The sequence below is a fragment of the Perca flavescens genome, chromosome 13, assembly GCF_004354835.1.
Source record: "Perca flavescens isolate YP-PL-M2 chromosome 13, PFLA_1.0, whole genome shotgun sequence".
In the NCBI taxonomy this organism is placed as follows: domain Eukaryota; kingdom Metazoa; phylum Chordata; class Actinopteri; order Perciformes; family Percidae; genus Perca; species Perca flavescens.
This window is the reverse complement of record NC_041343.1, coordinates 27,465,875-27,908,374: the sequence shown is the minus strand read 5'-3', so window position 1 is coordinate 27,908,374 and position 442,500 is coordinate 27,465,875. Positions and strand designations below refer to the sequence as shown.

The window sequence follows — 442,500 nt, the reverse complement described above, 5'->3', positions numbered from 1 at the left end:
AAATTAAATGCAGCAAAGTGTGTTTCTGTCTGCTGTAATCCTGCAGTTCTTCTACTCTACCTGGGTTTCTGTGTGCAGCCCACCATGTTTTTACATGTCAAGTTTACAAATATCTTGATTTAACAAATCAAACTTACTGCATTTTATTTCATTCTTGTGTGCAGTTGTGAGATGGAAAGGACAGACTACACAAAACTGGTATTAATATCTTACATTATTTAAAATGTCACCTGTATTATTAATAAACCAGACTATTTTGTTTTATTTTAATACATTACAAGGGCCCTGGCATAATCAAACTGGGGACATGTAAATGCTAACCACTAGGTTACCAGGAATCCTCGGTCCTTTTGAGTTTTAAGAATTAAATGAGATTTCCTTTACACCTTGTGATTAATCCCTCTGTAAGCTGCTCACAACTCCTTGCATATAACATTAAATAAGCTTAAATGTATTTGAGCAACCAAAAAAAAAAAAAAAAAAAAAAAAAAAAAAAAAAAAAAAGATGTGGTTGAATCACATTTATTTGGACGGATAATACATTTTCTGCTAGTTTCCTCATTGTTCTCATGGAAAATATAATTATTAATGTGCTTTTTTTTTTTTTTAATCATTTAGATAGGTGGACAGACAGCTTGACAATGTCAAGTTATTTCATATCATGAACTAGTATCAGAACAGACTCCATGTTTTATTAACTCCATGTCATTGTGTCCAAGTGTGCCTCACCTCCATGTGTAAGACAATCATCTGGTGGCGATACCCCTGCGGCTCTTTTAAATTATTTAAAGGCTGGGAGCAATCAGCACTTTTTTGTTTTTTATTCCAAGAATAACTGCAAATGTTTAAAAAGATGACTCCGGGGTACGGGTACAGATGTTTGAAGATATCAACTTCACAGGCAAAAAAAGTTGTACAACTATAGAGTAATGTGGACTTTGGAGACTGGGATGAGAAACTAACTAATAAAGCCACAAGGTCCTGCTTAAAATCTAGTTTGGGACTAGATATTATTACAAGCTATTCATGAATAATGAAAGGAAAACAATGATTAGTAAAACTGTAGGCTATAACTCACAGATCAACTCCTGCTCCAAATCTGATCCCTGCTCAGTGTAAAAGCAGATTTCCTTTTCCCCATGATGTGTCATCCTTGTCTTCTGTTTAATGATTGGGTACCACGTTCTTTTCTTGCTGAGATGAGAAATATAGAGAAATGTACATCTGAGTGGTAAATTGAGACAGCTAGCTAGACTATCTGTCCAATCTGAGTTTTCGCCGGCACGACAAAAACAACTTTTGAACGTTCCACCTAAACAAGTTCCTTCCTTCACAGCGGCTCAGTGCGGAGCTTAGTGCCGCCCATGACGATTGTGATTGGTTTAAAGAAACGCCAATAACCCAGAGCACGTTTCTCTCCCATCCCAGAATGCTATGTGGACTAGTCAGACTCTCCTCCACAGCGCTGTGCAGGAAGGTCTGGCAAAGTGAGACTACTCCGTGCCTGTTTTTAGGGCTGCCACCTCTTAGTCGATTAATCGGTCATTTTGGACTTAGTTGACTAAGATTTCTTTAGTCTATTAGTCATTTTTTATTATTATTATTTTTTAGTCTTATTCATGCTTAATGAGCACATTTATGGTAAACACAAGATTTAAAGTGGTGCTTTTGGAGGATTAATTGTGGAGAAACTCAGTTTTACAGATGGTTAATTAACTACATTTATATTGTTCTTTTCTAGTCTTAACCACCTCTCAAAGCGCACAGCTCTGTCAATTAAATCAACTAATCGATTAGTCGACAAAATCGTATCAGTGTTAGTCGACTAAGAATTTCTTTATTCGAGGACAGCCCTACCTGTTTTTTTCGCCCAGCAGTTTTCCTTGGATTTGGGTGGCACCTAAATCATGGTTGCAGCTGTCACTGTGGTCCTGCTCTGCGCCCTGCTACACCCTGCTACGCTCTCCAGGGCGTAGCAGGGCACTGCAGGGTGTGGAGCAGGACCACGACAACAGCTACGCCCTGCTACACCCTGTAATGCGCTGCAGTGCCCTGCTACGCCATGAACTACTACAACTACTATTTCTAATCACTAATAAGGACCAATGGTGGAATGTAACAAAGTATTTACTAAGTACTGTACTTAAGTACAATTTTGAGTATTTCCATTTTATGCTACGTTACAGTCGACTACATTTTGGAAGCCACTATTGCACTTTTTACTCCACTACATTTATTTGACAGCTTTAGTGACTTCGCATATTTAGCTAGATAACAAATACAAAATATGAATAAACTAATACATGATTCTTTGTTATTATAGGTTAAGCTATACAACAATATATCAATATTTCAAATTAGTTATATGTTGCAGTACTTAAACTTATTTGTTATCTTTTGTATATTTCATTCTTTGTAACTGCACTCTTTGAATTTTGTATTGCAACTGCTGCACAGCAATTTCCCCCAGGATAGTCTTATCTTATTTGTGTTTGGGGTTTGGAGAGTAATAGAGGGATCCGATCAGGCTCAGATACTTGTTTACCGACGGCAGCGGGACACTGTGTGTTGTTGGTGTGGTTCTTCGCTCCGCCTCTAACGGACTGATTGGTTCATCTTTCATGTCGTCGCCCCAGATCTCTCTCCCACTGGCCAATGCGCACAAAGCCCTTCCTGTACCCTCTCTCTACTGTACTCAGATACGTAGCGTGCCTTTGTGCACCATTACGACGCGACCCTAATGGCCTCGTTGCAACTCTAGAATTTAGTGCTAGTACGGGAACAGGACAGCCGTGTTCACACACACTGCTCGTTTCCACATGCGTCCGGGACTGAGAAGTATAGCGGCGGAGATGCTGAGCGGTGCTACCTGCAGGGCCAGGCCGAGGCTGGGCAGCCTCCTGCTGGATCCCCTCACCAAAACAGTGCCGCTGATGTCAAGCCCGGGAAGCCGCAGATTTCGGTCCACGTCCTCGATGCAGGGGTTTTCAGAGATGGCAAGAGAGCGGTCGAAGACTGTCACGTCCTTTTACAACCAGTCCGCAATCGACGTTTCCGCAGAAAAGGTAATGAAGTGACTTTTTTTTTGCCGATGCACCTTCCCGAACGGGGCAACGAGGGAGTAAGCTAGATGTAGCTTGATAGTAATGCTAGCTGTTAGCAAGGTTTGTGTTGCGTTCATTGACACTGAAAAGACAATCAAATACGTTTTTTCTCCTCCATGGATGACCGATCCGCTTCAAAGCTAACGTTAGCTGGCTAAATTAGCTACGTAAGTAGGCCTACTCGGGGAAAAAACTCGACTTCTCTCTCCAACTTGGAGAAACTGTCACCAATAAAACACCTGTGATTAATGTCTGCAGTTATTTATTTATTTTAAATAATGTAAATACAACGTAATGCTATATTAAATCAAAACACTAGTAACTACTTTTATATTTGTTTGCCAGATATTGCAATGTTAAGGGTAAACGAAAATACATATTGTTGAAAATTCAAAATGACCTAGCCAGTTACGTTAGTCCTAACCGCTATTGACCGATTTTCTCCACAGGACGTGAATGCAGCTCCATGATAAAATTATGTTTAGCTACTGACATTCTTTAATCTCGAACAAAGTGACTCCATCATGTTAAGATATATTGCCAGCTCACATTATTTGTTGTCACTGATGTTGACCGAGAAAAGCTGCCAATACAAAGCGGTCATTCGGTGTTACGTTAAAGCAATGGAGGTCAAGTTAAACTCAGTCAGTTCATTATACAAACAACTTATAATTGTATTTACGGAAACGTCAAACATGGATAGCTCTTTACCCACAAATGCATCTACAAAGTCCACAGCAACCTCCTTCCTCTTATTTGTTAAACATCTTTTCTTTCGTTTTTTCAAACCGTTATTTTCCAAAGAGTTCGTATGCCTGGCAAGAAAATGGATGCCTCAATAGTGTGTCATATGATTTCCAGCTGTCTGGTCATCTTTTTTTCACTAAGTGTGGAGCAAAACACACACACACACACTGCAAGTATTTCTTCACAGTTGAATGAGGAAGGAATTTGCAGCTGCATGTAATGTTCAAATCATACAATGCCCTACTCTAATGTTGTAAACTGAAATTGAAAAATGTGGTTGTATAAAATGCAAATGTAAGTGCATGTAGCCACTGATCTCAAAGACCACACACGTGGCTGATTGCGGTCAGCTGCAGTTTTTGTCTTGTGACTCTTTTCTCTTGAGCCACAATCAGGTTAGATTTCCCATGTGTACATTGTGTACCTTCCAGATCTGCGCAGAAGCACTTGAGACAACCTTTTCACATCGTCCTAGCCGCGTTAGTCTCGCATTGCCAGACCTTCCTTCACAGCAATGCAGAGGAGAGTCTGCCTAGTCCACGCAGCATTGCGGGATGGGAGAAAAAAGTACTCTGATTTATTGGCATTTCTTTAAACCAGTCACAATCATCTTGGGCGGAGCCACGGTGCTAGGGCTCTCCCAAACGATTATTTTTTAAACGATTAATCTAGCGATTATTTTTTCGATTTGTCGACCAATCTAACGATTAGCCTAACTTTTCAATTAGTGATTATTTTCCCATTGCTCAATTATTAACAATTTACACAAAACAAATTTCAATAAAGTTCAAATCTATTTATTAAACTTGTTTAACACTGCACTGTTCAAGTAAAATGAATTTGTAGTGCAACCTGAAGCCAGATATAGGCCATCAATCCAACCACAAAATACAGTCACTTTCAGGAGGAATACAAAAATAAAAACTTAAAGTAAACCGAGCAAGTGCAAAAAGAGTAGTGTATGAGAGATTAACCTCTATTTGACTACGCCGACGAATCGTCCCAGCCTACACGGTGCCTCTGCAAAATAGCCTCGGGAAGGAACTTGTTTTGGTGGAACGTGTGTTCGATCAAAGGATGTTTTAATCGTGCAACAAAAAAACTCAGATTGGACAGATAGTCTAGCTAGCTGTCTGGATTTACCCTGCAGAGATTTGAGGAGCAGTTAACCATAGTCCTCAGAAATCCACCGGAGTTTAAAATTACAACACAAAGAAAGCGGAAGGTAACGTACATCCGGCCGAAAAGAGGGACATCAGGTGGCATTTCGGCGGAACCGGAGCAATCCCAGAAGTGGAACGTCGTGGATATAGACTATAGCAGGGTAAACGCAGCTTCAGCTTTTACAATTAATAGCTGTTTGACTTAGGTGTTCCAGACTGCCAGGCCCTTATTTACACCTGGTATTAACTAGGGCTGGGCATCGGCAGTGATTTTCCAATTCAATTCCGAATGAAAAGGTCCTGATTCAGTAACATTTCCGATTCAATATCAATATCAATTAGGTTAAGGACATTTCAGTTACAATACCAATTTTGCTTGGATATAAAAGAGATTCTCAGACAACTTATCTGTAAATTGTACAGAGCAAGACGCAAACCTCAAATATTTTTCTAATGCACCAGGTTTATGTTTACATTAAGAAGTGACCCCCCAAAAAAGAGGGTCAATTCACCACCTCAACAGGTAAACAAGCATATATGAAAGATCAATTTTGGGATTTTTTAATTGATATCAGGTCACTCAAACAAATAATTTTTTCACCCAGCCCTAGTATTAACATGAGATCTGATCCCAATGTGAGCCTAACTACCTCCAGATGTGATCTGGCTGATCCAATCATAATTGCCATCTGCTGTTTTTTTACACCTTTCCTTGACATCCATGTTTTCTTATCCAAACAGATTGCATGTTAGTGCACGGTGTAAACAGGGTTTTAGCAGGCATTGACAATACCAATGCTGAGCTTACCTAAATAAAACCTTGATGTTATTGGCTGCAGCTATATTATCAAGGCTGTCTTTACAAGCAGGTTTAATATGTGTCAACAGCTACATATTCTTAACACTTAGTACAGTTGATTTTCAAGACTTTTTACACTAGCGTGCCTATCATGTTGATGTGACCATGTGCTACTTTGGGATCATGTTGCACATCATTGTCCTGTAGGTGTAAAGTTGTCCATTGAATTGGTAATCCAGTCCTTATCCGCTTACTGATTGGAGACACATAACAGGTTTCTCCCCCATAATACATGATGAGCATTAGTGACTTTCTGTGGCTGAGCCTGGTCGACTCCCTGCACACAAAAATATATATTTTATACATTTAAATGCATTTAAATTAGTACCTTACTGAGTTAATCTGCAATCTGCTAAGGTATCGGCCGAAACAACCCAGTACCGAGTTGTGTCAAAACTTCTCCAGTCAAACCATACCTGCTTTCGATCCTTTTTGCACCCTGATATAGAAAAAAAATCTATTTGTTTGCTCGCAGCCAATCGCTGCAAGCGATCTTCGGTTAAATGCAATGGGTGATTGGCCCACTATCATGACACCTGCTGCTTCCATTCACATTCACATGATGGGTATAGAATGAAGTAGGGAAAAAAGCATCAAATGAAGTGCTCTCTGGGTATCGGTATCCCTTTGCTGGTATTGGTACAGGTATTGTAAATTTTTTTTATTTAAATCATACCCAGCCCTGCTCTTAACACGTGATAGTCTCTCCAATAGCAAAATAGACACGTTTTTCATGACGTGTGACGTGACCTGCGACTGTAAATGTGTATGTGATCGTACGTGTTAATGTCTCCCCAGGCCTCAGTGCGACTGACCTTAGCAACCCTGCTGTATTCTGGAAAGTCTCCCGATGGACACCACGTCTTGGTAAATATTTCAGCCACATTGAGAGAACTGCCAAGTGTACCTTTTTAATGAGAAGCTCTTTGATCTCTGTGACTTTTTACTCACTTGCTTTTCTCTATCATCTGTGTGTGCATGTGATCTCAGAGCAGTGCCAAGTACCTACACAAAGAGCTGCCTGTACGAATCTCCCATCGCATCAAGGGCTTCCGCAGTTTGCCTTTCATCATTGGCTGCAACCCCACCATTCTGCAAGTGGTAAGAACACAATTCTCAAGACACACTGCTCCTGGCTACAGTGTTGGAGCTGTACATGAAGCAAGGGAGTGTCAGCCATGCAGCAGATTCTATAATAAGAAAGCGACAACTGGGCCACATCACAGGAGTGTCATGGATGAACTTTGAATGAAAGGAAGGAAATTCTTAAGGTGTAGATAGGTAATAGTCTGTCCCCAGCTTCGAACGACACAGGAGCTAATTTTACTTTTATGAGTAACCTGAATTATACAAACCCCTATTTAGTGGCTCACTGATGAAATATTGCAATATTTATATATTTGCAGTTTTCCTGGCGTAACATTTTGCCAGGAAAAAATGCTGTGTACAGTTTTTTTCTTTTTTTCTGGTGTGTATATACACACACAAATTGAACTTTGCACACAATTCTGAAAACGTGAAGCTGAGCTCATGTATCAACAACATCACAAAAATCAATCAAGTCAATCAATCAAGTTAAATGTTGCTAATTTTCGTTCCATCAGAAATCACATGTCTACAGAGGCTGCCAAAATGTTCTTACATTCTATGATTTTCACCCATCTGACTTATTGTTTGACAAGCTGGTCCCAGGCCAACAATAGCACACTGAAACCAATTGAATCACTATACAAACAGGCCATAAAAACTTTAGATAAAAAAACTAAGCATTTCCATCACTGCTTAATTTTGAAGAAATACCAGCTTTTAAGCTGGGAAGACCTAATGAAATATGTAAACGTAGGTTTGGTATATAAAGTCACTCATAACCTAGCTCCACCGCCACTTGTTGTCTATATCAACAGAAGATCAGATACTGTTCGAGTCACAGGAGGATCCTCAAGAGGAGACTGTATTATTCCGATGCGGAAAAGTTCTCTTAGTCAGTCAGCCTGGTCCATAAGAGGGTCAAGAGAGTGGAATTCAATCCCAAACCACATCAGACAGTTAAACACATATACGTCTTTTGCTGAGCAGCTAAAACACTGGATGGTCAGTGTGTGTGTGTGTGTGTGTATATATATATATATATATATATATATATATATATATATATATATATATATATATATATATATATATATATATATATATATATATATATATATATATATATATATTTGCTTTTGTTGTTGTTTTTGTATTTTTTTTAACATCGAAGGCAGGGGACTACAGATGAAAAATTCTGGCTTTTTTTAACCCATGGGAAATCATGTGTTTTATTAATTTGCGCTGTGCCCTTTCATAAATTAACTAAACTCAAACCTAAACTCAAACATGACTCCAGATCATAGAAATAGAATGAGATTAATTTTATTCCTATGCTCCAGGCTGCTAAATTCCCCACACAGTTCCATTGTTTTCACTCAAATATAACCAGGACTGACATCTTAGGCTGGGTTGCACCAACAAGGATTAATTTAATCTAAGATTAGTTTGAATCAAAGTTTAGCAAAACTAGGTTTAAACCAAGTAAATCCAGGTTAAAAATTAAGCATACCTGTGTTGCACAAATCAAAACAAATTATATTTAAGTGAAACAAGGTAACTGATGTAAACCAAAATTAAATAGTTTATTGGGCTGCTGGGACCTAGTAAGTAGGCTACAAAAGAGGGTAAACCATACATTTTGGTCTCTATTCCTCAACAAAACATTACATTGTTTGCTAGTTAGTTAAGAAGTGAGTTAATTAGCCTGTAGCTATTCCACAAAAAACATTACATTGTTTGCTAGCTAGCTAAAAAGTCAGTTTTATGTTATGTGCCTTGTACTGTTTTTGTCTGTAAAATGTACAAACATTTCAATAAATACATGGTTTGAAAAAAAAAAAAGTCAGTTAATTAGCCTGTAGCTTTTCCTCAACAAAACATTACATTGTTTGCTAGCTAGTTAAAAAGTAAGTTAATTAGCCTGTAGCTAAGTAGAAATTTCTGGGGGTCGTCTCCTATTGTATGAACCAGTGATACGTACTACACTTGTTCTGTTAAATGCTCTTCTGCCCGTGACAATTTCCAAACACTTCCTACTTCTAAAACTTTTCATAGGGACTGGTTTCTTCAGGAGAAGGTCATTCCAGTGACAACTGTCCACAGTGACGTTTTGAATATCCAGAGCAACCAGGGCACAGTTCGTGGAAAGGCACATTGTAGTTGAGTTTTTCAAATGCCACTTGGGACAAACTAAATTCCTTTAAACCCCCTTGTATGAATGTGGTGGCATAAGCCACACACAGAGATTTCTCAGAACCTCAGCCAATAAAATCCCCAAAACTATCTGCATGGCTGGGGGCGCCTGGGTAGTTTACCTGGTAGAGCAGGCGCCCATATATAGAGGTTTACTCCTAGATGCTGTGGCCCAGAGTTCAACTCCAACCTGCGGCCCTTTGCTGCATGTCATTCCCCCCCTCCCTCCCCTTTTCATGTATTCAGCTGTCCTCTATAAATAAAGGCCCAAAAAAATTATCTTAAAAGAAACTATTTGCACACAGATTCACAAACAATGAAATGAGTCTGGATGTATCAACTTGATCATTCATCAGTTATCTGTAACTACTTATCCTATTCATGGTCGCGGAAACACTTATCATGTTTCTTTTATTTTGAGTGGGAGTTTGTGGTTTGTCTCCAGGGTGGGAACATTGTTTTTCCCAGCAGTACGATTGACCAACTCTTCATGTCTTGCTGATGAACTTTCACCTAGATTCCTTCCTTTCTGGAGCTCGTCTGTGCAGATTACATAAAGCGTCGCTCCTTTTATAACACCACCAGTTGTAATGTAGGTCGGGGGCTTTACTTGCTCTATCAGCTTTTCTATCAAAAAGAAAACAATACTTGAAGCTGATTTTTGAGTTTCAACAGATACACATCCAGATTATGAATTAAAGTTTAATGTTTCCTGGGGAGGAGTTGTTCAACTTTGTTTGGACGCATCCTGAAATGTTCTGTAATATTAGCCACGTGTGACTTGTCAGTGGTGCGGGGCCCAGTCAGGGGGCCGGTGATGTGATGCTTAATGGTTGGATGGACAATCACAGAAAATCTGTCTAACTAAAGCCTCTCCTGTGCTTTCTTGCAGCATGAACTGTACATCAGAGCCTACCACATGCTCAGTGACTTTCCCTCGGTGAGTGAGACACACACACACACACACACACACACACACACACACACACACACACACACACACACAAACCGGAAACCCACACACAGGGTCATGACTTCATTTCTCAGGGAGCGGTTTTACTCATGATCATAAACGGGAAGTGTGAACATTTGTTGTCAAGACTTTTGATCTGCCTGCATGTAGCAGTCCCAGGATTGGTCGATCTGTTCAGCACTTAGCCAATCCGTGTGTTGCCCTGACTCCTATTTCCATGTTCCAAAGTTTTTTTTTTTTTCTCCCATTATTCAGGTTTTACAGGTAAGAATAAACCGCAAAAAGATGCAAACCCTCATGTTTCACAAACACCTTTCTTTGTTTTTTATTTTTTACAAAATGCGTCTATTCCCAGTTGCACTCAGAAGATTGTTGTGCCTTTTTAAGTTCTCTGGGCACTAAATTGATATCTAAAATAACGATATAAAAATTTTAAATGAAATTTTTCTATATGGTTGCTATCGCAAATGTCGGAAAAACTAGTGGCCGAACTGCATTATGGAAATATTTACGTCATTTGCATGACGTTTTACACTCTGATCCTTGCACGTTGTGTTCATTTTGCACTAAAGTTCTTAATAAAATGAGAAAATACTTTTCATTAATTTAATTCAGTTGTTTTACCATTTCATATAGACTTAATTAATTTTTTTTTTTATATATATATACCAAAAATAATGGCAGATATCCATTGCGTTTTCCCTCTAATCATTCTGCAGCAACGCACTGCCGTGAATCCACGAACGAGGCAAGTGTCTGGTTAGTTCACGTTTGTAACAGCACGACAGTCGAGTGTGTTATCTAAACTGCAGTTAAAGTGAAGATAACATTGTCGTTGAAAAGTAGTGGATAAATATAATAAGTGCCTTCACTTGAGAGCAGAATTTGGTGTGGTGGTAGCACCCCTCCAGACCCATCCGCCAGGCTGAAGCAGTCAACCTAGGGGAACCGCTGTATATCGCCCAGCCCAAGTTCAGGATGGATTGAGTTTCTGTAAACATGCACAGTGTGGAATGTAAGCCAGGCTTCTTCAGTTATTTCTTGGTTGACCGTGACAGTAAAACGCCTAAGCCTCGGCTCTGTATTTAACTCTTTTCCCATTTGTTGAGCTCTTGGAAGATGTGATAAGTTTGTTCATTTGGTTCTGTGTTAGTAGAGTTCAAACTGTAGAGAGCACCAGACCTGCTGAGCACGTTTTCTGTTCTGCACTGTAGACACGTTTGTTCCTACATTTAGATTTATTAGTCTGATCTGAAATGTTGCCCTACCGCTTTCTATGCTAGCTAAAAAAGCATCTTGCATACATGTAAAGGTATGCACCAACATGCTGTATGTAGTTTAACTTTTCTGATGTTGATGAACAGAAAAAAGGGCTCTTATGACACCAGCAGGAGTTGACTATAATAGTTCTGAACTGTTATGTGGGTTAAGAAATAGATATTTGATTATCGGAGAACATAAGATCTTTTATCTTTTACTGGGTGCTATAGCCAATAAACTAAAAAAAGGCTGAAACCACATTAAAAAGGGGGTGGAGTTACCTATACTGTAATAGGTAAATTATAATGTATTAAGAATGTACATAATGCATATTTCCACAGCACTAATAAAAAAAGAAATAATGTTTTCATTCGCTCATTAATTCAAGTAGCGTCTACTTTGCAGTTGTTGTTTTTTTAATCATTTTGAAGCTACTGTCAGTGGAATCACACTTTCTGCAGGCTTTTCACATTAAAAAGTTTCATTGATGGTTTGAGTAAAAACTTAAATATTTCTGTTTTCTGGGGGGGGAAAAAGAGACAAAGTGAACCTGCACGATTCGGGGAAAAATATGAATCACGATTTTTTTAGCTTAGAATTAATATCACGATTCTCTGCCACGATTTTTTTCTCACGAAGTATGTTTATTTAACAATACAAATTGGCAGTGCCAAACACAGATTTTTTTTTTTTTTTTTTTTGGCACGTATAGCACATTGTGCATCACCACAAGCCTGTAAACACAGAGGCTTCAATGAATAAAGAAGATAAAGTACATACTGGTCATTTAAGTACAGTAGGCTACCAAATAAATACTACATACACTAAATATGGCCCTGATACAGGCTCTATCTGAACTCCTTAAACATGTCTTTACATAATTAAAAAATGTCCATGTCAAATGCTTTCAATAAATTAATTGAAGGAGAAAATCTTTTTTTTTTAAGTCATTTAAAAATAAAATCGCGAACAGGGGTGGATCGAGATTACGATTTTATAACGATTTATCATGCAGGCCTACGCTCTGTATGCTGAATTTGACAACAGGTAAACATGGAGGAAGTGTTGCATTAACATCAAATTTAAACGGGAACAAAAAAAACCTTAATAAAACATAAAATATACTTAAAAGTATATAAAAGGCCTGTCTTAGTAGAGCTTTATAATGACGTCCCATTTTAAAGAGTAGATTTGAAGTGTCCCTTTCTGTTTACAGATCAAGGATCAGGACGAGGAGGCACAGTTCTGTAAACTGGTGCAGCAGCTGCTGGACGACCACAAAGATGTGGTCACCATGCTGGCCCAGGGCTTCAGAGAGTGTCGCCGACACATCCAGGTAACCAATACACCTCCAAAACTCCAGGATCGACCCCATGTTGGAAAGGATTCCCCACAAATGACTTTGTAATGATAGCCTGTGTAGAGTATTTAATTGAGAACATTTCTATACGTTCATCAGCGTAATTTAAGGGTCCTTCAGCTGTTGGAACGATTCTGTTAAGGTTCTAAATTCATGTCTTAAAGGGGTGATAGACTGGTTATATAGGGTATTTCACACTGTTCCTTAAGGTCTCCTAATGGGTTATGTAACATTGGTTGGGCTGGAAATGGCCCAGGTGCTATTCTATGGTTCTGTGAATATGGCCCTATTTGGGACGACAGCTTTTCTTCCAAATATGGTATGCTCATGAATATTTAGATGAGCTGCGCGCTGATTGTTTGAGTGAAGCACATACACATACACTGGAGATGAGACAGCAGGTCTCATATTTGAGACAGTGCAAAGTTATACATTATTTGTCTGCTATTTCATTACTAAATTCACTTCGGAGACTTTTTTTACACAAGAAATCAACTATGTAAAGCTCAAATGTGGGCCGTTTTACGAAAATTGATGGCTAATTGCAAATTTGGTATGACGTGTCGGACTTTGCTCTGACGAGACAGACAGACAGCACTACAGACACAGACAGACAGACACAGAGCTGCACGCACACATACACACACACACACACACACACACACACACACACACACACACACACACACACACACACACACACACACACACACACACACAGACACACTGTCTGTTACCAACTGTTACCAAAAGTACAGACATGCCCGGGCGTGGCTAAAACAGCCGAGACAAAATGTTTCGACACTTTCATTATAACTAGTGTTGTTGTAACGTTACCCTTGGGACATAAAAAACCTCCACCAAAGAATCACAACTCACCCTGTAGCTAGTCAGCGCAGGGAAATTTAGCGGACAGTGAATCCCTGCAAGCACGTCCTCTGCAGCGCTACGTTAGATCCACCACTCGCTCTATTGTCCGATATACTGGTGCTGAACACTTTTCTCTGGGCCAGTATTCCGTTTTACAGCCTGGAACACTGCATTTACGACCGTGGTTCATTTTCAATATCCTTGGAAAAACTTCCAAACTTTCTTCTTTTCTAAAGTACACAGCGCAGCTCGTGTGTGAGATCCTGACAGAGCTCCAGCTCATATAGCGGGTCTGTGAAGGGGGAGAGGCCGACCGGGAAGGTATCAAACCCGGCCGGCAGTCGCCGCCTGTCACGGCAGATTGTGGAGCTCCTGAAGTCCGACACAGTCATACAGAATTTGCAATTAGCCATCAATTTTAGTAAAACGGCCCATATTTGAGCTCTACATAGTTGATTTCTTGCATAAAAAAGTCTCAGAAGTGAATCTAGTAATGAAATGGCAGACAAACAATGTATAAAATTTCTGAGATCTGCGTGACCTATTCAGAAGACTAACTGACCTCCGATCAGTCAGTGGCCTACGTACATTTTGGGGCGTTACAAAGATAGAAGGTAGAGCCAAATAAGGACGAGTTGAGGAGTTGACATCAACTTTTAGCTTGGTTGAGATTTGACCGTTTTCAGCAGCAGTTTCAAATTGTTTTTGCATAGGAAAGAGTTGTCAATGGGACTTTGAGGTTCTATGTATGTCCTATTTTACCCACCGAACTGTCGTAATTCAACTATGACAAGGTAAACTCGGTTTTGCATTCTATCACCCACAAGAAGCTAAAGGTTTCTTGAATCTGTCATTTTTTGCTGAGCTGTTTTTTCCTACTATTGCAGGATGAGGCAATCATCCGCAGCTTCCTGGATACAACACTGTGCTCTCGTCTGGGAATCCGAATGTTGGCCACGCACCACCTCGCCCTTCACGAGGACAATGTACATCTGAGTGTTTCTGGGATTCAAACTTAGTTTAAACATTTGTCCTTTGTTGTTTCCCTGGAGCAGGATATGTGGTTAGCCTAGAGTTAGGCTGGTTGGTTGTCCAAGTTATTCTACGTCACATTTCCCAGTAACGTCTGACTTTCCCATTTTGTATGTAGCTCTCAGCCCAAAGCCCATTAGTTCCTACTGAAGACATGGATCTTTTAAAAAGCTCCGTCATTTCCTAAAACAACTGGTCATTGTAGTTTTTAGCAAACATTACTTAAACAAGAGGATACAGTGCATTTGTTGGGGAATATTTTTAACTGTTGGGAAGCAAGTTTTTGCAGTTGAAATGGTATTTTTTGTCGCATCAAGTGAATTAGTTAAGGAGCTGGATCTAGGAGAAAAAAATCCCACACAACTACAGCGGTGGATTTTGAGTGCTCTATAAATTAAGATTATCACTATTATTATTATCATTATTATTATTATTATTATTATTATTATTACAGATTGAGAAAAACTATAGTCAATTATTTAAAAAAATATATATACGGTTTCTTTGATTTGAGTGAAAAGTTAATGTTTCTGTTCTTGTTTCAGCCTGATTTTGTTGGGATGATATGCAGACGTCTCTCCCCAAAAAAGATCGTCGAGAAGTGGGTGGACTTTGCCAGGTAAGTGTTTATTTATCCCCTTTAGATGACTTTCCCCTTCTCAATGAGCACTTTGTTGACTGAGTCAAAGTTCAGCTGATAAACTCAAAAACAAACGCGTTTCAGCGCCTGGAGCTGTGAATGAGATATGAGCTATCGTCCTTGTTTACCTTCTGTAATCTTATCAAAATGACCTTTTTAGAGTCTGTGATTTTTACAGACTTTACAGAAAGTTCTCACACTTTGTGGACTAATAATCAGCTTGGAAAGGATCAATGTGTAATGATTTAACGCAAAAGCATAAATTGTCCTTTAGTATGAGTTGTAATAGCTTTGCTGACCCCTTAAGTTTTTATCTAGCACCATCATCCAGTCAAAATCTGTACTATATTTTGGTTTATGACCAAATACCTGCAAAACTAATGACATTCCCTTCAGCCTCAGCTTTACTTTGCGTTTAGTGCTAATTATCAAATGCTAGCCTGCTAACACACTAAACTGGGATGGTGACCATGGTAAACATTAACAGTTCCTCCGGTCCACCAGGCGCCTGTGTGAGCACCAGTACGGTAACTCGCCCAGAGTGAGGATCAATGGACACGTAGCAGCTCGCTTCCCCTTCATCCCTCTGCCTCTGGATTACATCCTGCCCGAGCTCCTCAAGAATGCCATGAGGTAACCTCACCACTCATACATATACTGCACATGTCGGTGTTGATCCATCTCCTGGTGTTGAAAGACCTTGATATCTAGCGATGGAAATCACAGCGTAGCATTTTCTTTTTCTCAAGTTTGGATGGAATGATACAGTCAGTTCTCTGTACAACCTACAATTACATTACATTCCTCAGTCACACAACAGAAGAGAGAGGTGACTGTTTCGGCGGCCACAGGAGAGAAATACATTGCGTGCTCGCTGGACAATACTGGCGACTCTTTTATTTTACAGAAAGTCGCCAGATTTGTCGCTAGTTGCTTTTGTGAAAAAAAAGTCGCTAAGTTGGCAACACCGCCCACACACACTGGTTCGACGCGCACACGAGTATAAACATCAGACCACTTTACGTAGGCTACGGTGAAAGCTCCAAACTTCCTGTCGAAAGCATACTGTTTGTGTTTAATCCAGGGTCTGACTTTTAATTTTTTTTTTTTTTAAACTGAAGGCATTTAATTGTCAAAATATTATTAATAAATATTCAAATATTAATAAACAAACTAACTTCGAATATGATTTTTGGGCAAAAGTCAAAGCCCTATTGCACACTGACCATTTACTCCCCATGACATCTGTTTATTTGTCTCCTCAGGGCCACCATGGAAAGCCATCTGGACACCCCATACAATGTGCCTGATGTGGTCGTCACCATTGCCAATAACGACATTGATTTTGTCATCAGGTGAGCGGCTATGTCTGTACAATTGCTACTTGTTTAAAAGAAAAATACTTATTTATAAAGCAATATTCAAGTTCCATAGGGGTGTTTGTCTGGAGAGGCCTTTCAGGTGTTGCTATCAAAGGATAAGATCCAACACTTAACTATAAATCTAATCCTACGGCGTGGCTGCCATTAACTCCTTGCCTTAAGTATGAAAATACAAGTCTTAGCTGGTGTTTTAAGAAAGCTGGAGGGTTTTCATTTAAGCCAAAGAAAAGGACACTAGTCGACTGCTGTGTTGCTCAAAGCATCCAAAGATAACTTTTTTATTTTTTATTTTTATCTTTAAGGATTTCCGACCGTGGCGGCGGCATTCCTCACAATATTATAGACAAGGTGATGGACTACCACTTTAGCACGGCTGAGGAGAGTGCACAGGATCCCCGCATGAGCAACTTGTTCAACAACATTACCAACAGTGGAAACCAGTCCAACCCTATGCATGGGTGAGAATTTAAAAGTGCACAATGTACTTGTTTAGTTTTTACAAATGTAGAGGAAATGGCACTTAGAGAGATATTTTGTTGATTTTAAATCCAGCTCTGTGTCATGCCAGTGTGGGCAGTGTGTTTAGATAAATAGTGTGTTCCCACACAAAGATGACACAGAGCTAGATTGAAATCAGCCAAGTATCCCTTTGACCTGGCTTGTGTAATCATTGAAATGAGGTGGGTTTTTTTTAGATTTTGCCTAAGTCTACACTAACAAAAAAGGTACCACGCATTCTGGCATTGACAGTTGATTTCTAAAAGTCTGTGTCTTTGTCTTCTGCAGGTTTGGTTTTGGCTTGCCCACGTCCAGGGCCTACGCTGAGTACCTGGGCGGTTCTCTGTCCGTACAGTCTATGCAGGGCATCGGCACTGATGTCTACCTTCGTCTGCGCCACATTGACGGCAAAGGAGAGAGCTTCCGAGTGTAAAGCTTCGGTCATCCTCGTAGATCCCAACCTAGGGAATCAGGCCATGCAGCAGTGCAGAGCGTTTCCTACCAGCTACGGCTGGAATGGACTACAGGACTTTGGTCCACAAAGTGATAGCCTACACACAGTATGTTGTCAGAAAGCTCCCAAATTCACCAACCCACTACTTGTTTTTTGTTTTGTTTTTGCCTTTCTGATTATAAGCTATGTTAGCTCTGAAGTCGATGATTATAGTTGTTAGTGTTTTGTACCCTGTGGCATGTCGTCTTGAAGTTTTAACAGGAGTATGAATTTTTTAATGTTTAGGTTATCGGGACAAACTGTGCATGATAGTGGACATTGACGTTAATGTGGAAGGAACGAAAGAAAGCTTCAGTTTTAAAGAAGTTCACTTTGAAGTTTCATAGTCTCAAAATAAGATCAGACAGTTTGATGATTCAATGTTTCAAATACAACGTCTGAGATACTCCAGCAATCCTGTCAAAATCTCCTCAAAGTGCCCAAAGCTGCTTGCATGTTTCACAATGATCCATGTAGTCTGAATAACGGGATCCCTCCGCTACGTTATCGGCTGTTTGTATCTAAATCTAAGGTCTACGAGGGAAAACCGCAGTACACAAGTATAACTTAAGTGCTAAAGCATGTGCTGTAAAACCTCAATTCTTGACAAACCATAGTGATATTCTAAAAAACCATCTCTTGAATTCAGCTCAGAAAAAAAAAAACTTCCGAAACACCAAAAGCTCATCTAACATCTTTGTTCAGCAGTATTTTTGTGGAGCCTTCAGGCAGAGAAGCCAACCGAGTTGTTCAGTTGCCTTACTGTGTGACGCTAGTCCTTCAACCGCATGCCGACTTTTCTTGTCTTGATTTTGTTGCCTTTATCGGTTCACACAGATGTACCATGTCAGTCAGCTTCAGTAGTTTGATGTCAGATGTTGTTGGTCTTTGCACAATGAATAGAATTATTATTATTTTTTTTTTAGAAACTGTCTGCACTGTTAACTATGGACGTTCAGATCGGCTAAGCTTGCTAGACTTTTTTTTTTTTTTTTTTCTTTTTTTTTAAGTCCATTTTCTCCAGAGCACAACTTGATTATGTCTTGAGACGACAAATGTACATACAATGTAATTTTTTATTTTTATTTACATTTTTTGTATTTTGAGTTTTTTTGGAGCTAATTTAGAAATTCCCCCAGTTCCCCAACGACTTGTCACTGCTAAAGGTCTCGGGATGCTTCAAAAATAACAATGTCGTCCGACCACTTTGAAAGAAAAGTGTGTTAATACCTGTTACGTATGGCCACAAACCTGCCATGATCCCCTTATGGCTGCATCCCTTATCACTTTTGTGATCCTATAAGCATATAGAGTCACTAGTGCAACAACGAGGATGCAATCCTTCACAGACGCACAAACGCAACCATCTTGTTTTTTGCTTTTTAAGCCCGTCATTTTAATCAGAATTACTAAATAAAAAGGTTATCTCTTGTTATCAAACTTTTTTTTCTTCTTATGTCACCTGAACTATCTCATCATCTATCCAAAATCTGTCCAAGGTGGTTACAGTCATTCCTCTCAGCCTGAAAACTTACAAATGAGTACCACAAAAATAATCAGTTAAAATAATAAAACAAAATAATCAAGTTGTGATCTGAAAATAATGAACCTAATGTGTCTAACAAACCCTGGCCTTTCTGAGTCTCCAGTTAGTTATATAATACAGTACAGAGAATAACCAAGAAGCCAAGTCCTGACGTTTAGAAATTTGCCCAAATGATTAACCAACTCAAGCACTCCTCCTTGTTGTTGAACATTCCCCAGTGGGCACCAGTTGTGAAGCAACACATCAACCTGAATTTACACTTTGTATCTGTTGGGAGCATTTGTTATTATATTAGCTTATACTGTTTTTGTTCTTTTTCATCAGAAAGGAAATTGTGAATCTTGAGCTAGATGATAAATCTATGAACTTTGGAAACCATAAGAAGTTAGGATTCAAAGCAGTTTATTTCTTTACACAGCTTTTGATTTTGGATTGATTTGAGCTTTAGAATCATATACACTGTAACCTACCTAATGGAGAAAATGGCACTGTTTTTTTTGTCTTTGAAAATCTATCAAAAGTATAAGATTCAGAACTTCTTAACCTTACAATTTCAGCTACTGGCTCACTTGAATTTGCCCTCACAAACAAAATGCAAAATTAGTTTACATATACTTGTTCCTCGAAGCTTGTGAGACATTATGAAAACATAAGTGAACCAGTTATTTCAGTCGTAAGATATATTAAATCTGCAAAAATTTAATTTGTGAAAGGCTTGTATTTATTTTGACATTGTATGAAACAAAAATAGCCCCGTATAGTTCCCAGTTCCAGAGTGACCGAGAATGGCCTGTGTTATCTGTACTTGTGTTCTTGCTGCGGCCGTGTATATGCATTAATGTGTTTATTGTGGCATTGAAGGTTTTGAAGATGTAGTAAATATGTACTGTATGCATGTAAAACAAAGGGGGAGTTAACACCACATAGCTGCCAGACGCTGTAAACAATGTTTAAAGGGTTGTGTCCATTTTGAGATACATTAAAAGGAAACCATCATTATCATTCTGAGATTTATTCCAAAAATGGTGAAATGTTGAAAGTTGCTTGAAAATTGTGGATCTGGCTGCCAGGCTGTAGAATGTAATGTGTACTGTCTGCCCTCTGCTGGCTCATAAAGAGAAATGCATTATTTTAGTTTTTGAAGGGGAACAAGATGTACAACGTATACGGTCATTTCTATTTTCCATGTGTCTGATTTTGTAATTTTTGCAGATCAAAATGAGAATAAACAAACAAAAGAAATCATTTCAACATCCTCTCCAGTACAAAGCCAGATATTGGAGTCATGTTACTGACTATGTGCTGCCATGGAGTGTTTTGTCTCCTAGACTGAATTTAGTTTTCTTTTGTGTTCAGGACTCTTTAGACATTAAATTTTACTTGGTTGGAAATGAGCTCTTCATTTGGTCTTATTTTTTTTTTTATTTTTTACTCATTTGTGATCAATCTGTTGAATTTTCAGTTTGAAAAAAATATGAAAACAGTTTCATGAAAAGGTCATAGTATAGTTTGTCATAAAAATAAAAATTATAGTATGTATGTCAAAAAACTCATAAAGAGTCATAGTATAGTATGTCAAAAAAAGTAATGGTATGGTATATTGAAAAATAAAAAGTTCAAGTGTTCATGGCATGATTATGTTGAAAAAAAATCATAAAAAGCATAGTATGTACTGTATGTTTAAAAAAAGGCATAGTATAGTAAAAGTCCTAGAATGGTAAGTCTATAAAAGTGATAAAAAAGCCATAGTATAGTATTTTGAAAAAATTAGTAACAGTATACTATATTAAAACAAATCATAGTATAGTATGTTGAAAAAAGTCATAAAAAAGACATTGTACATAAAAAAAAATCATGAAAAACCCATAGTATAGTATAAAAAAAGTAATAAAGTATGTTGAAAAAATCATTAAAAAAAAAGTCATGGAAAAGTCATAGTATAGTACGTCGATAAAAATGCTAAAAAAAGTCATAGTATAGCATGTCGAAAAGGTCATAAAAACGTCATAGTATAGTATGTTGATAGAAGTCATAAAAAAGTCATAGTATAGTATGTTGAAAAAATCATAAAAAGTCATAGTGTAAAATGTTGAAAAAAAAGCCATTGTATAGTATGTCTCAAAAAGGTATAATAAGTCATACTATAGTATATTGAAAAAAGTCAATATACTATGTCAAAAAAATAATTCTGAGAATTTCTTCTATTCCAAAAATGTTACTGGTAAAATGTTGAAGGTGGCTTGAAAATTGTGGATCTGGCAGCTGTAGAATGAAATGTGTACTGTCTGCCTGAAAAAAAATATTTAAACAGTTTCATGAAACTGTTTAAATTGAAAGTCATCAAATAAACTATTGCTATGTAGAAATTGCTAATTGCTCTAAGCTGGTTTAAGTCCTATTTCTCTGATCGATCTCAATTTGTTAATGTTAATGATAAATCCTCCAAGTATGCTAAAGTTAGCCATGGCGTTCCACAAGGCTCAGTGCTTGGACCAATTCTATTCTCCTTATATATGCTTCCTCTTGGTAATATTATTAGGAAACACTCAATTAACTTTCACTGTTATGCAGATGACACCCAATTATACTTGTCAATCAAACCAGACGAAACCAGTCAGCTAGCTAAACTTCAAGTGTGCATTAAAGATATAAAATCCTGGATGACCTATAATTTTCTGATGTTAAACTCTAACAAAACTGAAGTTATTGTGCTGGGCCCTAAACACCTCCGAACCTCATTATCTAAAGACATAGCTGCTCTGGATGGTATTGCCCTGGCCTCCAGCACTACTGTCAGAAATCTAGGGGTTATTTTTGATCAGGATATATCCTTTAATGCCCATCTAAAACAAACCTCAAGAACAGCCTTTTTTCATCTTTGTAACATTGCCAAAATTAGGAATATCCTGTCTCAAAACAATGCTGAAAAACTATTCCATGCATTTGTTACTTCCAGGCTGGACTACTGTAATTCCCTACTTTCAGGTTGCTCAAATAAGTCCCTTAAGACTCTCCAGCTGATCCAGAATGCTGCAGCACGTGTTATCACAAAAACTAAGAGAAGAGATCATATTTCTCCTGTATTAGCTTCTCTGCATTGGCTTCCTGCAAAATACAGGATTGAATTTAAAATCCTTCTCTTGACCTACAAAGCTCTAAATGGTCAAGCACCGTCATATCTAGAAGAGCTCCTAATACCCTATTGTCCCACTAGAGTGCTGCGCTCCCAGAATGCTGAGTTAATTGTGGTACCTAGAGTCTCTAAAAGTAGAATGGGAGCAAGAGCCTTCAGTTATCAGGCTCCTCTCCTATGGAACCAGCTCCCAATCTGGGTTAGGGGGGCAGAAACTGTCACCTCATTCAAGAATGAACTTAAAACTCTCCTATTTGATAAAGCTTATAGTTAGGGAGTGAGGAGTTGCAGTGTCCACCTAACTGGCCCACCTGCTTCTCTTCATAATTGTTGGATTAATAACATATAACAAAAGTAGAAGGAGGCAGGCCAGCACAGCCTGATCCGGCAGGGGAGAGTTCAAAGCCCGAACAGGCTACCTCTCCTTATGACCTGTCTCTCTTAGTTACGCTGTTATAGTTCTAGACTGCCGGGGGACTTCCTTCCTTCCTTCCTTTGACACACTGAGCTGCTCTCTCCTCTCCCTTTCTATTACTATTTGTGTGCATCCCGTCCCAGAAATGCTTGTTACTAATCCTAGCTTCTGGGGAGTTTACTCCCCGGAGTCCTTATGTTTTTTTCCCCCAGCGTATTTCCTTGGAGAACGTTGGCACCAAGATCCTGGTTGCAGCTGTCGCCGTGGTCCTGCTGCACTCCCTGCTGAGCTCAGCGGTGCCCTGCAATGTCATGCTGCTTCCTGCTGAACCCTGCTGCTTCCTGCTACGTCCATCCATGCTCTGCTGGGCCACGCTACATCCTGGAACGCCCTGCAGCGCCCTGCAGCGCCCTGATATGACATGAACTACTACGACTACCATTTGAAGTCACTGTTCCATCATTAATTTGACTATTATTATTATTATAATAATTATTTGACTTTTTTTTTCAACATACTGTTTTAAACATACTATATTATGGCTTTTTTATGGCTTTTTTGACACACTGTACTGTGATATTTCTCATGATTTTTTCGACATACTATACAATGTCTTTTATTTTTACTTTTTCGACATACTATACTATGGTTGTTTTTTTATGGCTTTTTCTACATGCTATACTGTGATTTTCTCATGATTTTTTCGACATACTATACTATGACCTTTTTATGATTTTTTCAACATACTATACTGTGACTTTTCATGATTTTTTCAACACACTATACTATGACTTTTTGTATAACTTTTTTCGACATACTATACTATGACTTTATTTTACATTCTATACCATGACTTTGTTTCCTTTTTTTCGACATACTATGTTATGACTTTTGTATGACTTTGTTGAGATACTATACTATGACTTTTTTATGACTTTTTTCGACATACTATGCTATGACTTTGTTATGATTTATTTTTTACATAATATAAATGACTTTCTTATGACTTTTTCGACACGCTATGCTGTGATTTGTTTATGATTTTTTTAACATACTATACTATGTATTTTTTTCGTTATACTATCCTATGACCTTTTCATGATTTTTTTGACATACTATACTACGTATTTTTTATGACTTATTCAACATACTATACTATGTATTTTTTATGACTTATTCAACATACTATACTATGTCTTTTTTATGGCTTTTTCGACATACTATACTATCACTTTTTTTCGACATACTATACTATGACTTTTTTTCGACATACTATACTATGACTTTTTTATGATTTTTTATGACTTTCTTGACATAGTATGCTACCACTTTTTTATGATTGTTTTAAACATAATATACTATGTCTTTTTTTGAAGAACTATACTGTGATTTTTCTCATGACTTTTTCAACATACTATACTATGACTTTTTTTCGAAATACTATACTATGACCTTTTTTTGACATACTATACTATGACTTTTTTTTCGAAATACTATACTATGCCACGCACAATTTTGCATACAGTCAGATTTCAGACTTTGCAAGTTAATGTTGCTCGGGAAAGGGAAGTTTGGGGTCCCCTGCTGGAGCTGCTCCCCCCGCGACCCGACACCGGATAAGCGGACGAAGATGGATGGATGGATGGATATACTATGACCTTTTTTTGACATACTATAACACATTATGACTATAATATTACTTTTTTTTTCAACATACTGTTACGGCTGTCAACGTCCTCATATGTGTGATTTGAGATGCAAAGTAGGCTGTGCCATCCTGAGTTGCTGAGTGGATGGACCTGGAAAGTCCCGCTCAGTTCCTGGAGGCGCTGGCCAATCAAGAGGAGTACATCAAGTCTGCCTCTAGCTTAAAGAGACCGATTGCCTGCAGCTGGGGCCAGCTGCCAGATCAGACCTTGTTGAGACTTTGCTGGAGAGCATGAGGACGTGGGCCCAGGAGTGAGATTTAAACAACTGACATCCCTCCCTGCACGTAGTGAAGTTATGTTGTAGTAGTCACACTAGGTTCAGGGGTGCTGTGGGTATTGTATTTTGCGTTAATTAAGTATTTATGTTAGAGAGGTTTTTTGTTGTTTTCATTTGGATTTCGGATTAGTTTCCTTTTGGTTTTTTTTTCTGTTGTGTATTTTGTTGCCACAGCACCCATCGGCCCACTTATCCTTTGCCTTGAACACTGTTTGCTGTTGCTTGCCTGACTGCAGAATAAATGTCCTTTTAAATACCAAACTCCATCTGGTTTTATGTTATGTCCCAAATACCCCTAGCCACGGGGCGTAACAATAATAGTATGGCATATTCATGGCTTTTTTCAACATACTATACTATGACATTTTTATGATTTTCTTTCGACATACTATACCACCACTTTGTGTTACTTTTTTCTTCATACTGTATAGTAACTTTATTTTACATACTATACTATGACTTTTTATGATCTTTTTCCGACATACTATACTATGGCTTTTTTTATGATTATTTATGACTTTTTTCAACATACTATACTATGTCTTTTTCATGGCTTTTTTCGACATACTATACTATGGTTTTTTTTTTATGGCTTTTTCTACATGCTATACTGTGATTTTCACATGATTTTTTCGACATACAATACCATGACTTTTTTTTGTTATACTATACTATGACCTTTTTATGATTTTTTCGACATACTATACTATGTCTTTTTTATGACTTTTTTCGACATACCATACTATGTCTTTTTTATGCCTTTTTTTATATACTATACGATGACTTTATTTTTCCATCTATACCATGACTTTATTGTTTCCTTTTTTTCGACATACTATGTTATGACTTTTGTATGTTTTTTTCGACATACTATACTATGACCTTTTTATGATTTTTTCAACATACTATACTATGACTTTTTTTTGACATACTATACTATGACTTTTTTATGGCTTTTTTCGACATACTACACTGTGATTTTCTCATGACTTTTTCGACTGCTATACTATGACCTTTTTTATGACTTTTTCGACATACGATAACACATTATGACTATAATATTACTTTTTTTTTCAACATACTATAATATGGCATATTCATGGCTTTTTTCAACATATTATACTATGATATTTTTATGACTTTCTTTGGACATACTATACCACCACTTTGTATTACTTTTTTCTACATACTATACAATGACTTTATTTTACATACTATACTATGACTTTTGATGATCTTTTTCCGACATACAATACTATGGCTTTTTTATGATTTTTTATGACTTATTTATGATTTTTTCGACATACTATACTATGACTTTTTTATGACTTTTTTCGACATACTATACTATGACTTTATTTTACATTCTATACCATGACTTTATTGTTTCCTTTTTTTCAACATTCTATGTTATGACTTTTGTATGATTTTGTCGACATACTATACTATGATTTTTTTATGACTTTTTTTAACGCACTATAATATGACCTTTTTATGATTTGTTACTATACTATGACTTTTTTTCAACATACTATCCTATGTCATTTTTATGATTTTGTTGACATACTATACTATGACTTTGTTATGATTTTTTTTTATATACCATAATATTACTTTCTTATGACTTTTTTGACACGCTATGCTGTGATTTTTTAATGGACTTTTTTCGACATACTATAACACACTATGACTATAATATGACTTTTTTTCAACATACAATAATATGACATTTTTATGAGTTTCTTTGACATGCTATGACTTTTTTTCAACATATTATACTATGACTTTCTTATTACTTTTTTCGATATACTATACTATGACTTTATTTTACATACTATACCATGACATTTTCTGACCTTTTTCTGACATACTATGCTATGACTTTCTCATGATTTTTTTCACATACTATACTATGACTTTTTTATGATTTTTTATGACTTTTTTGACATAGTATGCTACCACTTTTTGATGATTGTTTAAAACATACTATACTATGTCTTTTTTATGGCTTTTTTCGACATACTATAACACATTATGACTATAATATTACTTTTTTTTTCAACATACTATAGTATGGCATATTCATGGCTTTTTTCTATACTATGACATTTTTATGACTTTCTTTCGACATACTATACCACCACTTTGTATTACTTTCTACATACTATACAATGACTTTATTTTACATACTATACTAAGACTTTTTATGATCTTTTTCCGACATACTATACTATGGCTTTTTTATGATTATTTATGACTTATTTATGATTTTTTCGACATACAGTTGAAACCAGATATTTACATACACTTCAAAAAAACCCACAAAAACATTTATTTCTTTATTGTCATACATTAAATCAGAGTAAACTTTTTCTGTTTTAGATCAATACATATTAACATATTTTTTGCATTTGTTAAATGTCAGAATCGAGCGAGGGAGAATTTGTATGTATTTTTTTTATCACTTTCATCAAAGTCAGAAGTATACATACACTTCCTTAGTATTTGGTAGAATTTCCCCCGAAATTGTTTCACTTGGGCCAAATGTTTTGGGTATCCTTCCACAAGCTTCTACAATAGTTTGCTGGAATTTTGGATCACTCCTCTTGACAGAACTGGTGTAACTGGGTCAGGTTTGTAGGCCTTCTTGCCCACAAATGTTGAGATCAGGGCTTTGTGATGGCCACTCCAATACCTTGACTTTGTTGTCCTTAAGCCACTTTGTAACTAATTTGGAGGAATGCTTGGGGTCATTGTCCATTTGGAAGACCCTTTTGCGTCCAAGCTGTAACTTCCTGGCTGATGTCTTCAGATGTTGCTTCAATATATCCACAAAATTTTCTTTTCTCATGATGCCATCTATTTTGTGAAGTGCACCAGTCACTTTTGCAGCAAAGCAGCCCCACAACATTATACTACCACCCCCATACTTCACAGTTTGGATGGTGTTCTGAGGCTTCAAAGCTTCGCCCTTTTTCCTCCAAATATACCGTTTATCATTATGGCCGAACAGTTACATTTTTGTTTCGTCAGACCACAGGACATGTCTCCAGAAATTAAGATTTTTATCCCCATGTGCAGTTGCAAACTGTAGTCTGGCTTTTTTTATGGTGGTTTTGAAGTAATGGCTTTCTTCTCCCAGAGTAACCTTTTAGCTCATGGTGGTACAGGACTCGTTTACTGTGGATAATGACACTGTCTTACCAGTTTCAGCTAGCATCTTCACAAGGTCTTTTGCTGTTGTCCTGGGATTGATTCGCACATTTCGCACCAAAAAACATTCCTCTCTGGGACTCAGAATCCGTCTCCTTCCTAAGTGGTATGATGGTTGTACATTCCCATGTTTTTTATACTTGCATATTATTGTCTGAACAGATGAACGTGGGACCTTCAGGCATCTGGAAATTGCACCTAAGGATGAGCCAGACTTGTGGAGGTCCACAATTCTTTTCCTGATGTCTTGGTTGATTTCTCTTGATTTTCCCATGATGTCAAAGAAAGAGGCTCTGTGTTTGAGGTGTGCCTTTATATGCATCCACAGTTCTGTCAAGAGGAGTGGGCCAAAATTCCAGCAAACTATTGTAAAAGCTTGTGGAACGATACCCAAAACGTTTGGCCCAAGTGAAACAGTTTCAGGGGAAATTCTACCAAATACTAAGGAAGTGTATGACTTTGATGAAAGTGATAAAAAAAATACATAAAAATTCTCCCTCGCTCGATTCTGACATTTAACAAATGCAACAAATATGTTAATATGTATTTATCTAAAACAGAAAAAGTTTACTCTGATTTAATGTATGACAGTAAAGAAATAAATGTTTTTGTGTTTTTTTTTTTTAAGTGTATGTAAATATCTGGTTTCAACTGTACTATGTTTTTATGGCTTTTTTCGACATAATATACTATGTTTTTTTTATGGCTTTTTCTACATGCTATACTGTGATTTTCTCATGATTTTTTTCGACAGACAATACTATGACTTTTTTTTTGTTATACTATCCTATGACCTTTTTAAGATTTTTTTGACATACTATACTATGTCTTTTTTACGACTTTATTGACATACTATACTGTCTTTTTTATGATTTTTTTGACATACTATACTATGACTTTTTATGATTTTTTCGACATACTATACTATGACTTTATTTTACATTCTATACCATGACTTTATTGTTTCTTTTTTTTCGACATTCTATGTTATGACTTTTGTATGGTTTTGTCGACATACTATACTATGACTTTTTTTATGACTTTTTTTGACCCACTATAATATGACCTTTTTATGATTTTTTCAACATTATTGTATGTAATTCAGTGGATGGATTTCAAATTGAACGGTGAACCAGGTCTGACCGTGAAAGAACCAAGGCAACAATTAGTTTTATTTTGCTGTTGATTAATTGACCTTTACGAGGACCGTTTTCATAACTGTTGTACACAGTCTAATGTTTAGAAGCTGATTTTCAGTTTAATATCAATGCCTGATTCAAGATTGAGAAGAGAGACTTATTTTTGAGTTTTTAAAGCAATAGAATTCAATACACTACTGAATTTTACCTATTTGGTTGTCTGTTGACTTTTTTTTTGACATACTAGCCTATGTCATTTTTATGATTTTGTATACTATACTATGACTTTTTATGACTTTTTTCGACATACTAGCCTATGACCTTTTTATAATTTTGTATACTACACTATGACTTTTTATGACATTTTTCGACATACTAGCCTATGACCTTTTTATGATTTTGTATACTATACTATGACTTTTTATGACTTTTTTCGACATACTAGCCTATGACCTTTTTATGATTTTGTTAACATACTATACTATGTATTTTTTATGGCTTTTTCGACATACTACACTATGACTTTTTATGATTTTTTTATGACTTTTTTGACATAGTATGCTACCACTTTTTTATGATTGTTTTAAACATACTATATTATGTATTTTTTATGGCTTTTTTTGACACACTATACTGTGATTTTTCTCATGATTTTTTCAACATACTATACTATGACTTTTTTTCGACATACTATACTATGACTTTTTTATGGCTTTTTTCGACATACTATAACACACTATGACTATAATATTACTTTTTTTTCTACATACTGTACTATAATATGGCATATTCATGGCTTTTTTCAACACACTATGACTTTTTATGATCTTTTTCCGACATACTATACTATGGCTTTTTTATGATTTTTTTTGACCCACTATAATAGGACCTTTTTATGATTTTTTCAACATACTATACTATGACTTTTTTTCGACATACTAGCCTATGTCATTTTTATGATTTTGTATACTATACTATGACTTTTTATGACTTTTTTCGACATACTAGCCTATGACCTTTTTATGATTTTGTTAACATACTATACTATTTATTTTTTATGGCTTTTTCGACATACTACACTATGACTTTTTATGATTTTTTTATGACTTTTTTGACATAGTATGCTACCACTTTTTTATGATTGTTTTAAACATACTATATTATGTATTTTTTATGGCTTTTTTTGACACACTATACTGTGATTTTTCTCATGATTTTTTCGACATACTATACTATGACTTTTTTTCGACATACTATACTATGACTTTTTTATGGCTTTTTTCGACATACTATAACACACTATGACTATAATATTACTTTTTTTACTACATACTATAATATGGCATATTCATGGCTTTTTTCAACACACTATGACTTTTTATGATCTTTTTCTGACATACTATACTATGGCTTTTTTATGATTTTTTATGACTTATTTATGACTTTTTTCGACATAATATACTATGACTTTATTTTACATTCTATACCATGACTTTATTGTTTCCTTTTTTTCGACATACTATGTTATGACTTTTGTATGATTTTGTCGACATACTATACTATGACTGTTTTATGATTTTTTTTCGACCCACTATACTATGAACTTTTTATGATTTGATCAACATACTTTACTATGACTTTTTTCGACATACTACACTATGACTTTTTCAACGTACTTTACTATGACTTTTTATGATTTCTTCGACATACTATACTATGACATTTTTGTGATTTTATTTTACATACTATACTATGACCTTTTTAAGATTTTTTAACATACTACTATAACTTTTTTCAACATACTATACTATGACTTTTATGATTTTTTCGACATACTATATTATGACTTTTTTATGATTTTTTTTCGACCCACTATACTATGAACTTTTTATGATTTGATCAACATACTTTACTATGACTTTTTTTCGACATACTATACTATGACTTTTTCAACGTACTTTACTATGACTTTTTATGATTTCTTCGACATACTATACTATGACATTTTTGTGATTTTATTTTACATACTATACTATGACCTTTTTAAGATTTTTTAACATACTACTATAACTTTTTTCAACATACTATACTATGACTTTTATGATTTTTTCGACATACTATATTATGACTTTTTTATGATTTTTTTTCGACCCACTATACTATGAACTTTTTATGATTTGATCAACATACTTTACTATGACTTTTTTCGACATACTACACTATGACTTTTTCAACGTACTTTACTATGACTTTTTATGATTTCTTCGACATACTATACTATGACATTTTTGTGATTTTATTTTACATACTATACTATGACCTTTTTAAGATTTTTTAACATACTACTATAACTTTTTTCAACATACTATACTATGACTTTTATGATTTTTTCGACATACTATATTATGACTTTTTATGATTTTTTGACATAGTATGCTACCACTTTTTTATGATTCTTTTAAACATACTATACTATGTCTTTTTTATGGCTTTTTTTGACACACTATACCATGATTATTCTCATGATTTTTTCGACATACTATACTATGACTTTTTTATGGCTTTTTTCGACATACTATACTATGTATTTTTTATGGCTTTTTTCAACATACTATAACACACTATGACTATAATATTACTTTTCTTTCAACATACTATAATATGGCATATTCATGGCTTTTTTCAACATACTATACTATGACATTTTTATGACTTTCTTTCGACATACTATACCAAGGACTCTGATGAAGATGTAACCATACATCAAAACGTTAGTCACTGTTATGCACCTTAGAAAATAAAATCATCAAGCAAGAAGACATCTGTGTTGCACCGGCAATTTTTTGCTATTTATGCTGTTGTGTCCTGCCTTGGTTGCACCGGATTGTTGTGGTCTGCAGAAGCGCAGAGAACTTCCCCTTTTTTTTTTCTTGAATACTATACCACCACTTTGTATTACTTTTTTCTACATACTATACAATGACTTTATTTCCATCCATCCATCTTCGTCCGCTTATCCGGTGTCGGGTCGCGGGGGGAGCAGCTCCAGCAGGGGACCCCAAACTTCCCTTTCCCGAGCAACATTAACCAGCTCCGACTGGGGATCGGCGTTCCCAGGCCAGGTTGGAGATATAATCCCTCCACCTAGTCCTGGGTCTTCCCGAGGCCTCCTCCCAGCTGGGCGTGCCTGGAACACCTCCCTAGGGAGGCGCCCAGGGGCATCCTTACCAGATGCCCGAACCACCTCAACTGGCTCCTTTCGACGCAAAGGAGCAGCGGCTCTCTCCGAGCTCCTCACGGATGACTGAGCTTCTCACCCTATCTCTAAGGGAGACGCCAGCCACCCTCCTGAGGAAACCCATTTCGCCGCTTGTACCCTGGATCTCGTTCTTTCGGTCATGACCCAGCCTTCATGCCCATAGGTGAGGGTAGGAACGAAAACTGACCGGTAGATCGAGAGCTTTGCCTTCTGGCTCAGCTCTCTTTTTCGTCACAACGGTGCGATAGATTGAATGCAATACCGCACCCGCTGCGCCCGATTCTCCGACCAATCTCCCGCTCCATTGTCCCCTCACTCGCGAACAAAACCCCAAGGTACTTGAACTCCTTCACTTGGGGTAAGGACTCATTCCCTACCTGGAGAAGGCATTCCATCGGTTTCCTGCTGAGAACCATGGCCTCCGATTTAGAGGTGCTGATCCTCATCCCAACCCCGCTTCACACTCGGTTGCGAACCGATCCAGTGAGTGCTGAAGGTCGCAGGCCGATGATGCCATCAGGACCACATCATCTGCAAAGAGCAGCGATGAGATCCCCAGCCCACCAAACTGCAACCCCTCCCCACCCCGACTACGCCTCGATATCCTGTCCATAAATATTACAAACAGGATTGGTGACAAAGCGCAGCCCTGGCGGAGGCCAACCCTCACCTGAAACGAGTCCGACTTACTACCGAGAACCCGGACACAGCTCTCACTTTGGTCATACAGAGATTGGATGGCCCTGGTAGAGACCCCTCACCCCATACTCCCGCAGCACCTCCCACAGTATCTCCCGGGGACCCGGTCATACGCCTTCTCCAAATCCACAAAACACATGTAGACCGGTTGGGCATACTCCCAGGCTCCCTCCAGGATCCTTGCGAGTGAAGAGCTGGTCCGTTGTTCCACGACCAGGGACGGAATCCGCATTGTTCCTCCTCAACCCGAGGTTCGACTATCGGCCGAACCCTCCTTTCCAGCACCTTGGAGTAGACTTTACCAGGGAGGCTGAGAAGTGTGATACCCCTATAATTGGCACACACCCTCTGGTCCCCCTTTTTAAAAAGAGGAACCACCACCCCAGTCTGCCACTCCTTTGGCACCGCCCCAGACTTCCACGCAATGTTGAAGAGGCGTGTCAACCAGGACAACCCCTCCACACCCAGAGCCTTGAGCATTTCTGGACGGATCTCATCAATCCCCGGGCTTTGCCACTGTGTAGTTGTTTGACTACATCAGTGACTTCCGCCTGTGAAATCGACGACAATCCCCGTTATCCTCCAGCTCTGCCTCTAACATAGAGGGCGATTAGTCGGATTCAGGAGTTCCTCAAAGTGCTCCCTCCACCGCCCTATTACCTCCTCAGTGGAGGTCAACAGTGTCCCATCCTTACTGTACACAGCTTGGATGGTTCCCCCCTTCCCCCTCCTGAGGTGGCGAACAGTTTTCCAGAAACACTTTGGTGCCGACCGAAAGTCCTTCTCCATGTCTTCTCCAAACTTCTCCCACACCCGCTGCTTTGCCTCTTTCACGGCAGAGGCTGCAGCCCTTCGGCCCCCGGTACCCTGCAACTGCCTCCGGAGTCCTCCCGAGATAACATATCCCGGAAGGACTCCTTCTTCAGTCGGACGGCTTCCCTGACCACTGGTGTCCACCACGGTGTTCGTGGGTTACCGCCCCTTGAGGCACCTAAGATCCTAAGACCACAGCTCCTCGCCGCAGCTTCAGCAATGGAAACTTTGAACATTGTCCACTCGGGTTCAATGCCCCCAGCCTCCACAGGGATGCACGAAAAGCTCCGCCCGGAGGTGTGAGTTGAAAGTCTGTCGGACAGGGGCCTCCTCCAGACGTTCCCAATTTACCCGCACTACACGTTTGGGCTTACCAGGTCTGTCCAGAGTCTTCCCCACCCCCTGACCCAACTCACCACCAGATGGTGATCGGTTGACAGCTCTGCCCCTCTCTTCACCCGAAAGTGTCCAAAACATACGGCCTCAGATCAGATGAAACGATTATGAAATCGATCATTGACCTTCGGCCTAGGGTGCTCTGGTACCAGGTACACTTATGAGCATCCCTATGTTCGAACATGGTGTTCGTTATAGACAATCCATGACTAGCACAGAAGTCCAACAACAAACAACCACTCTGGTTTAGATCAGGAGGCCGTTCCTCCCAATCACGCCCTCCAGGTGTCTCCATCATTGCCCACGTGTGCGTTGAAGTCCCCCAGCAGAACAATGGAGTCCCCCACTGGAGCCCCATGCAGGACTCCAGTCAAGGTCTCCAAGACGGCCGAATACTCCGAACTCCTGTTTGGTGCATATGCACAAACAACAGTCAGAGTTTTCCCCCACAACCCGCAGGCGAGGGAGGCGACCCTCTCGTCCACCGGGTAAACTCCAACACAGCGGCGCTCAGCCGGGGCTTGTGAGTATCCCCACACCCGCCCGGGCGCCTCACACCCTGGGCAACTCCGGAGAAGAAAAGAGTCCAACCCCTATCCAGGAGTATGGTTCCAGAACCGAGACTGTGCGTAGAGGTAAGCCCCACCAGATCTAATCGGTAGCGCTCCACCTCCCGCACCAGTTCCGGCTCCTTCCCCCACAGAGAGGTGACGTTCCACGTCCCCAGAGCCAGCGTCTGCCGCCCGGGTCTGGTCCGTCGAGGCCCCTGACCTTCACTGCCACCCATGTGGCATCGCACCCGACCCCAACGGTTCCTCCCACAGGTGGTGGGCCCATGGGCTGGAGAGATGGGAGCCACGTAGCTTGTTCGGGCTGTGCCCGGCCGGGCTCCGTGGCAAACCCGGCCACCAGGCGCTCGCCGACGAGCCCGCCGTCTGGGCCTGGCTCCAGACGGGGGCCCCGGGCTTCCTCCGGGCAGGGTCACTCCATCTCTACCTTGCTTCATAATATGACTTTTTATGACCTTTTTCCGACATACTATACTATGGCTTTTTTATGATTATTTATCACTTTTTTGACATAGTATGCTACCACTTTTTTATGATTTCTTCGACATACTATACTCTGACACTTTTATGACTTTTTCTACATAATATACTATGACTTTTTTTGACAAACTATACTACGACTTTCTTGGTCATAATTCTTCTTCCTTTTCTTGAATTGTATTTCCTTCCATGAGCATCGATTGTTAAAAGGATAACAAAAGCGCTCCCGCCACTTCTTTCTTTTATAGTACAGTATGTTGAAAAAAAGTCATAGTATATGTTGAAAAATGTCAAAAAGAAGTCAGTACAGTATGTCATAAATAGTCATAGTATATAATGTCATAAAAAAAAAAACAGTGGAGCATTTTTTCAGCTGGGAGTTCAATTCAATTTCATTTATAGTATCAAATCATAACAGTTATCTCAGGACACTTTACAGATAGAGTAGGTCTAGACCACACTCTGTAAAGAGTTCAATCATTAATCTCTGTAGCTCATGTAGATGGCTGCTGGTCACCTCAATGCAGTTACTTAATCACATGAAGTCATTATTCTTGGCAAAGGGGATATGTCTGGCTTCACAACACTTAATGCAAACCTATTTATCCTGCGTTTGAATCACTGTGACTGGTTATAGACACACACAGGAGACAATGAGAACTTTAATATTGTTTTTTATTTTAGAAGTCTGTGACAGGTTGTGGATTTTATCTTCCAACACAGGTCTCCATGACCTCTGCAGTATTCATTTAAGAAGCACAAATGCAGAAACACGAGAAAGCAAGATGTTCTCTGATAAGAACCCAGACACTCGCTCACTGTACAACTAAACTACAAGTGCACTTCTGTCTCTTCTGAGAATCAAGAAACAAACAACTGAGCAACACTTTGGTCAGTCATTTTATTTTTTGGAATGTGATAACAGGTTGGTACATTTTCTTTTTTCCAACACAGTAACCTACTCGGTCCTCATCCAAGGAAGAGCCAACTGGTGAGTCTTAACCCACACTTACTGAAAGGTCTCCAGTATTTACTTCATTAACTGTGACTGTTCTCATTTCCATCCGCATCCAACTGAACATTTAAGGGTGGAGTCTGCGATTCTAATCCAATACACTTTTTGTAAATATTCAGCGAGTATCTCCTCATGGTCTGTAAGTGCAATGTCCGGTGTTCATTCACAGCCCTGGCTCTGTAAATGGGGAATAAACAGAGAGCCACAGGACAGGGGAAAGGCCATGGATAGGGCTGGGCCTGGTTTTAATGGCTGGATTACAGTAAAGTGATGTCATTTCTTGAATTTACCAGACTGTTTATCAAAAATCTCCTTGTGTAAATATCTTTTTGTAGGCACCAATTGTCAACCCTACAATATCGATATCAAAGTATTAGACTTTTTCCATATCTCCCAGCTCTAGCCAGAGAGAGAGAGAGAGAGAGAGAGAGAGAGATAGATAGATAGATAGATAGATAGATAGATAGATAGATAGATAGATAGATAGATAGATAGATAGATAGATAGATAGATAGATAGATAGATAGATAGATAGATAGATAGATAGATAGATAGATAGATAGATAGATAGATAGATAGATAGATAGATAGAAAAGCAGAAGGAGCGAGAAGACCGTAAAAGAGGAGCACTGACCGGAGGGATGTTTCTTAAGGAAACTTATAAGGTATTGGTATTTATGTGGGTGTTGAGTTCAAGAATCTATCTCCAGAATTGCAGACTCGACCTTTAAACTGCATTGGTTTAAGCTCTGTCTCGACTACATTTCCAGCAAAACATATCTGCTTGGGTTATGACCTTTATCAAAACAGCATCATCATCATCAGTTCATAAAAGGCAATCATTCTGTAAGACAGAACTATATTTGGACAGTAACACATACGTACATAAGGACTTTGAGCAGAATCGGTTTGCAGAATCGATTGGCTTGACACCTTTTACACAGGCGCCGTGGTCTTTGTAAAAGACAATAAAAGCTATATGAAGGAGGAAAATATCAACATTTGGGCTTGTCTGAGATTTTGGATGTAAAAACACAGTGACGCCAACCTCCCAAGAATTTCAAAAGAATGCAAAAAATGTTAAGACTTTACAGAAGCCCTCAATCAGTCAGACATACAAAGTTTCTTGCACTGTGCTGCATGACTCGACACTTTACAGTTTAAACAACAAGCTCAGTTTTATGAATAATGTCATCCTGACTGAGTTGAAGGTTTAGTGTAAACAGTGAGACCTGCACTCACTGTGGGGGTTCGATGGCATTTGATCAAATCGGAATCAAGTATCGAATCAGCTTAGTGAATCCAAATCTTTTCAAATCTCTTATTGAGTCCATTTAGCATTTGACATTTACACACAATAATCACACAAGTCACGTTACATACTGTGGCATTATGGCAAGATACTTATGGCATTTACCATTTCCTCTGGCGAGAGTGATGGCAGCTCTGTGCTAGCAAGGCGAGAGGGGAGATATAAGATTCAATAAGAGATTTGTTAGCCTCACGGTGAATCCAGGTATTTTGCCGAGGTGGAACCAGATCCAAAATGGAACCCACTTTCGTCACCACACCCTACCATGAAAACACAGACATGGCTAAAGAAAACAAACAACAAATGGCACACAGAACATAAAAGCCCTTTTTCTGTAAACCTTTTACATGATCCTTGACCGACGCATATAACAGAAAAAAAAAAAAAACAGACACAAGGTCCTACAACGCATCTTAAGAATAAATTAGCACTCTGACATGTACTGGCTGTCTGTGCTGCAAAGTGAGGAGCTTTAAAGCTCACTGCCTACCAGTCCAAGCAAGGCATTAACAATGACCAGGACAAATGTCAGAGAAGAGATACACAATAACACACACACACACACACACACACACACACACACACACACACACACACACACACACACAGGGAAGTCCTGAAGGCTGCGGCCATGTTATCACACAGTCTGGAGGCCTCTCTCGTGGCCGTCGAGCTGTACCTTTATCTTGTGCAGTTCCTCGATCTCCTGGTGGTGACGCTCCGTCTTGTGGCCCACCAGGGAGCGGTAGAAGTGAACGGCGAACACCACAAAAATCACCCCCACCGGGACCATGATGATGGTGGATGCCAGCGCAGCCTGCCAGCCGCTGTTCCGCGACACGGGTGGGGGTGTCGTGGGCGCGGCGCCGGCATCGGCTGTTGTGGTGCAGCAGGCGGTTACCTTTCGGGCCCCGCCGGAGTCTACGGGCAGGAACTTGATCCAGCAGAGGAGCACCACCTCGGCTAGAAACAGCAGGATGCCCAGGGCCGTGGAGAAGCCCCAGGCCAGCTCGATGAAGTAGTGCATGCGCTCGTGGGGCGACTCGCTGACCGAGTTGAGGTTGTGGATGTTGCTGACGGCCTCCACGTTGGGCAGGATGCAGGTGCTGATCAGCAGAGCGAAGAGGTGCACCGCCACCAGCACGGTGGTGCACACGCTGAAGGCAACGAGGAGCACAGGAGGGTAACTGTACTGCATCTCCAGCTGCACCTCCACCATGGCCACCTACGACATGTTAACAGGGAAACGGATAAGCAGGTTACCATATATCCGTGTTTACTTCACAACAGGATAAGGCTCACACTGAGATACAGTGCATGGAGACAAACGCAGTCATTTTCTAACTCTTCTGATGTCCTGAAGGCCATCTCAATGCTGTTCATATCAACGTTTCACATATTCAACATCTTCAGACCTTGACATGAGAGAGCTGAAATAAATTAACCAATAAAAAATAAAATCATCAAAATAATCCACACACACACACACACACACACACACACACACACACACACACACACACACACACACACACACACACACACACACACACACACACACACACACACACACACACACACACACACACACACACACACACACACACCTCTCTTTGAAGTTGCTTTAAGGGATACTCAGACCTTGGAGAACTGATGGTTAGTACTTGCCATGAATTAATGTAATTGTGATTTATTAGTAGGGTTGGGTATCGTTTGGTTTTTTTTCGATTCCGGTGCCAAATCGATACTTTTAAAACGGTGCCGGTGCCTAAACGGTGCCTGAACCGGTACTTTTCGATAAAGTAAAAAAAAAAAAAGAAGAAAAAAAAAAAATAAGGGTAGTAAACAACAGTCAGTGACTTGTTTATTGCTAAGGCCATGGTCAAAATTAAAGATTTAATAATAATGTAATAACTATAACAATAACTTATTTCACCAGTAAATTGCTGTTGAACCCCAGATGGGAAAAGGGTATTTTACAATTACTGTGAATGCACCTCGAGGCTACCTGTTTTAAGTGAATCTGTGTTGTTTAATTCCGACAATGGCAGCTGCAAGTGAACGCACCGTCTGTGTTGTTTAATTCCGACAACGGCAGCTGCAAGTGAACGCACCGTCTGTGTTGTTTGATTCCGACCATATAAACATACTGTATATCTATGAATTGCGACAACGGCAGCTGCTGCGCTGCAGTGCAGACTGTTACATCCCGCTGTTGAAGTCCTCCTCAGTGAAATACAGTCACACTTTACACTGTTTAACGTTAGCTGTCAGCATTTTAACCGTGATTAATCCAGCTGCTAGCTAAAGGTAGGCTAACGTTACATGCTGTCAGGTGTAGTGTAAAGTTGAGCACCGAAATGAGGCACCGAAACTTTCGTTCTTATTCGGTCTCGTTACTACCGTTTACGTCGGCACCGGTTCCCTATTGGCACCGAGTTTCGGTACCCAACCCTATTTATTAGTAACTTAAATCCAAAAGACAAACTATAAGCTTTAAGGTAGCTCTTCAGCAGCCAACACTGAAATCTTGAAAGTACAAACAAAACGTTGAATAATAATAAGTTTCTTTGATATAGCACCTTTTACAGACAAAGTCACAAAGTGCTTCAAATGATAAACATTTGTAACAATACAGTAAGATCCAACAGAAAATAAGCAAGAAAAAAATTATTGAAAGACCAATGAAAATCATTTAGAAAGCTAATTTAAAAAAGTGTGTCTTCAGCTTCTTTTTAAAAGCTTCAACAGAGACTGCAGAACGTACGACAGTAGGAAGGTTTGGAGCCAACGCTTCAAAAGGAACGGCCAGTTCCTGCCCACAGCTGTATTTCAACGAGACGGGGTTAAGCAAGATTTATGGTATTGAAACCGTTGTGTATTTTTGGCTACTTTCAGAGCTGTAGAGGAGATACACTTGATGGATTGTGGGTAAACTTTAGCTTCCGTGGTTGGTGTTAGCCATGCTGCTGTAGAGACATGCTGTTGGGCTAATAAATGGTTAGTATTCCATTGTAGTCTGGGTTATCATTGTTATACTTAGTAACATGAAAGAGTGAGAATATAACAGAAATGAATTAAAAAAACATGAGCTGCCCAGAAAGCAGCAAAGAAAACTAAAAACCTTTCATGGGATGAAACATAAAAACATGCAGTCATGTCCTTTAAGAGGCTGTGATTCACTGAAGCTGGTAAAAAAAAAAAAAAAAAAAAAAATAATAATAATAATAATAATAATAATAATAATAATAATAATAATAATAAGAAGAAGAAGGTGGATCCAACTGACCATTGCGAAGCCAGAGAGCAGTGCCGAGGTCCTGCTGGAGGCCTTCAGCTTGGCCCGGCTCAGGTAGAGTTTCCTCCAGGACAGGGCCTGCACCGAGTGGTGGTTGGAGCTGACCAGCTCCAGGTAACTGCGCCTCACCCAGTCCCTGTAGTCCATCCCCCCGCCGTCTGAAGCCCGCTCTGAGGCCCCTGGGGCCGGGGAACCCATCGGCACGTTCAGCTCACTGCTCATAGCACCTGGTGGGCATAAAGGGGAGAGATGGACACGCCAACCGTAGACTGGTAATATTAATGGACAGAGCATGTGTGACGTCCCCCGTTGGTTTGTGGAGATCTGCTACGAGTCGTCGAGTTCGCCGTCCGCGGCACAGCCATCCTGGCTGCAGATGTGACTGTTTTAGACGAGGGGGGGGAAGCCACAGGCTGTTGGGCGCTATCTGACTGGGACGTTAGCTGAGAGTTGGCAACGCTGCTTACGCTCTACGTTACACACTTCCACTGGCAATCTGGATGCAACTGCTGCTGAAAGCTAGCCTACGTCATTCGAGGTAAGATTTAGCTTCGCTAAGTTTTAACTATATCTTTGTCCCATAGTTATATTACATATAAGACAGGTCGCGGACTGTCAATCACATCATAGCCACGTCCTAAAACACCCCCTGCTTTATCGCCGATTTTAAAATCTACGAGACCATAATTCAAAAAAAAAATGAACATGATTCTGGGTTGCAGAAGACTTAAAACTAGCGATTGAGATCATAAACTCATTATGAAAATGTTTACTGAGGTAATAAATCAAGTGAGGAATGGGTCCCTTTCTAATAGACTTCTACAGAAACCGACCTCCTTTTGTAACCGCATGTGTCGCCCCCTGCTGGAATTCAGATAGAAGGCAGGTTTAAGGCACTAACCGCATTTGCAGCACTCTGCCGAACCGGATGCTTTGTCCATTAATATTAACAGTCTATGATGCCAACACAAGGAACTGCAATTTAAAAAAAAAAACAACCTTTTATTATCTTTTTCCCAAAAGTTATCATTTTAACTGTCTACATTACGTATATCAGAGTGCAATAAGTGTTAAACTTCCCCTAACCTCATCGATCCCTGGAGCTCCCTGTTTTTGTTCATGTTCAACAATAACTCCCCTCTGTCAAAGAAAATCACAAATATTTCCACGACCCACAGTGAACTGTTTGGAATATAATGTCCATCTGTCAAAAAATGCTCCAGGCCAGCAGGCTGGTGGCAAAGAGCCAGAGGAGTTGTTAGGAGTAGTAACTCCCAGTGCATGCGTGTGTGACTAGCAGGAGATGGAGGTAGAACGGGAAAGAACTATAATGAGAACAATAAAAGCATTAATCCAAATAAAGGGAGTTTTAAAAATAAAATGTATTACACACATTTTTTAATATAGAAAAAAAAAAGCCACTCTGCTTTATCATCTGTTTTAAAATGAATGGGACCATAATTTACTAATTGAACATCATGCTGTATTGAAGAAGACTTGAGCGAACTAGCAATCGAGACCATAAACTTCTTAGGACATAAATCAAGTTAGAATTAGGAAAATGTTTCCATAGACTTCTTTTTGGAGCCAGTGGAGTGTCCCCTGCTGGAAATTAGACAGAATGCAGATTTAAGGCACTTCCACATAGGCTTCACTTTTCAGGCCTGGATGTTGCTGCTTGGCTTTGGTCTCCAGGAGTTGTAGCATCTATTCACCGACAGATAAAAATACAGACTAACTGACTTTTTAGCTAGCTAGCAAACAATGAAAATTAATGGTTTATCCCCCCCATACACACATTTTATAGTATACTTACTAGGTCCAGACAGCACATTAAACTTTAATTTTGGTTTACGTCATCAATACACTAGGATTTACTAAACCGATATTAGTTTTTAATTGTGCAACACAGCTCTGCTTAATTTTAAATCTGGATTTACTCACTGTCAAAACATACAATAGTATTGTAATACTATTTACAATAGTGTGTTTAAACTTTGTGGGACCAGTTTGAAGAAGGTAATTGCCTGCCCAAAGCACAATCCAAGATCCATAAGTTAATGTTTTATTCCTAGTTTTGACTGACCTGCACAGAGCCCTGACCCTAACCCCATCCAACACTTTTGGGAATGAACTGGAACTGGACTGAGAGCCAGGATTTATTGCACAACATCGGAGGGCAACCTGTGGCAGAAAGGGAGCAAATCCCTGCAGCCAGGTCCCAAAAGTAAAGAAGTAGAAAAGAAGACTAGAGAGGCTGCTATACCAGCATATTAATGCCCATAGTTTTGGAAAGATGTGTTCAAGGGACTTTAAGTTTTGCCACTACTGGGCATGTGAAGCTCTGACAGTTCAGCTCAGCTGCCCCACTCCCTGTTAATCTCTTAATTCTCAACCACACATACTTTGCAAACACAAACCACTGGTTTTTCGAGTTTGTAAACTTGTACATTACATGTCACATATAAGGTGACATTAGCCTAGAAATCTAGACTCCCCCTAGTGGCAGCAAATTTATTTGGCAGCCAGGGGGGGGTCTAGGCACTCTCCTTTCAAGCTGCAAAAACCAAATTTTGGTCAGGCCAATCACATTGTGTATAGAGTCGGTGGGCGGGGCTTATGGCTGCTGCTGCTGGGAACAGCGGTCTTCTGGAAGACTTTGAGTTCAGCTTTTCTTTGATAAAAGAACAAAGAACGGCACAGAAATCATTCTTAAAAAATGAAGATGTGTTCGGAGTTTTACCGACCGGATACGGCAAAAGTTTAATCTACCTTCTTCGTTGCTCTGCCTGGTTGTAGCGCTATCCTATTACGTGCAGAGGGAATTTGAAAGACTTCCGATTATCCCGCCCCTCGGATCGAGCTCCGTCAATGGTGAGTTCCCAGACCCTACATCTGGATGTGGGTCTGGCTTGTCAGGCTAAGGTGACATGGCAGCAACCCATACAATATATTGGTCTTGTAACTGTAGGGTATTTGGTGGCGTAGCTTTCAAAATAAACTGCAAGTACAAAGTTGGATTGTGGTCACAACTTCAAAAACAGCTGTGAATCTAAAAGCAAAGTGGTAAAAGTAACTTAGAGTAAAGCACTGTTCTACAGGCGACCCACTGATTTCGCAGTGGTTAACACTTCAGCAGATGAGTGCATCTTTACGCCTCTATGTATATTTAGATCACTGGTGAGTTAGCAGGATCCGTTTACCGAGTTCTGCTAACAGAAAAGCTAGTTTGCAATTATTAAAAAAGGAGCTGTACTCAAAGTACTGAAATAAAACACAACAGCGGGATGTGACTGCGTCCGCACGGCTCTCAGAGATCGTTCTCTAATATGTGAAATACCGACGTTTTCTCACGGCCACGTGCACTGACATGCACGCGCGGCCCGGACCGGCTATCAACACAAATAACAGAGACACGCAGATTACAACCCACACACAGGGAGTGTGCGTGACTTCATTCTCTTCTCCGGATGCCATTAATCAATATCGTAACGTTACATAAATGTGTTTGTCGAGTACAACCCTTTTAATCAACGTTCCTGTCATGCCGGAAGTGCTAACAATATTGTAAAATATTCTAGTGCACGAATGAGACATGAAATCCTCTCCACTTATCATGTTTATGAGCAGTAAGTTAAGGTGTAACCTTAACTCTAGCTAGTCAACGTAAGACAGGGACTCGTGTAACGTTAGCTAACTTAGCTTACAAATAAACACGGTTTCTAATCTAAATTCGCTCCTCTGTTGTGCAATTGCGACTACTTTTTTTCACATTACCTGTCTGCCGAGGTGCCTGTTTAGTTATTCAAACTCCACGGAGCTCTTCTCTGCACACTGCACACGACAAGAAATGGGAAACCGTCTTATCCACTGGGAGTGTTTTGGTTGAACAACTTCCGCTCTTCGGATGCGGTTATCAACTCTTCGTTCACCTTCCAGCAGTCGACACACGGTCGGTAAAGTTACTCCTCGCCGCCATATTAAGCGTACCTTGGTGCTGGCTTTCCTCGCTGTCAGGCAAATTTACCGGGCACCGGATTTCTATGTTTTCGGGCCGTTCACAGAAGAGACCCGAGGCAGGAAAACTGAAGTCGTTTAAGGAAGGCTTCCGGTTGGGCGTGTTGCTTTCAAAATAAAAGCACAAAGGATTCATCTTTGGGTTGTAGGGAGAGCGTGCATTAGCGCACCAGTAGCCTATGTCAGTCGGTGTAGTTTCTGGTCAGTTTTGGTACAGTTAAAAATAAATGAATAAGCAGCCAATAGAATTGGCACTTGCAAAATGGTGTAAGCAGTACGGTGGCCGAGACGGTTCAACACAAACGCAAAAGCCACAACACAAACGCAAAATCCACAACACAAACGCAAAAGCCACAACACAAACGCAAAAGCCACAACACAAACGCAAAAGCCGCAACACAAACGCAAAAGCCGCAACACAAACGCAAAAGCTACAACACAAATGCAAATGCAAAAGCTACCACACAAATGCAAAAGCTACAATACAAATGCAAAAGCTACAACACAAATGCAAAAGCTACAACACAAATGCAAATGCAAAAGCTACCACACAAATGCAAAAGCTACAACACAAATGCAAAAGCCACAACAAAAGTGAGTGAAAACAGAAGTCAGCGTATGAGCAGGAGGGAATTTCTTGCATGTTTGAGAAGTAATTGAAATATGGTTCCTTGCTAATTAGGATTACCGTAATGTTGCTATGTGAGTGTCACAAATAAGCAATGTTGTTCAATATCTTTGTATTTTCATGTATGTACTCTCCATTTAGGCTACAAAGGAAAGTGTGTGTGTGCCTATTTGTAGGGGTAAGACTAAGGACATGCAACAAAACCATAGACTGTACAAATGGTAATTTACAGTCTATGAACAAACCCTTTTATATGGCTTTAAACACAGTGTAAACACAGGAGTCCACAGTCTGAATTCTATTTATTTTTATTAGTAAGCATGAAGCAAGGTCATTTTTAAATTTCTGGGTTTATTTAATTCAGACCAACCCATGTATGTGTGTATGTAGGACATATAACGCCCCTAACACTATAATAGGCAGCATATTGAAGGTAAAACAATTAGCATTCACTTTAAACATCTGTTTACAGTAAACATAACCACACACACACACACACACACACACACACACACACACACACACACACACTTTCCAAACCAACAGTATCGAGGGAATTTGCCACTGGGATCTGATCGCTAACCAGATATATACGGTTAACAAGTTACAAGCATGTAACAGTGGGATATAATATTTGTGTGATTTAAACAGCTTCACTAAACGTGACAAACTAGCCTATAGACTTTAAACGTAGGACTCGCGGGTAAAAGACGCTGGGCGCCATTTAGATAACGTTATAGCTGTAGCTTCGTAGCCTAAATAGCAGAGTACATATGAAAATAAAAAAAGATATTGAACAATGCTGCTTATTTGTGACAAACACATTGTGACAGTAATCATAATGAACAAGGAACCATGTTTCACTTACTTCTCAAACAAACAAGAACTTTCCTCCTCCGGCTCCGTTTGTCAACCACATCTGCTTCCAGCTTATGTATTTATGTTGTAGCTTTTGCGTTTGTGTTGTGGCTTTTGCGTTTGTGTTGTAGCTTTTGCGTTTGTGTTGTGGCTTTTGCGTTTGTGTTGTAGCTTTTGTATTTGTGTTTTAGTTTTTGTGTTTGTGGTGTGGCTTTTGTATTTGTGTTGAACCGTCTCGGCCACCGTAAAGCAGCGTTCAGTTTTTATGCTCCACATATCTGGAACAAACTCCCAGAAAACTGCAGGTCCGCCGCAACTCTCAGTTCTTTTAAATCAGGGCTGAAGACCTTTCTTTTTGATGTTGCCTTTCTTTAAATAATTGTTCATGTCTTATACTGAAGTTGGATTGTTGAAACTGTATGAAAATCTATATAAGCATATAAGGCAAGGATTGCGGGTGGATTATAGAGCAACGGTTTATACATTAACCCATACTAGCACCATAAAATCTTGTATTTTATCTTTTATATATATATATTTTTTAACTGTTTTTAACTGCTCTTTTATGTTTAATTTCTTATACTGCACTGTAACTTGTATTCTTGTATTTTAATTGTTTTTATGTTAAGCACTTTGAATTGCCCTGTAAAGCTGCCTTGCCTTGCCTAATCTGTGCAAGTATGACATTAACTATGGGGGCGTTTCTTTTAATGTCAACTAATCTCATTAAAAGTCCAAAACCAACAACACATTAGTTTGTCTCTTAATACTTTATCTCCCCTTGAATTGATTAGTTCCTACAAAAGTGGACATCTTTTAAAAACAGCTAACAAATATATAGTTCTTTTTTCTTTTTTATTTCTCATAACAGCTGGACAGTTTTTAGCAAACTATTACTTCTACTACACAAGTGAAGACAGTCAATGATAAAGGAGTACACAGAGTATCTAAAACATTTATTGAGTATCATCACAGAGTACAAGTGAAAAAGCAGCCAGAACTGGCTGTTAGAGTAGCTCCAAATCCTGATTTAGGGGATTCATTCATGATACTGCATTGCATCTCGGACACCATTAATATGTTCATGCATAATAGAACTGTGTCTATCTAGCTTTCTTTCTAGCTTCACATACATGTAAAATTTCCGGTTTTGGAAAAATACAAAGTAATATAAAACATATATTTAACAAAGCATTTGTTACTGTGCAGTACAAATCTAGTATTTTTCATTTACGCCCTGTACAAAGGCCTTTTGTGCGTTCACACTGCTTAGCAATAAAACAACAAATCCTACCAATCCAGTCAGTCACTTCCTGCAGAGTTTGAGTGACAGTCCAATTGTTGACAGTTTTAAAGTTAACACATTTGCCAGGCAATAAAACATATTCAGAGTGCCAATCATAGTTTATAGATTCCCTGTTTTCCTACTGATGACGTTTGTTCCGCAGGTTGGTTTAATGAACAATTGTTTGGCTGACCAAAAGCTGGTTACAGCTATAAAACCTTTACAGTCTCTCTACAGTTTTTAGGAAAAAAATCAGAGCCACTAGTTCCAGAACTGGCCTTGACAGTTAAAGGTCCCATGGCATGAAAATGTCACTTTATGAGGTTTTTAACATTAATATAAGTTCCCCCAGCCTGCCTATGGTCCCCCAGTGGCTAGAAATGGTGATAGGTGTAAACCGAGCCCTGGGTATCCTGCTCTGCCTTTGAGAAAATGAAAGCTCAGATGGGCCAATCAGGAATCTTCTCCTTATGAGGTCATAAGGAGAAGACTTATGACCTCATAACTTATGACCCCCCCCCCCTCTCCTCTCTCCTCCTCAATAGCTACAGACACAGAAATGGCACATCCTAAGGAAAGCTCATTGTGGGACTGGCTCTAGTGGCTATAATTCTGCACCAAGGATGAATTTTGGGAAAGAGACTTCAGATACAGTATTAGGGGACCACTAAGGTGTATATAAAAGAGACTTCAGATACAGTATTAGGGGACCACTAAGGTCTATATAAAAGAGACTTCAGATACAGTATTAGGGGACCACTAAGGCCTATATAAAAGAGACTTCAGATACAGTATTAGGGGACCACTAAGGCCTATATAAAAGAGACTTCAGATACAGTATTAGAGGACCACTAAGGTCTATATAAAAGAGACTTCAGATACAGTATTAGGGGACCACTAAGGCCTATATAAAAGAGACTTCAGATACAGTATTAGGGGACCACTAAGGTCTATATAAAAGCATCCAAAGAGCACCAAGTCATGGGACCTTTAAGTAATGTGCTCTTTGGAGATGGTACCAAGAGGATGTACTCAAAGTGGAAGAGATTTGGAGGCAGAAGGTCTACAACATGTTTTTAGATGTTAACTGATATCTGGTAAACCAAAAACTATTGTTTTGCGGGTCATGGGAAAACTTCTTCTTTTTTACAGTGGGCTGCTACCATTTGGGCCTCTTTTGCATAACCTGCTGCTGTTTAGGGGCCATTATGATTTTTAAACACTGTTAGTATTTTTTCAGCAAACTGGGGGTTTCTGATGCTGGTGGGCAGGCAGAACAGAAGGCATATAATGGAAGCTTTTCCAGAAGCTTTTGGGTGACGTGGTAATGCTGCTGTAATTAGCATGTTTTCATGTGCTGACAACCCTGCCGCCCCATCCCTTATCTATCTACCCCTAAATACGGCTTACAGCTTTCTATGTTAAACCATCAAAATGATATGCATGTGCAGTACTAAACCAGCCAATAAAATTAAATACATAATTTGGCTTGTTGAAAACTACACGCTGTCTCAACCCAACACTCTGTCAGCACAGAAGGAGCTATCGGCCAAGTTGCTTGCAGGTCAGACGCGTGCTTCAAGGAGGTTGTTGGGAGTTCCATTCAGGGCTTTACTTAACGATGACTATCGAGGTGCTGTGGATGGACTCCATGACAGCGGCCAGGCGACTGCACAGGTCGTGTGCCTGGTTGACATGGACTTTGGGTGGGTCTTTAAGAACTACTGTCTCAGCTGATCCGTCCAGAACCCGAGGCAGAAACTCCCCCAGCTTCACCTGCAATGAGTCTGAAAACAAAGGAAGAGACATAGAAATGGCGGTTTATTAGTGTTAGTATCGGTGTATGTCCCAATTTTACTGCTCTACAAGCGCACAGTGGAGGATGCATGCATATGCCTACGAGACATTGCTGATGCAATACACAGTCCTGCTGATAGTTTCACACTATTCCACTGATTGACAGTTGGTGTTGCAGCAACGCACCAGCAAGAGGCAAGAAAGAGGAGGACTGTTGATAAGCATACATGGATGTTTAAAAAAGGCTTAAGTTAGTTTAAGTAGTATGTGTAGAATGTTAAGCAATTATTTAGCGTTTTACTTAGTATCTTAATTATTGTGATTAAATTAATTTTGAAAATTGGTGCCATCAGGGTTGGAACACTTTGACGACAATTAGAGGATTTTCATAATATATGCAGATGTCTTAATTTAACTTAGAGCTGGGCGATATGGAGAAAATCAAATATCACGAAATTTATGACCAAATACATTAATGTTGATATTGCGATGATATTGTAGGGTTGACTATTGATAATAATGTGGATATAATGACTAAGTGGGTAAAGGCAAATAATAGAAAAGCCTGGTAAGTTCAGAAAATTACATAATTTAACTGTAATGTAGCCTTTAAAACCAGGAAAAGACAACACTTATGCCATATTGCAATATTACGATATCCAAAATTTAAGACGATATCCAGCCTCAAACTGTATATTGATTTTGATATAATATTGATATATTGCCCAGCCCTAATTCAGTGAATTCTTATTTTACCATCCATGTCCTGGCCCAGGCAGCAGCACCAGTGGCTGCGGATGCTCTCCATGGCGTCCCGGTCTTCGTGGGATAAAGCCGAGTCCCGGCTCATCAGGTGAAGGCAGGGGATGACGGCCTCGTCCATGATGGCGATGCCCTCCTCCACATTGGTCTCCTCGCCGCTGCAAAACAGCTGTGATGCACTTTCATTCAATGCCTGTGTGGTGGAGGTTGGGGGAGGAGGAGGAGGAGGAGGAGGAGGATGAGGAGGATGGAGAAGAGAGTAAAAGTTATTTTCACAAGGTTTCTTCTGTACTTCTTATGTTTGCTTGATCACTTTGCAACACTGTGCTCATGAAGCACTTCAGGAAAATTACACATATACTGTATATTTAGAAGCAGATTGCATAATCAGATCAGTTGCCCCATAATGCGTAGATATTGTGGTTATTGATAAAAACCTGATATTCTCCATTTCCTTATTTTTTTTAAGAATAACATAACATAAGGGCTTAAAAGCTGTTTGTCACTGCCCTCTCTGGTTGAGAGTTGCAAGCCTGGTGAGGGTGGTTCGATGTGGTCAGAAGTGTACACCAGTTACTATAGCCAACAGTGATGTCACAAGGTCCTCTAAACCTGCAGTTAAATTACTATTTAAGATACAGAGTTTGCAATAATACTACACAACTGATATTATACTGCATGACCACAAGGTCCATTTAGTAGCTGTTCTAGAACTTTCAATCATGTAGAATGAGCTTCGTCAGCCGATGGAGTTTCCTTAGTTTTCGTGGAATTGTAGATGTTCAAATGTTCTTTTTCTCCTAAACACTTTAAGGACGTTCACGTTGATCCGAAGGCTTTAAGGCATAGTTCAGATTTATTAAGGTGGGGTTGTATGAGGTACTTCTCCATAGTGAGTGTATAACCTACAGTAGATGGCACTTGGCACGCTCCCAGGTTGTAGAAGCAGGCTGCCCTACTTCAAAAGATCAAACTATCCCTTTAAGTTCTGGTGATCTGATCAAAGCCTCCAGAACAGCCACTGTATGGGATTTGTGGTGAGATTGTTTACTCAACTTCTAGTTCCAGGGTCAATATTGAACTTTGAATTTTAACTTCATAGTCATTATTTCAAATTCAACTGACTGCATTGTATGAAGTACTGAGACTGTAAGTAGGCCACTTGGCCAAGTGCTTCTGATCTAAAAATGTTGTCCTGTTAGTGACACAGCCTAATTACAGCAATGTTAGTCTGTTGTTCCAGAGTAACATATGTCAGAAACTATTGGCCAAATGTCATGAAATGTCACATGGACAGTGATAGTTCCCAGAGGATGACTTCTATGATTCTGATGTCTCCTGAAATTTCTTAAAGTGTGGACCAAAATGTCTACTTGCATACAAGAAATATCAAATTACATGGGCAGACTGCCATGGGAAGTCACATTTTCATATTGTAATTTTTTTTCAAACAACCTTTTTATTTTTAAAGGTCCCATGACATGGTGCTCTTTGGATGTTTTTATATAGACCTTAGTGGTCCTCTAATACTGTATCTGAAGTCTCTTTTATACAGACCTTAGTGGTCCCCTAATACTGTATCTGAAGTCTCTTTTATACAGACCTTAGTGGTCCTCTAATACTGTATCTGAAGTCTCTTTTATACAGACCTTAGTGGTCCTCTAATACTGTATCTGAAGTCTCTTTTATACAGACCTTAGTGGTCCTCTAATACTGTATCTGAAGTCTCTTTTATATAGACCTTAGCGGTCTCTAATACTGTATCTGAAGTCTCTTTTACATAGACCTTAGTGGTCCCCTAATACTGTATCTGAAGTCTCTTTTATATAGACCTTAGTGGTCCCCTAATACTGTATCTGAAGTCTCTTTTACATAGACCTTAGTGGTCCCCTAATACTGTATCTGAAGTCTCTTTTATATAGACCTTAGTGGTCCTCTAATACTGTATCTGAAGTCTCTTTTATATAGACCTTAGTGGTCCCCTAATACTGTATCTGAAGTCTCTTTTATATAGACCTTAGTGGTCCTCCAATACTGTATCTGAAGTCTCTTTTATATAGACCTTAGTGGTCCCCTAATACTGTATCTGAAGTCTCTTTTATATAGACCTTAGCGGTCCCCTAATACTGTATCTGAAGTCTCTTTTATATAGACCTTAGTGGTCCCCTAATACTGTATCTGAAGTCTCTTTTATATAGACCTTAGTGGTCCCCTAATACTGTATCTAAAGTCTCTTTTATATAGACCTTAGTGGTCCCCTAATACTGTATCTGAAGTCTCTTTCATATAGACCTTAGTGGTCCCCTAATACTGTATCTGAAGTCTCTTTCCTGAAATTCAGCCTTGGTGCAGAATTACAGCCACTAGAGCCAGTCCTACAATGAGTTTTCCTTAGTATGTGCCATTTCTGTGTCTGTAGCTATTGAGGAGGGGGGAGGGGGGTGTGTGGCCTTGACCAACTGCCCCTTTGTTCGTTTGAAAGCCATGATGTTTCTCTGCTTTGCCTGCCAAATTCTCTGGGTGGGCAAAGCAGAGAAAGGGGAGGTAACCTTGCTCCTTATGACCTCATAAGGAGAAGATTCCTGATTGGTCCATCTGAGCTTTCATTTTCTCAAAGGCAGAGCAGGATACCCAGGGCTCGGTTTACACCTATTACCATTTCTAGCCACTGGGGGACCATAGGCAGGCTGGGGGAACTCATATTAATGTTAAAAAACCTCATAAAGTGAAATTTTCATGCCATGGGACCTTTAATGATGTACTGTAGTCACACACGCACTGACGGAAAGAGCGGCTTTACTCACAGTGAGGCATTTCCTCCTGTAAACAGCGATAAGAGACTTGTCCATGCCACGTTTCTCTCCGTTCTTCAGCAGGGTGAGGTTAGTCTCGTACGCATGAGCCAGGAATATCAGTGCCTCCCGCATCCTGCCGCACACACACACACACACACACACACACACACACACACACACACACACACACACACACACACACACACACACAAGGCAGACAACAGCCACCATTTAATTCTCTACAAAAAACTGCCATAACACTTTTGGCCTTTATTGGTATGTAAACCAATCATCATAATTTTGTAATCCAGTCAGAATGGTATGCACGTGGTATGTTGCAATGAAGTCAAAGCATTTACAAATGCACTACAAAATGTAACTGCTGCTTTTTAAACAATGTCACTAATAAAATATGCATTTTCTTCTTTACTGGACCAGCTGAACTTCATTACCCTTAAAATAGATTTTCCTGCGATCCTGTTTACCTGTTACATATTGTGTATATATGTTTATACTTATATTGTTATATTCTGGTGCTTGATTCTCTTAGCCCTCTTGTATTTAGAGATTGTGTGACGCGCAGTGTAAAAACGTGTAAGAACATTAGTAGCTATGCTATGTCTTCTTCTCTATGTTGTATGTGCAGTGATGATTATTGTAACTGTGATTCGACACATGCTGGCCAGGCGGTGTAGTGATGACACCTACTTCCCATGCTGGTAGTGCTCCAGTCCAGTCAGCAGGTAGACAAACACGGTTCTGAACAGCCTGTAGTCGTCATGCCACTGCTGTGAAAAAGCACACAGGACAACCAACGGGAACGTCATTTGCTGTTTGGATCCCACTTATCATTATAATAAGGGATACGTCTGATGTTAACTTTATATTCTTGTAATAAGAAACAGTTTAAAACAGAGTCCCCATCACTCAAACTGTCATTTCATGCTAGGGTCTACACAGTTCTCATTCCAATGTGACCAAATGCCATCCATCTGTCTGTCTGTCTGTCGTTTGAAGCTGTACCAATTTATCCCACTGTTAATAGAAATAGTTGCTGGACCCCAGATCAGTGTCTGGTGCTTCTAGTGGGTTTTGTGTAACGGCCATAACGTTTTATTAGTAGTAATACTAACTGACGCCTGTCCCACCAATTTTCTCTCAGTTCACTGCCATACAACAAGGTGGGTTGTCTACCTGTCTCAACATTACATATATAAACTACATATTGATGATTGGTATATTGTTCCTGAACTTAAACCAAACAAATAAGGCAGCAGAGATAGATTAATTCCCATTGAAATTATTACAAAGATGGGACCAGTTAACCTCCAACACATGAGCAGTGCGTCCCTGAAAATAAGTCACAAAAGGCAGCCCACCAAGTACTCATCCATATCCATGTCCTCTGGCTTGATGAGGCGCAGCTTGGTTCGGGCTTCCCTCATGATACTGATGGCTCTGCGTGCACAGAAAGGACATAAGTGATGCTTTTAATTTTCACCAGGATTGATACAGGAACATTCACACCGTGCTGCAGGTCTCTGCTCTGGACACTAGATGGCGTAACAGGCACACTGTATGTAGTGCCCTTTGTATAGATATATGAAGGGCACTAGCTGTATGGTCTACTGCAGGGATCTTCAACAGGGGGTTTGGGTCCTCAGAGTCAATGCGGGGGGGGGCTCCAAATATTGTTAATTGTTATGTTGTATGTTGTTTTTTTAAAATGTAAAAAGTCTTAACATGAATCCAACATATTATTAGCAAATATAAATCCCCACTGATGATAGGCATACTGGTCTCTAGTCAAGGTAGTCACTAAGGCCATGCCACATGCATGTTTAACATTAAAACATGATTTATAAAACCATGGCAACAATTATTAGCTTAGTATTCTATGCAAAAAAGGTATTATAAAGGCTTTAGGCCACCCTACATGTTATTCTAGGCCTAATTTAAACTTAATTTTATAAAATATATGTAATAGGGGGTCCTTGCTCCATCTCTCTTTCAGTTAAAGTGTCTTGGCTTAAAAAACGTTGACAACCCCTGGTCTACTGTATTCCTTAGTCTACAAACTGCTGCTGCTCTGAGAAAAGCCTTCTTTCCAACCACCTTAGTTATTCACTTACTTTTGCTATGTGTACACATTGTACATAAACAACCGACCCAACAGAACCCTTTCAAATCTCTCTTTTCTGACCCCTAATTCCTCACAACTTGTTTTATTATAATGTATTATAATGTCCATATAATGTCCAACAGAGATTTATCCTTAGATCTTGGGGTTTGTGATCCATTTTCTTTTATAATGTCAGTTTCATCCTAGATTGTGACAATAGCTTCTTTCTATTCATGTTTTTATCTTTTAAAAACCTATGTAAAAGACTAATGTCTGAGACTCATCAAGGAGCCATTTGTCTGTTATCTGTGTGTACCTCTCATCGAAGCTCAGGTTGCGGTCGGTAAACTGCTCCAGCAGCGTCCTCTCAATAATGCGATTGGGCGCTTTGTTCTGGAAGAAGTAGACCAGAGCGTGCTGCAGACGAGCATCCTCCTGGGGTGTGGTCTCCTCCTTGGAGAGCTCATACAAGCGGGAATACTCCTCGTGGAAGGCCTGAGGGAACAACGGGAAACATCTGTTTAAATCATATCTAAATAAGCCAATGCTGGTAGTTGGCAACATGTTAAAGTGCCAGATAGATGTTTTTTCTTTTTTTTTATGCAACCTCAAAGTGACTGAACTCAGAATGACTCATACAACAACTGAGTACTGTATATTACAAGAGGTTAAGTGATAATGCTTGCTTTCTTCTTCTTGCATTCTTCATTCATAATGGATTACTAAAGTTGAAAATCTCTGAAAAACAATACATAGAAAAAAGTTGTTTGACTTTTTCCTTCAAGTATCAACCCAAGTATCTCCTTATGTGAGGAGAGCAAATGGATTTTTTTTTACTTAGACACTGGAACAAAATTTGTAATATTTTCTAGTATTGAAGTATTTTCTTTGTTCTCATTAAAATGTGGGGTTTATTGGATTTTATGAGTCAAAAGACAAGGTTAAAATGCTCATCTTGTTATTGACTTTGACCTTACATTTGGAATAGTTTACAAAAGAATCTGTTCTTTATCATTAATAGAAGAAAATCTTTGGGATGCTTCTGATCCTCTAATAATTAACACTGCCAATAGTTACAGTATATATTGCATACTGATGAATGAATTAACTTGTAGCCAACAGGTCCATCATTACATTTGGGTGTTTTTGTGTTTATGTCTTGGTTCTAATAAATATGTGGGGAAGAGATGAATAGAATACAAAATAAAATACTTTATCATCTACGTTTTTGTGTGCAAAAAAAGCAGAAATGTGTCTTTTTGTTTGCATGTGCAAAATCTGTGATTAAAAAGAGTACATTAAAAGACATCATATCACATACAGACAGGGCACATTAAAACCCATTTACATAGTGAGAGAAAATGTTGCTCCTATATTTGAAAGAAGCAGTTTAATGTAGCAATGTAAATATTTAATGTTGGCTGGCGAAACGATTCCAGAAAACATATTGATTTTTTCATTGTTTTATGAACCGTGGAGGCGTGAGGACCATACCTTGATGAGGCCAGCCTCAGGGCCTTCCTTATCGAAGGTTTGTCTGGCCTTGGCTATGGCTAGAATGACACCCTGCATAGCTGGAGTCAGCATCATCTAGGAAATAAGAAGAAACAAGAGATTATAACATCACCTGGGCAAAGTTGGCTACATTTTGAACTGATTAACTATTTATCAATCTGATGGTGTCATAAACATCAGATCTGTTAATATATCTTAATGCAGCTATGTATTTTACTCCTTTAATGCAATACGTTTATCCTCAAATTTCCCCCATTTAATTTATATTTGGATGCAGTAACTTAGGTTTAACTAACTTTGCTATGTGGTATAAGCTACTGAGATCACATCACATTGTGAGACGTGCTTACCTCTTCATTGTATCCATCAGCATCAGCTCTCACCATGATCCGGCCCACGTTGGGGATCTCCACCTCCGAGACCTCGTTCTCAGTCTGTCGCTGTCTGGCCGGGACCTCCTGCTGCTGCTGCTCATCCTCCAGCTTTGCTTCATGTTCAGGAGCTTCTCTGGAAGCCTCTGACTCGCCTTCAGCTTGAGGGCCGAGGCCTGCCGCCTGTGTGTCGTCCTTCTCCACATAGGGGTCAGATGGTGCTGGGTTACTAAGCTCTGCTTCAGGGCCAGAAGTCTGACAGAAAGATTTAACATAAGGCACATTACTATACCTTCTATACATCCACTATCTATAGCCACTTGTTCTGTCTGCTTCCATATAGAAATGCACCTACACTTATCAACACATCGGTATGTATTACAAAAAACTGTGGAACAAAGTTAATATATATGGATAATGACAGTTTAAATACAGTATACAGCATGTGTTTCTATTTTAACACCAACCATTTAATGCCATCTAAAGCTTACAGTAAACATTATATTTATCAGGCTTATAATCAGTTTCTGTTGACAGGGGTGCTGATTCAACTGGTATTGGACTGCACTGGTGTTTCTAATATATATATATATATATATTTTTTTTAAGAGTTACATTTCCACCACAGGGTGGAATTGAACCCCCGGCCACTGCAGTAAGGACTAAGCCTCTGTCCATGGGGTGCATGCTCAACCAGGTGAGCTATCAGGGAGCCCTGTGTTTCTAGTATTTTGACCAGAACAGAAACTGAAAGTGATAATGTGAAAATCATATGATATGCCTCTGAACAAGCTACTGACTATTAAAGCTTTAGTGCATAACTTTTTGATATTAATAAACGTCCGTTACATTCAAGCCATTGCCAAATGAGTTGCTACAAAGCTAATTAACACTATCAGCTCTACATAACTCTCTCTGTATTTCTCAGTATGCCTGTGTTCAGAAAATGTTGTTGTCCGGCGACTTTCGCGCGAAGAAACTTGAGTGAAGATAATTACATCTTCTGAAGAGTCCGTCATGTTTTTTTAATCCTCCGTGTCCTCCTTGGCTACTAGCAACTGTGTGGAGGAGGGGTGGGGGTGATGCACGATCACAGAAGGCTTGTATCATGTGGATGCGCTGACAGTTTTGTTGTCATTACTTAGAATACCTCATGGGGAAGACAGAAACTTGGCACTATAGCAAATGAGTTGATAGCAGTGATTACTCCTAACTTTTAGTTTATCTGTGCATCACTCTCCAACCCACCTGACATAAAGCCTGGATCTCCATGGCTATGCTAAGAGGAGAAACAAGATCCTTGACCCAGATGAGCTCACTTTATTTTTGTGGTCTAGAATTTCTGACCCATATTCTAACGAGGGGGGAGCGGGTGGTCGGGGTATCACAGACGTGCCCACCTGACTCTGAAGCTCCTTTTCAGCTGAGGCGGAGCTCTGGCTGGGCCCCAGAGTGTCAGTGACTGCCTCACTGCTGGTGTCGTCTGGCTGGCAGCTGGGGCTCTGTGGTGGTGGGGGTGTTAACTTTCTTGGTTCTTCTGGGGTCACAAAAAAAAAGTTCAGTAGTTACTTGCAGGATATACTGTATAAAGATTACCTCTTGTTTTGTTGGAACATGTGTACGTTCAAAAGTTGTTTAAGTCGTGCAACAGAAAACTCAGATTGGACAGATAGTCTAGCTAGCTGTCTGGATTTACCCTGCAGAGATCTGAGGAGCAGTTAACCATAGTCCTCAGAAATTACAGTTTAAAATTACACAACACAAAGAAAGCGGAAGGTGGTGGATCTCTGAAAAGAGTGACATCCGGCGGAATTTAAAGCAGAACGAAAGAAATCCTGGAAGTGGAACGTCGTGGATATAGACTACCTAGATATAGATACAGATATGAGGCCCCGTTTTAGTGGTGGTGCAACAACCAGCGCAAGATCATTTAATATTTTCTTTCAAATTCAATATGCCCGTCTGTGTGGTATTTTGGTGCCCAGTGTGTGCTGAACAGGTGGGAGGTTGATTCAAATGAAGCAGCGCAGCAAGTTGTTAGTATTTTGGAGGAAATTGGGTCTTTGACGTCTCAGAAAGCCGTCTGTTTCTGGCTTTCTTACCATTTAATGTGGTTAGAGTAGGAATGCTAGGAAAGCCGTCTGCATTTATCTTTACTGTAAATCAATTTAAGTAATTCTTACAGTATAGGTTGCCCACAACTGCTTCATACTGTATGAAAAGTTTATCCTTCAGTTAATTGAAACCCTTGCAGCCATCTGAAGGCAGCAGGACGGATATGTTGATAAATCTGCTGCCTCTAATTTGAAAAGTGCTGCCCCAGATCGTTTTTTATACTTGATGATGATCGTGCCATTATCAGAAAATAATACACAATGGCTTGTTAAGGCTTATGAAAACATTTCCCCATTCCCTTTTCTCTAGTCACCACTACAGACCTTCAGGCTTCTCTCTGGGATCGGGCTCAGGATCCTTCTCTGCCTCTGGGCCTGGTTGTGGCTCTGAAGAAGCTCCCTGCTCCAGTTCCTCAGTGGATGGTCCTGACTGGGGCGCTGGCTCAACTGGTGTTGGGTGTATATTGTCTGGAATGGGATTTGGGGGCTCAGCAGAGGCTGTAGACTCTCCCTGTGGGGCTGCGGTCTGGCAGAACTGCTCCTCCCATTCACTGAGCTCCTGCTGGAACCAGCGGTTGTCTTCGTGGACGTAGCGTCTGAGGATGGATGGCAGCGAGTCCATGCCATTCAGCACCTGGCCTGTCTCATCATCTGTGGCTTCTGAGTGGATGTGGGGCAGTGTCAGTTCATATACTTTCACAATAAAACCCACTTACTGGCAGTAACATTAGTTAATTGTAATTATACAAACTGGCATTTTTCAGTATGCTACTGTACTAACTGTACTGTGCTAAATATTTACTTAAAATTGAATACAGAGGACTCTGCTTTTACTGTTCTAGTTTCTAACATTATAAAATAGCCTCGCTCTCAATATCAGGTTAGAGTCAGAGCTACATTAATATATTAATTTATATAGAGTGGGTTTTCAATCATTTATAACCTCTTTATTTTTATTTTAATCTCTGCTTAATCCTGTTTCTTGCTAGCAAAGAACATTATTTATTAATGCTTTTTGATGGATTTAAAAAAAAACTTAGACACTGGTCCATGATGATGGACAAAAACCCATTGATAGCCATTGATATGGAGATATCTCTGCAGTATAATCCGATATCTCCTCTAGTATTATTCAAGGTTAATCTGATCTGATCAAACTGAATAACTGAAACACACACAGAGCTGTACCTGAAATGAGCTGTGGTAGCCTGTCATCGATGTACATCAGGCAGTAGGCACTGGCGTTGGTCATGCCCCCGAATGAGTCTCGCTCCAGCTCCTCCCATGATGACTCAGTGATGCTTATGTCATTGTACTTCATCCAGCGCTGGTTGGCATGGTCGTAGATGTAGGCCCAGTAATGGCCTGCTGACGCCTGGCCTTCATGAACGAGGACTGCGTGGAGTCTGTAGGGTGCCTTAATAAGAGTGGAGTGGGAGACAGCATTGAATCCCCGCTGTATAAAAACACTTACAACATTTGGATCAAATATCAGAATACTGAGATGTGACTCACTGCAGTATAACATTCATGTATAGCGCTTTTTTCTAGTCTTAAGGATTACTCAAAGCGCTTTACACAGCACATTCAAACAGTGGTGGCCGAGGCTGCCATACAAGGTGATCATCAGATAAACATTCATGCAAACATTCACACATCGGGAGCAATTCGGGGTTTAGGGTCTTGCCCAAGGACACTTTGACATGGGCCAGGGATCAAACCACTGACCATCCGATTGGTAGACAACCGCTCCACCACCTGAGCCACAGCCAATCATCTGGTCTGTGCTTATTTGTATTCTGTCGACTTGTTTACATTACATTTGTTTTCTGTTTCTCCACGGAGATCAATAACGTTTCATCCAGTCTGAACCCAATGCACTTTCTGCAGCGGTAGATGTAAACATTTGATTGAATTGCTGTTAACTTGTCAGAGTCAATTAGGAGTGTACTGTAAGCCTTACCTGGCAGAGACTGTTGTCTGAGTACATGGCCTCCAGCATCTGAGTGAGCCGGTCAATGCTGGCCTTTAGCTCTGACGGACACACGCACACGCACACACACAAAACGAAAAACAGAGAGAAAAGAGAAATGAACACAATGCACCTACAGCGAAGGGAAAATCAATATCTGTTATGTTTTTTATTCTTTTACCTATTATTTACAGGTCTCCCTAAAAAAATCAATTAGACAGCTGCAGCTGATTGAGAACGCTGCTGCTCGAATCCTCATTAAGACTAAGGAAGTGGATCACATCCCTCTAGTTATGGGGTCTTTACACTGGCTTCCTGTCTCTCAAAGAATTGATTTTCAAATACTACAACTACTGTTTATAAAGCACTGAATGGTTTAGGGCCAAAATACATTTCTGATCTGCTGCTATATTATGAAGCATCCAGACCTCTCAAGTGATCTGGGTCAGCTCTGCTTTCTGTCCCCAGAGTCAGAACTAAACATGGTGTAGCAGCGTTCAGTTTTCATGCTCTACATATCTGGAACAAACTCCCAGAAAACTGCAATTCTTAGTCCTTTTAAATCAAGGCTTAAGACTTTTCTTTTTGATACTGCCTTTTGATAATAATTGTTCATTTCTTACACTGCACTGTAACTTTTATTCTTGTACTTTATATCTGTCCTATTCTATTTGAGCTGTTTTTATATTCCCCTTAATGAATGTCTAATTGTTTTTAATTGATCTTTAATGTTTTATGTAAAGCACTTTGGATTGTCTTGTGGATGAAATTTGCTACATAAATAAAAGCTGCTTTGCTTCATATTGGGAAGGTTTGGGTGAGCAGGGTTCAATTCAGAGGAATATGACTCAACAATTCACATTTATTATAATCTAATGCCTGGGACAGGCAGGAGTCACAGTCAGCTGAGAGAGATATTGAGCTCTTTCTTTGTGCAGGTGTGTAGCTCTGTGCCACAGAAGTGCTATTTTCCCAAGGCGCACTCAAATTTTGTTCTCACGTGTACCACTTATCTACTGAATATTTAATATACCAGGTATTTTGGTGCAGCAAGTCAAGAGCTCACTGCAATTTCAGTGACAAGATTGACCACTTTCTGCACCACCTGTCTAATCAATAATTGTTTTTCATAAAAGAAATGACCATCAAATAACTATATGTAATGTATAACGTGTCACTCATAGTGACAAACCCACCGAGAGTTATTATCACTCTTTTCCGAAGTCCCCCTCAGCTCTCAGCAGCATTTGAGCGCATTTCACCTCGTTGTTTTTGGTTTTACGGGGCACAACTTCACTATTTTAGATCGCACTCACTGCTCTTCTCAACCCATTGGTCAGAGCCCATAATGCTAAGATAGCTAAAGCACAGCGTTAAAAGCAATTAGAGATGGTACGATACCATTTTTTTCTTCCCGATACCGATTCCGATACCTGAACTTGCGTATCGGCCGATACCGAGTACCGATCCGATACCAGTGTGTCATATATTTTATTATGTTTTAACAACTGTATACTACTATCCCTGTATGGATGTGATATGATTTCTATCTTTGTTGTCGGTCTGGCTCAGGTTAAACTCTTTGTGAAACATGAACAAACACAAACAATGAATGCCGTACAACTTTCTTTTATTCTCCAGTTTGACAGTCAGTTATAACGGAAAAAGAACATAAATAAACTACTTTAACGTAGATTTTCTTTAGGGCTTTATTACGTGGTATCGGATCGGTGCATAAACTCCAGTACTTCCCGATACCGATACCAGCGTTTTAGGCAGTATCGGAGCCGGTATCGGAACATCTCTAAAAGCAATATACTGTAAGTTTGTACACTTTATTATAAGCTTACCATTTATGTCGTTCTCTACTTCGGTCCTCCAACGCTGTAGGCAGGTCTTAACAAAGTGTAGCTCTTCTTCAGTGATGCTGTGTGGGGCTGGGTGGGGTGGGCAGTCAACGGGGTGTCTGCACTGGGTGAAGGGCTTGTATATGGGGGTCCGCTGGCAACTGGAAACAAGGCCCTCCGATGAATCTGGGTCTTCAGGTTCACTGAGGGGAGTTAAGAAAAGCATCAAAGACACGTTGGAGGTCTGTCAAATATGTTCAGTACCACAAGAACAGTATGGTGTAATGTAAGGAAGGAACCTGTGTCATCAGTGAGTATTCTTTTTTTTTTTTTAGCTCTGATAAGACTAGGAGTGTGAATCTTCACTGGTCTCCCGATCCAATTTTGATTATCCTGTCAACGATTCGAATCGATTCGATATCATGATGCATCACAATGTGTCACCTCCTCAATATTATTATATATTGCAACATGTGGTTTTCATCAACAAATTCAAACAGATAGATGAACTTCCCTTCCATGTCCGCTTCGCGATGCATCGATACAATTATCAACTTCAACACCCCTAAATATTACTCTCTTCAACCACAACGATTAACATGCCATTCACTGTTTTTGACTGTTTTTGGTGTGCTAGTATAGCCTAGCTCTGCCCTCCTACGTACTTCCGCTCAATTTTCATTTTCCTTCAGTACTACGCATGGGTTTGCGGTATATTCTTGGGTTTTCTCCAGCCAAATATTTGGCCGTCCAATCAGTGAACAGAGGGAGTGGCTGAGAACAATGACGCTGAGGTCGTGCGCGAGTTTGAGTTGTAGTTCCGTAATGGCGGCGGAGAAAGATGCGAGCGAAGCCATTAAGTCTGTTGTGGCAACGCTGCCGAATATCCAGAAGTTAAAGCCCGAGGAAGAACAATCTTTGCTGAGTTGTGTTGGGGGGGCATGATGTCGTGGCCCTCCTCCCCACAGGAGTTCGGGAAAAGTTTGATTTTCCAGCTCGCTCCGTTAGTGGTGAAGGAGTTGGCTAAGGCTAACGCTAGCGATGCTAAGCCGACGTCACGACCAAATGTTAGCGATTGATTATGGCAAATCCAGAGTGGCTCTGGGCAGATCCAATAGTTTTAAACTTCAACAGAGTACCCGCCTTCAAGGAAGTTAACACTTGTCAATGGAGAGTGGCCAGACTCTCTGAACAAATGAAATGTACCAGAGTCTGGTAGGACCAGGCTAGTGCTAGTAAAAGTCTGAAGACAATATCTTATTGTGCTTTTGTCTTTGATGACTGGCCACTGTCTGGTACAGTGTACTCTACCTGTTGTCTTTGGAGACTTGTTCACTGAGAGGGTGGTTGGCAGGAGTCGGAGAAGCTGGTCTCAGATCTTCAGCTGGGGAAACACTTGTAGGCTTAGTGGTAGCAAACTCCAGCACAAACTGCAGCATATCAGCCAGAGGGTACTTGGTAGGTCCCGAGCCATAGTTTTTGTAGCTGTGAATAAAGACAGGACACAATTAGCACACAATTTGTTCCCATAAATTGGAGAAGTGTCTCAGCTTTAAGACGCAACTTACCACTCAAGTTTCTGTTGGAGGGCTGCAAGTTGCTCCTTGAGTTTTTTCACTTCTCCTCTCCTCTCATGGGTATGTTCTATGTTTTTGTGAAGATATCTGTACACAGAAAACCAGTACATGTGGGTAACATTTGTGAAAACATTTAAATAAACATAAAACAGCACTGATTTCTCTTCCTTTCTACATTTGTAGGGCTGGGACGATCTGCTCTTGTCCCGATTTGATACATGGGTGCTGATTCGATTTGTATTGCGATTTTCATTCATTGCAATTCTAGAAGTATTGCGATTTTCTTTTCCTTCTTTTAAAAAAAACAAAAGTTGAATAATACACTTGTAGAGACAATATATCATGAGACAGTTCTAATCTGTTTTCCAAGATGTCAGACATTTATTAAATTTGTAAAGAACTACATAACATGTATTTTCTGCTTTTGCTCTGTTTTGAAATGTATACAATGTAGTCGCCGTCAGCGGTACAGTATGAACAGAAAATATTTAGTTGAATCATTGGTAAAAAAAAAAAATATTGATTCTAGGGAAAGAATTTTGCCCCCCATCCCTAAACATTTGTAGTAGCCTGAGTGCTCTGGATGCAAACGTTTGTGAGAAACTCCTGTAGACATGTGTGCTTTAAAGTTATCCCCATGCCTACTGTAGAAGCTTCTCTTTCCCTGTTGGAAATGGAGAAACTAAATGAACTTGCACATCTATGATTGTTGCTATCTGTACAAATCTCACCTGTCCATGTAAATGATTTGTGAGAACTCCAGTTTCTTGTGTATCTTTTCAGGACGACCCAGCTGGGTGTTGAATTCAAATCTAGACAGTTCAAATGTCAATACTGGTGGTAACTTTTTGAACCATCTCTGCAACCAAGAGAAAATATGACTGTCTTAGCAAAGCATACATACATACATGCAAAGAAGTGTTATTGCTAGTCCGTTGATGAAATTCTTTACCTCACGGCCAGATGTGACGCTGTGATCTGAATGTAGTGACTCAATCTCCTTCTCAACCATGGCACCTTCGAGGCATTCGTCCAGGTTGTTGAAGCCGTTGACTTGCAGGGGGTACTGGCCAAACTGCTCGATATTACACAAAGTCTTACCTAAGCAGAGTCACACAGATGTGAGTGATTGAGAACAGAATTCGTATTTATTGTCACCGCAAAAAAAAACTCATACCCTCGTGTCTTCTTTCTGTCACAAAGGTACCATAGAAAAGCTGAACCATGGGGTTTTGTTGTTTGTCTTCCACGTTTCTGAAAAGTAAAACACAACATTACATTTATGCAATTTAGCAAACAAAGAAAGAAGAAGAATAGTCCATGGATATGGATGACATCGACATATAACTAACTCTTTGGCAGCCAGCTGAAATGCATCCTCTAGCCAGTCAAGCAGTTTGTGGGAGAACTCACTGACATCCTGAAATGAAGACATTAGAAACAATAAGATTAGATAAGCTGTGTAGTTGCAATAGTAAAGGATAAAGTCAGGGTCAAATAATCAATATAGTCACCTATAGACAGTCATGACCTTAATAATAATAATAATAATAATAATAATAATAATAATAGACTTTGTTCCAGACTCATGGTCCAATAAAAAGACTGCATAACACATAAAACACTTAAAACATCAAAAATCCCAAAGGCATAAGACAATTTCATCATATCAAGTATATTGACAAGACCGTAGATTGACAAAAAAAATTATTAACTAAAGGTCAATTTTTCCAAAGGTTTCAACCTCATCTCACATCTGTACGAGAAAATAGCCCTCCTCACACCCCATCAGTGTGCACTCTGGAAAGGCAGTCTAGACGGTCTCCCATTACAAGATGCAGTCTGTTCGTGGGTTTACTAATGATGCATGTTTGGATGCGCCATCTCTCGCTCTGTATTTATCCTCCCAAAACACAAATAAAAGCCTCACTAACGCGTTACAAAATAAGCGAGACGGAAAAGAGAGCACAAAAGAGAGACAGAGGTGAGCTTAGAAGCAAAAGGGAAACAGAAATGCACGTGCATGCTGAAATGTCCACAGTGACAGTGGCGTGTTTGATCTGAGGGGATTCTCTCCACAACAGCAGAGCGTCGACCCCCTCAAAGCCGGCGACCATTGAATGAATTGGTTGTTCACAGGACAGATCTCATTTTCAAGGGGTGTTTCTTGTTTCATGTTTTTTTTCTGTGTTTGTGTATGTTTTAGTTTTTGACATACAAAGAAACAGAAAACAACACACAACAAATAGTTAAATCAACAGTCATTGTCATGAATTTATAATGATCAAAGCGAACATTAGAAGCAAGAGCAACTTGATTTTATGATTTCATGTTGCTAGATATGTATTCTGGCAAACAAGCCAGCCTTATCCACAAACGAGAGGCTCCTAAACTTTAAGCGGACCTCTAAATTAAGATTTTTGCCTTGAGACCGATACGTGATGTACCTGTTGGGCCTCGCTGGTCCTGAAGGCGTCTCGCAGTAATTCCACTGCAGCAGAAGGATCCACAAACCTGCGAGTGGAGCCCACCATGAGAGCAAACAGACAGCGCAGCTCCTGCATGAAAGCTATGTTCCTCTTGTCCTGTTAACACAAGCTCAGAGTCAAACTTCATCACATAGTAGCTCTGTTTATATCAACAGAAAATCCCCACAGCTCTTTCACCTCTCTCCCTTATGTGAAGATATTTGTGCTACACGATATGAGTGTAATATGCCATGTGATAACGATATTACTTGCGATAAATAAAAAGATATTAAAGTGTACTCAGTTCTGCATTTCTGCTGCTTTCAGTATTCTGGTAAAATACAAAAAAATGCTTGTTGAATTTAAAAAAGATGAAAGGAAACCATTGCTGACATTCTTTTGTTGAACAAATTGCACACTGAGTTGAACATAAAAGGGCACCAACCCTAATCCGAACCCTTGAAGTTTTCTACTGATATTTTTCTTTCAAAACACACACAAAAATCTCTGAGTGATTTTCGCGACATTTTGCAGCCTTTCGCTATAGGTTTATTGCGCCAGTTGATATCAAGGTGACGATAAAAAAACTGTATATTGTGCAGCCCTAGTATGAATTAGAATAAATGAATCTGCACGAATGAAATTATGCCAACAAATGTCTCTCTTGTGGAAATGGCCGTGGCAGTAGTTTACTCACAGAGTGGCTCTTACACTTCTCCAGTATTCTCTCAGAAAGATGGTAGTTAAGAACCAGCCTCCTGAAAACGGGCAGGTGGAACAGTGACTGTGACAAGACACAAAAAACAAAACAAGGAGCATTAATGCAGCGCTCCGGTCCAGGTCAGATGTGGGAGATCACCAGGCGGCAGATCATGATTACAGCGGTCATGCATAGGCCTGCCACAATTACTACATAATTGTCTAATTCCAATATTTTTACATAATCACAGTTTCTAACTTTAGCTAATGTCCTATGGCAGGAGTCTTCAACGCTTTTTAAACCAAGGACCCCTTAACTGAGAGAGAGACAGAGCAGGGACCCCCTACTACATATATTGTATAAAATTAAGTTGCATATTAAACTGGGCCTCCAATAACGTGTGGGCAGCCTAAAGCCTTTATACATACCTTTTTATCGCATAGAATACTATGCTATTAAAATAATAATTTTTGGCATGATTTTATAAATCATCTTTTAATGTTACACATACATGTGGCACAGTAAATCCTCAGGATGAACTGTATCTTTGGATGGCTACCTTAGTGACTACCTTACAGGCCAGTGAGCCTATCATCAGTGGGGATTTATATTTGCTAATAATATGTTGGATTCATGTTAAGACATTTTAATTTTTGAAAAAACTTTCAATTTCACTAATTTAGGGCGGACATCTCTTGCCTTGGGCTTCCTTTTTGTTGACATCCTAAACTCCGGTGGATTTGTGAGGACTATGGTTAACTGCTCCACAGATCTCTGCAGGATAAATCCAGACAACTAGCTAGACTATCTGTCCTTCCCGAGGCTATTTTGCAGAGGCGCCGTTGCGCCGTACAGCGCTTAGACCCGCCCAAGACGATTGTGATTGGTTTAAAGAAATGCCAATAAACCAGAGCATGTTTTTCTCCCATCCCTGGATGCTGTGTGGACTAGCCAGACCCTCCTCCTCCGCAGCAGGGCCTCCTCCAGACGTTCCCAATTTACCCGCACTACACGTTTGGGCTTACCAGGTCTGTCCAGAGTCTTCCCCCACTCCCTGACCCAACTCACCACCAGATGGTGATCAGTTGACAGCTCTGCCCCCCTCTTCACCCGAGTGTCCAAAACATACGGCCTCAGACCAGATGAAACGATTATAAAATCGATCATTGACCTTCGGCCTAGGGTGCTCTGGTACCAAGTACACTTATGAGCATCCCTATGTTCGAACATGGTGTTTGTTATATACAATCCATGACTAGCACTCCAAGAAGGTCTCCAAGAAGGCCGAATACTCCGAACTCCTGTTTGGTGCATATGCACAAACAACAGTCAGAGTTTTCCCCCCCACAACCCGCAGGCGTAGGGAGGCGACCCTCTCGTCCACCGGGGTAAACTCCAACGAAGCGGCGCTCAGCCGGGGGCTTGTGAGTATCCCCACACCCGCCCGGCGCCTCACACCCTGGGCAACTCCGGAGAAGAAAAGAGTCCAACCCCTATCCAGGAGTATGGTTCCAGAACCGAGACTGTGCGTAGAGGTAAGGCCCACCAGATCTAACCGGTAGCGCTCCACCTACCGCACCAGTTCCGGCTCCTTCCCCCACAGAGAGGTGACGTTCCACGTCCCCAGAGCCAGCGTCTGCTGCCCGGGTCTGGTCCGTCGAGGCCCCTGACCTTCACTGCCACCCATGTGGCAGTGCACCCGACCCCAGCGGTTCCTCCCACAGGTGGTGGGCCCATGGGCTGGAGAGATGGGAGCCACGTAGCTTGTTCGGGCTGTGCCCGGCCGGGCTCCGTGGCAAACCCGGCCACCAGGCGCTCGCCGACGAGCCCGCCATCTGGGCCTGGCTCCAGACGGGGGCCCCGGGTTCCTCCGGGCAGGGTCACTCCATCTCTACCTTGTTTTTCCATAGGGCTTGTGTTTCCCATGATAAACTAAATGCATTAGTATCAGTCAAGTTACGCAAATGTGTCATGTGTGGTGGTGAGTGGAACTTATATATATATATCTTGATATATATTTCCATTTGAGAAGGAAATTCTATTACGGCTTATCTCCGTTTTACTGTAAATTATACCACAAAAGGATAATAGAGGGAATTTGAGCTGACAACTGAATTGTGTGGTCACTCAGCCTCAATCTGATAGCATAATTACTTTTTAAGGGGAGTCTGCTTTATCAAGAGTCAGGCTCTGTTGAATCTACAACAATCAGTTCAATGGTAACAAAAAGTGATCTACACAAGAATGAAAAAATGAAAAAAACAAACCAAAGGGTATCATTTGAACCCCATTTATATGCAAACAACACTGCATTCCCCCCACCTTTCTATTCCCAAATAATAACCCCTATCCTTTGGGGGTTTGACTTCAAAATCGGTGTGGAGGCATATCAGAGTTCAACAGAGACAAACAATTAGCGTCTCCTCCTCTCCTGTCCATTTCAGGCTCATACTAGGAAGTCTATTGGTCGATCCATCATCACATCACTCGCTATTTAATTATCCACACAGCCTGCACATCTCAATGAGGGCTCCAGTTTCAGCCGGGCCACCTGATAGCTTAGGCCTGACTAAATTCAGTCTGGAATGGACCTGTAATAGAGTTAGCAGCTCAGAGAAAAACAGTATGTACTCATTTAGCAAGAATATGCCCACACCTTTTTCTTTTCTTTCCCCAATGTTTCTAATAACCTTATTAAGATGGTATAGAGTCAGTGAAAATGTGAGATGGAAGGGAGATCTCTCTTTTGTCACAGTGTTACTGCTGTTAGTTTAAAAACATGTCTGGTACTGAACTCATGGGGGATATCATTTTGAAGCAGGTCAAAGAAAATACATGAGTTTACTTGTAAATTAACCACACGTGCACTTATTTTAAAGTGGAAACGATCGGAATTATGTTACAGAGATTAGTGAAAGCCAAAAAAACAAACCTTTGCTGACTAAACACACGGTACGACACCTCTGACGGACTAAAGTTAGAAATCTTGGAACGGAAACTCAAGTCTTTAAACGTTTCTTAAGCCAAGTGCGAGGGCTATTTAAAGTTTTAGCAGCAAAGGATGTGGGACACTGTTAGAACAGGTGGACATTCAGACAGACCATAGTGCACTTCAAACTCTATGCTAGGTGTGCACTGTGCAGCGGTTTTATGAATACTTTTATTCAAGTGTCATACATTCAAGATTGCCTATCCCACATTAAAGAACACTACTACTAGTATGCACAGAGTAGTCTAGATAAACAACGTTCCACTTCCGGGATTGCTCCGGTGTCGCCGGATGTCCTTCTTTTCGGCCGGATGTCTGTTACCTTCCAATTTCTTTGTGTTGTAATTCTAACCTCCGGTGGATTTCTGAGGACTATGGTTAACTGCTCCTCAGATCTCTGCAGGGTAAATCCAGACAGCTAGCTAGACTATCTGTCCAATCTGAGTTTTCTGTTGCACGACTAAAACAACCTTTGAACGTACACATGTTCCACCAAAACAAGTTCCTTCCTGAGGCTATTCTGCAGAGGCACCGTGGCCAAGGCGACTGTGATTGGTTTAAAGAAATGGCAATAAACAAGAGCACATTTTTCTCCCATCCCGGAATGCTGTGTGGACTCGCCAGACCCTCCTCCGCTGCGCTGTGGAGGAAAGTCTGGCAATGCGAGACTACTCGTTAGATGAGACAGAGGTAAAAGAAGGAAACAAAAAGGAAAGCAAGCAAACATATGGTCCTGTATCCATATGTGTCAAAACTTAGTTCATCCTCATCACTTTGATGTAACTAATCACACACTGATCCTCACCTGGATGACAGCACTGAACCAGCAGGTGTTGCCAACGTTGCGAATGCCCACGGGCCAGTCGTCCTGCCGGATCCAGTCTGCAGGGCTGCACATCTCACTCTGGGCTTCACATCTCTTCCTCTTCATTCTCGCTGCATTCTCCTCTGCGCTGGCCTCCAGAGCCCTGCAGGACATTCAATTACCCATTTCAAAGCATTGAACTGACAACTCAATTAAACACAGGTTGACTTAGTTAGACTCCCTGTCCTGTGTAAAGGTTGATTAATAAGACCTTTATAAGTTTACCTTTATAAGTCTCTCAGGAAAACACAAACTGTGTTGCAAGACAGAAGCAAATGCCTGGTATGCTTACTTCATAATGAAAATGTTAACATGTTGATCTTTAGCAGGTAATGATTATAAGGAACGGCATCCTAGTTTAGAGTGTTTTCATGCATAGCATTTTCTTTTTAGCACAAAACACAAAAGTACTGGATGAATTAAAATGTTGTTGACACATTTCACTCTTAGCCAAAATTACCATCTCATGGCGACGCTAGGAGAAAAACCAGGGGTTCACCAAAGTCATCAGCTGGGAACCATGAAAGACTGTATCAAATTTTGTGCAATTCTACGTGGTAAATGTTGAGATATCTTCCGTGAATGAATCAAAACTTTGAACTGCAGGTGTGACTTGATGAATAGTCAGTGGATCATTACTCTCCCATTGCCAGACCTTCCTCCACAGCGCTGCGGAGGAGGGTCTGGCGAGTCCACACAGCATTCCGGGATGGGAGAAAAACGTGCTCTGGTTTATTGGCATTTCTTTAAACCAATCACAATCGTCATGGGCGGTGCTAATCGCCTGACGGAGGCACGGTGCCTCTGCAAAATAGCCTTGGGAAGGAACTTGTTTTGGTGGAACGTGTACGTTCAAAAGTTGATTAAGTCGTACAACAGAAAACTCAGATTGGACAGATAGTCTAGCTAGCTGTCTGGATTTACCCTGCAGAGATCTGAAGAGCAGTTAACCATAGTCCTCAGAAATCCACCTTAGTTTAAAGTTACAACACAAAGGAAGAGGAAGGTGACAGACATCCGGCCGAAAAGAGGGACATCCGGCAGAATTTCCGGCGGCAACGGAGCAATCCCGGAAGTGGAACGTTGTGGATATAGAGTAGTGGATCATCAATGACAAGAATTAATGGCAATCCATCCAATAGGTGTCAAGATATTTCGGTCTTTGCCAAAAGTGTTGGACCAACCATTCAACTATCTTAACGACATTGACAACCCTAAAGCCACGCTGCTAGGGTGGCTAAAAAGTAAATGTACTTAAGCTTTTAGCTGAATTTCCTTTGTGATATCCTCTGATCGACTGCAAGGCTTCAGGTTGATTCATACACATTATAAATATTTATTTTAGTTGGTTAGTTTTAGTTTAATTTACCCCTGAATTGTTGGTTTGTGTGTTTTCATTCAGCTGTAAGCAGATACTTTTGCTGACAGTCTTGTTTGACCGTTTGTGAGCCAGAGAAGAAGAAAACTCACAAGTGTCCACATCCACTGTTTCCAATTTCATACTATTCTCCATGACAGTCAGCAGTAAATAAAAAAAAAACAAATCACAGTCACCAGTAACAAAGAAGGATTTTATAAAAAGCAGGTTCTCTTGTACCTATTAAATTCTCTCTCCTCTTCCTGGGCATTGTGGGATTCCTGCAGGCTGAGTTCTATGGCGGTCTGCAGTTCATCTTTAGGAAGTCCTGAAGAAACAGACAACAAAGAGTCAACCAACAACCCACAACTCTAGACAAAACGGAACAGAAAAGGTCCGGAACGCTCAAAAGTTCAAGCAAATAATGAAGGTGCTTCTTGGAAGGGAACTAGAGCTGAAAAGATTAATCAATTAATCGATTAGTTGTCAACTCTTAAATTAATCGCCAACTATTTTGATAATTGATTAGTTGGTTTGAGTATTTTTTTTGTTATGATAATTTCTTTTATTATTTCTATATTTTTGAACACACAACATACAGAACAAACAAATACAATCGAAAAGGAACCAAAACCCTCACCCACCCCCACCCTCTGCGGTCTCGAGGAAAACAAAACAAACCAAAATACAAGAACACAAAAACACACCTTGCCTAGTCGCTCTCCTCTAATTCTTGTGATGCTGAGGTCATTAGGACTGATACTTGTGCTGCTGCGTTTCTTCATAGGTCTATAGTCGATGATTTGGCTTTGTTAATCCTTGCTGTAGAGAGCTCCAGCATAACTATGTCCAGAAAATACGCCAACCACTGCTCTATACAAAGCGAGTGGGAGAGAGGGGGGGGGGGAACCAGTGTTGATCTATCATTTTCTTGGTCGCGGTTAATCCGGCTAGCCAAATTTTTTTCTGTCTCCCAAGTAGGTGTAATTTAGAGTCGTCATTAAGTAACAAAACAATCAGGTCAGTAGAAATTCGACATCCTGTTTTATTCCAAAACTCATGCACCTGTTCACACTGGTTTGAGTAATTTTTTAAGATAAAAGTAAAAATTCTTTGATTCCAGCTTGTTAAATGTGAATATGTTCTAGTTTCTTCTCTCCTCTGACAGTAAACTGAATATCTTTGAGTTGTGGACAAAACAAGACATTTGAGGACGTTGTCTTGGGCTTTTGGGAAACACTGATCCACATTTTTAACCATTTTCTGACATTTTATAGACCAAACAACTAATTGAATAATCGAGAAAATAATCAACAGATTAATCGACTATGAAAATAATCGTTAGTTGCGGCCCTAAAGGGAACACAAAAGTTAAAAAAAGAAGAAAGGTCCAAGGGACTCTGCTGGCAAAATGTTAAAAAGCCTCTAATTAGATGGTGATTATTTCATGTTGACATTGTTACTACATGCTAAAATAGAGCTGAGTAACAACCCACGCAGAAACGGCCTTCTTCAGGGTGTAGTTAAACAGTTTCAATTTCAATTTTAACATATGAGGCATAACTAATAAAATAATTATTCTTTTCTGCTGTTGACTAACTACTCTTTCTTGTCTACATTCTGGAGAACATCTTTAAAAGTAAAGCTTGAACCTCAGATATCAGAATCAACATAGAATGTTTCCATACAAACACCTATGTTTGAAAGCCAAAGGACTAACCTAAAGTTAAAACCTCAGTTCTCGTCCAACAGCATCTGAAACCGCTTCAGATTCCTAAGCTAGTAGGGCTAGCGAGAGAAACAACTTTCTGAAATGCAAAAATCTCGTAGAGTTCAGCCAGGTGTGCGCGGGTGTGAAAGTACAAAGTACTGGAACTACTTTCTTTTCTCATTCTTCATGCAGCTACTTTTGACACTAATTCTGTGAAGTACAACACGCCAAATACGAGGACATTAGAGCTGGGCCATATGGAGAAAATCAAATATCACAATCATTTTGACCAAATGCATCGATATTGCGGCGATATTGTAGGGTTGACTATTGGTACTTTCACAAAATATAAACACAATGAGATTTTTTGATAAATAATCATCAGTAATGTGGATATAATGACTAAGTGATTAAAGGCAAATAATAGAACAGCTAGAACAGTCTGGTAAGTTCAGAAAATGGCATCACTTTACTGTAATGCAGCCTTTAAAACCAGGAAAAGACAACACTTGTGTCATATTGCAATATTACGATATGCAAAATCTAAGACGATATCTAGCCTCATATATTGATGTAATACCAATATATTGCCCAGCCCTAGAGGACATAATGTCTCAAAGTATTCACTGTTACCCACATTTGTACAGTTAATCTTGTTGAGATTTTAAAGACGGGTAAGAAATAATCTTTCTCATACCGGGAGTTAAACCTGGAACGTCTGAGTGAAAACCAGGAATCCTAACCGCTAGACCATATGGGACAGAGGAAGGAAGGAAGGAAGGAAAGAAGAAAGGAACGAAGATGAAGCTATTACTGAGTGGCCTCTGTGTGGCCATTGAGAACAGGTATAAACACAGATGTGCTAATAGAAGAGGTTGAATGACATGTCGTACAACCTAGTTAGTTTGAACCACACTGAGGGCCCTATGTTGCAACCGGTGCAGGGCAAAGCCCGACACAAGTGTCTTTGCTAGTTTAAAATCGACGCAATTGTCAATTTCCTGTCCAGCTCCCACGACGCTTAAATAGCAAATGCACCTGTGGCCATCTGTGTGCCCATGGGTGTGCTGGTCTTACAGGGAGGTGTGTTCAGGTGCATTCTTGGCGTATTGCTATCTTGAGGCAGCGGGAAGTGATTGCGCCATTGACCAACAAAAACCTGGTCTAAAGTCAATAGCGCAGCATTTCATTATTATTTTAACAGCAAATTAGTAAAATGCACCTACGCACGCAAACTATGCTTGTTACACACACACACACACACACACAAACACACACAGACACACACACAGACACACACACACACAGGGAAGCGCAGCAGCACACAAACATGCAAAAGATTACAAATATGCAAATCCTCCATCATAATAGCAATGCGCCAAGGTACAAACGCGCCTGGCTTTTAAAGGGAATGGGAGATGACACTGTGATTGGTTTATTGCATGTTACGCCCAAAACACACCTATGAATTAAAGGTGCTGTAGGTAGGATTGCGAAGATGCAGGACTTAGCCTAAACATTTGAACATCGACAACTTCTCAGTCCCTCCCCCCTTTCTGCTAAAGCCCAAAACGGTCTCCTAAGCCCCTCCCCCACAAGGGAGAATGAATGCGTGTGCATGAGCAGTGACATGCATTCACACGCAGTTAGACACCCCCCTGGTCCTGATTGGTGCATCTGAACAGGGAGCGGTGGATTTTTGCAAATCGCACTACAGGCTGTAGGTGTTTTTTTTTTTTTTATTACCTGCAAACATAGAGTCAGTTTCAGGAAATATGACAGAAAGTTAGTTTTAAAAGTCTTACCTACTGCACCTTTAATGAAGACACTAAGTACAACCCTTTTGAACCATGCGCCCGGCGTGGACCCTTTTTTCCACCGTCAAACTAGCAAATGTGGATTTGGACACACCCTAAACGCACCTGCGCCATGCAATTCACGCCGTGTGCTTACATCGTTAAAATAGGGCCCTGAGACCTAAACAACACAAGCTGAAAACCTAGTTTTTGCTGGCTTCAAGTGGTTCAAGTTCTGAACGTGCTCCAGTGATGTAGATAGGTATGGGTGAAGTGTGCTCAGTACGCAGTGACATTGTTTTCAGCTTGTTTTTCAGTTACTCTTTAACACATAAATTAACCAGGCAATGTTACAGACTCCACGTCTGAAAGTACCTAGAAATGGTCCAAAGAATTCGAGCTCTAAACTGAACAAAGCCTTACTGATTTAGTTATTGTGGTATTGTATTGTATTGTAGCCGACATCCTGGACGCAGCCCTGAAATCTTTAGCTTACTTTACGTTAGAAGAGTAGAAGAGCAGTGTGTCCCTCTTCCTGTTTTAATTTCCCCAGTTCCTTAAAGTAATCAAGCATAATATTTGGTAAATATGGGTGTTTGAAGTGTACATCTCTTGTTTCTAGTGGACTAATTTGTTTACAATAGAGAGAGAGCGCATTTAAGCCACCAGAGGGGAAAAGAACCCTCCGCTCTCCATTAATTTGTATTGCGTGAATGTTCCTCGTCAATTTTGTCTGCTAGCAAACAACAGAAAAATGCCTAAAGGGTTGTGCTGTGTGGTGATATGTAAAGAACCCATAACTTTAAAAAAAAAAGTGAGCGGTTATGAAGACAAAAGTGGATACAGACGTGAGGAAGCAACAGCAAGAATGGGAAGACTGTGGGATCCTGACACTAAACTTTCAGAGTGTGACGCGATGCGCTCTGTCTCTTTAATAATACTTTCATTACTAACATACAAGCCTCACATTGCCAGGCCTTGCTCCATAGCGTGTGTCAGTGCTGGAGTATGGTCTGGCTACACCACTTATCTATTCTGGGATATTGGCTTGTTTGTATTTCTTTAAACCAATTATCATGTTTTAAATATGACAATTATTTGACACTAAAGTGAGTCAGCATGCAGTCAGCATTTTGTGCATGCTTGTTTCGTTGCCAGCTTACCTTTCTGGCCCTCCCAGGCCTCTGCAGAGGTCCCTGACTCCTGTGGCTCTCCAGGATCCTGAACCTCTGCAGACTGGGTTGTCAGCAGTCCAACAGCATGTCCGACGTCACCCTGACTGGCCTTAAGGACAGGGAACAAGGACAAGATAAGGGCCGATATTCAGGATATAATTAGTGTCTGCATTAGATTTAGCAATACAATACACCACAAGTATGAAACAAACAGATATGAAATTCAAACAAAACCAAATATAGCAAACGCTGAGTATTTAGAAATAATTTGAGCTGCAAAACTCATCAGTTATTCAATTAGATGTCAACTATTGAATTAATCGCCAACAATTTTGATAATCGATTAATCTATTTGAGTCATTATTTATTTAAAAAAAAGTTCAAAAATCTCTGATTCCAGCTTCTAAAATGTAAATATTTATGTTTTACTCCTCTATGACAGTAAACTGAAAAGTTTTGATTGGTGGACAAAACAAGACATTTGAGGACATTGGAAAGCGCCGATCGTCATTTTGTATTCCAAGCAACTAACAGATTAATTCTCAATGAAAATAATTGTTAGTTGCAGCCCAAGAAATAATACAAATATGTGCTCGCAAAAAGTTGATTAATTAAGGTAACAGAGAAAAACATCCTTGTTTGTGTTTGAAGCCAGCAGTAGACATTTCTAGTTATTTTCTGAGAGCTGGTGCCCCTCCCAAACCTGCGAGCTCCTGCTGTCTCTCTGTCTGGCCCTGGTACAACAGGTTGGACGATGCCTGCACCACTGTCAGCCAGACTGTTTATTGTACTCTTAGTCAATTATCACTTTTATGAGGTTCCTGTTAACTCAAGCTCCTAGGGATTCTTTCATTTGCAGTTGTGCTTCAAAACATAAGCGGTGTGCTGGACTGGAAACAAGGCACCCTGGGGGTGCTTTTAATGTAATCAAAGAGTTCCTTTAACATTAATTACACAAGATCAGCAAGGGCTGTGTTTTTTAACCAACTAGCAGAATGTTTCTGGATTCCCACGACATTTTGTGTAGATTAGAACTGCAAAGATTAATCGATTAGTTGTCAACTATTAAATTAATCAGCAACTATTTATCAATCAATTAGTCAGCTTAGGTAATTTTTTATGAAAAGACAAAGCCAAAATTCTGTGATTCCAGCTTGTTAAAAGTGAATATTTTCTAGTTTCTTCACTCCTCTTTGACAGTAAACTGAATATCTTTGAGTTGTGGACAAAACAAGGCATTTGAGGATGTTGTCTTGGGCTTTGAACACTGATCCACGTTTCCCCTTTTTCTGACATTTTATAGACCAAACAAGTAATCGATTAATCAAGAAAATAACTGTAAGTTGCAGCACTAGTACATTCATGTTCTCCACGTGATGGATTGTAAGAACGCATTTAAGCTCATAACAGGACACACACCATAAGTCACCAAAGACCGTTTTCTCTTACAACATCCTCTAATCACTCTAATACATAATTTCCAAAATGTCCTGTAAACATATTTCACTTCATCAAGGTAGGGAGTAGAGGATAGGCCTTGTTACTGTCCAACTGCAACTAAACTAAATTGGAGTTCGACAGTAATCAGTATGCTATAAGTAATCTTAGTAACAATAAGTAATCTTATATTATACTTATAGCAAACGGATCCACCAAAAACGCCTTTTGGTCATTATGAAATTGTGTAATGACACAGTTGTCTATCTTGAAATGGTTGTAGTGTTTACTATTTGGAAAAACACAATGCTGTAATTATGTTCCACTTGCTTTATAAAGGTTAGTCACTGGCTTGCATTGTGGCAAAAATAACCTCCTAGTACACACTAGGGAGACATCATCCTTTGTCTTATCACACAATGTCAGGGATCCTAAAAGCTGATGATGAGTTCTTAGGTCTCACATTCAAGGCTCTGCAGAGAATCTGTGGGTCCTGGATGCCAGTGATCTCCATCAGCTGGTTCATCAGGATTTTGCTCTGCTGAGGGAAAGGATTGGACAAAGGGAAAACAATAGTTAAGCTTATGATCCTTCATGCAGCGCGCCAGCCAAGGTGTTCTTGGCGGCAATCGCATAGTTTGGGTTAGTGATGGACTGGTATTTGACTCCCATTTGGGCTGACCAAATGGGCAAAACTAGGCCATAAGTTGGCTATATATTGGGAACAGTAATATATATGCCTTCAGTGAGAATCTACAATGTAAATAGTCATGAAAATAAAGAAACACATTGAATGAGAAGGTGTGTCCAAACTTTTGGCCTGTACTATATATATATATATATATATATATATATATATATATATATATATATATATATATATATATATATATACAAATCTATATATATATATTTGGCAATTTGGCCTATTTTCTATTTTCTTCCACTGCTTCCCCATAAAAGGTAGATTTACTATTTCAAATGGTTGAACTAGCCAATGTTACCAGTGTTTAACCCTTGTGTTAACCAGCACATTAATTGCACCATGTACTGTTGTTGGGAAGAAATTGAGGCCCATTTGGCCCCCCCTGCCCTCCTAACTATGAATTGTCACCTTCTTTTTTTAACAAGTGTATCCTTGGTGGGGGTGAGATGTTACATATAAACGTAAGAAATGTATTGAAGCAACCAATTGTGTGCCACTCCACCAAACATCCCATTATCCACATTTAAAGTGTAAACACAAACTCTCAAAGACTGTTTTGACCTCATAGACATTGACACGAAGTAATAAAAAGAAACAACATAAGTCTTCTGAGTCAGAGGCACTATATAAAGCCCCAACAGCAGGTGGACATGTCAGGGTGTCTCTCTCTGTCTCTCTCTCTCACTCTCACACACACACACACACACACACACACACACACACACACACACACACACACACACACACACACACACAGGAAGCCAAGAGCAGACTGACCAGACTTATATGGAGTCTAGGGGCTATCTGAGACCCTCTTGGTTAGTCTCTATTTTAGGCTACTGACATGGATAACATAGGCTTCTGTTTATCATTGCACTCACCATGCCACCATACCATACCTCTCTCTCTCTCTCTCTCACACACACACACACACACACACACACACACACACACACACACACACACACACACACACCTCCTATGTCCAGAGGCAAAACAGTATAACAACTCCACAGAAGTTCTACTGTATGTGAACATTTTACCTTTAGTATAACATCATTAGAGGTTTGTCTCAATGTACTGTGCCTTTTGCAATAGCAACTACAAAGGCCTATTGATAAAAGCAATAGCCGGCGACAGAGCCAAATAGCCTACTGAAAAGTGTAAACGCTAAACTCTACAATAACATGATCAAAAAGAAATGAAATCTTGTATAGCATGTATTTGTAGGCTATTTAATTTAATATGGCACTGATAGGTCCTGTGCCCTATGAGACTAGCAAATGCCAGAGATTTAGCGAGCAAATAGGCAAAAACTTAGATTTGATTTTAGCTTCTTATAAAAAGCTAAAAACAAATGTAAACTTTTATAAATAGGCTGTGAATGTGATTTACTGTTATCTAGCTAATCAGCCACATCATTAAAATACGATTGTGGGACAAGTAGCCTAATTCATATGATATCCAAAGTCTTAATTTTATTGACATACAAACTGTTTGGTGTATTTTCTGTGTGCCGAATTCAGACGTCAAAATTTAAAATGATCATAATGTTTAAAGGTTTTCTTTTCAACCCAGTGTTTAGCTAAAACGATGATAAAAAAAATAGTCATTTTTAGTAGACTACAGGTTTGGGCTTCGCACAACAGAGGGGTTAGTGTTAACGTTAGTTCCTCGGCCATTCCGATGCAAACGTGCAAATGTCACTTGTTATGTTAATAGCAGTTCCATCATCCTTTGCGCTCACCGAGTTCGTTGAGTTTTCTCCGTTTTCAGTCTGTTCACCTCTCATTGCAGATTTAAAAAAAAAAGAAAGACGTCAATTTCTTCCTGTTTTAACCAAACGCTTCTGCACTGACCCCAAGTCAAACCAACTCCATCTGTCAAACGCAGAGAGCGACCAGGCAGCTGCGCGCGCTCACCTGTCAGAACACGCGAGTGCACGAGAACGAGCGCTACAGTTAACGCGCGCGCGCTCTCGCAACGTGACGGGACAGTTTTTCTTTAACGTAATACAATACTTCCGGTGTCTGTGACCGATTTTAAACCGTATGTGTGGTGGAATGCATAGACAGTATATAATGGACCAATAGACCCCGTTGCTCTGGACGGAGACCAGTGAAGGCTATTAGAAGCACTTTTCCGGTGATGGCCAGCTTTACTGCGCAGCCTCCAACTGAGAGAATGTGACGTGAGCAACGTGTCTGAAAGTTGTAAGTCTTCTGGTAGCTGTGCCGAGAGAAATCTCAATCATTCCCAATCTTACAGAGACGGAGACTGTAGGTGTATGTAAGGAGATAACATGGGCACAGGCTAATTATTGATCACTAACATGCTAGTTAACATTAGTAATTAAACCTAAACATCTCATGTAAGTCGAAACTGCCTGCGAGCTTCTCCTGTACTATACGGTAATTCCTCTACTATGCGACAGTAAGTCACTTGGTTATGACACAATCGTTAGCCTATTTTTACAAAAACGTCTGCTACGGAGCCATAACGTGAGGTACAAGGTAATGAAGCCTTTTATACATTGTCGTGTTTCTTTGGAACTAAACAACGGACAAATAGAGTCTTCAAACATTTCTGATGTAAAGTTATTCGCAGTCAAGTGACGTAAAAAAAAAATGGCGGTCAGCGGAATGCTAACAGGAGGTGATGGCCAGTTAGCAACAAAATGGCGCCATGATGGCTCGAGTTCTGAAGCGAAGCTTACCCCCTTGAAGGAATGTTACTAAATACATTTACTGGAGTACTGTAGCCTACCAGACTGTCAAACAGCTTCATACATCAGGCTGTCAGGAACTCTCTCTCCCCTCTCTGCCTCCAAAAAGGCTGGACTACCCCTCTCATACACACAGCACGAGCCATGAGAACTTTCTTTATACAAACTCACATGCCTACACACAGCGCTAGCCACTAACAGAACATTACAAAAACTGCTGCTAATTAGCTACTCATCTTTAATTTATATTTGTTCTATTTGTTATCATTACAGTATTTTTGTTATTGATCTGTACCTTGTTATTGTCCTTGTTGGCAGAGCCGGCCGATCCATAAGCGAACTAAGCGGCTGCTTAGGGCCCCGTGGCTACCAGAGGGCCCCCAAGAGCGCTTAAAATGTCCCACAATAGAGTTCATAACAGAGCCGGTCTATTTAAAGATAAAGTGTTGCTGCTAATAGGTCTCACATAAGTCTTTAAATACTTATTTGCACATTATGAGTGCTTAAACTAATATTTACAATACACAAGTTGGTTTAGTGCCAAGTGCAGTGGCAACATGTTACAATGTGGAGAGTCCCCAAACCAAATCCTGCTTAGGTCCCACAAAAGTCTAGGGCCGGCCCTACTTGTTGGTGCCTCAAAGCATCTAAATACATTTTATAATGTAGGCTAGCCTATGTAGTTTGTAATGTAGCCTATACTGTTCCCATTAACTTTATGATTCCGCGTGAAATATTAAAACCCAAGATGGGTTGGTGTTTTCTTATGGCTGCATCATCACATCTGATGGAAATATTGTACGTGTCCCGTGCATCATCCCATTTCCTTCATCTTTTGCATCTTTAGGGTCTTTTAAAAAGATCAAGCATCACATGACATGCTGTATTTGGTGTTCTCGGCTGGGTTGAAAACACTTTTACAATAACAGATAAGTAAGTACACTAATACACTGGCACTAAACAAACCTTCAGGGAGTCGTGTATCACCTTACCCGGGCAGTGGAAAATCAATATCAGTGGGACCAAAATGTCTGCACTTCCCTGCTTCCTCTACACAGAGTACCGCTTCTCTTGAAACTGTGGATATTTTTGTGTTAACAGAGCGCATGCTTTGATATGACAATTGGATAATACCATCTTAAAGGTTGATTTTGTTTTTCAGCTTGATGTTTCTCATTTTGTTGACGCTGTTGTTCTCAGGTAAGATGCTCTTTTTGGCTAAAGAAATGACAAGACAATTGCATTTTCTAGCATGACGTATTTATTTGTAAATTCAAAATAATCTGAAGGGTTTTGTCCCAAAGATTTCTTCTTTGTGAAAATGTCCATCAAAATTAGGCCAGCTAGAACGTTTTCAGATGTCGTGTGACAGCTTTATGACTCTGCTAAATTTTACTTACATTAGATCAGCGAACAGATTCTGTTTCAGTAGTGTGATCATGGTATTTTTTCTAATTTTTCGTGTGACACATGCACTAATGACCGCATTGGTAAAGAAAAGTTAATATATCCTCTTAATCACTGGTTATCCTAAGGCACCACAACCACCAGTGTAAGCAAATACATTCATATTATTGTATGAAAAGCTTTAGAACTGTAAAGCTATAAAAAGCACACATGTAATGTGGTTTTGCCTTAAACTCTCCTGACTGATAAGAGTATAAACTTAATTTCCTTGAGGTCTGTCAATGTAAAAATGTGATAAACGTATCAATACAACCTGCATTTACCATCAGTATGCACTGTATTGCATTATTATAGTATAGTAGAACCGTACACATAGGGGGATGAAGCACTAATGCATCATTCTGCTTTATGATAAATCATGCACAAGTTTAAGGAGCTGATGGGATCACATTTCACTGGAATTCTACATTGATTTCACGTGACAAATAAAAGTGATTGATTGATCCCTCAAACTTTTAGTAGGCTGAACTAACTGGGTAAAACTGAGCCGAGGGGCCCCTCCTGCCCCCCTCCTGGATCGTTTCTGTTTTGTGCTTGGATGGTACACACAGTATCACTAAATCTATTAGCATTTAATCAAATTATCACTAATAAATTCCCTTCGGGCCCCCAGCGGATCAGGGGGCCCCATGGCCACGCGTTGCCCAGCTGGTGATTTATCTTTTCTTTTCAGCTCATCTGGCTGAATGTGTGCCAGAGAAGCCAAAGAGATCAACTCTGAACCAGCTGACCAGGACCCTCCTCAGGAAATATGACTGCGGCGTTCGACCTGTTCACAACTGGACCAGTCCTACCACGATATACGTAGACCTCATACTGCAGTCTGTCCTTGACGTGGTATGCAAACAATGCTATGATCAGAATCAGTAATCACAAAAGGTTTTATTGCCACAAGAAGTACACTTATGTGGCGTATGAGGTGCAAACATAAACAAACATATTAAACATTGATATGAAATAAACAATAAATACAGGAAAAACAATTATATACACAGTAACTGTTGCATAAGAAAAAAGGCTGAATGGGTTGAGTGCAAAATTTGCAAAGAATATATAGTATATGGGCAGATGTAAATTAAAGGTTAAAGGGATAAAGGTTAGTGCAAGTGTAGTGACTAGGGATGGGGGGGTTACGAGTCAGTGTCAGTCTGGGGCCTTTTTGGTGAGGCTTACTGCTGAGGGGAAGAGCACACTGCTGCTAAAATTCTGTTAGAAAGATCGGATATCATCAGAGTCCACACAGTCTTAATAGAAAACACGTATTATTAAAAAGTATAATTAAGACGTTCTCCTTTTCGCAGGATGGAAAGACTCAGAGCATAACTACAAGTATTTGGTACCGACAGGTAGGTTGGCCTCTCATTTCACTCAGATTTCACTCTTGGTTTCTCGCTGTGAAGTTTCAGGAAAACAAGCATCTCCTCCATAAAATCAGTCTCTTCCAAATTAAAAGAGCTCCAATTATCTACCTCCTCAGTGACCGACTTCTACCGTAAGCATTAAACAACTTATGCAATACAGTGTTTTTTATTTTAGACTTTTTTCAGAATATGCTGCAAGCCTTGGGAATTGAACAGCAACTGTCACATCCCAGTGTGTGTGAATTATTCTAATACACTTCATTTTTTAGTAACAAAGGCAGTTAAGTTTAAGTTTTGGTTTAAATGTTATTGTAAATATTTGCTTCCCATTTCCATATGTACATTTTACGATTTTAGCACAAACCTCCTCCTCTGTTTTCAGATCTGGACAGATGAGTTCCTGGTTTGGGACCCGGAGGAGTTTGATGGCATCACTGAGATCTCACTGTCATCTGATGCCATCTGGATACCTGACGTTATCGTTACCGAATTGTAAGAAATCCTACTAAAACATTTTAGTCTCAGTCTACAGCAGGGCAACCTTTTTAATATGAAGTGCCAATTTACAATGTTCTTGTTAATCAGTGTGCCATATCAGCATTAAATTTGCCATTTTTTTAAATTTTACCTTTATTTAACCAGATTAGTCTCTATAAAATCTCTTTTTCAAGAGAGACCTGGCTAAGATAGCAGAACAAGTTAGTTATATATAAAAACAATTTACAATCACAAAACAATCACAAAAGAGGCAAAGACAACTCAAGTGCATTTCAATTAACTAAAAGTGCCATTAGTTAAAACATTTGCATGTGTGGATGGACTCATGTACTATGGATTTAACATAACCTTTGAAATCATTAAAGGAAATTAGACACTGTAGTTTAAGTGTTTTCTGTAGGTCATTCCAGGTAGAAGGTGCAGCAAACATGAAAGCCTTTTTAAACATCTCTGTCCGGGCTAAATCATCTACCGAGCCCGCTCAGGAAGTGTTATTTTTTTCCTTTGTGCTGCATTGTGTGATGAAGCCAGTCAGAGGCAGAGTAGGGCCTATGCAGAATGCAGATAGGTCTTAATGTTCCTCCTAATTATGTCCTCTGCTCTGCTTCTGTCCTAACTGTTTGTGATTGGTGTTGCAACTGCCCCAAGGCAGAGGTGTCAAAAGTATTCCCATTCATTACTCAGGTAGAAGTAAAGATACTAGGGTTTAAAAACACTTCTGTAGACGTTTAAGTGTCAACTCATGGTTTTTACTCAAGTAAAAGTGTAAAAGTACTGGTTTCAAAACTACTTAAAGTATAAAAGTCAAAATAATGTAAGGGAAAAAAATAATATCAATATGCTTTTTCAAATTAGACGGCGAGTTTTGGAAACTATTAGCTTGTGGTACTTGGGTGCGCAGAGCTTGCAGCGCATTCGAATGGAGTTGTTTTTGCATCCAACCATTTAGAAAAATTCTTCCAGGTTACAACCGGGGACGTAGAAGGGTTGGCTGGTCTTCCTGGCTACTGACCTCCTCGCTGGTGCTCGGTTGGGACATTTTGCTCGAGTTCTCTTGAGTCTCTGCCACGGACATCTTCGTTCGAGGCTACGTACGTCTGCTATTTCCTCGCTGGAGTGTGACGTGACTTGCGTCATGTGCAGGTGCGATGGATCGCATACAAACCAATAGGGTGTCGGAATGGTATATGTTTACTTCTCATCCAACCACAATCAAATTCACTCTCACTGGATGGCGCAATTTATCTGGATAGATTTGGGGTGTTCTTTTGAACACTGACAAGCCAGAATGAAAACAATAGGCTACAAGGCTATTTTTAAAATGTAAGGAGTAGAAAGTACAGATGATTGCGTGAAAATGTAAGGACTAGAAGTAAAAAGTCTGCTGTAAAATAATTACTCCAGTAAAGTATAGCTACCCAAAATTTCTACTTAAAGGAACAGGCCGACTTATTGGGAATTTAGCTTATTCACCATAACCCCCAGAGTTAGACAAGTCGATACATACCTTTCTCATCTCCGTGTGTGCTGTAACGCTGCCTGACGGTTCCAGCATTAGCTTAGCTTAGCACAGATCCTGCAGGTAACTGGTTCCAACTAGCCTACTGCTCCCAATTGTGACAAAAGTGACAAAATAACGCCAACATGTTCCTATTTATATGTTGTGATTTGTAGAGTCACAGCGTGTACAAAAAACAACGTAACATGAGACACAGCCGTCTTCTAACTGTAAACAAACCGGGAACTATATTCTCAGACGCTGAGGGCATATCACTCCGCCCAAGTACTATATTCTTCCGCCTGAGAATATAGTTCCCGGTTTGTTTACAGTTAAAAGACGGCTGTGTCTCATGTTACGTTATTTTTTGTACACGCTGTGACTATAAATCACAATATGTAAATAGGAACATGTTGGCGTTATTTTCTCACTTATTCGGAGCAGTAGGATTACTGGACGCACGGAGATGAGAAGGGTATGTATGGACTTGTCTAACTCTGGGGGTTACGGTGAATAAGCTAAATTCCCAATAAGTTGGCGTGTTCCTTTAAGTAAGGTAACGAAGTATTTGTACTTTGTTACTTGACACCTCTGCCCCAAGGTGATACTTGAAGTCATATTAAATCCAATCAAAAGTAAATTTGAATTCCACAGAGACCACTTGTGATAAACATGTGATCATTCATAGCACTTGGACTAGTCTATATCCACCACGTTCCACTTCCAGGATTGCTCCGTTGCTGCGGGAAATTCCGCCAGATGACACTCTTTTCAGCCGAATGTCCATTACCTCTCGCTTTCTTTGTGTTGGAATTTTAAACTCTATTTGTGAGGACTATGGTTAACTGCTCCTCAGATCTCTGCAGGGTAAATCCAGACAACTAGCTACACTATCTGTCCAATCTGAGTTTTCTGCTGCACGACTAAAACAACTTTTGAACACACCAAAACAAGTTCCTTCCCGAGGCTATTTTGCAGAGGCACCGTGGCTCCACTCAGCGATTAGCGGCGCCCATGGCGATTGTGATTGGTTTAAAGAAACGCCAATAAACCAAAGCGCGTTTTTCTCCCATCCCAAAATGCTGTATGGACTAGCCAGACCCTCCTCCGCAGCGCTGTGGTGGAAGGTCTGGCAATGCGAGACTACACTTGGACCACCAAATGGCCACCACAGCCTGGCCGGTCTCACATTCTGCCCCGTTAGACATGTCTTCCCTTTCCTCCCCTGTCTTTCATGTGTGTTCCCAGTGTGGATGAGGGGAAGTCCCTACCCATCCCCTATGTGTACGTCAACTCCTCTGGCTCAGTGAAGAACTACCGGCCCAAGCAGGTGGTACTGGCCTGCAGCCTGGAGATGTACGCCTTTCCATTTGACAAGCAGAACTGCAGCCTTACCTTCCGCAGCTGGCTTCACTCAGGTGTGTTTTCTGCTTTTGTGTCTGGGTGTTGGAACATCTAGCCAGAATTTTCAATAAAAAAATCATCACTTCTCAGAAACCATTTCAACACCTTAAGATCTCTGCTAGTTCCCCCTAAAAATTGTCAACTGTCTTGTTTTGTCCACAACTCAAATATATTTAGTTTACTGTCACAAGCTAAGTTTCCATCCACTTTTCAATCGAATTATTTGAAGTTTGGTAAAAAAAACTCATGCGAATAAAGCTGGTGAAAGTGTGTTTCCATCAAACAGCTTTAAAGCGAATAAAAACCTGTGTGTAATGACGTCACATGCTGTTTTGCGATTAAATTGGTATATCGAATTGATTGGAGACATTTTAAAGGGTTTCCATTCATTTTTGCACTGAAAGATTCAAGCGAACTTTTGCGAACAAAGTTTTGCTAGACAGTTGTTAATATTAGAAGCCAAGCTATACGCTCCGATGGGCCTTTGGCTGAGGATCTGATCCAGCTCATCTAAAAGGTGGAACTTGCCTTATATTTTCCCTTCGGCACCGCTGAGAGACAACTCTTTTTTTTGAGCCGTGTATCGCTGTTTGAGCGCCTTCCATTTACTCCGCAGGACGTCCCACGGCTTGTCGTAAGGGACATTCTAAAAAGCTTAACGTGGTTTAATGTATCTAAACAACGATCAATCATCACCAGATTTATCATGGTCATATCTTGTCATGAACACTTAAGCCTGTCAAAAAAACTAAATCGAAATCCAACGATTATAGAAGTTATCTCACGTTAATGTGTCAGATGACAACCATATAATAATTGGACATTGGGTTAGATTATTTGACAGTTTTCCGTGGTTATGATGGGTAATCTGAGAGAGAAATTTGGTGATGATTGATCATTGTTTTGGTACATTAAACCACGTTAAGCTTTTTCCTCGCCATACAGCCACTGATGAAGAAAACAACGTGAGATAACTTCTATAATCGTTGGATTTCGATTTAGTTTTTTTGACAGGCGTAAGTGTTCATGACAAGATATGACCATGATAAATCTGGTGATGATTGATCGTTGTTTAGATACATTAAACCACGTTAAGCTTTTTTCACGTTAAGCGTTTTTAGAATGTAACCTTTGTTGGTCATTTCCTTCACGAGCTCCTGATAAATGATGGCGTTTCTTAGATTTTTGCTATCTAAAATAGCTGTTATATTTTTCTGGTAAATTAAATTAAAAAAGTATCTCGTCTCCTCGTTTGTCCACTTACATCTGTTTTTGTTGACACCTGTCACGTGTGCAAACAGAGCGGAAATACTGGGCGGAAATGAACTGCAACTTCTTCTTCGTTTTATTGCGGGTTGCAACCATAAAATGACCTAAAACTTAATCGCAATTCATTATTTATTCGGCAAATAATGTTTCCATCAGCGTTTATCGCATGAGCCGTATATCGATCAAGAGAAAATCCGATGAGACCGAACGTATTTTCTTTGAGTCGATATTCATGAAATTCAATCGGATTTTACTGTTTCCATAAGGCATTTTTCATTCGATATCACTTAATTCGGATAAAAACGGGTCGATGGAAACATAGCTACAGAGGAGTGAAGAAACTAGAAAATAGTCACATTTTAGAAGGTGGAATCAGAGAATTTTTACTTACTGCATAACTGAGCAAACTTCCACTGGTAAGAAGCGGTTGAAAGCTCAGGAAAAAAAGTAGTAAATGACCCTTGAGTTGAGATCATTTTGTTACACATTCTTCATCAGTTGCTTACCAGCTGAGGTGGTTGGACTCTGATGGATACATGCAGGAATAATGAAATAGAAAGACAGGATATACAATTTCAAATGTACCTTGTTTGCACATCTTTAAATGAAATCCATAAAAGGAAATATTTAAAGCTTTCCTTTTTGTCCTTCATTATCTCTCCCTCTTGCAGTGAAGGAAATAGACCTGGCGCTGTGGAGGAGTGCAGAGGCCATCGCTAATGATAAGAGGGAGTTCATGAATGACGGAGAATGGGAACTGTTGTCCATTCCTTCCAGCTACTGGCAGATCCACCAAGACAACACTGACTATGCCCACATCCAGTTCAATGTCTGTGCTTCATTGTCTCAATCGTGTACATTCGTCACATTAACAGAGGGAATTATTTAAATCAGTTAAAGTAAAGTAAAGCAGTACAAAGGTACAATTGTGACAGAAACCATACTGTCAGTTATTTGAATATAATCCTGATGTCTAATGGTGTAGTGTTGTGGAACAGCTCTTTAACAAGTGAACAAGTAGCTGCACTATGATGGCGGCGATTGCTTATCGATGGCGAGCTCTAAACTGTAGTCCCTCTGTGGGTTAGCCCCCCCCACCCTCCCTCTGCGGTGGAATTGTAAAGTGTAAAGCAATTGGCCGCGACCTTCATGGATTGAGCTAGTGAGCTAATGCCAAACGATGAGAGCAAGACCCTTTCTGGCAAGTAAAAAGACAGATAGAGAGGGAGGCTGATAGACAGGGGAGGGTGAGTGACCATAATGAGACTGTCTCAGTGGTTGCCTGATCAATGGACCTCTTGTTAGTGGTGAAGAAAATGGCCCCATAGCCCATCGCAGGTGGACCAGCGAGGGCTGCTATTTATTCAGCTCAAAGAGCGAAAAGGCTTTCTGATAACGGAGCATTTCATGACTCACTGGGATATTGTTATGCTGTGGCAGTTTTGTAGCTAAAAGGTATTCATGCAAAATGAAAAGGGTTTTTTCATGGAAAATGCTTTTATCCATTTCCAGTTCTGATAAAAGTGTTATTTGAACTAAACTTGATAAAGATCTGTAAAAGTAACAGCTATTTCAAACCCTGGACAAATAAAAGCAAAACCTATCTGCACGGCTAGACACCACTAGAGGGAACATGTGTTTGAATAAATGATATTATTTCGGAGTGTGTCCATCAGATCTTAGCTCTCTGTCCTCATCTATCATTCAGGTGTTGATCCGCCGGCGCCCCCTGCTGTATGTGGTGGGTCTCCTCATCCCCAGCATCTTCCTCATGCTGGTGGATGTGATCAGCTTCTACCTGCCTCTGAACAGCGGTACACGCATTGCCTTTAAGGTCAGCATACTGCTGGGCTACACCGTCTTCAGAGTCAACCTGATGGATGACCTGCCCGCCACCGCAGTCAGAACGCCACTCATAGGTGGGATGTTTTATGTTTGTTGTTTAGATCAATTCAGAATATTTTTTTTATTACCATTCTATCAATTTTTCTTTGTTTATAGACCCAATTCTTTTGTCCTCCTTCAGTTTGGTTGTCATACGTTTTTTTTTTCCATCACCTTGATTTTATCGGTTTGGTATACTTTAAATTAAAATAAATGGACAATAAATTTTGTCCGGTTGTTTATTTTGTTGTTATTGCATATTGAACACATTCAAAAATGTCTGAAAAGCCTTAACTCCTCTATAATAATAATAATAATACATTTTATTTATATAGTGCTTTACATGCTACTCAAAGATACTTTACAGTAAAACCAGCACATATAGCACATTAAAAACAGATACACAATAAAACCAACACATTACACAAGCATATTAAATAACAATAAAACCAGTAACTATCAGGTGAGAAATGTAAGACTTTTGTATGTGGAAATCTAATCTGAAGAGGTGTGCTCTCATTAGTGTTTTGAATGTGGTCAGTACAGTCACGGATGTGTGTGGGTAGGGAGTTCCACAGGGAGGGGGCTGCGATGGTGAAAGCTTGGTTACCCCAGGTACGGTGCTTGGTCCTGAGTGGTGGGGAGAGGAGGTTTGCGTCAGAGGAGCGAAGAGTAGAGTTCCTTAGAAAGACATCAGTACAGAGCATTCTCATGTTTACCAGCCCGGCCTGGTTTATTATGTGTAATAGAATAAAAGGGATGAAAGAGAAAAAAGAACTGGGTCATATTCAGTTTCAGTCCAAGACCAGTTAAATAAAAAACTATGTGATGACACTTGTAATGTCTTACTCCTTGTATTGACCATAATGTATTGTGGAAGTATCCAGCATTGGGAGCTTTTCTGTTTTCTCTCCCATCTCCATTCAGGTGTGTTCTTCGCGGTGTGCATGGCCATGCTGATGCTCAGCCTGATCAAGTCTATTCTGGTGGTGAAGCTGCTCCACCACAGTGAGAAGGAGGTCAGACAAATGTCAGTGTCTGCCTGCCTGCTGGACAAGTACGGCTCAGCTTGTCACGGCTTCACAGAGAGCGCTTTAACCTCCATTAAGACCCTCGATCACATCAACCTGTCCGGAGGTAAGCTACAAGTTCAAAGATTGAGATTTTCCAAAAGACCTTCTGACAGGTGTGTTTTTGCAAGGGCAAAGGAACACTTGGATAAAAGGAAGCCAAGGCACCTTGTCGGCGAGAAAGCTTAAACTCTAAAAATCTAAAACATTTTGGATGCTACAGATGTTCTGGTATTGTTGTTGGCCACACAAATGCATTTTGACTAATGCATGGAAACAGGCTGTCCTCATGAACCATTCGTACATATCGGCTAAAATGAACAGCACGTGACTGGCCGTCACGTGACCGGCCGGCCGTTGGCGTAATTTCGTAAGATACCGTACGAATAGTTGTGCATGTTTTCGTACGATATCATACAAACCTGTTTATGAGAATGTGTTGCAGATGGAAAACGGGAGTGCGTTGACTTGTGTTTTACTGACTAGTAATATTTGTTAACCTTGAATATCAAGGTTTATTAATTATCAGTTCCATACATTCACCCTGGGAGCTGCTTATTAATGCGACCAGTCTTGAACGGTTTGGTTACTTGACAACTCTGAAAACTGTTTGGTTACCACAGTTCTGTGCTTTATATTATGAAATCATCTCAGGGCTAAAATGATCTTAAACTATATATACACACACACTTCAGCTTGAGGCAAGTTTTTTTAACAAAAGCATTTATAAAGACTTAAGACAAGGAGTCGGAGGAGCAGCTGGTTGTGGAAGTATTTTTTTTTTAAATCTCTGTAAAATCCCATCTGAAAGCTTTCTATTAATAATGATAAAAGAGGAGGAAGAGCTGTTCTACGGCCAGCTGAGATCAACAACAACAGATCAACTGTCTGTATTAAAGTGTTTGGGAACTGAGCCTTTTTGAAAGTATAGCAATACTGATGTCAAGAATATGAATAAAATTGTCCCATCCATAATAATTGGTTTCAATTGTCCACATTTATTTACAGAAACTGAATGAATCTATACTAATTGTTCACATCTTTGCTCTTCTCATAGATTATGAGCTTGAGCCCTCACTGGAGGAGGATCTGCTGTCCCTGAATGAGATCCAGAATGCTCCATCTGGGCTGGAGTGGCTTCTCCAGGAGCTGGTTTCCCTCCGCTTGGCTTTATCACAGGAGGACAATGAGTCTTCGGCTCAGGCTGAATGGCTTGCCCTCTGCTCAAAGCTCGACTGTTTCCTGTTTCGCCTTTACCTCTTGGTTCTGGCCTCGTATGCCGGTACGCTGCTGATGCTCTGGGCCAGTTGGAGCTTTGCCTGACCGCCCGATCACAGACTTTGTGATGTTCTTATGTGATGTTTACCATATCTACAGTGATTCTGGATTCAGTACTTTATTCTCTTGGAGAAGCCTAAATATGTTACAATGCAAAAGGAAGGATGCAGAAGTATTATTGTAGACAGAACAATATGTATTTAAAATATACTTCAAAAAGTGGTCCCGTTTAATTTCCCTCCCACAATAGTTAATAGAATAGGATCCACTTTATGTTTTGTGCCGATGTTAACCAATGCTTTTAAAATATATCATTACAATTGACCTCTTAGCTTATATAAATTAAGTTAAGGCAGAGCACTTAAGTCGCACGCTTGCTTGTTAGTATCATTTCGTCATGTTCATAAAAGTGGCCTTTATAAACTGGGTCTATTACTCTTCTGATTCACCACTTCAACGCCAACACTGATAGCTGTGCAACTTCCTTCTCATGTCATTAAAGCTTTCGTATTATCTTGATGAATCCTGATGTATATTTCTTTTCTTTTTTTAAGATAATTTTTTGGGCATTTTCTGCCTTTATTTTTGACAGGACAGCTGAATACATGAAAGGGGAGAGAGAGGGGGCAATGTAACATGCAGCAAAGGGCCGCAGGTCGGAGTCGAACCTGGGCCCGCTGCGTCGAGGAGCAAACCTCTATATATGGGCGTCCGCTCTACCAACTGAGCTACCTGGGCGCCCCCTGATGTATATTTCTGTATCTGAGGCAGTACACTAAGTGTTTGGGGATTAGCTCTCTTAGCAGAATCCCCATTACTGCTCGTATTCATTGAGAGCTCTCAAACAGCAGAGCCTTTTCCACCAAATCTAACTGTGTAACCATTTGCAATAAATGGTAAATTCTTTGATGTAGGTGTCTTGGAGGTAAAACCTGGAGTGCACCTTAAGTGTCTGAAATAATCCCTCATTGCACAGAAAGACTGTACACACGCTATGATAAGTATGGTAGGTCAAAGATGAAGCAGGAAAACCATCTGGAAACTATGATACATGTTTACAATGGACAATTTGGGTAATCATTTTACCGTTTGCCTTGGTTTTCTCTTCCAAATAAGTTTGGCTTATGCGTTAGCTTACAACCTATCAGGTCATGTTTCTTGCCCCGTCTAACTTCTTTTTTTGTAGTCACTATGTTCCCAGATCCCAGCTATTGATGATACAAATGATTGCCCAAGCTAAAAGAATAAAAATTCAAGTTGTCTGAAACTACAACTATCCTTTAAACATTAGGCTCATTCGAGATGAGCCAGGTCTGTGCAGGATTGATCACCGGCGATCGCTGCCCAATGCATGCCGGTTAGATTTGTGTCCGAATTGCTCCGACGTCATGCACACGTGGGCAATGATAACCTCATGAGATCAAGGCGGCCGCAGGTTTGAGACGCAGGCAGCGCAGTTGCTTTTTACTGACTGCAAGTCTCAGGGGGACCCAGGGCATGCTGGGAAACGCCTGCCTCTTAGCTGATCTAACAGCTGATTGGTTCAGAATCGACTCAACATGACGGGTTTTTTTTATTGCCATTTGTCTGATTTAAAGGCTTATTCTGTACAGAATACATGTTGTGTAGCTGATACTTTTATTTAGAAATCAAGGACTAAATCCATTCAACTTACAGATCATCTAGTCTGTTGTTCATTAACATCAGCAACAGATCATATGTAGAGCATTTTGACAGCTACTCTGTCTTAATAAAAACAACTGGAGACTGTGTACAAGCTGATATATGGGTCTGATAACATTTTATTGAATCAGAATCGGACCTAACAGGATGTGAGTGTTTCTGTGACTTCCTGTTCAGCCCAAAGGGTGCTGGAAACGGCTGGAAACTGTTCGACTTGCCGCATGCTCTTGTCCACTTTATAGGCGAGGCGCAGTTCATCTCAAACAAGCCTAAATATTATGTTTGCCTATCCTCAAGATATTGCACTGCCACTGTATAGCAACATTATAGTTAGAGAGAGACATTATTGTATCGCCTGTTATCATGAATTCCCGACAGTGTAGATTTACTCAAGGATAATGTATAATAAAGCAGCTCTCTGGAGAAAATCCTCAGTGCCAGTGTGATGTTATGATATTGTATTCATACTTTAATCTCCATCCCACAGCCACAAAATAGATCAATAAAACCCATTCAAAGCTCAAGTGCTGTGTCTCTATTCCCTGTTGGTTTCCTAATAGTCATGACTAGAATATCAAGAGTGCATCATAGCAAACTTGCTGGTGGAAAGATCTGTATAAATGAAATTTTCACAGTATGTGTAAACCTCTTCTTCCAGGGGATCTGGTTACATGATGTTATGCAACCAAGCTGAAGATAAATGTTTAATCAATGCTTTGTTCCTGTCTGTATGAGTTAATGGCTGAACGTCAAGTTCAAGGCTTTATGTTTTCACTTTGTTGTGAATATGAATGTCATCCTAAGATCCAAAATTATTTTGTAATAAAAGAAACCAGGAACCTGTCAATTCTTATTGCTGAATTACATATATGATACATTTTAAAAAGACAGCAATGAGCCATCACAGTAGGGCTGGGCGATATATCGCTATAAAAAAATATCGGGATATATATCGTATATCGATATTCAGCCAAAATATATCGGGATATGACTTTTGGTCCATATCGCCCAGCCCTACCTCACAGGCTGCATTGTTCATGTTCATGCAATATTCATTATTTTTGCATTGTGAGAAACAGTTTAATTAGCTCAAAAAGCAGCCCACCAAATACATTTGTAGGAACATTTAAACCAAATTTGTGTTTGATGTTCAGGAATCGAGTTTTATAGCCGTTTGCAATGTGATCTCATGACTTCGCGTAAACATACAGGCCACTTTCCTAAAGCCAAATGGCGTGTTATCTGTACGCATTTTGAGCTATCCGTGTGTATGTCTACGATCTATACAGCAGACGGCAGCCTGCAACGTCACAGCGTAAACATACACACCATGTGGCACTTTCTAAAGCCACGTGGCGTTTGACAGTGAATTGATCCAAAGAAAGCATGGGAAGGTAAAAAACAACCCTCTAGATAAACACATATCCCCTTATACTGGTATCCTCTGATTGGTGCATCAATGAAATGCAATCAAATGTTATATCCTCTTCTCTTATGTTAATGGTTGACTTTAACAAAGTTCATGAAATAAGATTGGAAACTGCTGCCATTTCTTTAAAAGAAAATTCTAACTTTACATTTTCATTCCACAAGAATGTAAATTCAAAGCCAATTTACATTAAATTTCCGGTTAACCATGGCATGGTTATTCTTGGGAGTTATACTACAAAAGTATGTGGGCACACGTGTCCATATACTTGTGTGCTTTTGGTCTAGAGCAATTGTTGATATTGTTGTTGTCCTGTGAAAACCATGTGTCTCCAAAATGCCAACAATTTTATGAGTTAAGCTTTGGGGCATTAATGCATTTTTCAGATAATCCAATGGGGTCTTTACCTTCACCAAGAAGGTTATGTTTTTGGTTCAGTTTGTCTGTTTTCTGTTTTGGTTGTCTGTCAGTGGATTATGGAAAAAACCATTGCCCGATTTTCACGTAACTTGGTGGAAGGGTGTAGAATGGGCCAAGGAAGGAACACATTACATTTTAGTTCCGATCCGAATCCCCCGGGCGGATACACAAATAACTTTCGTTAACAAAGAAAGAGCATGCATTCATGTGGTGTCGTATAAATTGGAGCATGAGCTGGAAAAGTTCATCTGCATTAACATTGTGAGATAGGGCATGCCATGGTGGAGGTCCGTGCTCTGAGAGTGCCCTTCAAGTTTAAAATTATGTATCTTAGGAAGTATGAGCATTTTCTCATACCATTAATGAAAACTTAATCTTTCAGTCTATCTGAAAAGAATAAACAAATTTGGAGAAGCATAGTTTTTACTGGATAAGCATATGTGTTTTGTCACTGGCCTGCACAGAGCCCTGACCTCAACTCCATCCAACAGCATGTTGTTTTAAATGTGCTACACAAATAAAGTTTGACTTGACCTTTGAGATGCATTGGAACGACTGCAAATCAGATCATATCGCCCAACCTCTAGTGGCTGAATGTAAGATAATATTTCTATTCACATTTTCCTATACATCATGAACACACAAATAAAAATGTATTTAAATAAATCATTTTATTTTTTATATTGGCAGCCTCGAAAGCCTTCAACATTTGGGATAGCAATGTTAAGAGGGAAATAAGTATGCCACTATGGCCACAGTGGGTTTTATGTGATAAAGGACAAATAATTAGATGCTGAAACTTTGCTGTCAGTGAGTTAACACTCTTGCCTGACAGTCTCTTAATTGTGCTAAATCACTGTAACACATTGGCCCGGTGTTGGCGTACTACATAATTAAATGATTACTCAGACATGACAAACGATCCGGTCAATAGCTTTCATTTCTGCAGTCTCTCAGCTCCATTTATCTCCGAGAGCTGCTGCTACTTTATTGAACAAGGAGTGGCGTCAGAGCAGATGGATACACCCTTATGAGTGACACTAACAAGGTTTTGATAGTGGATGAGAGTGAAGTGATGGATATAGTGGATGGATACGGAGGATATGGGTGTCAGGCATCCCGAGGCCTTTCATCAGAGCAGCCGGCAGACTACCACAGCAGGAGAAGAAAACAAAGGTGAACAGGCACCATGAGGCTCTCATCAGCCAGGACAGCACTCATCTTCCTTCTAATTCAAGGAGCATCAAGAGCCTGCACAGGTACAGTACAGCAGCTTCTGTTTTACACTCCATTATATGCGTTCAAACATTTGAACTGTTATCTTAGTAGTAGTAGTAGTAGTAGTAGTAGTATCTACAAGGTTATTTATCAGATAATTTAGGATTGCATCAAAGCTAAAGTGCCAAAATAAATAACATTTTATACCCAATTACAATAAATTCCATTTAAAACATCAACAAAATGTCATGTTTTATTGTGTTTCGTCATTGTGATAAATTATTAGTTTTACAAATGTTATTTGGTTAGAATGGTGAATTAGACAAAGGTTACCAAGCCATTAGGGATGAATGGCACGGTTTTTTTTCTAAATACAGTATATAGCTTTAAAATATAGATGTTGCATTTCTTGTTTTGTTTTATTTGTATAAATAAATACTGCCAATAAAAACTAATACTTACAAAAATGCATATACTCAGGATAAGAGTTATCTTGAGTTAAAGTAAGTAGCATGAAATATATCACATTTCATTGCATGGAAATGTAATTCAATATACTGTGGCACCACAACAAGTGACGCTACTTACAATCATCCAGCTAGGAACTGTTACTAAGTATATATACAATTTTTAAATTAATTATTTCATTTTACGATTGTTTTTACACTGTTTTTATGCTTTTCACTTTCTTTAAAGGTCCAGTTTTAACTTGAAATAGAACTGAGTATATATTTAGTTTTTTCTGCTGCCGTTTAAACTGTGCAAACATTTGCAAATAAACACTATTTACATTTAAAAAGCATTTTAATCAGCGAGATCTTATTATAACTAAGAAGCTATTTATTCCAATGATTAGGTTTGCTCAGTTGTGATAAATTGTGTTTACACAAAGGTCTGATAAATAAATAGCTTTTTATTTACTTATTCAAAAATGTTCATCTCCTGCTGACAACATAAGAGATTGAAACTGTAGGTTTGACTTTTTTATGTCAGTGCACATAAAACGATTCGTATTGTTTACATTTTCAGTGAAGAAACTGGGCAGCAGCACAGGAAGATTTGCCAACGCCACGTTAGTGCGCCTATCTGAGTTTTTGAGTGCGGGATATAAGAAGGGAGTGAGACCAGTGAAAGACTGGAGGACGTCCACCATAGTGGCCATAGACCTCATGGTTTACTCCATCCTCAATGTGGTGAGTTACACACAACCAGAAAGTCACACTAGCCTGCAAACAGTGAAGCGCAATGCCTTTTTATTTATATTATTTACTGTGTCATGACTCCTTTTATTATTGTTTTATACGCCATCTGGATAATTATCTGCGTTACACATACAAACGTGTGCAAACCTCATTGAGGCTTTACAGGGTTTAATTGATTTGTAATTAATGGATTAACCTCCTATGGGCCCTGCGGCAACAAATTAGCTGCCGATTTTGTGCAGACTGTACTGGCCCCAGGTTTGCTGTGTGATAATTTGATTTAACACATTAATTTAGAAATACGCATAAACACAAACCTTGAGACAGGGACTCTCTTTAAGGCAGGGCTTCAAGATTATACACCATCCAACTTAATCACGAAGTCTGGAGTCTAGTTCTGGAGTTCAGGGGCCTATAGGGTAGGGCTGTGCAATCATATTGAATTTTAATTGCGATTACGGCTCCTAAATATCACAAAAAACAATGTAATCGAGAAAAACTAATATTTTGCACATTATGTTTTGCAAGCTTACACTTATTTTGTCCTCTATTCTTAACAAAAAAAAAAGTTAAGGAAAAATATTAGGGGACATTTCACAGTTCCAGATGTTTTCACTGTTGATTTGTGCAACTGTTTCACTGTTTTTTTAAGACCAATAAATTCAACATCTTTCCAAAAGTCAATGAGTAATCGTGTTAAATAATCGTGATGATTTTTTTTCCATAATTGAGCCCCCCGCACGCACGCACGCACGCACGCACGCACGCTTTTCGATTAAATATGCTCAGTAGCTCCCTCTTCTACAACTTACAAGAGCCGATGGGTTTAATTTATGAAAGCATGTATGTTTTAGAATATATTTGAATTATTAATTTGAAGCTTTATTTAAAATAACTCCATAAACAAGGTGTTACGTTTAAATCTGTAAATGTTATAACTATAATTTATTATGAACAAAGTATATATGTATTTTATATAAATAGTAAACAATGAATAAAATATACAATGAATTATATTACAATATACTGAATGTAAAAAATATTTTATCTGAAAGATAAAATATGATTGAAACTGAAAACAGATGTCTTATTGTGTTCCACTACAGGATGAGAAGAACCAGGTTTTGACAACATATGTGTGGTACAGACAGGTAAAACAACAAAGAATCCTCACACGTACTGTAGGTTGCTTACTGTAGCTACTTTGGTTTACTTCACGATTACACTATCAAATGTTAGATCGATTAAAAAAAGATAGTGGTTTGGCTTAAACATTACCAAGGAATGAACAAGCGTTTCCTGGGTGAAAGTATTTTTTTTTCACCGCGAGGTGATCTCTGCTCTCCGATTTGAAAGCGCTGCGTATTATGTTGACACCACGTTGTGCCATTTCATTTTCAGATTATTTTTCATTGAACACTGAAGTTCATAAATAAGTTTGGGCATGGCCGACTGAGTGGCACTCTATCCATGGTATTGAAATGGGGATGTAATTATTGCATGTTTGGTTTTGTTGTGCATGATCACAAATCGCACCCTGGCTATATGACTTTACAGCATTATACATATAACGTTACTAAGACACTAATGCTATAATATTTACTAATTTAGCTTATCCATTCTTCAATATTTTAGTCATGGACGGATGAATTCCTGGTGTGGAACCCAGAAGACTTTGATGAAGTCAAACAAGTTTCTTTACCTACCAATAACGTGTGGGTGCCTGACATCCTCATCAATGAGTTGTAAGAACGGCGCCTGTTGATTATTTCCGTTACTGCTGTTATTCTACCAGGGTCGGTCTTTACTCCTAAACTAATTGTTGACATTTTTTGTCTCTAACCTGCAGTGTAGATGTGGGGAAGTCTCCAGACATACCTTATGTCTATGTGACACATGATGGACTGGTGCGCAACTACAAACCTATCCAGGTGGTCACAGCCTGCACTCTCAACATCTACAACTTCCCATTTGATGTCCAGAAATGCAGTCTTACCTTCCAGAGCTGGCTACATACCAGTAAGACATATCCCATTGACTTCACACACATTTACAGTCAGACTGATCTCATGAAATGGCGTATGTATGACACGCCAATTCGTATGCCATTTTATGCATCTTTATAACACGGCAATTGCTTTTTAGCGTGTTTATCAACGCCGTTCAGCCGCCATTGACCTACATTATGTGTGAATTTCCACCATAGCGAGTAGTATGAAAGGACGCAAGTCCGCAGATGGGTAAAACACAGGACTTTCACCCAGGAGAGCCGGGGTCGCGCCCTGCGTGTGACGTTTTTCAACCGTTTTTTTTTTTTTTTTTTGTAAAGCCTTCCCCAATGTTCTTTCCTAAACCCAACAGTTTATTGTTTCCCTACGCGTGTGACTTTGGTCACTGTTGTGTTTTTGTCAGATTTTTTGTGTGTAACTAAAGCCTTTCCCAATGTTCTTTTCCTAAACCCAACCTTTTATTTATTTTTTTAACACGTGTGGGACGTTGTTCTCGTGATAGTACGCCACCTTCTCGTGATAACACGTGGCGTGTATGTTTACATCTGCTGTATACAGCGTAGACATACACGTGGATAGCTCAAAATGCGCACAGATAACACACCATTTGGCTTTAGGAAAGTGGCATGTATGTTTACGCAAAGTCATGATGCCATGTTGTTTACAGTACAATGTGTGATTAAACTTTTGTTTTGGGTAAAACATCACCTGTACAATCTAATTGGTTTTAAAGGGTTCTTCAGACATTTAAGCCTCCATAAAGAAAGTGATAATCAATCATCAGGATCTGCATTTGCAGTGCTCATAAAAAAAAGACTAAATTTTTCCATGTGTGTAGTTTTAACAGGTTAAGGTTTCTAAAAATATGGTCTCCAACTACATAAAAAATTACTACTACTTTCCCTAGCTGCATTAAGAAAGACAGTGTTTGCTTTGTTTCAACTCCAAAATGAACACAGAATGGAACCCACTTCCATTAGAAACAATTAAATAATTAGTTTAAACCTGCATTTTATAACCGTTTATTACAAACTGAGTCCCATTTTCATATTTTTGTCCATCATTTCTATCAATACTAATAACAATGTATTAACCAAGTTAATTGCGGAGATCTGCGAGCTCAGCGACACCCCTAATAAGAACAATGGGTAAATAAACACAAGCAGTCAGACGACCTGAGCCAAACTTATTTAGAAGAGAAAACTAAAGGAGAACGCTTAAATTGTTCCCCAAACTCTCCATTGTAAACATTAGGACTGTACCAACTTAGAATGTTGTCAGTCAAATCGGATTTGGCTGTTCAATACAAATTTTCAACTTTTTTTCCGTTCATATCTATAGACTATCAAGCAAGGCTTCATTGAACTGCCAGATTTTTTAACGGAGTAATCTGCCATTATGCCACTTTCAATGTAATTCTGGCAAAGTGGACAAAAATATTCACCGGCATCAGAAAACAACATCCGGCTCTCTCTTCAACTCTTCTCATTAAGACTTGAGTGGAACAACCGCTCTGTTCTGCTCATCCATGAACTCCCCCCTGCTGTGACATGTGTGCTTAGAAAGCTGAGTGGAGGGTGAAAGGTAACCTGTTGCCACGGCCGTTTCATGCTGCTCCCGACATTGTGTTCGATCTGCAGTTGATGACATCAACATCACCCTGATGCGAAGCCCTGAGGAGCTAAGGGAGGACAAGAGTGTCTTCATGAACCAAGGAGAGTGGGAGCTGCTTCATATACTGTCCAACTACAAGATCTTCAGTGTGGACAATGATGACTATTATGCTGAGATGAAGTTCCATGTAAGCATTTGTAATATTGATTGTACGATTTGTGTGTATGTTATTTGTGGCATAGATGGGGGGGATGATGTATCTAGTACACAAAACTCACCAAAATAAACAGAGCTGAATTAGTTTCAATTAGAGCTGGGCGATATGGAGAAAATCAAATATCACGATATTCTTGACCAAATACCTCGATATCGATATTGCGCCGATATTCTAGGGTTGACAATTGGGGCTTTAACAAAATATCTTCATACTTTCACACAGATTTTAAATAATCATCAGTAATGTGGACATAATGTCTAAGTGGGAAAAAGGCAAATAATAGAACAGCTAGAACAGTCTGGTAAGTTCAGAAAAGTATCACTTTACAGTAATGCAGCCTTTAAAACCAGGAAAAGACAACACTTATGTCATATCGCGATATTACGATATCCAAAATCTAAGACGATATCTAATCTCATATCACGATATTGATATAATATCGATATATTGCCCAGCCCTAGTCTCAATGGCAATTTCCCTAATTGCTCTTCTGAGATTCACACACCTTACTGAAAAGTTACTGTGTACTGGCTAATACAAGCCCCCCCCTGCTCCCCTCACACAGAATAGCGTTACATAGAGCTAAATCTCGCAGGCCTGTATGTAGCTGGAGTGCAGTGTGGCTTAACGTTACAGTTGAGTAATATTCACTGAAATTACTAAAGGCAAATAAAGTTCCACTTACAGTTTGGTTTTAGTCCTGGGGACGGCTTGTGTCGAAGGTCTCAGGCACCGAGAGGCATTTCCGGTCACAAACGGCGCTATCTGACTTGAAGCATCTTGTCCAACAGGTGCCTTCATCACAATTAATTAACGTTAGCCGAGCTGTTAGCATCACACATTGCTCAATTACTCCCACTAGCTAAGTGGCTAGCTGCTAAGCGATTTCAGTTAAGCTACTGACAGAATTCACACGCACGCGCGCGCTAACGTTTAGGTTAATCATCTGAAATGAAGTACTGAAAAGTTCGTGCTGGTGTCCTAACTTAGCTACTTCTATTATTTTTCCTCCATTTCGTTTCACTTTTTTCTTTGCTAGTTGCCGCTGACAGCGCTCAGAGTAGCGTGTATCTGCCGACTCCGCCCTCTCTTTTTCGTTTCCTCACCTTCTGCCAATCACAACAGGTATCACTAACAGACTAGGCCTACTAACTCACCACTGATTGACCAATAAAAACTGTTTTTATTTTACATCAGATCGTCACCTCTGATAACATATTATTTAGAACTAAATCATTTACCATTTAAGCTCCTTATTGAGTTATTTACATAACTTTATTTAAAACTGAATTAGGCTACTTTTTAATTGAATTTTCTTAATTTTTTTAATGAATCTTATGCTGTTTTTAATGAATCTTATGCTGTTTTCACACAACTTTATTCAAAACTAAATTATTTCAATTCCCACTTTTGACTTTTTCGGGGCTATCTTTTGTTTAGCAACATGTTAAAGAACATTCTAAATATTTAAAAAACCAGGTCCCTGGTTCAAATCAGTCTCTCTACTGTCAACTCTGTAAGAAAAGATTCCCCCAAAAAATACTAAATAAAAAGGAACTGTGGGCCCAAATAATTGTGTATGTTTTGGAAAATATTCTTATTTGCTTTCTTTGTAAGCGTGAGATGAGAAGATTGAAAATATGAATAATACTATTGCTATATTGATACAGGGATGAAGTTAGGACATACTGTAGTTTGGCATAACAACAAACCAAAAGCATGTGCACACCAACCGCTCACTATAGACGAAAATACTGCTCACAACTCAGATTGATAAACTTATTTTGTTACTTTTACTGTTCTGTTTGTATGGATGAGGTACAACGTGTTAATTATTAACAGTCTTAGAACAAAGCCATGTTGGTTTTTTCCCCCTGTTTCCAGTGTTTTTGCTTAGCTAAGCTAACCACATTATGCCTTTTTTCACAGTACACATATTGACTTGACTTTAAACCTACATTTCCCAGGTGGTGATCCGACGGCGGCCGTTGTTCTACACTGTGAACCTGCTGCTGCCCAGTATCTTCTTGATGGTGATGGACATTGTGGGTTTCTATCTGCCACCAGACAGTGGAGAGAGGGTTTCCTTCAAGATCACGTTGCTGCTGGGCTACTCTGTCTTCCTCATCATTGTATCTGACACTCTGCCTGCCACCGCCATAGGAACCCCGCTGATAGGTGACTGGGACCTATTGCTGCTTATCAGCAGTTTGCATTCAGAACAGGATTTCTGCGAGGAGTGTCAGCCCATGATTTTAAAATAGTGTGCCTCTAAATTCATGCGTAAATAAGAAAGGAAATAGCTTTGTAAATTGAGATGTCAGGAGAGCACAAAAAAAAATTGAGCAACACTTACTCTGCAAGTCAAGCATGCAGGGACAGATCGGTGTGGGCAAAGCAACTTCTGAGAGTGCAATTAGACTAAATTCAAGCACTAATTTCAGGATTTTGAAGACTATCCCAGCATGCATTGGGGGTAACATCATCAACAAGTTACTATTACATCATGGGTCTATAACGGTATACCACTTCATGCTGACCTGCTTGTTGGAGGCAGCACAGGTGAACGAACACACAAGCAAACTAAAACATGAAATCTCGAAAAAAGAGTCTGAACTCAAACCTGCAATCTAATGTCTATATGAGACACGGTCCAAACCACGTGATTTAAATGTGAAAAGTATGTTGCACTATCCTACTGCTAACTGCTTTCGGAGAATATCTGTAAGAGGATCATCATAAAAACACCTTGTCTCATCTCACCTGTTCTGTAGGTGTGTACTTTGTGGTTTGCATGGCCCTGCTGGTGATCAGCCTGACGGAAACCGTGCTGATTGTGCGTCTGGTCCACAAGCAGGATCTGCAGCCCCCTGTGCCCCACTGGGTGAAGTACTTGGTGTTGGAAAGAGCTCCAGTCCTCTTCTGCATCCACAAGAAGCACCGCCTCTGCTCCACACTGTCCTCCCAGGGCGCCGACCTGGAGCACTACAAAGACAACAGCTATGGGACCGGTAAGGTACAGGTCAACGCATGTACAGTAGCCTACAACAGTCTATACAGCAGCAGTATGTTGTTATTAAAACTCATGTCATTATTATGAAATAATATTACAACTGTTTTTACAAGATGCTAACCATAGAGCTAACCATGTCATAGTATTTGTCACTATGAAATGAAAACAGACTTGGAAATTGAATTTTGAAAAGAAAAAAAAAAACGCAAATCCATAAAATAATCATTTTTTTGTCTAACTGGTAGATTTATGTGTTTTTTTGTATTCATGATTTTTTTTTTTTTTTTTTTTTAATAATGCTTCACTTTTTACAGACTATAGGACTGGTAAGGTACAAGTCAACGCTTGTACAGTAGCCTAAAACAGTTAAAGGTGTTTTCCGGTTTTTCAAACCAAAATCTACAACAGCCAATTTCACTTTTGAAAGCTCATCTTTTTGCTTCAGTCTTCAGACCTGCATCAATGAAATACAAATTTCCAACTAAAAATGAAGTCTATCCCTTGTCCTATCCTGCAGCCCAGTGCACCCTGCACCACACCTGTGAGATAGGCCGAAGGCTCAGCCACCATGACAGAGAAGGCGGGCTGCTCGGACTGGGCCTGCCCCCCTCCAGGGACCACACCCCGCCTGTCATGGACAACATCCTGCAGGAAGTGACGGCGATACGCCACTTCCTGGAGAAGAGGGACAGGTGCCGGGAAGTTGCCAAGGAGTGGCTGCAGGTCGGCTACGTGCTGGACGTGCTGCTCTTCAGAGTTTACCTGGTGGCTGTGGTGGCCTACAGCATCACACTGGGCACGCTGTGGTCAGTGTGGCAGGTCGCCTGAGTCTCACCGCTGTACTGCTGTGGACACAAGCTCAGTGGGTGGAGCGTTGAATTCAAAAGGCCAGAGTTATTGGCTTTATGCCCTGTGTTGCTCAGAGGATACAGGGAGCCACTCGCATAGTAATGGAACAGGGAAAGGCTTGTAGCTGGGGCCTATGTACAAAGGTTAATTAACCAACTAGGTTTGCCACTATATCCCTACACATTTTATTATTATAATCACCATCATTTTAGGTGTGTTTAGAGAGTGTTGAAGTCCCGTGATGCGATTGCAATCTAAGAAGTTTTCAGGGCCAGCCCAAGGCGTTTTGAGATGCGCAGGCAGGAATGCCCCTAGACACTTATAAATGCAATTTTTAGTCGTCACTATGAAAGCTTAAAAGGATAGCAGTAGTGGTAACACAACAGACATAGATACTTTAGTTAAGGGAACCACTTTAATGATGTCAGCCCATCTCCCCCAGATGAATATACAATAAAATCAACCAACATCAACCAATACATTAACCTGGTAAAACGTAACTATCTGTTAAGTATAATGTATTTTTTTTAATATAAAGTGAAAATATACATTTATTTACTTAAACTGTGTGAAAAAAAGGAAAACTGGGCCACAGAAGCATCACTTGTTTCAGCCATTTTGTTGGCCGAGGAGCCGTTAAAAACAATTACAGTAGTTTTGGTCTGGTTGTGTTTAGAAGAATAAAAATCTTGGGAAAAGGTTTTGGGATCAAATTAGCCAATTTAAAACAAATATTGACGAAGGCCACAATAATTACTGTCTTTTAAAGGCTACATTGGTTAAAACCTGAGAAGAAAAACCAGACAATTTGTTGTGATAAAGGTCAAAACTGGAGAGATCAGCATTAACGATACAGTTTAAGAATAAAATGTGGACTCAGAGACAAGTTGGTGAGCAGCAGGGTATTTGTACATTATCAAGTTTTTGTTGCAGTGTAAAACATCTGTATAAATATATAAAATATGGCTCAATAAATAAGGAATTTACATAAGTAAGGCAATAAATACATATTACGACCTGTTTTGCGCTACATGTATATTAAGAAAAACATTTGACTGCATGTTCCCTTTCCTTGAATGTCAAATGTATTACATGAAGATAGATATAAATACATATTCACACAGATTGTTGAGGCATATTATTAGTTTATTGTAATTGTAAATCAAAAGTCTGTGAGTAAAATGATGTAAACTTGTAGCGCTTCAAATCAATATCATGTTTAACGTTAATGTGCCACCTCATGTAATAAAAATAGTCTAAAAACTATATTGTTGAATAGGATTTCGATAACGTTTCTGTAAATACAGATGTGTGCTGTGGTTTTATTCAGTTGTGTTGTTGTGTCAAGAGACGTAATTATACACATTGAAGGAGAAGGAACAGAATTGTATTTCAATAAATGTGATAATATTTCATCCTTTGCAGTTAACAAGAGTTAAGTATTTGCCATCTTCGTCTTACTTTTATGAAAGGCCACGTGGGCCATATTTATAGAAACACAAAACACAACCGTAACTCCATGAAGTCATAAGTAGTATTAATTCATTAGTATATTTTTGTGTCTAACTGGTTGATTTATGCATTTTTTTGTGTTTACGAATCTAATTGTGTATTTAATAAAGTTTCCCTTTTGATTTAATTAGTTTGGTCCCACATGGACTCTGTGTTTAAAATGGCCACAGGTGAATAAAATCCAGTGTCAGATATTATCTACAAAAGATCTGCCATCACTCAACTGGATCTGTAACTGTAACACATGGCCGTTTGCATTGCCTTGTTTACAAAATGAATGCAAAGTGTGTATTTTCTATGAACAAATCATTTTTTATTGGCACAAGTATCCCTGTCCAAAGTCCAGTAAAAAATACCTATCTGTATTTAGCGCTTTTGTTATTTTTATTTCTTTTCAGTTTTCAGATGAACTGAAGGAATAAATGCTCCATGCCTTGAACAGATTCACCTGCATCTTAGGCTAAAAGAATTCACCAAAAATATCCATCCACCGATTGAATTATCTAAAAAGAACTTATGTCATGAATCATTAAATCAATTTGGAGACAATAAATGACTATGATATATGTATCTAATAAGAATAAAATGATTATTAGGTCTACTTATTCATCTTATTTTAGTCGACTTACTGTAATATGATTGTCTGTGATCCGGGTGAACTGTGTTAAATTGATCACTTTGTAAAATTCACTGCTGATGTTTTTCTTGATTATTCTGTGACTTGAGATGTTTACATATCCATATAGACACAAATAGGACAATAAGGCACTGCTACTCATAATTTGCTACAAACCTGTTAATAAGGTGTGATTACCACACTGCTCATTCATTATGAGTGACCTCCTGCAGTTCACCACAGCAGCCAGAGGATGGCACCATGCACAACAGCATCACCTTCCCTCTCAGGTTTTCTCATTCTACCACTGGAACAGTGTCACTGAATGTTAACAACACTTATCAATCAGTCCGTTTTTTAATCAGCTAAAAAGAAAGAAAGATAAAAACACAATGTGAAAGAGATAAATGACAACATAAAAATTGTATGAATGAATGAATTAATGTATGAAGAGGGTTTAAAGATCCTCAAATGTGAGATGTCTTCCTTTAGAGTCCAAGGCCCCCTTATAGGATTACATTTTAAACTGGATTTAGGTCCCTAGAATGCAAAGGTCTTTTTTGCAGTGAAAACTATTTTGCAGTAATACAAACAGCATAAAACAAATAGAATGACGGATCAGATGAGAAAACCTGAACATACAAACTATACTCTTTATACACTGTTGTGATACAGTTACAGTGTATATATTATTTGTGTATTTTGTATTTATTTAATTTCTACCAAAACGTAAAGTCGCTTCTTCTGACACCAACATTTCATATGTAAATTCAGTCAAACATCAGCTATTAAGTATCTTACAGCAACAACATGCTGCCTGGATTACTTTTCTTTAATTTATTACACAGAATGTTCATATTGATCACATCTACAAAATGTTCACGACTTGCAATATGTAACTGGTTAGTCTATATCCTTCGAGTTCCACTTCCGGGATTGCTCGGGTGCTGATGTCGAAGGCAAACACATTTTTATGCTCTGCCACCACCCTGACCAGACCAGATGTCAATATGGTCTGGTTTCATAATGTCTGATTCCAACACTTTTAATAGAGTTTCATTCAAGCCTTCCTTTTGAAGCCCTAAAAACAAGGAGCTTCAGGATAATCACTTTGATAGTAAAGGCTGGCAACCTAAACAATCCAGCCTTTAGAAATGTGGGTCAAAGATCAGTGCTGAAACCTCATGCTGCTACACAAAGGCCCTTCACTGTTCGCATTACAATCCTGACAAACCATTCACCAACCCCTGCCCCTTCCTTCCTAATACCCCAAAATTAGATCAAAGTCACACTACAGCAACAGGTCCAACAAAACCCTTCACAATGAGAGCTTTTTTTCCCTCTCATTTCCTGTTTTTCTTTTCTGCCAAAATCTAAAAAAGTACAAAATAAAACCCCACAGATCTGCCATGCGTTTTGGGTGAAACACTCGGGTGAGTGCATAAGTGGAGAGGGAAAGTGGAGAACCACCTCATTAGTTTCCAATACACTGAAGTCAAGATCTGATCCTGTGTGCCAGAGAAAGGAAATGAGCAAATATAGCGGCATTATTGGGACACTTTTGATGTGATGTTTATTGTCGAGCTTTATTGGGGACAACCTGACAGCAGCCAGATGACAATGAAAATGTGTTACTTCAAAGTTCAACACATTGAAAGAGCATACTGGGGATTTGGCATGTTTCAGCACCTTAGCTACTAATCAAATATTTGTAACATTACTTCCAAAGCACGTACAGTATATTGTTTGTCATGTGCGAATGGAGAATTGCAATGGAGTGAGAACACCTCATTATCAGTGCACTTAATTGCTGCTTGTGGCAATTAAAAGAGGGTTAAAGTGAGGGACTTTTTGCGTTTTCCCATTCTGCCACAATGGTGTGTATGCACGTTCAAACCTTATCACCATTATAAAGTTTGTCTTATGGTTTGTGCTACAGAACAGACCACTAAAATAACCAAGTTAAGAGGTTTTATATACTCATTTGCAAAAGCAAATAAGATTTGAAAGAAGTGTATTGCCACCCACATTTACTTAGTTTACATGCACAAAATATTTCAGTTCTTGCCCTCATGTTCAAAAGAAAATATTCCTACTAAGCTATTTACCTGGCTAATACCTGGAAAATTAATATTCCACTAAAATTCACGTTTACATGCAGTTTACAAAATAGGATTTTTTTCTAAGTTTCTCACCGGTGGCTGCCTATTTTGACCGTATGAACACAACCTCCGTCTTTCATTCCACCAAACACTTTTTTTAAAAGGTCGGTGTTGTAATGTTCACGCATATCCAAAAACCTGTTGATATCCAAGTCTTTCATAATGTTTAAAAGAAGTTATTTTTCTCCTTTCGACCAGAAACGTTGGCTTTTTTTTGGCCATGCATCTCTACCGCAGCCTTACAAACGGTTGGCTAGTTGGTTTTCGTACGCCACATGGAAGAAGTTAGCCTTCAGGGCTTTCTGCTAGAAAGGAACTATTTTAACCCAAACCATGATCTTTTCCTGACCTAACAAGACTTTTGTCAGAAAGGGCTTCCTAGCAGAAAGCCCTGAAGGCTAACTTCTCCCATCTGCTGTACGCCACACAAATCTGGCTGTAAACAGGCAAGACGTCGTGTGTCGCAAACTGCGGTAAACACCCCAATTCAGACGCATACATGTATTCTGAATGTGCTGTTAACATGTCCGGAGCATGTTCCAAAAATCCAAATAATATCGGCATATTCCACGTCTTAATCGTAAAAAAAATGCTTCAATCCGAATGAGGCCTAATTTGAAATATATCCAAATGGAAAATGTTGTTTCCATGACCTGTATCAAATTCAGAATATTGCAGTTTTTGGAATAATAGTGGAATATTAGTGTGCATGTAAACGTACTGTAGTCATTGAAAATCACTAAATGTTACCACTAAATGTATCTCATTGATAACTGATTATGTATTTCATGTTTTCCTTTCATAACTTTTTCTCCCTGCTTCCAGTCCTAATATGCTAAGCTGAGTCCAGCTTCGTACTTAACACACAAACATTAGCTCCATCACGATCTTCTCGTGTTCCTACTGGAAAGGCAGAGATAAGTCTTCCCCGAAATGTTGACCTATTGGTTTAACTTTGCTTTTGGTGCTGCTGTATTTACATGTACTTACACACTGAAACAAGACAAGACATAATTCAATACCTATACGTCAAAATATTTGCTCGTTATACGTGAGATTGAGCAAAGATACAAAATGATATGTTTGATCAACTGCTAAAGCAACGAAAACACAACAAGGGAGGCGAGCGCGAGCGTCAACCCGCCACAAAAAGACTCATGTGACCATGGTTCAGGTCAATCCATCGCCATGCAGATGCTCAACATTTTGTGTCTCGGCTCGCTTCCTCTGTAATGACACTGATGCATGTGTGACAATGGAGGTGCACACATATGCAGGCCCTGCATATCTAATGATAGCATTTGTGACCTCTATGGCACACACAAGAGACAGAACAGACAAAAGGCAGCCAGGCTTGAAGTGCTGCAGTAGTTACCATTAGCACATCACAGCCAGGTGGTGAGTGCGACGCCAGACAGCTGAACGCGCTTCGACAGCGCACGTTTGTGGAAACAAACATACAACAGGCTGTCGTTGGTGAGCGGTGGCATTCAGTCAGGTGCTGTGGTTTGAAATAGTTACAGAAGGATAATTCAAATGAACGCCTGCAACCTTGTGCTTGTGCTTTAATGTATCAATTTATGTCTTTAGGATGTTTTGCTGTTTTGTATGCATAAAGCCACCCACACGCAGAATCTAACTAAACTAGATTAGTACGCATAAGGTTTTCTCCCAGAGTTTAATAGCAGGAAGACTGATCAGCAAGTCAGCAGGCTGTCACTTTATGGAGGTGCTGTATGTACAATAAAATAATTATTATTGTCATTATAATATTGAACATTTTCATTGTGTCGTTCCGTAAGGAGAAATGATTCAACACACGTGAATACTGACATATTTTATGTCAGAGAGTGACTTGTCAGTTCGTTCAAATTCCAAAAAAACAAATTCCCACTTCCCTTCTCTTCTGTCTGTCACAATGGATGGGAATGGAATTGAGTTTGTGCTGCTCACACCATTGAAAAATGACATGAAAGAAAGAATTGTGTCTTTTCAGAAACAGTGTCCCTATTACAGACCTCACTGTGAACCATTTTCATTGGAACTACTTTCTACAAAAATGTTTTTACTGTTGTTTTTAACTAACCCTTGTATTAATCTTTGGAGCTAAACTGAGGTGTTTTTTTGCTCTGCACTTCCTGGACCTCACCTGTCAGTAAAACAATTAAGCGTGTTCCATTTGGCTTGGCTGACATGTTGTATAGCAGCAGACAGTAAACCGCCTGCAGGTATTTGTGTTGAGTACCTATCAGAAGGGTAGAAGCTGTAGGAACACTCCTCGTTGAGCATCAGATAAAAAGATAATCTGATCAAATAGGGCTGGGTACCGAATTCAAGACTTTTTAGGCACTGACCGACTTGCCTCTAAAGTATTGAGTAATGAAAAATGTCTCGTCATTCAATACCCAATTTCAATACCTAAGGAGTAAATCTCATCAGTCAGTAGCCATGTTTCCATCTAATTGTCACTTCATTCAAAGTCGACAGAAACTAAATAAAACTACGAAAAGCCGTTTTGGGTTGTCATTCCACTTTTCCAACCATCACAACTCTAGTTTTGGTTGAAATAAACACACAGTGTACCGATTTACATGTGAAAATACGTTGGCTCTATACACGCTAAAAGTATTGCTTTTTTAAATGGAGTCTGGTGGGTTTAGCCCTAGCAACTTCAGAGCTGTTTCTGGTTAACAGAAAGGTCTCAAAGAGGTTTTAAAGATCGACCTCCTTAGAAATCCTTTCCATAATGTTGCCAGACACTTAGAATATTAATCTGAGCCTGTCAGTGGCAAAACGAGCAATTTTGTGAAGGTAAATACAACTTACAACTTACATTGTAACTTGTTTCGCTGCTGCCGACTGCAGCAATGTCGCTTAATACTGGACCAATGTCAAAGAAAAAAGTATTGTTTAGGAACCGGTCACGGTATTGGTATCGGTACCAACATTTTTTTAACGATACCCAGCTCTACTGACAAAGTACAGCAACATATTTAATACATCAAATCCCTATTTTTTTACACAGCCCTTATTCTGTGCATACTGTACATTTGAAACTGAGAGCACTAAAAAAAGACAATACAGTAAATTCTCAGTTTGATTCAAGATCTGCTTTTTACCTCTTTATTACTGGAGCTTTTACTGTACATGCTACAAGCAATGTGTCTGCCATATTTAGTTGTGCAAACCAAGCTTGTTCAGCCCTAAGTGGCACTGCTGTAAAACCAGCAACACGTAGGCTACCGCAAACCTTCAAGCTCAAATCAAATTATTAAAGCTTACCCTGAATGGTGCTCGGAGGAACGTTAAGGGGCCATTACAATCAAAAGGAATCTTGCTCCTGGGAGCACGAATGTGCTCAGTGAATTTAAGCTGAACAGAAGCGAGTCAGCATCTTCTGACACAAATATGATTTTCCATGCTGCTTGTGTTTCAATGTAAGTTAAAGGTGCTGTATGTATATTATGAACGTGCAAAGGAATCTAACTTCATTAATCCTGCAAGGGGGAAATTACAATGTCGTCTTGAATGTCTGGTTTTCTATAACTAATGCACAAGAAAACATTAAAACATGGACGTATGAGGGATTAGAAAATACACCATGTTTATATAGGAACTTAAGCAATATTCTTCAATATCAGATAAAAGGACCCTGAACAAACTGCTCAACATTTTGGACAATGTCATCCACAGCACTATCACAAAACAGAAGAGCATGATCAGCTCAAGACTACGCACACTGCTGCGCACAACTGACAGACTGAGAAAAGCATTTGTCCACAGGGCCATACAACTCTACAATGCTTCCCAAAAAGGAAGAGGAGAGAGAGACTTCTCTGCATAGTCTGTCTGCCTCTCCTCCACTTCCACTACCTCCTATAACAACAGTTATGCACTGACTGTCCACTGGCCCACTGTTTACTGCTTACACTGCTTTATTGGCTATATTAGCCCATATGCACATCCCCTCCCTCCCTCCCTCCTTCCCCCAGCCTGGATTGAGGTCTGACTTAATACTTCAACAATGGCTGTAACCCCATTACTTCAAACCTCTAATATTGACTGTTGATTTGTGTATATCCTACTGTCCACTTTATTCCCTTATAATGCCCATATTTAATGCTGTCTTTTTTTAAACTTCATCCTTGCACTGCTATATAGTTTTTATATTACTATGTCTATATTCCTTGCACTATTGGACTTATTTGCACTACCGCCATGACACACACTCTCGTAGAGCACCTTATCTGCCCTGTCACTGCAAGCGTCTCATGCTTATACATCCCTTTTTTATTCAGTATTTTCTCTTTTATTGTCCATATTATTCATGTGGATTTGTTTGTTTTTTGTTATTTGATCATCCTGTTTATGATGTATGTGTATGTTGTGTGTGATGTCTGTAAGCTACTGGGACCTTGGATTTCCCTTTGGGGATCAATAAAGTATCTATCTATCTAATAAAATCATTTGATGCCACTGAAGCAGTTGGTGTTTTTTTTAGATTCTCTGGACTGAAATATTTGTAATTCATCACACAATTACCACAATGAAGTATACTTTTGAAGTACTAAAAAAGTACAAGAGCTGATCAAACACAGCCACAGAATAATTGTTTAGTGTTAGATCCTACAGTCACCTTCTGTTCTTTCAAATATTCAGGGAACAAATAGCGAGCCAGAAAGAGGGCTAAGACAGACAAGGTGAAGTCCATTTCTTTTATTTTTTTTTCTAACCGCAGATTGAAAGTATACAACTGAACATCATGATTGGATTTTTATTATGAGACTCATAAATAAAAATACAAAAAAAAAAATCCACTACAAAAAACAATCTACCGTTAGTAGGATGTAAAAAAAAAAAAAAAAGAAAAGAAATATTCTTTATATTTTCACTATCAAAGGCACGACATTGACTTTAGTGACAACATGGAGAAGAGAACCTGCAGCATTAAATCTTTTATTTTTCCTTTTTATTTTTTTAATCACACTCCATCAGAGAACACTGAAATGTTACAAAGAGAGGTGCCTGATTCTACATGGAAAGAAAAAAAAAAAAAAAAAAAAAAAAGAACAACCTCTATATCAACAGACGGTGGCTATAGATTGGTGGCACAGCTCAACTGGAAACGTACCGCCACGGAAAGAAAATAGCACGCTGTCGCTGGAAAAGACAAAGGACCTTTGCAAAGCTCTAATGCAAATTTAAAAAAATAAAAATAAAAATAAATGATACAACCGACAACAATAAAAGAACAAAATAAAGAAAATAAAAAATAATAATTGGGCACCTTCTAAGATTAGGCTAAGATTAGGTGCTGAGGTAGACAAAAACTATAACAATTCAAATCATAATAAAAACACTATTTTCTTAATACAGAGCAACTTGACTGGCACTTGTGCTGTCACAACAATGGAGGAGAGAAAGTAGCACAGACAAGCCAGGGCAAAGACAGAGAGAGAAAAAAAGCTTTGTTACATAAAAAGCTTTGTTATGCTTGGTCCGACAGGGCAATTGGTCCTCAGTGCTAATATAAAAAAATACAATGTCTTGGTGCTTTGTTACTCAAAACAGTTTTTAAGTCTAGACCTCGATGGCACATGCATTGCAACAACTGCATGAAATGGCTACTTTGTTCTAGAAACACCACACCAAAACACAGAGTGCCAGCTCCAGGGATGCCATGATTCCTCTCAGGGGGGAGGGGGGACGAATTTTAAACATCCCCTTCTAAATGCATTTTGTAGAAAAGAAAAAAAAATATATATACTTTAAAAAAAACTGAAGCAAAGCAGAAGGGGGGGAATTCCCTAGTGCCAACCTACCCAAATGGAGGATTTTTTTTATTCTTTCAAGAGCAATATAAAGTTCTCGTCAACAAACCTGTTGCTGACAAAATAAGAAAAAAAGAGAGAGGGGAAAACAAATATATAGAGTAGACGATCTGAGCGGAGAACCAGACTTCCTGGACACACAATTTCCTGGAACAGATTTTGTCCCCGACAGTCTTTGCAAGTCTCGGCAGCCTGTCCTGTCTGGATTCCAGGACATTTTCCCTATGCTTTTGTTAATGCTTTTGAGCGCCAATCCCAGCGTATGGCCTAAGAAAAGAAGTGAATGCAGAATCCCAGTTGCTATCTCAATAGCATTAAGGGGTTTATTCAGTCCACCCTGCTCTATTCAGGATAATAAAAAAATAAAATCATAAAATAGAAATCAGGTCATTTTCGAGCGTCATGACATCCCTAGGGTGCTGGAGACACATTTTTTTATTTTCTTCTGAAAATACGGAAAACTAAGCAGATATAGATGGATATTTTTGTTGAACAAGTTCCATTTTTAGGCACAAAGATAGTACAGAAACATCCGAGGAACACTGAGGGAAGAACTATATCGATGCCAATGTATATATATATATATTGTTTTTTTCCAACATAGAGAAAAAAAATGGCATAGGGTATCATTTTATTTTGTATCTGATCCGATTAGTGCATTTTTCCACTAATACACACACATACGCACGCACACACATAGTTACGCACTCTTTCACCCGCACGAAAAAGTAGAAAACATTCAGAGGACGATGACGGGAATAACGTGACTGATCAGGTCTTGCATTGTGGTGGTTCAGACTGAGCCGTGACTGGGTATATTATAGTGGGTGGATATTATAGGAGGGTGAAAAAGACCCTCAGCTCACAGTGTTTGAGAATAAAATGGCAAGACACCACGGGACATGCCATCCCTTCTTCTCTCTTTTTTTTTTTTCTGTTCAAATACAAAAACAAAGCCAGAGACATGTTGACAGTCAAGTTTGATTGAAAAATTGTGAATGACAAGTTCTAACTGGCAGCGCCACCCTGCCGTCCCGTATTTTATCAACCATATTTTTTTTTTCTCCTTTTTTTAAATTTTTTCTTTTTTTTTTTTTTTAACTTTGTCACATACACTCGTAAAAGTTGTGGCGGATAGATTTAGTCCTTCACCTACAATGCAATTGACATCCAGAAAGCAACACTTATTATTACAATAGGTTCACACACGTTTTTTTTGTCCAACAATATCAAAGAGGAGCAAGGCAAAAATGATTCACACCCAGAGAGAAAAAAAAACAGGTAAAAAAAAAAAGAAAAGAAATAAGAAATACAAAAATTTGTGCCCTGCTTTAACCCTCCACAAATGGAAAAAAGGACCGACACTGAATACAAAAATATCACCATTTTTATATATCAAATTGCCTCTGTTGGCTCTTGTTCAGGAATACGCTCATTTCTCCAGGGAGCTTGTCAGCTGAGAGAATCTCTATTTTTAACCTTCTTGTTTTTCGGTTTTTGATTACCACTTGCAGTTCCAAATTGTCCGACGCACTCTGCATCACTGCAAATATGACCTGTCCTGGGCGGTTCAGCATTTTTGATGAACCTTCTTCTTTTTTTTTTTCTTCACATTACAAAACTACACTTCTATTCACATATTTTCAAGTTTTAATTCGTATTTTTAAACCCTCTTAAAAAGCAATAGTACTTCCTCTTATCTGCCGCATCCCTACTCATCACTTAAGGCTTCAAAATTGCTTTTTTTTTCTCTCTTTCTCTCTGCTCTTCTGTGGTTGCAGGGGCAGGGGGAAGACTATAAGAGAAGAATAAACGTCCATTTGAATGACTTTCCAAATCCTGTCAACCTCGACTTTTGTTATCTCTTACGCTTTTATGTACATTTTGCTAAAACACAGACAATCATAATTCAACTTTTGAAAACAAAAACTAAAAAGAAGAAGCATGAGATGAAGTAGCAATGATGAAATAATGCAAAACACAAACACACACAAAAAAAAATGTGCTTTAGCAAAAAAACAAAGAAAAAAAAGAACTAATGAAAACAACTTAGAGGTAGCTTTTTATAACAAATGACCAAACCTTCCGGCTCTTTAACAAGCGGGGTTAATAATACCAAGTTTGGTAACACGTAATGCACAAAGAAATACTTGACAAAAAAAAAATCTCTTCACCGTGGCACTTAATTTTTCTGCGTATACACTGCTTCATCACATCCTGTAATGCATCTTTTTTATCGACATAGACTTGTGAACACAAAAAAAAGTGTACAAATGAAACAAAAAGGGAAAATTAAAATACACAAGCAACATGAGGTCACAAAACGAGGTAATTCAAGTACGAAGTGTTGAGATCAAACTCAAGTTCAATAGTAACAACAACAACAACAACAACAGCAACAACAACAGCAACAACAACAACAGCAACAACAGCAACAACAGGAGACGCGAGAGAGACGAAGCGCAGGGACAAAAAACACAGAGAAAGAGACGATTTATTCTGTCGTCTTACTGGTTGCCCCCCCAAAAAAAAAGCTGCTGGGCAGTGTCTCGTCCTATCAGTGATTTCCCCCCCTTTTTCCATCGGCCATTTGGATATGTGATCGCCTCCCATAATGCTGTGACATGCAGTGATTCTGTTCAACCATAATACCTGCGGCTGCGTCAGTCACACGGGTCTAATGCTGCATTTCAGAGACGTCAGAAAGTCGGACATGCCCTCCTCCTTCGCAACTAAATAAGATTTTTTCTTTTTTGGAGTTTCTTCCAAGATGCAGTTGTGTCAACATTGCAGCATATAAATGCTACACCTGACTTTTAACAAAGCCCCAGTGGTCATTTAAATCTGTTCAAATATGTTTGGGAACATGCATCATTTAAACACCATTTAATCTGTAATATAACTAAAGGACAGGACAGGACAGGACCCCCAGATCACGCAGAACCGGCCTTTAGGTCCTTGTACTCCCCTGGGGAGCCAAGGGTCCCTCTCCCGCTTTGCCCAGTTAGTAATTCAGCCTCATCTCAACGTACATTTAAGTTTGAATGTGAAGATCACGTACCCCCACGGCCCCGATATGTGATCCGTTTTGCCCATTTTGTCCAGTCTATCAGAACACCGGATTATGATTATGTGCATTTATTTTAAGATGTAAAATAGCATTTGCAGCATGGACAGCAGCATTTGATGGAGAAAATCTGAACCACAGGAACGCATTTAGAGTGATAGCAAGGTGGGACTTGTAGGTTTCTGACCTCCAATGAAAGGCAGCGTTACCCTGCGGTTTTCTGACAACAGCCTAGTGCGAACCTGGCTCACAGTCGCTAACATTCATGTTTTGATGCCTTATAACAGTCTTCAACCTGCCACGCCACCTTTGACAAACGCTTAAGGTGCGCAGCTAAGGCATTCCCTGCACTTCTTCAACATTCACAACGAGCAGTCGAAGTCACAAGACTCCCACGGAAAGCAGCCTCCCCCCCCCATTTTGTTTTCCATCCCTGTGGTGAATGGACAGATCTGTTGCGGTGTTACAAAGTGTTACTGTGTATGTGTCAGTTTGTGTAGTTCATCATTAGTGTGAGATAATGATAGTCGTCGGGTTAAATGTACATGGATTAAAAGCAGTCCAGTTATCTATTGCTGAGTAGGTGGATATGCCGGGTTTAATGTGGTATACTGTAATAGCCAGTTATGATTTAATGAAAAAAATATATATATCACTTGCAGACATCAAACAGAGACTGTTGTCGTAATTTGTTTTACCTGTGCAATCAAAGCCATGATAAACTACGATGCGGAGCTAAAAAATAAAATATATATACGATGAAAAAGTGACACAAGTTGGCCCTCAGGGGAGAACCACGGGTGGCCAGTGGTGACTGGACCTTCTCCAGCCCTTCTCTGACAGAGATGCAGAACCAGAAAGACTACTGGGAAAACTGAGGACACCCTCCCTCCCCCCCAGAACAAGCAAACAGGTGCTTGGTTTGCAGTATTTTAGTGCTCCCACTCATCCAGCTCAACCGTTTCGTCTACTGCATACGCCTACCGGCTCCGCTGCGGATTCTCAAGGGCTACCTCACTGCCACCGCTGGGATCTGAAGGCTCTCATTATACGGTCAGGTTCTACTGGCAGATTTCTGTGATATTTCTGTACTGCGCAGGCAGGAATGTTGCAAAACAGATACATCTTCCATTAGGGATTGAAAGGATTGCGTGCATTTAGTTTGTGTGGCATGATGATACTGTTAATGTGAAATTATATGTCAGTCCTTCTCCAAGATAACTTTGTTGCGGTTCATAACTACCATAACAGGTTTGTGGAGAAGGATTTTGGCGTGTGAAAGCCAGCAGTTCCTCAAGACTCGCAAAGCAAACCATGATGTGATGAACTTGGGGCTTAAACTGATACGCAATAGTCACACACTGTTCACGTGAGCCGAAACTAGAAGCACTAAACAGGGCGAATGTAAACAAACCAATACCGAAGCAGAACAAAAAAAAAACTTGTTTCCATGTTCGGAAAGAAAGAAGTGGAGCGGTGGCAAGTATGTGCAGTTTCAGATAGCCCTCGAGGATCCGCTTTCTCACTCGCAGCAGCATCCAAAAAAAAATAAAGTCACTTCCTTGCAGCACGCTTGCTTTATGGCGCTGCATGAAATGACCTAAAACAATAACACAGTCGCAGATGTAGTGAATGACCCGGTGAATCCGAACTATGGTGGAGAATCTCTCTCTCCCTGTCCATGTCTTCCTCTTCTTATCACCTTTGTTCCACCGTCACCACTCTTTTAACCCGTCGGTCGCCGTTGCCGCCACCGCCGCCTGCCGCCTTTGCATGAAAAGTAAAAAGAGAAAACAAACCCTCTTGCTTTCGGATCTCTTGTCGTTGACATTCCTAAATCGCCAACATTCCACCACGGCCTCCTATCTGCTCAATTACATTCCCCTTCCCTCTCGACCGCGCCCCCTCCCCCGCCCTCCCACGTACCCTTCCTCTCCCTCATTCACTCCCGTGGCCTCAGACATAGCAGAGGTACAGGTAGGTCTTCTCTATGCGCCAGTCTGGGGGGACGTCTTCGGGCTTGTGGTTTTTCATGTGCTTCTGCATGGCCGACAGGCTGGGGCAGTAATCCAGGCAGATGGTGCATTGGTAGGGCGAGGCGCCGTTGTGGGTGCGCAGGTGCTTGATCATGGCCGAGTAGTCCCTGGATCGCTGGTGGCACAGCTTGCACTCGAATGGCTTCTCACCTAAGGATGATAAGGGTGGGGTCGAGGACAACAATTATGTTAGTCAAAGTGCCATTGGGTGACAGTATTATGTCGTTGTTGAGGCGTGATGTGCCTGTTAATCAGCTAACTAAATGCATTTGATACCAATAGCAATTGAAAGACAAGGAAATGGTGGATTAGTCTGTGAGGTGTTCTGGTAAACACAGCAGCGTTTGGTATTCACACCCAAAGGCCTTCCCATTATTTTAATGCAATGTGAGAATCCCGTGATCTTCCAGGGGTTAAATTGGGATTTGTCACGTAGGAGGTGGTAGACTACAAAATCTGATTGGTATTATTGGACCAAAATAATTGTAAATAAAACAAGGTGAGACAACCCTCTGCTCAGAACACTAAAACGCTAATCAAACTTTTAGTTTCAATTTTGTAGCAGAACAATTTTTCTCCCTACCTTACCATCCACCTATCACTCTCTGACATCTTTATTGGCATTTCTTTAAACCAATAACAATTGTCTTGGGCGGCACTAAGCACCGGGCAGAGCCACGGTGTTGTGCAAAATAGCCTCGGGAAGGAACTTGTTTTGGTGGAACGTGTACGTTAAAAAGGGACATCCGGCGGAATTTCCGGACCAACGGAGCAATCCCAGAAGTGGAACGTCGTGGATATAGACTAGCGATTATCTGACTACACATGCCAGACTTCTTTTAACTCTGTAACAATGTTTTTATTACTGATACTAATGCTGGCCAAAGCTACAAAAATAAGATTCACAGTGTAATAAAACAGAATTTTCCCTTAGTGGCAAAATGTTATCTACTGACAGACAAGACTGCAGCATATGAATCCTGTTGTTTGAGAAGTATAACAAGTCTCTATGTCAGGGCTTCAGGAGAGAGGAATGTCCCATCACCACTAATTTAGAGAGCGCAGATTTCACAAGAAATTCAAGCAAACAAGCCCAAACCCAGGAGGGAAATCCCAACTGTCTCCTGAGCAGCAGTGTGCAGCAGTTAAAGACCAAACTGGCTCAAAAAGTCACTCCAACTGCCCCCAATAATTGGTACAACTCAGAAAGAAGAGGTAAAATAAAAGCAGTCGTGGAGTTTGTTCCCCTCTGAGAGACAGTATTAACATCGTGCCAGTCAGGTCCATCAAACTATCCCTCTAGCAGCTAACAAATGATCTTCTAATTATTTTTGTGGTTGAGGGGATATAATTCCTTTGTGTTCAGTTGTTATCAATTCTCATTACTGCCATTATTAATAAGACCCAACTGTAATGGGATTTTGAAACCGTGCAAGGCTGCTTTACATGTCGTGCAACAGAAGTAAATTAAAAAGAGATATCGAATGTGCAACTACCAAATGTGGCAGCGGAGGCTTCTAAGACACCGACAGAGAATAACTTGCTTTTGTTTTTTAACGTCTACTCTTTAGATCTCGTTTTCAAAAAGACAACATGCAGTTGTGAAACATCAGAATGTCGATGACTATGCAAACAGAAAAGGAAATCATTCACTGAATATTAGCTTTGTCAATAAAAAATATGATGCTGCTGTCCCATGAGACTTAACAAAGGCCAGGGAACCAGATAATACAGTACACAGTATTGGGTGCAATGAGTTGGATATGTAACGTAGAGAACTGTGATACAGAGTTGAGGCATCGAAGCGTAACGGAGGCAGCCTGCATGGAAATAATGCCTCACGGTCTTGAACACTTAATACTTGCCTGCCCAAGGTTTTTCCGAACTGCTAAATTAAGACAGGCCCTATTTAATAATAATAAATAATAATAAAAACGCAGCCTAACCTTTGGTTTCTTCACCAGGTTCTCAATATCCACCTAAATATCCAGGAACTTGTAGGGTGATAGTTGAAATTATGTTCATCTACACTTCCAAGTCCAAGATCTGAGCTCCATTAGTCTGAATCGACGACAGTTCATTTACCGGATGTTCCGCCGGATGTCCCTCGCCTTGCAAAACTCTGTGCGTTTTGGGAAACCCCGACAAATTTCGAGCTAGCAAGCTTCATGCTGAAAATGTCAAGATTTGAAGACAATTTGGATCTTGAAACAAGGCAGGTCTGCTTGGTTCTTTCAGGGAATAATTGTAAAGATTTACAAAGAATATTTTTAAGGCAGTTACTCTCCAAGTGGGACGTTTTGGGACCGATTGGTCGGATTGCTGTGGACGAAATGTACACAGCGATACACTGGTAAGAGCCAATTATGTTTTTAACGTTTTTTTTAAATATATTCAGTTAATTTAAATAGCTCATCTTACTGTATTGTGTGAACAGTTAACTTCATTTAATATTGTATGTGGCGTTTTCTTTTGGGAGGTGCAAATGTTCAACCAAAAACAAAATCCACAGTTGCTGCGTCCGGAGATTAGCGCCGCCCAAGACGATTGTGATTGGTTTAAAGAAATGCAAACAACCCAGTGGTTTTTCTCCTATCCAGGAGTGTATGTGTGGAGGGGCCAGACCTTACTCCGCATGCGCTGTGGAATAAGGTCTGGCAATGCGAGACTAGAGCTCCATCCACTGAAGAAGACTGTGAAATGCAGCTGAAAGCTTCAGAAAAGGCTCAAGTTTCGGTGTGTGTTTCTTGCCCCATTTGACTGTTAGCAATGTCACATGCTCCAAGTTCTCACCCATTACTTTGGCGAGTATGATTATCATAACTGGTAGCAGTGATGGTCAACGCAGTGAGACTAAGAACAGAGTCATAATAAACCAGAGGTAAACTCACACAGACCTGAACTAAGATACGATCTAAATGGGACAAAATCCCAGGAATATGTGGTGTTTAAATGTCTGCTATTTCTATTCTAAGCCACATGTAATCAATGTAGTACATTACACAAAATACAGCCGCGCCCATGGAGAACTCCTGAAGGTGTCATAAATCAAAGTGTGGCGCTGCTCTCTTGCTGTGGGGGGCTGCTAATATTCAAGAAGCACATTTCAATTCAGCCACAGCAGCCGTCCTAAATGTGCTAATGATTTGAGTGATGGCAGGGAATAATCCACCAGCGCTCAAGCCGGCAGACGCAAATTAGACATGTAAATGCTGACCTTTACCAATGGCATTTGAAATGAGCTGTCGGATGTGATCTAGCCCAGCGCTCGCTGTCACCTTTCAGCTGGAGCCTCGCACATGTGCGCTGGCAAATCGGGCGGCCTCGTGCCTCCGCTGCTCGCTCTCCCTGTCCGTTTCGGAGCCCTGGTTAACCTTGCCCTGCGTTGGCGGCTGGGTTGCGGCGCCATTCAGCCAATGAGCATGAATACAGTGTTGCGGGTTGGCGTGTGTTGCTCTGCAGCAGTGTGGACACCTGCATTATGTTGATATCGATAACCACACTGTAAACAGGGTCGCCTCAACCATAACCAGCTAATAATGAATTGCAAATTGGGCCCAGGTATTGATCTGCCATTGGCATTTGGGATGTGTGGAGAGAAGGGGGCGGGGGGGTGGTTGAATTGCCAATGTCGATGATTCATCAAGCAGCTCCCTTTTGTACGAGGTGGCCTTTGACTGGGAGCTTGTCACTTGTTCTTGTTATCTGCTGTTGCTCTCCGGCTTAACGCAAAGCCCCCTCCCCCACACAAAAGGGGAAAGGGTGGACAGGGGGGGAGCCAATTATTGGACAGGCTGCCTTGATAGTGTGGCTTAACAGCTGGCTTATTGAATGGAAGATGGGAGGGTGGTGCTGCTGCTGCTGCATGTGTGTGTTAGAGAAAAAGAGCTGGTGAGGAAGCATAAGGCCCTGGCTGGCTCGTTCTCCAGGGCCCACAGCTTATCACTGTGTCAACATCTTTATGGGGCTCTAAATATACTGGGATCAATACAACGTCTTCTGAGACATTCATCTACTGTATCACAGCAACAAAGATATTCATCTGGTCTGGTCTGTGCTTTGCCGCTTGGATTTCCTGCAACAGAGTCCTTTAACAGACACCAAAAGCTGCATCAATATGTCTAGTGCCACGTTGCTGTATATACTGTATTTTTAGGTGGATAATAATATTGGGAGCGTGCCTATGTTCCCACAACCCTATGTTCCCACATTTCTAAGAATTTTTTTTTTCCACTGAAAATTAGGCCCTATGTTCCCACATTTCAAAGATTATTTTCCAAAATTAGGCCCTATGTTCGCCTAACCCACCCTAAGGGAAATGTAGGAACACAAGACCTAATTTTGAAAATGTCCCAGAAATGTGGGAACATAGGGCTGTGGGAACATAGGGCCGAACCCACAATATTGATATTTGAGTGTTAAAAATCTCAACATATATCTGAATAAGGGCCAAAACATGTTTAAATTACCCCATTGAGAGTTGAACATTTTAGTAAATTTGCTAACCAACTTTCTTTGAGAATGAGATGAGATAAATATCAGTCTCATGTCTGTGTGTGTTGTACGGAGCTGAAGTTGTTAGCTTAGCTTAGCTTAGCATAAAGAAAGTAAGCAGAGGGGACCACAGTTAGCCTGGCTCAACTTGAAAACTACCAGCCCCTGTAAAGCTCGCTAGTTAACATATTATATTGTGGTCATTCGATGTGTAAAATGATAGATTGTTGTTTTAGTGCGAGTTAAACTGTGAAACTGTCTTGGCAGACAAAAGCTGCAGCTTCCCAGAGTCTTTTTTTTTTGTCACAGTGAGGTTGCCAGGTTAGGTACCATTGTGCCCAGAGATCAAAACCAAAACCTCTGCCCACAGACCATATCTGGCAACCTGTGCTATAGCTCGAGATGCTGCACAAAAAAAGTGTATAGTTCCAGCACATAGCTTCCCGTAAGACCACAAACAATTCCCCAATACTTTGATTACAAACATCAATTCATTTTTTTTTTACTTTTCAAACAGCTTCTTTGTCGGCCGGCTGGACTTATTTTAATCGCAGTACCTGTGTGCACACGGTAGTGGGTTTCCAGCTGGTGCTTGAGGCTGAACTTCTTCCCACAGCCGTTACATTCATAGGGCTTCTCCCCGGTGTGGATGCGTTTGTGGCCCTTCAGCGTGCTCTCATCTCGGAAGCAGCTCCCGCAGAACTCGCACTCAAATGGATGGTCCCCTGCTGTAATGTGGAGAAACACAAGCAAAGTTTATATTCATCTGCAGACAAGATCTTGTTGTGAAGAAAGAAAAAAAAAAAAAATGGGAAAAGTACAACCCTCGAGCTTGTGTGAAAATACAGGATGAAGGGCAGAAGGCCGTGCACAAATTCATCTGAATATTGTTAAAACGTTTCAATTTCAATTCAATTTTATTTTATTTATAGTATCAACACATAAGAGTTATCTCAAGACACTTTACAGACAGAGTAGGTCTAGACCACACTCCCATGAGCGAGCATTTGGTGCAACAGTGGCGAGGAAAAAAAACCTCAGACAGACCCAGGCAGTTGGTGGGCGGCATCTGTCACCGCCGGTTTGGACACAGACACCGATACAGATATTGTCAAAGACTTTTAACATTTAAGTTTGGTTGGCTCTCACAAGCATTGCGCATGGTTGGATGCTTCACACCAACCAAAACAATGTAAACCTCCAATAGATAGCACAGAACACTGTAGCTGCGATATTTAAAAGGGAGCACCATTACTGAATGTTTTGTCTGATTATTTTGGTGGGTTTACGCACACGGCCAGAACAATAGGTGTTCCTGCTCGAATGGATTCCCACTTAACGGCTTTACTACCAGCAGACAACGCAACCCATCCTTTGTCTCCTCTACAAACCACCTGCACGGCTGTTTTGCTTTGTGTAAGATAATTGTAGCCTGTCATGGCTGTTAACTGGCCACGAGATGTGTTATTGACCTGCCCGTCCCAGTCTCACAATACATTAATGGACGTATCTATATATATGAATATACATGTTTTTAACCTACTGTTGAATTCGTCTCATTCTATTTGATTGAAACCCTATTTATGCTTGTCTTTTTCTATTGCATTGTGTTTCTTTTACATCTTTTATCTTATGTAAAGCATTTTGAATTGCCTTGTTGTTGAAAGGTGCTGTACAGGTAGTGTTAATTTTGTCACCTATGTTTAATTTAGTCTTAGCCTTGTGCCAAATGTCCTTGTTAGTTATAGTAATATTTAGTCATTCACATATCTTATTTTGTTAATCAAGTTTTAGTCGACTAAAAGTCTCGTCATTTTAGTCTAGTTTTAGTCTAAAGAGAACTCATATCTTAGAAAAACATGAAAACATTTCAGTTTTTTTTTCTAAATAAATTATTTCTGAGATTATTTCTCAGAGGCTGGCAGCAAAAGCACGAATTGGGATTGGGAATTCGGAATATTTTGAAGGCGTAACAGCTGAATATTCGATCTCATGATGAAAACGTAGAGACGATTGTAGACGAAAATGAAGACAGATTTTATCTTTTATTTTATGCAAAACATTTTAGTCTTGTCTTTTTTCGTCAACAATAATGCATGTTAATTTACTCTTAGTCAGGGTTTTTGGACATTGGTGCAGTCTCGTCATCGTCTCGTCTTAGTCATGGTTGACGAACATATTTAGTCTTGTCTCGTCTGACGAAATTAACACTATGTACAGGTAAACTTGCCTTGCCTTTAATGCAATTTTCTACTTCCTCTAGGCAGATGGTTTTTAATGAAAGCTGTCAAAAAAACAGGGATTGAAGTCAATTTTGAAGTGGCAGCCAATCACAGCCCTCGAGCTGTGTGGGTTTGAATATTGTGTGCAAGGCTAACGAGAGGAGTCAGAAAAGGAGCGCTGGGTAGTATCATGTACTTGATTTGGATCACCATCTTGCTCTAAATAAACAACACCACAGTTCACTTGGAAGAAGGCAGAGCTGTCATCCATCTCTCCGATAGATCATCTCTCTGAGTTCAGATACAGTATTTAAAACGCTCATATTTTGCAGATCAAATGGACAACAAAGAGAAGCACTGCATTTGGCATGAACTGATGTAGTGTTGCAGGTTGAAGCGCTGAACTTGTTAAAAATGTTTTTGGAGTTTGTTCTGGTACTTCTTGTAAAGGCCAGACACTGCAGGCAAAAACAACATTTTCTCATTTTGAGATTTTGGGCTATTTCGCTTCCATAACATGCTTCTTTCAGACTAGTGAAAAGAAATATTTCTACACTTTGTCTATTTGGGGTTTGCTCATTTATCATTAATAACCTGATTTATGTAACATTTTCTTCCTAAAAACATGGCGAAAATTGATTGTTGAAAAAAAAGATATCCAAAATCCCCTCTGTAGAATCCTTTGACTCCAACATGTCCACTAAATGAAACAATTTGGAACCTGGCTTTATCAAATGTTCAAATTTCTGTTCTGGATATGTATGCAAAATAATGCTTATTTAAGAAAATAAAGCCTAATTTTCACATGTAAACATAACATTTTAGAAAACTTGTAATACAAAAATCAACTGTCTCAATGTAAAGATTGAACTGAGGAAGTTTCATGGTGCTATCTATTTATGTTTTTTTTTTACCCTATTCACCTGTAATATGTCTTGCCTTAAACTAGTGTGAGCAGAACACTATGCTTGATTTGGTGGCATTTTGTATTCATTCATACAGTAAACAATGTTATTCAGCACATGGCATCCAACAGACACGGAGGAAGAATATTGTTTGTTTACTTGACATCAGTTTTATCAGTTTGAGAACAAGCCAAATTTAATTTATAGTATAGAGCAGATTGCAGTGACTCAAAAGATTTAGATCTTCAGTATTATATCACACATTTTGAGTACCGTTTTGGTCGTGGTTAAACAAAAAGACCTGAAAAGAAGTTGTAGACAACTGGATCTCTATTTGGCTTTCAATGTAGTACCTCATCGTCAGCATATCAGCCGTTTCTATTCATGGCTCCTCTGTCTGATGCTTTCACACTGGGTAAATGTATTCTCACTTGTTATTTTCAGAGCAGAACACATTTCCATTCTTAAACATTAGACTTATTCCAGACACCAGGCTGGCTGGTGGATGTACAGTATGTGTGTCTCCAGAAATGGAACTGACAACAGGCATCCCATTCTTCTCCTCAGGCTGCCAGAGCACATGCATATTCAGGTGTCAATGATCAGGGATATTATGATTTGCAGGAGGCTCTCGCCACCAGTCCAAAGACTAATTGTATTCCTGTGTGTTTGATGAGGAGCTGCTTCTTGTGTCATTTACCCCCCCTCTCCCCCCCACCTCCTCCCCGGTTACACGTAATGTTGTGGATATTTATTAATGTATTTCACTCCACCGCTGCAGGTTGAAGTCACCATCGATGACCTATGCCTTTCATTATCTGCCTGTCCGAGCAGCAACGTGCCACGGAATAAATTGCATTTCTCGTTATGTGTTGCCGCCGCCCCGCTGCTTAGAGACAATTTCGCTTCCATCCTGCATATTTTATTTAAGGTTTCATGTCTGTGTATACAGTATGTATGTGTTGAGAGACAGAGGGATGGAAGAGAGGGGGCGAGAGATGGACACCTCTTAAATGCTGATCACATTCTGGGGCGTGCTGTACTTTCATGGAAGAAAAGTTTCCTGTGCCTTGTGATGCTGGACCTCCCCCCCCTTCCATTAAATGGAAGCTTTGATGGGGATGGAGGTGATGCGAGGCTGTTTGGTGGGTGGGTGGGGAACTGAGACAGGGATGGAGCAGGGGATATGGGTGTGTATGGCGGTGTTGGTGGGGGCTGGGTAAAAATCAATAAAAGTGACAGTCTTTATTTGTCTGCGTGAAGTTATCAGTGGCTCCCGCTGTAAGACATTGTGCTCTTTCTAGCGTTTCAACCACAGCAGAGATCACAATCCATCACGGAGCTCGGTGGGCTCGCACGACGCTGCTGGAATAATAATAATTGAGCTCAGATTCACCTGCCTTTAATTAGGGCCTCCGATCAGACCGGCGAGTGGGATGCTGTGGGAACACTCAGAGAAGACCCACGGAGGGTTATTCGAGCTTAATGTCCTGTTGCTGTGCTAACGTCTGCTGTTAGCGAACACCTTCAAAAATCTTGAACAAGTAGGAAAAGAGCTCACTGTCTTTCTCATTTCAATATAAGGTTTTTGTTTTATAATATACCAGTGTTTATGCATTAGAAGACTTACCGTGAAAACATACTGTACAGCCACACAGTAACAAAAAAATAAATAAAACGGAGCAGATGCAAGCATGCCTGGTATCAGCCGAGGCATGAAAGAACAGAGTGGTATAAAAATACCGAGTGGTTGCAGTCGAGGCTCCAGCATCCTGTTTGTACCCGGGGTGCATATCGTGCACGCTATCTCCTGTAGCCACTCGGGGACGCCAAAGTGCAAAGCTTAACCGCAAGGCTTTAAATAAATCAGACACAATTCTATAATCACATTGTGAGAGAATGTAAAGGGCCAGACGGGACTTCATTTTGTCCGGATATTCTCACGGGGGCTGGCGAATAATGGGGACATGTCCTCTGTCCATCCCAAATCTGCCACTATCACCTCATCTCGCTCTCTCTCTCTCTCTCTCTCTCTCTCTCTCTCTCTCATCCCTTTTTTTCCTTCCTTCCTTGCTTTCCTTCCCTCCTATCTTTCTCTTCTTCCTCTGTGCCGTGGCCACATGGCAGGGAGGCCGCAGATGAGGACTCAGCACAGTGAGGTGGAACCACAGCATGGTGAGTGGACCCTTGGGTGCCCCCCGAGCATCACCACCTGCGTTTCTTGACCCCTCCCAACCACCATCACCACCTCTACATTAACAAACCCCCCCCCTCCCCATCAGCTCCTTTGACACCCCAAGGGCCTGCTGAGGATGCCTGTGCCCATGGGCACCCGGGACGTGTTCATTATACACGGTAAGAGGCTGTAAATCACCGGGCTCCATCACTGCCAGGACCAGAACTGGCTCATTCTCATTCTCTCTCTCTCTCTCTCTCTCTCTCTCTCTCTCTCTCTCTCTCTCTCTCTCCAAATTCAATTCAGTCCTCTCTCTGTCTCTTCCTCTCTGGCTGTAGCACTATCAAATACAGCTGCGAACACAAAACACCACGCCACAGCAGACAGCAAATTGGCTCTGAGTTTAAAAAAAAAAACACACACACAGACACTTACACACAGACAGTGCACAACAACGGAATATTAATGAGGGCCTGGTCTGTAAAGCGAGTGTGTTTGTCTGCGTGTGGGGTGTTAGGGAAGGAGAATAGCACAGCTGCCATGACTGTCACTGTTATAAGCCCACATTGTGTGTTTATGCATGAGTGCTTGGACCTATACTGTAGTGTACATACATGCAATAAAGGCATATGAACAAAATAAAGAGTCGACATGGAGCTGTGTAATCTCGTGGCATGTGAAGAGAGGGTGATGAAACGGCAGGTGGAGGGAGGAAAATGAGAAGGCGTGCAGTGAGGGAGACCAGGCAAGATGGAATGATTTAGATGCTGAAATAAACACCATTAACTCTGTCGTTCCACCCCCCCTTTTTCTTTCTTGTCCTAAATGGTGATCCAGTGTCAGAGCCTGCACCAGCAAGGCTGCTTTTAAAAGATAAGCCAGCAGACAGGTAAAATGAAGCACACATAATGAATGTCCATAAAAGTGCTTTTTGCTGCGTCCTGTTGTCATTTGATGCAACAGAATGGTGATTTAACCAATAACTGAGCTAGAAAGCTTTCTATAGCAGAGGAGCTGCCACACGGAATTAGGGTTGAATGCTGGGAATTGAGATCTTGTTAATTGCAGGTAATGCTTGCCAAAATTGACTACAATTTCCTGGGGGAAAATACCTGCGGGAACCCATGACATTTTGCGTGTGTGCGCTTGTGTGTCTATTTGTTTGTGTGCTAAAGACTACTGTACATACTCTGACCTTGTAGTACCATTATTACGGATCAACGTTTCAGCTCTGGCGTCCCCCCCTCCCAATCTATTTTTAATGCTACAATGGCTGCCTAGAGCCCAGCTGAGTGGCAAGATATATATTTTTTAACAATAAGTGTGAACGAAGCAGAGTGCAAAACACCAACAGGTTCAACAGGTAGCTGAATCAGATCTGAATAAGATAACATTAGTGTTGAAACTAAACAACCAAGAGTAATACTGCCATGACGTAGATCACGCAAACAACACGCCGAAATAGCTGCATGTAAAGGATCTACCCTTTCTGCCACTGGTTGCAGTAATAACCCCTGGTTACAGCCAGCCTTCACCTTTGAGAGGGGCTCATGCAGGGTTAGGGGGCAGATTAGCAGACCCTTTTCAGGGTGGAATAAAAGCACTGCCAACTACTTTGCATGTTTTTTGGGGAATAAAAACCCCAAAGACTTATTTAATCGGTTTTCTTTTTCATTTAGAGTAAATATTCTCCGTAAAAGACGCCAGTCAAAGACATGACAGTAAAGGACAGAGCTCTTTAGTAAACATGCACATGTCGAATTTGAAACAAATAAAAAAAAGTCTGTGCATTTTTGATACGGCAATTTATATTGATTTTTTTTATATTGAATTCTTTGTCTGAGTACTATTATTACAAAAAAGCATAATATTGTTTGGGTTGATGAGTCCCTGATTGTATTGTGTCCTCTTCACGTCTGAGACAAAAGCTACAGCCTCGTTAATGAGACATTGTTTGTGTTTTGGATGCATGTTGGAAACTTGGAAAAAAAAAAAAAAAACACACACACACACACACACACACACACACACACACACACACAACAAAAGGAGGTGCATGTAGGACACTAACAACAACCTGCGAGATGTATCTGGACAGATGTCCACATTGGATGGACTTTGTCGGATGAAGGCAGAGCACATGTGCCTCTGTACAAAAGGTGAAGGCTGACTCCCTGAGGCTGTGCCTGTTTTTAAAACACTATTTTCGCCTTGTTACCCAGCAAAGTGTGAATGAGATTATTAACATCAAAGTGTAAATGTAGAGGAACACCATGTCTCTACTTCTTTCTTATTTTTTATTTTTTTTATTTCTTTTTGGAGGGTAAATTAGGACCTATTTCTGGCGCCCATGATGGCTGTGCGAGTTGCTGACTGTATAATCCCCTGACAAAAGGCTCCACATCATATTTAAACGATTGCTTTCGCGGCTGGCTCGTTGTGATTTAACGCGCGCCCACAGCGGGACGCGGTGCAAAGTCTCATCTGCGTCTCCACAGACGAGCTGAGGTGACATTTGCGTCGGCCGGGTGGGCAGGTGGATCAGAGACGCTGCTCGTGTCCTCTCCAATGTCTGGTAGACGGAGCAGATGTGTGCATAACTACTGTACCGGCGGCTCAAGCAGCTTGATCCACAGCCTCCTCACCCCCCCCCCCTCCCTCAGCACCTTCCACCATCACACACTAATGGTGTATTCGCCTGACTTGTAAATAGGGCCGACTGCTCTCATCTCCCTGCCTTTCGTTTCAAATATTTATCCGTGAGCCGGTGAGCTAAATCGGCTCTGACAGCGAGACTGTTATTTAAGGTCGCAGACAGGCGGCTGGGTGAGAGAAAGAGAGGGAGAGAGGGAGAGAGAGAGAGAGAGAGAGAGAGAGAGAGAGATGGGGAAGAAAAAAAAAGCATCCATCCCTTGCCGGTGAAATGGGATTCATTTCCATGTGTTCATATTCTGTCATGGTTACGTTTTATTTTTTATTTTTTCTCTCCATACTGAATAGCAGCATCCGTCAAGCAACCTCTGCTCCCTCACAACAATGTATTAGTATCCCGGCCTCGCCTCAGCAGAGATCCAGCACTGAGAGAATTACTAGTGGACTGGAGGAAAAAAAAATAAAACTCACTGTAAATAAGCTGCGTCTGACTGCTGCAGAATCCATTTGGCGTTGACCTGAATTAATGCCGTTTATTTCGCTCTACACTGCAGCACACCAATGTAACTCGGTAGCAGACAACATAATTCACCCTGTTCCTAAAATAAAACATGGCTTTGTTTTTTTTTTTACTTTGTATTATACTGTAAGATATATATTTGTCACTGACGATCCTAGTTGTGGGCCAGAGTGTAGGGTATTTTGCAGGTGATCTCCTATTGTGGCTGTGCACTACTCACTGTTATCATGGTCAGCTATTTTATTACCCTAACACACCTGGATGGGAGGTGGTAATATGAGAAGAAGAACTTCTATGCGAAAGCCCAAAGAATCTTAGAAGAAAGAAAAAGAAAATATATTTGTGAGAAGAAAATTAGAAAAAGCATATCCAAGATTTAGGGCTTTCTGTGTGACTAGTTAGGTATTTACATTGTGAAATGTCACATTAAATTCACGTGCCCATATCGTGATTTTATCACATGTGAAATGACTGTGTGGGATATTTTGTGGTGTTCCGCGTGTGAATAATATGTAATGTGTGTTTTACATGTAATAAACACGTGCTTTTCTCTTCAACACGCTGCCTCATTATCAGGTAATAAAGCAGGTCACACTTTAAGCTCTTTATCGTGTCAGCGGATATTGTGTATTAGTGAAGCATATTCCCATATACCCAAACAAAGCTAAAATGAATCACCATAGCAAAGTGCTACTGCCACAGAGTGAACCTGGGGCTTTGCTCTGGGGATCTGGGACTCAGGGGCAGATGATAATCATGCCTTGCTATTATGCAATATAATAATAATGTGTCATAATATTTAGACTGTCTTTAAGCAGAGGTTGATATTCAATTATATGGAGGTCAAATAAAAAAAAATATTAACCGCTCAAGAACCAGGTTTTAGTGCTGATTTTTTTGTCCTGAAATGTTAGCAAAAACCCTGGCATGGCTTCTCTATGGAAGAACTTATGCCCTTCCTCTTTTCAAATTGTTTCAATGATCAAAAATGTCTAAGAATAAATCTTTAAAATGGCACTGATCTCTGTGACTTAACGCTCATTCATTGTTCAGTTTTTATTACAAGCCCTTGATGTCAATATGAATCCTCTCTGCACTGTCTGCTCTGCTCTCTTAGTGGTTTGGTAGAAACAAGGGCATAACCCTGGGTACAACATTGGGGGGGGGGGGCACAATTTGTGCCTTTTTTGAATGCAAAAATGTCTTTGTTTAGGTAAATATTTTTATTATTAAGTAATATATCTGCTGTATTGTTCAAAACCTTGTGCAGATTCACAACATTACACGTGTTTCAGGATGTTTTTTTTTTTTTTGGGAATTATGCACAAGTATTTGCTTGCCACAGCATTTAAAGTCTTTGGCTTCATTACCCCGGCAAGTTTTGATTATTGAGGGGGGTTGTAACCCCCTGCCATCCCGTAAATTACGCCTATGGGTAGACACTGAATAAATCCAATTGTGCTCCTTTGAGAAGAAAGGGGCAGACATAAATGGTGATGCAAGTTTGCTGCAAATTCGTATTTGAGCATGACCAACATAGTTGAGTAATTCCCTGACCGGAGATGCTGCCGCAGCATTGCAGTGGTGGACCTGAGGCGCTGATGTAAATTGGGTTGGACCGGGAGGAATGAATTATTAGTAGGTGTGGCAGGAGCTAGCAAGTATGGCAAATTAAAAAGGAAATGTGTGATTTTTATGACCTGGGTCTGGTTTTTTTGTTCTCCTAAATGTAGTCAATATTTAAACAGGTTAAAAACCAATCATTTCATCACGGCCCAGAGGGAGCGGAGCTTGAAGATGAGGCTCTTGATGTGTCAGTCAGTCGGCCTGCCAACCTTCACCTGTGGTCTAAGCTCTGGATAGTGAGTGCTGCTTGATTGTGGATATGATTGACTGACAAAAGTTTCCTTCACAGGCCTTAAGGGGCAGAGGGAGAAGCTCAGACTACACAAGAAGAGCAAAATAAGACTTAACTGCTCCCTCATGTCAAACGGAGCTAGGTGCGATGGTTTGGACATCTGGTAATGATGTCTCCCAAAGGCTTGTTCGGATACTTTGAGTTAAAATGCGAGCCGACCCAGAGGGGATTACACATTCCCATCCGATATAGGAAGGGTCAAGGGATTCCCTAGAATGAGGCGAGAATGTGCTGAAAATGAATACGCCGGGGAGCACACCAAAAGCTTTTATTCTAAACCACGGAAGAACTTTAGGCCTTACTGCCGTAGTGAAGATGTCTAGTGAGTGCTTCCACTGACCTGTGTGTGAGCGTAGGTGACGCTTGAGTGCAGTATGGCTGGGGAAAGTCCGGTTGCATTCGCTGCAAATGTAGCTGCGAACGCCGGCGTGGACTTCCATGTGCTGCTGCAGTGCCGTCTGGGTCTGGAAACGCTTCCCACAAAGCAGGCAAAAGATGGCCATGTCCGAGCCTGCAGAGCAAAAGACACAACAGGTCGAGTTAGTGGTGAGATCCGTGAAGCATGATCGCATTTATTAAACCGACAGCCACTTATTTATTGGGTCTTATTTTCATGGTTTCAGGTTTCTTTGCCTGTCTTTTTGCATTTTGGAATGAAGATGAGAGTTTTTACATTGCAGGGAAAAAAAAAAAGAGCGCAGTGATTAGCCAGTGGTAGTCACCTCCCCCCACGGCACTTCATGATAAAGCCACAGAGACAACCAATGCTTTGCTCAAACAAATCCCACTAAAGGTTGATGCATGCACACAATGATTAAAACACAGGATACACTAAAACTCCGGTGCGATGTCGTGGGCTCAGACACACGATTAAAAAAAAAACAACGTGCCTTCATAGGTTTACATGAAGCAAACTGTATTTATAGGATTAAAGGTGCACACAGTACTCATGCTTCAGGGTGGGTGTGTAGGAGATAAAGATCTCCTATGCAATACTTCAATCGAATCTTGACTCGAGCGAGCACTGTGCATTTTTCTCCAGCAGAGATAAAGAGCGCGCACTTGCAAGCACCCAAACACAGGAACAGACACACACACAGTTGCACGTTGCCTTGAACACACTCCCTTCACACTTTTTCAATTACCAGGCTGGGGAAAACTCTAGGGAAGGACTGAGTGTTTGGAGCTCAGTTTCTATTTCATCAGTCAATAACACATCTTTGGGGCAAAGCTGACACTAATTTAAAAATCTATGAAGAGCAGCCCGCCTCATGTTCATAACCACTGGAGGAGGAGGAGGGCCCACGACAGCCTCCACGCCAGATCAATCACTGTCTCGGCTGCTCTACACGCTGAGGAACAGGGATGGAGGGGAAGATGCACCGCTGGAGGATGATCATAGCAGGGAGGATAGAGGAGAGCTGCTGGATTGCAAGTAAATATAAGAGATTTGCAGTAGAGGACGGCGATGTACAAACCAACAGGGGAAAAAAAACAAAACAATCTAATTTCGGTGCATGTAGGGGAGAGAAATAAATATTGACAAATCTTCCCGTTCTGACCTAAGCTCTGTCTCAATGTTTCATTTTCTCTTGCACAGGAAAGAGAGCAGCTGTGTCTGCAGGAGTGTAGAACTTGTTATAAGATCCTTGTTGAACACTCATGACTGAAAGCCCGAGGTGCTAATCCGTACAATCCTACAGGTGAAGATGATTCCTAACATGTAGGCGACCCGTTGACCTTTTCTCTAGGCCAGATGCTTTTTAGGGCTGTGCTCGATTGAAGAAATTCTTAGTCAACTAACACTCATTCAATTGTATCGACTAATTGATTAGTTGATTTAATCGACAGTTCTGTAAATCTGAGTTTCTCCGCAAAGAGTCATGCAAAAGTACCACTTTAATTCTTGTGTTTACCAGAGATGTGCTCGTACATTTCTTGGAAATAAGTCATTCAGCATGAAGAAAGCATAAAACATGACTAATCGACTAAAGAAATCTAAGTTGACTAAGACCAAAACGACCAATTAGTTGACTAATCGACTAAGAGGGATGCTTTTACACAAGCTATATTTAAATCTATAGGAGCCGATTACCAGAACATTTGCTGAGCACATTCACGCAAGCTCGAACGTTAACGGGTCTGCATAAACTTCGTATCTTTTTTTTAGGCTTTGGATATGAAAATGTTTGCAGTGAACAGGTTGGAATGTTGTAAACCTTTCTGCAAAAATTTTCATACCGCATGGGTCTTTAAAATTTTCACACCTCTTTTGATTTAGATTTTCATTCGCCGTTCCCGCCGTTTCGGTTCAGTAGGTGGCACTCTTTACCTTTCACCTATGGAAAATTCCACTACTCGTCTCATGCTAACTACCAAGTTCTCAACCCTGTTTTGGTATACTGGGAACCTAAACTGCATCCCTTCTTCTATACCCCTTGCCAAAAGCCTCGAGGCGCACTGTGAATAGGGCTGCAACAACGAATCGATAAAATTTGATTACTAAAAAAGTTGGCAACGAATTTAATTATCAATTTGTTGTGTCGCGCAACTATTAGGCAACCTAGTCGCGGAGATAAAAAAAAAATGTAGTTGAGCGCAGAGCGGAGCTACGCGGAGCGAAAGAAAAGAAAAAAGAGCAGAGCGTAAACGTAAACATGTTGAGTCCTTGATGAGGAGGAAGGGAGTTCAACAGCAGGGTAAAGTCACTACACTATCCTACTTCTGTTCCGGTCTGAAGGGAGGAACGTACCGTCCCTCCAGTAGCTCTTCTGGTGCTGCTGTTTACTCGTTATCCAGCTGACTAGCATGACAAGCTAGCGTTAGCTCGGTAATAACAGTAATAAAGCAGGGGTGGTATGGTTTGCAAGACTAAAGACTAAAACAGTTTTATTCACTCGCCTTTTTTGGCCCATTCATTTTTCAAATCTGTTGTCATGCATATATTATGTGCTTTGTCCCATATCAGTTATTGTTGACAAATATATTAGTGTGTGGTGTATAAACGAACTTAACTTGCACTTACTACAATGATGGTAATAATTGAATGAATAAGTGTGTGTGTGTGTGTGTGTGTGTGTGTGTGTGTGTGTGTCTGTCTGTCTTGTCTGTATCTGCTATTTGGGTTACTTACCTTTACACAACTATTAACTAAAACAACAAGTATGTATGTATTGAGTTGATGTAAATTAATGCTTTTTTTTTATCCGATTCATCGATTAATCTAAAAAATAATTGACAGATTAATCGATTATTAAAATAATCGTTAGTTGCAGCCCTAACTGTGAATATAACAGCACATTTAAAACCTTTCAGTGACTGGATGCAGACTCAATTGTAAATGCAGACTAGTTCATACATGTAATTAGTGCTAAGCTAGTTTTCTCCTGTGCTGTGATTTTCTCTTCTCCTCCTCTCTGCTTTTATCAATGAAGAGGCTATTGACTGGGGTCGATTGCTGCTGGAATCCCTCTAGGACTCCAGGTACTGAAGTGGCTTTGATTGACAGGCATGCCTCCCGTTCACTTCTATAGTCACTATACCTCACTCTCCTTCTCTTAGTTTATCAGTCAGTGGAAGCAGAGGACTTCTTTCTCCAGACCACTTTGGACCAAATAATATAGTCACATTAAAGTCGTAAAGTAACATGCCATTATTGTCGTTGTTTGGAAGGGTAGAGAATGGAAAGGGCCTGAGTGGTCCAGAGCCAGAATAAGTTAAAGAGACAGTAAGGGAGGAGGGGAGGGGGATTGAAAGCGATTTTGGAATTAGAGGGAAAAAAAAAAGGTTTTGGAATGTAAAAGATTATCAAACCTGTGACCTAAGGAGTGGACAAGGGCTCCCTTGTAAAAGAGATTTGACTATCTCAATGGGACATTACCTGGTAAAATAAAGGATAAATAAAAAAAAAAAAAAAAAAAAACACGTGCTTTCTGTCTTCAAGAAGGGTCTGATGTTTAATACACTCACTGCCACACATGGACCACTACTTGCATGAATTAAAACGCAAACAAACCGAAAACATAAACTTTTCGGCGGATGTCATAACTGCTCACATGGAGCTCCATATAGTTAATGCAAACATCCTAGCAAACTCCAGACTTGTGAGAGACAAGATCTGTATTTCATTTCAAACCTTTATTTTAAACCCGGGTGCTATTGAGCGAGATCCTCATTTGTATGTAGGCTACGGTATGTACTGTATGTATGTATATACTATGTATGTATGTGTGAACACATTGTGAATTTGAGTTTTCTAGCAACTGTCAAATATGGTGGTAAGTAGTAAATGCAAATCCAAGCTTTGAAAGATCCTTTCATAAAACTGTGGGTGACATCGCACATATTACATTTATGCTTTTTAACAGTCTGTGGAAAGCTACTTGCTATTGTTCAACAGTCTATGTGGAAAGCTACTTGCTATCGTTTCCCCTTCTTGCAAACTGCAAACCACAGTTGGTAGTAAAGTGTAGTGCGAATCCTGATTAGTGTTAGACTAAATTAAGTGGTGCAAACTATACAGTCAGTGCAGGGAATACTGTGTGTGTATATGTGTGTGTGTTGCAGGAAAGTGAGGAAAGATGTTGTCGGCCGCCGATAGATGAAGAGAGCAGTGGAGAGATAAAAAAGGAAGGAAAGGTGGGAGAAAAGTAGTTGACCCAGGAGGTCCATTACAGTGTAAAATTGAGTCAGCCCAAAGTGACACCTGAAAGGAGGAGCTGGAGTAGCCAGAGTGGTGGGGGGTTCTTAGTCTCAGTCCTGTTTGGCTGTTTTGGAATAATTTACCTTCTCTAACCAGCTCTCTCTCCTTCTCCCGCCATCTATTTATAAAAGGCTCGGGCAGCTTGTGGCGGTTTGTGTGTGTGGCCGCGGCAGTGCCGGCAGTATCTTAATGGGCCTGGAGTGGCAGGGCTGCTGTTATTTAAGTGGAGGACGGACATAGGCCGGTAATGGAGAGGAATACTCCCCGATGGGAGGTGACAGTGGCCGGATGGGCACAGAGCACAGAAATGGGGTAGAGGGTGGCCAGAGGTAGGCACTTTTACTGATTCTGATGTGCAAAAGGGCAGCCTGTTCTCATGATTTATACGTTCAAAAAGCTAAGAAAAGTTAAGCACTATAATTAGTAAGCATTCCACGTTTTTTTGTTGTTGCTGTATGCACCCCAACAACTGCTGCTATATAAGAACGCATAGGGAGGAGGTTGGGGTGTATGTGTGGGTCATAAAACACAGGACTTTAAAGCCAGGGAGTGGAATTTATTTCCCGGGGAAAACAAAAGACTTTCACACAGGAAATACGTGTTTTAATCCAAACCACGATCTTTTTCCTAAACTTAACTAGTCATTTTGGTGCCTAAACTTAAAGGTGCTGTAGGTAGGATTGCAAAGATCCAGGACTTAGCCAAAAAATTTGAACATCGACAACTTCTCAGTCCCTCCCCTCTTTCCGCTAAAGCCCAAAACGGTCTCCTAAGCCCCTCCCCCCAACAATGAATGCGTGTGCATGAGCAGTGATGACACGCAGTTAGACACCCCCCCTGGCCCTGATTGGTGCATCTGAACAGGGAGCTGTGGAGTTTTGCAAATCGCACTACAGGCTGGAGGTGGTGCCAGAGGAGACAGATTTTTTTTTAATTACCTGATTCATGTAGTTCTATTCGAACATAGGGTCAGTTTCGGCAAATATGACAAAAAGTTAGTTTTATAAGTCTTACCTACTGTACCTTTAACTTTCGTAGCCACATTAATGCTTACCTATTGTCACTTAAACTTAACCGTAATAAACCGGCGAAACGACCGGCAGCTTGCGGTGCTTTGTACCCGGCTCAAAGACACCTCTCCTAGTCTCCTACTCTAGTTTGGTATGATATCTAACGTTTTGGTGTGCATACATTTTCGTACTCTCATATGGACCCGTTCATGAGAATGCGTTGAGCAGGGGAACCAAGCACCCACCCACCCACCTCTAAAGAAAGTGTGATAGTCATAAAAGATCTCAGTAAATGTCCTCAAACACAAACTTATAATGCATTAGATTTTCATTTCCAAAGGAACTCTTATTGTTATCACTAGTAACCACATATGACACACCAAACCAACCAGGACTAAAATGTTAAGGTTTATAACTATAAAAAGTGTTATATTTAAAAATGCCACCACCATGGCCAAAAACTGAATCAAATGTTGACGTGGCTTAAGACACAGTACTACCAGTGGCCAAAGGATCAGAATCAGAAAAAGATTTTTTGCCAGGTAAGTAGCACTTACTAGGAATTTGCTTTGGTTGATGGTGCATACATGATGATACATAAAAACATATTTAACATTAATACAGAAACAAATAATACATACATATAACTATATAACATTAAGAAAGAAAATAAAGAAGCTGTATGGATTAGTGCAGGATGTGTAAAAATGTTGATGGTTGTGTAAAAGTTCAGGAGTACTTCAAGGTACTTCTGTTGTTTACAATAACTTCTCAATGGCTGATTTTACTCCTTTTACAGTTTGTCTTGACGATTTTTGTGAGAATTACTGCTCTATTAAGAGGAATTAGACCTTAAAGAGAAGTGACTGAGGTTGACTATATTTGAAAATCAGTAATTTCGGTCAACTTACTCACAGGGAGGTGAGAAGTAAAACCAAAACATCCCTCAGAGATCTAAACATGATGCCACTCGGGTTCTACCTGCCAGTTTTTCTACAGTCTATGCTTCTGAATCTCAGAAAACCTTAGTTGCGCTGAAAGGCTCCCTAATGTACATGCAAAAAAACATGTCTCACTTTAAATGTCTGTGGAATTCTTATGCACGCAGCACTATCTTAGAGGCTCAACGGGAATGTTTGACTTTAACAACTCAGATACATGCGTCTCACTCCTTACACTCCTGCTTCAAATCCTTCCTGAAAGGCTTGTGTTTCTTGGACTGCAGTCTAGACAGTTAAATGCGTCCCGACTGTGGCCTGCAATGCAGCGCGCTGAACGGAGGACCTGCCAGAGTTAATGAGGCAGAGAGCAGCGGGACCTCAGCACAAGGTGTTCAATTACAGGCCATTACCACAGCCCCCAACCTCTGTTACTGCTTGCTCTTGTCAATAGCAATCTATAATAAGCTATAGTTTATCTATAGAGAGAGGGACTAAATGTAGGCTTCTGTATCCTAAAACAACTACAGTCATTGTAGGGTTTCAGTTAGATCTCAATGGGAGATCAACATTACTACTTTACTACTAAGTGGTTTGAGTGATTTAAAGGCATATACATATAGCCTATATATTCCTTTAAATCACTCATCATATTTACATAGTGCCTGCCAACACACAAAAGTCTTTGAGGGCTGCCTAGATCCATAGACAATATATAATATGGACCAATAGATCCCGTTGCTCTGGATGGAGACCAGTGAAGGATATTAGAAGCACTTTTCCGGTGATGGCTGAGCGTTACTGAGCAGCCTCCAACTGAGCTTCAAGACGTAGATGTGATGTGAGCAACCTGTCTGAAGTCTTCTGGTAGCTGTGCCAAGAAAAATCTCAATCATTCCCAATCTTGCAGAGACGGAGAGCGTAGGTATATGTAAGGAGATAACATGGGCACAGGCTAATTATTGATCACTAAAATGCTAGTTAACATTAGTAATTCAACTTCAACAGCTAATGTGAAACTGCCTGCGAGCTTCTCCTGTACTGTACGGTAATTCCTTAAAGATGAATTCCTTAAAGACACAGGGGCTAAAAGTGCGCAGTGTTTCAGACAGAGTGTGAATACAGGTATATTCAGACAGCCAGTATGGGAAAAGAATGTGTTTTTAAACATATAAGCATAGTTGAAACCCAAAATACAAGTATGAACCTAAAAATGAGCATATGTATCCTTTAAGGTTATGTTTGTTAAAAGAAATGATCTATCATATTTTTAAGTGATCATTCTAAGTAGCAAAAAGTAATAGATTGCCTCGTCCAGCTTTAATTCAACTTTGTTTATAGTGTCAAAACACAACACAAGGTTGTCTCAAGACACTTCCCAGAGAATAGGTCTAGACCACACACACTAGATTTATAGAGACCCAACAATTGCCCCAAGAGCACTTAATGCACCAGTGGCGAGGAAAAACTTCCTTTCAGACAGAATCCTCGAACTTTGGAGATTTCATTTAATGTGAGAAACTGAAGTGTGTTGCATCACTAAAATATGAATATAATAAAGTAGTATTTCATTGCTTGTTGAGAAAACATGCATCACATGTAGCACACAGAGTGAAAATACATTCCCTTCTATTCTTGCTTTACACCAGCTAAAACAGGCTTCAACCACCAGTCACAACAACATCCATCCATCCAACCAACCAACCAACCAACCAACCAACCAACCAACCAACCAACCAGGGGCTCTGTTGAATTCTCAGCTCTGCTAGCTGCCACCATCTGACTGCCAGTCACCACAAACACCAGTCACAACAGTCCTGCTGGCGTTGGCAGTGGAAGGCGTGAGAAACAACAGCAGAGGTGACGTTCCCGCTGCTCTTTAGATTAGTCTGGAAGTGTTTGTTGTTACTCTCATCTGCAATCAGGCTTCATCGCACATCAGGTCACAAGCGTTCTGTAAAGGTCGCCAAGCACCTTTTTACCTGTACGCCTCCATGGGGTGTCACTGGAGAAATGTCACGAGCGAACAAATAAATGCCTTCTGTAATTTACTCTCCTATGAATCAGAAAAGGTCCCCAATGAAATGTTAGGGTACGGCCCTGACACTCAGGAATTCACACTGTCAGATCTGCTTCAAAATCCAATGTTTTTTTTTTCCTAGGCCCCCAATCAGGCCAGTAGTTTTTCCATAGTCCTGCTGACAATTTAACTCCGAAACCGAAAACATACCCAATAAAATGTCTTCCCAGGAGAACACTAAAAACACCTAGTGCTGCCATGAGAACTTATTGCTCTGACTGATTGCTAGATAGTGAAAAATCCGACGTGTTTTTAGACTAATTTCTTGCTTTCCACATGATCAGCAATTTTCTCATTATATGATGATCAAAATAGTGTCTTCCTAGCCATTGAAACACTGTTATTTGTTTTTCCCGGTGGAAAGAACAAATGGCCAGCTTTTAAACTACGTTTTCATGACGCACATGTAAAACCATTTTAGAACTTTCATTTAATTCTGAGCAACTCATGTACATGTGGATCGACTGTGAAGTGAAGCTACCACATAGTGATGCACGGATGCAGAAATGAGGAAACAGGCATACTGTTGAAGTAGTTGCATGACATGGATTGCATCCAAATTACATCACTCCACACAACCTGGGCAAATGATCCGTTTGCCACATGCAAACTGTAGCTAATAGTAAACAATCTTGGTTAAGGTCCGAAATCAAGTTAGGACTATTTCGGGCTTTTCTCTTCGAAATCCTTAAAGTTCCACGCCAAGAGCTGTCAATTTGTCATGTGAACTTGAGGAATTCAGTGTTTAACCTGTTGCTTATGAAGATTTTTTTCTTGTGTACCTAATCTTTCAGTTTCGATTGCTCCTGTGCTGCCGGAAATTCCGCTAGATCGCGCTCTTTTTTGGCCCGGATGTCCGTTACCTTCCGCTTTTTTTGTGTTGGAATTCTAACCTCCGGTGGATTTCTGAGGACTATGGTTAACTGCTCCTCAGATCTCTGCAGGGTAAATCCAGACAGCTAGCTATGATAAAGATTCAACTCTTATTTGGTGTATTAAGGACTGAATAATATGTTTTTGTTTTTTTTAAGATTACACACAATAAAAATGGATGAGAAAAAATACATTTATTTTAGGCATTAGAGAGCTTTTCAATCAGAAATTTGCAGCAAAACGGATCTCTCTCTCACACCCACACAGTCACTTATTGACATATTGTACAGCACAGCTGGACAAAACCACTGCCTTACACCTTCTTCTCAGTATTAAATGACAGTACATCCCTGTAAACACTAATACACTCAACATTAGTATTCAGAATGGATTTTTTAGTATTAGTAAACTATATGGAACTGGGACACACTGTACTATATCCGTACAAGTTCAATTAAACACAACAGAACAAGTCATCGATTGCTTCACACAGAAAAACATCCTGACAAAATGACATTAGCACACGGATTACGATCAATCCAGTAGCGACTTCAGAGCTTTACCGAATAGGGAGCAGCTCAAAGAACCAATAATTCTTCACAATATTTACGCAGGGAAAAAAAAAAAGAAATGCAACAAACCCAGGCTGCCCTGCTGTGTCTTGTTGTGTTTGGTCCCTGCCTCCCAGTTCCATCGGGCAGTGATAATTCACGTCGGGTTCACTGCAGCGCTGACATTGTAAGATGAACTGCTCGCAGCTAGATTAATGCCACCAGATGCCAGGCGAGATGCCATATTAATTACCCAGAGATAATGTCAGCACAACCATATGGCAGCTCAACTGGCCATTTAGTTGACAGGGAGAGGTCTTTATAGCAGTGCAAATTTCCTCATCTGCACAACATCACAGCCTCGCCATATCCTCTCCCTACTGTAGCAACTGGAGCACTTCACTGCTATTTTCACATTATTACTTTAGGTTATTGTAGCCTTAACTCAGGATCGGTAGGATGTTATGATACAGAAGATAGTAACATAAGGAATATTTTAAGGGTCAAATATTTTTCAGTATGTCTAAAAAGAAATTAAGTTTCAATCTAGAGATTGAAACAATGATTTGATGCTATAACACATTTCTGTGTAGCCAAAGTCTAATGTAGAAGCTCATTCCTCTGTGCCATAGAGCTCCATTGTTGTGCAAAAAGTATTGAACATGTGGTTTATTTTGAATCAATTCCACATACGCCTTCTTGCCGCCGTAAATACTCAGCAGAGCATCAAATATGTATTAATCTGCAGATGGAAATAGCCTCCCCAACAATTGTACTATTTACTCCAGTTTAGTCATGTTTGCTGAAAACTACAGTTGGCATCCACTTCAGGAAATTACTGAGGCTTTTTCAACAATGAAACTATATATTTATGACCCATTTTTAAAGAACGACGTCTTCAGTAGCAGCACATATGATTGGGGCTGAGAGCCTCAGACAGGGCAGTGATGTCAGAAAGTATTAAAGTGCTCATATTATGCTCATTTTCAGGTTCATAATTGTATTTATAGGTTATATCAGAATAAGTTTACATGGTTTAATTTTTAAAAAAACAACATTTTTGTTGTACTGCACATTGCTGCAGCTCTTCTTTTCACCCTGTGTGTTGAGCTCTCTGTTTTAGCTACAGAGTGAGACATCTCACTTCTGTTCCATCTTTGTTGGGGGTCGCACATGCGCAGTACCTAGGTAAGGACTACTAGCCAGTCGGAAGCAGAGTATGAGGGCGTGCCCTGACAGTACCTAGGTAAGGACTACTAGCCAGTCAGAGTATGAGGGCGTGCCACGCTAGCAGCTAGGTGAGCATTATAACGTGTGTTACAAAGTGACCACGTTTGTCTCTGAAGTAAAGGCTGGACTACAATAGAGCTGTTTGGAGCAGTTTGTGAACAGTGTTTTCTGTTGGAGATGGTAAGACTTTGGGCTTTTTCACTTTGTACACCTATAACACGCACAAAAAATGATATACAACACTATAAAGGAAAAGGAAAAAGCCAAACAGCATAATATGAGCAGATATATAAGAGAAGGACAAACACATTTTATGGGGTTTGTTGACAAAGAGAAAATAACGGCCGTAAAAATACACCAACTAAAAGGCCATAATTTAACTGGAGAATACGGGACATGTACAGTATACAGAAAAAGGAAAATCTGTATTCCTATAACACATCCACCTTCAACAACCTTATAAGGAATCTCAAACCCTTCCCCTGCACGGCTGCAGTGGGTATAAATTCTGAAATGTCAGTCGAATTTATTTACCAGCATGTGTTTGTTTTTTCCCTCACCACCACGCTGACTGTAAAGATCATAAACAACGCAATCTGGGAATTAATGTCAACGTGAGAAACAGTGGCAAAGCCCTTTATCGTGATTTACAGTTACAGGCTCTTTCTTCTCGTTGTGGACTTTCGGATCATTTACAAAGACGGACCATACTTGCCATCCAATCCAGCCGCCCTCCCACCACCACCATCACCCCCCACCCCCTGACATCCCCGCCTCACCCACCACCGCCGGAGCACCCACCTACCCCACCCTCCAATCCTCACAAATCCGATTTAATCAGACAACTTGTGCAGTGTGGCTCGGAGTAAGAAAAAGGATAATTAGTAAACAGAGGAGCTACTCGCCAGGCTTCATTGGCATTCGCACCGGGTTACTGTGTCGCATTTAAAATGCAGTCTGATGAAGTCTACAGAATCAAACCATTTGTTACTCCTATTGAGGAGGCTTCGGGCTACTGGCAATTAAATTGGAATTAGCGCTGGGGAATGAGATACGGCAGATTCATACCAAGGAGAGGAGGGAGGATGGGAGGGAGGGAAAAGGAAACAGAGAGGGTTCTCTGTCTGGACCTGGCTCTGCTCTACAGTGGGTCAGATCTGGAAGTGATTTGGTTTCCTTTACTTTTGTTTATTTCCTGCATGACTTCAGTTATTATTTTTTTTTTTATAACCAAAACCCTCCGCCCAGCCCCCGAGTCTCTTACACGTCTAATCCCTTCAAAGGAAATAAAGAATTGATGCTTAGGAAAAGAGCAAAAGTGACAAACAAAAGCGGTGCTTTATCAAGAACAAAAAAAAACCATTGATTGGGTGGCTTTGAGTGTCCACAGTATCTGAGGGCTTTAATTTGGTAATGTGTATAAATATAGACACATATGACTGCACTTAAACTGAGTCTTTGAGGAAGAGAGTGAAGAAACAAAGAGATGCCATTTGCTCTGCCACAGCTGACTGGGCACAGTAGAGCGCAGCATGGAGAGAGTCCACTGGCAGAGGAAAGGAAGAAGGGATAGATGGATGGATGGAGGGAGGGAGGAGGGGGGAGATAAATGAAGTGGAAATGAGAGGGAACAGCTCCTGTGCTACAGCTGGCCTCCCTCACTCTCAGCCAGCCTGGCCATGACAACTGGCCAGGGTTGGGCCAGTGAGGTGGATCTGACTTCAAAATCTACGTTTCATTTGCATTTACAACAATAGAAGTTGTGCTAATGCAGGCTATAGTCATGGGAAAATGCTCATACCAAAAAAGCAATGCTATTGAAGTGCATTATGGGAAATGTAGGATCAAAAGGATATTGGCGGTTGACCCATACTAGTGACTGAAAGTCAGGATATCTCAGCCTCTTTTGGCTAACAGAGCATTATTGACTTGGTGTAGATTAAAAGTTAATTTTCATTGTGACCTTTCGAAAAATTACAAATGTGCTTTTAGAGAGAAAAAAATAGTAAGTGAGATGATCATAGCAAAGTGTGTGTATGCGAATATGTGCGTGGAAACATAATGCACATATGCACTCAAATGCTTCGTTCTCAAGGTTAAATACAAAGATGTTGTTCAAGCGAAGTCCATTACTGAAGGAAACCAATGAAAATAAATGACAGCATTCAGTGGGAGGTTCGAGTATCCCACGGAGAAATTTGCACAGCTCGGTCATTTGTATTCCCCGTTTTCTCCACATAAAATGCTCAATTGTGTGTTTACAGATGAAGCACCACATTCGAGTGCAGTCCTCTTTATCTCTTTAACAGGAAATGGAGACATTTTCACTCTAAATATATCAGTGAATCTGTTGGCTGACGTAAATCCCTGTCACCGGGATTAATGATCTTGAACACGGAAAAAAAAAAGAAGAATAAAAAACCCCATCCTCTCAGATCTTATTCAGAGAAACTAATGCACTGGGTACAACAATAGAGGCTTTGCAAAATTCTGCAAGGACCATTATACAAATGTAAACCGTGCACATTCACAAAGAGATTTCAGCTTTTATAGCTAACCACTGAAAGCAACAAACCCTGTAGAAAAGACCTGAAGTCTAAGAATTTTAGAGTTGGAGACGTACGTATATAACGAGACGAAAAGGAAGCGTCCCAGACCAATATGTGCCAAAAATGTCACCTCACGTCGGCCGTGTGTGTGTGTGTGTGTGTGTGTGTCACATCTGTACAAGTTAATTACTACGGTGTTGCTGATGTGCTGAATGGGGAACTCTCACGGTTTTAACGCTTGCATCATTTCATTTCCTTCCTCTCCTCTCTGTACAGCCTCCGAAAAAAAGTTTTGTTTGTGTTCTTGTTCACCTCAAAAAGAGCCTGTCGGTACTTCCACTCTGTCTGGCACATACGTGTTTTAAAAGTAAGAAGGAAGCGGAGCTGATTTATTTCAAACATCGTGTTTAGCCACTTACCCAAACATGAAATTAAAGAAGATAACCACACGCACCAAATACAGATAGGAAAACTGCTTTTTCTTTCAGCAACACATGGTGGTAAATAATAATATATAAATAGGACAGTTGTTTTTTTTTTTTTTTAAATCAGGTTTTGGTAGAAATAATATTGCTTCCTATAGATGTGGAAGAAGGAAATATAAAATTGCTCGTCACCTGTTGAGTTGATGGTTCTGCTACATTTACAATTGTGATACGTCATATTGGTTTCTCTTCAGTTTTAGAAGTCAAGTAAATGAGACACTGGGTTTCTTTCTCTGTGTTTAGCATACAAACAATGAAAGAACCGAAGAACTGAAATGTATTCAAAAAGCTCCAGGATCTGTTTACAGGTCATTATTTTATGATTCCATTCAGTTCTTCTGCCACTAAATAGGTATGTGTAGCCTTAGGTCATTGTTTTGAATATAGGTGATGTTGTGAGTTTTGTGCTGTTTTAATGCTTCCCCGAACAGCAAAGTGTGATGTGGGGAACAACAACCTTCTGCTTATGGCTTGAAAAAAGCCCGTCAGCCCTGTCTATTTCTATTTTTTTTTTATTTCTCATACCCTCTTGATCCAGAGTTTCTAAGATATTTTTTTTAAAGAAGAGGTTGCATTCCTGCACATCCGCACGTGTGCTGCAGCCGCTGGCTTATCGACTAAGAGTGTTTATTCAATCCATCAAATCACATTTTATTTAAAGTGTAAAATCCCCATTAAACATGGTCTCCGTGCACTTTACAATTAACGGAACACAGGAATAACAGACACCAACAAAACAAGTGAACAGCAATTAAAGCATATAATCATCATAATGAACTAAACAACACCAGCAACATAAGACAAAGTGAATAAGGTGCGTTTGTGAAGGACGCAGAAAGGATGGTGTGTTATGGTTGGCTGCAGTGTAATGAGTAGAGCTGGGTTTTTAATCGAGATTTAAAAATGTCAACATGCGTGCCCCTTTTTTGTTTAATGCACAGCTTAATCCCAATTAAAGATCCATAATCGTAAGTAAAAAAAAAAGGTGATGTTACCCATTCACAGGACACTTTCTACTTTAAATAAATAATTTTAAAAAATGGTTTGTGCCGGCCAGACTGGGAGTGACTTCCCCAGCTCCACCCAAACCCTGTCAACCTCCCATCACCCCCCACCTTTACCCCCTGTCCTGCAATGGAATTTCAAATCTCTCCTCGCCTTCCCAGGATTTATTCTTCTCACTGGCCATCTGGACAGTGGGGGCAAACAATGTAAAAGGAAAAAGGGGCTTGGGGGGGGGGGTAACCCTAACCCACATTAGTCACAGGCTCTTAGGTCCTTCGGCCCATACACGCACAAAAAAGGCTGAAGCCAAATGACCCCAGCTCCCCCTCACTTTTTTCCCCTCACTGTGGCTGCTGACATCGCCTTTCCTGCTGGACAAAAGGCTTTTAGCACCTCACTCTACTGTCCTGACGACAACACACACACACACACACACACACACACACACACACACAGTCCCCTTCCAACACAGACACGCTGGACAGGATAGGTTTGTTTTGTTTTCTCAGACGGCTTGGGAAGAAGAGTGGGGTGGGAGAAAAAAAAAAAAAAAAAGGAACCAAGGATGAGGGGTGTTAGGAGAAGGTGGCTATGTGTTGTGTGTGTGTAACTTTAAAAAGAAGAGCAAATCATACGTGAATGCCCAGGGAAAAGCATAGCCGAATCGCTCCTGAATGATAAAGGTATTAGGTACAATGGGGACGGCATGCTTTTCGGCCGGCTTAATGTAGTTAACGTAGGGCTTTTGTCGGGCGAAGCGGAGGATGAGTACAGGGGTGGAGGTCTGAGAGGAAAGTCACAGTGCACTACAAGCCTCCATTGTTGGGGATGTTCGTATTGAACACACATACAGGAGGGTTTTTTTTTTTTCGCTCCAGAAGGAACGCTGTGAGAACAAACGCCGGGAGCAAGCGTACGTACACCACAAGGAAGCGGCCTGGCCTTGACATCGCAGCGCTGCCCGTTTCTCAGGCACGGCCCGGAGATAACCGAGTGGGACACGCGATGAATTCATCTCCATGAGATCAAAACCCTGCGTAAAAAGCAACAACCTTTGTATGGAATCTAAAAAAAAAAACACTTGCACCTGTTAGCTGCATCATAAGCGGCTACTCTCAGCCAGAATGAGACAGTCAAAGTGAACAACAGATTGCACTCGAGATGAGCCGTGCGGACCCTCAGACAGACTTTGAGCCCGTGCAATAAGCGAGATGGCGGGGAAGAAGAGGGGAAAGAGCTAAATTTGTACGCTGTAAGCAGCAGTAAATTAAATAGTAATATAAGCACCAGAAAGCGGTAATCGGCAGTGGTGAGGACGCAGAGGAACCTGAACGAAGATCCAGATTATTTAGAGAGAAAATACTGAAATACTGTGCAGTCATTTTATTTATTAAACATAGAAACAGAAGCTGCTGAAGGGTTAAGTAAACCACTGACTAGGGTGTACAGTGCATTATGACTTGATGAAAAACGGTGGGTTATATTGGTTAAAAGGTGTACAGACAGGACTTTATTTCAAATTCTGATTAACATCGGACTTTGTAGGGAATGAAAAATCAGAAAGTCAATCAAGGAAATTCTAAGCTTCTAATCAGAATTGCGATTAAAATCTTAGGCTACATTTTTTTCCACTAATCTTTTTTTTTTTGGGGGCATTTTAGGCCTTTATTTTTTATAAAAAAGATGAAGACATGAAAGGGGAGAAGGAGGGAGAATGACAAGCAGCCCCAGGTCGGAGTCGAGGCGTGAACTTCTACATATGGGCGCCTGCTCTACCGGGTGAGCTACCCAGGCGCCCACTTTATTTCACAATTTGTTTGTAATTAGATATTGTATAAAGTATATCTTGAAATTACCTGGCAACCCAACGATAAAAGTATAAAAAACCCAAACACTAAACATCACTGGCATTAGAAAAGTAGCAGGCTATGTTGAAACGGTTGCAGCGTTTCATCAGCTGGTTTATTTCAAGAAAGCCATTTTGGGTGCGGTGGAAAATTGAGAAGTGGACATTTTAGTAAGTTGGGCTGGGGATTGAAATGAAGTGAGAAAAAGAGATCAGACTCAATTCAATTAGATTTAATAAATCGCTTCAGGCAAGGTAGTTACAAACTACACCAGGGTGTGTTTTAACCACAACGCTCTAAAAACTAAACAAAAACCTAATGATTCATATCATTTTTAAGGCCCCATTTGTGTGCAACATCTGGCCGATGGCATCCACTGAGCGTGATGCATGTGTATGAACGTTAAATTGGTGATTATAGGTGCGAAATTAAAAAAAAAAAAAAAAAAACACGTTCAGGTGGGTTTACTGCATCCCACCAGGGACCAAAAAATCGAAGCCATTGAAAATATGCATTCGTTTGTTTGTTTTATGTGTCCATGTCCATCAAACAACACGTTTACATTTGCCTGAAGTGCTTTTAAAGCCCAAACAAGTGGTGAAGGGGAGCTGCAACCTTGGAGCCAAACTGCGAGCGGCCGACATGACTTTGTGGGTTGGAAGAAAAGCTTTTATTTATAGATCAGCTGTGTGTCGATCAAACTCCATCCAGGGGGAAACGGCAGGCGTCGGAGAAGAGGAGGGAAAGTGTGTGTGTGTGTGTGTGTGTGTGCTGGGAGGGTTGCTTTTTGAAGAACTAATACAGTGGTGTGCCTCAATCTCACTTAATTCCATTTAAAGGAAATTGATTTGGAGGTTGGAGGGGGCAGGGATGTGGGGGGAGTGCACAGGGCTGCTCTCTTCTCTTCTCTTCTCTTCTCTCTCTCTCTCTCTCTCTCTCTCGGCCTTGTTTCATTCATTTGTGTCCTTTGTTGATGCTACATACAGCATCCAGTGTGCTGTTGTGCTATGATATATACAGTAATAAGGACAAAAAGAAGGGGTGTGTGTGTGTGTGTGTGTGTGTGTGGGGGGGGGGGGGGGGGGGGGGGCGGCACGGATATTATGACCCCTGCAGGGGGAAGTGGCTCACTGCAGTAACAAGTAGCAGGTAAAAAAAAAGTAAAAAGGACCATAAATATTAAAACAGAATGTAAATAAGGATTACAGCCGACGGGGGTTATGCAGCATAAATACATGCAACTGCTGCTATGAACAGAAGAACATGCACGAGCACGGATGGAGTACAGGGTTCTGTGCTGCACAGCAACTCCCACTCCAACATCACGGGAAGGCTTTTTTACCAAAAGTCTGCTCTATGCAAGTTGCACATACCAGTTTCTTTTAATCTTTAAACGTCTTTTCAAATCCTTTATCACAACTCTAATTAAATCAAATTATACTTTAACTCTAATTAATAGCAAAGACATTTGTTTTTTTATTCAAATTTTTTTCCATTCTGGAGAAAATGATTAATCTTTAAACACCAATTTTAAGTTATTTATAACTGTTGGTAAGCTTAGAAAGCTAGTCCGTTACTACACTGAGTGCAATAAAAAATGAATACTGTACCTTGCTTGTTATGTATTAAATACTGGATTCAAGATCAATAAAAATCCTTACTTTAACTGTATCTATCCATGGATAAGCCACTAGCGGTTTCAATCAGAATTTGTAACAGATTGATTTTAAAAATGTGGACAGGGTCCAAAACAGTGTCTATATATTTCTTAAATCTGCTATTTTGTTCTTTCCTGCTGCACATCCCTTATTGCTATAATGATCCAGCAGCCCCAGCTATACATACATGTTCACCTTATTCCGTTATATTACAAATATTACTTGAGTTTCCCATTAATGGTTTAGAGGAATATCATAACCCATGTTTCACTCACATTTCAGTGAATTACATGGCGTAAGTGGATGAAATAATGCATTTTATTATTATTTTTTTTACATTCCTTTTGCTGCATATATGTACATATATATGTATATGTATCTCCTGGTTTATTCATTATATAATAAATATTGATCAATTCTCTGTTAATGTGTAGGAGAATATTATATCATCGTCATCATCTATATTTTTATTATGATTATGATATATTTATCATATTAAAGTAAATGACATAACATAAGATAGGAAAAGTAATCTGTTAGTACATATATACTAGGTACGTATATACTGTATGCTGTTAGCATTAACCCTTGTGTTGTCTTTCTGTCGGCCATGCAACCTTTGGTTTTTCTGGGTTAGAATTTAAAATTAATTAAAAAAAATTTAACTCTTTTCCCATTTTGTGTCACTTTTGTGATGTTTTTGTCGATTTTTTCTGCACTTTTTTTAATGTTTGTTGTCAATTTTTCTTCAAATGCTATGAAATTGAACGAAACACCCACATTCCAGTGGGTGTGTAGTGAACTGATCATTTATTTTACTTGTGAAGAGTAATGGTTGTATGGAACCACCCACGTTATTTTATTTGGACAATCTGGTTGAAAGAAACCCCAAATTTCTGATACAGAGACTTTTTGACGATGGGTCAGAATTTGACCTCGAGGACAACAGGAGGATTCAAATACGTTTCCATAAACTAGAAAGTTAAAGCCTACGCTGCCTGCACATTTCAGCCAGTTTGAACTTGACGATTCCAATAAGAATGAGAGGAGAACAAACTGGACATGCACACATTCATTCACTCATCACACAAAGCCAATCTCTTTGACATAGAAAGAGAGAAAAAAAAGAAAAGAAAATCATACCACACATCTAAATTCTGGCTTTGATTCAATTCCTATCTTCATCTTTTTTTTTTCTCCCCCACCGGGGAACTCCCCTTATCAAAATATCACTGGGCAGCTTGTAGATTCATTCTAAATTCATTTTGCACAGTCAGACAGATGAGAGCAGAGGAGGTTCATGTTTGCCACATTTGTACAGGAAAATCAAAGGCAGCTGAGAAACTCAGCGAGGCTCAAAAGAGTCTCAAATAGAAAGAGAAACAGTGTATCTGATACAGGAACCACCTGTATGTGCCCATCTGTGGTTCCTGAAATCACTCACACAAAGTGCCGGCACCCAGGAGGAATTAAAAAAACTAATCCTTAAATAATCTTTGAAAAAAAAATAAAATGAAGACCGTGAAAGATTTTTTCACTCAAAGACAAGGTTAGGTTTGGAAGAAATGCGCAAGTGTACAGATTTATCACACGCATATAGACTCTTCAACCATGAGCGTTAACTACACATTTCAGACCGCAAATGCCAAAAAAATGCTGCCAAATTCCATTGGGCTATAAGCGAAATATTCTCACTCACTATGATCAAATTGGGATTCACTGAAGGCAGAAATGAAATCTTTACTAAAAGACCATCATCTTAAGCTTCCATCTCGGGGGAGAAGTGAGAAGCCTGCTGCCCCAGATTGCCTAAAAATGCAGATAAGAAATGATCCTGCACCAGAAATTGGTCCTGCAGGACTATTACATTGGAGAGATTAGTGAGAGATAATCATATAATGGCGATGATAGCACCGACTGCAACAAAACGATCCCATAAAGTCACCTCTGAATAAAAAAAAATAAAAAAAAGGAGACACGCGATGCAGATGGGTGGGAATAAAGCAGTAAAGTACTTGAGCTGGGTAGCATGTGTGAGACAGCTGTGTGTGTGTGTGTGTGGGGGGCTCAGTGCTGCCTCTGGCCAGCAGGGGGTGCTCCTCTGTCTCCACACACTCGCACACAAACTCACTCACTGGTTCCCACTGGAGAGCCAGAGCAACAGGGAAAGGGAGAAGTCCTCATATGACCCTCCAGTTCACAGGAGTTACAAAAAAAAGCCTCTTATATGGAATATGGTAAGACTTAACAGCCTCCGCATCCACAGCGGAGACAGTTAACGGGCGACGACGGAGATTAGAAAGTAGTAAGAGAGGGTCAGGTGTTTGTTATGGAGCACTGGGGTCACCGAGGATTAATGCCGTTTCATTAACATGCTGTTCTAATAAGGGCACAGTCTGAGGAGTTAACTCAGATGACTCTAAACTCTCATTTCAGATATAGACACATTACAGCCATCTTAACAAGAGAGGTGGTCTCAAATCAGCAACTTTTTATTATTCTGTTGATGGTGAGAGATAATTCCTTTTTTTTTCTGAAAATATAGAATATCTTGAAACAAGACAGTATGAGGTGCATTGCTGCCACAGATAATGATTTTCATTGTTTTTATCAGGGCTGCATCTAACGATTATTTTCATTGTCCATGAATCTGGATTACTCGATTAGTTTGTTTGGTCTATTAGATGTCAGAAAATGGTGAAACATGTTGATCAGTGTTTCCCAAAGCCCAAGATGACGCCCTCAAATACTAACTTTATTTGTAAAGCACTTCTCAAAACCAAGTTAAAAAGTGCTGAAATGTCTGGTTTTGTCCACAACTCAAAGATATTCTGTGTACGGTCACAGAGGAGAGGAGAAACTTCAAACTATTCCCCTTTAAGAAGCTGACATCAGAGAATTCCTCAAATGACTCAAACTGATGAATTGATCAATAAAATAGTTGCAGATTCGTTCAATAGTTGACAACTAATCGATTAATGTGTTTAATTTTTGCAACTGTGGTTGTACACTGTTTTTGTTATTGTTTTTTATTACATTGTTAAGTGTCTTTGAGGACCTTTTAAAGTGCTATATAAATAAAGTATATTTTGGAAAATTCTTTAAAAAAAACCTTATTTAAATCAAGGATAGTTTAAACTTATTCCATTGGCAGAATTGTATTAAAATAAGATTTTAGGAGTCAATATTAGACTGAATTACTGGTTAATGTTAATATTGTAGCAATAGCTGCCAGGCCAGCTGTAATTTGTAAAAATGTAATTTTGCTCATTATTTAGTTTTTTTATTGTATTATTTTTTTTCTCCATTTTTTTAGAAAGTGCAAATTTGAACATATTTTAGAGGTATTCAAGCGAAAACAAAAAGCAACTGAATACGTTTGGAAAAAGACAGCAATTTGATGTCATAAAATTCAGAAAGTAAACTTCAACAGTTCCACAGAGAACTCCCATAACATTTTAGGGTTCATTGAATGACCTTTATTAACTCAATGGTGTCTTAAATGACAGGGTTCGGTTAGAAAACACTGCTACAGGAAAATGAGTAAAGGATGAAATGCACTTTACATTGGCGTGAACCAAACTTCCCTTTCACGCCTACAGTTAGTCCAAAATGCAGCTGCTTGTCTGCTAACAGGAACACGGAAACACGAACACATTACTCCAATTTTGGCCTCACTCCATTGGCTCCCTGTATATTTTAGAATACATTTCAAGATTTTATTGTTTGTTTTTAAGTCACTAAATGGGTTGGCACCTCAGTACATTTCTGAGCTCTTGCACATCTTGCATATTGCATATTGTGGAATGACTTACCCCCACACATTAAAAGGTGCGCCCACCCTTCACACCTTTAAATCTCGTTTAAAAACACATTTTTATTCCTTGGCTTTTGATTCACCGTGAGAGCTGCTGTGGTCTTCGTTGTCGCTGTCATTGTTAGTGTTATTTTATTGTTCCTTTTTGTTCTATATGTTTATCTCTGTGAAGCACTTTGGTAACCTTGTTGTTTGTTTAAATTGTGCTATATAAATAAAGTGGATTGGATTGGATGAGAGGGTCCCAATAAAGGATAAGAATGGCGTTATTCTAGAGTTTCCGTAATGTCAACAGATCTCACGAAAAGACTAAAACCAACAATAACTTATCCATCTCAAAAATACTTCCCTATGCTGTCTGTGGCCCATTTGTTCCTAATAAACACGTACAACTTTAAAAATGGCTCTTAAATATAGTTTGACTTAAAAAAAAAAAAAAAAAAAAAAGGCTAGGTCATTTTGTAACGTAAAGTTCAATATCATATTCAGCCGCAGATTAATACATGTATGAGTATTTACAGCACGGTGTATGTGGGATTGACTTAAAATAAACTACAGTGTGTGTGTGTGTGTGTGTGTGTGTGTGTGTGTGTGTGTGTGTGTGTGGTATTTGCCTACACTTCTCTTTTTACCTCTTGAAGCAGAACGATTCTGTGATGAGCCTTATACTTGTTCCTTGAGAATCTTTAAGGATCGTAATGAAAGACATTGTGAGATTTGTGCTTAATGGAAAACAATGTGTAACCTGTTGTTGACATCTTTCCCACCGCGTCTTCCTCATCTCCTTGTGTTCCCACTTTGTGTCTGCTCCATCATCTCTATCTTTCAGCTCCTCATCTCCCTCTCTGTCTCCGGGCCATGTTTCTCCATGGACAGAGCCCAGGAAATGATAGCGAGGTGTGGGAGAGAGAGATCACCAGCTCTGTAACCCAGACTTGCTGCTACAAATCCACACTTTTTTTTTGGGGTGTGTGTGTGTGGGTTTCTCCCACCTTGACCCCATCTCTTTCACAGTACATCTGGCCTGCAAACAAGCTGACTGACACACACACACACACACACACACACACACACACACACACACAACAGTAACATACGCCAGACACCAAACGCAACCTCTGCTCACATGCTTGGGTGGGCAAGAACACACGCAGAATAGAAGGTGACACGGGAATCAATTGTCGCTCCCCATCCCATCCCGAACCCACGAAAATACTCCATCATATCCCGATCACGTGATAAATTTAGGCTACACCATACATGCATTACCTGCAGGCCTAGGCGATTTTTGGGCGCACTCACCGCATTGCAGCGTCATTTTTTTATTTAATTTCCGGCTCCGTTGCGCTCCTGTTGATTTCTATGCGCTATTCCGTCCCTATAACGTTACCCACAGTTAAAATGACTCCCGTACCGTGGGAATACCCATGACCTGCGGGAGTCCCGAAAAATTGTCACCCTCTAACACAGAAGCAGAGCAGGCATCATCTCTAACTTTATACATGCGACTGAGCAGTGCCATGCAGCCACAATGGGCCGATGTGTCCGTGGAGACAACACAACCTCATCGAATTCCATTAAATTAGCACAAGTATGGAAACGCTGATCATGTGTTGTTGACAGAAATGATGTGGACATTACATCCTCCCATCACTAATGTGATCATGTAAGTTTAACAAACACTCGGAGTAAAACAGCTGCCAGACTGCCAACTGTTTTAAGCACTTCTTCCTTCGTGTAATGCTTTTGCGGTAAGAAAGCTATGTAAAGAAGACTGTTACATGGATGCCAGGAAGATGTTGTTTGTAGTAGAACATGCTCAAAAAAACAACAGACGCTCCAAAGGAAGAAGAAAAAAAGAAAAGAAAATGGAAGAGACATAATCACACTTTTTCCAACAAGAACAGCGCCTGGACAATGGCAGTAGCCGTGTGTCAATTCACATACTTTTATGCACATTTTAAAGTATCGCATTATGATAGCTGTATGGAAAAGGAAATTCGACAAATACTTCCTGCAAGGAGCAGCTTTTTGAAGCATGAAGGCTACCGTAGCTTTAATACGTACTTTGAACTGCGTAGTGCGAGAGAGTTGATTCTTACACATTGGACTTTTAACAAAGCAGATTTAGTGATTGGCTCCTCTTTGCTGTTAGGAACTCATTTGATGCTTTTAAAAGGCCTTGAAACAAGTCAAACTGCCTTATTTGTTGGACTATAGATAAAAGGTTGTTTTTTTTAACATTCGCATTTTGCTCCATTTCTGCATGCATGCCTGTCTTCATATTCATTTGTTTCAGAGCTGCTGCTGGAGACCAAGGCTATTCCTTTTGGAGTTTGAATCAAAGGAATTTCTTACAGTTCAAACTAAACCCAGTTCTTTACATTTATTTGAATGGAGATGTACAAAGAACCCACGTGTACTCGTGAGAAACAAAGCACATGCTACGGTCTTCAGTGGTGGATTCCAAATGAGATCCAGAACCGAGTCAAAGAGCTGCATTTTGGGATGTTTAAAAGACGGACTTTCTCTTTTTTCTTTTCCCTCCTTTTCTACCCTTTTTAAGATTCCTGGCCTTTCACCTGACCCCAGGTCTTAGCCAGGGGAGTCGGGGGAGCTGGTTGCTTTTGGTGGTGGAGGTTAAAGTGTAATCCTGGTCTTGTGACCACAAAGGCTGGGCCCCTGAGGGCCAAGGACCAGCCACATTTTCTGAATTGCAATGTTATCCCTTAGCAAACCCTTCGGACTGACTATATATCAAAGGATTACATTTGCGGGGCATTTCTCTGGTGTTTAATGATGGCCAGGAAGCTTAAAGTCTTCCCTCAATCAGTTATGGTTTTAGTTTGGTTTTTTGAGATTGTGTAGGGGGAGAGGATACAAAAATTCAACTTAAACTTGCCTGGAGTCTAGTTTGAGAACTTGTCACCAGCACCAGTCAGTGTTTTTTTTATGATATCAGTGCGTCAGTCCAAGCAGTTTCACATCAATCTATTGACAAGAGTAATGGCCACATAGCATCATTACGACTGACATATATTTTGAAACCATTGAGATGCTGATATCTGGTTGCTAGTGTACCGCTAATTGCTTGCTTAAGTAATCCATTAAGGAGTGTTTCTACAACAGCTTGCATGCTCCATTATCATTAGTTTTATTCTGAGGACACCTTAACAAACCTTGTTTTGTTTTTTTTAAGCATCGTGGCTTGGCCCCGAGCGCCTCTTTGCATTTAAACCTTGTTTTTTTTTTTTTTTTTTTTTTTCAAAAGGAGCTACTTCAGAAGATAGAGAGAACTGGAGCAAAAGAGAGAAAAGGTTTAATTGACGCCTCCCCCATTTTCCCAGGGTGAAGACCAGAGGGAGGAGGGGCGGGGGAGAGACGAGGAATGGGGTGATGGGACACGGCCCTCCTGGCTTTGCAACTGTACGAAAGGAAGCAGATTTGCAGAGGCGGTGACCCCTAACCTCTAAAGCTGCAGAAAGGGTCCTTGGTGGCCCCAGCACCACCCAATCAATCACCTCCCAGAGCCTGCTGGTCAGCCGGACTGTAAGGGGACACCACAGTCAGTCCAGTGGACCCTCCCCCAAACATTCCTTGGTAGGAAACTTTAGGGGGGGAAATGAAAGCTAAGCTGGTCAAGATTGTTAAATTAAAAATATATACTTGTTCCATCCTGTGAACCTCCTTAATCCTTTTTGCCCAAAGTCAGGAATCAGGTGATGTAGAAGTCTAACGTAATGTTGGTAGATTTAACCCTCATGTTGTCTTCGGGTCAATTTTTTTGCAAAGTTTCTATATCATAAGTTTGAGTTTCATTCAAACAAATTGCCCCAAAATAACACTGATAGTTCCATCTCAACGTGAATTTGGGGTATTTTATTAGATTTTAATCAAATCTCTTTTCTCCCTAGACCACAGACGCGATCGTGTGTGATTATGTGCTGCCATTAAGAACAATAAAATGGTTTCAAAACAGTATCCTAACTAAACTTCTGACATCTCTAAAAGTATGTGATAATCCATCAACAAACGTTCCTCTGATTTGAATTAAATAATTCATAATTTCTGCTTTTTCCAACTCAAAAATGATAACATTTCACATAGATGAACATCACAAGATCACTGACCATGAATTCCAAAAAGAAGTGTAAAACTAGTGGTAATCAGTTGGAATGAAGTGAGCTAAAAGGTGTAACACAGAATTGGGTGATAAATACTTTTTGCTTTATAAACAGTAAAAACAGAGCAAGTTCATTTTGACCCAGGAGGACAACAAGTGCACGGTCCATCAAAACATCGAGAAGATAACAGGATGTGCGAACTATGTGAATTAGGAGAAGGTGAGAATAAATCCCATTTTATGTGTTGTCCTTATTATGATGAGTTAAGAACACCCATCTTACATGAAATGTCTGTTCAAAATGCTGAAATGTTCTGGTAAATGTACTGGTGATGACCAAATCGAGTGGTTGTTTAGATTGTGTGTTTAGGTTGTTTGACTCCTCAGAGTCAATGCAGGGGGGAAATGCAAATAGTAAACGGTGGTGATCCGGTAACCGGTGCTTCACAACTTTTTCTTTTTTGTCTTAATTCCACTCATTTCAATATTTAAAATAAATACTAGCACATTTTGTAACATGTTACCAACAAAAGTAAAAAATATTTTTCTTAATGCAGACTGGGTTGATTTTTGAAAAGGAAGAGGCATTTTAACTTAAACAAAGCCACGGTTTGAGAGTATGTTTGATTTTTCTTTTTCAATCTTCATAATATGGGACCTAAAGTTTAAATATACTTTAATACTGTAGCCTTCTTTTAAGTCACATTGAAGTCTATACCCTAACTTTTTTGGATTGTATAATTTATGTATATATATATATATATATATATATATATATATATATATTTGCATGTGCATATATAAGTCAGACTGTATATTATTATATGTATGTGACTATATCGTTTTCTACTACAGTAACATTAACGTATGTGGAGCCTGATTTCCCAAGTTTTTTGGGTTTTCATTGCCTTTGCTTGACCAGCACCTCACTATGGTATATCGCTGTGCAGAAGACTTTGGATTTTCTTATGAAATAATACCATTTGCTTGCTTAGCAGTAAAAGTTGGTCAAGGTCAGTGTACAGTGAACAGCTGCTTGTGAATAAATACATAATTAAATGCTAAGGTAATTTCCAAGAGAATATTAACATATTAGAGTCGGGAGAGCAGCAACGAAGGGCAGCGAAGACAACAAGGGAAGGTGTACAGTGATCAGTGACTCACTGCATCGAACCTGCGGCCGCTGCGTCAAGGAGTAAACATCGATATATGTGCGCCCACTCTACCAACTGAGCTAACCCGGCCACAGGATCAGGTGCTTTTAATGCTCTTAAATAAGCCTCTGCTTTTACCAAACATTGCATTTCAACCTTAAATATGCATGACTGGCACACAGCTTCTTTTCATTACGTGCTTCAGCCAATATTCTCATTATGCTGTTATGAAGAAATGATAGCAAAACTGACACACTTCATAGAGCATATACTGATTTCACAACAGTAATTTAAAAACCTAAAATTGGGATTCAGGCTTTCTGATCCTACAGCAATCTTTCAGTCACAATCAGTGCGTTTATGCACACAGCGGTAACACGAGTACCCCTGTTAGTGAATATCTGGGTTATGCCAGTTCTTCCAGTATACATGAGCGGGGAAGAATGGGAAGAATGACGGAGTAACTCTACCTCCGGTACAGTAGGTGGCGCTCTGCCAACGCACAACTGGCTTTTTCTTCTGGTTGACCTATGTAAAAATGACATTGAACGGCCACTAAATTAGTAAAATTTAACAACTTAATGTTTCAATTACACGCTCTTGTCACAGCGTAGGAAAGCACAGTGTTCTCGCCAGATGAATGATAACTTGTTTTACACGCAGGGTTTTTAAACTGCATGCAAACACACTGACGTAAACAAAGGCTTTTCTGTAGATAAGAGTCATGGATCTTGTTGAACCAGTTTAGGACGGACCAAACAGACATTCATTAATGAATAACCTGTGAGCTCTGATCTGCTATACAGATGATTGCGCTGGCTACTAACACATCATGCAGTACGTGTTTTTTATTTATTTATTTTTTTAGCTCTCTCTCTGCTACTGTAATTAGATTAACTTTGATATTTAAATAGCCTGTTCATGCATCTAAGTGCCAGTTTAGCAGCCACTGTATTGTTACATCAGTAAGCCAAGTTGGAAATTACATCTTTAACAGCTGAACTTGAATTTTCCCTTGTTACTGGAAAAAAACATTGTTTCATGGCAGCAGCTTTCAGACAATATGAAGCGCATTAACTCAATCTCCAATCGGTTTATGGCAGCTACAAGCAGAAATGGTCCTAAAAGCGCTGCAAAAGTCATTCTATCTGTAATATGGGACTAAAAACTAAGATAAAAAGCCGACTAATGTACAACACTGGATGCTGAAGTCAACAGCAACTGAGATTAAAGCATTCCAGGTCACAGTAGTCTCTCGAAACAGAGCAAATAAAATGTGTCATTCGTAGCAAAGAATGCTGTCTAATCAGGTGAACTGCTGAATGACTCCACACCTGAGCAAACCTGCCCGTGACTCACCGTTACTAGGAGCAAATAATGAACCAAGAAAGGAAATAAGAAAGTTCAGTGACTCAGTCAGAAAACATCAGACACACGCGTACTTTAACTCCATCGTTCCACGTACAAATTCACAGGATGCTTGTTTATTCCCTCGCAGAGCTTATCTTGCATACACTAGTGTTTTGGTTTTGGCCGGTTGCAAAGGCCTTGACCAGGTGCCATCTATCAAAACAATCTGCTCTCAGGGGAAAACCTACTATTAACTGATAAGAGCCTGCCCTCGGTGGGGTGTAATGGGTCCCACTTGAGTTTCTTTTCGGAGGATTGTCCTAGCAGGCCACCTCCAAGACAAACTCAACTCAATGACTGCTCTCCGCTTTCACTCCTCCCTGTCTTAAAAGTACAGCGGCTCTTCAAGAGCCAAATTCGGCGGGGCCATTTGAGGCGAGAGACTTTCATTCCTCCACAGCCAAGAAACGCCATCACTCTTCTTCACTGAGCAATACACGGGGGGGGTTAGGTTTAAGAATATTCAGGAATAATATTATCTCATTGTGTCATCAACGCGTGTGTCATTAAAACTTTTGTGAAAACTCTACAGCTGGATTGAAAAAGGGGTAGCGTGTTAATAAGCACGTCAGGGTTGACTTTCTGAGGTAGACGCGACACCTAGAGATCATTTCAAAACAATACTGAACGCTGAAGCATGATTTGAAAAGGGCAAGCACTAATAAAGCCCATGATATTTGTAATAAATTAGCATGCTAAACTCCTGGCCTTTCAGGTGTAAGTTTAACATACTGTAAATCTAGTAGCTCTAGTAAAGTAAAGCTGGGCTTAGTACCATGTATGAAGAACAAGATGTTCCACTGGGAAAAGAAAATCTGGCAAGCATCCATGTTTCTCTCCTGGTTTTCCTGAAATAAACCACTGGAACAAAACAACAAATTACAATTAAGGTCCACCAGCGTGGAAATTTCCATTTAACTCTAACTGTAATGTAGCATCTATTAGTCCCTACATATGGGGCTGCTGTGGAGGGTTTTAAAAACATTGGACAACACACAACCTAGAATTCTAACATTATATTAAAGCCTCTTTGTTGGTGCGTGTAAACTGATCTAAGCTGTTTTCTCAGGGTGGCTGGTAAGTAGTTCATTTCCTTTACAGAGAGATGAAGCCAGCTCATCAACTGGGAGCCAAAATCACATTCTAATGGAACGATAATTAATTAGGTCTACATGTCATTTTCATAATTGGAATAGTCCAGGATCTGTGCTTGTTTTGTCTTAATAATTTTCTCTTGCTTCAAGACACACTCACACGCAGACACACTGTGAGGCAGTCTCCCTCTGATGAGCGTATATCTATGGCTGTCATGTTAAAAGTGACCAGCACTGACTTGAACCCCTTTCTTCCTGTTGAGACAGTTCTATCCATTGAAGCCATCTACGGGAAGGCTGCCAAAATGACCCATTAAAGATTGACGAGGGTAAAGCTCCTATAATCAATATGACACTGCTAAGTGCCCTTTGATTGAGTGTAAAAGGACATTTCTGTGTGCCTGGCTGCTCTTGCCACCAAGAAATGCAGCATTTGTCCAATGCTAAACGGTCTTCTGAATGTCATTGTCACGGGTACATTAACTTTTATATGAGTCTGAGAGACAGACATGGAGTGAGGATGAACGGCCATTTTCATTAGCGTGGCTGCTCGGTGCCATTACGGGTGCTGTCAGACGGACGGGGGGACAGAAATGGTTTGCGTGGGGTTGCGCGACGAGCAAAGGCCGGAGATTTCATTCCTTCTCGTAAGGCGTTCCGCGAGGAGCCGGAGTGGTGTAGGCAGTGGCTAAATTTGCCGGACTGAAACCTTGTGTCACTAGGCAACAGGATCTGATGGCTCCTTTGTTTGGGGTGAAAGGTTGGAAGCACTCGTACTAATCTCCTTGCTTCACAATTAAGGAACACAGGAGAGCTGCTCGAACCTCTTGCCGCTCTCAAACAACAACAACAAAAAGAAAAGGATTGAAAGGCTCCCCTATTGTCCTTCCTCCTCAGTCCCTACTCCCCCCTCCTCCCTCGCCACGCTAATCGAAAGGTATTTGCACTGTAAATTAAAAGGGCCCTCGCACGTTGCTGTTTTAACACTGACGCGCTCTCCTAAGATGTCCACAAACAGCTCCAATCTAATTACAGAGGGAGATTTACTTCAAATAACACCGTGGACAAAAGATTCCTGGCTATTGTGGACGTGGGGCCAGTGTTCCACATCTCTTTCTCTCTATCCCTCTCTTGGGCGAATCCTTTTATATTCAAAGTCCTCGCCTGACCAAGGTTAAAATGCGATGGGATATCTGAAAGTAGGGAACCTCCTGACAAAAGCTGGCTTTTTTTTTTTTTTTTTTGTTTATTCCCCGGATGGCAAAAGCCATCGTAGATTTCCACCGTTCTGTCTCTTTCCTTATCTATCTTCCCTTTTTTTCTCGCTTTCTTTTTTAACCAAGCAGATCTTGAACAAAGCCACAGCAGCTGACATGCAAATGTAACGGGGGAGAATAGCGGCATCCAAGGATTTGAGATTGTCCGACAACGGGACGTGCTCGCCGGGGCGGCATTGTGATGTACGGCTGAGACACATCCTCAGGGACGAAACGGGGAGGAAAGGGATGGTGGATATTGGCTGGGCAGATTTGCAGTGTGTCCTGCTGACTTCCATTTTATGGCCCGTGAATCGCAGAGCCCTCTGGGAGTCTATAATCCGCACCCCCCCCCCCCCAATCCTCCCACTGCCCATACCACATCATTTTATTGGTCTCTCTGGATGTGTGGCTGCTGTCCCTGGTTTCCAATGATCCATCCATGTGGGGATTCTCCTGCAGCAAGACTGTGGCACCACTACGGACATCCCAATTTGCTACTGGATCCCACCCACCTATTTCCCCCTTATAAGAATACTACCTCCCTCCCTGACATGCTGCTGTCCCATGGTTTCCTGTGGCGATGCATCAATGCGACTGTGCCCACCATGACACTAAGCCTCGGCACTGAGGCTCTGCAGTGCAGAGGCCCAGTTGGGTATTTCTCAATGAATGAAGCTGGGTGCGGGGGGGGGGTGTAGCAGTGCCAACTCTCATTCACACATTTTATCTCATTTACACACAAACCACACATGCCCCTATTCACGTTGGCCACTGTTCATAACACTTATGTCCGTGGCGGATGATTTCTACAGGGTGCTGTTCACACCGAAGCCGTGCACAGTATCCATCAGCCAAACGCAGGATCTTTCTCCGCCTGGAAAAACTCATTTAGATCTTATCTGGGGAAAAAATTTGTTTGCTGAGGGAGAGGGAGGGGGTTAGTTGCGAGAGAAGACTATAGTCTAGCTAGTGCCGCTTGATTTAATTTAGCCACCGATAGTGTCTCTGACCAGTTGTACTCTTCTTGTTTTGGAAGGTGAGTGAGTCAAGGAGGGGGGAGACACAGGGAGAAGGAAAGAAAGAGGTATTTGTTTACAGAGACCAAGGTAAAGGATCCGTGGGGTTTGAAATGCTCATCTTACAAACATTTCAACAGTGAATAGATATTCTGGACAGAAACCACCTTCTGGTATTCCTGTCTTAAAGATTTTCTGTATAATGCTGCGATTGTCCGACAGAAAATCAATCAACAATTTTAATAATCGATTATTTGCAAAAGTAAAATTTCCAACCAAAAATTCTCCCAAAACGGCTACTTGTTACAGCTTCCAGGATGTGTTGCTTCGATCAGTTTTACTGTGTACTGAGGCCTTTTGACAAAACAAGCAAATTGAAGAATGTTACATTGGGCTCGGGGCAACTGGGATTTTTGCCTGACATTTCATGTTTTTCTTGTGTGTAAAACAGACAAAATAACATTCATACCCTCATGAAGGGTTGAGCGTGATCTAGACTGAACACGGAGCAATACACATGTACTCTGTAGCGTTTCGCCTGTTTGTTTGATGTGAACAGAAGACAACGTTGATCTCTGCATGTCTCTGTACTAGGGCTGCACAATTAATCGCTAATTTATCGAAATCGCAATATGGACTGTGTGGGTATTGTGGTGCTGCAGTGACCTCCCAGCCTACAAATCCTATCCTACAGACTTAGGAATCTTTGTTTGGTACAGATTCTCGCAAAAATCACAATATAATATATATATTTTTTTAATTTACATTTTTTGCAATGAAAATGAGAATAATTATACAAAAATGATTATTCCCTTCAATATCGTGAATCATATCGCAATATCAGTCAAAAATAATCGCAATAAGATATTTTCCTCATATCGTGCAGCCCTACTCTGTACGTCTCAGTGTTGGCTTGGCAAGGTGAACATAGCACCTGATACCCGATGTGACCCAGAATGTTCTCTGTCCAGCCCGGCACAGAGAGACACAGACACACAAACACACACACACACACACAGGCACTCAGACAGGCAGACAGACAGACAGACAGACAAATAATCTGCCTTCAACCGTGGACAGCTTGCTTGATTATGAGTGTGATGGGGAAACGACGACAAGCCTGGTGCTAATCAGCGTTTTGACTCACCAGATGACACCGCCATGAAGCTCAACATGCTAACATTTTGTGATCAAAAGTCCTAATGCTAATGCACATCTGGCCTTTAGCGATGACTTGCACTGAGCTTGAATGCCTCTAAAACATGGTTTATTTTACCTTAATGGTGATATTTTCAGGCATTTAGAGCAGCAGGTTGAGTGGAATCCTATTCACACTTGCAGGGTCCAGGGGACTGTATGTTCCTGCATGTGTGTGCGTGTGTGCGCACGCGTTAGTGTGTGTATCAGCAGCACGTGTGTAGCACAGCCTGCCCGTGCTGGAAGAATATTTGCTTTGCTTATCGCCACCCTAATGCTCACTGACAACTTAATAACATCACAATTAACTAAATGCTAAACAGATGCCAGTGCTGGACTAATGTGATTGAGACAATCGGCACTTTTGACGTGACCCCTGTGTAGCGCTGCCATTGGCCTAATTTGCTTGAGTGACATGACTGGACTTTGTGTGTGTGTGTGTGTGTGTGTGTGTGTGTGTGTGTGTATTTGTGTGTGTTTTGTGGGTTTGTTTGTATTTGGGCTGACTGATTGCAAACCCACCAGCGTACAATTCTCAAGGAAGAAAAAGACGAGGACGAAAAGAAATAATGTGACTAAAAAGAGCTTATTTTGTATTATTATCTGACTCTCATAACCTTGATGTACTCCTTTTCACCCCCTCTTTCACTTTCACTTTTTCTGTCTGTCCTCCTATCCTCTTTTTCTGCCGCTCTCTCTCCAGCCAAACTATTTCTGGCTTGAGAAAAGAAAGTGTTTACTCTGCGGCGGAGGCCTGCTGGAATCACGCTGTGTTCCCACTGGCTAAACCCACTATTGCCACTCCATGGTTTGCATATTTTCCCTGTATTACAAGACTTTAAAAAAGGACGGAGCGAGATAAAGAGAGAAAGAAAGAAAGAAAGAGAAAAGAGTGAGAGCAGCCTCCCCCTCCTATTATATGTGGATTTACTGCTGTGTGTGTGTGTGTATACATGGAGATGATTCATGTATAAACAGGAACACCAACAGTCGGACAACAAATTCTTCCAAACTCATTTCTACACAGGTCATATGGGAGAAGCAGTCCCTGTTGTTCCTGCTGCTACTCTACAGCTCATGTTGAATAACAGGCAACTGCTTGTACTAAATGTGGCCTTAGTTTGACGGATGAATGTGCAGATTTTAGTGGAAATTACAAAGTGTGCCCTTGTGAATATACGGTTCAGATTGGCAGTTATAGAGCCTGTAAAATGAATAAATCACTTGTAGTGAAATCTGCATTTTTTTTTTAAATCCACAGAGAGACTAAAAAACAAAGCAAAAGAAAGTAATTTAACTTCAATTTATTGCTAACTTTCGTGTTTGTGAGCCACTTTCTCTGTAAACATATTCTGACCTTTTGCTTTTCTGCACCAAGCTACAGTTTAATCAAGTGGAATGTGAGTGTGGTGGGCTTTACCAATAAAATACAAGGGCTATAACTTATGGCTGGGACCAACACAATCTAATGAGGAAAAAAAGAGATGAAGATAGCTGGCAGAAGTTTAGAGATGAAGGCAGAATGAGGACAAAACAAAACTGCAGCTCAGAGCTCAGTGTCTTGTAGCCTACAGCCCGACGGGTAGAGGTTTTACTGGAAATGCAAACTGAAAATGACACGTTGGAGGTGGCCGTGTTAAAATGAGCACAACTGTTTCCCAAAATTACATTACGGTGTGGGACAAATACCACATTGAAACACCGTTGGAAACAATCTGCAGCTGATATTACAAAGAGGAAATTTCACAGTGTACAGCACCAAATGTCCCAAGATTTATAATAGAGAATGCAATGAATGAATTATGAATGCAATGACGATGTCCATATTAAACAATCACTAGCTACTTCAATTTTACTGTTCCTGTCAAAGGCAGAGTTCACATTATGTGTTAAAGCACTTTATTGTCTCATTAATACATAAAATCCTCTTTTTCTGCCCCATAAATTGAAAGTCAATGTTACAAAATTCAACAGCTACTTCTTCCATGTCAACATTGAGAAAAAAAAAACCTGCTTTAGATAAAAGCTTGACCCGTGTGCCTGCATATGATCCCAGAGGATAAGGAGGGAAAGGCTGCTCCTACATGTCAGGCATGTCATTTTGCATCTCTTGCAATCTCTTCCAAAGGAATAATGTTGCTCAAATGAAAAAAAAAAAAAGAAAAGAAGCACACTGGCATTTGAGGACAATTAGGCTACAGACTGGAAATACATTAAGTTAAATCACATCTCCTTGTATGCAGTAGGGGTGTTTTCAACATTGGTCCTGTAACAAAAAATTCTGATTACCATCCAGGCCATGACACTTAGTACAACAGTTCTGAATCAGGGCTACTATTAATATGATGATCTTATCTGCTGTATCAGAATAAGAGATATTAGTTTTTTCTTCTCCATTTAGACAGTATTAAAAAAATAAAAATGCAGTTTGGAGTGGCCCCATATCAGTATTCACATTACATCATGCTCTGCTTCCTGCCAGTCATCCGCATGATGAAATGGAAGTATACACCAAGAAATCCTTCCTATAAGCATGTAGCTTTACATGTTGTGTTTGCCTGGAAGGCTGCCAACAGTGCAAAGCTAGGCCTTAAAACAGAGTCAGAGTCTCAGTGCATACATTGCATAGCAATTGGAGGACACAAAAGGCTACATCCACACTACTACTTGTTTGTTTTAAAATGGACAACTTTTGCTACGTTTACGCTTGGCATCCACACTACTGCGGCGTTTTCGAGCCCCTTAAACTGAGACATTTGGAAACAATGATGCAGGCACCCATCGCCGATTCTGACCTTGTTGTTGATGCTGTTGTGCAGTTAAATTCTCCATTTTACAATGCTACTATTGCCCATATGCGCAAGAGGCAAGCTATTATTTGAGCGATTTGCGACAATTTCCGTGTGCAGTGGCGTTAACAGCCTTTTCACCGTGTTTACACCGGCACACGCCTGCCCAGTGTACGGGAATTGCATGTTGGTATGGACAGAGATTAGTTCTGTAACATAGCTAAAACACTTATAAGGATGGAAACCATTTCTGTTTTAAAATAAACAAGTAGGAGTGTGGCTGACGCCAGAGAGACAGTAGTAAATGGGCAACAACTTTAAACGACAGCAGTTCTTTTTTCTTTAAGGATGAGAGGTCCATGAAAGCCAGACAGACTGTGTTTCTTGCTTGCAAAAGCCCTGAGGGGAGTCCAAATTTAGAGAAATTGAGAGACTCTGATGCGAGGCCATCCAATTTGGGAAAATATGTGACAAAAATTAGCTGTCAGTAGATGTAATGCAACTCACAAGTGACTTCGGCTCCTGAACACAGGCATTCCTGGATCGATTTGTATGTGTGTGCACTGCCAAAGAATGGGATAGTTTGCAGTGGGTGTTTGTGCATGTGTATTTGCACGAGTTAATTTGATAAAAACATCCACATGATGTGTTGCTGCCCCCCCCTCCGAGCAAAAGAGCTTGTCCGTTAGCGACGATGACAGCTCCAGTAATGCCACAATGACCTCCAAACTATCCCATGGTTTTGGATAACCACCCACTATACAGTACGTCCCACCTACAGTATGAAGGCTGTTGAGCAACATAGGTGTGTGACATACCAAGGGCAGCCCTTTTAAAAAGCAAGAGCGGACAGACAAACTGAGAAAGAGGCAGAGGTTAAGTCAGACTGCAGCTGATCAGGACAACAGAGGATACGCCACAATAGTTCCCATTCAAAGCAGCAAGAAACACAGATTCAGAGGCCAAATATTGTCATCAGAGAACATTAGCCAAGGGCTGAAGGGCTGCCAAGAGGCAGGCAGAGATCAAATCTGGCTTTGATGCCCAACAGTAACCCCATGCTCCCACCACCGCCCTCTCTGATGTTTTGCATCTTGGGTACTGTACACACAGACATTGCTGTATAAATAAATCCCTGTTTGTTAAGCTTTCTAGCTCAAACAGATTTAACACAGTACTGGCCAGTGGAGCTGCTTTTGTATCGGATGGATTTTCTTATGTTTTGTCAGTCCCTGTATATTCTGCTGGGATATCATTATTTGCATTTTCTTGACATATGATGAAGGCCATACATAAATAAAAATAGAATAAAAGTCTAAAACCCAGCTAGCAGTCCTGAGAGGATGCCTTATTTATCAAACCCCATTGGTAAAATGTGTTTGAATGAACATCTGTAACAATTTAGCTATTCTTAGAGATTTAAGGGATTCAAAAAGTAAATTATGCTAGGATGTAAAGGGACTACATAGAGGAAAATCCAGTAGGTGATTAAAATCTAAATGGTTGGTCCCCTTAGGACCATGAAATGTAGTCTGAAAAAAATCATAGCGCCAGAGGAATAGCGTGTACGAAATCAAAGAGTTCAGCCTCTGGGGAGCATGAATCTATTCATTAACTTGGATTTTCATATTTCTTGTGGACCTGTTGGACTTTGATGTATTTGAAATAAATTATAAAATAAATAGCTGGACAGATTGGCCCATCAGGTGGGAAATTAACTGAAAGGATACAAAATAGACTCCTACAGTCAAACCAGAACAGCACTTTGGATAGTGCATGTTCCACTTCATATTCTGACGACGTACTCCATCAAAGCAAAATTCAACCAGTTCCTACTAAGTCATCACAAAGTTAAAGTAAGAGACAGAAAGGGAGCTGTTTGTTTACCTCTCTCACTCTCCTCTCATCAGTCACTCCCCTGCTGGAAACAGACCAACCAGCTAAATGCTGTCAACGTTCAGCTCACTATTGATTTTGAGAGTCACAGTAGTGACAGCAATCACTGAGTGCAATATTGAAAATAAGAGCCATGCTTTCACAGTGGGTGGGTGGGGGTACAATGTCAAGTGCTCAAATCCAGCTCAGAGATATCATAATATACTGTAAGTGTACAGTAGCTTAAAGTGCACAGAGATGGAGACACTGAAACTGAGAATCATATGGTGCAGTGAAACTGCCCTGTCATATTTTAACAGAGTCAATTTTTCACTCTGATCCTCAGAGGGGTTCAACACATGGATGATTACTATACTATTACTGCTGCTGCTGCTGCTGCTGCTGCTGCTGCTGCGCCAGTTGTCTGGCAGGAAGACACGTCTGGCCCTGGCTGCAGCGCCAATCCCCCACTCCCCAAACCCTAACATTGGTTTCAGACTGGAATGCCTATATTTAGAGTGCTCCTTTCCGCTGTTATGGCTGCTGGATCATTAGCCTCATTTAACCCTTCTTTACTGTCATGGAGCTGATTGGCTGACGGCCTGCCCCTCAGGAGTAACCCCCATATACACCACCCTGCCTTCCCCTCTCAAATGTCAAGGAGCAGTGGAGGGGGGAGGGGGGGGGAAGGGGAACACAAAGTAAAAGAAGTGGAGCCACGCAATGAGAGCTGCTACCGGGAGCCTAAGGGTCACGGCTTCAGATGAAGGACAAAACACAAGATGATGATAATGATCATGTGTGGCTATTTTCGAGGATCGGTTTTGGGCTTGAATGTGCATTGACAGGACTATTTTCTCTCATGTCATTTTGTTTGACATGCTGGGGCTAAAAGATGGCAATGTGGATCGCTTGGTGGGTGACTTTTAGGCCAAAATTAGCTGGGCAGACGGGCCATAAACATGATCAACAACACTCATGTTCTCCAGAGGATGAACTTTTTGCATTTTTGACATAGACTTTCCTCCAGTGTCCTAAACTGTATATGCAAAATATCACTAATTGATGGACACATTGCCATTAAACTTGCAGTGGACATTCATGCTCACCAGAGGATGAAACCTACTGAACTTGCAGCTCCTGTGGCCTTTCCTCTAGCACCACCCTTAATGCAGAATTTCCACTTTTGCTCATGGTATTGTACAATGTAATAGACTACAGAAATGTTTGCTGAAGACACAAGCAGTTTCAGAGGAAGACTTGACCCTTTTAAATCTGATATTTATATGACCTGTTTACAGCTGCTCCTCCATATGGGGCAATATTATCTATCGCCGTCCTATGATTAGCAGTATGGCAGCGCGTAGTGTGCAACTGAGAGGCAGCTCGTAACGGGGTCTATTTGTTTTTAATCTGGAGCCTTTGTCCAAAATGTTGGATCTACATTCAAAATCTGGTCCACAGAGAAGTATAAATGCAACTAAGTGAAACCAAAGGACTCACAAACACACAAACAGAATGCCCCAAGCACACCATCTTGGTAACAAAGTGGTGAAAATCTGAGACAATCCTTTCGCCCCAAATTAAAGAGTTCATCTCCAGCAGTGAAACTGTTCTGGGCCGTCACACATCTGCTGAAGGGGGATTTACTTCTTCCTATTTACATCTTGGCACCTAGATCGTCCTCGTCTTCCCATCTTCATAGCTGAGCACTGATAAACAACATCGACCTGCCAAGTTTTCCCGGGTTTGTTGATTACTGTTGGGTCTGTCTTGATTTAGGGCGAGTGGGACTAATCCAAGATGATGGGATCTGTCTGTTTGTCTATCCATGGCTCCAGTTAGCCAGAGAGGGCTTAATGAGCCAGATTGGGAGTGTGAAAGGGACCTAATGGTTCAATGTGATCTCAATATTTGAATTTCATCTCATTGCAGTACTTCCTTAAACTTTTTCAATGCTATCTGTCTTTTCCAAAATATGCCTTTCCCACAAAATGGAACCTCTCAATCCTCAAACATGGAGATGTAGCAGGGGAGTTCATATGTTTTTGTTTATGTCTCTGGTGTCACGATGATATGTCTGGCTGCGTGTGTGTTCATACCGGTGTGGATCTGCCGATGAGCCTCCAGGGATTCCTCTGTCTGGAACTGGGCACCACACTGGTCACAAACTATGGCCTTCTCACCAGCTGCACAACAACAAAAGAAAAGAGCGAGGACACTTATTAACAATCACACACATGTAGCACATTTTGAAAAGTTGTATGAAATGGAGAGAAAACGAACAATGTATGGAGAGAAATGAAATGGAGAGAAAATGAGGCATAAGGTTAAGGTGAAGAGAAGATGAATTTAATAAATAAATAAAAAATTGTTCAGGTTAAAAAATGCAACCATAAAACACTCAGCAGGGAACCCATAATCCAAAAATGTCTTGTTTTCAACAAAACTTTTGAAGACAACTAGTGAACTAGGATGAAGTGTCTGCATTTGGGGACCTTTAGATACAGTAGCTACAACAAAATCAGGAGTGAATCTTTAACACGGATAACCAATAAATCCATAATAAAATGAGCTTGTTGCAGATATGTTGCAAAAACGTCGGCTGATAAGTAACAAGACATGTCAGGAAAGAAATGCAAAAGCCATAGTTTGTCCATCAGAGAGCACGGACAACTTGACTTTTCAAAAACTGCTCATGTTTTGCAGTCAGATACTGTGTTATCTGCTAGTGTCGGCTAATGCTTTCATTATTTGAGCCCCTTCGACTTTTCAGAATTTAGATTTAATCTTTTTCATTATTTGATGGATTAATGGGTGTATTGTAATATATAATTTAGCCTACAACAGCTTTATAATTTGATGAGTCAAATGATCCGCCTTCAGACTGGTCAGATTCCGCTCCAAATAGAATAATATGAATATGCAAATAGTGGCAGGAGGTGTCATATTCTTGCCCATACATGCTTGATGTAGGCTAATTTGCCAACAAATGTCTAACAGTAATAATCATAGAGTGCATCATTCAGTTTGTGTGACACACTCACAAGTATGCACATGCACATTGTTCTCCAGCTCTACTATTCTGCAAGCAAAGAAGTATTTAAAAGTGAACACTCTTTTATGTCAACATATACTGTAGACCCAAATTAATTAATTAAGTTTGTGCACAAATTGTGTCAGCTTAATATGCAAGAATGATGCATTCCTGCTATTGACTCAAAGCCATAAAGTTATTGTTGAGTGGAGTACTACTTTTGTTGCACCACACTCTCTGCTTGTATACTAGCCCTCTAGATTGTCATGTTCACCTATATTTTATGAACGTGTACCTTGTACAACAATAAAAGGAGAGACAGGAGCCTGGCATGCACACATACAGGGTGCTGTTGAAGGGCACATCGGATCAGGCCCAGGCAAACAACTTTTTATGGGTTGGCAATGAGCACTGTACATGCCATACACATCACACATCAAAGAGCACGCACGCACACATATCGAAAACACACACACACACACACACACACACAGTTAACATCTGGATATTGTGTGTGTGCAAACTAGGCGTGCATGTGTGTGGGTGTTAGCGTCTGTTCCCAGTGCAAGCACAGAGCGATCTCTCCCGACCAGACCTTGGTTTGTTCTTGGCACATCCTCCTGGGTTACGACACCTCCAGAGAGAGAAGAGAACACAATGAAAACAGGAAGCCAATTCTTAGATGACAAAAAAAAAAAAAGTCAGGGAGAGATGGCTTGTGTGGTTTTGTAACCACAGTGACATTAGGGAACGGCCTGTACTGTAATAAGCCCTACCAAAAGCAGAAATGACACGGACCGTACATGACAGAGTGTGCCTGCCAGTAGAGTGCTTATGAAACAAGTTATGCAAAAGACGGTAGGCTGCACAAGTGAGCGTGACTAGAGAATATAAGCCACTGCAATGCAACCTTTAAAACCAGCACATCATAGATTTGTCTGCCATTTATTTCCATACAACAACTTTACACCAAGTAGACTGAGCTGGTGAGCAATGTCCTTTTTAATTGGCTGCATATTCAAGAGGCATAATTTGTAATGTGAGCGTATGGCGCGCCAGTGTCAAATGCACAGATGAGCATATGGCCGAATTAGCTGGCAAAAGCAGCCACTTAACCTTTAGAGAACAAGACATGTAGTGGAGATGTAGACAGAATCCCCCAACACACCCACTGATGTCCCTAATTTGCATTAATCACATAGTCCCTCTGTTGCTTCTGTGACTCCCTGATTCATCATTGTTGGATCAACTGTAATTCTCATTTTTTAAACGTGCTGCGGTTGCCCTGCTAAACTGCATTGGATTTCTTCCATCATATTGATTCAAGCTCATTGATTGCCCTTGCAGGGGAAATTTTATGACCATTCAAGCGCAAATACAAATACACATTTGTGTTTTAACCTCCAACATAATATTCTTAAAAAAGGCCCATATTGTGTTTTTAGCCCATCTAATACATGCACATACTTTACTGCTGACCATTTCCAAAACATTATGTTGTTTCTTAGATGTAAATTTTTTTTTTTGCTGGTACTGAGCTAAATTAAGTCCTGTAATCTATGAAAATCAATGTGCAGTTAATTGAAACTTGAAAATACGTAGTTAGAACTAAGAAGTTGCATGACAAGGGAGTTTCAATTTACTATTTCCCTTACTTCACTACTGAAATGCCCCTGAGCAAGGTACTTAACCCCCGGCTGCCCCAGGTGGGCTCCTTAGTGGCCAAAGGATCAAACTGTGATTGTACTGGGCAGCTTCCAGGTGTGAATGTGTGTGTGTGTGTGTGTGTGTGTGTGTGTGCTGAGTGTTCCTGGAAAAGAGCATTCATGCTCAGCAGCTCTAATCTGGTTAAAAAAAATCAAATGGACACCAATAGCTGCCTGGAAGGTCAGAAAACACATTTACAGCTATGGTTTGCAGTATTGTAAAATATAGGTAATTTGTAGTAAATCAGCTTAACACTAGCATGGCTACCGCAAATAATGACTCTGCCTTACAGACAGTGGTGCAACACTATAACCAGTGTTCTGGGGGGCCAAGGCGCGTGTGCTATATGGGCCTGGGATAGGATTTTAGTGCAGGGCATGCCCCTGCTTGTGGCACAAGGACATAAATTGTCAGGAAATGCCTGCATGGTGCCTCGCTTCAAGGAGAATGAAGTTGTGTGAGGTCACCGTGGGGCAAAAGGGGGAGTAACTGAGGGTACACACAGCCAGGCAGCCACCCAGCCAGATGCCCGTCACTCCAGTTAGCCAGCTAAGTGCTAACAGGGGGCCCTACGCTTGGTAACAGCCACCATCAGCCATGTTCACTGCCAAATTAAAGTAATAAATCTTGAGGCCCCTTTGATCGCAAGAGGGTGAACTTGTTAGTTAGAAAAGAAGGGGTAACCGGCGCAGAGGACACACACGCTTGACATCAGCTCAAACTTGTGCGTTTTAAATAGTTCTCTGTGAATAAAAAAAGAAAAAAGCACTCTACTCAGGGGCCTATTCCAAAGTACGTTGCAGAATCTAAAGGCCCTTTATTTCAACATTGAAATAACACAAAACAAACTGTAAAAATGTAATGTTGGCATCCTCCTGCCGCTCATCAGGAAACACAGGAATGAATGAAGATGGTTAATGTGAAGTGAATAAAAACTAACCATCAGAAAATGAAAAAAGACCAAAGAGAAACAAAAAGGATTCTCCAAATGGTAGACTTTCCCTGTCAACTCTGTTATTGGGGAGTCCTTTGTCACATTGCCACAGATTCAGCACTTAGCTGACATAATAAAAGTTGCACAGCCCATGGTAAGTTAGTGTGTGTGTGTGTGTGTGTGTGTGTGTGTGTGTGTGTGTGTGTGTGTGTGTGTGTGTGCGTACACATGTGTTGGGAGGTGGGGATGGGGTGGTGATCAGGTGCCACATGCCACTGAAGCTGCTTCCCTTTTCGCTTCCCTCTCTGAAATATTGCTCAACTGTTGTTGCAGTGGGGCTCAGTTATTTCATAAAGGGCCATAAAAGAGAACAAGCCAGAGAGGGCTCCCTGCCAATCAAGTAAACTTCCTGCAAAGCCTGGCAGCAAAAAGCAATATAACCACCCTGTATGTACTGTAAACTTGATCTGTGTTTACAGGCCCTGCATCCCCCTGATAAAGAAAACCTTCCTTCATATGGTGCCACCATTATAAGCTTTTTAGAAGCACAAACATTTCAGTGGGCTACACTGACTTTTGTTCAGTTTAGATTACATACTTTTTCTGTTAATGCTAATAAGGCCTGTAACAATTATTACATAATTGTTTGTCAATTTTTTTACGTAATCACGGTTTCTTGGATTAACCGCAATTAATTGCTAACATTAGCTAAGGTCCTAACCTTTACTGTTAATGGTTGATTTTGTTTACATATGCCAAATTGTAATTATATAAGTAATTATTGGTAGGACTGTTGAGCTAAAGCTATGCTAGTTGTTGGCACTTGACCCTATACACGTTCGTAGCGACAAAAATGACAATGGGGGAGGGAGAGGGGGAAAGTTAGAAAACCTGTTTTATTATAATAAAGAGGCATTGTTTACATTATACGCTGTGTATTTGTGTTATAACATTATCTGGGTGACATGACATTGTTATAACCAAAGATGTATCCTGGAATTCAATCAAAACCTTAATTTGTTTAAAAAAATAAATATCTTTTAAATTTGACTGAAAGAGACAATTATATTGTTAGTCGCAATTACTTCTGAGACAATTAACTGTACAGCAACATTTGGAATTGTTACAGCTCTAATGCTAGTTTTACCTAGCTAGCTGTAAGCTGTATGCTAGGTAGTAGAAGGTTCATATCTGGTTCTTTTGCTTCCTGAAAGGGAAACATTGTGTAATTGTTATTATTTTTATTTTTTTACATAAACTTGTTTTTAGGTTTTGCGGTAGTGCTCTTCTTTTAAGTGGGCTAAGTCCTTTTGGATGCAACGTTAACAAAGCCGGCCCTGTTAAGTGTAAATATTACTATTTAAGTGACACAGTCACAAAACAATGGCTCGAGTCGGCCTATTCCAATGAAGCGACATGGGTCTCCATCTCACGCTAAAACAATCCTATCATTCACATTTTGGTCCAACTTGTACTGTAAATCACTTTGTTACGGTTTACTGTTGTAAAAAGTGCCCTATAAATAAAACCTGTGATTACTGTTGGGTCTAGTTCACTGGGACTCTCACCACTATCTTGGCATTATTCAAGAGCATTTCACTTAAAGTTAACTACTGTGGGGTTTCCCCAGCACTGGCAACATTTCACCACGTAGCCGTGAGGAGGATTGGGGATTGTGGATTAGCCCACCGAGCAGGCCTCACAGGGAAGAGATGGTGCACTCCCTTGCCTGTAATTTCCCCTGACATACTAAGTGCTCGTTCTCCCATTTGCCTAAATAATGTGGTGTGCAATGGTGCATTGTCCTATTTGCTCTTACACTCAATCCACGTGTGCACGGGATCTGAATGTGAAAACGCAAACCATCGTTAGGTTATGATGCAGAGACGAAGACCTGGGGGGGGGAGGGGGAAGTAACCTCAATGCCCATTTGGGGGTTTGTGGGTGCGATTAGTGCATTTGGGTGCAACAACACACACACTATCACCACACTCACATCACTCAGCTCAGCTATGTGATCTCATAATGCCGCCATTCAGACGCTCTCCTCATTCAAAAGAATCTGTCAGAGACAGAGAAAGGCCCTGTTTGTTTGGGGTGCCCTGCTTTTCTCTGCCTCCTGTGGAAGACTAAATATTTTTTGTGACAGTATGCCCACACTCAGACTTGACACTTGTTGTTCCAACCTACTTTCTTTCACAGGTAGAGCACATATGCTAAGTTTGCAACAGATGTCCCCTCTTGGGGAATCGCAGTCTAAACAGAATCTTTTATCAAAGACAATCGCAGAATTAAACATAAGAGTTAGAGAGCCTGTCTTTGCTGATAGCGACACACAAAAAGTAGGACACCATGTTGATACGAGACACTTCAAACACCTCATCTGCATGGGAGATAAGGAAAAAAACCTGGGTTTCTTTTTTAACCACTGATGGTCATTTTTATTATTTGATCAATTCCTCAATCTTCCCATTGCAGCACATGTGTTTGCCAGCTTAACACGTTATTGACATTAAGTGAGTATTACACAAATCCGGAAAAATGAGTGAATGTGCAATTTTTCAGGAAATCAGCAAAGTCATGCAAAGACCTTCTGTTTCCTGCAATATAGTCATCAAAACATTTGTGAAATGGTTTCACGTGTCCACTTGCATGAGATGGCATGGCACCGTTTAGCATCCATTACACACAAAAAAAAAACCCTTTCCTTCGAGAGCTTCCACATTCAAGAGAGGTTCAACAACAGAGCTCCACTGTTCCAAGAGAATAAGCTTGCTGTAATACATAAAATGCCAAATTCAACTCTGGACGACCCACCACATGTAAAACACAGCATGTTAAACACACAGCTCTGGTGCGTATGAATAAAATGCCAGCTGTCTTCATGACTATACTGTAGTAAACCTGTGGAATTTACCTGCTCTTTCTTATAACAAAACGTATCAAGTGCTAAAAAGTCTACATTTGCTCTCTTTGTCTTGACCGAAACACAGTCACAGTGTGCGTTTCTGGCTGCAGTGGCTAGTCTACACTGACAAAAATTTTTAAATATTGGGCTAACATATTTGTATTCTGCATAAACAGGATTGACATTTGTCTAGATTACACAATTGAAATGTTTTAACGGGAATCTGAAAATGTCAATTTGGGCAAAGTGTCCACTCAACAGTGTGTAAAAAGAGAATTAGAGAGGGGACATTGCTGTTAGTATAGAGTAGGGGTTTAAATCTGTCTTAGAAACCTGTCCAAAGTCCCACATTGTCTCTAACAGGGCTGGCCCCGATTAGTCGACTAATCGGTCGTTCTGGTCTTAGGCGACTAAGATTTCTTTAGTCTGTAAGTACGTTTTTATGCTTTTTCATTCTAACTTAGTGACTTATTTCCAAGAAACTTATGAGCAAATCTCTGGTAAACACATATTTAAAGTGGTGATTCTTTGTGGAGGAATAAAGTTTTACAGATCTGTCGATTAAATCAACTGATCGATTAGTCGACAAAATAATATGAGGGTTAGACGACTAAGAATTTCTTTAGTCGAGGACAGCCTCGCTATCTAATATGCACAGGTCACACTGAACTGAAAAGTCATATCATTTCACAACAACATGAGTTAGGTCAAACATTAAAAGATTAGTCACAGAGGCCTTTTGGATTGGCTGGGTGATTTTTGCACAGAAATGAACACGTGATGGTTAAGTTGACATGAGAAAGCTTCAGCTCAGATTTGTTTCCACTCTAATTCCTGTGCAGCCTCAGTTCTTGCAGGGCAGGACACAGTTTACTGTATGTGCACATATTTCTGCAGGAAGTGGCTCAAGAGTCAGTGAGGCTAAATGGGAAATTAAAAAGGCTAATTACAGTGGATCAGTCGATGGCCGACCAATATCACACTCAATGGTTTTTAACAGTGTAAACAAGGCAGGAGAGAGAGCGAGAGAGAGAGTGTATGTGTGTGTGTGTGCGACAGAGGGAGGGAGGCAGACAAGCGCAGTCACCAACAAAAACATAGCTTGGCTGTTCACTGAGCCTACATAAATGGCTTACGTAACAGTACTCTCAGTACCAAAAAACAGCAAAAATCCATAAAAACACACACACACACACACACACACACACACACACACACACACACACACACACACACACACACACACACACACACACATACACATCCGTCACCACAGACGCAGTATGCTGTCAGAACAATGAGTACAGACACCACACGTTCACTCTCTCTCTCCTGCCTCGCTCTACCTTCAGCGTTATAACGAGACGTGCTGTACAGTTTTATTTACACCAGCCTCTTATCAGTGGTACAGCAGCACAGAGACTGCCAATTGGAGAGGACAGGCCACGGTACTGCCTGTACCCTGTAGTGGAGTAGGGGTGTACTGCCATACTCCCAGCACGTTTTTATCAAGGCTTAGAAAAGACTGGGCCCGCGCCAGGCTGCCTCTCGCAATAATAAAACACACTCACACATAAACACACAGGTTGAGTTTGCAATCAGTCACCACAACTACGGGCCCAATTTTACACAGGTCTTGCAGCACACATACAATCGAGAGGGTTTCCATTTAGGGATGAAATGGGGTAAACCACCTGAAGTCATTTAAACCAGCTTTGCGTACGATGAAATAGTTTAGCAAATGCTAATGCTTTTTTTTTTTGAAATCCGATATAAATCTTTATGTGTAGCAGGAAGCATGTGACAGATGGCAACATGCAGGAGGTGGCTGAGCTCAACATCTGACACAATCACGACAGAATTTTCAAAATATATTTTGCCACAGGAAACGGTTTTTAAAACTACTGCTTTGTGATCAAATCAATCACAACACTACTTATCTAATGATTTCAGAAAATAGCAGAAGTTGTGTCCGCTTTCAGGAGTTTTAAATGTTGGCACATGAAGAGAAGTTGTGGAAGGATTAAACTAAAAAGTTTAACATGGGGGACTGCTTTTCAGATGTCTGTAACCAATGCAATGTATTTGTATACGTTATTGGGTAAATATGGAATAAAAAAAAAGTCAGACTTCAGGGTTCGCTGCAAAACTGAAGTGATATTAAACTGGTCATTACACTGACAGCAATAGGTCCACCAGGAATGTAAAAATATCCAGGCTTTAGCTACATGCAATATGAAATTATACCACAACCACATTCATTGGCTAGCTAGCTTTTTTGATAGCCCAAATTACCATCTAGTCATGAAGAGAGAATTTGTTTGCTAATAGGACAAATAATATGAAGATTTTTAGTGTGGCTTCTAGATAGAAAGTTTATCTATTTACCGATGTATCCATTTATTTCTTTATGTGTATTTAAAAACTCAGAGGGAAACAAGTAGCTGGCCCGAATTTTGTTTTTTCAAACAATTCCCCATTTCTTTCAAGATGGCCACCATGTGAGGAACACAACTGATTGAGCCTGGATTGATCTTAGCTCAAAGAGATGTTGACACAAATGATCATACCAAGAAACGGATGGTACAGGATGAGACAGTTAACTGTAATGTAACTGTAGTAAAAAAGAAAGAAATAAAAAAAACCTCACAGGACAATTACAATCAAAGTGTACTGAGCAAACAAAGTATCTGCACATGGACCATAGATAATGTATTATGTAGATAATGCAGTAACTATAAAACACGTGCTGGTTCCCACAAATGTCAGTCATACACAGACTAACACAAGCAGAAAAGACATGGTGCAAACGCTGAAGATAAAGAGGACATAATCTTGCCTTTCTGTGTGTGTGTGCGCAAACATGTTTGCTCCCGATGATATTGTAATCGACGGAGAGGAAAAAATAAATAAATCAAAGGGAAGCGAGAGAGCACGCGGAAGAGGGAGGGAGAGAAAAAGGAGGAAACAGATGAAGACAGAGAATATTCAGGTCGCATTTGACAGCTTTACGGTCTGTTGCGCCGAATGGGATGTCTAGGGACGTGGCAAAGCAGACAAATATTGACTTGCAGAGCGTTCACACGCGCACATGCACGCACACACACACACACATACACACGGAAAATACACAGGACACTTCCACATGAAGACTCTGAATTCAGCCCCATTTCAAAATGGATGAGCTCTCATTGCAAAATCCGTCACCCTTGTTTTTTTGCCCAGCTCAACCTCTTAATCCAGTTTGCCTGCAAACCAATTTGTTTGTCCAGTAGGTCACAGACAGTTTCCTGCTCCACTGTTCCCTGTTCTTTTGCACTGTTTATTTCTCCCTCTCCTTTGCCTTACTTTCTCTGAACGACGGAGCCATTTCCAGAGCTTTTGCCCCCTGGGAGATCGAGGGCATCTCAGTCCACAGTCCCTCCTCCTCCTCCTCCTCCTCCCTCCTTTCCTGCAGTCCCTACCTCCAGTCAACACCACACCCCCTCCCCCCCTCTCTGTCTCTCTCCCGTCCTCCTTACTTTCAAACTGTCTTGACGTCAGAGAAACCTGGTTTAAAGTGTGCACTGACACGAATAGACATGAGCACACATGCATCATTTAAACCTATTTATTTTGCCTTGTAAAGGGCCATACTGTAACGTCCTGTAACATCAGATTACTGTTGAGGTGGCATTGGGTCCATAGTATCAGCATGGGGCTTTGGAGACAACTGGTAACATAATGATAACAGTGTCTTATCTCTTCTCAAAACAAATGTTTATCAGAACCTTATCCTGATTAGACTTGAATTTTTAGGCTCGGCTTAGTTTCAGTTGTCTTTCTGCAGATTTTTGCTTTACCTTTTTTCAGTCCAGACTGGAATATCCTGACAAGTACTGGATGGATTGCCATGCCATTATGTGCAGACGTTCATTGTCCCAAGACGATGCATTCTAATGAATTTTGGTGATCCCTTTACTTTTCCTCCAGGGCCACCAAGAGGTTGACCATTTTGGTTTTAGGTGAAATGTCTTGAAACTATTGGATGGATTTTTATGGTATTTGGTAAAGATATTCATGTTTCCCCTCCAGGATGAATTGTAATAACTTTGGCAACCCCTTGACTTTTCATCTAGCACCATCATCAAGTCATTATATAAAAATATAAGGCTTTTTTTATTTATACACACCTTATTTCTAAAGTTCAGAAAACATTTGAATCACTGGAGAAAAAACAGGCCATAAAGACAGTAGAAAAACTTTACAACTTAGTGAGAAAGGTCCCACACAAGCCAGTTTTAAAGCAAATGTTTATTGTTGTCTGAGGGCTTTTGTTTGTGATGGCCCGCGGTATGGGACATAAAACAGTCAAGCGGTGTTGCATCCCTTTGTCTGTAAAATGAAAAAAAGGTTAATGAAATGCGATCACAACTGCTAGGAATGGCGATATAAAGAAAAACGATCCAGGTTGTTAAAACTTGTAATTTTCCCAGGTGTAAGAACACACACACACACACAACCATATATGCCATGCTTTGCTGTCCAGTCACAGCAATTACCCTGCCGTTGCCAGACACTGACCAAGTGTTTCAAAACTCCCCCACCCTCTCCAAACCGTGGCCTCCCCTCCTCCCTGGCTGCCCAATAGAGGTGAAAGGTGCCATGTGTTTTCAGCTTTGCTTTCAACCCCCTCTGTTTTCAAGAAGAGAAGACAAAACGAGGCTTTGACATGTATCCGTGTACTCCTTCAGGCCACAGACGCAAGGATATCTTCATGGCCTTTGGTGTATTTGTGTGCGCAAACAGGGATGTGTGTGAAGAAGTGCAGGGAAGGAAACAAGAGCTGGATGCATAGAGGAACCACCCGGGGCTCTCCTGGTGTGAAGAGGCAGGAAGTAAGTTGGGCTGCTCTAAAATGCCAAAGTGGACCATTTCTCACAAGCCTCAGGGCCTGGTATTAATAGATCCTGGTTGGACAGGGGTGGGTGGGCTTCTGGAGAAATATACGTTGACACGAATGACCTACTGCAGTTTGAGACTACCAAAGTCTGTTCCAATGGACCTTGATCAGATCAAGCGTAATTTGAGATTAATTTCTACCAGAAATAATCTTAAAGTGACAATGGGAAAATGCACACAGTACTGCTGTTTACCAACCAAAGCAGTCTGTGATGCAAAACCTAAAAAATATCAAGTTCTCACAAGGAATTTAAGCTAATGTGACATGCAGGCAGTATCTCAAAATATGACATTGACTACTAGTGAAATGCATAACAGTAAATAGAGCCTGTGTAAGATGGTGTGGCTGAGTATGTGTTTTTCAATCAATCAAATCAATCAGCTTTAATTGATTAAATGCAGCAGCTTTGCATTTGTCTGACAAGGAACAGTGACAATTACAACACATCCTTCAACCTTAACAGAAAAATGTGCTGATGTGATGACAGGACTGTATTATGCAAACGTAAAGCTCTGCAGCAGGGCTACCTTCGGTGGTGGGTGTTCACTCACCACTGTTTAAAGACTACTCCGCGTATTTAACATTGCACTCACGGTTGACCGTTTAAGCTGAAATGGCCGCAGCAGAACCAAAGCAGTGTTTTCCTTCAGTTTGGGAAAGACTTAGGTGTGCGTATTTGGCTGGGGGTTTAGGTGCCCTTCCGAGGCATTTTTCAATACAAAAAGCAATTTCCCCTTACATTTTGTGTCTCTGTGGGTTTTTGAACCTCTCTGTAGTCGTGTTGTGTCTCTTTTTGGTCATTTGTGCCGTCTCTGGGGTTGTTTTTTGTCTCTGTGGTAATTTGCCGTCCCTTTGTAGCCGGTTTGTGGTGGTCTCTTATTCACATTATTCTGTAGCATTATTATGACTAAATATGCATCTAAAACATTGGAAAAGATAGAGCAGATCATAAACAAATAACATTCAAAAAGCTTAGAGACAAAACTTGCTAAAGAAGTTCAACTACAGTCATTAGATCTGAGAAAAGTCTTTCAGTTGGGCTAAGGTGCTGCCCAAACAGCTCGCGTACTTCGCGTATTCTTCTTCTTGTCAAAACCTGGCGTCTACCTTACCCACAATGCAACTTAGCCGCCGTTAGTACAGTTGGAGAATCTTGTGTGATATGTGTCTAATGTAGCCATGAGCTGCTAGCCTCAAAAGTCTGGTAAGCTCCCTTCTTTCTAACTCCAGATCCACCCTTATTATTTCATTTTCAAACTTGTAGTCTTCAGACAACCTTGTTCAAAAATGCAGAAGTGCTCCCCACGACTTGTATACAGTTCCCCTTTAAGTGCACACGTTTGGATTTCACTTTTGTGTATCAGTTATTATGTAATTTATCCTATCAGTAACCGCACGTGATATCAGAATGGAATCTGGAGGTCAGAGAGCTCTAAACTAATTCACCTTGACAGTTCAAAGTCAATCTAGAGCAACTACAGTGATTCAGTCGGATCACGTATAATCTGCTCACAGAAGAACAACCGGAAGAATGACTGACAAAATATGAGAGGTGAAAGGACAAGACTCTCCTGTACATTGATGATGCTTTGTCATGCACTCTGCATCTGAGTGACAACAGCTTTTTTAAGATAACACTGTTAGGAACAAGTCAATGTGAGGTCACATTGTTTTTAACAGTATTATCTTGCAAGTGTGGCGATAAAAGCTGCTTATAAACCCTGACTTTTTTCCTGCATTGCTGTTTTAATTCTTCTCGAGGAGCCCAATTCTGAGCCTCGTTTATTTCTTCAACAGCTAGCGAATGTTCCCGTTTCCACTGCCTAAAACGTCACACCAGCTCCTTTACTCAACAGTAGTTTTCCAAATCAATTTGACATGATACAGAAACTGGCAACACCCCTCTAATAACAACACAGCAGTTCTGGATCTTTATTGCACATGCACACTGTGTCTAGGGAGTGTTAGCAGTAAACACATTTTTAAGAATTATTAATATTTGCAGATCTTGGAATGCTCTGAATACAGATAATACGACTAAAGCCCTGCTAGTGGCCCCTTAAAGAAGACCTTTTTCAACAGAACGACCAACATAGTGAACAATTTGACTTTCTAAGCACTAGAGGCAAGGCCATGGAGACACCACAATCAAGATGGTTTATCACCTTGAGAGCATGAAATGGGATTCCTTGGAACACACATCCAAACAATTTCCCTGAGAACTCAAACAACGGGGAAATGGGAGAAACTATAGGTACGTTCTAGGCGTAAACCAAATAGGTTGATATGTACAAAATATACGTACGACTACAGAAATCCGTAATTCCTTTACGTAAGTGCTTTACGAGTGGTCGTGATCAGCTCCGGCGGCTGGGTCGCAGCACAGCTGCGCCCGGTGGAATCCAGGCCAGCAAGCATCAGCAGCCTCCGAACGCTAAACGAATATGGAATCAGTCTCAACTTCATGGAAGGACTTTGAAAATGCCAAATGACTTGCTTTAACAAATTTGTGTTTGTTTATACAAGGAAAAATGGTCAAATAGCACTTACATGAGGATGTCCTCAGCACGAAGTTCAAGTTATGTTCATCTTCTTTTTTTGGTTTTTACATAAATGGTGTTCCTTTGCCGTTATTATTAATACCACCAAATAATACACTAAAGCGGCCCGGTTGCAAACTTATGAGGTTATGCATTTCCTAGTTGCATTTAGTCTTGCTTTAAATATGACCAATGCATTTCGAGTGAAGATGAAGTTATACCTTAAAAACAAGTCAATTCCCGGGATTCCCAGGATAGTGTGCTTCTGTTCCCAGGAGACAACCTCTCATTTTCGGGAATAATATAAATCCCTACAAACAACCAATGCTGCCTTTTTTTCATTAGGACAGCCTACTAGTTTCATCCTCTGGGGCCCATGAATATCTCTACAAGATGTTCTAGTAGTCTGGCTCGTCTGTAGTTGTTGACAAACCTTGCCCTGGAACAAAGTGTTGGACAGACGGACACCTTCAGCTTTAGGCCAAGATTTTCATACAATATTGTCTTTATTCTATGAGTGCTGGGATGTGAGACATACAGACAAACCTGAGAGACTGACCAGCATTTGAACCCTTACCCCTGTGACCACCACAGACTGTTGCCCAGCCAGCTGCTGGGAATTCAGCACAGTGACATCCTCTTTACAGTGCTGTAAATGCATTTATAGTTCAACAGAGGAAGGGATGAGATGGCTGCTGGATCGGGGAAGGAAAACTCATTTAGGCTGCAGTTTGCTGCCTGGGGGGGTGGGGGGGCGCAGGTTTAAGGTGATGGTACCAAAGTGAGAAACAGAAGCAACACTTGTTGCCTTGCTTTTTTCAGTTTTCTTTATCTGCAGTACCAGGCACAAAATAACTGCCAAGGGAGTGCTAGGGTATGAAACCAAAGGAGGAAGTCCCTGGAACTTTTACCAGCGTAACAGGAGACACCAAGCTCCTGCTCAATAAAAAACAAACTTGCGTGGTGGACACACACAGTGCATTCTGCAGTTTCGTGTTAGCATAAGCATTCTTGTCAGATGCTGAGGAATCTATTGTCTACTGCATTACAAAAACTTTCACTGTCCTCCTGTCCAGTCATCTCCCTCTGCCCCCTCTCTCCTTTTTTTTGGTATAGTGTGAACCAAAATGGCCACAAGAGCAGAGAAATCATGGCAGAAGTTGGTGGATGGCCCCTATACACACTCGGCCCTCCCTTTCCACAGGTCAATAACCTGTAAAGATTTAGGGCCCATTATTTCCTGCTTTCAAGTCACACATTGTCAAAGGCAATGCTGAGTTTATTAAGGCTGGAGTCACAGGGCCTGAGTGGGGAGCAGGGAATCCAGTGATCACCTGGGTAGTAAAACTGTGTGACAAAGAGAAAAAGGAGGGAAATGTGTAAACTGGCAAAGAAATACTCGGAATTCTAAACTGGAACTTGACAGGAATTAAATACCATTGGTGCACACTGGAAAAAAAGGCCACTTCAAAAATAAGTAAAAACTATCTGTGTTTTTTGCTTGGAATAAGTAAAAAAAGATATAATCAAACAACATGATTCATCTTTTACAAATATCAGCAGTGTGAAAACCTCACAATGTAAAAAAAAAAGCTTGTTTCATCTGAGATACGACTTAAAACAAGGTCTTTAAAGACTTTCACTTACAAGATATTTAAGTACCGTCTAAAAACAAGTCCCTACAGCTCACTAAAATATAGCTTGTTAGGTGATTGTGTCTTATATTAAGTGTTATTAGATATTTTGACTAGAAATAGGATGAACATACTTTAGATTTAGTTTTTTGGCAGTGCAAAATCTGTTGTGTGATCCATTTATTTCTGAAACTATTCAAGAAGAATAAAAAGTTGGTAGTTTCTTTAAGTTAAATGTCTCTGCTCTGTCTGCATGTTCCCATGTCATGGTGTGAAGATTAGTTAATGATACAATGACCAAGAAAGCAACTAGAACATAGTTAAACCATTGTTGGGCGAGTCAGTTAAACTCAGGAAAGGAGGCAAAAGCTGAGCCAACAGAAACAACAGGAGACATGGCTGCGAGTGCAGATGATAGGATATCCAAATGGCTAAACAACAGGAAATGCTTGAAACAAGAACCTTTTTTTTTTTTTTTTTTTTTTTTTACTGCACTCAGGTGCATTGATTTACATACTTGTTTATTTAGTTTGATTCCAAAATCCTCTCTTTCATCCCGTTAAATCTTCCACATAAAACATAAGTGCAGACTTCAAACGGGCAAATCGGATCAATTAGGGAAATCGCACAACAAGAGCTATTTAGGGGAATAAACTTACCTCAAATACCACGATACAACATGTAGTCATCAAGCCTGCGCTATCTGCCAAATGACACCATACAGATGTTACTAACTCTTTTCCATGAAGTCATCCGTTTTTTCCGCAAATGGGGTGTCAGAGTGAGGATATTATTTGGTGAGCGAAGTCAGAAAAAGATGAGGAAAATCTCCCCCCTCCCCCCCATGTTCCGATTCTTTCCAGACCCACAGCACCGACGACATTGTGATCCATTTAGTTATCATTTATGAGAGCCTGAGCTCAGCTTTTTTGGCTGCCTTCGTCAGCTGCCTTCATTTTGAGCTACAATAAAGTCGAAAGACATTGCTTAAGCACAGTGGTGGAATACAACTAAGTACATTAACTCTTGTAAGTACTGCCATCTTCTAACTGTAAACAAACCGCTTGCTGCGAGCATATCACTCCGCCCAAGTACTATATTCTTCCGCCTGAGAATATAGTTCCCGGTTTGTTTACAGTTAGAAGGTGGCTGTGTCTCATGTTACGTTGTTTTTTGGACATGCTGTGACTCTATAAATCACAACATGTAAATAGGAACATGTTAGCGTTATTTTGTCACTTATTGGGAGCAGTAGGATTGCTGGAACCATTCACCTGCATGTTCTGTGCTGGCCTGATGCCGCTAGAGCCGTCAGACAGCCTTTCAGCACACACGGAGATGAGAAGGGTATGTATGGACTTGTCTAACTCTGGGAGTTACGGTGAATAAGCTAAATTCCCAATAAGTCCTTTAAGCTAAGTGAACTCTTCATCAGCTGATAAAATGCATCGTCACAAAGCTGAAAAAGTTTTTTCTGACACCATGAAAAGTTTTAAACTTTTTAGAGATATGTGGTTCTCACAAGACAGCGACACTGCAAACATATGATGATTTTATAGAAAATGATGCATTGCTGTAGATTAAACTACCCAACAGAATATAAAAGGAGTTAAAAGGAGCACAACTTTCAACATCTACAGCAATAAAATGCAACATTAATGCAGCAGGAATAATAATCCAGAAACATCAGATGGAAGATGAAAACACTGACAGGGAACATTTCACTGCACACTCAGTACTATTACTTTAAGTAGTTTAAGTACATTTTGCTGACTTCTATACTTCCACTTAAGTAAGGACTTTTACTTGTAGTGTTTTCAGTGTGGTATTAGTACTTTTACTGAAGTAAAATGATCTACATACTTCTTCCATCACTGCTGCATTATGCATTGACACATATAGTCCTAAATAAAGAACAGACAAGGAGAAACTGATGTTCACACATTCTGTTAAGTGTAGTGTAAAAGGAAACCAGATGGTCAGCAGGTCTCTAACAAGTCTTACAATATCTGGTATTCTAAGGTATTGAATGGTTATTAACAGCATTTTAAATCTTAAATGCAGTTAAAGATTTGGTCACTTTCAACCTAAAAAAGATAAGAAGTGTTTATCGTTTCTTTTGCCAGCCCTCTTCGTCCTGCAGACTGGGCACTTTGTGCACGGGCCTCCACACAGCTCTGGATATAGATACAGCAGAACAGATACTGTAGAGGCAACGACAGCGCTTGGCAGGCAGCCAAAAGTAGGGAAGTGTGTGTGTATAAGTGTGGTTGGTTGGTGGTGGTGGTGGTGAGTGGGTGGGTTAATCAGCGGAGGCAGATATAGGCCAAATGGTGAATGTACGGTTCAAAGAGTTCGCCTGTCCTCTCTAGTTGCTCTCTGAGTAGACCTTCGTTCACCCTCTTTTACTGCGGTTGCCTGGAAATGATTTGCTGGATGCAAAATGTATGTTCCATTCCATTTATTTATTGTGTATCTTATTAACTGTGTGCATTGTTGTGTGTCAACTGAATCTAAAAAAAACAAAAACTGAAATGCACTAAGGTAAACAATGTATTTTGTCCATCCAGATTGCATGATAACTCAATTTTTCTGGTACATTAGAATATTCTCTGGTATTTCTAGCATGAAAAAGTCTCCATTGTGGTTGTGAAGCCATGAAATTATACTAAACATCAATCTTACAAAAGATCGAGCACAAATTGTCTGTGACTTATGAATAGTGATCAATTTAAGTGTATTATACCCTTTAATTGTATTTGTGGAATCTCACTCAAATCAGATTTTATACTTTGTGACATTTCAGTTATCTGCTTCAAACTTGCTGGATGGTTTCATAAAACAAAGCTATGCCTGCACGGATTTGATACATTTGGATTCTGAAAAGCCCCAAAAACAAAAAACAGGTCATTTTGTTATTACTTTCACTGCAAAAACCTATCAAATATGCAGTTACTTAACCAGTTAAGATTCACTCAGTTTCGTATCATCTTCTAAAGCTCCAACATTGGCGAAGATGAAACTTTAATGATCTGTGTTAAACTGTGCCACAGGCAGCAAATGCGACATGGCTGAGACACTTTCCATTTTTTTTTTCAGCTCGATCTGCTTTTTGATGTTCAAGGAGCTGATTTATTCACTTCAACCAAACCGATGGAAACATTACATAAAATGTAATGCAACATTTCAAAAGTTTGCGCAAGGCTCGAAGTGGGTGACAGTTTGACAGAAACATCTGTATCAGTGCTGTAGTCATGCTGGGTGCACTCATTATGTCTTTGTACTCTTTATGTCTTTCAGTTTAATCCACAGAGATGTGTTTGCATATTTAGTGGACACCTCATAAGGCAAAAGCTCTTTCTTAGAAACTCTCACTGGGTACGTTTACATGCATCTCCCTTTTTTAACCAGTTAATCAAGCAAACTGCTTTTGGGACAGTGCGTACAGACTTTATAACTGGGTTAAAAGAAGCAGGGTAATGTAATACGCCACACAGGCCGCCTGAGGCATACGTGGACTAACAGGGCTGATAGGCCTAGGATATTACTGCTTTCTTCACTTTATAGTGTCGTTTGTGGCATGCTTATTAAAACTTATTTTTGTGTGATCATACATTGCATAGTTGATGTGATGCAACATGCAACAGGGGTAGCCTCCCCCCCCCTCCCCCAATGGCTTATGAGAAACTTTGTTAAGTAGTAAACAGCCACTGGCCACTGCAACATGGAAACATCTTAAAGCTTTTGATTCTGGATTTACAGTTGGGATCAAGGAGACGTTCTCTCAAAAAGACTTTAAATGTATCCCAGTCCTGGCTAATTTAGACATTTTGTTAAGATAAGGTGTTTTAATAATATAGTTGGCAGAGTTATGTTTGAAATGAGAAATGTATTGACCACCGGGGGAAAGAAAAAAGAAAAAAAAAAAAACACTTCACTACTCTGTCTTAAAACGCAACTGGTGTGTTTACAGCCCAGCCGAACAAAGCTAGGGGCTGAGACGGATTTATTGCTTCATGTTGTTTTTAATAAAGACAACGGTCGACATCAGAATTCGTGATCGAATGTTGTCTTCCGCATTTGATCCGATAGTGACGGATTATAAGTTATTGTTTCGGCATTTGTTACAGAAAATAGCGCGATAGCAGGAAACAAGGGAGAGACAGAGATGCTCGAATTGGGGACGTTGCGACGCTCTTAAGCTGCAGCGGTGCCCCCAAGAATTAGAACTTAACCAAAGTCTGGACGACAACACTGTTAAGTATTCTTCCTGCATGTAAACAAAGCAACAGCTCATTATTAAATTAAATACATACACATGTAATACAGGTGTGGTGCAGCCTATAGTGTTCAGAAACTGTCTGCAACTAATAGTTGCAAATCAACACAGAAAAAGCCTGTTTATCGCTGGATTGAAGTGTTTTTCCCTCTGACCAGCCATATTAGTATTCCGTGGCCACTTGCTTGTTTTCAACAGTTATAACACAATATCCATGCTTTGCTTTTATGTCGCACCTCCCTGTGGAATTAGTAGCATAAAGGCAATCCTTGTGTGTCCTGGCTACTTCCAGATGGCTTTGGGAGTGCTTTTATCTTCTCCCTCTGCCTCGCTCGCTCCATCTCCTTTCACTTTCTCAAGCTTTCTTTCTTCCCCCCCTCACATGAAAGTGCTGTCGGCAGATCTTTGCTTAGCCGGGTTCATTCTCTCTTCATCCGAAAATATAAAAGTTTCAAAAGAGCATTTCATGAGGGAGCTCTTCCATAAATGGGATTCATAGCTTTCTAATCTGCGCCGCGAAATTGATCTAAAAAGTTTCCCAGAGCTATTGGCCAACTTACATAACGCAATAAAAGGTTGTGCCTGAGAGAATATTTACTTTTATTACCATTTGTGTCACAAACAAACAATCCCCCCCACTCTGTTTTCCCAGTTGGGACTGGAACTGAATCCTTTGCAAAACAACAAAAAAAAAGAAGCCATAATCACATTTCATTCAAATTTACAAACACATTGTGGTATGCTAAAGCAAATTTGGGACACACTGTCAAAAAAATGAGTGGAAGTCTTATTTTATTAAATAACAGAGAGTGAGAGAGTAGGCAACATAAAAATGCCAGATTAGAGAGTTATGCTGTCTGTACTTGCCAAATAAACTGACATATTTTGCCTACTTAATAAGTATTCAGTCACATGGTGCACTCAATGAATAGTTCACACTCAACATCTTCCAAAGCCATCAGATCGGTTCACACCACACAGCGTGCCGTCTTGTTATCGGGAGGCTTTAAGTCGTTGTGGTTTTCACAATACATGACTGATTGGTGACAGGGGCTCACACAGTACAAGCTCTTTCACCAGGAGGAATCCCTGATGAGTGTGTCTGGCCCCCAAACACACTACATTTTGTCACGAAAAAAACACGCGAGAAGTGACACGGCACATGACAACAATGCGCAAGACGGAACCTATTTTTTCCAAGAAAAACCAACTGCACTTTCATTGTAGGTCATGCTTGCTGTTGTTGTTGTTGGCACACGTGTTCAACAAAATAGCCTTTTCACACGTCTTTACTATCTATAGCCCGTTCTCTCTAGGTGCAAAACCAACTTTGGTCCGTGTTGCAAATGCCAAAAGGTCCCTATTGTTACAGGCCACCCATCCCGCAGGTTTCAACCGGTATCTTGCGCTTTCATTGGCTCTTGGACTCCCCAACAGGTCCAGATATTTACCCTTAGTCAGATATCTGAACACGTCTACGGTGCATCTGCGAGCCTCTCGGCAAGCATCTTCGAAACGGTTTACACATAGCGATTGGCGTCGATTTGCGAGCGCCGAGCCAACGGCAATTTGCCTCTGATCTGGGCCTCGTATCGGGGAGCTTCAAGAACTGTCAGCGAGTTGAAAGTCAGGGCTAAAGTGGTGTAGGTTGAATACAGCATTCTTTACTCGTCTAGCCATTTGTTTGACATGAGACTAAATACAGCCTTGGTTTTTAAAGCCCTGGGAATCAGCAGGCCGATAATCCAACAGAAGAACAACCGGACGGGACATGTGAACAGAGAAGTGCGTGACTGTCTACACTCATGTGAAACCTGCCTAATTACACACACTGTCACAACACAATGAAAGAGCTGTCAAATGTGATTGGCTGACTTCCATTTCTGCCAATGTCAGTGCATACCATGGACTCATTACAGAAACTGTGACAAGTGGTAGTGAAAATCTAATAGCGTGAATGTATGACACACTGTTATATCATTACCAGAACAATGTTTTACTGTTGGGCTTAGTGCCGCAGAAATCGGAGGGATTTTTTGAAGCAGGAGTGGTTTTACTCGAGACTCTGTCACACGCCGTTTGTCTCATGCAGTAAGTCTCACTTGACTTGCAGGTGTGACTCCCCGTCCAGCTCGCGAGTAGATGATGAAACAATGGAAACAATACACGGGCAGGATCGTCAGAGGAAGCTCTGATTTGATGTGACAGCAGGCTGACACTTACAGAACTTCAGCTGCGCTCACAGCAAACCGGACAGTTTACATGACACACTAACTCTCGGTCAGACCGCACATTTCATGCTTGAATATTAGCACACATGACAAAAGGTATGCGGCACAGAGATAGTCCTACAATTGGGGCTTAGATCCAAATATTCAAATATTCGACAGATAGGTAGATATTCAATTTTAGGATTAACATTTTTTGAACGTGCATGAAGGCTAAAATTCACTGTGGTTACGTCGAGATTAAGCCGCTAGCTAAATGTCCACTAGCTGCTGGCTAATTTATGCAGCGCTATGTCGTCCATCTCAGCCAAGAACACAGAAATGTTGAGTTACAAAAGAGCAGTCGGATGTGTGTAAAGGTCTGTATGGTTATACTATAGCAGGCTAGTTTTCGTTTTCAGGCGATTTGATGAAAGTAAAGACGACCCGTTCATAATGCCAATAAAGTGAGGCACCTGGCTGAGCATTCATTCACACACACTGCGTCTGTAGTCACTCGACAGACAGACAGTCCGGCAAAAACTCAGGTCTTTCCATTTTTTTTTTTTAAAGCCTGTGGCAAAAAGTTAAGACCAAATCAACTTTTGGAGAAAAGCAACCCAACATTAGCCTGCAGTGGACAATCATGTAACGCTATCAGACGTCAGTCGCAGCTTGCAAGTCCCGAAACGTTACTGTGAAGAAGTTTTAAACACTACGAAGGTAAAAAAAAAAAAAAAACTGTGTCCTGCAACAGCGAAGCAGTCGCTTCATCGCCTTTTATTTTCTTTCTTTTCCCATAAAATGAAGCTGCCTTCAAGTGCGGTCGGAAATGTTGGTTTTCCCCCGCCTCTGCCACCGAAGCTTTGAATATTCGCTGTTGAAAAGCACCAAAGCCTCGAAGCTCAAAGAAAAAAAATGTTGTTGAAATAATCAACACGGAGGTAAGCAGTAAGCTGTGTTTTCTTCTATGTTCCAGTAAGCGATTAACAAGGCAATTACCACTTGACATCCTGACAACATTACATAACTGTAAAGACACCACTGTACGTACTAGACCATAATGACAATATTCAGCATTTTACTACACTGAGAGGGTTCAGCAAAAGTATTCCAATTATGTGAGGTTACGAAACTCCATGTGCTACCATTAATGATAAAGGTGTAACTGGCCCCACCCTAACAGGTACAGCAAAAACGAGCATGTCAGATGTACAGTATGTCAATCTTTTAAAAACACCTGTGGGGGTGGGACCGTGGTCTGGAATTTCTAATTACATTTTTCTTTCACATTTTTGCAGAGCTATTTTCATCCTCACACTTGACACCATTTGGAGAGTGAGCCCTGCAGCATCAGTTGTAACCACCGAGTTAGTGTGTCTGACCCTGTCACGTCATCATATCAGAACATGTTGCACATCGTCACGTCAGAAATGGGTTGACTGGGTCACTATGGTGCGTCAACACGCAAACAAACACTCCATGTAAAGCAGCTCAGTGTTATTCTGTGAGCTGTCCTGGATAAATGTCGCACCAGTTGGTTTCTGCACTGTGTGTGTGTGTGTGTGTGTGTGTGTGTGTGTGTGTGTGTGTGTGCGTACGTGCACGTCTGTAGGTTTTACAGTCGAGCTCAATACACGCACGCCCGGGCACACACTCGCACAAAGCAACACAAATCCATACTAGCCACAGGCTTCTCTCCAATCTATTTTCTGCTCAGCTGGTTTTAAATGAAGTTATTATGACTCATTAAAATGCCCACAAGCTTGTGGAAGTCGGCCAATTACGATTTAAATTTAGCCTCCTGCTCTCACAACCTTATCTCCCCCCTGCCCCCTCCCCCCGTACAACCCATCACAGCCATTTTTTTTTTTTTTACTCTTTTGTTTTGGGAGGGGGGTGTTTGTAATGCATTCAGAATCCCTTTAACAATCCCCCCAACCCCTGTCTCTCTTTCTCGCTCGCTCGCTCGCGCGCACGCGCACACACACACACACACACACACACACACACACACACACACACACACACACACACACACACACACACACACACACACACACACACACACACACACACACACACACACACACACACACACACACACACACACACCGCCCTGTATATGCATGTAGCCTACTTTGACACAACATGCAAGTGCTGAGATGTGTTTGAGGACTTGAATGATCCAGGTGAATATCTTTGCAATGAATAATAACACACAAATGGGAAACAACAAGAATACAATTTAAACAGGGCTTATATCAACATGTGCTGTCCAGACACACATAGCAGCACCTCCTACAAATGTAGCAAGTACCACTAATTGCTATACAGAACTGCACAACTGGAACTTGCCAGGACCACACTGTACACACTCTCACATGCACGCTTGGTAGTCTTTACATAACTGAAGTTTTCCTTGGTAAACTGTGGTTTCCTTTTATCATAACTCAAACACACCGTACGTTATTTGCAAATGCATTTCCTTGTCATGCGCGGCTCGTTGTGCCGTTAAAGGCCTGATGGGTTTGCCACACACATACACTGTATTAAACAGCAGGTGTCTGGAAGTTCTACCACTTCCTTACACAACATTCTTTTTTTTTTTTTTGCATTTCTCTTAGCAGGGACGAATATGATTATGATGATGATGATGTTGTCAACAGGGACTGGCAATTGCCTTAAAAATCAAGACTTATTGTGTCCAGATTTGTGCCATGGAGGATTCACAATCAGCTCTGCCTTCTGTCACCCTGAGACAGCCTGAAGGACAGACACTCCCAGAATACCTGGAGACTAGACGAGCAATTCCACCTGATCCTGCTATAGCCCCCTTGAGCAAAATTCAGCCAGTAAGAACCCCTCAAACACACACACACAACCTAATTTAACATTAGACTCTGAAGCAAACAAATGTCTCCAGCCTGCGCATCTCCTCCCTCCTTTCCATTCAATGGTGAGCAGTGTGTGTGTGTGTTTATGTGTGTGTGTGTGTAGCATGTTTGAGAGTGAGAGTGTTTGTGCTTGATTCGTGTGTACATATGTGTTTATGAGTGTGTGCGTTCTACAGTATCATTCGAATTTCCAGGAGAGCAAATTAATTGGCAGGCTTTTGCAATAATTGACTTTTACACACACACACACACACACACACACACACACACACACACAGCCAGAGCACTCACATCTCCCAGACACGTACACACACATTCTGCCTGCTGACAACAAAGGGAGGGAGGGATGATGAAGCGAATCCAAAATTCAATCGACTGTGTGTTCTTGTTTTGAGCAGAAGGCACAAAGTGTACTGTACTGTGCGAGGCCATAAAACTCTCACACTCTACCAAACAAGAAAGAAAAAACAGCCTTTGGTAGAGACACAGACGTTTCAGCAATCACCCTCCATCAAAACACTTTGTCTCGCATACAAAAATAAGACTTGGCATCAGAGCGGAATACCAAATCAGGCCCATTAAGGGAGCACAAGGGCACTCGCTACTTAGCAACCAAAAGGATTTAAAGCTGCAATATCCCTGTAATAAAAGGAATAAGATCAAGTCTTCCCTTTTTTTTTTTCTGCTTGTCTGAAAATAGAGAGGGCTGAAAAGTCAACTTTGAGCGTCCCTGTCTAACTTTTGATTGGCAGGTTTTAAGGCCCTGAGACACCACGCCGACGGCTAGGAACTAGTGGCGACAGAGGCAGTCTGTAGCCTCGCCTTTGTCTTGGCCAAAACGTAGCACTAGAACACACCGCAGAGACTACAACCAGAGGCCAAGTACCAGGTACGTTCTGTGCATGCGTGCAAGGAAATAAATCTCCATACCAGCAGGCGGCGGTAATCTATTCGTCATTCAAAAAGGGAAACCGGATACAAACGTTGCTACGATACCCACGACAAACCGCGATTGCTCGAATCGAGCCGAACATAGATTACGGTCCCTCCCCTAAACAGCGCAATTTTTGTCCAGTTTTGACAGCTCTCGTCTATGGAATTGATCAGACGAGATGAAAAATGAGAAGCGCCTCCTGCGCGCGCTCTCAGCCAATCAGATGGATTGGCTGTTCAGCCGACGGCGATTCAACATGCATAATCACCAACACTGCCCAATCAAGAACGGGAAGAAGAAAAAGAAAAGCAATACCAACAATATCACCGTTAGCTTGCTTTACATTCCCGTTGTTTCAAATTAAGTTTCCCTCTAAAGATAAACCCCCCTCGGTCTGAGAAAAGGTTTTTTATATTGCCAGGAAGTAAATTATTTCTAGCTCGGTACTCTTCTTGCTTGTGCAGTCTTCCACCAGATCGCTGAATTTCAATGCATGTGACTTTAAAAACAGATTGTTAGCGTGTTCCCGATATCCAACATTGTTTACTATCCTTTTGGCTCTTTTTTTTGTTGTATGCCTATGCATAATGATTGTGTGGTGTTTTGTAGGTGTTGCCCCCACACCTCCACACAGTAATTCAGATACGGTAATACAAGTGTAAAATTCTTTAGAATCCAGTAGGTGTTTAATTTTTCCCAGAACTGCAACACTTCTCGCCAACCTTTGCTTGCACATATTTTATATGAGATAGCACAGCAGATCTTGTGGTCTAATATCACACCCAGAAATGTATTTTCATTTCCTCGTTCTATGATTACATTGTCTATCGTAACTTGTAAACTAACAGCCCTGAGAAGCTGTCCTGAGTGTGGCGCTGGAGGGAAGCTCATGGAGTGTCCACAATGAAAAAGGGTTCATCCTCTGGGGCGCCTGCATGTGCACATTTCATCTAAATCAAGCCATTAGATTGTTATTTTCCGTGTGTATAGATTGCCCAAGTCCTGGTTAGCTGCTGTTCCACTAGCTTGCGTAACTTAATGAAAGGGTTTCCTATATCGGTCTCTCTAAGACAAATGAGCAGACAGATAGACGGGCCAACATTGCCATCCTATAGATCAAAATATTTCACATACTTCAGCCCCTATGAATGCCATTTAATGCCAAAGTATGAGTTGCACTGCTCTGCAATTACAGGCTAGAAAACATTATTTAGTTATTTAGAGACATTCTTTGCTGGTAAGTGACACATTTCTCAGCAGTGCAAGCTGCAAATAATACCCACAGAGGCTCTTCCAGGAAGGCAGCTACAGGTCAGGTAGAACCTTGCCAAGTTAAATAACATTTAAAAGGTAACTGGCTATCTAGTCTGACTATGCTTCCAGGCACAGAGCTGTCAACCAGACCCCATCATCCAGAGGATCATCACTCAGTCCCATACTGTTCAATCCGGCTATTTTTATGTTTTATTTCTTTGAAAACACTGCTTTACCAAGAAGCCCAAAGCCACAGGTTCACAGAGTTCTGGTTAAAGAGGGCAGCTGATCAGAGTAACATGTTTCCAGTGAAGTCACATGTGCTCAGGACAAAGGGTCTAACAAGACCGCCCCCCTTTGTCTGGCAGGAAAATAAAACTATCAGTCTGACAGTGATGGCTGATGCTACAGTATTATAGGCTGACCCCGGTCTTGTGTCACCTCTCACTTCTCTGTCCCCCGACGTGCCCTCCTTTCATGTAATATAACCCAGCTGAGATTTGTCCAGCTGCATAATCCCAGTATGTGTGTTTGGAACAGTAAATCAACAGGTCAGGGGAAGTATTACAAGAAGTGCAGGGGAAAGGGGGGAGGGAGGGAAGGAGGGGGGGCTTTAAGTTGCAGAGAAGGATTAAGTTTAGTTATGCTACTAAAGTATGAGCTACTGCTGCTTATTCACTTGGTCTGTCATCTGTGTTAATGTACCTAGGGAAACAGCAGTGATATATGTATGTGTGTGCGTGCGTGCATGCAGGGACAGAACATCGGCTGTGGTAAAAAAAAAAAAAAAAAAAAAGTACATGCAAACCGCTTAACACTTTGAGCCATACCTCAATTTTTTTTGTGAACTACTTCTTTTCCTATGACTTGCTTTTAATAGCGCTTTCCCCCTCTACCACCCCTCCCTCTCCTGTCTCCCTTCTCACAAACACACGCACACACACACACACGCATGCACACACACACACACACACACACACACACATACACACACATTTAGGAATTTGTGGCCTGGAAGGCAGTCAAGTTTCATTAATTTCTGGGTTTGAGTACAGTACAGTGTGTTCCTGGACTCACATCTGCGAGCGATCATAAATGCTGGAATGCTGGCAGAACATCCAGACCTGCCGGCACAAATATGTCGTCATCACTGTGAGGGAAGAGCCGGCACGGAGCCAAAACAGCCGACAATCCATCAGCCAAACAGCCAAACAAACGCCACGGAGATAGAAACACAGACAAAGAGCAAGTGGAAAGCAGCCCTCCCGCCTCGCCGTGTTCATATCAAAATTCTTTGCATTTTTCCTCTTCTAAATGCTCTGGACATTTACGTGGGCATTTTACTCCCACACTCAGGCTGGAATCAGATTGGGATCAGATTGGAACAAAGCTTTTAATTTTAGGCAGCCAAGATGAACATCTGGTCAGGGACAGAAGGAAAACTAGACTTTGGCTAACCCTGGTACACTTACAATAATGTTAGTTATTGTGTAACGCTCGGGTCAAATACACTATATGACAAATTAGATGTTACTCAGGTGCACTTACAGGAGTAGACAGTATTTCTCTGTATATAGCATACTTTTGTCTCTTTAAAATCCACTTCATTTATTTGGTTCTATTCTTTTTTTAATACAATTTTAATGAAAATCATGTCAATGCTTTTTTTCTGTCTCTGTTAGTCAGAGTGGGAAAGTATTTTATATAGTAGAAATTGTCTATTTCTACACATTGTGGCTTTAAAGGGTAACTACTGTTTTTTTCAACCTGGGAACAACAATCTTTGACATTGGTCCAGTATTAAGCAAGATCGCTGCAGTGGGCAGGGGCAAAACAAGTTACAATGTAAGTTAATAGGGCAAGCTTGTATTTATCTTCACAAAAGTGCTCTTTTTGTCACTGATAGGCTCACATTAATTTTCCAAGTGTCTGACATTATGGAAAGGATTTCAAAGTAGGTCAACCTTTCTGTTAAAGAGTAGGTTCCTTTTTTTTTAAAACATAAAAACATCCACAAAATTGCGTTTGCTAAACCCACCAGACTCCATTTAAATAATCAGTGATTTTAGCATCGTAAAATACACTTCATTCAAAGTCGACCGAAACAAAATAAAACTATAAAAAGCCTTTTTGGGTTGTCTTTCTACTTTTCCAACCATCACAACTCTAGTTTTGGTTGAAATGAACACATAATTTATCGATTAACGTGAAAATATGTTGGCTCTATACACACTAAAAGTATTCCTTTTTTTAAAATGGAGTCTGATGGGTTTAGCGCTAGCGACTTCAGAGCTGTTTCTGGTTAAACAGAAAGGTCTCAAAGAGGTTTTAAAGATCGACCTCCTTAGAAATCCTTTCCATAATGTTGCCAGACACTTAGAATATTAATCTGAGCCTGTCAGTGGCAAAACGAGCACTTTTGAGAAGGTAAATACAAGCTGGACAATTGCCCCATAACTTACATTGTAGCTCGTTTCGCCACTGCCAACTGCAGTGATCTTGCTTAATACTGGACCAATGTCAAAGATTGAAAAAACGTGGTTACCCTGTAAGTAATCAACAAATCCCAGCTTTTTTTTAGCAGACAACCTGAAAAAGATCAACCAACAGGGAACATAATGCTATGCTACCAACTGAGGTGTCATAAAAAACAAACTCCCTTCAGGGCTGGTCAGAAACACTATTCTAAACTGCAAACCTCACTCTGGAAATATACTGTACTGGCTGACTAATGCACAAACCAGACACAGGCATACCAAACGAATGAAGCCTGTGTGACACACTGTCAGATAATGCTAGCATATGACCACAAATACCAGGGGATTATCATGTAAAGTCATGTTTTCATCAATAATTCTTTTGGTTAGCGACTGCATCCCCCAGAAGCTCTGATTACATTACATTACATGTCATTTAGCTGACGCTTTTATCCAAAGTGACTTACAATTCTTACATATCAGAGGTCACACACCTCTGGAGCAACTAGGAGTTAAGCGTCTTTCTCAGGGACACATTGGTTGATGTACTGGATTGCAAGTACAGTTTTGGGCTTGACATCCTATACGATATACAGACCAAAACAATATCTTTTTAAGACCCTTTTAAGTACTGTTTACAAAGTATAAACATATGAACACATTTTTCTTCTCACTAATTTGCTAAATCAGTGCCAATCAATGTGAAGTACAATTTTTTTTTGTACTTCACATTATATATCCCTGATATAGAGCAGATATCCAAAGAAAAAAATTATTAAGAATATATCCAAGCAAGCAATGCCCTATTCCAGGACTTTTTGACTATCAATGAATGAGAAGTTTAAGTTGGTATTAATATAGCCCAGAATACAAACAATTGCAATATAATGTCTCCGCTTTACAGAGCTCTCATGACAAATCCTTGGAGGCTAGTGGAGCAGAAACTAGCCAAAAAAACTGTCCCTATTAAATTTGACTGAGAATATATGCTGTAATATGTGCAATCAGCTGTTCATAGTGCAGCTGAAGATCTGCCAGGAATGTTGTAAATGCCACTTGGAAGTCCTCTGTTAACTTATGCTACATATATTTACCACTGTAAAAGAGTACGGTAAAGGAAACGGGAAGGTGAATAAAGACAATCCCCCATGCTTTGTACTTAAATACTCTTTTTGGTTCCCACACTATCAGGCAATACATTACAGAGACCATCCCTCCATTTATATATTATCACAATGTGCCCTTGAGCGACACACTTAGACTGTGACTGCTAGTTTAATAAAGATGGATCTTTTTTAGTGTGCTTTTGCCAGAAATCTAGGTTTCATCTTTGACCCAGCATTAAAATTTGACAAACAAATTAGTTCTGTTGTCAAAGGTAGCTTTTTTCATCTCAGGATTATTGCTAAACTAAAATCCTTCCTGTCGTAAGGACCTGGAGACTGTTATTCATGCTCTCACTTCATCTTGTATTGACTACTGCAATTCCTTGTATTCTGGGATTTGCCAATCATCTTTATCACGTCTGCAGCTTGTCCAGAATGCGGCTGCTAGATTGTTGACTGGTACCAGAAGGAGGGATCATATCTCCCCAATATTGGCTTCTCTTCACTGGTTACCGGGTCAAATATAGAATCGATTTTAAGGTAATGTTACTTGTTTTTAAAGGCATTACATGGATTGGCCCCTTTATATATTGCTGATTTCCTTACCCTACATCACTCCTCCACAAACCTAAGATTGTCTAATCAGTTCCTTTAAGCTATTCCACAGTCTCGGATGAAAACAAAGGGTGATCGTGTCATTCATATTAGGTCCTCCACTACAGCCGAGACCTTTAAGTCTCGTCTTAAAACACATTTTTATTCTTTGGCGTATGATGTTTAGGGACATTTGTATAGAAGTGTGTTGTTTGTATGATGTCCATTGTGTCTATAGGTTTATTGTCTTCCTTTGGTTTTATAACATAATATAACTTTGTACAGCACTTTGTTCAGTTTTAAATGTGCTCTATAAATAAATTGACTTGACTTGCTTAAAAGAAGTGATTCCGGTCTCACACACATAACCATCTGGCTAATCCAGCAACTCTTTACTACATATACATAATGTTAAAGGAGGATTAACACTCTATAAAGGCAATGAAACGAAAAGTTGGTGGTAACGTAGATGGTGATATGAGTGTTCAGGGAGAGTCTTATGGGTAATCTTATTATGCTGCAACAACTCGCTCGGAAAACAAACCGTGAATCATATCAGTCTGGTCTTGTTTGATAAGCTCCAACACACACACACACACACACACACAAACACACACACACACACACACACACGATTTAAAAGACAGATTATTTTGGATATGGCGGATAAAGTACAATTTAACTGATACTATTAAAACTACACTGGTATGTCTGTTTGAAGCCCTTGACCTGAATGAATTCTAATGTCATGTTTTCATTACTGCTAAATATTCTTGGAACTTTTTCCGATTGAGCCCACGTGTGAATAGAGCAGCTCATTGACCGGAGAATTTAAAGCGAGAGTTGATAACATTTCTTTAAAGCGGCTGGAGCGAAATAGTTAGAAAACAAACATCCAAGGGTCAAGAAGAAGAGGGGTGATTTACACAAGGACACCAACGAAAATGTATAACTGGAGAGACCTCCTGTCGGTAAGGGCAAAGGACAAATTCAAGTAACGGCAAGAGACTCGGTTGTTTAGATTACCAAGTGCCGATGGTACCGCGGTCATGTCCAGAGTGTTTCTCTGTATGTGTCATCTAAACACGCAACAAACAGCCGTACACTTTGTCTAAATAATATACAATCAGAGCCGGTCTACGGAGAGCCAATTCACTCCCTATTTAGCCCCATTGTACCAAATTTAGTTGCAGTTCCACCAGAGTTCCACTGGGGGTGATTGCAGGCGAGTGCAAAATGAATGGAACTCTATGGAGCTAGACGGCTAAATGTGTCTCTTTCGTCTGATTGCCAATGACAAATTTCAGATTTGATTGCAGTTTTTTGCAAGTTCAACATGGATTATAGGTTCGAAAGGTGAATGAACGAGTACTTATGTCCTTTTGATTTCTTACAGGGTGAGTCGTTGTTGCCCATAACACGCTAGCATTCTGCTAATGAATGCTGATTGGTCAGTGAAGGACTGATTGCGATCGGAGATCCCACTTGACGGCATCCGAAGCGGAACCACAATGTCAGAGTGAATATTTCGGAGTGGTCTTTAAAACATTAGCAGACCTCTTTCTAACACGTGTATTGACAGGGAGAGCCTAACCTGTCAGCTGTGTTGTCGATGCCTTGAGAGAAAAAAAGAAGTGACTCAGAGCTTGCCGTAAAGCAGCATCTCTGGCTGTACGATGTGTATGACATCATTGACATTTTAAAAGGCTTTATAGAACAAAAAAAATCTAACACCCAGCAGTGTGTATTTCCTTAGCCTGCCCTTTCGAATGCAACATTCAAATTACTGGACAAAAAGTGATATCCTGAGAAAAGAGGATTTTGAGGGGTATAGCTCCATAGACCACCATTCACTCTGCACTCGCCTGTGAGCGCCTCCTATATGGAACCAGAGTGGAACTGCAACTAGTTCAGAAGCCGGAAGTATCGAGAGAGTGGAACTTCTTCCCTTATTAGAAATTCTTTGATACAATCTAAAACTGGAACCAGGATCAGGAACCATTGGATCAAATGGTTCAGACATTCAACGCAAACATTAGATACAAGACAGTTTTTGACTCGGCTATGGACGCATTTCGCTCAACACAAAAATAGTAGGTACAGTTTCAGCACCTGATTGATTTCAGAATCATTATTATTATGGGGTTTTATTGTGGTTTGACTGCTGTTTCAAGACTGTATTGAAGTACACATCTAGGTGAAACATGAAGTATATGGATTTTTTCGGATAATCTTTCACAGTTTACTCAAAATACCGGCTTTGCAGTGTGAAAAGTGCTTCTATGATTCAAAGAAAACAACATGTAGGACCTCAAAATACACCCAAATGGGGCTGAGTCACAGCTCTCCACCCTCCTCTAACCCCCATCTGCAGGCTTCAGCTCAGCAAACACTGTCAAATACTAAACGTCAGGCGGAGATAAAAAAAAAAAAAAAAAAAAAAAAAAGAAAAGAAAACAACGTGGTGAGAGGACTGAGACAGAACGAGACGAGAGGAAAGAAAATAAATAGCTGGCACAAGGTAGACTGTACATACTGTACCCTCAGTGGTGGCAGGCAGCCCAGACTGGCGAGCCGCCAAGTTCTCCGTACAACAAGCACAGAGAGCGAGAGAGAGAGACAGACAGACAGATGGACGGACAGATAGACAGAGAGTGAGAGACAGAGTGGAAAGCAGAGAGGAGGGAGGAGGGAGGAGGGAGCGGCAGCAGCAGCGGCGGCAGCGTCTGAAACGCTCCACATCCATCACACGCTGTGCATACAAAAAAGCCTCTCCACTCTCTCACTTCATCTCCCCAATATTCTGTCTTTTCTGAAGCGAGCTGAAGGATGATGGCGGCGGCGGAGGTGGAGGAGGGGCTGAGGTTGAGGGTTTTGGGACCCGGTGAAGTGTCATCATTACAGAGAGGCACGATAAAAAAAAATAAAAAAATGGAGCCTTGAAAGTCAAACGGTAGAGGTGAGAAAAGAAAAAAAAAAAAAAGATAAAAAGACAACAAAAACTATCAAAGAAGCTTTGGCTCAGCGCTGTCTCTTCCCTAACCGTCGCCCGTCTCGACAGAAGCGCTTGTCTTGCCTTTAACGCCAGACCAAAGCGGCTATGAATCAACACTGATGTGTGTAACAGTGCAGGTTGATGCCGTGCGTCAACACAGCCCCGCTTGGAAAGAGGAAGAAAAAAAAAAAAAAGAAGAGAACGAAAGAAAAAAAGTTTGTGCACTTGCTGCCACAGTTGCTAAAAATACACTGCCCACATCTTCCGCCTGGTTGCCTTTCTCAAGGTGAATGTGCTTCTTCCTCGAGTTTTCAATGTTCTTTTTTTTTCCATTTGAAATCAACAGTTTTACCCTTATGTCAATGGGTACAAATTGTGACTTACCATTTACCTGTTGATACCATAGAGGATTTTTAAATGACCTACTTTCTATTGGAAATCTACTCCGATAATGATTACCTCAGTGTGGTCGGAGCTAACACAAGCACCTCCTGAAGGACTATTATATATATTTGTCTTCTTTCACACTTTATTAAAAAGGGAATCACAATCTCTCTAATCTTTCTGGTCTTAAAATCCCAAAGAGTCAGGTACCGGTCAGTCTTTTCCTTCCATATACCTTACCTCTACAAAACCATGTAGTTCCCTCAAAATTAAACTTAAACAAAATGCTTTTTTTGTTGTTGCAAAAGGCAGCACACATGATGATATAAATGGGGTCATCACAAATATTAGACTTCTAGTAGGTCGTATACAAAGCCAGAAGAAAGAAAAACTATAACATTATTTACACATCTACATGATTTTTGGTAATACTGTACATGTTTATGTACCAAATTAAGAAAATAGCAGAATATGAATGAAAAAGGCCTCTTCTGCCACAAGTCTAATTTTTCCTGAAATTTTCTGATTTGTTAAATGCTACTTCCATTACACTTCTAATACTACTACTGTAACTAATGAACAATGGTAATTTATATGGACAGAGATAGCCTATAATGTACTTGCCTTAAACGGTTACTGTCAACTACTACAACTAATACAATGACAAATTCCCAAAACACAAGTTATAGGTTTTAGTGTTGCCATTTAGATCGATGTCAGCAGCCAGAGCATGGCTCTTTAAGGCTAATCTCCACTGGAGCATGCAGAAAGCTGCTCACACTTGTCTGTGCACGAGATTACCTCGACTCACCCTCAGTTTCCACTCATAAACTGTCCACAGTCATATCACCGGACTTAAAGAAAACGTTTGCAAAATGATTGCACAATATGATGCTACACAAAATAGGAGCCGGCTCCAGGAGGACAGAGGCTTTAGGGCTGGACTATATGTCAGGTGGAGCACGTAGCGGGGCAACACACTGCGAGACACATTCGCCAAAACATTTAGTACCCAACGTGTTTCTGTGACAGAGCGTCTGCGACTTCTTTCTGCTTTGACAAGTGAGTGAGAAGAAGAGCAGCACGCATTTGCAGCAGGGACTCTGGAAATGGGGTGTAATTCTAAAATAAACAGTGAATATTTCCTCAGAGCAACTTTTTGTGTTTGACACGCTGAGTTGTGTGCTGAGCCAATTCACTGGCACAGCGTGAATTTCTCATTCATCTTTGTCACAACATAGCAGGAGTGTCAGCATCCATCTCAGTCATTGTTTAGGTTTGGGTGAGATACGAACAAACAAATGATCCTGGCAATTATCGTTCTCTGCCTACTGTCAGTAGTTGGCTGAGGGGTGGGGTGTATCCCCCACCACCGACAACAACATTAATGCCAAGTAGACAAATCAGACCACTTACTGGGACCTATTGGAAAACATACAGAGTATTGTACAGACTGCTCAATATCTGGGCCAACGTCAACACATGGATTTGGGGTGTGTGTGTGTGTGTGTGTGTGTGTGTGTGTGTGTGTGTGTGCAGAAGGGGTTCCCTCAGAGGTCCCATGGCTTTTACAGTGTCTCAATAAACCATCTGCACTTAGGGCTTTAGGAATGAGGAGCTCTTTGCTGCCTATAAAAGACGGCCCATGCCATTAAAACAGTGCTGCGCTAAGTAGGCTCAGAGCACCGGGACTGCTGGGGTGTGTGTATGTGTGTGTGTTTTGGAGTGGGTGTAATAGTGTCAAACTGGACCAATCAATGTATCCTGTGTTCTGACTTGTACTGCCTTTCCGACCTCTAATGTCACCGACGTGTAGGGCTACAGGATGACGATGTGCAGGCACCTCTTTGGTTAAGTTTGCTCAGCTTTACTGGGCTGAAGAGTTTTTTCATCCATACATCACTGGAATTGGGGTATGCTTTACATTCACATTTTTAATTTAATTATTTATTTATAGTGAAATAAAGCATGTGTAAGGCAAGCTATCCTTGAAAAATGTCAGCTAGTGTAATTATTTTGGACCCACAATGCATTCCGATATACAGCTAAACTTTGTAAAATGTCAGAACAAGAAGTAACTGTAAAATTTGACTGTAGAAACTACAGCAATTTGTTACAGTGCAGCTCTTGGGCTGCAGAAACTTCAAAGTTAAAATCTATTGTAAATAGATATGTTAAAATTTGTTTTTAATACTGATTGTTGTACAATGTATTCATAGTAAATCAATCCCTTTTAATCTGTGAATGGTTGTAAACCCCATTTGTGAGATGTAAGAGTAAAAGCTTAAGTCAGGCCTTGCTTCAGGGTTTAAGAGCATAAATCTGCAAGAAAAAGAGATTCTCTCTCCCTTTAAAGGACCATGCCACTGCTTTTGCATGTTTAGCATGTTTATTTTTGAAACAATAATGCTAAAATGTAATAGCAGTAATAAATGTTCTTGTTAAAAAAAAAGAAAAAATCCCATCAGTAATTCCCTACAACCAGCAATAAACCAAGCAATGAAACCAGAGCGCACTGCTAGCTCAACAGTGATCATCGTGTGGGGTTGTGGTTTTTGGGTTGGTTTGATTTCTTTACCTGAATGAGAAAGCAAATGCATCCGTAGACGGAGGCTGTCCAGGAAGTTCTTTCCACACAGCTCACAGCCGTAGGTCTTCATTCCACTGTGCATCTTCCTGTTGACAAAGAGACAAAGAGCAGAACAAACATTTTATGGTCTGGACTCTGTTAAACCATTCTGTTTTGACCAGGCAAAGCTTAAGGTGCATGCATGATGTTTGTGTCCCAAACAAAGGAGCTTTTCTTTTTTTTTAGCAAATAACTAAGCAATTTCAAAAATGTCCCATCCCATCAGTCATAATACATCAGCACATAAACAATAACCATCAATGTAACAAGCCAACCAAACAACGCATTTCTTTCTGCAGGGAACACCAGACCATGACTCGGTGCTGTAAATCACAAGACGCTATTCAAGCAGAGGCATTATCAACTACCTACATCTCAAGTGCTGCAGATGGATAAGGAGCTATTAAGTGAAATAGAATGATTTATTCAAGCAAAAACACACAAGACAGCTACTTAGTGTTATGAACCATTTATGGGCCAGTTTTTGACTACTGCTCTCTAATCTATAAGGTGATGTATAGCTTGAAGCAAAATCTGATCTCCAATGGATTGTCTTTTTGCCAAACAGACAGTCATTAGGTTGTAACATAGTTTAAGCGCACAAGGTCAGACAAGACCAAGGTTCAATATTTGATTATGTGGTAAAGGCCTTGAAGGTAAGGTAACTAAATAACATCTGACAACAGAAAGTCTAGCCGCACGACTCTCTCTGTTACGAAATCCTCAAAGACCCGACGGCTCAGTAGAAAGCATATTATTCTTGAGAGATATCTGAAAGTGCTCTAAAGCAATTAAGGGTGACACAAACTGCCACAGTGCCTTAAGCCTCCTGAGAACTTCAAATACCTCACCTTGAGTAAGGTTTACAAAAGTTCACACACCCACAACTGTAATGATTGTTTGTCATGTTGGTGGCGTTTCAGATTCCGCACATTTAAACCGTTGCCCTTCACAGCGAGGCTCCAAAAACGAGACGTGCTCCCCCAAAAACGACCCCATAGGTAATTTTTACAAGCAGCTTATTACGGTGCATGGTTAAGTTTATTATTAGGCGGCGATCTCTAGTGGTCGTAGTAATAATGACGAAGTCAGGTCACCTGGTATGAAGAAGGAGGAGGTCGCGGTGGATAGATGGGTCGAACAAACACAGGACTTTGACCCAGAAGGCGCTGTTCGTGTCCAGTGCGAACTTGAAAGTCAACATTGACATATTTTAACCCTCTGAAGACAAAAGACGCACTGGCAATTTTTTAACATTGAATTTTTTTTACTATTTAAATTAACACTTTGGTGAACTCATTTCAAGCACCGAAACAATTTGTAAAACACAACATAAGTTAAGGTTTGTTTTCAAAAGAGATATGAGAAATTTCAAAAAGCGAACATCAACGTTTCTTTACATGTTGCTCTAGAAAGAATGTGGGCATCACTATACGGAAAGCTGAGTTTGTTGTGAACAGTTTGATATGAAACACATTGATTGGTTTTATGCAAATACCTTAAAGGTCCCATGGCATGAACATGTTACTTTCTGAGGTTTTTTAACATTAATATGAGTTCCTCCAGCCTGTCTATGGTCCCCCAGTGGCTAGAAATGGTGATAGGTGTAAACCGAGCCCTGGGTATCCTGCTTTGCCTTTGAGAAAATGAAAGCTCAGATGGACCGATCTGGAATCTTCTCCTTATGAGGTCATAAGGAGCAAGGTTACCTCCTCTTACATTTAAGAAGATGTGTGAACATACCCTTAGACCTCAGAGGGTTAACTCATGTACGCAAGTTAACTTGTAGGTAACATTCTGCTACGTTACGCACGTAGCAACGTCATGTAATTACGTATAGAATTTAATTAACATAACAAACTTATTTATTTTAACGCAAGTCCCGATATTATCCTAAACCTAACCAAGTGGTTTAGTTGCCTTAACCTAACTAAAGGGACATTTTTAAAACTGCAACCGTTCCGTTTAGGTATGAGGACATGTTGATCTGCTGCCACAGGTAGGGGCGCTAATTTAGGAAAATGCTCCTGTGTGTTGTATTTGGAGCAAACCCATCTATCTGGTCATATGGGTTGGTGCCAAAAACAAGTGTTTCCTTTTTGATAATAATGCTACGGCAGCTTAAATCAAGATGGTGAAAAAAAAAACACTCTTTAAGCTACTGATACGGCTTTGGTTTGATCAGCGTGTTTCTAGATTTTTATAATGTTGAACTGCAAAGCTGACAAAATATTTGCACAGGACAAGTGCACGTTTCTATACTTAGGTATAGTGTATGCTTCTGGCAGGCAAAAGAAGACAACGTCAAACAGAAGGATTTTATAGTCTGTGTCCATGAGTCAGGTGGCGCAGAGTGATCAGCCAAGTGCATTCCCGGGGAAACAATGCCCTTGATAAGAGATCTGCTCAACTTGGGCGAGATGACAGCCATCCATCTTAGCGTCTCTCAACAAAGCCCAAGAGGAGGAGGTGGTGCCACTCTCCCAAAACATGACTGATTGATGTCAGATGTCGAATGCAAATTGATTTACAGCTTTATGTGCCTCTAGCGGTGTAGGGAGAGACAGAGCGGGGATGAGACCGAGACAGGCAGAGAGGGATTATAGCGGGTCTTATGGCCATGGCTAAAGGAGTTACTAAGAAATGAAGTCTAGTTTGCCTTCAGTGACTATTAATTGCTGCACAACATCCTTGAAAACCTGACAGGAAGGGTGGTAAAAAAAAATAAAACTGAGATGTGGGGGAAAAAATGCATTGGGGTTGAAAAAGTCATGATAGCCAGAGCAGTGGTTAGCATTTGTGGAGAGAACCTGGAAACCAAAGACAGAGTGACAGCCCTTTGGCAGGCAGAGAGTGATTAAAAGGCTCTATAAATGCCAAATGCCCTCAGAAGGGAAAAGAAGGACACTTAAAAAGGGAGAGAAAGTGACACAAAGACAGGAATGACACAACTGAGAAAGGAATTGATACTGTTACGTTTTTAGATATAAACCTACGACGGTACATTCAGTCCAGGATTTATATCATGATGTTAAAAGATTTCCACTTCTCCCAGAATGCCCTTCCATAACCAGCCAAGCAATCTGAATATATTTCTTTCAATCAGTAGCAAGCATAACAATATAGCATCAAAGTGTGATCAGGCTGCCGCTGGTTTTATATATATATATATATATATATATATATATATATATATATATATATATATATATATATATATATATATATATAGTTGACAAATCAATAGCAATTGCATTACAGCCTTGTGTTTTAGCAGGACCACATTCATTTGTAATATATTACTGTAATACTATTACTTTCCACAGTAAAGAGTAGTGTAAGGGATGACAATTTCCAAAATGATATTACAGTTACTAATCCAAGTAACGCTGCGTTACTGCGTTACCCGTGATTAGTTCTTTGTCCAAAGTAGGTCTTATATGATGATCCGACGTGTAAGCTTGTCATAATTTAGCGCGTGGCAGGTCAGGACCAGGTCAGGTAATGTCGGCTACTAGCCAAAAGGTTAAATGAAGGATGACTGAGAGGAATATTTTCATTTAGCAAGTATTGTCATTTTATAAAAGACTTTGATCTGAGTGGGAACATCGCTGACATCCAACATGTCACTGTGAGCAGAGCAGCGTCCCTCTCCTCTCTTGCCTTGTGCGTGCAGGCAGAGTGAGTTACTATGGTTATGGGTATCTGCGTCGCCAGGTCCTTTTCATAATGTAAGACTATGTGGAACTCGACAAAAAACTTAATAGGCCTTTGTTAATGTAACCTAATCTAACCCTTTGTGAAGAAAGCAGAGGGGGGTGGGGGTGTTTTTTGATCATGCAAAACAAAACATGTAAAAATGAAATCCCCCGTCTAGTACCATGAATAGAGTGCCACTCAACCAGGCATGCCAAAAGACTTATGCACTTCAATATCCAATGGAAAATAATCTCAGAACGAAATAGCACAACGTGCCGTCAACATAAATCACAGCGCTTTCAAGCCGGAGAGCGGAGTTCACTATGCGGCGAAAACAAAATACTTTCACCCAGGAAACGCTTGCTCATTCCTCGGGAGTGTTTCAATCTAAATCAGATATTTGATCAGATTATTATTATTATTATTATTTAACTAGTCGTTTTGGTGCCTAAACTTAACTGTCAGCGCCGGATGACGCTCACTTTACTGGATTAACTCAACTACCACGGCCCCTGAAAGGACTGTCATCTGGCGGTGCCTGTAGCCGGCTCACAGTCACCTATTGGTGGTTAAACAGCTGCCGCTGGTAGCCGGCGTCCCGGAGCTCTGTAGTGGCTAAATACAACCGGCAACTATATAAATACAACCGCTTGGATCTTATTGTCCCTCACACTATATAGCTGCATTGCATTCTGGTCTACTGAGGCAAACTTTCAGTGAAGAAAATGACATCTCTGCCACTTTTACATTGGGATTCTTCCCTTTATGATTGGCGTAATGTAATTTTTGATTTTTAATCATCCACATGAATGACAGAAATTCACCCACAACAGACAAAATGGACGAAAGAATAGAACCAGATTTTTTTCCTTTAAAGGAATCACAGGTGATGTAGCCGAATGCTTTCACTCCGATAAGGGGGAAACACAGGCAAGTGGTAAACCACAACACAACACACACAGAGCACAAAGCCTTTCAAAGGCCTTTTGTGTCCCTCCTCAATCTGGCCATTGTGCCCCCCAGACAGAGCACTGATAAGGTATGGATGGACTTATTAAGGCCACTCGAAGTGGAAGCAATGCCATGTATTTTCACTGTAAATGTAGTGTTGATGAGCAAAGTGCGGTGTGTATGTCGCTAGCTGAGTGTGTTAAATCTAAGTGCAATACGTAGCGCTACCCACTGAAACAGCACATTACTTGTTGTTCAACAGAATGGTACCAGCACCTTTCCACCAATTCAGTCTGTTAAAGGGAAGGTTGAGGACTCAGTATGTCCTATTGAAACACTAATGACACCCTTTCCTTTTGGCATTTAACTGTTTTTAGTCAACAGCGTATGAAGCTTCTTTTCTTAAGTATGTCTTTGTGTTCATGAAAAGTAATGACAAAATGGATAGATAGATAGATAGATAGATAGATAGCTTATTGATCCCCAAGGGGAAATTCAAGATAATATATACAGTATATGTTTGAATTGTATTGCAGTGGCATTGTGCCAGTGGTTTGGGGGGGGATTAAGCTGTTATATCCGGCATACTTGGCTTCCAGATTCATGCCAGACTCATGATGGATAAAGCACCAAAACCAGGGTAAAGGTACAATGGTCCAATTCCAGCTGGTGACAAGGGCTAAAATTAAACCTGAGCGTAGCAAACTGATTCTCAGCCCGAATCAGCCAAAGTCCACACCCACAAAGACTCGTCAGATGTAACTGTACTTGTAACTTGCCCCGGAGGATGAAATGTGATCTGGCTCAAACCCCTCCCAAAAAATTGAGCCTGTCATCTGGTCTGATGACAGACCCCAACCTTTATGAAACATAGTTCATTGTAGACAGACAAAGGTGAACACAAAAACACACACCTGTGAAATATAATAATTCAGTACCCTTTGAAATGCTGTGTGTGCCTCAGCAGAGCTAGTAATATACTGTAATTCAGCTCCGACAAGATTTAATGATATGTAAAAGGATACTAAAATACATATTGCCCAGCTCAGTGATTTAGCTCGGATAGACCTCTCCACACACTCTCAAATCCCATCATAACGTGTCTGCTTTCATGTTTTGCTTCTGAAATAGATGCAAGGAGGGGGGGGAGGGAGGACGGGTGATTTGAAACAGACTGACTGCAGTCATTAAGGAAGTTCACATAAAACTCTCTCAGGCCATTTACTCAGTTAATAATCGACTTTGTCCAACAGTCACTTTTGACAACGGCAATAAATTTTAAATTTATGTCAACAAAACATATGCTGATCACCTCGTGCGGTGTGCTTCCTCGTAAAATCCAGCCCAACTGAAGGCTGTCTGAATGCGAGTGTGTGTGTTTGAAATGTGAGCCGATTACAGGCCTGGGTTATTGAGCCGTAACAGCTTGCCTCGTGTAATTCAGAAGTTTTTTTTTCCAATTTTGCCGCTGGACTTGGCTGGCCATACATCATAACTAGCACTGCATTTGGAGAAATAAAGACCCAAGCATCCCACCTGCTCTTCTACTTGTAATATACCCCCGTTAAAAAAGTCAAAATAAGATGATCTACTGATACTAAACTGCAACAAATACAATAACTCAAAGACCTCCGTGGTCCGTGATCATCCAGATTTCATATGATTGAGCTTTAACAGAGGCATTGGAACTACTGCCAAAACTCTTTAAATCAAATGACTCCGCTTGCAACTTTTGCCGATATCCTCTTTGGCTCACATACCCATTTTATATCGCCAAATTATTTGACAAATAAACGGAGCCATGCTCGACGACTTGCACTCAGGTCTCATTGCTTGCTTAAAATCTATTTCTCCCTCAGCAGCCTTGAGTGTTGTCCTCTATCCTGATCTATCCTTACATCTTTTATTTTTCCATGTTTTCCTCCATCCTCTATTTGTGAAGGGAGCTATAAAACAACCTGAAACGATGTTCGTAATAAAAGCTTTGGAGAGAGAGAGGAACGGGGGGAGGGGGGGTTAAGATGGAGAGAAGAAAACACTAAAAGGTAAAAGAAAGCAATTGATAAGAGGTGGTAAATTGAAGGAAGGCTTTGTGCTGCGTGTGTGTGGCTATTTGTTCATTAGTTTTGTTGGTCAGAAGAAAAAGAGCTGATAATTGGGGAAAGGACATTTCTAGCTGTGGAACATTGTGTAGATGACTACAGATGAGGGGTGGGAACCACCAGACGCCCCACGATACCATATTCTCCCGATATTTATGTCCCGATACGATAATATTGCGATTTTAAACATATTGCGATATTATGGGATATATTGCAATTCATGAGCTTTTTCCCAACTTCAAATTGTTTACCCCAAAGCAAAACTTTGTCAACATCTGTTTTGTCTGAAAACAAAATGTCTCTGGTTTGTTCCTCACTTCAATTTTCTATCTAGTGGACTGAAAAAGCAACTGGTCTTATTATTCTAGTACTGAAAGGTTAAATTCTCATGTGCAATTTATGTAATAAAAGATCGATACTCGCCGTCCATGTATCGATACAGTATTGCCACAGAAAATATCGCAATACTATGCCGCCTCGATTTTTTTTATTATTTAACATTTAAATTCGTTGGTTTAGGTTTGGTGGACTTACTTCAGGTTTATTGGTAGCATAACAAACCATGCTAAGTGTGTGTTAGCTGTAAGCTATTAGTAAGCTATGGTAACATGCTATTACTGCTAATTTTAGGTTTATTTCAACTGTCAGATTGTAGACTAATGTCCAAAATGGTAATGCTGCCGTGTGACGGGGCGCATAGCTGCCGTCACGGTAGCGATGCGCTACCTGTTTTAATCTCAAAGACTGAGTGAAGAATGTTGATTGTACATGTTTGTTTGACTGTCTATATGTCCGGTTATTTATACTGGTTTTATATTGTCTGTCATTTATCTAATTCCCTATATTAATACCGTAGTTTTGTGCACAAATTTTTAACATCTATTGCTGCAGTGATTTACTATTTGATAGGCCTAGCTAAATGCATCTATCATTGTTTATTGTTTAAAAGCTATAGATTGTCACAAACATGACTTGTGGTGTATTATATTTTACAGCCAACAACATACCTTGTGGCTGTGGTTAATGGTAATACCAATTGTATAAATTATATGTTGTATCTATTTAGATTGTTGTATATTTATGTTTGCTGTATGAAGCCATTACGGCCTACTCACCTGAGCCACCCCTGAGTTTTACATGTTGGTATGTTCCAATTTGAGGGGTTGGCGTCAGGCTATATAGGGTGGCCATGTGTTTGCTCAGGGGAACAGAGCTGGAGTACGTGAAGGTAGTAGGACGTAAGTCTGCTGGATGATTGCCAAGTTAAACCTGATTTGAGGTCTACTAGTGAATAGTTGTGTATTTATACTTCTGATTGTTTTGACTCAAGTCAATTTTATCTTTTTTGAAAGTGCTTTTTAGTTGCTTTCCTTAATTTTGTTAATTTTTTCTATTGTCATTTTTGCTTATGGGCCTTAATTGGGTCATTGATAATAAAACCCATCATTTTTTCACATCACCTTTGCCTCACCCTGAGTGTTAATACCTGCTCAAGGCTACTCACCGCATCTACCCTCAACATGCTGTCACATTGTGGTTCTAAATGAGTACCAGGTGCAAACATATCAAACACTACATTTATACTGTAGACCTGATTATTAAACTGTACGATGCATATAGTATCTGTAACGATAATGCATGTATAGTAATTCCAATACATATCCAAGATACAGATGGAGCTACAATGTGAAGCTAGCATAAGCGCAAAGACAGGAGCAGGCAACAATTACCCGGCATAGTTGCAAGGCAGTAACAGAGCATGTAACGGGATGCTAATGGCAAACACAGGTCAATAAGCATTGCACTGCAAACAAAGGTCAATAAAAAGACTTGAGTTTTAAAAATTATCCATGGTATAAGTGAGATAATGCACTCTAGAAGTAAGAGCCCAACCAATACATCCATTTGGGGATAAAAGCACAGGGCAGAAAAAGGACCACAGCCGCACACACAACTCCCTGTCATGGTGAACAAAAGCAAAATGATGCACGAGGCGATTCAGTGACACTTTGGTGGCTGATCCTAATGTGGCCATAAGTGGCGCAGTGTGCTGCCGCCACCTCTTATTTTGGTTTTCTGACAGAGGGAGACGGAGGAGGAGGAGCAAAGGGAGTATTTTCAACATGAATTTCCAGTCCATTAGGGGGCTGACCATGTCACACGGACTAACATGGCGGGAGAAGTAAGAGGGTGAGAGGGGAATAGTGGTGGGGTTCAGTGAAACAAAAGGGATCATCAGGAAGAAAATAAAAGGAAGATCATATCAAGATGTAACTGAATAACAGCCCGTGGGAACAATGATGGGGGAAAAAAAAAAATCATGGCACCTCATCTATCTGTTGAATTCCTCCAAAGCTCAGTGACACACACACATATCCTGTCTGGCGAGGCACCATGTGTGGTTCTTAAACATTTACATGGGTCCATTTTGTGGCTGTCTGGAGAAGCGAGTGGAAAAAAAAGCTCCCTTTCTGTCATTTTATCCCTGCTTTTAAGCCTCCCCAATTCCATTGCCCTCCCACCCCTGTCTTTGCTCAATCAAAATGTATCAGGCAGGCTGGCGTAACACCGGTCGGCGTGGGCTGTTTATCCTGAGTCCTCCTGCACATATCAATGACTTGGCCCCCGTTGTCCCCCCGGCGGGGAGACGTTCATATAAATTCAAGCCACACACGCAAACGCCGAGGCACTCGTGTTGAGCATAGATGAGTAGCAGGGCAAGAGGGAAAGGAGAGAGACAGAGGGATGGGGAGGGAGAGCGCAACTGTCTTTCATCCTCGCGGTGTTATTTATATTATCACCGACACTGCCACCCCGAATTTTGCCCTGAAGGCGTCTCGGGAGAAGAAAGAAAAAAAAAAAGCTATATCACGTTGAAAAAAATGAATAACAGTAAACATGTCTCCTTGCTTGATTCCCTGTCTCAGCCAATCGGGAGCAGATAGGTCACCTGTAATTGTGGCCCTCAGATATATATCGTTTCTCTCAACTTTCGTCAAAATCTGATCAGTGCAATTTTTGAAAATGAGTGCAATTGACAGCTGGCTGAAAGTAGTTAAGATAAATGATATCTGCAAGTTTCATTAAAATCAAATCAGTCATGTCTGAGTTAGCCCACAAGACGTGTCCTAACCTACAGTGCTAATTAATGTATTGCACAAACTCCTAATGGTGTTGCATCTCGCTTGAAGGTGCTACAAACAGCATTTTGTGTCTCTAAAGACAACATTTTCAATAAATCCTTTGGCCTCCAGTCGCCAACATGTGTCCCTTGAAGATGAATGAGATCTGACATGGAGATAGTGACGTCAGTAAGCTACTGTGAGGTTGAAACAACGCAGTTATAATGCCATATACTGAGTAAAGTTTGTATTATTTAAGATTACCATGTAGTACTAAGATTCCATTTAAAGTCAACGCATACGGTTAGGTGAGCCTGGGATTCTCAGGTAATAGAAAGGGGAATAATCCAAGTAACTTCCAATTGTGCTTCCTGGGCACTAAGACACTATTTGAAGCTAATCCCAGTTAGATACCCAGATTCCCCCAAAGCTTAGAAGGTAGGATTCACTCTCTAATACCCACAGCGTTACTCAGGAAGCCATTTCAACCTCACTCCGACAGTTCCACTCAGTGTGAAGTGCTTCCCCCCCCTCTAACAAATTCATTTTATTCAGTAAGAGGTGACAATGAGGAGAGAATATGACCCAGAGGTTGCAGTTCAAATCCCCCAGACTGGCAAATTTTACTGAAGAAAAAAATATCAAAGAACCCCTTGGCAAAACACAGAAACGCCAATTTCTAAAAGGTGTTGCATTCAAGCTTCTCAGCTACTTAAGAACAAATCGTTCAAAGCGAGCAGTTCCTGTCGGAGAGCGAGCTGAACTGAATCACAAGACCGAACAAACAGGAAAAGAACACAAAAACAAGATCTCACAACTGCTGGTGCTGCTGCTGGAAGAGTGCTAAGTTAGTTATCAGCCACTTAACTCGCAAAACAATGAAGCTAGATGTATTCTCTTATAGCGTTCTCAGAGAGAAAACGACAACTGAATACGCAACTTTTAAAAGACTCCAAAAAGCCAAACGCAGCAGATGAACGGTGGTGGTGCTGGGGAGCACACAGGTGTGAGCGGGTATATGCGCAGCTCCCTACAGTCCCCCAGGTCATTACTATAAATGACAGTGCTCTCTTAGTCAACCAGCCTGGTTAAATAAGGATTAGAGGGATAAGGAGAAAATAACTCCGCACTTTTGAGGGAAGTAAATGGTGTTTGCAAAGTCTGCAACCAGAAGTAGCTCAGCTTTGCCTGCAAATAATTTGACATTCCCCCGCCACCTCCCCCGTGTGATAACTCTTTTTTTTTTCTCATTTTACCTAGACCTAAAGACACTTTCACTGAAGTGTTGGAACGGTGGGAACAAAGACTAAGGAGAGCGTGTAAGATCACATGCATAAAGTATTTCTGTTAAAGCCCATCTCTGAGACAAACACCAGCCCTGCTGCTCCCTCTTCCCCTTGCCTCTCTTTTGGTATGTGCATCAAAAGATCCTGCCATCTGAAAATAGCACGTCAACATTTCTGTTTCGTCTTGTTGTTTCTTTCTATTTTTTTTTTTTATATTCTCTACAATGCTGCCAGTTTGCTGGATTCCTGTTTTCCCTCTGCTCCGGCTTTCTTGATCTGTGAGAGGTTATATCGTTTCGAGTGAGACGTTTGGCTCATGCGTGTGTGCGTCTCTGGATGTGTGTGTGTGTGTGTGTGTATGTGTGTGTGTGTGTGTGTGTGTGCACTAGCAGTGCTTTGCTGGTCTATAAAAAGCAGCCAGACGAAGTCTTCCCTCTCTCCTCATGCATTATGCATTGGCATCACCTTCCATCAAGTGACAGAAAAACCTCAAAGATGTCTAACTTTAGCTTCTATTCTGAAAGCCAAACAGAGGAGGAGACGTGTTATTTTGACTGCCACAGTCGTGCTAAGCACCTGTTACATCAATAAAAGACGCATTTCGCAACAAGAACGACGGCAACAACAACCTGTGTGATGGCACAGCACTCACAAACAACGCGGTTAAATGCAGATAGTAGCGGGAAGTGTACTTGAGTGGTGATAGAGTTCCCATTACATGAGATGACTTAGATCAAAGTTTGACCACAAGGAGAAGTTGAGTCTTTGCTGTGGAAGTTAATAGCAAAGGGAGATGTGGGGCTTAACGTGAAAACATCTTTAAGAGTCAAAAACAGTTCCACTGCAAGGGCACAGTGGGACTTTATCGATTGAATTATAATTGTGTAAAAACATTTACAAGAAAAAATGTATATGAAGTATGCTTGTTAATCTGCAAACACTAAATTGAAGCAAACGAGCAAATTGCACCTTACTGACACATAGACCAAGGCAAAGTACTTAAGTTACTAAAGTATTTTTCTTTAATAAATCTAAAATTCCTTTATGTTGTTCAGTTATACGGCTAGTGTGATTTCTCACTGTAGGCCATGCCATGACAGGTCACTGTAAAGGAATATGTAGGCAAGGCCTAGACCTTATAATACAGTACACCCTTACTCACAGTGTCATCTACTTTTTTTTTTTTTATTTCCTCATGCATTATTTTATTCTGCCCATGAAGTTAAAAAAAAAAAAGTCTGGTGATAGATTGACAGATTATTGACAAATTTACATTATTGATATTGACTTTGAATTGTTGTAAAAGCTGCAAAATACATTCTAAATAACATTAGAAATTGTCAAATGTATATTTTTGGCTTTCTGAAGGAAAGAATAGTAGAAAGGACTTCCTGACCACTGAATGCACATGTCCTGTTACAGCATTCAGATTTTCTTAGTGTTTAATGTCATTTTTCTGTTTTGTGTTGAAACTTTGATGCTACTGACTTGGCCAGGATCTCAATGGGACTATTTCCTGGTCAAGTAAAGGTTAAATGGAAGAAGAAAAAAAAGACCAAAGTATATATTTTTGGCTTTCTGAAAGCTTTCTTCATCACAGAACTGAGACCTGTGCAGAGTGAGAACATGGTTAATAATCTAAATAAGCAGAGTAGGCTATGTTTAAATGCAGACGTGCATGCACACGACATGTGATTGCTCCATAATTATGACTATAACTGCTCCACCAGATGTTGCTTATCTCAGGAAATACTGGCTCCCTGTCAATATTACGTTTGACAGCAGTGTCCCGACTTCACAGCGCTGGTCAGTGTAAACACTCTCGTTTATCTGGAAATGGGAGAGGGACCTTGTGATTTTATTTTCCGTAGCCAGAGTGAGCCAGATCAGACCAGTTGACAATGTGATTATTTTGGTATTTGGACACAGCTCTCAAACTATTATGCAATGCCTCTGGGATTGATTTACTGTACGCCTCGTAACGCCGGACAGACCACTTTCTGAGAAGAAAAAAAAGATAGTGGCAGGCCAGTGTGTTTGTGTGCCTCGGAGCGAGCGTGTGTGTGCGTGTTTGGGTTTCGTCTGTCTCTCAACGCAAAAGAACACCAATGAGATTATAAGCAGACTGTATCTATAGTGAGGGAAATAAAAGTGTTTAAAAAAGAAAAACGATACGATTGACGGGAGTTATTTTGACACTTGAGATGGCTGCAGGAAGGTTGTTTTGACGTGTCTGACCTCGGGAATTTGTGTGTGTGTGTGTGTGTGTGTGTGTGTGTGTGTGTGTGTGTGTGGGGAGGTTCAGGTGGCAGAGGTGGCGCTAGGCCGTCATTCAGCGCACGTCCACCTTCCAAGCGTTGCACAGCACCCACGGGCATCCCAAACAGCCCCAGCCGGAGCTCTGTGGGGCTGCAGTAAACAAGTCGCTCTCATCTCAAAGAGAGTGTGTGTCTGTGTGTTTGGGGGGGGGTGATACTACGGTATGTTCCTGTACACATCATAGTACCATAGCATATACATTTTTGTCTTCTTTTTCCTGGCCAGAGTACTTCCACCTAGATTTGCATGTTGGAAACAGTACATGTGGTCTTTGCAGCTATAAAGACTTTGTATGGACAAAGTATTTATATTATTAATACACATCGACTATGCACAGCTGCTGGTGCTGTATGAAAAACATTTGCTGTAAATTCATATTTTGTATTTTATACAAATGCTCTTCAACGTATTAATTGTGACAAACTTGAATGGTTTTAATCATTTTTCTATCTACTGCTCATATTTAGGTATGGTTTTCATATTTTAAATACATTTTTAAATACGTTACTTATAATTTCCACTACCCTAGTTGGTACCAAAATGATAATTCGATTATATACTGTAGCTGATTAGTTTATTGAAAGGATTATCAACTGATGGATCCTTCATCAGTTACATGTTGTTGTTTTACCTGGCTTATACATTTTATATACTATAATTATTAATTACTTCAATAAATCAATAGTCATTGTTTTTGTAGTCCTAGTCATACAGCTACAGTCAATTGTGTAAACTATACTAATTCTGGGATCCACACTTAACCCCCAAACTGTCCTTTAGTAAAATAAAGTCGTTCTCTTATGAGAAAAAGAACTGTGTTAAATATGACTTACTACAGACTAAGCTAACTCAAAAGGAAGCAAAAAGATAATGAAGCATGACAATTGCTCCTATTTCTGGCAGCCCCAGATATTCCCAGGAGCTTCCTAAACCTGATTTTGGGAATCATTGGTGTATATTATGTAACCACAGCTTGCCTTGCTCTGTTCTTATTTATACCTGATGGCTCTTCTTTGCTGCTGTCAAAAGGCAGCATCTTTCACGCCTCATCATATCTGACCTAAAACGTATCGTTAACTATGGATAAACATATTGCCTTTGACTGCCACATCTTATATTAGTACCTTCATCTCAGCACAGCACGCTATTAAAGGGAGAAAACTTCAGTGAGTGAGTATGACAGCTGAACAGCAGCCAGTGAATGGAGTGGGCGGTCTGTGCCAAGAATTTCTGTCGGCTTGAATCACAGCCTTTGCCCGCACAGTGGAGGGTCATGTGAGAGTATGTGTGGTGTGTGTGTGGTGAGTGGTGTGTGTGTGTGTGAGGGATCGGTGGCTTTTTTCTCAAATTTGTTTAATTTTAATTTCCACCAGTTTTGTTATGTGCGGGGCCAGGCCCGTGCCTCGTGGCAGTGCAGTTAATGATGTTGGTGTAATGCAGTAAGTAGAAAAGCAAATTGAGTATTATGCATCAGGTAAACTGTGAGATCCCGAAAGGCACATGTAAAAAGGTTTTAATGCTGCCAGGCACTACATTTAAGACCAATTTAAAAGGCAAAGCTGTGACATGTTACCAGCCTTTTCCCAAAGTTGTTGAAACCAGAAATGAGCAGAAGAAGAAACAGCATCAGGTGAAATGGACAGGAGCATCAAGAGCTGCTGGGTTTAGTGAAGGAATAGGATGCATATTGTTCTCCTGAAGGCCAACGAATTCTGAACAAAAACTTGGGGGAAAAGACAACTTCATAACAGGATTTAACATATTAATTCTTTAAAAAAAAAAAACAGAACTTAAATGATTATACGACAGCGTAGGGACCTATCAACACCTTGTATTGGGTCAATGTCACTGCTATGTACGCGCAGGGAAAGAGGACCATGAGACAAGGGCTCCCAACAAGAAACGAGGGAGAGAGGGAAAATATACTGTGTGAGCGAAAGGATAAAATATGTGCTGACAGCTTTTTGGCCAGAGGGCTAAAACACTGAAATAGTAGCGTCTGGGTGTCAGTCCGGGGTCGCTCGCTTCACTCGAGAGCAGACTCTCCCTGACCCAGGCCCGGAAAACATCACACACCACTACAGTCAACTGAATACGTAGTATCTGACAGATAATGTACTAACTTGTCCAAATGTGACACTAATGCACCTTGGCATGGGTTGACACTGACCTTTCAGTTGAATAAAACCATTGGACGTATCAATTGCATTAAGCTTGTTGCTTTATGAAGAAATACTGAATATACTGTAAGAATTGGGTGAATACAACTTATTGAATCATGTGGCATTTCAGCCATTATAGGGCATTATATCCATACTATTGGATTATGTAATAATTTTGACATTATTTAGTTGACTGCTGCAAATTAATTTGATGTGGTGGTTTGGACTGGCAGTGGGGGAGGGGGGGGGTGAGTGTACCTTTTCTTTACAACTGGTTAGAGAAAGCATAAAGCAGGAAATCGATATGACTGCTAATGCTGTAACTCACCGTGTGTGTGTGTGTGTGTGTGTGTGTGTGTAGAGGGGGCAGACAGGGAGGTACTATCTGTCAGTATAGCTTAGTCAAAGAGTCAACTAAAACAGGAAACAGCATATTTTAAGAAATATGTCGATGGTTTTGTTGTCTAAGCTCCCATCAAATCAAAACTGTGGCTTTAAGAGGTACAAGAACACACGCACGCACGCACGCACGCACGCATGCACACACACACACACACACACACACACACACACACACACACACACACACACTTCTTTTAGAAAGAAAACTATTATTTTCTCTTCCAGAAAACAGCAAATCAAACAGCTGCTCCAAAAATGTCTCAACCTACTTGAACAAAGCGGGCATCTTAGTGTGTCTCATGGTTGGTTAAATATTTGCCAGCTGGGGTGCTTTTCTCTGCTGTGTGTGTGTGTGTGTGTGTGTGTGTGTGTGTGTGTGTGTGTGTGTGTGTGTGTGTGTGTGTGTGTGTGTGTGTGCGTGTTTGCCCTGCTCGTCATGAAAAGCACAGTTCAGGTGCTGAATCAATCATACATGTAGATAGAATCCAATAAGCACGGAGCAAGACTGCAGCTGGGGTCTACGGAGACAAGAGACAGAGAGAGAGCAGTGATGCCCATGTTGGCATAGCTCGCTCTATCACCCCGTCTCAGCAGATGCCATGTTACAGAGAGGGTAATTAATAGCCCAGTGGGGCCTGGGTGAGAATCGCCAAGACACCCTCACACACACACACACACACACACACACACACACACACACACACACACACAATGTCTCCATTTGCCCCCCGGAGCAGCTTTGCGCCAACTAGCCTTCACCTCATTATGCCAATCAAATCGACCAGGGGGTGTGGAGGGTGGGGTGGAGCAGAGAGGGGAGGAAACAAGCTGTCCTTACTCATTCGGCCTCACTCACTTCCACTGTTCATGTGTTCATTATAGAGAAAGATTTGATCTTAATAAGAACGTCACCACACGGCGCTGTCAGGAAATGGCCAAAGCGCTGATTTGACCCCCCCCCAGATTGCACCTTAATCAGCCTCTCACCACTCCTCTTCTTCCAAGAAGCTAAAAATGTTGGACTTCCCAGCTGCCAGTTCGGAGCCACACACCCTGAGCTGCAGCTGGGTTTTCACAGTTCACTTTGGCTTTCCCCTCTAAACTATTAACAGTCTAGGTGCCAGCGAACTACTTTAAAATAATAACAGGGCTTTAAGTGGAAACAATTTCACAAATAAAACTTTGTCACGTCAATTTAATCTTTACTTGTGGTGCAAAACTCTCCCTGCCAGTTAGCATTCCAATGCTGGCAGTTCACATGAGGGTGTTCCTCTTAATATTTGACCTGCCTCCTGGTAGTTCCAAATAAAAAAGTTTTGGTTGATGGTATGTATGATGTCTGCACAGCACATTGTTGAATGTGCAAAGTGTTTGACCTATGTATTCTTGATCATGTGCTGTTGTCAAGAATACTGTGTGATTGCTTTCTGCTATAACTTTAAATATGTACCATTGCAGAGCCGTTACCACATTTTAAAGCTGCGTTAATCAATATATTTTTTTAAAAAGGACTGTTTTTAGCCTCTATTAGCTTTTTTTTTACCTTTCCATATTTACTTTAGTTTAATTTAGTGATCCACTCCTGTACAAAGCTGGCTTAAGCAAAAAAAGCCCTGTTAAGCCCACTGCATGCTGCAGCTTTAAACAGTGGACAGACAAAGTCAGCGACTAACTGCATGGTGAACAAAGTGGAGCAGCTAAAAAGCCAGATATGTCCTCAGAGGGTGGTTGAGACCAATTCCGAGCTAAAAGAAAAAAATGTCAGAATCCTAACTTCAGTGCACGAATGCTAATAGCTTCATGTCCGCTGCATGTGTAAATACGAAACGGTTTGCCAAAACTTTAGCCGTAGCGTTTTTTAAACCAAAAAAAAGTTTTTCCTCCTTCTAATGGCCACAAATCAATAAATGCAGCTTTAAACTTTCTATTTTTATTCTGATTCCATTAATAGTGCAGGTTGCCTTGGAACAAATAAGCCCTTAAAGTAATGATCTGTGATGTTTCTTATAATTGCATGTCTGATTTTCTCCCCTCAATGGCCAGTGATATAACAATGAATCACCATATAGCCATTTCAAGCTTTGCCATTTGCTATAGCTACTGTTCCTCCTCCTCTAGTTTGTTGATTTGAGCAATTAATTTAATTTCAATTCGTAAAAAAATCAATAGAAGAACTGTATTATTAGGTTCAGCAATGAGAGAAAGCAAACCTTTATCCCAGTACAGCCAAGTAAATGAATTATTGGCTATGACAAGTGATCTGAATAAGGCTGGAAACAGGAACTGGGAGGACATAAATATTTTCTTGGGTGGGATTTTTCCTTTTTGAAATTCTGTGAGAGTTCTGCATTTCCCCCTCAGTGTGTTCCCCATCACCAACGCAACAAAGTAAACACCCTGACCGGCCGTCTTCAGGCAGCAGGGGAGGTATAAGGAGATGTACTTAGCGGCAGCCAGCCTCTGCAGAAGGTCTTCTTCTTTGGTGTCAAGGCAGTGTTTAAGCCGTTTCGGTAAACAGCATTGGCCCATTTCATCCCCTGTAGCCTCATTGAAATCAGCTTCTTAACAAACACATCTCAATCCTCTTATTTTGTTGCTGACCCACTCCTCCACCCAACCCCACTTCCCCCGCGCACCACACGGCCACCACCAAACTTCCCCTGTGTGTTACCTGAGACAAGCAATTTACCTTTTTTGTTGTTTGCCTGACCTAGAGAAAACAATTTCAGAGGGGTCTTCCTGCGCTCTTAACAGCCCTTCGTTTGAACAGGTAAAGGCGACTGGCGTGCCACAATGGCTTTTTTTCTCTCTCGTAGAAGATGAATTGGCGAGCTGTCAGCTTCAGACAGGCCGAGTAGCAGTGTTTCTGTAATGGGACACTGGAAGTGTCTTTGATTAATGGAAGAGCCATACTGAGCTGTTAGGGAACCCGCCGCGGCCCAGCGAGAGCGATTGAGCGGCGGATACATGCCGACAGATGCGCCAGGGAGCGCAGGCTTCGATACCAGCAGAGGAGGAGGAAAGGGAAGGGGAGGAGGTGAAGATAGAAAACGGTAGTCTGCCTGGCTTGCAGCCATTTTTAACTTAAAGCCCATTTTCCCCATCTTCTTTCATCATACGGATTGATTTCGACCGGAATCTTGTCAATTGCTTCACTACAGAGCAACTTACATCTTTGCTTGCTTTGAAGTAGCTCCGCAATCCAGTTATTCGATGCTTAAAAAAATATTGAACGGTAGCGAAAAAAACCAACAACAATATAATGTCTAATGTTCAGTTGTAAGATACAAACAAAGCAAACGTTTTCACGAGGATCCCTTTAAAATTGGTTATAACAGGGCCTGTTCTCAAAGGAAAAAATGATCAGGGAGAAATCATCAAAACAGTTCAGACATATGTAGCCACTGCTCGCAAGGCTGTAAATTTGACTTGCTTTCATCCTTTTCGGAAGAAAGCTACTGACAGCATCCCTGCGTAGCCACGAAGCTACAGTCAGGAGATACCAGCCGTCCTCAAACTTTTGGAAAACCCCTTAAAAGCCAAGTCAAAAAAAAGAAGGATCTTTTAACTGCAGCAGGAACACGAGCATCACATGTCACCGACTCGGTGCTGTTGTTGTCTCTACGTCTATTCTGGTTGGAGAAATCTCAGCCAAGAGCGAGATGTTTCCTTTCTTCTCATCCCAAAATACATTTAGCTCAGTCTCTCATTTAGACTTTGTCGTTTTTTGGCTCTAGCTTATATACAAATCTAAAAAAAAGGAGAACACTCCTCACGTAGAAAACACAGAAAACACTATTTTATTATTAGTTAACCTGAAACCCATCAGTCCTGGGAGAAGAGGCACAGAGTTGTTCTGTAAACAGGCAGAGTCTCTAATTCCTCGCTCTACAAATATGTCAGAATAAACACTTATCTATGAGAACAGCTGAGTAGACTTATGTGGAATTTTTTCCCCCCTTGCAAAAGATAGCGAAATATAAATACCTGCATTTTAAAATGTTCACTGATAAAAATAGAATAAAATCATCCATCCATGACGACCGCTGTTTACAAGACAGCTGGAACAGAGGGTTCCAGGCTGCGCTCTCGCCTCTTTTGGTTTGGAATAATGCTGGTTTATTGGGATTGTGGCATTGCTGTGTTTGAAATGGAAGGAACAACATTTTACAAGGTAATTACTCAGGCTATAATCCCACACTCAGTCTCACTCACACACACATGAATGCATGCACACAGTCTTCCTCAGAACAATGCATCCTAATACTATCATGTGACAACACACTTTTGTCACTCTTAATTCTGAAATGTGTCAAGCACAAACCTCCAGCCAGGAGGTTTTTTAAGTATATATATTAAAAAAAAAAACTAGTGATAAATACAACAACTAGTACCCTACACATTTAAAAAGGTAGCATGACACATTTCTATAAGTTTTCTTTAACTCCTCTTCCTGCGGCAACCTCATTATCAGCTCTACCAGGGATTGGAGGGATTTTAGGTGAGGGCCACGGTGGGGGTTGGGGGATGAGTGTTTATGTTGGCCCTTGTTTCCAGGGTCGGGAACCGTCCCGAGGGAGCGCATTCCTCACCCAAAGCATGACTAAAGGTATGTGAACCATCTGGACAAAGGCATAAGCCACAATGGCCCTACACAGGCCCATCCATGTGGTCCGACGGTCAGTCAGTGCTCTCACACTGTCGGCTTTTTCATTCCCCCTGGCGCTGGAGACTGGAGCTAGATATCCATCGGCTCCACTATGGGCCAGCCATCACTTCCACTGTGTGCGTTGGTGTGCGTGTGTGTGTCCCATGGTTCCTTCCTCAGGCTCAGCCTGGGTGAACAGGGTCAATTTTGTGAGGCCCACAGTGATGCCCGCACAACTGTGTGGATGTAAAGAATGCTGCCTAAGGTCAACATATCATTCGCCCAAGGGTCAATGAGACGATTGTTTCCTTATTCGATTGCTTTATCGCCATTTCAAATCATCATATGACTCCTGCTCACAAAAATGGCTTACATACCAGCAATGAATGCACAAGTGACAAATGAAATGCATGCTCACCATTTCCTTAGATTACAAAATGCTGATTTTAGCTCATTTATTCAGTACTAAATGAACAAGTCCGTGGCCAAGCCAAACTTACACTGATAAGGGTTTTTGGGAGTTAAGTTAAAAGCTCAGCTCACCCAATTTACAAAAACAAATAGTATGTCACTTTCTAGTTATGCAGACATGTTTGGTTTACTTTGGAGTTTTGGAGATTACCTTCTCTTAGAGTAAATGCAGAAATTTCAGAGACAAATATCTAAAAACGTACCGCTTCACCAGTAATGTTTACTCATATTCAATATCTATGAATTTGATCATTGTTATGTCCTAACATGACAAAGACTGAGTGTTTCTAGCAGAATTTTATGGAAGTCAGGGTGGAAAAGCCTCAGAAACCATCCTGAGTCTGTAAGCTCTCCACTAAAACCCACATTACCAAATGCCTTGGGAGTTAGCAGCACTATAAAGCACTTTAAACCCTAATCCCACTCAAAGACAGGGGCATCTTACTGCCTTTACATACTTTAAAAACAAATTCACCCAAAAATAAAAAAAAATCTACTTTATTTAGAGATGCACAACATCAGAAGGCTGCTATATTGACTAAAAGGTCAAAATAAAAAAGGGTCATAACACAAGTTTCAGCCCATTTATTACTACTTGTCCATACTTTGCATTGCGACAAACCATTTTGCAAAACAGGATGCTGTGTTTTTGAAAATTTGACTGGGTTTTGCCTACACTTCAAGGCATCCATTTATTTCTATTGATTTCCGTGTAGTAAATATTGATAAATTAGAATGCGTACTTGATGTTCATTGGCGAAAGATAAAGTTTCAACAATCTGCTCAATTATTTCCATACACAAATGAATATAAACTAACGGCCGTCTGGATGGGTACAACAAAAACAAAGAGAAAAATCTAAAAACTGTATGGCATGCATTGTCACATAGTTATCAAAAATGCGGAGCACATACATCATTTGTATTTAAGAAGCTGAAGACATGATGGCATGATCCTTTAACCCCATGTATTGGTCTAACGCCTCAAAATGCACATGAAGGCCCAGTCTCCCTAGACCATACATTTGGACACTGGCAGAGGAATCATCACTGGGTTCGGTCTGATTGTTAACTCCACAGAGGAGGACTGCTTCAAACGGCCTGATGAGTGCTGTTCTGGAGCTGATAGAGAGCAGAGATTGAGCATCGGGGCAGCAGCAGCACGGCAGCTGCGTCTAATAAAGAAACTGAATTTGATAATCAGCTGAGACAGTCAATTTGCTAATAAGGGATTCTAATTAATAAATCAATGTGCATTTGGTGGGAGCAGGCGCTTTTGTCAAGAGCGGTCAAGTGCAGTTTGCTGTGCCTCTCTCTCTCCCCTGCTCATTGCTTAACACATAAGTTGATTTCAATTTCATTTGGCACTCGGTGAATTCTCTCACTGCAGAGGGAGGCGGGGGGGGCGGCAATTAAGTCTGAGTGATCACAGAGGAATCTTGGGTGTGTGCATGAGCATGTGCACTGTTACTGGTCTTCATTGACAATAACTAAGTATGTACTTTATAATTTACACTTCATCGCCTATCTTTCATTCTTGTGATAATTCTTATATGATGTCTGTTCCTGGTTACCTTTTGTAATCAGTGAATTTAAAGTGATTTAATTATGCAATAACACTCAACAGGGTTCAGGTGTAATATGCACCGGTTGTGAACACTATGGACCAAACACGATTTCTCCATTTGAACTGCAGTGCTTAGACACTCAAGTCTTAATATAAACGAGCGTGCCTTGAGGTTTAACAGAACACAATCTTGCATTGCATCTTGAAGCAATAATTGACAACACACTTAGCAGCTCCAGCCATATCACCAAAGCATGTGTGACAAATGTGCTCCGACCAGTTACTTTCAGCCAGTGGGAGAAAGTATATCTACTCAGGTACTGCATTTTAGTGCAATTTAAAAAAAAATACTTGAACTATTTAAATATTTCCCTTTTTGCTATTTTATACTTGACAGCATTTTAATGTGGGGAAAATTGTAAGTCCATTATCTTTCAACTTTGTTAAACTCAATTCAACAGTACATAAAGTAATGAGACATTACAATACTAAAGTATCATATAGGGGCCATTTTCCAGAATGAGTACTTGAACATTTGCAAGTTAAAAAACATTTTAAAAATGACTTGTTTCCTTGTAATGGAGTATTTAGCTACTGTGGTATTGTTAGTTTGATCCGCCACAAATCCTGACCCAACTTTCCTAGTGTTAACAAGTGTTGATAGGCCTCCTTTCAGCTCAGGCAGTGCTGATTTCAACACGTTCTGACTTCAATGAACACTGGCACTTTTGGCGTCCAGTCCAGTAATCTTTGTGTATGTGTTCAGGTTGCCGTGGAAGTTCCTTATGTTGAAGGCAGTAGTGCCCTCTAGGAGGAAACCAAAACCTCCGCCCACCTCTGCAGAGAGCGAATGGTTTGAACGTGCTCTACAAGAAAGAGAAAGGCAATGCACAGACGAAAAGCAGAGACCCTCTCTTTTTTTTTTTTTCCAGTCCTATGCATGACCTTAAAAGACCCCCCAGCCTCCCATATGTTTCAGACACACATTTTTTTTTTATTTATGCAAGTAGTGGCTTGCCGGCCTCAACTCCTTACATATGGTGTGGTTAAAGAAATGTACACAAAGACAAAGTGTAGAAAAAAGATCAACTTCAAGATGTTTTCAGTAAATGGTCCAGCTAAGCAGTGGGATGCATCTTCAGCATTTGTGTATTTAGTACAAAGGAATGTATGCTTCCAAACTCTTATTTGGACAAACACCAGACAGAAAACAAAGTGCTTCAGAGCTGGAAGGGGAAGGAATTTATAAAGGGGTGGGGGGTTATCGTGCTGGTTGTACTGGTTTTGGTGGGAGGGAAGGAGCTAGTGGTGCTAGGGGTCAGAGGTCAGCTGCTTGCACTCAACAGCTGCCCTAAAAGCAGCATAGATAAGGACTGAAAGCATCCTGTGTGTGTGTGTGTGTGTGTGTGTGTGTGTGTGTGTGTGTGTGTGTGTGTGTGTGTGTGTGTGCGTGTGTGTGTGACTAATACCAGCCGCTGGACAAATAGATACAGTTATACTTAACCGACTGGAATCTTGCAGCTCCACTTTCCGAGTGCAACAGGCTGAACGCTTCTCAAACTTTGACATAAATCCTGAGAAAAGGAGCAGATTACCCCACAGAGGAAGAGGGGGGGGGGGGCGGGGAGAAGGGAGGTCAAGGCTTGACCGGTGGGGCCAGGTCATTCATCAACTGCTAATGGGCAGAGCTTTATGCTGTCATGATGAATGACCTTTGTCCAAGAAGGAAAAGACGCAAAGCTTGACCGCGGGACAATGGAATCGGCAAAGGCATCAATTCTAAACATGTCAATTGAGTTCTGAAGGAAGCTGGCGTGGTGTGGTGCGTGTGTGTGTGCGTGTGTGTGTGACTGTGATGTGCACCGTCTTAAAAAGTTTGTGTATCAGCTCAGGATGATTGCTTATCTCCAGCTCTAAGAGGACAAGAAGAGGCGAGGTGCAGGCCAGCAGCTTCTAGAGGGGACAGGTGGTGACAAGGTCTTGTTTAGGCCTGTTTTGGCTAGTTGGGTATTCACTCGTTCCCCACCCCAGGCTTCACCGCTTCAACCTCCTGTTCCACCTCATAATTGCATTGGAAGCCATTCAGCATGGGAGTTTGTCAAATCAATCTGTCTTTAGGCCAGTAAGGGACCATTTGGTATTTATGGAATGGACCACCGGTGGAATAATTGTTATTCCACTCATTTTTTAAACAACATGCCGCATGACCAGATATTTTATAAATATTTTAAATAACACAAAACAACTAAATGGTGGTAGGTAATACATCTGATTTCATATACGCAAAAAACGAAAATGAATGTTGCACTGGACATCTTGCCATGCCAACGTTGCCATAAAGGTTTCCTAAATGCCATGTTTATAAATTTGATGTCATGATTTGGACTTTTATACATTTTATTCCACTTTGTTTAAACGGCGAAGTGGAGAGGCCTCGTTCACCTGTTTGGAGCTGGCTGGTGAATGTGATGCTCGTATAGGCCTTGCTGGATACACCGTGACTATTTGTGGATCTACTGATCGCTGTGGATTACCTTTTTTTTTTTTTTCGTGTCAATGGCTTACGGCAAAATACGGATCTTTTTTCTTAACGTGTAGGCTATAAACGTTTTATGGTGTGATTGTGCTGCGTTTGGAGAGGCATCTCAACAGACTGTAGGTCGAACACTAATTGTTCACGGTTAAATTTTAGTTGAATTATTCGGCCACCGTCTGTCTATTGCGTTCCAAGACAGCCGTGCCGCGATTGCCGATTGATTATTACCGATATGTGCTTTACTGAATGGTCTCAATGTTTGATTGTTTTATTTCATGCGAATACTAGTTTACTAGAGGAGTAACTTAGTATCTGAAGTAATGCAGTAATGCAGGAAGTGTGCATTTAGTTTCCATGCTTATTGTGTTTCCCCAACTTCGTGGTGTAAAATAGCTTCAGTGTGCATTTTCAAACTTGCTTGTGGTGTAGTTACCCACTTTCAATAGAACTGTAGATTTGCTGTAGCGCAACTACTTCAAATGAAGAGTAGCTTGCAGCTTCACAAGCTATTTTGGAACATGTTTTTTGCTACTGGCAGGCTTGCAGAGTAACGGAATACACTGAACAGCGTTACACAATTAGGATACAAAAAGAGTGTACTGTATTTCATTTAAGTTACAGAAAGACCTATTCAGACTAGACCAGACAGAGTAAAAATGGGGATTATTAGCATGATTACAGTTTGAAAATACATTTTGAAATCAAGAACGATATTCTTCTGTAACCGAGGGTTATGAGTGCACTTTTCTATTTTTTTTAAAGATTATTTTTCTTTACCACTAGCCCACCCAGGCACCCATGAGTTGCACTTTAACTTATAAAATAAGAATAACGAAAAAGGAGAATAACTCTGTAGTCTAAACCAAGGTGACAAACTCTTCATCCGCTCTCACATCGTCAACGGCAGCACATTACAGCTTCGCCCCTTCCCTTCTTACCTTTCACAATAAAAGCCCTTCGCTAAGAGACAACTCAACACTCCCATGTACATACCTATTACGCCACGTCACGAGTCCCACAAAACATCACTCTGGTCTCGTGTGAAACCAATGTGGTCATGTGTTGTGCACTTTGATTGCAGGTCTATAGGCTTCTGCCTGAATCTGCTTAGTAAAACATAAGTTTCTTTCAAAATACACTGAGCTGAGGATGCATGTTCTTTTCTAAGCTCAAACTGTCCTGTTGTCTTAAGATAATACGAAAGTGTGTATTAATGTAAGTTCACATAAAAGTAATCTTATTTCTTAAGATATTTTCTTAAGGTATTTCTTTTCTCTTGCCTTTATTTGCATATTTGGTGTTGAAGTAATGTAAAAGTAACGCAAAGTAACAACGTTATGTTACTTTACTGAGATACTTAGGTTAGGCTACTGGCTTTAACATTAAATGGTAATTAGTAACTGTATGAGAACACATTTAACCCTCCCAAACCTGGCTATTGATATACGTTTCTTTTTCCTACTGGCCATGTACAGTTTGGGGAAACTGGTCAGAGGAGATTTTCCCAGTAGCCTCTCCTGTGTAACAAGAGAAGTTACCTCCTGAGCAGTGTTTATTTTCTATCTTGCCTGGATCTCATAACTGCAATTACTGTCCGCAGGTAATAAGTCCCTGCGAGAGGAGGAACTCGCAACAATCAAATGATAAAAACAGAGCTGGTGAAAGTATAGCTGCACCGATAACTTTACTCACTTACTGCTTGATTTGATAAAGACGTGACTTATTCGATTAGATAAAAGCAGAACCACTGTTTGAGAACAGTCACCATTTATCTTTCATGTTTAGCAGCCACGACAGCGATGCTGCTGTTGTTTTCACCTCGTGAGTCTGTCTTTGTCACTGCGATGGCGTCGCAACTATGCAAGATGCAGTCATGAGTGTAGTTGAGATAAAAAATGAAGGCAGAGTTTGACAAATTGATGTGGTCCGAGCAGGGGCGCTGAAAGTAGGGGGGCAGAAAGTAGGGAAGGGGCCTTGCCCCCCCCACCACACCAATTTCACATTGTTGCTGGTGTGATCCAATTCAGAGATATACAGTAGTTGCTTTTATTTTCCCTTTTCAAGTGATGTTCCCAGATCTCAGCAACTGACTTAATTTTTAAACTCAATGGGCCCTATTTTAATGATGTAGGCGCATGGCGTGCTAGTTTGATGGCGGAAAAAAAGGGTCAGTGTGCTGGGCGCATGGTGCAAAAGGGTTGTACTCAGTACTTAGTGTCTTCATTAATTCATAGGTGTGTTTTGGGCGTAACATGCAATATACCAATCAGAGGGTCATCTCCCATTCCCTTTAAAAGCCAGGCGTGTTTGTACCTTTGCGCATTGCTATTAAGATGGAGGATTTGCACCGTCATATTTTTATTTGTAATCTTTTGCCTGTTTGTGTGCTGCTGCACTTCCCTCTGTGTGTGTGTGTGTGTGAGCGTGTAACAAGCATAGTGTGTGCGTTGTGAATAAGCCTAGGCGCATTTTACTAATTCGCTGTTGAAATAATAATGAAATTGACTTTAGACCAGGTTTTTGTTGGTCAATGGCATAATTACTTCACGCTGCCTCAAGATAGCAATACGCCAAGAATGCACCTGAACACACCTCCTTGTAAGACCAGCACACCCATGGGCGCAAATATGGGTGCAGGTGCATTTGCTATTTAAACGACGCTGGCGCTGGACGGGAACAGCGTCGGTCTTAAACTAGCAAAGACACTTGTGTCGGGCTTCGCGCTGCGTCGGGTGCAAGATAGGGCCCAGTGTGCGCTTGCTAGATTTTTTGCAAGATTCAATCAAAAATAAAGTAGCTAAAACCTAAAGTTCCGAATACTTTATCCCATATGTGTTGCTAACGTGAAGAACAAACCTCCGTACTCAAGAGACAAGTTGTAATAAACCAGAATTTTGCTTTAATCACAGCCTAAACTCATCAATTTTCGCTTTGAAACTTTGTGCGTAGTTTTTAATAAATGACAAAAACAAACAAACTCGGCTGGACTCCGTATATAGTGACAAACTCCCTCCCAGTTCCTTTAGAAGCTGCCCAGTGCGCTCTAGTAAACTCAATGATGTATAAAGTGCCTGTGCCAAGAATAAAACACGCTCATGTGAGTAGGTCTATCAAACGGAGCTGGAGGCAGCTCCTCTTCCTCCACGTCACTATCACTTCCTCATTTTGCGGTCTGCGCTCATTTCACCAGATGCTGAATAAGTTCAAATACTGCACGCAATACTGTGTTATGGCTGCAGGAAGTAGCTGATTACACACAAACGTGCGCACACACTCTCTAACCTTTCTTTGTCAAATGTCCCGTCTGTGGTGTTCTCAGTCCAGTCTGCTATATCATTGAAAACGATACAAAAAAGGAGTTGATTACAAAAGGAGAAATTCATTTTCGCATAAAACCAAACGGCCCAGCGTGGCCATGTGGATCCAGCCACCTTATCATTTTATTAAAATGCTCCCGGATGCATTTTTCTCTCTGTGATCACAGAGCGGGCGTTGCGTTTGACTGAGCTGGGCTTTTGGCGTGGAGACCACCACTCTGATGTGTTTTAATAAACACAACCTTGATTGTTCCCTGGTGTTATTTTGAAGCGTGGAAATGAGCCTTCTTTTCAATAGTCTCTGGACTCATTCCTGTTGGCAACATTCCGGTCGTCCAAACAAAGTCAGTGCTGTGACTGGCGCTGGCCGTGTCAGACAAAACACGTCGTTTCTAATTAGCTTTGTTAACAAAAGAAAAAATAGAGGACGGCGGGGGAAACGGCATAAGAGAACCTGTCTGAGCACCTTTATTGGTTGAGTCAGAATCACAGTGCAGCTTTCTCAACATTAGAGCTGGGCGATATGAAGAAAAAGAACAACAACAAAAAAAATCAAATATCACGATATTTTGATCCAAATACATCAATGTCGATATTGCGGCGCTATTGTAGGGTTGACTATTGGTGCTTTCACAAAATATTTACACATGAAATGTTTGATGAATAATCACCATTAATGTGGATATAATGATTAAGTGGGTAAAGGCAAATAATAGAACAGCTAGACAGACTAGAACAGTCTGGTCACTTTAGAAAATGACATCACTAGCCTTTAAAACGCTTCTGTCACATCATGATATCCAAAATGTAATACAATATCTAGCCTCATATATCGATATTATATCAATATACAGCCCAGCCCTAGTAAAAGACCTGGCCTACCTGAACTGGTTCTCTCATGTCCCTTCTGTGGTTAGTACTAGTGCTATTTCATGTACATTGAACTATCAACAAAGTAAAATAGAGAGAAATTACTACCAAAGAAGCCAAGCTGAATTTCATTGAAACCACTTTAATCGAATGTTTCTCAGAAGACACAAGGCTCTCCCGCTACATTGATTGCAAACCTGATTTGCCGGATGTGTTCGGTTGATGAGCATCAGCTGTTCTTTTCTTTCCTCCCCTGCCCATCTTGTGACTTGCATGCCATTTTGCTGTCTGAATAAATTTTTTGCAGAATTTTGATAGCTTTGCCGGCATCAGAGCACTCTTGATTGGTTATTGTTCCTTGATGAAATCAGACAAATTTGATACAAGCCTGGATTTCAATTTCAGGAACATGAATCACTCATTAAATCGACATTGCATTTTGCCATCATTCGACCCTACTTGTATCATAACTTTCAAGTGCTCAAGCACATAAAAGAAGGCCCCTGGTATATGAATCCAGACAGTCTCCATGCTACTGTACAGTGCTGCTCTTGCCTTAAGCCACTCACTGGTATCACTTGTAGGCGGACAGAGGATTCTGTTCCTACACCGCTGAGATGAATATCAAGACAGGTGCCGGTGACTGCACTGTATATTTCCCCTTTGCTAACGCTTCCCTCCCTCGCTCATCATTCCCCTGTCACCTCACTGAAAGGTTGGAGTCTTTCTCTCTGAGGGTGTTTGTTCAGATGTGGGCAGCCAGGACACAGCGGCATGCCTGGGGCTTACCAATGAGATTAGACGGTGACAGTGACATGGCGCTACGGCCAAATGATCTCCAAAACCGCAGGCGGGGGCTGGAAAAGGGATGTTCTCCGCCGCACACATGAGTCACCGAGGCCCTGTTTGCTCTCCTGAGCTGCTGTTCTGCTCTCATGTTTGTTTTTGGTGAAATCATTGGCTTGTTTGAAATAGAGACAGTGAGATGCAAAGAGCTGATCTCATTAGTTTCATATTTTGGGAAATACAACCATCGACAAATTAGGAGATGGTATGAGAATAAACAGCTATGTGCCACTTTTGGTACTCACCGACTGATAGATACTAAAATTAAATGGTGGATAAGCTGTATCTTAGCTCAAACATGATCCAGTATTCTGAAACAAAGAAGCCAAAAGTGCTGAATGTGTTCGCTAATATAATCCCAAACAGCTAGTTGCAGCTGGGTTGTCACGGTTTGCTTCCCTTTATTCCAGACACTGAATGACCACAGACTACTTTACAGTAATTGGCTGATCTTCACCTTCTAATAAATGTCACTTTTGCTATTTTTGGCCATTTTGTTTTGATGTTTGATGTCATGCAAGAGTGGATGAACGTGTAGCGGGAGAGCTTTGGCATTTCTTAAACACCCAGTGTTTTGTAGCGGAGATTAATTTGTAGTGCACAGGAAGTGATGCTTATATGTTTGTCTTCATGTGGGACCACATAAAAGTAGGGCTGGGTGTGGAAACTTTGTAGCATCGAAAGGTGTTAGGTATCAAAAGTTGGCATTAAATTCTTGGTGAAATGGCTTGTTGACTTACTCTATAATTAGATATTTCTGGTTTTAAATCAGGAAAGCATCTCTAACTTTAGGCTATATTTTATTTGGATTTTGAATTTCACACTAATGTATAATTTGTAAAAAAAAAATAAAAAAAGATAGAGGGTACAAAATGTTTATATTTTCAAAACTATGGTATCGAAAAAGATATTGCTTTTGTATCAGGTAACATAAGGGCAACAAATTCAGACATTTTCAACACCTAACACTAAATCAAATATATGGCTATTCGGCATAAGCAGTGATAAACAGCGTGGCTGGAAAGATGGGCGAAACAGCAGAGTAACAGGTGCTGAACTGTAAAGATGGACACAAAGTCTAGGAGACTATGGGTAGTTCTACTAAACCTGCCACAAATTACCCCAAGGGCTGCTAAATTTAGCATTGCCACATGTTTTGAATGTAGCCGGATATGTAGTAATACTGATGAAGCAAATCAGCAAAGCCACAACTGCTGCTTGATTGTGGTTGCATGCAGTTGATGCTGGTTAATGTGTTCGCCCGTCTGTAAAACAATAGAGAGCAAAAATATGTTTTCCTTTTTAATCTGATTAGTAAAGTAAATAGTACATTATTTTTGATTGCTTGCTTTAGTTGTATTGCACTGAGTCAGATCTGTTGCACTGCTGCCTGACAAAAAAAAAAAAAAAAAAAAAAAAAAAAAAGTTTGCTACATGTCAGCATGAAGAATAGAAGAATTATTACACAGCAGCAGGAACAGAAGCTGTCCACGTCAGCAGCAAATGGAGATTTGAAGTGCACGATCATGGGATTACAGCTGGCACATCATGTCCAGTGTGTTTACTATATTATAACAGTGCAGAGCTCCATCACTGTATTGTTGCTACAAGAGGATAAAGTTCATTCTTTTATCAGGACTGTAATTCTTGATAGCCATGCACACATCTGTCAGCTGCTACATTTCCATGGAGGATTATCTGACCGGCCGGCAGACACACTGCCGCTACTGCAGCGGAGTTTATTTGGGAGGAGCGAGAAGAAATTTGTCATACGATGGATTATTGAGCAGCGTGCAAACTGAAGAATGAGATGCCATATTTTGAAGAGAGCAGCTTTTTGAGTGTTTCAGGGAGAAAGTAAGGCCAGCTGGGGATGTCACAACATGTCCGAACTCCTCTTCTGCTCCCTGCCCTCATCATGTTTGTCTGCTGTGCTTTCTCAATCTTACGGCTGAATAAATATATGTAAAGGATGGAGGTTACTTTGTGATTACAATTACATAAGATGTCGGAAATACTTAGAATGACAGACTATGACATTTTATAGGTAAAGATGCATAAAGGGAGATTTTAGAGACTTGGGAATTTAGCTATTTTTCTCCGTGTACCAGTTCAAATCCTTTAAACCATCCAAGTAATCTGTAAAAATAAATAAATGATAAAAACACATGTGGGCCACTACTATTCTTGTGGGCTGACACCTTGACCATAGCCTGAGATGATGCAGGTCAAGGTGAGATGTATGCATGCAAACCGAACCAACTAGCCTGAGTACAAATGGATGAATAAAGATAAAGTGAAGCCGTTTGCACAGCATACAGTGAATGTGTTCTCTTCTATTCCTGTTTATTTTAACTAGCATCTTTAAGAGCTCATTGAAAGAATTAAAAGACAGTAAACAAGGTATTTTTGGACGAGAACTCCCTCTCCCAATAAAAAAACATTACCAGTCTTTTCCATGGCTGCTGACGGGTTTTATGAAGACTGCGTGTGTAATGACTTTTCTGTAAGATTCACATGACATTAAAAAAGAAGACCACAACTCCCGTGGCTGCCCTCGGCTCAGAACAAGGGGAAGTGAATGTTTGTGACTAAAATATATAAAAAAAGAAAGGATTGGAATGCTATGCTATGCTCTTCTTTATTAGGGTCCATCATTTGATGTCTTTGTCTGTGTTATGTGACCTACTGTCATCATCATAGTCAAAGGTCTAGATGGTTCCACTGATAAGTCCAGGCTAAATGTGCACAAAAGTTGAAAGATTGTGGTGTCACTACTGCATCAGTCAACTAGGTGCTCAATAGGGATGTAATGATACGCCCAACTCACAATTCCATTCACAATTTCAAGTTCACGATGTGATTTTCTCACGATTTTTATTAAGAGGATGAAATGACTGACAAATTGTCCTTTATTTATACTGCAAAACATCAGATGTGTCCTCTTATCAAAAGTGCTACTGAAATAGTATTTCATAAATAACAAAAAATGAATAAAAAAATGAAAGACTAAAGAAATGCTTGTTTATTGCTAAGGCCATATGGTTACATTTAAATTATTTAATTTAAATGTAATAACAATAACATAACAACAACTCTTTTCAACAGTCACTTGCTGTTGAACGACATAGAAGTCAGAAGAAGAAACACTAGATGGCAGAAGGACCCAAACGCAACACTGTCCACGCTGTCTCAAAGTGCAGCGAGTCTCCTCTGTGTCTTTAGCTGCAGACTGTTGTATGTCCCGGTGCTGGAGTCCTTTCCAGTGAAATACAGTCACACTTTACACTGTTTAGCTGTCAGAATTTTAACCGTGTTTAAACCAGCTAACGTTACCTGCTGTATGTTAGCTACCGTCATGCCCTAGGCTGTTTAAAAATTGCACTGAGATTCATCGTTACATCCGTAGTTCCCAAATAACCTCTTTTATTAGTATTTATTGAGTGAAACTATTTAGTAAATCTGAGACAGAGAAGTGTGATATTAACTTCTTAGGAAAGAAGCATACTTTCAGAAGCTTGCCCCCCAGAGGATATGGATCATAGCCCTAAGAACACGGCAAACACTGCTAAATAAACAGGAACCACCAGGAGCGTCCCAGTGGGGCTGAACAACTAGAATCTACAAAGTGGACCTTTGGCAGCGATTATTCTGTCAAACAATACACAGGCTGTGTTTTACCCATTCTGTGAAACACCCTGATGAAGGCCCTGTGCCTGAATGTGTTGGTTCAATACAGAGCACACTCTTCCTCAGCTGTACACAACTTGAACCCTTCAGATTTATATCTAACCATGAGCATGTTTACAATTTAAGTCCCAACTGTTTTAAAAATGGCATCAATTGGCCATTTTCTTTCTTCCATTACAAGCATATGGGGTCCCCTGTAGACCCACTGAACTGACTCAGTAAGACTGAAAAAGACACACTATTGGAAAATTCAATTGTATTTTCTAAAAACAATGCCATATTCTTACGTATGACAATCAGACATGGGGGAAAAAAACATAACTCTTCTTGGTTTAATTCCAATTTCATTCTCACATGATACATGAAATATCAATGACTTAGAATTACGTTTTTCTTTTTTTGTCCTACTGTAGACATATTGACTATTTGTAGACAAATGCATTTCGGTGCCATTGCATCAGAAATTCAGGCAAACTCACACGCTGGCAATGAAAAAGACAGAAAATTGAATGCCAGGATGCTTATCTGTACAATATGTATCGTTATTTTTGCTCAGATTGTAAAAATGCTTCAGGCATCTGGCAACTGTACATGTAACCTGACTCAAATATAAAGAGTTGGGCCCGTGTGTAGTTAAACTGACATGACATACTTAAGCTTTGGTCTAAACGTTTAGCTGAAAAAGTCATTATATTCCCGACCTGCTTTTGAAATTATACAACTGGAAATTAGATGATATTAAACACACATGTCCACACCAACAAAAGAGCACAATAACTAAATGCTATGTGAATACATTATACACACACACACACACACACACACACACACACACACAAGCATCCGCAAACACAAAGCAGACAGCCATAGTCTGTGCTCGGTCTCTCATAATGTCACTACAGATAACGGTCCAACACCTTCCAAACAATGCTTCCTCTGGCCCAATAAAATCATAAAACGCCTCTCAGACTGCTTCCCTCTTTTTCAGTGTCTCTTTGAACAAGGGTGACACTGAATGCAGCCGAGGAGACGGCAGACGCGACAGTGTGAACAGCAACAGTCTGGTGCTAGACACCACTTTACACCCGTACTGCAATTTACAGTTCAAAGTGCAATGCTGAAAGAAAATATTCAAGAATGATGGGAAGGATTACCGATACATGTGCCATATACAAAAGGGTGATTTGGCGCTTTATCGTGCCTGACGGGGCGCCTGACAAAATGGCGGCGGATGGCATGTGTGGGAAGGTCTCGCCAAGTCGCGAGGTACATAGTGAGTACTTGTCAGTCCTCTTGCAGGAATAAAAGCAAAACCAATGCCATCGCTGAATGGCGAGACAAAAATCGAAAGTTCGGCAAAGAAAAGGGAGGGCGATGTTTTCAAAACAAGCTTGAATAGATGCACGTTTACAGTAGCACAAAGACATAAATGAAGCCCTTTGAAGAGCAGAGCTGTGTTTTACCAAAGAACTGGGCAGAGCAACCAGCAATTTTGCAATTCTTCTTTTGAAGGTTTTCTTCTGTTTGGGGTGGAGAGTTGGGGGGTTTGTGGCGCACTGGCAGCTGAGGCAATCTGGGTCTCAAGCACATCTAAGGTTGGGCAATTAGTTCCAGTGCCACTATTAATGTGCTGAAGGGGCGCGCTCTGCGGGGGGTTGAGGGCTCGGCTCAAAGGGCTTCGGTCCTTGCTGGGAGGAGTGGGGGGGCGGTGAATATGGCCAACAAAGGTGGGGGTCAGGACCTCAGGGCCATGTGAAAGCTGTACCATGTCCACTGACCTCTGCATGCTTACAGGACCGGCCGCCAGACCAGCCAACAAACGGAAACATTGCCCGTACAGTTTCTACTGTTCACTGCAAAGACGATGTCAGCTCTAATTTCCAGGAAGAAGACTGGCAAACACTGAGATGGTTGACAAACAGAAGCTAGGTTCAGATTAGGAGCTCAATACTGGCCTATAACAAAGTATTTAATAAAGGCCTCATCAAGGCATTGTTAATGAGGCTCCTCCCTGACAACACTTGGCCAGACTATTGTTTTTCTTTGGATGTTTACCCCATTTCATTGTAGGATAACTATTTAATATTCATTCCGAAGCTCATACGGGTGACTAGCATTTCCTTCACAATTCAGTATGTGGGGATCACACACCTATGAATTATTAGTGTGGATTCAAGGAGAGTTTAAGTGCCAATGCGTGTAAGAAAATGACATTCTGAAGATTACAAATTTCTGTTTACATTTTTTTTTTCTAAAATATGAAATTAAATTTTAAAAAGGTCCCATGACATGGTGCTCTTTGGATGCTTTTATATAGGCCTTAGTGGTCCCTTAATACTGTAATTGAAGTCTCTTTCCCGAAATTCAGCCTTGGTGCAGAATTACAGCCACTAGAGCCAGTCCCACAGTGAGCTTTCCATTAATGTTCCTCATAAAGGGAAATTTCCATGCCATGGGTCCTTTAAGACAGTAGCAGACAACAAAGCAAACAGTGAATTGCATTGATTTGCCTGAGAAAGTATTACTTTCCACATGATATTGTCAGAGTGCAACACCTGTTATAAATACACAGTAGGGGTCATCACCAGTCAGACACTTAACTTCATCCTTGATTAGCTCCTTGCTACTAATTTTATTTTTTTTCAGTATGGTTTTATCTATTGGGAATAATTTTTTCCCCGAGTGAATAATCCTTTTAATCATAAATTGCCATAAGATGTCCGTTATCATGTGTTCCCAGAGCCTAAATCGACATCTTCAAATGTCTTGCTTTGTCCAAAAGAAAAAAAAAAAAAAAAAAAAAAAAAAGATTCAATTTACAATGATATAAAACAAATAAACCCCTCACATTTGAGAAGCGGAGGAGGTTTGAATATTTTCCTTAAGAAATGACTTAAAAGCTTAGTTGATTATCACATTATCTGTTGATTGGCTAACTAATTCATCAATTATACTAAATGACAATGACAATCCAATTTGTTCATCTACGTCTTAAGAAATTCTTTTTTTAATCCGGAAAATATTTAAATTTAACTCCGATGTCAGGGAACTACACATCGACTAAGAGCCACATTGGTCGAAGATGGAGGCAAATCAAAACACCACACTGCATATTCCCTTTGTAGCTACATTGTACCTTGACACCCACATGCAGCCCACACCTCTCTCCAAGGCTTTTGATCTTCTCCCTAATATGTCAAGGATATTTAGAAGACAGAAAGCGAGACCTAAGCAGAGAAATGTAATGCCAGCAAGCCCTTTTTCGTGCTGCAGCTGCGCTCTGTGATCCAATACATTTTTACCTTTCGCATGTTTGTTTTTTTTGAATGTCAGCGGGACTTTGGCTGCAGACCCGGGTTTTTTTTTTTTTTTAATGCGAGCCGCCACAGTTGCTGTTACAGACGGATGAATGAGGACAGTAGCTGCTGCAGAGCTCTGCTGCTTGCGTTTGAAACGTAGCTTTTCAGGGCCAATCTTAATCCACAACATCCAGCCTTCAACTCTCCAGCCTCTTATTACACACAAGTCATGGTCAGTCATGGTTAATATCCAACCTGGAAATACTTTGTGCATCTTTAAATTTCATTTATTTTGTTACACTGGTAGGAAGGTTTATTTTTAAGCTAATGTACTTTGTGGATATTTTGGAAAAAGGGATGTATGTAAAAGTATATCAGTATTATAATGTCGTAGCAGGTTAAAGTGAAGCCAATTTGAAATATTTGACAGGTGATTGGGTAGTTTTGTCAAAAGCAATGCATCATATTTCTCTGTGGAAAATAGGAATCTGCAAAGTAACAGAAAGTGGAGTGTGTAGTGGAGTACATTTCCAAGAAGTAAAGCCTCTAAAAATTGTACCTGTGAAAATGTGCTTGGTTATGATCCAACTACGTCTCTGAACAAAAGGTCTGCCCTTTCTACATTTTTTGGAAAAAGTTGTTCTTCCTCTTTGTCCTTTCTCTTTGTCCCCTGATTGGTCATCAATGGCGGCTTCAGCCAGATTCAAACCCTCTGCCGCTGCGGCTTGGCGGGTTTGGCCGAAGCGCTGACCACTAGAGTTCGACAGGAGCCTTTGTGTTCTCTCAGGACAATAGGGGTGAAAGGTGGGGGGGGGGTCAAACCAAACTGCTGTACACCCCCAACGCACCCCGCTTCATCTGTAAAGTTCTCGCCTGCTGACCTTTAACCCCTCCGGTCATTGTCTGAGCAAAAATAATAAAATCTGTTCCGGCCAATAAATGCCTGAGAGACTGTTGTCCTTATTGTACATCTCTGCTGGCTTTTCCCTCCGTCCTGGCCTGCTGATATGGGAGCTTGACCCTAAGATTATGGCAAGATTATTCTTGAGTCTTCTGGCAGATGGTACCGGTTCACTTTCTCGTGCTGGCTCTTGGCAATTTCCTTATTTCTTAATGAAAGGCAACAAAGAGGAATTGGGTTGGTAATGGATCGTGTGGGATTAAGCTTAATACATGTACTTGACAGCAACTGCTTCAGTGTAGAGGTGAAAGAAGTTGTTGTTTGTTTCACTCCAACCTGCTCTGAGACCATTTGGGTTTCGGATTTGTTTGAGAGTGAAGATGACCTAACTAACTGATTCTGAAGCATTGGGTTACAGCAAGCTGCTGTGAACCCTTTTTTTCGGCCCCTTCTTTCACTGTAGTGTGTATGTTTCTTTAGCGTGTATGGCGGGTCGAATTATGTGCTTTGCTTATGTAGGTCACAGAGTCACTTTAGGACAATTGAAGTGCGCATGCAGTCATTTGGGACGGTGTTGAATTTTCTGAGCAACATCCTGGCAAAAGAACACCTACTGAGTTTGCGTAGGAAGGTGCAGCATGTTCTCGTCCTTAATTATGCGTTTTGTCCTGACCCATGATTTGACTTGAAAGACTGCACTTCTCCAATTGCAAGAGCTGCAATTTGAAGTATTTTCTAATTTTGCAGCTTTAATGAAAAATGTCCACAGCTAAATCAGGGCTTGGTTATAGTGCTGAAACGATAGCTGCATTTTGGTACCAATACTATACCAATTTTTTAAAGGCCTATACCAATTTTTTAAATAAACGCTTTGAAAAAATGCATAGAAAATCATTTACCGGACTGTCGACAGTAAAATTGGGATCAAATCTTTTTCCAAAAATCATTCAGACCTTCAGTACATATTTTTTAAATTGTGTCACATCACAGAGAAGTGTACATGGAAGTCATCACTGCCGCCTTTTCTCTCTGAAGCCAACCCCCCCCTCCACCACCCACCTTTTCTTTTTTCCTCTATGAAGCACCTACCCCCCCCCACCCCCACCCCTACCCACAGACAAAAGTCAGGTCTGTAACCCCTGGCCCCACCCCCGTGCTCTTTGACCTATAGTGGAGGCCTGGCTGAGCACAAACAGTGGTCGTACCCTGAAGCCCTCCCACCACCTCCACTTCCACCATAGGCTCCTGTTTCACTCAGGCAATGAAAGGGCCTACTGTAAATAACGGGGGCCTAGCTGACCCTGGCGTTTATCTGGGCCTGAGACTCCTGCATCCATCCTACTGTAACAGAGCCCACCGCTCACAATAGACTCTCTCATGGGTGTTAGACTGTAGGCTCTCTCCCCTCTGTGCCCACTCAGAATGGGGATTAAAAAAAAAAAAGTAAAAGGAAGGGCCCCCTGTCAGGTCCTCTGAGGGGGTCAACCCCCTCCAAACCAGCATCACAACCCCATCCCACAGACACTTTAGCCTTTGTCCCTGTGTGAGGCTTGGGAGCAGGGAAGGATAGAGGGAATGTGGAGGTGGGGCTAAAGCCTGAGACCAATCACTCTGACAATATGCTGGATCAAACTCCGAGCTCCGAACAGCATCAAAGCTCACTCGCTGTGCTAAAGCCACTAAGACATTTCCACATTCAACTGTGTGCTTCCTTCTAGATCAATCTGCGGCAGTTGGAGGATAACACTTGCTTTTCTATTTGTGAACTTTTCATATTTTAGAATATTGCGGGCCTAAACCAATCAAATGTAATACAGCTGAAATGAAAAGTTGAATGACTGAATGATTAGTCATTCAACAAAGAAAATCTATTTTGATAATCAAAAATGCATAAAACCAACCCATGTGTGACCATGGGCGCTTCTCTGACATTTGACAGACTAAACCACCAATTGATTAATTAAGAAAATAATCAATGTAAAAATTGTAAAAATGTAATGTTGTCGTCGCTGGTTTAATTATCTTCCAGAATCTTCAATTTTATCGATCTCTTGCTGGCTATGAGTGATATTCAAAAGACGAGAAGAAGGAATAAATTCAAGCTAGGGGATGATGATGAAATGTCTTTACAGGCTCGTCCTGTATGTAGGCTAGCCAGAGAGAGAGAGAGAGAGAGAGAGAGAGAGAGAGACCCAGAACTAGAGAGATAGAAGAAGGTTCCGGGTCAGAGGCTAAGTGAAATATATCCCCACTCTGAGGCATGCAAGAGAGAGGATGCAGGAAGCTGAGGGCCAGAGATAAGGGCACAGACGTGGGCGATAAGCACCCAAACACCTGTAAGGGAAGCTCCAGCTCTTCGTCTCAGACCAACACTCACAGGAGGCAATAAAACACAAGCAGGGAAGGAAGGGTAGGAGAGAGAAAAAAAAAAAAAAAAAAAAAAAAAAAAAAGATATGGACAAAACCATCAGAGAGAAAACTGTCGCTGTAATCTGCTTTTCTTTTCCGAAAGGTGAGAGCGGAGAGTGAAAACCGCAGAGGGTGTCTGGGTGCTGCTGCTGCTCGTATAAGGGGGATAAAAGCCCATCCTGTTTTACAGCATGCTTAATGGCATATGGTGGGAGCCTACAGCATCATTTGTAAGGTCAGCGGCGAGACAGGAGTGGCAGAAATGATGCTGTTTGAGTCATGACATGTCAGAGCCACCCGCTTCAGTGATCAGTCCAGGAAATGGAATGGCTTTTTTTTTTTTTTTTTTCTTTTTCGTCTTTTACTATCCCACTCTCGCCTTTTGGGGCCCAGGGACAAACAGACACAAAACAATCTGGAAGTGGTCAAGAGAGACCTTGGAGACGCCTGACAGTCGGCCAGTAAACAAGAAAGAGAGGATTCATGATGTGTCAGGAGAGAAATTCATGGGCCGATCACGGCAGTGACCAATCAAATGACGTTTACTGTCAAAAACCTCATCAGCGATCTGGAAATGATGATGTCAATTATAGGGTTACACTGATGATGTCATAATCTGACATCTTCCAGTCAAGGGTCAATCCAGTCTGATCTAACGGTAAACACACATACAAATATATATTTCATCTTTTCATCACTATACAAAACATTGTAATTGCCTACTGTACCAGTGAAAGGTCATGTCATCATCATTATTTATGGAAATGGAGGGCTTTGCAATGACTTAAGACCAGTTTACATTCTACTGATTTGAATATTTTTAGACTCATTTTGATTGCGTTTAAGCAACAAAACAACAAATTAAATCAAAATGAAATAAAATTGTAGTATTTTCCACTAGAATAACCTACCTGGAACCTGATATGTTCTATAGGCAGATCAACTTCACAGAAAATATAACTGAACAGTTACAGTAAACAAAATACAATGTAATATTTTGCCATATTTAATTAATTAAATTAGTTATCATTTCAATAACATAGGTTGGTTGCTAGTCAAAAAATTGGGCACTGGGGACTTTACTCCCATTTCTTTTTTCCATGTTACTGCCCTGGGCTCAGTGAGAAAAAGGTGATGGCATGTGCTTTGTTTGTTACTTATTTTGCCCCCACATTTAATTTAAATGCTGAAACCATGTTTTCAGGGACATTACTTTAACCCCCCCCGCCCCTCCCCAAAAAAACTGCTGTGGTCTGTGACATATACTTTATGCTACATACTTTTCCCTATACAAATAAAGATTAAAATAAAGAAAAAAATATCAAGTTGTAGTGTTAGAAAAAAAAGCCTTTGTCTGTTTTTGTTGTTGTTGTAGTTTCTTATATTGAGTGTGTGTTATTTTGTGATTTTGTGCAAGACACTGGCCATGAGAGTACAGTGGATGAAGACAATGTACAACAATACAGATTGATTATTTATTATAGAACTGGGCAATACAGCATTGGCTACAGAAAACCCTTAAATTGAATTAGCTGTGATGCAACATTTTTAACTCCATGCAAGCACAATTCTACATGTTAGAAGACAATTTTAAAACAATTAAAATAGCACTTACTGAAAAAAAGGCTTTATCAGTTCAAATTGATGAAAAAGCCCTTTAAAATACTGAAATACAGTGGCATGATTTTGTACATACACCTACGATGATGTATGCATTTCTTCTCCGACTCGCACTCTGTTTTTAGACATTCTTGCTTTTCAAGCAGACAAATCTCCCTTCAATTGAATTCACCCCCGCCTTGCATGCAGCCTGTGTGAGGGGACCAGCCTATCCATCACCAGCTCTCTCCTTCTGGTAATCTCTCTGGGCGTCTTCGGTCAGCAAATACATAAATCAATTATGGTTTTAAGCTTTATGCCATGATTTACCCAACTGATCCCTCCTGGATTACAGCGGAGCTTAAAAACTTGTCAGTCGGGCGCTAAAGCTCCAAGTCGACATGGACATTCATTGCACTCAAGCCACGACTCTCGCCAAGCAGCATGTCAGACGCCACAGGTTCAGACCTGACGGCATTTGGAAAAGGCTGACAGGCAGATATGGCTGCTTTGTGATAACGCAATGATGCTCTTTGTCGGTAATAACATTTGGATTTCTTTGTGTCATAACCTCAATTTGTCCACGGTAGAGTGTCCGAAGGGACAAATTTCACAATGCGAAGCTAGACGTGGCATTTTTGCAACAAATGTGAAAAAATAATAAAATCTAAAAAGAATACAATTATTAATTACTAATAAAAGGTGCTAGTGGCCAGTAAAACAGTAAGCATGCTAGTTGCTAAGTAGCATTAAAGGACATCCACTGCCTCTAATTATTTTGACTACTTTCTTAACAAAAATGATTTTAATAATGTCGAGGTTTTTAAATAATTTCATACTATGACATATATTAAGAAAAGTATTGACATATTGAATAAATGGGTCAATGTGGCCATTAACTCTTGTCCTACAAAAAAACTAACTATTTGGTACCTATATAAAACTGATTATCCAGATAAATTAAAATCTGTATTTTTGTGTATTAACAATTCTTCTTGCGTTAAATTCAGATTTTGATTTAAGTTAATGCAAGCTTTTTAAGTCAAGTTTAGGCTAAACTAGTTTGACTTAGATTTTTATTGCGATTTATCAGATTGTTATTATTACTCCTCATTATTGGACCAAGTCTCATCTGTCCTTTCGTGCTGCCAATAGTTTTCACTGTATTTCCACTTAAAGAGAGGTCGTCAATTGTATATTCCAAAGTGCTCGGGATCACTGTTGCATATTCAACAGTAGCATAATGACCCATTCTAAATGTGCATTACCAGTAACATGAATTATAAGTTATGATGGCTATTTTAAATTCCATTCATCTGTTGCAGAGACCCTCTCGGCTCATGAGCAGATAGCTAGCCCTATCTTAGCGTTCACCTGTTGAGCAAACATGTTTCCATGGGCTCTGAAGAGCTAGATTAAAAGCTCACATGGTGCTGCTCTGGCCTCAGTTTCCTACCTGAGAGCTCCTTTGTGACAGGTGACGGTGGAGAGAATGGTCGGGGGGGGAGAGATGTAATTTTTATGACCAGCTTCTTAGCGTGCTGGTATCACTCCACTGGGGCCCCTTGCCAATCTCTGGCAAACCATTCAAGTGGCAACAAAGAGGCTAATTAGAAGCTCTCTCGCTGGAAGCCCGCGGAGGGCTCTGGTTTGATACTTCCCAGGGTGGCTAGGGGGCCTCTGAGGTGGCGGTGTGACACACACACACGCAGACACACACACACGCAGACACACACGTGCACACACACACACACACACACACACACACGTTGGCCCTTTGGCTCTAGCACATTTGCCCATTGTGGCCGTCCTCCTTACGGTCTGCCAGAGCAATAGAATCAGAGAGGGGGAACCGACACATCTTCTTTCATGTGGCGGGGACCCAGAGAGGGGATGCTAATGGGATATCGATGGGATTAGAACCCAGAGCGTTAAGGTCCAGGAGAACAGGGGCAGGGCTCTATGAACTAGAACTAAAACCCACTCAGCTTTAGGGCCGGATCATTCTAATTCTATTGACTTTTTCTTTTTTAATGGGAAAGTTGACAATGATGCATGCACCTTAATACAGTAAGAAAGTCTGCCAAGAGGAGAAGGTCTGAAAGTCTAGTAAAAGGTTTAAAAAATAGAAAGAAATGCTATTAAATCGTTCTCCCTGCTGAATTTCACTCGCTGTGCATATACAGAGGAACAGTGGCTCAACTTCTTTCCCTGCCAACACTCACAGCAGCTTCTGGGAGTAGAGATAAACATCAGGAAGTTTGGGCCGATAATACATTTGCATGTCACCTGATAACTGGCTGTAATTAGTACTCCCCTTGAGCCCCCACAACATGACAAAACAAAAAAACAAAAACCCACACGCTCACATGGACACACACACACAAGGCCAACTTCCAGTACAGTATGTTATCCTTATCCCTCCCTCCAGACCACAAGGCCCCCGCAGGGACAAAAGACAGGGGCCTCAGTGTGTTCGTTTCATAGCAGCCCCTGCCAGACCGCATCAGCAAAGGCCACGTCTGCCGAGCGCTGTTAGCCACACAGAGGCAGCTGGTCGCACCAAGTCAAGCTGTTAACTTTTATTGCACAAGCACCTCCCTCCACTCTTATCTCAGAGAGGGAGGTGATCTAATCAGCCTACTGATTAGATCGCCTCCCTCCATTGCCATAGCCACTGTCTAGATATTAGACTGCCCCCCCCCCCTCTTCTTGACGGTGCCCTTCTGTTTTTCCTCCCTCCATCCCATTTCAAAAAAGCATCTCAATTCCTTCAAAAAAAAAAAAAGCAGCTTTTCGCCAGATTTAAGATGACTCGCCACCTGACGACACTGCAAGACTGCACAACAATAAAATGCTTGATCTGTACTAAGGTGTGTGTCTGCGTGTGTGTGTGTGTGTGTGTGTGTGTGTGTGTGTGTGTGTCTGTGTGCAGTCCATTCCACATGATGTAGCCCCCTGTGTTAAGTCTTTAATCGATACATCTCCCTATCCTGACAGTGAGGACAGAGCCCAGATCTGAGATCAGAGCGATGGCGGTGTAAATCTTTACGGTTCAACCGGAGCCTTTTAAAGCCTGTCTATAATTGGGCCTCAGCCAGCAGCTGCCTCAGCTGCGGCTATCACCATGGGCCCGGTCAAAGCGCCAGTTCCTCAGGGGCATAAACAAACACTGCGCCTCCAATAAGAGCCAAAAAAGCACCTGTGTGAGGATAAAAAGAGGAGAAGATGTGGCAGCCAGACTTGAATAAGCCCTCTGCTGTTGTCTGTGGTTGAGGTATTTCTTGGAGTGAGGCTTTTTGTGCTTTTGGATTATTACACCAACATGTACTGTACCCTCTGAGTGCAAGCCGGGGAGACTTAACTCACTGAGTGATTTCAAATAGAGGGTAATCCACTGCCATGTAATGGATGCTTTGTTGACAGGCTTCGTTTAGGAAGCAGGAAAATGCTTGCACAGTTTTACAGGTTAGGATCATAAGCCGGAAACTGCTGTATTTTTAGTTTGAGGTATTTTGTTTCAGACCAAAGGTGATGTACTGTATTCAGGTAGCGAGACTGAGACAATGAAGCAAACGACTGCCAACTGAAAAACACAACAGTATTATTATTACAATTTTTCAGCTATCACGGTTCTTTTTTTCATTTACATAGAGAAGCAATTTCTGAAATTGAGCAGAGTAATCTACCTGACAACCTACAACAGCACCATTCAGATTTTCTAGCACATGGGCAGTCATACATTTTGGTCAACAAGCACAGATGTCTGACGGAATTAAAGTCACACAGACCTGAGCGGACCCTCGTGGGCACTCTGATGCTCAGGTCCATGCTGTATCTAGAAACGTGCTCTGGTTTATTGGCATTTCCCTAAACCAATCACAATCGTGTTGGGCGGCGCTAAGCTCCGCACGGAGCAACGGTGCCTCTGCAAAATAGCCTCGGGAAGGAACTTGTTTTGGTGGAACATGTGTAAGTTCAAAGGTTGTTTTAGTCGTGCAACAGAACCCAAATTTGGGCAAAGAAGGTGGCGTCTGGGTAGAACCGGGCAGGAAGTGGAAACCAGCACAGCTGATTGTGAAAGACACGTGTCAATCAAGCAAACGGGAAGGAAATCTTCTCATTATGCTTTAGCATCTCTTTAGTGGAAAGAGGATTCTCAGAATTGCCAAACCTGAGAAGAAGTTAGGGCTGCACAATAATTAGTAATTTGCGCAATGTTTGTTAAAAGGCAAAATACTTTCTGTCAAACCATTCTGAATTAAGTATTGTGGTGCCGCAGAGACGTCCCAGCCTACAAATCCTATCCTACAGACTATAGAAAAAAAATCTTTGTTTGGTACAGATTCTCGCAAAAATCACACTAATAAATTACAATATTGATAAAAAAAAAAAAGATCATTCCCTCCAATATTTTGAATCATATCGCAATAGCAAAACTAGTCAAAATAATCGCAATTAAATACTTTCCTCATATCGTGCAGTGCTAGAAGAAGTGATTATGGTGGTTTGCCTTTCCAAGAAATAAAATGGGATTTTCTTTTTTTTTCTAAATCAAATTTTATGCAAATAGAGATTATTTTAAGCCTGCATCTGCAAACATTTAGTTATACTTTATCTTAAACTACTTACACAATTAGCAGTTATCATGGTGGCCATTCGCTCGTGGCTTTAATGTATAGTACGAAAGCAGTGGTTAATGGTTGATAGTGTCGGTGTGTAAGGAAACAGCTTGTACACCTTCCACTGTCCTCACCTCAACGTGCAGGGCCTATGTGTGTGCATACATCGTTATCACCTGCAACAAACGCTATGGCCCCCTATCTGGCTCAATCTGCTCTTGGTTTACTGAGGATGAGTGCCAAGGGTTATCTGCCCCACTCTGATATGCACAGATAAGGGCCTTGGGCCCACTGTTTAAACACCTGGGTCCCGGGGTATTAGAGCACCCTCCATACCCCTTTGCCACAAAAGGAGAGGAAATGGAAGAGTGAGCGCTGGCTGCTGCTGCTGCTGCTGCTGCTGCTGCGGGAGATGTGTTTTAAAAGTAATAGGCGCATGCGTGCGGACGTTAATGCAGGGGTGATTATCTCCACCACTCTCACCTTGTACCCCAATACTTTCATCAATACTAAGCATAACATGATGAAAAACAGCGAGGAGAGGCCGAAATTCACTGACTAGTCTCATTCACGTTCCCCCTTCTTCCCCCCCCTTCAAAAAACCCAGGCTGTATTATGAAAAGAGTTAAAGCATTGACGGTTATCAGTAATGTTTAATGGCTATATGCTGGAAAATGCTCCCCTTTAAAATAGGCTCTCTTTTCACTTATGTGATGTACATTACAGCGAGGGTCAGTCATTTGCATGAGAATGGACGATTAAGTGAAAGAGATAAACCCAAGGCTAGTTCCCGTGAATTGGATGCTGTGTTTGGAATACCAAGCAGTGGAGTTTTTTTTTTTTTTTTTCTTCTTCTTTCCCCTGCAGAATTAGCCCCCTGCATCATGCATTTATTTCCCCAATAATCACTCAGGCCCTTCCTGTGTTGATTATTTTGCAAGGGTTACTAAAATGTTGCTGTAATTCTGTCTCCCTGAAGCAGTAACAACAGTCACCCTGGGCTTCCTTTAAGAAATAAATCTAGGGCTTGACAGTGGGGAAGTGGTGGTGGTGTATGTGTGTGTGTGTGTGTGTGTGTGTGTGTGTGTGTGTGTGTGGGGGGGATTGCTTAGATTCAGTCAACCTATATGACACCTACAGAATAATGTGCGGATTTTCATTAAGCTTTATACATTTTTTTGGAAGGCAACTTAAAGATTGGGCTGCACTTGAAATCTTTCAGTACTAGGGCCAATACAACACCTGAGTTCCATTACTGTGTTTGAAACCTTACTTTAAAAGCTAAAGTTCTCTAATATACACACACAAGCAGCCATTCAATAACTTAACCTAAGGAAAGTAATCTAAAATTGGCAAATCAATGTGGAGCTCTGTTAAAGAAATAATTACAAATCTGACGTTCAGTGATCAATCAATCAATCAATCGTTTTAGCATCTCTTGTGCTTACACATGTGATCGGCATACATTTCTGTACTCCTCACACAATATACAATGTATTTAGTCTAGGCTGGGTGTTTTTTTTTTATGATACAATCCAGGGCACAGAGGAATGAAAGGGAGCAGAGACTAAATTTATACAGGAAGTGGGTACTTTCTGGTGCGTTCATTTTAACATAGATTTGCACACACAGACACCTCACACCAACGACCTGTGCCACATCTGGAATCAATTACACTCATGTTTGACTTGACCTGCCTGCACCAAGTGAACTTTTTTATGTGTTTGTTGCAGAGGCAGCGGTGACCCTGACACAGTGGCTGTGGGGAAATGATGTGCAATTAGTCAGAGGGAACACGACTCCGCACGTCTGAAATTAAACATCTTGTATTCACATCAAAAGAATCGGGCAGATTGACAGGCCGCGCACAGAAAAATAAAAGCACCGACTTGATATGCTATCAAATGACCCTCATCGGAATTTGTAAGGACACGAGGAGCGTCTGAATTATCAAGTATCTCAGGGTAGCACAGCAGACCTTTCATGTGAGGACGGCAACGCAGACGCATGATGCAATGTTTGATTTCTACACTTCAGGAGGCCGTCAGGACAGCGCATACAATAATAAACAGTGTCGTGTCGGTGTATCAACCAGTCTAAATTAACCCATTAGTATGCTGTGGGGAGAAGCGGGAAGATCAATGCATGAAACGGTTTGGAAATCTCCTTTGATACAAGATTTCCCAGCTTGAGCGAATTGATGAAATTCCTCTTGAAACACAGGCAACCATTTCACACGCCAGACTTTTCACAAGACAGAGACTAATGTAGCCTGTCCTTTAACGCTGCGAGACGGCATCACAGCGTCTTACACAGAAGCTATACTGCATGTTAAAGTTGTTGTTAAAACCAGCTTAGGAAGAACTGATCATAAGCAGCACAAAATGTACTTCTACAGTTGCGGTTTAAAAAATAAAAAAGGACACGTAATGTCAGTCCGTGCAATTATTATTCAATGAATAATGAGCACTCACCATGAAGGCCAGATACATTTGTACACTGCCAACTGCAAACACTACGAAGTATCTGGCTACACCTCTCATATAAAACGGAGTCAAGACCACTGCACACAAATTGGTGTAAGGCTGCAAACAAGGACATTTCTCTTTGGTGTAAAAGCCATTCTGTCATATCAGTATTTTCTTAAGACACATTGAGACAGATTTAAAAACAGAGCAGCTTGGACTGAAGAAGTTCAGCTCTTTTCTCTTAGCCATCGAAAACAAGATAGCGGCTCAAGTACGAGGGGATGGGTGATGGGATTCAAAACCTCAAGTGAACTTTAACCATTGTGCATTCCTATTGATTTAAGCAAACATTACAGGGTAAGAAGGTGGCCTTCAAGGAAGAGAAGGCCTGCAGTCACAAAATCACTGACTGCGCAAAATCCACAAAGAAGTGATGCAACTATACATTCCGCGAGGTGCTTGTACGCTGACTGGGCTTAAGCAATTTCGACAGATGCAGAGATATATACAATGACACACAACATATACAATGACACTTTTGATGGTAAAAGTTTCCAGGCCTTAATTTATTTATACACATTGACTGAAATAGCGCTGCACTGATTTACTGCCACTCCCCTGTCCTAGAACTACCTCCTTGTCTCAGAGCCCAGGTTCAGCACTAATTTCCTGGGCTGACCATCTACTCTAATTATCAAGCTAATAAGGGACCCCCTTGTGCAGTTATGGGAAAGGGGAGGTGAGCTGAGTCCAGGATGAGGGGGTACCACTTTGGTAAGTGTGTGTGATAGCTGCCACCCACATCTTGTAAGGCATGACTAATGGTCTTAGACAATGTTACGACAGCAGTCACCTGGGCAGGTCTGGCACTTATTCAAGGAGTGGATCTTTGGGCCTGAGCCACACAGAACTAAGGTTTGTGTCCGTACTAAGGTTTACGTCACTTATAAACAGAACAACTAATTTATTTCATTCTCCACAAACCAAGCCTTAAAAAGATTTTTTTTTCCTCAGTCAAAAACAGGTGACTTTCACCTGGGGGAGCCTTATAAATGAGTCCCTGTTACCCAAATAAATCATGTTAATATGTATTAGTAGTAAGGTGTTTGGTAATTGTGAGGCCAAATGACTTTCTGCTGGACATAATGCTAACTGCCTACGTAATTTTGCATACACCATGAAAAATGTGATTTCTTTTTAAAAGAAATTGTGCTGAAAGGCTGAAAAGGCCCAAACATTTCAAGGCTAAAACAATATGCAAGCAGCTACTCAAAATAAAACTTGGCTTACCTGTGCTGCTCTACAGAATCGTTATCTGGTAGTTCTGCACCGCAAACATTGCATCGTTCGTGCTGGTTCCTGCCGTCTGGTTTCATGCCCACTGCCAGCTCCCCGAGCTTGCTGAAGAATTCTCTCTGGATGAAGCTCTGAGGCAGGAGTCCCCCGTAGGCACTGAAGTCCATAGACATGGCCAGGGCTGGGGACATGGGGAGAGCGGAGGCCATGGATGCCGGCATGGACATGATGCCATCTGATTTATGATTGACAGGTAGGGAGTACATTGAGGCAAAATGTTTCTCCGCCATTCCGGCCATTGCTTCCAGCCCCATCTGGCCGATATCAGCTTGAGGGTCGCCCATGCCGTCATCGCGGACGTGATGTAGCTCGCGTGCACTGGTGATTACGCTGCTCCTGGTTGGTGTTCCTGGACCGTCTCGGTTCCTGTCCTCCCCACTTCGCTCTCCGTTGCTGGAGGCACTGGACTCCATGTTTGGAGGGCTGTTATGGCCGTTGCCACCCATGTCCACTTGCATCATTTCGGTCTTGATCTCAGTCATCAGGTGGTGGGAGTTGCCGTGGAGCTGCTCACCCCCAAAGCCCTGCTGGAGCAGAGACTGGCCAATGCTCATCAGGCTGTCCACAGCAGCTTTGGTGGGGCTCAGGGTAGAGACACCGAAGGATGTAGACACAGAGGGACTCTGGTCCACCATGCCAGCCATGATGGCGACTTGCTGGGTACCTGACTGATAGGGATTCTCCATGGAATGCTTTTTGAAGTTCTTGGCTCCATTGTGGCCTTTGCGCTCATCATCCTCCTCCGTGCTCCCGTCATTAACATTGATCTCCACGTCATTCTCATCTGAGGACTGGATGGTTTCCAGGATCTTGAGGCATTGCTCTTCCAGGTATTCAATCTCCAGGATCTCTGCTGCATACAGAAGGTCATCTAAGTCCTCGACCTTGGCCTGGAGCGTGGCAGTGTAAGCATACTCCAAAATCTGCTGAAAAGTCTTTGGTGAAAGAAAGTCCAGGGTGTAATGCTGGCTGCTGCGGTGGAAGAGGATCTCAAACATTTTGCTTGTGCAGGCTAGCACTGTCCGGTGAGCGTGGAACTCCTGGCTGTCTACCATGATGACCACATCACACAGAGTCCCGGCCAGACGCATCTGGTTGGCCTTCTGCAGCAGGGCAGTGGGGTGGTTGGGGTTCTGGAGCTGGATCATACCCATTTTAGTTAAATCCATTATGTCGATGCAAACCACGAGGCCGACTCATGAGGCTTGCCTTCTCCGCTCAGCAGTGTTTTTAGCCGTCTTTGTAAACAAGATGAAACCTGGAGGGGAGAGGCAGAATGAAAATAAAAATCTGACACAAGAGCAAAAAATGATGTGCAAAATAAATCCACTAGTCTTTACACTTCCAAATGCAATCCTCATTTTTTTTCTTCTTCAATATGGATTAATGTTCTTTTTTAATGAAATGCAAAACAATGCATGAATATGAAGTCAATATGCCCAAATAATCCTATTTCAAAAAAATATACAAGGCAAAATTATTAATTACAGTTTGTAAAGAAAATTAATGAATTTGTCGATACATGTATTTAAAGTAAACTACAATTCATTTTGTAAATGGAGAGTGTGAAGCCAGTGGAGTTTCAATAGCAAACATCCTGCAGGGATGGTAAACTGTGCAGTCGCATTGTTCTCAAAACCAGCGGAGAGTATTGACTGTAGATTTCTGAAGAGAGACAATTTGTGAGCTGTCCAACAGGCTCACCCTGCATACCAATCAGTCCAGCATATGTTATGTTAAAAAGATGTCTTCATTTGGTTATCTGATGGCGATGTACACACAGTTAAACAAGTGTGAGCTGTGGTTTTTCCACTGCTGCTTGGCTCACAAAGGCCGTCAGCAGCCTTTCTGAAATTAAATAGCATCTTACTCAGTATTCCCAGCACAGACAGGAGATGGGAGCAGCGGCCAGAAATGGATGGAAAGGAAAGCAGAACGAGGCAAAAGAACACAACACTGCAGCACCAAACACCCTGCTCGGCTCTTAGGCACTGATGCTGAGTATCCAAATGAACGAGTGTCTCAGTAACTACTTAACTTGTTTGGTCCAAGTTAACAGGGCAACGTGTTGCTCCACCTCATATCTCCCAAATACTTCCACCGACTCTAAGCTGATGAAAAGAGGGTTAAATTAAATAGTCTCCCCACTAGATGTCTTTTAAATGAATGACTGTCTCTGTGATTACCGTTAACACAATCATTCAACCATCATCATGACCTATACACTGAAACAATGCTTTCTTCATTGTTGCCATTACATAAACTCTAAATGAATGGCTACCAGCTAATTGCATCCATTGACCCACATCTTGGATGAGCTCATTGATGTCCAATTTTTATCTACTCAATTTTCATTCAGTGTATATGGCAAACATGCCTATGACAATGACACATTTTCACTGAGTTCTGTTCATCATTTTCTGTTCAGAGAATCTTCTTAACTTTCATTTTCAGAATCTTCAATTTCATTTTCGGGGAGCTTAATTTTTCTTTTCAAAAGTGAGAAAATAAAAAAAGAGAAGTTTGTGAGCACTTCTTTTCCTTCCCCCCACGCTTGAGAACAATACACAGGCAGGAAAAAAAAAGAGGACGTATCATCAGCCTTCCACCTAGAAGACGACTTTTCTTCAAAATAAATAAATAATATCAGTAATTCCCAGATATGCAAGCTCACTAAAACAATCACAGAAGCCTATAAATCAAAACATGCAGACGTTAAGTGATGCTGGCAGCTATTGTTTGTGTTGGGAAATAAATAGTCTTGCTGGCATTTGGGACACTGGACAGTTTTTTTTTTTTCGGCTCATTGATAAAATCGATATAGGGAGGTAGGTCATGATGAAACCGCAGGTTCTCGTCTAGCTGAGCTCAGCCTTCCAGTGAACAGAGGTCATGCCTAAAACCCCGACATTATCTTTATTACAGGTATGCCAATATAGCTGCGATTTATGGCCGCCGTAAATGATCAATGCTTGTTGCGCTCGGTGGGCTTTCAGCCAAGCGGTGGCTTCCCTGGGACACAATGTAAAGTTGCTTTGTAGGGTGGGGGGGGACTTTATCGCGTCTGTTGGCTCTCTATTAATAAAAAGGACAGGGCTACAGTACGTGCGTCTAGACATCAGCGTTAATTTTTGGGCCAGCCGCACCAGACAAATTATACAGCGCGTTATATGCATTATGCAAAACATCACGCACTACATTAAGTACATTAAGCCAGGAGAGATTCTCTCTCTCTCTCTCGCTGGAGGACAATGTAGAGAGCTGACAATAAGCAAATTAGGCCGACTTCACAGTAAAGAAGGCAGCATAATCAATGTGATCACGAGTTGTCTGCCATAGCGCGCCTTGGCGACCCAGCCACAACAAGAATAAACAGCGTTCAATATTCCAGACCACGAGCCACTCTGACAGACACAAATGTGGAGAAAACGGCACAACGTCCCTTAGGGGGACAATCAGAGGCATTTTTTTTTTAGAGCGTGCTAAAAAGAAAAAGAAAAAAGTAGCCTACACGAGACAGACAGCTGCCAGAATCTCTCGCCGATTCAAGCCAGCTCTCCTCTGAGCAACGCACAGGTGTTCGTGGCTGAACGAAATACTCAAACACTGGCTCTCTGCGATTGATGAGAAGGAGGGATGGTGTAGAGAAAGACGCCTTAATGATAAAGAGCAAAAGAGTGAAAGGGGGGGGGGGGGGAGAAGAGAAATCAGGCAGTCTCGATAACAAATCAATTTGCTATTGCATCTGTTACCAGTTCCCCACCTCGCAGCGTGCTGCGCGTGCTCCCGCTAATCGATTCTCGGTCACCAATCAGACATCTAGTGGCCTGTCAATCAGTTGTAGTGGGACTGTAACAGTGACTGGATTTTGGGTTTGTTTTCCAGTGTAAAAGACCAGTGTCCACAGTCCTCACCGTGATGACATCACGGCTAAAAGAGCCACACTGGTGTGTGCGCCTGGAGACACAAGGGACGGGCAACAGTGTCGCTGTCTAACAAAATTGCACAATTTCCCCATCAAAACGAGCAAACGCGATTTCAGTAAAAAAAAAAAGTCACATGGAGCGGGGCGTCATATGTTGTCTGGCTCCCCGGTGAAACAGCCAGACCTCACGTCCTCTAGCTGCGATCTCCAGAATACTAAACCAAACCGAGAGAGAGAGAGAGAGAGAGAGAGAGAGAGAGGGGTGGGGGGTTACGTCAACCTTAACATCTCTAAAAAATTGACTACCGTGCGTTAAGGTAAACTTCAACACCTTGCAGCGCAATCAGGGGAAGAGAAAAAAAAAACACTTGTTTTCATCCAGCACTCCGGTGCGCGGATCCAACTTGCGTGCCAAAGTCGCGGTTTACTGTTAACTTCAGCGTGAGGTTGAACGGGGACAAGCCGAAAAATAAAATAAATAAATAACGATCCCCCAGCGCTATAAATGCATCAAAAATATCCACATGGTGAATGAAAGTACACAGAGAAAATAGTGGTAGACGCATGCAGAGCAGCGGGTCTGGCACTTGTCGCCGGGAAACTGCAGCTGCGTTTAGCCCGCATTGGTACTCACCTAAGTTGCACGTTTTGATTCCGTATAGTGTAGGGGGAGTGGGGCTACAGCATAGTAAGGCAGTTCGCAGTACCCGCTCTCTCAACACGCACTAACTCCTTTCTTCTCTCGCCTTACCAAATCAACACGGCGCTGACGTCAACGCAGCCAGTCAGCCAGACGAGCAGCAGGCAGGCGGGCAGCCGGCTCGATCTGCGCTCCAGCCGTACAAACACTAAGGAAGTGAGACACCTAGGGGGCTGTCTCATGTCAAACGGCTGTGTTACAGTAGGACAGTGAAAGGTGAGCGACACTGCCCTCCCTCCACCGGTTTGAACGCACACAGCCTACAGTTGTTTCTCAAACTCCAGCCAGGGGCAGACTTAATGGTTTGGAGGACCTGTAGGAAAAGTCAATATGGTTACTCCTAAAGCGCCCCCCTAACCATTTATGTAAATGTCTATTTAAATGTGAACACTACTAGTTATTTTTTTCCTTTCTTCTGTGCTTCTTTTTTGTATTATTATTATTATTGTGTAGGTCTACATGTATCTGTCTTCCCTACGTTGCTGGATAAATGTCGCTCATTCCTGCAAACTATGAGTGGATGTTAAGAGGATGCTGAAATCCATGGACTAACCCCCTAAGACAGTTATGCCTGTATTGTGTCTCTGAACAGCTGACTGTACTGTTTTATTGCAAAGGAAAAAAGAAGTTAAAAAAAGCTATTTTCTAACCATTTTCAATTTACAGTATTCGTTGAAACCATAGTTACAGTAGTTGCGTTTAAGTGGCAGCAGAGCACAGCGAAGGTGAATGCAGAGATTATCTGCAGCTGATCCATCCTCCACTACACAAGATACATTCCAAAGGTGCTTTAAAAAAACAAAATCACATATTTTATCATTTGTTTTGAATATTCACAAAGGCGGTATTACTATCGCAAGCCAAAAATATGTGTAGAAAGATAACAATGTATTGCATCTCCACGGGTTAACATCTTTCATCTAAAGTCGTTAAAAGGGTTCCCGTTCATTTTCAAAGTCTGGGAGTGATTGACTGGAGGACCTGTGTGGAACCAGACATCTATTTTCATTTGTTTTCTTTTTATTCTATTTTAGTGCCTCATTCTGCTTCTTTCTCTGTTCGAACTTTTTTTACATTCTCCTTCTTTCTCAATAAACTACTACTACTATCGTTATTGAATTTGACACTAGTATGTTTAAACAAATGCAAAGCCATGAAAGACAGGGAGAGAACAGATTAGATAAAATGATTTAGTAGCTCAGTAGGGAATTATATTATTCATCACTTAAATGCATAATGTTCAATTATAGAAACGTTTGAAAGGCTGCCGATTCATCGTTCCTCAGTGGGGACGAAAACACATTTTGGTCAAGTGGCTTGTAATATATTACAAGCAAAAAAACACATGGCACAAGTCTAATGTTGAGTGCTGAAATCCGATTTTCATAACAAGGGCAAAAACCTTGGATTTAAAGAATCAAATGTCACTTTCCTGAGACTATTGCAGAAGTTCTGTTGTTTTAAGATACTGACAGTAATTTAAAGAAAAAAAACATGACACAAAAGAAACTGCACTGTGGCACTTCTTTTGTTGTTTTATTAAAAATATGTCCTTAATGATCAACATAGTGAACGACTCTCATCCTGAGGGTTTTGCAGGGCATTAACAACCCTTAGCTGTTTCTTAGTGTAGCTTTAAGTTTCCTCTTTCTTCTTTTCTGTTGACCGATACCCAGGAAGCAGTGGATGGCACACCTCATTATTGTTTGGCCCGATATAACTCTTGGGAGTCTTTTATCGTAAAAGCATACTTAAGAGTTTCTCTGAAAATAAACTTGATTGATACTTTCGCCTTAATGATAATCACTGAATGGAGGCAATTCTTTATACCAATGGTTTCATTTCACAAGATTTTAATTCTATCGTTATGTTCCCTTTGAGTTCTTCTTGTAAACTTTTACTTTGAGTTCCAGAAGTCAACAGTACAAAGTGCTTTATTTTTTTCTGTTTGGTTTAAAAACCACGGTTTAAGCAGTAGAAGAAAGAGGAGAATATGAGCACAATGTGTGTGTGCCAAATTATATCTTTTCTGTTTGTTTGAACAGACATTTATGTTCTCTATTGGCTTTGTTGATCCCCAAATATTTATGTAATGCCACCAACAAATCAGAGCTTTCAATTATCCATTGAAATATCTCAACACGTCCTAGATGGACTGGATCATAATTCATGGTTCGTCAAATGATCTATTCTTATTATTTTGGTGATTCCCTGACTTTTGGTATAGCGCCACCGGCTGGTTGACATTTTTGGGTTTGTATTTTGAGTCTTGTTTTGAAAAGGAATATTTTCTGCTGTCATGCTCACATAAATATTACAGTTTGGAGATTAGATAAGATGAAATGCACATGTAAATAACTGACTTTGGTCAATGGGTAAGGCTCATGTCTCAGTTCATAGCTAGAGTGGAAATACTGAGGTCAAATCAAATAAATATTTACACTACCAATGACTGACTGGAAAAAAATACATCCAGCTGAGGGTTGCTGAGTACCTGATATGAGGAGCTTTGCCATGCGGTGCAGGAAGAACCATTTGAAAAAATACTGCTGTAGGACCGAGAAGCTGGGAGGGTCTCATCATCCTTCGGGCCTCAGGCTCACATCAACACTTCACTGACTGAGGCTGATAAAGTGGACAAGTCAGGTCAGAGCAGACTATCTGAGGGGAGGAAGGGGCGATCAGTGTCTGCAACAGATCAAACGTGGTCAATCAATCAGCAGTGGTTGACAGCACACTCTGGTTTGTGGCGGTGTGCTGAGGAGAAAGCATTACCATTAATATGAACAAATAACAATAGTAGAGATGGTCCTATACGAGTATCGGAAAAACCTCCGATACTGCCTAAAATGCTGGTATCGGCAAGTCCTCGAGTTTATGTACCAATCTGAGACCAAGTAATTTAGACCCCCAAGAAGATCTACTTTAAAGTAGTTTATTTATGTTCTTTTTCCCTTATGACCGACTGTCGAACTGGATAATAAAATAAAGTTGTACAACATAATTTTTTTGTGTTTGTTCATGTTTCACAAAAGGTTGAAAACAGCGAGTACGTTGACATGCACACAAATATTCCCAACAAATATGTTGGCATGGCCGCTATGTGTGTGTGCGTGGGGAGTGTTTGGTAGAGCGAGTGAGAGAGTGACAGCGATTAGCTTCAGCGCGAGTACCGACTCTGGAGTCATCGTCAGAGAAACAAAGTGTCTCCCCTGTGACCACGGTGGGAAATCTATAGCAGGAAAAGTTAACTCTCTCCTTGATTTAATGTTGTTTATGGAGAAGGAGAACCAGGAAATGGGTAGGGGGAAATGCAACGCTACCAAGCCACGGCCGAGCGATGTGCGTCACCGCGAGGTGTAGTTAAATTTTTCGAGAGGTGCACGTCAGGCTACGGCGTAGGGTCTGTGTCTCAACATATGTAGCCACGGTGTACATTTAACGCAGAAGCATAAATCATGCTTAAGGCCCCAGTATGCTTTAAAAAATGTGATTGTCAGATTGTCAGACTGCAACATTCTTTTACAGTTATTGGCCAGCGGGTCCAATGTGTGACAGTAAGGCAGGGTTGAACTTCTCTCTTAAATTAATTTGTATGATTTATTGTGTTGAGACTACAGAGACACGCACAAGAGAGAATTCGGGGAGGCAGTGGTATGCAACCAAAAGAAGGCTATGACGACAGGTTTTAACACCACGCCATTGAGTGTGGCCATTCTAAACAGGTATAAACACGTTTGTCTTTAGATGTGGTCGGACCACATAACATATGACCTTGTTGGTTTGAAGCATACTGACACCTTAAGTTACTGTTACCTTTTACTGCAATTGATGATGTTTTAACACTTCTCTACAAGATTGCTGGTCGATCAATCCATCAGCATCAGACTGTCACTGCACACACTGGCTGACAGTTCAGGCAATTTGAGCTTGCTGTCCTGGAAATATGGACATTAGTGATAAGGAATCACATCAAATGTCTGAGAAACAATTGTTTAATTTTACTCTGACAAAAGAGTATTAAAAATTGACTTTTGTTGCTTGATTTGAAGCCCTGTGGAGGCTCGGTAAATAGGCCGTATGTTTTATTGTCATCACTACTTACTTTTCATCATAGCGACAATGGCTACAACCATAGATATGTATATTTATTATTTATATTTATGTGTTGTCTGACACTGCCAAAGCAGCACTAAAAGAAATATAGCTAATGTATGTGTGCATTCAAAAGTGAATTGGAGCAGACATTTAAAAGTAATGCAAAAGTAACTTTCCCGAGTATATAATTACTTTTACATGCAGTAATTACTTTAAAGAGAAGTAACTGGTAACCGTAACTAATTACTAATTTTCAGTAACTTGCACAACGTACACTGTACATCTAGGACAGCATCCATTTTCTTTTTTAAATGCAAGTTTTTGATGCTTGAATGGTTTAGGTTGAATGGCTGCCACCATCTTGGGTCCACCAATTTTGGGCCAGTAGGAGGAGGACCTGTTGGTGGTCAGTTTGGGATGAACATGCAGGAGCCACTGTGGCTGACAGGCTGTATGGGATATGGGTCAAACAACCAAGCACACACAGTTTTGATATCTTAATAATTCTCAAAATTGCCACTAAGACTCATGTTGTTAAAATGTTGTTCATTTGCCAACCTGTGAATTGATTTGTACAAATAGTGTGTACAATCCTAAATGGGTAAATATATTTAGTGTAGAGTGCCTATTAATTTCTTGTACAATACAACCCAGTATAATATATTGTTATATTCATATCTATGTCCTATTTGCCACTGCAGCATTGACCTACTTCACCCATTGAAACCATTATAGCTTCATTTAGTCTAATCACTGCCAGAATAAACGGTATTATGGTAACTTTCACAAAACCAAAGATGTTGGTGCCAGACTGAAAAACGGAGTAGAAGCTTTAATTCAATTAGATGATAATGTAATCCATGCTAGTAAACAAATGTGATAATATTGGTTTGGATGTAGTTTCTAAGTAGCTAAGATAATTGTCACTTAGTTTCCACTAAAGCACATTTCCTCAGCCAAAATGACTACAATTCTAAAAATGTCTCTGCGCCTATTTAGTTTCATTTTAAAACAGCAACAGGTCTGGGTTCTTGCACCGGGTTTTGAGTAGTCACACAGTTTATGGCTGTTTCAAAACGGTTTGAAGGGGAGCTTTCAGTGAAATCTCATTTCCTCTAAAATACAGTGGTGCTCTGGGAATTTTTAGATTCATCCGGGCACGGATCACAAAGTGTTTCATTACCTTTGAGCTGCGCGCTGTGCAGGCTTACCAAGGGATAAAGAAAAAGGCACTCCCTTAATCTGGCAATAATCCACCGTTTTACTGAGGGAAAGGAAGATGAGGGCTAAATTATAAAAAAACAGATCATCACTGCACTTTAAAATATTACCAAGAGTTAGGGAAAGACAGCTTGCCTGGAGGAAGTTTTGGTTTGTAGCGGAGGTTAGAAATGTGACCATTAACTGTCAGTGAGGGGGCTCCTGTGGGTTTCAGTCAGAGGTTGGTTATCTACAGCGGGATGCATGGGCTCCCATTGTGTTCCCACAGCTTCATTTGTTTTTCTGTGGAGGAAGTGTGATGATCAACTATAAAGAAACGCAAATATGAGTTCTATATTGCAAAGTGTTCCATTTAAAATTAAGTTGCAGAATTATTAGTAGTAGTAATGGCAAATAAATGAGTGTTGTATATATATATATGTTACTGCAGTTTCTGGTATCGATTGGTGAAGTGCCCTCCAACTAACCTTTTATGGTAATTAGCCGTTTTCTCTGGCTATTTGAAAAGATCAGATTTCTACTTTAATCTTGACAATAATTAGAGCAATCAGAATGATCAAACTAAATGCTTATGTAGCAGACGAAAGGGCGTAACTTTGGGTTCAACACTGGGGGAGATCTCCACTTTTGAGCAAAATACAAATTTTGAGCGTCAAACACTTCATTTTCTGCATTCTGGTGAATTTTTCTGCAACAATTTGTGCATTTTCTGCCTCAATTTATGGTGCAAATGTCTTTATTTATGTAAAGGAAATTATAAAAGGTTTTTGGGGTGGGTTGCACTGGCCAGTTTTGATTATTTGGGGGGTTGTAACCACCCCATCCCCCCTGTAAATTACGCCTGTGACTGAGATGTGTCCCGAGGAAGCTGAAGGTACAACAAAGACTTGGCAAATATGTAATGGTATACAATTTAATTATTGATACAAAATGACGACAACATGTAAAAATGTTTTAAGCATGAGGCTGAACAAATTCTGTATTTTTCCAATTGTCATCAAACCACATGAAAAGAACTGATCCGACACCTGATACAGCTTATCCCTCCATAGACCACAGAGCTCCATCAGTGAGCCACAACATGGCACCGGGTGGTTTATTTCATCTTTAATGTTTGTTTATTTATTGCCATGAGCACAGGCTTTATTATTATTTAAGATTATTTTTGGGGGCCTTTATTTTGACAGGACAGCTGAAGACATGAAAGGGGAGAGAGAGGGGGGAATGACATGCAGCAAAGGTCCGCAGGTCGGAGTCGAACCCGGGCCTGCTGAGTGCTTTATTTCTAGCGTATCCCACACACACAGTCCTGCTGCCATGAATACTCAACTAGAGAAAAACATTTATATTAGTCCACAATTAAAAATAGTCCCCAACAAATCCATTATTTACTCATGTTTGAGTAATGTTTGCTAAAAGCTACAGTGCTCAGCTGTTTTAGTAAATGATTGAGCATTTATTAAAAATACAACTGTATGCGAGTAGGAATGTATGGCTCGGGGCCAAAAGCCACAGACAGGCATGAAGTTGGAAAAAGACGGACTTACACATTTTGGTGTTTTTTGTTGGCAATAAGAAAAATATACAATAACACAAGAATGATCTTTGGAATTTTGTGAGGTTTACTGATTTAAAAAAAAATCATATTCGGTGCGTCTAATTCTAACAGTTGCTCTCAAACCATTTATTTCATGCATTATTTAAATTATTACTATACTGTTTTTGAGTTTCTATGCTTTCGTAGCGATTTATTCTTCTTGACGGTGAAGCACAATGTAACATTTGACAAGTGCTAGCCTTTATATAAAGATTAGGTTGGAAGATGTTTGAAGAAGAGAAAGAATTATTGCTCTTGTGTAAATAGCAAATTTGGTTGACCAGGCAAACCTGGGTAACATTTCTGTTCTAATGAAGGAAAGTATTTCAGGTTAACATGTTTATGGCTTTGCTGACCATTATCTTTGTCCTGTGTAGGCATTGCGCTTGGAGGAGGTGTGTGTGTGTGTGTGTGTGTGTGTGTGTGTGTGTGTGTGTGTGTGTGTGTGTGTTTGGGGGGGGGGGTGTATAGGCCCCACACAGTGGACCTTTGTGAAACTCTGCCCATGCAGCCAGTCTGAATGGACTCTTTTTACACTTGTGTAAACCTGGGGGTGTCTCCGGCACTGAGGCCACGCCCATCTGACCCATGACCCTCACCTATGACCTGTTGCTAGATTTGGTGGGGAAGTACTTTTCGTTTGCCATGTGCTCATGGGTAAAGCCAAAAATCACAGTTAGGATCTTAGTTTAACCCTCAGCCTCTCAAATACATGACTGCAAATAAAGTTTACACAACACTTTGCGCAGTTGATGGTAAAGATTAACCATCACTTTTTTTTGTTGCTGCAAGATTTAATAAATAGAAATTTTACAAAGTTTAAAGAAAGTTTAGGTTAGAAGACAGAAACAGGGATAGCAGATGTCTGAAAGTCCAAATAAATAATACTAATCTACTACTAGTGCTTCATCCAATCAAAGCCAGTTCACTTTAAACCTTTCTGACCCCTGAATGACCAAGCTTCTTGTGTTTACTATGTCACTCACACTCACACACACACACACACACACACACACACACACACACACACACACACACACACACACACAGGGTTTGTGTGGTCAGTTTCAGGTGAAGAGTACCTTGACCTAAGACAATCATTTCTTAACTAAGCAATTATAGACCATTACAACAATCGGTTGGGTTAAAAGGATGGTTGTAACAAAGATGATAAGTTTGCAAGTGAAAAAACAATAAATGATCATCTGAAGATAACTTTGTCCCATTGAGAGGCAGAGTGCACTTTGCACCTCACAAAGCAATAAAATAAATTCATGATACATACTGAGGTTAGACCAATATATTTGTTTGCTTACATACCAGCTCTACATCTATTGGCCAAATATCTTATCTGATATAAAGATTTATTCCTCCCTGACACAGCTACATTGCAAAAAGGAGGAGAAAAGAATTTATTTACTAAAGAAAAGATTCTTCATTTGCAGTTGCTCTTGGGTTAGAGAGGGCCTCAACAACTGAATAAAAGCTGGGCTGGGTTACACAACCTTAAGGAGCACTTTCAGAGCATTATACAGTTCCCTACAGTAGATAGAAGACTCAAGTGTTTCAGAGAGTTTTCAAACATGACAAGATAAAGTTCACGGAGAAAGCAGCATGACATTTCTTTGGGTTATGTATCCTTCTCTTGGTGTTCTACAAAGCAAAGTATTTTCAATTCAATCTGGGCATACCCTGAAGGCAGAATTTGGACATACCCCATTGATCAGGGTGGTCGGTTCATAGTCGTTCTTGTGCTTAATGTAGGTTTGTTGAATCATTTTATCAGTAGGCCTATTAGCAGTTGTTTCACCAAAAACATCTAAAGATCATACAAAACTATTGAATGAAATCAGATTGTATTTGAGAGCAGTTTACAAGAAAGCTTTGTATTTCTTGGCAATATTCAGTTGTAGTGAAAAAGAAAAAGAAATCCCATTAGCATTGATGGACATTATAATCAATTGGTTGAGCATGCTTAAAGAAATGTACTAAGTCATCAAATGTGTCATGGTGTATGCATCAAATAATATGATTAGCATTGTAAACTCACCATAAACAGGCCACATGGCAACAGATTTGTCCACTTCTAACTTCCTGGAAGTAAGACCTGAAGTGATCTGCCTCTGGAAACTGCAGTGCCCCCTAGAGATTTTTTGGGGGGCTTGCATCCTTAACCAAGTGCTTAAAGTGGCTCAATCCAGTAGCCTGGTTGACACCAGACCCACTCTAACTGACTTGCAGAGCAAATCTCAAATTTGCCGGAAGTCCGTCAGGGTTTACCCAGGCTATCAATCCAGTTGAGTTAAATATAATTTAATTTTCAACAAGATATCAAATCAATTAAATGGTATTTATAGTGTCAAATCATAACAAGTTATCTCAGGGAACTTTAAAAACAGAGTACGTCTAGACCACACTCTATAATTTACAGAGCCAACTATTTCCCCCCAAGAGCACGCATTTGGGCGTAGGGATTGGTGCCAAATTTAATACTTTTAAGGCACCGACCGTATTGCCTCTAAAGTATTGAGTATTAAAAAAATACTATACCCAATTTTAAAACCTAAGGAGTAAATCTCATCAGCAACATGCTTCTACCAAAATCTAATAATGTTTGTGATTGGCTGTCAACGTTACACGTTGTAGACTGACTTCCAGTGGCAGGGTTGGGTCGAGCACACCCATCAAAGTTGATCAAAGACACACACTGCCTTTTGTGATGGCATGGTAGCAGTGAAAACATCAAGGTATGTATGATCTGAAGACCCGAGGGTGGACATTTTGATTCAACAAAACTCTATTAGCAGCTCCAATCCAAATAATAGGGACGGTATCCTTTTGAAAAGATTGTGGGTCTTTTATAGTGAATATAAAAATACTGGATGTGTCTTTGTGATATCTAGCCACGTTGTTGAAGAAATGTATGAGTTAGCATTGCAAGCAGCCATGGCACTGATACAAAAAACCTGTGGGTATGTAAATATATGTATGTGACAGGCTGCCTCACTCATTTTTTTTAGGGCAAGACAACATTAATGTGATGATTCATCCTAGCTTTAAGCTTGTATTTTCACCCCTGACTCAAAATAAGTAGAACAAAAGTAAATAAAATAAGGTTTTCTCTGCAGAGGGCAGAGAAAACATCATATCTCTGGAAGTTTTATCTATTTGTCTGGACTGTATTTATCTGCATCTGTGCGTAAACAGCCATCTCTTTTTCCACTATATTTGTTTATATTTGCAGAAAAAATGATATCAGAGTTAATTAAAAGAGAGCTATTGTTTAGTGATCGTTTCAATATCATCTCTCACATACAGTATGAATTTCTAATTAAATTCTCGGTTCATTAACGCAGCTTCACGGCCTGAATCTATTCTGGTTTTGACAGGTGACAAACAGGAAAAGGAGTCTGGCACAAACCTGCACAGACAAACACAAAACCCCACATGGACTTTGGTGAGGTAATTTTCTCATTAATAATTAACATATTTAAACCCATTTACACTCTTCAGCGATGTGAGCTGATCTACTTGGTTGAAGAAATCACAACAGAAAAGTGGTGATCTGAGAGGAGAGAGCCCCAGTTACAGTCTGACAGGAGATCAATTCTCTCCCATGCCTGCAGGTAGTCCTTATGCAATGTACAGTGAGAGTGGATGAGGCAGACATTGACCAAATAAATCAGGGGGATTTCACTGTACATCGACCAGAGTCTCTCCTCAGGGAATCCCGTTCCACAGGCTTCACATTTGTGGGAAGTACGTGGGCCGTTATAGATGTGGTCTAAAAGGGAAAGGGATGCAGATGCAAGACTAAATGTGCTGAATCAGTGTGCGGTAAGCACTTGAGACTAATAAGATATAAATTACATTCAATTACATTCAATTATTTTATAAAAAACAAAATTGCTGGGGCATTTTCTTTACTTTTGGGCAGAAGAAAAACACATTTGACCTGCAATACCTGTTGGCCACTTGGGGGCAGTGGAAACGAGTACTGAACTCAACAATGACATATTAGTATCATTACCTTTTCCAAGTCTAATGACTTGGACTCGAGTCAGTCTCAAGTCACAAATCTTTTGACTTTAGACCTAATTTGACAAATTACAAATTTAAAAAAGACTTGAAACTGGACTTTGACTTTAACACCAATGACTCATGACTCCGTCTGGACGTTTTGTTCTGTGTGAGCACCGTGGACAAACAGGACAGTGATCTGAATGCCAACATGATATTATGCCAACATTGTCCAAATGGCTTTAATTTTACTTGGCCAAAAGAGGAAAACTAAACCGACCGGCCTCCGGTTCCAAAGCCAAGTCCCTGCGGACTGAGCAATTGCCACCCAATAGTAAATAATACTGTATATTGCCTTCCTTTGGGGCTTAATCATCAGTGATTTAACAGCATTTAGTCCAATTATTGTGTTTTTTTTGGTTTTCTATGAATCACAAAAAAATGTTTGCCATACCCACTGAAACTGCAGTAACCATACAATCAGGATACACACACACACACACACACACACACACACACACACACACACACACATTAACACACCTCAATTCCTTCCCAGTGTCACTGTGTGAATTTGTTTGTCTACCTGTGTTCAATTGCCCCCGGTTTGATTCCCTCCATCCTTTCTTGACCGGCTGCTTAATAGCCTCTTTCCTTTCAGATGGGATTGCATTGACATTTTGGAAGGGCCAAAAAGCCCACAGATAGACTAGTTTAGTAGGAGGTCCGTGTACTTAAATTAATCTCACATCACTGTAATGAGTAAGGGAAGACTCAATGGTGAAATGGTGTTTGAAGAAATAAATGTGGAAAGACAGGCACTAAGGAGAAAACAGGGGGATTGAGAGAAAAGCAAAAAGAGTAAAATGCAGGTCCAATGACTGCTATAATGTTGTATTTGTTTCAATGAAATGAATGAATCCATGACATCTCCCAGCAATACTACGTACAGTAATACTCTGTGACACTTAATCATATCCAAAAGGTGCAGTCAGTGCAGTGGATGCACAGTTATATTGATCGGAAAAAGGAACTGAACAAATTCATTACCCCTGTTATTGTTCACAAAAGGAACAATTATGTTTAACAAAACATTCCTTAAAGAATAAACCTCTTCATCAGTCTATCCTGTGCTGTCCTGCTTACTCGGTCTTTTCTTCCCAATCAAGTCTACTTTCACACAAGAACCTGTAGTGAAAGAGACTGGAGGCTTGGACTCTGTGCATGCAGAGGGTGACCCAGTTAACACAGACACGGAAATCCCTATTGAACTTGGGAAATCCAAAGTTCCAAAGTTTGACCATGCTGTGATTATGGTTAGACGAATATATTTGCTTGCTGGTGTTGTCCTTTAGTTAGCAATCACGTATGGTGCAATCAGTGTGATCAGAGTCAGTCAGATCAGTAGTAAAAGCATTACTGGAGGCACTATTTGTAGTAGTAGCATTAGCAAAAGAAACAGCAGCACTCCTAGTAGCCATAGTGATTGTCGTACTAGCAGTATACATATTGAAATAGTTCTGCATCTAACTATAAATATAGAAACCTCTGTGCGTGTGTGTGTGTATGTCTCGCGCATGTGCAGTATAGCCCGAAACAGGAAAGTTGTATCACATGCTTATAGTTAGATAAAGTTGTGGACAAAAAATACTGGGAACCAAGAATTCGGCCCACTCCAAACGGGCAATTCACTACTATATATAATAAAACATATGAGCAGTAGCAGCAGGACTACCATCATAGTATTAGCAGTTGTTGTAGTGGTAAAAGTACCTGTAGTAGCCAGGATTCAGGATTTAGGTAGAATTTCTAGGAGTAGTGGTGATAGTAGTCTCGCTTTGCCAGACCTTCCTCCACAGCGCTGCGGAGGACGTCCTGGCTAGTCTACACAGCATTCTGGGATGGGAGAGAAACGTGCTCTGGTTTATTGGCATTTCTTTAACCAATCACAATTAGAATTGGGCGGTGCCAAGCGTCGGACGGAACCACGGTGCCGCTGCAAATCAGCCTCGGAAGGAACTTGTTTTGGTGGAACATGTGTACGTTCATAAGTTGTTTTAGTCGTGCAATAGAAATCTCAGATTAGACAGATAGTCTAGCTAGCTGTCTGCAGAGCTCTCAGGAGCAGTTAACCATAGTCCAGCCGAAAAGAGGGTCATCCGGCTGATTTTCCAGTGGCTATCAGAGCATTCCTGGAAGCGGAACGTCGTGGATGTACGTAGAGTATAGTAATAGTAACTCTCAGTTTTGGGCAGTAAAGTCACGAATTAGTAATGTAAGCTATTACAATTTGAAATTCTTACTAGAAGTTGGATGAGAGGTTGATCAATTTGGTCTTTGTGTGCTCATTTGAACAACTAGTCTGGGACCTATTGCTGCAGCTTGGCCTGCAAACCATAAACTGACTGCTTGTTAAACCAAAATGTCATTTTCTATTTCTGCACATGCTCAGTAGGCCTTTTTAACAGGAGGTATTTTGACATATCACAGTTAGAAAGGTGTGAGTGTATGATTGATGGCTGAATGACATGTAGCTACTTCAGTTTCAGGGTATCGTGCACGCTGGCTAACTGTCCCACTGCCGTGGCTTTGCTGTAACATTTGCTCAGTGTTTAGGTGTGTGTGTGTGTGTGTGTCCACCTCCAGCTCTTGTCCACCACCTTCGGCCAAGGTACAACACGGCAAGGCCCCCCGCTGGCTGTCATTCAGAGAAAAGAAAAGAACCACCTCTCCTCCCCTCATCACCCATTTCTTCATCTTTTTACACACACACACACACACACACACACACACACACACACACACACACACACACACACACACACACACACACACACACACACAGTTTTTCACTTCTGAAAATGTAAAATTCTCAACGTATCATGTTTAACTTTAATTTAAACAAAGTTAATAAACTTTTGTTTTGCATTTGTTAAATGAAAGGGATGTAAAAGAGTCTATCTTTGATTCCCATTGTGCTGAGTGGAGCCAGTCAACCTCTTGTGTCCATAGTGCTGAACCAGTGGACCGATGGCAAACGACACAGTGTTCCTGGTGTTCCTGGAAAAAAAGAAGGCCTCCTCACCACGGGGAAGCTCCTCACAGCTAATCCTTTAGCACATCTCTTTCTTTCTTTCTTTCTTTCTTTCTTTCTTTCTTTCTTTCTTTCTCCCTCTGCTCTCCTCTTGTTTCCAATATCTGTTCAGGAATCATTTAGGATAACCTAGATTTGTTTATCATCCATGAAACTCCCATCACTGTTCCCTTGCATCTTATTTACTGTAAAGTGCGATGGCAGTCTATCTGTTTATTTAAAGTCGAATTTCATTTGAAATGTGTCCGGATTATTACAACTTGGGTTGTAACTGATTTTCATGGTTCTGGCCTTCATTCTTGTCGTTAATAACAATATTGCACTCACCAGTTTAATTGTTGCACTCTGGGAATTTTGCTAAAAAGAAATCTTGCGGGGCAAGGAACACGAAAAGTCAAACTATCTAACCCCAGGTTAGACAAACTTATTTTCTGATCGTCTGATTGCTCGAGTTTCTTGTCCCGTCACCCTTCATCGAAGCAACGTCTCCCTATTGTCAGATCACATTAAGCACAAAATGTTATTATAACTTTTAGAAATGATGGACACAATGAAGGAATAGGACCCGAGAATGAACCACAATGATCCTCATAGCTCCCTAGCTGAAATGACTTTTTTTTGTAATTTATTGTGAATGAAAAACATGAATATTTATCAGCTGGCATCTAATTAACTACATTGCATTGTTCTGTTACTCTCCTTTCTGAAAGGAATAGAACATATTCAGCACAGAGCCATGCAGTTCAAGATTTATTTGCTTTTCCAAGCACTTCCTGTCATGTGTTTCATTGCTCCTCTGGCACACAGGATGTTATTTGAATATCAAGAGAGTCTTGAGAACAAACAGTATTAATAACATTTTGGATTTGCTTCGTCTTTGCTTTCGTGTGTTCATGCATTGATAAATACTGGGCTGTATGGGAGAATGTTTTCCCCCAGTTTCAGTGCGTGTAATGTCAGTTCAATCAGTTCCATATACACACAAATGTTTCATGATCAACAGAACATTATCCTGGTTTCTAAAGCACCTTACTCACCTTTCAACTTCTTAAAATCTTTTGCAAAGCTTCACTCAAAGTGACCAACTTTCCTCCAGCCGGAGAACAACGCGTATATCAGAGATAATAGAAAATACTATAAATGATATTATAAACATTTATGTCTTTTTGTAATATAATTAAATGTCAATATAATAATAGAGCTCATATGGATACACTGTGATTATAGTATACTGCTTCAAAGTATCAGATTTCTATATTTCTTTTATAATTTTAATATAATATAATTTATTCTTGAGAACTGCATATCAAATTGTCAAGGTTGCATTCATGAGTTTGCTGAGCATCAGTTCACAAGCAATATTAAAACTGTGAAGGCAAAAGGTAAAACCAAGTTCTATGACATGAAAGAAAAAAAGACATAGTAGAAAAATAATGAAAGAAGTGATGAACTGATATATAACAGCTTGTGCAGAATAGTAGTAGTAACGTAATATTACTGCTCCAATTCAATTTAGCAGCTTTATATCAGCTATTAAAGTAGTCTGGCAGTCAGCGCTTGTGACTTGTGAATTTTCAAGGAAACATTATACTACAGAGCAACAAAGAGGACATCATCTGAGCTCAAACTGCAGATGCATTGATCAACAATTTGTCCAATTAACTCAAAGTCAAGAGGAAGAGCTTTGAAAAAACTCCTGCCAATGTCAAATCCAGACAAACTGCATCAGTGGAGCCACAGCAGTCAAAGGTTGACCTTAATCAACAGAGAAAAACAGTGGATGACAAATGTTGCTAAATATCATGCAACCTAACAATAGTAAGTAACTCATTCATGCATTTTTATAATCCATTAATTTGTCATTTACTATTTAGAACACATTTAGCAAAAAGGACGGGAACAATGCACGTTTAGGATGAGTGGCAACAACCTCAGTCTGAGTGGTGCAGCAAATGTGGCAGCTCCTTAGGCTGTGATCAGACAATGCCACAAAAAATTTAAACAGCTCAACAACAGCTCTGACACAGTACATTATATAATCCATGGTGGTCAGCACGTTTTTTTAATGGAAAGCATCTTTCGTGATCACAGCACAACTACGATAGCGAGTAGTATGAAATTATGAAAATCCGAACAGGGAGGTTGGTTGGGGTGGTGGATGGGTCAAACAACACAGGACTTTCACCCCGGAGACCGCGGATTGTGTCCCGCGTGTGACGATTCTTTTCCTAAACACAACCGTCCCGTTGTTAACCCGTGTCCCCCAGAGACCGCGGCCGTCTCCCGCGTGTGAGCTTTCCTTTCCCCGTTCTTCTTTTCCTAAACCCAACCTCTGTATAGATGCTTCCCATTACGTGCTGACCACTACGAAAAAAACAACATAAACGTGTCCGTTTGTTCAAAAATTACGTGACCATTTCACGAACTGCCGTGAGACCGTGTTGGAGCATACCAGGCCAGGGCCTGTGACATCATAACAGTGGCCTTTCGCCCCAAAACATTGACTCTATCTTAAGTTCTATGCAGGGCTAAAAGATAGTCAGAAAAATACAGACGGCATCACCACAGAGGACCATTGCCAGGTGTTCTACACCAGCAGAAAATTGGTTTTACAGCCGATGTACCGCTGTGTAAACTACCTCTTCAGCTGTTTCTCTAATGGACTCAATCAATCAATCAATCAATCAATCAATCAATCAATGAAGTCCACACTTTTCTCACAAAACATTAAATTAAAAGGTTGGTTCACCCTAATTTACCTCTAGTGCTATATGGCTATGCCGATAAATTTGGTTTTGAGGTATTTTTATCTGAGATTTCAGTCTCTACCCCAGTACAATGCAGCTAAATCGAATTTAGTTAGCTGCTCAAAGTATTAAAAAAATGTATTTGAAAAATGCAATCACAACGTAACTCAAGGCTGGCCAAGTAAACCATCTCAGACCTGAAGGTAGCGACAGCACTTGACCCCAAATTCAAAGAGTTTACATGCAGAGTGGAATAAGGGGAGGTGGGTTAATTTGGGGTTAAAAGGCAGCGGCCGGGATAGACTCTATGAGGGGCACGGGCATGATGAGACCACTGATGTGGGAACACACTTTAAAAACTTCTTAAAAAAAACAGGTTTGGTTATCTAAAATGCCATATAAAAGGTACCCAGATATTAATAGCAGGTTAAAAGAACCTCTGGATAAGCAGAGAAGAGAAGAGAGAAGAGTATAAAGCTTTAAATAAAAGGTCATCCAACACCTGCCCTAGCCTCTCTCCTGGAAAGATTAAATAAATGCCCTGGTGTCACAATATAAAAATCAATCCCAACGTTTAAATACATTTTATTTAACATAACAAAAACATGAACCCATTTTAAAGACCTAAAATACTTAATGGATTACTTGCCAGTGCGGCTAAAAAGTACACGTACAAAACATGTAATGTAAAACGTTTAGGTAATAAAAGGGTAAGAAAGTTGGAGGTCAGAGGAACGGTTGCACAATGCAAAGAAGAGAGATGACCCATAGTTATCCAAACTTAAAGCAACAAAATAAGTAGAAGCATATTTAGGGGGACATCGTCTACATAGAAGAACCTTCTGATGTTTTGAGAAATTGCCTGCGTCTAGAGTTGAGACTGTTCTTACAAGAACAGCATTGCTCATTTGTGCAGAAACGACTGGAGTTGCACCAGAAACTTTAGTTCCAACTGTAAGAACAACTTGACAAACAATTGGTAATTGTGGTCATTTAGGTAATTGACCAATTACAATTTTTGTTGTTGCACCAAAAACAAATAGATTTATCTGTCAAGGCCCTGTGTTCCTGGACGTATTGTTTCTTTTTCTATTGATGATCAATAGCCTGCGGTGCTTTTCAGATATTCTGTGGATCATTAAAGCATAAAGAAAAAGAAAAGAGAATCAAACATCTTCTTGATTGGCTTGAGCTTTTTATCCTGATGCTAAGACTAAAAAGTCGCCAGAGGAAACCTGAGAAAATAGAATAAAAAAAGAATGCAACACCATGTCAAGTCAAGCGGTGGTGTTGAGAAGGATGGAGGGCAATAATTGCAGTCGATTCATGTGCGTACCTGTTGTGTCAACCGCCTCCATCGCCCTTCATCCTCTGTCTGTCTGTTCTGTGGCCAGAGGACGAGAGTGTGCAACAATACTGCCAGCTGCGGCCACAAGCTGTGAGCAAAAGCCATTCATTTAGGAGGAGTTTTTGTTCAGCTTAAGAAGTGAAGTGGGAAGTTATTTCTTTGAAGAAGCGCCCTTCTGAAGATTTGCTGATCAAAAAAACGAAATGTTCTGTACTTTGCCGGAAATCCTGTTGCATTTCTTTGAAAGATCCAGTGCAACAAGAGAAAGCCAAAACAGTAGAGAAAACGGGCAAAAACATATGTGAATATTCTAGGATCTGGATAATACATTACCTCACTAAGTCCTTACTTTTTTTTTTTTTTTTTTTTTTTAATTCTCATGGACATTTGTTTTCAAAACACTGACAAGGAGTCCATCTTGAATAACATTATTAATCTGTGCGTTTTTTTAATTATTATATGTATGTTGGGTCAGAGTCTACAATGTAAGCATTAAAACACAAAATCAATGGTTATTTTTAACAAGGAGTTCAAGAATCAATGAAGAAAAGAAAAAAGAAAGAAAATACTCAACTGTTCAATAATTACATACCTTGGAAGAGATGTATCAATCTCTGAAGTTCAAATGTATCAATAAGTAGTGAAATACAGCACAAAGTAGCAATTTAACCCTTGTGTTGTCTTCCGGGTCAAAATTGAAAATAAACTTTGTGGCCCCATGAGGAATTGTAAGTAATGACAACAACACGTCCACATCATACAGGCCTTCAATGACCGCGCACCACCCCCACCCCTCCTCCACACAGTTGCTAGTAGCCAAGGAAGACACGGAGGATTAAAAAAAACATGACGGACTCTTCAGAAGAGGTCATTAACTTCACTTGAGTTTTTGCGCGTGAAAAGCCCCGGACAACACAATCTTCTGAACATAACCATACAGAGAGAGTTGTGTGGAGCTGATAGTCTTTATTAGGTTTGTAGCAACTCATTTAGCAATGGCTTGAATGTAACAGACGTTCATTAATATCAAAAAGTTACGCACTAAAGCTTTAAACGTTTTTTTTAAATGAATGGTCAATAAACCTAATTTAAATGACATTAACAAATTTAAAAAAAGAAAAAGAAGAAAAAAAAGAAATGAATTATTTTGACTAATGATCATGGATGTTGATGGATAATCAACATCCATGATCCATGAGTTTTAAAACTGTTATAAAATTGAAGAAAACACCATAAATTCAATGGAAGTCATCATTAATTTGACCTGCGAAGAACGCTGTTTGGCTTCCATACAACGTACATCCATGCATCCAAGTTACGTTTGGGCCCTTTGGTTCAATAATGATTGGCCTGTTTCCCACTTTTACCCATCTATACCCCCTGTTTTTATATTTCTTTCTTTGGTAAATGATCAGGGGAGTGAGGCATGTCACGTGTGTGTACAGCAGTACAGCTCGAGTCGACTGCCTGCACTTGCTCGCAGGCGTCGCCCAATATTTGAACCACGTCACTAAATTGTATTTGAACCCCACCTCCAGAAACACAATGCAGTAAGTGAGGCTAAATAAAAGCTGGATGCGTAACTTTGGAGTTCCAGGTGGAAATTAGTAATAAGTGATAATTATAATAATAATGATAATGAACATGGTCACATGGGCTTTTTGTTTACATTTTCGTCAATCTGCACCATGAAAAGTCATGCTGCATTAGTTACTAGCTGCGTGTATTTGCACTGTTACCATGGATGTACAGACAACAATCACCCGGATTACTTTGAAGAATAAATGCTAAACGTGATAATTATAACTATGACTGAGGCTATTTTGCATAACTTAATGCACATTTATGGACGTGCATCCTCAATGGACACAACGATTATTATCACTGGAGAGGAGGAGTGCCTCTGATTCCAGCAGTAAGTGCATGATTTCTAAGTGTTCACATTTTTGACTGAGTTATGACTCTGAAGAAAAGGATGTAGAGTTTTCTGGTAAATTGTGTCGCTTTGGTGACAGGGCAACTTATTGAGAACAACAAACAACAAAATCCAAATATGACTGCACAAGTTGTGATGCCCTTCAGATCTGTTCCGAATGTTAAGGTACTGTGTGGTAGACAAAGAAAAATCCTAGTCAATAGTCTCTTTGTCTTTTCGTTTTAACATTTTACAATAACTTCAATAAATGATGCATTATAATCAATTTTTAATTCAATTCAATTCAATTCCATTGTATTCATAGTGCCAAATCATAACAGAAGTTATCTCAGGACACTACAGATAGAGTAGCTATAGACCACACTGTATAATTGAATATCATATAATTGAGTATTTTGTCTCTTTGTATCTATAAAACAAGAATCTAACATAATATTGTATTATATATATACAGTATACACATTGTATCTTCTTACTAGTACATCGAGAAAACAGAGCTCTATGTCCATCCAAAATATTCTGGTACATGCAGTATGAATACTTCAGGTCAGTACAGCTTCTTCTTATAGATAAAAAGATGATGATGATGACTCTTTGCAACTGCAAGAAAGATTTGGACAAAAGTGGAAGAAAAAAAAGAGAACGAAAAACATTGTGTGAGGAAAAAGATTTTGGCATTATTGCCACAGCAGGAAGTATGAGTGTGTGTGTGCTGTGTGTGTGCTGTGACGTAACACCGATGTGATTTAAAGGTTGGGAAGCGGAGATGAAGCAGAGTGTTCTGGATAGGAATGCATGGCTGGCTGGCTCTTTGCTGAGGCAAAAGGCAAAAAAAAAGGACAAGACAGGAGCAGCCTGGAAATGAGAAGGCTGAAACGTGGCTCTGCATGAAAAAACTAATATTCCTCGACAATGTGAAAAAACAAACACAAAGACAAAAGAGAGAAAAGAGAGAGAGAGAGAGAGAGTCTGCTTCTGTGCATTTGGAAACAAATCTCAGCCTCAGGTATAGTCAGCCTGCACTCTAATCTTCTCAACAAAGCTGACCTTGATGGGAAGTGTGGCCTTCTGTTTCATCAAATCACTTCAGCTTCGCTGAATACATTGGACTGTTTACACCGGTTTACAGGCTTTCACTGTGGATAATTATTCCACCGTTTTCCACACTGTATTGTAGAATATGATGATGCTTATTTTCCCCAGGCAGATGAAGAGATCACTGTGAGTCCGCAGTGTGCTGAAATCCCGTCCTAACAGACAGGACTGTCACTTTCAGTAAAAGGAAGGATTCACTGTTTATTCTGCGTTGACAGCAATGGACAGATATAAACAAATAGAATAAAAAAAGATTGCATTTCAACACATTTTTGATTGTTTAATGTGAAATGTCCCTTTTCTCTTGTTGAAATAACATTTCCGCCTGTGTTCTCTCTCACGAAGCGAATATTTTTATTCTAAAAACAAGGACACATGTTAACATGCAGGGAAAACGGCTTCACCTTAACGTATTAACTGACGGTGATGTTACGAGTACCAAATAAAAAAAATCAGCATGGGTTCAAAAAGCAAATGTGGGTTTTCACGTGACCTTTTTACAAATGGTCACTGTGAAAATACATCCGTCCTGCTCAGTGGAATAGTCTACCAGCAGTGTGTGGTGCGTGGATTTGTAAGGAAATGTGTTCCTCATTTGAAGAATTTAATTATTTACAAAACATCGCAGATGGGTTCATTTGAAAAAGAATCCTGAGCGGCTGGTTACAGTATTATTTATTTATATATATATTTTTTAGAACTGACATGTCCACGCATTCAGGACCAGATGCTACTGATATCTGCATGGCTGTTGACTCACTCCCTAAACTCTCGGATGGTCCATCTCAGGAAGTTCATTAAGTTCCTGAAGGGAAGTCAGTGAGGAAATGTTGAAACAACTATTGAAATGGGGAACTAAGTTGTCACGAGACAAACGTTACTTATTGCAAACCACTTGGCAACCTACAGTTTCTTACAAATGAATCACGGAAGATCTTTAAGCCATAATGCGCTTAAGTTATGTCACCCCATTACATGCTAATATGGTGTTTTAATGTAAGATGTCTGACTGCTTGTGTTTTGTTGCCCTGTTGGACTGTGTTGTAGCAACTTCATCATGTTACCAGTGTAAAGTTATATTCATCCAAATTGTAATGAGCCAGAATTATCCTTTAAAATACCAGATTATAATCTGTTACAATGAATACATATTTCATGTATAAAGATCTTCCATAATTATACTAGAAACTAGACGTAGTGATATGCTAAGGGTGCAGGTCCAGTAAATAGCTACAAGTTGCTGTCTCCAAATTACAACATGACATGTTAAGGATTACAGATGGGTGTTTTAGAAGGCATATTTGCTTGATTGACAGGTGTCTCAGCCAATCCCACAGCTGCAGTGGCGGAATGTAACTAAGTACTGTACTTAAGTACAATTTTGAGGTACTTGTACTTTACTTGAGTCTTTTCTTTTCATGTCACTTTCTACTTCTACTCCACTACATCTGAGAGAGAAATATTGTAATTTTAACTCCACTACATTAATAATAATAATTTATACTTTATTAATCCTGCAAGGGAAATTACAATGTTTTCACTCTGTTGTTAGAATACACATTACACACAGGCCCTGAAATACCCTCTGGTTCCCAACACAACTCCCTACAGACTGAGCTACCCCAAATAATAGGATTAATAATAATTAGTCTGACAGATTTAGTTACCAGTTACTTTACAAATGTAGATTTTTGCACACAAAATCATAAATTAAACTACCCATCAACATAATGGCCTACGAGTCCAGCTGAAATGATTAGCCAAATAAACACTTACATGATTGACAGAAATGTTTTGATCGTTTCCAGTTTCTAAAATGTGAGTTTTTCTGCATTGAGTACTTTTACTTTTAATACTTTAAGTACATTTTCCTCATGATACTTACATATTTTTACCCAAGTATCATTTTCAATGCAGGACTTTTACTTGTAACAGAGTATTTATTTACAGTATTTATTAGTTTATTTAATACATTTATTAGTACTTCTTCCACCATTGCACAGCTGTACTTGATTCCACTTGCTCCTACCAGCTCACATCCATCCAGGCCCAATTCACTTTATTTTTTATTTATTTGTTATTTTCTGGCTCCAAACAAGAACGTCTTTAACAGACTGAAATTATGTTTTTTTTTTCTTTCAATTTGATCAATCTGACTGGGAAGCGGTGTTTAAAACATGCCACACATGGCACCTTTGATAGTGCCGAAAGGTTGACAGAAAGCTATGTAAATGGCACACGCACTTTACTGATTAACTCATTACCTCACGTTGACTATTGTCCCCTCTAACCAAGAGATGGTGAGGTGTGTACCTTACAGCTTAACGCAAGCTTCACTGCAGGCGGTGTGTGTCTGACTGCAGAAGTAAATGAGTGGTGAGACAGGTTATATCCACGAGGCTGGGCTATCTGCCTTTAGCTATCTGTGTGTAGAATCAATCCCAGGCCATAGAGGACAACACTGGACCATTGTTATCGCATGGGGGAGGGATGGCTCCCCTGAAAAGGACCTTAATCTGGTGTTTGTAAAGTAGGGGCTAGTGTTGGCAGTGAAATGAAGTCTGCAGCGGAGGGGAAGAGGAATGACACAAAGCTTTGAGGAGATGTCTAAATGATCATTTTTATTTACTATAAGGATTTTAGGGTTCCTATGAATCAGAACACTGCATGTAAATGTAAGGAAGAATGGGGATAGTTGTGACATTTTTGACATTTTTTGTCTGTATCTTGGAGCTCTTTTAAACCAGTGTGTTCAAAATGTGATACCACCTAGTTACATGTGTCTGCTATTAAATGGCGTAGCTGTTATCTTTGCAACCCAAACAGTACATGTTTTACTCTCAAACACAAGGAGTAAAATGTTACAATTAACCCCATATTCCGGGTTAGTTGCACCGTACGGGTGAAATGTAACATTATACACTGGGGTGAAATGTACCTAAATGACTTTTTAACATAACATTTGTGTGTGTATGTGTTGAGAGGCATGCCTCTGTTCGTCTTTCTTTTCCAAGACTGAAATTTAAAGAAAAAACATAAATACAACCACAATTTTGCTCGGGGTAAGTTGTTACCTTTTCTAACGGAGACTATTGTCGCCATGAACTCGCTTAATTTACAGCTCACAGCTAAAACATTAGCACTAACAACCTGCATGAAAGATATCCATATAGACACACAATAAACAAGATTTGTTGAGTTTAACAACAAAGCCGGGCAACGCTATCACTAAAATAAATGACGGACAAATTAGTTTTTTCTTTCTAAATGGTGCAGTGTCAGAGGGATGATTCTTCACACGTGTAATAAGGACTAAACAGAGCATGTTTAGAGTGAATCAGGTGATTCAAACCTTGTTCCTGATTGGAGAAACAACTAAGCCCTGTTCCAACTATCCCAGGTCTCCCAGTGTCAATGTTTGTTCCAGTGTTGGGAGAAGTTGCTTACATTCTTTGCTTAAGTAAAAATAGCACAACCACAGTGTAAAATGACATCCATTCCAAGTCCTGTATTCAAAAAGTCAAATTTACAGACGTTATAGCAATAAAATGTACTCAATCATCAGGCGTAAAAGCACTTTGGTGCTGTGGAATTATTCCTTTCAGAATGCTAAACAGAAACAGATGAATGTCATGTGACTTAGACACCCAAATCCATATGCAGTCTCTTAGGAAGAGCGTCATATCTTATGAGCTGCTTATATGTTTTATATTTGAAAGTTACAAAGTATTTGTATCTCCAACTGTCAGCTGAATGTTGTGGAGAAAAAAAGTACAGAATTTCCCTCTGAAATGTGGTGGGATATAACAACTTGTAAACCCAAATTGACCAGCCTTTTTTTGGCGTCCTCATTGCAGTCTTATTAGTCATTCATATAAACATGGAGAGCAGATCCAAAGTGACACTTCCTGCACATTTAAGGGCTCGCTCTCAGTGTGACAAACCACTGCAAGTGTTTAAATGTGAATAAATATAAAACTGTTTTATGCCATGTGTGGTTTGCAAAGAGTATGCTAAAGTAGAGCTCTGATTGAGCACAAACGAAAGGTCCACACACGTCAGTGCATCAGTGATCGTTGTGGTTATTTACTTAGTATTTAATTATATGCAATTTTAGTACATCCTTTTTTTTATACTACATCATAATGGAATACACTTAATTTATTATCAATTGTATTTTTTAATAATTAAAGAAAGTTTTATCATGTAAATCATTTTGCTGTTGTACAGTGTTGGACCCTACTCTATGTCGGGTTCAGTCTGTCTCTAGATTGGGAACACACTGCTCTCTTGTGGTCAATATTCACAGCTGCATGGTCCATGGATACACACTAAACAGCCTTTGTGATTGGGTGGGAGTAAGTTTATGTCTCTACATCAGGGGTCTTCAATGTTTTCTTAAGCCAAGGACCCCTTAACTGAGAGAGCAGGGTCGCCCTACTACATATATTGTATAAAATTCGGTCTACAATTACATGTAGGGCTGCCTAAAGCCTTTATACATATTTCTTTTTGCATAGAAAACTAAGCTTTTTAAAATAGCCTTATCATTGTTGGCATGATTTTATAAATCATGTTTTAATTTTAAAAACATACATGTGGTACAGTAAATCTTTAGGATGAACTGTATCTGTGGATGACTATCTTAGTACCTATAGGCCAGTGATCCTATCATCATTGGGGATTTATATTTGCTAATAATATGTTGGTTTCATGTTAAGACTTTTTATTTTTGAAAAAACTTTCAAAAATGAACAATAATTTGGAGGCCCCACTGGGTCCTGGACCCCCTGTTGAAGATCCCTGGTCTAAATAATAGGCGGTGTATGTATGTGTGTATGAATGTAGCTTTTAAGTTTTTTTTCCCTTCTGTTCACTCTCCATTTAACAGAGAAGCAAGAAGAAGAACATTGACATGATAGTACAGTTTAATGTAGTTAAATCAGATTCTCAGGAAGTGTAGTTGCACTTTCGTGTTTATTAGATTAAATGAAATAGTATTCAGGTTATCCTTTTTTGTCACTGTTCAGATTCCATGCTTATATGTTACAGTGCGCAGCATAAGTGAATACACCCATGCAACAAAGTTGACTAAAAAGAGAAATAAAGAATCATCTTTTGGAAATTGATCTTAATGCCTTAATAAAAAAAGAGGAAAAATCCAACCTTTAAGGACACCAATTTTCTTTGTGAATGAATAATTAATCCTAAATAAATAAATGTTCTTCCTTAAAATACAGGGGGCATAAGTAAGTACAACCCTATGTTAAATTCCCATAGAGGCAGGCAGATGTTTATTTTTAAAGGCCAGTTATTTCATGGATCCAGGATACTATGCATCCTGATAAAGTTCCCTTGGCCTTTGGAATTAAAATAGACCCCCCCACATCATCACATACCCTTCACCATACCTAGAGATTGGCATGGTTTTATTTTATTTAGCCTAATAGCTGGTTTGATTTGCATTGAGAGATTATTTTATGGAAAGTACCCCATGCCAGTCTCTCTCCTGTCTCTATAGGAATTTAACATAATGCATAATACTTAACTCTTGTTAACTGTTTGTAAGAAATATGCCTTTTAATCTAACTCAACACACACACACACACACATATATATATACACACACATATATATATATATATAAATATACACACACATATATATATATATATATACACACATATATATATATATATATATATATACACATATATATATATATATATATATATATATATATATATATATATATATATATACATATATATATATATATAGTATATATATATATATATATATATATATATATATATATATATATATATATATATATATATATATATATACAGTACAGGCCAAAAGTTTGGACACACCTTCTCATTCAATGCATTTCCTTTTTATTTTCATGACTATTTACATTGTAGATTCTCACTGAAGGCATCAAACTATGAATGAACACATATGGAATTATGTACTTAACAAAAAAGTGTGAAATAACTGAAAACATGTCTTATATTTTAGATTCTTCAAAGTAGCCACCCTTTGCTTTTTTATTAATAAGGGAACAAATTCCACTAATTAACCCTGACAAAGCACACCTGTGAAGTGAAAACCATTTCAGGTGACTACCTCATGAAGCTCATTGAGAGAACACCAAGGGTTTGCAGCGCTATCAAAAAAGCAAAGGGTGGCTACTTTGAGGAATCTAAAATATAAGACATGTTTTCAGTTATTTCACACTTTTTTGTTAAGTACATAATTCCATATGTGTTCATTCATAGTTTTGATTGGTTCAGTGAGAATCTACAATGTAAATAGTCATGAAAATAAAGAAACACATTGAATGAGAAGGTGTGTCCAAACTTTTGGCCTGTACTGTATATATATATATATATATATATATTATGAGTCTGTACTACATGCTACAAAGTACTACATAATCATTGAAATGGAAGAAAAAAAAGCTTTACAATATTGTTTTTTCTTTACCTTTATTGAACACAGGAATTTATGGCAGAATGCAAAGTCAAAATGTGTTTTCCTTCTTTCCTCAGTTAGTACTCAGTCTTTACACCGGTGACAGAGGACAGGCCGACCGGCCAATGTTTGACCTAAAGTGTGAGAGCTGTTATTTACAGAGTAGAGCTGAATAACAGGGCACTCTGGATCGATGACAGTGATAAGCTGTTGGCACTGACTGAATATAAAGCAGTTGTGTGTTGGTGATTCAGAGAACCTTGGCGTGATGTTTTTCTCTTTTTCAAACACTGAAAAATTCATGTTGCTTCCTCTCCTTGCAAACACTGAGCAAGATGCAAAAAAATCTGCTAGATGTTTTATTTACTTTTTCTGAATGAATCAAGTTGTGAACTCAAAGAGAAAAATGCAAGGCTGCCTCCGTGTCATTCTTGCATTTCTGAGGTATCTGAACAAAGGGGAATGGCTCCCCCGATGTCCTCCACAAAGCAGGAGCAGTGACATGGGCAGTAAAAAGTTTTTATGTAAACTTGCACAGAGACTTGTCCCACATTTAGGATTCCAGAACATTTTCAAGATCGTTTGTGGACAAAAAAAAAAACAACTCACATGCTTATTTTCACACTGTAATTCAGCAGAAACAGTAACATTTGCTTACGACAACTCTCCCTTTTTTAGTACATTTCAGAGCTTTGTGAAGCAAACATTAAACTTTTGGGAAACAGGTTACAAGTTACACAACACTTGAAAGAAGATCAATACAATACATGAAGCCTTCTTTATTTCTTTCTATATCAAAAACAGTGGTATTGATTTCTAATATATTTTTGCATGCTTTCTTTTGACAAATCCAACAATTTCAGATATTTTAAAGAATATGGGACCTGAGCAAAGTGTCACTGTGTTTTCTACGTGTGTAATGTAATGGTTAACTACTGTGGTTCTCATGTGATGCCAGTTATCTTGGCTGAGGTGTCAGTATGTCCAAATCAAAATTAATAAGATTAATACTGGTTCATTACAGCTTGGCTCATATTTTTGTAGCATTTGCCATAATTTCTATTTATTATGCTAACATTAGCCGTGTTTCCATTCACATATTTGCATGCACATATTGGAATATCGCATTAGAAAAGCTGTGCGGAAATGCCAAAATTCAAAAGAACTTCCTTAAAATGCACAACAAAAAGTTTATGTAAAAGTAAATGCTCCCTCAAGTTGGTTTGTTTTGCTTAATGGGATATTGAAATGCCTTTGCTGAATAAGTTCTGACATAGCGAATATTTAACTCACATGACTGATTGTTAGCGGCTCTACTCTTTCCGGATATTACATGAATGTTTTTGTCTCTGTAAAGAATGAAACGTATCCAATACTCGCTAACAAAGAACAATTAAAACTTGCCCAATTGAACCAAATTCCTTAAGACCTTAGATGCACGCCCCCAGGAAGTGCGCCGGGCTTTGAAGCAAATTGAACGTAGCGGCCAAACAGTGAAACTGCAACTCCAGGGCCATTGCGTGATGTCATGGGGCCCAAAAAGACTTTTGTACATTAGACTCACATGGTGAAAGACACGTCTGTAAATCAGGGGATACATTTTTTTCGATCATCACAACCTCCCCGAAATGACTCGTTTCACTATCAGAATTTGATCCATTTGGTCCGATAACATTTGGAAAGTCTAGAAGAGATGCACGATTAAATCATTTAATCCCTGTTCAAGTTAGTGGAGCGCTAAACCGAAAAATATCTGGCTCGGCCGGCAGAGGTCTCCAGTGCACTTGTGTCAGTGCCGATCATCTGGGTCATTTTTGGCTCCATGAAGGCTTCATGAGAAACTCTGATAAGAATGAATGGGGCTTCGCCTCAAACCCTGTATCCAGTTCTTATAATACATCCATGGTTAGATGGCCAAGGCGACTTGTTTTCTTTCCGTTAAGCAGCCTCTACTACTACTAGCGGATTACAGCCATGCGTAGCCTATAGCGCCAACTTCTGACCAAACTATGCTATAGCGTAGTGTATTCGCTCTTAACCAGTTGATGGCAACATGCCTAATTCTCTTTTCTTTTTTGCAACATTTCAAAAGTTTGCTTAACATTCGCTCAGCAATTGAATAAAAACACAGCTATTGTTGACCGGGTGAAAAACAAGCAGTCAGGCAGGTTGTAGTCTCGCTTTACCAGATCCTTGGTTTATTGGCATGTCTTTAAACCAAACACAATTGTCATGGGCGGCACTAAGCGTCGCACGGAGCCCCAGTGCCTCTGCAAAATAGCCTCGGGAAGGAACTTGTTTTGGTGGAACATGTGTACGTTCAAAAGTTGTTTTAGTCGTGCAACAGTAAACTCAGATTGGACAGATAGTCTAGCTAGCTGTCTGGATTTACCCTGCAGAGATTTAACCATAGTCCTCATAAATACACCGGAGTTTAAAATTCCAACATAAAGAAAGCGTTAGGTAACGGAAATCCGGTCGAAAAGAAGGCCATACGGCAAATTTCTGGCGGCAACGGAGCAATCCCGGAAGTGGAACTTGGTGGATATAGACTAGGCAGGTTGTAAACCACTTTATTTGAAAATGAGACTGAAAGTGAGCGCATCTGGGTTGGTTTCAGATTGCTAATATTTTGGGTAATGGTAAGTTTGTCCAACCTGCCTGCCTGTCTGACTGCTTGTGTTACTTGCCACATTGGACTTTTTTTAACTGATTCTGCCACCTCCTCAGTTCTCAGCGAGTACAATGTTTATTATAACGATTATTATAACGATAGATATTATGGCAAAACATACAAATATAAGATGTCAGTAGTAAACCAGAATCATCGTTTAATTTAAGGCGGACAGTGTTGTATATACCAGAACACACTGACTCAGCCATTCTGAATATTCGGCACAATTTGAACAAAGCACTGCTTAACTCAAACCTGTGAAATGTAGTAAATGAAAAAGCTAATCGGCAGGAAGATGGAGATGTAAAACTTTGAATGAACAGACACCGAGAGGAATGGAATGCATGCCACAACTTTCTTATTCAAAGGCACTGTGTCTTTCCAGTTTGCTGCTGTCAGACTTCTGTACGTTGCCGTTGGAAAATTCTGTCCCATACTATCAGCTACATCTTTTCACAATCAATCTATTTGCTCAACTCTATGACTAAGGACACAATGGATTCACACATTCACAGTGTACTAACTTGCAGTCTAAAGTAGGGGGGGGGGGGGGGGGACACTGTACAACAAAAAAAAGGTCAGACTCACTTTTTTTTTTACCTTACAAATCCACAGCGGGGTACTATGGCTCGAGAGAGAACAATTTGAAATCCTTTCATTGACTTTCTTTGCATAAAAAGAGACATCTTCAAACACCATACACCAATTCCCTTCCTGGTTCGTTAAAAGGGATCATAAAACATTTATTCTCCATTCAGTTTGGTTGAAAAGGACCACTGAAAGGCATATTGGCTTGAGTGTGTACATTCATTTAAAGACACAGACCCAGTATTAGTCTCTCTATTTAAGCCACATTACGAGTTATGCTACTCAGCAGTTTTCCTTAAACCTGTGACTGCCTGGGTTTGCAAGGGCTAGACTGCATTTCTGGGAGTTTGTAACTTGTTGGTTACATGTAAAAAGGACTGGTAACAAAGTCCACTGTGTCTAGATATTTCTGTCCAGTGTGCATGTTGAAAAGTTAACATGTAGTATGCTAAGCACCATAGCCAATTCTGCCATGCAAAGGCAAAAGGCCTTTGTTTTTTGGTCAAATAAATGAGTACATTTTTGGGACATTCAAGACATCCTTTATCATGTTCGTAAGTATCGGAGTCAATTTCGTTGTTTTTATTTCCAGAAAATAATGGGTCGACATAACAGTAACTTCCAAAAGCCCGGGAGAAACTAAGGCCGAACACCGTAACACCAGTTACCGCTCTTTGACTTTGTTTTGGAACACTCAAATTGAGTTAGTGTACAGGATAGCAATAAATAGATGGCTATGAGTAAGTGTAAATCATAAAAAATATATGCCATGATCACCAGAATTTATACAGGTGTTGGTATAATGATTTAGTAAAAGGTGATCGGCAACCAAATATTGATAATGTGGAAGTTACTGCCTTTTGCCTTGGCGTGACTCACTTTTTGCAGACAATACAAAGGCGGGGTACAGTAACTTCAAAATAGAGGTTCAAAGTCAAAAAGTCAAGTTTAAGCTTAAGATTTTTTATGTAGATAAATTTCATTACTAAAAAATCTAATTGCCAGATTTAGAGTGTCCTACCTATAATTCATTTGGCTGGACAACTAAAACACTTTAAAAGTCATTTTTCTCAGTTCCACACTGTAGCGAGTTAAGGGGCCCTATTTTAACAATCCAAGCGCACGGCGTGAAGCGCCTGGTGCTAACCATCCAGACTTAGACTTGCCCCACCAAACACAGCAAGGATGCTAATCACTGCCACATGCAAAACTAAATGACTGCTTCCATGGTTGTAGCAGTTTGGGTTTTGTTTCAGCGGTAAAATTATAAAATGTACATTAAAATAAATACACAACAGGTGTTGGCTGTCTAGCATGCAGTGTTCAGTTATATTTAGTATAATGCTAGCTATCTATTTGTCTTAACCATGCACAATAAAGAGATATATCTATAGGAGACACAGATAAAGACCATGTAATCAGTCCTCTTAGATACTGGGTAGACTGGGTAAACTGCCCAAGTAAGTCAGTGTAGTCCTTTAAAACACACTACTACATACAATGTGTGTATTCTCTTTGTGTCTTGGTATTATTTGTTCAACCTAACAAATCTAAATTTCCTGTTTTCAGGGTACTATTAATATCTGGCCAGGCATAACAAATAAAGACGAATATCCATGTCAATTGCGGCTAATTTAATCATTTCCAGACATTTTCCAGAACATGTTTCCAGTAAGTGGACCTTGTGCTAAGAGTGATAAAGTGAATTTAGAATAAAGTGTGATAAACTGTACTAAACCTACAATACATGTCACATCACTGCAGGCACACACTAATTAAAGACTTAACTGCGAGATGGTGGAAGCAGTGATGACACAAACTCACACTGATAACAGTTGTGGTGAAAGAGAGTAAAAAAACGATGGCTGAGAGAAACAGATGTCTCAGAGGTGCAGAAATGCCCTCGGGCCAATCAGTTACACAGTAAGCAGTGGACAATAGTGGCTAGCACAGAGAAGGCAGCAATGGCTATGAACCATAGAAGAAGGTAGAGATGATTAACCCCAAGGGAAAAAAAACGGAATGTGATATTCGAGACCAATTGCAAGCGGTGGAAACTGGCGTGTCAACAATTCAACGAGTTTGACGGCCTTGTTTTTCTCTCAACAAACATGTCTACTTCTCAGTTCAAACCTGCTGACTGAAATTGTTTAACAAATCACATGTGGCCTTTTGAGTCACTGTTAATCCCCAAACCCGTCAGGTAAACAACTGATCCCAAATGTTTAAAGAAGACCTCTGGAAAGGGTGAGGTGTATGTGTGAGAGAGAGGGAGAAAAAGAAAACCAACTGGCAATATTAACAACGCGCACATAAGCTGTGTCCCATTACAGGCGCAACCTCCTTCGAAGAATGTGGTTTATGCGGGGTGGCATTGAAGGATAGCGAGCTCCTGAGATTAGTCTAGAGAGGATTCATCGTTTCTAGTTCTCATCCCGAGCACCACAGAGACTAAAACTATTGTTTGGTCCTCATCAACCCGTGAGGTCAGAATTGACCAACAGAAAGTTTCCCTCAAACTGCCCAGAATAGTTTATAGTTCAGACAGAGTTCTGGAGTTTAATATTAAGACACACTGGAAGAATCTGTCCATATAACTTATTTAACTTCCACTAAACGGCAACTCCCAAGAAGAAACAGTGGGCTTTCAGTCTGGATTCCATTCTTTACATTCTTTTTCTGCTGTGTGCTCACCTGACCACACAGCACATTCTCACTCCCATTGCGTAAAAAATACGGACGCTTGGTCAGGTGACTTTGGCGTTGTTATTGGCGCTAAAAGTCTCATTTAGCGTCATATCTAAACGTGCTTTATCTAAACACGTTTGGTCAGGACTATTGGCGTCACTTTTGACACAGGTAGGTTAAGGAAAAGACCGTGGGTGGGCTAATAAAAGATATGTTTCCGTGACACGCGGACAAGAACGGGACAGTTGGGTTTAGGAAAAGAAGAACGGGACAGTTGGGTTTAGGTAAAGAAGAATGGGACAGTTGGGTTTAGGTAAAGAAGAATGGGACAGTGGGGTTTAGGTAAAGAAGAATGGGACAGTTGGGTTTAGGAAACGAAGAAAGCGACAGTTTAGTTTAGGAAACGTGACATGTGGGACACAAACCCCGGTCTCTGGGGTTAGGGTTTGACCCATCCACCACCTCAACCAGCCTCCCTACGCTGAATTTCGGTCTTTCCTACTACTCCCTAGTGTTGTTTCTCTTAATACTACATCATCTTCAAGCGCCGCGTAGCTGCTGCTCTGCCCGGGGCGTTCTACACACGCTGAAGGGTGTTTTTTGCGTCGTATCTGACGCTGACAGCCACTGACCAAGCGTCCGTATTTCACGAGTTTGGAGCAAGAACGAGTAGGAACACACTTGGTATATTTGGTCATATTGAATATTTTCTGACTTAACGGGTTGATTAGGACTGAAAGCAGTACAAACAATTAACTGGTGGATTTTAGGATACTTAAGACTCAAAGGAAACACCAGTAATTTCCATCAAATATAGGCAAAATAAGGCAGATTTCCTCCTTTGGAAATAGACACCCCGAATTGACCTGTTATGACTTATTCAGTCTTGAAAACTGGACTTTGAGGGCTGTGGCCCCTGCAAAGGAACACAACTATAATCTTCAACGTGATCATTTTCTTACCCCGAACCCAACCCTGTCTCCTAAAAAACAAAAAACAAAAAGACACTCATATACTGCTAATTTTAACAGGAAATAGGTTTTGATAGAAACTAAATGTCATCCAGATTAAGATTTTTATCAACATAATAAACATTTTAATGAAAGTATCTGCAAAGTAACAAAAGCATTTCTTTCATAATGTATTAGGCAAAACCATTTACCAATATACATGTACTGTAGAAACAGAATTTTTAGAGAGACAGGGTTGAAAACCCCTGAACGTTGACTTTAATAGCATGATGTGTGTCCGGTGTCTTCTTTCATTTCTCATAGCTTAGGTTAAACGATTTCTCGACCAGAACCATATGGAGACATTTAAGAAGAAAAAAAACATCTAAAGAGGAACCAAAATGACAGCAACATGTACAGAAATACAGTAACTTTGCAAAAAACAGGCATGCTAATGTTCTAATCTCTAGCCCTGGAAATTACACATTAAAAAAGCTAAATAGGCAGTAACGTCTGCACATTATTTAAACACAACAAAATATCGACATAGGAAGAAAGACCCATAATCCATTACCACGATGATGACCATACTGCATAAAGAATAGTAGTATTGGTAAAGTACCAGTCTTACATGTGTACATCACAAGGGCAGTAATCTGTGAAGTAAAGCTACAGTCCAATCATGTTTCTCTACAGGAAAATAGTGTCCGTATTTAACAGTTGATCAATTTAATATTACATACGAGAGAGTGAACTACAAGTATGAATTTTGCTTTTTCCCATGACAAATAAACAACTAGAAACTGACGTAAAAAGAACTAAGGCATGTGCATGAGGTCTTTACATTTTCCTGGTCAGAAGACACTGTAGAAAGAGACCCATCATTTATTTTATTTATTTTTTTCTGTTGCTTTTTGTTATTTTCTGAAGCGGTGGGGTGGTTTGTGACAATGCTTTGAGGTTTCAGTGACTGTGACCCCCCTTTTTTAACATTAAAAACTAACACCCGACCACTCTCCCTACCACAACCACCATCTTCTTCCCGCTGCTCTTGGGTGTGGCGATTACGCTTTACTTTCATTGCCGTTGGTCTGGGGAGCCTCGTTGGGAACTGTCTTCACCTCGTCTGTGGCATTCTTCAGCTCCGTTTGGCCTTTGGTCTTATCGTCCTTCACAGTCTTACCGCTATGGGGACAAACACAGTAGCGAGAGAGAACCAGAAAGAGAGAAGATTCTGTTAATAGTGAATCATTAAGGCTCACTCCCACAGCTAAACTGTCTGCTCTGAGCAGCCTTTTGTGTAATTTTTCAAAGAAAGGAGGAAAAAAGGGAGGGGGGGGACATGCAAGATGCTTTGAGGGAATTTGTTTTCCCTTCTGGAACTGAATGCATTTCACACATAATGGGATCAAGCTCACTATCCTAGCCAGACATCAAATAAGAGTACATGGATGTCACAGCTATTTTCGAGGAACAATGAATGCCGATGTGGAATGAGACAGGGCCGGTACAGTAGGCACAATGCATGAAGGAATGAAAGACTGGGGCATAACCTACAACACAAACTACAATACACAAGAGGATTACACGCCGTCTGGACTAAACCAAGACAAAGAGACTTTACAGCCATACTTCACTTAAGTCGAACATTTTTTGCAATCGTACCCTTGTTGGAATACATTTGTAGTGATGTTTTGCTGCAGCTTCCATTTTGAAAAAAAATACGTGGTGCTTCACTGCTGTGTCACATACAGTCATCTCTTCTTCTGTCCTCTGTGCCAGGTCTCAAATAACAATTTAAATCAATACATCTCTGTTCCCTGAGACACATATACATGCTCTCTGTTGGCCTTACAAAGTCAGGGCCAGGGACAGCCCCATATACAGGATCCATAAATACATCCAAACAGCCTTTACATAAATGTCTTTAGATGTGATCTTGAAAACTTTGATCCCTAATGTTACTTGTTGTCCATACAAAACAAGCCTAAAGCTCCATTAGCATCTCCTAAAGGCTGTAACGTCCCTTACATCCTACAGTACTACGATTTTACTATTTGTGGAGTGGTGCTGACAATGTAAAGTCTGCCCCAAGGGTTAAGCTAAAATAAAACGCATGGAGTATTTAAAAACAAGAACATTCATTCCCTTAAGAGCATTTTTGTTTTCAGCAAATTTCACGGCAATCTGCATGTGAGATTATATTATACCTGTGTTAGAGGCAAGTTCACAGTGTCCAAAATGGTTTCCCTCTGGGGAACATGAATGCACTAAGAGGATTCAATTTGCAGTTTTACTGCAGGGGGCTGAAAAGCTCCAGGGGGGGGGGGGGTCACCAAAACATTAGGATTCATCCTCAGGGGGCCACGAATATCCACAATCCAATACTCATAGTTTGTTTTAGAGACACTTGACCTGACATTGGTGTAGTAGACTGACTAACCAATGGTAAGGCAAGGCAGCTTTAGCACATTTCAGCAACAAGGCAATTCAAAGTGCTTTACATAAAAACGATTAAAAAATTAAAAGTCACAGTGCAGTATAAGAAATTAAACATTAAAGAGCAGTTAAAAACAGTTAAACATATAAAAGCAGATAAGATACGATATTCTTTTCTTCCCCCTTTCCTTTTCCGTCATCATATCCACTATTGGTCCCCTTGGGATGTATGGTTTACTCTGCTTGCCACCCATCTTGCCGTGGAAAAAGTACTTTTACTTATTGTACTTTTGGTAGCGTGATATCTTTCACCCTACCCCCTTGTTAGTTAAAGTCCTAAATTCCTGGAGAACTTCTTTGTAGGTGTGATCAGGCAACAGACATCTGTCAAGTTTATGGTTAAAACATGTGAAAAATACTGGACCATGTCGGCTCAACCAGGCATTTGGTTTTATGCATTAAAGTAAATAGGGCATGACCAAAACCACTAACTAAGCTTATTTAAAGTTTTGTACATGTCTATTCAACCACTGTGCCAAATTCATACTCTGGTCAGCATCAATCTGCACTCCTGTACTTCCTGGACATGTTCCGTTGAACTAATTCTAATTCTAAAGTTGGAGGATACTTCTTGTGCTTTGTACCTTGTAGTGTTTCGGCACATTTTAATCTTCCAACATGGGTTGACTTCATTGTGATGTTACCTTTAAGTGTTCTTAACACATTTCATTCTCACACTTAATTCAGTTCAGTTTAGTTCAACGATGAGATTACAGTAGTTTTACAAAGACAACAATGTCAAAGTATAATGGACCGGTTTAGTCAACAAGTGGTAACACTGCACATTAAACAGAGTCTGAGAGAATCCATTTTCAACCCTCTCTTCTGTGACCACCTTGCTGCAGTGTCTGACCTTTAAAATGTAAAACTCTTTCACACAGCACTATCTACAACTATGTCACTCTCAAATAAATGGGCACTACAGCACACAAGTAAATGATACTTCTAGCTAATGTACTTTAAGCACCGTTTTAGAACAATCCAGGCTATTGTTCTCTTGAAACACTTTAAAGTGTGCTCTTACATAACCAAGAGCAATTCAAAGCACCACTAACTGATTGAAAGCTTCTTTTGAAATGTTGTTTTAAACGTGCGTGTGTAGCCTGTGGAAATAGTCTGCAAATATCTTTTTCTACTCAAGAGAGAAAAATTGGTCTTGATGGTGAGTATGTCCCTCAAGAACCCAAAAATTGCCTGACAAGACATTTCAGTGTTGGGATGCAGAAGAAAGATCGCCACATAGATCAGTGGGAGAGCTGTGCTTCAGTTCTGTCAACGAGTTATGAAGAAAAATCCCTCCAATGACAAGTTTAGTTATATCAAGGTGATGTTGAGCTGACAAGAGCCCTGCTTCCAACTAGCTCTCAACTCCCCATACTTTATCACTGACATCTTCCTCTGGCTATCTGAGTGAGGAGAGTGTAAGATGAAGGAGGGAGATAATCCATCCACCTCCAGCCTAGTCACACATTGCCAGAACCTTCCTCCACAGCACTGCGAAGGAAGGACTGGCTAGTTCACACAACATTTCAGGATGGTTTATTGGCATTTCTTTAAACCAATCACAATCATAAGCACCGGACGCAGGTATGGTGTCTTTGCAAAATAGAATCGTTGTTTCGGTGGAATATGTGCACGTAGGGAGTCAAGCTCTGAAATTAAAATGGCTGTTGAGTGTGTGATGAGAATTTTACTCCAAAAAAACATAATTTGAGTGTCAGTTCTAGCTTAGAGGAGGTTTCTCAAAAAGACCGGAGATTAGAATGCTAACACAAAGAAAGCAGAAGTTGAGGGACATCCGGCCGAAAATGAACCTCTGGTGGCAACAGTCCTGTAAATGAAATGTTGTCGATATAGACTATCCTCAGCTATACTGTAGCTATCTCATCATCCTCACAGCCTGACAGGATTCAAGAGCATCCGCAAACTCCTAGGGAGCAGTAACTCTAAATCATACAACTACTGAAATACGGACTTTCTACAAGAGTTTAAAACAGAAAACAGAGATGTCTTGGAGTGATTCAGAGATTGGCATTTTGATTGGCCTTCAAAATGGAGGACAAGGAACAATGGCAGTGCTGCTGGAGGTCACTTTGTGACAAGTATAGAATTTACTTGAACAAGCTAATTCACTGCTGCATGACTGAAAAGGACGGCTTTCTTCTGTAGAGTTCTCCACACAAAGATATGTATCTAATCTTTCACAGCATGAACAAGAATTTCTCGTTCTTGGTGTGCAGCAGGACATAAAGCTTATTGGTCCTCATAGACTCCAGCTGAGACAAACTAAGCTCTGTCAGCTTTATCTTTTGCAGCCATATGGTTGTTGTTAATATTAAAAGAAAAGCTATTATGCTTTTCCGATTTTCTGTCAAATTGATAATGCTTTTGGATGCAATCCATGTGATGCAACTACTTCAACATTATGCCTATTTCGTCATTATCCACATCTGTGTTGGCAGTCCTTTTGCTTCTGTTAGAGGAGACCTATTATGCTTTTCCCTATTTTCTGTCATATATATAATGTTACAATGTTGGATGTTCATATTTAACATGGCCAAAGCTTCAAATAATGAGGTAAATGTACGTAAAAGAAATTCCTCCTTCAGATTTTACACTATTCTGAACAGTCTGGTTTTTAACTATTCTCTGCTTGATATGACGTCATACCGGGACGGTTTTCAATATATGGCCATCTGCCCCATGCAGGCACGCTACTGCAATGTTTACATTACGTACTCTGCCACATGGTGCTACATGCTAACATCAGTGAAACATGCAGCCTTGGTTGCAGATGTTTTTTTCTCCCCAATGTTGGATCACATTTCTGCTGGAACATGTCCGGTTGTGTAGTTTTTGGTTGAGAAGTCTTTATTGGTGATTTGTGACAGTAGAAATTGCTGCTATACCCTGTACAGTCCACTGGTAACTCCATGTGGCTACATGCTAATGTCAGAGAGAGCTCTAATTTTGTCTGCTGAAGTTGTTAATTTCTACCCTCTTACTGATCACATTGCTGCTGGATGGTGTAGCATTGGGTTTAGAAGCATCAATTGGTAATTTTTCATTGCTGGAAGACCTGGTGCGTGAACAAGGTGTACTAAAACAAAATGCAGCTTTCATGTACAGTACATGTAGCAACTGAATGATCCCATAGATAATTTGGGTGAAATATAAAGAAGCTGTATGGTAGAAGAAAGGCTGACTCAATTAAGTGAGCAAACAAACAGGTGGAGGGTGGAGGTGGTGGTTGAATGAAGACAGGCATGCACTGGTGGCATCCCAATGTATTGTATTCCTGTGCCATTTATCTGCATGGCCACCATCTGGCCTTCTTAAAAGGAAAATTCCACCCTTAAATGTTCCAACAGTAATCATCAATCAAAGTTGCAAATAATTTTGTTTGATGTACCCAATTTTGCTTAACCAGCCACATTCGTTTATTCTAAAATGTCACCAAAGATATTTTACCCCTAGAAAAGACTTAAATGTTTTCAATAAAAGGTGATTGTATGTACAAATACAGTATCACTGGCTGGTCATACAGCTTTTGAAAACGTATTCATATCTACAGGAACAGCTGTGCTCCCTCTACAAACGGCAACATGATTTCTGGCTACATTTTATTCAGGTATAATGAGGCTGTTGTTGGTGGAAACTGCATCTGGATCTTTTCCTACAATATACATGTATTATCGAACACTGGTGCCAAGCCTACAGCCAAACATATTGTCAGCGGATGATCAGGCAACATCGTCAAAATCTTCTGAAAGGCAGCGGCGCTTAGGAGCACTCATGTCTAAGAGACTGACACATTTCGTTGCTATTTTTAATGTCACTTTTTTTGCACACTTGAACTCCTTCACAATGTAATGAAGATGCAAAATCTTTTGAACTCCGCTACAAGGTTGTTTGAAAATGTAACTCGCCTTTTTTTGTGTGCAGGTAAGCTCTTCAGAATAATGTAAGGCCTTACAACCTATTTACCTTTAACTATCTCCAAAACTCTTCCAGTGTCCTTACTTGACCTCAATCAAACTTTGTTTTGTTTATGACCGAGTACAGTGAAAAATCAAGTCGACAGCTTGGGAAATTTTCTGAAAATGCTAGATAATAATTTTAACTTACTCAGCTAAAATGCAGGGATAGTAAAATGATGGTACAAAATCATAACACTTGTGGTGGGATCAAACCTAAATGTTGCCACTGTGTTCGCATTATAGGGTGGATTTGTCCTTTAAAAATGGCACACTTTTGGGCTATTGGGATGCTACCAGAGCAGAGGAGACAAGTTGAGTAATGGGGGTATGGAAGTGTTCATACTCATTTTGGGCTGGTGTGGTCGAGCCTGTGCACAGGATATTGGGCGCATCCTTGGTCGGGCCGTCTACTTGTGAGTCCTTATTCTGGGTGCTGTCAGGGGCTTTGACTGGGTCACGCTGGCTCTGTGGCCCATCGGCATTAGTAGAGGGAGGGCTGACTGGCTCTGAGACAAGGGGTGTTGGGCTGGGAACTTTAGGGGTGTCGCTCAGGTCGACCAGGGGCCCAACATCAGGTTGGGTGTTAGCGTTAAGTGAACTGGACTGGGCAGAAGGGCTGTTTTTGGGGGAGGAGTTGGCAGGGGCGGCTTTGGTTGGGCTGGAGGCGCTGGTGGTTAGCGTGGTGCTCTCACTAGCAGGACTGCTCTGCGCCGTGCTAAAGCTCTCAGCAACTGAGTTAGTGGCAGTGCAGGGGAGCAAGTTTACCACCGTGGAGGTGGTGTCTGCAGCGGCAGGCCTGGTGGGGAGGAGCAGGACAAACAAGGGAGGAGAGGGAGGAGTGGGGAGTGGAGCCACCAGAAAAGTGAGGGAAAGAAAGAAAAGGACACCAAGAGAAATAAAAGGGGTAGAGGGAGAGTGCAGGTCAGGAAAAAAAAAACAAGGCAGAGTGAGTGCTACTGTGCTGCAGTGAAAAAGTAAAAATCTACACAATCAAAATGTTAGCAACAAAATACTTGTGAAGGGGTAAACTAAAAATAATACAACAGTAAACTATAGAAAGAATGTAGGAGTTTCAGGATCAGGATGCTAATATGCTTTGTACAATAAAGGAACAAGCAGGGTTTGTTGTTGGTCTGAATAGGTCTCTAGACTTAGGACTAGGTTGGAGTGCTTAAATTTGGTTTAAATCATTCATGGTCTGTATTTGGGATATCCATAGTCAGGGATGTCACGACATACTGTTGGGAGTTTGGAGCAGCATGTTAATTCACGCATTGGGTGGGCCGGGGTCATAAAAATGAACATTTTTGATTAATAGCGGACAGGTTGTGGGTGGGTGAAATAATACATCATTAATGAGGAAAGTATTCATTACATTACATACATACATCTAAAATGCGAACACATTTTAAGCTTTATTTTTCATAATGAAGAAAACTATAATTAATGCGTAAACAACATATTTTAAGCTTCATTTTTTGTCAGGCACGAATGAGCAGACTAGACTCTCACTGCAGCAATTGCTGGCTCCTTTGGCTTAAGCAGCAATATGCAATGGAGATGAAAAGCCCACGAGGATATTTAAAAAGGACAATTAAAAAAAAGGAAAGGGCAGAACGGTTGAGGGTGGGAGCGATTTAGTGAAGTACTTAGCCATGACGAGTCAAGTGCTGGGTATGTCATATGCAACAGCTGCAAGCGTTGTATGCGTTGTACGTACATTTATTTATTTAAAACCAGCCTACCTCAGTGTAATATGTTACTATATCATCACACTTACATACATCCCATATAGGGAGCAGTTGAGGTGGAGTGTCCACGCGGGTGCAGGTCTCTTAATTGGAAAAATAAACAAAAAATTCCCTCGGGTGGGTGGATGATTTATGCGCACCTGTGGATGTCAGGGCCGATCATGTGTATAGTTGAGCTTACAACGGAACTGTGTCGCGATATATGAATCTAGTTTGGGCCTGACAAACATCATGTTCATAAAAAAAAAGAGTTTTGTTGAGAGTAACCCAAAGATTTGATTCACCTCTCTATCAACATACCATGCAGATAGGCCTAAGTCTGGGACACCCCCTGGACTGTGGACGTGGTCCTGTTCCATACTCACTCAGGTTCTGTCAAAGGTGTGGTCTCGTTGGGCTCAGTGGGACCCCCTCCTCCTTGGTTTGGGGTGTGTTCCTCCTCTGTTCTCACCTCAACAATGGGCTCCTTAGACTCATCCTTCCTGTTGTCAGATGGCAACAGACAGTTTACAAGCTATCACACTGACTTTATTTGCTATTAATCTGTTAAACATCGGAGACAACTGATCATTTATTTTACTTGTGCAGAGCGTTGCAGGGAACATCCGCGTTAATGCTTTAGACAATTTGATTGAAAGAAACCCAAATTTATGATTATAGAAACTTTTTAAAACGGGTCAAATTTGACCCAAGGACAACAGGAGGGTTAAATACACATTCAGGAGGACAGGAACTTCAGAAAGTTGGGACGGCACTGCACAATAACACATTGTGGTTGTACCGTACTGCCTGCTTAATTGTCTCCTTAATTGAGTGCTCATTCAATGCTCCTGTGTGATTCATCAAGGTCTCCCGAACCTTCTTCACGTATGTGAAATGAGTTGTGCTGCTCCTGAGTTTTCGTGCAGTATCCCTTACTGCAGCTTTAAGCAATACATGGAAAATAATGAGTCATAAGATGATGTTCACTTACGTGAATGCTGCCTTGCCCTCCTCGATGTCCTTGCTCTTAGCACCTGGCCCGGCCTTCCCACAGAAGTTCACAGCAATGCACATGAGGAGTCCACACTTGTTAAGGAAGTAGCAGGTGACGTCCACGCCCAACAAGAGCAGGAAAAAGACAACAATGAGGATGCCTACGATGGCTCCGGTGCCCAGGCCTGAGCCACCGTCCACGGCGTCTACGACAGGGAGAGGGGATACACAAGCAAAACAGGCAGGAAAAAGAGGGGGAGGACAGGAGTTAGGGGAGAGGAAAGGAAAGGGTTTAACATGAGGGAGAGGGGATAGAAAGAAAGTTAGAAAGAGAGAGGAAGAGAGATGATGAGGAATGCAGTCAAGCTTTCAATACACGGCTTCAGGTACCAGTTATCAACAGTGTGTAATTTTATTAGAGAGGATAGTTGGAGACAAGTCATGCCTGAACAACCAGGAAACTAATATGTTGAAACAAAATAAAACCCTCATCTCTGCTTTTATTCGAGATACTTGGTATTTACATTATGGCCGACACACATGAGGTGTTCAATTGCACACACAATCACAGAACTTCCAAAGAAGAAAAAAAAAAAATAACCCATCACAATCTAAATCCGTATGTGAAGACAAATGGAATCTACCAAACTGATAGAGTTCTATATTTATTTCTTTAATAAGAACTGGGTGACGGTATACTAAATACAAACCAAATATTATTTCTGATATGAAAAGTATGAATGTCTGTTCCACATTTAATGGCAATCCATCCAGTAGTTGTAAAGACAGTTTGGGCATGTTCCGTCAGAGGCTTTTAATTATGACTTGCAATAAATTTGGCTTTTAATTACTCAATGTTTTGAAAATAAATCATTAAATCCCTGATTCATTTTAGAGAGGTGTAAAAATTTACTTTTTTTGTGACTTTCTGTCATGAAAAAAAGACAATGAAAGACTTTTATGTTCTTCATTTTCTTGGCCTTGGATCAAAATACCCAAAAAACATTAACAAATAGTCAAATGAGTCATTTTTTTAAAGTGACATCTTCAATTTTCCCATTCTTTGCTAACTTGCTTATTGGGAAACATTCTTGCAAGCATCCATGTTCTTACCCTATAATTTTCAAAGACAGACCACTGTAATAGACATACATAGTAATTACAATCTATCTGCAACAAATACATCACAGAAAAACTAAACGCATAACATAATTTTTATTTGAAGAAAATATAGGGGATGTGGTTCATAGGCCAGCCCTCCCCTCCCCACTCTTATACCCCCTACAAAGAGTGTAAACAAACTAACTGCTTTAATGGATTTTTCTCAGTACCCATTCAATCTTTTTTATAGCTGCTTCAAAACTTTCTTAGGAGACGCAAAGGTTAAAGAGGGCTATCTGAGCGGCTGTTTATCTCAACATAAGCAAGAAGTCATCACATTTTGAGGGCAAAGTGCAAATGCAGGTTATTTTCTCCCTCCGATTATTCCACATAATCAAATGCACATGCATTTTGTAGACGGGATGGAATAAACAAGATTTGGAGTTCCAAGGCAGCTCAGGCTTTGCAGCTTTGCATTTCATCAATGGCTTTTGTAGCTCGCGACATTCGTTGTGGCATTTGATGAACAAGGCTGGACTAATAAATGGTAGCCAAATCCCCATCTTTGCATGCAACCTGCGAGTGCATTTAAGCAAAAAAAGAAAAGAAAAAAAAAAGAGCTATGGTAAAAAACTGAACGCATGCAATGTTTCAATGACATCAGTCAAGTTTTTGCCACTCAATGATTTGCATGTTGTCCATTCATGATGACAAAAGATTGAACAAAAAAAACACACAACATGCAGCCAGATTTACACTTCACAGAGACATAATACAAGCTACTTACCACAATACTTCAAACAGGAAAAACATTTGTGGTACAGTGCTTACTTACTGACTCACAGTGCATAATGGATGTGCGTGGACCCCAAAATGTAAATAATCAAAGACCCTGGCAAACATAGTTAAATACACAGAATCAAACCAGAAGTAGTAGCATGCAGTATGTCTCACACTCAGTTGTGATTGGGTGGTTATTCCTTCTTATTGCCACTGTACCAGCACTTGAGGAGTGTGTTTGCCTGGCAATGTTTTTTTGACTCATCCTCAAACATATCCTTATTCATGTTCCAGGAGCCCATTTAAGTTATATCGTAGTTATATAGAAAATTTGGAAGTACTTTCACATAGTTGAGTGGAGTCAAAAATAACCAATTTCTGTTTCTTGAGGGAATCAAAATGAATGGCTTGGTTGTCTACAGGTTGTTGCTCCTGTGCGCAAGACGACTTTTGCATGAAGTTGAATCTTTTTCAACTTACCCACATTGTGCTGCATGGCGCCTTTTGAGCCTTTGAGTAGTGGTAGCGGTATGCTTTTCAAAGTGGCCACCTTGATGTTGTCCCGTGAAAGGACATGAAATTGGAACCAGATGCAGAGCCGGCTTTAAAAATGTCTTTTCAGAATCCAATGAGACATTAAGGCTTTTTATTAAAATGAAAGTCTCTATTACGTAGGTTAGTGAGGCTCTGCTTAAGGTAATTGTAGCTATCACTTTTGCCAGTGTCTGTATTGAGACCTCATTAAACTGCCTGAAAAGAATGTGAACACTGCAGTTTGAGGACCATCTGTAAGATGGAAGAAAATTGGGATAAGAAGCAGGAAATAGACTCACGGCAAATAGGTTTTGCATGTCTGTACCACTGGACCTACAGTATGAACTCATACAATACAGTATGTATAATGGCCGCTTCACCGTAGCCTGCAGCACATTGTAAAAGCTTAGTAAAAATGAACAAAAAAGACATTAGCACAGTTAAAAAACTAGAAGTGGTGTAGCCTGTAATTCTGTGCCCATTTTGTTGTTTAATGTTCAGAGATATTGGCCAAACCGTCACATTAATATCTTTCCTGCAGCTCCAACAGAATTTGATCTAAACTATATGTATGTGCGAGGGTGTTTAGAGCTGCCCTCATCATCATCATAGAAGAGAAAGAGAAAGCGCGTTTAAATAAACCGCGTTTAGATAGGACGCTAAAGGGGTCAAAGGCACATGGCCAAGCATCCGTATTTTACGCGATGGGAGCAAGAATGTGTTGGGTTGTTACACTGTCTGTGCACTCTAATATTACGTGTACAACCAACAGTAGAATGAGCATACCTAAAGACCCAGTGAAATCAATTTTCATCAGTCTCTGATTTGGAGTGACCAGCTAACCCTTCCATCATATAAAACTACACCTGACTTTTAACACTTGACTGATCCCTCTTAGGTTTACAGTAGGAGTTGACATGTCACTTCATTACATACTCATACTATTTGCTAAGGATATAAACAGCCATATGGTGGTGAATGTGTGAAGGGCACATTCCCTGGCTTCCATTATTCACATCCTGCAATTACTTTTACATTGGTCCAGTTTATGTGACACATTTACCATTGACATGCAACATTCCCAGACTTCACAAGTTGACAAGCACGGCCTGAATGCACCATTAAACTATTACAGATTAGGGCAAAGGATGGCCAAAAATGATCTGGGCCTTTGAAGTGGGACAGTCTTGTTGACACATTCAGTTTTAAAATACAGACTTCAGGATAGACGTCTTTACAAATCCTGTAGAAGCTTGGCCTTCAATGGCGCATGATATGCACTCATGTATTTTAAAAAAAAACCTTGCAGACAGCCACTGCTGCACACGCTATTTCAATATGACAAATTACAATTAGTTTTACGCCTCTTAAACATGTTATGTTTGTGTTTACTGCAAACTGTATGACAGAAACACTTTTAAGTGAAAGCGCAGCCCATGGCTAATCTAGACATTTCATTTAAATTCACTATCTTCCTATCCTTGGCTGCACTGTAGTATGCAATCCTTTATTTTCTCTGATGGCTGTGATCAAAATAGCAGGAGCATGCCACAGCTCTGTGTACTTATAAGTGACTACAGTCTTGCAAACAATGCTTGGTTTTCCTCTGCATATTGCTTCATTTGCATTTTAACAGGCACAATAAATCATGGCATGTATTCAGTGGCAGAGGGGGGTTTTCTCACCAAGTTCTCTCACTGAGGGAGAAAGCACAAATCTTCGTGTCAGGATTGGACTACACAAACATTTCTCTTTACAGGCTTGTCAGGTACAGTACTGCGTCATTTTCCCAGAAGACTGCTGATATCAGACTGCATGTATCAAGCCTCAATTTCACTAAAAAAAACCTGACATTCCTGAGAAATCAATAACTGGCCACTGTCCAGCATATACATTCTGTCAGACTTGTGTGCTAGTACATCGATGAAAAACCTTTATATTGTCAGTTAATTTACATATCATTATAGCACCAAAAGGTGCATTCAAATAGCTACTGATGGGAATGCACAATATCCATACCGACTTTTAGATTTAACCTCTGAAACTCTGCATGACCCTGCGGTGGCTCTTTCTTTACAAACTCATGTTTACATACACAGAAATGTATTTTAGTTCTCATAAAATCCAACAGTTTCTGAATGTCAGGTTCAATTTAAGGGAAATTGTTGTTAAATGATGTCCAACACGTCTACAATATTTGCAGGTAATAAGTAATTGCTGCAGCCATAAATAACATTGTCAAATCTAAATGAAACTATTTATTAATTATTAGAAGTAGAGGTAAAGACATTCTGTTTGTTATCAGCGCTCGTCCTGGCAACACAGTGAGGCAATGCTTGTTTCACCAGAGGGACCACATGCTGAAACATCAACAGATCGTTCTCCATAGGGCTGCAACTAACAATTATTTTCATAGTCGATTAATCTGTTAATATTTTTCTCGGTTACTCGATTAGTTGTTTGGTCTATAAAATGTCAGAAAATGGTGAATAATGTGGATCAGTGTTGCCCAAGATGACGTCCTCAAATGTCATTTTTTGTCCACAACTCAAAGATATTCAGTTGACTGTCTCAGAGGAGAGAAAAAAGAAAATATTCACATTTAACAAGCTGGAATCACAGAATTTTTACTTTTGTCTTAAAAGATTACTCAAACCGACTAATCGATTAATCTTTGCAGCTCTAATTCTCTATGGACTGACGTGCAGTGAGGGCTGTACAATGCAGAGACCGACCCCTCCAAAATGAACGGCATAGCATATTGTAGAGGGGCAAATCTCTATAAACAGATATCTGCATATGATTGCAGAGTCTGTAGGCAACGGGACAATAATTTGGCATCGGAAGAGTTCTGGTTTCTGTTTGTAGTCCAAGTAGTATTGACCAATTACGTTAAAGTGGCCATTGGATGCATGCAGGTAAACAGTCTGGGGGAGAGCAAAAGAGGTAGAACGCATTGTTCGAAATACAATCTCCAAACCCATCAGCTATTGTCTAACCACAATTTAGCTTTTTTTTTCTTATCTGATGGGTTCCAAGATTTTAGAGGGGCAGACATTGTGTTTACACATCTACAGAAAAAGTTGGTATCACAGTTTCGAGGAACCAATATGTTCACAATCTAGAGAGAGAGGACAAGACGATTTGACCAAGGTGTAAAACAGGCCATGGATGTCAAACTTTTAAGCAACCCTCACTGAACAGAGGAGGACTGTAACACCACCCGTCCACCGCTGTAACATCACCGCCCGCCTCTGCATTCTCCAACACGCCCAGCAGCCCTGCTCAACGGTCAGAGGCATCACCTTGGTTACGGCAATCATGTTCAAAAGGTGTATCACCATTAGTACTTCTGAACCAGTGCCCTAATGCTGGGTTCTATACTGCACCTATTGTGCAGACTACGTACTATATACTACAAGTCACATTATTATGTCTATGAGGTTACTATACGAGAAATCAATGTAGTTTTTACTAACATGAAATGACGATATGTGCACCGACAGACAAAATTAAATTCAAATTTCTTTGGTTTTACAAAATCACTTGAGCTATCTCGCCAGCCAATTGTTTTAGTCATGTGTAGATGTGAGTAGCCTCTCCATTTCCTTTCTGCATTGCAAATATTTTATCAGATGTGCCTTTCTTTTAGACGGCGACGCCATTTTTGGGGCTTAAAAACGCAAAAAAGTGAAACCACCCTCCAGAGTGGAAATCTTACAGTAAAAACGCTCCACCGTCGCATTCCCGTCTAAATGGTAAAAACGCAAAAGTCTGCTCCGGTCTGCTTATGGTGGCACCCCATATTTTGTTACATAAATCAAAATATAGAGTGGTTACTCGCCCATGGCCACTCCGCCGTTGGGTATCAACAGCCTGCCTATACTTGGTCCAGATGGCTCTCAGCTTTGATGATATCTGACTTTTACATATAGCATCTTTCTCGTGTGGATATGACTTCCCTCCAGGTACAGGATACTGCTGAAGAAATTCGGTCCATAGGTCTACAGTATATATTTTGACTGGCAGGACTCCCAGTCCACGCCCTGTTGTACCTTTGTGGTTTGTAATCTAAGGTTGTTTGGAGCAATAACTCCACCTCTTGGTCTGTCCAGACAAAATTGTCAGCTTTTGTTGTTTGCTTCGCCATGTTTTGGTTTCCTGCTACTAGTGAGAAGAGAGTGAGAGAGGAGGAGGAGAGGGAGAGAAGTAGTAGGTTCTACACAGGCGAGCGGACTTGGTGGTGGTGTGTGGCACTGTTTCACACTACCACCTAGCCGCCTGGTGTGCATACTACATCAAATTTCACACACTTTTGCGTCACCATATGCACGCAGATTTCCCCCCCCAAAACGATTGTCTAAACGTGGAATAAAAAGTGAGAATGCAACGGCACTTTTGCGTTTTCTCTTCAGATCGTTTCCGTCTAAACATAGCCTAATTGTGTCTTATAGAATTATAGAATCTTTAATGACTCTCACATGACTGCCATACTCTCATATTGTGAGCTACCCTGACAAGTTTAAAACACTGGGACTTGGGGCGCCTGGGCAGCTCACCTGGTAGAGCGTGCGCCACATGTACAGAGGCTCGGCCCTCGCCGTATCGGCCGCGGTTTCAATTCTGACCTGCGACCCTTTGCTGCATGTGATTCCCCCTCTCTCTCCCTTTTCAAGTCTAAGTTGTCCTGTCAAATAAAGGCCTACAAATGCCAAAAATGTAATCTTTAAAAAGCCACTGATGAAGCCTTTAAAGAAGGGAAAAGATCTTCAACAATTGCCACAAACCAGTGAATAGTTTCATTTTAACCTGGTGTACTAACTGGACCAATGAGAAAAATCTACAGAAAACAAAAACATAATGACTTGAATTTGATTCTGAGGAAGCAAATACAGATTCTATATGTGAGGTGAACTTTTTTTTCTAAATTTTGGAAAATTTTAAAAAAGGAACCATGAGTGTAAACTGTAAATAACCCCATACTTCTTAATAATGTATGTTGCAATCCATATTCTAGTTAGCAGAAATATTTAAATCAATCCCTACTATTTATTTCATGGCTTTTACTATAACTACTGTATATCTTATTGTTTTCCTTTTGTGCCTTGGTTATATTTTTTAATCTGTTAATCCTTATTTATTTCCAATAACTCCTCCGTCAGCGCTCTGCCACAGTGTGGCACTGCACCACCTTTAAAATAACATGAGCTTCATAGTCTGTTTTCTTGGGTGCAAGGAAGTGCTGCTGACAACTGACTCTCTCTGACTGATTAAGATCTTTGAAATCTCTTCATGCAGGAGGCAGTGTGTGGCTGGATGGGATTATCAGCATTTAAATGAGGATTTCAGAGTTCAGTTACTAGTGAGGCAACTGGCACCACAAACTGATGTGTACGTTGACTTGAAAAAACAAAAATGAATTGCTGACTCATTTTTATGCAGGGAGGATGCATTCAGAAAAATGTAACTTTTATAATATATCTAATTTAATACAGAGCGATATTGGTTACAGAGATGACTACTGTAGGCGATTTGATTGTTTTATGTTTGCTGTATACTAAATTTCAATCAGATTTAGAATATGTACATATATTTCCATCAGATTACAGAACAAAAACAACAACGTAGTCCTCTGTGATAAAAAAAAAAAAAAAAAATTGTGGAAAATGACAAGAAGATAAAAGTCATGAGAAACAGTGGAGGAACATTCCTAGATTAAAGAATGAAAATAACTTGCTTCATTTCATTCACTATGCAAATCTGCTGATTTGATTTAAAACTTCTATCCATATAAACACCCCATTAACCCAGTCAAGCTGACAAACTTGATCTCCTCCAGGGTGCCACTCCCTCACGCTCCCTCAGATCCTCTTCCTCCGTATACACCTGTCTGTCCCCTCCGCCCGTCTCACCACCATGGGGAGCGGAGCATTCAGCCGCTCTGCTCCCCGTCTCTGGAATTCATTACCACCCCAATTTAGAAACATCGAGTCATTCCCCCATTTCAAATTGCAACTCAAAACACAACGGTTTAAAACTGCCTATTCCAATTGATGTCAATTGCTCTGCCTCTTTCGGTTGTTTTTATTGTTGTATTCTTTATTTTTTTGCTGCTTTTAATGTCTTATGTATCCCTGTACGGTGTCCTTGAGTGCCGAGAAAGGCGCCTTTAAATAAAATGTATTATTATTATTATTATGATTATTAAACTGGAGGAAATAGTTTTCTATGCGAAGAGAGTGACTCCTGAATGATAACAGCCGCTCTGGCTGTACAGTCTGTATGCAGCTGGCGACTGCACCGTTTGCTTCACCGAAGAGAAATATTCTGTTGATATGCAATGCATGTGAGACTGATGCACACACTTTAGATGGAGTTGCTTATTAGCAAAAATGAAAATCACTCAGCACTGATCAGCACTATCATTACTCACTAGGTACTGATGAACAACAGCAGGGACCAACAAGTGACAAAGAACACCGTCACCCGAGGGGTTTTCGTAAACTCTTATTATCCATGTGACAGAACATAGTTGAGATGAAACGGCAGTGTCAGGGGTAATTACCTGAAGGAATACAAGTCTTGTTTTAGATCCCAACTGAGGAACGAAGGCCAGAAAAGATGAGCCAGGGCAAATTGCCCAAAGGAAGAAAAACAAACAAACAAGATCTACAGGTATTTATTACTTTCTGCCAATATAACTCTTCATCTGCATTCTAATTCCCATTGGGGGAATTCAGGGCTTTACCACATATCAATGTTATTCTGCCTTCAGGCGTATAAGGGTGAAGCAAGCAAGGAAGCTTTATGGTGCTTCTTCATCCAAAAGGAGGCAGAGAGCCTCTTGAGCTACATTCACCTTGGCATTCCCTCCAAAAGCCCCCTTCAAAAACATTTGACATTTGCTTATTTGGATTTGAAGTGCTCTTTGCGACAGGCTGTCTCAAATGGAACCTTGAGATTCTGTTTTTCAAATGGGAAGTCGAGTACATGGCATGCTTGGTGTTAAAGCACTTAAAACCAAAAGAGAACATCTTTGATAGGCAATTGACAACAAAAGTATTCTCTTTTTGAAAAATAGTGAATTTCTTATTTGATTGCTTAAATGTTGTTGTTTTTGTTTTTTTTTAACACCACGCTGAAGTACAAGAAAAGAGCAGAAGGCAAAATGCGAACAAAAAAAGTCATGGATACTTAAAGTTTTTTTCCCCCCCCATATATCACTCCTCATGAAAATAGGAAACAATTTGCAGTCTATTATTTGGAGTTACTTACACATTTTAACTACAGCCTTGAAAGAAAAAGTAGTTATGTTTCTGGTTGTCATAATGCAACCTCGCCACGATGTTTTTATTACCATGACAAATTCACATCTGTCTGATCACTGAATATGTATCAATGCTTTATTAATGCTCTGACATTGAACTGTTGTTGATCATGGCTATAGGTAATTCTAGTCTCCAATGATCGTTCCTAATTGTTCTTTTAACCATGACAAAGGTTCCCTAACCTTAAGGTAAAGAAGAACATTTTTAAAACCCAAACCACAATCCCTCAGTAACCCTTACCAAAGCATTTCTTGTAGTTGGATAAAAAAAATGAATATCTCTTTTTGTGCTAAACTAGGCTGCTGCATAGTTTTGAAATAGAGATCATACTGCCATAAAACGAGACAACTTGACAGTAACCGAAGCTGTATTTTTGCACAGTTGGTTTCGTTCTTTGTTGACAGCAGTATTGAGTGAGGTTATAATATATATACTGAACAAAATTATAAACGCAACACTTTTGTTTTTGCCCCCATTTTTCATGAGCTGAACTGAAAGATCTAAGACTTTTTTTACGTACACAAAGTCGGTCTAAATCAGTGTTAGTGAGCATTTCTCCTTTGCCAAGATAATCCATCCACCTCACAGGTGTGGCATATCAAGATGCTGATTAGACAGCAGGATTATTGCACAGGTGTGCCTTAGGCTGGACACAATAAAAGGTCACTCTGAAATGTGCAGTTTTACTGTACTGGGGGTCTGGGGGGGTCCCTGAAAACCAGTCAGTATCTGGTGTTAGGGTTAGTGTTTATCTGTGAAGAGAACACCTCTCTAAAGTGCCAGACGCCATTGAATGCGAGCATTTGCCCACGATGAACTGCAGTCAGGTCGAGAAAGAGAGAGAGAGAGAGAGAGAGAGAGAGATAGAGAGAGAGTGAGAGAGAGAGAGAGAGGGATGAACCCAAACCCTAACCCATTATTCGGGCCCCCCCAATACAGTAAAACTGCACATTTTAGAGAGCATTGTTGTATCTTTGTCAAACTTTAGTATTGTTGTTGTTTTTTTATTTTAAAAAGAACCCTGTATGCAAAAATAAATTGATTAACAGAAGCTGAGGTTGAAATTAAAGTTTCTAGTTTTACAAAAATGAGTCATGTATAATTGCAAAGCCTCTATATGGTATACACTGTTTACCATTTGTTCATTTATTTGTTCAAATGAATACTGTATCTTCTGCGATTAGGCTGTAGCCAGCCTACTAATCTTTTAACATCTGGGTTTAACAGTCGTGTGTGGTGTAATGCAACACTGAATGCAGAATACAGACATTTTGTTAAAGCTCCAGAGGAAAAAAAGGGCTAAAATCAGCTTGACAATCCAGGCCTTAAACAGTCAGTATAAGTCAGGACTGTGTCACACATCATAGCATGTTTAGTTGCTAAAGTTTCAGAAAGCCATTTCTTTCATGAAAGAAAAAAGAAACAATTTATTTCAACCCTACAATGGTTACATGGAAATACACTGATATGTACTTACAAAAATGTCTCAAGAGAATAATTTCACATTATTGAAAATGAAATTTTTAGTGTTTAACAGCTTTTGCACGCATGTATTTTTTCTTTTCTCTGCTGTCAGGTAAAAAGAGAACATGAACCGTCAAAAAAAACAACTAACAGCTGATCTCTTGTATTTCTTGAAGGTCAGTTTGAAAAGAGTATGTACACTTTTTTCACAAAACATGATTAGTTTTTCTGCAACAACCTTCTGTCCTCTCCTGACAAGTTGGTCACATAATAATGGATTTGAAAGTGAGCATATTATAATGTCAGAAATGAATAAAGTGTCTTAAAAAAAAAAATAATACTCTGACCATAACCAATATCGAATTTTTCTGCAATTGTTATCTTTCCCTCATCATTTTGTACAGCAGGACATTTCAAGCTTGTATCCAAAAAAACAGAAATTAGGCACAGCATGTGTACTCTTCACCTGGTTAACACATTCATAATGCTTGACTGGGAAGCTTCAAAGCAGCTGAATATAGCACATCAATGAATACTGGATCATGCCTTGTGTCAGCTTTCATGCAGTGTTCATGCTTTTATGTCTTTTGTGACATAACAGTGGAAAGATGTGTCTGTTTAATAGGCAATAAGTTCCAAAATAAAAGTCTCTTTACAATTGCCATTTCTGGTTAGCACATTGTAGACACATAATCAAAACAGTGTAAGGTAATTATTGTATTGTATCACCCCTTCTTAAGATCACATTAAGGCATTATGAATGTGTTACTAATCATATCTAAGACAAAGCCGCAACACTTTGTCTTCACCGTATCTCAATAAAGCACCCGAGTCCAAGTTGTATCGTTGACAAAACCCTCTAAAATGTTTCCCTTTCTCAATATATTCATATACAACATTAAACAGATGAAAACAAAAAATATTAACAGAATCTAAATCACCCCCCCAAATTTGAGAATGATGCAAGTACTGAGCACCCTGTAATAACGTCATGAAACCAATGTCTTGACTCTTCCATCTTTTTTTTTTTTCTTTTCAAACTTGTGTGTGGCTGCACAAGGGTCAAAAGGCATAGAAAGCAAAAAGGAGTCTGGGCCCAAAGATTTCAAAAGGCTCAGACGTTCCTCTTTCTCCTTGAACAAAATCAGTTTATGACAGCCAGAGCACAGTCAGCACGGACAGCAGAAGTGCTGCCAGACTGTAGGTCACACATTGGCAACCGAGGGTAGCTGAGGTTGTTGACCAACCACAGAAGACAATTATATATATAGTCCGATGTCCACATTAGAGTATTTTGAGTGATAATCATAGCATAAGTGACAAGAAGAAAAAGCAAACATAATAAAAGCACAAACACAGAGAGAGAGAAATTTGTGTGTATGGCAATGTCATGGTCCATAGGTGCCCAAGAAGATCACACATGAAGATAGGAAGAGGACACGGAGAAAAGGGAAGCAGGAGGGAAAAAGAGGGAGAGAGATAGAAAAATTAAGGTCAGAAATACAGAAATACAACTGAATTGAGGAATAAAAAAAGGGAAGTCTAAGTTAGAGGATCAAAGTAAAAAGAAGTCATAGCATGTTAGCAGCACGGCAAAATGACACATGGCACACGGCATGCATGGGTGGAAGGTCACACGAGTGAAGGGAATGGGGAATGACAACAGAAAGGAAGACGTTTCAAAGACACTACAGTCCAACCTCTCTGCTTTAAGGTTCAGTTTAAACAAGGAAGACAAGTTTTTTTTTTTTTTTTACATGAATCCATCATGATGCAGATCAGTGGCAGAGTTTAGGATAACATAGACGGCATCCTGGATGTGAGAACACATCCACAGGAGTCAAGCTATTATCTCACATTTGTAATGGCCAGTGGTGTAACATATAAGGTAAATGCAAGTACTTACGACTTATCCAAAAACATCATTAATTCACCCATCGGGTCATTAATGGAGAAATTATGGATATTTGTGTGTGTGTCTTACTTATACTGACTGATGAAAAAAAAATGAAAATTTGAACATCCAATCAGCAGCTCCCTTATAAGCCAGTAGAACAGTGATGCTGGATTGGTTTGCTGGTGCCGCATCATTTCCTGGCTTGCTGTGCAAAAGCAACAACATCACACAGACACAACTCTAGTAATTATGAGATATGGATTTTAATCAGATTTAATTGATTTGTGAAATTGTAGCAGGGAATACTCACCTACTACTGACAACATAACTATGTTGATACATTTGCTGCATTTTGTGTTCTAATTACCATTTTTGCAACATTGCAGATTAATTCATTCGAGAACATTTTCTCATTATGCTGATCAAACTGTAATCCAGGCGCCGTTTTTGCTTCCTTCAAAACATATTTGCTGTTGCAATCAGTGGAATATCAATGCTCCCGGAGACAATGTTGGAAAAAACACGTCATCTCCCAAAAGATATATACACATATGACGGGTGTAGCAGTGATCATCGGGTCAAAACAAAAGTAAAAATAGTTTTGTTAGACAAATGTGGCAGCTCTTTTGTGTTTAACAAATAGAAAACCATTATTCGGACACCTGTTTTTTTTATTATTAAGTACTAAAAGCACAAATAAGTCTACTACTGCAGCCGAGTACTTCACCAGACAGATAGTTGGTGTGAATGTGCACACAGGAAGGAAGGAGAGGGCGGGGCTAAGTTCACAGTAGAGCCACTTCTTCAGCTACCATTACACCACTGGTCATGGCAGGGAGAATGGCCCATGCAAAACCACACATCCAAAACAGAAGCTGGTTATGAAGGTTAGGTCTATGACATGGATGAATGGGCAATCTCATGTTATCAACACTGCAAAAGTTAATAGCTGTTTTTTCTTGTAGTTTAACTCCAATGTCAACCTTAGCTGGGGAGATTTGGATGAATCAGTTGTCAACACCTGCCACTTCTGTGCCGTATTTTTGTAGTTGTGACACGTTTTGGCACGTGAATTATAATGATGTAGTATCTTTCCACATCTGGGCAGCATTTCATCCAGATTAAAAATGCTGCCCAGTTGTACCTGCAGAGAACAGAGACCACACAAGCCAAATTGTAGAAAGGCTTTTGAAACAGATTGAACAGGTCTTTTTTCTTTTTTTTAAAAAGAGGCATCCTTTACACCTTCATTTTAAAATGCATTCGCTTTGGTAGATAGGTGTTGTGGCATTTTGTATGTGTGTGAATGCTTTCTGAGCATGTGTTTGAAAAATGAAAAGCAGAAACTAATTTAAACAGATTGCAACTGAACCTTGGATCAACCCTGCATTCGCAATTTGCCTCACTGTGCCAAATTAACGCATACAGTCAGTACATACTTAAAAAAAAAAAAGAGCAGCCGTTTTAAGCACAGAGGACAGCATTGAACCTACTGCAATTAAATACAGATGTAGTAGCTAAAAATAAACCTCAGCAATTCCCCACATGTCTTGAAGTGAAGAAAAAACAGCAGCAACTTCAAAGTTAGACTAGACACCCCACCCCTCAAAAAAAAAAAAAACAGAAAATGAAAGTAATTATGGGAATTAAAGGGGTACCGACTTGGATGAGGCCCATGTGAACTACTGCTCTGGTAGTATTATAACTGATCCAAACCTCCCACTGCTATATGGCTGGAACAGAAAATAACTGCTTTCTTTATGTGCCATGCACTGGCAGCCATTGACTTTAAGGGTCTCCAGTAAAGAACAGACAAGATTAATCAAGTTTGCCAAGTGGCACCATGCAAAGACTGTTAGGGCTGCATCCCCACTTAACTAGGCCACACACAGGTCAGCTCTAGAACCTGAAGAGAGAATGTGGAAAAAAGATGAGGGAGGCAAGATGAAGTACCACCCCCCTTTACGAAAATGTATTTCTTGTCATAATGTAAATATATAAGGGAAATGATCACTTTTAAATGTTCTGAAACTTAACAGGGAGGGGATTTAGTGAATGTATTGTACATTTTTTTGTTTTATTTTTGTTTGGGACAAACAAGTGGGAGAAGATGCCCTATCATTTCCAGGGGCGCGGCTCTGCAGCGACCTGGGCTCGTGCTATTTCGTATTGTCTTTACAGTCATATGTGTCCTTCTTTTCTATATGTTTTATATGTTTTGTTGATCTTATGTTTATGTTTTTATGTTGACTTTAACATGTTTTTTTTCTGTTACATGTTTGTGTTGTGAAACAACAGATTGTAGCACTATACCCAAGACAAATTTCCCTTAGGGACAATAAAGTGTATTCTATTCTATTCCTTGGTCTGTCTACACTGAGAGAGAAAAAAAAACTCATGTCAATGAGTAAAAAAAAGGTTCACATATTTTCTGAAACAGCTGGGCACTGTAGTGTTAAAGAAATATTTGAATAGGTGTAATTATTGTATCGGTGGATCATTTCCAGCTGTGGTTTAGTTTGGGGATTTAGGGGCATCATTGGAATATTAAGAATGTATTGTACGTTTTTTTTAACCAGGTTAATATTGTCTTTATTTGAGTTACTGTAATTGCAGTTTATTTTTTGTTCTTCACAAAGGGACCTGTGTGCTGGAAACATACACATTTATTACACTAAGTATTACCACTTGTGAGCCATTTTGAAATGTGTTTGTTTTAATCCGTCCACCCCCTACAGAAAGAGACAGTCCGCCCACAAAAAATTACCCCGTAGATTGTTTGTACAAGCAGCTAATTACGACCTATAGTTACATTTATTATGGCGGTGACCTTTAGTGGCCATAGTAATTATGACAGAGCAAAGGAGGAAGTCAGGTAACGTAGTATAAATAGCGACAGAGTCCGCATAGCCTATTTTTTTTTTGCAGGGTGGTAGGGGAAGACTCATGAATATTCATTAGGGAACTCATCCCTGAATGGCTAGTACTCGCTGCCTGCAGTTGTTGGATTGGTTAGGTTTAGGCAAGAGGAGTGGGACTGGTTATGGTTAGGGTAAGAATGTCAGGGCGAGCCAATAAGGAATGGGTTCCCAAATGAATATTAATGAGTCTTCCCCTACCACCCTGCAAAAAAAAAAAAAAAAAAAATGTGTGTCCGCATAGGGTGGAGGTTGGGATGGATGGATGGGTCAAACAAACACAGGACTTTGACCAAGTAGTTTTGTTGCCTAAACCTAACCAAGCTGTGACGGTGTCGGAACATTAAACATATGTTTATAACTGTGACCATTATGTTTAGGTATGAGGACGTGTTGATCTGCTGTCACCAGTAGGTAAACAAATGCCCTATGTGGTTGAATGGGGTGGAGGACTTTGCGTCTTTTCTAACATATTCAAGTCTCCACCACAGTTCCATCGTATATTGTATCTAGTATAATATTGGGCATAACATTGCATGAAGGCAAGATGAAATGGTAAACAATTTGCATTCCCAATGGTAATCCATAATTATTCCTTTTACTTTCACATAAATATGTCTCAGCTATCATAAATCTGTCATGCTAAAGACCAATAATTTGCCTGAAATTTAGTCTGTAATTTTGATGTCATGTTTTATAAGATTCCTCAATGTTCACTTGACAGTTGAAAGGAAAAATGGTTGAGACCTTCAAGATCTCTTTTCTGAGGGAATAAAAGAAAACCCTCAGACTGAAGGGGAGGATGTAGGAAAGAGAGGATGATGCAGAGAGAAAGAAAACCTGACAGGGTTGTTTTTCAGTAGAAGCAAAAATATTTTGATGATAAATAAGTTCAACCTGTTTTATGGCTCAGGTATAGTGCAATGGGGAGGCAGCCCAAGTTAAAATGTGCATCGTACACACAACAACAGAGCAAAGGCTGACCGTGACCACCTGGTTAGACAAGTATTTGGTACTAACTGGACAAAGTGCTCTGGGTCTGACTGATATCTGGTCCCACTTCATTCCTCACTGAACTTGAGCAGTAACAGCTGCCTTATAGAAGCTACTGAGGACTAGGAGAGCAGAATACCTTGATGCTGAGTTTTATCTGTAGCAGCAGAGCATCAAGGAAGAGAAAGAAAATACAGCGAGCGTATGCCTCTGCTCGTCATATGGATCCAATAGTTATTGTACAGCCTGGACTCTGAAATTTTGTGAAGTGAGCACAATGTTTTAAAATGACAATAAGGTGCTACATGCATGAAAACATGTACTTCTCCAAGAGTAAAGGATTAGGTGGAGGAGACATAACTGGAAATAAGCAGGAGTTTGGCATTAACAGTAGAAAGAGAGAGAGAGTACAGTAAAAGGAAAATAAACTTTGCATGCACCAGCTTCAAGTCACAACTTGAAACAAAAGTTTGACTTTTCAGCAACTTTTGATACACACATGGCACTCTAACTGCCTGACGACAACACATGAGCACATAGCCTTGTTGTCTTTACATTGACCTACATGCCTATGTGCATCTTTCTTTACATTTGCATGGTCTTTAAGGAAAGTAGGAGCTACTGAAAAGCAGTCAAATTCCTTGCATGCTTAAACTTTCTCGGCCCATAAAATTGATTCTTATTTTAATGTTCAGTCTTTTCAATTGCGTTGTTATTTAGTCTATAAACGCTGCAATTGTTAACTATTGAAGAATGTCAAATTGCTCTCTGCTCCAGAGCATTGAAACAAGAATAAGAATTTTACAGTCCTATCAGCAATGACTAATAAATCATGCCTCACTCTGGCCATAATTTATCTTTATTTGTTTATTTTAATTAGTATGGATGTAAACATAGCCATTCCTAATGGACTAGATCACTTAACTTAATCTAAAATAAGGGTTTACTTTTCTAACTTTAAGTAAATGTTTCATGTGATAATAATGTCATATTGCTGTGATACAATCCTTTCAAAGTGGAGGAATATATATTCTTTTGATTATTCACGTCTACAACTGTATGCATTTCTCAGTTTGTGCTCATTTCACATAGTTTTGTGCATCATGCATTTCCACTAATTTCCACCAACTGCACTAATAATGCCAGTAAAGTAAATAGCGCACATCTCCAATGCAGCAGGCAGAGGCAGATGAGTCATGTCAGACCCTACAGCCGGCAAGCTCTGAATAAGCACCTGATAAAAGTCAAGTATCCAAATAATAGAGCCTTTCTGGTCACGGTGGAAGCCTTGGTGCACTGTGGCCGGAGTGTGGGGATGCTTGGGGTGGGATAATGGGAATAGTACCTGGGATGGTAGTTGGGTCTGTAGTTGTCCTGAAGGAGATGACGGCAGGCTCCGACTTGCCCTGCTGATTCTCTGCCACCACGTGAACTTCATACTCTGTATTCCAGTCCAGGCCATTCAGCGTCACATACTCACTGTTATGGGGCAGGCGGATCTCTGGTTTCCAGTCAGATACATGCTTCTGAGGAAAGAATGTAGAGGGGACAAAACTCAAAACTGGGTAACCAAGTGAGATTGTGGTCATTTTGTACAGGCACAGAGGAAAGGGTCATTTCAGATGATTTGAGAATCATCCCATTCTCCAATTGGTCAATGTGCAGAAGATGCAAGCAATGCATTCATCTTTAATAACTACACAAACTACACCATTTACAGCACATCTTTCTGTTCCACTTAAAGATTATCTGGGACCAGAAATTTGTAGCGCCTTTTTTAGCCCAAGACACGTGAAAAGAAAAATAATCTAACTGATATAGAACTTGATAATGATCATAGTTACAACAAAAGGTGGAAAAAAAAACATTTGGAAGGTAACTGTGAGTGGTTGTTAAGGAATGTTAGGTATCAGGATAGGGATGGTTCAGTTTAACTGCCTAAAATCTGAATTTGTAAAACTTCATGGAGGCAACACACAACCAAGACATGACAACCGCAGCGGTGGTGATAGCACAGTGGATATGACACATCCCGTTGGTGTGGGAGACCTGGGATCGATTCCCACTGCGATATATCAACCGATGTGTCCCTGAGCAAGACACTTAACCCCTAGTTGCTCCAGAGGCATGCAACTTCTGACATACTGTATATAGCAATTGTAAGTCACCTTGGAAAAAAGCGTCAGCTAAATGACATGTAATGCATGAGAAAATAATTTTGGAGGGAATTAAGTTTCCTATGCATTAAAAGAATTCTTCAACATTTTGATGAAACAGTGTCTTAAAGGTATAGTGGAGGATTTTCTTTTTCCAGGTGGATCATCAAGACTATTGGTCCTCCTGGTTGTCAATCATTCTGGTGATATGTTTACGTAAGGCCGTCGTACGTGCACGTCCCTAGCTTTCAGTTGTATATGTGTGGTGAGCTTGAGCTACGGTTTCAGCCATTCATTGAAGCTTTTGGGAGAATATTTCATATTTCACATGCTGGCGTGCGCTAAAAGCACAGGTTGGGCTTCCCACTGATGCCTCAGTCGTGAAGTTTCTACTCCACAGGTAAAGTTTGGCATGCTATTTGGAGAAATCCATTTAAAATCACTGCTAGTAAAAGTTGATGTAAGCTATGATTAGCGATGCTAGCCCTGGCACAAGTCACGCATTTGCAAGACACGGTAAACATCTCAATTTGTGAAAAAGTGCAAATCTTCTTTTGGAAAGTAGGCTTGTATTAGCCATGCCGACAGCAACTTGTAAACAGTGCACTCTCGTGCACACGTTTAAAAGGCGTTCCCTCTCGGGAGCAGGAAGAGTGTTGCGCATGTGCATTTTTTCAAAAAGTACAGAGGGCGGTTCTTTTCTAAAATTCGGGAAAATCCCCCACAATACCTTTAATGTACTTTGGAGCATTTTTGGCAGCAGCTATACGTTTATTTCTGCTTCTAGTTGGTTGGGTTAACATTTCCAACAACTATTATAAACCATTGCAAGAATTGGGGGGGGAAAAAGCAGCAAAGTGGTCCCAAATTACCTCCTTGCTCGGGATACTCACAGCCTTGTATCTGACCAGGTAGTGTTTAATGGGGGAACCGCCGTCATCCTGTTTGATCCAGTTGATCTTAAGAGTATTGCCCCTGTCTTGGATCTTGACTTCTAGTATGGGGGCACTGGGTTCCCCTACACAGGACAAACCAAGCAATTATAATTAGTTGACATAAATATGGTTGTCGCATCAACACCATCCTTAGCTACTACATACAAGTTACCTGTTGTGCTTCTAACCTTCCTTGTGTGTTCAAGTGTGCTTGTGTCTTTGAGATCAAATAAGCTAGAACTTAAATTGACAGTTCAACCTATACTGTTTTAAGAGGATTACACAACTAGCATCAGAGGACATTGCAGATGAGGAGGTAGTAATTACGGACTGATTAAGGATCAGACCACAGACAACTAAATCTTAAATTCAAATCCCTGCAGATCGTTGGCTCCGGTGCTCCATGCTATCTACATGCTATATGTTGACTGATAGCAGAATACGTGATAAAATATTACAGTAACACCCATGTCTGACCAATTGCAAACTTTTAACATTATGTCAAAAGCAAGACAACATAAACTTAGCAGCGATAACAACAAAATGGTTTTTATCTTAAGAGAAATGCGGATCGGACTACTTTATGTGAGAGACACACACACACACACACACACACACACACACACACACACACACACACACACACACACACACACAGCACTTTCAAACAGCTCTACACATGGATATGGTTAGAGGTAGAGTTACATTAGGGTTAGGTTTAGTATATGGTACCATTAAAAAAATAAAATATCTATATATATATATATATATATATATATATATATCTATATATATATATATATATCTATATATCTATATATATCTATATCTATATATATATATATCTATATATATATATTAAGCCTAATTGATAGGACCCGAAAATGAGCACCAAATACATAGTGTTTGCTAAAGGGATAGCATGGAGCATCAAACCCAATGTTTTACCAGGGACAGATGAAGAATTTTGGTGTCAATGTTCTCATCAGTTATATATGTTATATAGTTATATATCTAGGAAATTATAATGCCCAAATATGATCTATGTCTACATTTCTCTGACAAGGACCTTTAGTGGTTCTGTAAATGTTGCCTCTTGTCTGTAAGAAGCAATGGGGGAACATTAGCTGTGTTTCCATTAAATGGTCAGGGTAAAATTTAAGTGAACTTTTGAATTGGCCCAAAAAAATAAATAAAAATGAATTAGGTTTGTTTCCAGCAACTGTTTTTGGAAGGAAATAACACATTTTAATTGTTATTTCATGTCAGCCAGTACTGGCCATGCTTCATTCGGTCCTGAGATGAAGACACATTGTGGGAATACCTGGTGAAGACACTGACAGTGAAAACAGCTGATCAGTCATTTGAGTTAAATGTTCGCTACGTCAGAAATTATTTGGTAAAGGCGTTTACATATGTCATTTAGCGCATCAACTCTTTTTCAACAAAGGCACACAAAAAAAAAAAAAACTCAAGTGAGCCTGAAAACGTTTTTGTGCATTTAAAGAAGTTTTATCAAACTTTTTTCATTTCCATACAGCTTTTCTAATGCGACACATCAAAATGCGCACCAAAATACGTTAATGGAAACACGGCTATTGTAGCGCCTCAAAACCCTTTTTAAGAGGTTGATGAATGGTCACAAACTGTTGATCTTTGACACAGGAAACCGCTGTTTGTTTTCTGTTTCTCACCAACGGTCATTTTTGGTTGGTTTCTTTAAACTATGACCATGATCTTTCCATAACTTTACCCAAGTAGTTTTTTTTGTGCCTAAACCAAACCAAACCAAACTTTAACTGTGGCAGATCAGGACAAGTTAATCATTTTTGTAAATGGTGATTTGTAACCGTTTTGAAAGGCACTGACAAACAATGCTATCCTGCCTATACTGTTGGGCTTTAATGAATTAATGAATGTTTGAAAGAACATTACGTCGCTTAGTTTGGAGACCATCATAAAGTCACTTTTCGGTGAGGGAGTATTATCACAGATAGAGAGATTTTGAGTGGAACATTTTTTTAAGGGCAGCTTGAAGGGACAGAGGACTGTGGATGCCTCAGAGCCAGTGGCTGCGGTGTTGTTCTCCTTGACGCTCCTCATTATCTGCTCTATCCTTCTGAGTACTGACTGCTGGGTCACTGGATAATGAGCCTTGGGCCTTGATTGGACATGTTACTCTATTACTTTTAATAATATATACATAGCCTTGTGGGGGGGGAAGGTTGAGGTGTTTTGTGTGCATGTGTAGTGGCTTTTACTCATGCTACTGTAATGGCTGTAAGGGAGGAGACTAGCAACCCTAACTCATTAATTATGTACATACTGGTTGCACACAGTTAGCCTTGGGATCTTATTAAATAGACTACTACATGATGTTACAGCATTTGCCCTGTGCCAATAATCTAAAACATTTTCTTTTCTCATAATTAATTATTGTATTTGACATAATCAAAGACATGATGCAGATTTGAACATATGGCTTTGTTTGGGAAGTCAGTGAGGTAAGGAATAAAATAACATTGGCATACATTTCAAATACACAGAAAAAAAAAAAATTGTCAGCATTCATGTTTCCGCAGCGAATATTCAACAGTCCAAACATCCGTGTTAGTGGTTGTAGTTAATTAAATGAAAATGCATGAAGGCACTTTTTCATCATTTGATTGCAGTGCTTGAAAACTGCATTCCACTAGACTGGAGTGAGCATGACAGATGCTAGAAGTGAATCAGACAGAGTTAGTTAGTAACAGCAGCGCTAACATGGTGGCAGATAGACATTGATACATTCAGCATTGTTATTCACAAGCATCAATCTGAGTTAGGTCATTTTTGAGTCTAAAACAGAGAAAGAGGTGGTTAGAATGAGAAGCCTCTCAGTGCAGGCTGGACATTTTGGGTGCTGCTACACATTGGGAGGGGAAACATCAGCGCTGCCCAACGGCCTGCACTGAAACACATGTAGGAAGCGTGGTTCCACATGTAGCCCGATCTAATACAGCATCCTCCCTTATTTTCCAGCATACATTGAGATATAAAGTGGATAGAATTTAACAAGAGTTATTGAAAACATGCTGTTGGATAGTGACATTCTTCATTTTAGTTTTGTTGACAGCAGAACAAGACGAAGAAGGATGCAACAAGGAACAGGGAATAAACTTGCATGCTGCAGTAATGCAATGAGCTGCTGTGAGTCCATTAAGTGAAACACTGTGTGCTACGGTAGATCATTTGGGGGAAAATAAGAAAAGTTAGCTTTGGAGATGAGTATGAGGATGATGCTTAACAGTGTGAGAGATGCAGATTGCAGTCAGTGGCACTTTGTGAGGGTGCTCTTGTGATGTTTAAATGCCATTCAAAATGCAGTGGGAAATAGAAAAAAAGGTAAAATCTTGCATAAAACTAAAGCTGCTGGTTTCACAAAGCCAAATTTGTGATTCCTTATGCTACCTGGAAGTATATTTTGCAACAATTTAAAGCTAAAAAAAATAAATAAAATAAGGGGTGTCAAAACCACATTTCTAATTTAATTTCTAATCAAAGTTTGTATAAACATGAAAGACAAGGAATAGCACACCAGCTAATCAAAACATTTAAATTGTGTTTGGATTAAAATGGATCTACTAGCGCTGTTGTACCTTAACTAATCCCTGCTAATATGGTGCTACATTATCTTGTTCATTTTCTTCCAGCTAATCCAGTTCTTCATTCATAATACCACTAATCTTGATTTTTAAATAAAGGGAAAATGGTTAAAACATTTAAAACAGCCCTCCTATGATTGGCTGATTGAGACATGTGGAACCTTAACAATCTCATCGTCTAAAGTAACCAAAGTGAGAGAACAAGTGCAAAGTGAGATTTAAAAAGACAATGTGAGCCCAGTTACAATTAGATCTGTTGCATAACTGCAATTTACTACACCTAATCTGAACAGGTATTTTGGTGTGTTTCCAGTGGTGGAACGTAACTAAGTACATTTACTCAGGTGCTGTACTTAAGTATAAATTTGAGGTACTTGTACTTTACTTGAGTGTTTTCTTTTCATGCCACGTTCTACTTCTACTCCGCTACATTTCAGAGGAAAATATCGTACTTTTTTCTCAACTACAGTCATCTGACAGCTTTAAGTTACTAGTTACTTTACACATTAAGACTTTTGTATATAAAATACAATGCTTTATTATAAATTAAACTACCCAACAATATAACGGCCTACAAGTCCAGCTGAAATGATGAGCCGATTATTGATTGACAGAACTGTTTTGATCGTTTCCAGCTTCTAAAATGTGAGGGTTTTTCTGCATTGATTACTTTTACTTTTAATACTTTAAGTACATTTTCCTGATGATACTTCTATACTTTTACTTCAGTAACATGTTCAACGCAGGACTTTTGCTTGTAACAGAGTATTTTCACAGTGTGGTATTAGTACTTTTGACCTAGGTAAAGGATCTGAATACTTCCTCCACCACTGTGTTTCAAAGTATGTGATTGATTGATATTTTTGTTTGCGTGTCAAGCCACATGTTTTCTTTCCATTAAAAGAAGTTTAGCAATCCATCCACCTCAAATGACTTGGTGCCTCAATGGAAAGGAGCAACCATATGAGAAATTGAGTTCACAGATGGGTAACATCAAAATGTCTTGTTCATGATGTAGTTCACTTTGACAGAGAGTTGAAGGACATGCTGTAATAAATAGCTTCAGATGTAACTCTCTGGAGAAGACAAATCAAAGACCCCATTTCCACCTGGTGTTAACATGCAATCTGTATCTGGGTATCTAACCTGGATAGGGACAAATCCGCTTGTTAATGCAGGTGTAAATGCAAGCAGAACACAACTGCATCAAGCTAGCTGTTAACCACAGGAAACAGAATGTGACCCTGGTGCGTATTTCTTAAATTAGTAGTTTAGATTGCTTATATAGAATCACTTTTTACCAAGGCACTAAGAGGACAATTAGTATTGCAGAATGTAATCTTCATGCGATGGACAATGGGCAAACAGATCATAGTTGGCTAGAAGGAAGAGAAAGTCTTAAGATGAATGAGATGATGAAATAATGTTGGAGTGCATGTTTAGCCTACTAAATGTTTACTAAATATAAACAGAATAGCCTAAAGACGGATGAAAAATGGCCAAATAAAAGTGAAAGTGTTTTAAGGTTTTGCCTTTGAATCTAATTTAAGAAATGTCTCTTGGATGATCCCAAACTCAACAAAAACAAATTACCTTCTGTTGGCCAGCGGAGACGACATCATCAGCACCATGCAAGAGCCACATGACAAAGTCACATGATGTGCACGCACATGATTGGTTGATGGGAAAATATAGAAGAAGGAGGGTGGGGGGGGGAGAGGCGCGGGGCACATGGAAAACATACAAAACATGTGTGAAATGATGAAAACATGTCAACAGAATAAACAAATGAACAAGAGTGTTAAAGACAAAATGACACAAAGGGAACACAAACAACCGAGAGAAATACATAAATCCATTTTTTGAATACATGTAAAAAAAAAAGAAACACGTTGCTAAATATATGAAGCAGTTCCAGACTTTTGGTTTTGGTTTTTGGAAAGATCACTAAATACATATATACAAACAAACTTACTTTAAAGATTTAGTGAGTAACTTTTTGATATTATTGAACGTCGTCCGTTACATTCAAGTCGTTGCCAAATGAGTTGCTACAAAGCAACACTATGTAACTTTTCCCGCTTCGGTCCCCCTACAGGTTGTCTCATTGGAACTACAGCTACAAGTTAAATAGTGTTGATTTAAGCCCATCAGCTCCACACAACTCTCTCTGGATTTCTCAGTATGACTATGTTCAGAAGATTGTGGCGTCCGGCAACTTTCCCGCACAGAAACTCGAGTGAAGATAATTACCTCTTCTGAAGAGTCCATCATGTTTTTTTAATCCTCTGTGTCCTCCTTGGCTACTAGCAACTGCGTGGAGGAGGGGTGGGGGTGCGCGCGATCACGGAAGGCTTTTATCATGTGGACACGCCGAGAGTGTTGTTGTCATTACTTAGAATTTCTCATGGGGGCGACAGAAACTACGCACTATAGCTTTAAGATATAGATTTAAAATACAACCAAAACTGGACATCTGGAACTGCCTCATGCATCCAGATAATCAACATTTTTTCCTCTGACAAATCTTCTTTCATCCTGATATTTTACACAGCAACATTAATCCCGATCTGAATTTGAAATATGGCCAGCTCTAACACCATGACTGCCATTAAAGACAAATTGAAGAATATGAAAAAAATCCGGTTCAAAAGAAGAACAGAGGAAACTCTGAAGCTTTGAGAATACAAACCATGCCAACTAAATATGATACACAATGCAGCAGACAACAGTATGAACACATAGAACATCAGGAGAAATAAGGTCTGTTATCAGATGACGATCTAAAAGCATTGGTGACATTTGTTCTGACTAATGCACTTGCAAAAAAACCAATTACTATGATCAACTACATCCTAGGTGAATCTAATGTAAAGCCACGTGATATTAAAGGTGAGTTGAAAGGGAGAAATTTAGTTAGGGAACACTGCAAGGACATACAATTTGCATACAACACATCAGGATCTCATTTAAAAAGGAACAATAGACATACAACAATTACCCCAGTAGTACCAAACACACAAGTCAGGTTTGTTTACCTCAAATGTTGCTTAAGGAATTAAAGCAGTAAGTAGTCAGATGGGTTAGTTGCTTAAATGAGCTATCACCTATAATTTTACAGGCTCTTTGCACAAATTAATGATAATATATCAGCAGGGGGTTTTAGGTGTTCCTTATCAGAGTCAGTCACCCATCTGTTATCTCAATGGCTGTGCAGGATTTCTAAACAGGCAAAGCTCAGTGTATTTCCTGGTTGTTTTTTTCCCTCAAGACTAGGGTGAACTGCACCGTCATGAATGACAGATGATCTGGTACTGTGAATGGACACAATGATAGGAAACATTGAGGAGCTCTAAAGTGACAGAGTGGTTTTGATAAGAACTACAATATGTAGATGGAAGAGAGGCAGAACTAGGTTCGGTAGGTAGCGGGAAGGGGAGGAAAAAGCATTTTTGCAGCGTGATACCTCCCTGAGTTTTGTACAGTCATGCATCCAGGTAGACTATCAGAACGACTTAACAACTGACCAAAACATTTAGATGAAAAACTGAAATGAATTGTATGAATAGCAGATTTCCAAACCAATCAGTGGTTATCACTATAAGCACTTCTGTCATCTCACAATCCAAGATGGCGACTATAAGTGTTACTAATTAGTAGTGTAATTTGCATACTAAATACATTCTGATGTGGTGATATAGCTATGTTTTGTGAGGGCAAAATTATTTCCATTAAAAAATGAGTGTTTAGTGACCTTGAATGATAGACTTGACTTGGATTTACCAGTTTGATGTTGGAATGAAAGCCACAGTTGGTAACTTTCCTAAAAAAAACTTTTCGTTAGGTTTGCTTAATCTGTCACTATATCCTGACAGTACTCCATGAATCAGATTAACCCCTAAAAATAATCATGTTTCTCTTCCTTTAATGGTTCTTAAAAATGGAAGTTACAGTAAATTTATGTATGACACAAACACACCATAAGGTGTTCTATCACTTACTGTTGCCAAAATGCTGTGTGCCATGAACATATTGTGTGTAGTAGCCGCATAGTAGCCACTGATCAGTGGTGGAATGTAACTAAATTAATGTACCTAAAAAATGTACTTAGGTACAATTTTGAGGTACTTGTATTTTACATTTTACTTTATACATTTTCTCAGCTATATCTCAGAGGGAAACATTGCCCCTTTTACTCCGCTACATTTATTTGTTACCTTTGAGATTAAAACAAATTATAATCAACAAATACATTATTATGTATTATTAAAGGTTAAGATACAACTTTATTGATCACTTGGTGAAGTTCACAAGCTACCTGTAAAAAAAATAAGCCCCACCTTTACCACCTGCAACACTAAAGTGACATTAATGCATCACTAATTACCATCCAGTAATATAATATACTGTATATTTTTCTGAAATGGGCCATTCAGCACACTGAGTACTTACACTTTTGGTACTTTAAGTCTACTTTGTACTTTTTATTTCAGTAACCTTTTGAATGCAAGACTTTTACTTAAACGTAAAAGAGTATTTCTGCACTGTAATATCTACGTAAGTAAAAGATCTGAGTACTTCTTCCACCACTGCCACTGAGCTACCAGGGTCTTTCACTTTGACAAATTAACAGGTCACAGCAGACATAGTATAACCTACTCTAAAATCATTGAACCACAATCAGAGGAGTATGAAGTATGTACAGAACTGTGATTTAAACAAACACACTGTAAATTATTTCATACACAACACTATAGACAGGCTGTTAGAAGGCACACCTTCATGTCTTTGACAAATGTTAGTAAAATTGTAATCTAGTGTTAGCAAAGCTCATAAGTTGCCACACTTATTTTGCCGTGGCTATACTCTACAGTGGGTGCACATTATGAGCTCTCACACACGAGAAATAAATGAACATCTACACTAACTGGGAGGCCAAGCAGGTAAGAGAGACAGAGGTGGAGAGAGACACACTGCACACTGCGCGACTGGCATACTCACTAATGGCCATAGTGGTGGCAGCAATAGTGGTTGGTATCTCTGATGAAACTGAAAGATGGTGAAAACATGGTGAGCAGAGCTGGAGTTCTCCTCAACAAGAGCAACTCCGTCAGTGCGGGGCTCACTTTTGTTTTTTATACTGGTCTTGGTGATAAGGAATTATTCTGGAACATTCTTGTGGAAAAAATGTCTCCACTCTGCACATCCACTGTGCTAACCACTGTGACGCGACAACACATACACATTGCGTTTTTTCATTACATCCTGTGTAATTGGAATGTCCATGTGATCCTAGACATAGAAACGATATTCAAACTTGGCTAGAGGAGGGGAGGACGATCAACTGGCAGCTCAGCGGGGCTCAGGTGGTTACTCGGCGACATAACTGAGCACCTGTCATCATTACTGTAATGTATACAGTATTTATGTTCAATAAAACCAATAATAATACTATACATTAAACTTACTAAACTCACTTTGGTTATCTACGGTGGCAAATTGTGGGAAATTGTTTCTTTCATGTATGTTAACCAAACTACAGTCTTCTGTAACATCACACACTATTATTCTCCAGAGATAATGCCAAAGGTAGCCTAATATTTAAAAAAATGCATATCTCCTTGGTTCAAAACTGAATGCTATACAGCAACAAAAAAGATGCAGCAGTGTGGATACGCTGTCCAAAGAAAGCTGCAGCTTTTCACCACCTGCACCTGAACAGAAACTAGGAAACTATTTACAGTCCTTAATATGCATTCTTGTCACCTTTGAGACTCAATTGTCATCAAGTCGAATGGCCAAATTACAGTGACAAAATAAAAGCACACCGTGAGCACAAATGGGAATCCTAAAGATTTCTGGGAATTGAAGTTCTGAATATTTAAACCTTATATTTACACACAGGGCCATTTATGTGCAAGGTTGCCCTGCTTTTAACATTATTACCAGTAAGTATTCTAATTCCACATTAATTACCACATAATACAACTGTATTCCTCTCTGTGGTCTCTGAAGACAGTCTACCTTCTTTAAAGAGCTGATATAACACCCATTAGCTGAACTGCTGCAGTACACAATATACTTTGTACTAGAGAGACACAAAAAAAAAAAAAAAAAGATGCTACGGGTAAGCAATACTAAAGAAGCAAGGGCAGCACTAAGGACTAGGGTACAAATAACTCACTTTCTATAGGCAATACTGTAAGACTGTCATATCAATCTATCACATCGCTAAACAAACCTGAAACCGCATTAGAGTAACGGAATGGACTGTCGTCTGGAAAATGAAAACAGGTAATGCAATGAATCCGTGGGAAAAAGACAATTCAGTGTTTTAGGGGATTTTGGGTGATGATCTTTGTGAAGCCTTTCATTCTTCAATCATCAAAACAATGTTCTCATATGGACATAATGGTCAAAGTAAATAAATGCAGTGGAGATATACAGAGGAAAATAAAGTAGACAAGACAGAGAGAAATGAAACTTACTTGTGAAAGAATACTCTGAGAAGTCCAGTGGAATACAGAACAGATGGGAAACCATGATGAGAACAAAATACAACAAAAAGAAGAAACACAATGAAATGAGATATGTGAACAATGAAAGAGGGCAACACTTTCGTGCCACATCATTATCCCACTGGCACACTGCTACTGTGTCTTATCGGGCTCTCTGTCTTGCTTCTCTTTGTTCTGCAGCTAACTTGGACTTTGATTATGCTGGGGCTATATATCCCCTACAAATTACAAAGTTCTCTTTCTAATGACTTCATGCTCAGATGTGATCTTTGGAGGGATTCAGTGTTTTTTTTTATAAGAACACTGGGTTTCTGGATGACAATATTGCTACTCTGACGTATTATAACTAATAATTATTAACACATTAAATGGCAACGTGCATACTGATTCCTCCATTTCCGTTTTCATTTCATTTCTCTAAATGATAAATTCAGTTAACTTTGAGCTCAACCTCCAGTTTGTACATTTAATAAAATAAGTTATGTGATCTCAATAAATCCATCAGACACTGTTTCTGCTGAAACATCTTGAAGTAGGACAAAGCCTCTCTCTTTAAGGATCTGGGCAAAATACGGAGGATGCTGAGGACGGCTTTTTCTACAGAAGCAGTGAGGTGATGAAGCACAGATGGAAGCATGACGAGAGGCTGGTACAAACTAAAACAAAGATGTATTCATGACCCTGATTTGAGATGCTGACTGAGAAATAGGTCTGTTGCCTTCTAATTGTAGCCTGGGTAAACTAGCTCTGCAGTGGATAGAAAGATTTACTGATAAGTCTGGTTTATTAGGATTTAAGTATTCTTTCAGTAGTTAAAGTCATAATTTTATCAGTAATAATTGCATGTTACCGAGCAAGAAAATTGGGAGCACAGTCTCATAGGGCAAGAAAGACAGTCAGGTGAGTCAGACGATCAGAAAACATAAGCAAACTACATTTATTACCAAGACTGTCCATTGCAAACATCCATCATATAGTTTAGAGACTTTCGACTTTCTGGTTCAGTTTTGACCCACTGTGCTTACCGTAGTAGAGCGTGGACAGAGTTCCACGATGAGGGATTATTATTGCTCACTTTCGGTTTAATCTCCAAATAAAGTGGTTTGGTACTTGATTACATATAACATTTTGGATGACAGTGTTCAACATAAACACTTGAACTTAAACACAAAAGCGCTCAGACTAAGCTGAAGAATTGGCCACCATTGCAGTGTCACGATGAAAATGAAGCTGGTGGTCTAAGTACCTTGGGGTCTTGTTCGCGAGTGAGGGGATGATGGAGCGGGCGACTGGTCGGAGAATCGGCGCAGCGGGGGTGGTATTACACTCACTTTATTGCACCGTTAAAAAAGAGCTGAGCCAGAGGGCAAAAGCTCTCGATCTACCGGTCAATTTTCGTTCCTACCTCACCTATGGTCATGAAGGCTGGGTCATGACCGAAAGAATGAGATCCAGGGTATGAGCGGCCCAAATGGGTTTCCTCAGGAGGGTGGCTGGCGTCTCCCTTAGAGATAGGGTGAGAAGCTCAGTCATCCGTGAGGAGCTCGGAGTAGAGCTGCTGCTCCTTCGCGTCGAAAGGAGCCAGTTGAGGTGGTTCGGGCATCTGGTAAGGATGCCCCCTGGGCGCCTCCCTAGGGAGGTGTTCCAGGCACGTCCAGCTGGGAGGAGGCCTCGGGGAAGACCCAGGACTAGGTGGAGGGATTATATCTCCAAAATGGCCTGGGAACTCCTTGGGATCCCCCAGTCGGAGCTGGTTAATGTGGCTCGGGAAAGGGAAGTTTGGGGTCCCCTGCTGGAGCTGCTGCCCCCGCGACCCAACCCCGGATAAGCGGACGAAGATGGACGGATGGATAAAGTGGTTTGGATAATCTGGCTAAACGGTTGGCTTTATTACAACCTTTCTGACCATCTGACTGCTCAAGTTTCTCGCCTCATCATCATTTGGTACGAGCACATTCTACGGAAGACAATAAGGCCCACATGTGAAAAAATGTCTTTCAGTTCTAAGTTTAAAGTCAGAATTATGACTTTAATCTTAGAATCCTGAGAATAAAGTCAGAATTATGACTTACATTTTCATAATTCTGACTCTAAACTCAGATATCAATACATTTTTTCACGTGGCCCTAATCCTCTTTAATACATTGCCATATTGTAATTCTCATGTTGCCTTCTTGATGACGTATTTCAGTCCATAATGGATTGAATTAGCATGTCTGCCTTACCATAAAGAGTGATTGCTCACAGCTGTTCAATAACTAATACCATATTTCTGCAATCAAACATATGGAACAAGAACTACATGAACGTCCATTATCACACAATGCTTTTAAGAAGTGAGACTCTTTTCCCATGTTACAATGACATGTTGCAGTTATTTGGTATTATATTAAACACTTACTGGATAAATGTAAATCAGATCTTAGAGATGACCGTTCTCTTCTGTATAGGAGAGACCCTCTCAGCTTAGTATAAGAGCAGCTGTTGGACCTCTATTGGGCCTAATTCATACTTCAGTGAGAAAGCATTATCTGACATATTGTTGCAGATAAATAAACACAAAAGGTACGAATTTTATGTCAAGCTGACACATTCTGTTTGTGATGACAGGTGTTGCGCACCTGCTCTTAGCTGTAAGCTTGCAGATGATGCCATATGTCTAACACAGCTGTGATTTGACGCCAGATTATTCACCAAGAAAAACTGAAATGGTTCTCCTTGTATCTCCCTTGGCGACTCTTTCTCCTTTCTTCCAAACACAGTGAGATTGAAAATTCCCTCCACCTCCAACATTTCATCACGCGCTGCCATTTCCTTCACAAAATATAAACAACCTTCTGCAGGGCTTGACCCCTGGCTGCTATAATAACAATGCACACTGTCACTGAACTATAAATACACAGTTGACACTTCTTCTCACTGAGGTATAAATCAGCCCTAGACATGGCCAAGTACTTTCCAGAAAGCTTTTACTAAATCACCTGCGTTGTGGGTTTAAAAAGGCAGAGCTCTGCGAAATGGAAGGAGGCACGGTTTGCCTTGCACACTGCAAACATTTAAAGGGAAAAAGGCACACAATATGGTTCAGTGATTAAGGACACACAGTATACTTTGCATAGTTACCACTATTAACCAAGTTGGATTATGAAGTGGCAGTGGCATTGTGAATGATCAATCCTTCTCGCCTGGCTGGAAAAAAGGACGGCATTGGGGCTCTTGGCGTGAGAATAGAGGAGAGTAGGGGTGAGAGCGTCTGGGCTCAGCTAAACAGCTAGCGGTTTAGGGTCAAAGCATGGGGGGGGGGTCAGAGGAGTGCTTACTGAAAGCAGGGACACAAACAGCCAGGGCAGTACTTACGGACTGGCTCGGTCTTGAAAGTGCTGGCCGGGCTGCTCTCGCCTTCGCCCTTGCCGTTGATGGCGGACATCTTGACCTCGTAGGTGGTCTCTGGCTTCAGGCCAACGATGGTGATCGTGGTCATTTCTGTTGGAAGTGATGTGCCGTTATTCCATGCACGTATACAGGGAACCAAGAATAAAACAAGGAATATGGGCAGCAATATATGTTCTTTATGTCCTAATGTGTGTGAGATGCAAAAACCCATTTCGAGAATAATGTCGACATGTCGAGAAAAAACTTGATATTTCAAGAATCAAGTCATACTTTTTCGAATAAACCAAACTACTAGTCTTCCTAGTAGTCTTCCTCCTTAATTTATTTTCCCTTGATGTGGCCCTAATGCTCCATCGTAGATATCTCACTGTGGAACACAAATTTCATGGCCGCGGTGCAAAACAGCAGAGAGAATTGTAAATGTGCTTCACATTAATATCTCAATGTGAAGGAATTTCAGAATAATCATGCAAGTAGAGTATTTATCAACGCGGTGCCCTCCGTAGCAGACGCTCTTGAACTCTTGGATTTATTTCTTTATACCTCGTGTTTAAACAGCATTTAGAATGGAAGGCAAAGGAAGAATTTCATTGTACAGGGAAACTTGTTTATAACTGTCCATACAGAATGACAGTAAACCCTTTGACTTTGTTGGGGAAACTATGAATACGGCTAAAAAGCACAAGGCCAAATTTATTCATGAGTGGGCTTTTAGCACCACCGGCAGAAACCATTCATGTTTAGATGAGATTTACAGCTGGCCCGGAGTAATTTACCAATGATTACCACATGCTGGTTTTCTCGGCTTCTCTTAAAGGTTATTGCCACAAATCATAACAATAGTAACAAATTTGACTGGTTTTGGTGTGTGTTCATCATTGTGTTGTTACAATGCATTCATAGTGCAGCATTAAGATAGAGAAATTCATCTTTGAGCAATTAAGGAAACATACAAACAATAGCCTGAATGATTATGGACCAAGGTTACAGCCTTAAAGCTGCAATATGGAACTTGTTTCACATTTAATGTAACAATAAACCCCAACAGTGCCCTGGCCTATTTGAGATTTTGAGCTATCCGTCTATAAAAGGTGTTGTCCCTAACCAAACAAAATGGAGTTAAATGGAATTTGGACCAAAACAATTTTTTGTGACAGACAAACATTAAGACAAAGATTGATTTTTCCCCCCTCTGTGCCATGTAACTCAATTATTGTCCAAAAACTATTAAACTATTAATTTGACTATTAACACATCAATAAGCTACACTGTGACGTATTGCCTCATTACCATGACCGGACTGACTGTAATTATATTCAGTTGATCACATGCGCACCTTCCTGCTGTCTAAAATAGCCCCCAACGAAAGCAGTATTTATTTTACCTACCACAGTGTCTAGCTATTTTAGGAAATAGTTTTGCCACTTAATAAATGAATGTATGCATTTATAATCTCGCTTTGCCAGACCTTCGTCCACAGCTCTGCGAAGGAGGGTCTGGCGAGTCCACACAGCATTCAGGAATGGGAGAAAAATGTGCTCTGGTTTATTGGCATTTCTTTACACCAATCACAATCGTCATGGGCGGTTCTAGGCGGACTACGGGGCAATGGCGCCTCTGCAAAATAGGGGCAAAATGAAGGACATCCGGCGGCACCGGAGCAATTCCGGAAGTGGAACTTAGGGGGCTTAGTAAGTGCCACAGACTAGGTAGGGAAGTCAAAGTATTAAGAGATGGACTAACACATTGTTGGTTTTGGTATTTTTAATGGGATGTGTTGACAATAATAATAAAATATAGGAAATTATGGTATAGCAAAGATGGGTATTTTTAGTCTATTTGCATCATAACTCTAGCTACGGTGTATTAATGTTTACTTCAGACCATATAGGATATGCATATAACACATATGATATGAATTAATAGACAGGTTTACAGGGTAACTTGTAAAGTGGGAGGTCCCGGAGAGCAGAGCGGGGGTGGATCCAGCGACTCAAAACGGGGGTTGGAGGTAACGGAAAAAAAAAAAAATTAAAAAAAAAAAAAAATCACACTGCCTACGTAGCTTCTCCGACTAAAAAAGCCTAAACAACGCTGTGTGTACATCAGGGCAATGTTTATATTAATTTCAGAACATGCATTGCATGGGTACGAAATGTAATGTCTCCACAACGATTTTTGCTTGTTTGGGATCCGACTGGCCAGCGTATTTGAAAAAGTAAAGCAAACTGTGTTGTCTTTTTGACATTTTCCCCCTGAGTGAAACAAGGCTAACTGCAATATCCACCACCACAAGCGCATTTGTCACTTGAAATGCCTCCCCTCCCTCCGTCCCTCTCCCCCCTCTGTCCCCCTCACCCTGAAAATTCACCTCAAAACGCATCGAAAATGCAAACATGAGATTTCTGTGGAACAATGGGGAATAAAGACTAACAAGACAGATAACAACATTGAACACTACACAAACAGTAATTTATTTTTTTCATTTAGGCGATTCATTTTCCATAGTGACAACAGGAGGTGCCGGATCCAACAAAAAAGGTTCCGGATCCAACGTCGGAGGTGCCGGAACATGTTCCGGCTCAAATTAAGCCCTGGATATATCTACATGGTCCCACAGTGATGGGTGTGGTATGTCTATCTGGCAGTACTGCTTTCAAACATGTGATGGCAGCCCTGGTTCATAATATTGTGAGAGCCACTTTAAACTCAATATCCTTTTAATTGACACATTTCAGCCACTTGACAATTCTTTATCAGTAACAAATTACTTACGTTTTCCCTAGCATGTTGTTGCTTAAAAAAACTAGGCTTTTAGTATTCCTGATTTAACATAATAACGCTACAAATATATATTATAAACATGAGAGACATGGTCCATTCAGTGCATGTGTGATTTGGAAAGGCTTTAATTTATCAGATGTGGTGTATCTAATGTGGTTGAATGAAATATGTTTGGTAACATTTACAGTTGGTATGTGGGTGCATCTCTTTTGTGAACTGTATACGCTTGCATGACATCGGATCCTGGGCCTTGAGATGACAGCAGAACCTGTCAGCCCCTGACTGATAAGTCCCATGTGGCAGGCAAGACGAGAAGCATCCAGATTTGTAAGAGCCACAAAACCCTCAGTGGAATGTGGATATTATCTGGGGGCCTGTCAGTGTCTGAGCTGACTGTCATTTAGGCTACGCTGTGTTCCCCCCTCCTCTCCTAACATCAGCTACTGTCATGTTTGGATTAACGGTTGTTTCTAGCTGAAATGTTTTCTATGTATGAGATGCGCTTTAAAGAAATAAACCCTAAAATAAATGTGTATGGATGGATAGAGGAATGTGTCAGTGTTCCAGAGATATAAGAACCATGTTGATGAGGAAAAATGTACTCATGAAAAAAGCTAACTCATGGATTTGGTTAGTTGTATTTGTTTTCTTTTACTTATTGCCATTGGGGATATACAGTAGGTTTTCACACTACAGTTCCCATTGGGCTTTGTGTAATGAAAACAGGGAGTGTAGCTATATTGTAGCCATGTTGCTACTGTCACACCTACGCCCTTTTTCTTTTTGCCTGAAGTTGGACAATACATTATACAACTAATATATATTTGTTAAAGCTGCACCATGAAAAGTCACTTCTCAGTTTCTCTTTGCACTGTAACAATTACAATAAATTTTATGATTAAGAGGCAACATCTGAAGTTTTAATTAACACTTTTTGTACAGGATTTCTAAACTGATTTATGGATGTTATGTATTAACACACATTGGATGCTGAGTAGAACCTTCCTCTTCCAGATGACATTTGAAGCAAGAGGAGTCATTTGGGTGCTAAGGATTAAAATTGCTCTTTTGGGTACTAAGGTGTAGCTGATGCAGGTGACGCATCTTAAAAGACCACACAAAAAAACATTAACCCTGAAGAGATAATTTAATAACATCCCTTGCACCTGCTTTGCTCGATTAAATAATTCTATTTTTCAAGAATTTTTAGGGGAAATGTGTCTAAGTGGTGGTGACTCAGGCACTCAAAGACCAATTCATCACTGAATCACACTGAGCTGAACTCACAGCAGGTGTTTGTGATCATGTGATGCAAAAAAAAAAAAAAAAAAAAAAAAAAAAGCCCAACAGGGGATATCTCTGAAATTCTTTTTTGTACAACCATTGAGATTGCACAGATAGCCAAAGGGAGGAAGAAATCAGCCATCCAATGAACTTTGGTCAGGAGAGATAGGTGACTCACCGTCATTAGCATCGTGCTCACTGCCAGTCCAATCCTGGCCCGGCAAACGCCATTCCACTTTATACTTGATAATGGGCACTCCACCCATGGAGTCGGGCTCCTCAAACGCTACCACTGCTGTGCTGGAGAATGGTTCCACTTGTTGAATTTCTGGTGACGATGGCACCTCTGCAACAGAGCGCAGACGAAAGAAAACTTTTTTTAAAACTAGCACGGAAGTCTTTTCATAAACTGGACTTTTATACAATGTAATGATTCACTATATGCATGTAACTCCAAGTATACCATGTATGCAATGTTCATGAGAAACAACTTGGCATTGAATAAACGGCAATCAAAGTTTTAAACCCATGTTTATAAGCTAGTTATTGAAAGGTAATTCTGTAAATAAGTATAAGGTCTCTGTATAAGAGCTTTTGAAATAAAGCCATTGAGCCTTTTTAAGAGTGAAAGGAGTTCAGTGTCTCTACAATGTAGGGTTGCACTATTGTATATGTGTGCCTTACCAAACTGTCTATGTACATTGGCAGGGAGAGAATTCCATTTAAATGCATTAGAGGAGCTGATGTGGTTGGCTCAGATTGATACCGGCCACTGCAACACATGCTGATAATGTTCTGCTCTATATCAACCCCTTTGACAATTGTGGTGCTGGCAGGCCCCTGGTGCCCCAAAGCTTCTGGTCACCAAATGACTAAAGATCTGTTGGATAGGCCCGAATAAGCCTGCAGCGACAGCTTTATCTCCAGCCTGAGTTGCACTTTGATTCATGAAGGTGGGTGTCACAGAGATGGAGCACCCTACGCGCTTTAGTAGTCTTTTGTAGACCCGCTACTGTAATGCCGTCTTTTTATCTTTTAGCGGAAATTAGTATGTCAGGCGGGTGTTATTTCCATCCATTCATTTTGGATCTACAGTCTCTTTACAATTGGGCTACTGTTCATAAAAGTATAACAGTATGTTCATGCATTTTTGAGTTGAGGGACTCTCTGACCTTTCATCTCGTGCCTCTATAGAGCTAAAACTTCAGGTGGATTACCAAGACGTTTACTTATCCCATCCACACGGATGATGGACGAGGTTGAAAGCCTTTTGGTCTGGGGACACCACCAACTTTAAATTTTTTTAGCACTGGTACCTCTCAAGGAACAAAATCACCTGTGTGTGTTGTGCATTTAATGGATCACTCTCATTGTTTGATTATGAAAGGCTTTGGTCTGAAACCACTGCTCAGTGCTGGTAATTAAAAAGCAAAACTGGATGTTTTTTCTCTGTGCTAAAAGGGGAAGGAATCAACTAATCATCAATCCATATACACCAAAGAAAATGATCCTCCTGTAATGATAAGCCTACTGGATCTTTTTTGGATTGTGTAGCATTAGTATGTCATGCAGAAACTGTTCAATTACCCTTCAAACTGAAATCATTTTGTTTAGTAAAGCTGGTTGCCTCGTGCTACTTGTCAAATTTTCTCATTGACATATCAATGTGGAAAATAAGGTGTAAATGTATTTGAGTTGGGTTCTTTTAGTCTAACTACAGTTGGAGGGAGCCACTTTAGGTATACTAATGAGTTATGCAGCAAATGAAAAAGCAGAGAGAAAACACCTCAAAGGGCCTACAGTATATTACACAGTGGCAGCAGAGGTTGTTAGCACAATTAATTTGACTACTCTGTATTTAGACAAGGTCCTGAGTGACCTACCTCATCTAATGGATCCTGAACAATTTGCATACCAAATTCAAAGCTTAATTTCCGGTGAACAAACCTGCTTGAATCAGAATGAACTCCTTAGAGTCAGCGCCCATCGCATTGGTTGCTGTGCAGTTGTAGCTCCCAAAGTCATTCTGAGAATCAGGTGTAATCTGAGAAACCAAAAAAGACAAAAACTTAACCCCTTAACTGAGAGAGAGAGATGGAGCAGGAACCCCCTACTACATATATTGTATAAAACAAAGTTGCATATTAATCTGTGCCTACAATAACTTGTAGGGCAGCCTAAAGCCTTTATACATACCTTTTGTGCACAGAATACTAAGCTATTCAAATAGCCTAATAATAATGTATGTATTTAATTAATGTTCAGCATACATGTGGCCCAGTGAATCTTTAGGATGAACTGTATCTGTGGATGGCTAAAAAAAAATAAAATAAAATTAACAATAATTTGGACGCCCCCCTGCATTGACTAACGATCCCCTCGGGGTCCCGGACCCCCCTGTTGAAGATCCCTTCCTTATAGGATGTAATCATTAGTTATTGGTTTTGTGCCATTTAGCAGTTTATTCCTGGTGGATCTAGAGTAATTCATTTGGAAAGTGATGGTTATGCAGATGCACAGATATCTATTATAGGAACTAATCATTACAAACCGGTACATTAATATAGCATCTAGCACTCTGTACCCAATAACTTGTCTACTATTACGATCCTTGATTCAGAGTTGCTTCTGGAACTACTGGTTAGCTATTCATGTGAAAGATGACATGCCCTGCCAATTTTTTATTAATTTTCAAAATCACTTCTCTATGTGTTCTCTCAACCCCTGTGCTTTTGTATTTCAGTAAGGTGGTAACAGACCTCCAGGTAGCTGACAGTTTGTGTGTTGTAGAGCTTCATGTTGGTGGTGTTGGCAGAGGGCAGCTGGAGGCCGTCCCTAAACCAAACCACTGAGGCTCCGGGGTGAGCTTCCACCTCGCAGCTGATGTTGGCCGCATTTCCCTCCCACGTGTACACAGTCACTCGACCCTGGATCTTTGGAGCATCTGCAGCCACACACAAGGGAGTGAAGATGGGAAAACATCACAACAGGCATGATTGGAACAGTTTACTGATAATCTAAAGTGTTTGCTTATTCAATCTGGCTCATCTGGCCAGGAGAGAATAAACTATCCACAGGGAAATGCAAGGTTTAATCCTTTATAAACAATGATAAACACTGCATGTGCGTAATTTTTCAAGGTGGGCTTATACAATGGGTCTGACTAGTCAAAACATTTACATATTTTTTCCTTTTTCAACCACTTTAATTGGAAATTGTCATAAGGTCAAGGAAAGATTTAGATTTAGAGAACCAATGGCCCCAATAGAATTTAGACTATGCAACATTTAGAGGCAATGTTGACTGGAACTGCGTCTGCGTGTATGTAAAGTGAAGAAAGTAAATACCAACAATGTACAGTACATCCAAGCATTACTACACATCAGTACTGTATCTGGTGTACCAGGCAAGTGCACATAGCCTGACATAATAAATAAAAATAAATAATTCAAAAGTTGTAGTGCTCAACAAAAAAAGAATAAAGTAAGAAAAAGTTAAACATTGTTCCACAAATACTAAGACAGCACCATCTAGATTAGGATACTTATCTAGTCAGCTTAACTTTCATGAGACCATGGATGTTTACTTTTTTGTTTTAGGGATTTTTGTCTAAAGCTTTAACTCCCTGATAACCTCTAACAGAAAAACACTTTCTTTATCCCTTTGTAGCTGACTACAAGACTTTCAGAATCTTAGAATTCCTGTTCTGCTCACACTACAAGTCATGGTGACATGGGGGTGCATAACATGTTGGATTTGGCTATGATAAAATAAGTAATTGAAAACCTTTCTAGTGTCGGTAACCGCAGCAGATGGTTTGTTACACAGAACTATTTGAGAAGCCGCCATTGGAAACGGTCTGAAAAAAAGCAGGCACTTTAAAAAAAATACCTGGCAGGTGATTGGATCTATCTATCTATCATGTATGCCATTGTTGTTTTTAACGAACAGTCGCGGCAGTCACCGAAACACCTAAACCACGCCCATAGCTGCCAGTACAGTAGCTTCTCACTGCTGATTGGTTCGGTGTGCTGCTGTGTGGACACAAACGCATGTCTTGAAGCCTGATACAGTAGTATGTGTCCACAGGGGTGTTTTTGGATGGGAGGGATCGGGCCGCTTCGTAGCAGTGGATGCTTAAAGGGGTTTGCGACTAGCAGTTACAAATTTCTCATCAATGATCACTGACAAGCAAAGAAAACAGGCTACACCCTTTGATAACTGCAATGGCTGCACCTGATTAGACGAACGCTTTCATTCGTGGGCTGTCTGTTCCAAGATTTCAAAACAGACCAACATGGCGGCTCGTTTGAAAACTTTCTATTATATTACAAAAATAGTTCACCGAAGTGTTTCTAAAAAAACATTTTAGGTGAGAAATGAGCTCTGCAGTTAGTGAATCTGTCTTCATTTTGGATCGACAACTGTCAGATTAAAAGGTTTTCGGGTGCTTCGAGAGGCGGTGATTTGAGCTGGATGTCTCTGATTGCATAAAGTAACCTGGACCTCAACTTTATGCAACTTGACTCCCCGTCTCTCATGAATTGCTGCAACATTACCAGAATGCATTGCCCTGCTGCATACGTAGACAATGAATAGGAAGTGTGGAAATGACGCTGCATGTGGACACACACCTGGATAGTGTGATATGTGATTGCACGATTCTCGCGTGATCTTAAATATCACAAGAATCCAGCTGCCATGCAAGGTGTGTCTGGGACAGGGAATGAAGAGGTCAAGTAGGCTTAAACTAAAGGACCTGTCCTGTTGGGCATGAGCACCAACTGTTCCAGCTTGAGGATTTTTGCTTCCGATTTCAAAAATCTACATAGGACAAGCAAATAATGACAAAAGCCAACTAGTCTATTAGGCTTTGGTTTGTTCATGCATTTTACCAACATGAATAAAATGTACTTATACAATCTTAATTTCATCTCATATGTATATGGCCCAGTACTAACTCTTGAATTCCTTCCAGTGAGTGAAAACATGAAAAGAGGAAATGTTGATTAATTCTACATCTTGTTTACACACGCGTATGTGTTATCATCAAACCTGTCAAATCTCTGTATGGAAAATCCACAAGACTGATAGGAATCAGTCAGCTGGGAAAGGCCACATGGAGTTTTCTATCGCAGGAGCAAGGAATTGTGGGATGGCAATATTGCCTTTCTTCCCTGAAGCTCCTCTTCTCAGCATTTCCAGCAGATGTTATCATGACTACCAGTGAGATACTTCATTTAGAAATCTTAGCAATCAAAAAAGACATTTAAAACACACTCCCGAGGGCAGCTGGAGCAATCACGGCAATGCTAACAGAACCCGCAATGGCAAACAAATGATAAGTGTAGTATAATGGCGGCTATATTTCTGTTAATTCTATTGATGATTCAAGGCAAGGTCTTTTATGTTATCCATTTAAGTTTAAGAGATATGGTGATTTAAATGGACATCAAATTGCTATTTTCTGCCGATTTTACTTTATAGTTTTATTGCAAGATGCTTCAGCTCAGCAATTACAAAAACATAAGTGTCTCACAGGGCTGGATGCCATTATTACACAGTAAGTCTAATAGGCGTACAGTCATATAAGCGAGAGCCTTGAGTCAAGAAAAGTAACAACGCTGAACCCTGTCAGTTCCAACTGTGATGGTAAATTCAGCTGGTTCATTTTGGATTTGATGAAAATTGGGTACTTCCCCTCACTGCAACTGCTCTATATTTTGTACCTGCTGAGATACATCTAACAATGCTACCATTCATACTAAGGTGCAAGGCCCATTTAGCAGCCTGCTTTGATATGCTCATTGAATTGAAAGCATATGGTCCAAACAAATTTTTGGCATCACATTTGTAGGAGGCTATAACAGGAGATGGTTTTCCTGCATTGTTTCGTTTTATTATTTCCTGCTCACATCACTGAGCAGTGCTTCTGAATGTGGCGAAGTATGCTTTGCTTCCTGAGTGCTGTGAAATGCTGGGGCCCCTGACACTGCCGGGGCTTTACTTCTGACCCTGGATCCTTGAAAACTCAGCAGTACGCTGCAGCTGGAATTGATGGATGAGGCTGAGTCAATAAATACTCCATCTCCTGCAGCCCTGATTAGACTCTTGCTCTTTCTATCAGTGCTGCTTTGGGCCTCGTTGACTCACTACAGTGCCTGCGACCTGCCAGGTGAGATTATGGATTATTGCAACTAATAGGAATGTATTTGCTACTGGTGCTCATGTGACATGCGATTCAGGTTTTGCTTTACACATTAAAACAATTCATAATTTACAGTCAACTGACTGCATAAATGCTGATTATACCATGTCAATTATAAGATATAGAGGAAATCGCCTTTTTGGTAGGGTTTCTTTGGGATGAAAATAGTCAAATTTCAATTGATTGCCTATTGGCCGCAAACAATGGTTCTCTGCACCTTGAGTCTTAAAATATAGGTATAATTAAAGCAATTAAAACGGTTGATATCTGTAGACCCAGAGAATATCACGTGAAGTGTTCTCAACTCAGTAGAAAACCTATAAGCTATGGGTTGAAATGTCTAACTGTCTAGCCAGCAGCACAGAGATGAGTAGATTTGAAGAACCTGCTTGCAGCTCAAACAGTGTTTTCATTGGACATTCATGCTAAACAAACCACAGCTGCTGACAAAAATGGAGCTCACACAGAGAAGTTATTAACACTATCAGTCCTCCAGCAGCAACCATAGACACACTCAGCCCAGCTAATGGGATCATCCTGTGCAGCAGATAGGAAGTTCCATGCTTCGATAACGTCTCCATTGTGTGAGTGAGCGAGTGGTGATAGAGGGGACAGAGAGTGAGAGCTGTGCTCAAGACAAAGCACCTTTTTTTATCGATAATTGCTTGGCAACAATCAGCTACCTGATTACTTGCTGATTACTCTGGCTAACTGCAAGCACTCACACAACTCTATCAATGCTGCATTGTGATCATATCTGTGAGCAAATTGCTGGCACGTTGAGAGCAGGGCCTATTACTCAAATTAAACTCTACACTGGTTTTATTTATCGCTTTCTCTTTTATCAAGGTAACTTTCAATAGCTTTGAAAATGAGATCAAGTATGATTTGGCTTCTATTGTGCGCGACCAATCTTTCCAGGGATATGTTTTGAGCATGCAAAGTTACTTATGGGAAAATGCATACAAAACACTGAGGCACAAGTACATTTCTGATTCTGTAATTCTGCTTGAGGGAAAAGTATGTCAGGTTTTTACTGAGGATAATGTAGACTCATGTTTGTTTTGCCCCTGTATTCCAGCACATTAGAGTTTAAGTGAAACAGAAACTATGAAGTTAAATAGCTGACTTACAGATTTATTTTGATTGTGTTCACATCCACAATCAAATTACCAAGGTAGAAATTGTAGCTCTTTTTATACAAAGCTCCAAAGGTTAAAAAAAAAAAAAAAAAGTCCATCACACTGTTGATCCTAAATGGATATGACCACGTTCAAGCAATTTAACTTTGTAATCATCAATCAAAAGAAAAAAAAAAAGTCCATCAAACTGTTGATCCTAAATGGATATGACCACCTTCAAGCAATTTCACTTCGTAATCATGGTCACATTTAAATGTAGAGCGCTGGAGTACAGAGGCCAAACAAAGTTATGGTTAGAAAATATAATTCATGTTTTCTTGTGAGCTTCAAAGAATATTCTTGCCATTCAAACAATAGTCTTGCCATCTTTTCTTGATGGTCCTATCTCTCACCTCATCAATCCGGACAGTCTCTAACATATATTCAAAGGCAAAATGGTTGCACAAGCATTTTTGTCCAGAATTAGGATGCTCAAAGTCCATAACAATTAGACAGTTGCACAAAAAATAGGACAGATAAATGTTAAGCCTCAAAAGCCACTTCACCTTGGGGCTATGTCAGAACTGAGACCTTTGTTTCCATGGTAACAAATCGCAGTGGTACCACTGACCCAGCAAACTCTGCTTTTTTGCCCACCATTTATCCCCAGGAACAGAGACCACTGCCCAGACACTGTATCTTCAGAAACCGTTCTTTGGTCTTAACAATCACTTCCCCTGGTCCTCCTTTGCTTTTAATATTTAGTCATGTATTTGCATCCAGTGCCATGTTTTTATGTATTTTTTTATTCTTTTTTAAATGATCTGATAAACTGCAGGAATAATTGTGAAGTAAATGTTGCTTAGCAGGGGTAGGCTGTTACTCGATCAGCCATATTTTTGAGTTTTACTTTACCCCCCAAAAATAACATAGTCATGAATCAGACAGCTTTGTGCATCTGATGCCAAGCACCAGTCATGTGTAAGTTCAAGCTTATTTTGAACATACTGTAGTGTGGTCATTTATGCAATAACTCCATACAAGTTAGGTACAGTGTAGGGTTATGATAAAACTTACATCTCCTCCGAGCAGGTAAATAACTGGTACCGTGGCGGAGCAGTTAGGAAAATGGTAGGAACTAACATTAGAAGAGCCAGAGGAAAATTCCCTTTGCTATTTATACCAGAAGCACATTTCTCATGACAGAAATCCCTTTACATTCATGATAACGCTGACGTGCACGCTCAGTCTTGTGCTGTACGATGACTTGATGCTGCTTCACTTCCCCTAGGATGGGAATTGCCGGTGGCAGCCCTTTATTGCTTGTAAAAAATAAAAATCTTGCAACCGTAGAGTGTTAAATTCAGCAGAATCTCTTTGCAAAGATGGAAGTTTTCCCAAAGACTTTTGCAATCTATCTAATGTTAGTTCCTTCACACACACACACACACACACACACACACACACACACACGCACACACACACAGATAGCATACATTTTACACAAGCAAGTCTTGGAGGTCTCTTCATTTCTGGCCTAGTAGTTTCTTTCTTTTCCTTTTAATCTGAAAATGCACTACAGCAGGTGAAACTTCACTCTCTGTGGCAGTTTTTTTTTTTTTTTAAAAGGTATTTAAGTAAATAAAAATGTAATTAGAGATGGGGCAAATGAACAAAGTAGCAAGTTTAATTTGAAACTAACCTAGTACAGCCAAGCAACAAGTCTTGACTTTATCAAACTTATTTTCAGCTGGTGCAACTGGCTGCAGAACTCCATCTGAAGACGGAATATTTGTCTAGTCTGTCGGTCTGTTTGTACAAAGCTTGTGTTATTGATTTTTCCGCCCACAGGTGAAATCAACAGCTAATGAACAAAATCCAGAACGGCTGTCAGTGGACTGTCAAAAGACAATTTGGTAAACAGAGGAAATCCCAACATGAGCCAAAACATACATGTTGGGAAAACATATAGGCACCAAAAACATCCATCCCAATGGACGTCCAGATCACGGCCAAAAAGAAGAGATGTATGCCTGTGAGATGAATTATTTTCACCTTTATATCCTGACTTAAGCACTTCAGTCCCTCTTTTATCTCAGCACTGATTAATTTGTCTAACACTGATGCTTGTTGTTTGACCTATATTAGTGTATAATATGTGTGGTAGTGCCTGCGTGCTGAAATAGGATTCTGGTCATGTGAAAAATATTATTTAACATCTTCCATTAATAATTAGTCTATAAAAAAGGTTTGAAATCAAATCAATGAAGTCAATTCTGAGTTCAATTACACAATGCTATTATTTTTCTTCAACAAATAGTTCAAAGTTTGGGGCAATACATGCATTTGCTTTCATTCTGAGAGTGAGATGAATTGTTAAGAAAAATGGCAACTTATGCAAATGTCAACAGTAACAGCAGCTGTTCATTCATTCATGACAGAATTCGAACATTGCAACTAAAGTCGGTGTAAATAACAGCCCTGATACACAGTTAGAGCAGGTGTAGGGAGAGCTGGGTGACTTACAGCGGACTTCCAGGTACATGTGCTGGTTGTCCTGGCCGATGGAGTTGCTGGCGGTGCAGAGGTACTGGCCGGCGTACGTGAACACAACGTTTTTCAGGGTGAGCGAGGACACCCGCGCGTGGCTGCGTACCACAATATTTCTATCGAGGCTCTATAAAGAAGAGGAGAAAGTAATTAGTCTCACTTATAAAGACGGACATTTTCATAGAAGTGGATGTGTGTCTTGCTGCTTTTTCAGTGATATCCTCAATATGGTCTTACCACTGGACAGTTCTGTTTCTTGTCTGTTTGGAATAAAGTGGATAAGAATTTCTTTTAAGATGAACTGGGAACTAAACTTCATCAAAAAAAAAAAAAAAAAAAGATACTGCGTTGAACACTGTTTGACAGGTCACCTACAGTGTATTGAATCATAGTGCAAAACCACCACGTTGGATGAAGGGAGAGTAAAAGATACAACTGCAATAAGCCCTTAACACAACAGAGAGAGAGAATAAGGGAAAAAAGGAGAATATTGTTCACATTGAAGCTGCTGCCTTCAATATTTATGAAGAAGAAAGGACAAGACTGATTTTATTCTATATTTTTCCTTTTGTAAGGTATCTGCTACAGAAAGGATGGGGACTAGAATTAACTAGGGATTTGTGTACAATAAGAAAATATAAAGATACACCAGCCTTATCCTTTACAGTGTGAGTGTAACCAGGATCAAAGTTTTATGTCAAGGTAAATGTTATTGTCCCTGGTTCAGGAAATGTAGATGGACAAGGTACACACAGCAATGTTGGCCACCGAGAAACTATCCCTGCATCGGCATTAGGGGCGTTCAAATTAATAACTTCATCGATGCATCGCGATGCGGACGTGATGATTCTGCTTCGATGCAGTGACAGACATTAAAGGAATACGCCACCGTTTGTTGAAATAGGGCTTATCACGGTCTACCCTGGCTGTAGATAGGTGGGCCAACTCATTTTTTGTCTCAGTGCAAGTAATTAGGTTGTTTTTTTCTGTTTTGTTGGCTCACTTTTACTTACAACATGCTAACCGGCAAGATAGGATTCCATTCACTACGCTAAACTAAGCTAGCGGCGGCGCTGCCGGTGTTGCATCGGATTAAAACAATGCATGCACAAAAAATGTGTTGGCCCACCTATCTACAGCTAGGGGAGACCGTGATAAGCCCTATTTCAACAAACGGTGGCGTATCCCTTTAATCGATTATTGCAACCCATTCTCACTCCCAACTCGTAAAATACCGACGCTTGGGCAGTGGCTCTCAGCGTCAGATACGACACAAAAACGCAACGGGCAGAGCAGCAGCTCAACAGTAGCGCTTTATGATGACGTAGTATTAAGAGAGACAATGGTAGAGAGTAGTATGAAGGACCAAAATGCTGCATAAGGAGGTTGGTTGGGGTGGTGGACGAGTCAAACAACACAGGACTTTCACCCAGGAGACCGGGGTTCGGGTCCCGTTTTTGTCCAGCGTGTCACAGAAACGTACATTTTGTAACCCCATCCTCGATCTTTTCCTAAACCTAACTGTCCGTTCTTGTGCCGCATGTCAGTCAGTACGTCCCGACCCAGAGGGTCAAAAGTGACGTCAAGAGTCCTGATGTTGAAGGAGACTTTTAGCGTGAATAACAAACGCCAAAGGATGCAGCTTTAGAGTGAATAACAAAGGCCAAAGGATGTCAAGAGTCCCGACGCTAAAGGAGACATTTAGCGTGAATAACAAAAGCCAAAGGTACATTTTTCACGTTGGGAGAGTGAGATTGTGTCCGATAATTGCCTACTGATGTTACTTGTTGATTTTCCGGCGCTGCTTTTTTGGTTTTTGCCTTTTGTCTGATGTCGGCTTCAAACTCCGCTACATTCAGGAAGTTTCTTTTTTTTTTAAGAAGCAGATATAGTAAAAAGGGGAGTTTATCTATATCTGACTGCTTAAATATGTCGCTGAAAACCATGTGTAGAATATCTGAATCGGGAGACCAACCTTAACCGGCGGGGGATTCAGCGAGCGCACACAGCCCGGGGAAACAAACTATTTTCCACACGATAATTGCAGTTGAATAAATTGTTAAACCTTGTTTTGATTTTCCTCAGCAGAGCGCCTTTATTGCCCTGTCTATTTGGTTAAGCTGCTGTGTAGACATACAGGGTCACTGAGGATGCTTTATTCAGAGCAAGCTCTCAGCGCAGGTGTGCAGCCGACATCCGAGTACACCCAATGACCTCGCTTGCCTTTTTAATGATGCGCTGCAACCTAGGCTGATCTACAGAGTTCACGTCACCATATACAAGGTCTACATGTACAAAGAGGCCAAAGGACGGGGGTGCTTTGTGTTCTGATCTGTTCTTTCTTCTCTTCTCCCACTTGAGTGTATGTTGCTAAACACCTAACACAAGCTTCCCACCAGGACAACCATTGAGATATACAATATGCTGCAGAAGGTAGCAGGCAAAAAAAAAAAAAAAAAAAAAAAAAAAGACATCAATAATGAAGAAGAGCCATGTAGCAGGCCCTATAAAACCTCGGGCTGCTGGTAACAGCTTTTCTTCCTTCTGGGCGACACATAGTTCGAACCGACAGTGGCTATATAACCTTCTACTTGCCATGATTTGTTATTAATATTTCAGGCATTCTAGGTGCTTCAGCGTTTTATTTTTATTTTTTATAAATAATTGAATAGTATTTGTTGTATAAGCATTATGGCCTGAAGTGTTATCCTCTACAGAGCAGGGGGATGCAGATTTGGCAGAAACATTTGTGCTGTTTACTGAAGATCTGAGGGAGTGTCCTGGAACATTTTTGAAAGGGCAGCATTAATCTTGTCGTACTGCAGTGACACAGAAAGAAGCCGCACTGGGCACGCTGTTGGGATGCAAACAGGGATAAGGTTAATAGAGAATAATACTGTAATGATACAACAGAGGTGGAAGTGCAACAGGCAGACCTTTGAACAGGATTTATTCATTAATTCCAACAAATGGTTTTATAATTATACAACTCTGATTGGTCACCAAAGAAATTGTTTCCCGTACTAAGCTGAAAACTGAAGGTGGTAGAGCTTTTGAAACAGTTGCTCCTAATGCGTTGCCTCATGTGATTGGCTGCCTCTGCGGACATCTTTAAAAAAGCAGACAGATCTTTTCAGTCAGGTGTTCATTTAACCACATTGTTGACTGTATTCCTATGTATTTCATGCTTTTGTGTTTTACTATCATTTACTGTGATTTAATGTGCTTTTATGATTATCTATTTGTTATAATGTATTTATTTATTTGGCCTGTGAAGCACTTTGTGACTCTGTCTGTGATAATTGCTATATAAATAAACTTTACTGACTTACTTACTTGTTTGTAATGGAAGACATGAGAATGACTTTAAAGTCTCCCGTTTGTGTTTGTGTCACTGCTTGGTCAATACACGTGTTTTGCTTGTCATATATTCTGTACTACAACTGTCATATAGGAGGAGACTGGAGCCAGAAGAAGCATAGGTCATGGTTATCAGTGATGCAGTGAACAAGTACAGTTCACTCTACATATGTGCTGCTTCTTTATTTTCAGTAAATTTAAATCAAAGCTGACAAGGGTAGCTTTTCACAGTAACCAAGGTGCAAGGAGCTTTTTTTACTTTGGGGAGGATTTTGTGTTTTGGGATTTCTGTACACAGATAATGCAGACTAGGAACAACTGTATACATCAGTATCCTAATGGGGATATCCAAATCTAAATCACAAGGAGGGCATATGAGAATTTTCTAGCTCCTACTTGAATTGCAAAGGTTTTTCAGCAGCCAGCATCGCAAATAATCTAATAAATATAACAGGCCAAGGTATTACCCAGACTTATAGTCTATAGCCATACTAGTGGCTCTGGGAGATTATATAGACACTGTGGTGAGACCAAAATGCTAACATACTAACACAGAAAATGTTAACTGCTGTTAATACAGTTGGTCCTGTGGGTAACATGATGTCTGTTCCAAATTTTACAGAAAGCAATCCACTCCGGAGCAAAGTATTTCAACCTGCTGGTTGTACGCTGCAGACTTGAGAAACTTTAGATGAAAGCCCTTTTCCACTGCAGGAACTTTACTAAAGTTAATTCTGCTATAACATCGTGTCATTTATTTCCCCCTGCATTGTTTGGCTGTGTGATGTATCGTTGTTTTTGCCAGACTCTGATCTTCTGGTACACCTTTTCGTCTCTAATTGCTGACTCCAGCTCCTCTGTATGGCTTCCTCGTCAATGATTACAATTGAGGGCCCGAGCACTTTCATAGAAATTGAGTAATAATATTGTGTGCGAAGGTGGATAATCATGTTGATGATGATAAACATCATTACAATTATGGTTGTCATCATTAATTATGATATTATTTACCTTAAGGTGACAATTGCAATGTATATAAGCACTGATCCTTAATGGGTATATGTAGGTGTGTATGTATGTATGAATATATGTCTGTGGGTATGTATGTAGGTATATATGTATGTAGGTAGATGTAGGCATGTTTTGATTTGTTTTTTTAGTTTTTTTTTCTTTTCGTAAAATTTCTTTTATCTTTTTTGTCTTGTTGATTTTATCACCTTGAAAATGAGTTTCTTATTGAAGCTTCTGACCCTACCCTTTGGTTACAACCAATAAAATTAATTCATTCATTCATTCATTTGTCCAACAAGCATTCTCCATTGTTCCTCTTTTTTTAAAGTATAGGTTGCCCTAAATATGCTGTAATAAAATGGTGGTTACTGTTGTGCTTGTTGTTGTTATCCGTGTTGTGATGTGACAACACATCTGCTTGACCAATCAAGTTTAGCCTTTTTGCAGTTTGTATTGTCAATGTTTTGCACTGTTTGTATGTGTATCTTATATGTTTCTTATATGTATTTTATGTAATTTGAGTCTGCCCTGTGTAATGGAAAATGTTATAGTTATGAATTATGCTTACTTGAAACAAGAACACAAAAACAGTGTGGTATTGAAAAAGGTTACTAAGAGCAAACGGAAACTATTTTTGTTATATTTAAATCGCATCAGCATCTGCATAACAGACACAGCTTCTTCTGTGGTTAAACCTAAGGTCCTGAAGATGGCATGTTCAGGATGGTTGCGAGACATTATCACACCCAGACACAAGAACGCTTAGACGGTTCCTGTTTTTAAAGGTTTAACTCATGACCATGTGGGTGCTTCCTCTTTGAGTGTTCCTCTTTCTGTGTTTAAAGGATGCTAACATTCTGCATGTACTTTGAGAGCTCTTTCTCTGCACTCTGCAGTGCGGTGAAACCAGCTGTCCACTCTCAAGCAATAATACTTATGACTCTTCCACATTGCACTCTGATGTTTTGTGAAAGCTGTGTTTTTGCTTGAAAGTAATAAAACAAAAAGATTTTCCTAATCCTCTGCTACATAGAAACTTCCACCACACCTGTCAAAGTGAATTTATTCCACTTGTGGCAGTATAATAATAATAATAATAATAATAATAATAAATTTAATTTTTCTTATTTTATCTAATCTTAGACTGACAGCACTGCGGGCAATCCCTGAAAGTTTTAGTTTAGTATCATCTCCTCACTTATGATTAACTGTCTCCCAATTTGGGGGGCCAGATCCTCCTGCATGGTGTGACACATTAAGGTAAACGTGCGCCTCCTCCAGAAATTCAAACTCATGGTGCATTCAAGTGGTCCTCTGAAGTAAAAAAATTTGACATTCAGGGTGCCCTGGCCCCGAGAGGCCATGGTGTTAAGTCACTTACTGTACAGTGACTCTAAAAAGCAGTTCATAATGGACGAGTGGTGAATAGTTTACTGTTAAACAGTACATTTCTGTATAATTCCCTGTACTTAACAGATTTCCAAGCCTCTCACAAGACCACACAGTAGAGTCCATGCCTTGCTACCATTAGTTAATCAAGTTTGAATTCTAAATGTAGTACATTTTTACTATGTATTTAAGACTGATGAACCAACCGTTATACAAACAAATACACCATTATATTGTGTTCTTTGCTGACCTTCTGAGTTGACGAGGATTGCCTGAATGCTCTTTTCAGCACAGCTGACATCAGTGGCATTCAGGGGGTAGGATATTATAATCAGACCATGTTCTGGTTCAAGAGTCAGGCTGCTTTTTAAAGTGCACTTCTCGATGAAATAAAGACACACTGTAAAGGCTTTGGAGTTACCATTAGCATAACATTGACATTCAACACGGAAACACGTCTGTCTTCACTGCTGTGGAGAACCATAGACGGTACCATATCTTTAGACACATAATATATGAAGACAGGTATCTTCATCATAGATCATGAGACAAGTTTGTTTTGTGGTATACCTGTCTTCAATGCTGTTATCTACACAGCCAGATACAAGCTGCTGTATCAGGTTAAACACGCTATTTCTACTGCAGTGTAAGAGAAACCAGTGGGAAGAAGAGAAAGGGAACGGTAAACAGTTAAAGGAATACGCCACCGTTTGTTGAAAAAGGGTCATTCACCATCTCCTCCACATTTATATAGGTGGGCAAATGCATTTTTGCATCAGTGCATGCATTGTCTTAGTCTGGCGCCGCTAGCTTAGCTTAGCGTAAGGAATGGAATCCTTTGTTGCCATAGCTAGCTTCCTCATAACGAGACCTCTCCAATTCACAAAAATGGATGAAATTGAAATCTGTCAAACACATTAGCTTTGTAAGACCATAGAGTATGTGTTATATAAATGCCATGACGAAATTCAAAGTGTAAATATACGCAATGTATGTCGAAAGTCTAGCCGTGATGTTTCCCCATTGGAATGAATGGCAAACAGAGCTATAGCTTCCTCCTAACAAGACTTCTCCAATTCACAAAAATGGATCAACTTGAAATCGGTCAAACGTGTTAGCTTTGTAAGACCATAGAGTATGTGTTATATAAATGCCATCACGAAATTCAAAGTGTAAATATACGCAATGTATGTCGAAAGCCCGTGGAGCTCCACGGGATGCCGATATCTCTGTGCCCGAGTAGCAGTGCTTCGGCTGCAACCTACTTCCACCCAATATAGTCCCAAGTCAATATCTACTTAGGAAATCATCTAGTCTTAATCTGCATTGCTATTTTTACTCATTGGGAATACGCAGGCCACAAGAAGTAATTAGGTTTTGTTTTTGATGTTGTTGGGTCACTTTTACTCACGACATGCTAAACGGCAACAAAAGATTCCATTCATTACGCTAAGCTAAGCTAGCTGCGGCGGCGCCAGACTAAGACAATGCATGCACTGATACAAAAATGCATTTGCCCACCTATATAAATATAGAGGAGACGGTGAATAACCCTTTTTCAACAAACGTGGCGTATTCCTTTAAGGGCATGCGCTACAAACACATTTCTCGACAGTCATACTTAAGTACAGCAAAAGGCTACACTTTACACCTACATGGTAGCTAACTGACTACAAAAGCGAGAAAAAGCTACGGGGAAAACACCATCATGGAATGTTGAAATCACCTACAATTAATAAATGTACTTTCCACATACAATACTGTACTAGTATAGTCAGTAAGTAAAAGTGGTAAACTTAAAATGACTTCTAACATAATAAGACCATCACATAATAATACGTAACCATCACATTAACGTATGCTGCAGATGCGGTCTGCAAAGCCTGAAATCACACAACCTGAAATCCAGGTGCCCTGCTCAACAACGTGACGCAAAACAGGTCACATGCTGGGATTTTGACTTGTGATCAGATCATTTGAATAAACTTCATATAATTAGGGAAGTGGCAAAGCAGGCACTGAATCATTGGCTGGTGAAATTATTCAGAGGTGAATGGTATGGTTTTAGAAGAACCAAGTCGTCAGAACTCTGGGTGTGTGCCCGCTGTCAGTGTTGGTAGAGTTTTTGCACACAGCCCAGAATTATGAGCTGCACAGGTTCATTTATCATGTGCTTTTTCATTAACACCGGTTCATGAGGTTCATCGAGTATTTTCACTGAGTATTTTCACCGTGAAGTTTAACAAGGTATTAATTCCATCCCTTACCGTGTGTGTTTCAATGAGTGAAGTTAGCTTGTTATAGTGTGTCAGTTCTATCTAAGGACAGTAGTTCTCACTTTGTGGAGGGCCAAGACTTTGCATGCTTCTTTCCAATCAAACATTACAGCAGGGCGCTCATGTAGTGTTTTGGGGTTTATAATTAAATAGGCTTGTTTTATTCTTAAAATCTTGGTACTAGTGTTCTAAGAAATTGAACTAAATTGTAATTTGGATGAACTGACCCAGTAAGACCAAAGAATAAATGAGTTACCTTCAGCTGCTGTATTGTGCGACTGAAGTCAAAACATGCAGACTCCTGGCATATGATAGTAGGCTACACCATTTAATACCACTCAGTTAATATTTAGTATAGCTTGTTGAGTTAGCACCATGGCTGGCCCTCAGCAGAGCAGACAGTGTTTTTTTTTATTTATTTATTGATTTTCTTATGTGAGGTTGTGCTGCTGGCCAACCAACAACCCCTGTATCAAGCAAAGTCTAAAAACTAACCAGACCATGCAGCAGGAAATAGCAGGGGAATTTGTGAAACAAAAATAAATGGGGACAAGTAAATAGGGCGAGTCTAAATGTGTACTGAAACTAAGTGGATTAAATGTACTGTACTACGAGTCTAATGGTCTACATATTTAGTGCACAACTAAATGTAGTGAGCATTAAATGTGGGCTTAATCACAACACTTCTGCTCTGCAGTAAAAAAGGGGTGGTCTACGGTGTAAGTTTGGGCTATTACAACTAGAGTCAGGCTACCATATTTAGTAGCCATACCTCATATTTGTCTGGTCGCGTCCATGAAGCCTAGAGAGGACAAACACAAAGGAAGCAAAGACAAGTGGAGCAAAAAGTGAGTGCAGACTATATTTACCTGCAGGTCATGTGCAATGATTTCATGTTTAAAGGACCATACCTGTGATTTGGAATGTGTTAGCTCATTGGCTACAAATACATTGCTGCCAATCATTTTTCAGATATTTTTTGGGGCATTTTAGCCTTTAATAGACAGGACAGCTGTAGACAGGAAAGGGGGGAAAGAGAGAGGGAAGGGAAGACACGCAGCAAATGGCCGCAGGTCAGACTGGAACCCTGAGCCGTGGCATCGAGGACTGAGCATCTGCATATGGACGCCCGCTCTACCAGGTGAGCTACCCAGGCGCCCAAACCAGGTAATTTTTTTACCCTCCCGGTTATTTTTTGATTTACATCTATTTTCAAATGGTAGGGAAATCAACTCGCAGTGACTTTGAAATTGTCATGCGAGTTAGGTAATCCATCAAGGTGAACTTGAGTCTGCTTTTGTATTGTTTATGCTAAAATAAGTCGACCATGAATCAGTAATGTAAGTTTGATAAAAAACTGATTCAGACATAATGCTTACTGTGATAGATTTCCCCACTCCAGTTTCGAGAACGTGCATTGATTTCCATACCTAAGTGAAACAAATGGAAAGCAATATTTTCCCGAAATGTAGGATAACACATTCTAACATCTAAATGCTTTGGAAAGTGTAGCATTTATATATACATGATGTATGGCCAAGGGACTTAAACATGTATAAATAATGGCATTGTTCTCACAAACAAGAATGTATACACAATTAGCAAAAACATTGATGAAGATTCCAGAAATTACTTTCACAGTGGATACGGGTTTTTCTACCGTTTATGATTATTTCCCTCATAAATAAATTATACTACTCCTAAAATATTCAAAACAGAGCAAAAGGAATATTAAAACCCGTTTAGGTTAAGTTTAAGGTTTTCTTAAAGTGAAAAGGACTGATATGGTGATGTCAGGATAACTGGCTTGGCAGTTTCATGTCGTCAGGGAGTTTACTGAACTGGCCAAAATGCCAAACTGGATTTTAATAAAGCAGCATGGCTTCTCAGTCAGTTATTAATTCATGTACTGTAACAAGAGAGAATTTGGAGGCACAGTAAGGAAAACAGGGCACTGAAACTAATCATGAGTGGGACATTACCGGTATCTGGGGACTTTGTTTTTCTAATCAGTGGCTTTGCCATCAAGTCATTCTGTGTTTTGATTAACTTGTTCATTTATGTACACAAAACTGGTGTGCACCACTTATCTTTCATTAATCACAAGCACATACCAATAATCTCATGGAGTAAAAAAGCACATGGTGTCAATGTGCAAAGAACCTCCCTTCTTAAGAGATGATACAGTGACCCGAAATACTTTCTACAATACAGTGAAGTTTAAAAGAGGGGGTAGCAGCCAGTAAAATGACTCTTCTGTCATTAACATCATTCTGAATATGTCTGTGCTCATGTAGTCTGGCTGCTATAATGTAGAACTAGAACTGGAATGGAAGACAGAGCGTGGCGAACAGAAAAGGGACCAATGAGGAATGACGATCCAACGCAAATTAGTGATAGCTATAACCAAATGATCAGCGGAATTTTCTGATTACAGCAGCATTAAATCAAAATTCATCTGACAGTGATATAGTAAAGGGAAGGATGATGACAGGCGGTGAATGGAAGAAGATACTCTGCTATGACTGTGAGTGGCGGCGGGCAAGTCCTGTTTTGTGGAAGATAAGATTCAGTAACTTGCAAAACAGCCATGAATGCACTGTGCTGTGTGAATGCTTCCACTCATTGGCAGTGATACATGGCACAGGTAATAGGAAAAACTAGGGACACCTTGTCAATCTCAAATTCTCTTCTGATGATCTGATGATATTTGTAGAACCTTCCCAATGGTAAGTCTACACATGGAAAGTTTGGCGCTAGAAGGAAAGCCATCAAGAGCATACCAGTATGCTTAATCTGAGATTGAATCTTATGTAGCCAAGATACCTTCAGCACACTTCTGAAACTCTAATGTGATTCTTTGCAATTCTGTAAAACGTTTATCATGGAAATGCCTTTACGTTTTCTTTTTTCCTGGCATGAAACCAAGGTGGAGACATGCCACCAGCAGAAACACTTTTTGCACAACCCAGCTCCACAAGGCTGGTATATGATGCATTGTACAGCCAGGTAAAATCAATGCCTTCTCAGGTTGGAAATCCCTGATTCCATCTATCCAATATAATACTATAATATCACAGTGACTAATGTGCTTTAATGACTAATGCAGCTTGAAGCTGAAATGCTTTTGCTCTTTCATATGCTTTCATATGTTATTGTTATTTCAAAACAAGTAATCCAAATATATGTTTTGCTGAGCAAAGTATTCTTCAAGGCTTGTTATGGTGTAAATGTGCCAAATTGAGATCCATCACTCCCTTGGGCAAACTTTTAAAAGTCTTGGCTTGACTGCAATAGACGGAAAATGGAAAGCCATTCATGATACAGGAAGGCTTCTGGATTGAATTTATGGTATCTCTTCTGAGCCTTTAATGAAGGCTTGTTTCATGAAACATCTGGCTTATTTACTGGGTCAACCCAGTAAATAAAATGGTAAACGGAGGCCAGAGTATAGAGTAATATGATTGGTGTTTTTGGAATTTCACTGTCCTAGTTGATAAATGACTTAATACCACTGCTACTATTCTATTCCCCAGAATCAGGTGCGAATCTGCATAATTGGTTACTGGCGTGGAACACAAAAAGGGCACTTTTGGCTCCAAGTCCAAGTCTAAAAGCTGAAGGAGCTAAACTTGTCAGAGGCTCTGGTAGTAGCAGATGGTGGAAGGAGTTAAAGTAAAACTGAATTACTTCCATTATGTTTAATCCCTACAGTAAAGCTAAGGAGAAACAAAACATTTTCAACAAAGAAGCGACACAGATTGTGACACAAAACCATTACTATGGGAAACGTCTTATGACCTCCCAGGCGCATGGGTGGACAGCAGGGGGACTGTTAAACATGGTAGCTTACTTGAGAAAAACACTGATTTAAAAAAATCTTGGGGATAAAGAATTGCTACAGTGTTCCAACATTTTTTAAATTTACTGCCCAATCTGTCTGGTCCAATTTTGGTAATTACTGATTATGACTTTACACTGGAAATGGATTAACACTGCTGGTCCAAATGTGTCATTTTTTTTGGATCGATGATCCACAGATTGGCCTTGTTTACAGGATAAGGCTTTAGTGATTATCTATTTTTTATTTTTTTTTACATTAGTCAGATACATGAATTAATCCTACTACATGTGTATAGAGACTAAAATTAAGCCAAATGTATCAAGAGTAACTATGTTAGCTGCAACGGTGTTTGTGTGGAGTGTCAGTCGTAAAGCCTCGGAATAACATCTTTTCACTCAAGTTGAAACATTTTCGACTTGTGCGGATGCATCTGCCCACTCTTGTCCTTCCATTACCTTTACTATATGTCTAGTATTTGCTCTGCATTCCGTTTGAACCTTGACAATTATTTCCTGTGCAGCCAGAGCATGATATACTGTAGCTTATTTATCTTTGCCATTGACACGTTCCTTTATCACCACAAGCACGGTTTGTTTTGAGTCAGTTCAACGTACTGTACATTGTCCTGCTGCTGTAAATACAAAACCCATCTGTTAACACATTATTGATTTTGGTCTTTTCATGGGCTTCGTTGACAATAACAGAAATACAGAACACCAGGCAGATTTATCCGTCTTAATTCTAACAGTACGACTGGCAAAGCTACTACTGAACCTGGCCCTTACCTGTGTTCTTTTTAGTTTGATGTTGTTATAGAAAGGTATAACTGTTCATCTCACAGCAATGTATTTGATGTTACATAATTAATCACACTGGACGGAGCTGTGATGTAAAGTAGGCCAGTAAGGCGTCCTGTTGTGTCCTTTGGGACATAACAGCACAGGTGGTTTCACTGCATTTCCTGTGTGTGTCTCCAAGAATAGTACACCTATTGTTACATGCATACATCATTTGTAAGAGTCACACAACAGTTGAGTTTGATAATGTAAGGCAGGGAGTTACCGCTACCCACTTTTATATTGACAATTCTGTTGCAAAACAGCACACAAAAGAGAACACACAAGAGAACACAAGAGAGTGGTCAAGCATGAAACCAAAACTAATTCCATGAAGAACACATACAGATTTCTCAGCAACCCGTGTGGTAGCGACCTCACAGAGATTCGAGAGATGACGTATTGGTTACCTCACATACAATGGCCTACTTTAGTCAATATTTTGGGCACTGTACTCAAGTGTATTGCTGCAAACATTGCTTCTAAAGTTATAGTATCATTTTTATTTAGCTTTTTTGTCAAATCATATAGTTTTCCTGCAACCCAGTAGCAAATTTCCCAAGGCCAAGTAGGCTACCAGTCCATAACACAAAGGACGGGGAGCTTTGCAAGGGAAGTACGCAGCGCCTAACTTCCATTTCAACCAGAATATTAAGATATATTATTATTTTTGCAGTATCCAAAGCAAGCTGATGCACCAACCAACGTATGAGGTGTTCTTCCTGACTCCACAAACCTTCTAGAGGCAGAAAGGTAATTATCGTAATACTGTCTACTGCATTCACAGCAGAAAATTACCCCTCTGAAGTGACTAATCCGTCTACTGCTCACATGATGCATGTTGTAAGAAAAGACCGTTAAGATGGATTTTTCAAAATTATACCATTTTAATGAGCTGATAAGAGCATAACAATAGACCTGGGATGCGATTCTTCCTCAAGTCTGGCGACTGCCAACAGCTGTGACCACTGTAAGGATGGTAATCATAGCTCATACGTCTTAAGAAGCCTTTTACCATGTTCTATAGCCAACGTTTAAATTCAGCATTATCCCCAGTTCTCCTGAAGGACAGGAAAAGAAAATACACCAAAGCATGACAAAAACCCATAACCCTTATCTGGCTTCTTTACTCTTAAAAGTGCCCACTCATTTGCAAAGTGGATTATCACAGCAGCTTGCCAGAGTAGCATAACTGAGCTCAAAACAATCTGATTTTGAGATAACGGGAGACTCAGGGCTTCTGGCTTTCAACACAGCATTAATTAAGCTAATTTACTGAAATGATTTTCACTTTCTCACACTCTCACCCTTTAAATGAGCACTTTTTATATGAATTTCCCAAAGATTTTAACTTTTAAATGCTAGTGAATACTAGGGAGCGAGGTAGAGTGTTATATATGATATTAACACAGCTGGTGAATATCATTCCATGGCACTGCCTGGAAATTGGTTTTATGGCAATCTCTACACTCTACCGCTGACATTTATGATGTGAATATACAGAATCATTGATGCAATTCCAGCAGTATTGGAGAAGTCCTACCAAAAGTTTAGAAATATTACATGGAGTTCTGTGAGACACCAAAAACAAATTTGAAATTCCTTGAATGATGTATATATGTTGTGCCAATACTGCAATACAGTATACATATCCAGTGTGCCTCTATTCGCAAAAGTCTGTTTGAAGGACTTTTGTTGTTTTAATGATACACAGAGAGGTTTTCAATATGGATCTGGATCGTAAAAATCCTGTGTAAGTTTGAATAAATGCACTGTCCAACTTTGCCAAAAAAATAAATAAAATAAATACATAAAAAATGTACCTGCTCTCCTTCAGTGAATACCCTGTTTTCAAAACTCCAAGAGATGGTGGGTGTGGGGTCACCCAAGGCCTCACAGGTCAGGGTGACTTGATCGTCAAACTCTGATGCAGTCTGGTTATTCAGGTAGGTAATCTTGGGTTGCACTAGAAAACAAGACAAAAATGGCAAACATGTTAACAACCAATTGTTGATCTGGCCAATGGATGAATGTAATTTGAACGTGTCCTCTTTTCAGCTCACTTCTGGTTTCTACTAACTTGTGTGGAAAAAATAGCTGGTAAAAATAGCTAGCTCTTTAGCTGCTATGTTTGACCTACTTTAAAAGTTGGTTGCTGAACATCAACGTCAGGGTGTAACAGGGTTGATGGTAGTGGAGTTTGTGTAAAACCAAAACAATAAGCTCAGCAGAGAATAGGCTAATCATTCACTGTTGTTTTCATCACCATGGGTGACATCTTGCACATAGTACATAATTATTTGATTCATTGTTGAACATATTTTTATATAGCTGAATCATATGTGGGAAATTAACATTTTTGGTTTTAGATCATATTGTTAGCATTACTGTCAAGTATACAGACAGGCTTCATTCGAGTTGTGGTTTCATAACCCAATGACCTATAATAAAGCTGCAAGCACATGCTTACATAAGGCTGAAGCACATATCCTCATGAAGAGAAACTCTAGTGTGATATATTTCAATGTCCTAAGGGGTGGCTTAATTAGTTTTTAATAGGGCATGCTTTTCTTTAAACTGTATGCGTCACGCTGTATAACTCTGCACCCAGCGACTGGAAAAGCTGTAGAGAAGTGCACAGCACATGTCAATAAGTACAAAAGAAAAGGCCAGAGACAGAAAAAGAGCCACAGTGTTCTCTATGCTATTGTAAGCGAATGGAGTTATTCTCTTACCGAACACGTTTAGGCTGACTTCCTCGGCTTTTTCTCCTGCCTTGTTCTTGGCGATGCAAGTGTAATCTCCTTCATCCACTTTCTTGACATCTTTTATTACCAATTCTGAACCATCCTCGTTCAGGCTGTACTTATCACCCGTTTCAAGGACAATGTTGTTACTGTAGCAGAGGGAAAAAGGAAAAAAAACAGACATGGCGGGGTTCACATCACAAGTGTTTGCTTACACAACTTGAGGGCCCTACAAATAACTTTCTTAACTCACTGACAATGATCTGTTTGGGGTTTCATCTCAGGAAGAAAGCAGCTGGTATACAACAAAGGTTGGCGGAGTAAAAAAAAAGGCTCCTGTGCTGTATGCCTCGGAGAACATCTCGCAACAAATCCACAGCTTTTGTTTGCCTCAGCTCTCCTTTAGCCTTTGTACCTCTGTTTTTAAGAAGGTCCTGCACCGATTTGATGATGATTTATGACTTTCTTCAGTTAGAATCCTGTTTGTATGCCTGCCCTGGCGTAGCATTCTCCCTGACGCATTTTGCAGACAGACAGTGAATTACAAATAACAAACAGAGCTGTAACCCTCTGTTTTTTCACTGCCTCGCCCATCCGCCCTCCCTACACCCTCAATGTCGGTCTCAACTCTGTTCTGGCCAGGAACTGCATCTCCCTCAACACTCACGTCACCTTCCAGCCTTACTGCAAGGAAGACAGCTGTGAGGAGCATCAGGGTGTTCAATAGTCTCGTTCACTCCTATGCAAAAAAAGCTTTATTCAAAGATTCCTCTGCACAGCGGTGGTGCTGCTGCTGCGTGACACCGGTAAATGATGCACTGTGAATATGAAAGTACATCAAGCAAACAGTTGTATGGAGAGAAACAAATGTTGGTTATGTGTACCTTGTACGGTGGCCCTGAAGTGTCTACAAAGACAGCAAATGCCACAACGCAACAGCAAATGCCACAACGCAACAGCATTGGTAAGACTAAAATGGAATGGGTAGGTACATATTGGACACTGATCCTTGTCCTGATCCACTGTCTGTAAATTACAAATGGGTCTGTGTCTGTTTTGTTAGTTTATTTTTTCATTTGAGCCAAGAAACGATCAAACAGAAATAGCATTTTTTATTTATTTTCTTCAATTCTAAAAACAAATCAATAAAAATGCAGAGCCGTATTTCCGTTTTTGGTTTCCGATTTCAAAAACGTTTTTTGAATTGAAAAAAAAAAAAAAAATGCTATTTCTATTTGATCGTTTCTTGGTTCAAATGACAAAATTAACTAACAAAACGTACATGGACCCATTTGTAAATTACAGACAGTGCAACCAATCAGGACGAGGATCAGTGTCCAATATGTACCTACCCTTTCCGTTTTAGTCTTACTAATGCGCGTTGTGGGATTTGCTGTCGGGTTGTGGTGAAATGCTGTCATGATGTGGCGAAATGCTGTTGCATTGTGGGATTTGCTGTCACGTTGCTGCCATGGTTTGCACGTCAGGGCCACCGTAGTATTAAGAGCTGATCGAGCATCATTAATTCATACTGGATAAAGATACTTGAGATATGTTATACCAGCTAATGGTTAATCCATTACAAGGCTTGTCATTACAAATTGCCTACAAAGAACTGGTTACACCAAAGACGATGTGGAAAGAAAACGTGTGCTGTTTGCAATTTGACTGTGTCAGATAATCAACATTTCATATGTTATGCTGCTCATCTCAGTTTTACGTTGTATTTACAGTTGTGAAGATGAATTAGACTGCCATTAAAAATTGAGAGTTTCTCTGCCAACAAAAGCTTATTATAGATCCCATTTAAATGTGTGAGTTTCAGTCATTAAATATTAAATTAAACCGTAATAGACTTGATAAGTGATTCTTAAGGTCTCAGATCGGCTGATTTAATATTCAGAGTCCATTATCATACCACAACTCTAGTTGTTCCGCTCACGTTTATGGAATGTCTTATAGTCCCCAGTGATATGTGAATCACATCTGAAGAAACACCAGCATCCAATCAGAATGCGGTCATCTCTGTAAACGGGGACGCTGCTGCTGCGTCATGAGTTTCAGATCCAATTGCTTTTGCATTGACACCCAATAAACACAAATACACTGCCCATTTTTAATCCCCACTTCTAGGTGTTCTAAGCTTAATATATATAGTTTTTTTTTTAATAATTATTAAGTTTTTTGTAGAAAGCCTCTTCATGTTGTATTTGTTCTATTCAGTTCGAGCTCTTATTTGCTACATATAAAGTTTTAGTAGCTCTATACCACGTTTACACGTACATGGTTATTTTGAAAATTTTTGAGATTTCCCTTTGTTTGTGCCCTTTGTTTACACGCAAACGGAGAATTCGGCTCTGAAAACGATTCTTTCTAAAAACTCCGGCCAGAGTGGAGATTTTGGAAAACTTTGTTTGCATGTACGGCATTGACAGCATTGACGGCATATATATACACGGGTACGTGTAAACGAACACTTTTCTGAAAACTGACAGCTGTGCACAATGTTATTTTTGAAAACGGAAAGGAAGGTTTATGAAAATAGCCGGCCACGTAAACATAGCAAAAATCTCAACCTTCTAACACCTATGTTGGGGCTACGCCAAGTTTAAACTAACACACAGCTGGTGTGTAAGTGCCTGCTATATAACCACTCTAGATCAAAATGGTATTCTGATACTCATCAAAGCCTTTTTGTACTATGCAGTGCACATTTAAATGTAAATCACATCATCTATTTGTAGGCAAGGCTATGCAAATTCATATGTATATTTACCAACACTTTACAACATCATCATTAATCACTCTAATGTATGTTGTGCCTATGCAATCCTTTCAATGAGGGCATCAACAGTTTGGCCTGAAAGGCAGCGAGAAGGAGGCAGAATCACCAGCAAGCAAGAACGTTTACATAATGTTTTATGTCAGACTTGATCAGAAGGCTTGATTTAGAATGGGGCACAAAAGCTACCAGCCCAGGTGGATAAGTGCTAAACCTGAGACATGCAATTTGGTGTTAAAGTCCCCTTTCAGAGGACTTCTTTAGAGCAGTGGTTCCCAACCTGGGGTCCGGGCACCCCCAGGGGGGGCGGCAAAGATCACAGGGGGGGCGCAAGTCTTTATCTGGTTTGAGGTTGAGGTAAAAAAAATATATATATATATATATTTGCACATGTTAAACAAATTATGATAATTCATTAGAATATATAATGTATACAAAAGTCTGTATGAAAACGATATATTTAGTTGTATCCTCGTTTTTCCTGCCGCCACGGCATCACTATTTTAGGAATGAAACATGGCGGAGAAATGTAAAAGTGCTGATAACTCCTCTGTATCAAAAAAGCAAGTAAGGCTCTATCTCGAGAGTTACCTCAACTTTGGTTTCGGGGGGGCTCAGCTTTTCTTAGACATGAGTAGGGGGGGCGGCAAGGAAAAAAGGTTGGGAACCACTGCTTTAGAGCACAGCTTGATTTATATATATATTTTAGTGAGTAGGATTTAAAAAACAGCATGTCTTTAGTATAAGGAACCAAGTTAAAACTCTTAATCAGTATATTATTTTTCTTTTTTTTGTGTGGCATTTTAGGCCTTTATTTTGACATGACAGCATAAATATGAAAGGGGAGAGAAAGGGGGAATGACATGCAGCAAAGGGCCGCAGATCGGAACTGAACCCACGGCCACTGCATCGAGGACTGAGCCTCTGTACATTGGGTGCACCCTCAACCAGGTGATCTACCCAGGCGCCCAATCTGTATATTTTTAGCATGGCTACTGTGGACAGGTGTGTGATTAAATCAGCCATTGTGTTTAAGTTTTAGAAATCTTTCAGCACACAACAAAATGTAATAGCATATAGCACAATGAAGAAATACTAGCTCCTCATATGCCACTTCTTAGTATTCTTTCTTTTCTTTCCTTCAAATTATTATTTATCTGGATAGCAGGTGCGCGTATGTGTGTGTGGTATGTGAGCGTGCATGCATTTGTGGAACTGCACAGCAAACTCCGTACAATGACAATACAGGCATTGTATTCCATAGAATGGTAGTCTCGCTTTGCCAGACCATCCTCCACAGCGCTGGGGAGGAGGGTCTGGCTAGTCCACACAGCATTCCGGGATGGGAGAAAAACGTGCTCTGGTTTATTGGCATTTCTTTAAACCAATCACAATCGTCATGGGCGGCACTAAGCTCCGCACAGAGCCGCTGCAAAATAGCCTCGGGAAGGAACTTGTAGGGAGCACCTAACCATATTCCTCATAAATCCAAAACAAAGACAGCGGAAGTAAACAGATATTGGCGAAAAGACATTCACCCGGGCGGCTGGAGACAACAGACAACAGAAAACTGTCCACCTCATAACTACATCTGTCTGATCAAGTTGTGAGACGGGTTATAGAGTTCATCCTGACACTGAAGGACACAATTATCACCCTTATAGAAGTGTCATTGATAAAGCTAATACACTTCCTTCTCAAAAGATAAAAACCTAAAATATTATTTGATTAGGAAGGTTTGTAGCTAACTTAAGTGACCTAGAAGTATCAGTTCTAAATGATAAGGAATGAAGCTTTAGGAAGACCATCCTTTATGAGAGAACACACTATCCAACCACCCATTGCTTGCCCTTGACCAGAACCTCTTTAGAGCCACAGGATATTTTATAATTGGAGCCTTGTTACTTTAAAAAAAACATTTCTAAATGTTCAGGCAACATTGTTCATGCACAAAGCTAAGGAAATAGAATTCTGCCACTCCTTGAAGAAGAGTTATATAAGGCCAACTACAAACTGAATGCATGGCGTGAGCGTGTCAGCTGCGTGGCGTGTCCGTTTTTATTTTGGCTCCCATGTTAACAGATTAGGCTCGCACACTGCCTGCGTGACACGCACATCTAAGGCTCGAGCCGCTCCGAAAACGTGTGCACGCTAGAAATAGGACCGACGCCTATTTTTCACGCGACATGCAAGCGTGTTGGAAACGATTCCATTCAAGATAGAATAGGTAAAGATGTTTATATGTCATTTTGACACAAATATATTTCATAAATGATATATTTTTTTAACAATAACCAGGATTGGTACATTGATTGTCTTATCTTGCTCTACAGTACATCGTCTTTATACAACTTTATCTTATCAGGCTGTTTACCTGTATGGCAGATTACCTCTGAGAAAAAAGAAAGAAACCTATTGTACTGCCTTGTTTTTGGTGAGGCGACACTATCGTTTTGTAATTAATTCTTCCTCTCATTTTTGCTTTACTTCATGTTTCCCTTTGAGGTCAAGAAAAAGAGGTGAAAAAAAAACAACAACAGAGATTGGGATGGATAGATTTCTAGCTTCAGCTCCGATCTAGCCCTGATCCTACTTATCAAAACAGGCCAACGACAGCAGTGGAGACGTACTGTGCCCAGGTGACGGTGGGTTCAGGGAAGCCGTCTGCATCGCAGGCCAACAAAGCAGAGCTGCCAATATCCGCTGTAGCATTGACCTCCGACAGCCTGGCACGGATGGTGGGAAGCACTGAAAAAGAGATGATAAAAATGGAAAAGTAATGAGTACATGCACCAAGTGTATACAAATTATGAGGAGGTATTCCAAAGAGGCTCCATCTAGATATATAGATTCAAACTAATAATTTGTGACATCTCTGTTTTGGTACAGCCTATCATGATTGATACACAGTAGGACAGTAGGGTAGCCTGACAAGCCAGACCCACATCCAGATGTTGGGTCTGGCTCAACACATCTTCCTTTTTTAAGAATGATTTCTGTGCCATTCTTTGTTCTTTTCTCAAAGAAAAGCTGAACTCCAAGTCTTCCAGAAGACCACTGTTCCCAGCAGCAGCAGCCATAAGCCCTGCCCACCGACTCTATACACGATGGGATTGGCCTGACCAGAGTTTGGTTTTTCTAGCTCGCAAGTCAACGGAGAGTGCCTAGACCCCCCCTGACTGCAAATTAAATTTTCTGCCGCTAGGGTGCAAAACTTGCAAGAACTTCATCGATTTCTTGCATAAAATGTGGGGAGCAATTAGGTCAATATGCCTAATTATGAAATAAAATGTTAGCATAATTGACATTTTGACACAAAAGTTGTGCTATGCAAAGCCTTCCATTTTCCCCAAAATGGAAAGCGTTCATGTTGCCAATTAGATTGGATATGTACGAGCAGATATTTTAGCTTCTGTTGTTGCTAAATGGGGTAGGAATCATCGTCTGGGGAGCATGACTATCCATACCAAATTCCACAACCATCTTGCCAGTAGTTGTTTTGAATATGTTGCTCTGTACTAAAGAGTTGCACAGGCAGACAGATGAACAGTCCAACTGGCACCCTCGTTTCCAGGGTTTTCAGGGTCATCATCACTATGTCGAGCAACAACTCCTTTTTCGAGCAACAGGGCAGCCAGAGAGCAGAAGGGGGAAAGAGATTCAGTGCTTACCATTAACAACAACCTTGATCATCTTGAAGTCAATTTCTCCCCTGGCCATGACACGAGCCTCACAGTTGTACATGCCCTCATCTATCTTCTTGATGCCGCGGATCTGCAGGTGGCCATTATCCATGATCTTGTATCGCACTAAGACAGCAAAGGCAAACAGAACAGTAATTTATCACATATGGTATTCAAGATTATTAAGATTATACTCAGACAACTAAACAGCAAACTTACATCTGAAAAGATGACCTGTATGGATTAAGAATCAATATATGATGTACTTTCTAAATGCTTTTTTGTCTGCTGTAGTATAATAATAAGTTTATTTGATATAGCACCTTTCACAGACAGAATCACAAAGTGCTTCACATGATAAAAATGTGTACAAAACATAGTAAATTATACAACAATAAAGATAAAAGCCTAAAAAACAGTCATCAAAAGACAACATTTTACATAAATGAATCAAAAGCAAATTTAAACAAGTGCGTCTTTAGCTGCTTTTTTAAAGCTTCAACAGAGACTGCAGAACGTAAGGCAATAGGAAGCGCATTCCACAGGTTTGGAGCCACCGCTTCAAAGGAACGGTTACCTCTAGTCTTTAAACGGGTGCGTGGGACAACCAGTAATCCCTGGTTAGAAGACCTGAGGGGCCTATTTGTAGTGTATGAATGGAGCAGTTCCGAGATATACGCTGGAGCCTGACCGTGCAAAGCTTTATAAGTCAGAACCAAAACTTTAAATTTGATCCTGTCGTTAATCGGAAGCCAATGTAATGTGTATAAAACTGGAGTGATGTGCGACATCTTGCTAAACCTGGTTAGCAGCCTTGCAGCAGAATTCTGGACTAGTTGTAAACGGTCCTGGGACGATTTGCTGAGACAGGTGAAAATAGAGTTGCAGTAATCAAGCCGAGATGAAATAAAAGCATGAATAATCATCTCAAGCTCAGAATGTGAAACAGTTCCTCTAATTTTGGCAATGTTTCTTAATTGAAAGAAACACGTGCGGGTCAGAGATTTAATATGTTGATCCAAGTACATGTTATTATCAAATATTACACCAAGATTTTTTAGTTTGGACTGAACAGCTGAGGACAAGGAGCCCAGCAGCTGACTAATCTTTGAAACTATAGGGTCCGGAGCAACAATAAGGACTTCGGTCTTATTTTCATTTAGCTGTAGAAAGTTGTTTGCGAGCCAATCCTTAATCAAATTGAAACATCTAAGCAATTTCAACACTTTGTCAGTGTCTTCTGGCTCAAAAGAGACATACAGCTGGATGTCATCTGCATATAAGTGATAAGAAATATCTCCAACTTGGCTAATTATATGTCCCAGGGGGAGCATGTACAATGCAAACAAAAGCGGACCTAACACAGAACCCTGCAGCACCCCGCAGGAAAGGGCCGTGGTTTCTGAGGAATAGGGGCCAAGATACACCGAGAAACTTCTGTCTGATAGATAGGAGGTGAACCAATCCAGGGCGCTGTATGAGTATGAGTTTGTAGCATTTTGAAAGATGTTCAATGCTTGATCTCCATGGAAATTATGTATTTTCCCTCATCGAAGCCAGTTCTAATTACTAAAAAAAGACCTTTTGGCTCTGCATCACAAAAAAACTAAATGGAGCGCCATGTGTGTATGCAATAGTTTAATACTTTCTAAGAAATCTGAGATGAGAGAAAAAAAAGCCAACAAGTGCACAACTGAAGTGTGAAATAAAGTATGACTATTTCCTTGAATTTTGAAAATCTGACTGTGTACATAAATTCAAGTAAAGCTTCAAGAGTTCCATTTTAAAACGGACTCAGGCAGAAAGTTGGAGTAAGATTTAAAAAATGCCAATTAACCCTGGTAATCAAGCATGTGGTTGGAAGAACATAGAGAGCCGTGCATGCCACCCTGGCTACACCAGACGTATTTCAGCAGCGTTTAACACCGATCACAGAGCTGACAAACTGTTGCACCTCTAATTAAAGCAGCCATAAACACACAATATAGAGTGAGATGTCTTAACTGAAACCAGGTGTTTCTCACACGGTTCTGGGGAAAAGCATCTAGCACATCATTAAAATCCAGGGCTCTGACCACATCTGATTTAAGAGCCTTAAGTGCTGAGTCATTTTTGTTGTTTGTTTTTTATATGTTCCATTTCAGAAAACCAAAGCACTTATCCAAAATTTGTGACTGGCCAGTGTGTACTTTAACTCACTGGATCAAAATTTGTGGCTATTCGGGGTGTGCTTGTTAAGCGGTGCTTTCAGAGGCTAGTTCCTTCTTTGGGGATGGGAGCTCCTCTACAGGAGTCCAGTGCCACCAGTTCAATTTCCATGCCCGTGAGAGGGTACAGGATTTCTCCGGCTATTTTATAGAGAAGCCCTCCGTGTAAACTGAAGAAAGCCTTTGTGCTATAAAATCACTTCATGCATGTAATGAAGTAAGTGCTAGAAGGGGTGTTGAGTGGGATAGTTAACATTTTCTTTCCATCACTTTTGAGATGTGTGCACTTTATTGCACAAACAACTCCACCTCAGCTATTGTCACCATACTGGAGCTGTCATCAAGGGTAACTAAGTACTTTGTACATTTACTGTACCCAAATGGAATAGTACCTAAGGCAATTGTAGTTTACCTAGGTATTTGAATTTGGTGTTACTTTTCACTTATACTCCACTACATTTCCCCACTACATATATTTGACAGCTATAGTTTAATTTGCATTTTGCATGTCAAATATAGAATCCGCTAATTTAATAGATTAAACTAACTAATATATAAAGTAGTTAAAATTAGCTCCACCTCCAACCGCCACAACATTTACATTTTTGCATTTCAATTGCTTATATGATACTGTATGTATATGGTAAGCATGAGTAATATGGGCACATACTGCATTATGAGTACTTACTTACACTGGTACATTAAGCTGCTAATACTTTGCTGTAGTCAAATATTGATTGCAGGATTTTTACTTGTAGTGTAGTACAGTATTTGAACATTATGGTGTTATGACCTAAATTTATGTAAAACATGAACATACATTCAACCAGTGATTGCTTCAATATTGTTTTGCTTTTTTGCTTCTTTTCTGCATGCGCATGTAAGTACTAAATCCTCCATGCATGAAGTGAAATTCAGCCGAAGTGTAAAAGTAAAAAATATTTTTAGTCAAACCTTTTTTTGAGGGCTTAGTGCAGTATTTAAACAGAAAAGTAAGCTTACCATTTTATCAACCAGCTCTTAATTTGTGTAACATTGACACATATTACAATGACAACGTTCTGATGGGATGTTTAACAATGCAACATAGGTCAACGTCTGTGAGGAAAATTACATAAGCAGTTTTCAGTTTTCAGCGTCGGTTACAATTAGTGGTTTTTCCAGTGAAAAACACATTCCTTGACCAGACTCCAAGAATACAGGCAGGCTGAGCACAACACTGTGGTGACTGCAGGCTCTCCAGCGGTGACCAAGGGAGGGGGTCACTGTAAGGTTAAAATAGGCCCAGTCCAAGTGTAAAACAAAATCATCTCCACCTCTGTCCTTACACAGCAAACTGTAGTTTAAGTTGAACTCTCTGAGGTAGAGAGCTGCTCTGGATCGATATTGTCAATGCCCCCTGCTGCCTGAATTTGCCAGATGAAGTTATTCACAAAAACTGTGCATGTACATCTTTCCTGAAGGAGAGCAACTAGTCAGCTTATATTAACAACAGTTGCAGTGGTTTCCAACGTTGACCTAGTAAAATAATTAAAAATGTATCAGAATGTCCATAGAAACTTCTCAATCCACTCTTGCAGCACCATTTACAGTACTTCTACTGTAGTTTGTGTTCAGTATGTTTGAAACTCATAGTTTCTCCACATCAGAGCTAGATACACTCAAAGCTATTTACTGGCTAAGCAACAATTGTTTAGAATCATGTATTTTTAAACTAGAACGTGCATAACTTGGTAGGCCTAGATGAGCATGTATTCCATTTTGTAAAGGGCTTTTTGCATGGATGGAATATGGTCACAAAATACATAAATTGCATTCCAAGGCACACTGTAGGGTTTGTGCAAAATTAAAATGCCGTAATTTTACATGGAAACATGTATTCAAAATAGGGATGCACCGAACCCAGAGTTTGGTTCGGAATTCGGCAAAACTTTGGGCTTTTTGACGGAGTTAGGGTACTGCCGAACGTTAGAATTTTTTTCGACCGAACCGAACCAAAGAGAAGTAACGAGAGGCAAAACTTGAGAAAAAGAGGCAAACGTTGTATTGAGTTTCTGCTCTTGCCAAAGAGTATAGAAGTAACAAGAGGCGAAACTCAATAGAACGTTCCATGGCAAAGAAACGCACCCATGACAGAGCTGCAGCTCCGCCATCTTGGAATGAACTATCTTGTTACTTCACTACTCTTTGTAGAGTTACGCGGTCGACGTAATGATGTAGTTGGAGCTAGACGGAATACAGTCGCAACCTAGCAACGGCAGTAAGCTGTGACAAAGTGAAAATGGAACTTGTGAGCAGAAAAAGTGTTGTTTGGCAGTACTTTCAGTCAAAAGAAGGCCATTCAAGTCCAGCTACATGTTCAATTTGCAATGCCAATTTTTCTGGTGGTGGCGAGGACCCTAAACAATACACAACATGCAGGCATAATGTTGTCTATTCTTTTTTATTTTTTACAGTTAAAATACAATGAAAAATGCACTGCTGTGGACGTTGTTTACTTCATTAATGTATTTACTTCATTAATGTGTTTACTGTGTTAAGAATGGGAGTAGGGTTCGGTTCGGGGTTCGGCAGAATCTTAACCAGTAGGTTCGGTATTCGGCAGAACCCCAAAAATCTGGGTTCGGTGCATCCCTAATTCAAAATGACCAATGCGTTGCCGCCGACATGAGTCTTCATCAGGGTCATTGTTAGCAGGAGCTTGCACACCTATATTGTGTTACAGTTACACAAATAAGTGGAGTAGGAGGGTGGTTCTCTGTCAATGTGGAAAGCCTATTGGTCAAAAATGAGTTTCATCAATAGAGACAGAAAGAAGGAGAAGGGAGGAGAAGGGGAGGGAAGGGGGATGGAACGAAGTGAAGAGAGAGAGAGAGAGAGAGAGAGAGAGAGAGAGAGAGAGAGAGAAAGAGAGAGGAGATGAGGGCAGGGTTAAACCTAAATGATTAAACAGAAGATAAGTAAAAGGTGGACCAAATCCTTTCCTTGTGTACACATGATAAATTCCTCAATTTATAACCCGGTCCACATGGAGTTTTTATTTTATTGTCTGCGACAGCAGTGGCAGACATAAATTACATTGTTAGTTTTTATCTTACCCTTCCACTTTTCCCTTTTTTTTTTCTACAGTGTCTCCGATTATTTCTGTCTCCAGAATAGTTCTCCCTCCATTTGGGGAATGTAAAGTCCAATCTGCCCTCAAACATCTTTTCTAGTGACAATATCAACCACTCCATGATGGGCCAGAAAATACAATTTCCACGTTCATGCATCATCAATGAGGTCTAAAACTTCCCAGCTGAAAATAATGGGCAGCAGGAGAAGAAGATGAGGAAGAGTGTGGCAAATTGATTGGAAAGAATGAATTGGCTGTTGAAGGCGATGGCAGGAAGGTACTGTAAGGTGACTGGACAGCGAGTCAGGGGGATGAGATGGGATGGCAGGTTGGAGGTGAGAAAGTAGCTCACACATTGGGACATTTGCATTTGGACTGGCTCACCATCTTTGGCAACCTGGATCTTGGAGCCCTTATGCTTCCAAATGATGGTGGGTGGTGGTGAACTGACCACATTGCAGACTATGTCAGCATCATCGCCTTCATTGAACTCCTGTGGGCTGGGAGCACTCGCGAAAGTGATCTTTTCTGTAGAGAGATGTGACAAACATACATTAAACACATTTATAAATAGCTTAACATTCAGGCTGAATTCTAAAGGTGAAAACTCTCATGGGTCATTTAGATTGCTCAAAGAAAATCTTACAGTTGATTAGCAGTGCATCGAGGCACCATATGGTTGAGCTTCTGCTTCTGTAATAAATGGTTTGTTGGTTTACTTTTTTGTATTCACAGATGGTGTGGGGAGGCAGTCAAGGTAAAGACAGTTCAAAGACTCACAGTCCGCGTTCAAACAACAGAACCATTTCAATGGGACACCTCCTCTGAATACTGTATTTCCTCTGTTTACAACCAGAGTTCTAAAATCCTTTCTTTTAACATTACAAACTGCCGTGGAGGGTTTTGGCATCTGATTAGACTTCCAACTCATGAATCTGTTACTCATACAGGACTTCCTAGATTATATGTCATTGTCTTGCCTGAAACAACATGACCACATAAATGCAACCCCTTGCATGTTTTTTCAACACAGATATTTTTGGTCTGAAATCGCACTTAAAGGGATAGTTCAACCAAAAATCAAAAAATACACATTATCCTCTTACCTGTTAGTGCTATTTATCAATCTAGATTGTTTTGGTGTAAATTGCCCAATGTTGGAGATATTTGCCGTAGTTGTAGTGTGTCTGCCTTCTCTGGAATATAAAGGAACTAGATGGCACTAGGCTTGTGTTGCTCAAAGCAATTTGAAAAACTCAACAGCAATGTCTTTTTCCAGAAACGATGACCCAGCTACTCAACATAATCCACAGGCCTGGTTATGAGCAGTTTTATGTAGGAACTATTTTCTGTCTACCACACTGCACACCATATCCCCACGCAGAAGGAAGGGTGCTCATGGATGAGAGGCTCATGCTCGTGACAGCGCGAGATGTAAAAACTAATGCCATCCTCCTCATGGTACATCCTAAATCAGATCTGCTAGAATGGTCGACAGTGTTAGGTCTAGGCATGGGGAGTAGGGATTGGTTGGAGTTAGGGTATTAAGGGTAAGAAAACTAGGGTAAGCCAATCAGTGGCAGAATAAGGCAGAACAAGGCGGGCCATGAGGAACATCCTATGACGTCGTCACGGTTAGCAGATTCGATCCAGCACCTACCCCTCCTCGGCTGAGCTGTAACATTAGCTAGCTCAGGTGAGCTAGCAGTATCGATTGGCTACAGTTACAGCTCAGCCGAGCCTTTTGTCCATGAGTATGCTTCCTTCTGCACGGTGATACAGTTGGCGGGTGTAAACCAGATCTGTAGATTATTTTGAGTAACTGAGTCATGATTTTCGAAAAGAGACATTGATGTTGAGTTTTTCAAATGTCACAAATCTAGTTTCATTATATTCCGGAGATGGCAGAATTTTTCTACGGCCTATCTCCAACCCTGGGCAACTCGCACCAAAACATTCTAGACTGATAAATGGCATCACATGTAAGAGGAAAAATATGTATTTAAAAAAAGTCATAAAATAAATGACATTTGTATTGTATTAAATGGTTTTGCCAGAAACAAATTGCTGCCTGGATTATGTTGACTGGAAAAGAGCATTGCCAGTGAACATAATCCAGGCAGCAAATACATTTCCATTTTAACATTGTCAAAATCAATTAGTAAAATACAAACGTAATTTCTAGGAGACAGAGTAAGGTTAGCAGTAATTGCTATGTTCTTGTACTGCACAGAGAGAGTTTCCTGTCTCTCCAATGCCAACAGTCTTATTAAAATAATGCTAAAAAAAACGGTTCTCTCATAGTGTAAATTAAAATCACATAATACAGAAGGCAATATATTTCTTTCTGTATTAATACAAATTAGTGTTGAAAAGATGAGATGTGGGGTGCTTGGATAGCTCACCCGGTTAAGCATGCTCCCCATGTATTAAGGCTCAGTCCTTGACGCAGCGGCCACGGGTTCGATTCCGACCTGCGGCCCTTTGCTGCATGTCATTGCCCCTCTCTCTCCCCTTTCACATCTTTAGCTGTCCTGTATAATAAAGGCCTAAAATGAAATTTGAAAAATGACACTTACGGAAGATCTTCACTTGGACTGTGGCTTGGGCCTCCTTGTCCCCGTTCTTTGCCACACACTTGTAGATACCGGCACTGTCCACGTTGGCGTGGTATATGGTAAGAGTCGACGTGGTTTCATCGGCACGGTTCACAAAGATGTCTGGCATATTGGGGAGGATCTTCTCCCCACTGGGGGCATACCAGTCTATGTCTTTAGCATCTCCCACCACTGAAATACAGAAAATGAAATAAGAGTGAGTCAAGGAAGCAAGAATTCGTCACCACAGCTGCCATATAAATGATAACCACAATATAATAACAGGTTCGTTATTGAAAAAAATGTAAATCCGGTTTTGTAGTTTGTTGTAATTTTGATTTAGCATAGCTATGCCTCGTGCTTTGTTAGATATTTGGATTTGAACCTCCAACATTATTTGATTACAATTTAGATGGATTTTGCATGCGTTCAGAGTGCATTATCTCTACATTATAGAATAATGTAGCCTATTCAGTTACATCCCTAATGTATTACATCATGGATGTGAAACTACTTTAACAGGTTTAGGGAAGACTCTGTGCTTGCATGCTAACCAGACTTGTGAACCAGAAATAGAAAATGGCTTGGAAACAGCTTTAAATCAAAACCCACAACCCTAAAGTTAGTCTTTTCAAGAACAGGCTAAATATAAAAACGATCATTTAAAAAAAAAAAAAAAAAAAAGGCAAGTGCGAACCGAGACATTTCTTGTTTCCCTGACACACACTGCAATCTCATCTCTTAAGGAACACAAAGTGTCCTAAATGCACTTTGACATCCTTTTGAATGGGAGGATTAGAGTTCAAGCTGAAGCTACGTTCTTTCATAGAGCAAAAAAGAAAAATCGCTACCTTCAAGGAGTCACATTTCACCTGCACAAACATTCGTTCTCAGAGAAAGTTTTCTGTGTAGCAACAGGTCTGTACGGGAGTTTGAGTATACAGCAATTTTCTCTTTTAAAATGGTCACTTCACCCAAGCTAAAGAAAAAATATTTTCATACTTTTAGTGGTGGTTAAAACCACAACTACTTGCATGGCTAGATACTATTTTGATTTGTAATAGAACTGTTTATGGACCTGTATAGGCTCTGAAATCAGAGTTTGATAATAACTATGACCCCCCCGACAGGCATGATTTTATCCATGTAAGGAATGTTCTATAATGTCAGACAACTGACCCACCTAATGCAAATGCCACCATTCTCAGACAAGCTGACAACTGCCCATGTACATTCAACAGTGAAAACACAGACAGTCTAAGACCTATCTCTCATTATCTCTTCAGACTGCGTCTCTCTCCCACCTTTTCATTACCTTACTGTGATCTCAGCCTCCCACTACCTCCTCAGAAAAGATAAATCAATTCATCTTGTCTTTTGCCTGGAATCTCTTTAATGCTTTTTAATCATAGTATATTCACAAGTACACCAGTCTCATTGTTTAAACTGACTTGTATCAGTTTTATCACATAATCTAAATTAACAATGCCAGTATAGGTATATGAGGTGACATTTGCATCAAGCTGTGTTAATTGCGATATGTCTGAGATCATTCTTACCTTCGCAGAGGAAAAACTTGGACTCTCCTACGCTGATCTCTCCTTGTGTTGGAGTGATTTGCACTTGGATGGCGGCTGTATGAAGAAAAGAAGATAGAACAAAACCTCCATTAGTCTCTGGTAGTAGGGAGAGGAATGGTGACACAGGGGCAAAGCACAATAAGGCAAGGCTCAAAATCCAATTCCTTTGCCTGCTCAAAAGAGCAACCATTTTGCCGGCGTACCCTCTATGAATAAAACTCTGGGATGCAATTTCTTTGCTCAGTAGAGTGCAACATTTCCATGTTCAGATGGGTCATCATGAGTCTAGATTTTGAACAAGGACATTGTTGAACTGTCTGGTTGTTAGCAGGCTCCCTTGTTAAGGATATATTGTACATAGAAGGTATTGCTAACTGTGCAATCAGTTTTACATTTTTCATATTTTAGGTGGCCTTTTTTACTTTTTGAGAAAGGGGTAACTGTTTTGTGTACTCTTGAATATTTTGCTTGGCTATAATCAGGGGCGTATATGTAATTTAAGAAGTGAGGGGGACAGACTGTTTAGGAGGGTGATTTTTTATTGAAAGATCCTCTCCCATTTGTCTCTACAAATCACGAAATCCAAGTAGCCTACATTTCATTTATGATTGATGAAAACACTGATATTTCCATAAACCGTTACCATACTGTCTTACTGCCGCATCTTGCCCAAAGGGAGACTTGCTAACATTTAAACTGGCCACACGGAGGTGGAGCCAATGAACCAAGTATGTGTTAGGCCTACTAAGGTCATCAATATTGTAATATAGTACATTTAAATCTATTACACACAGGGACGTTGGAAGTATTTTGTGGGAGGGGCTGCTGTGTGTGTGGTTGTGTTTGTGTGCGTGGGGGGGTGGAGGGCAACCTGAGTAACGTGCACACTTGCCTTACTTATGGTGCGTTCAAATCAGCTCAGACGTGTTCATGTAAAGTGCGGGGGACATGTCGCCCACATACCCCGTGTCCGCTATGCCCTTGGCTATGGTCAACTGATTATATGACTATTGTTGGCAGTCTTAGTAGCCAGGACACTCAACACTAGCAAGCATGGAACAAGCTCTCAAAAATATGATGCATTGAGCACACTGCTATTTAAAAAAAAAAAATTTGTTTATTGTATTTAGGCTATTTCATAATGGAACCCTTAAAAACACGAGGCACACATAAAAGGATGTCAGTTCCTGTTCCACTCTCCTCTGCCACTTTATCTGATCTCTGAAGTGTTTTTTTCATCTGTATTTCTTAAAAAGTGAAAGATGGCCCTGGAGTTGACGATCCATATTCTCTGGATGAGCATCTAGAGCAGTCATGAGACTAAGCATTTTAATTGTTAACATACAAAAGAGCTACAGCGATGCACATATTATACGTCATTGTAACCGTTTCTCACCTTTCCTGATATTCACCCACACTTTCTTTCAATGCCGTCTTTACCAACTTTCTAACCGTATTCTCTGCTGTCTAAAAATGTCTATGGTGATCGGTCCTCGTTGTCAGTTCTCATAACTCTCATTAGAGTGGCCTCTGTCTGACAAGGTGGTGATGTTTAACCCATGGCTGTCTTGGACTTGTGGGAAACGGTGTTAAATGCAGCTAGAGACATTCAGAGGCATTAAATACACAGCAATAATACATAACCTTTTTTTTTTTATCATTCCTGTCTAGACGAATGGAGTGAGCTGCAACCCGTATTGTTGAGCATGGTTATGCTGTAAAGCTGGATTTTTAGTAATTCCAGTTTGTCTTTTCTATTGTTTTTTTTTATCTTTCAATAGTACGTGTTGCCGTGCAGTGCCAGCGATGACTCCATGGACTTGTGATTTACTCAAAAAAAGCAGTGCTGTCAATGAATCTTGTTCCTGTGACCCTGTGACAATCAACACTCTGACACCTGACGAAGCCAAAGCAAGTCTAAACATGCAGTCAGCCCCTCATGACAGCATTTAACTGGAAAAGAAGGCGGCGCAGTGCAGAAGGATCGCGACTGCGCAGATCTGACTAGCGACAATAATTAAGTTCTCAAGACTGAAAGAAGAATGAGGTATTTCAAATGTTATGCATTTGTTATTAGTTTGGGGTAAGATGATCTTCAGTCCTCAGCAGCAATCTTCAGTACATTAGTAAGACTATCTAAAGATTTATTTTTTCACTGAGTGTTTATATGAGCCACCTGACTGAGCCGTTCCAGGGTGCCCTCGTACTTGTTTACCCCATCCCTGCTTCTCCTGGCAGAGAATTTAAAAAGGCATAATGCTGTAAATCCGAAAATATTCTTTTTTCCCCTGTCTCTAATGCACTTCATCTCTCAGCATCAGCTAAAACTACAGTGACACAGATGATATTTAGGAAAAAGTGCTTCCTGGGTGCTAACAAGTCAAACTCTTACATATTTATTGAAAAAGTGTTAAAATGTGTAATCATTTCCAATAGGCTTAATCCGGGATTCATCATTTGCACGTGTGCACCAGATGTGTACCAGATGACAGGATGACAGGATTCACATGTCCTGTCATGATTTTTTTGTTTAATTTAAGACTCTCTTCAGAGATGTGCAGCACGGGAGTGAAGCACAGACCACAAAGCAGAATCACCACTGAATCGGGATCCGGAGCTTAGCAGAGAAATCCCGCTGAGGCTTCAGCGTGTCACCACTTCACACAAATGAGTGAGTCAGTCTCAGCCCAATTCTCACCAGGAGAATCATGGGAATGGTTTGCAAGGACTCAGTATTTAAAGACAAGTAGCCAACTATTATCCCGGCACAATGAGACGTGGTGGCCTTTGTTTTTGTTTTTCCTGCACACTTCATAATGATGTAATAAATAGCCATCACCATTATTCTGTGAAGCTGGACCTGGTGTATACGGCCTTTACAACAGCATGTGTACACAATTAGCTTTGGGTTTAGAAGCGATTAAAACGTTGTGTTTATCTTGGGCACATTGGAAGCTCTCAAGGGAGATCTTCCAGTGTCAGCAGGGATGATTTGGTCTTCCCCTTGTGGATTTACCTTTTTATTCTGTATGTACACACAAAGTATGCAACCGTGTCAGCATTGCATTGTTCAAAAGCAAATACACAAGTGATCTGGGAGGTTTTGTGATGGTATAGCGTCACACTACTTCACACCACCTTTGCTACTGAGAGAAGACACAGACAGCTACGACAGGTTGCTTGCCAGGAAAACGTGAGCATAAACTGAACGCGAGATGAGTAGGATTTTTTTTCTAAAAGACAAAATACGGAAATAATCCCTCTATATTATCTCCTATTACCCACTAGAAGTGTGTGGCGGTGTCTGTATCTGCAGAGTCCCTGCCCTCTGCCTGTACATTCTTATATTGCTGTGTTCGGGATGTGTTTGGGTGTCAGCCTCTATAAAAACTTAACGACCAGGGGGCCAGATCGTAAGCACGCATCCAAGAGGAAGCTACAAAAATGGTGGACGCAGGGCCAAAAAAACATAGCGAGGCGAAATGCTAAGATAACAAAGCTTGTTCCAAAACGAGAGTGAATCTGGGGTTGGCTTTCACCCGCTGGGGAACACCATGAATCTTGTTAAGCCACTGAAGAGGGGCCAACTTTGAATGTTGTGTTTACAACTGACAAATCCTACTCATTCTGCACGTAAGCATTTGGACGTTAACAAATGCTGTAATTTACCGGGTCAATGACAGTCTTAAATGTTGATTTCCTTAAACTATTCAAGGTGAAAATAATATCTTCCTTATTGTTTAGTCAAAAAGTCATACAAATATTGATTTGCTGTAAAAAACCCTGCCTCTGCCACATAAATGACCTGGTCTTTGTTCCAGGCTATGCAGGCTCTAGAGGCATGGAAAACCACTACCCACAGTATGTTTGCTTTTACAGGCTGGAGGTAGATACAAAGAAAACAACATATCCATGTCCTTCCCTCATCTAGTAAGATCACAGATACCATGCTGCAGACCCTCGCCATGCATCCTAAGAGGAGGACAACTGGCCAAAAATCAACTGATCACATCTGCAACACTAAAAACAACAAAAAGCAGTTCAGGCGGTGTGGGAAAGATAGCTATTCCCTGAGCTATTTTCTCCGTGTACGTCTCTAAATGACCACTTGTGCAGTATCTCCAGGATGAAGTGGGTGTTGAGAGTTTCAGTTATCGAGCTACAGTGTGACTTTGAGTCTCTGCTGAGAGCATGCTGTGAGTAGTGAAATCAAGGTATAGAAGACACTAGATTTAATTAACATAACATCTACAACAACACTTGTTCTTAAAAATCTTTGTTCTAAAGGGAAAAAAAGCCCCAAATATAATAATCTTCAAGTGAACAAGGATGTTTCTGGCTTTTGGATGGGTTGCCTTTCTGCTCGTTCCATTTTTGTTTTAATAACTCTCTTGTCAAAAACATTCTCCCTTTAGACAAGGTAATTATGTAATGATGGTCACATTCATATGGATTCAATTTGGGTTTAACAATTTCTTAAAACCTAAATCCTTTCACTGTGACAAAGTCATGAAGTAACTCTTGTTGTCAACTGTAGACAAATATAGAAATTTGTTGGGGCTATCCAAAAGGAGAACTCTGGATTTACTGTAAAATTTGGTGTTCTGTAAAATAAGGTTTGACAAAAGTGCATAAATAGAGAATAACCCTATAACTGACACATTTATTAAAAGTGATATTTTGTAATAATTATAATATTGTATTGTACAGTACGTTACTACTGTAATGTGTATTTCTTTTGAGAGTTGTGTGACTTTGTGACTTGAAATTTGGATAGACGTGTATTGATGCTTTAGAAAATAGTCAGCAGTAATGTAAATTATATGCATTATGTTGTAAATATACAAACAAAAAATCTAAATACCGGTCATATCCTTTTCATCAAAGCGCTGGAATTAAGGAAGACCGAATCTTAATAAAAAGAATAAAACGGTAAACTAAGAAGCCTAGAAGGAAAGGAGATTTGGGTGAAGGAGGTGTAGATTAACAGAAGGGATTGAAAGTAGTGCTTGGAACAGTGAGGAGAGAGCTTGGATAAAGGATGAAGCTTTCACTCATGACTCCAATCTAATATCTATCCAATAAGCCTGCACCTCACTTTCAGTCCTCTCTAAAGAATCCAAAAGACTTAAAAACAACGATAGAGGGATAGACTTTGTGAGTGGATTATTTAATAGGACCAGTTGGGACCATTTACCAAACTCACAATTACAGTAATAGATAACCACCAGCATGGTACTGGGAATCAAAGCTTTTAGAAAAAGCACTTCAAGGATCCTGCCATTCATTATGCTGGAAGATTAGTATAATTCAGTTTAGCAGTTAGTAATATCCGTACACCGATGTGGATGCAGTGAGTGAAACATAGAGCGTAGGCCTACATAAAAACAAACACATTTGTGAACATGCGGTAAACCGGCTCAGATTTGAGGAGTGGGCTTAAACTAGCTGTGTACTAATGTTGGAGATTGAAACTTAAATATTTCAGTAAGAAACGATACTTTGTTAATGCCAGTCATACATGTAGTATGCTAAAGACAGTCACTGATGTATGGACAACAAAAAACACTGTCCTTAACACACAGTCATGCCAACTAGCTAACTTGGACACAGTAGATCAATACAGCCACACTGTAGAGACCCCCAGGAACATTGTGGTTATCTGGTTCACACATTGGACTTTAACTCATTCCCCGAAAAAAATTCTGACTCAGACACACATAACTACAATCTGCCGTTCTCTCCATGTAGACGTATTTGGGCCATGTCCCTCGCACGTACAGTTTTTGAGGGAAACACAACTCTATTATCAGCGATGACAGTGTCCAGCACCAAACCTAGTGGAACCTGTTCTTTTCTTTGGAAGAAGAAGAAAAAAAAAGAAAAAGACAGGTTTTCCCCTGAAACCATCCCCAGAGCCAATTCCAGGCCACAGCAACCCAAGACACCAGAAGTTATTTCACTGCCTCCACATGGAAGATGGTATCCCACAGTGGTTAGCAGCAGTTCCTCCTCACAGGTATTGTTTGTTCAATAATATATCCTTACAAACTATGTCTTTTAATAACTCATTTGCAACAGTAAATACAAAAAAAAACATGCCAAACAAATTATAGCTTACTTAACTTAAAGCAACACAAACAGTGAACATTTGAACCGTACGGTAACTGCCTTATAATAATAAAATCACACAACCAATTCATTTAATTTTCCCTCTTTCACTATTTCGTCTATTAAAACGTTTAAACTTTTCATAAGCATTTAGGGCAACAGGATCAAAATATAATTGCATTGATATTATCCTTTAATAAACAACGACAGATAGAATCATTTATAAGAGCTCATGGAAATTAATTAATTCACATATACATCCATACATGGACACACAAACACACACTATACCCTGTGTTTGCCTACTTAATAGCTTGCCAGTAGACTGATTATTGAAGTTTAATTTGACAAAGTTAGTAAGAAGTTTGATGCGAGAGCACATTCAAAGCTATGGTGAGCTCAGAAGCGATATTAGCAATGGTGTATTAATTTACTGATAATCCCTTCACACTTTGAAGCAAATATGCCTGCAAGGTTTTAATTCTAATGACCAAAAGCACTGAGAGTTATGGACTTTACAGCCTGCTACTGTAAATAGGCTTTTTAGCATCTTAACCGCAGGGTTCTTAATTCAATGTTTTATGTAACAGCACAAATATTTATACGGGCCACATGTCCATCATTACTTCTTTTAAGGGAGTTTGTAAAGCGAACACACAAGAAGTACATGGTTCCGCTGGGGAAGACCTGAAGTTCGGGGCAGCTCCATTCCTGTGGATCCTTGGATCAGGTTTGCATGCCTAATTGGATCCTGGCAGCCGGCGGTGACTAGCTGCATTACAAAGAGGCTACAACAGTCAGCTGTTGGTGCTTAACATGCAAGTCATGTCGGAGCAAGCACACACACACACTATGCAGGGGCAGACAGCACTGTGTAGGGCCACACTGGGAAGCATACATCGCCAGCGTATACACTTAGAAAGAATTCTGGGGATTCAATTGAACAGCAAAAAGAGATGCAGACAAACTATTTTGTATCTGAGCTTCACTTTTCTCTGCTGTGTACAGTATTTGAATTTGATTGAGTGCTATTGATTGTGAATTCCCAAGGCCTGAAGACATGGGCAAGGAAGACAAAGACCTGAGCTTGAAGCTATCGTTTGTTCCAGCCTCCGTCAAGCTGCGGAACCCTAGATCTTGCAATAGAGCAATGTGCAATAAATACACGAGCACTTGTTGTCAAACACAAAATGTATAGTCAAATGTCTCTGATGTTTTTTATGTGAAGTAACAGACTGTAGCACCGTGTACCCAAGACAAATTTCCCCTCGGGGACAATAAAGTTCACTCTTCTCTACTCGACTCTACACACCTGCCACCTAATGTTACCCTCTCAAAGCTTTCCAACAGCAAACCCATTTTCCCAAAGAAGTCTCATTTTTCCATCCCTTTAAATTAGGTAGACAGGTTGCTCCTTAACTCCCCTCAGGCAGTATGGAGGAGTTAGTGAATTCTTGAGATGTGAGACAATTTCAATCTTAAATTGATGCTATTCCATTTAGTATGAATGTCATGGAGCATTTTTGCTATAAACTAAAAGGAAAGAGAGGTGGGGGAATTTTGGAAGAAGCCGAACACAAACAAAAAAGATACAGAACATGTGACAGAGTTCCAAGACTCCATTTAAAATCCCTCAAACATGGGCGTATGTGGTACGCCTCATTAAACTGAGTCGTAAGGATTTCTGCAACTATGTAAAACTTGCTCTTCAAAATGTGATCTACGCCAGACATTTTGCAGCCCACTCCTCTTGACATAATGGAGAAAGATTATGTTTGCAACCCTTTAGCAAATGCAACACCTGCACAAATATTTGTTCTTTAAGATCTGTGAGCTCACAGTCTCATGCGCAAGCAAAGAGAGAGACACGTTTGGCATATTGAAATGGCATCATTCAATATTGTATTGAATGTATTGTATTGTTGTGAACTCTCGTTTTAATCAGAGAGGGATTCATATGAGCTTGTTGTTTCCCATGATAAATTTGAGCAGTAAGAGAAAGCCATCCCTGAGACCAGGTGAAAGTAGCTCTGTAAGATCTATACTTGGAATGCAATGGGATTTTCTAATGTAAGTATTCACCTCACATGCCCTGTAATGAGGGGGCACTGATGCACAGCTTGCATTTAAGGTAGGACATAGCTGAATCTCTGACTGAATCAAGCCTGTCTCCTCATTCTTAATAATGCAACAAAGGAAAGGGCCTTACATAGTATGTGATACAACTCTTACTCTCATCTAACTTATTCTATTCTTTGAGTCTGAGATCTGAGATAGTTCTTGCAGTCGTAACCCTCCCTAGTGCCCTCCTTTTAAAACCTGAAACAGCATTTATGCAGATTCTTTTACCATTTAAATGGCTTAAACGCTCTTGCATACAATTCTGCATGTTTTGTGGTAGGTGAAGATACAAACTATCCTCTGTGCTGTCAGTCAACCATAGATTTGGGGAAGCTGATGGCATAGAGCAGACTGATGTGATTCAGAAGTCCACTTCCCCTCATCACACATTTTCACAGTCAGATCAGGGATTTAGGTGCTTTCCACAACTGAAAGTCCGACCCAAAGTTCACATTTTTTGTTACATTGTATATATTGATCCAGTTAGTTTTGGATTCACATTGACATGACGCAATAACTACAGTATACATGACATACGTACGTTTGGTCATCATCACGTGAAATGCATCTCCCTATACTTGACATTGATTGGTCTGTAGACGGGCTCTCCAGTCGCCTTGTATTCTCTCTATCTCTTGTCCTCTCGGGAAATTATTTTAGTTTTCTCCAGCTGGGCTAACCACTTCACTTTACCAAGAAGTTGAGACGCAAGACACGGGAACTTTACTTGGGTCTTGAGGAGCTGCATCATTTATTCAGAGACAAACTGAAAGCTACACTGTTCATTAGTACCACTTGACAAATGTACTGATATGTTTTCCTTTTGCCAACAGCTGCCTGCTTTCAGCGCATTTACCGTTACTCTCTCTATCATTCTCTAGAGGCACTGAGCTATTTCTTAAAGGAGCTAAGCTACTTTTATAACATGACGCTGGCCTGCCAGAACTTCCCGTAATGGTCCGTGCCTTCACACGAGAAACGAACCGGACAATGGTTCAGTTTGAACCCGACTGAGACCACTTCTTTTCATCAGACCAAGGTTTGGCGGTTTGGTCTGGACTGTGGTCTGGGGGAGGTTTCACACCTGTCGTTTTGGTTCTAAACAAACTGAAAAGTCTGAAAGTCCGGAACAAATGAGGTAGGTGTCAAATGGCCCCAAAACTAGCAACCAATCTTTCAAACCTCTACCCACTACAGTGCTGTTGACCTACAAAAATACTGCATCATCTCATAGAAAAGAAAACACTTCTAATACATCAGTTATCTTGACACAATGTCTACTGGCAACTCTGTAGCTGAAAACATTCAAAAGACGACATAGAAAACTGTCTTTCCCCAATCAAATCAAATCACCTGAAGACATCAAGCTCCTCTGCATAGCCTTCTTCTGTAGCATTTCAAAGCTACAGTATGTCAATCAAGTCCACTTGTATTGCCTCATACCACATACAGTAGAATGTCTCAATAGACTTCACGGTCCCACACCCCGCTCTAACCCTTGCAGACTTGAAGAAGCTTCTCCAACATACATCAAAAGGATTTCTGGCAGGTATTTCCAAAACCTCTAGTACAATCGTTACAGCACCGCAGAGACACCAACACATCAATACCATCATGTCTTCTTGGTACTGGCTCCCTATACACTCTGCAGCTTCTTTCTAAACCCTTTCTTGGACCTGTCAGTCAATCCACAGAAACACATCACACCGCTCCTAACAATTCAATAGCTCCAGAATGATATGGCCTCTTCTTCTATATTATTTGTTTTCTGAAAAGGCTCTTCTATTTTGGAGCTCAGCGTAAATTCTTGCAGGAAGACTTCGAAACTTAATCACATTCTCGCTCTCTTCTAAAACTGAACAGCTGTTAGAGGTGCTCACTTTTATTTGAACCAATCAGCAGTGGCCTTGAATTTCACGAACCAATCACAGCATGACATCCCTGTTTTAAACCTGTCTCTCTCTGCTGCTCAGTTGTCATTTCAGGCTAAGAGCACAACCCTCCTCCTCTCCTTGCTCCTCCGGTCTTGCATGGCTCCTGGTTCCTCCTCCGGCAAGACTGCCGTCGGCTCCTCAGTTCCGTCTTCGGTCTCACACCACCATCAGTGTCTAGACTCCATTGGGGGACCAGCTTCTGGCTTTCTAACCCCCTAATTATATATAATTTCATAATGATGGAGTCTAATCTCCAAAGACTGTACATGTCATATCATGCATTCGTACAATAAATCTTTGCACATCTGCTACAAAGTCTCTCCTGATTCAAATACAACCTGTGTGATCTTTCCTGCAGCACTTTAATGTATATGATGCTTCAGTAAGGTTATTATTCCATCACACGCATCCATACACAGCTTCAACGCTACTTTTTAGAGATCATCCAAGTCTGTGAAACTCTACTGGAAGAGTGAAAACCATTCTACCAAAAGATATACAGTGTCCTCATTTGGTGTTTTGATGATGGTGGTGTAGAGTGCTGCCTAACATGTAGCTCCAAAATCTCCCATAGGTCTCAAATAATTTCCATACTCATCAAAACATTTGGTGAGCCCTCATGCCCCTTGGATGAGGAAACCACTCCCATCAGGATGAAACCCTTCTAAGAGACCAGTAAAATGCCAACCATAGCATAAAAGAGCCAACAAACCCTATCATTGTAGGTCTCAAGTATTCAGGCCTGTAACATTCTGTAGGTGTATGCCACAAATGCATTAATAAAAGTAGTAACATTTGTATTACTGTAGTAACAGTACAGAACTAACATTAGTAGTATATAACCTGTAGCAATTCACACTCTTCTGCATTTTAAAGGGAAATGATTTGCAGGTGAACTGTAAATAGCCTTAATAGCGTTTAGCCTCCAAACAAAACTAACTTTGAGAATTGTTTCCAATTTGTGTTTCAAAGCCAGATAAATTAGCCTTTCAGAAGCACATTCCGAACTGTCTCCACCACTTATCATTAACCTGCGGGTGCTTTGAGACACTGCACAAATCACTAAGCAGCCGTTTCCATGTGCTGTGTGTGGGTGTCAGGCCTTAATCAAATTGACATGGACGAGTGAGCTTCTAAGCTCCTCCTCTTCGCATCTTTCAGTCATTCACCACCACAGCTTTGTCAGGATTACAGTTGTTGCCATCATTCCCCTAACCCGCCACCACTTCAGTTGTCACCCAAAGGCATTACAAGTGGAGAGGAGTGAATCTGGAAGAACACAAATGTGTGCTTTTCTCACCAACTTACAGTGTAGAAAGTTTGAGACTAACAACAGTATGGTGTGGCATTGGCTAATTCACACCTTATATTTGCCCTCCTCTACTGATAACAAAGTTGCTGTCTCACTTCATTGTTTCCAAATACACATCTCCCTGACACATGTCCAATAGCGGCTCCTCTTCTGTCATTATTAATATTTGGATATTTAACAAAGGCCAAACAGTGAACGGTCTCTTTTTGTCCCCAACTAATTCGAGCCTCCTCATTCTGACAGCACCTAATTACTAAACCTGGATAGAATGCTACACAAAAGGCTAAAAGCCTAAAAGGGGCAGCAGAAGAGAAAAAAAACAAAACAGCTTAAGCATGAAATCTGGCTGTGAAAATATTACACGTAAAACCCGACAGTGTAAAGGGCGGAATGACTAAGATTATAAAACACAAGGCAAAGATCTAAAGCTCTGCCAGCAGCAGCTGAGCTGCAAGACAATGCTCAGAAAAATCCATGGCACTCTGCCCAGTACATTAAAAGATATTGTGTGTACAAAGTTGACATTTTGTCTGGAATGCTACGTGTCCACAGAGAGCGTCATTTCCATGTATGCTTCCACAATGTCTACTTTGGTTGCGTTGCGGCAAGTTTCGAGGGACGGGGCGTTGAGTTGGCTTCTCTTCATTTGCATAAAGGGTCCAGGCTACTTTATGCAAATCAGGGAAGCTGTTGATCTAGACAGCAGACAGATTCAGCATCTGCATAGCTTATTTCTTGCAGGAAATGTTTTCAAAAACACATTTCGGTGAAATATTTTCGTAAAATGAGATTAAGTATCCAAACGAGCCGCCATGTGGGACTGTTTTGAAATCCTTGAGCATACCGCCGACAAGTAAAAGAGCCCATCCAACCTTTAGAGAACAAACGAAAATAGTTCATACTCTGATGAGCATGAATGTTCTTTGTAAATAACAGCGTCAAATTTGATATCTATAGTGTATAAGTAAACATGTTGGCATGTTGCTAGAAAAAAAAGGGCAGAGGTTCACCGGTTTTATTAGGGTTCCTCCTCTCAGGACCATGACAAAAACCCAGTCAAATTTCATGGAAATCCTGCCTTTATTGTCCTATCTAATGGAGCGAAATTTTGGTTGAAATGAAATGTTGCTCTGATGTTGGTGCTAGTAGAGGAGGTCAAAGAAATGAGGTGTCATCCTCTGGGAACACAATCTAAATTTCGTTGTAATCTGGCACCTTTTTTTTCAAGTGTCTAGCTCTGGACCAAGCAAGACATCCTCTGCATCCTCTGAACTGCGAGCTTCTCTGCTGGTCATCCTGCTCGCCAGTGTGCAGGCGTCGCATGGTGAGCTGGGTGGCCTGCGTGCCTGCGTTGGTTTCCAGCGGGATGTCCGGAGCTGTGGTGTCCTTTCGCATGGACTTGGCTGGATCTTGGAGTGCCGGTGCCATTCAACAGGGTGACTCTTTTTCTGTGTGCCAATCTGACGGCCACATTCTGCTTCACGATGAATCATGCACAAGTTGAAGGAGCTGACGGGATTACATTTTCCTGGAATTGTACCTCGTACGATTTCATGTGACAAATAAAAAGTGACCGATTGATAGATTGATAGATATACTAGACGGTTGGTCATTGCCCTATTGGAAAAATTAAGTAATATGCAAACTGACACTGTTAAAAAGTTGGCTCTTCAAGGCTTTCAGTTATTGTCTCTTTCACAAACCTGACCCATTGTACTTCTCAGCTAAAGCAGATCATAAAAAAGTATTTCCAAGTCATTTTAACCAGGTCTGACCTGAATATGGCTCAGCTCCTACCAATTAACATCCTGCAGGGTCTGTCTGTCACAAGGTCAAATCCCCTGCTACATTATAATTAACAGCAATACAACTGAGGCCAAGCTATAATTCGGAGAAAGGAAATGTAATATGTTTTAGATGAACAGAGGACACAGATTTTCTCAACCAAAACAATGGTCACATTAGCTTTATAATAAAGTGACAACAAACGTCCTTCCTTTAAATTAAGGTACTGTAAGGCATGCATGTGTTAGTTGCATGAGTGGGAACCAGCCATGGCTATTCTGGTCTGTGCTGACTCCAACATTTGCTGAAATAACTCAGCTTAGCTATTCCACGGATAAAACTAAACTCTGCTGTGGTCGCTGCTGGCAGTCTTCTTTCAAACTACAAAAAACTAAACAAATCCTAGGTTCAAACATGAAAAATTAAGCGTAAAGTGGAGTGCCTTTTTGTCCCTTCCACTTTAAGCACTTTCTTTTCTGCATCAGATAGAGCTAATCGCTTTAAGATAGACATGGTTGCATACTTAATGCACTTGCCCAAAGTTCAACCAAAGTGCTGGAGCACAGACATTTACCAAAAAATGTAATTCCTGAAAAATGTTTGTACCAGGAACATTTACATGATGAGGTACACACTTTTGAAGAAGCTGTTTCTGAGGAACAAACTGGATAGAAATCACCAAGCCAAAGTACCATGAAACTATGAAGCTGATGCTTCAGGATAGCAAAGTGCTGTTTATGTAAGAAACAGTTGATGTTATCATTTGTTAAATGGGTCCTTGAAAACTGTTTATAGGGTTAAAGCAACAGGACAAGTGTTAATGGATACCAGCAGTGTAATTGTATTTTTTTCTTTCTGTTGGCTATCGTGCCCGTGAAAATTCTAACCCCATGGCTGTTTATATTTGCAACAGCCAGAGACTACTAGTCATTATTTGAATGTGGCTTTTTCTGAAACACTAGGGGCATCGATCAGCTTCTCTGTCTGAAATGCTACAGAAGAAAAGCAACCGGTAAACAGCACAGCCATTCCATTCATGATTGAATGTTATGCGCTGCAGCAGGGGAAATAAGTGGTATACTCTGGCTTTTGTCTTCTGGATCATGACATGTATGCATCATTTCCTATGGATCCCTTGCATGCGGGTACACAAGTTAACGTGGAAGAGGAGGACTCCACAAGCAAATGTAATTCTGACCATATTTCAGGCTCTCATTGTATTATATTATAATTATGTATGCATGGCCTGATTGGACCAAAGAATGGCCTAATTTCAATTACACAGCAATTCAAAAGTGTATCTGGACCAAATAATAAAACCACATTCAGTACATATCCACAGCAACCTCTGGACATGTCCAACCTGCTGTAGCTTCCATGTACAGTACATGGGAGAGTTGCCCACTTCAGTTTTATGGACACTAGCATTAAACGTGACTAACATTAGCCAACTAAAGATTTTTTTTTCTTCTTTTGCCCAAAAACATTATTAAAGGACTTTCTGAATGACAAAAGGTAGTGTTTGAGTTTGACAGCCGAGAAGCAAACTCATGTTTTTATGTAAAATTCACTTGACAGTAAAATGGAAACATATCTAGACAGGCAGTGGCTGAGAGTCAGTCTCCATTTCCATCCAAGTTTTGTTTTGGTACTCGTGTAAGTCCAGTGTCTTTCATGTATTCTCTCTGCATGCTCAAAGGCCATTGGGAGTGAAATTGCCAGTCTGCACCCTAATTAACTAATGAGGCCAAAAGGGCTAAACCGCTGGCCCCATCTTCTTTCTTTGTTTGACCCGGAGGTGGCCCTGCATCTCACCAAGCTGATAATCACTGCAGAGCTACAGAATACTCCCTAGCATACTAATGGTAAAGAAACTACCACGCACAGCGGCAGTCAGTTTCAATCATCTAAACCATATCAAGGTCTTGTTCCTTTACAGATTTTTAGTTTACAAGAATATTTCTACGCTTCAGAGTTTACACCATCAGTAAGATTTCGTCCTTTCTGATCACATTCTAATTAACTTTTATAGAACCATGACCTCACTTAACTTACAGTTGATTTGCTGTTTGCATTACTGGAGGGACTTTGAATAAATCCAACCCAATACAGTGCATAGGAAAGTTAAAAGGAAACAGTATGTGAACCCTCTGCTTTATCTGCTATTCTGTAATTTGTTTTCATTGCTTAGGGCTCCAAGGTTATGCCCCTTTACACAAGGTTATGTTTTGCGTTGGATACAAGATTTATAAATGCCAGCCCTGTTATAAATAATACACAGGTAAGTAACCAGGATGGGCTTGTCATGCTGTTTATAGGCTTGGGGTTACCCACCTTTTATTTACTACTTTGTTGTCATGTTGCAATTTACATAATAATCTCATATTCATTTGTAGTCATTGCTATTGATTGTTTAGGTCATACTCATAAACAGGATCAGATTGATTTCTTGACTGTGGGGGCAGATGAACTCCACAAAAGGAAATCAAACAGAAGTGTAGTAAGGTGTCTGTTCGCCTGACTAGTGTAGCTCCGATATTAGTCTATATCCTTTGTGTTCCACTTCTGGAATTGCTCAGGTGCTGCAGGAAATTCTGCCCCATGCATGTATATTCCATTTCCATTTCCTTCTGCTTCTGTGTTGGACTTTAAATTCGGTGGATTAATGAGGACTATTGTTGTTCTGCTGCTCAGATCTCTGCAGGGTAAATTGAGACAGCTAGCTAGACTATCTGTCCAATCTGACGGCCCCCATGACGATTATGATTGTTTTAAAGAAATGCCAATAAACCAGAGCATGTTTTTCTCCCATCCCTGAAGTGCCATGTGGAGTAGCCAGACCCACCTTCAGCGCGGTTTGGAGGAGGGTCTGGCAAAGCGAGACTACTCCGATATTTACTCTCCTTTGAGCTTTGCACAAGCAAAACAACAAACTAAAAGAGGGCTTAGCGCTCCAGAGGGGAACTGCAGAACCAGGTGTCTCAATGAGTAACACTTTTCACATTGCAGTTAGTCATTTAATCCTTGAGAGAGCTGTTGTAGCATAAAAATCTCTACGATAACCCTAGTGTCCTCCATATATGCATGTGAGATAAATGATGATCCAACACTGATTTCATTTAACACCGGCTCACAGAAAGCTTTAGTACACTGAGTGTCTGAGGACCTGCCGTTGTGTTGTCCTTCATGGGCCAGCAGCCTCATCTGAATTGTTGACAGTGGCCAAATGACCCGAGAGGCATTTTTGGCAGTGTGAGTGGTTTAGATAAACCTGCTGAAATGGAGTCAGTCAGAGCTTCAGGCACCTCCAAGAGCCCCTTGGCTCAAGGGTCGATCGCCGACTACTCTTTCAAAATACCATTATGCAGACACATGTCAAACTTTACACTACGTTTGAACAAGAAGTGGACAGATAATGTAAATAATGTAAATATGACATTATGAAATTCATTTAAGTGGATCTGTCATAAAGCAGTTTCACACCGGGCCGATTATTGTCCGTCGGACAGTCTGGCGAGGTCGGTGACTCGAGTCTGTTCGGCGTGTTCCGTGCCGTCGTCCGTTGGAGGGGCTGTCGGCCTTCATTTTGGCCGACCTGACATGTTCAGTCGGAGACAAGGCAGTTGGGACTAACCCGGAAATGGCGAGCGGAATGAGCGTGACTAGAGTCTCTCAAAATCTGACGAAAATCTTTTAAACTGACCTTTGTTGATCTGAAATGAAGACAGATTCAGCAACTGCACGGCCTATTTCTCGCTTAAAATGTTTTCAGAAACACGTTTCAGTGAACTATTTTAGTACAATATGAGATCGTATTCTGAACAAGCCGCCATGACAGTCTGGCTTTGAATTTCTGGAGAAAACAGACCCATGTGACGCGTTCGTCCAAACGGCTGCCGGTTTTCATTTTTTGGGCAACAATACAGATTAGCGCCGCCTGCTGTTATGGAGACGTATTACGTCTCGTCTCTTCGGTGTGTTCTGAGGCACTTTTTGGACCAACTCGGGGAGACTGATCAGTCCGACTGGCTTTTCTGCCGACGGTTGGCTGTCTGGTTGGTGTGTAACCATATAAGCACACTTTGGAGAATCCAAGATATCCGTTTCAAAGAGAATCTTTCATGTAAGAAAATCAGCTTAGCTAAAAACGGAGCCTGGTAAACACAAAGGTAGTGACCTATACAAAACCTCATCACAACGGCAATATGCAGTGTGTCACACTGAAAGTGGAGGACAGCAAATGGCACAGATCATGAAAGGTGAAGTGGGGGGAGGGAGGCGGAATTAATCAGGTTCATCTGGTGTTTTTCAGAGAGGGGGAGCTGACCTGACCTCTGTGAGATTTTACCATTATCAGTCTGACACATCCATGAAGTGGATGGCCTCCTCCTATTAGGCTCTGCTTTTTTGGGTCTATAATTTCCTTTTTTAATTTGTTATCTTTGCTGGGCCATTTAGGGCAAGAGACATTTGTGTTGGGTGAGGACTAGGTCAGTATTAATGGTGTTGTGTGGCATGATGGGGAGAAACACAGGGACAGAGGGTCTCAGAGAAGAAAACCAAAAAACTTGTAAAGTTTATATCTGCATATGCTTGTTTTCCTTGTCCTATATTATACATTATACACATAGTATCTGACTTAATGACACGGTTTGGTTCAAGACCTCATCTATGATTTGTTCTGCCATTCAAATAGATATGGCATTGTGCTCATTGACTACTAATCAGAGTGTTGTAGACAGGATTAAGGATGGGAACATCATCTTCATGCTAAAGTTGACTTAGATAAACTCTACATACTTTTTTGATTGTAATGACAAACATTATGTCAACTGCTAGCAGCCGCTGCCGCAGCTTCTCTGTCAAACTGGAAATGACATTAGCGGGACAGATATATCACTCGCTAATTGCTGGTGAGGGCAAAACAAAACAAGTAAATAAATAAAAAAATTTAGAAATATGACATACTTTACGACAAAAACAAAAGAAACATGATGTTGTTTTGTAGAAACAGCTCCTGTTTCCTAATTAGAATGCAGGTAGGTCATTTCAGATGTTAACCCTCTCCTTAATCTTAAAAGCAAACACGCCCAGAGCGAGACCCAACAGGAGGAGGAAAGCAAGTAGTAATGTTTTCTTTGCAACACGAAGCAATGTGGTTCATAGGAAGTGATCTTAATTTAGAAAAACACTAGCTATAGCAATACCCCTGGTGTGAGAAATAGTCTGAGCCATGTGCTCATTTGTTACGGGTAATTATACAGAGGTATTGCAATTAATCTGACAGTGATATATGGGTGTTTAAATATGCTAAACAGCACTTTTAAAGCAGACTGGTGTGTCCTGTATGTTTGTGCATGGAGTAGTTTAACCTGTGGTGGGGTGAGGGGTATTGGGGGTGGGAGATAAGATGTGGCTTGTGTCCAAGGTACATGCACCCTCAGCCTACAGTATGTAGCTCACTCAATCAGACTGACCCTGCAGTGAGGATTGGATATGGCAGTTGATCCATGAACAGAGGCTAACCTTAAATGCGACTGAATCTTTTGCAATCGCTTTTTGGCCAGTTCTGAGCGTATTCCTCACACCATCCCTCACAGGACCAGATACACTTCCTTCTCTCAGTAAGCACTTTCAGTATCATCCCCACACAGATGTAAACACATACCAAAGAAACACTCATTTACATACCAGTGGGTGATACAATAAGGAGCCAGTGTAGATATTAAGAAACACAAACCGTAACCGCTGGGATGTGGTTCTGGATTTAGAGTTCATGGGGTTTCTACACTGGCTCTTGAGAGAGAATTAAACTCTTTTACATAATTGAGAACGGCTTGGTAATGCATTCCTCTTGAGCCTTTTTCATTTGTCCAAGCTCTGCTTGCAGTGATGGAAGCTTCAGCTGACGGCTCTTCCACAAACAAAAGGACATTCATATTTAAGCGTTTACACACATCACCAGGGTATACTGTATCTGAGAGCCGGCTATGGAACCTTCTTGTAATTTTTCCTGAACCCCTTTGCTGTCTATCACACCTGAAAATGACTTGTTCTTGCAACTGAGACACTGTCTATCACTTACACACAGCTGCAACTTGGATATCCTTCAGCTGCAACAGTGGGACCTTAATCCAGCTCTCAACTTGGGCTGAGCTCCCACAGAGCATTTTGTAATCTCAATAAAGACAACAGCCAAAGACCCCCTTGTGAGACAGTAGAGAGTGTCTGCTGCTGCATATAGATACAGGAACAAGTTAGGAATAAGGTATTCAGAACAACAAGTGAAAAAAGAAAACCGCCTAAATCTAATGAACTAACGTGTGTGGTCACTCTGATTAAAGAAAACATTAATATTGAAGCAACAATCAATTATATTTTAGAGAAAACCTGACCACACAGTCATATACATACTGATGGAATCACTGCAACTCATACTTTCTCATGATAGCAGTCTCTCTTGTGTCGATTGAGGATAAATGTCCATGAATCTCTTAAGAAATGACATAAAAAAGCTACTTACAATTTAAAGCATAACATATGTTCATTGCAAATAGAAACAAAAACCTTGTCATCCAGCTGGAAAAAAGAGGGGCACCTGAGGAACTCGGTGTCACACCTGAATATTAGTATTATATATAATAGTACTGATTGAAGTTTGTCAGTGTTGCTTTAAAGCAATCCTTAAATGGAATAAAAAAATGTCCAAACTGTGACAAACACCCCACATCATTAAGTCACACGTTGCTGCAACACTGTATAATCTCTCATTGCTTTCACACAAAATGCAAACACAGTTTTGCAAACCAGTAAACAGCCTCTATCATCTTTGCATTCATGTATGCACATGCCCAATGTGTAAATCCTCACAAGCAAAAAGCTGAATCCAAGTACAATGTGTAAGAAATTGCAAATGTGATTTGTGAGATTAAATATGATTTTCTCATAGCTGAAAGCCCCAAATGACAGTCATGTAGTGAAATCTCAAAGGTTTACGATCAGTCCTTAAAGGAACAGCATGTGCCATTTATAACAAATAGAGCCGAGTTTGGTGAGCGGAGTGTAGTTCAGTCATCCACCGGTGTTGAAGAGAAATTACAAAGTATCCTTTCAAATATTTTGGAATGAAATAGCACACGGCCTCAGTATAGTGTTCAAATTGACCATCCACAATAATTGGAATTACTGCTTTGATAAGTTTATCCCTCATTGAAGCAGTTCAAGGGCTTTGAATTAACCTGCTGAATACAGTAGTATGATGAACTTAAGCTTGTTCTTCCATTGAAAACTGAACTGAATGCAACTGTATGAAGAGCACTAGCGCCATGCCAACTTCATTAGCCATGCAACTGGGTGTGGCTGCAGCACTTCATTACCATCATTATTATCCAAAGAGATTCTCCCAGAATGCATCTGCCTTAAAATAAACTCTGATCTCACTGAGGACACACAGAAGAAGAGATGTTGGAACATGTATTCACCAGAAATATATGCTAACTAATTTATGGCAGTGCTTAAAGCGCATTAGGCGCATATTTCCACCCCCCCACCCTGAAGTCATTCCACCCTCACTCTCACCCAATAACGTCTGGTTTACACATGATTATGAACATTTGAAATGGATAACTCCTACAAGTAGCTGTAGAATGTGGGGTTTGAGCTTCAGTGGCTGGCTGATGGGCATTAGACATAAACAGGTTGGAAGGGAGGACACACAGAATAGATGGTTTGTCTGGGTGTCTGATGAGGAAATGTGTGATCTGCAAGTTATCTGGCAAGGCTGACATATGGAGGGAGAGGGAGCGGGTCTGAATCCCCATATTCAATCTAAAGAGATTTTGCTCCTGACAGATTCCATTTTAATTTGATTTGGAGTCCAATTCTTTCTGGAATAAATCTTCCTCAAAAGGACACCTGATCTGACACTTGTCATCATCAACAAAGGCCAGAGAACCATCCATTAAATAGTTTAAAGCTCTCGCCTTTGCTTGAAATGCAGTTTCCTGAGGCTTATATTCCAATGCAGACGGGAATATAGTGGATTATTTTTGCCCTTTTCATTTTGATGATAATAGCACTTTTCAGTATGTTCTCTACTATAATTAGAGAAAGGTACTGGCCACTTGATAAAAAAAATCATGATCATGTTTGAGTTAATCTACTGATCTGTAATCTGCCTTTTCAAGTCCAGCATTGTCTCCATTATTGTCATAACATATCATCCATGTGCCTCTGAACAAGTTACTAAACTGTGTCCACACAGTTTCGCAGTCCCTCAAGGAGGCTTAAGGGTTGGGCAGATTAATAGCACACAAGTCTATATCCACGACGTTCCACTTCCGGGATTGCTCTCGTTCTGCCGGGAATTCCGCCAGATGTCGCTCTTTTCAGCGGGATGTTACTTTCCACTTTCTTTGTGTTGTAATTTTAAACTCTGGTGGATTTCTGAGGACTATGGTTAACTGCTCCTCAGATCTCTGCAGGGTAAATCCAGACAGCTAGCTAGACTATCTGTCCAATCTGAGTTTTCTGTTGCACGACTAAAACAACTTTTGAACGTACACATATTCCACCAAAACAGGTTCCTTCCCGAGGCTATTTTGCCGCGGCACCGTGGGCTCCACACGGCGCTTAGCACCACCCAAGACGATTGTGATTGGTTTAAAGAAATGCCAATAAACCAGAACACGTTTTTCTCCCATCCCAGAATGCTGTGTGGACTAGCCAGACCTTCCTCCACAGCGCTGTGGAGGAAGGTCTGGCAATGCGAGACTAATAGCACACTAATTGAGACCTTGACACAACAACGCTACTCAGTTGCTACCAATGCATATTAAAAAAGGTTCCAAAAGTTATTTTTGTATATGGTTATACAGTTCTTGTATGTTCTTGCAGTTCTTTATTGTGCCCAACAGCATATTGGGTTTAAGGATGTCAGCTAGGTGAGCTAGGTCAGAGGAAATTTTATGAAAAACAAAAAAAAGAACAAAGTGCCTCAACCCTTTTTCTGAAATTGATATCCTTCACTAAAAAAAGGGAGTGACACATCTAAAACGAGTTACAGTATTAACTTAATTAGTATTAATGGCTCCATTCTACAGCCAGAGACCACAGCAGTGGCAGTGAATGTTTAACACCTGCTGCTGATTTTAACTATAAGTGACAATGGAAGAATAACAAGAGTAATTAATAAAATTGGAATATCTACTTAGTGTGCTCATTGCATACATAACAAATGAACTGACGTCAGTTCCAAATAAACAATGTAGGGAGGGGATAGAGCTTTCATTTACAACAGTAGTAGAACAGAGGCACGTTCAATCTCCTTCTTCCTTGGAACGGTGCGCAACGGCTTTGAGATATGTTTTCTTTCGTTTGGAGGGTATGTCTCTCGTTTATTGCCTGTGTCACAGGTAATAGCCAATCAGCAGAGACATGTCCCTAAACTCGTGGCAATAAAAAGGCAGAGCGCTTGCCCCTGTAACGCACCCATTTCGGTTAAAAAAAAACAACGTGTTTTGTCGGGGCTGAACGTGGCCTAGTTCTCACTATTCCAGCAAACATTGTGATGAATGGATGGCCTGCATCAGTGGCTCAACGCTCTCAAGCTGCATGCCATCAAGAAGGGTTGCAGTCATCGAGGGAGCCATATGAGGAGCACAACAACAGCGGCAACAGGCTGACATGCTAAATATGTCGACACAGTCATATGTCACAAGACAAACAGGTGACTGGGGACATGCTCCACTATCATGTCATATAAAAGACTCTGACCCATGCCCCTTTGGACTGTATGTCACAGTGAACACAATGACTCAAGTGAAAACATGAATATCAATGAATAGAGACAACCGAAGCATTAGCTTTAGTGTAGTGTTGAACCCAGGCCTCGATTCACTGTCTATTGGCAATACTAGTGTGTGTTTTCTATTGACGCTATGTGAATGCAGCACAATGCAGCTGTTTTGGAGCAAGGGATCCAGGAGAAATCTTTTGCTAATTTGCTGAAAGGTGCAGAGATAAAGTCATGGTGAGACAGTCTAACAGTGGGTGGTGATAGGAATATCAAAGATAAAGTGAGGTGAAGCAGAGAAGCATGGCATTGCTCATTATGAATGCTAAAGAACAAATCTGATTAAAAAAAAAAAAAAAAAAAAAAAACCTGAGTGAGTAGCAACACCTGAACTCTTATTTCCGAAGAATTCAATAAAAACACACTGGATGAGGAACACAAGCTCAACAGTGTGAGTCGGAGTCAAAACAAACAGACAGTGAGGGGGATTAGTAGACAGCAATTTAAATCAGATTCCTTCACCACCTCTCTATCATACCCTATCTCATTTGCGCTGCAAGTATCCCATGGTGAAATTTGTCCAAAATCCGCAATCTGTCAGTGCGATGGTGTCATCCTAAAGACACACTTGGCATACTGATGATTCCCATCTGCATCCCCCTGCATCAAACAGAGTGGATGTGCTGCTAACACATACATTATTTAACCTTCTGAATGGGGCGAAAGAGATTGGTAAAAATAACGTCTCTGTGGTCCAGCTGGATGCTGAGACACTCTATTATAGCATTTTCACTCCTCGGATTGTTAAATAATGTATGCACATAAGGCAGCAGGGAAGGAAGACAGAGCCATTGCCAAGAAAGGAGAACAGAGGGTAAGAGTAACATAGGAAAAGACCGAGAGAAGGAAGAGAATTGGTTGACTGCAGCGCAAAACAAAAAAGAACACCTTGCCCTTGAAAAATGAGCACAAGCTGCCAGAACTAGGCCAACACGAGTTCCCAAGTGAAAAAGTACATATGGTGGTTCTGACTTATATATATATATAGGGATGGCATCTTATATGAATTTTTTTCAACCATGTTTTGCTGCTGCTGAGTATTCATTGTTATATGCTTTTGAGACTTCATCAATAACTTTAACATTCTGGAGCCCAAAGAATGATTTAAATCTATTTCTTGCCATAAATATGTATTAAAAACCTTATACAATTGAAGAGGTGGCATACCAGAGAGCCTTTGGACACCAATTTTGTTGTAACTATGTAAAAAAAAAATTAAAAATGCAAGCCCAGACACCATCCACAGCCTACATCTTTGGATGCAGCAAGTAAAGCCTTGAAGGAACATTTTAAATAGGAGTGACATTCTTTGCCCCTGAAGCCAACTGTTCTGCTGCCTGCCTCATCTCGTCTGTCTTCTGTTTGCAGCCAGTGCCAACCCTGCCCGTCTCCCCTGACCACTGTTATCAACAAAGCAGCAAGCAACACACTATCTGGCTGCTCGTCCTCACGGGAAGATTCCGATAAATGTAAGTTAGTATGCAGCAGGCCTTCAGGGGATAGCTAGACTTTTTTCGAAATTCATTCAACTATTACATATTCTCTAGCATTTTTACAGCAACGTACCAGAGCAGAGATTCCTCAATGTAGCACATGGTAGTGAAAGGAAAACATATATTCTCATATGTTTAAACTTTCGTTTGAAGGATGATGTACGAGAATGTAGGATTCCATGACTTATTAATAGCTTTTCGCCAGTAAGCCAGAGCGCTTCCATGGCCTGAAAGTATTCCTTCTTCCTGGTTTGTTAACGTTGTTTTTCAGCTCAGAGAATTTCTACAGGGGTAAACAGTTTGTCTTCTACTCCAGCTGGCCTAAAAAACACCATCAACTGCATTCACTGTGAGACACTGCTGCTGTCTTCCTGGCCTGAGAAGTAATGTAGGATCATTGTAAAAGTATACAAATGTATATATGAATACACAGTACATGTACATTCAACATTGGTTAACATGTCTTGTACTCTGTATTTTAATGCCCTTCAGAAGAAGCGGCATTAGAAGAACCCAAGAACTGATGGATATTTCACACTTAAAAGCTAAGCTTTCCATGCTCAAAGCAAAGAATTTTGACATGTGTATTTCATTTCTCTTCTAACAATATCACCTTATAGCAACTTAAGAAAGAACTTTTTTAGGTCATGTCTAGTCACCCACAGCACTTGGTTAAGGCAAAGATCATGGTCTTGGTTAAATATTGATTAAGTTGACAGGGACTTAAAGCATGAGACCGGGATGTGTTTACTGTATTCAAATGGAACCAAAACTACAATCTTTCCCTGACCCTAACCAAAGTGCTTTTGTTGATCCGAGATGTGAACCCTGCTCTCAGGTGTAATTGGGAAAACAAATTAGTATTATATAAACGCAAAGTATTGTAATCTGAAGGTCATTGAATTGGTAGGCAATGACAGAATAAGCATGTAAGAGCAATTTTCTTTTCTTGTTAATACTCCCACGGTTCAGTTTAATTGGATATTCATCTGGGGCCCGTTTCAGGAAGGAGGTTTAACAAACTGAGTGTAAACCCTGAACTCTGAGTTGATTTACCCTGAGATGGGAAACTGAGTTTTCGGTTCCAGAACAGCTGATTGGAGTTTGTTCAATCAACTCAGAGTAGGTTCACTCAGAGTTAAGTGCGTGCACCACCACTATAAAAAGGCAGCATGAATGGAGCCATGATACTACGATTCACCATGGTAACAACCACAAACAAACTGGTCGGCGGAAATACTCACGCACATACAGCAAGTATTTCATTAAAAAGCAACACAGCGACTGCTGTGAAACAGAGAGAATTTGCGTGGGAGAAAATTACCTGCTAGAGTAAATGTGCAAGTTCCAATATAGTGTATTCGTTTAATATTTAATCATAAATCAATCAAGTATATAATATTACTGGTGAAATGGTATTGAACCTATAATCTCATTTCACAATTTCATTTAGGTGCAATCCTGTGGGCGACAAAGTCCTAGGCAAGGCAAGGCAGCTTTATTTGTATAGCACATTTCAGCAACAGGGCAATTCAAAGTGCTAATTAAACTAATTAAAACATTAAAGAGCAGGTAAAAATGATAAAAAATAAAAATAAAAAAAAACATTTCTCCGATCACAGGTCCTTTTGGCTCTGGTTACTTGGTGTTTTCGTTACCCATTACAAGATTGCAGTAGTTCTACTTTTAGCTACGATGTAGCCGTCGCTACAAAGCTTAGTTTAAACTCGGTAAACCTCGCTAAATCCGGGACAGTTCACAGTCTGTCTCCTGATAAATTCACCGAAATATCTGACAAGTTCACAGACCTTGTCTTTCTTATTGACCTAGTTCACAGACTAAATCTGACCAGTTCACAGACGTGGTCCTTGTATGGATAATCTATTGTCACACCCGGGGTTTTTGAGTTTTAATCTATGTCACACCCGCGTTGGAGAAATTCTCAGAAATATGTCCGTTATCTGTTCAAAAATACCACTAGATAAAAGACAAGAATAAAATTGACAGTGCAGTATAAGAAATTAAAGAACTGAGAGATAAAATACGCGAATAAAAGTTACAGTGCAGTATAAGAAATTACACATTAAAGAGCAGTTATAGAATGTCACACAGTGTCATCAATGCAACTTCAGTATAACAAGGCCTGCTAATCCCATTCTGAGGCTGCAGCACCATCATTAACAGAATTATAATTCATAATCTTTTATTTCAAAGGGTTTACATCATTCACCTGCAATACTGTGGAACTCCTTGTTAATGGCTGTTACTGGTTTGTGTCCAGGGAACACTACAAAAACGTTTTAAAAACGTTTCAGAGCAAGTCACATTCTTCTGACGGTGCTTTGCTATACAGTGGCTTTACTAATATGCTCCGCATCACCAATGCCATTTGCAAAAAAACTTAATGCGACACAAATAATCTGCTAGGATGTAGAGCATGTCCACGACGGATGTTAGTGATATGAGGACGGATGAGGTTATGTAGGCTACATAACTGATAAACTGGGAAGAAAAACAATACCGCTCAAATAGGTAGGCTAGGATCTGGAGATGAAAATGCATCTATAGTCGGGGCCTCAATATCACCTCCCGACGTACGTCTAACTCCCTGCGAAGTAATACAGCTTCTTCATCAACGGGATCGTCGACAAAAGGACAATGCATGTTTGAGAAAAAAAAATGTTAGTCTGCCAAACATGGATAATAAACCAACTCTTTTTTTATTCATGCAGATAAAAAAACTGCACTAAAATGCGCCCAATGCCGACTGAATGAATGAATGAGGAAATGAAAGAGCGCTGTGTCAGAGGGAGGAGACTGAGACCAACTTGAGGTTTCTTGAAGAAAACCTGCTCCCGACCAGGTTAGGTTCACAGACTCAGTTACCATAGTAACTGACTCTGAGGTTAAGTTCCCTCTCTTTCTGAAACGGGCTGAAGTCACCCCTCTCTCTCAGGTTTGATTAACCTCCCCTTTCTGAAACGGAAAACCCAGAGTTTCCCCTCATCTCAGGGTTAACAAACTCCTGCTTTCTGAAACGGACCCCTGCTCCGATCCAATCCTAGATCATTTGCAGAGCAATGGTTAGTAGGACTCAACTTGTACACTGATTTTTTACAAATACATTGTATTACCTTTGCTATACAAACAAATTATTAATATTGAAAAGAAGTGCACCAACTGATCAAATGCATTTGGACTGCTTTGAATTGATTTGATTCTGGTTTATCTTTATATCACCAAAGACCACATGACTGCTAAAAGTGGAAATTTGAGATTCCAAGGACAGGATGGTAAAACAGAAGACACTGAAAAAAAGAAAAGACAACATCTTGTGCTCTTGATTAGCTTGATGTTTTAACCAAGGACAAAAGAAAAAAAATGCATACTGATGTCCATTTCAACATACGTACATTGAGTAAAAGGTGAGGAAATGACAATGAAAAAGGTTTCTAACAGCAAGAGACAAGCGAATACTTTATCGCTTCAATTTTGCATTGCTTGCAAAAAACTTTCTGAATGTGTCATGTGAAGAAGAGCAGACACAAACAAAAGAAACAGTGTTTGGAACTCCCCAAAATGCTTCCAATTTCTCATCCTGTGTGTTGCATATCTGTGGTCGCCTGTGGGTGGTGTGTTGCAGAACGGGGTGTATGTTTCTGTAATTTTTTTTTTTTTTTTTAGGTTTATATTTGTGTGTATGTTTATGGACATGTGTTTGTACACACTGCACACTGTGGATGCAACTGTGTGTTTAGCTGAAGGATTTATATATGTTGGCGAGCTGCTTTTCCTGTGGCAATAGTGACCATTGCGTGGCCGTCAGCTTTGTCATGGTAAATAGACACCTTTGGTAGTGTGCTTTACCCGGAGTATCTATTGTCTTTCTCTGGCCGCAGACACAAAGGGAGCCTCCCATGGGTCCAGATGTACATAGTAAAAGCAGCCAAGATTTGAAAGGTGGGGGTCGACGTAAGGACAACCTGGAATTCAATTTAGCCAGAGAGCTTTTCATCCACATCTTGTGTCCTTCTGCTCTGTCTGCCTTTGTAGGCAACTACCCAGTAACAACAATTTCCCAACAACAGAGTACATTTGTACATGGTGGTACAGAATGCAGCAGGTCATGAATGTGAAGAGGGGTCCAAAAGTATTTCGCAAGTCTTTTAATCACAAGGCAACAAAACCTTAGACTGGAAGTTATATATATATATATATATATATATATATATATATATATATATATATATATATATATATATATATTTTTTCTTTCTTTTTTTTAAGGTAGGTTAACACCTCTGACAGATCTGGTGATCCAAAACTACTGTAACAATGAAGGAGGAATGGCTGTCAACAACAAAGTGCTTCAGGAAAAAAAATGGTTAGGGAATGATCTCCTCCCGAAGAGAGACATGGAGTTTAATGTGAACCCCCCCCCCCCCCTCAGAGGATGACTCCTAGTCATTCTTTATTCTATTTTCACCATCAGGCCAAAATACCTCTCTCTTGCTACACTAATGGTAAGAATAACATACATCTTCAAAAAAAAAAAAAAGTCTGTGGTTTATTTTTTCTTTTGCAGGGGGAAATGTGCACATTTTCGCTAAAACCATCCGTCAGATGGAGCACAAAGGGCCGCTTTGCTGATAACATATCCCATAGTGAAAATGAAGTCTGACATCATCTGGGCTACATAGTGCCTTTCTACCTTACAGGACAAAGCACTATACAATTTGCCTCTCAGTCACCCATTCACACACCGATGGTGGTGGAACTGGCCTGCTCTTCGGGAGAAACTTTGGGTTCAATGTGTTGCTCAAGCCCCACAACAGGCCAACGCACAAGTTACACATTAACGCTTCTTCATCCTGTGAAGAAACACGAGTGCTCATTGCTTTCCTGCGTTTTAGCTTCAGTTTCTAGCACCTCTCTCGTTTCTGAGGGCAGCTAAATTTACCCCAGTTCTCTGCTTATGAAAAGCGCACCCCAAATTTTGACTGCGACCGCTGTCAGGAATTAACCTGAGTTATAGTGGTTTCTATTGCAACCTCCTACACCAGTTTTGTTTGTATCTATATAAGACAAAAAGGGACATGATTTGTTGTTCTATTAATACCGTAACTACCTCCAGAATGAATATGCTCTGCCATATACATCCTCTTTTGACAGGGTTAACATTTCAAAGAGACAAAAACGTAAAACTATCAAAACACACTTTGATAGACTTAAGCAGTTTGGTGTGATATTTAGGAGGCTGAGTTTTTTTTGTTGCGTGGTTTTCTTTGGTCTTGTCCCAAAAAAACACACTAGTGCCCAGGCCAAAGTTTCCTCTTTGATCAGCGTGAAAAAAAAGCACGGCTTCTGTTCATTTGCTTTAAGCTATTCTGGCTTACGATAGCTGGAAGAGAAACATTATGAGGATGGATACAGAATGCATAAACCATAGTCGCTCTGACTTGTGGCTCTCCTGACAATAAAGCTCATCCATTTAAGGGGTCATAAATTCTCATAAACTCAATATGAGGAGTTAGTGCTAATGTGTGTTATGTGCAAAAGCAGCTATGACACATTGTGCATTTCTATGAGATTTTGCAATGAGGGCTGGATTCACCAAAGCAGGGGGGCAGGAACACAAGCAAAAGTTATTCTAGACTGAGTCAACAGTACAATCTATGACCAGGAAATGAATTCCATTCTGAATGTGTGGTCACAGCAGTATTGCAAAAGACAAATATGTCCATATCTACCCACTGACTCACCCTTATAGCCCTTAATTCAGCCAAAGTAAATTGGGTAAAGCATACCTTGAGACCTTACACAGGGCAAGCAACAAGATCTGAACAACCCCAGGGTTCACAATACTATTTGTAAGGGAAAATAAAGATGAACAGTAGAATGATCCAAACTGTCTGATGTAAAAATGCATCGGTGTTTACTGAACAACTTCCTGGTTCAAATTTGACCTTCAGTTCCATGTGCACAGTTTTATTACCAACATTTCAGGTGCGCACGCTTAAAGGGCCCTATCTTGCACCCGGCACAGCACAGGGCAAAGCCCGACACAAGTGTCTTTGCTAGGTTAAGACCGACGCAGTTGTCAGTTTCCCATCCAGCGCCCGCGTGGCTTAAATAGCAAATGCACCTGCGCCCGTCTGTGCGCCCATGGGCGTGCTGGTCTTACAGGGAGGTGTGTTCAGGTGCATTCTTGGTGTATTAATAAGGCAGCATTTCACTGGTATTTTAACAGTGCGTTAGTAAAAAGCGCCTAGGCTCGTGCACAGCCCGCACGCAAACTATGCTTGTTACACACACAGGGACGCGCAGCAGCACACAAACATGCAAAAGATTAAAAATAAAAATATTACAATGTGAATACTATAACGATATGATCCGCTCTCGCGCTTTCACTTCACGCACAAGCAGATCAGTTTCTTCTCCTGAAAATCTCTCCTTCCTGCTTAGCAAATCCTCCATCATAGTAGCAATGTGCCGAGGTACAAACGCGCCTGGCTTTTAAGGGGAATGGGAAATGACACCCTGGTTGGTTTATTGCATGTTACGCCCAAAACACACCTATGATTGACTAAGATTCTAAGTAAAACCCTTTTGAACCATGCACACAGACCCTTTTTTCCGCCGTTAAACTAGCAAAAATGGATTCGCACACCCCCTAAACGCACCTGCGCCAGGCGCTTCACGCCGTACGCTAAGATCGTTAAAATAGGGCCCAAAGTCTCCAAAACAGAGGCTGAGCCACATTGGCTTTTTGACAACCCGTTATGAGCGATGTTACCATGTTCCTAGATCACACCAATATGCACATTGTACACTGAGTACAATGTCAGAATGTGTAAGTACGCTGTCTTTATGTGTAGGTGGTAGTAGTGTTATGAGATGAAAAATATTAGGCTCAGAAACAACCATCAATATTATTGATTACTGCTGGGAAAAATCCAATATGGTGTATCCTTAACAGCTCATGTAAAAGATTGTGGTTTTCACAGTAAATTCTCTGTGTATTCATCTGCATTTAAAACATACAGGGGAAAATGGATACTGCAATACAGTTATTTTCTGAAGCACCATCCGTCTCTTTTTGGTACACCGTACACTGAGTCTTTATTTTATCTTTAGGGAAGGGAAACATTCTTATTTCTGAGACAGTCACATTCCATTGAGAACACACAAGAACATAAGCGCAGAGTTTTATCTGTCGTCCCTAGCAATTTCAAGTTTGTGTCATCTTTAGAGAGCTTGCCTATTCCTCTTGCAAACAGCGGATTTAAATTCTGCAGGGGTTTCCTAAAAGCAACATGGAAACACTCGGGTGAAATGAATCATTGAGTAAATCAAGTGTGAAAACATACCAAAAAAACAGAAGTTACAATGAAATCTATTATTAAAGTTATACAATCAATGGAAGATGGTAAAAGATCTATGTAGAGTATAAGAACTGACTATACAAAAGTTGAAAAGAAAATACAAATTGTGGCCCAAAAGAATATAGCGAATATTTACCAAAAATAACCGAAACTCTGCACCACACCCACCTACACTACACATTGAGATGAAGACACCTCAAAGAATTTCTGAGTAATGAAGTTGTCAATCACATTTTGCCACTGTTTTAAGCAGTCACCAAAATGCAAAATTTGCAGCTAGAAATATCCACCATCCCTCCTTCCACAAAGCAACAGGAAGTTACTTCTTCCCCGCAAATGATGCAGCCCTCATGGACAATAATTAACAAATATGTCTTATATATTCTTCCACCTACACCCTCCAATTAGCGAGTCTTCTGAGAGCTGTTGTTAATACAATTAATTCTGCTTGATTGTTCCATAGGCTTGTTAACGGCACAAATCACACGGGCACTGAGGGAGCACAAACGAACATGAAAATGCACTTAGCGTGAGCTAGGACATGACACGTTGTTATACCTCTGCCCTGCTTAGAAGAGGCTGCATACTGTAGATTTGTTCAACATGGCATCAAGGTATTTCTATTATTTAAAACAGTCTACCGCAGCATATGGCTGAGATCCCATCTCTACAGACTGTAGAGCCTGCTGTGGTAACGGTTTGGACTCTTTAAGGCAAACATTGCTGATGTTACACCCAAACAGCAGTGCGCAGGCATGATGGATTCCTGATTACAATAATATTTTCTACCACTCCACTATTATTTGTCTATCTTGCACAATCAACCAGAAGCCCTTTACTGTGTGTGGGCTGAGAGACATGAGATTGAGTGCTAATGGCTATTTCATGTGTTTGACTGTATTACGCCTCTGAAAGGCACCATTATACCATATGACAACTCCATCAGCAGTAAGCCAGTGACATTTTCTAAAACTCTTTATCCACATTTGTTTTAGCTGCAAACCAGCTCCATAGCTCGCTCTGTCGGTTGGTCGCTTGACACACATTTCAGACAGTTTGTTTGCCCAAGGAGGCTGGTTTAGGCATGGTTGGTAGGGGGGTGTGTGTGTGTGTGTGTGTGTGTGTGTGTGTGTGTGTGTGTTGGGCAGCTGGAAGGTTGGTGGTTCAATCCCTGGCCCTGTAGTCCAATGTTGAAGTGTCCTTGGGCAAGACACTGAACCCCGAATTGCTCCCAATGCTGCGTGTGAATGCGTGTGAATGTTTATTGCATGGCAGCCTCGGCCACAGTGTATGAATGTGTGTGAGTGGTGAATGGTTCCTGTATGATGTAAAAGCGCTTTGAGTAGTTGTAAAGACTAGAAAAGCGCTATATAAATACAGTCCATTTACATTCATGCCAATTGGCTAACAGGAGGGAGTGGGGGTGGGAGCCTGTTGCAAAAAGGCACATAACTTCCAAGTGGATACACAGACTTGCACTAGATTTTGTGGAAAAATTGGTCACGAACCAAAGTACAGCTGATCAGTAGTTTCCCTTAATTTTACATGTATATCTGTAACATTAAAACCCCTCAACAAACACCAGCTAGGCTACACAAATTACAAACAACATTGGCTTTTTTGCTAAAAACATTATAACTTTGCCTTACACTGCTGGCTGTGCATATATCAATGAAGCTCTGACCAGCAGTAGGCGGGCAGACAGTGTTTGATGAAAGACAAACTTAGCATCACCAGTGCAATCCAATTTTCACTACACAGCCACCCAGATGTGAGGCGTGCTGTCTTTGTAAGGAATATAGCACATCCTGTGTACAGGCCAACCACAGCTTGCAGTCAGACTGCTATCTTGGAGGCAGTGAGATCATTATTATCTTTGCTTTAAACTAGAAGTAGCTTCCATGTTTAGCCCTTTATGCAAATAATAATGGATCCAAAAGGTTCTTTTCAACAACAGGTCTTTTATCAGCTGCCCAGATCGATGGAGCTGCACTCACGGTGTGTTAAGAGGAGTCACCCGGTCCGAGCAAACTGGTCGCCGGAGGCGAGAGCTGTAAACTGGCGGGGAGTCAACCGCCCGCACGCGCACACACACGCACACACACGCACACACACGCACACACACAGTTAGGAAAGATTGGATTCACAAAGAGGAGTCCAGGTCAAATCTTTCACACCTAATGCAAGGTAGGGAGAGACACCATTATCACAAGCCTGGTTATAGCAGTGTATCACCTGGCCTTCTTTGAAGATTAACTGTCATATGGAAGAGGTAAAAGGGCCAACTGTTAATTAAGGATCCCCACGTCAGGAGCCCTTGTTACAACAGCATTATCAAACCAAGGCAAAAAAGAAAGAAAAAAAAACGTCACAGCTTTTTGTATGAGGCTAGCTGCTAAACCTCCTCACACCACCTATATATCCCACAGTTCTGAGTAACCATGAAGGGATCAGGGATTCGACAAGTTCAGATCACAGGATATTTTCAGAGGGGCTTCAGAAAGGAGGATAAGCCACTGAGTCTCTAAGGGATGCCAGTTTCACTCTTTCCGGACTGGAAACTCTCACCTTTGCTATAATTATCCTTAGCACTATTCGTATTGGTGTCATGCCCTTCACCTATATAGTATTAGACATGCTGCAACACCAGTAACTGTGGCTGATGTAGATGAGGCACATTCAGGGAAATGTCTTCAAGATGAAAGTACATTACAAATCTTCATCAGAAAATGGCTCCTGGAATGCACTGAACGTTACAGACTGATGTGAGGGTGGGTATAATTTTCCTTTTGGTCTATGTTACACCCACTCAAATCGCTAACAGGTAGCTCAGTGGATGTCTGATAAATAGATGCCTCACTAAGCAGCTCTGGCCTTCAGACTTTGCCTTTCATGTACAGTAGCAAGCCAGAGTTAACCCTGCTGCCTTTGCACACCGGCTTCTTCGCTCTGATTTATTGCTATAACCTACCCAGAATGCCAACAGAAACCACATTCCATGGGCATTGCGTGTTTAAACAAACTTACGTCCGGCTTTTGGTAAACTCAAGCTGAACAGACACAAATGCAGTAGGATGGTTTGGGTCAGTATTAGCATCAGAGAGAAAGAGACACAGACTACCTGTCTTAAAATGATTTCTCTTCATTCATCATCCATTTTTTTTTATATTACCCTAATGATTTCTTTAATACTGTCTTCATATTCCTACCTCTGCCTGATAGAGTTATTAAGGATGAAGCTATTTTCTGATAGTCATTTCTACTGATGTAATTTAAAAAAGACCCAAGGGTACCTTAATACAAAATGGGGTATCTTTGTGCAGCAGGAAACCAATTTTTAGATTGTCTCAAGCCCTTGTTATTGCCACTGGTATTGAATTAAAACCAAAATAAGGCAGTGAAGATGACAAAGAGTTTTCTAAAAAAATATACACTATTTAAGAACCAAATACTTATTGTTAGTCAATACAATTATTTATAGTCCAACAATAGCATTCAGCACAAAATATTCTTTCATGGGGTTGCTGGGTAGCTCACCTTGTAGAGCGTGCGCCCCATGTACAGAGGCTCAGTCCTTGTCACAGCGGCTGCAGATTCAATTCCAACCTGCAGCCCTTTGCTGCATGTGATTCCCACTCTCTCCCCTTTCATGTCTAAGCTGTCCTATCAAATAAAGGCCTAAAATTACCCCAAAAAAGGAAAGTATTCTTTCATTGCATGGTGAAATGAGACTACGGGCTTTATTTTCATGGCAGCATAAAGCAGCGTAAAGAGCTCTCCTCTACTGTATTTTTCTGCACTTGAAATATACATTGTCCATCTCTTTAGTATATATTCATGCCCGTTGCTAAGAATAATGCAAAGGTGGGTGGAAAGGCGCGACGAGATGGAAGCTCCATGCAGACCTTGTACTAAAAATAAACATTTAAGGAACAGGTTTGTTTTCAGGAAAGCTCAGCCTCATGGAGTGTCCAAATGATGACCGAAAAGGATTGTCCTTAGGAATATCCACACAAAATAACATTGCCAGGAGCTGTTAAGATTAAATGTACGCACAGAAAGCCAGGGAGGGATTGTGGCCTCATTGCTCTTTTCTGTGAAATTTAAAATCCCCATGTAACAACGATATGATTACACAACCCGTTCTCATTCTAAACTTGTAAATTACGGACGTTAGGACAGTGGCTGTCAGCGTCTGAAGCGACGCCATAAGCGCCATTCAGCGGGTTTGTAGAGTGCACCAGGGAGAGCAGCAGCTACACGGGGTTTGAAGATGATATAGTACTAAGAGCGACTACGGTACTGAGTAGTATGAAAGCCCGAAAATCCGCATAGGGAGGTTGGTTGGGGTGGTGGATGGGTCAAACAACACAGGACTTTCACCCAGGAGACCGGGGATCGTGTCCCGCGTGTCACGTTTCCTTTTTTCGTTATTGTTTTCCTGAACCCAACCGTCCCGTTCTTCTTTTCCTAAAATGCAACCGTCCCGTTCTTCCCGCGTATCATGGAAACGTAAGCCCACCCACAACCTTTTCCTTAACCTAACTGCGTCAAAAATTACGGCAATAGTCCCGACCAAGCTCGTTTAGATATGACGCTAGAGGAGACATTTTTATCGCCAAAAACCACGCCAAAGTCACCTGACCAAGCGTCCGTATTTTACGCGTTGGGAGTGAGAATCTGTTGGATTACACCGTTTCAAATGTGTCTTTTGCAGGCTAATGCACAGTCCTGTATATGCAATGTGTGAAATGTAAGTTTCAACCATGTATCCAGCAAAAGCCTAAATAATGCATTACGGCAGTTAAAAAACTAGAGCCTTGCTTTATTTATCACAGCTTCCTATCTGCTGGTGGGCCATCTAATCTCTCTGTCTCTTTGAGAGCATCCCTGCTGCAAATCCACTGGTGGGGAGCAGATAGCATCTCAATCTGTCAAGAAGAATCCACCTCATTCATCTCACTGGGGTAGACAACGTGCCTAACTCATGTCTGCTTCCCTGCTGCTTCCAAATACATTTCACATACAGGCACTGCATTTTTTTTTCATAATGTAGCCTGAGGAAATTAATACTGAATATGCAAAAAGCGGAAGTCATTTGTTACAGTGTAATATTTTGAAGTTTTGGACTTCACTGGGATATGTCATACCAATTGCATCTATTGTGTTAACATATCAGTGTCTATTCAGGGATTCTTTGTGAGTTATTTCAAACAGATGGTGAACAGGATGATCTTAATCATTTTGATACACAATGTCAACTGATACACAATGACAATTGACGAGCCAAACAAAAGAAGAAGAAGAAACTGTAGAAGCCTCCAGAACGGTTGGCTCCTCAGCTTTGACTCTTCAACTCCAACTGAAGGGATCAACATCGTTCCACATCTAAGAAATTCCCTCAATTGGTGTTTTAATGATGTGCCATGTAACACATCATTACAACATCGCCCACAGGCCTTCAGTTGGGTGACTGGGAAGGCCAAAGCATATGAATCCCCTTATTTTAATACACATCAAGTCATTACTGAGAACTCATGTCCTTTATGGAAGCATCCACATTTGTTGTCCTTCTCCAGCCTTATCTGTCCCCCATCCATATGTTGTTTGAAGGAATAAAGAAAGAAAAACAAAGAGGACAGAAAATAATGCCTCTTGCTCATTTATGCTGTAACCGAGGTGGTATTTACCAACTGCTTTATAACCATTACAATATAAAGCTGCTATCCATAATCGTGCTGTCACCTTCTGCTAATTCCTTGTATGCTTCGACAGCGTTTTCAGGAAGAGGATTGTCTCCGCTAGTATACCTCTTTCTAGAGATACTGTACTGCCTGTTTGCTAAGGTGATTAACACCACATGTTCTTCAGGATAATCCTGGCAAGTAGTAATGTCAGCACAAGTCCCATGGCGGAGAACAACAACAGCAGCAACATTAAAGAGTTCTATGCACAAAGTTAGCATACTGAATGCAACAGTGCCATGTCCCCAAACCTAAAAACTTAAGAGTCAGCCCACCACTTTCATGCAGTTAGAGACAGCTCCCTGTCACTCACCTGTTTTTCTTGCCAACAGTATTGAATTATGGCTTAGTTAGTTGTACAAATGGAGACAAACTCTCAAGTGGGTTTTTTTTTCCTTTCATTTATTTATCTTTCTCTCACGAATACTCTCAAACACCCACATTTGGTATGCACTCATACTCACACATTACAGCCAGCAGGCCCCACCACAGCCAAGTTGCCACTGCCTGCACTGTCGTTGCTATGGAAACACCTGCATCTCTGGTAATCCTATGAATAGGATGCAATGAGCAGTGCTTCAGGGGGAGAAACAGCTTAACTTGGTGGGAGCAGGTGGAGACAGTAAACTGAACCGTGTCGCTGAAAAAGGACACTCCCATTCTACATTTTTTTCTAAATAATTGGTCTTTAAAGTGCAATATGCAAAATTTCACGTAAATAAGTCTAGATAGATAGATAGATAGATAGATAGATAGATAGATAGATAGATAGACACAAGACTGGGCTTTAATCTTCTTACTTAACTCTTGGCAAGAGAGTGAATAAGTGTATTTCCCAAAACGTTGATCTCTGGCTTAGTGGTAAAAAAAAAAAAAAAAAAAAGCCTTATACAGTTTGGGAAATCCTAAAACTTTCAACATATGATGAAGATGAAAAAGACCTCCTCCCTCCCTCGACGTGTCTGCAGAACGGGCTGGGAGTGGAGGGAAAGCCTAAACGCTAAGCGTTGTCAGCTACTACAACCCCATCCACAAGTTCAACTAGCTGTCCAAACATTTGTATTCTAAAAAACACAGTTCCAGATTTTCAGTGTCAGATTGCATTAGTAGCATGACACATGATAAGACCCTATTCTTTGCAGGAATCAAAGGACTCTTGGTTGCTGTAGTCTAAGGCTACATCTATATTGCTACGTTTTGGTTTAAAAACGAATATCTTTAGCTATGTTTACATCTCTCATTCCCACTGCTCTAGCATTTAGTTTACTTGAGATTAGTTCTTCTACTGGAGCTAAAAACACTTGTGTGCACAGAGATTGCTTTTGGCTCAAAACTCCGCTTAAAAACCAAAATGTAGTAATGTAAATATAGCCTAAATGGATGATTCATTGACTTTATCCTTCCAGAATGCAGGGACCATTTTAAGAATACAGTAGATATGATTGAATATGGGTGGATGCTGGTTTGTAGCAGGACCATTTTCAGTTACCTTTTGAAATTTCTGTTTTAATTAACAGCACTATATACGGTAAGACTTTACTTAAAAGGTATCTACATAAGAGTGACATGACACTGTCATGAACACATGACACTGTCATGACACATGAACCCTAACTCTAACCCTAACCATAACCATAACTTGTTATGACAAAAACCGAATGACACTTACTAAAGAAGCGTCTGTCATATGACGTGTCATAAATGTTCATGGTGACAAAACCACTGATTAAATATGTACATTGAAGCGATACTAGCGTCAAAGACCCGCTGATCGCTGTCCGATTCTCTGATATGATTGCCCGCATTGCATTGTGGCATTGTGGGCAGTGAATGTGCCCAGCTCGGCCCATATCATAGTGTTCTGTCTCACAGCATACTGTAATATTTCACCTGTAATGAGATCGAAATAATAACATTAAAAGAAATACATATAAACCATGATAAGAGCTCGTGAATAAATGCTGATTAAAACAGCGGTTATAGGGCTAAAAATACCAATAATTGCAAAGCTGTATACAGCTTGTCTGCTGCAGCCCGACAGGCAGAAAGAATTGTGCTGTGATCAAGAAAGATGCTTCCCATTGAAATACATTAGTTTAAAAAAAAACATTCTGACCATCACGAAAAAAAAAACGAGATAAACGTGTCCGTGTACACGAATCAATAGATTAAATTACGTGAACTTTTCACGAACTGCCGTGAGACTGGGTTGATATAAACACATTCACCCATTAAATACAAAAGCTGGGAGCTCTCAGATTGTTGCCATCAGGTCAAAAGTTTATAAAAAAAAATAAAAATATGTTTAAAAGTTCTTCAATTCTCAATTGAAATGACACCCACAATCCTTTGCTCAGTATACAAGCAGAAACAAACAAAGCTGTTTCCCAAGGGAGGACAGACTTGCAAATTAAAAGCATCCCACTATAATTTACTGTCATCGTTTTGCCTCCATCTGCCTTCGGAACAGGTCAATGGGCTTGTCAAAGAAATGAGAAGTGGCTGCTGTTAATGCACTGCTGCAGCTGTACTGTATCTCTGCGCGTCTCTTTGTTGTATTGACGTTGTTTGGCTGGGTCTACTAGCCTTAGTGCAGTGTCCACTGTGACACATCCTTATTTGTTCAGTGTCCTCTCCTGCTCATGTTATTGTGCAAATCAGTGTGAACATGAAACAAACCACAACTAAAAAGACAAAAATGGATCATTTCTTTCTTGGATCTGGTTCAAATGAACCTAACTACAGGTGTGAGAGCGACCATAAAATGGGATAATTGGAAAGAACAAGTTTGTGAAAGAAGAGGAGGAGAGGGAAAGGGAGGCAAGACAGAGGACTGAAAGCCTGAGGAGGAGTAGAGACTGAAGAAGAGAACGGAAAAAAGCACGCAGGAGACAGGAAGACAGGATGGTAAAGACGAGGAAAGAACAGTGATAAGGAAGAGAAGATAGCGTGAGGAGGAGACTGAAGTACAGGCAAAGGATGCTCTTAATCGGACTCTGAAGTTTGGCTCACTCAGAGAACTGGTCAGGTATCAGCTGGCGATGACAGCCACTTATCTCTTTTGGGGCTGGGCTGTAAATGACAGTGTTTGCTATCAGCGGCACTCCCTAATGCCCATCACGGTCTGTACTCTCTGCTTGCTACCATGACACCAATCAACGACCCTGCTGAGAATCTGCTGACAAGTAGAAATGGCTTGAAGAGTCACAGAGGAAATTACTTTTATTTATGGGAACAGGACTTCATGTTGCATCACCCTGAAAAAGTTAATAGGCTCCAGGCTCTATGTCCACATTTAGTGGGGGATTGCTATCGAACTCAACTGAACGCTGTGCTGGGTCACAATGAAGCAGTGTTTTAGACACCGAGTGCCGTTATTTTCAAGGAGAAATGCAGGGCAAAAACATCTGGGACATGTAAGTCAATGTGCTTCAGAACAGCATGGGTATTTTTTACCTGCGCCCAGCAGCATAAGTCACCCCGTCACGCTGTCAGTCGTCAGTAAGCTACCAAAACTTTCAAAGACTTTTCCTGCTACAACAACCATGAGCCTGTATCACTCTAAGATTAGCTCATAAGCAGATGTGTGCTTTCATCCCAAATTACAAGCTTGTTTCAGACATTTTGAAACCTGGATTTGACTTTAGCATTTCTAAATTTTGTTGTTAATGGAACCAAGAAATCTCAATTTGGTCAAATTGATGTAACCCTGGGTCAGATAAACAAGCAGTAGACACGACTGCTTACTGTTATAGACTGAGACATCTGTTAATCAAGCAAACATGGCTGAAAACATACTTTGGTTTCAGCCTCAACAGTGCTATAATTTTTCGAATTGCTGTCAGTTTCTAGCCTCGTGAGACCGTCCTGATCTCGCGAGCTCCAGTTCTCCACTCGCAGATCAGTCTGGCATCTTGATTTGGAGCCGTTCGCCAAACGACTGGGGCAATCAGCATTGGTTTTGAGGCGGGTTTAGGTGGTGATAGACAGATGGTTTATCCATTCAGCTAACCAGTATTTTCAGCCAGCAATAGCCCTAATTCTGTTAGCTGCTCGCTAATGCTTTTTTCTCTTGGATCCTTCTTTTGGAATATGGACTGGGAACTAAAAGGGTGCCTTTTATTCGTAAGTTCTCGTTACACAAACGGCAAATATCCTATACCGACATGTTGCTTGCTTGCTGAGCTAACGAGCTATGCTTTGCCTGCAGCAGCAGGGGCTTGTGGTTGTATTTTCATACGCTTTGTTGATCTGATTGGTTGATTTGGCCCGTCTATTACCAACATAGGTGATAGACAGAGGGTTTATCCAATCAGCTAACCAGTATTTTAGCCCCTTCCCAAAAGTTCTCCAATGGAAAGTTCCCAGATGGATATGCCGAGCAAATGCGAAGCAAGCCGTCTGGCGGTGTCAGATTAGTCAGTTTCAAGATGACCTCATGGACTTGTATGAAAGGACGAAATATGGGACCTTTAAAATGGAATTCCACATATTTTGGAGTTGTCACAGAGGAACAGCAGTTTAAAGGAATACTATACCCTCAAAATGATCATTTGTATACAGAGAAATTCTTACTTCTATTGAAGATTATTTGGGCCACGTGGACGCAGCCAGAAAAAACTACATTTTCTTCAAGAATTCAAGGTAACTTGGGGTGAATAATTGATACACAAATGATAATTTCTACCTTACAACACACTGCATTGGCCAATTAAATACTTTGTGATAATTCCAATATTGTGGGACTACATTGCCACTCAAGTGTCACTTTTATAATACAGACACAAACTGCATCCATGTAGTTAAAATGTAAGGTCTTTTCAAATGTAGCCCGTAGCCCGTGTGGATTGTAGGTAGGATGCTTTAGCTGACTCAGCAGAAGAAATGACCAAAAGAAAACAACTGAGGGCATATAACTGGACTGTGATTTCTAACTTTGGACATTTTTTTTAATGCAACTCAGTGCAGCAGCGAGGCAGCTCTGATCGATTTCAGGGGAATTGCTCCATTCGTGCCCGGCGCCTCATGGTGGACACGGAGCCTGCAGGTTAGGGAGATTAACTTCGCCACTATTCTTTTCAGAAAGTTTTTTGGTCCTTAATAAGTAGTCCCTGTACTCCTCTGCTCTGGGCTCTATCCTAGGCTGGTGTTTGATCCAGAGTGCAGCGCTGATGCACAGCCTCCGACTGCAGGCTGCTGCCTTCACTGATATCATGCCAGTATAACCTAAAAGCTGACATGAATGACATTGTTACGATTGCGCAGAGGAAGAATGCAGCATCCTGTGCCAGCACTGGTAATAGCTACCACATAGCTAGCCCTTAAGAAAATCAATACAAAGCTTTGTAAAGAGAGGCTCTTGGATATTTCCATGGGCCAAATGGTTTTTGTTGTCCCTGTTGCCACTACCCTCCCCCTCCACATTTTAAACAGCCCAAGGTGTTTTTGTGTACATTTCCCTGAATTTGAGATAAACTGTTAAGAGTAGAAACGAGTGATGGACACAAGGGAAAACAATGCCAGCAAGAACAAAGAGGAGATTAGACCCAGGATTGCAATGGCAGGCTCTTGGGAGATAAGGCACAAAGAAAAGCCATATTCCTTTTTTTGTGGTTTGTGTTTCTGGGTCCTTTTCTTTGAATCTGTCTAATTGAATCAGCTTTGTTTTAGAATAATGTCTGGTCCAACAGGAGTGAAAATACATATGGAACTGGAATGAACTCTGTGTGGTTACTTTGTGATGTTTCCAAGCGTTTGCTTGGAAAAAAGGGAAGACTGTTGTACTTGGCAGAGGTAGTTAAGTGCTTGAGTTATTATGTTTATGCATTCCTGTCGTCCTCCACCGCAAATTTCGCAGTTGTGCTGGAGATGTGGTAGGTCGGTACTAAGGACACAGTGTGTTATCTTAAAAGCACATCAGACTGATTTCAGCATTCACATATGTTGCTCCCACTTTAGTATTAAATTTATTTAGTGTCTGTTTTAACATTCCCACTTCATTTCACATTCAGCTCCATTCATAGCTAGAAACAAAAGAAGTAGGGATTTTTTTTTTTGTCTCGCTCCGTGATCTGTGACAGATGTAGAGCTCTATGTAGAACGAATAAAGAAAATAACAGCAAGGAGACTGTGACAGTGCACAGAATGAGTCCCCGGAGTCTTCCGACTTCGTACTTTAGAGGATGGTTAATCGTGTTCGCCGAGTCTGATGTGGCTGATGCTGTATGTGGTTTCTTTAATTGAATGGTGTACCCATTAAGTCGTTATCTTAAAAAAAAAAAAAAGCTAATATCAAAAGCCCCAGATGAATAACACCATTCACACATGCATTTAATTTCACCCAAACAGCAGCATCAGAAGCATAGCTGGGTCTGATAAATTAATCTCTGCAGTTTTGGAGCTTGAAAAACACCAATGCGACAGCAACACAGGCAGAAGAGCAGCTTTGATTGTTTTCAAAGGAAGCAAGGCTGATGTCTGATTCCTAATGGCTGTGGAGGGGCTTGGGGGGTTAGGGAGATTAACTTCAAACCTTCCCAGAATTTATTTAAGAATGTTTCACTTCTTAATAAGAGGGCTGCCTCAAAAACAAGCGCTTTTTCCGCTCTGTCCTGGGGTTTCAGAGTGTAGTAGCTACTCGTCTGAAGTAAAAGGCACATTGCCCAGGATTATTGCCCAGGAGCCCTGGCTCTCTGTTTTCTTGTTTTTTTTGAGGAAAGTTAATCTTGTTCCATCACATTTGATGTAGTCTCGCAATGCCAGACCTTCCTCCACAGTGCTGGGGAGGAGGGTCTGGCGAGTCCACACAGCATTCTGGGATGGGGGTAAAACATGCTCTGGTTTATTGGCATTTCTTTAAACCAATCACAATCGTCTTGAGCGGCGCAAAGCCGTGCAACAGAAAACTCAGATTGGACAGATAGTCTAGCTAGCTGTCTGGATTTACCCTGCAGAGATCTGAGGAGCAGTTAACCATAGTCCTCAGAAATCCACCGGAGTTTAGAATCACAACACAAAGAAAGAGGAAGGTAACGGACATCCAGCCGAAAGTTAGGTACAGCCGAAGGAATTTCCGGCGGCACCTGAACAATCCCGGAAATAAAACGTTGTCGATATAGACTACCTTTGATGTGAATCCAAGTTAACAAATCAATGTGGATTTCTTCAATGCGGTATACTGATTTTACTAAGCACATTTAATATCCCGTATAGCAGCACCACAAGTGCTCATAGAAGACTAAATTCTTACCTTTAGGTAGACATGGAGTGGCGATGCAACACAAGGATGGTTTAGAAATCACCAGGCAGCAGCAATGCGGAAGCAGGGCCAGGAGGAGAGAGGAAAAAAGAGAGGGAGACTGTACATTTATTGGCCGAAAATATTTCACCATTGAATACAGAGCTAACCTAAATCGTTTCGTATGTCTGCAATTGTTTTTCAGAGATGAATGGTTAACTTGAGGCGCAGTGACAAGGAAACCCACATAGCTAAAAATGAGACAGCACAACACACAATGTGTATTCATTAAAGTGAAGCCACAGGAGAGCAAAGGTCCAGACGTCAGCATCGTGGTTTTATTTATGGTCGTAAAAACAAAGAAAGCCCTCCCCAGTGGTGAGATGGTGAAGCAATATGGTGCCGGGCCTAAAACAAAGCTGGTAAATGTGAAGACAATCACATTGGGTATTAGGGTTTCTCATATTCTCATATCCGGCTAATCATTTGGATGGGGAAAGTGGGAATGAGAAGGTAGCGGGAGAGGATGGCTCAGTTATCAGCTGACGGACAGGTACTGACTGATTGACTTGTCTGGTATGGTTATTCATAGGATGGTTATTCATAGGATGGTTAAAAAAAGTATCATGTGAAAATATTTGCTGTTCAACCCATCCAATAAAGACTTTTCACTACTGTAATTCTATGCAGTGACTGGAACTACACAAGAATGTATGTTATGCCAGGATTAGACTACACAATTTTTTTTGTCTTTCATAACATAGTCACTATGTCAGACTAGAGAGACATATTGCCAAACATTTTTGCTGTATCTTGGACAGAAGAGTGGCAACACTACAAGTATGACAACGGCAAGCCCCAAGACGATTATGGCGTGCTGTCGTGAAGACGACACAACTGACCGTTGTCGTTGTGAAATAAATACACATTCAGCAACGGCATGGCTTATTTCTCTCTTAAAATGTGCTCAGAAACATGTTTCGTTGAACTATTTTAATAAAAAAAAATGGGATTGTTTTCCAAACTAGCGGTCATTATGGTCCGTTTTGAAATCTGGGAGCCCCACGTGTAGCGTTCGTCCAATCAGGCGCAGCCATCGTGGTTGTAAGAGGGTGAAGACTGTTTTCTTTGCTAGTCAGTGGTCAGAGAAGAGAAACCGGTAACTTCTAGTGGCGAGCCCACTAGCGTACAATGCTGGGAGGCGGGGCGATCCCTGCCGTGAAAAAAAGCCTATATGGGCACTGTGTGTATCTTTCCTCCACCAGACAGCAGCAGTAGTGTCTCTCCTTTTCGCCATGTTTACATATGTGCGCCCAAGAGGCGAGGCACAGAGCACTCTCTCATCCTATTGGTCAACGTCAACGAACATGCTAGACTTTCTGCGTCGTCACACTACAAGGAGGTAAAGATGCACATTTGTCGATCCCAACCCTCATTATGTCGAACAACTTTGAACTTTTTGTCTGTCGGGTCAAAATCAGGCTGAATTTGTGTAGTCTTATCCTGGCATTAGTCTTTTTTTTTTTTTTTTTAAGAAAAAACTATAATGAAAAAGAAAGTCTCATAACAATGGCTTCCCTTAGAAAAACAGCATTGCCTGTCACATATATTTTAATGGAAATCCAGATGCAAAAAAAACTAAAAAGAAATCGAGGATTAAGCATCGTTGGTGGAGGTCTGCACTCTCGAGGTAACCTTGCATCATTTTGGCTTCACAGACTGGCACAGTCCTGACCTTGAAAATTGGGCCTTTAAATACCTTCCATCTGACTGAGTTTTCATTTAATTCAAAAAGAAGCAACAATCCACATTTCTCAGTTTATTCCGAATCACAGCTTTAACATTGCCTCTGAATATAGAGCATTAGCCTATCCAAACCAAAGCATCACAAATGAAAAAATAAGAAAACAGATAAGAGTGGGTGGAATTTATTTGCAGCTGACAAATAGGCGTACTAAACCCACCAGATGTAAGGGAAAAGAACAAATGAAGAGAAAAGGTCACTCAAACATTTGTCCCTCTGAGGAACTTCAAACCTTGAAATCCAACCTTTTTTCTCTGCAGGAGTATGTATTGTGAATCCTGAGGCAACCTCATTTGTTTCTTCAAAAGCACAGCTATTTATTTTTTCTGATAAACAGAAGCGCCTAAGATACCGCACACACTTCACCACCTGTCTTTTCAGATGAGCAGCGGATCTTCACGGTGAGATTTTGTGCGTGCAGAAAAAGCATACTGTGTGTCAAACTATGAGAGCAAACACGCTCAGCGGGGGGGAAACAACAGGAAAGTCAAGACAAAGGAAACGTTGTCTTGAAGCCCTGTATAGTGGACGCGTGGAGGTCAGAGAGGAAGGCTGCTGGTTTGAATCCCTGGATGGCCTGGAAGACGTTGGCTGGGAAAGAGAATGAGTAACACTCCTCTCGTTCAAGCAACAGCGACTAAAGCCTGGTTCAGACGGCAGGATAATTAGGCAGATTTTAGCCCCGATTCACCCCTCCCGACAATCCTAAGGATGCTCCGATTATCGTAAAATAATGTGATCCGATATTCCTGCCGTGTGTGGTGTGTTAAGACTGCTCTCGTCTGCTCGGAAGGACGTCGGGACCGCTCCGATCTCAAATCGGGGATATCCAACATGTTGGATTTTTTTGGCCCGATTTCTCCTCGTGTGTGGTGTCCCCCGGGGACAAACGAGCACGCAGCCTGTGTAAAATAAATAAAGTTGATGGGCATAACTAAATCCACAACTGCAGTCCACCAGAGTACATGGAAACGAATATACCAACGTTTATTTCAACGGTAATTAATACGTAACGACATTTCTATGAGAAAAAACTAATCACCTCCATATCATGATGTAGCAAGTATAGTCCATGCTCGCGTTGTCTTCTTTGACCATCGCCTTTTCTTTTGATAACGTTTTTTTTCGGTTAAAAACAAACTACAGACTATCGCCACTGCATCCTCTTCGTCCGCAATGATTGTTTACTCTGAAGTCACGTTTGATCTCGAGGGATTTTGAGAGATTTTCCGTCTGACCTGGGAATGCTCGGGAGTCAAATTGGTTTGTGTGTGATGTGTTGATTTTGCCGTGTGCTGCGCACCACACACTGTACGACCAAAACTGTTAGACCCGTGATTTTTCATCACCGTGCGTGGGGTCTCTCAGGATTGGAAAATCGGCCGACAATTTTAAAATCGTCCCGTGTGAAGCAGGCTTAAGGGACCGTTCAGTATTTATGGAATGGACCACTGGAGGAAAATAGGGGAGGGTCATGTCTTTTTATTTTTTGTTGATGGGAGGGTCATCCAATTTTATTTAGTCTAGGGGAGATGGTCAC

At 40.4% G+C, this 442,500-nt stretch overlaps 8 protein-coding genes across 31 annotated transcripts in view; 4 read left to right on the top strand and 4 right to left on the bottom strand.

Annotated features, from left to right (window-relative positions):
- Positions 1-146, top strand: part of lrwd1 (leucine-rich repeats and WD repeat domain containing 1) — a 19,633-nt gene extending 19,487 nt beyond the window's left edge. For all 4 annotated transcript variants that reach the window (XM_028596081.1, XM_028596082.1, XM_028596083.1 and 1 more), the window contains exon 16: positions 1-146. This exon is cut by the window's left edge and continues 1,043 nt beyond it. The gene's annotated coding sequence lies outside the window, so the exon portion shown is untranslated.
- Positions 147-2,660: 2,514 nt separating this feature from the next.
- Positions 2,661-20,603, top strand: bckdk (branched chain ketoacid dehydrogenase kinase). The gene is made up of 11 exons (XM_028595858.1): positions 2,661-3,065; positions 6,672-6,740; positions 6,864-6,974; positions 10,048-10,095; positions 12,605-12,724; positions 14,506-14,604; positions 15,196-15,269; positions 15,795-15,923; positions 16,556-16,645; positions 16,975-17,130; positions 17,459-20,603. The coding sequence occupies exons 1-11, from the start codon at positions 2,820-2,822 to the stop codon at positions 17,601-17,603; spliced, it is 1,287 nt and encodes a 428-aa protein (XP_028451659.1). The 5' UTR covers positions 2,661-2,819; the 3' UTR covers positions 17,604-20,603.
- A 17,070-nt stretch (positions 20,604-37,673) lies between these two features.
- On the bottom strand, positions 37,674-46,576 carry orai2 (ORAI calcium release-activated calcium modulator 2). 3 transcript variants are annotated; one of them, XM_028596284.1, is made up of 3 exons: positions 46,450-46,576; positions 40,928-41,163; positions 37,674-38,863 (listed from the first exon to the last, which is right to left on the bottom strand). In XM_028596284.1, exons 2-3 carry the CDS (start codon positions 41,156-41,158, stop codon positions 38,276-38,278), a joined length of 819 nt encoding a protein of 272 aa, XP_028452085.1. In that variant the 5' UTR covers positions 41,159-41,163; positions 46,450-46,576; the 3' UTR covers positions 37,674-38,275. The 3 variants fall into 3 exon arrangements, with proteins under 3 accessions (XP_028452085.1, XP_028452084.1, XP_028452086.1); XM_028596283.1 differs by lacking the exon at positions 46,450-46,576 and adding an exon at positions 44,714-45,260; XM_028596285.1 differs by lacking the exon at positions 46,450-46,576 and adding an exon at positions 41,838-41,872.
- Positions 46,577-48,729: 2,153 nt separating this feature from the next.
- usp28 (ubiquitin specific peptidase 28) lies at positions 48,730-81,759 on the bottom strand. 3 transcript variants are annotated; one of them, XM_028595326.1, is made up of 26 exons: positions 81,548-81,759; positions 79,558-79,635; positions 77,646-77,766; positions 73,216-73,303; positions 71,559-71,721; positions 67,762-67,848; positions 67,044-67,181; positions 65,949-66,016; positions 65,774-65,850; positions 65,549-65,697; positions 65,328-65,455; positions 64,588-64,683; positions 64,331-64,504; positions 63,023-63,222; positions 61,164-61,234; positions 60,389-60,617; positions 59,525-59,860; positions 58,487-58,623; positions 57,066-57,341; positions 56,695-56,790; positions 55,517-55,695; positions 54,458-54,536; positions 53,787-53,866; positions 53,088-53,211; positions 50,278-50,476; positions 48,730-49,511 (listed from the first exon to the last, which is right to left on the bottom strand). In XM_028595326.1, the coding sequence occupies exons 1-26, from the start codon at positions 81,590-81,592 to the stop codon at positions 49,336-49,338; spliced, it is 3,594 nt and encodes a 1,197-aa protein (XP_028451127.1). In that variant the 5' UTR covers positions 81,593-81,759; the 3' UTR covers positions 48,730-49,335. The 3 variants fall into 3 exon arrangements, with proteins under 3 accessions (XP_028451127.1, XP_028451129.1, XP_028451128.1); XM_028595328.1 differs by having other exon boundaries at positions 59,525-59,857; XM_028595327.1 differs by having other exon boundaries at positions 79,558-79,632.
- A 220-nt stretch (positions 81,760-81,979) lies between these two features.
- Positions 81,980-94,777, top strand: htr3b (5-hydroxytryptamine (serotonin) receptor 3B). 2 transcript variants are annotated; one of them, XM_028594829.1, is made up of 10 exons: positions 81,980-82,013; positions 83,688-83,725; positions 84,666-84,829; positions 85,294-85,338; positions 85,736-85,845; positions 88,598-88,767; positions 90,694-90,851; positions 91,731-91,941; positions 92,834-93,043; positions 94,034-94,777. In XM_028594829.1, exons 2-10 carry the CDS (start codon positions 83,692-83,694, stop codon positions 94,297-94,299), a joined length of 1,368 nt encoding a protein of 455 aa, XP_028450630.1. In that variant the 5' UTR covers positions 81,980-82,013; positions 83,688-83,691; the 3' UTR covers positions 94,300-94,777. The 2 variants fall into 2 exon arrangements, with proteins under 2 accessions (XP_028450630.1, XP_028450629.1); XM_028594828.1 differs by lacking the exon at positions 81,980-82,013 and adding an exon at positions 82,275-82,313.
- Positions 94,778-98,975: 4,198 nt separating this feature from the next.
- Positions 98,976-107,887, top strand: htr3a (5-hydroxytryptamine (serotonin) receptor 3A). Its single transcript, XM_028594564.1, has 9 exons — positions 98,976-99,045; positions 100,034-100,197; positions 101,313-101,357; positions 101,842-101,951; positions 102,056-102,225; positions 103,856-104,016; positions 106,014-106,224; positions 106,821-107,057; positions 107,610-107,887. Exons 1-9 carry the CDS (start codon positions 98,976-98,978, stop codon positions 107,885-107,887), a joined length of 1,446 nt encoding a protein of 481 aa, XP_028450365.1.
- A 15,141-nt stretch (positions 107,888-123,028) lies between these two features.
- On the bottom strand, positions 123,029-280,444 carry zbtb16a (zinc finger and BTB domain containing 16a). Of its 7 annotated transcripts, none has more exons than XM_028596439.1 (8): positions 280,372-280,444; positions 273,900-274,093; positions 266,715-268,038; positions 216,089-216,186; positions 178,784-178,870; positions 138,360-138,530; positions 128,184-128,354; positions 123,029-123,282 (listed from the first exon to the last, which is right to left on the bottom strand). In XM_028596439.1, exons 3-8 carry the CDS (start codon positions 267,947-267,949, stop codon positions 123,053-123,055), a joined length of 1,992 nt encoding a protein of 663 aa, XP_028452240.1. In that variant the 5' UTR covers positions 267,950-268,038; positions 273,900-274,093; positions 280,372-280,444; the 3' UTR covers positions 123,029-123,052. The 7 variants fall into 7 exon arrangements, with proteins under 7 accessions (XP_028452240.1, XP_028452242.1, XP_028452244.1 ...); XM_028596441.1 differs by having other exon boundaries at positions 273,900-274,066; positions 280,372-280,433; XM_028596443.1 differs by lacking the exon at positions 273,900-274,093 and having other exon boundaries at positions 280,372-280,419.
- Positions 280,445-305,384: 24,940 nt separating this feature from the next.
- Positions 305,385-442,500, bottom strand: part of ncam1a (neural cell adhesion molecule 1a) — a 272,159-nt gene continuing 135,043 nt past the window's right edge. Inside the window, exons 2-21 of one of the 10 annotated variants that reach the window (XM_028594807.1) lie at positions 394,161-394,235; positions 392,584-392,793; positions 390,389-390,532; positions 384,671-384,808; positions 383,630-383,747; positions 378,206-378,366; positions 377,294-377,436; positions 362,731-362,881; positions 355,635-355,819; positions 354,823-354,919; positions 353,054-353,221; positions 348,772-348,897; positions 345,385-345,399; positions 343,898-343,945; positions 340,490-340,492; positions 335,190-335,335; positions 333,507-333,687; positions 315,145-315,352; positions 314,537-314,653; positions 305,385-307,126 (exon numbers count right to left, since the gene is read on the bottom strand). In XM_028594807.1, the coding sequence (XP_028450608.1) occupies positions 307,006-307,126; positions 314,537-314,653; positions 315,145-315,352; positions 333,507-333,687; positions 335,190-335,335; positions 340,490-340,492; positions 343,898-343,945; positions 345,385-345,399; positions 348,772-348,897; positions 353,054-353,221; positions 354,823-354,919; positions 355,635-355,819; positions 362,731-362,881; positions 377,294-377,436; positions 378,206-378,366; positions 383,630-383,747; positions 384,671-384,808; positions 390,389-390,532; positions 392,584-392,793; positions 394,161-394,235 (2,555 nt within the window). In that variant the 3' untranslated portion in view covers positions 305,385-307,005. Of the gene's footprint in view, positions 307,127-312,763; positions 313,217-314,536; positions 314,654-315,144; positions 315,353-329,195; positions 329,395-333,506; positions 333,688-335,189; positions 335,336-340,489; positions 340,493-343,897; positions 343,946-345,384; positions 345,400-348,248; positions 348,252-348,771; positions 348,898-353,053; positions 353,222-354,822; positions 354,920-355,634; positions 355,820-362,730; positions 362,882-377,293; positions 377,437-378,205; positions 378,367-383,629; positions 383,748-384,670; positions 384,809-390,388; positions 390,533-392,583; positions 392,794-394,160; positions 394,236-442,500 lie in introns of those variants that run through there. The other 9 variants (XM_028594809.1, XM_028594808.1, XM_028594810.1 and 6 more) reach the window with 9 other exon arrangements.

Bases quoted from the DNA above. Each gene is read 5' to 3' on its own strand.
- bckdk (XM_028595858.1), top strand. From the start codon at position 2,820: ATGCGTCCGGGACTGAGAAGTATAGCGGCGGAGATGCTGAGCGGTGCT. The intron at 6,741-6,863 runs GTAAATATTTCA...ATGTGATCTCAG, and splicing joins CCGATGGACACCACGTCTTG to AGCAGTGCCAAGTACCTACA. The intron at 14,605-15,195 runs GTACATCTGAGT...TTCTTGTTTCAG, and splicing joins TCGCCCTTCACGAGGACAAT to CCTGATTTTGTTGGGATGAT.
- orai2 (XM_028596284.1), bottom strand. From the start codon at position 41,158: ATGAGCAGTGAGCTGAACGTGCCGATGGGTTCCCCGGCCCCAGGGGCC. The intron at 38,864-40,927 runs GTCAGTTGGATC...AACATGTCGTAG, and splicing joins TGCTCTCTGGCTTCGCAATG to GTGGCCATGGTGGAGGTGCA.
- usp28 (XM_028595326.1), bottom strand. From the start codon at position 81,592: ATGAGAGGTGAACAGACTGAAAACGGAGAAAACTCAACGAACTCG. The intron at 67,182-67,761 runs GTGAGTAAACTA...TTGTGTTAACAG, and splicing joins AGAAGTGTAAGAGCCACTCT to GACAAGAGGAACATAGCTTT. The intron at 58,624-59,524 runs GTCTGTAGTGGT...TTGTGACCCCAG, and splicing joins TCCCAGAGAGAAGCCTGAAG to AAGAACCAAGAAAGTTAACA.
- htr3b (XM_028594829.1), top strand. From the start codon at position 83,692: ATGTTTCTCATTTTGTTGACGCTGTTGTTCTCAG. The intron at 88,768-90,693 runs GTGTGTTTTCTG...TCCCTCTTGCAG, and splicing joins CCGCAGCTGGCTTCACTCAG to TGAAGGAAATAGACCTGGCG. The intron at 93,044-94,033 runs GTAAGCTACAAG...CTCTTCTCATAG, and splicing joins TCACATCAACCTGTCCGGAG to ATTATGAGCTTGAGCCCTCA.
- htr3a (XM_028594564.1), top strand. From the start codon at position 98,976: ATGAGGCTCTCATCAGCCAGGACAGCACTCATCTTCCTTCTAATTCAA. The intron at 104,017-106,013 runs GTAAGCATTTGT...TACATTTCCCAG, and splicing joins ATGCTGAGATGAAGTTCCAT to GTGGTGATCCGACGGCGGCC. The intron at 106,225-106,820 runs GTGACTGGGACC...CCTGTTCTGTAG, and splicing joins CATAGGAACCCCGCTGATAG to GTGTGTACTTTGTGGTTTGC.
- zbtb16a (XM_028596439.1), bottom strand. From the start codon at position 267,949: ATGGATTTAACTAAAATGGGTATGATCCAGCTCCAGAACCCCAACCAC. The intron at 128,355-138,359 runs GTCAGTGGAAGC...TCCACATTACAG, and splicing joins TCACCTACGCTCACACACAG to CAGGGGACCATCCATTTGAG. The intron at 123,283-128,183 runs GTACTGCGATTA...TATCATCCTTAG, and splicing joins CCACTACCGTGTGCACACAG to GTGAGAAGCCATTCGAGTGC.